General features: G+C 44.0%; 1 protein-coding gene across 1 annotated transcript; it reads right to left on the minus strand.

Moving 5' to 3' along the window:
* Positions 1-7,212: 7,212 nt before the first annotated feature.
* On the minus strand, positions 7,213-468,627 carry LOC126267456 (LIM/homeobox protein Lhx9-like). Its single transcript, XM_049972725.1, has 7 exons — positions 468,247-468,627; positions 288,196-288,635; positions 113,786-114,029; positions 113,639-113,695; positions 113,383-113,533; positions 39,499-39,713; positions 7,213-9,563 (listed from the first exon to the last, which is right to left on the minus strand). Exons 1-7 carry the CDS (start codon positions 468,289-468,291, stop codon positions 9,348-9,350), a joined length of 1,368 nt encoding a protein of 455 aa, XP_049828682.1. The 5' UTR covers positions 468,292-468,627; the 3' UTR covers positions 7,213-9,347.
* Positions 468,628-576,716: the final 108,089 nt, after the last annotated feature.

Genomic DNA, 576,716 nt, shown 5'->3' on the forward strand with positions numbered 1-576,716 from the left:
GGTGGATATACACTGTACTAGTGCCGACATTGTACATGCTCTATTGCCTGTGTCTATGTGCCTGTGATTCTGTCAGTGTGATCATGTGATGTATCTGACCCCAGGAATGTGTCAATAAAGTTTCCCCTTCCTGGGACAATGAATTCACGGTGTTCTTATTTCAATTTCCACGAGTGTATTTCTGACTATAGTTCTAGTTTTAAGTTATTGGCTTTCAGCCCATTTTAAATTAAAGTGGTCTTGCCATTAAGGCATGAGATTGTATTGTGTATTCAGCCGGTTATTAAGTTCCAAAAATTAATGCTGTGTTTTTCTTTTTTTTTAATTTTCTTGGCTCTTGTAATGTTTGGTCAAATAAATAAAGTTGTATGTTCGAGTGTAACTGACAGCCGCTTATTTCGGCCCCTTTCCACAACTCAAACTACCTGTCCCGTCCTGCGGTTTAGCACCGCGTCTCAGACTGACCGATCGCAACCATGTCACCAGAATGATAAGCCCTATTGTAATATCCTTCGTAACGAGCGTAAAAAATGTCTTTAAAAATTAAAAAAAAGAAAAAGATGGTACTTCTGTCTGCTGTGGCAAGTACAACATCAACAAAGTTTATCTCAAATATAACATAGCCTTCTCAGTTTTATCTTTATAATTGTGGCCTTCAATTCAAGTTTGACCTTCTTATGTCCCCGACTGAAAAGGTAGTAAAAACGGTGCGCAGTGCAAATTTTTGTAACTGTTTATATTGGATGATCTTGATGACATTTGACTACTTTTTTTGATCTGAACGTATTTGCACATGTACGATACTTGTCGTTCGTGCACCTTGCACACCACTTAGGTATATTCCAATTATCAAGAAGAGTCGTAAATCATTTAACGTGATTCATTTGTTCTTTGGTTACCTTACGGTGACTCGAAATAATTTGTCAAAGGATTCGATTTAAACCTAAGAAATATCGATAATCTATAGTCAAATGGCTCTGAGCACTATGGGACTTAACATCTATGGTCATCAGTCCCCTAGAGCTTAGAACTACTTAAACCTAACTAACCTAAGGACATCCAGCCATCACGAGGCAGAGAAAATCCCTGACCCCGCCGGGAATCGAACCCGGGAATCCGGGCGTGGGAAGCGAGAACGCTACCGGACGACCACGAGGTGCGGGCTATCGATAGTCATATTGTTTATCATTCTCTTTCTGATTTCCCTTTAGTTGTGACACCGACTATTCCTCGGATATATCATTTCCTTATTGCACCGTACTTCATTTCATTTATTCTAGAGTAAACTTGTTCGCAACACTACACTCGCACGTTAAGCCTCTCGTCATTTTCTTAGATTGTGTTTTCTCTACCAGTTATCCATTCTCAATGCTCCTCACCTGTCGTACAGCCTCCTCTGACGTCATCTGCCGCCAAACGTTCCAGTCTGTTCAGTGCCCGTCTCCGACGTCCTCTGCCCACCTGGCGTGGCCGGCCGCTGTGGAGGAGCGGTTCTAGACGCTTCAGTCCAGAACCGCGCTGCTGCTACTGTCACAGTTTCGAATCCTGCCTCGGGCATGGATGTGTGCGATGACCTTAGGTTAGTTAGGTTTAAGTAGTCTAGGGGACTGATGACCTCAGATGTTAAGTCCCACAATGCTTAGAGCCATTTGAACCATATGGCATGGCCTCAGGATGTTCATACGTTCGTAGGACGCTTCCGTGGCGTAATGACTATACCCAAGCCCCTTGTCACGTAATACACAATGTGTGTCCATTTCATACAACTGTGCTTTCTGTGTTTATTGTTGTTAGTACTTGTCGTTTGTTGATGGTGCCTAGTCCTATCTCAGCTTCTACATAATTTGGAGTTTTGTTATATCTACTGAGACATCAGAGGTTAATGAAGATACTGGTCTGTTTAAACCGCATTCCTGCAGAATAATGCAAGATACCACATTGTAGTTCACACCACAAACCCTTGATTAACCTTTCTGGTCCCCCTGATGTGCGACATGAAATTAAAGTTTGATCATTTAAAGCCAGTTATATAATCATCTCCAAAAAGTTTCATTAAAATTGGACTGGTGCTTCATGGTGTAAGACTTCCTGTCTCTGTCATGTGTATTTCTTTTAGACATTATCACGGAACACGTAATTAAACGTGACAGTTTTTCCCCATGTGTTGGCCATCTTCAGCATCTGGAAAGCAAAACAAAAGTCGACACCAAAATCTTCCAAAATTTTGCCAGTTACCTACAAGCGATATGCATTTTTATTTTACGCCACTTTCCGCTTTTTCTGGTGCACTAACGCAATTCTCACGTACTTAAACTTTCCCTCGTCTCTGGCGTGAAATGATACACTGATGACCGCTGCCCATCTCGAGGGCCGATGTTGCCTGCTGCCATTGCAGGCAAGTAGCCCACCAAGGAAAATATGCAGGGTATTAAAGGTGTAAGTGCAGATAATGTGATCATTGCTGTCTTAATATGTACCTACTAAAGAGTATTAGTTGTTTTTTTCCTCTGTGTCGTACATTCTTCTCGCCAACACGTCACATAATTTATTACCTGATGTTTTCTGCACATTCGCAAATGCACTATTAAGTAGACTACATCTCTCAGTACAGACTTACCGTTCTGCGTCCACGTTTCAATACCTGAGGTTCTGCATATAACTGCATGTACTAACCAACTAAAAAACATAATACAGCTAATGTCTGTAATTATTAGAGTGCAAATAAATAAATACTGATATAATGTTGTTCAGTACACTGTCCTCAATCACCAATAAAAATGTTTCCACTTGTACCCGTAACACCTTGTATAAGCAGAACAAAAATCAAATGGGGAAATGCAGTGACGTAAGCGACTCTGACAAAAGACAGGTCGTTACGGGCAGGCGACTCGGAACGAGCGTCTCACAAACGGCGAAGCTGGTCCTCTGTTTGCGTAATATGGTCGTACGCTGGTAGGAACCAACAACAACGAGTTAGGCGGCAAGGGGTTGAACGTCCATGTGGAGGTTGGAGACTTGCCCACTCTGTAGAGCACGATAGGGCTAAGTAAACATGATTGTGGGCCATCTGCATCCCTTCAATCTTGTTGGCCTCCCGACGGCGATGGCATGCTCCACCAGGTTAAGTGTCCATGTCAAAAGACCAGAATCTCGCTTCAGTTGTTCGATAAACACGAGAGTGAACTCACGTTGATGTCTTACCCACAAAAGTGGGTAAATCTGCACGGGATGGATGACATCTGAGGCGATATCGAGTGCGCTGTCAAATATCACATTAGATGAATTTAAAAAATGTTTTGAAAATGAAATAAAGGATTAGAAAAGTGTATTTGAGCAAGTGGAAAGTACTTTGAAGCAGACTGAAGCTTCTTCCATTAAATGTGAATAAGTAAGTTAAAAAGTAAGTTCGGTTTCTTTTTTGTACCCTCTCGCATATACTGGTGACTTCATTAACGCTTAAAAACTCCAAAGTGATGCAGATGAGCCAAGTAATTTGGTATGACACATGGGGCCGCAAATGTGGGGTGACACCCCAAAAGTGGATGACAAGTATTGAACATGTGATTTCACCAGGTAACGTACCTCGCCGTACATAGAGCGGGTGGGTTTGTCAATTCTACCCTCGTCGGTACGGGGCAGTGCTACACATAGGTCCACTAGGGTACTTTGTTTGCGTTGTTTCATTATTCGATGTCACAGGGCGTGCTCGCGATTGTGGTAATACGAGGATATGGTGAATCGGTTTACACTTGCGAACACAGAGTGCAGCCTAGCAGAGTGATGTGTAGCACTGCCCCCTACCAGCGAGAGCAGGATCGACTAGACTAAGCGCTGCAGGTGTGGCTAAGTACGTCAGCTGGTGACGTCACATGTTCAAAATTTGTCATCCACTCTTGGAGTATTTCCTGGCATTTGCGGCCCTATATGCCTTGGTTCAAATGGCTCTGAACACTATGGGACTTAGCATCTACGGTCATCAGTCCCCTAGAACTTAGAACTACTTAAAACTAACTAACCTAAGGACATCACACAACACCCAGTCATCGCGAGGCCCTATATGCCTTATATTAAATTATTTGTTATTTATCTCAGCGTCATCTACGTCACTTTCGGGGCTTTTAAACGTTAACAAGACTCACCCTTGGTAGTAAGCTGTCGATTATTCGTGGCCAAATTATTTGCTTCGCGGGATATCCACGACGTAGCTCTCCCGTCCTTTTTTTTTTTTTTTTTTTTTTTTTTTTTTTTTTTTTTTTTGCTAAAATTTGTGAGCGATAAGATCACGTCACAGCGCGAGTGTAGTAATCAGTCTCTATCTCAACACTGCATGCGCCTGACAGTAATTGCATAAAATCGGCATTGGTTTCCGTTAGTGCCGAACAATACCTGAAAAATGAAACCGCGTTGTGTTAACGATACAGCAGAAACTGCAAATATAACACAAAATCGAAGACAGCGCTACTGTGATACGAGATCTGGCATTGATTTGCAATGTGACTGAAACTACAAGCGTGATATTCGGAAACACAAAGACTAAATAATTCACTTCGCTAGCAATTCTGGCTCATCTCAAGATTTCTGAAAGCGGAAAGCCATGAAAATGTCTACATACGCAGAACTGTAACAAGCCGTATTGAAATGGTTTCAACAGAGACGAGCAAATAGCACACAATCATCTGGACCAACAGCCGCGAAACAGGCCCAGTTTTGCTGAAAGTTCTTGGGGGACTGAAGGAATTTTTAATGCATCTTCTGGCTTGTTAACAAGATTCAAACAGCGTCACGGTATCCGGGAGACTGCCGTCCAAGGAGGAAATGTAAGTGTGGATAATAAGGCTGTTTCTGAATTTTGTAAAAATTTTCAGGAGTTTATTGCACAACAAAGTCTAGCACTGAAGCAATTGTACAATGCGGACTAAACCGCGTTGTTTCGGAATGGTCTACCAACAAAGACAGTAGGCCTAAGAGACAGAGCGTACTGCACCTGGTTATAAATCATGCAAGGAAAGAATAACTGTGTTGTGTGGTGCTGTTGTATTAGGTAAAGCTAAATAACCGCGCTGTTTCAAAGCAAAATAAATCCACAATCTACTTGTCCACTTTGCATCGGAAAGGAGCCCAGACCGACTGCACAAACATGGTTCCGTAATTGCTTTGAACCACCTGTTCGAGAACATTTAAGGTTGAAGGGTCTACCTGCAAGCCCTGTATTCTTATTGGACAATGTACCATCGGACTCGGAAAGAAAATGTTCTGAAAGCGTATGCCGAAATGATATCTGTAAAATATTTATCCCCTAATGTGACAGCCTTATTCAGGATGGATCAGGGTGTCATCGCTGCCATGAAGAAAATTTAAAGAGGAAGTCTGCTACAGAAGCTTTCTGCTCACGGCAGTAAGTTTCAAACTTTTTGGAAACAACTGTACTAGACGTAATTTATAAAGCCTCCAAGGCGTGGCGTGAGGTAAAAAAGCAACTGCAGCCATGTCACAGAAAACATTAATCCTAAACTTGATGAAATCAGTAATTTCTGGTGATGAAGAAGACTGCTCATCAGCAGTGTTTGCTGCCGTTTTGGAAAGTACTCCAGGCTGTGACAAAGAAAATATAATTCTCAGTAGTTAGACATCGACCGCACAGAGCTAGACCATGAGATGTTGAGCGACGAGTGCTATTACTCAGCGATTGCAAGAGAAATCGGAGGAGGTGAGAGACAGTGACACAGATGACAACACAGCTCTAATTCCAGAAATCGTATTCAGTCATGTTATGCCTCAGCCCTTCAATAGACCAAAGGGTTACTGGACTACTTGGAACAGCAAGAAGACACTCCCCTTTCTGACAGGTTGGTGATGTGTAAAATTCTGAGTGCGAATATGTAAAAGACAAGCCACCCCAGTGAGACAGAAAACAATTCAAGACTATTTTGTTTCATGAAACTGGATTCTAAGTACCGTATTTTCTCACATACTATGCTGATTAAAGTAGAATTTATTGTAAATATTAATTATTCTAATTACGTCGTTGTAATTAATTTCTGTTTTCGAATAACCCGAATGCATAACTGTGTACTTTAACTGTTCACTATTCATGAATTCGATTTTCCGCCATTTTCAAAGCCCAGTTACCGCAGATATACGTACTCGTGTCACCTGATCAAATTACTGATACAGTGTTCAACCAAGCATAAACAATTCTTAGCAATGTTCATTATAATTTGTGTGACAGTTAAAAGGTTCAACATCCGTAGAGTGGAAAATTTTATTACACCCAAAATTGTATATGATGTGATGCACACCATCTATCAAGACATCTGCAGTGTTAACGAAGTGCTTCAATCTGGAACCGCGCGACCGATACGGTTGCAGGTTCGAATCCTGCCTCGGGCATGGATGTGTGGGATGTCCTTAGGTTAGCTAGGTTTAAGTAGTTCTAAATTCTAGGGGTGTGATGACCCCGGATGTTAAGTCCCATAGTGCTCAGAGCCATTTGAACCATTTTTGTTAACGAAGCCGTCTATCTGTTGAGAATGCAAGCATGACTTTTACTAAAATGCCGTACAGACTTTAAATGTCCTGAATGAAAATCATCATCAGTGAATGCACGACAACGGTTGAAGTCAACTATGCAATCCATGAGTTGTTGTTTTCTTAATTGTTCTTTTTTACGTATTTCAATGTGATGATCTCCAGCCAATCTTAAAAGCTGTAAGGAAGCTGTCTTTGTATATCTGATTGGTGTTTTTTGTATTGTTTTGTTATTTGTTGATTTTCAACCACAAAGAGAAATAAATTACACAGCTATGCCACAAAACTCAAACAGTATTCATCTGCGTAATACTTCTCGCCGCATTTAACGACGTTCTCCAGCGTCTTTGTCCATGCTGTCTATAAAGTGATGGAGAGTTACATTGATGATATAGTTCACGTCGAGTCTGCGACATTTTTTCAGATGCCTGTGAAGTCTGCCAACGCTTGAAGAGTGTGGAAGTGTGTATTGTGAGTGATGTACTTGACATCATGAACTCATCTAGCAAAATTGCCTATGAATTGTACAACTATTTCCAATCATTCCAGTAATGTCATAATTTATTATAAATTTAACATAATGTTATAAGTTTTAATGTGTTTTACAAGGACGTTTTTCAGTGCATTTTATGTGGACTGAGAAGTGATAGTTATCTCTGTCATCTTGTTAATGTATCTTGTTAATGTAGGCATTTCACAGAAAAATAACTCTGACATAAATTTTGTATGAAACTTTAACAATAGAACTTTATTGCTTCGCTAAGAAAGATTAGCCACCTCCATTCGAATATCATGATATATTCATTTAACAGTAATTAATAAACTAGATGTGATAAATACTTACGATTATGATCATAGTGGGATGTAGCCTTTTTGCAAGAGAAGAATGTTCGTAGTGTCGAAAATTATCCACAGCGTTAAGAGGGAAAGGTGATAGGAAATTTCTTGCATAAACCATGTTTCAAAATTTACATTATAATTATTTCCTTTGACAAATTATTTAACAAAAAGATATGAAAAATCCCAAGTGAATAGGCCCTAAATAATAGTAACTGCAATAGTATGCACATATAAAATCAGTGTTAGGTTTGTGAGGTAGACCTATTCCAACTGGCGCCGGTTCTATCATTTTCATATCACTCAAGGAATCTATGATACATGAAGACACGTTCTTCTTCCGAATTTACATGGAGTAATGTCATTAAATTAAATAGACACTTATAAAAATCCGTAAGTTGTTTTTTTTCCGATATTTACACATGAATGCACGGCGTTCACAATTTCACCAAGTGTCCATAAATTCGTTGCCTTTTTTCTCGAACATCTGTAATCCAATGGGTCTTCTTTGTTCACTGTTGCACATAAAGAATTTTCGTCGGGAGTATCGTGGAAAGAAAACTACACACACTCATTAATGTATCACAATAGACTGAATGTCATAGTAATCCCAAACGAATTGTTTTATGACTTAATCGAAAACATCACAACAAAGTATGAATTACTCTTTGCGTCAACATGTAATTTCTCTTGTGACTTTTCGTATTTACACGTTCTAAATTGCATTCTTATTTTGGGTAATTTAATGAAGGTGCACTATCGGATACATCTTAGATATCCAGATGTCATCTTCAGTAAATTAACACAAATTTTACAGTAGATTGACATCAATGAAATTTCGTAACTATTCCTTGCACAATATTCTCTCGTTCAGGATTACTATGAAACCAATTTCTCAGTTGATAACAATTAATAAATAAGGTGGACGCACACGTGTGCTACACAATATTATTACGGAAGCCTGTTCGTTCGTGTGACATCAATATTTCGTAGTAAAATGTCTCCACCATCTTTCTTCTTCGTATTAAAGCTTAATGCCTCGGCGCCTGGACTGTCAGTGGGTACTTTACGATCACAGTTGTTCGTCGCACAGTCTTGGATTCTCCAGTCCGATCATCAAAACGAAGGCTTACAGCTGGCCTTCAAACCAGAAAAGAGCTGGAATGCTAATGTTGTTAATACGTGTTAAGACTAACTATAGTCTTCTCCCTTCTTCACAGCGTCTGAAAGATTCTGCAGATATTCCGCACAACCGGATTACACGGTTGGGTTTCCGGAACGAAGTATTTCTTGTCAGCGATATTTTGTTCCGCTGGGTGAAATGGTGTGGCCATCGATACTGATACTCTCAATGCTTGCTTCATGTAGTATTTGCGCCTCAAGCCGCAATTTCATCCCCCGGCTGTTGAGGTCGAACATCACTCAACTGTCTGGTATTGCAGTACTTCCTGGTACTGCAATGTAAGAATCACGAACAGCAAAGTTTCCGTTGCTGAGTCAGTGCGGGATGTGTTGAAGATGATCTGGCCTAGAGGCGGATCATGAGGTGATGAATCTGGATTTTATTAATACGTACGTTAAATCTCTTTACGCCATCAGTACCAGTCTCTTCATGTAGATACGATGAGCTCCACTGGTTAGCTGCAGGTCTCTCGAAGAACTTGGCCCAATTTTTCTTTGGCGGACGACCGGACACTGTTGCGATTGTCGACAGAATGTGCATCTTGTTTCTTGTAGTTCGTTCGAGAGCTGTCGACTGTCGGTTACAAGTAGATTAAGACTGATGGACTGCGTAGTTTCACCACCGCATTCTCTGTGTCGGAGCCGAAGACAGATGCTCCTGTCGGTGACGTGACGTGACGTCACTGCGCGGAGTGCTGCCGCGTGTCGCCGGGCGACGCTCGGTCAGTCTTGAAACACGTCCGGTGCGGTCCGGGCTTAGCGCCGGGGCCTGGAGGCGCGGTCGGTGTGTGCCGGGCGGCCTAGGAGCATTCGAGCGGCGACGGGCTGGTGCCCAGCATGAACGGCGGGCTGATGGGTCCCTGGCGGTGGTAATCGGCCGCCGCGGCCGCAGCCGCCGCCGCCTGGTAGGCGTCCAGGCCAGAGTCGCCGCCCCCGCACTTGTCACCACCGCCGCCCTTGCCTTCCTGCTTCAGCACCATGCGACGCCACTTGGCTCTCGCGTTCTGGAACCACACCTGCAACAAGTCATCAACCGTGAATCACTCATGTATCAGGTCCAGTTGCTGCTGCTGCTGCTGCTGCTGCTGCTGCTGCTGATGATGATGATGATGGTGGTGGTGGTGGTGGTGGTGGTGGTGGTGGTGGTGGTGAGTGGGGGCAGGAAGGTTACGTTCTGTGACCAACACACACACACACACACGACAGAGCGTACGTGCCGAAATATGTGATACATGTCTATGACAACGAACAACACTGATCTGCACTGGAAATACATTGAAGAGCCAAACAAACTGGTACACCTGTCTAATATGCAGAAGTTCCGAAACACGACGTGGCACGGATCGACTAATGTAAGAACCTTCAACATCGCAGCGCGTCAGCAATCGTTGATTAATATATTAAAAAAACTAGAAACCCGCCTCGATTGCGAAAAAGCACCTAGTGTTAACCTAGGTTTCGGCGTAGATAACTACACCTTCTTCAGAACAATAAAACCCACAAGTGCCTAAGAAGACATTTGTTTATAAATGTATAGCTACGGTGTTCTTTTAATCATTGGCAAAGGTCTTCTTAGGCACTTGTGGGTTTTATTGTTCTGAAGAAGGTGTAGTTATCTACTCCGAAACCTAGGTTAACACAAGGTGCTGTTTCGCAATCGAGGCGGGTTTCTAGTTTGTTAATCGACTAATGTCGCAAGTAGTACTGGAAGGAATTTACACCAGGAATTCTGCAGGGTTGTCCGTAAGAGTAGAGCGATGGAGATCTCTTCCGAACAGCACGTTGCAAGCCATCTCAGATATGCTCCATAATAAAATTACCAAATAAGCACGAACCAGTCCCCAAATCTCTTTTTATTTATTGACTTTTGCAAATCAATTTCAACTGATTAACGGTAATCATCGGAGCTTTCAACGAGTATGTCTTAAGCACAGGGCAGACCTAAAGTGATCACTTTATGTTTGACCTGTGCTTAAAAAGTGAATAAATAAAACAAGATTTTGGGACTGGTTGCTGCTTATTTCGAAATTTTATGGTTTACGATCGCTGTACAACTTTGGAACCACATGGAGCCCACCATTCATATGCTCAATAACAATCATAACTGGGCAGTTCGGTGGACAGCGGAAGTGTTGAAACTCAGAAGAGTTTACCTGGAGCCACTATGTTATTCTGGACGTGTGGGGTGTCGCCTTGTCCTGCTGGTATGGCCGAAGTCCGTCGGAATACATAATGGACATGAATGGATGCAGGTAATCAGACAGGATGCTTACGTAAGGATCACCTGTCAGAATCGTATCTAGACGTATCAGGGGTCCCAAAGCGCTTCAAGTGCACACGTCCGACACAGAGCCGCCACCAGCTTGAACACTCCCCTGTCATCATCCTGGGTCAACGCATTCATGAGCTTGTGTCCATACTCGTACACTCCCATCCGCTAGACACAATCTGATACGAAACTCGTCCGACCAGTCAGAATGTTCTCACTCATCAACAGTCCACAGCCGACAGTTGTGACCGAGCGGTTCTAGGCGCTTCAGTCTGGAACCGAGCGACCGCTACGGTCACAGGTTCGAATCCTGTCTCGGGAATGGTTGTGTGTGATGTCCTTAGGTTAGTTAGGTTTAAGTAGTTCTAAGTTCTAGGGGACTGATGACCTCAGATGTTAAGTCCCTTAGTGCTCAGAGCCATTGGAACCATTTTGAACTAAAAGGGGTCTGCTGATATCGGTTACAGAATAGAAGGACCGATAACTTCAGCAGTTCGGACCCATAAGACATTACTACTACTGAACACAAGAAACAAATCTACAGCTGTAAATTCAACTTCATACTTATTCATTATAGCTGCGAATAATTTACGTTGGAACGATGACATAGATAATTTTGTAGGGAAAGCAAACCAAAAACTACGATTTATTGACAGAAAGAAGATGCAATGGGTATACCAAAGACACTACTTATACTACGCTTGTCCGTCCTCTTCTGGAGTTCTGCTGTGCGGTGTGGGATCCACATCAAGTGTAACTGACGGAGCACGTCCTAAAAGTTCAGCGGAGGGCAGCTCATTTTGTATTATTGCGAAATAGGGGAAGAGAGGTGTCCCCGGTATGATACGCGAGTTGGGGTTGGCGATTTTCGCTGTGGGACGAAATTTTAATCACGATCTTTGCCGTTAGAGTATGAAAATATTTTGTTGGCGCCCACCTACAAAGGAAGGAATGATCATCATGATAAAAGAAGAGAAATCAGAGTGCCCATAAAAAGATTTAAGTGTTTGTTTCTCTCATACGCTCCTCGAGAGTGGAGCGGTAGAGAAACAGCTTGAAGATGGTTTGACGAACCCTCTGCCAGAGTGAATTGCTGAACTCACTTAACTGTGAATTGTTGAATGATCATGCAGATGTTTATGTAGATGTTCGAAATGACTCAGCTTTCCCAACTTCTTCTTCTTCTTCTTCTTTATCGTCGCCTTGTCCCACGTCACGTAGGGTCGGCGTTGCTCTTCTGGATCCTTCTACTCCATAGTAATCTATCCATTGCCTCTTCCTTCTTCCATCCTTTCTCCCTTAGGTCCCCGGATATCTTATCCTTCCATCTCATCTTCGGTCTTCCTCTCCTTCTCTCTCCTTCAATCTTTATATCTTCAACTCTGTTTCCGATAAACTCTTCCCCTTTTCTCTAAGTGCCCGTACCACCTTAGTCTGCTCTCTTGTAACTTTTTCCCCATGCGTCCCATTTTCACAGCTCCTCTAACAAATTCATTTCTAATCCTGTCCTTCCTTGTTACCCCACACATCCACCTCAGCATCCTGATTTCCACCACTTCCATCTTCCTTTCCTGGGCTACTGTGATTGGCCATGTCTCTGCCCCGTATATCGTAGAAGGCCTTACCACCGACTTGTACACTTTCCCTTTCAACCCAATGTTCACCTTCTTGTCACACAACTCTCATTTTCCTCCAGTTGTTCCAACCGCAATTTATTCGGTGTTGTATCTCGCTTTCCAGTCCTTCGTCCCTCTGTTTTTACCACCCTAGGTATTTAAATTTGCAGACCGATTTCAGTTCACCATACTGGATCTTGCAAGACCTCATCTTCACATCCTTCAGTGCTAAATATTCTGACTCAGCTCACCCAACAGACGCACTCTTTTGTTACTGTTTCTCCACTGAGAATATTGAGTCGTGGCGGCTCACATAGATAGTGCCACTCTGGTGGTTTATCTTTCCTGCCACGGTCAGGGCGGTAAGCAGCGCCCTCTGGAGCCCATGCGTGGAGTCCTGGGGGGAGGGGGAGGGGGGGGGGGGTGCTCCGGAACGTGGTGGAAGACGGTTGTCGGGTTGACGCAACGAATGTGGGGCCGGACCTATCGCACGGAGATATACAAGTTGGCTCTGAACGGAAGGCGCCGTAGCAAGCAGCGGGAAGCGGGCGTCCTGTAATTTGTGTGAAGGAGTCACGATTTTTGCACTGGATGTCCCGGTGGTTCCCGAGAGTTGCGGTGACTGCTTTCGGAGAAGAGAATTGGTAAGAGCTTGTACGCTCTCTCCGTACGATGTTGCTGCCTGCCATTATAAACGGGTGAAAATCAGGCGCTTGTATTGACTATACAGGAACTGATGTAAAATTACATTTGTGATTGAGTCTCACTTGTACTGTGACAATTTAGAGGCGAAAACTATGGTGGTTTCATTCGGTCTGGTTCTTTGCTGTGCAACTAAGGGAGTCAGTTATTTGGGGTAACTGAGGGAGCATTATTATGTTGGTCTAAGTGATACGTTCTCCACGTTTTGTCTATGGCTTTGCGAATCGAAATCGTGGGGGAGTACACGTGTGAGTAATTTGCTATTGTATTGATGATTATGTTGTAAAGACTGTTCTCTGGTGTGTTAAATCACGCGCTGATTTGTAGCCAATCTAAGCAGAAGTTACCATTGCTACTTGCTTATGTGCTACTGGCCTTATGATTGGTGTTGTCTGTCTTTTGACTGTGGGTGTGCTTAAGTTCAAAAAATAATAATTACGGGTTCTATTCATAAGGGGTGTCTAGTAAGGAAATTGCTTAAGCTTTTATCATATGCTGGTCTGTTTGCCTATCACATTGGCTTTCTGTGCAGTAACTGAAGGAATGTGTATGGTGTATGTGTATTGTAGGCTGACTAGTATTTGAACTGATGTTGAGCTTAGGGCGAGATCAGCATCCCGCGAACACGCACGCCGCGCGTCGTTAAATGTTCCACTATTGGGAAGCCAGCTCTGTGTTCTTGGATTGTGTAGGGATACGTGATGAGTGCATCGCTATAGTTTTTCGCGTGCTAAATTGCGGGGTGTCGGTGACGTCCTCGGGCTAGACTTGTGATGTACGTTACGTCGAAAGGGAATTAAACGTATCAAACTTAAGAGAGCTTTTAGTTTGTCGATTGCGGCAATAACTTCCTGTGTGGGGAGATCCTCTGAGGGACTTGTATTGAACTGTTGCAGTGCAGTGCATCTGAAACGTGCTGCTTAAAACTTGGGACTGCAGCTCTCTGATGTTATATATTACTGTTTAATCTTAAATGTGTTGGATGAAATATAGTTGTTGAGGATTATGTAATTTTGATCGCTGGTTCCTTAAAGGAAGTATTTCGTTTTAAAATATGTGTTCGGTCAGAGCCTATTTAAATATGATTTTAACTTATCATTCAAATTTTCTAGTCTTGCTTTCTTAAAAGGCTTTCAGTTAAATGATTGCTATTTGCCTGTTTAAATGTTTGTAAATTTTTGAGTGACTTAAAGGAAAAGAACATTATTTTGTAATTTGTACTGACTGTTCCTTTTGGGTAATACCTGACTTATGTGTTCAATAAATGTGTCTAATCAATGGTGATGCACTATTCTATTGCTAGCCTACCCCTTCCACTTGCAATGGTACTTGAATTACGTAACCATTACGGTAGAACACCTGAGCCTCTCGATACCAGTAATATTCTACTGTGTTTCTGCAAAGCAGTTAACATATTTCTGAGACAACATTGATATGTTTATATTGCAATGTTATTATTCTTGTGTGTATTCTTTCTTTTGTCACTATGATCTTTGACGTACTTGTAACTGTGATTTTTGAGCACCCCCCATGAACCATGGACCTTGCTGTTGGTGGGGAGGCTTGCGTGCCTCAGCGATACAGATGGCCGTACCGTAGGTGCAACCACAACGGAGGGGTATCTGTTGAGAGGCCAGACAAACGTGTGGTTCCTGAAGAGGGGCAGCAGCCTTTTCAGTAGTTGCAGGGGCAACAGTCTGGATGATTGACTGATCTGGCCTTGCAACATTAACCAAAACGGCCTTGCTGTGCTGGTACTGCGAACGGCTGAAAGCAAGGGGAAACTACAGCCGTAATTTTTCCCGAGGACATGCAGCTTTACTGTATGATTAAATGATGATGGCATCCTCTTGGGTAAAATATTCCGGAGGTAAAATAGTCCCCCATTCGGATCTCCGGGCGGGGACTACTCAGGAGGATGTCGTTATCAGGAGAAAGAAAACTGGCGTTCTACGGATCGGAGCGTGGAATGTCAGATCCCTTAATCGGGCAGGTAGGTTAGAAAATTTAAAAAGGGAAATGGATAGGTTAAAGTTAGATATAGTGGGAATTAGTGAAGTTCGGTGGCAGGAGGAACAAGACTTCTGGTCAGGTGACTACAGGGTTATAAACACAAAATCAAATAGGGGTAATGCAGGAGTAGGTTTAATTATGAATAGGAAAATAGGAATGCGGGTAAGCTACTACAAACAGCAAAGTGAACGCATTATTGTGGCCAAGATAGATACGAAGCCCACACCTACTACAGTAGTACAAGTTTATATGCCAACTAGCTCTGCAGATGATGAAGAAATTGAAGAAATGTATGATGAAATAAAAGAAATTATTCAGATAGTGAAGGGAGACGAAAATTTAATAGTAATGGGTGACTGGAATTCGAGTGTAGGAAAAGGGAGAGAAGGAAACATAGTAGGTGAATATGGATTGGGGCTAAGAAATGAAAGAGGAAGCCGCCTAGTAGAATTTTGCACAGAGCACAACTTAATCATAGCTAACACTTGGTTTAAGAATCATGAAAGAAGGTTGTATACGTGGAAGAACCCTGGAGATACTAAAAGGTATCAGATAGATTATATAATGGTAAGACAGAGATTTAGGAACCAGGTTTTAAGTTGTAAGACATTTCCAGGGGCAGATGTGGACTCTGACCACAATCTATTGGTTATGACCTGTAGATTAAAACTGAAGAAACTGCAAAAATGTGAGAAATTAAAGAGATGGGACCTGGATAAACTGAAAGAACCAGAGGTTGTACAGAGTTTCAGAGAGAGCATTAGGGAACAATTGACAGGAATAGGGGAAAGAAATACAGTAGAAGAAGAATGGGTAGCTCTGAGGGATGTAGTAGTGAAGGCAGCAGAGGATAAAGTAGGTACAAAGACGAGGGCTGCTAGAAATCCTTGGGTAACAGAAGAAATATTGAATTTAATTGATGAAAGGAGAAAATATAAAAATGCAGTAAATGAAGCAGGCAAAAAGGAATACAAACGTCTCAAAAATGAGATCGACAGGAAGTGCAAAATGGCTAAACAGGGATGGCTAGAGGACAAATGTAAGGATGTAGAAGCTTATCTCACTAGGGGTAAGATAGATACTGCCTACAGGAAAATTAAAGAGACCTTTGGAGAGAAGAGAACCACGTGTATGAATATCAAGAGCTCAGATGGCAGCCCAGTTCTAAGCAAAGAAGGGAAGGCAGAAAGGTGGAAGGAGTATATAGAAGGTTTATACAAGGGCGATGTACTTGAGGACAATATTATGGAAATAGAAGAGGATGTAGATGAAGACGAAATGGGAGATACAATATTGCGTGAAGAGTTTGACAGAGCACTGAAAGACCTGAGTCGAAACAAGGCCCCCGGAGTAGACAACATCCCATTAGAACTACTGACGGCCTTGGGAGAGCCAGTCATGACAAAACTCTACCAGCTGGTGAGCAAGATGTATGAGACAGGCGAAATACCCTCAGACTTCAAGAAGAATATAATAATTCCAATCCCAAAGAAAGCAGGTGCTGACAGATGTGAAAATTACCGAACTATCAGTTTAATAAGCCACGGCTGCAAAATACTAACGCGAATTCTTTACAGACGAATGGAAAAACTGGTAGATGCAGACCTCGGGGAGGATCAGTTTGGATTCCGTCGAAATGTTGGAACACGTGAGGCAATACTGACCTTACGACTTATCTTAGAAGAAAGATTAAGAAAAGGCAAACCTACGTTTCTAGCATTTGTAGACTTAGAGAAAGCTTTTGACAATGTTGACTGGAATACTCTCTCTCAAATTCTAAAGGTGGCAGGGGTAAAATACAGGGAGCGAAAGGCTATTTATAATTTGTACAGAAACCAGATGGCAGTTATAAGAGTCGAGGGGCATGAAAGGGAAGCAGTGGTTGGGAAAGGAGTGAGACAGGGTTGTAGCCTCTCCCCAATGTTATTCAATCTGTATATTGAGCAAGCAGTAAAGGAAACAAAAGAAAAATTTGGAGTAGGTATTAAAATTCATGGAGACGAAGTAAAAACTTTGAGGTTCGCCGATGACATTGTAATTCTGTCAGAGACGGCAAAGGACTTGGAAGAGCAGTTGAACGGAATGGACAGTGTCTTGAAAGGAGGATATAAGATGAACATTAACAAAAGCAAAACGAGGATAATGGAATGTAGTCAAATTAAATCGGGTGATGCTGAGGGAATTAGATTAGGAAATGAGACACTTAAAGTAGTAAAGGAGTTTTGCTATTTAGGAAGTAAAATAACTGATGATGGTCGAAGTAGGGAGGATATAAAATGTAGACTGGCAATGGCAAGGAAAGCGTTTCTGAAGAAGAGAAATTTGTTAACATCAAATATAGATTTAAGTGTCAGGAAGTCATTTCTGAAAATATTTGTTTGGAGTGTAGCCATGTATGGAAGTGAAACCTGGACGATAACTAGTTTGGACAAGAAGAGAATAGAAGCTTTCGAAATGTGGTGCTACAGAAGAATACTGAAGATAAGGTGGATAGATCACGTAACTAATGAGGAGGTATTGAATAGGATTGGGGAGAAGAGAAGTTTGTGGCACAACTTGACTAGAAGAAGGGATCGGTTGGTAGGACATGTTTTGAGGCATCAAGGGATCACAAATTTAGCATTGGAGGGCAGCGTGGAGGGTAAAAATCGTAGAGGGAGACCGAGAGATCAGTACACTAAGCAGATTCAGAAGGATGTAGGTTGCAGTAGGTACTGGGAGATGAAGCAGCTTGCACAGGATAGAGTAGCATGGAGAGCTGCATCAAACCAGTCTCAGGACTGAAGACAACAACAACAACAAGCGATTGTTAGTTGTTGAGTTGTTAGAGTCGGACCTTGAGAAAGTTAAGTGTTGGACGTGTCATGTTGGAAAGACGCATAACGTAGTCCGCTTATAAAATGTGACCTTTAACAGTGACCGTGAGAGAGATGTTTTCAAGTATGTTTTGTGTTTACGTGATATTGCAATAAAGGCAATTAAAAGGAAGTGTAACTCAATTTCGAAGTGCTGATTATTATTTTACATCGACATTGTCCAGCGCATCTACAAAACTTTTGAATATAGCAGAATAAAACCTAGGCCTCTTTGCATTCGAGCTTGGAATCATAACCACCTAGATTTTCAACGATTGAGCCATGATTTCACGACGAGACCAGCGTGGGAAACACAAAAAGATGAGTGCCTAGTTTTTGATTATTACATGAAGTGACTTTATTAACTGTGCTCTAATGACACCTGCCACGTAATATGACTGTTGTTGCCCGAGAATTTAGCAGCGTGAGCAACACCACAATCATTAAATTTTGACCTTTGTTGTGGTAGGGTTGTTAGACACTCCGCAGCCTATTGAGCTGCTTTGTGTCGAAACTGTGTTCAGAATACCCCTCTGACCTCTGACACCTCAAATATGCTCCGCCTCCCTCTATAATGGGAGGTCTGCCTCTCGTGTTCATTACACAGAGATGTCCGGTCACTCTCGATCAGATAGTGTACGTCTCGTGTCACTGTTTCTAGCTGCTGGCGAACCACGCTGGAAAATGCGTCCACGTTCAGATCGCGTCCGAGAACGGCTCTTCTCGTATTCTTACGGTTTCTGAGCGTTTCCAAGCAGGCTGCCACTGGTGTGGAGCAGGTGGCGTGTCCATCTGCGGACAGCGCCGTATTTCTGTGGACAAGGTAGTTTGCGCCCTGCGGCAGCGGCGCGCTCCGGCCGGAAGTGCGGCGTGCCTGCGCTGCAATTAGCGGAAATAGACGCCCGTGGCGGCGGCGGCGGCAGCAGCGCCCATCCGTCACCGGCCGACTCGTTTGTCCGCGCCGCCGCCGACGCGGGCGTCGTGCCAGCCCGAGCGCAGGCACGCGCAGGCGACAACAGCCGCCGGCCGCCAGACGGGAATTACACGCGTTCGACAAAATAGTGTAAACACCCGCCCGATGCCGAGTGAGGCCACCTTCGGCATCCACAACAGCCTCAACATTCCGAGGGATCGGCGCATACGAGATGTCCCCGAGGCCTGTAGCCTGAAGGGACAAAATTACAGGGACGGCAGAAGGTCCTAAAGTAAGCTCGCCGGCCAAAAAACTAGTCAGTCTAGTGTGGACGATTCGTTGCGCCTTATGACGTAGCGATCCAGTCACGTGCTGAATCGCGCGCACATTGCCTCTAAGTGCAGCGTAAGACGGCAGCGATCAGTGACACATTGACATTTCAAGCGGCCATTGTACGTAAACGTGGGTCAGTGTAAGGACGTGACAGAGTGGCAAAAAGGGGCAATCGTATGAATTTACTGGATTTCTTGGGGTTTCACGGCGGGTTGCTTAAGGTATCTAAGGTACAAATGGTTCAAATGGCTCTGAGAACTATGGGACTTAACATCTTAGGTCATCAGTCCCCTAGACTTAGAACTAATTAAACCTAACTAACCTAAGGACATCACACACATCTATGCCCGAGGCAGGATTCGAACCTGCGACCGTAGCTATAGCACGGTTCAGCACTGAAGCGCCTAGAACCGCTCGGCCACACCGGCCGGCCGTATCTAAGGCTGTGGTATAACACACATGACCACAAAACGCGGCGTCAGAATTGTGATCAGGGAAAGCTGCTGACTGAGACAAACCTGGGAAGCTTTTGAATCAAAACCGCTTCCCAGGCCGACAGGAAGGGCTCTAGGCAGTGAATGAAGACCCATCTCAACCGGTCGGCGAGAGATCAATCGAAGGAAACTGCACGCAGCGAATGCGTCTGGATTCCGTCGCCCTCCAAGAGGCCATTGCTCATACGGGCACATACGGACGACAACAGCGAAGTTCAGTCGGCTGGCTTTCTCAGTACTCCCCCCCCTCGACTGGCCTGCAAAATCACCTGACTTGAACCCCGTAGGAAATATGTTGCAACAGCTGGTGAAACGTCGACATCAGCATCCCCGCGATCAGATCCTAAGCGGGTGGTTTAACCTGGATGCGACGTACCTGCAGAACCTTGAGAATTAACTTCATAACCGAACCCAGGCGGTCATCGAGTCCAGGGGCCGAACTACACGGTATTTATGACGCTTGTAATCATTTCTAGGGGTGACTAATCCTTTATGCGGTTAGCTTATTTTGAGATGTGTGGAACCAGTGGTCATATATGTATATGTCAGGTGGTACGAGCTTTTGAACGAGCAGTTCGTGTCAGCTACAAATATATTTTGAAAATTCGGCTTTGAACAAAACACAATTTCTTGCCTTCCTTTCTCCACTCATGCATCTCTCTGTGATATAGCACTCTCATTTTACTTTACAGCACATGGTGTAGTAAAATAAGGGGTAGAACATCGGTGATGCAGATGTGGTGAAGTGAAAAATAGTCACATACTCAGAGAACGTAGGCAAGCAGATGCAGGGATCAGGCTTCGACAATCGGTGCAAGGTGGTACCAGAGATGGTTTGCCACTGCCTTCCTCTGACCTATTGTGAATTGCCTATCTGTGTCGTGTGGATGACTGCGATGAGTAATTACACACTGTACCGCTGGGTTTTTGTAGTTAGGGGGGACGGGGGCAACCCAGGGAGAGTGCGTAATCTGATCCCGGGACATAGCCTACCCGTCTGGAACGTCACCAAGTTGGTCGTCGACCTTAACAACTCCATCCAACAGACAGATGCCCTCACTTCGTAAGACACCATGGAGAGGTATGGAATTTAATACAGGACACTGGTGCAACGACTGGCGAGTAGGACCTTTACGCCGCCACTTTTCCTCCCATTGTCGGTCAAATACTGAGAGCGAAAAATTTTTCACCTCCAAGATTCGAACCAGCGCACTCCCGATTCGAGCGCCACAGCACAAGCGTGAGTTAGCGAGCTCGGCTTTTTAAGTGGATAATATATCTGTTGAAGAGAGAAAATCAAGAAACTGTTTTACTCAACAGTAAATACTCAAGGGATATCTACTGATGAAAAAGGATGCACATGGTGGGCTAACATAAAGAAAATCCATGTCGAGTAGGGTGCGTGTGAAGATTCTAATCGCTTGTGACTCATGTACAGATTTACAAGAAACTGCGTCGGTAAAGTAACTGAGAACTGGCCAAGTTTTTCGACACAACAGAATTGGAATATGCGCTGTACGACCGAACAAGAGAAGAAGCATCAATTAGCACCCGTCAGATTGCCGGTGAAGGGCACACTTAGAAAGCTGCATGCAATATGGAGGGTACTGATGGAGCGTTAGTTATAAACCTACCAGAAACAACGTCTCCATGTACTGAGGTCAAATAATTTTCGAACCCAATGTTGAATTCCATAAATAGTTTATCCAGTGCAGCACTGCAGTCCATAAAATCCTAAAGCTTGTATTGTTCATAGAACTTCATAGCAATCGCCGTAAATGTTTAGGGACTCCATAAATCTGGATGGGTAGACGGATATCTGAACCACACTCCTATGAAAATAGAGTTGGGTGTGTTAAAATCCACATGTCCGAAAGAACAGACACCATATCCATATAAGTGTATAGTTCTGGCAATACCGGCCATGATCTTCTTCTTCTCCTGCGGGACTTGGGAAGGATGTATTCCACGAGTAATCAGTATGTAGGGGTCGGACACTACGAATGTAGTGTGTGGGCATACAAGGTGAGAATATGGGTCTCGCGGGAGGCGTGCGCGAGATTGTCCCTGCAGTCGCGCTGTCCTCTGTGCCCTCGGTGGCTCAGATGGATAGGGCGGCTGCGGTGTAAGCAGTAGATCCCAGGTTCGCGTCCAGGTCGGGCCACACATTTTCACCTGTCCACTTTTATATATATCAACATCCGTCAGCAGCTGGAGGTATTAATATGATTCTAATTTCAATCTAGGCGGCTGCAGGTCATCAATGGTGTCTGTTCTTTCGAACATGTCCGACAGAACAGACACCATACCCATTTAAGTATATAAGCGGATGCTGTTTTTTCCGCTTTGGTGTATGCAGCATGAATCTTCGATACGGTGCTCTTGGAAGACTAGACACTACAATTACCTCGTTCACGGAAGCATCCACCCTACGAATACTAACAATCTGCCCACATTCGAATTCACTTACCCGCGACATAATGCACTTACACAGAGCCCTGTTGTGACCACAACTGGCAGTCGCAAGGTACTGAGAGTACTGGACAAGTGTCGTTCGAGGTCTAACACAACAACAGAGCCGGCCGGGGTGGCCGAGCGGTTCTAGGCGCTACAGTCTGGAACCGCTCGACTGCTACGGGTTCAGTTGCTTCGGAGAGGAGACCAGACAGCGAGGTCATCGGTCTCATCGGATGAGGGAAGGACATGGAAGGAAGTGGGCCGTGCCCTTTCAAAGGAACCATCCCGGCATTTGCCTGGAGCGATTTAGTGAAGTCACGGAAAACCTAAATCAGGATGGCCGGACGCGGGATAGAACCGTCGTCCTCCAGAATGCGAGTCCAGTGTGCTAGCCATTGCGCCACCTCGCTGGGTCGACCGCTGCGGTCGCAGGTTCGAATCCTACCTCGGACATGGATGTGTGTGATATCCTTAGGTTAGTTAGGTTTAAGTAGTTCTAAGGGACTGATCACCTCAGCTGTTAAGTCCCATAGTGCTCAGAGCCATTTGGACCATTTTTTGAACAACAACAGAACTTGCAGGCTTGCATAGCATCCGCGTCGATGTGAAGCACGCATTTATCGTGGTACTGCCATCTTTTTGTCCAAGCGACGGCGTCCCCCTACGGGTAGTGAAACAGAACTCTGTGCCACGTCTTTTCAGACGTATTAGCAGTGAAGTTTCGGAACAGCGGCCACAGAAAACTACGACATACGGGGGGAAAACGTATGATAAACTGCTGTTTAGCCTTCACCGATTACTTGCTGTCTCGGGATATTTCACTGCGGCAGCTCCCGAACGTCGCGCGCTGTTATTTACCGGCGACGGCGCCGTTTCTCTCCGTCTCCTTGCCTCTTTTTCCTCCCTCCCTTCCTTCTCCCCAGCAGCTCGGCGCCCTCTGCGGGTCGGAACCAGCCGAGGAGCGGAAAGAAGAAGGAGCCAGGGCGCGCCTCAAAGGCGGGTGAAATATGCGCGCCGGCGGCTGTTTTTGTGCGCGCGCCGCCTGCGGCGTGTTACTGATTATCCGCAGGCCGCGCGCGCGAGCGTGTGAGTGCGGGTGTGAGTGAGTGTGTGTGACACACGCCACGGCGAGATCAGACGGCGGGCGCGAGGCGCGGGCCGCCGCCCGTATAAACGGCGCTCCGCCCCATTGCGCCGCGGCGCTGCCCGCCTGCGGGCGTCGCGCCAGACGCCGACGCCGACGCCGACGCCGACGTCGCAGGAGCTGCGGCCGAGGGCCCAATTACGCGACGCCCACGCGCCGACGCCTGACGCCGACCGGCTGCGGCTGCAGCGCCGAAGCGTGCTCTGCCGGCAAACTTGCCGTGCCTGTTTGGGGCTGCTGGCAGACTGTTTGGGTACAGCCCGACTCGCCGCAGAGCGGGTGCCGTGTTTCCTTGAACCGTGTCAGACGTTCTGGTAGACTCAAAGAAACAGAGAAACTTCCGACGTTTTCGACTAATATAAACTACTGGCCATTAAAATTGCTACACCACGAAGATGACGTGCTACAGACGCGAAAATTAAGCGACAGGAAGAAGATGCTGTGATATGCACGTGATTAGCATTTCCACAAGATTGGCGCCGCTGGCTACACCTACGATGTGCTGAGATGAGGAAACTTTCCAACTGATTTCTCATACACAAACAGCAGTTGACGGGCGATGCCTGGTGAAACATTGTTGTGATGCCTCGTGTATGGAGGAGAAATGCTTACCATCACGTTCCCGAATTTGATAAAGGTCGAATTGTAGCCTATTGAGGTTTATCATATCGCGACATTGCTGCTCGCGTTGGTCGAGATCCAATGACTGTTGGCACAATATGGAATCGGCGAATTTATGAAGATAATAAGGAACGCCGTTCTGGATCCCAACGGCCTCGTATCACTAGACAGGCATCTTATCCGCATGGCTGTAACGGATCAAGCAGCCACGTCTCGATCCCAGAGCCAACAGTTGGGGACGTTTGCAAGTCAACAAGCAACTGCAAGAACAGTTCGACAACGTTTGCAGCAGCATGGACTATCAGCTCGGAGACCATTGCTGCGGTTACCCTTGACGCTGTATCACAGACAGGAGCGCTTGTGATGGTGTACTCAACGACGAACTTTAGAGCACGAATGGCAAAACCTCATTTTTTTTCGGATGAATCCAGATTCTGTTTACAGCAACATGATGGTCGCATCCGTGTTTGGCGACATAGCGGTGAACGCACATTGGAATCGTGAATTTGTCATCGCCATACTGGCGTATCACCAGGCATGATGGTATGGGGTGTCATTGGTTACACGTCTCGGTCACCTCTTGTTCGCATTGACGGCACTTTGAACAGTGGACGTTACATTTCAGATGTGTTACGACCCGTGGCTCTGCCCTTCATTCGATCCCTGCGAAACCCTACATTTCAGCAGGATAATGCACGACCGCATGTTGCAGTTCCTGTACGGGTCTTTCTGGATACAGAAAATGTTCGACTGTTGCCGTGGCCAGCACATTCCTCAGATCTCTCACCAATGGTGGCCGAGCAACTGGCTCGTCATAAAACGCCAGTCACTACTCTTGATGAACTGTGGTGTCGTGTTGAAGCTGCATGGGCACCTGTACCTGTGCACGCCATCCAAGCTCTGTTTAACTCAATGGCCAGGCGTATCAAGGCCGTTATTACGGCCAGAGGTGGTTGTTCTGGCTACTGATTTCTCAGGATCTCTACACCCAAACTGCGTGAAAATGTAATTAAATGTCAGTTCTAGTATAATGTATTTGTCCAATGAATACCCGTTTATCATCTGTATTTCTTCTTGGTGTATCAATTTTAATGGACAGTAGCGTACCTTTGGATCACCTACCACGAAAGACAGACCTATCTATCTGTCACGCTAGTTAGACACTGCCGGAAACATCTTCCGCGAACATATAGCGTAGTAGCATAGCTTCCAGAGCGTCATCTTTGTCTAGCATTTAATAAGGAATACTCGTAGCCAGAAGGTTCACTTTGGCGCAAACGTGTGATGCAAGCAGGTAACCAAGCCACGGTTACGCGCTCCTATTTTGTACAGCCAACTCAGTTTGAAAGAGGTCAAATTGTCGCCATCCGAGAGCCGTGTTGAGATGCGTCAGCAATATCAGTGATCACATGAACATTGTCACAGCCGCAGACGATGTTGTGGACATCCAAACAGCACAGCCCATGCAGCACTTGTCAACACGAACTGTTCCAAACCAGTCATTAGCAATGGGACTACTGGCACGCACACGTCTACCCCATCTCCCACCCACGCCACTCCATCGACGTGCACGACCCGACTGTTGCCGTCAGAGGATCGCTTGGAATGGCTCGCCAGGTCTTCAGTGACGAAAGCAGGTTCCACCTGCAAGTGACGCTCGTTTGCTCGTACGACCTAGACCTGGTGAGCGTTACCCCATAGCGTGCATTCGTCCAAGACACTTTGTACTAAATTTTCGCACCCCAGCCCATTAGCCTTGCGGTGCGGATAGTTACACCTATTCCTCACCTTTGGTCTTTCGGGAGGAGACGCAAACCACCACTCGGAACATACAGAATGTTGTTAGATCCGTTCTTTTGACGTCCTTGCGACAGGAGGATGATGCCTTGTTCCAACAAGATAATACTCGCCCACACACTGTCCATGGGACCAAACGGGACTCTACAACACGTGTAGCAATTTCCCTAGCCATCACAATCTCCGGAGTTGTCTCCAATCGATAAGATGAAACGAAATGTCACTCGTACGACTCGTGGGCCATCAACTGCGTGGACAGATCGAGTAGATGTGGAATAACGTATCCCAGGCCAGTTTTCGCCATCTGTACGAACGACTGGATGCCAGAGTCTGAACCTGCACTGCCGCTCTTGGAGGCTACACCAAGTACCAGTATGGGTGTTTCAGGATGGGTCGATACCTGATATATCGGAACTTCTTGTGCTGTTGATCTGTAAATGTAATCATTTCATGTACTCCATATGCACTGTTGCAACAATAAATCTTGATTGAATTGGAAACCTCTAAAAAGGTATACTACATTTTTCTCCGGCGGTGTATGACACTGGCGAAACAACATTAGAATTCCAGAAAAATGTGATCATTCCTACTCCAAAGAAGGCATTTGAAGGCAGATGTGAGTGTTACCGAACCATAAGGCTTCAGAAACAGACTTTCGTTTAACAATAATCTATTTATAATACGACAAATCATTGAAAAACGTAGGAAATTTGACTTAGAATCGCATTTAGTCTTTTTCTATTGATTAGAAGAAAGCCTTGATATGGTAAAAGGAACCATTTTGTGAAAAATACTGGCAATGAAAAGGTTTTCCTGTATACCTTTTTAATACGAAAGTCTTAATGTACATACTAAAATAATTGTAAGTTCAGATACGAAAAAGTCGGATCTACTTTTAAGAAACCAAGGTGTTCGACAACCATATAGTTCGTCACCCACTTTATTTAATGTAGTATACTGACGTCCTGGTTATGAACTCGAAAGATGAAATATAGAAATTAAAATAGGATCTAGCGTAACATTAAATACTCTCTGACATGCAGATGACCAGAGCTTATACAAAACGCAATGCACTACAGCTTAACTACATCTGCAAATAAGACGAAGATAATAACTTTCAAAGGCAAGAAATCAGCCAGATCTAAAATAATGATAACAAAAAAATTTTAGAACAAGTATCCTACTTCAGCCATGTAGGACGTGAAATTAGTTTTAAGTATGACAAAGACACTGCGAATAAGATTACTAAATATCAAGGTACATGCGAAACAACTGAAAGAACTTTAAGAAGAAATACAAAAAAGGCAACATTAATGAACTTTTATCAAGTTATGGCTGTACCTACTCCCGCATATGTACCCAAATCATGGACGCCAACAAAATAGGAAAAATCATGTGTACTGGCAGCAGAGGCGAAGTTGATGAGGTATGCAAGCGGCTGTGATAAAATGGATGGAGTAAGGAATGAAACCGTGAGATCAGATTTAGAAATCTTTTCAGTTAATGACAAGAGAGCATAGAAGAGAATGAAATGGAAGGATTGTGTTGGTAGAGGATAGACTGCAACAAAGGTAATGAATTATCGGCCAACTGGAAAGAGAGAACTAAGTAGACCTCGTAAGAGATGGCTGGATGATACCGACCGAAACCGGTGACAATACCTAGTCCATGGAAGGAGATGATGACGATCAGTTTAATCTTTTGATTAACAGTCTTCTTTTTCAGTGAAAACCACTAACGCACCGCTTTTTTTTAAATAAAGGTTGTAGTCAGAAGAAACAATATTATATTTCCCGACTTTCTGTTTTCAAATGTTGGGATGGATGGCACATACACAATAACCCATTGTTACGTCTGAGGATTTCGGAAGATTACTGCTGAAAACTTGCAAGACTTACAGCAAACATACACCCATCAGTGGGCAGAGTACCTAACCAAGTTCTCAGCTCACACTAGGGTGTGCAGTAAGGGCACCTTTTGTGACACTACAAACGTTAATACATGTCTGAAAGGACACCACCCAGATTCCGCAGATGTTGTACATTATATATAAACTAAAGATGGAGAGGGCAACAAAGGAAAGGAAATGGAGGAGATCTGTTGTCATCCGGGCCGGGACATTACGCGGAATCAGCGGCGGCGAGTGAAAATTACTTGACCGCGATTCGAACCCGGGATCTCCTGCTTACTAGCCACGTGCGTTAACCACTGCGTCATCCGGGACACAGTGTTATCGCAACTGCATGGGCTATCACGACTCGTCTCACGGTCGATCCATATTCCCATCGATCGCCACCTACCTGCAGCCCCTGTCCATTTCCTCCATGTTCGCTCTCTCAGATTCCCACAGAAGGTCGGACGTATTTGTGTATTCGCAATAAAGAAAGTGGATACATTGCCCAGCTAGGCCAATCAAATAATATGAATGCATATTGTCTGTCCTTTGCGACCGCCTTTGCGACCGCCTGAGGGAATCTCAGAGAGCGAACATGGAGGAAATGGAGAGGGGCTGTAGGTAGGTGCCGATCGATGGGATTGTGGGTCGGACATGTGCGGTAGGACTTGTGGATCTGACATGTCAAACATGGATATAGCGTATCAGTTCTTCATTATCAGATGACATCTGAATGTAAACTGACTCACTGTACATACCGAAGTATTAGGTGAGAAAGACGGGAAGATGGCAGAACTATACAGGATTAATGAAAATATTTTTATGTTCTGAAATACAGCAGTACTGCTACAATATACTGATTGTATTGTATGTACTTTATTGTATATTAACCGAGAACCCAGAAACGACGCAGTGGTCCACAACCCCACGACGACTACCGCCGTCCACTTCACCACTCTGCCGCCACGCACCGAACCCAGGGTTATTGTGCGGTTAGGCCCCCGGTGGACCTCCTAGGGAACGTCTCACACCAGACGAGCGTAACCCCTATGTTTGCTTGGTAGGGTAATGGTGGTGTATGCGTACGTGGAGAGCTTGTTTGCGCAGCAATCGCCGACATAGTGTATCTGAGGCGGAATAGGGGGAACCAGCCCGCATTCGCCGAGGCAGGTAGAAAACCGCCTAAAAGCCATCCACAGACTGGCCGGTTCACCGGACCTCGACCCAAGTCCGCCGGGCGGATTCGTGCCGGGGACCAGGCACTCCTTCCCACTCCGGAAAGCCCTGCGTTAGACCGCTCGGCTAACGGGGCGGGAAATATACTGATACAACGTAGTTTCAAATGACAGATAAAATTGTTTTGTGTCTATTACATCATCCAGCTTATTATCCAAAAATTGTGGATCCGAGTATCAGATTCTGAGTCCATTACAAAAATGTTCGCAACATCTCACAAAGCATTTACGATTTTGCTTCCATACAAACATGACTAACACCTCTACCCTGTTCCCACATTGTCTTGTTGATTTCATTCAGCAACAGCTTAAGACTGTTAGCTACACGTTTCTCAAACCACTGCTGACGCCGTAGAGAAGGACAGCGGAAATAAACGAAAGAAAAAGAAGTACATCTACATCCATACTCCGCAAGCCACCTGAAGGTGTGCGGCGGAGGGTACTTTGAGTACCTCTTTTGGTTCTCCCTTCTATTCCAGTCTCGTATTGTTCGTGGAAAGAAGGATTGTCGGTATGCCTCTGTGTGGGCTCTAATCTCTCTGATTTTATCCTGATGGTCTCTTCGCGAGATATACGTAGGAAGAGCAATATACTGCTTGGCTCTTCGGTGACGGTATGTTCTCGAAACTTCAACAAAAGGCCGTACCGAGCTACTGGGCGCCTCTCCTGCAGAGTCTTCCACTTTCGCGATTACTAAATGATCCCGTAACGAATCGCGCTGCTCTCCGTCGGATCTTCTCTATCTCTTCTATCTGTTTGGTACGGATCCCACAACGGTGAGCAGTATTCAAGCAGAGGGCAAACAAGTGTACTGTAACCTACTTCCTTTGTTTTCGGATTGCATTTCCTTAGGATTCTTCCCACGAATCTCTGTCTGGCATCTGCATTTTCGACGATTATTTTTATATGGTCATTCCATTTTAAATCATTCCTAATGGCTACTCCCAGATAATTTATGGAATTAACTGCTTCCAGTTGCTGACCTGCTACATTGTAGCTAAATGATAAGGGATGTTTCTTTCTATATATTCACAGCACATTACACTGGTCTACATTGAGATTCAATTGACATTCCCTGCATCATGCGTCAATTCGTTGCAGATCCTCCTGCATTTCAGTACAATTTTCCATTGCTACAACCTCTCGATACACCACAGCATCATCTACAAAAAGCCTCAGTGAACTCCCGATGTCATCCACCAGGTCATTTATATATATTGTGAATAGCACCGGTACTACGACACTCCCCTGCGGCACACCTGAAATCACTCTTACAAGTATCGGTCCCAAAAAGCTGATCCTTGTTTCGCTTCAGGGAAGGGTCCTCTGGCCACTTTCGTACAGTATCTACCCTCTTCTCACACTGTTCCACATTACTGCAGGACGAAGTACGCTCGCTTCTCCACTCCTGCCAGTAACACGGCGGCGGAAGCTTTTCAAGGCACCATCACGCCGGGCCAAATGTACAGTGAAGAGAAACTTTATACGAAGAGGTCTCGTCCCCGGTCGGCCCAAACGACAGCTGTTATTTGTATACGTGTGCATTAGCAACCTCTAGCGGCTGAGGTCCTCTCCACACTCGTTTTTCTGTCAAAAAAAAAAAAAGAGCGAGGAAAACATTCGTACAAGAGGCAGGAAGAAATAAAAATGAAGGAGCGAAGCGGCGAGCGGCGGCGTATTATTTGTGGGGGCCGGAGCACTTAGCACAGTTTTACGGCGCCACTTGCCGGCCCGGCTCCTTATCATTAAGGAAGGCCGTGCCGTCCGGCGCCCCTCCGCCTTCACTTATCGGGCGCATGCCCACCCAACCGCGAGACTTTAATGGCGACATTATCCCTCGCGACGGCGGACCGGCCGGTGACGAAACCCCGCTCGCCCGGGGGCGGCGCGAGCTTTATACCCCCTTTTACTGTCGGCGCTTTCTCCAGAAATCAAACGAGTTGAAATGAAAAGAAAGGGGAGCAGGCCGCGAACGAGGCGAGCCCCAGCGCTTTGTCCGAACCGTGCCTCGTTTCGCCGACTGAGACACTTTTTTTATTCCTCTCTTCGTCTCTTTTGCAGTTACGTATACCGCATCGGTTACTACAAACAAACGATTCGCGCTACCATCATAGCCTCGACGTATGTCGGCAGCGTGTTGTCCGTAAGGTGAGTCCTTCGTCACCGGGCGATATGCAGACGGCCAGCCGCGTACGCTATTCTTGTCTCTGCCATCGCGGCAACGATTTACGCACTGACGAAATTGAATAAAATCGCTCCACATTCTCAAACGCCATGTTCCCAACCTTCAACGTTGCTTTCAGATAAGGTACCAGAGCAGCGGTTAAATGAAAGCCAAAGTCATTACATCGATTCTACGGCACAAAGTTCGTCGCAAAGACGATAGGATTCCAGATTTAACACTTCCATCTTCAGGTAAAAGGCTCTGCGCGCTTATTTTCATAAACCTACCCCACACTTACAATGGAGCACTTAATGGAGGACAAACCTACATTTACATCTACATGGATGCTCTGCAAATCACACTTAACTGCTGGTACAGGGTTCATCGAACGACCTCCACAGTATTCTCTACTATTCCAATCCTGTACAGCGCGAGGAAAAAACGAACACTTACATCTTTCCGTGCCAGCTCTGAATGAACTTACTTAATGATAATGATAGTTTCTGCCTATGAAAGCCGTCAACAAACTGAGGAGAAAATTGGTGACTGAATTTTCGTGAGAAGATTCCGCCGCAACGGGAAACGCCATTCTTTTAATGATGTTCACACCAAATCCTGTAATATATCAGTGACACTCTCTCACCTATTTGTCTATAATACAAAACGTGCAGCTCCACTTTGAACTTTCTCGATGAACCCCGTTAATGTTAGACCGAGCGAGGAGGGCAGTGGTTGGCACACTGAACTCGCATTCGGGACGACGACGCTTCAATCTCGCCTCAGGCGTTCCTGATTTAGGTTTTCCGTGATTTCCCTAAATCGCTCCATGTTCCTTTGAAAGGGCACGTCCGACTTCCTTCCCCGTCCTGCCCTAAGCCGATGAGACCAATGACCTCGCTCTTTGGTCTCTTCCCCCAAAACAATCCAATCCAACCTAGGGGACTGATCACCTCAGATGTTAAGTCCCATAGTGCTCAGAGGCATTTGAGCCTGTTAATGTTATACGGTAAGGATCCCAAATCGCACGGCAGTACTCCAAAACAGGACGGACAAGCGTATTGTAGGCAGTCTCTTTAGTAGAAAAATGGCTCTGAGCACTATGAGACTTAACGAGGTCATCAGTCCCCTACAACTTAGAACTACTTAAACCTAACTAACCTAAGGACATCACACACATCTATGCCCGAGGCAGAATTCGAACCTGCGACCGTAGTGGTCGCACGGTTCCAGACTGAAGCGCCTAGAACCGCTCGACCACAGCGGCCGGCTCTAGTGATTCCTGAGTGACACTTATTTGCAGACAGAGCACTTACCACTAGATGTCTGCGACGTGCCAGCTTAAACAGAGGCAACTGCGTCTACCCACAAGTACTTGTTAATGTCTCTGCGAGGTCATTTAGGAATGTGTACGTACTGCAGGTAATGAGTCACTGTAAACATTACGTCAGCAAACAACCGACACTAACAATCATAGACATTGTGTATGCCTCAGTATAGAAGTCATGAATGCTAAACCCAACAGGAACAACGCTGTACCTATATTCGTTCAATACTTATCCGACATGAATTACTTATAGACTACTTATTTTTTTCGTTCATCTGCTGTTACTTCTATGTAAACACGCACCAAATGGAAGAGTTCCAAGATAAAATTATTGTCTTCGATGACTAATATTCTTATGTCACTCACCACACTAAGTATTTTTGAATGTGCAGCATCTGCATGATCATGGAAAATGAAACACGAGAGACGTGGCGAATTCAAAGAACGCAGAATTACGCTTATCTAGGTCACTAGAAAATTTTCGGCAAATTCAGGTGCAAGAGCGAGAAAATTAAGAGCAAAAATATTTCATGCCTAGAAGAAGCTAATTATGATAGGCATCGCTAAAAAAAAAGATAGGAAGATTACGGTATGACATCCAGTAGATGATGTCATTACAGACGGAGTGCTAGGCTCCGAAGAATAGGGAAGTAAATCAGCCATATTCTGTGTCAAAAGAACTATCCCGGCATTTCCCTGAAGCAATGTAATAGGAGACCTACTTCTGAAGGAACGAATGCTAGTCCCGTGAACTCCAATAGTCGTCTTTAGGCAAGTATTCAAGCACGCACGTGCACCGTTAAATCACTCCCATTGTGTCGGCCCGTCCGGGAAGCAGATACGCCAGGTCCTGGGGGAGGGGAAGTCAAGGGTCACGGAGGGCGAGAGGGGATACGCAGCGTCCTTTAGTCGCAATTTCTTGTGTGCTACACATTTAACACAGTGAACACAGTGTTCCTAGTTCGTTAATCGTTATCTGTTACATGACAGTTGTTAAACCGGACTGCCTATTTTTTCACTGCCCGCGCTATTTTCGGCGCGTCATAAGATTCGGCTTTCTCGTTAGGACCGGCAGGCCTTTCTTTCATCGTGTGGCGCCGCTACTGTACGGCGTGTTTTTGGCGCAGCGCGGCGCTTCTTTCGTAGACAGCTCTGCTACGCGGGCGGGCCATTCGGATCCTAACAAAGTAGCAGCTTTTTCGGAGACATTTTTCGGAAGGCTGATAACGGTTGTTTATGGTCCCAGCTGGCGATACAAAGACGCCTGTTATGCATAAGGCTTCTTGGCGGCAGAAACTGAAACACACCACCTCGAAAAGAGGAAACGAAACGGAAAACACACCAGTAAGGATTACGAGCTTCTTGTGTTATTCTAGAGGTATTCGACTGCTGCAGTCGCGCCATTTCTGACACTCGTGTGTCCAGACAACATTCATGACGACACACTCAAATCTCTGTGAGATTACGCAGTGCGAAAGATGTCGAGTAAAACAAGGTGTTCGTGGAAAAGTCTACCTGGTACGAGGGTCACTCTGAAAGAAATGCACACTGTTTTTGTAAAAATACAGTTTTCATTCTGCATGTGTGAAAGTTTTACAGTGTGTAAAGACATCCTTCCCGCTTGGTTTCAAACTTAGTTCAACCTGTTCCCGTGAGTGGCGCCGTAACAGCATGTCTTCAAAATGGCTGCTACACTTGACGTTCGTCAGAGGCAACGTGCTGTCATAGAATTCCTGTGCTGTAAAAAAGAAACAGTGGGAAACATCCACAAGCGGTTGAAAAAGGTGTATGGAGATGCTGCTGTCGATCGCAGTACAGTTAGTGCGTGGGCAAGCAGGTTACGTGATGAAAGCGGGCACGGCAGTATGGAGGGTTGTCCTCGCAGCGGCAGGCCTCGTACTGCACACACCCCAGACAATGTGCAGGGTGTTAACGAATTGGTGACTGCTGACAGACGCATCACAGTGAACGAATTGTCACGCTACGTTCGGCTAGGGGAAGGAAGTGTTTGCAGAATACTGAAAGTGTTGGCGTTAAAAAAAGGTTTGTGCCGGGTGGGTTCCCAGGACGTTGACAGTGGCTCACAAAGAAACAAGAAAAACGGTATGCAGTGACCTTTTGGAACCGTATGAGAATGGTGGAGATGAATTTCTTGGAAGAATTGTGACAGGTGATGAAACATGGCTCCATCATTTTTCACCAGAGACGAAGAGGCCATCAATGGGGTGGCATCATGCAAATTGACCCAAAGAAAAAAAAATTCAAAACCACACCATCTGCTGGAAAAGCTATGGCTACGGTGTTTTTCGATTCCGAAGGACTCTTGCTTGTGGACATCAAGACAAGTGGAATTACCATAAATTCGGATACGTATGTGACGACAACTGAAGAAACTTCAAGCTCGACTGAGTCGTATTCGACCACATCTGCAAAAGCAGGATGTTTTGCTGTAGTACGACAATGCGCGGCCACATGTCAGTCAAAAAACCATGTAAGCGATCACAAAACTCGGATGGGCAACACTGAAACACCCTCCTTACAGTCCTGACCTGGCTCCATGTGACTATCATCTCTTTGAGAAACTGAAAGACTCTCTTCGTGGAACAAGGTTTGAAGATGAGGACTCCCCTGTGCACGCTGCCAAACACTGGCTCCAACAGGTTGGTCCAGAATTTTACCCAGCGGGTATACAGGCGCTGGTTCCAAGATGGCGTAAGGCAGTTGAGAGGGATGGAAATTATGTGGAGAAATGATTGTTCCTAAAGGATGTATCTGCACACTGTAAAACTTTCAAACATGTAAAATCAAAGATGGATTTTAAAAAAATAGTGTGCATTTCTTTTGGCGTGACCCTCGTAATAAACAACCTAAAGAGTCCAAACTATTTTTGACAATTTCTTTTTGCACGTGCTAAGTTTGTCAACAGCGCCAATGAGTGCTCGTGGTTATTTAAAACCTATCGACTAAGCAAGATGTTAACTTGTGCAGGTTAATAGCACACATGTTAAAATAATTACTAACATAATGAGGCAGCAACTGATTCACTTTTTAGTTGCAAAATATTTTCTAAACAGATATCCATCATGCTGCATCCTATTTCAAATTCTCTTGAGCTTAGTTTTTTGCTACTTTTACTTTCAGCTGTGGCACGTAGAGCAGTTCTACTAAAATTTCTCGGCAGTAAAAAAAATTAGATGGGTAACACGAAAACAACGTAAGTTCCAACGAACATTCGCAATACAGAGCCAGGTTATGCTTTTGTTGGGAGTTACTTTAGTTGCTGGAAATTTGTCCCTTTATTAAGTGTATTTGTGTTATTTCGTTTAATGTCGACAGTAGAAAATTAAAATTCCAAGTCTGTGCTGAAAAGTAGTTTCAGGGAAGGTGAAAGTATCATACATGCAAGTGCTACGGCAGATAATATTAGAAGGGAAAGTGATGGGAACTCAGATCTTTACATGGCACATGTGGATTAAAAGAGAGATCTTGTAAGCACCATGAAGAGCATTTAAAATGTTTAATAATCAAACCGGTCTTCGGATGTATAATCCACAGTCACTGGCTGACATCATTTTATATATGTCTATATAAATGACATATGCGGTTCAACTCGATATTCCCTCATAGTACACAATTTGTTATTGCTGTCAAATCTTCAACGGCGACGTTTCTTGGTCACAATGTACACAGCTGAAAACACTGAATTGAGCAAAATCTTTATGACTGAAATGAGGTCTGGAAATAGACGAGTAATTTACTGTACCTACAGGAACTCTAAGACGGGGAAAAAATGACAGAGACGAGTCCGTGGCGGAAGCAAACTGATTGGTGGAAGTAAAAGAGCAGATGTTTAGACTCACTAATGTTATTCCTTTTTGTATCAAAGTAAAACAAAATATACGCTTATGGTTTGGTTTAATTAAAGAGGAAGAAACTAAGAGGACCAGAAAGGAGACCAACAAACGGAACGAAATGGTGACGCTATGGTCAAAGTAGCAAAAACAAACCCTATTAGCTAGAGTTGAAGGTTACGCAAGTTGTGTGAAACGTGGAACACGTACGCCGCAAACTGGGACACGCAAGAATGCGGAGTTTTGCTTCGAAAGAAAGTTGCTTGTACAAAACTCAGTGAAGAATTTTTGAAGCAATACGTGCAGAACTCAGCTCGTGCAGAAAGCGATTGGAGAACTGAAAAAGTAGATCAATTGGAATTGTGACGTTACAAGAAGGCGTAAAAATTGTTTTCGACATAAAGTGCAGATTTAGAAGATGTCCGGCAAAACAGGTGATAAAATTACGACCGCAGGAAGAAGGGACGGGTGTACCTTTACGTTCTCTAGCAGCAAGAAATAAAATTAGATTGGAAGCATACAATTTATACCGGAACCAGGGTGTTTCCATTCCTTGCTCACTGTGGTCCTGACTATGCGAAATGCGGATATCGAGCGCATGTGAGTTTTCAAGTGGTCACTGTGTCGCTGAAGTCTAGTCGACGTATTAAGAATGTTGAGAAACAGAGTTACTTGGATACAGCCTATTACTGGACACAAAATGTGAAATTAATGTAAACGAAAGATAAGCAGGGGAAAAGTGATGACAGGAAGAACAGCAACCAATAACTCAGAGGAAAATACGATAACAAGTAGTCGTTTAACAAGTAGTTTTACAGTTGAACCACAATCACTGCATTATATGTTTCATCTAAATTTTCATTATTTACATGGAGAATATTCTAGACCGACACTAACAAGAACGACAACAGTATTGTAGCCATACTGGCGAGTGCCAAGTAACTGGAACTGTTATTGTTGATTTGTTTGTTGTCAGGCCTCGTGTCCATAGTCATAGTAATACACCTAATATAATATAGATTTTATACTGTCTTTTGTGACCATACCAGAAGTTTCATATAGGCCGTACGTGTTTCGCTTCATTTCAAAACATCTTCAGTAGTCTAATATTTTGTGTCCATTCGTAACGTTCTCTTACAAGGAGGTTATCGAATTTTAGTACCCTGCCCTTCACTGGCAATGAATCAATTAACTGAAAATGTACTAAAAGCGAACACCTATGTGTAGAAGAATATTAGGAATGATGTATCAAACAAAAAATCTAACCACTGAAGGTGATATATAGCTGAAAGTACTTGTACTTCATATCTAACTCGTCTGAATTATTGAATGTAAACCATGCGCATTCCGTTATCTATATGAACTGAAAGGAATAGTAAATGAAGCTGTATTTAAATCGAACAAGGTTACTGCAAAGGGTAACTACTAGATGCATGGCAACAGCTCTTAGCTTTCTCGTTAATCCCTGTGTGTGTGTGTGTGTGTGTGTGTGTGTGTGTGTCCTCCTCCAGTGAATAATTATGAGCGTTGTTATGGTCGATGCAATCTCCATGGTACTGTATCCTGTGCAAGCCTCTTCATCTCCAAATAACTACCGCAACCTACATCCTACTGGATCTATTAAATGCATCCATGTCTTGCTCTCCCTCTACGATTTTACCCCCCACCCCCTCCCAATACCAAATATGTGATCCCCTGATGTCTCAGAATGCGCCCTATTGATTGATATCTTCTTCTAGTCAGGTTGTGCAACAAATTTCTTTTATCATCAGTTATATTCAGCATCTTCTTATTCGTTACGTGATCTATCCATCTAATCTTCATGTGCAAACTGTTTATCGTCCACGTTTCACTTCCATACATGTTTACACTTCAGACAACTACCTTCAGAAAAGACTTCCTAACACTTACATCTATATTCGATGTTTCTCTACATCAGGTTACCTTCCATTCAGAAAGCTGTTGTACTCAGCGACTGTTATATTGACTTGTAAATTATAGACTGCAGCGATCAGTTGTCCTTTTTAAATTTTATTGTGCAGATCTATATTTCGACTAGAAGCTAACCATTCTCAATGCACTATTATTTTCTCTAGCCGAAATCTAGATCTGCACAATAAAATTTAAAAAGGACGACGGATAGCTGCAATCTATAATTTACAAATTTCTCTTCTACAGAAACGCTTTCCATGCCGTTGTCAGTCTACTTTGTGCGCAGCTCGTGGTCGTGCGGCAGCGTTCTCGCTTCCCGCGCCCGGGTTCGATTCCCGGCGGGGTCAGGGATTTTCTCTGCCTCGTGATGACTGGGTGTTGTGTGATGTCCTTAGGTTAGTTAGGTTTAAGTAGTTCTAAGTTCTAGGGGACTGATGACCATATATGTTATGTCCCATAGTGCTCAGAGCCATCTTTTTGATCTACTTTATGTATCTCCCCAAATAGTAAAACTCATCTACTACTTTAAGTGTCTCATTTCCTAATCTACTTCGCCCAGCATCACCTGATTTAATTCGACAACACTCCTTTACCCTTGTTTTTCTTTTGTCGATGTTCATTTTATATCCTCTTTTCAACACACGGTCTATTCCGTTTAACTGACCTTCCAACTCCTTTGCTGTCTCTTACAGAATTACAATGTCATCGGCAAACCTGAAAGTTTTTATTTCTCCTCCCTGAACTTTAATTCCTACTCTAAATATTTCTTTGGCTTTCTGTATAGCTAGCTCAATGTACAGATTAGATAACGTCGGGGATAGGCCACAACCCTGTTCCACTGTCAATCATTGCTTCGCTTTCCATGCCCCTCGACTATGATAGTCTTCAATTAAATTTGCGTCTGGTTATAGGTCTAGTTTGGGTTGAACTCTCCAAGCGGTAGAGTAGAATGGCAAATGCTGTAAATCTGTTGGATGTAGTGTGTACGGTGGGAAGAGGATGAAGTAGCCGAAAAAAAGAAATCGTCGTGTTTTAGCAGACCCAGGGCCGGCCGCGGTGGTCTCGCGGTTCTAGGCGCGCAGTCTGGAACCGTGAGACTGCTACGGTCGCAGGTTCGAATCCTGCCTCGGGCATGGATGTGTGTGATGTCCTTAGGCTAGTTAGGTTTAAGTAGTTCTAAGTTCTAGGGGACTGATGACCACAGCAGTTGAGTCCCATAGTGCTCAGAGCCATTTGAACCATTTTAGCAGACGATGTGACTTTTGTATGAAACGTTTAGCCCGCGCACGTGGTCATTCGCAAGGCGAGTGTCAGGAGCGCAGTCATAGTCAGCTCACCTGCAGAACCCTCTTGGGCAGCCCCGTCTTCTGCGACAGCTGCTTCAGGTCCTTGGCGTCGGGATTGTGGTTGATGGCGAAGTAGGACTTCATGGTCCGCAGCTGGTGGTGCTTGAAGGAGGTCCTCATGCGCTTGGTGCGCTGCTGCCCGTTCACCACGCCAGGCGTCCCGGGCCCGCGGCCGAACGGCGTGTCCAGATAGTCCGCATTCAGGTCTGCAACCACGGGAACACAGTAAGGTCAGGGCGCGAATACCGTGCGCCACGTTTTTGACGTAAGTGTAGTTCGTGGAAATACATTAAGGCAAGCTACACTACTGGCCGTTCAAATTACTACACCAAGAAGAAATGCATATGATACACGGGTATTCCTTGGGCAAGTATATTATACTATAAATGACATGTGATTACATTTTCACGCAATTTGGGTGCATAGATCCTGAGAAATCAGTACTCAGAACAACGACCTCTGGCCGTAATAACGGCCTTGATACGCCTGGGCATTGAGTCAAACAGAGCTCGGATGCCGTGTACAGGTACAGCTGTCCATGCAGCTTCAACACGATACTACAATTCATCGAGAGTAGTGAGTGGCGTATTGTGACGAGCCAGTTGCTCGGCCACCATTGACTACTTTTTCAGTTGGTGAGAGGTCTCGAGATTGTGCTGCCCAGCGCAGCAGTCGAACATTTTCTGTATCCAGAAATTCCCGTACAGGACCTGCAACATGCGGTCGTGCATTATCCTGCTGAAATGTAGGGTTTCGCATGGATCGAATGAAGGGTAGAGCTACGGGTTGTAACAAATCTGAAATGTAGCGTCCACTGTTCAAAGTGCCGTCAGTGTGAACAAGGGGTGACCGAGACGTGTAACCTGCACCCCATACTATCAAGCCGGGTGATACGCCAGTATGGCGATGACGAATACACGCTTCCAATGTGCGTTCACCGCGATGTCGCCAAACACGGATGCGACCATCATGATGCTGTAAACAAGACCTAGATGCATCCGAAAAAAATGACGTTTTGCCCTTCGTTCACCCAGGTTCGTCGTCGAGCATACCATCGCAGGCGCTCCTGTCTGTGATGCAGTGTCAAGGGTAACCGCAGCCACGGTCTCCTAGCTGATAGTCCATGCTGCTGCAAACGTCGTCGAACTGTTCGTTCAGACGGTTGTTGTCTTGCAAACGTCCCCATCTGTTGACTCAGGGATCGAGACGTGGATGCACGACCGTTACAGCCATGCGGATAAGATGCCTGTCATCTCGACTGCTAGTGATAGAGGCCGTTGGAATCCAGCACGGCGTTCCGTATTACCCTCCTGAACCCAATGATTCTATATTCTGCTAACAGTCATTGGATCTCGACCAAAGCGAGCAGCAATGTCGCGATACGATAAACCGCAATCGCGATAGGCTACAATTCGACCTTTATCAAAGTCGGTAACGTGATGGTACGCATTTTTTCCTCCTTACACGAAGCATCACAAGAACATTTCACCAGACAACATCGGCCAAATGCTGTTCGTGTATGAGAAATCTGTTGGAAACTTTCCTCATGCCATCACGTTGTAGGTGTCGCCACCGGCGCCAACCTTGTGAGAATGCTCTGAAAAGCTCATCATTTGCATATCACAGCATCTTCTACCTGTCGCTTAAATTTCGCGTCTGTAGCTCGTCATCTTCGTGGTGTAGCAATTTTAATGGCCAGTAGTGTGCATTTAACGAACACTAAGAGATGCTGGTGAAGTAAACCCCTCTTCATTACTAGTTTCGATCAACAAAGCATCATCAAGTAGCACTTATCTACATCAGCTTGTATGGTAGCCATCTTTCAACAGCTCAAAATAAATATATAAAATAAAAGGTCATAGTGCGCCATTAAATATACCATCAATAGTAAAATGCAGTTATAGAATTCAACAGTGGAAAATCTAGGACGGAATAATGCCAATATTATGAAAAAGACAGACTGCTATTCATCATATAGTGGGGACGTTGAGTCGCAGAGATGCAGAACAGAAAGACTACTAAACATGTAAATTTTCTGTCAGAAGGCTTTCTTCCGAAATAAACAATATGCACACATACATTCACATAAACGCAGCTCACATATAGTCTTTTTGTTATGCCTGTCCGTGACTCAACATCTCCTTTTCATAATAGTGTCGCTAATAATATTAACCACTTTAAGAACATTTTATTCATGTTCCTTTATCTGTGGGGAGTCCTTTCTTCTTCAAACGACTCTCTTCAAGTATATGATGGGCCAAACTGAAACTGGCCCAGAAAATCTTTCATGCATTTTAAAATAGGCAACCCAGCTTACAGCATCCGCCTCGGGAGAATATACTGTTAATTGGTTTGCCTATCTAAAGGTGCTTTCCGGGCCAGTTTAGTTTCGCTGATTCTGTATACGCTACATGACAACACGTACACCAAATATAGACAAAACGAACATTGCTTATTTTTGTTGTAAATGTATTTCTGTTCACCTGGTTTCACAAGAAGCAATTAGAGCCCTGTAACTGTATTTCATACAGCAAAAGTATAATAATTTTAAATAAATCTTAACCTAAGCAGTAATACGGTTCTCATTAGAAGAAGTACTGTTTTGATACTGTCCTCGTAAATATTCCTGTCCACTTGACTTGAGAATTCTCGCCAACAGTACGAGAAAAATAAATCACCCATGGTATTCTGCCCTCAGGAACATCCGTTTGTACTGTCGCAATAGTGCTACTGTTGTGAATGGCTCTTTATATGGGTGCTAATCACTCATCCAGTGCATCCATGGACCTACATAATGTAGCTGCTGTTTTAGGATTTTCTGAATATTTTTCCCTGATTCCATGGCTCTTACATTTGTAATTTCAGGTAAGCACTGTAACAGTTAATAGCATCTTTAGGCATAGACAAACAATCGAGCCAGCTACATCAAGGGTGAAATTACCAGTACTATCCCATCAAACTGTAATGCAACAAATCGATTAGCAATACTTTAGTTCCTGAGCAGAGGATTTCTTAATCAATGTAATAGCCTGTCTCTATATTTCCTTTACTTTTAGTTGAATCCTCTTAAAATTTCCTGTTTAAAAATTTACAACCGGATTTGCGGAGTCCTTAGAGTGAAGTATTTCAACCCAGTGCAAGCCAGTGGGTCGTATGAAAGCGATAATGCCTTCCTGACATACTGCTGATTCTCTTCAGCCTATGAGCTCTGTGTCCTGGTCATGAACAAACTGTCATGGGTTCACACTGTAACTGCAATCTAGACAACGAACACGAGGCGTTACGGTGAAGGTACAGGTGCACCTGGCTACTGGATTTCACGCTGATACTCAAATACGTGAGCCTAAATGCCTGCTACTAAAGACATGTCTGTTGCGTAACAGTAAAAATAGGAGAAACATCGCTAAAGGATTTCAAATTTGAGGATAAAATAGAATTAAATGAAAGAATGATCTGACATAATAACATCTAAAAATATGGTGTCTGCATGTATACGGGAACACATTTTAAGTTGCAGAGTTACGAGTATCTTTCCGTAAGCATACTACGATGTTTCCTTGAAGAAAGTAAGGAATGGTTTATGCTCCTCTTCCTCTCAAACCTGAACAAGCGTTTCATTTTCAGAGGCCTCACAACAGACGAGATATAGAAGCAGGGAGCAGCTCCCACAGACTTTTTAGTTCGGAAATTCGGTAGATATATCTTCCATTCCTTATTAAAAAACTCACATGTCTTCATAAGTACCTAAAATTGAATTATTTTTCGATTTTTTACTTGATGTTTAATGTTATTTAGCACACGGAGAACATTTTTGACAAGTTAAAACTGTCTGCGGAATCGGGCACGAGGACTTACACTTGTGTTACTTAGGAGGTGCTCCTGTAAAGCCACAGCTTATTACTGATTCTTTACGGGCAAGATCCCGGGTTCAAATTGCATTTCGTAGTACAGTTTTTATCTGGTCACAAAGGATGGAACAACATCTGACTCATTTCTAGCCTTGATGGTTTGGTGGATACGTTCTACGCCTTTACTGGTCCCGTGGGAGTTTTATTCATGCAGCATAGTGGATGAGACTCTACTTAAATCAGGAGGTATCGAGAAGAGAGAGCGTTACGCAGGAATTTCAGTTTTGGTGCATTGAGGATGCTCAGGTGGTAAGTCACTCAAGAAACGGGTGGGTATTAAGAACGGCTCACAGTTCTACTGGCCACAAACCGTCAGAAGCATTATGGAAACGCATCTTTCAGAAAATTAAGTAAACTAAATCACAGGAAACCAAAATACGTGTGACCAGCTTTCTACAAGACACTGACCTGAAAACTAGCCGATACATCGTCCTGTGCTCAAGGAGTTATTGAACGGCAGAGTTGAAGGTGCCTATGATCTGCGCGCCGCTTCCCCAAGCACTAATGTATGCTTTCAGAACAAGCCCACTATAATTTTTTAACAGCTCTAGAATTACTCTTGGGAGACTGAATGGACTCCTTTCCACTCCTCCAATCAAAGAAAAATTGGTTAGTGGTATTAGGAACACAATACCAGTATCCATGGTATTGTCAGATATGCTGACCTCCCAGTCACGTAGGTGACTTTCACGGCGGCAAATACCAGATGAAGAAAATTAGCAAGGGTGGGAATAGACCCAGACCGTCACCCTCACTGGCTTCCTTCTACCAAAGTGACCTGCGATGGACGAAGGCAGCGGACATAGCTCAGGTCTGGCGCACGGGGTGGCTCGACATCAGCGAACACTTGGCTTATTAGTGAAGGTTTAGGTCCGGACTGCAGATGTATTTCATTACAGAGGTTTCACGACACATTTATTTCGCATACGAAACTTAGAAATGCTCTCAGTTAGCTACTGAAATGTGAGGAGGAAGAGGAGTTATTTAGATCCCTCGGAGCGCCACTGTAAGTTGTGGAGCAGACGTTGAGCAACAAGAGTTGTGACTACACGCCTATTAAATTAAGTTGAGCGTTGTTCAGCTACCGGGCGCCTTGGGCAACTCCGAAGCGCCGGGCCCACGGGAACCAGCGGAGTCCTTTGATCCGTGATGTGTGTGAAACAAGTGTCGCAGCTGTATCCGCACGGGAGCCGTTTCCATCACAGCTGACTTGTTTTCGGGGCGCGCCCTCGCGACAGTGCGAATGAAGACGGAGCGTGCGCCGGTCTGGAAATGTGCCATCAAATCGATGTTTACTCACTCCTCTCTCTCCGCGGCTTCACGATTTAACAGCTCTCTCCGGCAGAGCTGCGTCAAAGCATCGCGCCACTGCTCCTGTGGGACTGCCCGTAGGAATACCGAGGTCGCAACTTTTGAGGTGACCACATTTTCACCATGATTCGGAGTGTGAATACATATTACACTTTGTAACATCACGCCATGTTTATCTGTCTGTATGTTATTCATTAATGAATAAGAGCAGGCCGCGGTGGTCTCGCGGTTCTAGGCGCGCAGTCCGGAACCGTGCGACTGCTACGGTCGCAGATTCGAATCCTGCTTCGGGCACGGATGTGTGTGATGTTCTTAGGTTAGTTAGGTTTAAGTAGTTCTAAGTTCTAGGGGAATAATGACCACAGCAGTTGAGTCCCATAGTGCTCAGAGCCATTTGAACCATTTTTGAATGAAGAAGACTCATTCACGAGGAAGATATGTGTATATAATTTATTAACGTTACACCGGATAAGTTGCCAAGCCACAGATACATACTGCTACCCGTGCGAAGCCGTGGGAGGTCCCTAGTTTACCATAATTTCCACACCTTCAGTTTTGACTTACAATTTATTTTAAAATGGTTAAGATGACGAAAAGACTGCTGTTGTTAACAACAGTAAAATAACTACAAAAATTATGAGCTTATTTACTAATGTTGACACCTCCCTGTGTTTTCAGTGCTCCGGTCACTTATAAGTCAGAACTATAGTTGTGGCAATTATAACAAACAGTGAAGTGCATGGCGAAAATGTTTCCATTTAATAGAAATAAACGAGAAAGTGAACCGACAACAAATAGAATGACATCCGATCGGAATGGTCGCTACGATACATTATCAACATCCTTTCGCCTAATGATGGGTAAAATCGTGATATATCGCTCTAACACTTCAAATGAGTACTGATCAGCGGAAAAAAAATTTCCGTACAGGGTCGTTCCGTGATCAATCAGACATGATTGAGGAAGGGAAAAACTATCAATTTAAGGTAAGGCTTGGGAAAAACCAAGCCGGAAGTTACAAACAAAATTATTCTGATCCCTCTGACAGTGGCACATATCTGCAGGTACCGTTCTTCGTAACATTGTAGGGTAGGATAGTATCAGAGGTGATTTAATATGCACCAAAACAAGGAAAAAATCTCTAATATACAAGGGCTTGATATGAGCACTTGTCCATGTTCGATACTGTGAAAAACGTCACTGCATGCTCTTTGCTTTCTGTAAGGAAAACATGTCTACTAAACATGAGCTCTAAAACGCATACTTTAAAAGCTATAAGCACTCGTTCATTCCCATTGTTGCAACAATGTCGAGTACATAGAACAACTGAAAGGAGATGTGTTGAGTAGAAAACATGTGTACGTGCACACAGCCCTAAGGGCGTGTGCTTTAGAGCCGATGCTCACTAGACGAATACAAGCATCCAATGTGCGTTCACCGTGGTGTCGCCAAACACGGATGCGACCATCATGATGCTGTAAACAGAACCTGGATTCATCCGAAAAAATGACGTTCTGCCATTCGTGCACCCAGGTTTGTCGTCGAGTACACCATCGCAGGCGCGCTTGTCTGTAATGCAGCAAGGGTAACCGCAGCCACGGTCTCCTAGCTGTTAGTCCATGCTGCTGCAAACGTCGTCGAACTGTTCGTGCAGATGGTTGTTGTCTTGCAAACGTCCCCATCTGTTGACTCTGGGATCGAGACATGGCTGCACGGTCCGTTACAGCCATGCGGATAAGATGCCTGTCATCTCGACTGCTAGTGATAGAGGCCGTTGGAATCCAGCACGGCGTTCCGTATTACCCTCCTGAACCCAATGATTCTATATTCTGCTAACAGTCATTGGATCTCGACCAAAGCGAGCAGCAATGTCGCGATACGATAAACCGCAATCGCGATAGGCTACAATTCGACCTTTATCAAAGTCGGTAACGTGATGGTACGCATTTTTTCCTCCTTACACGAAGCATCACAAGAACATTTCACCAGACAACATCGGCCAAATGCTGTTCGTGTATGAGAAATCTGTTGGAAACTTTCCTCATGCCATCACGTTGTACGTGTCGCCACCGGCGCCAACCTTGTGAGAATGCTCTGAAAAGCTCATCATTTGCATATCACAGCATCTTCTACCTGTCGCTTAAATTTCGCGTCTGTAGCTCGTCATCTTCGTGGTGTAGCAGTTTTAATGGCCAGTAGCGTAGTATCGACAGAAAATATTTCCTTAAAAGTATCTGTGGCTGGACGCATTCTTCGCCAACGACCCTGTAAATTAATTGATTTGGCCGAGAGAATAAACAAAGCCGGAAATATGACGAGAATTTAGTGAAACCCTCCTTTCTAACAAAGGCACGAGCAGTGCTGGCCTGGCGATGTGAAGTCCCAGCTGCCAATTTCATGCCGCTCTGCAGGAAACGGCTATCGGCGATGGCTATGGGAGCGGCGGGTCAGGTCTCGCGCCGGCTTCTGGAGGCGGCGACGTCGCCCGGCGGGACACACGTCGGCCCGCACCGCGCCGCAGGGATTACCGGGCGCGCTGTCAGCGGCAGGGCAGCGGCTGGGGGCGGGGGTGGGGGCGGGGGCGGGGGCCGGCGACGCGGCGCCGGATACCGGCTAATTGGGCGCCGCGGCGGCCGGCGGATCAGCGCGACGCAAGCCGCTTTGCCAGCGCCGCGCGCTGATTGGTTCCGCTGTCAGGCGGATTAGGCGGGCGTCGCCAGGGGCGGCGCCGGCTGCAGGCTGCAGGCGCGCCGCCGGAACCTCCACTCTCTTCCGCCCCCTGACCTGCCGACAGGCTGCACCGTGCAGAGCAGCTTCCGCGCCCTTATGGGCCGCCAATGCGAACAAAGTTCGTGACGACACCCCAAAAAATCTCTAATCTTTCGCAGAAAAGACATTCTGCCTAAGTGGACCGCAGTGGCCAGTTTCTAAACAGAATTCTGTTATTGTATTTTCGATTTAGTGTCTCGCAAATGGATTCATTAATAGTGCCGACTTCTTAACAAGTCAACTGTGTACTTTCGGGCGTTTATGCGCAATATTTAAACGGTCAACCTAGACCACTTCTTCACGGGCTGCGACTTAAGCCTCCCTTTGTGCCCGCAGCCTGGGCTTCTAACAATCTGTGAGCTTTTTTTTTTGTGGTTTCAGGGCGCACAACTGCAGTGGTCATTAGCGCCCAGACTAAGTTATGAATGCACTGCGAGGTACAAGCTTGAAACAGCAGCTAAAAAGAACTACACTATAAAAGGCACACTAACAAGCTAGGGTTTAAAAAAGCAGCATAATCAAATGTCCTTAGACAGGTTTGCCAAGTGGATAAAACGAAGAACGCTAGCAGCTGCTCCTCGGTCATCCGATAAAATGTCATCCAGAGTACTTGGCAGGCCAAGATCAAGTGTATTAAAATTCGGACAGGACGGTAAAATGTGGCGTACCGTCAGCAATTGCCCACATGGGCAGAACGGCGCCGGCGCAGCCGTCAGCAGATGGCGGTGGCTGAACCGGCAATGTCCAATCCGTAACCGCGCCAAAACGACCTCCTCCCGCCGAGAAGGGCGTGAGCAGGTCGTCCAAGTCGTGGGAAGAGGTTTCAAAGCCCGAAGTTTGTTTTCAGTAACTGTAGACCAATCGGCATGTCACGGCGATAAAATGCGTTGACAAATGACCCTGCTAAAATCAGATGAAGGTACACAACAAGAAGCTGTCCGAGGCTGGAGGACCGCAGCCTTGGCCGCGGCATCTGCAGCTTCGTTCCCAGGGATACCGACATGGCCAGGAACCCACATAAAGGTAACCGGAGAACCGTCGTCCGCCAGCTGCTGAAGAGAGCGTTGGATCCGGTGCACGAATGGGTGGACCGGATACGGATCACGGAGGCTCTGGATGGCGCTCAGGGAGTCAGAGCAGATGACATAAGCAGAATGTCGGCGGCGGCGGATGTAAAGAACAGCCTGATAGAGGGCAAATAGCTGTGAAGACCGAACAATGGCCATGGAGCCGGTATTTGAAACTGTGTGCCCCAACAATAAAAGAACACCCGACACCTTCATTGGTCTTAGATCCATCTGTATAAATGAAGATCGTATTAATGAACTTCGAACGAAGTTCGACAAACCACGAGCGGTATACCGAAGCTGGGGTAACCTCCTTTGGGAGCGAGCTGAGGTCAAGGTGAACGCGAACCTTGACCTCTTACCCCTGTTCAGGGCTGAGTTTCACTCCCGATGCTCATTACGCCCTTTGACGCTCTCGTTTTCCAAAGACTAGGACTAATTGATGTGACTTTTCAGGCTTTCCCGACTGATCTGTTGTCAACACGCTTCTCGAGTTTTCTGTCGGATCGTTCTGTGTAAATACAGTACCACCCTATTTCATCGATGTAACCGCTCCATCTTCAGGTGGTGGTGGTGGGTGCGCCTTGCAGCGGTGACAGCAGCAGCTGCAGCTACCACCAGCTGAAGATATCGAGCAGTTGCATCGACGAAATATTGTGAGATTTACACAATAAGATCGCCGGCCGATGTGGCCGAGTGGTTCTAGGAGCTTCAGTCTGGAACCGCGCGACTGCTACGGTCGCAGGCTCGAATCCTGTCTTGGGCGTGGATGTGTGTGATGTCCTTAGGTTAGTTAGGTTTAAGTAGTTCTAAGTTCTAGGTGACTGATGACCTCAGATGCTATGTCCCATAGTGCCCAGAGCCATCTGAACCGTTTGAACGATCCGGCGAAAAACCCGAGAAGTGTATTTGCTAGGACTACCTCGTAGTGTTAAAAGACGATCCAAATCTCCGCAAGCCAGTTGTGTACGGCATTCCGTACGGTAGTGGTATGTCTTACGTGGGGCGGATGTACAGGACAGACAAGAAGAGGCAAGGAATATCAGCGTCTCACCCGACTAAACCAGCCAAGGAAATCAGCTGTCTCCGAGCCCTGTCTCAAATACACTATCAGTCCAAAATGTCCGAGGCTGATGTTATTCTCGGCTTGTACCCAACGCCAGCACAGCAACCACGGTGGCAGCTTGAACTAACAAGTGTAAGCAGTATATCTGCATTCCACAAGTCACATGTGCGCAGGCGGTGTTACGTGGCGGACGTGCGACTACAGTATCTCAACGTTATGCTGTCACAAACCGCAGTATACCGACATCTCTAAACCAAGAGTTCAAGACATTCTCGACACCCAATACCTACCATCGGATCGCCACATTTTGTACCGTGATTCATCACTCCACACAACGTTTTTCCGCTGTTCAAACGTCCAATGTTTACACTCCTTGCGCCAATCTAGACGTCGTTTGGCATTTACCGGCGTGATGTGTGCAGCCCCTCGACCATGCAGGAATTCCTGTGTGATGGTCTTGATAGACGTCTGCCTATTACACATCACGACCGTCTTCAACTGTCGGCGGTCTCTGTCAGTCAGCAAACTAGGTCGACCTGTACGCTTTTGTGCTTTACGTGTCCCTTTACGTTTCCACTTCACTATCATATCGGGAACAGTGGACCTAGGGATGTTCAGCAGTGTGGAAATCTCGCGTACAGACGTATGACACAAGTGAAGCCCAATTACCTGACTACGTTCGAAGTCCATCAGTTCCGCGGAGCGCCCCATTCTACTCTCTCACGATGCCTAATGAATGCTGAGGTCGCTGATATGGAGTACCTGGCAGTAGGTGGTAGCACAACCCACCTAATATGAAAGACGTATGTTTTTGGGGGTGTCCGGATACTTTTGGTCATATAAGTGTGGCTTTTCAGCGTTAACATTTGAGATGAAGAACGAACACTTAAAACCATTCTTTAGCAGTTTTGTACGTGGCATCAGTGTAATAATATGATGAGTAACAAAGTGTTATATGCGTAATATTTGACAGTAGATATACGAGCTATATATACCTGTTGGTAGATTCTGTCAAAATGAATGTGCGGTATGCATTGCATTCTATCCTTTATTTTAATAAGCTTTCATTACCATCTTGTGAACCTACATAGTTAATTCAACACTGAAGACTGGAATGGACTCTTGATACAGTTCACTGCGGCTGGGTGTTACTATGAGGCCAAGCCTAATAGAGGGATTTCTCGATCGTACAGCTGCTGAAGCTTCCTTCCTACTCAGTCTGTGTGTGTGTGTGTGTGTGTGTGTGTGTGTGTGTGATGGTGCGGGGGAAGTTAGGGGCGTTCAACGACGAGGTTATCAGCGAAATTAGTAGAAACGAAATGCTTAAAACGGGGAAAATGAGAGAAAACGAGAGAAAAAAGTAATCTCAGATAAAATCGCTCTCACTTTCCCCAAATCTCACCCACGATCAGCCGCACAATCACACTAACTCACATCATGAAAGACACGGCGCTGGGTCGCTGCGTCTTTATGTTGATGACAGTCCCTTAGTATGTTATTGCTGTTGTCGCTTTAGTGATCGGCCTGGTTGCGAACATTCATTATAGTTTTCTTTTCTTTTTTTATTAAGGCTGTGTTCGATTTTATGTTACTGATTGAGGAGAGTTGACAGAAAGCAGAACAATCGCCTCCCGAACGCTTTCCACGCCGATGTCATCTGTCCCACTTTCACTGATAATGCCTCATTGTTTCGGATGACGAGACACGTGTCATCTGCCTCTACAGTTACGCCGTAAAATATTTTTACCATAGTAGTGGCTGACGTTTCATCGAGCGTGCAGATGCAATTGTAGTCCATGGACCTGCACGACATTATGTATTCTTTTATATCGAGTTATGTTCCATTTTTTTACACATTTTCACAAGAAAAAAAGACTCCGCATGCATCGCCAAGTGGTGCCGAGTTAACAGTCCTACAGAAAAAAAACTCTATACTTTTGCACTCATTAGAAAAAAAACTAGCAATACACATATTAGTAAATCTGTGAAAATAAACATGCCTTACTATAGTCTGGGAATACGGTACATCGGTATGGTACCTACGCTAGCAGACAGGTGAAATACATGTGTAAGATATTGCTTTGACTGTTCCGTTGTCACGTACTTGGTCACAACACTAAGTAACACTATGTAACATTCAACGGGTAAACTTCAGGATCTTCAAGAAACATTTCATTTCCACGACATTAGTTTATCTGGGTGATAGCTTATATAACATTGACACGCAGTTACATCCCTAAGACCACAGACATTCGACGATATTTCATAGCCTGAGCTTTTCGAGTTACTAAGGCACAGGACGCAGTATTCACATACCTGTATGATCAGCTGGGTAGAATCTTGTTATTGTGTTTGGACTCGGCCGTGTTTGTACCATAATACAAATATTCTCATCACGATATCTTATTTCAGTTTTTTCATTATATCTCTGTGAGCTCACCAATACCACAGAAACAGAAATTTGGTGATTCTTACACGTCGATAGCAATCGAATCGCCAAAGAACGGGATCTAAATCGATTTCAAAAATGCCCGTGGAAAGCCGTCTATAACTTCAATACTTATCTCTACATTATACAACAACACAAAGTTGTAGTGTTAAGTCTTCGTGAATTAAGTAGCACGTTTCTAGGACCACAAGTAGAAAACACTGATTAACAGCTGATTAACCTTTTAATACAAGAGTACACGAAACTCAGAACAGAAATGTTGCTGATCAGATTCCTCCCTCTCCAGAGCGATGTAATTTCATAGATTATTCAGAAAGTGTTGGCTACAGCTACATTGTTTCTTTAATGCAACTGGGAACTTTTACAAGAATTTAGAAAGCGTAGATGATGAGTTGTCTGGAAGACGGACGTCTAGCGTGAAGAACACATCACAGAGCAGATCTCACGTGCACGTCCGACCGAACCCGTCCGTTGCACTGCGCCTAAAGCGGTCGGTCGTAAGGAACGGAGTATCTTCCGCCTCCTTTCACTTGTGTTCTCATCTTTCAAATAGTTGATACGTGAATATGGAACATTAATGTATAAGCCATTCAAGCTGCTGGTCGGATAAGTCGCCAATTTTGCATAAATTGTCGTTGATAGCACATCATGATTGCGTACGTCATAATAAATTTCCAGAGATAACACCAACGATATTCGAATAAGTGATAGTTTTGCACGTGTATTAAAACAGGGACAAACAGGCGTGATGGCACACTCAGAGGCAAGATACTGGCGTTACAGTCTTTGCTGTGTTTAACGTCCCATCGATGGCGTCATTGGAGACGAAGCACGGGTGTCAGATTGGTAGAGGATGGCCAAGGAAAGCGTTCTTGTAGTTTTCAAAGGAACATAACTGAATTGGGCGTGAACGATGTAGAGACGCTTCATAAAACCTATATGTGGATGGACGGAGGGGGTTTGAAACGTAGTCCTCCCCCCCCCCCCCCCCCCCCCGAGTTAGAGTCCGCTGCCTTACCACGCCGCCAGCTTGCTCAGTAAGTTCTTGAACAAGCTGCCTTACTCTGATTCCATTACTGGCTAATTCAGCGTTTTGTGTGGAAACATACAGTGTAACATGTAACAGAAACCAAAGCGAACTTTTATTCACATACCCAAAACGCAGAATCACACGCAAAAGTCGGCTGGAGTGGCCGGGCGGTTCTAGGCGCTACAGTCTGGAACCGTGGGACCGCTACGGTCGCAAGTTCGAATCCTGCTTCGGGCACGGATGTGTGTGACGTCCTTAGTTTGGTTAGGTTTAAGTTGTTCTAAGTTCTACGGGACTGATGACCCAGCAGTTAAGTCCAATAGTGTTCAGAGCCACAGTAGAGATCGCAAGCAAACTTAATTTTTTATTCGCATTATGAGTTCCCGGGAGTCACAGAACCGCTACGTTGTAATTTCCGTTGTTCCATCTGTCCACCGACCTCACACAGAATACTTCTTATCCTATCAGGTTCTTGACGTCGGATATCACCGAAAATCCATATATAATGCAAAGCCAAGGAAACAGTTGCCATTGAAATGTTGAAGATTAAGTTTTATTCGAAGCATGGTATTTTCCAGATTGCCAAGCGAAAGTTGCCACTTTAATGTTTACATTCTTAGAATTGGAGATTGAGCTACGCCCTATAAATACATAAACATTTCTTGGGGATTGAGTACACCATCCCATAATAGTGCGCATCTGAAATCGACATTCGCTAAAGGACCACGAAGGGTAAATCCGATATGTTGCAATTCATACGGACACATACCGATAGCTTTCCGCCCACTATTAGCGAACAGTACTAGGAAGGTAGGAGAAGCATCGTCCTCCACTTGCGGAATCTTAGTGCACATTAAGGTACGGAATCCTCACTCCATTCTAAAATATCGGAAAAATATTTTATATGTGTAAAAATTCGGTTATTACTTTATTTCCTTTCGAGCAGAAGGACGTTGTTTGGAATTTAACGTCTATTTAAGACAAAACTCGATCGAAGAAAATGACGAAGAAGTGTCTTGTCTGTTTTTAACATTCTGTACTGTCGAAGCATTTGAGATGTGGTGCTATAGACGAATGTTGAATATTAGGTGGACTGATAAGGTAAGGAATGACGATGTTCTACGCAGAATCGGAGAGGAAAGGAATATGTGGAAAACACTGATAAGGAGAAGGGACAGGATGATAGGACATCTGCTAAGACATGAGGGAATGACTTCCATGCTACTAGAGGGAGCTGTAGAGGGCAAAAACTGTAGAGGAAGACAGAGATTGGAAAACGTCAAGCAAATAATTGAGGACGTAGGTTGCAGGTGCTACTCTGAGATGAAGAGGTTAGCACAGGAAAGGAATTCGTGGCGTGCCGCATCAAACCAGCCAGTAGACTGATGACAAAAAAAAACTGTCGAACACTTTAAATGACAGCGCAAATTCACGGAAAAGAAACGAAATCAGGATGACGAGATTCGGACTTGAAGTTACCTCCAGTGGTATGTGAGTCCACTGCTTAGCCACTGTACCAGGGTGCGCAGTGCAAGGTGCTGCCAGTGTAGTCCCTGGGGTCAGAAGGTCGAAACGTTTAGCTGAAATAAGCTTTCCTATTGAAACTTTACTGCCAGCAGTCGCTGTTTATTTATTTCTATAACGCGTTGCGGAGGTTTAAACCCCCCACCCACCTGGAGGATTTATGATGTGTTATTATGGCATGTATGGGTTGTATTACAACGTCGGGGTAACGCGTACCTGTCAGCTATCTTGGTATGGTGTGGTACGAGTTGCCTTCCCCTGAGATGACGAATGGCTAATTCAGCGAATTGTATGGAAACGTAAACTAAACGTAAATTGTAACGTGCAACAATAACCGAGTTGAACTTTTACGCACATATCCAAAACACAATATCACATGTAAAACTTAGCTGAGTGCAATAAAAACCACAGCAGAGAACGCAAACAAAAATGTTTTCGTTTGGTCATACGGCTTTCCGGAATCACAGAACGACGAATCTGTAAATTCAGTTGCTCCCATTGCTTCCCGACATAGAGATGAAATTTGTCATTCTACGAGTCTCCTGACACCAGCTATAAGGAAGAATTCTTGTATAACGCAATGCCGAAAACAGTCGCCACTGAATTGATGATTTTAGCTTTAGTCTAAACATCGTTTTTCCCCTTGCTGCCAAGTGAAGGTTGCCAATTTAATGTTAACGTACTTCGACGTGGAGATGGAGTTATGTAATGTTAATACTGATATGTCTCGTGGTTTGAGTATCCCATCGCAAAGTAGTGACCACCTGAAATCGATGTTTGTGAGTGGAACAAGAACAGTGGGGATCATAATTGGTACCGGATGTGTCATTTGTCACTTGCAGAATATAAGTGTCGATATAGATATAGATACATTTCTCCCTTTTAAAATATCGGTGAAATATTTCATTTGTGTGAGTAAAACGTCGATGTAGATGAATCTTCCCATTCTAAAACATCGGTGAAATATTTTATTTGTGAGAAAATTCGATTATTACTTCCTGCCCTTTCACCGTCTTATGGTTCGAATGGAAGGAGGCTGTCTGGGATTTAACGTCGCATATATTGCAGACAGAAAACCATTTCGGTTGAAGGAAAATGACAGTAAGTGCCCTGGCCTTTTTTAAGAATCCATCCTGTCATAGACTTTATCTGATAACGTGAAACCATGGAAAAGAAAGTTAAACTGCACGACGAGAGCGAGATTTCAATGTACCTCAGGTAGAAAGTGAGTGCAGAGCCTTAGCCACTGTACCACATTGCTCAGTATTCAGTGAAAGTTACTGTCGTCATCATTGTCTCTGGGTTCATGTAAGTGAGGCTCTCCATTCGAATGAAACATCAAGTTTACTGTTACAAGCCACTATTTATTTATTTCCTGAACGCGTTTCGGACGTTTGAAACTACATCATGAGGTGGATTTATCTAGATTAATATGGCATGGATGTATGTATTGTGCTACGTCTTCGGGGTAACCTGTGGCACAGTCTACTAGAGAGAAAAAATAGAACACTGTTATTTCTCGCTAGACAGTGTCACAGGTTACCACAAAGTCGTAAAACAGCATGAACGTACCATATTAATCCATCTAAACCCACCTGATGATTGAGAATTAAACATCCGAAACGGGTTCAGGAAGCAAATAAATAGTGGCTGGTAACAAAAGACTTACTGATTTGTTCCATATCGATAACAATCTCAGAAAAAGCGTAAACCAAAAGTTTTCACGTTAAACGCTTTCCTAGCATTTGCTTCGACAGTATGGCACAAAACGGAATAGTCAGCTCGAAGAGAGCAGAAAAATGAAAGTCGAATGGTTCTATTGGCTCTGAGCATTATGGGACTTAACATCTGAGGTCATCAGTCCCCTAGAACTTAGAACTACTTAAACCGAACTAATCTAAGGACATCACACACATCCATGCCCGAAGCAGGCTTCGAACGTGCGACTGTAGCGGTCGCGCGCTTCCAGACTGAAGTGCCTAGAATCGCTCGGCCACTGCGGCCGGCTAACGAAAGTCAAAATCTCTGCATAGTCTGGAATGGTATCAGGGTTTCTACTGTAGAGGCAAGCTGTCCTCGATTAGTGTTTTCAACGACAGGTGCTTACGATGCCTTCGCGTTATAAACCACATGGAAAGCTCTGCCGACCCCAAAAGGGTCAGCGCACCTTCTACCGCCTGCCTAAAGGCCGTACGACTATCATTACGGTCCAGCGCAGCACCCACGTCGAGAGATGCGGGAAGAGCAGGAAGGCTCGACCGCACACGCTGCCGGCGAGTGATGGGTTCTATGACCAAGTGCTGCAGTGGAATCTGACCGAGAGGCCGATATAAATAAACAGGGTCGGGCCCCGGGTTATCGGGGCGACGGCCAGCGCCTTGCACCGCGGCGGCGTTGGGCTAGCAGTTCCTGCCCGGAGATGCCAGCGGCGCGCTGAATCCGCCGCATCCCGAGTCTGGCGATGCCCATCCGTCCCACTCCGGACACGCTCAGAACTGTTCACCCGTCCATTCCTGGGATCCGGGTGAAAAGCTCTCACGTTTCCAGCAGAGCGGCAGTGATGAGGCGCCTCGAAGTATTGCCAAGAGTCACAGCCATCATCTTCTCGTGAGGAAAGTATGATGAACAACACACTTGTTGGAACGTCGAGGTGTCTCAGCACTACCACCCAAGTACATACCGTATTCTGTAATGGTCACGACAGTATCTACATCTCCACAGATACTCCGCGAGTCACCGTACGGTGAGTGGCAGAGGGTGCCGTGTACCATTCCTTTCCTGTTCCACTAGCAAATAGAATGAGGGAAAAACGACTATCTATATGCCTCCATATGAGCCCTAATTGCTCGTATCTTGTCTCAGTGGTCCCTACACGCAATATATGTTGGCGGCAGTAGAATCCTTCAATAGTCAGTTCCAAATGCCGGTTCTCTAATTTTTTTCAATACTGTTTCCCGAAATAAACGTCGCCTTCCCCCAGGGATTCGAATTTGAGTTCCCGTAGCATCTCCGTAACACTTACGAGCTGTTCGAACTACCAGTAACAAACGTGAGAGCCCGCCTCTGAACTGCTTCAATGTCTTCCTTTAACTCTACTTTGAGCTGATCCCAAACACTGGAGCAGTACTGAAGAATCGGCCGCACTATTGTTCTATAGAAGGTCTACTTTACAGATGAACTACATTTCCTAAAATTCTCCCAATAAACCGAAGTCGACCATTCACCTTCCTTACCACAAACCCGCAGTGAACCTGAAATGCCATTCTAGAAACTTCGCGGGGCAGTCCTCCTTCAGTCACTGTGCCGAACTGTGAGCGTATTGTGTCTGTGACCGACAATGCATGCCTTAATGCAGACATGAAATTAAGGGCGAAGGAGAAAAGCACTGCTGCCATGAAATCTAAATTGAACATAACGTGCCGAGAAAATCATTGATCCTAAAACCGTCCGATTAATGTGACAAGCCCGCATCGATTTTCTCAATGAAACATTGCATTATGGCTCAATAATCTAATCCATAGCTGTCATGAAACTTCCGATGATTATGGGTTGACCTCAGAGTTGCCTCCAGTCTTTCTGATAGCAGTGATACGATGCTGATATTCTCCAAGAAGCTCTACCTCCTTATTAGTGGCATATCTGCCACGAAGGCGTACGTGGCTTGTGAGCAGCCAGTGTATGCCTTACTGTCAAGCGTTGCAGCTGCAATCGTCACCTTAAAACTTGGCAACAGCTAAATTATCGCCTCCGTGTAACGTAACGAACACATCTTCCACGTCTGATTATGGTTTCCATAATCGCTAACTGTCTTATTTTACCTCACGACTCGGTAGTTTTACTATATTAAAAATAGGTCTCTCATTATCAATAGGTCGTCTTCAACCTTTCGTCACGTTGAAGCTCTGGCGGTGTGAAAACTTTGTTATTTATTCAAGTGTAGCAAAGAACAACACTGCAGTGGAGCGTATCACATTCTCTCTACTGCATATTAAAGTGTTCACTCATTTCATTGTGAGGTTAATTTTCAGATCTCTGAGGGTTTTGCAGGACTTAAGGAAGTCTTACAAATAGGGAAGGTTTAGTACGAAGAAAGCTGCTTTTGTGCGTGGTATCCTTGTCAGAAGGAATTCGAAAAAAATTCTGTGTATAAATCCACATTATCAGAATCACTGCAAAGCGTGTGGCAGTGGGTAATTTTTACTGTACCATTCCTTCTGTCTGTGCATGTTCCACTTGCGAACACAACGGAGCAGCGTGTGAGCTCTTACCTTCCTAATTTTATCTGCTCTGTACGGGGTCGATTAGTATAGAGGTTGAAAAACATTCGTTGTTTCTGTCCTGAAAGCTGGTTCTTGGCGTTTTCTAAGCAAATTCTGGTGAGATGTGGGTTTCCTATCGAAGTGCATGAAGTGAGCATCAGCGCCGAAAACCGCTGCACGTTTCTCTTACGTTATAGTAAAATAAACAATTGCTATTTCTACACGGCATTTCATCTACTTCTTTGTTATAATGCTTCGAATAGTCATCAGACTTCTGACTGCTTTAGGGCGGCCCGCCACGAATTTCTCTCCTGTGCCAACCTCTTCATCTCAGAGTATTACCTGCATTCTACGTCCTCAATTATTTGCTGGATGTATTCCAATCACTGTCTTCCTCTACTGTTTTTCCCCTCTACAGCTGCCTATATTACCACGGAAGTTGTTCCCTGATCTCTTAACAGATGTCCTGTCATCCTTTCCCTTCTCCTTGTCAGTGTTTTCGACAGATTCCTCTCCGATTCTGCTCAGAACCTTGGACTGCTATCGTGATATTTGAGAAAGGGCGTTCTTTTTTATGGGCTCTGACGTCCCTTCACCACTGCATTATGTATACCCAGGAGCAAAATGGACACCTGCTATCAATCTCATGAGGTAAATACTGAAGTATGTGACGCGAAATTATAACTGACATGTGTAGGTATGCTCTTGTAAGACAGTAATAATATAACAGGTGCAGTCATTTGCATTCCAGCTAGCCGGCCGGGGTAGCAGAGCGGTTCTAGGCGCTACAGTCTGGAACCGTGCGACAGCTACGATCGCAGGTTCGAATCCTGCCTCGGGCATGGATGTGTGTGATGTCCTTAGGTTAGTTAGGTTTTAGTAGTTCTAAGTTCTAGGGGACTGATGACATCAGATGTTAAGTCCCATAGTGCCCAGAGCCATTTTTTGCATTCCAGCTGCCGTTGTTATAACAATAAGAACTCAAATAAGACGAAAATTATCCGAAGAAAGGTACTGTACAATCCTTTTTTCTGAATACCTAGACGTATGTCGACCATGTCAGTTGGTAGAGCACTTGCCCGCGAAAGGCAAAGGTCCCCAGTTCGAGTCTCGGTCCGGCACACAGTTTTAATCTGCCACGAAGTTTCATGTCTCAAGTTACTAACTGTATTGAAAATTTTTGAAACTGTAGAAGAGATAATTTGAAGTATTAAGAGAATGAAAATCAGACCTATCTTATCTGACGCCTGGAGTACGGTTTTCGTGGAATTTGTAAACTTCGAAAAAAGGTTGGCGTTGCGGGGAGTAAATAGTGGATTACGGATACGTCAGGTTCTGCTGATATTGAAGTGAAGAGAGACTTTGGCGCGCAGCGTCACTGCCTGCTACTGGCACAGAAGCGATTAAGTCGGACGTATCGAGCAGACTGGCAACACAACGAAATTACCCGGCACACGCTTTAGCCTGAATCGGTCCTCAAATCCGCAACACACAACACAAACACACGCTCGAGGCACAGGAGCGGCGAAATCCCCGGTGGCAACAAACTCTATTCACTCGATCGCAATTTGTTCGGAGCTTACGGCCGACCGGCAAACCGTCCGCGCCAGACCGACGGCAGACCAGATCGGATTTCGGGAATTAATCACAGATTACAGGGACGGGCGGCCTGGCAGATCGCTCCACTCCCGTGTGTATGAAAACAGGCGCGCGGGCCACGGTGTTGCAGCGGGACAGGTTGGCGGCATTGTGCCACGCTGCGGCGGTGCGCAGCCCAAAGTCGGGGGGGGGGGGGGGGCGTCCACTGTACATATTTGCACGTTTTTGCTGCCGTCCGCTTTGTTACGCCAGCGCACTACCCGTGTGGCTGGCGGAGGGGTTGTGACACACGGGGTGGGTTGGGGGCGGCGGGGGCGCTCGGGAAAGCGCAATTGTATTCATCGGCAGTCGGCTTAGCAGCTCTAATTGATGGGGCAGCCGTCAAGAGGCCGCTAATCCAGGGCGCAGGGCGGCGCGGCCGAGCCGACACACCGCACAAAGCGACGCCGGCGGGCGCGCGTGCGTGAGCGCTGTTCGCTTGTTTGCGTACACGTCACGGGCCCGTGATTCGGTCAGCGAAACCGGAGCTCCCGACAGCCCATCAGCTGTACTAGTGGGGCACCGGCACCACACCACCGTTGTCATGAAACTGGAGGACGTCCACACGAGCAGTCTGTCAACAGTACTAAACATGGGACAAGAGGTTGGTTGACATACCCCGCTAAGGAAATGCTATTCCCCCCCTCCTTAAATCAACCACTCACAAAGGAACCGCTTCAAAACATCACAGCACTGAAACTTCCTGGTAGATTAAAACTGTGTGCCGGACCGAGACTCGAACTCGGGACCTTTGCCTTTCGCGGGCAAGTGCTCTACTATCTGAGCTACCGAAGCACGACTCACGCCCCGTCCTCACAGCTTTACTTCCGCCCGTATGTCTCCTACCTTCCAAACTTCACAGAAGCTTTCCTGCGAATCTTGCAGAACTAGCACTCCCGGAAGAAAGGATACTGGCGGAAGTAAAGCTGTGAGGACGAGGCGTGAGTGGTGCCTGAGTAGCTCAGATGTTACCCGCAAAAGGCAAAGGTCCCAAGTTCGAGTCTCGGTCCGGCACACAGTTTTAACCTGCCAGGAAGTTTCATATCAGCGCACACTCCACTGCAGAGTGAAAATCTCATTCTGGAAACATCCCCCAGGCTGCGGCTAAGCGATGTCTCCCCATATCCTTTCTTCCGGGAGTGCTAGTTCTGTAAGGTTCGCAGGAGAGCTTCTGTGAAGTTAGGAAGGTAGGAGACAAGATACTGGCGGACGTAAAGCTGTGAGGACGGGGCATGAGTCGTGATTGAGTAGCTCAGATGGTAGAGCACTTGCCCGCGAAAGGCAAATGTCCCAAGTTCGAGTCTCGGTCCGGCACACAGTTTTAATCTGCCAGGAAGTTTACTATAAGCGCACACTGTGCTGCAGAGTGAAAATCTCATTCTGCATCAAAGTACTGTTTCTTATACCGAAGATTCGAAACTCACTTAATGCGACAGATCCTAACAATTTCATTACCCCGCACCGTTTTCCGAATCAGTACTTCTACGACGGTGTGCCACAAAGTAGGGCAGGTGACGGTAAAGCCTCGCCTCAAGTAAGAACTCGCACCGAGTTTTTCAGCTGACTGCCATCGATTCAGCAGTTGACCTGTCAGTAGGTCTATTTTATCGCACCTCATTGTTCCATGAAAGTTCGTCTCGGCAGGTCGCTCCAGATATAAAATGAGGTTAACTCTGCTTTTTGCTACTCACTTTCTCAAAAATGGTTCAAATGGCTCTGAACGCTATAGGACTTAACATCTGAGTTCATCAGTCCCCTAGAACTTAGAACTACTTAAACCTAACTAACCTAAGGACAGCACATACTGTCATGCCCAAGGCAAGATTCGAACCTACGACCGTAGCAGCAGCGCGGTTCCGGACTGAAGCGCTTAGAACCGCTCGGTCACAGCGGCCGGCCATCTATATTCTGAACATGTGCTTTCGTGGCACTTGGGAGACCATACTTTCAGTCTTTTAGTCCAAATTCTGTGTTTGTCTGTCTCCGCATGTGCCTCTGTTGCCCGATCCACCACTACTACTGTCGTCTGCCTCGCTAGTATTTTCTGAAGAACCATTTGTAGCTTCAGTTCATTGCCGCCTCTACTCCCGCCGAAGCAAGTACTCTTTATTCAGCGCTGTAGATTCCGTCTGCACATTCCTTGAGTTGGGTACACAAAGTCTGATTTCTAATCGTGCTACTTCGTTGTGTGGGCTCGCTAGTCGCCTTTTCTCCGGCCAACACCCAGTACACCGTATGTATGCTGCCCCCCTCCCCCCTCTCCCCCCCCCCCCCACTCTCCACAGGTACCATCAGCCCCTCGACCAAGATTTATTTGCAGCAAGCAAATGAGTGGGGTATATCCCCAGGTTAAAGTAGTAGGACATCAAAACCTTTCCATTGCTAGTTGTGCTGTTCGGCGCTTTCACTCATTGACTTTGCAGTTGTGAGGTTTGACCCTGTCTCGCAGGTCAAAGCGACGCTGGCGATCCTTAGAGTAATTGATAGTGTAGTAAAGAAGACAACTAATCCAGCTCCACCAATAAACATTTCCAGTTAAATCCCTGGACAAGGTCGCGAGTGTGACGCAACGCAGTCGCCGAGGCGCGGACGAAAGGAACGTTTCAACACTTTCTTGAAATAGCAAAATAGTTTTGAAACTTACTATGCGAAAGAGACATAAATGACCGCTTTCACTGATAGAATAATTAACAAACGCTATTGCGACGGCTCTCGGCCCCAAGGCGGTGGAAATTTCTCCAGCGTGGGAGGAAGCGCGGAGCGGCACGTAGCAGGCAATACGCAAACGGCCTGGGCCAATTCTCTAGCCTCTCGGGCCTGGTCCGTGGAACGGTGGCAAGTAATACCAGTGGTCTGCATCCGACAGTCCGAGACGATGAGGGAAACAAAGGAAAATGTTGGGCGGTGCACAATCAGTAAAACTACAGTGAGCTGGCGAGCGCCGTGCGGCCGCCGAAAGAAAGACCGATGAACGGCCAGTTGTCACAGCCGACTGCCACCGACGGTGACAGCGGCCGAGGTCAGAAAAAGCGGCGTCCGGTACCCGCGGCAGTTCGGCAGAGTCCCAAAAGGCGCCAGCAGTTCGAGAAGAGCCTCGTGTAGATTCTAACGCGCGAGAACATAATTTCACAGCGACTGCTCCAAAAATTAACGTCTGATTAAGTGTAAAACTGTGTCGATGATGAGGTAATGCAGATGGCAATGACGGCGGTAATTTTAACACTATTTTTGTTGCAAATGGGTCAGAGTCGAAGTATATTTTATGACAATAATCTGCTGCAGTGGCTGTCGCAACAGTATTTTGTCCTTTTCTATAGCGCACATTCACAACTGTACAGCATAACCTGTCAGACGCAAAACTCTGTATTATTGTAGGACAAAAGTAAATTTTAAGTGTACGCCAAAGGTATCCGTTTAACGCATCGGATCGCAGTTCCTTTTACATCTGCCTCAGCATTTCTACATCTGTCTTTGTCCTCCACTAGCCACCTCACGGTTTATGGCGGTTGGACTTGGAGTACCTTCCCCCTTCTCACGTTCCAGGCGTGAATGATCCGCTGGAAGAACGACTGGTAACCCCGTCTAGGAGTCTGAATCCCTCGTTACTTTCATGGCTATATCGCAAGATACACGTAAAACGAAGCATTACATTGGTGGACGCTTCCAGAAACGTGCACGCTCGGAACTTTCACAGTAAAGCACACAGTGTTGCAGAATGCCTTATTGCATTGTCTACCACCGAAGTTGGCTCAGCATCTCCTTAAGGCTTCCGAGCCTAGTAAATAAACCTGGAAGGAAAAGAGTTGTTCTCATTTGTATCTTCTCTGTTTCCTCTACCAATAGTATCTGGTATGAATCCCAGGCTGACGAGCAATATTCAAGTTTACAGATCTCATGTCATAAATTGTCCGCCCCAATAGCTGAGTAGTCAGCGTGACGGATTGCCGTCCTAGGGGCCCCGGGTTCGATTCCCGGCTGGATCGGGGATTTCCCCCGCTCAGGGACTGGTGGGTGTGTTGTCTTCATCATCATTTCATCTTCATACGGCGCGCAGGTCGCCCAATGTGGCTTCGAATGTAATAAGACCTGCACCAAGGCGGCCGGACCTGCTCCGTAAGGGGCCTCCCAGCCAATGACGTCAAACGCTCATTTCCATTTCCATCTCATCAATTGACAATATTCAGTTACTGGGCGAACGAGGATATTGTTTAAGCTACCTCATTTGCAAGACTACATTTCCTCGGGATTCTTCCAGTAAATCGGAGTTTGGCATCTGCCCTACCTGCGTTTAATTTTATATGACATTTCTACTTTGTCGCTCCATAGATACACTCCAGGTACTTTATCGATGTAAGTCCTTCCAGTGATAGTTCTGTGATCGCATAACCATACAGTAAAGAGATTTTCTGGCTGTTTATCCGGAATACAATAAATTCACTCATGGTGAGGATCAGCTGCAACTCCCGCACCAAGCGTCTGTCTTGCTGCTCTCCTTGCACTTCCTTAAAATTGTCTAGTATTCCGACTTCTCTGCGTACAACGGCGTTACCCGCGAAAAGCCTCATGGAAATTCCGACGCCATCCACTATATATATATATATATAAAATATTATGTGCGATTAGACCCTATTGGATCACGCAAAGCTTCTTTATTCTTTTTTTCCTTTTTTCCACGCTGCTCTCATTTCTCATGCATGGGCTCTCTTCCTTTCCTGTCCATTTTGTTCCTGCTTCCTTCGGAGCTTCGTTCTCTGAATTAACCTCCCATCTGTCAACTTTCTGCTTAAATACCTTTCTCTCTCTCCAAAATACCTGAATAATTTATCTGAGCTTTTTGTAGGTCCTTTTTGACCTCTTGTATCCAGGGTATAGTTTTAAGTCCTTCTATGTATTTAAGGATTTTGTGCGTAGGTCTTGTTTTTGGAAACCTACTGGATATATAAAAAATGTATATATTCTCGAAACTAACGGTCCAATAACATTCCCTTGCCTTGGGGTACCAACGGAACTTCTTCTGCGCTGCAGAAACGGGCAGTAGTGAAAGACAAAATAAATGAATATTCTAATTCAACCAATGGCAAGTAACTAGAGGTGGCGCGAGAGGAATAAGATGATGGTTCTTTCTCCGAACTGCTATCAGATTCTAATTTACCTCTTGTTACAACGGAGTTGTTGTTCTAGAATAGTAACCGCAACAGTTTTGGTGTGGGAGAAACATTTTGGTCGAAATCAGTTTGAGGCTAAGTTTCAGAAACTTTTGTTTCAGTATGAATACAAAGAAGAGATAGACAGAGGAAAGCTGGCCGCTGTGATCGAGCGGTTCTAGGTGCTTCAGTCCGAAACCACGCTGCTGCTACGGTCGCAGGTTCGAATCCTGCCTCAGGCATGGATGTGTGTGATGTCCTTAGGTTGGTTAGGTTTAAGTAGTTCTAAGTCTAGGGGACTGATGACCTCTTCAGAAGTTGTCCCATAGTGCTTAGAGCCATTTGAACCATTTGAAGAGACAGAGTAGCGTATTGAAATATGAGGAAACTGACACTGATTAGAACAAAAAATATGTTCCATTAACGTTAATCTCCGATATAAAGAGTGTTTTTAGGTGTTTTAAAACGGTAAATCCCTGTAAATGCATTTGAAATTCTCTTGTTTTCTTATTTCGGATTCCCATCAGGTTCAGCAATACTTTCCAGTCTTAACTTAGAAGCTGTTACAGATAACGGGTACTGTCGGTACACCTACCAAGTAGATAAAAGGATAGAAATTCTTCCAGTCCACATGTGGCATACAGCAAACCAGTGCTTAACAGTATTGGTTAAAAACAGTCTTGGTTGCTACCAAAACTGTTTTTAACCAATACAGAAAACGGATGTTATAAAGAAACCACTGTATAGAGTAATTTTTTTCTACCAGTAGTCAGACATCTTAAAACTGACTGTTGTAAACCATGTGCTTAAACTTGACATGGGCACGATAAGTTATGCATAAGTTTAAATGCTGCTAACAGTATAACGAATTTGAAAATCGGTAAGTTCTCTTAACATATACCCGTCAAATGATTTTTCCGGTTTTCATCTTCTAACAGATTGAGCGGCTCTGGATTAGTGTAAGCTACACAGTTTCCTTCGTACATCACCTCGTTAAGCACAAGCGCTTGTTGTAAAGTAATGCCATCTACATTTTTATGTTATAACCATTAAAACCTTTTAATAAGACAAGCGCTACTAACATTCCACACCGTTATCCTTTATGTTTACACATTTTCAGCCCTCTGCCACTAGATGGCTCCGAATTGTAGCGTGTGACATGACGGCGCGTAACGTAAGTACGTCGGTGCGTGAGAAATAGGCTGCTGTAATCGAGTTTCGAATTCTCAGAGTTGGTCCACACGCGGAGCACGCTCCCCTTCATTATGACAACGCCGGGGCGCACACGAGCGCGGTGTCATCTGCCTTGGGTTGGCTGTCATCGATCATCCTCTTTGAAGTCCCGGCTATGCCCAATCCTATTTTCATCTGTTTCCAAAACTTAAAGAACGGCTTCGACGGTGATGGAGCGTTGTAAGCGGAGGAGAGTTTGTAGCACCATCAACAAAGCTATTCTACAGTGACGCTATCAACAAAAAGGTCTCTCGTTGGGGGAGGAATGTGTTCGTCGCCAGAGCAGAATTTTAATTAAGTTTGTTTCCTTTAAAAGCTTTTAAGAATGTTCACCTAAAAGATTCTGAAGCATTATCTTTCAGCTCGCCGTCGTACGAACACTGTGCCTTGAAGTTTAGCTGTCATAGCAGATGAATCTGCTATAAAAGGGGGTTGTTGTGCCTTAAATGTACTATATGTTGATGAAGGAGAAAATAAAACCCGATACCGACGCATATCCTGGTCCTCTCGAATAACCCCAAGACGGCCAGCGGGTTTAATTTCCGGATGGATCACAAATAGTGTCTTATGCACTCACTCACCAGGCAAGCGTTTGCAAGAGTTCTGCACTTATGAGGTATATGAATAGTATCTCAATAATGTATCCCATATTTCTTGTGTATTATTTCTCAGCACATTCTTCCCAACCCACGGCGCACGTCAAGTTCGAACTAGGATACGGTGGTTTTCTCGTGTCATGACAACAAACTGTTTTAGTCCGTTACCTTGTTTTCTGCTGAAGAGAGTATATTTCAGCTAGTTTCGAATACGACGCTTTTTCCTCCGAATAGCAGCAAATGCGAGATCCACGACGCAGTCATTCGTCCGAAAAAAGAAAGCGAAAGCGTTTCAAAGAGCAGGCTAGTTTCTGTATTTCGAAACTCAGTTCGCAGATAGAGAAATTCGTACTTTATAGGCGAAACTTGGAAGCCGTCGTCATGAAAGTTGCGAAACACAGTCACTGAAATTAATGATTTATCACTCTCCTGTCAGATCCGTAATGTTTGCAAACTATTGACAAGAACTGAAATTATTTTTTCGTACAGATGAGAGCAAACAAACATTTTCAAACCTGAAAAACTGGGCATGAGTGCGTGAGAAGATAAAATGCAGTTATTATATGGCTAGCAAATTACTTGAAACCGGTTTAAGATGATGTGCTCTTCTTTTTGAGCCATATGATTGACACGGACTATGGTTCAGTTGACAGTCAGCTAATCTACCTTGTAAAGAGCTAGTAATGCCAACAGGCCACTGTATGTTTTCGTTATTATTCCAGCTAAATATTCTGAGTTTACATTATCAGTTACTGACCTTGTGTAACTATAAATAGTTTCTTTATGACTGTCTTAGCTCTGCGACGGCTATACATAAGGTAAGAAATTTAATCTAGCTGGTTCATTTGAGAGAGATTCTAGATAGTTTTGTATCGTCTAATATTTCCTTTTATCGCATAGAAATGCACATAAAAATAAGAAAAGATATTTTACATGTGGATTTTGATATAAGGGAGAACTAATACCCCATAATTGAGAATCGTATCTGAAAAAAGGCAATGTAGAAAGTAATGTAGCTATCCCGTGCCACATTTTGACACTTCTCAGCTTCGTCCATACAACTCAAAATTGTAAACATATAAAAAATAATTTCTTAGGCCTTCGTTATGAGACATTCATTTGTTCAAAGTACTTTTAGTAAAGCTACTTCCTTGTTTTCACTAAACGTCAGATTTTCTCGGTCGCCTCATACCACTCAATACTGTTTAGTTGTTATAAAATAAACGATGAACGGATGAACGTCGGTTCGGTTTCGTCAATAAAGCCAAGAAATAAGCCTTCGATTACGCTCATATAACCATTTCTAGAGTGGTGTACAAGTAAAACGGCAGGTGGGTAATGCACTTCAGGTGGAAATGAATAATACCACTAGTGTTGTCTGCCTATGTGTCTCGCCACACACTCCTGCCATGGCTTACTCCGGTAACCGGTAATGCTGAGTGTCATATTAGCCCCACAATTTCTGCTTCCGACTCTCCTAATAGAAATTCTATGCTACGAAATATGTAGCCGCCCCTTTCTAAAGCTACACTTGATCTGTTTGCTTCATGCTACTCACAACGAACACTACAATTGCTAAATACCTTATGTCTAAGCTAACGTGAAAATCTGTGCTATATGTTATACGCACACCCGAAGCGCACGATACAGACGGACGTGCCTGAGTGATGCCATTGCAAGGTGTCCCTCTCCTTAGTACGTCGCATAGCCCGCAACCTACCTTCTTAGGTGCATCTCAGTATAGTGCTATGTCCACAAACATCTGTGTCAAGGCTAACTAACACTTCGTATTTCCGCTTCTTTGTCTCTCACCAGAGGGCAAATGTGAAATATCATGAATATTCTGAATCAGACCGTGGCAAGGCTCCAGAACACACACTGTGCAAGGCAAGAGTGACTGATTCACGGGATGCTGTTTGTAAATAGCAATTAAAAGCGAGTGCAGCGATCATGGGTTGGTGGCATAACGCTGTTAACACAACCACGAAAACGCATCGGTGACACCTTGTCGCTGGCTGTTTTAGTGTTTCGTCCTGATTGGCCACAGAGGGCCACATATAAACCCAATCGCCCAGAACTCATTCTGTCTGCTGGATAAACTCATATCTCAGGACGACTTCAGATGCGAATGCAGTTCTACACTGAAGCGCAAAGAAACTGGTATAGGCATGCCTATTGAAATACAGAGATATGTAAACAGGCAGAATACGGGTCTGACGTCGGCACGCCTGTGTAAGACGGCAAGTGTCTGGCGCAGTTGTTAGATTACTGAAGCTACAATGACAGGTTCTCTAGATGTGAGTGAGTCTGAATGCTGTGTTACAGTCGGCGCCAAAGCGATGGCACACAGCATCTCCGAGGTACAAATCAAGTGGTGATTTTCCCGTACTAGCATTTCACGAGTGTACAGTAAATATCAGTAATCTGGTAGAACATCAAATCTCCGACATGGCTGCCACCGGACAAAGATCCTGCAAGAACGATTCCAACGACGACTGAAGAGAATCGTTCAACGTGATAGATTTGCTACCCTTCCGCAGATTGCTACAGATTTCAATGCTGGGCCGTCAACAAGCGTTAGGGTGCGAACCAGTCAACGAAACATCATCGATATGGGCTTTAGGAGCGTGCACCCCCCGATGACCGCACAACTCAATGCTTTACGCCTCGTCTGAGCCCTTCAACACCGAAATTGCACTATTGATGATTGGAAACATGTTGCCTGGTCGGACGAGTCTCGTTTCACATTGCATTGAGCCGATGGACGTGTACGGGTATGGAGACAACGTCATGAATTCATGGACTCTGCATGTCAGCGGGGGACTGTTCAAGCTGGTGGAGGCTCTGGAATGTCGTGGGGCGTGTGAGTTGGAGTGATCCGGGACCGCTGATACGTCTAGATACGACTCTGACAGGTGACACATACGTAAGTATTTCGTATGATCACCTGCATCCATTCATGTTCATTGTGCATTCTGACGGACTTGGGCAATTCCAGCAGGACGATGCGACTCCCCACACTTCCAGAATTCCTACAGAGTAGCTCACTTCCGCAGGCCAAAAAACTCTCAAGACATGAACGTTATTGAGCATATCTTGCATGCCTAGCAACGTGCTGCTCAGAAGAGATCTCCACTCTCTCGAACTATTACGGATTTGTGGAGAGTCTAGCAGGATTCATGGCGTCAGTTCCCTCCATCACTGCTTCAGACATTAGACTGGCCTATGCCACGTCGTGTTGCGGCACTTCTGCGTGCTCGCAGGGGTCCTACATGGTATTGGGCAGGTGTACCAGTTTCTACGGCTCTTCAGTGAAGAGGTGTTATGACCACAATGGCCAGAATCCGTCTTGCGTCGCATCCGTCTCAATCGACGGTGGACACGGGCTCGACAGCGGATCGGCGGACGCGTCCAGAGGTGGGAGAGCGCTCGGCTATGCCGCCTACGCCGTTGACGGGGGAGGCTGCCCGCCACAGATAGCATCTGCGGCCGCGAGTGAGAACGCCACCCGTGGATATCGGGAGGGTCAAGAGCGGGGCCCGGCCCCTGGTAATATACCTTTATAAAGCTCCATTCCGGGACAGGCAGTATAACGTTTATTGCGCGGGCAGTAAACTCGGGATAGCATCGGGTCGGCCGCGGAGCAAAGTGGACGCGAGGCCGTACAGCCGGCGCCCGACCATCCCCCGCACCCATACCCGATTTTTTTTTACGACCAAACGTCCGAGCACTCTCGTTCCTTCCTCGCGTCCTCCTTTCTCTCATTGTCTTTTAGTTTCTCCCGTTTCTACAGACTGCGGTATTCGTCGGTGTAAAAGCCCTTGTAAAGATAAGAGGAGTTCTCGACGTACCGACACCTCTAGTACAACCTTGCCTTCGAGTAGCGACGAGATAAGAGATGTTTGTCCAGACGCATTTGTTACCTAATAATTAAACCAGAAGCACTGGCAGCAAGAACACTTCGTTCCTGTGTATCTCTAAGACCAGGATGTGGCAAGTTGGAAGTGTACAAAATCCTAGAAATTCCAATGCTTTTAGGAAAATGTTCCTGACGGTACCAGGCTGTTATCACTCAACATATAAAGCATACGTTACCTCTCGTGTGAAAGCAAAGACTGACACGTCAGTTTCGCGTATCAATTTTGTGAGCGAATAATAACATAAATAAAAAAAAGGCAGTACGTAATCAGTCATTAAAGTTCCTTTCTTATGGAGCGTTTTGGAGGATTCATTGCATCGTCTTGTGGTAGTTCCAACCTTTAGTTCAGGTGTTTTACTCCTGAGAAACGAACAACTTCGAAAAATCTATAACTCTTTAAGTTTATCACATTCTACATATGTTGCCATCGTCCGTTTTCCAGGAACAGTGCACCTGAACTAAACACCGTAACTGTCACATGGTTACAAAGCTTACGAAATGAGCTGCACACAACAAATTAAAAATTAATGACAGGTACGTTGTTTTTTTATTTGTAGTTTAAGCAGACAGTCACAAACAGTTTGCGGAAGTAGCGTATGTGCAAATAATAACAATTTCTTCCTCAACTTTTAGAAAAACGTACACTGCACTCCCTTTGTCTATGGTTAGCACTTTGTACGACTTAATTAAATACTCGAGCACAATGTCCTGTCATACCTTCACATCCTTCGAAAGAAAAGAGAGACTCATGTCGCCGAACAATCTCTTCTGCTACAGCTGTAGAACACCGCCTGCTCTCTCAATCCTCCGGCAAATTCAGGAAACAGCAGTAATATATCACTACTACCCTACACTTCGATAAATTATATGAGTTATATCCACCTACATTAAAGCTCAAATTATTAAACTTTGTGAATCAGAATGTCTTAACATATCCATACAGGATCGCTAAGAGCAAAGGGAACGGTCTGTGACGCATTCGCCACGCGATTGTAATGACTTTGGTCCACTATGTTCTTTCCTCAGGACTTTGATCTTGTGGAGGATACTTCAGACTGTAAAACGTTTATTTGTGAGTTTCTATTGTTATCTATGAACGAAGTGTGAAATGAAGGGGTAGGGTGAAACGAGGGAAAATTATGTGCATCCTGAGGTTTTAGCGGTACAATAATTGGTCTATAAAATTGCGTGTGTGCAGAAGCATAAATTTCGTTTCTTCTTCTAATATTTCGGCTGTTTATCATTCAGCCATCTTTCGATTCACTCTGAAGATGGCTGAACGATATACAGCCGAAATATTAGAAGAAGAAGAAGAAGAAGAAGTGGATTTCTTGCGGCTGCATACCAAAAATTTAATGGAGAGAGAAAATGAGTTCGAAGTTCAAACTCTCTGAAAATAGTATTGTACCTCATGCCTTCACCCCAAATGGCACTGTGCTTTACCATATAAAGGAAGCGAAGAAGTTCACATGCCTTCCTCATCAATTTCGTTAGAGATGAATAACATATGGGAAATATATTGCAACAAATAAGCCCTCAGTCACAAATATTAAGTCAAAATTGACCTGCTTTCGACGCTACTATGAGCGTCGTCTTCAGAATTAGACTAACTGTACTAAAACATTAGGTATATAGTACATTAATAAAATTAAAGTTTCTACTGACTCGAAAAGATGCATTACTTACAAGTCACATATTGAAAAAGATCTAAACCGGAAAGGCGACGTCATCACTTGTGAGATGGCGAGCCGCTAAGGGCTATTCGTACTGTGGACAAGGGTTGCAGATTTTTAGAAAGTCCCAATAAATGAGATGCCTGGAAACGTACACAGAGCAACTTGCAAGGGAGTATGCGACCAAGCGGAACGTTGCTGTTTCGTCACCAATTCAACAAAGATGCAGTAAAAGGCAACCATTTGGTAAACGATTCATTGCACTTTATTGCGTAAAATGTTTTATTACGAGTTTTCTGTTCACCAGATTTCCTACTGTCTGCACAGTAGTGATCTTTTGCACCCAATACGTCATGTTCTCTCTGCTGCCAGTCTTTCCTTCGTTATCCATCATCTTATGAAGGAATTACGAGAACTCTGTATCGAGTCTTGACAGAAGTTGACTGTCTGTAAACTTGGGCAATGAGATAGTGATTTTAATGAAACATTACATTGAGACTTTATGGACTATACCTGAAGATACCTATGAACGTCTACACTGGCTTATGGTGAGACTTAATTCTGTATTACAGTGTCGGCGGAGTTATTGTTAAATTGGAAGGTTACCTGCCCTTTTTTTCTCAATTAAAATTTTGTAGCGTGGTTGGTATTGGCACTTATGGTGAGGTAATACTGAGAGCCTACATTCTGTGACGCGCTCAGTCCTATTATTCCTACTAGCTATAACGAAATTTTTATGTACGCCAACCATTACCTGCACAATCGGTCGAGGATTACCCCATGCTCCGCTTTATATCGATCACTCTGAGGATAGTTCATTTAACTTAAAGGATACACGCTTATCCTTTATAATTGGACGGTATGACACGCCGGCAATGGTAACTTGTTATGAATAAGTTACACATGTATCACAATGATTGTTGCAATACATTTTAGAAGATCTTTAATTTTATTGGGCCTACCCTTTTTCATTCGGAGTAGATGACTGGATTATAGGCAATACACAAGGCATACACATGTCGCACTATGCCTACGCTCTGTCGCCGTTCAGGGTCATAACCAATAAAAGAGGACCGCTAATGACGCCAAGACACGTCAGCGAAAATCATGTCTCTAGTATTCGTTGTTACCCAACATGTGATCTAACACCCCTAGACATTTGATACAAAGACTTTCGTAAAAACCCATGTATCACATATATCATCTGCAGGTTGGGGAGGTGAGAGGATGTTAAGTTGGATTACCTACCTCAAGGTGCCTGAAATATTTTCTACCCCAGTTTTATTTTGCCCACCCTACATTATCACCATTATCCATCACGAGACTGAATACTTCCTGTTGGAATTGCGCCCACGTGTCACACTAAGAAAACAGGTAACTCAGACAGAGACAAATCATCACAACGGCTCCAGTATGAAGCACATAGAAATAGGCAAGCAGAGAAGCAGCTGAGAGAGTTGAAAATAAGTATTTTTCCATGTCCAGATGGAGACTACGGTACTGTCCCCTTATTTAGCATGCATTAATAACGAATCTCTCGCCCAGCGAAAAGACCTAAGCGATTAAAAAAAGCGCATGTGACTCCTTTATACAAAAAAGCTGAAAGAATGGACCTCGAAAAATACCGACTTATATCCTTAGCATCGGTATGCTGTAAAATCCTCGAACGTATATACATAAGTTTGAATACAATAAATTTCGGTGAGACAGAAAAGCTTCACAAATCATCATGGTTTTATAAGACATCGCTCGTGTGAAACCGACCTTACCGTTTTCTCGCACGACATCCATCAGTCCTTGATGAAAGGCAACAAGCGAATTCCATACTTCTAGATTTCAGAAAAGCATTTGACACGGAGTCCCATTACATACTCTTAACGAAGGTCCGAGCATATGGAATGTGTCACAAGATGTACGATTGCTTCCAGGATTTCCTAAGCAACAGAACAGAGTGTGTTGTCCCCGACAGCGGATGTTCATCCGAAAGAAGTTCATCGTGACAGTCCCTCAGGGAAGTGTCACAGGACCGCTCTTGCCCTGCTGCTATAAAGGACTTAAGAAAAAGGCAAAATGGAGACGTGGTTGGCCAGAGTCGCAAGCAGAGTCACTGTGGGGAGGGAGGGGCAAGAAGAGCCTCGTGGCTCGTGGGAATGCCCCCGGCCTCCCTGCAAGAAGGGCCCCGAGCGAGCTTTTTCCAGTCGCCGTGTTCCGCAGCTGGAGCTGTAGACGACCCTGGTGGCAGCTTTCAGCCGCACCGACTACCCTACTTGCTTGTCACCCTCACAATTCGGGTGGAAACGCCCGCTCCCGTTGTCCTGACATCTGGTATCAGTGTCAATTACACCACTCATTCTTCCCCGCGAAAGTGAAGGGTGGGAGCCGATGCTTATTTATTGCCACTATTTGGCAACGATAAATCCTCTGTCAAGTGTCAACATTATCTATGAAATAATTTTGTTTAACGGATTTTTAAAGTAGTCGTGTTGTGTGTGCTTCTTTCAAATTGATAAATGGAAATACTGAACAATCAAAACGTTATTGTTTTGGACTGTTTATCATCAACAGACATTCATCTAACTTTACTGAGAGTTTCTAAGGTCAGATCACCTCAGTGTGACTGACTAAGAAATGAGCGGTTGAAATGAAAAGTTGTTGCACATCTCTTAACGATTATGCTCGGGAAGGTACCTAAAAACGTCAACAGTAAATAGAAATAATCTAGAAACATGTCAGTGTGTTATTAGGCTATTTATGGTTAAAGGAATACGAAACAGCTGAGTCTGTAATCGCGTTAGAATAGGAAGGTACATTATAAATAATAATTAACTTCGAGAGTGTCTGCAAGATGGGTATCGTGCTTGGTGAATGAGGAACTAAACGCGTATGTGAAAACAAATTTCTGAGCAATAAGTGCCTAGCTCGTAAGGAATGAAATTGATTTTTTCTATTAGTTTGCTACTGTTCATAATACGTGGTTCATACACTTCTCTCGGAAACGAAAGAGCAACGGATGATTTGAATGGAGCCTAGAATCGGATGACCGAGCACAAAAACGCAAGATATATGTAGAAGGAAGGTTATGGCTATTGTTTTTTGGAATGTAAAAGACGTTCTTTTAGTTCGTGAGCTACAAAAAGATAACAAAAAACAGCTAATGAACACTAGTCTAGTGTTCTGGACCAAAGTGATGTAAAAATAATCTAGAAGAAGCTTAGATTAAAAAAAAAAAAGGAAAATAAAATCTTTCATCGCGATAATAGTAATGCTACTGGAGGTGCTATGGGAGCGGAATTTTAGGTAGAATTTGTTGAAGCACACGGCCTGTTCAAAAGCTTTGGAACCCTTTGTCCTTGTTCTCATAGTGTGGTTCGAAGGAGACAAAAGTGCGTGAGTAGTGAAATTTCCGGAATTACATTACATCATGGTGCCTGTTCACTAGTAACATGTTGAACGGATTTCATTTGCCGATAACGGCATTATGACGCATGTTAATTGCAATTTTTTCCCTACAAACTTAGTCTTTCATATCAAAGCCGTGTAACGTCCTCCTTGCCATCGCAAGACTACCTCGCCAAAGTGATGCCACCTCAGAGGCCCAGTGGAAGCCTGAGGAACCACTTTGGTGCTTCCTAGTCACAATAAGCGTGTTTCATACCAGTACTTCCAACTGTATCAGCCACACAGTTTCAGTGTACTGAATATAAAGAGCTTTTGGAAGTATTGGTATCAAACGTCTAGATTTTAAAAAACGAAAAGAAAATCTTTCATCACGATAATAGTAATGCTACTGGAGGTGTTATGGCAGCGGAATTTTAGGCAGAAATTGTTAAAGCGCACGGCCTGTTCAAAAGCTTTGGAACCCTTCGTCTTGTTCTCATACTGTGGCATGCCTTGTGTTTTGCCTATAATCGAGTCATCTCCTCCGAATGAAAAAGGGTAGGCCCAATAAAATTAAAGATCTTGTAAAATACCTTTCTCAACTTAGACACACACATTCTTTGCCTTTACTTGTTGAAAATCACTCTCAGTTTACTGGGGCAGGTAGTGTGCATCACACCTGGTTACTAGGTCCTGATAGTTTGATCTCGTGATGGATAACGGTAATAATGTCGGGTGGGCAAAATAAAACTGGGGCACCTTGAGGTAGGTAATCCAACTTAACATCATCTCCCCTCCCCCGTTGCCTCAGGCCTACCTAATACTAAACCATGCCCAGCATCGGCGAGAAGCGTCAGGGAGTATTTTGTCTCTAAAAAAATGTGTTCCCCATGACATTATCTATCAACCCGCCAGGTTAGCCGAGAGCGCTAATGCGCTGCTTCCTGGACTCGGGTAGGCGCGCCGGCCCCGGTTCGAATCCGCCCGGCGGATTACCGACCTCGGTCGGTGTGCCGGCCAGCCTGGATGTGGTTTTTAGGCGGTTTTCCACATCCAGCTAGGTGAATACCGAGCTGGTCCCCATGTTACACGACTCGCAGACATCAGGGGTACACTCATTCCGCCCCGGGGGGTTCGGGGTGGCTGCAGGAAGGGCATCAGGCCACCACTTTCCACTAACCTTGCCAAATCGGTTCCTAACAATGCCGACCCTGCGTCGGAGCGGGACATGGTACCAGTGAAAGAAAGAAAGATGACATTCTCTATCATCCCCAGACGTTTGATACCAATGCTTCCAAAAGCCCCTTATATTCAGTACACTGAAACTGTGTGGCTGGTACAGTTGGAAGTACTGGTATGAAACACGCTTGTTCTGACCAGGAAGCGCCGAAGTGGTTCCTCAGGCTTCCAGCGGGCCTCTGAGGCGGCAGAGGCTCTCTGGAAATCGGGGTCCAGGCGGATTCCTTTCCGCAGAGGCGACAGTGCAGAACTGAAAGCTGCAGCCGCGGCGCGCGTGTGGGCGGCGGGCCCGGCAGGAGCCACGGAGCGCGTCGCCCACCGCCCCCTGCTGGCTGTCAGCGGCCGCTGCCGCTGCCGGCCGGAGAAAACCTCGGCAAAACCGCGACGCTCCGGCGGTGCCCGAGCACCGTGCGCCGCGGCCACACCGCCCGCTCTCTCGGGAGCGTCCCGCACGCACGTTAAGACGCATGCACACATGCACTCCACACACGTACACACACAAAACATACACTGGAGCTCCAAAGAAACTGGTACTGGCATGCGTATTCAAATACAGAGGTATGTCAACAGGCAGAATACGACGCTGCGGTCGGCAACGCCTATATAAGACAGCAACTGTCTGGCGCAGTTCGGCTACAGTGGCAGGTTATCATCATAGTGTAATAGTCGGCGCACGAGAGACGGGACACAAATATGGCTCAAATCGCTCTGAGCACTATGGGACTTAACATCTGAGGTCATCAGTCCCCTGGAACAGGGGTCTCCAAACTTTTTAGTCCGTGGGCCGCATTGACTCCTCCACAAACACATAAGGGCCAAGATCTACCTAGTGGGATTAAAGCACCCTAGCACTCCATGATCACCGTAATGCAAGGCTAAAGGAAAGATAAAATCGCAAAAATCTAAGGTTGTGGGAATACCTAGCACTGAAAGGAACTACGATTTTTATTTAATTACATAATTTTGATTGCTGGACGTACCTGACCGAAATTCTGGCGTATTTTATTCTGGAGAATTTCACCGACAAAAAAGTATGTCACTGCATGTTCTTCACGAAAGCGTCTTGCAAAGTTAACGAAATCTCAAAATCATTATTAGCAACACTATTACTTCAAGACGTAACAGAGGTAGTGTAGTCAACGCATTGTTATTTCAAGCGGCGCAACAATAAGTTTAGTTATGTAGTCTTGTAGCGAGTAGCAGAGCCAATGTCGCGGTGTATTGGTCGCGATAGGTCTCGAAACTCAATTGTTGCCAGTATAGGTACCACCTCAAATATTTGGCGGGCCGGATACCGGGGATGTGGTTCCTCAGACTTCTAACGGGCCTCTGAGGCGGCAAAGGCTCCTTGGAAATCGGGGTCCAGGCTGATTCCTTTCCGGCAAGCTAACGCGGGCCGGTTTCGGCCCGCGGGCCGTAGTTTGGAGACCCCTGCCCTAGAACTTAGAACTACTTAAACCCAACTAACCTAAGGACATCACACACGTCCATGCCCCAGGCAGGATTTGAACCCGCGACCGTATCGGTGGCGCGGTTCCAGACTAAAGCGCCTAGAACCACTCGGCCTCACCGAGATGGGACAGAGCACCTCCGAGGTAGCGATGAAGTGGAGGTTTTCCCGTAGGTCCATTTTACGAGTGTACCGCGATTATCAGGAACAAACATCAAATCTCCGACATCGCTGCGGCCGGAAAAAGATCCTGCAAGAACGAGAGCAACGACCAATAAAGAGAATCGTGATAGCTAAAGAGAATCGTGACAGAAGTGCCACCCTTCCGCAGACTGCTGCAGATTTCAGTGCTGGGCCATCAATGTCAGTGGGCGAACCATTCATCGAAACGTCATCGATATGCGCTTTCGGAGCCGAATGGCCATTTGTGTATCCTTGATGACTGCACGTCACAAAGCCTCACCTCGACCCGTCAACACCGACATTGGACTGTTGATGACTGGAAACACGTTGCCCGGTCGGACAAGTGTCATTTCAAATTGTATCGAGGGGTTGGACGTGTTCGGGTATGGAGACAACCTCATGAATCCATGGACTGCTCAGGCTGGTGGAGGCTCTGTATTGGTGTGGGGCGCGTGCTCGTGAAGTGATATGGGACCCCTGATAATGTCTAGATATGACTCTGACAGGTGACACGTACGTAACCATCCTTTCTGATCACTTGTATCCGTTCATGTCCATTGTGCATTCTGATAGACTCCGGCAATTACAGCAGTATAATACGACACCCCACACGTCAAGAATTGCTAGAGAGTGGCTCCAGGAACACTTCTCAATTTTCCCGCTGGCCACCAAACTCCCCAGAAATGAACATTATTGAGCATATCTGTCATGCCTTGCAACGCGCTGTTCAGAAGAGATCTCCACCCATCGTAGTCTTACGGATTTATGGACAGCCCTGCAGTATTCATGGCGTCAATTCCCTCCAGAACTACTTCAGACGTTAGTCGAGTCCATGCCACGTAGTGTTGCCGCACTTCTGCACGTTCTCGGGGCCCCTACACAAAATTAAGCAGGTGTAAAAGTTTCTTTAACTTTTCTGTGTAACAAACTGTTCAAATGTGTGCAAGTTCCTGATGAACCAAACTGCTGAGGTCATCGGTCCCTAGAAATTACTTAAACTTATGCTAAGAACAACGCACACAGCCTTGGCCAAGGGAGGACTCGACCCTCCGGCGGGATCAGTGCAAGAGAATAAATTGAAGAAAATGTGAAACACTTTATCAGATTCAGTCTGGCAATAATCAGTTTCTCTTCATAAACCTTGAAGTGTTTTTTCACAATCAATTTTTTCCTTTATTCTTTTTCTCCTTCCTTAGCCTATCATCTGAGCTGTAACACTTATTTTTGACTGCTCATCTCACAAACAGACACTCTGTTCTAGCACAGCCGAAGTGCACGCAGATCGACAGTACAGACTGTCAAAGATAAGCGTTCCGGGTTAATGCCACCAGAACTGCCAATGCAGTTCGTCGCCCCGGGGGCAACAGATGACGCCAAATTTTTTAATCTTATTTTTCCAAGGCCTCCAGCGGGCCAGCAATGTGGCCAAAAGATGACGCCAAGGTCTCGACGGTCGACAACGCCGAGTGAGTCTCCACAACACGCCGCCTATCTCACAATGACCCGACGCTGCTGGTATTCAACCGACTGCCCGATAATCACCTCGCTGCGCGCCACACACTGCGCCGAAGGACACGCATTTCTTAAAGATATACTGTAATGCGTCCATCGTATCCTGACACGAGCTATCTTACGTAAGAAGGATTTCACATTGTCTCAAACTAAATAGATGGCTTTGCCCACATAATTTAGGTTTTTGTTACAGGAACTGTTGGTAATTACGATATTGGGGCTTAAAAGATCCCACAGTTTTGAGTTTTACGCAAAAGATTTAGATACTACGCACAGATTCCTCGACTTGCGCCATAGGGTGGTGGGGTTTCGGGTTCCGCTGGATATGTCAGGAGTCCACTACACGCAGCAAGCGGCTACACGGGTAGCAGGGGTTGTGCGGCGTGGACTGGGCGGTTTTTTTAGGTTAGATGGCATCGGGCAAGTACAGAAAGGGCAACAGCCTCAAAGAGTGCGGGGCAAAGTCAGGACATGCGGGGACCAAGCAGCAATCGGTATTGTAAACTGTCGAAGCTGCATTGGTAAAGTACCGGAACTTCAAGGGTTGATAGAAAGCACCGAAGCTGAAATCGTTACAGGTACAGAAAGCTGGCTGAAGCCAGAGATAAATTCAGCCGAAATTTTTACAAAGGCACAGACGGTGTTTAGAAAGGATAGATTGCACGCAACCGGTAGTGGTGTGTTTGTCGCTGTTAGTAGTAGTTTATCCTGTAGTGAAGTTGAAGTGGATAGTTCCTGTGAAATATTATGGGTGGAGGTTACACTCAACCTTTTACCAACCTCCGACTCAGCAGCATTAGTGGCAGAACTGAGAGAAAATTTGGAATACATTGCACATAAATTTTCTCAGCATATTATAGTCTTAGGTGGAGATTTCAATTTACCAGATATAGACTGGGACACTCAGATGTTTAGGACAGGTGGTAGGGACAGGGCATCCAGTGGCATTATACTGAGTGCACTAACCGAAAATTACCTCGAGCAATTAAAAAGAGAACCGACTCGTGGAGATAACATCTTGGACCTACTGATAACAAACAGACCCAAACTTTTCGACTCTGTAGGTGCAGAACAGGGAATCAGTGACCATAAGGCCGTTGCAGCATCCCCGAATATGGAAGTTAATAGGAATATAAAAAAAAGGGAGGAAGGTTTATCTGTTTAGCAAGAGTAATAGAAGGCATATTTCAGACTACCTAACAGATCAAAACGTAAATTTCTTTTCCGACACTGACAATGTTCAGTGTTTATGGAAAAAGTTTAAGGCAATTGTAAAATGGGTTTTAGACAGGCACGTGCCGAGTAAAACTGTGAGGGACGGGAAAAACCCACCGTGGTTCAACAGCAAAGTTAGGAAACTACTGCGAAAGCAAAGAGAGCTTCACTCCGAGCTTAAACGCAGCGAAAACCTATCAGACAAACAGAACCTAAACGATGTCAAAGCTAGCGTAAGGTGGGCTATGCGTGAAGCGTTCAGTGAATCCGAAAGTAAAATTCTATGTACCGATTTGACAGAAAATCCTAGGATGTTCTGGTCTTACGTTAAATCAGTAAGTGGCTCGAAACAGCATATCCAAACACTCCGGGATGATGATGACATTGAAACAGAGGATGACACGCGTAGAGCTGAAATACTAAACACCTTTTTCCAAAGCTATTTGACAGAGGAAGACCGCACTGCAGTTCCTTCTCTAAATCCTCGCACGAACGAAAAAATGGCTGACATCGAAATAAGTGTCCAAGGAATAGAAAAGCAACTGGAATCACTAAACACAAGAAAGTCCACTGGACCTAACGGGATACCAATTCGTTTCTACACAGAGTACGCGAAAGAACTTGCCCCCCTTCTAACAGCCGTGTACCGCAAGTCTCTAGAGGAACGGAAGGTGCCAAATGATTGGAAAAGAGCACAGGTAGTCCCAGAAGAAGGGTCGTGAGCAGATACGCAATACTATAGACCTATATCTCTGACGTCGATCTGTTGTAGAATTTTAGAACATGTTTTTTGCTCGAGTATCATGTCGTTTTTGGAAACCCAGAATCTACTCTGTAGGAATCAACATGGATTCCGGAAACAGCGATCGTGTGAGACCAAACTCGCTTTATTTGTTCATGAGATCCAGAAAATATTAGATACTGGCTCCCAGGTAGATGCTATTTTCCTTGACTTCCGGAAGGCGTCCGATACAGTTCCGCACTATCGCCTGATAAACAAAGTAAGAGGCTACGGAATATCAGACCAGCTGTGTGGCTGGATTGAAGAGTTTTTAGCAAACAGAACACAGCATGTTGTTATCAATGGAGAGACGTCTACAGACGTTAAGGTAACCTCTGGCGTGCCACAGGGGAGTGTTATGGGACCATTGCTTTTGACAATATATATAAATGACCTAGTAGATAGTGTCGGAAGTTCCATGCGGCTTTTCGCGGATGATGCTGTAGTATACAGAGAAGTTGCAGCATTAGAAAATTGTAGCGAAATGCAGGAAGATCTGCAGCGGATAGGCACTTGGTGCAGGGAGTGGCAACTGACCCTCAACATAGACAAATGTAATGTATTGCGAATACACAGAAAGAAGGATCCTTTATTGTATGATTATATGATAGCGGAACAAACACTGGTAGCAGTTACATCCGTAAAATATCTGGGAGTGTGCGTGCGGAACGATTTGAAGTGGAATGATCATATAAAATTAATTGTTGGTAAGGCGGGTACCAGGTTGAGATTCATTGGGAGAGTCCTTAGAAAATGTCCATCAACAAAGGAGGTGGCTTACAAAACACTCGTTCGACCTAAGCTTGAGTATTGATCATCAGTGTGGGATCCGTACCAGATCGGGTTGACGGTGGAGGTAGAGAAGATCCAAAGAAGAGCGGCGCGTTTCGTCACAGGGTTATTTGGTAACCATGACAGCGTTACGGAGATGTTTAGCAAACTCAAGTGGCAGACTCTGCAAGAGAGGCGCTCTGCATCGCGGTGTAGCTTGCTCGCCAGGTTTCGAGAGGGTGCGTTTCTGGATGAGGTATCGAATATATTGCTTCCCCCTACTTATACCTCCAGAGGAGATCACGAATGTAAAATTAGAGAGATTGGAGCGCGCACGGAGGATTTCAGACAGTCGTTCTTCCCGCGAACCATACGCGACTGGAACAGAAAAGGGAGGTAATGACAGTGGCACGTAAAGTGCCCTCCGCCACACACCGTTGGGCGGCTTGCGGACCGTTCTTGGTTCTTCCCTGTTCTCTATGTTACCTAAGTATGACTTCAGCATGGAACAAACACACACACACACACACACACACACACACACACACACACCTCCACTTGTTCGAAGAATACCGCAGTAGTTTATATACCTCGCGAAATACCCATGAGTCTAACATTAGAGAAACCTGAGATGGTACAGAAATGCTTACCTACAGTTGTTTCTTTCTCATATTAACAAATGCAACAGGGAAAGGAGACGTACTAAAGTGGAATGGAGGATACAGACGCAGATGCAGAAGTAGACAGCGATAAATGATGGCATTTACTAATTTCGGTGCTGACTTCTAGACAAAAACGACTATAACATTTTCTTCTACAAAGAAGCTTACAGGTTGATTCAATATTTAACAACTGGATGTATATATATTTTTATACACGTACATCTCCTCTTAAACCACTTTACCAACTTCAATCGAACTTCTTATCTCTTACTGTCTGAAACCATACAATGAGAGCAACTGTGGCGTCATGTATGATACTTTAACGTATGACTTCCTTACTATTATCTCTATTCGCATCACTTTTCTCATTTAGTCTCCATATATGCCACTGAATATACCTAGAAAAAAAATATAACATTGCACGATATATAGATTAGGAAATACAGCGTCAGATACTGAGATGCATAAAAAACTGCAGTATCGTGTACGATGTTTTAATTCATTACTTGTTTACTACTAATTCTATTCACAACACATTTCACAAACGGTATCCACATACACCGCTGGACGCATCTGCAAAATTATGTCACTGTGCAGCATATAGTTCAGGAGATACATCAAGTAGCGTGAAACAAACTGCACGGCAAAATTCGCTAGAGACACAGGTTAGCTCTATGTACATACATGTGTGAAATATATTTGACATGTGTGTATGTGGGCAAAGCAATGGATAAAAAGCTTATTCTACACCCCTAGAGGCGTTTAACCACAACTGGTACACATACTCGAATAAGTTACAATCTAGTAACAAAATATTGTGGCAGTAAGAACCACCAGCCTCCTATAGGGGGAGTGTGAGAATGTGGAGAGAGAAAGGAAGAAGAGAAGATGGACAGACAGGAAGGGGGTAGGAGGAGATGAGCGCAGACATGGGCGATGAGAAGTGGGCAGAGAGAGTGGAGATGAGGAGATGGACAAAGAACAGAGGAGGAGATCACACAGACAAATGAGAAGATGGACAGAGAGATGAGGGATGAGGAGATTGACAATGAGAGGGGAGGGGGAGATGAATAGACAGAGGGGAAGGAGGAAATGGACAGAGAAAGGAAAGCGGAGGAGATGAACAGGGCGAGAGGGAGGAGGAGATTAGAGTGGAGAAGGAGATGGGAGAGAAGAAGATGGACAAAAAGAGTTGGGTGAGGAGATAGAGGAGGGAAGAGGAGGAGATGAACAGATGGACATAGGAGTGAGGAGCAGATTGAATGGGGAGGGGGGGAGGAGGAGGGAGAACAACATTGACAGAGACAGGGACAGGAGAAGATGGAGAGTGGGGCTGGAGGGTCTCTACATACAGAGAGGGTGGAAGAGATGGGCAGAGTGGGCGTGAAGGAGGAGACGGACTAATTAAAGATCAGCATAAATACGTAAGCGGGCACCATCGGGTACTTCGCTAATGCTACACTAAAGCGCGCAGTGTGTGTTGGAGCAAACAGAGCGTAAGCGGCCGTGGACAGTGTGAGGCGCCGCTAAACCACCATTTGCCTGCCGGCGTCGCGTCTGACACGGCAGGCGGAAGCAGTGTTTTAGCGTCCTGCGTCACAGTGGCCTCGTGATGCTGCACGTTTCACACAAAGGCGCGCAGCGGGGGGCATTATGCCGTAACAAAGACGGGGTCTCACTGCGCGGCGACACACACGCGCTGGTTTTGTTACAATGCCGGAAAACGGGCGGACATTTGAAAATCACTGCGCGCTTCTTCTTGTCGCAGATTCCCTCCTGCTCTCGTGCCCCGGTCTACGGGCTCTTCTTTACACTGGTACCGCCCGCCCACGAACATGACTCGAGACGGCTTGAGTGTACTTTTGAGTCCTTTTTAACAATAACAGCGATAGTTGCTCAGCTGCTTTATGAGCAACGTATCTAACGGATTTTCTGCGGTCGGTTCCGATAACGAATAACATTTTACTCCAAGTACACATTTTGAGTATATTTGTCTAATTCCATATGCCTGGTTAGTTTTTTTTTTTTTTTATTTCTCATCTAATCGGGTTACACTATACGACCAAAAATATACGGACACCTATTACTGTACATTAGCAATGGTTTGTCCTCTCTTCGCCCCAACTCGGCTGCGGGCATTTTAAGTAAGCCATCTGAATGTTTACGGAGGAACGATAGCCCAGTCTTCCCCAACAACCGAAACCAGAGAATGTAGTACTGTTGGATGCCGGGACTGGAACAAAGGCTGCGCCCTGACTCATCCCTAAGCTGCACGACGCGTTCAGGTCGCAACTCTGGGCAGGCCAGTACATTTCAGGAATGTTATTGTCTAGACATTACCTAACACACACTGCTTTATGAAAGGGTGCATTATCATGCTGATACAATCGCCGAATACGAACTGTTCCTCTACTGTACACAGTACACAATGCTGCACGATGGGTTCATATCCTTCCGCGCTAACCGCTTCAATAAGGGGACCTCACCCTAACATCAACTCCTCCGTACTACACCGTTGGCACTACGCATGACAGCAGGTAACGTTCTCCAGATGCTGTCCAAACCGAAAGCCGTGTGTAGGACTTCCACTGGGTATAACGTCCGCCCCCGGGTGGTCAGCGAGACAGACTGTCAATCCTAAGGACCCAGGTTCGATTCAAGGCTGGGTCAGAGATTTTCTCCGATCAGGGAGTGGGTGTTGTGTTGTCCTAATCATCATCATTTCATCCCCATCGAAGCGCAAGTCGCCGAAGTGGCGTCGACTCGAAAGACCTGTACCCGGCGAACGGTCTACCCGACGGAAGGCTCTAGCCACACGACATTTACTGGGTATAACTCAAGCGTAGCTCAGCACTGCTAGCAGAAATATATGGCTTGTAAGGAACCACTCGACAACTGTACGCCATTCCTTGTAACTCGCTAACCCCAGTCACTGTGCTACCTGGACTGCTGGCAACACACTGGAAGTTCTTCCGCCAGTGTGGTGCCTTCATTGTGATTTTTGCAAAAGGACACCTGCTGACAGCAATCCACGTCGCTTTGATTTGATTGCAGATCGCAGATGATTTTTTAGGAGGTCTGTGTAAGATGCAGTGTTGACAGTGGTCCGTCTAGGCATGTAATGCTCCAAACTGACGCCTTTTTCGTCCCAAAAGAGAGTCAGCATAACCTTCCTTGCTGATGGTTCTGTTCGAAACTTCTTTGGTTTTGGAGATGAGGAATGGCGCCATTCCTTGTTCGCTCTCTTCGTTTCCGGTTGGCGGAAGTGAACCCAGGTTTTGTCGCCAGTAACGATTCTTGCAAGGAAGCCATCACCTTCTCGTTCAAAGCGCGGAAGAAGTTCTTCACAAGCATAAACATGTCGTTCTCTCATTTCAGGAGTCAGCTGCCGTGGCACCCATCTTGCAGACGCTTTGTGAAACTGGAGCACATCATGCACAATGTGGTGTGCTGACCCATGACTAAGCTGTAAACATGCTGCAATGTCATTCAGTGTCACTCGGCGGTTTTCCTTCACTATGGCTTCAACTGCTGCAATGTTCTGTGGAGTCACAACTCGTTGTGCCTGACCTGGACGAGGAGCATCCTCCACTGAAGTCACACCATTTGAGAACTTCCTACTGCATTCGTAGACTTGCTGCTGTGACAAACATGCATCACCGTAGTGAACCTTCATTCGTCAATAGGTTTCACACCTTCACTACGCAAAAACCGAATAACAGAAAGCTGTTCTTCCCTGGTGCAAGTCGCAAATGGGGCGGCCATCTTTACACTGATACTGCATCGGTATGTGTGCATCTGCACTATGCTGCCACGTACAGGCCATTCTGCACGCTGTTTGTAGCACGCTTACCAACTAACAGGATAACGGCGCGAAATTTCGATTTGTTGTTACAAATTTAAGGTTTTCATTTGACTCACCGTCGTAATCACTTCCAGTGTCACCTGACCAGCTTGTGAGGGTTGACAAGTCCCATGTACTTCGCGCTCAGCCGCTATCCCCTACTTATTGCTGTCACCCCTACTCGCTCCACTACAATAAATTGAGCAGCTACACGTTTCTTATCATTACACCAGGCAACCAGATTATTTAAGGCAATTTTTTTTAGCGCTATTGAGTATCACATATAATCCCGAAATTTTTTCCGCCAGCTACTGGCAAACGATGACCCACCAGGCTGTAGTGTGTGATACCTGGGATCTTAACCTTCACCACCGGACAGATAGTTTCAAAAAGTAGATCGCACCGCTAGGGACCTCTCCTGCTGAGTCATATCCCCTCTAGTCACTCAGAGAGGACGTCTTCTTGTACGGCACAGCATCATCAGTAAACAGCCGCAGACAGCTGTTCACCCCTTCTGGGTACTGCACTGTTCTTGAAACTTCCTGGGAGATTAAAACTGTGTGCCGGACCGAGACTCGAACTCGGGACCTTTGCCTTTCGCGGGCAAGTGCTTTACCAACTGAGTTACCCAAACACGACTCACGTCCCGTCCTCTGCAAGGTTCGCAGAAGAGCTTCTGTAAAGTTTGGAAGGTAGGAGACGAGATATTGGCAGAAGTAAAGCTGTGAGGACGGGGCGTGTGTCGTGCTTGGATAGCTCAGTTGGTAGAGCACTTGCCCTCGAAAGGCAAAGGTTCCGAATTCGAGTCTCGGTCCGGCACACAGTTCTTTGTGTGCTGTGTACATAGTTCCGCGTAGTCAGGGCGTACACAACTTTCCCGCTAAGCACAACAGCGCAGGCGCAGCGCTTGTCCGTCTCCGCTCTACGAAATTGCGCTGTCTTAGAGACGGACCAAATTCTGCTTCCGCCGATCCGCGTATTAATATGTAACGCAGCCAATGAGATTGCTGCCAACGTAGAACCTTCTCTTCTCGCGGATTACACTCGCGCAGTGATACCTGAACGCTCGAGGTATTATAACGAGTGTACAAACCTCCGATCAGTCAGTCTGCATCAGCCTGCATTTGCCTGTACCAGTCTAAAGTCAAGTTTCAGTCTGCGCCTAATAAGATTATCATATTCCTGTACATAGGCACGAAGAGAAATGAATAGACACTTTGTCAAGTAGCAGAGATACGTGAGAGAATAAGATTAACGTACCAAGACCAAAGGATCTTCAGATTGTCAATTGCGAACAGCATCCACAATCAAGTTACGTAATGTCTATGTTTTTTTAATTATTTTAATAAATGTGTGTGAAAATTAATCAAGTTCTGTTTAAAGTTTGTCACTGTCAATCTGATTGATACTCTAAGCGTGCCAGTGGCATTTCTATCGTCCGACCTAACGGCAGAAGATGAACACGCCACAATAAGACCACGAGACAAATGTCTGACACACGCCTATTTCATTAGAGCGACAAGTCAAATAATCTGATGGCGTCTGTACTGAAGGTCTTACAGTTCGCACACCACAGTGTGATACCTGGGATCTTAACCTTCATCACCGGACAGACAGTTTCAAAAAGTCGATCGTACCGCTAGGGACCTCTCCTGCTAAGTCATCTTATCCCCCTCTGGTCACTCAGCGACCATGTCTTCCCGTACACCACAGCATCATCAGCAAACAGCCGCTGACGGCTGCTCGCCCCTTCTGGGTATTTCACTGTTCCTGTCGGGCAGTGTGGCTGTGGCAAAGGCGGGAGCCCTGAGTCCTCAGGGCAGACGGGGTTCCTGGCCAAGGCACGGCGGGGAGCCGGCGAGATAGCGCGCTCCGTGAAGCATTGGCTGCGATAGTGGCGGCACCCGGCAGCGAGCGGCGAGGACGAGGCCGCCAGCCAGCCAGCCAGCGAGCAGCAGGGCAGCACCCCGCGGCTGGCCGCTATCTTATCCAGGGCTATTCCTTACGCCGCCTGCGCCCTATCTCGACAACGGCGATAATATTTTGACTGAGGGGGGCGCCTTTGTTTTTTCGCCTCGCGCACTGGCCGCTTTTGTGCCCAACCTTCTCCACTCTGATAAATTTGTAAGCGCCTTATCTGCCAGTAAATAATGTTGATTTGTATCACGATACAGCTACTGAAACCCTATATCACGGAGCGTTTTTTGTTACACCCGTATGTCCGAGTGTTAAGAAAGAACACAAGCCCAGCACAAGGTGACTGCTGCATTAGCTCCTGTCTCGCTTCCCGCCTCATGCATTCTGTTCATCCGGTGTGCTTTACACTGCATAACAGGGCTTACACAAGACGGAGCAGGCCTTTTGATGTAATAATTTCTCGAGATTATTATCTTCTGTATGTTCTTTCTGTGTCTTTGCGTGTCGACTGCGGCTGAGACAACTAGGTTCCCCACAGGATGACTGGGCAAAAGAGGTAAGTACACAAATAGCTAAGTAACAGTTTCATTACACTGCACTCCACAACGCTGCTGCAATCCCAAAAGTATATTGCTGACATACACAGTTCACCTTCAGTATTTGTTTACTAACAGCCGCTCATACAATTTGCAGATGACATGATGTTCGTGAATAAAAACGGTGACATAAGCACGGAGTAAATATGTTGCAGACAGCAAAAATAATGCTCAAAAGCATTATGTAACTTGCAATAAATAAGGTAGTATAAAAAAGTATATTTCAAAAAACGATCAGTAAAAATGTAATAATGTGCCACTCTGTTTGTGTAACCATGCTATTCTCTGCATGTTCTAGATTAAAAAAGCCCACTGATGATGGTGATATTTGTCGCCGAAACTAGTTTGGGAAAATAAAGAAATTAAACATATAACAAGGTGTTTTGCATCAAGGCGGACTCAACTTCTGATATTGTTGTTTTTCTATGCAAACACGGACCAAATGGAAGAGTTCCAAGATAAAATTATTGTGGTCATATATGTTAATAGAATTTACAACGGGACAAGACCAACAAGCGTGTCCAAACCGAATGGCTGATCAACTGCGCGAGAGCCCCGTCATAGTGAAACCACGTAGGCATACAAAATGTGTGAGGCACATCTTACAGGAAGTATGGAAAGTCGTGGCCACAGAACGCTTTGTAGAATTCCCCGCTCAGTCTCTACAAACATACAACTACCACAATTGTATTTCTCATATCAAACAACGTACTTGACGAAACTCAACAGCTGATGCTGTACAGTTAACACAATCCCAATATTTCACACAATAAAACCACTGTACCAACGTATCCCGACGGTCCCATTCCAGTTTTTACAGACATACAACTACCGCGACTGCATTTCTCATATCAAACTACGTACCGGACGACAATGAATAGCTGTCAGATCACCGATGTTCAGCGCTATCTGACTTGGCTAGCACCAGGATGGGTGACGGTTCGGGTCTGCAGAACGCTGTCGGCACGTGGGGTGCACTCAGCCCTTGTAAGCTACTTGACTGAGAAGTAGTGGCTCCAGTCACGACAACGGCCGGGAAGAAGTTTGCTGACCACATGCCCCTCCACATCCGCATCTAGTGACGCGTATCTCTGAGGATGACACGGTGGTCGGTCGGTACCGCTGGGTATTCCGAGTGAAGCAAAGCAAGAGCTGTATCGTGTGTGAGATACTGAAGTGACGAGTGCGCCGGAACTTACCCCAGTTTACTGCTAGTAGTGTCACGACACCTTAACGCGTCTGCGCGTAGAGCACAAGTATTGCATCACAATTAAGTATAATATTAAAAGTCAAAATTTACGTTTAAGACTTTGTTATCATATATTTTATTGTAATAACGTTTCAAATATCAAGTCTTTATGTATCTACACTTGATTGTTTGGTGTTTTTTTTCCAACTTCCACTGACATAGAAGCCATAAAGACATCATGGTCGCTAATACCTTCTTTTAGATAAACTTCCTCAAAAAGATCAGGTCTGTTTGTCGCCAAGGTATCTAGTAAGTTCCCAAAATGATTCAAATGGCTCTAAGCACTATGGAACTTAACATCTAAGGTCATCAGTCCCCTAGACTTAAAACTACTGAAACCTAACTAACCTAAGGACATATCACACACATCCATGCCCGAGGCAGGATTGGAACCTGCAACCGTAGCAGCAACGCGGTTCCGGACTGAAGCGCCTAGAAGTGCTCGGCCACTGCGGCCGGCAATATGTTCCCATCTCGAGTTGGTTTTCTAACCAATTGCTCAAGGTTGTTTGTTGAGAGCGTTCCTAGAATAACTTCACACGAGGCTTTGTTTCTGCCCCCTGTGATCAACGTGTAATTTCCCCAGTCAGTGGATGCCAGATTAAAGTGTCCACCTATAACTAATGGTCAAATTGGATATTTATTTCCTATGTACTCAAGACTTTCCCTGAAACGTTCTGCGACGTTTGCTCCGCATGTTGGTAGTCTATAAAAAAATCCTAATACCTTGGTCAATCCTTGTCTCATTGACAGCTTTATCCAGACTATTTCACAGTTCGACACAGCATCGATCTCAAAGGAGTTTAAACAGCTTGACAGGTCTCTGTTGAATTCCTTTCATGTTAATTTCTTAAAACTGTTGTCATTTACGGCATACATTCCACTTCTAAATTTACTGTGGTGTTTCTGACAATCTGGGAGGAGACTGAGCAGTGGAACGTGTTACTTTTACACAAAAACAAGAACGATCTGTCGCACTACTACACTTTACAACACAGTTTATATGTAATTCATGTCACACAGTCTCATGCTGAACCTACATCCTCTTTCTTTTATATACTGTATATGATAAGATACTGTCATCCCCCTTCACTTCTGTGTGAAAGGATGAATGAGCAAATGTATTTCTAGTTGCATGCTTGATGGTAGCAGACAAGCCTGTCTGCTATAGAACAGTAGGACCAACGTCGGAACAGGTAGCTACGCTTTCTAAAAGCAAAGAGGTTTCTATTCTTGCTATGGTCCTGTCCGCCCCATGTCATGTTGGTATAGGAAGCTGCCTCTCTGATCACTTCCGTTTGTATCTGTGAGGCACCCTCGGTAGTGGACCACACCAGTCTGTCCCGGTGAGCGTCTGAAGTGGTAAGATCTCCGACTAAGCGTGTCTCTGCTAAGTCCGTAGGACAATGGATTTCTTAAGTTCAGCCCAACTGAAAATTTAATCACCTTTATTTCAAGTTTAGATCTAAAATTCCTTATGTTATCTTAAATTGCAACGCAGCGTAATTCGAGTGTGAAGTTCAGAATATCTTCCAGTAGTAGCTTTGTCACTACTTTGTGAGTGAAGTGGAACCACGTGTTGAGGTAACTCTAAGATCACCAATCTTAAATCCGAATGTGCGTGAGATTATAACGTCTCGTCTTGACAATATAGCAACTTTTCTTTATGTTCAACCCACATGGGGTGTACTTTGTGAGACCAGTACCACGTGCTTATACATTTGTTTGACCCACCAGGTTAATAGTAAGACGATAGTAACCAGTTCGAGGTTTTTCTTTTGTAAATTGCTTTTCGATGTAATTTATTTTAATTATCAAAATTATTGTGGAGTTACACTCTTTGTGTAAACCAAGTTGACCACGTGAAGCATGTGGTGTAATCATCAAAGTAGCCCTCAGCTATTCTTTCCGGGAAGATTTCACAGAGAGTTAGTATGAATTTAGTATACCAGTGTGTGGTAATTACATGATGGACAGGATTGCGCTACGAACGTAATTTCTTTGGGTGAAAATTGAATCGGTTGGTTGTGGTTAATTTCCTCTTGCATGTGTTTCAACGTTCTTCGTGTGTTTTTTATGAATGCAGTGTTGTATGCAGTCTCCCAATCTTGGCTCCATATTTGATGTGTTCCGTAAGATTACAAACTCACATTTTCACAATCCGAACTAAGGCACCAGTTTAGTTATGAATCAAGTTTGATATGCTGAAATTTTAACAGATCAATGATCAATGTTAAAATAAATGTCCAAATACAAACTGATTTATTTCTTTTCATTTAAATCACCGGTTGTCGTAAGATGACTATTAAAAGATTATAATTAATGTTAGTCTGGTTGGGAATTTGGTAAGCTAGACTGGATACCTGGTGAAACAGTTGCTCAGTAATGCAAAGTTAACTTCCCCAGATAGCTCACAGCTTTTAACGCGCTTTTATTGTCTTGAATATCAGCACCGCTTTAAGAACAACTTAATGCATCAAAATTACAAGCTTTTCACTGCAATGAACACACCACCTCCCATAGCATCAGTCCTATCCTTCCTAAACATTGTCCAATCCGAGTTCCAAATTTCACTACTTTTTATGTCTGGTTTCAACCAGCTTTCGGTACCTAATACACTATTAACAGTGCTACTGTTTATTTCGGAGATTAAATCGGGGATCTTGCTGCAGGCTACCAGTGTGATGAATTCCGTGCCTGAGGATGATCGCTTAAGATCGAAACTGAGAGCTGAAAGAAAGTGATTCGTGTTTGCTGCAGACGGTGTTGTTGACAATACTTTGCTGAAGTCTCTCGGTGTCTATGCGCAGTAACGAGGACGTGCAGAATCAACACCGACTCAAAGGAATGCCTCGGCGCTTGTTCGTGACGTCACGTAAGCTAGGCACGGCGAACGCCAGGCCTGTTGCAGGCAGACACAGGAAAACGTGAAACTATTGGCGTTAGTTTACCAACACACATTCTTCTGAGACATTTCTGCAATCACTTAATTGTGCAGTTCATTACACTTCTTAACAAATAGTGAACTCCTGAACTTAAATTTCCACCTGTTTTAAGGATTGGCATACAAAAACAACTTCATGGTCCTGCAGCAACAGAACTCGTGCTTCTTTACCTTATTTGTAAATCTGAGGAAGTTACGTTTATACTGGGTTGCTTTTACAAGGAACTGTGAACATATTGGTGCTCTTCTTTAGGTATCTTGGTTGACTATGGGGTGAGGAGCACCGAATGTTAATGAAATATCTTGCGATTGTACACGTTGGGGGAGGGGATGGGGAATAGAAGAAGAGGCAAAAGAGAGATACTTGTTTTATCAAATAATTTTTTTTTACCTTTTCTAATGTGCATGTTTAAAAAAGTTTAAGCTCAGCAGTATTTTCGATGTATGAAGCTATTTTGTTTCCTGTTTGGATTGCCTTTCGTTGAAAACGATTGTAGTCTAATGACTGGCAGCAGTTGGACATTTACACATGTAAATTAGTTCACATTTCCAGTGACGATGTCAAACGAAAATAAATAAATAAAAGAAATGAGTTCATTGTAAGGGGGTTTCGATAACAAAATGCATCATGTAAATATAGTTACTTGAATGTAAAATTTCCAAAGCTTGCAATGGGGCAAAGCATCTTCTCATATTGATCTACGTTTGGTTCCAATGGCTCTGAGCACTATGGGACTTAACTACAGTGGTCATCAGTCCCCTAGAACTTAGAACTACATAAACCTAACTAACACATCCATACCCGAGGCAGGATTCGAACCTGCGACCGTAGCGGTCGCGCGGCTCCAGACTGTAGCGCCTAGAACCGCTCGGCCACTCCGGCCGGCGATATACGTTTGTTTCGACAGGATTCAGTAATACAGAACAATGATCTACATTTGTAGCTTTACGATATTAAGAAAATCTTTCATCCAAATAAAACTGCAGAATCCAAAACAATACCAAACATTGTGTCCAAAAATAAGAGATTTATAGTGATAAGCACGCCTAGGCGTTTCTGCCTGCAACAGACCTGGCGTTCGCCGTGCCTAGCTGACGTGACGTCACCAACAAGCGCCGAGGTCTTCCTTTGAGTCGGTGTTGGCAGAACACGGCTGCGGGACTGTGGTGGGCAAGTCGCGCGTGTGCTGGCCGCTTTTTCCCGCCACGCAACGCCACCTCAGGGCAGACACGTCCGACGCTGCGGTGGCGGCGCCCGCCCCACGTGTTGACAAAACACGCCACCCTGATTGCCCCGCCAGCGCCACACGCACCGCATCTGCGGCCGCATCGCGGTTTCCGTCTTTCCTTTTTTCTTTCCTCCCCGCCCGCCGAAAGTAGTTTACCGGGATGATAGTCTCAATCACCGGCATGTTTTGCTGCAGCTGGAAGGATCTGTTTCCACCGCAGTGCTTGCGGAGAGCCCAATTGAAGATGTCAAAACGGATGTAAGACAAAAAGAAACCGGCGAGTCGAGGCAAAAGAGTACTAAACAAACACACGCTGCGATTGGACGACGCCCTGCACTTCACGTTAAGCTGTATCGCGGAGTTAGCATACTCTCTTTATCATCCGGAGAACATAAGTTTCTTTGCATCAGAGAACAAGAGAACATGGTCGTAAATTCTGACGAGCTCAGGTTTGGCGCGATTAAACTGCACCACATTGTACTTTGCAATCAAAAACGAGTAGTAAGAATTATCACAAAGACCAGTTTCTTTCGTCATTCACTCCAGCCAACTTCATTCTCAGTCTCATTAAATGATATACTGGGTGTTCCAGAAGTGGTGGTCAATATTCAGAGATATGACAGGAGTCATCATTCGAAACAAAAAGGTCAATCAAACAAGGGCTCTAAAATTCATACCTTAAGATCTATGAACAATTCTTGATCTTCGGTGCTGTGAAACAAATCATTTCTACTGCAGTCTCTTTGCTTTCCATATCTACATCTACACCATACTCCGCAAGCCACCTACTGGTGTGTGGCAGAGGGTACTTTCGGTACCACTATCTAATCTATCCAACCTTGTTACACTTACGAATAGTGCGTGGGAAGAATGATTGTCGGTAAGCCTCCGTATTGGCTGTAATTTCTCGAATTTTCTCCTCATGTTCAATATGCGAGACGTATGTGGGAGGAAATAATACCATATCCAACTCCTCCTAAGAAGTGCTGTTCCGAAATTTCAATAGTAAATCTCTCCGTGATGCACACTGACTCTCTTGTAACGTGTGTCAGCGGAGTTTGTTTAGCATCTCCGTAACGCTCTCTCGCCAGCTAAGCGATCTTCGTTCGATCTTCTCTATCTCCTCTATCAGTACTACCTGATAGGGATTACAGATAAATGAACGATACTTACAATAATTTGGGAAAATTTCCAGTAAACATGTGCTCTAAAATGCATACCTTCAGAGCAATGAGCACTTGTTCATCTTCGCTACTTTGAAAAACATTTCTTCTAATGAATAAGTGCTCATAACTTTTAAGGTATGCATTTTCGACCCCATGTTTGCTGGACTTTTTTTCTTGTTTTGTTCCATACCAACACTTCCCAAAATATGAAAAAAATGGCTCTGAGCACTATGGGACTTAACATCTATGGTCATCAGTCCCCTAGAACTTAGAACTACTTAAACCTAACTAACCTAAGGACAGCACAACAAAATATGAATATCGAAGACCTTGCAGCAGAATAGATTTATTTCACAGTATCGAAAATGAAGAATTGCTCATAGCTCATAAGATAAGCCTTTTAGATCCCATGTTAAACTGACTTTTTTGTTTTGAATTATCATTTCTGTCATATCCATGGATATTGATCATCACTTCTGAAACACCGCGTATAGGAAAAACTACCACGACACGTTTCATAGACCATTTCTACTTTACAGGTAGCTGTAATCAGACACTTAATGAAATACTGATCAAGTTTTTCATTAATAATTTCCAGTATTTCAGGCTCAACTTAAGGAGTAAAGTTATTCTTAATACATCTTACTAGGCACGAAACGTCCCTTAATGAAGAAAGATGGAAAAAACATTTAATGTAGCGTATTGTGTGGTAGTTATTACACAGTTAAGTCGAAATCTACGTCTACTTACTCAGTGAAATAGATGGGGCTTGAAATGGCTTTAAGCTAATATTTTAACCTTTAAAGTCATTTCTGTAAGTGGCTGCTACTATCTGTTTCAGAATATCGATAATGGACAAGCTTAATTTATTTCTGCCTTCTACGACGGGAGTAAAACCGACTATTGTTGCTGCTTTTCGGTTTTTATTGGGCGATGCTATCGATATATACTCATGGAGCGTGTATGTATGTCCTGCCCAAAATGGAGCAAGTGACATTCAGTAGGCACATCACACCATTCAACCCTTCTGGATCACCGGCAGCTGTGGCCGAGCGGTTCTAGGCGCTTCAGTCTAGAATCGCTCGATCTCTACGGTGGCAGGTTCGAATCGTGCCTCGGGCATGGATGTGTGTGATGTCCTTAGGTTAGTTAGGTTTAAGTAGTTCTAAATTCTAGGGGACTGATGACCTCAGATGTTAAGCCCAATAGTGCTGAGAACCATTTGAACCTTCTCGATTAGAATCATCGCGGGGGGAGCGAACGAGAACCGCCTCGGACTACGAGTAACGGTACAAAAAATTTTCTGCGTACAACGGTACACAGACGTTGAGCAAGGTTCCATGAAAAAATCTTGATGGCGACTGCATTTCCGCAGAAAAATGAAAGGATTTCAGCAAAAAGATATTTTCTTGAAAATGAAATACCTGCACATTTACCGAGTGCGTCACCACATCGCCCTTGACATCTATTATCATTCTTTCATTGCCGATCTTAACTAATGCAGTCTAGTTATGCTGCTGTTTCCGCGATAATTGATGTGCTGACTTAATGAGAATTTTCACTCTACAGCAGAGAAAAGAATCTCCGACGAGTCGAAGTGTAGCAAGGACAGCGAGATAATGTCTGCAGTACCTGGCACTGGGACATTAATGCTTCTGATCGTTTCCTGAGGAGTACTTCCCGCTCTAGACTCATTTTATCTGTTGTGGAGGCTCAGTCGGTTTACCAGTTTTGCTGTTATTTCACTGCGTCCGGATGCAGCAAGGACAATACTGAGACAGCGTGAAATTTATAGGAGACAGATTAGGATGCAGTACGCGGGCGACCTTCCTCAAAGGGCATTCGCTTCTTTTATTTGGCAAACTTATGCAGTGCAACACTACGGTTGGGATTCTCTAACCACTCTCCCTTAATTGCAATTCTATGTCTCCACTGTGTACAATTTCATCCCGAGATCCGTCGTATGCACCACAACAGTACACCTGCACTACTGGCCATTAAAATTGCTACACCAAGAAGATGACGTGCTACAGACACGAAATTTAACAGACAGGAAGAGGATACTGTGATATGCAAATGATTAGCTTTTCAGAGCATTCAGACAAGATTGGCGCCGGTGGCGACACCTGCAACGTGCTGACACGAGGAAAGTTTCCAACCGATTTCTCATACAAAAACAGCAGCTGACCGGCGTTGCCTAGTGAAACGTTGTTGTGATGCCTCGTATAAGGAGGAGGAATGCGTACCATCACTTTTCCGACTTTGATAAAGGTCGGATTGTAGCCTATCGTGATTGCGGTTTATCATATCGCTACATTGCTGATTGTTGCGTTGGTCGAGATCCAATGACTGTTAGCAGAATATGGAATCGGTGGGTTCAGGAGGGTAATACGGAACGCCGTGCTAGATCCCAGCGGCCTCTTATCACTAGCAGTCGAGAGGACAGGCATCTTATCCACATGGCTATAAAGGATCGTGTAGCCACGTCTCGATCCCTGAGTCAACAGATGGGGACGTTTGCAAGACAACTACCATCTGCACGAACAGATAGACAACGTATACAGCAGCATGGACTATCAGCTCGGAGACCATGTCTGCGGTTACCCTTGCCGCTGCATCACAGACAGGAGCGCCTGCGATGGTGTACACAACGACGGATCTGGTTGCACGAAGAGCAAAACGTCATTTTTTCGGACGAATCCAGGTTGTGTTTACAGTATCATGATGGTCGCATCCCTGTTTGGCGACATCATCGCGGTGAACGCACATTGGAAGCGTGTATTAGTCATCGCCATACTGGCGTATCACCCGGCGTGATGGTATGGGGTGACATTGGTTACAAGCCTCGGTCACCTCTTGTTCGCACTGACAGCACTTTGAACAGTGGACGCTACATTCCAGATGTGTTACGACCTGTGGCTCTACCCATCATTCGATCCTTGCGAAACCCTACATTTCAGCAGGATAATGCACAACCGCATGTTGAAGGTCCTGTACGGGAATTTCTTAATACAGAAAATGTTCCACTGCTGCCCCGGCCAGCACATTCTCCAGATCTTTCACCAACAGAAAAGTCTGGTCAATGGTGGCCCAGCAACCGGCTCGTCACAATACGCCAGTCACTACTCTTGAACTGTGGTATCGTGTTCACGCTGCACGGGCAGTTATACCTGTACACGCCATCCAAGCTCTGTTTGACTGAATGCCCAGACGTATCAAGGCCGTTATTACGGCCAGAGATGGTTCTAGGTACTGATTTCTCAGGATCTATACACCCAAATTGCCTGAAAATGTAATCACATGTCAGCTCTAGCATAATATATTTGTCCAATGAATACCCGTTTATCATCTGCATTTCTTCTTGATGTAGCAATGTTAATGGCCAGTAATGTATGATTCACCGCAGCAAAAGCTACGTTCTGCGTGTGAGTTGCAGAAGGAATTCAGTCAACTCAGTCAAAGTCATTGAAGAACACTTCTAGCTAACCACGAGTCTCTACTAACAGCTTCCATCAACGACAGAAACTGCAACAAACCACGAAGGCCAAGGCTGCCGATTGACTGCGAAGTTTATTACGGCCTACACCTAAACAGTACTCCATGGACTCCGCGCTTGGAAACGAGTTCAAAACTGCGATCGAGCCTAGATCTAGAGCGTTTCGCAACTCTCAGCGGAGCGCTGCGTTGGCCCAGAAGTTTTATCTGTGAGAAGCCGCGACCTTGCGCGTGACCACTCACCATAAATGGCACTCACAAATCAGAAAACGTCAAGTTGCACATCCCTCGTTCTTCCTATAGATTATCTCCCGAGACGCTTTGAGATTTGAATGCTCCTGCCCCAGAGTCAAAGAGGACACACAAAATACCTCACACCTATGTATTTGTCAGAAAGAGGAACAACTACATTTTACACTTTTACCAGGCACAACTGTCAATGAGACTTGTAGAGAAGGTAAGAAAGGCAAACCTATGTTTACAGCATATGTAGACTTAGAGAAGGTTTTGACAGTGTTGAGTGGAGTGCTCTCTTTTCAAATTCTGAAGGTAGCATGGGTAAAATACAGGAAGCCAAAGACTAAATAACTTGTACAGAAATCAGACGGCAGTTATATGAGGTCAGGCGGATGAAAAGGAAGTAATGATTGAGAAGGGAGCGAAACAGGGCTGTAGCATATCCCCAATGTCATTTAATGTGTACACTGAACAAGCAGTAAAAGGAAACCAAAGAAAAATTTGGAGTAGGAATTAAAGTTCAAGGAGAAGAAATAAAAACTTTCAGGGACAGCAAAGGGCTTGGAAGAGCAAATAAACGGAATGGACAGCATCTTGAATGGAGGACGTAAGATGAACATCAATGAAAGCAACGAAAGGATAATGGAATGTAGTCGAATTAAATAAGGTGATGCTGAGGGAATTAATTTAGGAAACGAGGTACCTGGATTAGTGGGTAGGTTTTGCTATTTGGGCAGCAAAATAACCAATAATGGTAGAAGCAGAAAGAATATAAAATGTATACTTGTAGTGGAATAAAAGTGTTGCTGCATAAGAGAAATTTATTAACATCGAATGTAGATTTAGGTGTTAGTAAATCTTTCCTGAAGGTTTTTGTCCAGAGTGTAGCCACACATGTAAGTGAAATATGGACGATAAACAGTTCAGGGAAGAAGAGAACAGAGCTTTCTGAAACTTGGTGCTGCACAACAGATGAGGAGGTACTGAATGAAATCCGGGCGACAAGAAATCTGTGGCACAACTTGACTAGAAGAATGGATCGTTTAGTGGGCCACATGGAGGCGAAGAGATGAATACAGTCAGCAGATTCAGAAGGATGTAGGTTGCTATTCGAAGATGAAGAGGGTTATACAGGATAGAGTAGCATGGAGGACTGAATCAGACCAACAGTCAATCTTCCCGGTCAAGATAACCAAACAAAAAGCCTGCTATAATCACATTATGAATGGTTATTGGGAAATATGTCAAACGGACAAGAGCTTCGGGAGTGTGCTTGATTGATAATGTAAGCCGTATTAAGGATACCCCATTTCAGCTGTAACAATTCCTGATATCCTGGAGGTGAGTGGGTATTTGGACTAAATTAGCTGTACGTTTCAGCTGACCTGCTTGTAGAGCGTAAGTCGCAGTGCGGTAGCTTGCATGTCAGAGAGGTGGGACGGACCAGGATTGAATCCATGGGGGTCGAGGTTGGGGGAGGGGGGGGGTGAGATTAATGATGGCAGGACTGTCTACTGGTCAACCAGAGTGTGGCTTTTTGGCGGTTTCTCAAGGTCGTTTGGACAAGTACTAGGATGCTGCTCAACTTTCTCAGAGAATACAACACGTAAACTCACACACGAAAATTTTACACCATTCACAGAGAGAGGGCACACAGGCCTCCCTCCCCTTGGTTACATCAACGTCTGTGGCTTCAGGAACGGTATTCGGCCACAAAATTAAATTTTCCAAATCTTGGTAAAGAGGACGCGTGGTGGTGGTGGTTAGTGTTTAACGTCCCGTCGACAACGAGGTCATTAGAGACGGAGCGCAAGCTCGGGTTAGGGAAGGATTGGGAAGGAAATCGGCCGTGCCCTTTCAAAGGAACCATCCCGGCATTTGCCTGAAACGATTTAGGGAAATCACGGAAAACCTAAATCAGGATGGCCGGAGACGGGATTGAACCGTCGTCCTCCCGAATGCGAGTCTAGTGTAAGAGAACGCGTACTAGACGGCATAAACGCTAAGGAAAAGAACGAAGATAATTTTGCTACAGATTTCAGAGTGGCCATTGCGATGTGCAATCCTTTCTGTAATATAAGCGCCAGAAATCGCAGCATCTTTGAACTCGTATTGCAACGGGCGGTTCCCTGTTACTGTACCTCCTCGAGATGTCTTTGACGTATAGAAATCACTGAAGTCAAACTGTTACGAAAGGACCAACGAGGAACAATACGTATTTTGAAGAAATCCATTGTCAGAAAATGGGGACCTAACACTACTGTTCTCAGAACGATTGATATGTCACTGTAGTTTTTCATGCCTTCCCAGACTGGACTCGATCTGTCCACACGTGAAAAGTGAATGTCATCCTGCATGGACTATTTCAAGTTACGGATGCTGCAGCTGGCCGAGACAAGAAGACTGGTGCCTTTCAATATGCCACGAAGGTCGGTACTTGGCTGCGGTCTAAACAGTAATCCGGTTTCGAAAATTTTACGCGAGAAGGAAGCTGATAACTCCATCGGTATGAATGCGTAGTAGCCACTCCCTCCAACTCACTTGGCGCAGGTTTCAAGGACTATCGTTTCTGAGACTGTGAAAGGAATCAAAGACACGTCAATCACTTTCTGTTTTGCTGCAGTTTCTCCGAAGCTCAGCGCAACAGCTTACTGCAAAAACTGAGCGATGGGGGCTCGGTCTGCTGGCCTGCCTACCTCTGGAACCGGTGTCGATGGTCAACACCTGGGTTGTGAGCGGCACGTGACGGAAGGAGGGCTGGAGCAGCAGAGCCTCGCGATGGGGTCTGGTTGGGCCGAGTTGGGTTTGACAACGCATGCACCCAGCCAGATCACCGAGCCACTTGTCGAATGTTGGGGTAGCCGCTAAGGAAGGCGACGAAGGTCGTGCTCTGGATCTCTGGTGATGGGGACCTCCTTCTGTTATTTGAAAAGGAGTGAAAAGGATATTTGATGGTGGGGAGGGTGCACCGTAACATACTGCCTATTGGCATTGTAGCCCAGTGGTTTTATTGTTTAAATTAAAATCGGGGCAATATTATTGTGCCTTTTTCAGTGAGTAATATGTATTTGTTTGTTCTGCAGTGTGCCTTGGCTTGAGAATGGCCAGTGGTTGTTAGTTCGTCTTCTTTGAAGCCACGTGACTCTGTTAATTGGTGAACAGCTTGTATGCACCCGCTTGCAATGTTATAAACTGAAGTGGAAACACCGGTAGTGGCACTGTACCCGGTGGCAATGTCATCCTACTGTATCAGGTACTGGGTATGAATTTGAAATTTAATTGTGATTTTATTATTATTATCGTTAATTCCCCATTGAGGAGAGCGTTAAAACACAATCATTAATCACAATGACAATATGGTACATAAATTGGTACATTTCAAATTCATGGCACTTTTTTTTGTCTCTTTCTTTTCTCTTCCCAAAAACCTCTCATAAATTCACTGTGCTTCTTCTTCCTCTCTTCTGTCCACTTCCTTCCTGCTTTCTCCTCTTTTGCTGGTTCATCGAATTTCTGTTTGTTGATTTTTTCTCTGTGTTTTCCTCTGTTTGATATTTCTTCTGTAGAGATGTTAAGATTTTTAAGGTCTTCCATGGTTTCCTTTACCCAGTTAGTTTTCACCTTATTCGTCACCACTATGTTAAAAATCTTCTTGGTCAGCCTATTTTCATTCATCCTATGAATGTGCCCATAGAATTTTGCCCTTCTTTTTCTGATATTGTCTGTAATTGTCTCTGCCTGTTTGTACAATTCCTTTGTTGGTCTCTTTATCCAGATCCCCTGTCTCTGAACTGGCCCATAGATCTTTCTCAGAATTTTCCTCTCTTGCTTTTCCATTTCCTTGATTTTAGTTCTTCCTCTGATTACTGTTGTTTCTGAGGCATACAAGGCCTCAGGTAAGACTACTGTTTTGTAATGTCTTAATTTGGCATTGATGGAAATATTTCTTTTATTGTAATGGTTCCATGTAAGTCTGAATGCTTTTTGTAGTTTTGTAGCCCTTTCTTCATTGGCTGTTGAATTCAGTCCTGTTTTCTGTATAATCTCTCCCAGGTATTTGAAACTTTCTACTTGTGTTATTTTTCCGTACTTTGTTATCAATGGGCTTCTGTCTGCAGATTTTGTGTCCACGTACTGTGTTTTTTCATATGATATTTGTAGTCTTGTTCTGGCTGCGATTTCATGCAATATCTCTAGGGCTTCTCTGGCTTCTTTTATGTCATTTGTAATGATGGCTATATCGTCGGCAAAGGCCAGACATTTTATGTTGACGGTTCTATTTTTCTCTCTCCCCATTTTTACCCCATTGACTCCTTTGTCCCACGTCCTGATTATTTTCTCTAAAACAGCGTTAAATAAAATGGGTGACAGGCCATCTCCCTGTCTCACTCCTGTCTTGATTTCGAAAGATTCTGAGATCTCGGCCATGAACTTCACTTTTGACTTTGTATTTGTTAATGTTTCCTGAATTAGTTTTCTGGTCTTATTGCCTACCTTCATTTCTTCTAGTGTATTAAAAAGTGTTTCTCTGTCTATGGATTGTGATTTAGTATAGTGTATTTTTTTCTAACCTACAACTGCTGTGTTTGAGGTTGTATTTTGTCAGTTACATATACTCGCTTGTCAGCTTACCTAGACAGAGGCGTTTGTATTTATTGTGTACGACAAAATCCATTCAGTTATATCGGTCAATCTTAGCAAGTTTCCCCTGATCTGATCGAAACCCTTGTGAAGGTGTATGGCTTTAACTATTTGTTTCGAGTTGTACTTAAATTGCTGAAGTAAGGCCCACCATTTCTGAGTGTATATTCTGTTATTGTTTGAGGATGCTGCCTCGCATGTGATTTATGTTCACAGCTGATTGAAAAACAAGCGAGTCTACTTTGGTGTTTGCAACAACCTTGACTTCTGGGCCGTTACCTTGGCGACATCCTGCCGAACGCCCCGAGGGGTAAGTTATTGCGGCGGGAGCGCTTTGCCGCGTCGTCTGTCATTCCTAGAAAAAGTTGAGTAGTTGTCTTATTTCTTGGAGCTATACTTGAGTTGCGCGATTGCCACCAGGGTTGTAGGCTGTAGAGTTTAGCGGGATTAACTCATGAACTTTTGTAAATTACTGAACGATTCAAACTTCATTCTTACTATCCATAAACTCAGAGGCTTTGTGTTTATTGGATACTGTTTCCTTCCGCTTATATTGTTAAATTTCAGTGGTTTCTCACTTTATGTCACCATAATTCTGATGGTTTTCATGTTGCTATTAATCTGGAATATAGTTGATGAGTATGTTTTTCTTAAATAACCAAACGACGAACTATCTGGATGGGTCTCCCACGTGTTGATGTTTGATCCTTTTCTATCCTGAACCTGTTACCTGGGTTTCAAAAACGCTGTGAAACTGACGATGATCCTTCCAATAAATGCTCCTGATTCGTTAAGGGGTGACAGTCACCTTGAAGACAACAGCACAGCTATTTATTGCTTTACAATATGTGGAAATTAAAACGACCTATGATCGCAAATTTTTGCTATCACTGACTATTTTCACGTGCGCATATTGCTCCTGAGTTATGTAAGGACCGACTACGGTGGCGCAGTGGTTAGCACACTGGACTCGCATTCAGGAGGACGATGATTCAGGACCACGTCCAGCCAACCTCATTCAGGTTTTCCGTGATTTTCCTAAATCGCTTCAGGCAAATGCCGGGATGGGTCCTTTGAAAGGGCACGGTCGATTTCCATCCTTCCCTAATCCTAGCTTGCGCTCCGTCTCTAATGACCTCGTTGTCGACGGGACGTTCAACACAAATCTCGTCCATTTACACTCCTGGAAACGGAAAAAACAACACATTGACACCGGTGTGTCAGACCCACCATACTTGCTCCGGACACTGCGAGACGGCTGTACAAGCAATGATCACACGCACGGCACAGCGGACACACCAGGAACCGCGGTGTTGGCCGTCGAATGGCGCTAGCTGCGCAGCATTTGTGCACCGCCGCCGTCAGTGTCAGCCAGTTTGCCGTGGCATACGGAGCTCCATCGCAGTCTTTAACACTGGTAGCATGCCGCGACAGCGTGGACGTGAACCGTATGTGCAGTTGACGGACTTTGAGCGAGGGCGTATAGTGGGCATGCGGGAGGCCGGGTGGACGTACCGCCGAATTGCTCAACACGTGGGGCGTGAGGTCTCAACAGTACATCGATGTTGTCGCCAGTGGTCGGCGGAAGGTGCACGTGCCCGTCGACCTGGGACCGGACCGCAGCGACGCACGGATGCACGCCAAGACCATAGGATCCTACGCAGTGCCGTAGGGGACCTTCACCGCCACTTCCCAGCAAATTAGGGACACTGTTGCTCCTGGGGTATCGGCGAGGACCATTCGCAACCGTCTCCATGAAGCTGGGCTACGGTCCCGCACACCGTTAGGCCGTCTTCCGCTCACGCCCCAACATCGTGCAGCCCGCCTCTAGTGGTGTCGCGACAGGCGTGAATGGAGGGACGAATGGAGACGTGTCGTCTTCAGCGATGAGAGTCGCTTCTGCCTTGGTGCCAATGATGGTCGTATGCGTGTTTGGCGCCGTGCAGGTGAGCGCCACAATCAGGACTGCATCACCTCTGGTGATCGTCGAGGGGACACTGAATAGTGCACGGTACATCCAAACCGTCATCGAACCCATCGTTCTACCATTCCTAGACCGGCAAGGGAATTTGCTGTTCCAACAGGACAATGCACGTCCGCATGTATCCCGTGCCACCCAACGTGCTCTAGAAGGTGTAAGTCAACTATCCTGGCCAGCAAGATTTCCGGATCTGTCCCCCATTGAGCATGTTTGGGACTGGATGAAGCGTCGTCTCACGCGGTCTGCACGTCCAGCACGAACGCTGGTCCAACTGAGTTTCCCCTTCCTGGGACAATGAATTCACGGTGTTCTTATTTCAATTTCCAGGAGTGTATGTCAAGAGGATCCTCAAACATACAAAGCTCCTAATGTTGTAACGTGTGTGTATGGAATTTGGTATTATACCTGTTGTTGCATAATCACTCTAATCTCCAGTTGTATTTCCTAACCCATCCCGAGGTCTCTCTTTTACATTTGTTTTATTTGTGTTCATCAATAGTCGCAGTGCCATTCCTACAGACGAAATTTTCATATATTTTAGTTGATATGTAAGGGTTTCTTAGCTATAACTATTGAACCTGTGTGCAAATATTCAAATAACATTAATGCATTGTTCAAAGCATAATTATTATGATTTATCTGTATATATAATTTTATATTTGTACCAAGCTGTTGGCAGTACAGTTCAATAAACCAAAGCAAAAATTTTATAAAATGGCTTTATGAAGGCTGCATCCATGAATATACTGTAGAGAGTAGCTAGTTTCTCTCTTCCATGTATCCGACTATCAGGAATGGATGACACTGGAGACTTGAAATACAGCTTCCACGAAAACGACGTCACAACATGCTGAGAGCAACTTTCCAGTAAAATTAACATCGAGAACAAGCTTCTTGAACAGCCTGGATAAAGACCTTTGTGAATGGTACCCACTATAAGAAGTTGAGCCAAGAGATACCCAGTTGGAGTGTGGTGAAACTTTCAGGACTCTCAACAGACTACGAACAGGTGCTGCAGCAGTAAAGAGAAACTCATAAAAACGGTGATTGTGACGAAGTACAGGACATTATGCAGACATCACGTTGTCCTGCCGGTCGTTAAAAGTGCAGCCCCGAAGAACTAAGGCTGGGAAAGAACGCAGCTGCTGACATCGCCCAATGTCGGACCAAAATTTTTTGAAAATGACGTGGTCTTGAGGGTGACCGGAAAGACATGCGGGCACGAAAACGTAAAGAAAAGAAAAGAAGGTAAGTGTTACGAGGGTTGAATTAAAAGTTTTGCCTACACATTTGTTAACTGGGGTTCGATGGGAATATTTTAATAAATCAAACTCATAAATAATCCTAAGAATATGATCTTTAATTACCAATATTCACTTTTGCACATAATCACCAGCCACTTGGCCGGCAAGAGTGGCCGTGCGGTTCTAGGCGCTACAGTCTGGAACTGCGCGACCGCTAAGGTCGCAAGTTCAAATCCTGCCTCGGGCATGGATGTGTGTGATGTCCTTAGGTTAGTTAAGTTTAAGTAGTTCTAAGTTCTAGGCAACTGATGACCTCAGATGTCAAGTCCCATAGCGCTCAGAGCAATTTGAACCAACCAGCCACTTGGATACATTTCTGCCGCCACGGAATAAGTCGACACTCTGTTTCCTCAACCACAGTCTCACAGTTCTCTCAACGCTTTGTCAGAAGCATAATCATGTCCATGCAGATCGCCTTTCATTGTCGGGAACAGATGGAAGTCAGGCAGTGCTAAATCTGGACTGTATGGAGGACGCTGTACGGTGGTGAGATTCAATATCTGAAATTATGCTGTGGTGACCGATAGCCAAGCAAAGCAATAATGTGACCCACATGTCCTTGTGAAGTGCCGATTGCGCTTGCAGCTTCTCTCTGAGTGATACGACGATATTCCAGGATCAATCTGTCAACATTTTACTCTGTGGTTGCTGTCATAGGACGTCCAACTCCTTGTTTAACACGCAGGTCATATGTTCCTACCTCAGCGTCTTTAAACTTACTCGCCCAATAACGCACAGTACTCACATCAACACAATCACCATAAACTGCTTTCATTCTCTGATGAATCTCCTTTGGGGTGACATCTGCTGTCAAGAATTCAATGACTGCACGTTCCTTAAGTCGCATTGACCGACCGTCTGCGCAGGGTTCCATACTTTACACTGCAACAACACAACCGTTCAATACTAAGGCGTCTCGCCTGCTGGAGCTGTACAGAAGAGGCTACGGAACAAGCCAGTACCTGCCGCAAACCTATGCTGCCAACTATTGAAGAGTTATAAAGGTGGAGGCATTACATTTCAGTCAACCCTCGTACACTGAAGAGACAAAGAACCTTGTATACCTGCCTAATATTGTGTAGGGACACGCGAGCACGCAGAAGGGTTGCAACACGACGTGGCGTGGACTCGACTAATGTCTGAAGTAATGCTGGGGGGAAAGCATGAATAGTTCACGGCTGTTCATAAATCCGTAAGAGTACGATGGGGTGGGGATCTCTTCTGAACAGCGCTTTGCAATACATCCCAGGTATTGCTGAATAATTTTCACATCTGGAGAGTTTGATGGCCAGCTGAAGTGCTTAAACACAGAAGAGTGTTCCTAGAGCCACTCTGTACCAATTCTGGATGTGTGGGGTGTCGCATTGTCCTGTGGGAATTGCACACGTCCGTCGGAATGCACAATGGACATAAATGGATGCAGGTGATCAGACGTACGGGTTACCTATCAGAGTAGTATCTGGACGCATCAAGGTTCCCATATCACTCCAACTGCACATGCCGCACACCATTACAGAGCCTCCACCAGTCTGAACAGTCCGCTGCTGACATGCAGAGTCCATGAATTCATGGGGTTGTCTCCATTCCCGTACACGTCCATTCGCTCAGTACAATTTGAAACGAGACTCATCCGACCAGCCATCAACAGTCCAAAGATGGATCGATGGACGTAGGCGAGGCATAAAGCTTTGTGTCGTGCAGTCATCAAGAGTACAGGAGTGGGCCTTCGGCTCCAAAAGCTCATTTCGATGATGTTTCGTTGAATGCTTCACACGCTCACACTTGTTGATGGCCCAGCTTTGAAATCTGCAGTAATATGCGAAAGGGTGGCACTTCTGTCACTTTGAACGATTCTCTTGAGTCGTCGTTGGTCCCGTTCTTACAGGATCATTTTCCGGCTGCATCGATGTCGGAGATTTGGCGTCTTACCCGGATTCCTAATATTAATGGTACACTCGTGAAATGGTCATAATGGAAAATCCCCAGTTCATCGGTACCTCGGAGATGCTGTGTCCCGTCGCTCATGTGCCGACTATAGAACACGTTCAGACTAGCTTAAATCCTGATATCCTGCCACTGTAGCAGCGGCTCTGAGCACTATGGGACTTAACTTCGGAGGTCATCAGTCCCCTAGAACCTACAACTACTTAAACCTAACTAACCTAAAGACATCACACACATCCATGCCCGAGGCAGGATTCGAACCTGCGACCGTACCAGACCGTAGCGCCTAGAACCACTCGGCCACACCGGCCGGCTACAGCAACAGTAACCGATCTAACACCTGCGCCAGACATTTGTCTTATTTAGGCGTTGCCGACCGCAGGGCAGTATTCTGTCTGTTTCCATACCTGAATTCGCTTGTCTATACGAGTTTCTCTGGCGCTTCTATGTAGTTACGTTAAATGTCGTCCACCCCTGAATGGAGTGCGCGGCCGGCACAGTCTCCGTGGCGGTATGAAGGCTCAAGCGCCACTCCAGGCTGTGGGTCGCCGCAGAGCAGCGCCCACGCCACGCGTTCCGTGCCAGCGGCTTCCTTCCTTTCCGGCCTGCCGAGCACGGCGGGACTTCTTGCCGACCGCTGGACAAACACTGCGGACGGAGGGCGCCTGCCGTGTTTTTCTGCCGCCACCACACGCGTCACGCTGGGCGCGTGTGCGGCCGACAGCGGCCACCCCCCGCTCGCTTTTTCGGGCCGCGTCACCCTCGGGCGCGCACAACGCGGGCAGCCCTCACCGCTGCCGCTGTCTCCACTTCCGGTAAGAAGCCCGCGCAAGAACTCTGCCGGCCGAGAAGTGACGGTATGACGAGGCATGTCGTGTGAAACTGACGTCTCTCACCAGGGTGCACCTTTCGAGCCTAATATGTGAAACGTTCCCTCTCCCCGAGCCTCGGAGTCTCCGTGGCATCGCGACCGCGGTATGAACCCTCAGCCGACCGAGGTGGCCGAGCGGTTCTAGGCGCTACAGTCTGGAACCGCGGGACCGCTACGGTCGCAGGTTCGAATCCTGCCTCGGGCATGGATGTGTGTATAGGGAGGTGCACACAGTATCATTGTTGTGTACAGAAGTTCTTAGTCTATGTTAGGGTGACTACTACCTTTTATTGCATGGCTGAGTACTTGTATCTTAATCAAAATGGCTCTGAGCACTATGGTACTTAACATCTATGGTCATCAGTCCCCTAGAACTTAGAACTACTTAAACCTAACTAAGATAAAGAGATCACACAACACCCAGTGATCACGAGGCAGAGAAAATCCCTGACCCCGCCGGGAATCGAACCCGGGAACCCGGGCGCGGGAAGCGAGAACTCTACCGCACGACCACGAGCTGCGGACTGTATTTTCATCATTCCAGACAGTTGCGCAGTAGTACTCAGTGAACCACCTGGTAATGTCACTGAGCCCTTTTTTCCAGATGACATACAAAACTTAAGTAAAGCACATTTGCCTGCATATTTTGGCGCTTTCCTACTAATGTTAGTGTCATTACTGTAATGGTTTCCTTTGCAATGAGTGACTCCGCAGGCCACCACCAGCAATGGAGAGTAAAGCACTGAGAATGCCAGCCGCTCGGGCTGTTATCAAACAAGCGTCCGCATGAGAACCCGTGGCAGAAGCCAACAGGCAATTTGTCAAAGCCTTAACAATTAAAGCTTTATGATTAGCTATGTATGGAGTGTAGACGTGTATGGAAGTGAAACATGAACAATAAATAGTTTGGACAAGAACAGAATTGAAGCTTTCTAAATGTGGTGCTACAGAAGAATGCTGAAGATTAGATCGGTAGATCACATAGCTAATGAGGAGGTTGTTGTTGTTGTTGTGGTCTTCAGTCCTGACTGGTTTGATGCAGCTCTCCATGCTACTCTATCCTGTGCAAGCTTCTTCATCTCCCAGTACTTACTGCAACCTACATCCTTTTGAATCTGCTTAGTGTATTTATCTCTTGGTCTCCCTCTACGATTTTTACACTCCACACTACCCTCCAATGCTAAATTGGTGATCCCTTGATGTCTCAGAACATGTCTTACCAAGCAGTCCCTTCTTCTTGTCAAGTTGTGCCACAAACTTCTCCGCATTGAACAGAATTGGGGAGAAGAGGAGTTTGTGGCACATCTTGACAAGAAGAAGGGACTGGTTGGTACGACATGAACTGAGGCATCAACAGATCACAAATTTTTGGTAGCGTGGAGGGTAAAAATCGTAGAGGGAGACCAAGAGATGAATACACTAAGCAGATTCAGAAGGATGTAGGTTGCAGTGGGTAATGGGAGATGAAGAAGCTTGCACAGGATAGAGTAACATGGAGAGCTGCATCAAACCAGTCTCAGGACTGAGGACCACAACAACAACAACGTCGTAGGTTTACGGGCCTCGTGTTAACTGGCTCTAGGGTTCAGTGCAGGACTACACGTGTCGAGTGAGCGTTCACAAAGTGTTGCAGCAGCAGCAATGGCAGCACGTAACGGGTAGCGGGTAGCGGGTACTCACCGAGACTGGCGGTCATGTGCTCGAGCTCTTTGGTCTTGCGCTTCCGCGGCCGGCCCTTCTGGCGCGCCGTCGTCGCGCCGCCGCCCCCGCCGCCGTTGAAGAAGCCGAGCTTGCTGGGGTCGTGGACGGGGGGCGGCGCCGCCGCGGGCGGCGTCGGGACGGACAGGGGCGGCGGCCCGGCCAGGCCGTGCGGGTGGTGCGCGTGCGGGTGGGGGTGGGGGTGGACGTGTGTGTGCGTGTGGGGGTGAGCGTGGCCGTGGTGGTGGGGGTGGGGGTGGGGGTGCGGCAGGAACTCGGGCGACGGGAAGGGCGGCTGCTGCGTCGGCGGCGGGGGCGGGGGCGGCGGTGGCGGCGGCGGCGGAGGGGCCGCGCAGGCGGGCGGCGCGAAGTGCGGGGGCGGCGCCGGCAGCGGGCCGGGGGCGGGCGCGGCCGCGGGCGCGGGCGGCGCCTCGCAGCGCAGCTCGTAGTGCAGCCGGCAGAAGACGGCCGCGTCGCGCATCCCGTAGTGGTCGCCCTTGGTGAGCAGCGCGTCGCACGCGGCGCATTTGAAGCAGTGCACGTGGAAGACGAGGTCGCGGGCGCGCAGCACCAGCTCCGTGGGCAGGATGGCAGCGCGGCAGCGGGCGCACCGCCGCACGCCGAACAGCCTGCCGGCAGAGAAGGCGCGTAAGCTAGGCAGCTGCGACGGCGAGACGGTCGCACATTTCAAATCAGTGTCACAAACAAATCGGAAAGAAAGCAGGGAACGTACACAAGGCACTAGCGTGACCGAAACATGTTGCCAATGAACCCACAACACTGTGCAGTGGTGCACTGTTTGTATACATTGTAGGGACTGTACAATAACAAATGTTCAAGTGTGAGTAGGAGTCGGGCTCCGAGGGTTACGTATGAACTTTATTATGTATATAGGGTGTTCGGAAGTTCCCTTAACTCTTTCCACCCTGGCCTGCACAATCGTGCGGATTCAGTTTCAGATCTGCTGTGGCTCAACATCACTTCCCTGTAACTCTGGAATGCAACGATTCTGTGAGTCCACAGCTTCTGTTCTGCAGTTGTTTTGTTGACTATTGTAGCTACCAGAACACAGTATATCAATTCAAACTTAACGAAAAAACAAAGCCTGGCGTCACCGAGATAAACAAAATGTATTTTTCTGTATTTAGTTAGTTTTATAAATTACTGCAGGATTTCAGATTGATACGTTTCATTTAACTTATGTAAGTTGTTCGAGCACAGGCATGGAGTGCCTTTTGGATATTATAAATGTTTGTATCTTGAGTAACATGCCAACGACTTCTTGAACAGACTGTCGCACTGAGAATTTTTTCAGTATTTTTACCTAATTCCAGATGTCATACGGTGTAGAAGTTGATACCCAACCGATAAACTTTTAAGAAATTTTCTCTCGGGGTGGAAAGGGGCCGACTTGAAGCAGGAGAGGCACCACACGACATTTTAATTTCCACTGTCTATAATTTTACATGTAAATCCATAAAACTTTGTCAGCATGACCAGGAAGGATTCACACTCGTAGCAGCGGAAGTTCAAAAAGTAACAAAATAAATTTGTTAAGATATGAAATTTCATCATTTTTTCACTTACTATTGGCTGCATTTGTTGTTACAGGTACACTTTCCTTCATAAGTAAGAGAGACTGTTAGATGAATTTTTCACAGCATACAAACCATACTTACAGCTGTCTGAAACTCTAGAGTCTGTTTAATTTATGAAAAAATGAATGACCTGTTACGTTTTAAACTTTATGTTTAAAGAAAAACAAATTTTGTTGTTAATTATCTCAATTTTTAGCAAAATTTGTAACAGATTTGGAAAATTCTAGAGTTTCATACACCTGTAAGTATGGTTTGTATGCTGTGCAAAATTCATCAAAGAATCTGTCTTACTTGTGAAGAACAACAATTCCAACCAACAGTAAGTGAAAAAAAAGATGAAATTTCGTGTCTACAAAAATTATTTTGTTATGTTTCTGCACTTCCACTGCTATGAATCCTGAATCCTTCCTGATCATGCTGACGAATTTTTATGAATTTATTTGTAAAAGTATAAACAGTAGAAAATAAAATGTTCTGTGACCGCTCTCCTACTCCAAGTCGGCCCGTTTGACGTCCTACCCCCCTTAACAGACTTCTAGGACTTGTAGAGATGAGTCAATATGTAATATTTTGAATAGGGACCCATGTCTGGAAACGCGCCGTAGAAAAGGAAATTGTACGACGGTTCAAATTCAGATGTTTAGCTCATCCACTTGTGCTGAAGGAAACAGAAAAGTCTCAACAGTTGCTTGTCCTGGTTTGCAGTAGGATAGACAGGAGGACGTGCCACTGAATGTCCGTCAGGAAATAAAGTTTCAGCGTGATGATGTACCACCTGATCTCTCACGTGCGGTTCGAAGACATCTCAACACACTATATGGTGAAAGATGGTCACGCACAAGTGGTGCAGCCGCGTGGCCGCCGCAATCGCCGGATTTACGTCCTACATCTACATTTATACTCCGCAAGGCACCAAACGGTGTCTGCGGGGCACTTTACGTGCCACTGTCATTACCTTTCCTGCTAAAGTCGCTTATGGTTCGCGGGAACAACGACTGCCGGAAAGCCTCCGTGCGCGCTCGAATCTCTCTAATTTTACATTCGTGATCTCCTCGGGAGGTATAAGTAGGGCGAAGCAATCTATTCGATTCCTCATCCAGAAACGCACCCTCTCGAAACCTGGACAGCAAGTTAAACTGCGATGTAGAGCGCAGTCGCCCGGAGTGGCCGATCGGTTCTAGGCGCCACAATCTGGAACCGCGAGACCGCTACGGTCGCAGGTTCGAATCCTGCCTCTGGCATGGATGTGTGTGATGTCCTTAGGTTAGGTTAGGTTTAAGTAGTTCTAAGTTCTAGGGGACTGATGACCTCAGAAGCTAAGTCCCATAGTGCTCAGAGCCATTGGAACTATTTGATGCAGAGCGCCTCTCTTGCAGAGTCTGCCACTTGAGTTTGCTAAACGTCTCCGTAACGCTACCACGCTTACCAAATGACCCTGTGACGAAACGCGCTTCTTTGGATCTTCTCTATCTCCTCTGTCAACCCAACCTGGTACGGATCCCACACTGATGAGCAACACTCAACTATAGGTCGAAAGAGTGTTTTGTAAGCCACCTCCTTTGTTGATGGACTACATTTTCTAAGTACTCTCCCAATTAATCTCAGTCTGGCACCCGTCTTACCAACAATTAATTTTATATGATCACTCCACTTCAAATCGTTCCGCACATATATTCCTAGATATTTTACAGATGTAGTTGCTAAAAATGTTCAAATGTGTGTGAGATCTTATGTGATTTAACTACTAAGGTTATCAGTCTCTAAGCTTACACACTACTTAACCTAAATTATCCTAAGGACAAAGACACACACTCATGTCCGACGGAGGACTCGAAACTCCGCCGGGACCAGCCGAAGAGTCCATGACTGCAGCGCCTTAGACCGCAGTAACTGCTACCAGTGTTTGTTCAGCTATCATATAATCATACTATAAAGGATCCTTCTTTCTATGTATTCGCTATACATTACATTCTGTGGACTACTACTTGTTGAAAATTGTTCAAATGGCTCTGAGCGCTATGGTACTCAACATCTGAGGTCATCAGTCCCCTAGAACTTAGAACTAGTTTAACCTAAGGACATCACACACGTCCATGCCCGAGGCAGCATTCGAACCTCCGACCGTAGCGGTCGCGCGGTTGCAGACTGAAGCGCCTAGAACCGTTCGGCCACACCGGCCGGCTCTTTTTCTTCGTTGCAGACATTTTTATTAAGCTTCGAAACTGCTGCAAAAGTGATGTGGTCTAATTTCCAATCACCATCGTTACCTTTTTTTTTATGAAGTATTGTATCCCTTCATTAGGAAATATTACGTTCGCACGTCAGTCGTAAACGCGCTGTCAACAGCTGGTTACACGGCAAAGAGAAAGCATGAAAGAGCCGCTCCGACGCGAAGTGGCTCGGCGGCGGGCTGTCAGATTAGAATGAGAAGTGAAAAGGGAGGCGGGGGAAACGGCCGGCCGCCGCAGCCAGCCTGTGTTTCGTCAGGCGGGTAGCAGGTAGCCGGCACCCTGCAGAGCGGCCGCCGGCCAGCAGGTAGGTTGCGATCGCAGCACGCCGCCACCACAGCCACCGCCGCGATTTAGAGCAGCTGTCTGCCGACTCGGGACTGCATTTGCATACGTCCGTCCTATCGGCCGCCATCTGCCTCGTAAACCTGCGGCTGCTGCCCACTGGCCGATCTGGAAGCCAGGACCCCCGCGTACCGCAGTTTCCGCACACCTGTCACCTCGCTGTCGGACACTGCTCACTTTCGGTCTGCTCAAAGTCCGATTTAAAGTAGTCGGAATCTGACAGGCAGCGCGCCGGCCTGCTGCCGCCAGGAATACACCAATGGGAGCTGTCACTCCTGCTGCGCAAAAAGAGCACTATTCTGTTCTCTAACCGTGAAGATAGACTCATATTAAAACATCCTTCCTTTACCACACGTATGTTTTTGTTGTTGTCTTCAGTCCTGAGACTGGTTTGATGCAGCTCTCCATGCTACTCTATCCTGTGCAAGCTTCTTCATCTCCCAGTACTTACTGCAACCTACATCCTTCTGAATCTGCTTAGTGTACTCCTCTCTTGGTCTCCCTCTACGATTTTTACCCTCCACGCTGCCCTCCAATGCTAAATCAATGCTAAATTTGTGATCCCTTGATGCCTCAGAACAGGTCCTACCAACCGGTCCCATCTTCTTGTCAAGTTGTACCACAAACTCCTCTTCTCCCCAATCCTATTCAATACATCCTCATTAGTTATGTGATCTACCCATCTAATCTTCAGCATTCTTCTGTAGCACCACATTTCGAAAGCTTTTATTCTGTTCTTGTCCAAACTATTTATCCTCCATGTTTCACTTCCATACATGGTTACACTCCATACAAATACTTTCAGAGACGACTTCCTGACACTTAAATCTACTGTAAGTGTCTCATTTACTAATCTAATTCCCTCAGCATCACCCGACTTAATTCGACTACATTCCATTACCCTCGTTTTGCTTTTGTTGATGTTCATCTAATGTCCTCCTTTCAAGACACTATCCATTCCGTTCAACTGCTCTTCCAAGTCCTTTGCTGTCTCTGACAGAATTACAATGTCATCGGCCAACCCCAACGTTTTTATTTCTTCCCCATTGACTAATACCTACTCCGAATTTTTCTTTTGTTTCCTTCACTGCTTGCTCAATATACAGATTGAATAACATCTGGGAGAGGCTACAACCCTGTCTCACTCCCTTCACAACCACTGCTTCCCTTACCACACGTATACAATAGGCAAATCCTTTATTTCCATTTTACTGTGCTTTATTGCATCATAGACTACTCACACTAGAATCCAAGTTGTATCTTAACGTTCCGAAGTACAGCGGGCAATTTAGAATTGTAAGTATGCTGTTTAGGTTTTTATATTGGTAACCCCACGTAGCGCTCTGTATGAAAATCACTGACTGTGCTGTGTGCATTCTGTGGCTGGTTTGCATTGTTGGAATATTCTAGTGTTGAGCAGTTGGATGTGAACAGCGCGTAGCGCTGCGCAGTTGGAGGTGAACCGCCAGCAGTGGTGGATGTGGGGAGAGAGATGGCGGGGTTTTGAGAGCGGATGATCTGGACGTTGTGTCGAACAGAGAGAGTAAATTTGTAAGACTGGATGTCATGAACTGATATATATATATATATATATATATATATATATATATATATATATATATATATATATTACAAAAAGGTAGAGCCAAACTTTCAGGAAACATTCCTCACACACAAAGAAAGGAAATATGTTATGTGGGCATGTGTCCGGAAACGCAACGCTTCTTTCCATGTCAGAGCTCATTTTATTACTTCTCTTCAAATCACATTAATCATGGAATGCAAACACACAGCAACAGAATGTACCAGCGTGACTTCAAACACTTTGTTACAGGAAACGTTCAAAATGTCCTCCGTTAGTGAGGATACAAGCATCCACCCTCCGTCGCATGGAATATCTGATGCACTGATGCAGCCCTGGAGAATAGCGTATTGTATGACAGCCGTCCACAATACGAACACGAAGAGTCTCTACATTTGGTACCGGGGTTGCCTAGACAAGAGCTTTTAAATGCCCCCATAAATGAAAGTCAATAGGGTTGTCAGGAGAGCGTGGAGACCAAGGAATTGGTCCGCCTCTACCAATCCATCGGTCATCAAATTTGTTGCTGAAAAGCGTACGAACACTTCGTCTGAAATGTGCAGGAGCTCCATCGTGCATGAACCACATGTTGTGTCGTACTTGTAAAGGCACATGCTCTAGCAGCACAGGTAGAGTATACCGTATGAAATCATGATAACGTGCTCCATTGAGCGTAGGTGGAAGAACATGGGGCCCAATCAAGACATCACCAACAATGCCTGCCCAAACGTTCACAGAAATCTGGGCTTTTTAGCGATGTAACTTTACGATGTATCATAATTTCATTCTGATAAAGACACCCTTAGTAGGTGTCGAAACCTAGATCAGTGCACCTACGACTTAAGTGCGACCATTGGCTGTGTAATCTTATGTTGGAACTCACAGAGTACTAATCTCAGGCTGTAGGTACAACGTAATGTAAAATAAGGAAGCTCATTTTTTCTACGATCCATACATTATTGAATACAATGTCAACAATAGATCTTTTGTTTGTATTCATACAAGAGCATGTCCACGCTATTTGCAGCAAAGATAAAGATGCGGAACTGGGAGAAATTCTTAGAGACGACCCTGCTACATAGGATCGGTTTCCACGTAGAAACTCAGGCTTCCGCCGATGAAACTACATGGGACGTACAGATACGTAAAGAATCTCTTCGTATTCCACACTGCGTTCGTCAGAAGTTGAAGAGTGATGTGTCTGCTTGCAAACGCATAACATTCTGTGAACTTCGCACCAGCTTGTAAAAGTAAAGGGTGAATAACCGAAGCTCTACTTGGCGACAGAGGGAGGAACATTGGAGTTTATCGTGCTATCGTCGGCAGCCTTATGCTTAACGGAGCACAAACTCCGATACGATGAGGATGGTGGAGGAATTCCGTCGCTACCTTTCCAAAGATAGGCTTAAGGCTCGAAAGAGCGGATAAACTTGTATTGCATGGTCCGATGGAAGTTTGAAGCTCGATACCTACGAATGTGAGCCCATGGCGTTACCAGAGTGCAGTCAGACTCGGTTCCGTGAATACCAGCAGACTTAGAAGGCTCTTGCAGCGTGTGTGTGTGTGTGTGTGTGTGTGTGTGTGTGTGTGTGTGTGTGTTACTGGTGGTTTCTTACGCTTGCTTCCTCCCAGAAGCGTGGCGCGACAACCGACAGAAAGCGTCAACAGGCAAAGGACGACAAATCACTGATAACTAATGAAGCTGTTAGCCACGAGTGAATAAACAAGCTCCGGAATGACGGCTGGTTGATGCGGCACTCTTTTCTGGAAAGAGGGTCCGTTATCAACGTCACCACGGGGATAATGAATCACGCTAACCAGTGATAAATTCTTAATTTTTTTTCTGCAGCCATCTTGACCTCAGGCGCGGGGCGCAATGTTTCCGGCCCCCTAAGAAGGGGCTAGAAGGTGAGTTCTGCGTCTTTTTCCTGTGTTGTTGCTATCTGAACGCACAAATGTAGGAGTGCGGCGCTTCGCTTTCAAACGTACCGTCGTTGCCATTTTCGAACTGAGAAACCTAGTTACAGTTCATTAACAAGAGCATCCAAACTCTGCGTTTGTACAATATGAAGCTTTCCTTGTCTCCGTACGATATACTTCGTGTAAACTGCATTTACTGAAATAAATGTAATTTACCCACATTATATAATTACGACCCTCTACGAAACCTTTTGGCTGCGTTCACGTTACGTGCCACAACGGCTCTGTACTGTATTTCCAACGAAAGAAACAATTTAAAGTATTTCGTTGGGGCCGTTAAGTGTTCCCAGTGTTATGTCGGGTGAACCCTGAGCTCTGTTCCCGACAAATGCCAATTTGAGAATCAAACATCCTTAATTCGACTCAGTTTTACGTTTGTGCGTTTGTGAAGAGGTAAAGAGCGTTAAGAACCTAGGTCGCATAAATTGAATGATTTAGAGGTCCCCATGTGATTTATTGCCGAGTTCAGGAGGAGAATTTCTTTTACCAGTGTCTCCGCTAAGTAGTACTATATAGTACGACGGTACAGAAACTGCCAACAGTAGTTTCCACCTTACGATACATATCTTCACATCCTTGGGCTGCAGTCACTTATAATCATGCTAACTGACGGCTCTAACACGCGTATAAAATGCATTTCGTGAGGGTGAAATTTTAGCAATTCTACTATTGTTTTCTTATTGACAATCTCTCAAAACTATTCGCATTCGTTTTAGACTAATAAAACGTCAATATAATGAGTTAAATTAAGATAATAACGTGTACGCACAGAACAGAAAAGATAATTTCTGTTCTTTTTTCCTTAATTGTAGGTCATATCTGGTAGCATGCTCCCACGTGCTTCGACCAGCATCCTGTCGACGTTAAAGAACTTCGCAAGGAATCAGGAAACGGAAATTGAGGAAGAGATTCGACATTCCGCTAAGGTATTAAAAAATGTGGAGGCTGAAGTGCTCTTTGTGCACCAAAACCGTAAGAACTCTTTGGAAGCAGAGTTTACGGAGAAAATAAAATGCCTGAGGTAGTTCTGCTTCACGGAAAAGGAGGAAAGCTTGAAAGTTAAACAGGGTGGAGGGGAACTTGCAGCGATAGCTTCCTCAAGTAAAATGCGCGAGAGAGAACATCTGGTAAAAACAGACATTTTTTTCTACCTCGTTACTTCTGCGTCGCTTAGAAGACGGCATTTTCCGTGAAATATTTTCTTTTTTTAATTTTTTTCCACAAGCAATTTCATACTTCGATTAAACTTGGTAATCAGCCTGAATAAAGCGAAAAACAACGCAATGTCTGGTGGCATAGTTTCCCAGTTACGTAGCTCTGTGCGTATCATAGAGTCCAGGCTACTGCTGGCTGAATTGATCGTAAGCTCTTTAAGCAGGAGTGATTTTAACAAACAAATACTCGACAGTGAAAGCAACCGTTTAACCAGGAGTGAGCCAGAAGAAGTATCATAAATATTTAAGGGTTGGTCGTAAGCTAACATGGAAGAATTCACTGACTGATATGAAGAGCTGTGGTATTGTTCTGATGCCACTGATCTCGCAGGAGATGGAAAAATGATGATTTATGTTGAGAAATCTTCTTTGATTCCATACCTAAGAATAAATACAGAAATAGAACACCACGAACTATCGTTCTCCTTCTTCTTCTCCTTCTTTCGTTCGGGCGAGTTGTGGACCACGTTATTTCGACCGTGTCTTTCTTTTACCTTTAATACACATCCACAACACACTCATTCATTTTCTGTGGGCCTGCTTTCTTTCTGTCTTGTCAGTTTTCTACTTTGCCTTTTCTCTGAAATGCTAGTTAATTCCAAGTCCCTTCTCGAATAGGTCATGGTGTTGGATGACTTCATTCGTGTTCCCTACTACTTGGAGGCTCCGCTCAACCTCTGTGAAACAGGTGCTATTGATATTTTTGTGTAGATAATAGGTAAGAATAAACTTGCTCACTACATTCTGGCTCATTCGCATTGTGTGTCCATAGAAGTTAATCCTATTAGCTTGGCGTCGACCACCTTTTCCACATGCCAGTACAATTCGCCGTTGTGCCGTCTTATAAACTCAGTTTTCTCTTTTACTGGGACTAAGATCTTCCTTAAAGTATTTCTTTCCTTGGCTTCTAACTTCTCGTTCTGACCTTTCCTATTCAACGTGAGGCATTGTGCAGCACTCACTACATCAGGCTGACTACCTCATCATGTGGTCTGTACAAGCACCTCTACTTTTGTCAGTGCTGTCCGTCGGTAGCTTGCGAAGCTTCATAGAAGTTCTGCTGCGTACCTTGCAGGACTAGCGCATCTGGAAGAAAGGATATTGCTGAGAAATGGTTCAGTCACAACTTAGGAATGATGGAGGAGAGAAGCTCTCTTGGAAATATAGCTGCTGGGATGTCTAGATAACGCGGCGATTCTCCTCGAAATGGCGTACAAAATTATCAGAAATACTAACGACAACGTAACTAAATATCTCTACGAATCTTTACACGTGTAATTTGACCCATCACTGCCTCCACCCATCACTGTACCAGAATACGTTGTCATCTACTATGAAGCACTGAACCAACAGGGAGAGCGAATGCCAAGTAGCTCCACATCATTAATATAAATCATTACTCCCCTCCCCCCTACCCCAGCGACCAAGTTTCCGCAGATCAATTGGACAATGTATGTAGCAATGTTTTCCATCGAATGAAACCTTCGTACAGGCGATGTGGTATGAAGCCGTCACCAAAGCGTGAGAAGTTGAAACTGCCCGACCTTGCGCAGATGTGACTCTCAACCACTGGCATATTCCATATCCCATTGAACATCGTTTCTTGTGTCACAAGCAAAACGTAATTTGAAATTACGTGAAAGGAACTGGCCCTTATCGCCAGGACGCCACCCCAACACTATCACAACGCCACACTTGTTACAACCGCACTGTAGATTCTTCCCACCCGCAAGACATTACAGCTACGTTTGGCAGGCTGGTCACTTAGCGTACTACGCCCAAGAGACTGCACATTCCCTTCCTGAAGACTGCAGCGCCCACCTTGAAAATCAACTTTCTCTAATGAAGCGGTTACAGGCTATTGCTTGAAATAAGTTACGAAATAAATGCGTGAACGTACTTTACCTGTATAGTTTCTTGTATAGTTCAACTACATTTGAACCGAAACAGGATCGTTATACGTTTTCCTCTTGTTTATGGACAGATATAGCCTGAAGATGTAGCTGTACCGCCATCGTTTTAGTTGGACCTCAGACAAATGTTTATCACACCGCTGAAGCGGTATTTTTCATCATGACACAAATCTACAGCTGCGGACGTTCACAATACAAAATTTTCTGACTGCGAAGGAGACACAAACCTACCGACCGATCTCCATTTCTCCAACTGAATAGTAAAACGAGTGCTACGCATATTCGAAAATTCAACTTATCAGAGCGTTACTTTGTATCACTTTAACTCAAGATTTCTTTAGTTCGAACATCATCAAAACACCGTCGACGGTGGTGGACAGAACTCCTTGCAGATGACGCAGCTACTTTTGAACACCTTATTTGAATTGACGATCAGAAGTCTAGAATAGCAGAAAAAGCCGACGTCAATGAAAGTGATTTTGGAAAAAAAATAAAAAAGATAAGTCAGTCCATAAGAGCATTGTCCGTGAGATTTAAGGATCCGCGTTCGAGCACCGATCTGCCACACAGTTTTAATCAGCACATAAGTTGCAAAACACAGGACCATCCACTGCAAAGGGAGAGATACATCCTGGAAACTGCGCAACAGTGTCTCAGTTGACAAACTGCCTGTTGGCTTCTCTCTGGTGTACTTCAGCCGACGTTGATTTGGTGATTTTTCTCACGTTACGCACAGCACGAATGGCTGGCACTGTCAACGCTTCACCCTCCATTACTGGTGGTGGATTGGAGCCGAACTGGCGGCCGCAGACTTTATATACATGGCCAAGGACCAAGGACTTTTCCGCGTACATTTCCGGTGCGGTTCTCTTCTTGCCACTGCAACGGTCGTTCGCTACAGCATGGAGGGCCAGGATCCATTTACCTTGAGGCTTTCTTCCTTCTTATTGAAGTTATTCTAGTGTTTGTGTATTTCTATAGCTTCGCTGAACAAGCGGATTTGGTAGTTCTTCTCTACGGCAAGAACTTCCGCGTCAGAAAATTTTACTTTGTTGTCGGTCTCACACAGCATGTGCTCTGCCACGGCCGATTTTTCCACCTGCCCCAACCTGCAGTGGCGTTTATGTTAAGCGATCCTCGTGTTCATTGATCGTCCAGTCATTCAAACACAAACCGACAAAGAAGATCAACGTGTGTCTCAGATTGGCAAAGGAGAAAAGGGACGCAATAGCGTAGCATGCACATGCGGAAACGTTTATGATGGAATGACTTAACGATCAATGAAGACCAGGATAAAAGAACATACGCGACATTGGAGGTTGCGGCAAGTGAAGACGTCGGCCGTGGCAGAGAAAGCGCTATGTGAGACCGACCACATAGCAGAATTTGGAGACACGAATGTTCTGGCTGTAGAGAAGAGCTATCACAGCCGCTTGTTCGGAGAATGGTGGTGGTGGTGGTGGTTAGTGTTTAACGTCCCGTCGACAACGAGGTCATTAGAGACGGAGCGCAAGCTCGGGTTAGGGAAGGGTATCGGCCGTGCCCTTTCAAAGGAACCATCCTGGCATTTGCCTGAAACGATTTAGGGAAATCACGGGAAACCTAAATCAGGATGGCTGGAGACGGGATTGAACCGTCATCCTCCCGAGTGCGAGTCCAGTGTGCTAACCACTGCGCCACCTAGCTCGGTTTGTTCGGAGAAGCCTCGAGGTGAACGGATATTGACTTCCTGTGCTGCATCCAACGACCGACGCAGGTAGCAAGAGGAAAACTGCACCGGAGATGACCGCTGAGAAGCTCTCGGACAGTGGCGCGCTAGGTACATCTACATCTACGTGATTACTCTGCTATTCACAATAAAGTGCCTGGCAGAGGGCTCAATGAAGCACCTTCATGCTGTCTCTCTGCCGTTCCACTTTCTAACGGCACGAGGGAAAAACGAGCACTTAAATTTTTATGTGCGAGCCCTGATTTCTCTTATTTTATCGTAATGATCATTTCTCCCTATGTAGGTGGGAGCCAACAGAATGTTTTCACAATGGGAAAAATGGCGACTGAAGTTTCATGAGAACATCCCGTCGCAACGAAAATCGCCTTTGTTTTAATGATTGCCACTCCAATTCACGTATCATGTCTGTGACACTATCTCCCCTATTTCCCGATAATACAAAACGAGCTGCCCTTCTTTGTACTTGTTCGATGTCATCCGTCAGTCCCACCTGATGCGGATCCCACATCGCACAGCAATACTCCAGCATATGGCGTAGTGTAAGCAGTCTCTTTGATAGACCTGTTGCTCCTTCTAAGTGTTCTGCCAATGAATCGGTCTTTGGATTGTTCAACCCACAATATTATCTATCAGATCGTTCCAATTTAGGTTATTTGTAATTGTAATTCCTAAGTATTTAGTTGAATTTACAGTCCTCAGATTTGTGTGACTTACCGCATAATCAAAATTTAGCCGATTTCTTTTAGTACTCATGTGAATAACTTCACAGTTTTCTTTATTCAGCCGCGCGGGATTTGCCGAGCGGTCTCAGGCGCTGCAGTCATGGACTGTGCGGCTGGTCACGGCGGAGGTTCGAATCCCCCCTCGGGCATGGGTGTGTGTGTTTGTTCTTACTGTGTAAGCTTAGGGACTGATGACCTTAACAGTTAAGTCCCATAAGACGACACACACATTTGAACTTTTTTTTCTTTATTCAGGGTCAATTGCCACTTTTCGCACCATATAGGTATCTTATCCAAATCATTTTCCAAGTCCTTTTTAATCATATACAGGGTGTTACAAAAAGCTACGGCTAAGCTTACAGGAAGCATTCCTCACACACAAAGAAAGAAAATATGTTATGTGGACATGTGTCCATAAAGGCTTACTTTCCATGTAAGAGCTCATTTTATTACTTCTCTTCAAATCACATTAATCATGGAATTGAAACACACAGCAACAGAACGTACCAGCGTGACTTCAAACACTTTGTTACAGGAAATGTTCAAAATGTCCTCCGTTAGCGAGGATACATGAATCCACCCTCCGTCGCATGGAATATCTGATGCGCTGATGCAGCCCTGGAGAATGGCGTATTGTATGACAGCCGTCCACAATACGAGCACGAAGAGTCTCTACATTTGGTACCGGGGTTGCGTAGACAAGAGCTTTCAAATGCCCCCATAAATGAAAGTCAAGAGGGTTGAGGTCAGGAGAGCGTGGATACCAAGGAATTGGTCCGCCTCTACCAATCCATCGGTCACCAAATCTGTTGTTGAGAAGCGTACGAACACTTCGACTGAAATGTGCAGGAGCTCCATAGTGCATGAACCACATGTTGTGTCGTACTTGTAAAGGCACATGTTCTAGCAGCACAGGTAGAGTATCCCGTATGAAACCATGATAACGTGCTCCATTGAGCGTTGGTGGAAGAACATGGGGCCCAATCAAGACATCACCAACAATGCCTGCCCAAATATTCACAGAAAATCTGTGTCGATGACGTGATTGCACAATTGCGGATTCTAGACAACCCACACATGTTGATTGTGAATCGAGGAAGTACAGTAGATACTGTAAAACTAAAATGAGCTCTAACATGTAAATTAAGCGTTTCCGGACACATGTCCACATAACATCTTTTCTTTATTTGTGTGTGAGGAATGTTTCCTGAAAGTTTGGCCGTACATTTTTGTAACACGCTGTATAGTATGCGGCTGCGAGGTCGGTTTCAGTTCACCACCAGTAATGGAGGGTGAAGCTTCGACAATACCAGCCACTCGTGCTGGCGAGGCGCGAGAAAAATCATCAGACGAACATCGGCCGAAAAACACGAGGCAGAAGCCAACAGACAGTTTGTCAACAAGTGGCTACGAAAGCCATAACAATTTTGCAGTGTCTGAGTTATCGACATTTCTTTCGTTGTTTTTCCGTGATTTACGGAAACAGTGAGACTTTTGTGAGTAAAAAGCACATTTTATTACATTTTTCTCACTTCTGACAAGTTGTAAACATACTCTTTTGGCTTCCTGTATTTCCTGGCTGTGTTCTAGAGAAGGGTGTGGCACTGTGGATAATTTACGGTCACTGTGTCTTCCTGCCGTAAAGCACGTCGGGGAACTGGCCTCGGGGAAGCGCGTCAGTTGACAGTAAAAAGTAACGTTACATACGGCGACAGCCGAGTGGTCGGCGACAGTGGCGAGTTACGTCTGACGCACGCCGTCTGCTTATGACGAGTGACAGCCGCGACAATTAATTTAGTCAACAACGCGGAAAATACCGTCCCCGGGGCCAGAGCCGGGCCCGGCCGCGGGCACTTGTTGAAGTCTGAATTAGGCGAGAATCCCGGCGCCGTAAAGCCGCGCAGTTGATGGGCCTTCAGGGGCCGCGCACGCGCAGATAGCCATCAGCGCCGCCCGTAATGGCCGCTCTAAATTACGCCGCGCCAGTCGTCGTCAACGCGGATCAAATTACTCGCGCGGTGGCGGCAGCAGGGGGGGGGGGGGGGGGGGGGAGCAACCACCGCAAAAACACCACCGCCGGAAAATTAAATCGCAATTGTCTCTGTACGCGAGAGCAATTAGACGAGTACTTTACTTCCCTTTTTTTGCGTCTAACGAACGCGGGAGCAGGTTGTTCTTATCCCGTTGGGTAAGCTCGTCAGAAGTCGTGGGTCGCGACGTCACAGCGACGCCGGACGATAGCGTCTGGTGAGTGCTACTGCCGGAGGCGGAGTAAAGGAACAAAGATCGTCCACACGTGCATTTTATCTGCACAAGGGACCGCGCAGCTGGAGATGCAGATAAGTCGCCGCGTAAGGACTGCGAAACTACTACATTACAACTGAGTGAAGAGGGAACATGCAGTTGCGGCGCTGAACAAAATGACTTTACTGTACTGTGCAACGACGCAAAGAGGTTAAATGAGATTGAACTTTGTCTCTCCTGCAGATTATAGAATTAAAATACCGATTTGTGATTAGGCTTTTCTTTTTCTTTTTTTTCAATTTCTAGGTTCTCTCGGCTGTGGCTACACAGGGTGGTCCATTGATTGTGACCGGGCCAAATATCTCACGAAATAAGCATCAAACGAAACAACTACACTCGTCTAGCTTGAAGGGGGAAACCAGATGGCACTATGGTTGGCCCGCTACATGGCGCTACCATAGGTCAAACGGATACAAAATGGTTCAAATGGCTCTGAGCACTATGGGACTCAACTGCTGAGATCATAAGTCCCCTAGAACTTAAAACTACGTAAACCTAACTAACCTAAGGACATCACACACATCCATGCCCGACGCAGGATTCGAACCTGAGACCGAGGCGGTGGCGCGGTTCCAGACTGTAGCGCCTAGAACCGATCGGCCACTACGGTCCGCAAACGGATATCAACTGCGATTTAAAAAAAAAAAAAAATAGGAACCCGATTTTTTATTACATATTCGTGCAGTACGTAAAGAAATATGAATGTTTTAGTTGGACCACTTTTCTCGCTTTGTGACAGATGGCGCTGTAATAGTCACAAACGTATAAGTAGGTGGTATCACATAACATTCCGCCAGTGCGGACGGTATTTACTTCGTAATACGTTACCCGTGTTAAAATGGACCGTTTACCAATTGCGGAAAAGGTCGATATCGTGTTGATGTATGGCTATTGTGATCAAAATTCCCGACGGGCGTATGCTATGTATGCTGCTCGCTATCCTGGACGACATCATCCAAGTGTCCGGACCGTTCGCCGGATAGTTACGTTATTTAAGGAAACAGGAAGTCTCGACGCCCAAGCAGGTGTCTTAGCTGCTGTCGCGGCCAATCCGCACATCAGTAGCAGACATATTGTGCGATAATCGGGAATCTCAAAAACGTCAACGTTGAGAATGCTACATGAACATCGATTGCACTCGTACCATATTTCTATGCACCAGGAACTGCATGGCGACGACTTCGAACGTCGTGTACAGTTCTGCCACTGGGCACAAGAGAAATTACGGGACGATGACAGATTTTTTGCACGCGTTCTATTTAGCGACGAAGCGTCATTTACCAACAGCTGTAACATAAACCGGCAAAATATGCATTATTGGGGAACGGAAAATCCACGATGACTGCGACAAGTGGAACACCAGCTACCCTGGCGGGTTAATGTATGGTGCGGCATTATGGGAGGAAGGATAATTGGCTCCCACTTTATCGATGGCAATCGAAATGGTGCAATGTATGCTGATTTTCTACGTAATGTTCTACCGATGTTACTACAAGATGTTTCACTGCGTGACAGAATGGCGATGCACTTCCTACATAATGGATGTCCGGCACATAGCTCGCGTGCGGTTGAAGCGGTACTGAATAGCATATTTCATGACAGTGGATTGGTCGTCGAAACACCATACCATGGCCGCACGTTCACCGGATCTGACGCCCCCGTATTTCTTCGTGTGGGGAAAATTGAAGGATGTTTGTTATCGTGATCCACCGACAACGCCTGACAACATGCGTCGGCGCATTGTCAATGCAGGTCCGAACATTACGGAAGGCGAACTAATCGCTGTTGAAAGGAATGTCATTACATGTATTGCCAAATGCACTGAGGTTGACGGACATCATTTTGAGCATTTATTGTATTAATGTGGTATTTATAGGTAATCACGCTGTAACAGCATGCGTTTTCAGAAATGATAAGTTCACAAAGGTGCATGTATCACATTGGAACAACCGAAATAAAATGTTCAAACGTGTCTACGTTCTGTATTTTAATTTAAAAAACCTACCCGTTACCAACTGTTCGTCTAAAATTGTGAACCATATGTTTGCGACTATTACAGCGCCATCTATCACAAAGCGAAAAAAGTGGTCCAACTAAAACATTCATATTTCTTTACGCACTACACGAATATGTAATAAAAATGGGGGTTCCTATTTTTAAAATAAAGGCAGTTTATATCCGTTTGACCTATGGCAGTGCCATCTAGCGGGCCAGCCATAGCGCCATCTGGTTTCGCCCTTCAAGCCAGACGAGTTGTGTTTTTGTAGTTGTTTCGTTTGACGTTTATTTCGTGAGATTCTTGGCCCGGTCACGATCAATGGACCACCCTGTACAATCCATGTACCTTAGATACTGAAAAGTGCTAATTTTTTTCATATTTTCTTTCAATTCCAGAGGAGACGAAACAGAGTTTCAATACGAAACTCCGACGTTTGACTGTACTGTGCAGGCGAACGAACAGGTAAACTGAGCAGTGCGACGACATAATTAGTAGGTTTTGGATCCGTGTGGAGTCACTTGGTGCGGTGCCAGTGCGACCTCAAGTCCAGGGTTTTAACCGTCTGCCACCCTTGTTCTGGAGCGGCTCAGAGTGATTTTAGATTTGGTACGGAACACGAGAGATACCACTCCTGCTTCCGTTTCTAATGCAGTCTTTTCTGCCGTTTTATCTCAGCGCCACGACCACGTAACTGTTTTTACGGATGGGTCTAAGCACGGTGACTCCGTTGGTTGCTCTGTCGTCTTCCCGGATCGTGTCCTCAAGGTCAGACTGCCTCCCGAATTTACCATCTTTGACGCAGAATTATATGCAATCTTGTGGGCACTGGAGCAGATGAGACAGTGTCCCAGTGTTACATTTCTCGTCTGTTCAGGTTCTTTGAGCGCCCTTTACTCTCTCCAGCGTTTGTACCCAGCTGATGAAGTAACCCAGACTATCCAAGACGTGCCTGCTCCAACTACAGCGACTGGGGAAGGAGGTGTCTTTCTGCTGGGTACCAGGGCACGCGGGAATTCTGGGGAATGAAAGGGCTGATCGAGCAGCCAAGGGGGCGTGTCGTGACCGCCTGGTCTTTCAGTGTGCTATCCCACTGCATGCCCTCACCTCGCTGTTGCGGTATTAAGTACTGTGTCGCTGAACGCGACGAGTGCATCGAGAATATTTAATACCACATGTCTTCACAGACGACTGGATGTTTTGGATGTAATTTGAGCATTTCTTTTTCAAAATTGTAGTTAATGTCCTGGCTGTAGTAGAAAGTGTTCTCACGAATTGTAAATATTACCGATTCGTAAACACAGAAACATCACCATCATTTTATGAAGAATCTGACACTCCAGAATTATGTGAACTGAAATCGTCTTATTAGCGCTGTTGAACAACGGACTACCGTATATCGTCCAACTAGAAAGCTAAACTCACCATAGTAGGTTTCAGTCAGCAGAAAAAGTTATGGTGGTGTGAATGCTGGTAGCTACCTCCAACATTTGTTGCCCAGTCTACAAGCAGAAGTACATTGTCCTGACAACGATTAGACTTTCTCCGATAAAATTGCGCGCGGTGATCTGCAATGTATCGCGCCGATGACCTTACAAGGCGGCCGGCGCTCCACTTTCCCTGAGTTACGGGTCACGATGTCCGTTATAACATCTACCGGCGATGTAAAAGACGGTGTCAGCCGCTCTCGCATTTCAGAAACACGCGTACAGCGCCGTGAAAGGCCGCAAGCGGGAGGGAGAGGGAAATGTAAAGCAAAATAAAACGTATTAACGTCAGAGGAGAGAGAAAATAAGGCCGGATAATGGTTTTACGGCGGCAGTAACTTATCGGGCGGGCTGACAGCAGATGGCCCGGTCGGCTGCGGCGCCGGCAGTAGGGCGAGATAACATCGGCACACACGCGGCGGCGCGGCCTCGTACTTCACAGGCGCGCGACCGCCGCCGTGCCATGTCGGTCACGTGCTCACACGAGCCCGCCGCACACACACCACATACGCGTCAATAAACCCTCAGGTGAGAGCGACTCAGGTGTCACCCAGCCCCAATGAACTGGTCGCCAGGCAGCTCGAAACGAGACAGGTACCGCAGTCTTTCCGGCAGCAGAAAGAAAGCTCACCGCCGACTCGGTTTGCAGGTCAGAGGCTACGAATATGGTCGGAAACATGCACTTCACGTTATTACCACGTCTTTTTACACTGAAGCGCCATGCTTATTCGAATACAGACAAATCTAAACAGGCAGAATACGGCACTGCCACGTACCCGTACATAAGACAACAAGTTTCTGGCGCAGTTTCCGCATACTCTACACCTCCTGCCGCCTTGATCCCCCTCATCCCCTGGTTGCTGCTCTCCTCTCCAACCCCCGCCCTCTGCCGCGCCGCCACTGTTGTGTCCCACCCCTAACTTCCATCTCTACACCCTTCATCTCCTTTTCCAAGGTGGCTTCCGTCAACTACCCCTCCCAGATGATGCCCTCCCTCCCTCCATTTATCGTCCTATCAACTCTGATCCTCACATCCCTCTCTGTTCCTCTGTCCTTTTCCTGGGCTCCCCCCCCCCCCTTCCATCCTATTTTTTCCCCTTGCTACCCTCTCTCTCTGCCTCCCTTCTCTCCCCCGAGTCCTTTTGCATTTCCCTCCTCTTCCTTTTCCCATTCCCTCTCGCGTCTGCCCCCCCCCCCCCATGAGTCCTCACCCTTCGTCGGTTTCCCACCCTTTTTTCGTTTTTCCTCTCTTCTTCCCCCTTTTTTCTCCTAATCTGTCCAGCCCCCCCTCCCCCATCTGCCCTTGGCTGTGGTGTGTTATCTTCGTGCTGACTTTTTAGTGCAGTGTTTCCAGTGATCGTTAAGTGTTACGCGTCTTTTCCGAAGTGTGGCGCACGGACATCATACTGTCGCCGGGTGTGATTTTTATAACTCTTGAGAACAGAAACCAAACTTTCGCCGTGTTTTTTAATTGTCTGTCTACTATTTTACCTGTCTCCTTCCTGTTTCCTTTATCAGCATCGCCCACCCTTTGTTTTATGTTTTAATTTTCCACAATTTTCCGCCGTTTTATCGCCTGCTTTTATTCTTTCTTACCTTCTTATGTTTTAAAAATTCTGTAGGCTGAAGAGCAGCGTACTAGGCCGCTGAGAGCCCGTCCCCTTGGGGGAGGGGGGGATTCGAAATTCAGTAATGGAAAAAAATGGCGCAGTTGTTAGATCGGTTACTGCTGCTAAAATGGCAGGTTATCAAGATTTAAGTGCGTTTGAACATGGCGTTATAGTCGGCGCACGAGCGATGGGCCCAATCTCCGAGGTAGCGATGAAGTGAGGATTTTCTCGTACAACCATTTCCCGAGTGCACCTTGAATATCAGGAATCTCGTAGAACATCAAATCTCCGACACCGCTACGGTCGGAAAAAGATCCTTCAAGAACGGGTCCAACAACGGCTGAAGAGAATCGTTTAACGTGACAGAAGTGCCACCCTTTCGCAAATTGCTGCAGATTTCAAGGCTGGACCATCAACAAGTGTGGGCGTGTGAACCATTCAACGAAACATCATCGATATGGGCTTTCGGAGCCGAAAGCCCACACGTGTACCCTTGATGACTGCACAACACAAAGCTTTACGCCCCGCATGGGCCCTTCAACATCAACATTGCACTGTTGACAACTGGAAACATGTTGCCTGGTCGGACGAGTATCGAGCGGATGGAAGTGTACGGGTATGGAGACAACCTCATGAATCAACAGACCCTGCATGTCACCAGGGGACTGTTCAAGCTGATGGAGGCTCTGTAACCGAGGGGCGTGTTCAGCTGGAGTGATATGGGATCCCTGATCCGTCCAGATACGACTCTGTCAGATAACACGTACGTAAGCATCCTGTCTGATCACATGCATCCATTCGTGTCCACTGTGGATTCCGACTGACTTGGGCAATTCCAGCAGGGCAATGCCACACCTTAAATGGCCAGAATTGCTACACAGTGGCTCCAGGAACACTCTTCTGACTTTAAATACTTCCACTGGCCACCAGACTCCCCAAACATGAACATTATTGAGCATATCTGGGATGCCTTGCAACGTGCCATTCAGAAAAGATGTCTCCCCTCTCGTACTCTTACGCATTTATGGCCAGCCCTGCAGGATTCATGGTGTCAGTTACCTCCGTTACTACTTCAAACATTAGTCGAGTCCATGCCACGTCGTGTTGCGGCACTTCTGCGTGCTCGCGGGTGTCGTACACGATAGTAGGCAGGTGTACCAGTTTCTTTGGCTTTTCAGTATATATTTTATTGTAAATGAAGATTTTACAATAATTACATTAAACCATTTCATACTTTCTTGTTATTATCGTGTAAGTCCCAGGCAACTTTGGCATGTGATGGCAAGTGATATTAAGAGCATTGAAGAGACCGCAACAAAACTGTCAGAGAACAGTGCTCTAGGCTGGCGTCCACAGGTATGTACGGTCCCACTGAGGTAGTACTCTCTGTCCTTCCATCGACGTTCAACTGCTCTATCCAGCCAGTAAAAGGAGCAAGTACAGTTCAATGCCGACTACAAACTACGGTGCAGCTTGTCATTTTCCACATTAACAAAAACGTTGTGTCCTAGGACTGACAAACGGTTGAACGCTGGATTGCTGGATTTGAATTGGGACCCACTGAATAACGAGCCACATGACTATCCGGCACACTCTCAATCATTTCAAAAATAACTCAAAAATACACTGCTCTGAACACAAACCATTTTATTCACATTTTCTAGCCTCAGACCACACGGGACATGAAGGGTTATTTGTGAAAACCTCTGGGGTTTCAGAAGACAGCTGTGCGAAAACTACAAAACGTACAGAAAATAGGCACATTTCAGTGTATATCGCGACTCTCCGAATTTTTAACTGGAGGTGCTAAGTATCGGCTTTGTTCGTGGCGCGCGAGACGTCTACACGTCGGCGTGCAATGGTTTTAAATCGTTAACCAGGGGAAAGCGCGACAGTAGCCACACTTCCCTTGGTTGCCTACCTGCAGGCGGGAAAAAATTCAATGCGGAACTTAGGACCACGTGATTTACTACTTGTTTTGACACGCCGACTCGCTAGTGCAATTACATCAGAAATTTTTTCCTGTAGCGTAACACTTTACGATGACTACAGATGTTACGACGGTCGCAGAAACCAAAACCAGTCATTTTGTAATTGGCCTGAAAACGGGATGGTCAAGAACTATTATACCCCAAACGCCACTGATGTACCTGTAACTATGTTTCCCCTAAAAAATTACTTGTATTTCGCATACTTTCCATCTAAGGCTCTGACCCTTATACATGTCTGTCCTCAGCGTCGGGTGTGAGTCATGTTTCTGTGTGCTTCTGTATTACTGTAATGGATGCTTGTGTAGAGTAATTTTGTATTTGTGATTTGGAAGATTATAGAGGAGAAGACAGACTGCGAAAGCTGATGCCGTTTCACAGTGAACTTTTAGCAAACACCACCAAGAAGAGTGGCAAGCTTATTGCCTAGCAACCGATGCTGCAAGGACTGTTACTGAATAACGGACGTGGGTGTACGCGGAGGCGACTCAGCTTAATCAACCTGTCGTCAAACGCGATTCGTTGTCTTACTTTTATTAGAATACTCTCGTATACGATGATTGCTGATTCAGTTAAGGTAACATTGAGACGTAAGTCAAGCAGCGAAACATGTAATACAGCCGCTTAATGATTAAACTTTTCAGTGAAAAACAATAATTATCAGAACTGGCAAGTTACATTAACACTATCACTGTCGCAAAATAAGGTATCCAAAATGAATACTCTAGTAAATACTTCTGTCTAAAGTAACATAATTGTAATAAAGAATATTACACGAACAGCAGCAAATCCTCAAATGAACCTAAGGAGAAAGAAGGCAACCTACGATTGTTGCTATTACGCTGCTGCATTAAAGAGTCACACCTTGTCACACCAATCATAATAATTTTCCCCAACCCTAATTACAATTCGGATGAATTTAGAAAATGATGCAATTAAAAGGCAATCGTCCTCGATATCCAGAAAGTGGAACAGAAACGAAAATTATAGCTACATTTTGAAGATTTATGTCATTGTGTTCTTGGCGAGAAATAAAATATACCAAACTTATGTGTCCAACGAAGTTTACAGTCCAACTTATTTTGTTCAAAAGATCGACTTAAGTTCGGAGTGAAACACTCGAAGCAAACTGCGCTGCTACCAAAGTTCATAAACCTTACAATCTATAGTCGGACAGAAAGTTAAACTGATATTTCTACTGTGAAATATGAGTTGAAAAAATGATATCACTGGTTGAACGAGACAGCCGTTACATGTTGCGACTATAAAGTTGTCCGATGTAATGGCCAGCGCCAACTGAATTCGTACTCCGGTGGAAAACGGAGACGCGTTGACTGTCTGCCAAATGTGTCCGCTATTTTCTGTGTTGAAGTATATACAACAGCAGAAGAAAAATAAAATAGAATGAAAGGGAGGGCGAGGGAGAGTGAGCGGAGGGAGACATAGAAGGGGGGAGGGAGAGAGGGAAAGCGGGGGGGGGGGGGGGGGGGGAGGAGAAAACGACTGGTGCTGTTGAAAAGTGTAGCAGCTAGGAAGACCAATATGCGCCGTCAAACATCATGCTTGGTTCACGCTATAGAATGGTGTTGGGAATTTATGGATGCGCCGCTATAATTTCACCTCGCCGTTCTCACATATTTGTTGTTCGGTGCCCCTCGTGGCCCGTCCGCTATGTTTTTATTTTTCGTCGCTGAGGCCGGTCGCTAACTGAATGACTGGCGGGACGGTCTGCCTTCCAAGGGGCAGCAGGCACTATGCCTTCCACACAGCCAGCCCAAAGAGCTAAGTGGGGACCGCGGTTATCACTGAAACAACCGGTTTTCGGTTACAATAGTTTTTTCAGCGCTAGTTTAACCGGACCATTAAAACCGCCCAAAACAAACGGTTCCTAAAATAACTCATTTTCGGTTCTTTATTCCTAATCTTTCCGGTATTAAACGTAGAAATCGAACAAAGATTGGAACATTTTGACTCCATCAGTTTTAAGATACACAGATGCAAAATATTAAAATAAACAGGCACATAAAAGGAAACTTAGTCCGTCCATTGTCCGCTGCTTTTCTCGGAAATTGGTAAGTGGTAGGCTATTACAAAAAAATCACCAGTATTCTCCTATTGATTCTACTCTCTTGAAACTCTATTCAAAATTCATGTTGTAATCGAGGACCATGCCATTATTTGGACGTTACAAATAGTCAGTCTTAAAGAGTGAAAACTGAGTATGAAGAACTCAATATTTCGTATAAATTTATCCGTTTTCAATTGCTACAAGCAGTTAAAGATACATTACAGAAACACAGGCAGCAGAACAGCTGCTTTCTCTTTTTATTGTAAACTTTGAATCAAATGTTAAGTTTTAAGTTTTCTCGTAATATTATGAACAAGTTAGCTTTGGCTCCTCCCATTTGTAATCTTTTAAAGCAAGTGGAGCATTGTAATTCATTGATAAATCTTCCAGACTACAGAAGGTGCCATTCTGTACTAAAACTGATGTCCGACGATGACAGTGAGAAACTACAATATGGATCAGATGGAGCAAGTCTTACACACTGCATCTACACATGTACCGTCTAATGTGACACACCACATGGTAACAGGTGCATTAATGTCCCAGAAATGCTGTACCAATTCTTATGTCATGTGTTTCTTGCTCGTTTCTGTCGGCATTGTTATTGAAATAGCACTGATCGCCTTTTCTATGATTATGAAATAATTGAAACAACGCAAATTTTAAGAATATAAATTACTCGTTCCTTAAAAAATGTTTATTTAAAAGCGAAAAATTTCAGCACTGATGCTGCGGCTAATTGATAATTCGGTTTTCTTTCCCAGTTATCACCAAAAAATAGAAATTCCTGTTACATCCGAGCGCAAACCAATACCGAAAAATACCGGTTATTTAGAACGAAAATATCGGTACCGTTTTTAACCGATCGATTTTTCTTATCCCTAGGGCTAAGTCCGACTGTTGCATTGTTAATTCAGTGAAGGCGAGGATAGCAGGGCAAGTGGTTGTAGGGGAACAAACCGCCACGTCGAATTATTCCTCCAAACTGTTCGAAATGACCGACTCACGTCTGTGTTCTGCAGCACTATGAAGTGTACAATATAAAGAAGGCAACGTATTGCCCATGAATAGGCTGAAATACATGTAATGTCAACACTACCAAATAGACACTGTAAACAATCACATGCATTAAGAATGTGTAAGGATGCAAACGGAACGATTTAAAATAGAATGACTGTATAATAGAATCATAAGAATGACAGACATTAAACTGCAACTGATTACGAAACGTCCTCAGAAAGTATTTCATACAAATACAGTGCCAGTCAGATGTTATAAGACACCCGTTAAGCATCACAGTATGGATTACTGAAAACATTGGGAGAGCATCCGTTCTTAAAAGGTTCAACCAAAATGTTGCTGCAAACCTTAGTTTCCATCGCAGTTGTCACGATCGTATGAAGTGAACTATCTCGCTTTTAGACAGAGAGATTCTGACATTATACAATTTAAAATCATCAGCGATTCGTAGAGCCCTAGAGAAATTATTGCCTAATTTCACATGGCACAATAAAACTGCGCCATTGTCATAGCCCCACGTTAGCTTCGTTCTGTTAACAGTGTTGATTTTCTTCCATTTCGTAAAATTATTTGCTCTCTGTCAAATGGTCGTTATACTCGAAGACACTCTAACTCATATTCTGTTAACTCAAGTTCTGTGCAAACATTATCCTGGTATAAAAATGACTGAGTATCTTAATTTTTAATAATTATCTTTCTCTTGCATCACTGTAGGGCTTGAGAGAACACTTAGGTCGCACGGAAGTCAAGACCGCTCGGCAGGAAATGAAGTACGAAAAATTAGATGTTAGTGGCCCTCCGAGATCTAGGTCAGCAGATACGGTCGGCAGGAAACAATCAATTCAGCGATAAGGCTTCTACTACATTGTTAGAGTGACGTCGTAGAATTCTTTCGTTCACTATCGATATATTCTGCATTGCTCCCCATTCATGCTACTAATAAGCTCCTAATCTGTTAGCACTGGTTAACGTTACCTGGACGATGTTGAAACTTAGCTCACGACAGAGAACCGTGTCGCGCAATCTGTCATTTTTAAGTTTTTGCCATCATTTCTAGTAACATGAAGCCGTGAGTACAATTAGTTTTATTGGATATAGTGAGTGTTCAACTCACGTATGAGATTTTGTGTTACATTGCGAGAGCGGTGCAGAACTGATCGGAAGTATGTCAGATAAGTGTGATGCTTCAGAGAAAGCAAATTATCGTATGTTACCCGAAATTAATACTTACAAGAAATGGTTACAAATTCACGATTTAATTGCTAAAACACACTAGCCGGCCGCGGTTGTCACGCGGTTCTAGGCGCGCAGTCCGGAACCGTGCGACTGCTACGGTCGCAGGTTCGAATCCTGCCTCGGGCATGGATGTGTGTGATGTCCTTATTTTCCCTCTGGTTTGTGTTCATCTTATAATCTCCTTTCCCAGACACTATCCATTCAGTTTAACCGAGCTGCCAAGTCCTTTGCCGTCTCAGAGGCACTTCCAATGCTACAGCTGGGGTATTAACGTTCGATATCACACTTGTTAAGGGTTGCAGATATCGACCGCGGTCCGTAAAAGATATCGCTGAACCAGCGAGTCGCGACTAGCGCCGTTTCGCGGCTTGTGACAAGTATCTAGCGAGCTCTCGTCCACCTTTGCTCGGAACGTCAACTAGGAATGTAGTATGTTGTTGTTGTTGTTGTTGTTATCTGCAGTCCTGAGACTGATTTGATGCAGCTCTTCATGCTACTCTATCCTGTGCAAGCTTCATCATCTCCCAGTACCTACTGCAACCTACATCCTTCTGAATCTGCTTAGTGTATTCATCTCTTGGTCTCCCTCTACGATTTTTACCCTCCACGCTGCCCTCCAATACTAAATTGGTGATCCCTTGATGCCTCAGAACATGTCCTACCAACCGATCCCTACTTCTAGTCAAGTTGTGCCACAAACTTATCTTCTACCCAATCCTATTCAGCACCTCCTCATTAGTTATGTGATCTACCCATCTAATCTTCAGCATTCTTCTGTAGCACCACATTTCGAAAGCTTCTATTCTCTTCTTGTCCAAACTATTTATCGTCCACATTTCACTTGCATACATGGCTACACTCCATAAAAATACTTTCAGAAACTACTTCCTGACACTTAAATCTATACTCAATGTTAACAAATTTCTCTTCTTCAGAAACGCTTTCCTTGCCATTGCCAGTCTGCACTTTATAGCCTCTCTACTTCGATCATCATCAGTTATTTTGCTCCCCAAATAGCAAAACTCCTTTACTGCTTTAAGTGTCTCATTTCCTAATGTAATTCCTTCAGCATCACCCGACTTAATTCGACTGAATGTAGCGTAGCCTTCAGCTAATAGGAAGCAACCTCTAACAAGGAGCTTAGTAAAGTATGGCATAAGAGATACCTCTCTAGATATCAATTTGTATTTATATGTATGCAGCATATGAAGCCTGTAACGCAAGTTAAATACAATATATATTTTTTTTAGAAACGACTACTAATTATTTCAGTAGTTGCGGATACCGGCCGTGCAGCCAGCTCCTGCCTGAGGCAGGATTCGAACCTGCGACTGCAGCGGTTCCAGACTGTACCGCCTAGAACCACTTGGCCACTCCGGCCGGCTGTCTATGTATTGTTCTTAAGTTGTAAACAGCTGGCGAGTGTGTTTACGTTTTTCCCATTTTTGCTGCAGATGTGATGATGTTCATTAAAGACCGAAACCGATAATCTGCTAACAAAAAGTTTGTGGCCATAGACGCAAATTAAAGGAAACGTATTAGTACTATGTTGCATCGCAGGAAGGAAGGAAAGTTGTAATTTAATGTCCTGCAGGTGACAAAAAAGATGGCCGGTTGGAGCTTCTCCCAAATGCGAGTCTAACGTTACCTCATATGAAGTCACATGTAGCAAGCTTGTAGGAAAGTACTCTTTGCTGTATTGGCTCTCGATAGAGAAGAATTTGACTGCCCACTGCGTGCAGACAAAGCACCATTCCGTCTGTTGTGGACTGTCGGTGACTGTCAGTCCTCGAACATATTTTCGCGGTTTCGTGCCGCTCTCTAACGCCTTACAAAGTTGGGAACCGACCTGCACGACTGGAAACAGAACGGCCGGAAAGCGCGCAACGCTGGAATGGAGTAGAGTGACTGGAGAAGGCGCATGGGGCGTTATCTCGTGCATCTGCCGCGGGCTGCGGCTCCCAGACCGTGTCTCCGTCAGCGCTGGCATGGGACCGCTCGCTCCCCTTGCGACCTCTCCAGGGCCGAACCCACGAGCGTAGTCGCGGTCCCTGTGTTCGACGGCCCTCACCAGCACGTCAGACATACAGAGGTAGTAGTGTCGAAAACGTCGAACGGAGCGGAGCACGTGCCACTGCAGGTCTCTTCTCTGCTGGAACGACACTGAGATGTCAAGTAGGAGAGGAACACACTCAAAGTCCTGTGTCACCGTACATTCCCGCACTTCTCAAAACTACAACAATGCGTGACTCAGCAGCTGGTTAGGTTCTCTCTCATATATTAGTAGATGAGTGTCACTGAGTTAAAGGAGATTATTATTGCCCCTTCACAGAGAGTGTCATTGCGAACCACTCACCCGAACATTTTCGTTTTAGGATTCCGCCGCGCGGGATTAGCCGAGCGGTCTATGGCGCTGCAGTCATGGATTGTGTGTGTGTTTGTCCTTAGGATAATTTAGGTTAAGTAGTGTGCAAGCTTAGGGACTGATGACCTTAGCAGTTAAGTCCCATAAGATTACACACACATTTGAACATTTTTTTTTCGGATTCCTATCTCTCAGTATCAAACCGGTTAAATAAAGAGAAAACAATTTCATGTGAAGGTGAAAGTAGGTGTGGACACCCTGCCACCCAGAATGTTGAATATACACACAGCGTATACCGTTCGTAAATGCGTCATAGTGAGCTGCTTGTGAATCCTGCGTAAGACATGATCAATCGAGGAATGCTGAACGAGCGCAGTAACTCACTTGAATGACTCCATTGTACACTTTTCTCTAATGCTACGGTGTGTGGCGGAAACCAGTATAAGGAAAAAGAGATGGGAGAGTGTTCAAATGTGTGTGAAATCTTACGGTTCATCAGTCCCTCAGCTTACACACTACTTAACCTAAATTGTCCTAAGGACACACACACACACACACACACACACACACACACACACACACACACACACACACACACACACACACACACACACACACACGCTTTCCCGAGAGAGGACTTGAACCTCCACCGGGACCAGATGGGAGAAGAAGGAAAGAATTGGAAAAGATTGGGGGGAGGGTGGTTAAGCGCAAATCTCCGTCTACACACTTCTATTTACATTTTCCATCATTTTCCTAAATTACACAAACAAAATTTTGAATATACTCTCTGAAAAGGGTCAACGACCTAAACCCTGCCTCATCCTTGTACAACTGACCTGGTTCCCGTCACTAATAACAACGACGTTGACGTGATGTTAAAACCTAAAATTCTCTAATTCGTTCTGACTCTTCTCTGTACAAAAGCGTTAGTTGCAAACAATTAGTTGAGAGAATTCTTTGCACTTGCAAGTTAATGAAGAGAGTTATATCACTATATACAAGAAATCTGTGACCTTCTGGCCATGAATGGAAGACACGCTGGTCTTACACGTCAACATAATTTTTATTCATCATCTCATCTCACCATTACGCATTTCGGCACAACCCCATCATCAGCTCTGTCAAAATCGTATACAGTACCCTATCGCATAATACAACATTCCAGAAGATCATCAGTGCAAAAACTAATGGACACTGATGGTCTTTTGGAATGTAGTGGGGGGCGAAAGGGTTCTATATATCGTTTTGACAGATCTGACGATGAGGTTGTACCGAAAAGCGTAATAATGAGATGATAAACAAAAACAATGCGACAGCAGCCACAGTGGGAAAAAGCACATGTAACATGAACGCCAGAGATGTGGAACAGAGCACTCTTTTCAGAGTAATCTAAATTGCATCTGCATGGGTCTGATGGTAAAGCGTTCGTGCATCCCAGAGTAGGTGAAGAATTTTTGCCTTCGTTTATAAGACATGTAGTCAAACATTCAGCAGAACAGAAGGTCAGGGGATAAATTTCTACCCACGGAATAGACGTCTGGACTTTCATAAATAGTCACTGTAAATGTATACATCAGCAATCTTGAAAGGAAGCTTATGACCACATTAAGAAATGTTTCCAGTTGCATTTACCACGTTGATTTTGCTCCTTGCCAGAAAGCACTGAAGGTAAGTCCTGTGATTAACGTTTGAATCAGGCGTTAGGCAGGTGATGTTTCAACTTAATAGTTACGCGTTTTTACATTTCTGTTAAAACCTTTACGCTGGCTTGGTGGCCGAGCGGTTCTAGGCGCTACAGTCTGGAACCACGCGACCGCTACGGTCGCAGGTTCGAATCCTGCCTCGGGCATGGATATGTGTGATGTCCTTAGGTTCGTTAGGTTTAAGTAGTTCTAAGTTCTAGGGGACTGATGACCTCAGAAGTTAAGTCCCATAGTGCTCAGAGCCATTTGAACCTTTGCTAAGACAAAATGGAGTTCAAATGCTAGAATGGCCTGGAAATAGCCCCAATCTGAATCGTATTGAGAACTGTTGGAAGGTTACAGGAAATGGTGTTACGAAAAAGAAGCCACGGAATAAACGTGAACTGTTGGAGACACTTGTGCGTGTGTGGTTTCATGAACTGATTGAGAAGTACATTAATGCGTTAATTGTCTCAATGCCCACAGGATGCAAAGCGGTCATTAAGACACTTGGAGGACCGATTGACCGATTGAATGGCAACAGTGGGTACAGATGAGGTAACTGTTTGTGTACAAACACTAAAAATTATCATTGTTAAGCCGTAAAATTAAAATTCAGTGTTTCTTACAGTTATAGTTCAAAAGAAAATACAGACCACACGATACATACAATTCCTCCCATTCCTTAAAAAAGTGTTACAATTTAAATAACAACTCATTAGCCAGCTGGAGTGGCCGACCGGTTCTAGGCCCTTCAGTCTGGAACCGCGCGACCGCTCCGGCCTGAGGTTCAAATCCTGTCTCGGGCATGGATGTATGTGATGTTCTTAGGTTAGTTAGGTTTAAGTAGTTCTAAGTTCTGGGAGGACTGATGACCTTAGAGCCATTTTTGAACAACTCATTTTATAGAAACAAATCAAGAGAATAAAAGCGAAATGATACAAATTATTGTGCATTATATTTTGTTCCTACAGAAAGAGAGGGAAATCAAACCAATTTACCTTAAATATTCCACGATTATAACGTAAGTATTGAGTTATAGAAGGTGATGCAATAAATAACTTAACCACTGTACCATTATAGCTAATAACAGAGACACTGCTAGAAGATCACAGGATCCATGCATCTATTTCCTCGCAGCTGTCGAAACCGGAAGCCACGTTCACGGTGAGACCGGTTACAGCGGCTAGAGTTTCACCGTTTGCAGGGAAGCCCTCCACAGCAACTGATACAACAGTACGTCGAAACCATTAACTACCGCTATTATGCCATCTCTTTGTGTGTTTCCAGACCACAAGCGAGTGCTCCCAATTTTTTTGCGGTTTCACTGCCGGGGCAAACCCCTTCACCTCCCACCTCCGGGCACCACTTCGGTAGCAAGTGCTCCTCGACGGACGCTAAATGAACCGAACTCGATACACTTCTGTATCGGATCTTCCCTCGCGCCGAGCGGGTCGTGGAAGAAACGAGGGGGCGTGTCGCCGGGGAAAGGAGCGAGAATACGCCGAGTAGGCGAAGTGATGTAAAAACGGCGGGCCGGCGCGACTGGTTGGCAAGGGCGTGTTTTTGTTGGCGGCGCGGCGGCAGCGGCGCTGCAGACAGGAAAAGCTGCCCCCGGGGCGAGGAAACAGAGGCTCGCGGCGGCCGGGGGCGGTCTGCCCCCTGCGGGCAGGGGTGGCCTCTCAAAGCTGGCAGGGGGAGGGAGGGGGAGGGGGTGCGGCCGGACGGCGCTCCCCCGCGGCGCTTTTGTAGCTGCCGAATTGTTGCCACAAAGCGCATACCTCTCTTTGCATTTTAACGTACATTTTTATTGAGGTCTGCTACACAGAGGCGAGGACGCACTCGGCACACGTGTGTTCTGTAGCTGAAGCGATCCGGCCTCGCGCGAAGCTGCGGCGCGCACCGTGCAGCCGGAGAATAGGTGGAGAAATCTGTATGGGAGAGCGCAGCGACCGCGCGAGGGAATTCATACGTTTCCAATTCCTGCAACAGTTTCCACTGTTAGCTTTTTTCAAGGTTCTCCTCTATAGTATTTACTTGTGTCCTGTGAATATCACTGTACGATGACTAGGGAATGGAGATTTTTACTGTACCGGTACCGTACAGTACAGTACAGCTTACTTGTGTTCCACTCACGGACGGCGGTTTATTTATCGCCATAAATTTTATGGTTCTTTACCTTCTAACAACCCTACCACAACAAAGGTCAAAAATTAATTATGATTGTAGTGTTGCTCACGCTACTAAATATTGCATTTTCGGGCAACAATAAAGTTATATTATGTGGCGTGTATCATTAGAGCACAGTCAATAAAGTCATTTCTTGAAATAATGGATAAACTAGGCTCTCATCTTTTCGTGTTTCCCACCGTGGTCTCGTTGTAAACTCATGGCTCAATCGTCGAAAATCTAGGTAGTGATGATGCAAAGAGGCCTAGGTGCTATTCTGCGATATTCAAAAGTTTTATAGATGTGTTTCATAAACCATTCTTGAAGATTAAACTTTTGCAAGTTAGGACAATGGTGATGTAAAAAAAAAAAATAATCAGCACTCCGAATTTAAGTTACACTTCTTTTATTACTTTTGTTGCAACATCACTTCAGAATATAAAACATACTTGAAAAAACCCTCCTCGCTATTAAAGTTCACATTTCAAAAACTGACTACAATTTGCGTCTTTTCAACATGACGACCAAGACTTCACTCTCTACTAACCGCTTACGCGCCCAAAATTCAGAGTTACAAGTACGTCAAAGATCATAATGACAAAAGAAAGAATACACATATGAATAATATCATTGCAATATAAACATATCGATGTATCATTGTACCTCTACATTAATGAAATCAAATTTGAATGTTTTCACAGAAATATGTCAATTATTTTACAGAAAAACAGTAGAATATTGCTGGTATCGAGAGGTTGAGGTGAGGTGCCGTGATGGTTACGTAATTCAAGTACCATTACAACCTATATTAAAGAGCAGGACACCTATCGTGTCGCAAGGTACATACTGATTCGTGGTTCATTTTACAATTATGTTTCCTTTACGGTTTTTTATGAGAATTCTCAAACTTCTACTAAAGGACAAGTAAGGGAAGTACTAGGGTAACACTGGGGTAATGACCGAATCATGAGGGGTTGCCGAAACAAAAGCAGAATCTTCTAACTGCGAATATTAGCTGTAAGATTTGTCACTTAAGTAGATACGTACAGTGCAAGCCGCTTTCGTCAATCCACTAAGAGGTCATTTCACGATCACTGACTGCGAATTGGAGGTAGCCTTGGATGAACGAACCATAGCAGTTGCCTTTGTAAGTGTCCACCAGACTAAATGGTTCAAATGGCTCTGAGCACTATGGGACTTTACATTTGAGATCATCAGTCCCTTAGACTTGGAACTACTTAAAAGTAACTAACCTACGGACATCATACACATCTATGCCCGAGGCAGGATTCGAACCTGCGACCGTAGCAGGCGCACGGATCCTGACTGAAGAGCCTAGAACTGCTCGGCCACATCGGTCGGCCCCACCAGACTAATTTAACTTTGTGCACTAAGGAGGACTTGCAAAGCTTGCCATAGCATATTCCCTGGGCTATGGTTATTGGTTTCCATCTTACATCTGTCTACCTTTTACCTACGTCTCTGTGTCACTTAACACTGTGACGAGTACTTGAACCTAAAGGTACCGTTATAGCAGTAGAAACTAGCACTTCCGTGGCTCGTCGTCAGCAGTACCATACGTCACTGCGCCGTTCCAAAGTTATAGGCTGGGATGGCCATTTGCTCTAGTAAGCCTCATTTTTGATTTAATAAAGCTGTTCCTGTGCTCTTCTGCGTATTCATTGCTAACACGGGAAGAAGCAATACAAAGCAGACCAATAAGCCTAAACAAAGTCTCATTTTCACTTTCATCACCTTATCCACCCACTTTACCGGCCGCGCGGGATTAGCCGAGCGGTCTAGGGCGCTGCAGCCATGGACTGTGCGGCTGGTCCCGGCGGGGTTCGAGTCCTCCCTTGGGCATGGGTGTGTGTGTTTATCCTTAGGATAATTTAGGTTAAGTAGCGTGAAAGCTTAGGGACTGATGACCTTAGCAGTTGTCCCCCATAAGATTTCACACACACACACACACACACACACACACACACACACTTTACCCAGACATCCAAGTCTTTCTGTACGTCTCCAACCACAGAGATCTAAAAATCTCGGCTCCGTCACCGTTCCTCTCATGTTCCTGGTGTAGCATGAAACGGATGACCAAAAATCTCGCGTCAATTCTGATCAGAGTGTGAGCTTATAAAGTTAAGTATATCGCGGCCCACGTCGGGTTACGAGAATGGTGGTTCATTTCAAGAATAAAGAAGTCAGGAAAGGAAGAAGTTGTAGTTTCCAGTATTCGCAGAGCGGCTTTGCAGAAACTTCTTGCCCTGTGTTCCAGTGGACTACACTACTTTGTCCAATGTCGAATTTATATAAGGTTATTTCCTAAATATCTGAGGGACAAACTTATTTTCTGAAGAAAGAGGCAAAGGACCCTCTGCACAAAGTAAAAATATGAACTTGAGAATGGTAGAACTTGAGAGTGTTGGAGAATGCGCCAACAGCCAGAGTAGTTCGACTCTGCTCCCTTAGATTCGTCTGTTTGTGTGCATCTCGGACAAAGTAAAGGCGAATGCTGTTGAGTTTGTCCGTGTACACAGAGCTCAGACCGGTATAACGAACAGCCATTCTGTCCACAACAGCGAATCACTGTGACACGCCATTGTTAGGCAAATGACCTCCACAACTTCAAACCGGCAGTACCAGCATGCGGTCGCACATGCAAAGATGCGGGTTCCGCGGCTTCTATTCAAAGGCTTTAGAATATTCCAGTGTAATAATGTGTCATTCTATGTACGCTACACGGAGAACAAGAAAAAAAGAAACACACGTTCCACATGCGGGCAGACAAGGAGATGTTCATTCACCCCCACTTGTGCCAACTATAGATGCGACGAGGAATTATATATTTCCTTCCTTTCATGTTTGAGTTCCGGTTACATGAGATTGAGTTAGGTCCGTTTTGCAGTAATAGATACATCTTTTAGCGGTGCGTCAACAGCATAATAGGTTTCTCATTTCTGAAAGTGACACAGACGATCTGGTGTTGAACTGTTTCCTGCTCAGAAACAAAATGTTGTCCATCACCGACACAGCATGATAAAACTGTGCGACAGCTTCATCGTTTCTGAGAGAAAACATGTCGTCCACCTTTTGGATACAATGCTTCGGTAAGGCTTCACATATGAAGACTTTACTCTACCAACTACCTTTCTTAAGAGGCAGCCAAATAAAAACAAAACCGATGGAAAAAGTAAGAAACTGCTTATTATTACAAAAGTAATTCCACTGTGGGACAAGACGATCTATGCCTTAATGGAGCCGACCCCTGTGGCCAAGCGGTTCTAGGCGCTTCAGTCCGGAACCACGCGGCTGCTACGGTTGCAGGTTGGAATCCTGTCTCGGGCATGGAGATGTGTGTGATGTCCTTAGGTTAGTTAGGTTTAAGTAGTTCTAAGTTCTAGGGGACTGATGACCCATAGCGCTTAGAGCCATTTGCACCATCTGAACCTCACTGGAAAATTGTTTACAGTTACCTGCGGACCCATGATTGTGCCCATGCGTGGACCTCTTCATCCAAAACAGATCGACGGCCACGAACCTTCAGGGCTCCAAAAATATGGAAATCGCACGAGGAGAGATCAGAACTGTACGGAGGACATGTAAAGGCTTTCCACTGAAACATCTGTACCGTTTTCTAAACGATCTTGGCAATACGCAGGAGGGCATCCCTAGGGATTTGAATCTGATGGCGCGCTTCAATTGTGGTGCCGTGTTCCAGACAGTCAATGAGTGGCATGCATTTGGAGTCAATGAAAATGGTCATCATGGCTTTCCCGGAGATGGTGTGCACACCTCTGATTTTTTTAGGGGAGGGGGGGGGGTAGGGGGAGAGAGGGTGACCTGTTCATAAAGATGGCACCATGCTTCATCTCGAGCGACAATGTGGCACAAGAAACGATATTCTTCATTGTGATACTGTGTCAGGTGTGTGTTCAACTTCTGATCCTCCGTCAGGCTGTGGGGAACCCACGGTGCTCAGATTTATTTTCCGGAACTTCGCATGCTCTGTCAAGATGGCGTGAGCGGTACAATGACTGACGACTGCTCCTTACACATCGACGTATAAAACATTACGAATGCTCCTCTGACAGGCTTTTTCGGACTCGGTGCAGAAAATTGCTGCTGGTAAACAGTCATCTAAGTTCCAACGTCTCTCTGTTTCTCCTATTATGTCTGGTGACGACACCCGTCAACGGGTGGTTATTAATCTTACGACTCAGGAATTTGATGATGCTACATTATCTGTTTTGAAAAAAGGGTTAAATTTCGCACCTACTCCCAAGAGGACTCCTATTACGGATTTTATTTGTGCTGTAGAACAAGCTGTGGCCCGCCTTCCTGAGGACAGGGCAGAAGAGATCAGGCAGGAGGTTGCCTATAAACTTCGTCGAACTCCACCTCCAAGGAATAATATTCCATCTTGTGAAAGGGCTGCTATTCGGTCTCTGAGAGAAAATCGGGATCTAATCATTCTTCCGGCTGATAAAGGCAATGCCACGGTTATTCTCGCACGTGAGGATTATGTTGCCAAAATGGATCTTTTGCTACAGGAATCGGCCTATCGGAAAATCAAAAATGATCCCACGGATTGTATAAAACGAAAGACTCTCTCACTTTTAAAGAAGAGCTCTTTACCTAGTGATGTCATCAAGAAACTTCATCCTGGTGCGGCGGTTCCTCCGAGATTGTATGGTTTACCCAAAATACATAAGAGTGGTATTCCTCTGCGTCCCATTGTCAGCAACTTGGGCGCCCCTACCTACAATTTGGCCAAATATTTAGCTTCGGTCCTAAGGCCATATGTGGGAAAATGTGAACATCACATATCTAATTCGTCTGACTTCATTCGACGATTAAAATCATTATACTCTGGTCCTTCTGACTTGCTTGTCAGCTTTGATGTTATTTCTCTTTTTACTCGGGTTCCTCTTGAAGAGTCCCTGTCACTAATCAGTGAGAAATTAGATGAAGAAACCACCAAGTTATGTCGTCATGTGTTGACTTCGACGTATTTCCTTTTTAATGATGTATATTTTGAGCAAACTGACGGAGTGGCTATGGGGAGTCACCTCTCCCCCATAGTCGCTAACCTTTTTATGGAAGACTTTGAGGACATGGCACTCAAAACTTCGTTTCTTAAACCTAAGTGTTTTTTCAGATATGTTGATGACATTTTTATGGTTTGGCCGCATGGAATTGATGCCTTGAATCGTTTTTTGGATCACTTTAATTGTCTACATCCGAGCATTCAGTTTACCATGGAAATTGAAAGTGATGGCAAACTTCCATTTCTTGATGTTTTGGTTGAAAGAAAGGACGATGGGACTTTCGGACACAGTGTGTATCGGAAGCCTACTCATACTGACCGTTATCTTCATGCGACCAGCTGTCATCCACCACACCAACGTAGTGGAGTTTTGCGGACTTTGGTAAAAAGAGCTTATGCCATTTCTGACGAGGAACATTTGAAAGAAGAACTTGACCATTTGAAAACTGTTTTCAAACAGAATGGATATACGGAACAACAAATATGCCGTGCTCTTCAGTTTGGTCCGTCACGCGAGCCTATAGAGGATACTTTTGTAGCTGTTGCTTATTTACCCTTTGCGGGAAGTATATCATCTAAAATTTCAAGAATTCTAAGGAGATATGATATTAAAAGTGTTTTTACGCCGGTGGCCAAGACTAGAGCCCTTCTCGGCTCAGTTAAGGACAATTTGGGTTTGAGGAAACCCGGTGTATATGAAATCCCGTGTCACTGTGGAAAGAAGTACATTGGTCAGACTATTCGAACGATTAAGGACCGGTGTGTGGAACATCATCGGCACACTCGGTTGCTCCAGCCCGAGAAATCTGCAGTGGCGGAACATTGCCTTAACGAGGGACACAGAATGATGTACGACAGGACACAATTGATCTCTCCTGCTTCTCGCTATTGGGAATGTATTCTTAAAGAATCTATTGAAATCAGATTAGCAAGCAATATTATTAACAGGGATAGAGGTTTTCCTCTAAGCAAAATATGGAATCCGATGTTGTCGGACATTAAACAAAAACGTTCTTCTTTTCGATCTTTGGATCCTTCCTGATGCGATTTATCGTTTCCGCCGTCTTTCTCCACCGGCGCGCTGCGTGTCTTCTTACCGCCAGGAGGCGCTATCTTCTCGCGCAGGCGCGGTGAACGGTTTGTGGTGTATAAAGGTTTCCGTCGTTGTGGCTGGAACTCAGTTCCGGCGAGGCAGTGCACCAGCATTAACTCACCTGAGGATGGCGGCCAGCTGGTCCGCCGAAATATTGTGTCTGGAGGACGAAATGATCCGGCTGCAAACCCGTGAAGAATATCAGGCAAACTTGTAGGTGGGGCAACAACAGCTATGAGTATTCACCTTGGGTATTAATAGCCGCCTCAGCTGTATTTGGTCCTCTATCACCATTACTGGCACAGTAATAAAAGGACCTAATACAGCTGAAGCGGTTATTAATACCCAAGATGCAGAATTAGAACTTAGAACAATAGCATTTCGTCTACTCGCTGGTTCTACGATCATTCTTCGCACGATTATGGGAGTAGGTTTCACCACTGGCCAGACTCACAGCTCAACACAATTTTTATAGATTACGAGCATTTGCTGCGTACGCCCACCCCTGAGACTAATTACAATCCAGGTTTGTCAGATATGATTAATATGCGGCCGTTTTCAAGACCAGGATATCAACGGATTATGTTATTACCTTTGACAGCCTACTGCATCATGTTCCTGATTTTCTGGCATGAAAAAAATTATTGAAAACACTGTAGAAGTGGTCAACAGTACTAGTGGTGTATTTGCAACGTTCGTGGTGCCATTTGAGCAACCGTAGGTCTTAGGATGGCGCAGTGAATATCTGCCATAGCACAATCACTGTCAGTCAGGGTACACCCCACGGTTTATGGGCTGAGCAACAGTATTCTGGCGATACCGAAGGTGTTATGTAACCGACGGCATGACCGACATGGCCGGGGAACATTTTTGCATTATACTTCTGTCTAGTCACAGACTTCTCGCAAAATATGAGCACAGTTCCTACTTGTCTGCTGGAATGACTGATTTACTACTGTGGCGGTGGTAAGTGTGTTATAAACAACTGTGCCTTCGAAACAGTACCCCGTTTCAGTATCAAATCGCTCTGAGCACCATTGGACTTAACATCTGTAGTCATTAGTCCCCTAAAACTTAGAACTACTTAAACCTAAGAACATCACACACACCCATGCCCGAGGCAGGATTCGAACCTGCGACCGTAGCAGTCGCGAGGTTCCAGACTGAAGTGTTTCAGTATCGTTACAGACAGCAAGCAAATGAAATGCTAGTTAATAGTTTAACGTCACGTCTATGTTGAAGGCTTCAGAAACCGTAAACTTAAATTTGGCAGGCAATACGACGACGTGGGCTATGAATTTTGCAAGAAACCATTTCAGTATTTATTTCAAGCGGTTCACAGAAACTACAGAAAATCTAAACGTAGTTGGCATGACTGGTATTTAAACCACACTGTTATTGAACATCAGTATCGTAACTACTGCGTCACCTCCTCTGTGAAAGAGAAGGGAGGGTAGAATTTGACGTCTTGTGGCAACACGGTGCACCAAATCAGATCACGCAGTGCTGAGATGGAAGCGGCAGGATCTGTTGAAAGAAGTATTTCGGTTGGCATTCGCCTCGGTACGTGTAAGGTAAGACTGACACCAGTCCAGATCCAAATACAGCTTTAAACACAATTAAATTTAAATGGACGGTGATTTAAACTCTACACCTCCAGAATACGAACTTATGTCACGTGTTACATATTTCAGTGCGTCAACTGCTGTGTCATTAGAGATGGCATGCTGCGAAAGTTTTACAGACAACAAAAAATTAATCACGAGATCTGATTTGATTTATTGCGCATTTCGAGACGTGTTGTCTTACATTTTATAACAGGTCATTAATTTCACAGCTTCTCACGTAGTTTAAAAACATATTCCATATTACAAACAGCAATTATTGTTTTCAGCAGTCACAATGCAAGTAATAATAAATTAAAAATACATTAGGAATTGAAAGAAAAAACACAAAAAATATATTAAAAATTTAAGAGGATATAATGATAGATGATAGGAAAGACTTGGACAGTAAGAGAGAGAGAGAGAGAGAGAGAGAGAGAGAGAGAGAAATGTTACTCTATCTGAGCCAGCCTGGTCTGAAACCCTCGGAATTATTTCGAGCCTTGCAGTCCCGTTTCGCACGAGAACAAAGTCTACGAAACTGCTGCTGTTGGTTAAGGGTTTCAAAAGACTAAACGTCTACCGTTTAGTGTTTCACTTACAACTCCCTCCCTCCTCCCCCCCCCCCCCCCCCCCCCCCCCCACCGCGCTTTCTCCACCAGGAACTCAATTGTCTACGTCTAGTATTGCCCCATGTGAATGTGTGAGACCGTTTTCTAAATGTTTACGTTGCGTGTATCTGATGCTGGCCGTGGGTACCAGCCCGTTATTCCCTTAGTGTAATATGGTGACAGCGCTTAAAAACCACATCCAGCTGGTCGGCTCACCAGGAGCGAATTGGATCCGGGCCAGGCTCGTACTCCACGTCCCAGAATTGCCGCGTTTATGCGCACGGCCACCCGGGCGGGTTATAAAATGCTCTTATAGCCATTATATAAGAGTTATTTAAAGTAATAATTGGGACGCAAAATTAGGATGGATGCTACTTAATCCGATTCGTTGCATGACCAGTCACAATATCAAATCACACTGTCGCAAAAAGGGAGAGCGGAGAGCGAAACGACACAGTAGCGCGAAAGCCAGTTTTAGTGGTGAATGCAAAACGATTACTAAGGATGCAATTGGGAAGATGGCACCATAGAAAAATAAACCAAAGACGAAAACAAACTGCAAGAGGTGTACCAGGAGATTAAGAAAGATACTGTCCCGTTTATGACTGGATTATTCAGCAGTGACCCCCTGTGGCTTGACTTACTGCTCGAAAGACCTCAGCACTAGGAAAACACACACACACACACACACACACACACACACAGAGTAAGGCGATGTTGTGGCATCCGTGTCAGTCTCCACGACTCCCCCAGCGCGGGCCGCAATTTTACGTCGAGGAACAAAAAGAAAAAGATAAAAATTGTCCGGCCGGCACTTGTCATATCTGGACATCAGGTAAATTGTGTCGCGAGCAGTTATCGTATGACAGCTGAAACAAGAGCCCGGCGAGCGGTCGGAGATGCTTGTCTGCCCGCAGGCGCGGAGTGGCGACCGTGCCAGGATAGCGGGCGAGCGCCCGGCGCATCGCAGAACCGCTGCGGCCGTGCATATTCATACCCGTCGGCAGGATTTGTGAGAGGCGCGCGGCGCTGTATCGCGTTACCTGGCTCGAGACCCACCCGTGCCCGCCCTAGCTGCGCCAGCGCCACCTACGTGCGGGCACGCTGCGCCGCGATGAGAGACGGCCTGCGGGCTCCGCGGGGAGTCCCCGTGGCCCGCGGCAGCTCCCACACAGATAAGCCGGCGGGCTGGGCAGTCCGTGGCACTGCGATAAGGGTGATCCGGCCGCGAGCACGCAAAGCTCGGAGCTGGTGTTCCGTCACAGGGCACGCAGCGTTCCACCGTCGGGCCGCGATTCGAGCCGTCACCCCACCCAGCAGATCGTCAATGAACGGAGAAGCAACAATGAAACAGCGCCGTCTACATTTGTGTGGTGGGTAATCAAGATTACTTCGCAAACTCAAGATGTGTTCATGAAACATGATGACAGTTTACACAGCTACCCTATATGTTCAACTGTCAATGTGATACAACTGTCCCGACGACGAATAAATGGAGAAGATCTCACAAGGAATCTTTGACACGTCCCCTTAGAAAAATTAGTGAATTACTGTGCTGGTAAACCTCTTACGTTATTTGATTTTCAAACAGGTGAGCAAAACTGAACATACTCAGACATTTCTCTCTTTACTTATTCTGATCATCACTTCAGATGGTTCAAATGGCTCCGAGCACTATGGGACTTAGCACCGGAGATCATCAGTCCCCTAGAACTTAGAACTACTTAAACCTAACTAACCTAAGGACATCACACACATCCATGCCCGAGGCAGGATTCGAACCTGCGACCGTAGCGATCGCGCGGTTCCAGACTGAAGCGCCTAGAACCGCTCGGCCACTACGGCCGGCTGATCATCACTAAACTGACACATATTTTTAGCGCAACGCAATCGGACTTTTAATAACCCCTACAAAAGAATGGCCCTGACTAACAATAACCTATGCCTTTCATGAATCACTAACCTCACAAAAATCTTCATTACTCGAACTAGTGCAATACAGCGAGTGCGAATACTGCCAGCTAAATAAAAGATTCTAACTACTGAAGGCACTAACTACTGATAGGCATAGTTAGCAAATGAAAGATTCTGATATAGAGAACAAACAATGTATTTGTCTTAAAAATGGTTCAAATGGCTCTCAGCACCATGGGACTCAACTTCTGAGATCATTAGTTCCCTAGAACTACTTGAACCTAACTAACCTAAGGACATCACTCACATCCATGCCCGAGGCAGGATTCGAACCTGCGACCGTATCGGCCGCGCGGTTCCAGACTGAAGCGCCTAGAACCGCTCGGCCACACCGGCCGGCCTTATCTGAGCTACCGCGGACGCATAATGGCTGTACTAACGATACCTCCCCGTTATAAACGATATTCTGTCTTCTATTTGCTGGGACATTTGCAGGTCCACACGACATTCGTTCCTATATTCCGTAGGGTACTTTGCTTGATATTCATTTCTGATTATACTTAGATCAAGGAACGATTGACTAGATCGCAACGATCAGCTTACCGTGATACGAAAAAAAAATCTGAGATTTCACTCTGTAATTTTGACTTCGCCTTGCTAGAATTTGTAATGTCTTCATATCAGTGAGACGTCTGTGTGTGTGTGTGTGTGTGTGTGTGTGTGTGTGTGTGTGTGTGTGTGTGTGTGTGTGTTTTAGAGTAAAGGGGAAGGGGTGATTTAAGTTAATTATTTGAACACCTAGTACACTACATGAGCTAATTACTGACGCCATTACTGGCTTATGTATCGCGACAGTGAGCGTCATGCTTAGGCGCTGTAGAAAAACAACACTGAATTTTATGGGCAGTAAACATGCAGATTGAGATGCCTAGTTACGTCTACGGTGCAACTGCTAACACGTCATTGCTTTATTACCGCCTACTAAGCTTATCGACTACACACGACACGTCCGATAGCCTCATGACGTCACAGATACAAACTTATTGTCGCAAGGATATGGACACGGGCTGTTACTAGTATTGCGACTTTGCGACTGATACTATAACACGTATGTTATGACATTCATGATACTGAAGTCCCATACTCCTTGACAGAGCGTAGTGGAACGATGCGGGAGACCCTCACCGCCGTACTAGGCAAAGTCCTGGTGGAGGTGGTTTGCCATTGCTTTCCTCTGACCCTAATGAGGATGAATGATGATGATGAGGACGACACTACAACATCCAATCATCACGAGGCAAGTGAAAAGCCCTGACCCCGCCGGACGCGAACCCGGGACCCCGTGCTCGGGAAGCGAGAACGTTACCGCGAGACGAAGAGTGGTTATTCTGCCATATTTCGGTGTATGGTTACCACTGAATGCAAGGGCTACTTTTTTTCTTTTTTTCTATTTTCATTTCCTCAAAATCTCACTCGGATGATCACACGAAATTGGAAAGTAAACAGATATGTGGCTTAAGATGAAACAGTCACATTATTAAGTACTTTACGACGAACTGTGTTCTCTAAGCTGCAACTCCAACTGAAGAGTACGTTCTAGAAAAGCTACCTGCGTATCGAAGTGTTAATGTCTTTGGCCTTTGGAATTAACCCCGTGGACAGTTTTTAATGGTCACTTCTTTGTGATTTTCAGTCAGTCATGAGGTTGGAGGCTGGGAATGCTTGCACGGCACAGCACCAGTAGTAAGTGCCCACTGCAGTGGACTGTGCCCATTTGTAGCCTCAGACAGCCGGCCGAGATAGCCGAGCGGTTCTAGGCTCTACAGTCGCAGGTTCGAATCCTGCCTCGGGCATCGATGTGTGTGATGTCCTTAGGTTAGTTAGGTTTAAGTAGTTCTAAGTTCTAGGGGACTGATGACCTTAGCAGTTAAGTTCCATAGTGCTCAGAGCCATTTGAACCATGTGTTTGTAGCCTCAGGTCCGACTGGAAACGACAAAGAAGTGACTATTAACAGCTGTTCACTGTAGTGGACGGTATGCACCACAGGAGTCATCTAAGGAGTATACTGTCATGTCATAACTCCGGTAAGTGTGTACATTACACACTGAACGATATTAGCCTTTGCTGCAAATGCATTCCTCATGCTAAATTCCGACCGCAGGGAGGATTCCTACTATCCTTATTTATACTCCGCAAACCACTTTACCGAGTATACCGCTAGGTACTTGTGGTACCATTATCAATTCTACCTTTAGGCCTATCTGTTCCGTTTATGAACGATGCCTGGAGATGAACGATTGGCGGCAAGCCTTCGTGTGAGCTCAAATTCCTCTTATTTTCCCGTTGTGATCATTTCGCGAGATGTTTGCGTGAAGTAGTGTTACCTAGCTCAGCGCCTCTTGGAACGCAAGTTCGTGCAATTTTAGCAGTAAAAGCCGTGACGCGTAATGCCTCCGTAGTAGTCTCTGCCACTGGACGCTTAATGAACATTTCTGCAACGCTCTCGTGCCTACTAAATGAAACCATGACTACATTAGCCTCTCTTCTTTACATTTTCTCTATTAAGATTAGCGTCTTCAGGTCGTCTTCTACTATATGAGCTATCAAGATACTTCTCACAGTGCTTCAACACACAACCAAACATATAATGTGTGTACTAATCGCTTTTGTCTTGAACTATAATTTGAAGCGTTTATGAATAGCTGCCTATTAGGAGAAACAGAGCTGCCAAGTCAGTATTCTGAATAAATGTACTTTGGGTATCAGTAAGTGACAACGCAATAGGAGGATGAAGGGTCAATTAAGAATGAATGCAGCTGTGGTGAGAATGACGGTATTGAACCTTCAGAATCACGCAGGTTGTTGTTTCATCAATCAGGCTAACGAAATCTCACTTCGTTTACAGGAATTTTAACTCCAAGGAATCCAAATATATCTTACCGGCTGATAGCCATAGCTGTGCTCTCATACCAGTAGTTTTACTATGATGAATGATGAAGAGTGAGCTAACAGTTTCTAAATATCTGGGTAGTCTGGGTATGTAGCCCTATGTGTGTATGTCTAAATGTATAACTGCCTGTTTATACGTGCACACTGATTGTGTTTCTATTATTCTGCCATATGCTGAATGTTCCTAAAATGAGTAATCGATGATTAACATAATCAGCTAGTAGGTCATAATCAAATGCAGCCTCACTAAAAGCCTCCAGTGTTCTACGTGTAAAGACACACGTCCCTTTGCTGTACTGAGTCTGTAAGCGGCTCAGAAGGTGGAAGAGACGCGTGACTTCAGAGTTTAAAACTGCGACGGGCTTGTGACTACTCTGCTGTATGTCCACCTCTTACGGCCGCATAACGTTCTGCATCTAAGTCTGGATATCATATTGCTCCAAGATCGGTTGGGTTCGAGCAGCTTTTGCAGCTCGAGCTGTCTTACAACTATGTGCTAAATCAGACATGTTCGCGAGGCATACAATAAAATAAGTAACATTAATAATATGTTTCTTACGTCTTCCCAGACACAGTAGTCTTAAATATAGCTCAACGGCGAATTTTATTATTATATCTCCACAATATTTCACCGAAAAAGTGTCTAGCATCTCAAGGCGGTTTAGTGCAGCAATTCTTTGTAAAATTTCGGAAACCGTACGTACGAGTAAACATTGGATTCACAATGTCACTGAATACTGTAATCGATAAACAGCAATGTATACCATATTTAAAAGTATCGACAATGCTTATTACATTCTTACTTTCTAAGGTAGCCTACGTTCTTCGTCAGTGTTCAAGCTACCACCTTAACTTTCATAAACATCAATTCAGCGGTTTGGTCGCGTAAATGTAACGGATTTGCTTTCCCATTTACAATATTAGTATGAAAATACGCATTAGTCAAGAATATTTGTACAATTTTCCTTCTCCATGTCACAAATTATTCAAAATTCTAGAGCATATAACTGGTAGTAAAGACAAGCGAAATTAAAGCGTCGTCTTTCGTAATGCCGCTAACAGAGTTCATTATTTCATGCATATACAAAATTTATGATAATCAAGTGTCCAATGTGTTGATCTTTACTCAATTTTTTGTTATTCGCTTTTGTTCTTTATTTTCGTCAGTTGTCGGTGTATCTGTTTAAGAAGAGATGAAAACGACGATTTGCAATTCATTTAAAAAGAATAGAGAGTTTTAATATTGACTTTGATTTACTTCGTCGAGAAAATAAATTACTTCTTGGAAGCAAAGCTAGCTGCATAGTTTCTGCAATTCTGACATACTCGTAAATATCTCATTGCCTTTCAGCAAAAACCTTTTTCTAAAAAAAACTTAATAAAAAAAGGTTACATTAAGCGAACTGCGTTCTTGACTCTTGAAGCTATTTACGATTGTTCTTTCACCTACGAAGTCGAAAGACAGGTGCACTTAACTTTACAACGAGTGCTTCATTTCAGTCCAGGAACCGTATCTGTAGCGAAGCCGTGTTTCTTCAGGACGGAATCGCGGGTACTTCGCTCTGTGCACAAAGTGTGTTTAACGACTCAAGAACAGCCCTGGCCCACAGCACACGAAATGCGTTCCGCAATTAGCGGGTATTTAAATCAGAGTCTGCAGATTTACTGCTTCGCAACCGGTTCTTAAAGTCAGCCCTACTTCTTTGTATCACTTATTCGCTTTATCAGATCTAAAATCCAGTAAACAGCTATAAAATGTCTGACTTTAAAGATTTCTCACCAGCAAGAAATCATTAGGGAGACGTGAAATTTCTACAGCACAGGGCTGATACGAGGCGCTTGCATGAATCATAGAGGTTTCACAACAAATGACACACATATTACAATTAAGCATAAAAAGGCGGTACAATTAAGCAGAAAAAGGCAGTTCCGATCTTCGTGGCATAGAATAAAAGGTATGAGGTAGGTAGATTTCACGTTCCACCTAAGAGAACTATTGCTTTCGGAAAGTGACAAGTCATCGGAGCTGTTGGCTACTGATATTGAGATCCTTAGTTTCCCGCCGGCCGAGGTGGCCGTGCGGTTCTAGGCACTACAATCTGGAACCGCGCGACCGCTACGTCGCAGGTTCGAATCCTGCCTCGGGCATGGATGTGTGTGATGTCCATAGGTTAGTTAGGTTTACGTAGTTCTAAGTGACTGATGACCTCAGAAGTTAAGTCCCATAGTGCTCAGAGCCTTTGTTTCCTAGTAATTTATGATTTTTCCGTCGTAGGAAGTTCTGGCAATGTTTTGCTGACAGAGAAGCTACGATATTAACCATGCAACCTGCTGAAGTCACAGCAACTCGAAGGGCTTCCAATTGGCTTTGAGTTATACCACCTTCCTTTTCTTTTTTTTTTCTTTTCTTTTTTTCGCTGTCATCATTGGCACGTAGTGTGAGATAGATCTTAAAATTACTTGAACTTTCATAATAATGTATAACACTTTTTGAAGTCCCCTCGTAGTTTGGAGAGAAAGATTAGTCATTTCAAACCACGTGCCATGGGAGTTGTATATTTTAGATGAAGAAAGTAAAACTGTCATGAAACTGGAGATTGGCTTGAACACCACAGTGTCTTTTTGGGCATGATCCTGTATGAGGTGGTTTCACGTTCCATTTCTTCGACCTTTGGACGAACTTACCCAGCCATTCATAGAGGTACCTGCAGTCCGAAACACAGTGCATTTTTCAAACCAATAATTCTTGCCAGATATGAAAAAATCCTAGGTGAGAGTAAAAAATCCTAGTGCTGACCAGAGAACGAATTCGAGACGTTTGGATTCCGATTGTGACAGTTTAGCACTGAGCTACCGAGCCACACACACACACACACACACACACACACACACACACACACACACACACTGCATACATCCTCATAAAATTACTGCAAGTAAGCGTACTTAGTTCCACAAGTCTTCTCGAGATAGATGTCTGAGAGTACGAACAAGTGGCAGCAGCTGAGACGTACTGACATTTTGTCTGCGCTCCAATAGTCGAACGGTCAGTGTGCCTTGACAGCAGCGCAGAGGACCCGGATTCTATCCCCGACATCACAAAAAAAAAAAAATTCTCTGGAGGGAAATTTGGAACTAAAGGCAGCTGAAGAGCTACCTTGAAGACAAAGTAGTAGCTATGGTCACGCAAAGTCCCAGTCCTTCCGTAAACAAGTGATTAAGTAGCAACTGTTTTTCCAATATATTTACTTCCTTACGAATCTTATCGTAACAAGCACTAAGGACGGCAAAAACATTGCTTTTATAAATGTAAAGCTATGAATAATTTCACATCCCGCATCTCATGGTCGTGCGGTAGCGTTCTCGCTTCCCACGCCCGGGTTCCCGGGTTCGATTCCCGGCGGGGTCAGGGATTTTCTCTGCCTCGTGATGACTGGGTGTTGTGTGATGTCCTTAGGTTAGTTAGGTTTAAGTAGTTCTAAGTTCTAGGGGACTGATGACCATAGATGTTAGGTCCCATAGTGCTCAGAGCCATTTGAACCATTTTTTGAACCAATAATTTCACAATTTTAAACATGGCCTCAACTGATGGTAGGGCTCGAGTGTGACACAGAGCCCACGAAGCTACGGACCCAAGTTGTCAACATGCAGTCATCGGCAAATATGAACAACATTCAAACATCTACCTCGGCCATATCATTCTGGCAGGTTGAAGTTGCCAAAAAATGTGTTTAATGCCAATAAAATTATTTTTTTACGATGTTAATTGGTTTAAGAAAGACTGTAATTTTGCTTATCGCCAAGAAAATCAGTAGTGTGTTTTTTACTCTTTATTGTTTTATGTGATATGCGTAAACGTGCTCCGGAAAGGTGCCTAAATGCCCCACACCCCGGCCACGTTGAGCCTACACAAAATTATTTTGCACTCCACACTGAGTTGACAAAAGCCAGGGCATTGCGATGAAGGTTTCCGAAGCCATTAAGGCGCAACGGGAACAGACTTGGAAAGCGAAATGGTAGTTGGAGCTATACGCATGGGACATCCCAGTTCGTAAATCGTAGGTAATTCGATATTCAGAGATTTATAGTGTCAAGAGTGTGCTGAGAATACCAAATTTCAGGCATTACTTCTCACCTTAGACAACGCAGCGGACAACAGCCTTCACTTAACGACCTAGAACAGCGGCCTTTGGGTAAGAGTTGTCATTGCTAACAATGCGTCAAATATCCGCCGAAATCAATCTGGGATGTACGACTAACGCACCCGTTAGGTCAGTGCGACGAAATTCGGCGTTAATGCGCTATGACAGCAAACGCCCAACGCTAGCGCCCTTACTAACAGCATGACGTTGCCTGCAGCGCCTCTCCTGGGTAGGTGACCGTATCAGTTCGACCCTACCGGCAAACAGTGGCCTGGTCTCTCGATATCACCTGATAGTAGCGCTCGAGTGTAGCACAGAGCGCACTAAGCTGCGGACCCAAGTTGTCAACAAGGCATGATGTAAGCTACTGATGTCTCCATAATGGTGAAGGCTGTGTTTATATGGAATGGAGTGGGTTCTCTTGTCCAACTGAACTGATCACTGACTGGAAACGGCTATGTTCAACTACCTGGAGACCATTTGCAGCCATTCTTGTTCCCAAACAACGATGGAACTTTTATGGATGACAATGAACCATGTCACATCTGTTCGCGACAGGTCTGAAGAACATTCTGCATAATTCGAGCGAATCAAATGGTTCAAATGGCTCTGAGCACTATGGGACTTAAATTCTGTGGTCATCAGTCGTCTAGAACTTAGAACTACTTAAACCTAACTAACCTAGGGACATCACACACATCCATTCCCGAGGCAGGATTCTAACCTGCGACCGTAGCGGTCACGCGGTTCCAGACTGAAGCGCCTAGAACCGCACGGCCACACCGGCCGGCCGAGCGAATCAGTTGGCCGTCCAGATGGCCCCACGTGAATCCTACCGAACGTGTATGAGACATAATCAAGAGGTCGGCTCGTGCACAAAATCCTGCACCTGCAAATCCTGCACTTGTGGACGGGTCAATATTTCTGCAGGGGATTTGCAACGACTTGTTGAGTCCATGCCGAGTTACTGCACTCCACCGGGCAAAAGAACGTCCAAAACGATATTAGGTGTCCCATGACTTTGGTCACCTCACTGTAAAAGTTACTTTTGAGTGACAAGCATATATACCAAATTATGCTTTCATAACAATGTTATTAGACCAAACCTTAAAAACGATAAATATAACCAAGCAGTTTAAATAATTACGAAAATAAATCCACGTAATATGCTCCGGTCTCCCTTACTTGCCTCTAGGGGATGGGGGCGGGGATAGGGGTTTTGAGAGAAGCGAAGGCGTACTCAGAAGCCGAGACAGTCAAATAATATTGTCGCAGAAGAAGCTGAGTAGCACAGTCACCGTGGTGAAGTGGTTATAATACTACACTGTTGCATGGAGGGTCGTGAGTTCAAAACTCACCTAAGCGTAAAATTTCAATTTCTGTATTCGGAACGAGTACATTCTAGAAGAATCTACAAATCTGAAGAATCATTGCACTGGAATGTTCTGTAACTGTATGTATACTGTATGTGTTCTGGCCGGAAGCAGTTCGCTCCGCGCTCTTGGAAGTGCAAGTGCTGAATGAACCTTCGGTAAGTAAAGTTAGTGTTCGTCATTCTTCCACGTAACAATGTCAGTCGAAGAGGATCCCTTCATCAAATTGGACGGATTGTCCCTCTCGTCATTTCTTTCGTATTAATGACAGTTCTCGACTACCGTGAAAGATCATCGACCGTAATGGCTCTGTAAAAAAAGATCCAAATTACAAAGAACGCCTCCACTTGCAATTACCTTATACTCCAAGAAGTCAAGGCAGCTTTATGCGAAAGCGCTACACGCTTTTTTCCAGGACGCAAGGACTGCCTCGCTCCGCACTATGATGAATGCTTACACTCCACTAAACGCGGCCGTAAATGTTTTAACGCACCACTGAGCAGGTGAAATTCCAGAGTTCAGGTTTAAGATTTAGAGCACTTCCGCTGCGTCCGCCCTGTTGCTTTTTTCCCGTTTTCCCCCCGTCTCGCTACTCATCTTCTATTACTTCCCTTCCTCTCTTTCTCTCTCCCCATTTTCTTCCGCTCTGCCCCAAACGCCTGCTCGCCTCCGGAGGTGGGCGCCCAGCCAATACGTCCCACTGACAGTCTAAATGGCTGCGCGCGACGGCAGCTGGGCCGTGTGTGCTACAAAACGCGCGACGTCGCAAGCTTGTGTTTCCCGTCATTTCTGCCCGCTCCGCATATGTTACGCCCTAGGAATCAGGCACTGCAGCGTGACAGACGGTAGGCTCCTGCTGCCACCGCAATAACTGTGTACATTAATCTGGAGGCCCGTTTAGGTGTTGTCGATTTGTTACACGTTACAGAGACCGATGTCGCCGGAGTAGCTTAAAGGCTTACTACATTTCATGTAAATGAAGAAGTTTTTGACGCGTATTTCGTCATGTAGGCACTACTCGACTCACATGTGAGAGAAATCTGAAACAAATCGAACTACTGTGCTGCCGCTCCAGGAGCTGTTTTCCAACAGGATAACGCTCGCCCACATACTGCTGTTGTAACTCAACATGCTCCAACGTCTAAAGCAGCAGATATTTTCTACAACGTTTCAGAAGACTTTATACAACAATTGGTTCAATTGGCTCTGAGCACTATGGGACCTAGAATCTGAGGTCACCAGTCGCCTAGAACTTAGAACGACTTAAACCTAACTAACCTAAGGACATCACACACATCCATGCCCGATGAAGGATTCGAACCTCCGACCGTAGCGGTCGCGCGGTTCCAGACTGAAGCGCCTAGAACCGCTCGGCCACACGGCCGGTCTTTATACAACAACGGAAGAAAATCGCTGTAGCAAAAAATAATGGAGAGTAATGAAATTTGGGGAATGCATCTGTCTAGGTAACATATTTAAGTGATTAATTTCGCAAAGTCACAGGACAATGTAAGCGCGAGATAACCCATTGCAAATGTGAAATTCTGGTTCATTAATAACCGGTGTAACCGTCCGAAACATGAATACAAGCATGCAAACGTGCATGCATTACATTGTACAGGTGCTTGATGTCAGTTTGTGAGATGCAGATCCATGCCTGATGCACTTCGTCGGTCAATATAGGGACGTTAATGCTGTTTCTGCACAATGCCACAAATTTCTCTTCTCTCCAATTATATTCAATACCTCCTCATTAGTGATGTGAAAACACCCATCTAGTCTTCAGTATTCTTCTGTAGCACCACATTTCGAAAGCTTCTATTCTCTTCTTGTCTAAACTATTTATCGCCAACGTTTCACTTCCATACATGGCTCCACTCCATACAAATACTTTCAGAAACGACTTCCTGACTCAAATCTAAACTCGATGTTAACAAATTTCTCTTCTTCAGAAACGCTTTCCTTGCCATTGCCAGTCTACGTTTTATATCCTCTCTACTTCGACCATCATCAGTTATTTTGCTCCCCAAATAGCAAAACTCCTTTACTACTTTAAGTGTCTCATTTCCTAATCTAATTCCTGCAGCATCACCCGATTTAATTCGACTACATTCTATTATCCTCGTTTTGCTTTTGTTGATGTTCATCTTATGTCCTCCTTTCAGGACACTGTCCATTCCGTTCAACTGCTCTTCCAGGTCCTTTGCTGTCTCTGACAGAATTACAGTGTCATCGGCGAACCTCAAAGTTTTTATTTCTTCTCCATGGATTTTAATACCTACTCCGTATTTTTCTTTTGTTTCCTTTACTGCTTGCTCAATATACAGATTGAATAACATCGGGGATAGCCTACAACCCTGTCTCACTCGCTTCCCAACCACTGCTTCCTTTTCATGCCCCTCGATTCTTACAACTGCCACGTGGTTTCAGTACTCGGTTATTAGAAAAAAAAAAAAAAAAAAAAAAAAAAAAAAAAAAAAAAAAAAAAAAGCATCTGTTAGAACAGAGACCAAACAAATACCGAAAAATAATACCGGTTACTCGAAAATAAAATACTGTTATTGGTTTTAACGGGTCGGTTTTTCCCTTCCGTACTACCGCTAAGGATGAAGAAGTCTAGAGAGCACACAGTTATACATCGTTGCTCGTGATGCTGTGGTGTACGGAAAGGTGTCGTCGTTGAGTGACTGTAGGAGGATACAAGATTACTTCGACAGGATTTGTGATTGGTGTAAAGAATGGCAGCTAACTCTAAATAAATAAATGTAAATTAATGCAGATGAATAGGAAAAAGAATCCTGTAATGTCTGAATACTCCATTAGTAGTGTAGCACTTGACACAGACACGTCGATTAAATATTTGGGAGTAACATTGCAGAGCGATATGAAGTGGGACAAGCATGTAATGGCAGTTGTGCGGAAGGCGGATGGTCGTCTTCGGTTCATTGGTAGAATTTTGGGAAGATGTGGTTCATCTGTAAGGGAGACCGCTTATAGAACGCTGGTGCGACCTATTCTTGAGTACTGCTCGAGCGTTTGGGATCCGGATCAGGTCGGATTGAGGGAGGACATAGAAGCAATTCAGAGGCGGGCTGCTAGATTTGTTACTGGTAGGTTTGATCATCACGCCAGTGTTACGGAAATGCTTCAGGAACTCGGGTGGGAGTCTCTGGAGGAAAGGAGGCGTTCTTTTCGTGAATCGCTACTGAGAAAACTTAGAAAACCAGCACTTGAGGCTGACTGCAGTACAATTTCACTGCCGCCAACTTACATTTCGCGGAAAGACCACAAAGATAAGAGAGATTAGGGCTCGTACAGAGACATATAGGCAGTCATTTTTCTCTCGTTCTGTTTGGGAGTGGAACAGGGAGGGAAGATGCTAGTTGTGGTACGAGGTACCACGAACCGTATGATGGATTGCGGAGTATGTATGTAGATGTAGATGACAGTCACTCGTACTAAGGCGGATGCTTTCTGGCATATTTCCTTGGAAGTTATAGGAACAACTTCAGGTCGCCTGCTGATGACGGGCGGCCACAGGCGACCGCCAGTGGGTGCAGGAGGGGGCAGAAGACCAAAACCGGCCCGGGCTGTCGGCGGCTGTGACAAGTATAGGAGGAAAGCAGGCGTCGGGCGGCAGGTGGGGCCGCATCTGCCGAGACACGTGCGCTTCCGCAGGTGGCCGGCGGCTTAGCGCTGCTGACACCGCAAAGCACTCTCCAACCAGACCGGCAGCCGGAGCTCGACTGCAATGGGCTGCTGCCTTTGTGCGCACAGAGCTGCTGCCCACTATTAACGACGCTCTTTAAGTCCGGGCCTGTATTACAATACACGACGGGAAACGCCGTCTCACCAGCTCTCCTTCGTAGCACTGCATTAATGCTCATAATAGAAATAAGCGACAACGTCTATATTTATTAACCCAGTAAAGCTTCTCATCACAATCAAAATAAGAGCTCTGATGGAGGATTCGAGTGTAGCGCAAACTCGACCAAGCTATGGACCCACGTCGTCGACAAGGCACTGTGCAAGCTGGTGGTGGCTCTATTATGACTTGGGCTGTGTTTACACGGAATTATCTGGATCCTCTGTACCAAATGAACCCATCATTGACTGGAAATGGCAAAATTCGGCTGCCTGGAAAACATTTGCAGCCAAACGACGATGAAATTTTCATGGATAACAAAGGGCCATGTCGCCAGGCCACAGTTGCTTCTGACTAGTTTAAAGGACATTCTGACAATTCTACGGAATGATTTGGTTAACCAGATCGCCCAACATTAACCCGATCAAACATTTATGGGACATAATGGACAGGTCAGTTCGTGCATAAAATCCTGTACCAGGAATACATTCGCAATTATGCACGGCTATAGAAGCAGCGTTGGTCAGCGTTTCTACAAGGCACTTCCACCGATTTATTGAGTCCATGCCGAGTTGCTGCCGGGCAAAAGGAGGTCCGACGCGATATTATGTGGTATCCCATAACCTTCGTCTCCTTACCGTAAGGCAGCCATAGTTGAGTACAATAGCCGCAAAAATAAACCGGAAAAACAATATCTGACATTAGCCTTCACCCTCAACTTACATAGATCGGTGGGAGCCTGGTTCAGGCCGATCACATAATATTGCTTGATAGAGTTGCTCTCCTTCGTAGCACTGCATTAATGCTCATAACAGAAATACGCGACAACGTCTATATTTGTTAACCCAGTAAAGCTTCTCATCAGCTAAACTCAATCAAAAATTCGTTCAAATGGCTCTGAGCACCATGGGACTTAACATCTGAGGTCATCAGTCCCCTAGACTTAGAACTACTTAAGTCTACCTAACCTAAGCACAACACACACATCCATGCCCGAGGCAGGATTCCAACCTGTGACCGTAGCAGCCGCGTGGTTACGGACTGAAGCGCCTAGAGCCGCTCCGCCACAACGACCGGCTAAACAGAATGGTCAATCCCTTTTTTGCAGCATTCTGATATACTCTACACTTCTTTTCTAACCTTCAGTGATTTCATTTCTGATCTCTAAACTACGTTTTATCACTTTCATTCCGCGCCAATCCTCCCAGCCGTACCTACACCAGTCCACAACATTGCCAGTTAGGATGAACATCATTCTGAAGAATACTGACCTTCGCAAGGAAATATATCATTAAGAATGGTTACCAGTTAATAAACTACTTAAGATTTCAAGAAATGCAACATTAGTGTCTCTTGATCTACAGTGTAGTTTTGGGGGAGGGGATCAGACATTGAGTCATCGGTGTATTCGGATGAGGGAAGGAAGTCGGCCGTGCCCTTTGAAAGGAACCATCCCGGCATTTGCCTGCAGCGATTTAGGGAAATCACGGAATACCTAAATCAGAATGGCCAGATGTGGGACTGAACCGTCGTCCTCCCGAATGCAATCGAGTCCAGTGTGCTAACCACTGCGCCATCTCGCTCGGTTTTTGATGTACAAAGCTTGTTCTGTAGCATTCTTGTGAAAGACCGCCTAAATACTGTGTCACGATCATTGTATTTACACAACATTAATGCAGAAGAACAACCGAGCAAAATTAGTTCAGTGGGATGTTGTTTAAATCCAAATATTTCTGCTTTCAAGCGAGCCATTATAAGGAAGCAGATGGTATGGCACTGAACTCACCATTATCCCCATTGCTAGTGGGCACCTACTTTTTTAAAGAGTGAATCATTGGCAAAACATGTTGCGTACATATGTTGATGACATTCTCTGTATGAGGAAAGTTTCCACTAGACAACTCCGTAAGTTCGTGGATAACGAATCAGTGGCATAATATAGACAGCAAACAGCAACCATAAATTTAAAATTTAGTGAAGAGGGTTCTTTACCCACACATTCATCCACATCCTACAAACATGCGGCATTCCACACTAGTCCACCATCTACTTTCTATCCCCATTTCTGTCCAAAAGGCAAGGGACTCAATACAGCAAAAAATAGCCACAAACAATGAATCTGATTCTGCCATCATTGACAAAATTCTCAAAAGAAAAAGAAAAAATTGGAAGAACTTAGCCAGATCCCTCCTGTACTCAGTGAACAACTTACATAGATAGAAAAGGAAATCGTGCTGTTTAATTTTTGTAGGCAAAACTTCAAATGGACAAACTCGGTTCAATTATTGTTCACCTTTTTTAGACTATATCCCAACCCTTAAATAGGTGGAGAACCTTTGTGCTTTCATCCACATAATAAAATTCCATTCCTGTGTATAGCTCTACTCCAGTGTGTGCTTTGTCATAGTTATTGTAAATGCTGCATATGTAATTTGTCAAAATTGTGAACAGAGATAACTATTACAGTGTAAGTCCAGAATCGATAGATGAAGTTGACATGCTTATCTTTGCCTGTTTCTCATCATTGGTGTCAGTTATATACTATAGAATGTGGTTATAACTCGAAGTCTAGCTCGTACAGTAATAATAAAGTTTGCGTAACAAGGCTAAAATAAGTGTTTCGTTTTCTTAATATAAGTCACTGTATGTCTTTATTGGAGCTATTTTCTTCTTTTTTTCTCTCGTTAAGGCCCATTAGAGGACAGGTTAAGTAACTATAAGCCATTTCTGGAAGCTTATGACGAGCCCAAAAGCGTTGCATTCTTTCTCTGACCACTTGCCCTCTCTTCTATACAGCCGTCGTTCTGCCTTTGCTCAACGTGGAAACCCTTAAAGTTGTTGATCAGTCCTTTGCACTTCTATCGAGAGATGTCTTCCTGATTCACTTCAATGTTCGTGAGGTCCTTCCTTACTTCCTTGAACCATTTACCACAAACTTTAGGTGCGTTGCCCAATACCTTAAAAAACTGCATCGTTAATCGGGTTGCACCCACTGTGAACGGATGTACATACAACTTCAGTCGTAGAGGCGCAGCGAATGATACAACTTATTCAGTGATATAGACAATGTTCTTGCAAGGAGTATCTGCTAGTAGCGACATTATTTCTTGTTTAGCAAGAGTAAGATAATTAGGACGTAAACTAAATGTTAATTTTAAAAGCTCTTTGTTTCCTGCATATCTTTCCGATAAAAACATTCTACGTGTCTAGAAGATTCAATTAACATACTGCTTCCTCCTACATATCTCGCTGAAAGACCGTAAAGGTAAAGAAGCAAAGGTTCGAGATTAATCGGTGGCTTATCAACGGTCGTTCATTCATCGCAGCCATTCATACGTGATTGAGACGGAAAAGGGATGAAGTAGCAATGGTACGTGAAGTAGCCTCCACCACACACTTTAAGACGGCTTGAGGAATGTAGACATGGATACAGGTAGAAAAATCTTCGGTACTGCCAGAAATCGAAGTACACAGCTCGATATTAACACTGCCACACCAGGAAGGAAGCAAATAACGAACTTTTACTTGAAGATCGAGTATACTACAGAAACATGACTGGATGTATATGATTTAGGGGTATACAAGGGCTGAATTTAGTACATGCAGCTGGCAGCAACAATTGCTCAAACCCGACTTGGATGACAGATAACGGAACGTCACTCCAAGCTGCTACAGTTCTGTCTTACTTCATCATTTATACACTCCTGGAAATGGAAAAAAGAACACATTGACACCGGTGTGTCAGACCCACCATACTTGCTCCGGACACTGCGAGACGGCTGTACAAGCAATGATCACACGCACGGCACAGCGGACACACCAGGAACCGCGGTGTTGGCCGTCGAATGGGGCTAACTGCGCAGCATTTGTGCACCGCCGCCGTCAGTGTCAGCCAGTTTGCCGTGGCATACGGAGCTCCATCGCAGTCTTTAACACTGGTAGCATGCCGCGACAGCGTGGACGTGAACCGAATGTGCAGTTGACGGACTTTGAGCGAGGGCGTATAGTGGGCATGCGGGAGGCCGGGTGGACGTACCGCCGAATTGCTCAACACGTGGGGCGTGAGGTCTGCACAGTACATCGATGTTGTCGCCAGTGGTCGGCGGAAGGTGCACGTGCCCGTCGACCTGGGACCGGACCGCAGCGACGCACGGATGCACGCCAAGACCGTAGGATCCTACGCAGTGCCGTAGGGGACCGCACCCCCACTTCCCAGCAAATTAGGGACACTGTTGCTCCTGGGGTATCGGCGAGGACCATTCGCAACCGTCTCCATGAAGCTGGGCTACGGTCCCGCAGGCCGTCTTCCGCTCACGCCCCAACATCGTGCAGCCCGCCTCCAGTGGCGTCGCGACAGGCGTGAATGGAGGGACGAATGGAGACGTGTCGTCTTCAGCGATGAGAGTCGCTTCTGCCTTGGTGCCAATGATGGTCGTATGCGTGTTTGGCGCCGTGCAGGTGAGCGCCACAATCAGGACTGCATACGACCGAGGCACACAGGGCCAACACCCGGCATCATGGTGTGGGGGGCGATCTCCTACACTAGCCGTACACCTCTGGTGATCGTCGAGGGGACACTGAATAGTGCACGGTACATCCAAACCGTCATCGAACCCATCGTTCTACCATTCCTAGACCGGCAAGGGTACTTGCTGTTCCAACAGGACAATGCACGTCCGCATGTATCCCGTGGCACCCAACGTGCTCTAGAAGGTGTAAGTCAACTACCCTGGCCAGCAAGATCTCCGTATCTGTCCCCCATTGAGCATGTTTGGGACTGGATGAAGCGTCGTGTCACGCGGTCTGCACGTCCAGCACGAACGCTGGTCCAACTGAGGCGCCAGGTGGAAATGGCATGGCAAGCCGTTCCACAGGACTACATCCAGCATCTCTACGATCGTCTCCATGGGAGAATAGCAGCCTGCATTGCTGCGAAAGGTGGATATACACTGTACTAGTGCCGACATTGTGCATGCTCTGTTGCCTGTGTCTATGTGCCTGTGGTTCTGTCAGTGTGATCATGTGATGTATCTGACCCCAGGAATGTGTCAATAAAGTTTCCCCTTCCTGGGACAATGAATTCACGGTGTTCTTATTTCAATTTCCAGGAGTGTAGTAGCTAATTAGTGGTGGCGTAGCGGGTTAAATTTTCTGATATGAGTTCGTTATCAAGACTTTATGTGCTAAGCCCCCTCCACAACATTTAGAAGCGTGTAATAAGAATTTTGAATCAGCCTGTATAAAACAAGATTCCGTGGCGGTGTTAGAAACTTTCAGGAATGATCGAGATCCGTAAATGTTATCAGTTGAGGTAGGGGGCCAATTCGAAAATTTTGAGCGAAAATCGTCTACGGCAGTGGATCTCTTACAGTGCAAGATTTCTTCCTTTCCGTATTATGACAGGTGTTAGTAGGGACCAAAACCAGAAAGCGATGTCCAGTAAACATGGACTCCAAAGTGCATATCCTAAAAGCTACGAGCGCTTGTTCATCTTTGCGACTGTGAAACACATGCCTTTTACCGAAGAAGTCCTCAAAGCACTTAAGATATGCATTATAGAGCTTATGTTTAATAGATAATTGTTTCTTGCTTTGGTCCATACAGTCTCTTCCCAATAAATGGATAACAAAGAGCTTGCAGTAGATGGGATTCAACGTCAGAACCATCAGAACGAATTTCACTTATAAGGTCGTTTCCGGACCAGGGTCACTTACCTCTTACTCTTCGCATCATCCCTCAAAAGTTTGTAACATCATCACGGAATCATCTAGTAGGCACTCTTAATTGCCGGCCGCTGTGGCTGAGCGGTTCTAGGCGCTTCAGTCTGGAACCGCGTGACTGCTACGGTCGCAGGTTCGAATCCTGCCTCGGGCATGGATGTGTGTGATATCCTTAGGTTAGTTAGGTTTATGTAGTTCTAATTTCTAGGGGACTGATGACCTCAGATATTGAATCCCATAGTGCTCAGAGCCATTTGAACCATTTTTTTAGCAACTTAATCGACAAACTATGTTGGGAAAGGGATCTTTGAAATTAATTTACAATATTTGTACCCAGGAAGGGACGGAAGGGGACGGGGGTAGGGGGGAGGAGGAGCACGCCCCGACTCGTACCAGTTCACGCCATTAACCGACCGCGCAGCCCGCCGGAGTGGCGGAGCGGTTCTAGGCGCTACAGTCTGGAACCGCGCGACCACTACTGTCGAAGGTTGGAATCCTGCATCGGGCAAGGATGTGTGTGATGTCCTTAGGTTAGTTAGGTTTAAGTAGTTCTAAGTTCTGGGGGACTGATAACCTCAGATGATAAGTCACATAGTGCTCAGAGCCATTTTTTGAACCGACCTCGCAAAGTGACAAATTTGCATGCCTTTTCAGCAGGCACCAAAGGCTCACCGCGGTGCTTGGGAGACGGGACATCGCCATACCATCTGTGTTCATGGATCCAGTAGCGATGGGTAAGAGTAAGATCCTGTACATCGTAGTGGTATCGATATCTGTACCCTTACAGGACACCAGTTTCTCCTTCTTGCACACAGCATAAGACCATCTTCTTACAAACACCCAACATTCAAGTGCGATATCTGAATCAGTAACTAGATGCAAATCTCTCCTTACATATAGACAGTAGGAGGCGTTACTTTCAAGTACAAATGATTCATGGTTCATAAAGCACATTTCGTGCGGATTTGACGTTTCTTGCAATTTTAATGACGAACGCTGCAGTTCGCCGTGGGTTCTAGTAACACTTATTCTTTGTGCGCCTGTAGGGTCGTAAGATGGACCAGACCTGCAGCATCCGAACACGGAAGGCAGCGAGCGAGCGACCGTGCCGGGCGGAGCTGGTGGCCGTTGCGTGCGCACAGTAGGTGAGGGAGGGGGAGGGGGAGGGGGAGGGGGAGGGGAATGGCTGCGCCAGTTCCGGTGAGCGGCCGACGCGCCCCCTGTTGCGCGCGGCCGCCGCGATAAATAGCGCAAAGTCGCGGCGCAGCGATTATTATTAAATTAGATGTCCGCCGCGGCGGGGAAACACCTTGTAGTTATTAGGCGGCTCCGCAGGCGGCCGGCCTGGGCCGGCACCTGTCCTTGCGTGTCTCTACGGCGGCGCCGCGACTGCCGACTTTGTCGATCGCCAGCGCCCTATATCACTTTCACCCGGCCAGCAGCGCCGCTCAACACTACACAAGTTGGTGGTGAATTTTCCGGAATGTCTGTGTAGTATCACGTATCGATACAACCACCTCCTCCCCCCCCCCCCCCTCAAGGCGTCATAGCAATGGAGTTTCCGTGTGAGACGCAGTCATCTGTCGTGTGGAATCCGGCGAAACCAATGGAGCGCGCCCGCTGAGCCACACTTCCGTTGGCTCCGTACCACGAGCACCAACTGCCGTGTCAGTAACGGACGGCTGGCGGCAGCCTCTAAGCACACTCGAGCTTGGAGCGTCATGCTTGTTGCTAGCTGGACACCATTTCTTACTGCATCATTTTTAATGAGTCTATCTACATTTGGAGAAATACAAGTTAGATAAACAATCTGTTTTCTGTGTTACATGTTCAGAAATAATTTCTGTACCTGTCCAGCTTTCCTATAAGACAGCCCCATCATTCTGTAATCCACCTCCCTATCGTTGCGTACGAGATCGTACACGTTGGTATGTTCAGGATCCGTCGAACTTCCATCACGTTATGTCCAGACCTTTAACCAGAGTCGGCGAGACTCAGCGGAACCAGCAATACCTCTGACATCGTCCAAGGCAGCTCTCGGTGGAACGTCAGGAACAAAAATGTTTCATGGACCGTGACCCCAAAATACAGAAAACTCACCATCTACTGAGTCAACCAGTTGTGTAAGGCTTCACTGTGTAACCTGCACACATTTCCGACCTGCGATCTGTTTCATGAGACCATGGTGACATTTGGAGGTAGTTTGTGGGGAACTGGCATTGGAGTGCTGCAGTGATAGAAAGTGTGGATGCAGATTCCTGGTCCTGATTCAGACAAGCAAACCCTGATCTGATTGTCTCACAGTCCCATGCTACAATACACCCACATGCGCTGCTGGTTACCGGGATTAGAGAGTCCAGGAGCTGAAACGGAGTGCTGCATGTAGAAACATCGATGTACTTAGAATGAGATTTTCACTCTGCAGCGGAGTGTGCGCTAACATGAAAAATCCTGCCAGATTGAAACTGTGTGCCTGTACGAGACTCGAACTCGGGATCTTTGCCTTTCGCAGGCAAGGGCCCAACCAACTGAGCTACCCAAGCACGAATCACGATCCGTCCTCACAGCTTCAATTCTGGCAGTACCTCCTCGTCTGCTACCTTTCAAACGTCACAGAAGCACTTCTGCGAACCTTGAAGAACTAGCACTCATGAAGAAAGGATATTGCGGAGACATGGCTTAGTCTCAGCCCGGCGGATGTTTCCAGAATGAGATTTTCACTCTGCAGCGGAGAGTGCGCTGATATGAAACATCCTGGTAGAGCAATTGCCCGCGAAAGGCAAAGGTCTCGAGTTCGAGTCTCGGTTTGGCACACAGTTTTAACCTGTCATATCAGCGCACACTCCGCTGCAGAGCGGAAATCACATTCTGAAAACATCCCACGGGCTGTGGCTTAATAGTTTCATCTATTGCTTAGCCAGTATTCATTTTATGTACTTGATCATAGGTTTGTTCCTTGTTGAGCTTGTTACTTGTGCAAATTCCCTCACAATGACCAATCCGCTATAAAAATATCTGAATTATCAGTCGTTCTACCGTGCCTATATAAGAAATGGGGTTAAGTGTTAGTTTGTGTATGTATGTTTATTATAGGACGTATAAATACATCTAAAATCTCCCTCTCGACTTTTCCAGTGGCTAAAATATCAAAGGAGTCGAAAAATTTTGAGACGAACTGCTTCAGTACAATTTAATTTTATCCGTATTTTGCAGCTTCAAACGTGACTGCATTGAATGCAATGGAACTATGAATTAAGAAACGCCTTCAGTCACAACTTTTCGTGTTTTATTAAGTACACGATGCATTTCGGACCGCGTGAGCCCGTCATCAGGTGTAATTTTTCTTAATTCAAGCGTAAAACAAATTACACCTCACGATGGACCCACAGGGTCCGAAATGTATCGTGTACCTAATAAAACACGAAAAGTAACGACTGAAAGCGTTTTTTAATTGATACTTCCAGAGCTTCAGTACGGTTCTCGACTTGGAAGAAAAGCAATTGCACAAAACTGGTTCAAAAATGGTTCAAATGGCTCTGAGCACTATGCGACTTAACTTCTGAGGTCATCAGTCGCCTAGAATTTAGAACTAACTAAACCTAACTAACCTAAGGACATCACACGCATCCATGTCCGAGGCAGGATTCAAACCTGCGACCGCACTGGTCGCTCGGTTCCAGACTGTAGCGAACTAAACTGGTTTCATGTTTATAACTACTTTCATTAAAGTACATTTACAGTACACAACTGAGTGCCGGCTGATTCATAATTGTTTCTGCCTCAGTTACGACCCATATTTTTCTTCTTTTGGGGTCATTAGGAAATCTAAACATGCAAAAATCATTTCTGTAGCAGTTAGTGCAGTTCACCCATATTTACGACGAATTCTTCAATAGATTTGACTGGACTCGCATCGTGACTCGTATAGAAACAAGTATGTATATGCTGTACTTAAGAGGACAACATTGCGGACAGTTCAGCTCAAGTTACAGAAGTCTTAGCCGTGGCGCGTACGTCACAGCAGGTCACACTGCATATCTTAGGAGTGCCAGCAGCCGTCTCTGTCGTGGAGGGAGTAGCGATTTCAGACGAATTTAGCAATTCTCGACTGCGTGGGTAGATCCTTGGATGCTCTCAATAGCACGCGACAAACTTAGTAACTTTATTGGCACATTTTCAATTGAATATCGATTTCCCGTGGGCCCTGCGCTCAGCCGAGCGTTCACGAAGTGTGGCGGAGAAGCCGCCTAGTGTGACGTCACAAGTTCGTTGCAGCATTCGTATATCTGTTTGGCCCCGAGCTCAGTGTGGAACCTGCGTCACTATCGGATACAATAACTTCGATCTGGCCATCCTGATTTAGGTTTCTTTGTGACTTCCCTGTATTCCTTAGGAAGACTGACTGGATAGTTCCACCGAAAGGGCACGGCCGCTTTCTTTCCGCAATCCGAATGCGCCGCCTTTCTTTGATGGTCCTATTGTCGGCGCCCCTCCCCCCCTTTCCCCTGCAACTACATGGATCCCGACTCCCATGGCGCAGATCCGCCAATTATCTCGGCGTAACCTTGGACCCGATACTGACGTGGAAACCCCATATAAACGAGATCCACAGGAAGGTTTGCCCCAGAATATCCATCCTATACCCAATCCTCAACACAACCAGCTCCCTTCGCTGTTCTGTAGGACTACCGTCTACCAGGCCCTCATACGGCCAGTAATGGAGTATGCGTGCCCTCTCAGGGTACCCTCCGCCACACACCGTCAGGTGGCTTGCGGAGTATGGATGTAGATGTAGATGTAGATGTCTGGGGATACGCGGCAAAGCAGCACCTGGACAAACTCCAGAGGCTGAAGGACAGCGCCCTCAGGAGGGCATTGCACCTACCCATGGGATTCCCCACGGACAATCTGCACGCCGTTGCTGAAATCCGACTCCTCAAAGAAAGATTCCAGGATCTGGCAAGGGGTTTCTATGAGAGCTCTTCCAGATCTGAAAATAACCTTATCCAATCCCTAGGTCGGTATGGCATGTCCCGCGACAAGCACAAACGCCCCACGACGATCTTAGACGACTGAGTCGAAGAGAAAATCCCAAAAAACCCAAATCCTAACCCCAATCCTTAAAACACCAAACATCTCGGCAACCTCGGGCAAGTACTAGACACCACCAGAACACCAACACAACACAGACAAAACAGTCAAAGACAAACACACACTCAAAACGCACACAGTGGAGTAAACACCGACAGGCTACACACTCCTCACAACACTTCCCCAGGGGGGGGGGGGGGGGGGGACGCTAAAAGGTGAGAGAGATTGTCGACGGGACCGGTCGATGTCGTCAGCGCGGCTCGGCGTAGAGCTGCGGGAAGCCTACTCTTCACTTCCACCTGCGGTCGCCGGTACAGGCGGGTGACGGCAACACCGACTCAAAGGAAGGCCTCGGCGCTTGTTGGTGACGTCACTTCAGCTAGGCACGGCGAAACCAAGTCTGTTGCAGGCAGAAACGCCTGGGCGTGCTTAACACTATAAATCTCTTATTTATGGACAAACTGTTTGGTATTATTTTGGATTCTGCATTTTTATTTAGATGAAAGTTTTGTTACTACCGTAAAGCTACATATGAAGATCATAGTTCTGTATTACTGAATCCTGTCGAAACAAACGTAGATCAATATGAGAATACGCTTTGCCCCATTGCAAGCTTCGGAAATTTCACATTCAAGAAACCATGTTTAATTGATCCATTTTGTTATCGAAACTTACCCCAACCCCCTTACAATGAACTTGTTTCTTTTAATTATTTATTTATTTTCGTTTGACATCGTCACTGGAAATGTAAACTAATTTACATGTGTAAATGTCCAACTGTCATTAGATTACAGCCCTTTTCGACGAAAGGAATTTTAAACAGGAGACAAAATAGCTTCATACGTCGAAAATACTGCTGAGCTTAAGCTTTTTTAAACATCCACAGTAGGAAAAAAAAAATATTCCCCGCTTGCAACTGAAAGGAGAAACTTTGTAAGATAAACAAATTTTATTTGATAATACAAGTATCTCTCTTTTGCCTCTTCTTCTGTCCCACACCCCCTCGCCCAACGTCTTCTTCTCTCCCCCACCCCCTCACCCAAAGTGAACAACCGCAAAATATTTCATTAACATTCAGTGCTCCTCACCCCCTAGACAACCAAGATACCTAAAGAAGAGCACCAATATGTTCGCAGTCTCGTGTAAAAGCTACCCAGTACAAACGTAACTTCCTCAGATTTACAAATAAGGTAAAGAAGCACGAACTCTGTTGCTGCTGGACCGTGAAGTTGTTTTTGTACGTCAATCCTTATAATAGGTGGAAATTTAAGTTCAGGAGGACACTATTTGTTGAGAAATGTAATGAACTGCACAATTAAGTGATTGCATAAACGTCTCAGAAGAATGTCTGTTGGTCAACTACCGCCAATAGCTTCACATATTCCTGTATCAGAGAGGGAGACACCACCATTACGAGTACGCCTGCAACAGAGCTGGCGTCCGCCGTGCCTAGCTGACGTGACGTCACGAACAAGCGCGGAGGCCTTCCTGTGAGTCGGTGTTGGTGGCGGGCGCCCAGCGCAGCGCAGCTAGCGTGCGCTGGCGTGCCGGAAGCGGAGAGCGGCGGGCCGTCGTGGCGCGGGCCACATTCCGCGCATGGGCGGCCGCGCACAGAGGCCGTGTTGCTGCAGCCCGGCCGGCGCTGCTGCCCGCGAGACACGTTTACGGCGCCGCCGGCCACCGGCCGTGTCCGCCGACAAGCCACGTGCGCCGCCCGCACGCTCTGCCCTCGACCGCGCAGCCCCGGCCGCACCTTCGCAGTCACCGGCGTTTTCATACGTTGTCTGCTCAAATGTGTCCGGACATTAATACGGGGTGTGTCCACCTTCCGCCTTTGTGACGAAAACAACTCTGCTGGGAGCACGTTTAACGAGGTCTGCGGAGGATTAGCGGTCCATTCTCCTCAAGAGCAGAAACCAGAGGCAGTAGTGGTGCAGGACGTTCCATTCGCAAGGAGACCACACTCCAACCACGAAAACCATTCCCAAACCATAACACTATGCCCCGCTATACGCCGCGACCCAATGGACTGACTTGGAGGACCTCACATGCGCCGACGCTCAAGACGGACAAGCCATCTTGTGTCTCAGTGCGCGACCGACCAACCGATCGATCCAATCGCCAACGACCACTCGCTGAGTTCTCTTACTGGCGGAGTGGAGAGACTCTCATTTTGCCGGCTTTAAAGGTTGAACCGAACGACAGACATACTAGCACTCCGAACGACAGACTGACACTAACTACCTAACAAATGCGGACGCGAGACAGACTAGCAAGCTGCCGAGTTTTTTCTTCCTTAATTGAATTTCGATTCCCCGCGAAAGGGGGCGGGCTGGCAGCAGCTTAGCACGCTGCTCTACAGCCTACACACTTTTTAAAAACGTAAGAAGAAAAGAAACAATAAAAGCAGGCGATAAAACGGTGACTTAAATTGTAAAACGGAGGAAAATTGTGGAAAGTTAAAACATAAAGCAAAGGGGTTGGCAGTTTCCTTTATTACATACCTGTTACCTCCATAGTAGCCGCTTGCCTTACTGAATAAGGTCGTTTACATTTCCATATCTAACCTATAAAAAGACATATGCCCGCCCAAGGTAGCTGAGTTGTCAGCGCCACGGAATATCATATCACGTTTCACGACTGGGTCGGATATTTTCTCCGCTCAGGGACTGGGTGTTGTGCCGCCCTTATCATCATCATTTCATCCCCATAGACACGCAAGTCGCCGAAGTGGCGTCAACTCGAAAGACTTCCACCAGGCGAACTGTCTACCCTACGGGAGGCCCTAGCCACACGGCATTTCCATTTATCAGACAAATCCAGAAGGCGCACGAATTGAACACCACGAAAATTAGAGTCGTACTAAGGACAAATTTTTATGCGGAAGATGCACTGGGGTTGACGACGTTACGAGGTATTTGGGAATGCAGATGGACCATGACTCACAGCGAGTGCTTGCGATGGATGAGGAATGAGGTCTCTCATGCTGCAGGTAGGTAGACAGTGACTTAATGAACAGCTAGCTTCCAGGAATACCAAGCGCAGATTTTTGTATTGACGCACATTTGTTATATCACTGCGGTTAGCTAATGCTGCAACTTGAACAGGCACACACTCGCGACAGGGATATTAGGGCCATAGACAGACGTTTCCGACATAAATTTATTAGGAACATTTCGCTCTTTCTCTCGGCTTATTAACTCCAGTAATGGATTGAAAAACTTGTGATCTTTACATTGGGGGGAAATCAGTCGCGGGAAAGAGAAAGAAAGAAAAGTAGTACACCTGGAAAGACGACGTCGATTTTAATTCGATGCCGCCTGGGGGATAGTAGATGTACTGATAACAGTTTCAACATCGAGCGCCAAGTAGAAGTGTAGTGGCGTATCTACTGCAGCGCCGTCTGTGTCTACCCTTTAATACGGAATGGTCACAGGCAAGAGGAACAGTGTGGTGCAGATGTGTGACACAAGAAAACAACCATGCCACGGAGACTCACTCGCCCCTCCTACAGCCAAATTAGTGAGTTTTTTTGGGGTCAAATTGTGGCCATCCGAATAGCGGGATGGTCCTTTTGGAGAACTGCCACCCAAGTTGGATGCGCTGCGTCAGTTGTGCAACGATGCAGTTAGCAGTGACCACTTGAACATTCTCACGCGCGTAGACGAGGTTCTGCATATCCACGTAGGACAGACACCGGCCAGGATCGTCGTATTGTAAGGGCAGCAGTGACAGATCGTACAGCTACCGCAGTACACATAATGCGGGCTTGCTGCCCTTCTCTGGTTTTTCATGGATTATGGTGACCTGTTAGGACCCTGGAAGCACGTCTCTAAATTTTTTAGACTTTTATCGGCAGGCCTACTTAATAAAGGTTCAAAACGCTAGACAGTTCTAAGCTTCCAACAAATCTGCGACTCCATTTCGGCTTTCCCACAACAAAGTTGAAAGAAAAACTTCACACTGCTGCGTAATATTACTCCAAAATATATCAACAATGCGACAAATTCGAGATGTCTGAGCTGTTTCACTTCATTACGGAATTATTTGCAACAAAGATGGGTGAAAGATAAGGGGGGGGGGGGAGGGAGTAGGAATTGTGGAAGCAGACGAAGAGACGAATAATGTAATTAAGTTCAAATGGAGGTAGATGTGCAGTAGCCAATTGTAGGCGAGGAGGCTTGTCCAAGTTAAGAGTACCGAGGACAACTGCGTCACACTGTTCTTCGGACTCAAGGACCACGACACGTATATCAACATTGGGTAACAAAGATACCACACGGGAATCGGTTTTTTGTAGATTTTGATGTTTACAGTACGTAGAGGTCAGAACTTAAATTCCAATCAGCCAAAGCAGTTACATGCAACTTTAAAAATTTTCTAGGAAACAGACATTGAAGTTTTGCGAGCGGCGTCCTGGGTGGGTGGCCCTGGTTCTGTTCTCAGATACAGTAATTTTTAAACGTAGGTCCACGTTCCATAAGCATCCCTGGTAATTAAGAATTTATATTTACAGCGAAAACAGTTTTTTGTGCAATGTGTCCTCTACATACATATAATAAAATAAAACTGTAACCGGCCGATGTATGTACACTGGACTGGACATATAGATAGCACCACATCTCTGTATACAAACGTACTCTATAGGTTCACTACTTTCAACTAATGAAGCGAAAGCAGACTTACCAAAGAGCAGTTCTATAAACTTCGATACGTCCTTTTAGATGTCTGAAAAATGCTCTTCCTTACAACAACTCACGCTTAAACTGTTAGAAAAAATACCGAATCAATGGGTATTGAACTCGGGACCGTTAATTTGACAATGCGACACTCTGCCAACTCACCTACCAGAGACCTCCATGCTGGAGGTTGCGAGATACCCTTCACCTATACTCCGTATTTCTGGCGTTACTTTTAATTTACGCATGTTGTATTGCGCGACACTACGCAGCACTTACTAAATCGGTATTTTCGTTCATATTCTATCGATAAACAACGTCAGATACCTATCTGACTGTCTGACATCTGGAGATTTGGTTGTGAGCTCTCTGCTCTGAGTGCCGTAGCCAATACGAGCATTACGCGGAATCGTAGCGAGCTGCTTACATTTTTGTTACATTTGTTGCGAGCTGTCATCGCTGATGTTGCTAGTGACATTGCTGCTCATTGCGTCGGTCGAGATCCAGTGACTGTTAGTAGAATATGGAATCGTTGGGTTCAGGAGGGTAATACGGAACGCCGTGCTGGATCCCAACGGTCTCGTATCACCAGCAGTCGAGGTGACAGGCATCTTATCCTCATGGCTGTAACGGATTCTGCAGCCACGTCTCGGGCACTGAGGCAACAGATGGGGACGTTTGCAAGACAACAACCATCTGCACGAACAGTTCGACGACGTTTGCAGCAGCCTGGACTATCAGCTCGGAGACCATGGCTGCAGTTACCCTCGACGCTGCATCACATACAGGAGCGCCTGCAATGGTGTACTCAATGACGAACCTGGATGCAGGAATGGCAAAACGTCATTTTTTCGGATGAATCTAGGTTCTGTTTACAGCATCATGATGGTCACCTCCGTGTTTGGCGACAATGCGGTGAACGCACATTGGAAGCGTGTATTCTTCATCGCCATACTGGCGTATCACCCGGCGTGATGGTACGGGGTGTCATTGGTTACACGTCTCGGTCACCTCTTGTTCGCATTGACGGCACTTTGAACAGTGGACGTTACATTTCAGATATGTTACGACCCGTGGCTCTACCCTTCATTCGATCCCTGCGGAACCCTACATTTCAGCAGGATTATGCACGACCGCATGTTGCAGGTCCTGTACGGGCCTTTCTGGATACAGAAAATGTTCGTCTGCTACCCTGGCCAGCACATTCTCCGGATCTCTCACCAATTGAAAACGTCTGGTCAACGGTGGCCAAGCAACTGGCTCGTCACAATACGACAGCCAGTACTCTTGATGAACTGTGGTATCGTGTTGAAGCTGCATGGGCAGCTGTACCTGAACACGCCATCCAAGCTCTGTTTGACTCAATGCCCAGGCCTACGAAGGCCATTATTACGGCCAGAGGTGGTTGTTCTGGGTACTGATTTTTCAGGATCAATGCACCCAAATTGCGTGAAAATGTAATCACATGTGAGTTCTAGTATAATATATTTGTCAAATGAATACCAGTTTATCATCTGCATTTATTCTTGGCGTAGCAGTTTTAATGGCCAGTAGTGTAGCTTCAGAATAGGAATAGCGTAGCGACAGAGACACGCTCGCACTGAGCGCGCGTATCGCTGACCATTGTGGCTGGGCAAGGGCTGCGGGTAGAGTTGCTCGCCGGACGCGGAAGTCCGCAACAGCTGCCGGACGAAGTGTGGAAGGCGGCCGTTCGCGGGCGCTCATCTCCGCGGAGATGTCCCTGAGCTCGTAAATCACGGCGCCCCGTAATGCGGAAGGCGCCGGTGCGGTGCGGTGGCGTGCGGCGCTGTGCAGCGGCGCGTAGGCGGTGGCGGGGGCGGCGCTCGGCCGCAGATGTCGGCCAGGTGCGGCCGTGACGCGGCGGCCACAGCAGGCAGCCTGCTGCAGCCTCTGTCCGGCCTCATCAAACAGCGCTTAGCCGCCGCGGTCGCCGCCTCTGCCCTAACGCTCTCCCACGCTCTCAATCCGACACACCGCTGGCCGCCTAAACACGGCGACTCGCAGTGAAGGCGCAGAAATGGCGTTCTACATGCGATGACCATTTAATGGCGCACAGAACAGTGCAGCGCTACCTTCCTACATTTTGAACTAACTCATTTGCTACGAGGCATATTCGGGAAGTAAGGCCCGATTAGGTGCGAGACGGAAACTACTGTGAAAATCCGATGGAACTTCGCAGTGGGGCAGAGTCTTTAGTGTGCCTATCGATCGCTTCACGTCTCTCTTTTCAGTTCAGAGCGCAAATTGATCACGTATAAATGCCACCCTCTATGTCTATTTAATCGACTCTTCGTCAGGCAAGCACCCCAGTACCTTGCTTCAGAGATTAAACACCTTTCATGCCATCATAATCGAAACACGAGGCCACTCTTATTTAGTATCCTAACTGTGCCCACTCACAAAACAAAAATATTTGCAAACTCCTTCTCAGTTGCCGCTGTCCGCCTCTGGAGCAAACTGCCCCTTACCTTGCGCAAAATTCGATCCCCTGCTGCTTTTAAGAAGAAGTTGAAGCATTTCCTACTGCCATCCTCATAACGTTTCCCACAAAATTAATGTACAAGGCCAATCCTCTCCTCTGTCAAATAGCAAAGCTAGTGTCTCCTATCTTGCTCCCTTCTCTTCTTCCTCTTCATCTATTTCTAGTAGATACGCAATCTTCTTTTCCTTTATATTTCCTTAAGTATATTTCATCATGTGTCTATTCTTCTCCTCCCTTCAACCTCAGTCTCCTCCATACTCCCTGCTGCTAGCACTCCTATCTAAAATCTGTCTCTTTCATAACGTCTAATTATAACAGTACTTATCATCTACGAATATAAACTCTATATGTATGTATATTTCCTAGTGTACCTTTGTAATTGTTTATTTCACTTTTTATGCTAGATATAATTTAAAATGCCTACTAAAACATATGAAAGAAAACAAGTAGAGTGCCTGGTTAGACGTAAAATAGGGCCTGATGCCCCTAATATTGCCAGGTTAAATAAATCAATAAATAAAACAACACAATCTACCACGAAGTATGTGGACCTGATGAGAGATTTCTACTGAAGAAGAAGAAGATGATGATGATAATGTTTGGTTTTGGGGCGCTCAACTGCGCGGTCATCAGCTGATGATTTTACTGACGTTTCGCCAGCACGAGTGGCTGGCATTGTCAAAGCTTCATTCTCCATTGCAGGTGGTGAACTGGAGCTCCAGTACCTCGTTTGCTAACACTCTGAATACTTTCATATGGGAAGTGTGATCGCCTCATGATGTACCATTTCCTTTCGCTTCGGCTACTGATGCAAGTGTCATCTTGAAGAAGGCCGCACGTAATTACGGTCGAAGTGTTGGAACATCATACACGGTGAAGTCCGACAGCTAACAAAGAACCTACCACCTTATTAAAAGCAACCACAGCTCGCACGCTATTAGTGCTTAGGCATACTTTTAACTTCATTAAAACATGCCGAGGAATGCCATCGGTAATGTGACCCCTCCGAGGGCCATCACGGCAGCAAATAAAAAATGGCTCTAAGCGCCTTGGGACTTAACATCTGAGGTCATCAGTCCCCTTGACTTAGAACTACTTAAACCTAACCAACCTAAGGACATCACACGGACCCATGCCCGAGGCAGGATTCGAACCTGCGACCGTAGCAGCATCGCGGTTCCGCACTGAAGCGCCTAGAACCGGTCGGTCACAAAGGGGTCGGGGTTGTTTTGGTTAAGGAGACCAGACAGGGAGGTCATCGGTCTCATCGGCTTAGGTAAGGACGGGAAAGGAAGTCGGCTGTGCCCTTTGAAAGGAACCATCCCGGCATTTGCCTGGAGCGATTTAGGGAAATCACGGAAAACCTAAATCAGGATAGCCGGACGCAGGATTGAACCGTCGTCCTCCGGAATGCGAGTCCAGTGTCTAATCGGTCACAAGAGCTGGCGGCAGCAGATAAGAGAATAAATTATACGGCTGAAAATAACAGTTCTGTAATAATTCTTTTGACGGAAACGGAGGGCTTAAAAATTCCCGCGTGCATACAAGCATCGCATCGCTCCAGAATATGGACGCCATAACGTTAGTTCTTTTATGTATCGAAGCATTGTGCATTCACGGGCGCTGCGGGCAAACACTCGACCTCATTCCGTGCAAACAATCAAGGATCCGGCTGACGCGAGACGCCGCCATACTGTCCCGAAAGACAATGGTGCGGATTCCACGGTGCAAGCGGCGCGATTCTTCCAGCCGGCGGGCCCATTTCGCATCCTGAAGGGCGCAGCGAAAGAACAAGGAAGCAGAGCGCTACGCCTGCGGCATTCACTGCGCACTACAAAAGGCCCGTGGCCGCCGGCTGGTCGGTCTCGCCTGTCTTCAGAGCGGGACCGCAGCGCAGCGCCGGGCGTCAGCTGATGGCGGCGGAGAAGGAGGCGGCGACCGCCCCGGGCCTTCTGGACAGCCAGCCGCGCTCGTTTGTCCGTGTTTACCAGACCGGACAGGTGCTGTACCGCCGCTCCGTCTAATGCGCCTCGTCGCCACTGACAAATTGAGGGGGATGACGGCGGCGAGATGCTGTTTGGTTTTTGTCGTCGCGATTCCGCTGCGGAACCAACCTATTCCGCTACAGTCTTTTCTTATACAAACAGAATAAGATGACAAGCGTGTGGTGCCCATCTGCTTCGTTCACGAACAGCTGTTGAAAGTCTGCAAGTCCGGGATCTGCGCAAAGTCACTGAGGTGAGGGAGCTTCTCGGTGTTACACCTTTCACGCTGCGGAAGTACTTCAGACAGATGCATCCGCAAGCACGGATAGAGAGTAACAGCAAAAGCGGCTATGCTGCGAACAGCGATGTTATGACTCCACTGTGTGTGAGGTTATAGAGCAGAGGAAAGAAAATAACCTGACTATAGCAGATAAGTGACCACCAATCACCTCTTGACACTTCTGGGCCCCGGTCAGCAAGTTGCTGAAGGCGAATCGAAACTAGACTACCGGAATTGCTGCAATCTCATCCGAAATGTTCTGCAACAGTTCTTGAAGACCAGGACGTTTGTTGCGAAACACTTTAGACTTGAAGGCTCCCCACACAAAGTAATCGTACACTGACAGATCAGGTGACCTCAGGGGCCAGACTGCGTGAAGACTGTGTAAAGGTGCTCCGAAGTTCGGCTGGTTGTATAATCAGCTGCTCCAATCTGTTGGAAGTAACTGTAGGTCTTTCCCTCCTCCGTTAAAGATGCCACAAATATGGCAGTGTAATGCACCGAAATCAGCATCTGATGAAACAAGGTGGGACCAATAATGCGGTGTGCAGACACTGCACACCAAACACCAAGTTTCTGATCATGCAATAATGTTTCGTGAAAGTTACGCGGATTCTCCGCTGCCTAGAACCTGTGCTTAATCACTCAGGTGAACCCAGGCTTCCAGCCTTAGTGGCCGAGCGGTTCTAGGCGCTACAGTCTGGAACCGCGCGACCGCTACTGTCGCAGGTTCGAATCCTGCTTCCGGCATGGGTGTGTGTGATGTCCTTAGGTTAGTTAGGTTTAGGTAAAGTTCTGGGGCACTGATGACCTCAGCAGTTAAGTCCCATAGTGCTCAGAGCCATTTGAACCCAGGCTTCATCAGACATAAAGAACAGATCCATGTCCAAGCTATTCACTGGCATCCCAATGAACAGTTACTCACAAAACAGGAGGTGCTGTGGAGAATCTGCTGGTTTTAATCCATGACCAACATACACTAGGCAGGGAGGGATGTACAGGCCCTGGTGGACTATTCGTGTGCATGATCGACTTGGTATGCATGTGTCTTCCGATCGCGTGACCGCTACTGTCGCAGGTCCGAATCCTGCTTCCGGCATGGGTGTGTGTGATGTCCTTAGGTTAGTTAGGTTTAGGTAAAGTTATGGGGCACTGATGACCTCAGCAGTTAAGTCCCATAGTGTTCAGAGCCATTTGAACCCAGGCTTCATCAGACATAAAGAACAGATCCATGTCCAAGCTATTCACTGGCATCCCAATGAACAGTTACTCACAAAACAGGAGGTGCTGTGGAGAATCTGCTGGTTTTAATCCATGACCAACATACACTAGGCAGGGAGGGATGTACAGGCCCTGGTGGACTATTCGTGTGCATGATCGACTTGGTATGCATGTCTCTTCCGATCGCGTGACCGCTACTGTCGCAGGTCCGAATCCTGCTTCCGGCATGGGTGTGTGTGATGTCCTTAGGTTAGTTAGGTTTAGGTAAAGTTATGGGGCACTGATGACCTCAGCAGTTAAGTCCCATAGTGTTCAGAGCCATTTGAACCCAGGCTTCATCAGACATAAAGAACAGATCCAAGTCCAAGCTATTCACTGGCATCCCAATGAACAGTTACTCACAAAACAGGAGGTGCTGTGGAGAATCTGCTGGTTTTAATCCATGACCAACATACACTAGGCAGGGAGGGATGTACAGGCCCTGGTGGACTATTCGTGTGCATGATCGACTTGGTATGCATGTCTCTTCCGATCGCGTGACCGCTACTGTCGCAGGTCCGAATCCTGCTTCCGGCATGGGTGTGTGTGATGTCCTTAGGTTAGTTAGGTTTAGGTAAAGTTCTGGGGCACTGATGACCTCAGCAGTTAAGTCCCATAGTGTTCAGAGCCATTTGAACCCAGGCTTCATCAGACAAAGAACAGATCCATGTCCAAGCTATTCACTGGCATCCCAATGAACAGTTACTCACAAAACAGGAGGTGCTGTGGAGCATCTGCTGGTTTTAATCCATGACCAACAGACACTAGGTAGGGAGCGATGTACAGGCCCTGGGGGACTATTCGTGTGCATGATCGACTTGGTATGCATGTCTCTTCCGATCGCGTGACCGCTACTGTCGCAGGTCCGAATCCTGCTTCCGGCATGGGTGTGTGTGATGTCCTTAGGTTAGTTAGGTTTAGGTAAAGTTATGGGGCACTGATGACCTCAGCAGTTAAGTCCCATAGTGTTCAGAGCCATTTGAACCCAGGCTTCATCAGACATAAAGAACAGATCCAAGTCCAAGCTATTCACTGGCATCCCAATGAACAGTTACTCACAAAACAGGAGGTGCTGTGGAGAATCTGCTGGTTTTAATCCATGACCAACATACACTAGGCAGGGAGGGATGTACAGGCCCTGGTGGACTATTCGTGTGCATGATCGACTTGGTATGCATGTCTCTTCCGATCGCGTGACCGCTACTGTCGCAGGTCCGAATCCTGCTTCCGGCATGGGTGTGTGTGATGTCCTTAGGTTAGTTAGGTTTAGGTAAAGTTCTGGGGCACTGATGACCTCAGCAGTTAAGTCCCATAGTGTTCAGAGCCATTTGAACCCAGGCTTCATCAGACAAAGAACAGATCCATGTCCAAGCTATTCACTGGCATCCCAATGAACAGTTACTCACAAAACAGGAGGTGCTGTGGAGCATCTGCTGGTTTTAATCCATGACCAACAGACACTAGGTAGGGAGCGATGTACAGGCCCTGGTGGACTATTCGTGTGCATGATCGACTTGGTATGCATGTCTCTTCCGATCGCGTGACCGCTACTGTCGCAGGTCCGAATCCTGCTTCCGGCATGGGTGTGTGTGATGTCCTTAGGTTAGTTAGGTTTAGGTAAAGTTCTTGGGCACTGATGACCTCAGCAGTTAAGTCCCATAGTGCTCAGAGCCATTTGAACCCAGGCTTCATCAGACATAAAGAACAGATCCATGTCCAAGCTATTCACTGGCATCCCAATGAACAGTTACTCACAAAACTGGAGGTGCTGAGGAGCATCTGCTGGTTTTAATCCACGACCAACAGACACTAGGTAGGGAGGGATGTACAGGCCCTGGTGGACTATTCGTGTGCATGATCGACTTGGTATGCATGTCTCTTCCGATCGCGCGACCGCTACTGTCGCAGGTCCGAATCCTGCTACCGGCATGGGTGTGTGTGATTTCCTTAGGTTAGTTAGGTTTAGGTAAAGTTCTGGGGCACTGATGACCTCGGCAGTTAAGTCCCATAGTGCTCAGAGCCATTTGAACCCAGGCTTCATCAGACATAAAGAACAGATCCATGTCCAAGCTATTCACTGGCATCCCAATGAACAGTTACTCACAAAACTGGAGGTGCTGAGGAGCATCTGCTGGTTTTAATCCATGACCAGCAGACACTCGGTAGGGAGCGATGTACAGGCCCTGGGGGACTATTCGTGTGCATGATCGACTTGGTATGTATGTCTCTTCCGATAGGCGTCGGCTTGATTTGGTAGAATTTTCTGGTGAACTGCAGCCACATTTTCCGGTGTGCAGGCAAGTTTCGAAATCTTGTTCAAAATAGAGCCTCTCTGCCGCAATTTTCGAGCTATGCGTTGCACGCCACTCTTTGCCGGCAATTTGACACCATTAATCTTCTCAGCAAACAACTTACCACGCCGCTTCAACGACTTTAGTGTGACGTAACTTTCCACAACGAACGCCCGCTGCTTCACTGTGAATACAGTCATCCTTTTTGCACTGCTCCACTCACACTGACACCCTGCACTACGCTCTAAACCGGTGTGGATAACGTGGCGGGCGCGTCAGTGTGTGGTTATACGCATATATCCACGTCCTATCATATCCACTCGTCTGGGCCGCTTTTATTTGCCACCAGGGAACCCAAGGTCCAATTACAAAACTTGTTAATAACATACAGAGAAAAATTCTCCGATAAACTAAATGTTACTAATGCATACATGTATGACTTTAAAGTAAAACAGGAAAAATCTTTCTTTTGTAAACCACATGCTATGCAAATTAGCCTTCAAGCTGCAGTACTGGAGGAAATACAAAAGATGGAGAGTAATGATATAACTGAACGTAGCTTAAGCGTCTGAAATAATCCTTTGTTAGTGGTGGGGGAACCTGCAGAAGGTGCTTGTTTAGTTGTAGATGCGGAAACTTTCAGTAAACTTATTGAGATTGATCGAGACAGGCCCTTTAATGTAAGGCAGCTACTACCAAAATTTTAAGAAGCGCATTTCTTTAATTCAGTGGACTTAGCAGACGAATACTTCAAGCATCATTACATGAAGAGCCTAGGTCCTAGTCAGCCGGGGTGGTCGAGCGGTTCTAGGCGCTACAGTCTGGAACCCCGTTACCACGACGGTCGCAGGTTCGAATCCTGCCTCGGGCATGGATGTGTGTGATGTCTTTAGGTTAGTTAGGTTTAAGTAGTTCTCAGTTCTAGGGGACTTATGACCTCTAGTGCTCAGAGCCATTTTTGAACCTACGTCCTAACATTGTGGGAAGTATGTTCCGATGCCCGTACAGCACAACCAAGCGGGCTATACCGTAAGAGAAGCTATGGCTAGGAAGCACCCCTACGCGAAAAGAATGAAATAGTATAAACGAAATATAAAATCGTGACTGCACATCTCACAGCGTTACGTTTTACTTCCGTTGTAACAGGTGCACATCTCACCACATCTAAATTCGCCGGTTTAAGCTAGGGTGCTGACGCTCGACTGTGAAATAGCTGTAGGAAACATAAGATATATTCATCACCATAATTTAATGAGATCTGTCTGTCAGATGAGGACGCTGAAACAGACAACACTCTCGGAGCTTCTACAATGCTGTAGACTACATCAGGACCGCGTTTTGCTTCCCCTACCCCTCCACTCGCGCTTCAATGCTGAACTCGAATCATTTCAGCTGCATCGCAGCATACAGCTCTCCACTGCATAAGGTCACACATCAGGCATCTACATGATACAGACGCATTCTTCAAGACAGTTCACAGGAAGGCAAAGAGAAATCGCTTTGACTGTGACTTTATCTATACCGGCCGTGAACGATACCTCAATCCTCAAGGCCGAGTGACAACTATCGGACACCTTGATTGGGTGTGACCTTTTCCTTCTCTCCCACGTTCAACCACGAAGTGAGCTGGCTCAATTGGAATACACTGAACTCGCATTTAGCAGGTCGGCGTTTCGAATCCGCATCCATATACACAGACTAAATTTTTCCATAATTTCTCCAAATCAGCTAAGGTAAATCCAAGGATGGTGTAATTAAAGAGAACACGCCCATTGTCGTTCGCCGTTCTTTCCCGGTTCGACCGTATGTTTTCTCTCTAATGAACTCGTAGTGCAACGCATGTTAGACCATAGCAGTCCTCTTTATAATGTTGGCGACTGAGAGACTTCCGCTTAGTCGTGTGCTTCCTTTGGATCATAGGTGTGCATAATATGAGCAGGGGAATACTTTCTCCGCGACGGGCGGAAGTATGAGGGGTTTCTCTGGAAGGGTCTGCGGACGCCACCTTCCTTTCGGAAGTAAGTGCGCTTATCGTGATCGGCGGCCCCGCTTTGCACCGATGCGCCAGTTTTGATAGCGCCGGCGCGCGCAAAGAAGGATCGGGCAGTGGCCCAGTAAATAACGGGGAAAAACTGGTGGACCCTGACAGCGACATGCGCCTCGGCGCTTGTGACGTTACGTGCCGAGCGTCGGAAGTCTGTTTCTCTGCCGTTAAGGACAAGGAAAGGCCGCAGCGGCATCGGGAAGCGAGCGGCGTGCGAGCCAGCCACATCGCGCGCATAGTGAGCCCTCATCAACGACACTGCATCAGGGACATTCACTAAGCTATGCAGCAATTTTTTCTGAAGCCAGTTCCGGTGGAATAAATGCGGAGTTTGTTGTGGTGCACTGGAATATTCCCGCCTCAGCCCCTATATAGCCTCCGTATGGCTTCTGTAAGAGGGGGGTATTTCAAGCAAACAGCTGTCAACAAGTTTCTTTTGGTGGAAAACCAGACAACGCAGATATTCATAGGCGTTTGCAAAATGTCTACGGAGACCTGACAGTGAGGAAAAGCACGGTGAGTCGTTGGGCGAGGCCTCTGTCATCGTGAAGGGGTCGTGCAAACATGTCCGATCTACCACGTGTCGACCGGCCGCACACACCTGTGATTTCTGCAGTGTTGGGACGGGCGGAAATTCTCACTCGGGATGATCTACGGATCAGAGACAAACACCTGCACAGCTGGACGTCCCTGTTGGTATCGCTGACACTCTCATCTAGCAGTTGGGATACTCAAACCTGTATGCCCGCTGGGTTCGTCGCCGCCCAGTAGAAGACCATGAAGAGCAACGAAGGAACTGTTTGCGCGTTAGGAGGCTCATAGTGACAACTTTTGTCGAATATCGTCACAAGCGATGAAACACTGGAACCGGAAAAAACGGTAATCCATGTAGTTTCGACACGCCACCTGTCCTCAGAAGAAAAAGTTCAAAGCCGCACCTTCAGCCGGTAAAGTAATGCTGACGTTGTTCCTTGAAGCGATTATTTTGCTCGATGTCCTCCCTTAAAACGATCAACTCTCAAGTGTACTGTGATGTGAAGAACCGACTTCAGCATGTTTGTGGCCACAAAAATGTAAATGAACTTTTTCGCCTCCATATCGTAAGGCCTCGCACCGGAAACTCACAAAACTCATTGGACTGTTCCACCTTATCAACCCTACAGCTACCAACTCTCACTTGCCGACTTTCATGTGTTTAAAAAATAAGGCATTTCAGTCTTTGATCACTATTTTTTTATTTCAATTGCCGGTTTCAGGCTAGCTGCCCATATTCAGAACATATATTGCAGTTACGGAGTAACTTGTCAGTACAGAACTATCGATTCACTGTCATACCGGGTTGGTAGCCATTTTCACTCTCGGATACACGCCACACAAGCATCTGGGAAACGTTCTCGCATTTGAACATGAGACTTGCTCTTCATGCAAGCACATGGGGTACAGAAGGAGGGCATCTAGTCATAGTCACTGCCAAAACCCGTATAAATTGAAAATTTGTGGTAAGATCTAATGAGACCAAACTGCTGAGGTCATCGGTCCCTAAGCTTACACACTACTTAATCTAACTTAAACTAACTTACGCTAAGGACGGCACACACACACACCCACGCCCGAGGGAGGACTCGAACCTCCGACGGGGAAAGCCGCGCGGACCGTGACAAGACACCTTAGACCAGGCGGCTACCCCGCGCAAAAAAAGTATAAAAAAACGATGCCGACCCTTTAGACTCTCTGCAGTCGTACATGGGAATATCTGGAAGAAAAGACCGCTCTTTCGCCCTTATTGTTTAATGCCTTAGCGGTGAATCTGCTGCCTTGTAGATGTCAGCGCAGCACACAGAGGCGGGGAGAAAAAAGAAAAACAAAAATAAAAAAATAAAATAAAACAAAGATATCGCAGAGGAAGATGTCGCCCCTGAAGGAGCCATGACCTGTGGATCATTAGTACATGAAGTGAAGCTGTTAAAGCGCACGGACGTGGGCTTAACAGAATGGCTACGCCGTGCCATTAACTTCGTATGCTTATTGTTGAACTCCGTTTTTAAACGAAAAGTTAGAAAATGTGGGATTGTTTGACAATAACATCGAAAAAACGAGGCTAGGGAAAAATGTCTGCAGTTTTCCTTTCCTTTGGCATAGCTCGTTCACCACGGAACCAAACGCGGAGAAGCTGCGCTAAATGGCTCACGAAGGCCTCCACTAAGGAAGTAAACACGAAAGCAACCCCGCGTAGCACAGGTGGAGCAACGTCGTCACGTCTGCGTCATCAAACCCGCTCCTGAAAAAACCGACCGCGACGGATCGCACAATTGCCTGCATCCCGCTGCCATTGTTCAGTCACGCACCCGGCTGTCCATACAGAGGCGAATGCGGCGCCTTTGATGGTTCGGCGGAGGCCGGAGATGGGTTTTGCAGCCGCTGCGTGCCGCTCTGCACACCGTTAGCGGCTTTTTGCCCTTTATATTTGCTTTGCTGCTACGATATCATCGCAGAAATAAATATTTTAAGCATCTTTGCTGACTGAAAAGTATGAAACATCCAGCCGCCGAGACAGAAGATCTCGAGGAACGAGTAGTAGGTTACTACTTGTTCATCGCAGTAGCAGCTTTCAGTAACATTACGTGGTCATAAACCTACAACCATTTTCTTTGAACGTTGGCATTTCTATGTCAGTGTAGATCAAATATAAATTTCACTATTTTTATACTGCTCCTTCTGTGATACTTGATACCTCAATGGCTAGTTGTTAACTAGCTTACTAATAATTATGTCCTGTGACTAGGGCCTCCCGTCAGGTAGACCGTTCGCCGGGTGCAAGTCTTTCGATTTGACGCCACTTCGTTGCCTTCGCGTCGATAGGGATGAAATGATGATGATTAGGACAACACAACACCTTGTCCCTGAGCGGAGAAAATCTTCGACCCAGCCAGGAATCGAACCCGGGCCCTTAGGATTGACAGTCCGTCGCGCTGACCACTTTTTTCTATTCGTTTCTTTGTTGATCGTTGCGTTTGGTCGTTGCGGACGTCACATGACATCCGCTTAAGTTCGTTGATGATTCTTTCACTCAGTTTTTCTATTACAGAGACGAACCAGCTCTCTGACCAAACACTTACTGATAATCTGTCAGACTGCTTCTACACTCCTGGAAATTGAAATAAGAACACCGTGAATTCATTGTCCCAGGAAGGGGAAACTTTATTGACACATTCCTGGGGTCAGATACATCACATGATCACACTGACAGAACCACAGGCACATAGACACAGGCAACAGAGCATGCACAATGTCGGCACTAGTACAGTGTATATCCACCTTTCGCAGCAATGCAGGCTGCTATTCTCCCATGGAGACAATCGTAGAGATGCTGGATGTAGTCCTGTGGAACGGCTTGCCATGCCATTTCCACCTGGCGCCTCAGTTGGACCACCGTTCGTGTTGGACGTGAAGACCGCGTGAGACGACGCTTCATCCAGTCCCAAACATGCTCAATGGGGGACAGATCCGGATATCTTGCTGGCCAGGGTAGTTGACTTACACCTTCTAGAGCACGTTGGGTGGCACGGGATACATGCGGACGTGCATTGTCCTGTTGGAACAGCAAGTTCCCTTGCCGGTCTACGAATGGTAGAACGATGGGTTCGATGTCGGTTTGGATGTACCGTGCACTATTCAGTGTCCCCTCGACGATCACCAGAGATGTACGGCCAGTGTAGGAGATCGCTCCCCACACCATGATGCCGGGTGTTGGCCCTGTGTTCCTCGGTCGTATGCAGTCCTGATTGTGGCGCTCACCTGCACGGCGCCAAACACGCATACGACCATCATTGGCACCAAGGCAGAAGCGACTCTCATCGCTGAAGACGACACGTCTCCATTCGTCCCTCCATTCACGCCTGTCGCGACACCACTGGAGGCGGGCTGCACGATGTTGGGGCGTGAGCGGAAGACGGCCTAACGGTGTGCGGGACCGTGGCCCAGCTTCATGGAGACGGTTGCGAATGGTCCTCGCCAATACCCCAGGAGCAACAGTGTCCCTAATTTTCTGGGAAGTGGCGGTGCGGTCCCCTACGGCACTGCGTAGGATCCTATGGTCTTGGCGTGCATCCATGCGTCGCTGCGGTCCGGTCCCAGGTCGACGGGCACGTGCACCTTCCGCCGACCACTGGCGACAACATCGATTTACTGTGGAGACCTCACGCCCCACGTGTTGAGCAATTCGGCGGTACGTCCACCCGGCCTCCCGCATGCCCACTATACGCCCTCGCTCAAAGTCCGTTAACTGCACATATGGTTCACGTCCACGCTGTCGCGGCATGCTACCAGTGTTAAAGACTGCGATGGAGCTCCGTATGCCACGGCACACTGGCTGACACTGACGGCGGCGGTGCACAAATGCTGCGCAGCTAGCGCCATTCGACGGCCAACACCGCGGTTCCTGGTGTGTCCGCTGTGCCGAGCGTGTGATCATTGCTTGTACAGCCCTCTCGCAGTGTGCGGTGCAAGTATGGTGGGTCTGACACACCGGTGTCAATGTGTTCTTTTTTCCATTTCCAGGAGTGTATATTATCATTTACTGCCTTATGAAAATCCTGATTTAAATTTTCGAGCAAGAGGCTACAACTGCGAATCACGTCCTAACTGCTAAGGTTTCGTTGCAGACCTATTACGTGAAAGTGAGGCTGTTCTAACGACATGGAGCACAACCACCGTACGCATACTATGAGGAATGTTGTGAATTCAGACTAACTTCGCTACGTCGCAACAGAGACTGCAGTGTGACTGTTACAACACTGTGCATCAACAAGAGCGGCATCAAAGAACACTCCGTGCATATGTTAACCACAGAGAGTAAAATTCGTTACTTTCCTGAGTGCCTAAGCAATATATTTACAATACGAATAAATCATTATGCAAGCTATGAAATACATCTTACTAAATACTTTGCTTGGGCATGTAATAGAATGCCGGGTATGTTTAAGGCAAAGTATGAATGAAAGACAATTTAAATATTTCGACAGTTACAGGGTCCTCAGAGTTCACTGAAATAACTGAGTCCACGTCAGGTTGAGTTCGTTGTGTAACAGTGACACTTACTCTAAAATGAAGGTTGCATATGATGGGCGTGAAAATGTTATTGTTTGATGGCTGATGATGGTGCAAATGCAATAAAATAAAAACTTTATAGAGAGTTACAGGTAATGAGGAGTAATTGTCCAAGAAACACTTGTTCACTAACACACGATAGCTATAAGGAAATAATAAGGACATGAATACGGCTCAAGACGTGGAAAAGAAGCAATCTCGTCATTATTGCTTAATGAAAAAGTACAGTGTGATAAACGTCCAGCGAACAAATAAATTGACAAAACCGCTGAATCAAATATGTGATGCAATCAAATTTTAAGCGCTGAACGAAATATGAGGTTCAATAAAAATTTTACATACCGGATGGCGAATTGTTTAACACACTTTACGAGATCAATTTTTCTATCGGCCATGGGGGGGGGGGGGGGGGGGGGGAGCGCGACAAAATATCACAAAGGAGTTTCTCTACTAGGTTTGCTAATTAAAACTTTATTTGAATATTAATACTTACTAAAATAACTAATGCAACACATCTGCTTCAGGATCAACCAATTTTCAGACCCACACTATTGTGATAATTTTTATATTTTAATTTCATTTCCGTGAAATACATAAATCTTTAGTTTGAAACTGTTATTTCATTATAATATTATGATTTGGCTGTGTCCAAAATGGCTCTGAGCACTATGGGACTTAAAAATTTTTTAGGAAAAAATGGTAAATTAATATTAACCTGAACAGCTTCCCAAAAAGGTCTAGCATTCTACACTGAGAATAAAAGTAACTGGTACACCTACTTAACATCGAAGTGCAGCAACATGACGCGGCATGTACACGACTAATGTCTGAAGCAGTGCTGGAGGGAACTGACACCATGAATCCTGCAGGGCTGTCCACAAATCCCCAAGAGTACGAGAGGGTGGAGATCTCTTCTGAACACCACGTTGCATGGCGTCTCAGATATGCTCAATGATGTTAACGTCTGGGGAGGCTGGTGGCCGGCTGAAGTGTTTAAACTCGGAAGAGTGTTCATGGAGCCACTCTGTAGCAATTCTGGGCATGTGAGATATCGCATTGTCCTGCTGGAATTGCCCCGTTGGAATGCACAATGAACATGAATGAATGAATGAATGGATGCAAGTGATCGGTCAGGACGCTTACGTACGTGTCACCTGTCAGAGTCGTATCTAGACGTATCAGGGGTCCCATATCACTCCAACTGCACACGCCGCACGCCATTACAGAGACTCCACCAGCTTAAACAGACCCCTGCTGACATACAGGATCTTTGGATTCATGAGGTTGTCTCCATATCCGCACAGGTCCATCCGCTTGGTACAATTTGAAACGGGACGCGTCCGACCACGCAACATGTTTCGAGTCATCAATAGTCCAATGTCGGTATTGACGGGCCGGGCCCAGGCGAGGCGTAACGTTTTGTGTTGTGCAGTCATCAAGGGTACATGAGTGGGCCTTCGGTTCCGAAAACCCATATCGGTGATGATTTGCACGCTGACACCGATGGCTCAGCACTGAAATCTGCAGCTATTTGCGGAAGGGTTGAAATTCTGTCACGCTGAACGATTCTCTTGAGGTCGTCGTTGGTCTTGTTCTTGCAGGATCTTTTTTACGGCCGCAGCGTTGTAGGGGATTTGATACTCACGGTACACTCTGGAAATGGTCGTACGGGAGAATCCCCGCTTCATCGCTACTTCGGAGATGCCGTTGTCCCATAGTTCGTGCGCCGACTGTAACACCACGTGCAAACTCGGTTAGATCTTGAAACTTCCTGGCAGTTTAAAACTGTGTGCCAGACCGAGACTCAAACCCGGGACCTTTGTCTTTCGCTGGCAAGCGCTCTACCAACTGAGCTCTCCAAGCACTGATGTGTGACCCTAGACTCCAGCTGCAAAACCATAGTCGAGGATTAGTTGTCAGATGCTGCTTGCATAGTACCTGAACTTCGAACTGGTGATGGTATAAAAAAATCAGCGGGTCAAGGACCAAACAGTGAGGATACAAAAAGATTACATTTTTATAATATTTTATGAACTGGTACGCCGGTACTACTGTACTCAAAATTAATGTCCTGCTCATCAATATAAATAACTTTTGGGAGGTGATAGTAACAAATATGTTGCATAAAATAAAATTTGGTCTTTCATTAGCTTCCATCAGCTCTATGACTCATAGGATTGTCTACGAAAACAATCTTAACCCAAATAAATCGCGCATTAAGGGATTAAATATGAAGAAATACAAGCATAAAAAGGAACTATATGCCTTGTTATTGTTTAAAAAAGCTAATGAAACTTTGAAATGTAAGATGGGGTAATGTTTAGGCTCCTTAGTGTAGTTACTTAAAATAGCTAACTACCATATAGTTCGGTTCAGACTGTTTGTATTTACTGTCTTTCGAAATATATACATATCCTGTATATTACTTACCAGTCGTACTTTTTGTGATTGAGTGAACTGCGAAAGCCAACACGCACAGTGCACACGTCTAAAAGCGACTTGTCTCCTTCATCCCGTTTTTCACTACAAACGTAACCACCACTCATGGATTGTGCCTTACGTTAGTTCGGGCTGGCTGAGAGCTGCCTACAAGCTAGTACAAGGAGCGGTCCATGATGGTGTGACATGTGCCCAGCATGTCGCCAATCCCTCCAGCCGTTATTGCCAGTGGATGAATATTGCTGGTGCCGCTGATTCTTCACTCAAGCAACTTCTCAGTTGGCTTGTTGAGGGTGAGTGGACCCCGTACCAGACCACCCAACCATACAAAATCTAAGGTGGTATCAGCTACCGGAAATCGAAGTTAGGTCCGTCAGTACCGAAGGCCGCGAAGCTAACCATTCAGCTATGGAGGCGATTCTCACTACATACGACAGCATGAAACGAACAAGTAGGCAGGTGTGTTGGGTGGTACTACCCTGGAATATAAGTACTAACGGTTGCATCAAGAGAGGTCGATGCCAGTCAGTACTTGAGAGAGGGGTAGAAGTTTAGACACTGTTAACAAAACAGTGGCGTTGCAGTAAAAATACTACAATTTAATTCATACAGTCTTGTGTTTTCCAAATGTACAGTTGCAGCATGTACTGAGATTAGCTGTAGCTCATCGGCTGAACGACTTTCTATCGTTCTATATTCTGTCTTGGTTACTGCCTTTGACATGTTCAGAGACCTAATTTGGAACTTTCATGTTCTCGTCCATTTTGTTATCGAATATGCTTTACATTTCGAATTGTCTGGACATTTGATATGCCATGTAAGATTTACACAGTACAGGTTATGACATCTGTCAAAGTAGAGATATTCCGCCAAAATCGGGACGTCTGGTAACGCTAGACAGGATTGAAAACCCCATCCGGCTAACCAGATTCATGTTTCAAGCAGTTTCTAAGATACTCTTCAGAGTGAATGCCTAGATACTCGTAGTTGCTTCAATAAGGCTGATTTTCTTATGCATTCTTTTCGATCTTGGCTAGTGTTCACATGTAACTTCCCCAGATCATTTGTTTTACACACACACACACATGTACACATTACATATATGAAGAAGAGTGTATATCCAGAATCTCCTCAAAAATCTGTGAACCAATTTCAGCCACATTTGGTTCAGAAACAGCACGCATCACGAGCATCAGTGCTGTAACATTTGTAATCTCCTAGCTCAAACAGGAGCAGAGATACGGTCAAATATGTGTAGTTTCCAGCCCCTGGTATATAGGCTTCCCTGCAAAACAGGTGTGTTGTGTGAGAATGGTATGAACGTATCAAATCAACCTGCTTTGCAGGGCAGCCTAAATGCAAGGGGCAAAAAGCTGTTTTCCAAGTCCTGACGTACAGGCAGCCCTTCATGACAGGTATGTCATGTTGGAGTTAAATTGGCACACTTTATCAACCTGTTTTACAGGGCGGCCTGCATGTGGATGATGAATAAATGATTCTCAAGACACTGATGTGTAGCCTGCTCTTTGTGATGGGTGTGTAGTGGGAGTAGTATTGGCTTGCTTTGTCAACTGCACTGCAAGGGCTCTACATGCTGATGAGTATGGGGTCAGGTTGAAATGTATACAGGACAGGATGGGCAGAGGAGGAGGAGGAGGAGGAGGAGGAGGAGGAGGAGGAGGAGAGGGAGAGAGTGGGGGGATGAGAGAGGGGTATATGAGTCACATGGAAGGTGTAGAGGGATAGTCAACATGTAGAAAAGGAGGCGAAAAGAGATATGAGGAAGGGGGGAGAATGGGACGGGGAGGAAGATTTGGTCAGAGAGAGGGGATGGAGGAAAAAGACAAACAGAGGGGGAGGAAGATATGCAGAGACGGAATGAGTGGGGAGGAGAGGACAGGGACACAGATGTGGGGAGTAGGAGGTGTGTTCAGTAAATATGCCGAATGCATACGCGCGCGAAGCCGTGCGGTAAAAGGCTAGTTAAGGTATAAATCCTTCTTTCTATGTAACAGTTTCTGCGGCAATGTATTACGTGTTCCTTTTAACGTCTTTCTGCTCGAATGTTAAGACTCTGGCACACAATATTGCCGAGTAACAGCACAACCTATCCCTCCCTCACTATCACTGCGTGTTTTACGACGAACTGAAGGGACAGCCTTCCAATGCGGACACGGTTCACGACTGCGGTGCGTATTCGACGGGAAAAATTTTAGGTGCAGTAAACACTTATCTTTGCTACAAAAACACTGGCGAGCGGACATTCTGTCCAACAGATCTCAGTAACGGCTCGAAACAAGGCGCGCGAGGAAGACATTAAGACGCTGAAATAGCTATATATAACGCGCGGATTAACGGCCCGCGTTATCTGGAGATTAAAATAACCAGTAATTAAAAGTCGATTTATACGCGGGGAGGCGAGTACAATGTAACATCAAGACGCTGTAACTGTAAATCTGAGCGGACATTTACGCGTGGCTCTTCGGGCGAGATAAGAGCGCTAACGCTCGCAGTTCGCCGTCAGCACGGTAGGGCAGCCACTGCTAAAGTGGCTCGCAGAAGTTACTGGCCGCAGCCGCGCAGATGTATTTCTTTTTCTTTCTCGGCGTTCATTCACTCCGCTGTTCCTTCCGTTCGCTAGCTCGCACAGCTGGGAGATCATTCAGATTTCCCTCGCACTCGGTAAGGTCCGACTTTATTTTCCGTCTCAGCTGGTGAAAACCGCGATGTCAATTTGAGACCATTATAAGAGGAATCGCCACGAACGAGGAGATGATAGTTCGTGGAATTCAATTCCTATCAACTGCACTCTCCAACGCTGTTCAGGATTACATTTCTTACGTCCCAATACTGTGCCCTCTGAGGGTGTCTCACCCTGAGGAAGAGCTGTATGCCGTTGCGTGTTTGGCATGTTTCACACTACATTAGGAGCCGGGTTAATCTAGTGGATGAAGAAAAATCATGATTCAACGTCCCGTCGGCTGCATGATCACTAGAGATGGAACTCAACATCGGAATGTGGCAGCTTAGGGAAGCAAATTGTCCGTCATACTATCAAAGAAGCTGTTCTGGAGAAACCAAGGAAAACCTAAACATGCCGGTCAATGAGGAGGTAACGGGATCGAATCCCAGTACCCATCTCTGAGCCGAGCGGGATAGCCGGTGGTCTTAGGCGCCTAGCCACGGTTCGCACAGCTCCCCCCTCGTCGGAGGTTCGAGTCCTCCCTTGGGCATTGATGTGTGTGTTGTCCTTAGTGTTAGTTTAAGTTAGGTTAAGTAGTGTGTAAGCCTAGGGCCCCTTGATGGTTCAAATGGCTCTGAGCACTATGGGACTTAACATCTGAGGTCATCAGTCCCCTAATTAAAGCTAATTAACCTAAGGACAACACACACATCCATGCGCGAGGCAGGATTGGAACCTGCGACCGTAGCAGCAGCTCGGTTCCGGACTTAAGCGCCTAGAACCGCACCGTCACAGCGGCCGGCCGTAGTGGCGGTGGCTTCGTTTTGTCGTACAACTACCTCTTTGTGTTCGATTTTTTTCCGTCCGTGTATTACAAAGGAAATATTTGTCTTGGAGAGTTTATCCAGACTGAAGCGCCTATAACCGCTCGGCCACAGAGATCGGCTGGGACCGATGACCTCAGCAGTTTGGTCCCGTAGTACTTACTACAAATTTCCAATTTTTCCCATATCTAATGAGTGGTTCTGAATAGACAAGACGGGTTGCTGATGCTACTACTTAGATCTGAAGATGATTATGAGTGATCCAAACAAGTAATGTAAATAAACGCGTGACTGAGGCCGAGAAATAAGTGAGAATTACCTTAAATATCAATTCAGTTACTGACTCTAATGAGGCGAGTAGGCTGGCTACAGTGCAAATACAAAATTCTTCTTGCCTTAAGTACCCAAACAACTTTCAAAGATGTTTCTCCATCTTCAATTCGTCCTTTATTCTCTGTCAAGCAGTTTACAATGAAGTTTTGCATCAGAATAAATGGCAGTTTTTGAGATTAGGGTATTTATATGAATAAATGTATTAACAGAAAAATATTAAAGAGTAGATTTATACATTATTATTACATATTGATAGTCATGTAGCTGTCTGATATTTGCAGTACAACTGTTGTTTTGCTCCTGTTTATCGTTTGCAAGTAATCAGGGTTTTTTCAATTTTACTTCACACAATTTTGCAAAATGTTGGTCCTAAAATGAAATTATCACCTTTTGTTTTACTCTAATGTGAGATTACTGCATAGCACTACTGTCAATATATTACGTTCTGCTGTCAAACAAGAGTACATATTTCGTTCTGCTTTCAAGAAAGATTCGCTGTAATACGAGTATAATTACAGTAGTACTGTAACATAACATTAGCTTTTGAGAAAAAGAAAATAAAAAAAAATGATTTCATTTTAGGCCACTGCTGTCCAGGATGTATCCAGACAAGTCTGGTCACCGGTGGTCTGGAATCTCATTCGCCCGAGCAGAGCCATCTCCAGTAATTAGTCCCGTTCCGAACTGTACTGCGACGACCAGCGAAGATGTGTCTGGAGGCGCCCCGGACAGTAGTGAGGTACCAGGCACGTGGGCCGACAACAAGGTGCCATTTCAGTTCATAGCAGGGGCCATTTGGTTGTCAATCCGCGGCACTCTCACCGCACAGCTGTGGTTGCCCGTATTCTTCGCCCCGTTTTGTTGCCCTTTATGGCAAACAATCCTGGGCTTACATTTGAGCAAGATAATGGCCGACCGCACACGGCCAGATTTTCTACTGCGTGTCTTCGGGATTTACAAATTCTGCCTTGGCAAGGGAAAGTCGCCGGATCTCTCCCTTATTGAGAATGTTCGCAGCATTGTGGGCAGGGACCTTCAACCAGCTCGTGACTATCTAACGCGCCATTTGGACATAATTTGGCACTATATGCCTCAGGAGGACATCCAAATCAATGAATGCCAAGCCGAATAACAGCTTGCGTAAGGACCAGAGGTGAACCAACGCGTTAGTGACTACTCAATTTATGAATCTCTTTCTCTTGAATAAATTATCTAATTTTTTTCTGAAACTGTAGTAATTTGTTCGTCTGCACATGTACGTGACATCCACCGATTCTCGTGCGAGAAATTGCTCCGTGGTGCGTCCCTTTTTTATGTTGGCTGCAGGACGGCCAATCTAGAATCGTACTGGGCTATCCTAACTCTTACCCGTCTGCCCAAGTGATTGGTGATTTAAATCCTCCAACCACTCGCAACACTGAATCATTTCCCTTATTAATCTTTGCAGGTCCATTCTGAATAACTGAAATTGAAATTGTATAGATTGGAAAAAGTCTGAACAGTTTCCTAATATTTAAATATTAACCAAATCGAACAGAATTAACTGCTATTTGTTGACGATCCGCGGACAAAGCAGTGTACCCGCATAGCTTTCCAACGCTCCCTATCCATACGGCATGACCACTAGTTACTTGTGAAGTGGGTAAACTTTCCTTCCTGCCGACTCGCACAGTTACAACAGCTATAGCAGTTACATACGATAAGTCATGGCCCACAACTTACTTGGTCACAATGGTCTCAGACGCTGTTGACATGACACTGAGCATTTGTCTGCGTGTGTTTCGCTGATGCTGCACTCTGCACCCTTTGACTTTCCGGCGGATCTGAAAAATGTTGTATGAGCTCCACACGGTACGGAGAGATAACACCTTTGCGTCTAGGGGATGTCAAATTGATTCCATATCTTTAGATTTCCAGAAGGCTTTCGACACCGTTCCTCACAAGCAATTCTAACCTAACTGGGTGCCTACGGAGTATCGCCTCAGTTGTACGACTGGATTCGTGATTTCCTGTCATAAAGGTCACAGTTCGTAGTAATAAACAGAAAGTAATCGGTAAAACAGAAGTAATATCCGGCGTTCCTGATCTACATTAACGACATAGGAGACAATCTGAGTAGCCGTCTTAGATTGTTTACAGATGATGCTGCCATTTACCATCTTGTAAAGTCATCAGATGATCAAAAGACTTGCAAAATCATGTAGATAAGATATCTGTATGGTGCGAAAAGTGGCAACTGATCCTGAATAAGGAAAAGTGTGAAGTTATTCACATGAGTACTAAAAGAAATCAACTAAACTACGATTACGCAATAACTTACAAAAATCTGAAGGCTGTAAATTCAACTAAATACTTAGGGGTTTCTATTATAAATAACCTAAATTGGAACGATCGCATAGATAATGTTGTGGGTAGAGCAAACCGAAGACTGTGATTCATTGGCAGAACACTTAGAAGGTGCAACAGGTCTACTAAAGAGACTGCTTACACCACGCTTGTCCGTCCTATTCTGGAGTATTGCTGTGCGGTGTGAGATCCGCATCAGGTGGGACTGACGGAGTACATCGAGAAAGTACAAACAAGGGCAGCTCGTTTGGTATTATCGCGAAATAGGGGAGATAGTGCCACAGACATGATACGTGAATTGGAGTCGCAATCATTAAAACAAAGGCATTTATCGTTGCGACAGGATCTTCTCATGAAATTTAAATCATCAGTTTTCTTCTCCGATTGCGAAAACATTCTGTTGGCACCCTACACAGGGAGAAATGATCATCACGATAAAATAAGAGAAATCAGCGCTCGCACAGAGAAATTTAAGTGCTCGTTTTTCCCGTGTGCCGTTCGAGAGTGGAACGGTAGAGAAACAGCCTGAAGGTGGTTCATTGAACCCTCTAGCAGGCACTTTATTGTGAATAGCAGAGTAATGAAGTAGATGTAGATATCTTGATCTTCTGATGACTTTACTAGTCGATAAACGACAGCGTCGTCTACAGACAACCCTTGGCGCTGCATCACAGACAGGAGCGCCTGCGATGGTGTACTCAACGACGAACCTGGGTGCATGAATGGCAAAAAAGTCATTTTTTCGGATGAATCCAGGTTCTGTTTACAGCATCACGATGGTCGCATCCGTGCTTGGCGACATAGCGGTGAACGCACATTGGAAGCGTGTATTCGTCGTCGCCATACTGGCGTATCACCCGGCATGATGGTATAGGGTGCGATTGGTTGCACGTCTCGGTCACCTCTTGTTCGCATTGATGTGTTACGATCCGTGGCTCTACCCTTCATTCGATCCCTGCGAAAGCCTACATTTCAGCAGGATAATGCAGGACTGCATGTTGCAGGTCCTGTAGGGCATTTCTGGATACAGAAAATGTTCGACTGCTGCCCTGGCCAGCACATTCTCCAGATGTCTCATCAATTGAAAACGTCTGGTCAATTGTGGCCGAGCAACTGGCCCGCCTCAATACGCCAGTCACTACTCTTGATGGACTGTGGTATCGTGTTGAAGCTGCATTGGCAGCTGTACATGTACACGCCATCCAAGCTCTGTTTGACTCAATGCCCAGGCGTATCAAGGCCGTTATTACGGCCAGAGGTGGTTGTTCTGGGTACTGATTGATCAGGATCTATGCACCCAAATTGCGTGAGTATGCCATCACATGTCAGTTCTAGTATAGTATATTTGTCCAATGAATACCCGTTTATCATCTGCATTTCTTCTTGGTGTAGCAATTTTAATGGCCAGTAGCGTACCATACGATTTTTAGCTTTTAAACGGCGTTGTGACTCTGCTGGTGGCCATGAAGATTCCACAGAACATTTTGTGTGTTTACCTTCACTAAGAGCGTGCTCATCGCTTGGGGATTGAGATAGTTTCGACCGTGAGATTATTTTGATAGCGTCAATATCAAGCAGCAGGCCCACGGAAGAAAAGCTCTTTCGGAGGAAACGACATTTTAGTTTTTGAATTGTTTGCGGCCCTTCAGCCGGGTGGTGTCGTCCAAACACTGCAGCATTTACACATTATCACGCAACTGAATACTCGATAAAAACCGAAAAACGTCGTGAAAACCTAAAATCACACGACATTTATCTCGCCTGGGATGCGAATAACGCAAGGTAGTGTCCGGAAGATCCTGCGACACGCGGTTACGGCTGGCTGCAGGGTAGTCCCCTGGAGGAGCAGGAGTGACGTAGTGTAATGTCCGCCGGTGGCTGCGACTCGGCCCGCAGGCATGCCACCCGTCACAGCGGACGCGTCGTAAGCAAGTTGAGGAACGCACCGGGGACGCCGGTGGAGACGCGGGGTGCCATCTGCCACCGGCCACCCAGGGGGAGGGAGGGGGCGTTGTTAAGACGGTAGGCGCACAGCACGCGGGCTGCCGTGGGCACCCACCACAGCACGAGGCGCTTTGGCAAAGGACGAGGTTACTACAAACTACGCAACAGATTTCACAGATACGCTGCTGATATGGTTCAAATGGCTCTGAGCACTATGGGACCCAACCCCCGAGGTTATCAGTCCCCTAGAACCTAGAACTACCCAAACCCAACCAACCCAAGGACACTACACACAGCCATGCCCGAGGCAGGACTCGAACCCGCAACCGCAGCGCCCAGAACCACTCGGCCACTCCGGCCGGCGTGAAAAGTATGTTCAGATTTTTAAATGCGCATTCGAATGAGGAAAAGGATAAAACGATGTTCCATATCAAACCGTTAATCCTGTTTTATGCTGAAAGGAAAACAGGGAAAAAACCGATTTCTCCCAAAAAAAACAAAACATACAGAATAGCGACTTTCAATGCACAGTACGTACCTACAACAATAAATTTTAGATGAAAATCGAATTACTGTATGGTACTATAACGAAATTTAATGACGCCGAAAGCAGTCCTTTTCGTGTGCATCACTTAGCATGCTGTTGTTGGAACACGAATAAATGCATCTGTACCCTAAGTTACATGTAAACTTTTTCACTGTACATGCACTGTACAGGGGAGGGCAAAAAGGCTTTCTATAAAAAGAAGCAGGAGCCAACATCCTAAGCTACTGCGGCGGCAGAACGAGAAATATGATGTCAGAAGGCGGGGGTGGGGGTGGGGGGGGAGGGAGTGGTGAGAGGGAGGGGGGGGGGGGGGCGAGGAAGAGGCGAGAAGTAGAGACCTAGCGGCAAACATCACCCATCGCAGTGTAAGTGTGACGATGATGTTGCTTATGATGTCTGGTTCGTGGGGCGCTCAACTGCGCAGTCATCAGCGCCCGTTGAACGCCAATCTTTACACAGTCCAATCTATCCACTTTCACGAATTAAGGTGAAATGATGAGGACAACACAAGCACTCTGTCCGCGGGCAGAGCAAATCCCCACCCCACCAGGAATCGAACCCGGGCCGCCATGTTCCAGAGGCAGTGTGATAAGTGCAGCAATGTTAAGAGGTAGCTGAGACCGTAGCACCAGTGCCAGCCATCAGAACTGCAAGCTGCAGCGATTTCCGGCGCACGTGTAGCGTAATCTTGAAACGGGAAAAAAGATTTACGAAAAGGAATACTTTAACACAATTGTGTATGGGTGCAATTCATGGGCAATTCGGAATACAGAAAAAAAACTATTAGAAGCCTTTGCAGTGTGAAGTTACACGACACTGCTAGAAAGCAGAGGGACCGGTCGAATACGGAATGTAGATATTCTGCAACGAGTCAGCGAGAAAAAGTGTCTAAGAGAAACACAACGTATCGGAGATACCACGAGTTCTTGACAACTGTAGCGGCAGGATAGTAGAAAACAGCTATCTCAGGGGCTATATGTGGGTATGTACTGGAGAATGTCATTATGTGGAGTGCAGCGGTTGAACTGAAAACAAGACGATACCAACATTGGTGTAAGATCGCACCAAACTAACCCTGGTCTTGATGGGCGAGACAGCAAATGCACACTTAGTCATTAAAATTAAATGGCATTACTCTGTTACACCATTATCTTCATCGTCTTTATGTTCTAAACATCTGTTGATGTGGGGTATGCACACTCGCATATCTGCAGCTAACGGCCTTCCTCTTTCATACATGTCATCCGTCAATTCATGGTCCTTTGAAAAATTCTTTCCGTGCAGACGCCCCCTAAATAAGTGAACACGTAACCATAAAAAAAGGTAACGTTGTCATCAACTGGGAGGTTGGTGTAATCACCACTAGTCCTTCACTAAACGTGGTCCTACTGGAGACTGCATGACACTGCCTTTCTGCGATTTTAAATAATGACCCAGCCAGTTACAGGGGCGCCTGGAGCTTGACTGCAACTCCGAGCCATAGCGGAACTTGGCATTCTTCACATTAACTAACTCTGCCAGAAATGGAAGGAGTGGTAAGTCACAGATAAAAATACGAGGGCTGGCCGGGGATCCAGCACGAGATCTCTGAATCCGTTGTCTGATTATTTACCACTGAGCACGGAGCCACAAGAAAACATGTGAAAATCGAGTCAGACGGTCGTTGCGATCTATAAACTAGGGATCTGTACGACGGTGCAGGCGTGGGACGGAACGGCAAAGGCGCTCACACCGCCTTACCACTTTCTCGCGGGAGCAGCTCCGGTCGACGCAACGCGATGCTCAGCTGGAAAAGCAGCCGATAACATCGCCACGGCGCTCCCTGACTTCACGTCAGCAGCTTCCGCTCGCAGCATGCTGTCGCACTCGTCAAGATAGACGTTCCTCATTCTATTCGTTCATGGGTTCCACTGCGCAGCGGATGGCGGCGTCCAGCTGCTCAATTCCTGTTCAAAGAGACTTCTCTGCCAGGCTGTTGTTGAGTGCCACGAAGACTTCTTAAATAACAGAACCCAGTATGTTGTCCTCGACAGCGAGTGTTCAACACACACAAGGGTACCGTCAGGAGTGCCAAGGGAAGTGTGATAGGAACGCCGCTGCTCTCTATATGCACTACTGGCCATTAAAATTGCTACACCACTAAGATGACGTGTTACAGGCGCGAAATTTAACCGACAGGAAGAAGATGCTGTGATATGCAAATGAATAGCTTTTCAGAGCATTCACACAAGGTTGGCGCCGGTGGCGACACCTACAACGTGCTGACATGAGGAAAGTTTCCAACCGATTTCTCATACACAAACAGCAGTTAACCGACGTTGCCTGGTGAAACGTTGTGATGCCTCGTGTAAGGAAAGAGAAATGCGTACCATCACGTTTCCGACTTTGATAAATGTCGGATTGTAGCCTATCGCGATTGCAGTTTATCGTATCGCGACATTGCTGCTCGCTTTGGTCGAGATCCAGTGACTGATAGCAGAATATGAAATCGGTGGGTTTGGGAAGGTAATACGGAACGCCTTGTTGGATCCCAACGGCCTCGTATCATTAGCAGTCGAGATGACAGGCATCTTATCCGAATGGCTGTAGCGGATCGTGCAGCCACGTCTCGATCCCTGAGTCAACAAATAGGGACGTTTGCAAGACAAGCATCTGCACGAACACTTCGACGACGTTTGAAGCAGCTGGGAGACCACGGCTGCGGTTACTCTTGACGCTGCATCACAGACAGGAGCGCCTGCGATGGTGTACTCAACGGCGAACCTGGGCGCACGAATGGCAAAACGTCATTTTTTTCGGATGAATCCAAGTTCTGTTTACAGTATCATGATGGTCGCATCCGTGTTTGGCGACATCGCGGTGAACGCACATTGGAAGCGTGTATTCTTCATCGCCATACTGGCGTATCACCTGGCGTGATGGTACGGGGTGTCATTGGTTACACGTCTCGGTCACCTCTTGTTCGCATTGACGGCACTGTGAACAGTGGACTTTACATTTCAGATATGTTACGACCCGTGGCTCTACCCTTCATTCGATCCCTGCGGAACGCTACATTTCAGCAGGATTATGCACGACCGCATGTTGCAGGTCCTGTGCGGGTCTTTCTGGATACAGAAAATGTTCGACTGCTGCCGTGGCCAGCACATTCTCCAAATTTCTCTCCAATTGAAAACGTCTGGTCAATGGCGGTCGAGCAACTGGCTCGTCACAACACGCCAGCCACTACTCTTGATGAACTGTGGTGTGCTCTTGAAGCTGCATGGGCAGCTGTACTTGTACATGGCATCCAAGCTCTGTTTGACTCAATGCCCAGGCGTATCAAGGCCGTTATTACGGCCATAGGTGATTGTTCTGGGTACTGATTTCTCAGGATCGATACACTCAAATTGCGTGAAAATGTAATCACTTGTCAGTTCTAGTATAATATATTTGTCCAATGAATACTTGTTTATCATCTGCATTTCTTCTTGGTGTAGCAATTTTAATGGCCAGTAGTGTACATACTCAGGCAACCTCGGATACTCGGCTAGTAATTAATAAAATACCTAACGAGCCCCACAAAGAAATATATCGCACACCATGGACCATACACAAAACCAATGAGCAACCATTGACGTAAATGCGAATGCTGTCATTTCATTTCATCCGTTCCTCATCACTTCGAGACTATAGAATTACATTTACGCCAAACTTCCCCTTGTACTTGCACTGTGATTATTCAATCGACGCTCAATCTGTCTGATGAGTGTATAAGTTTCATTTAAGTTTTCGCCGGCCGGTGTGGCCGTGCGGTTCTAGCGCTTCAGTCTGGAACCGCGTGACCGCTCCGGTCGCAGGTTCGAATCCTGCCTCGGGCATGGATGTGTGTGATGTCCTTAGGTTAGTTAGGTTTAAGTAGTTCTAAGTTGTAGGCGACTGATGACCTCAGAAGTTAAGTCGCATAGTGCTCAGAGCAATTTAAGTTTTCCTTGGTTTTCCTGAACTGCTGCAAGCGAGACACGCGGTGCTGCCGCCTAAAAACATAAACACTGTAAGAAGTCTGTCTGCAATTAGAGAACGATTAAAATCTTTGACGAGGTACTAAATCAGGAAGAAAAGAAAAAGAATCTCCATTAAGTTACGAGACTGCAATCGTCTTAAGTTACCAAACAACTCAATGTTATTCGTGGAGTAATATGAGCGACCCGGTATAGCAGCGAAACTCTTACTCAGCAGTTAGAACACTAACTTTCTATCCATTATGTAAAGCGTGATTTTTACGAATACCTACACGGAGAATCCTTTTGACATTTCATAGCCTGCATGTATTAAATAACAGTAATGAGACCGTCGAACTTGACGTCCTAATCTGATAAATGAATCACCATCAACAGCATCACTCGTGAATCTGAATCGGAACGCCATCACACTCGAGACTTCCACCAAGTTAAACTGTGGCAGCAAGAGTACTGACAAACCGTTACTTTCGTTTTAACGTATCTTTCAGATAAATGACATTTCAGTTCAGAAAAAGTCCCACAAACAATGGTGCCTTAGCATAGGTAAAACTAGAACTATTGTCTTCAGCGGCCACCAAGAAAAAGACACGGGAAAAAATTAGCTTCCGTAAATAAGAAAATGTTTCTACGTATACTATACGGTGACCGGAGAGCTGGGTAGCGAAGCGAGAGCAACGGAATGCCGACAGGAAGCGGCGCAGTTGGTGCTCCCCAACGCGTGGAGGCAGGCACTTCATTCCCTGTCTACCCCTTAACTCTGGCCGATCTCGCACTATTCTTTACAGCCAGCGCATTAAATCGCTTAATTGTTCGTTACTAAAGTGCTGGTGTAGACCAAAGACATAGTTCAGGTGCAGGGCGTTTCATTGTAACGTAGCTTAAAACTAGCCCGTTCAAATATGAAATCTCCGTCAAATGAGAAAAAGAAATTTCAGTGCACTAAGTGGCAGCTTCTCTGATACGAGAAACAACACTGACAGCACCAAAACTTGGTTTACTGTTTCAAACGACAGGAAGTCAAAAATTACTGCGAAAAGGAATATTTATTCTAAAGGCAGAAAACTGAAACATGTATTGTTTTTCTACATAACCTCCGTGCACTTCAACGCACATTGTCCAACGTTTCACAAGTTTGCAGATTTCGTAGGAAAAAGAATGTTTTGGTTGCAACTTTGCACCGCATCAATGGCGTTTGCATCGGTTGCAAATCTTCCTTACCTGAACGCTTCCTTCAACGGTCCAAACGTATAGAAACCGCTTGGAGCCTGGCCTGGACTGTACACCCCTATGGCTGGTGCTGCAGCAATTCGAATGCCAACTCCTTTACTGTTCCGACAGTCAGTTTGGCAGGATGTGGCCGAGTCTTGCTGCAAGATGACACTATTTTGTAGTTTTCCGTGACTTTTGGCTCTGCAGGTTTCAATTTAGTTCTCAACACGTCACAATAATTCACAGAGCTGTTCTATTTCGTCTGTTGGGGTGAAATGAACGGCTACCACACCTTCCATGTACCAGAATAGTGTTAGCACTCTCTTACCAGCTGATGGCTGATGTTTAAATTTCTTAACTTCTGGTAGCGATGGGTGTTTGCAAACCATGCTCACAGCCTTACCTCCCTGTTCGTGATGATGCATCCACGTTTCATTTACAGTAACGATTTGCTGTAAAAATCCATTTCCCTCGCGATTATAGCAGTCCAAATGTTTACGAGAGATGTCCATTCTTTGCGTCTTACGCTGCACTGAAAATTCTTTCTGAACCCACCTTGCACACACTTCCCGAAAATTTTGGCTGTCGTTTAAGATGGAATACGCTGAACCGTGACTGGTATCTAAAGTACTGGCGATTTCGTCCATTATTATTCGTCTGTTTCCCATCACCATACCTTCAACAACTTCCAAATTGTCCTCATTTGATGACGTCGATGGCCTGCCCGATCGTTACTCGACACATGGAGAAGTTTTTCCCTGTTTGAAGCGCTCTATCCATTCGAAGATCTTGCTTCGCGATCAAAAGCTGTCACCGTATTGCTCTTGCATCCAACGAATAATTTCCACAGGTTTAACACCTTCCGCAAACAAAAAGCGAATCACTGCCCTCACTTCCTCCTTGGTGCAGATCGGCAATGGAGCTGACATATTTCACGGTCTGCTACAATACAACGGCTAACGCGGGAATAAGAGTAACACGTGGGCCGAGCGGTTCTAGACGCTTCTGTCCGGAACCGCGCTGCTGCTACGGTCGCAGGTTCGAATCATTCCTCGGGCATGGGTGTGTGTGATGTCTTTCGGTTAGTTAGGTTTCAGTAGTTCTAAGTCCTGGGGGGCTGGGAACCTCAGATTTTAAGTCTCAAAGTGCTCAGAGCCATTTGAACCATCACTGTTTGTGAATCAATTGTGAGTGATGTAACTTCAATTGCCAGATGTTTTTGAAAAGCCAAACCTGACTTGCAGTATAATTTTGCTAAAACTCTCAGTGTTAGTAATTCACTATAATCACTACCCTTTCTACGTCTTATATTTTTCTAAGAAGTTGCGATTTTCTTAAATGTTTTCATTTATCGGCCAAAAGAATTTCATGTGTATTTCAAGTATTTTGGATAGCATTGCACACCGGCTGAGCCTGTAGCTAACATTCATATTTTGTTTTATGACATACCAAAATATATCGCGTCACTCCATTGCTGCTTTAGAGGTAATACGTACAATTTAATTTACTTCTTACGTGCACAGGGACCGAAGTTATAAGTTTTAAAGAGGCCATAGGATTCAGCGCCTAAGGTGCTGAATGTATTTTGCAGTGACTGTACTTCTTTAATGCTATTGGGAGTTGCATTGCCCAATCGATTCGTATAAAGTTTTGCTATCAATAACACAGAGTAAGCACACCACTTGCAATTACAACACGCTGCACGATAATTCGAGTTCAGTACTCATTCCACAGACCAGGCATTCATTCAACGTAATTATAAACTTCTATTACTTTTTAAAAGAACGTTACAAGTTATTTGGCTACTTTCGAAAGAAAACAATTTCTTTGCAAACAAGTTAATGTAGGAAGATTTGACTTTATTTTTCCGTCGACGGCGAGACCATTACATTCGTAACACACGCTCCACTGGGGGAAAAAATCGGCCACACCTTTTCATCCCACCATTTGACCAAAGTGATTAACCAATCCTAAATCTGGACTACCGAATGGTAATTTGTGCCGCTGCCCTTGCGTCACATCGCTAGACGTTAGTACAGGTTTTTGAACAGTTGCGATTTTGTGTAGAGCTCCAAATACGATTTTGTGTAGTTCTTTTGATACATTTGTGTTGTAATGGAACTGTGTCTGGTTTTCCTGTACAAATTCCCTAATCTTTCCGTTTCGGTACATATTCCACAACGTATACTTTGCATTTTTAAAGATTCGCTTCTGAAAAATGTTGCTGTTTACTCTGAGCATTTACCATCTGTTGTGGTGCGGTGCGCTGGTCTCTTTTGCCTGCGTTATTGTTGGCTGTACAAAAAATATGCGGTTCGTTTTTCATTTATTTGTTTGTTCGTGTGTGTGTGTGTGTGTGTGTGTGTGTGTGTGTGTGTGTGTGTGTGGTTGGGGGGTTTGATGGAGGTACCGAGGGGAGAAGAGGAGGAAATCACTAATATTGTTTTTGTGGTAATCTGTGTTCTAATTTTATGTAAGAATGATGGTAATGGTGCCGAGACTGAATGAGTTATAGCTTAGTTTGGCTTTGTTCTACATCCTGGTTCGGTATTACTTCCACGGCTTGTTTACAGTAAAATACTAGATACTGTAGTAGAAACAGAAAGCTTGTTCGGAATAGGGCTGAAGGGCGTTTAATACTATTCTCGCGCCCTGATCGCAGCAGCTTGTATGCAAATCAGTTCGCGCCGGACGTAACAAGTAATCCTGAGGTAATAACGAGTATGAAAATTGATACAGAGATCAGTGAATACAGGATTGCCCTAGCGAGGCCGAATTTATTAACTCCCAAATACTCCAAAAATAAACGAACAATATATCTAAACAAAAAAGCAAATGAAAATTGGCTTGACGCCTTCCTGAGAGACACTCTCCACTTCTGCTAAATTAGCAATGCAAGTGCAGACCACATATAGCTTGACATCAAAGAAATAATATCGACAGCAATTGAGCGATTTATAACAAATGAATTAACAAACGATGGAGCTGATCCCCCTTAGTACACAAAAGTGGTCAGAACAGTGTTGCAGAAAACGAGAAAAGGATGTCAAATTTAAACGAACGCAAAATCTCCAAGATTGGCGAACTTTTGCAGAAACCTGAAATTTAGGACGGACTTCAATGCGAGATGCTAATAATGGTCTCCACGACGAAACTTCGTCTCGAGACCTGACAGAAAATACAGAGAGATTCTGGTCGTATGTGAAGTATGCTGGCGGCAAGACAGAGTCAATGCCTTCTCTCCGCGATAGCGACAGAAATATTGTCGACAACAGTGCTGCCAAGGCAGAGTTACTAAACACAGCCTTGCGAAATTCCTTCACAGAAGGAGACGAAGTAAATATTCCAGAATACGAATCAAGAACAGCTGCCAACATGAATGACTTTAAAGTAGATATCCTTGGAGTTGTGAAGTAACTTAAATCACTTAATAAAAGCTAATCTTACGGTCCAGACTGTATACCAATTAGATTTCTTTCAGAGTATGCCGATGCAATATCTCCATACTTAACAACCACACATACAACCGCACGCTCGACGAAAGATCCGTACCCAAATACTTGAAAGTTGCACAGCTCACACCAATATTCAGCAAAGGTAGTAGGAGTAATCCACTAAATTACATGCCTATATCGTTAACGTCGATATGGAGTAGGGTTTTAGAACATGCATTTGTTCGAAATTATGAATTACCTCGAAGAGAACGATCTATTGACACACAGTCAACAAGGACTTAGAAAACATCGTTCTCATTTAACACAACTAGTTCTTTACTCACATAAAGTGTTGAGTGCTATTGACAAGGGCTTTCAAATTGATTCAGTATTTCTAGATTTGCATAACGCTTTTGACAGTGTACCACACAAGCAGTTTGTAGTCACATTGCGTGCTTACGAAATATCGTCTCAGTTATGTGACTAAATTCGTGACTTCCTGTCGGATAGGTCACAGTTCGTAGTAACTGACGCAAAGTCATCGCCTAAAGCAAGTGATTTCTGGTGTTTCCCAAGGTAGTTTTATAGGCCCTCTGTTGTTCCTTACCTTTATAAACGATTTATGAGACAATAATGGCAGTCGTGTGAGTTGTTTGCAGATGATCCGTCGTTTATCGGCTAGTAAAGGCTTCAGAAGATCAAAAGAAATTGCAAAACGATTTAGGAAAGATATCTGTATGTTGGTGGGGAAATTGGTAATTGACCCGAAGTAAAGTGTGAGGTGATACACCTGAATGCTAAATGAAATCCGTTAAACTTTGGTCATGCGATAAAGAAGTCAGATCTAAGGCTGTAAATTAATTTAAATAGCTACTAATTATAATTATGAACAACTTAAATTGTAAAGTACACGTAGATAATGTTATTGGGAAGGTGAACCAAGGACTGCGTTATCGACGGGACACTTGGAAAATGTAACAGATCTACTAAAGGGACTACCCATACTACAATTGTCCGTCCCCTTTTAGAGTATTGCTGCGCGGTGTGGGATCCTTACCAGATAGCATTAACGGAGTACATCCAGAAAGTTCAAAGAAGAGCAGCGCGTTTTGCACTATCTCGAAATAGGGGAAAGAGTGTCACTGAAATGATACAGGATTTGGGGTGGACATTGTTAACACAAAGGCGTTTTTCGTTGAGGCGGAATCTTATCACGACATTTCGATCACAAACTTTCTCCACCGAAAGCGGAAAGATTTTGTTGACGCCGACTTACATAGAGAGTAACGATCATCATAATAAAATAGGGAAATCAGGGTTCACACCAAAAGATGTGGGTGTACGTTTTTTTCAGCGCGATGTTCAAGATCGGAATAACCGAGAATGATTGCGAAGATGGTTCGATGAACCCTCTGCCAGGGTGTGATTTGCACCATGTAGATGTATTACCAGTCAGTGTGACCAAAATTGTGTGCATATCTTCTGAGCTGGCATCCAATATTCTCTGTGATATGATAAGAATTGTAAGCACGAGGCACTGAAAGGAACACTGTCCTAGTATGCGAATATTCAGCTCCATGTTCAGTATGGCTCTGTTTGAGAGGAGTAAGTACTCAGGACGCAGCATACGGCATCATCTAAATGTAAGCTACAAACGCGCACGTGTGATGTTGTCCACAGAAAAACGAATGTAAGTACATAATACCAGTAAATTTTACCTCCGTTTATCACGACATATTGCAGTTACTTTAATAGGGTAAACATTATACGAAAGGGCGAATCTTACGTCATTTATGGTTTGAAGGGTGTCGTAATACTGTGAATTCTCGGAAAAGTGGAGCCTAGATTGGTCTAATTAATAAAATAACAGTCATTATTTACAGCCTGAAATTGCTTTTAATAATCTCCAAGTGGTGTGGGGGGGGGGGGGGAAATTTAGAAGTACGCACTTGCGTAGACGCTCCGCAGCACATGACGAAGGCTAATTACACATTTCGTTCTGCTATGCACGGCGCACGGGAAACCGTAGCAGCAGCGTGAGATACTCCGCGTGTCACGACAGCCTCGTCACGAGCGTCTGCTCTACGTCTTGTTTATACTCCGGAGCAAACACGGGCGCAACGCCGTTGCGCTAATGCTTCAGAGTAGAATAATCTATGGCGCCTGCACGCACAAGTGAAGAGCAGAATTTTTGACGCCAACTTAAAACGCCTCCAAATTCACATATTATATGGCCTAGGGTTTGCCACTAAGCGTCCTGTATATTTTCAGTGTCATTAGACCACTAGCACAGGTACGGTGGATTTTGTTCACAAGTCCCATAAACATCCTAATAATTTGCTTTATGTTGAAAGAAGGTATTTCATTTTACATTTTGTTAACTATGTTACTTATAATCCGTCTGGATTGCAAAATATTTATTCAAATGACAGGTTTCGGCTCCTCTAGAACCATCTTCAGATTTGCAAATTTCGGTTACAGGAGTAACCCGTCCATACTCAGCAACCTTCACATGCGAATGTGACGCAACGTGTGAAGGTTGATGAGTATGAACGGGTTATTCCTGTAACCGAAATTTGCAAATCTGAAGATGGTTCTAGAGGAACCGAAACCTATCAATTGAATAAACATTTTGCAATCGAAACGGGTAATAAGTAACATTACTTAAAAAAGTGATTGCGGTATCACTGCCGATATTATGTCTGTTTTTGCAAAATTTGATAATTCACTGCAACCACGCCTGGTGGACGGCTTTCTGCTTTGAGTTTCATGTGATATGATTATTGGTTCACAAGATATTGTTGACCTATCTGCAAGCGCTCATCCGCATCCAGTTTATTTATTCTGTATTTTGCAGCGTTGTGGAGAATAAGGACGGGCAACCAGCTTTGATAATGTTATCATTTTCAGCTAAAAGAAGTGTTTCAATGGAACGGTTTCTGCCGAAGTTTACATTAGTGTTGTCAGCGGCAAATGCCGAAACTTTGTTTAAAGACAATATATTCCGTTACAATTTCTCTACTAATGACTACATTCTGCAAATTCCAGTAGACGGTTTATAACTCCAGTATCATAATCAAAGAACTGTAAGCAAATTGGACACATTTTCCTATGTTTTAATTACTCGCATCTGTCGCTATAGAAACGAAGAGATTTTTTTCTTGGATGATCTTAAAATATTTTAACAGATTCTTCGGCCAATACTTCGCATACAATAGCTTCCGCTTTTGTTATTCCGCAGGTAAGGCTTCGATCGAATTTCGAATCACTGCGGATATATGATAATATTCCTATGAAAAATCCATACTATCGTAACTAAAATGCTTTACCGTGTGATAAACAGATGCGAGTTCTGCAGGAGTAAATTTGTCCGTCCCCTAGGCCGATGTTCAGGCTTCGAGGACTATTTGAATATGGTATTTGATGCGCTATTGGTAACAACAGTCATGCGAGATTTAGTAAACGGCTGTTTTTAACATCAGCACGAACTCCATGGGAACACGAATAATTTATATTGCACAGTACGCCTTGTACAAGTTTTCTTTTACTTGTCTTGACCAGGAATAACTGTTTTCCCAGTTAGGATTATAATTACTACACCTTTTGACTGAAGGTATTCCACAACTTATCTGTGTAACTGTCACTTAAATCACTCATTCGTCTGTAGAATTATAAATAATTCACAAGCGTAAAACGTTCATCACCCAGCAGTTCTCGCAAAACAATGAACGACATTTTAAAGTAGAATGACAATCAAAAATGGAAGTAAAAAATCCTCCCGGTATTGTTAACACACACTGGCAAAGCTTTTAAACGAGTTAGCAAACGAACGAAAATGTTAAACAGAGAATTATTGGCAGAAAGTAAGATGCATAATAAACAAATAAAAAAATGTAAACCAGAGGAAAACAAGAGACGCGCGGCCCCACGTAGAAGGGCGAATATCGACCTCGCCCTGAACAATCATAGACTAATAATCGAGCTAGTCGTATCTTCATGCGGTGTGTGCGTAGAAAATACGTACTTGTCAACGGTATCACGAAAGATTTCGCAATCGGGCAAGACTGAAATACGGAACAGAGCCTGTCCCTGCGAGGCATTTAAAATTATTGCGGGCATGTGGAACGTTCCGGGAATTGTGGGACATCTGGCAACACTAGCTGTATCTCAAAACGGCGGACTTCACGTAACTTGACCTTTACAAACGCAGAGGTGCTAAGAATTTCCTTGAAAAACTTAAGCTGTAGCTTTTGTTACGTAAGTTAAAAAGTAAGTGCGATGCATAACAAGTGGGCAACATTATTTGCTTAAAATGTGATGTGTAGTTTTTGCTCTTAACTTGATTGATGTATGCCAAATTTTCACAAATAGTGCACACACTGCTACAAACAACTATGAGATCTCAACGACAAAGCTCGGCATTTACATTGTGAAAACACGGAAGAAAAAATGCAGACCATTGTTTCAAATAAGATCGTTTTCAAGAAAAGACCGTAGATGCAGTTTTTAAGATTCCACATATAGATGAATGCCAATCCCTTAAATCTATAACGCGATAGGGGCTTCTTGGGTTTTCGTGATTTTTCCATATCGACTGCAGATTTTTCTTTGTGGCTTATGAAGTGGTCTATTTACACTGCTAAATAACGACAGTGGTAAGGGATTATTTGCATCGTAGTAACATTTCACTAAATAACCCCCCTCCTCCAACAAAAAAAGAACAAAGAGAAACAGACTAGAAAACGATACGTACAAGTGTCTTAAAAACATTAGAAATTTCATTGCTCGACTTCCAAGTACTATGCTGTACAGCTTGACACAACAGCTAAAAATGAATTGAGTGCGAGTCAACATTGTTGAAATACGTTACAGTGAAGAGTATTTTACGATAAATATTAAAATGCGACATACGTACGAAAATTTTACATTACTGATGCCATGAATGATGGCAACAGGCGACAGATCATGCGAAATCATGACAGTTACAAAATGATAATTACACATTTTGCATTCTAGTATATACAAAATTTTATACCTCGATGTTAAAATTCAGGTCGTTTCGAAGACGTTATTATCGACTGTCGTAATCGACACTCCGTTGTTTCTCAATCTCGAAACCGGTTTGTACCGTTGGACGGTATGTCTTTGCCACTAGAGCTATTTTATACTAAGCAATGGTGAATACTACGTGTGACATTTAAGTTTGTTTGGAAAGGTTTTACGATGAATGACTGTGCGTATATGAGTAACTTTCGTTCATATGGAACCGCTTTAGTTACTCCTTTAGCGTAAACAACAGAAGCACATAAATTTCATCAGCAAAGCGCGTGTTTCAAGAGAAAAGTAAGCCTCGAAAATTCGGACCGTATGCTTAATTTGTCAGTGTGTTCTGTAGATATTATCACTAAGAAGAACCTATCATGCGGAATTAATCAAGGTAACATCAATAGAAAAAAGCAGTTCCTCAGAAATTAATAAAGCTGTCTTTGTTAATCATTAACTACAGATAATCTGGTATACTCTGAGCTTACAGTGGCGATAAAACAACACAATAAAATTATCAGAAATACGCTATTAAAACTGCTGTCGATTTTCAGTTAATACTAAGAGGATGTTTTTCTATTACATTTTCTTTCTTATAATCATGTGCATGAAATATTAATGAGAAACAGCATAGAGAATGTGAAAGACGCTATTTCTATATTATTTGAGTGCAGAATAGTAATATTACGGCATGCTGTAGACAACTCAAAAATGCTGTGGGCCATTGTTTTACTTTAAACGGGAAGTAGAAAGAGGAAATTGAAAAGAAAATTTTTTAATATCTATGGTGAGAAAACTACTGTCTGCGACTCGATCGAAATACAATTACATCGGAGATGATAATTTCAGTTGCTGCGATTACTTTGAATCCACAGCCGCTTCATCTTAAGATCAGAGTAAAAATGATTCAGATAAATCTATCTAATCCTCTATATAATTCGTGGCAACCTATTTGGCTATGGTCAGGTAATCTAAATTATACGTAGTAAATAACATTACAGACTATTTACAAAACAATGTTGGATATTAAAAAGCATACACATTTCCTTTTCTTTCACGTTAAATTTTAAAATAAAATCTTTTGTCCGTCTTCCTCGGAAACTGCCTTTGTCAGTAATTTTGTAGAACCAGTACATATCTTTTGCAGAGCCGAAGCATCGGGGGCTTCTTGGCAGAGTAGTGAATCAAGTCCTCGAATTCAATGACACTAAGATGTGGAGAGGACCGTACTTTTCGCAGAGCGGACTGTATTTGATCCCCGCGGACTACATCACTTGTAGCAAGGAAATGTCACATGGCTTTATTTTGAAACAATAATGATTCATACTTCACAGCAATATTTACGGGATATCTGTTTGTCACTAATTTTGTTTATACTTTTCTGCTTGAAAAACAGTGCTCGCTATTCAGCGGTGATATTTTCTATAGTAATGAGGTCACTATTTTGGAACAGATTGAATCACTGTGTTGAAAGAATGTAGATCTGAATCGACGGAAACGTATTTAGAGGGCACACTGAGCATTTTTTGCTGAAGATTTTTATAGAATTGATAAAGTCGTTCTCAGATGTTAAGAGTGTCTTCTCTCCACGCATAGTAGCACCTTGTTTCCTCTATGTATCTAATTTTTAAATGAACACACCTCCAATTGACTGTATTGCTGTTTAATTAATTACGACCCCGGTTTCGGCCATTTATGTCATTTTCAAGTGATTGAGTTTTTGTCATTAACATACATTGCAGGTCATGAAGTTCACAATTGCACATAAAATTGGGAAAAATTGTCGCTGCTCCTGAAATGCCAGATGTAAAGCCATTATCTCGTAAAATGATCAGTAAAAAATAATGGGAACACGTCATTACTGATCTTTTTTACAAGTTGATGATGTTACGTCTGGCGTTTCGTGCAGATTGAAAATGTTTCCTAATTTTATGGCCAATTTTGAACTTGACGCTCTGCAATAAATGTTAATGATATAATGGGTTGTAACTAAATAAACCGCAATAACGTCAAGTGGTGGTGTGTTCATTTAAAATTTATTATGTGACTGTGGGCCAGCAACATCATAATCTGCCTAAGTATACTGACGTTTCCAGTGAAATAAAATTCTTCTTTCGTGGCAACTCCTCATGGTTTACAAGCCTTCATCAAAGTCGAAGGAAGAGGGATGAGAATTAGCATTATTGCTTTTGTATTTAGATATTCATGATTTCTGAAATCACTCCCGGTAGATGAGGTACCTCTGTTTCTTCAACAAGGCAACTACCCCTAGCTTGCCGTATCTTTCTCCATGTGAACTAAGGTTCCATTTATGGCCTCCTTGTTAACAAAGGATTAGAATCTAACGATCTTGCTTTTCTTCTTCGAGTAGGACTGCTGTCTATAATGCTTATCGTTACATGGTAATGATTATTTTGAATTTGTTTGTTGATACAAATTTTTTAATATTTCTCTCAGTGGTGCCATTACTGAAAATTTCATGTCAAGTTTTTGAAGAAAACGTATTTAGAATTTTTAAGTCTGAAAGTGTACCTCAAAGTTGGTTTACAAGTGGCAACATGGGACAGACACAAAAAACTCTGAATATAAATGCACCAAATCTTATACTGCAGGCCACTGTAGAAAAAAAATACATAATGTAGACTTATGAAACCATGAATTTAATCATAGAGACTACTCCTATACAAAAGGAAATATCACAATTTATTTCGTTGATTAAAATGACATTATTAACTCATGTATCACAAGCATGCAATGGCAGTTGGAAGCCCGTTTCCCAGCGACATCACATGACCTCCATAGCGACGTCACAAAGAACATACCTAATTGCCCACATACACATTGTTGTCGCGTATTCTGAATAGTAATGCGTCTTTTGTAGGCAGTCAGTCAATAAGGAAACAATGTGCTCGTTGAGCCTAAAACAAATTTTCATATTTGCGGTGGAATTATTTCGAAATTACTGAAGGTAAAAAGCAAGACAGAGAGCCTGAGACTTGAAATATAAGGGACGTCTCTTCAGATGCCGCGACGCGGGTAAGATCTAGCGGACAAGACAGGTCCCGCAAGTACGAGCTTTTGTCTAGACTTAAGTGAATGAAAAATAGGCAGAATTATGAAATTTCCTATTTCATCGTCGGATGACAGCTGAACTCTATTAACGCTCTATCCATTCGTCTGTCTATACAGCAAAAGGCGACGTTCCCCGACACATAAGCCAGTTGCAGCACGCAATTAACGTTATTTGCTGCCCACCGCAACATGTGCAGTGCGTAAACTGCGCAGTAATTGCAAGGCGTAATCAGGCAATGTGTTTGCCGACGCGTCGTTAAGCGCATCAGCACGTGCTTTACGCCGAGACTCTGCCAGCGCTTAATGAGACAAATTATTTTTTAATTGTCGTACATAGCGCGCTTGTTGTACACACCGGACTGACAGTTTAGAGTGTGCCCCTCCGCCAGGGCCAGTTTTTGGAATGAATGTGTTCGCATTTACATTTTGTGGCCGTAAAGATAACACTACGTGTTCTGAGTAACAGGCGGAAACGTAATTGTTTGTGTGGTTGTGAACAGGTCTTAGATGTGTTTTACGGGCAGCAGAGGCAATATTTTCGTACCGCAGCGCGCTGGGAGGAATTTTTCTGAAAACTCTTTCGTGGAAGCGAAAAAAATATTATCAAATCTCTAATCCAGTGGGGAGCGCGTACGAGGTTATGGTAATCAGTGAATACATTTCAATTTCAGATCCATTCACGTGTAGCTTTAAGAACTGTTCAGTGATTACTTTTAATGAATGTTTACAGGGAGAGTCTACAGAAAGAAAACTTTTACTGACAGGTCAGTAACTTAAATATATTGATTTACTGACCAGAGTTCGAAGTCGACAGCGTCCAGAATAATACCATGATTGGTAAAACCTGAATCAAATTTTATTTCTCGTTTAAGAGGATATTCTGCACCACATTTGCTCATGTCCTATGATTAATATCATTTGCACAAAAAGATAAGAGTTGGTTAGCAAAAAGTTACGGATGGAGAGCAGTCTTACATGGACATTATGAAGGCATGAAAAACATTTAGTGTATGATTTCAAGATGCATGCAGATCTGGAAGAAAATCAAAGGGGGTGATCTGGAAGTAAGGATGAGTAGCTTTTAAAAATTTCAGGGAAGGCAGTGACGAAGGACAATAAAAAAATGATGGGCGAGGTATTCGGTAAGAGTAACCTGTATAGTGAACGATAGTTTAGACAGCAATGTCAAAAATAGAGAATATATGAACTAATAGCTTATTGCCAAACTAAAAGGACTACGGAGAAGAGGATACAATGGAGAAAGCTAAGTTGGCCGGCCGGAGTAGCCGAGCGGTTCTAGGCGCTACGGTCGCAGGTTCGAATCTTGCCTTGGGCATGGATGTGTGTGTTGTCCTTAGGTTAGTTAGGTTTAAGTAGTTGTAAGTTCTAGGGGACTGATGACCTCAGAAGTTAAGTCCCATAGTGCTCAGAGCCAAAGCTAAGTTGTCAGTGGTAGACATTCTCCTAGGACAGTAGTAATGGTTATGATGGTGTTTTTTACTCGTAAGGTCATTATGGTTAGGGAGCTCTAAAAAAGCCAGTTTCCTACTATAATAAAATTAATAATTGCTAACTTTAAAGGAAACGAGTAGCTAACAAAGATGCTTTCATTATTCAGATGTCGGGTGATCAAATTGAGAAACGAAGGGTGAAAATCAATAATTCGATACGTGCTGCCAGTAGTGTAGTTTTACAGAAACACACCGAAAAATTAAAGCAACTGGGACCTGTTTAAACAATGATAGATGCTTTCTAATAATTTTGTATCATTCCGTATATTTAGAACTCAAAACCTTAACAAAAGTTGTGGATGAGCATATATGTTGTTATGTAAACACTGCTGTACAGTGATTTCCTATGCAAACTGATTGGCTCGCTTTCGGCTTACATATTTTGTGTGATTTAAGAGGGACAAAGGCACTTAATGATATGCTGCCTATTGCCAAGATACAAATATCAATCCCAAAAATAAACAGCATTAAGAATCAACATCCAACAATGGGGCTACGGTATTTAATGCGTGAAGATGCTGTTCATACAGTGGTCCCACTTCTGCCGACTGAGGACTGTGGGCCGAAGGCACCGGACACTGTTTTTCTCACTAATATGACAGCATAACATTATAAAAGGTTAATGTTCAGAAAAACGCGTTCCTGAAATTCTGATGGCATTCATCGATAACGTTATAAATATGAATTGTAAGTAGTCGCGCGGACGGCCAGATCGTTGCAGCATAGACACTCGATGTTTCGACAGCAAATAAGTGTTATCGTCAGCGCCGCCTCTGTCTGCCGTCGAACTACTGTGCATGCGTGCTATCAGGTTCCGGCAGTTCATACAGTTCCGGAAAAACTGAAGAAGTACATTCACTGAGAGTAGGGGTGAAGTGGGCACACAAAAGAAATTTCATACTGAAGCTCACTATTAATAAAACAGCAGATTACTTATTTTGGTCGTTCATTAGAGACGACACAGTTGTTCGGGGGTTTATTGGCAATAACAGCACGTAGAATTGCTAACAGAAAGAATTAAACTGGAGTTTGCAGTTGGAAGACTCTTACATTGACACTTAAGGCGTAGCGCCTTCGCATCGCTCCTGTCACTTGATAGGACGATATCGTTATAGGCGTGAGTCATCGACAGATGTCAGCAGCTGACATGGACCTGAGTTACAGAGCTGCACGTAGTTGTACTAGTAGGCGGCAGAGGTCAGCAGTTGACGGACAGTGCTAGCAGTCGCAGTCAAAACATTGTTGTAAAGTTATGTTTGGTTAGTATTTAATATATTTGCTTGATTATAATTGTTTTATATGTGTAGTGATTAGCAGTGTGAGTGTTGTATGACTGAAGAAGAACAGAAGTAAATGAAAATTGTTCTGTTTATTCACGAAGTACCAGTTAAACTATACAGGGAATTTGCTATAATTAAATGTGCAGTCAGTTTATGGTACTAATACATTGTGAGTAGAACCCAAATTAATCGGTAATTTCAGAAGGAGTAATTTTATATTTGATACTATTCTAAATTTATGTATTTAGCAATTGTCATAGAAAGAAATGTTTTACTATGATTGGTCATGGAAGTAAAGCGCGGATTAGTGCGGGATAATACTGCAACCTGATTTGCTGTTTGTGATATCAGCCAAACAGAAAAATGCAGACTCGCGCCAATCTATGCTGGGAACAAAGCCTTTGGTGTGATCTAGGTCGGTCAGGGCTGAAGATTCGCACTAGTAACATCTCATTGAAAGCAGCTCCGACGAAAGTACTGTATAAAATAGCGGAAGAACGCTAATTACGAGTTCGCGAAGTAGTGCAAAGCGTATTTAAGTGAACGGTATAGTGAAAGTTGTGTGGAATTTCGGACGGAATATCAAAATTATTGCTTTGGACTGTTAGTTAAAACAGCGTGGCATGTTATAGAATCTAAGACTGGAACAGGTATTACGTGTAGAGCAGAGTGCACAACATTTGAGCGAGCATTTTCATAACCAAACGATCCGGTGAACTCTATTAAAATCGGTAACGGGTGTAAATACCATAAACTGGCTACGTGTACGATTGTGGTTTGCGTGTGAACTTTACGTTGTGTTGCCACTTAGTACGGACTTGGCAGTACTAACTGTGTGATCTTTATCGTAAAAATACACCTGAAAATTTACATTGCCAAGTTAAAACTTTTGTTTCAGTAGCTAGCCACATCCCGTTTACCGGACAATCCTATGTATGTTGCGACCTGCAATAGACAGTAGTGGTCTAGTATTTTCTACTATAGCTTTTAGCTAGACAAATAAACATTGATGGACACTGGCCGAGTGGTAAAAAAGTAACGTGCCGCGCAGCAAGACTCTTTAGAGTGTTCTGGGCACCTCATTACCTCGAGGATTAAGGAACAAATTATATGTATTTAATGATCATGTGTGAGTATATATTGCAATTTTTATCAGAGATTCTAGCTTTCATTACAGTTTCCCTTGTAATCATTCGAATTTGAAGGTTTTCCCGTGCAACTTTTTCAATATTAACAAGATTACTAAAGTTCCATTGTTTGTATTCATGTGTCTCGTCCTGCCGAAGTTGGGTGCATCGGGACTACAACACATGGTTCTGTCAATTTTGTGCTGGCACAGTCACAACAGCACGTCTCAGTTCTATTTTGAGCTATAAAATTACTCCGTCTCCTTTTGTTCGAATTCCTTTATCTTTCGCATCATGCTCTACTGGTCTATCCATCACGCACAATGCATCAATTTAAACGGGAAGGTCGCGCGGGATTAGCCGAGCGGTCTAGGCGCTGCAGTCATGGACTGTGCAGCTGGTCCCGGTGGAGGTTCGAGTCGTCCCTCGGGCATGGGTGTGAGTTTGTCATTAGGATAATTTAGATTAAGTAGTGTGTAAGCTTAGGGACTGATGACCTAAGCAGTTAAGTCCCATAAGATTTCACACACATTTCAACATTTTTTTTAAATGGTCGGTACGTGTCTCCATGTGCTGGGCAGAGATTTTTCGCAGTCACAGGACTCTGCTGGTCCTAATCTACAGACGGCCCACAATGCTTCCTCCGCGATGAGACTATGTACGTGATACAGCAGATTACGTGAGACGATATGTCACACTAGATACGATACCCTGCCAAGGCCTCATAGATGAAAAGTTACCATCAGGCAGCCTCTGGATACTGGTTTGGTAAATAAAGTAGGTGACACATGTCCTCGTTCGTGATACTTGCAATCTCTGAGGTATAGTAAACAGTTTCTGTATGACAGTTATTTAAAAAGGTCTTTATTTAAGAGAACTATAACAATTTACTTTGTGTTCTTCCCCTGTCGTTAAACAAAATATCTCTCGCAAAACATCAATGGTAATACACATGCTGAACTTTTTCAGAATTCGCTCATTTCATCCATATGTGGGGGGCTATAAACATGACAACAATAGTACAAAACTGAATTTTCGTAATGAAATAACTGCTCGTGCGATTGTAATGGCAGGAACAACTCCCTGAGGGGTCTTTTATTACTATAGCGGCTACTTCATTCAAAGTAATATGGTAGCCGTTGTTTCCCGGTTTTCATATATTAAAAATATTTTTTTAGCATAGAAAGGGTTTATAAGAAACAAGAGGTCATACTAAAGGCTGCGGCAGCAAGCTCGTTCAAATAATGTGAGCGTAAATTTTCTTCGGGCGTATGTTCGAATCATGCAACAAAGGATATAATCGCCCTGCAACCGGTACTGCGCCCTAGTTGTTCCGCAGGGAAGAGACAGGAGCGCGCAGTTTTTTCTGACATTCAAAGGATGACAACACGAGACACATACGGCGAGAGGAATGTACGGACGAGGAAAAAATTTACAGCTCCGTGTACACCGTCGTGCGCCAGACTTCACCGCATACACCAGCAACGCAAAGGAAGCAGCCTATTTTGCTGTTTTTTTTCCTAAAAAAAAGGCTGTCTCGTCCTCAGTTACCGTTTCGTGTGTGTTTGTATTTTGTGTAGAAGTGACCGAGCGAAAACGGCAGACGGCCATGGTAGGAAGGAACCACCCCTTGCTGCCATTTTCGTGTGTAAAATTGTCGGCTGTGGACATACGCAAGAGCGACAGGGGGCCGACCGGCCGCGAAGCGTGTTCAGGCAGCAAACATCTGACAGGCGCGGCAAATCGTAGAATAGAGGGCGCTGTCGGCTTGCTTCATCCATTCCTCTCCCGCCGGGACGTATATATGTGCAGATCGCGTGCGTGTGCGTAATGTGCGGACGGCTTTTTCTTTCACGTAAATGACAGAGTATGTTCGGTTTCGTATCGAGTACGCCTATTTCTTCCACGCCGATAGCCGGTTTGCCATTCGTGAGCGCGATTAGGAACACATCGGCAAGCTTCAGAAGGCATTTTGAAAGCTGCGGCGTACAATTTATCACGAGACTTCTTCCCTATAAGGCTGGGAATCGCATTTCCTTGGCTCTCTCTCATTAACCATTCGAAAATATGGCTACTCGTTTAACTGACTTGGGCTCGCCTTGACGTTGTACAGAAATGAAATACGCCAATGTACAGAATGTATCGTGTTACGTGATAGCCTATATATTTAATAAATTATTCCAACTATAAATTATTGTCTTTGGACAAATGGTATTTCTTCTTTATTTACTGAAGCGACTATGATTTCCTTCGTAATACAGCAATGTTCTCTTCTCAGACATTCATTAAGTCGTAAAAATATTCCCACACGTACGGACCACGCCAGTCTTAACATTGGAAATTTTCTCACAAAACAGGTGGGAAACGTGTTGGACGTACAGCGTAAGTCTGTCACCACCACAACGCAACTACATTTTCATTTTCTTGAATACTTTGCCTAAGGGGGGGGGGGGGGGGGGGGCTTTGATTACAACTTGCCGGATGATTTCAGCCAAACACTCAACACGTTGGAAAAAATATCAGTCAATACTGTGTGTTTTTCGTCACTGCACTCCTTGCGAACAATCGAATGCCTTTAGAAAAGAAGATCGTTCCGTCAAGAATAAGAAAATGACAGTATTAACTATGGAGCACAGTATTTGTGACATTCCGCACGATGATCAGTTGTTGAACGTACTATGAAAACTTACGTCGTTCATCTTACTTCTGTGGTAAAAATGGCGATTTATATAGACAACATTGACTCGCCGATGTAAGTTTATGTTCCCTTGGGAATAAATTTCACACGATTAAGGAGAATTGATAAACCTTCCTCAGGAACAATTTCTGACACCTACAGTCTTTGAGTAAGGTAACACTTAACACTTACTCAGCATGCAACGGGAAACTAGGCACATAAAAATAAAGAGTTCACTATTTCCTCTGCGGTGAGACCATTTTATGAAGACATAACCCCCATTGGAAAAATCGTAGGAAGGATGCCCTCGCCTCGAAGACTACATCAACCCATTAACTTACTAGCTACTGATTTTTGCAAACGATAAAAAATGATTCCAGAAAGAGATTTTCACTCTGCAGCGGAGTGTGCGCTGATATGAAACTTCCTGGCAGATTAAAACTGGAAGGTAGGAGAGGAGATACTAGCAGAAGTAAAGCTGCTAGGACCGGGCGTGAGTCGTGCTTCGGGAGCTCAGATGGTAGAGCACTTGCCCGCGAAAGGCAAAGGTCCCGAGTTCGAGTCTCGGTCGGGCACACGGTTTTAATCTGCCAGGAAGTTTGATAAGAAATGAGTTATGTAATAGTGGTGGTGGTTAGTGTTTAACGTCCCGTCGACAACGAGGTCATTAGAGACGGAGCTCAAGCTCAGGTTAAGGAAGGATTGGGAAGGAAATCGGCCGTGCCCTTTCAAAGGAACCATCCCGGCATTTGCCTGAAACGATTTAGGGAAATCACGGAAAACCTAAATCAGGATGGCTGGAGACGGGATTGAACCGTCGTCCTCCCGAATGCGAGTCCAGTGTGCTAACCACTGCGCCATCTCGCTCGGTAGTTATGTAATACTCCTGCTATTTGACGCACTGGTAAGGACAAGAATGTGGTGACTAGAAATTTCCGCCCTACCTAGATGGTAGGTTAGGTGTTACTCTGGCTACCTTTTTATCAAATTTGTCCCGTAAAATGTACATGAAACCATGCTTCGATATTTGGGGTGGCCATGAAGTGCCACATTACCTTCTTCTTTATCTTCATCGTTCTTCGAGTTTTGTAAAACATGCAGCGTCTCTCGCATCCAAGTTTCCATCTTCTCCTATCCTGCCAGCTGGATAGTTGGATTCTTGCATAGCTTTGTCCTGCATCGTACACTTCGCTCCATCGTTCCAATATAGGAAGAGTTTTCCTCTTTTCCTGTGTCGTGGAAGCCTCCAGTGGCATATTTTTAAGGGCCATCTCTCCTCTGGCACCCTTCTGAGATGTCCATAGCATGTTAGGCATTTGTTTTCAACTATGTCTACAATATCCTTTGTAACTCCCATCTGTTCTCGTAGCAGTTCATTTCTTATTTAGTCTCTTCTAGTTACTTTACGACTTAGTCTCCTAAAATCCAGTTTCATTGCTTTTCTCACTGACCCTGGAGCTTAGCACCATACAGAGTAATGATCTCTACCATAGTTTTGCGTATCCTCCTTTTCAAATTTTTTGACGTGTTTTATTGCAAATAATGTATTGCAGCTGCTTAATTGTCACCTTTGTATGATATGATTGTCCCTAAATATTTATGACCCACTACACCTTACTATAGTCCCATCATACTCAACAGGGTCCCTTCCTATACCTCCGACGGCAAAGTATACTGTCTTTGTGAAGTTAATATCACAGCCCACTGCTCATATTCTCCTTTAAGCTCTCTTAACATATAATATACATCCTCCTACACCGCAGAAAAAAAGGCTGTCGGTGAAATTGAGGAAAAACATGTTGTCTTCATCTATTTTAATTCCCATGTTTTAGCATTTCCTTTTCCAGTACTTCGTTCAAAAATATTTTAAACAGGGTACGCGGTAGGAAGCATCGTTGTCTCACTCCTTTGGTAACCGTAAGCTTCTGTGACAATTGTCCGAAAATTTAACACAAAAATTATTATCTGAACACGGCTTTTTAACGATTTGTACGTAAAATTTACGGAGTTCTGGTTGTTCATCGCTTCCCACATCCTGGAAAGTAGTTTTTACACGTTATTTGCCATTCTTTTGTATGTCACCTGTCTACTTTCCCAACCACACTGTAATAAGGAACAAAAAAACGCATCATGAAGCGATTACCCGTATGGGACGTAAATCGGAAGGTGTGATGTACATGTACAGACGAACAGATGATTACAATTTCAGAACAACTTGTTGATTTATTCGCGAGAAAGAGCTTAAAAAATGAAGAAATCAGTACCACACTGATCCACATGTAACCCTTATGCATGCAATTTCTCGGCTTGACATGAGTTGAAAAAGTTGTTGAATGACGTGAGGGATATCGTGCCGAATTCTGTCCAACTGGCTCGTTAGATCGTCAAAATCCCGAGCTGATTGGAGGCTCCTGCCGATAAGGCTACCAACGCTTCCCTTAGGAAGGGATCCGGCAACTTTGGTGTCCAACGTAGGCCTTGGCAAGCACGAAGGCAAGCAGTAAAAACACTCGCAGTTAATGATAACATTGGATTCCTCGGTGAGACCTCCAGCGGACCTAGCGCAAGTATCCGACGGCGCGCTGAGAGCTGCGAGGCACAGACAGCTCGGGCTTCACACGGAGCCACGGAGCAGCGTTTCTCCGGCGCGCTGAGAAGCCCTCGCCTGCCGGGGTCACACACTCACGGTCCACATATCACTACCATCTGTGCCACATTCCCCGCACCGCTGTGTCGCGTCTCCCAGGTGGGCCAGCTTTCCTAACACCAGCCACAGTACGGTTTGCTGGTCCGCGCCTCTCACTGACAACGTACATGCGAGCAACACACACTGTCTCTCGGCTGACAGACAAGAGTTTCACCAACATTCTGCTGGCTCCGTGTGAAGTGAATAACAACATCGAAACTAGTGAGACGTTCGACGCTGCACCACTCCATCGATTGTTAACGAAGTGTGTGGCGGGGGCCGATATGGGAAAAAAAAAATACCTTGGGCCTCCCCAACCAGTGTAGCACAAGAACTCCACCAACCCTACTCGCGGCTTTCATCGATGCGATGATGGCTGCAATCGACTCGAGGTCTCTGGTCCTTAAGGTCACTTGAGCTGTCAGGTTGTGTAACCATGTGTTGTTGTTGAAACTTCCTGGCACATTGAAACTGTGTGCCGGACCGAGACTCGAACTCGGGACCTTTGCCTTTCGCGGGCAAGTGCTCTACCAACTGAGCTACCCAAGCACGACTCACGCCCCGTCCTCACAGCTTTACTTCTGCCAGTACCTCGTCTCCTACCTTCCAAACTTTACAGAAACTCTCCTGCGACCTTTGGAAGGTAGGAGACGAGTTACTGGCAGAAGTAAAGCTTTGAGGACGGGGCGTGAGTCGTGCTTGGGTAGCTCAGCTGGTAGAGCACTTACCCGCGAAAGCAAAGGCCCCGAGTTCGAGTGTCGGTACGGCACACAATTTTAATCTGCCAGGAAGTTTCATATCAGCGCACACTCCGCTGCTGACTGAAAATCTCATTATGTGTTGTTGTTGTCTTTAGTCCAGAGACTGGTTGGACGCATCTCTCCATTCTACTCTATCCTGTCCAAGCTTCTTCATCTTCCAGTACCTACTGTAGCCTACATTCTTATGAATCTGTTTAATGTGTTCATCTCTTGGCCTCCCTCTGCGATTTTTAACCTCCACGCTTCCCTCCAATACTAAATCGGTGATTTGTTGATGCCTCAGAACGTACCCTACCAACCCATCCCATGTTTAGTCAAGTTGTGCCACAAATTCCTCTTCACCCCACTTCTATTCAGTACTTCCTCATTAATGAAGCATTCTTCTGTAGCGCCACATTTCGAAATCTTCTATTGTATTCTTGTCTAAACCATTTATCTTCCATATTTGACTTCCATACATGGCAACACGCAATACAAGTACTTTCAGAAAGGACTTGGTGACACTTAAATCTACACTCGATGTTAGCTAATTTCTCTTCTCCAGAAACGCTGTTCTTGCCATAGGTAGTCAACATTTTATATCGTCCCTACTTCGACCATCATCAGTTATTTTGCTCCCCAAATAACAAAACTCATCTACTACATTAACTGTCTCATTTCCTAATCTAACTCCCTCAGCATCACCTGATTTAATTCGACTACATTCCATTATCCTGTTTTACTCTTGTTGATGTTCATGTGTAACCATGTAAATACCAATAAATCCATCATCTCTTTACAGTTTCGTATTTCTGGTGTAAACAACTTTTAGAAGTCGTTCATGTCTGGCGTTGCACTTATTTTTACACTGTTCGCATCCTTAATTTCATTGACATTCACAAAAATTAAGAGCATTGTAGATTACGTGATCTACCACAACATCAACTCTTAAGTTACGTGCGGCGTCCACTCAAAATGTATTCATTACTGTGGACATCGTGTCCTTCAATCTATCTGCGACCATGATCGGCTCAAATAATATTTATATTTACGCTTGTCTTAGCCACCAAAAACGTTCCGCTTTCACTCCCTACTCGTTTCACTATACAAAATCTTTAGATCTTGATTAGATACGCAGTACCTAGTCAACAATTAACATCGGTGGCCAAACACTGACTAATTACTATGAACCCACCGAGAGCTGAAAATGATATATAGCGAAACGCGCCAAGGGGTAAAAATAAATCAATTTTGGGGACTAAGACAAGAGTAAATTACTTGAGAAAAATTTGTTCGACGATTTCCGTCTCCCCACCAGTTTAAAGGATGTTACATCATTTAATGACATATAAAATTGTACTTAATAATAGAATCAAGCTCTCTGAAGGCTAACTCTATTTTTATTTATATTAATTTTAACTCAGAAGAGTTTTCTGCTGAATGTTAAATTTGTTTGAATGTATATTAATGTTGCAGCAAATATACTTCTGTCCACTATGATATCCTAAAACCTATCTGCCATTCTGGCAAAAAAGCCACTGAGAATTTTCGTGCTGAGCCCCGTAGTATTTCCGAAGTAAGGAATACTTAATATTCTGATATATATTATAGTAATATTAATTCATCTTATTCGTTTAGATTACAGTAGTATATATAAATCATCATCCTTGCCCTTCGGTGACAGAAATGCTAGGGGAAATTAAACGCAAATCAATGGAAGAAAGATTAAGTTGGTCTCCGAAACCCTTGTGAAACATTTAGAGCGTGCATTCGAAGAGGGCTATGAAACTATTATGCTGCCACCGTCGCATACCTCACGTATGGTTCGTGAGAAAAATATAAGAGAATTAGGATGCGTAGAGAAGAATATAGACAGTCACTTTAATTGGCTTAATATTCAAATGAAATAGGAAGAAAATGATATGTTGGTGCGATTTACCCTCCGCCATATCCTACAGCGGCTTAGTCGTGTCAGCTATTAATATTTATTGCTGTTTGGTATTACGATCACTGATTACAGTATCCTCCGATTCTAGTCTCTTTCAGTGCCTTGAATTGAGTTTACATCTGCTTGCAGTAATGTAATTACTTATCACGATACTCGATGGTTAGTGAACTATAAATTGAAGATGCAGCATGTTACCATACGAGCAAATTGTGTAAGTAACACAAGGGTGAATGTGAGAATAAATTATTGACTAACGTGGCAACACATGAGCCGCTGATAAGAGCTTCTGTAGTTAAATGATTTGCTCAATTATGCAATGGTCGTTCCATTCCACCTACGACAATAAAAACAGATATTAACGTTAACGATGCACAAAGCACCATATTGACTAAGAAACGGGCACGTTTCGTGACGCGCGTTTGAAACCATTAGCTGGTGGTAAGTTCCTATGGGACCAAACTGTTGAGGTCATTGGGCCCTAGGCTTACACACTACTTAATCTAATTTAAATCAACTTACGCTAAGGACAACAAACGGACCCAATGCCCGTGGGAGGACTCGAACCTCCGACGGCGGCAAGATGCGCTAGACCGCGAGACGACAACCACTAGCAGTTCAGTTTACAGGAAATACCCAAGAAGAAATGTGAGAAAGAAAAATGTTACTTAATATAATATGAAATCGTTGGAGCTTTTCGTCGATTTCAGTCGAAGTAAATATTGGCCCTACGTTGAAGCCTTGCCCTCCTGCACAAACCTCGTTCGTGTAACAAAATAATGTTATTATTGTCTTGTTTGTATCGTAGGATTTGCGGCCTCTCTTTTTTTCTGCTTAAAGTAGTTGGTAAAATATTTAAGCTACGTCTGGAGCTAATTTGAAGGTTAGTTATCGATTCGTCTGAGTCAGAAAAAACACTAACCTTAATTTTTAACTGGTTTACGTTGTTTCCTTTACTTTATATTTAAGTCCACGGAATTTACACAGGTTTGATTCCACCTTCAATCTCCATACTTGGCTAATCTTCTCTCCTATATCGTGAACGATAACACGCCTTTGGTTTCATGGGTTTATAAGTTCTGAGTCTGGTAACGTTCCAAACGTAGTATTTTGTCGTAAGAGAATTACCTTATGAATCTTATGTACGCCCGCATTTCTCCAGCGAGTTCTACTGCTGGAAAATGACCTTTGGAGTGGAAGTCACGTGGGTTACAAATTAAAAATGCTTTATTTTAATCCGCTATTAAAAACGGTTCCAGAGTTTTAGCGGCGCTTCGGAGAAGGTATTTTCATCCCGCAGCGGGTAAAGCGAGGCACAACCTCGGTGCTACACATATTCGAAAATGATAGCTGCTCCATCCGGTGTTACGGCTGAAAACACGCGGCCACGCCGCTACCGTACGCGGGCAGCGCTTAATCCCCGTGGCGGCCGGCCGCTGCGCCAGGCCGTATCGCGCCGTTGACATTTGCGTCCAAATGGCCTCCGCCGCGCCGTCTATCTGAATTTGATTGCGCAAAGTGGAATACGATTGCGGCCTTCCCGGCGCAGACGCGGCCGCCGTACATCTCCATTTGATGAGCGCGCCGCTGCGAAACTTACTTCCCAAAGTGGCCGGGCGGACAAACGGTTTGCCGGAGGAAGCAGAGCGGGTTCCCAGCGACCGCAAAGTGCTGCCAGCTCCCGCGAACAAACTGCCGCCTAAAGTCGCCTCACGCAGATGCAATAAAGCTATTTACCAGACCGGCTGCGGCTCGAAGCAGCCATCAGCAAGCCCTACTGTCCCCGTCTGCAACTTTCTGCAGCGGAGCTTCGAGGACGCTCAGTAAACGTTACTGGAGTCATGCCGCTGCACGAATGTAACCGACGGTAAATTACAGGATAAGCGGAGATCTACGAGCCATGCGTCATGCAAACAGTTGACAGGACAGAAAGCATGACTCGTTACATCTTACCAGCTTTTGTTGGCGTACTACTGTACACATATCTGCGCAGCCAGTTCAGTGAAGTTTCTCGCGCTGTTCTTGCGTTTTCTCTGTTCGACAAAATGACCTGGCGAATACGATCATCGCCATTCAGAAAAGATCGAAGAAGGGTCATCTAGTATGCTTATCCTAGTTACGCAACTTGCCCTACAGGTAGATGGGCGAGTATATGAAATGAAATGGTCGTGTGGCACTAATGGCCGCCACGTCCGGGGTAGTTCGGCTGTCGAATTGCAAGTCTTGTTTCAGGTGACGCCACATTGGGCGATTTAGGTTCAAAAATGGTTCAAATGGCTCTAAGCACTATGGGACTTAACATCTGAGGTCATCAGTCCCCTGGACTTAGAACTACTTAAACCTAACCAACCTAAGGACATCACACACATCGATACCCGAGGCAGGATTCGAACCTGCGACAGTAGCAGCAGCGCGGTTCCGGCCTGAAGCGCCTAGAACCGCCCAGCCACAACGGCTGGCTGCGATTTAGGTGTCGGTGTTGATGAGATGCCGGCCGAGACTCGAACTCGGGACCTTTGCCTTTCGCGGTCAGGCACACAGTTTTAATCTGCCAGGAAGTTTCATATCAGCGCACACTCCGCTGCAGAGTGAAAATCTCATTCTGGAAACATCCCCCAGGCTGTGGGCTAAGCAATGTCTCCGCAATATCCTTTCTTTCAGGAGTGATAGTTCTGCAAGGTTCGCAGGAGAGCTTCTGTAAAGTTTGGAAGGTAGGAGACGAGATACTGGCAGAAGTAAAGCTGTGGGTACCGGGCGTAAAGCTGTGAGTACCGGGCGTGAGTCGTGCTTTGGTAGCTCAGATGGTAGAGCACTTGCCCGCGAAAGGCAAAGGTTCCGAGTTCGAGTCTCGGTTGGGAACACAGTTTTAATCTGCCAGGAAGTTTCATATCAGCGCACACTCCGCTGCAGAGTGAAAATCTCATTCGGGGTATTTGTGTATCCTCTCGTTGCGTGTCGCACAGCATCAATCATCCGCGCGGTGTTCGGTCTCCCAGACTGAACTAACGTGAATCACTAAAAATTAGTTACCATAAAAGAGCGCGATCAAGTGCCAGTGTCTTGTAGCAAGCGTGAGAACATGCGATCGGTCATCGCGTTTCCGAATCATCAACAATCAGCCGCGCCGCGACGGTTACGCGCAAGCTCGTACAAGTGAGAACTGAGAACTGAAAAATTAACTCTATGAACAGTGTTATATCATTACTAATGTCAAGGAGGACTGGTACCAAATATTTGTGTATGCGTAAAAACTTTCGTTCGATCATTCGGCTTCGGCATCATTAACAATCACCCTCGTCGCTTCGGTTACGCGTACGCTCGTCCAATTGATATGGTGGTTAGATAATCATTAAGAATGTTAATTGGGAAAGCAGTTATGACTTAGAATATAGATGTTCATACCACAAGTAGGACAGTGTTGTGCTTAACGTTGAGTGGCTCCCCTAAACCCGCTAGATACGTGAATTCAGGGAAGCCAGCAGCAGTGTGGAGCAGAACGGTAGGACCGCCGCGGAATTATCAGGTACGTGGTGTGGACAGGGCGCGGTCAAGAAACGAGAAGCAGCAAGCACTCATACCAATTAAAGGACCCCCACCATTTGTACCCCCGCTAGTGTTATAAGTGGATAGCACATTGGACTCCCATTCGGGAAGGCGACGGTTCCCGTCCGGCCATCCAGATTTAGGTTTCCTGTGATTTCCCTAAATCGCTTAAGGCAAATGTCGGGAGGATTCCTCCGAAAGGGCACGGCTACTTTCCTTCTCCATCACGCCCTAATCCGCTTGTGCTCCGTCCTCAAATGACCTCGTTGTCGACGGGATGCTAAATTCTGATCTCCTCCTCCTCCTCTTTCCATTCACTCGAGGTACTTGCCGTTGCCAACAGTAACGCCCACTATATTCTTCGCTCCGAAATTTGCGTTCACTCCTCATCGCGTGCGTCTCGGGTTTGTTTTTGCGGCGGTGTTTAACGTTAAGGGGGTAGGACGTCAAACTGGCCGACTTGGAGCAGGAGAGGCACCACAGGACGTTTTATTTTCTACTGTCTATACTTTTACGAATAAATTCACAAAACTTTGTCAGCATGACCAGGAAGGATTCAGGTCTCACACTCATAGCAGTGGAAGTGCAAAAATGTAACAATATATTTTTTTTTTTTTAGATATGAAATTTCATCATTCTTTTACTTACTGCAGGCTGCATTTGTTGCTATGGGTACATTTTTCTTCAGAAGTAAGAGAGATTCTTTGATGAATTTTGCACAGCATACAAACCATATTTACAGGTGTATGAAACTCTAGAATTTTCCAAATCTGTTAAAAACTGTGGTAAAAATTGAGATAATTAGCTAGAAAATTTGATTTTTTTCTAAACAGGAAGTTTAAAACGTAACAGCTCATTCATTTTTTCATAAATTAAATAGAATCTAGAGTTTCAGACACCTGTAAGTATGGTTTGTATGCTGTGCAAAATTCATCGAACAGTCTCTCTTACTTATGAAGAAAAGTGTACCTATAGCAACAAATGCAGCCAACAGTAAGTGAAAAAATGATGAAATTTCAAATGTAAAAAAAATTATTTTGTTACGTTTTTGAACTTCCGCTGCTACGAGTTTGAGTCCTGAATCCTTCCTGGTCATGCTGACAAAGTTTTATGAATTTACTTGAAAAGTATAGACAGTGGAAATTAAAATGTCCTGTGGTGCCTCTCCTGCTCCAAGTCGGCCCGTTTGACGTCCTACCCCACTTAAGAGAGATATAAGCAGTTAAGACGAGTTCACTGATGAAGAGTTGACAGATAAATACTTGGTGTGTAGGTTCAATGAATGCAATGGAATATAGTCTATTCAGAGCTGTTCCGCAGCGGCGGGAATCACGTCACAATTTTGATTCTGTGCATATTCACATCTGCTATGCTGCACGTTCTTTGGTGGTTGCGTATCACACGCTATTTAACTGTTACTATTTGGACAGAAACATAAGGTAACATGGGTAACAAAATCGCATAAATCATATATTTGTTTTAGCTCTGTAACGTGACGTCACCAGAGACCCAAGTCCCTGATAGGAGGATAAAAAGTATCCCACTTGAAATATCTATCCCTTATCCAAAAAAAAAAAAAAAAAAATGGCTCTGAGCACTATGGGCACATCTGAGGTCATCAGTCGCCTAGAACTTAGAACTACTTAAACCTAACTAACCTAAGCACATCACACACATCCATGCCCGAGGCAGGATTCGAACCTACGACCGCAGCAGTCACGCAGTTCCGGACTAAGGCGCCTAGAACCGCACGGCCACCGCGGCCGGCTATCCGTTATCAACATTAGAAACTGTGTCGGTGGAGTTCGGGTTCACCTTAAACAAAATACATGAAACTTAGACATGAATAACTTGTATGACCTCAGGGATACGACACGAACGTATATTGATTGTGTGGGGGAGATAGGGAGGGGGGGGGGGGGGGTGGGCAGGACTGAAGCAACGTCGCGCACGCGACGCCGTACCAAGCCCCGAGACACACACGCGGCAGCGGCGGCGGCGATTGTCTTCCAGGAAGGCTTGCATTTGCGTGGCGCGCTCAATTACACACCTTGCTGCTGGCCGCGAGGCAACAGCGGCGCCGCTGGAAAAACGAAGGAAAGCTGAGGGAGGGGGCGGACGGCCTCAGTTCCCACGCGACCCCGCTACCTGCTACCTGTGTCCTACCGACGACCGCTCCGTTCCCCGAAACTCCAGTGGCGGCGCCACCGACGCACAGTGGTTCTGAACGGCCTAAAAGCTGGCCAGAAGTCGAAAAGTGAGTATAATAATTCCAAAATTTCCAGTTGTAGGTTTTTGGGGTCGCTGATTACGAATTTGATATCAAAATTATGCAATCAAAATGGCAGACATTTTGGAAAACTTATCACTTCATCGATCCGAAAATTTGCACCATTGGGTTTTCATAGTCGTTGATTATGAATTTGATATTAGAATCATGACATTCGAAATTCCAAAATGAAAAACAACTGCCGGCTGGAGTGGCCGTGCGGTTCTAGGCGCTACAGTCTGGAGCCGAGCGACCGCTCCGGTCGCACGTTCAAATCCTGCCTCGGGCATGGATGTGTGTGATGTCCTTTCGTTAGGTAGGTTTAATTAATTCTAAGTTCTAGGCGACTGATGACCTCAGAAGTTAAGTCGCGTAGTGCTCAGAGCCATTTGAAAAACAGTTTTGTAGAATATTCTGATTTCTATTTTATTTTACGTACATAATTTCATACGATACAATGGATTAATTAAAAATCATAATCTGGGTCAGATGGATCCGTCATATATGTTTCGATTTCTGCTGACGGTAAGCTACTATTTGTAACATACTATTCTGGTGTTTCCAGTAGAAGTTCTAGTACATCAGAAGGTAATGGCACACTATTTTTAATTTTTGAAAATACGGTATCAGTGGGTCCGACAAATGTCTTCTCTCTCGTACATTTTCCAGAAAAAATTTCGCGGTACCGACGAATGTCCATGTTTCTCGCTTCTTGAACGTCCTCGAAAAGTTTTCAGATTGCAAAGCACTCATTTCAATTATTGCGAAGCCATGAATTAAAACGGTGTGTACCAATCTTGGCATCGGGTACCAGGAATATAGCTCAACATGTCGTTTCGCGACGTCTAAGCAATAAACCCTGAACTTTTCGATATGTACAGCGAAACCGCTCGACAGTGTCTGCAAAATTCGAATCCTGCCTCGGGCATGGATGTGTGTGGTGTCCTTATGTTTGTGTAATTATAAGTTCTAGGGGACTGATGACCTCCGACGTTAACACATCCAGCAGATAATTGAGGAAGTAGGACGCAAGTGCTACTCTGAGATGAAGAGGTTAGCACAGAAGAGGAACTCGTGGCTGGCCGCATCAAACCAGTCAGAAGCCTGATGACCATGGCCTGCAGGAGACTTCCAACGACTTGTTGAGTCGATTACACGTCGAGTTGCTGCACTACAACAGGCGAAATGAAGTCCGGTACGATATTAGGAGCTATCCCATGACTTTTGTCAGTGTATAGCTCGAGGTAGGGTAACTCACGTCAGGCAACTTGTGCAGACTATATTTATCCAGTTATTTGGATTATGACTAACAACAAACTTCATACATGATTTGAAACCTTTATGAAACTTTTTCGCGCTTACACCCTCCTGTTGTATCACCTCCTCAAAGTAATCACGAGACTTAGTTCTATGTGACTTCTTCTCCAGGATAAAAATCAAGTTGAAGAGGCAAATAATTGATACAGTGAACGAGATTTAAACAGAATCGCACAACTTACTAAAGCGAACTCGAAGAATGCATTCCAAAAGTGGCAGAAACGTTCGAATAGCTGATCTGCTCACGACGGTGATGGCACAGAATAACATCTTGGCAGCACGTAATAATTTTAATTAATATTTTCCGGGAACATTTTTTATCACGTCTTATTATCCGAATCATTTTTAAGTCCAGGAAAATGTGGCTACCTGTGTCAATAAACTGCAGGGCTCGCTTCGAATCGGTCTCCCGCCTTTCCCGGGGAGTGAACTCCGGTGACTCCTCATCGTTTTTCCTTCATTTGCTCACACGCAGCTGAAACGTGACACGACATTACTTTTCTTTCTAATCCCGCCTTTCGTGTTCTACGTGCGTGGTCACTCAGCTGTGACCTCAACAAACAATGCTCCGGCGTTCACCCAACCTCGTAATATTTCGGCCAATTACGTGGGGGCAGCCCGCGCGTTTTCAATAGAAGCGTCACCTGAGCGGTCGCTGTCACGGAAGCTCAGGGAGCCGTCACGCAAACTTCCGTAAGGCGTGCCAGCTGCCGCCGGTAAGGGGCGAGTCGCGGCCTGGCGCGTTTTTGTCGCCGGGGTTGGCGTGCCGTCTGCCACCGGGGCCTAACCTGCCGACAGCGTTCGGCGCGCCATTAACCCACGCCACGAGTGAGACCTCAAGCCGACACCGCGTTGCCGGGTGCGTGATCTCGCGGCGGCAGCGGCTTCACACGGGCTCTGGCGTCATTACGTAGTTGACAATTCTCATAGGGTACGCTATCTGCTTTTTTGGGACGCGCAGGGACCGCAGGTGCATAATTTGCGGTTTCGGGAACCGAAAGAATCTACTAATGCGGTGTTGGTCGCTAGCTAGTTCGGTTGGCGTGGTAGAACACACACGAACAGCACTGTGGTGGTCGTCGACGGCAAAAATTAGCTAGAGGTATCTGCATAAGAACACAGAAACAACATGTCCCACCTAAAACAATCACCGTCCTTTCCCGTCTGTAGTACGAGCACCAACACCAATGTATCCATTTCGAAATGGTTCCAGAGCTGCCACACAATAAATACGCAACGTTTATCAGCAAAATTTGACTTCCCTCTAGAACTACACATAATATATCCCATTCCTCATGACCTCTAATTTAGCTGATGAATAAGCTTTATTTTAGATTATGATAAAATATTAAAAATGTAAATGACGAATGGCATTGTTGTCTGGGAAATTCCACAAAGGTTCAATAGTCTACCCTCTGTATGTACGACCCCAGGTATTTAAATCTGCAGACCGATTTCAGCTCATCATCCTGGATCTTGCAAGACTTCATCTGCACATCCTTCAGTGCTAAATATTAGGACAAAGTCAGAATATTTAGCACTGAAGGATGTACAGATGAGATCTTGCAAGATCCAGGACGATGAGCTGAAATCGGTCTGCAGATTTAAATACCTGCAGTCGTAGATACAGAGGGGCGGAGGACTGGAAAGCGAGATACAACAACGAATAAATTGCGGTTGGAACAACTGGAGGAAAATGAGTGGAGTGTTGTGTGACAAGAAGGTGAGCATTGGGTTGAAAGGGAAAGTGATTAAGTTGTTGGTAAGGCCTGCTATGATATATGGGGCAGAGATATGGCCAATCACAGTAGCCCAGGAAAGGAAGATGGAAGTGGCGGAAATGAGGATGCTGATGTGGATGTGTGGGGTAACAATGAAGGACAGGATTAGAAATGAATTTGTTGGAGGAGCTGTGAAAGTGGGACCCGTGGGGAAAAAGATTCAAGAGAGCAGACTAAGGTGGTGCGGACACTTAGAGAAAAGGGGGAGAGTATATCGGAAACAGAGTTGAAGATATAAAGATTGAAGGAGCAAGAAGGAGAGGAAGACCGAAGATGAGATGGAAGGATAAGATATCCGGGGACCTAAGGGAGAAGGGATGGAAGAAGGAAGAGGCAATGGATAGAGCACTATGGAGAAGGATCCAGAAGAGCAACGCCGACCCTAAGTGACGTGAGACAAGGCGACGATAAAGAAGAAGAAGAAGAAGAAGAAGAAGAAGAAGAAGAAGAAGATGATGATGATGATGAAGAAGAAGTCTACACGAGAAATAGTTTCTAAATTTGATCCAGTGTGAACGTATTTTTGCAACTTTGACAGCTAAGGGTAGCTGACTGATGAATCTCAAGGGAGAGGATGCAACCATCTGTTGATGCGTGCCGGCCGCGGTGGTCATGCAGTTCTAGGCGCTGCAGTGCGGAACCGCGGGGCTGCTATGGTCGCAGATTCGAATCCTGCCTCGGGCTCATAACCCTACCTTCCTCCTTCACATAAAGCAAAGTTAATTTCTGAACGCCTCAAAATGTGACCTGTTACCCTACCTCTTATTTCAATCAAATGGTGCCATAAATTTCTTTTCTCTCCCATTCGATTCAGTACCTTTCCGTTAGTTATCTGATCTACCCACCTGCTCTCCGTACTCTTCTCTTAACTCCGCGCGTTTCAAAAGTAAGTGCTTTCTTCTTGTCTGGACTTCTTATCGTCCAAGGATAGCTTCCACAGAAGACTTTCCTACAGTTCAGAAAATACTTCTTACCAGTAAAATTTGTGAACGATGTTAACAGGTTTCTCTTCTTCAAAAAATGATGTTAACAGGTTTTTCTTTAAAAAAAAAAAAAATGCTGTTCTTGATACTGCAGTCTGCATTGAACATCCTCGTCAGTGATCTCACTTATTTGCCTAGCCAAATTGCACATCTCACATACTACTTTTAGTGTTTCATGTCGTAATTCAGTAATTTCAGCATCATCCGATCCAATTCGACTACCATTGTACTAATTTCATTGTTGCCTAATTTGTTTTCGAAACCTAACAATTCCTTTCAACTGATCTTCCAAATCTTTTGCCGTCTAAGACAAAATTATAATTTCATCTGCAAACCTCAAACCTTTTATTTCTTCCTCTTAATTTCAACTCCTTTTTTTAAATGTATCCTCGGTTTCCTCTACGCAGAGACTGAATAACATGGGTGAGAGGATACAACACCATTTCACTCACTTCTCAATACGACATAAACAGATGCCTGTCGAGACTTGTTTGTTAAAGAAACTGAAAGGTTCCTCAAACACGCAAAAAACACGAAAAACTACATTTACCTCATAAGAGTACACAGTCGCCTTAAACAGTCGTATTATGAAGATAAATCATCACGATCTTCGATGACATTAATTAACGAAGTTAAGATCCTTTTCAGTATTACTTTCTCACTCCATCTTCAATGTTACCAGCTACAAAAGTTATTAACAGCGAAAATTTAATCATTTGTATGTGTTTCAAGCGCGTGAAGGCATCTGTTATCCACACTTTGCATATCTCCTGTACTGATTCTGTATTCTAAGTTTTGGGCAAGTGTCGTTGACAAAGTCTTGTACTATAATAAAGTTCATTGGTCTTTTATAGCCTCTTTGTAGGTCTCTGCTGTTGCGTAGTATAAAAGAGACATGTCGCTCCAATTCATGCAGGGCCACTCAGTTTCCTGACGCTCCTAAAACCAATCGCCTACAGTCAACATAGCAGGAACAAGCGCGTAATCAATGCTGATGTGCAGCTGCGCGTGGTAGCCGCCAGCTGTGGAGACGGCGGACATCAGCCACACTGGGAGAGATGCTGGCGCACTGTGCCATTACAGTAAGTAGCGAGCAGCCGAGGCTGTCATTTGGCACGCTTCGCGGAAGGGCCTGTTAACCCAACCGTCGTGGTCACGTAGACGTGAGCTAAAAGCCAGAGTAGAAATAACTACACTGACGGAAGTGCTCGATGGCGACAATCTCGCATATCGCTTCAGAGAGTCAATACAGACAGTCTAGTATGGTTTCCCGGTTAACTGCTATTTACCGATAATACCACAGTAACCCCTCTACGTACGACAAAATTATGATCGGTACTTCTGTAATTAATGGCATATGGGATCCGTCAGAATATCTAGACGGCTGGTTGCAAAGCTCATGCGGCATATAAAATCTTAAGGCTGTGTTGTTATCGGGACCGGATACTTGGTCGTCAGTTTATCGACCTAAACTATTCGTGGGCGTTAACGAAAGCTGTTTGTTTTTGTATTCCTTGTCTGGAACCAGCGAACGCCTTGTTATCTCCTACATCAATCGATGAGTTGAGCAAACACTACTTTGGGGATCATTTATAACAGCAGGGCCATTTAAGTTGGGAGACAAACAATAAAAATGGATGAGACGTAATTCTGCTGAGCTCCTGAAGTTAATCTAGAAATGGCGAAACGTTGGTATCATAGGATAGGAAGTGACTGTGCTTGGACCATACTTGGGCGCTCAACAACGCAGTTTTTGGTACCTGGAAGACATGTACAGTGGCATAAAACCAGTTAGTTAAATGTTTCATAGACCATTTGAACGAGTCTTCTATCGAAATGATGTGGAACGAGTCAGTTGTGCAGGAGAAACGATTTTAAATTAGGTTTAAAACTTTCTTCGCTGCCTGTCAGATAATTTATGTTATTAGGCAAATGATCAAAAATTTTTATTGCTGCAAACTGAACTTCTCTCTCTGTGCCACTGACGGCTTGAACAATGGGTAATAAAGGTAATTTTCCCTCTAGTGTTGTAGGTATGTGCATCACTGTTCTCAAATTGTGATAAATTGTTTATGACGAATTTCACTAGCGAAAATGTGTATGTGACGGCACTTTTAAAATGGCTAGCTCTGAAGAGGTATCTACATGACGCCCGTGGGTGAACATCACATGCTATTCTTCCTGGTCGCTTTCTTTCTAGTGATGAGTTACCCCAGAATAGTATTCCGTACGACATTATTTAGTGGAAATATGCAAAATTTGCTTCTAAGATTACAAATTATACGAAGAGCGAAAGTAGATGAATATTATTGTCTGAGAAGCTCAACAATATGCTTCAATCATTTCAAGTTTCCATCAATATGTACACCCAAAAATTATGAGCATTCCACCCACTTATTGACTACAGCTCATATGCTGCATCAGTTGCTGGTATTACTCTATTTGTTGTAAGAAACTGAATGTAGTGTGATTTTTCAAAATTAAAGGAGAGTCCATTTATCGAAAACCACGCAATAATTTCTTTCTTTGAATAGCCATCTTCCGCTTAAGCTGTTAATAACGGTTATTATTGGTTGCTCCAGATTAATCTTACTGCAATTTCATTAAAGAGAGCTTTGCACCAGATGCGTTTCGCTTTTATTTATAAAGCTTCTTCTGTGGTTATTCTGTAAATTGGATACATATACTTGTACATTTTTGGTTGTTTTTGAGTAATTTGTATGCCAACGTTATACATAAAATTCTGTTTTTAATCTAAAACAACCAAAAGTTTACAAGCATATGTATCCAATTTGCAGAATAACCACAGGGAATGCTTTGTAAATAAAGGCGAAACGCGTCTGCCCTAAAATTCTCTTTAATTAAATTACTGCAGCTTAAAACCGGAAAACCAATAACTGACGCTAAATTATTCTTTGGAAAATATTATTTTCTACCTCTTCTACTGCTTTCTCTCCAACGGGACGAATTACAACAATAATATTGCCTGCAAAAGTGACAGTTTTGCTTGTTGAATATTAACTGGAGGGGCGTTCACATATTTAAGGAATAGGAGTGACCCCAGAATTGAACCTTGTGATACTCCATTATTTTATCACATTCACTAAAATTTTTCACCTTTCCGTCGCTTACTGAATTATTCAACACACCCTTTTGCAAGTATGGTCCAAACTAGCTTTGTGTAAAGCCATCATTTCCATAAAACTTAAGTTTTTCTGAGAGTGTATCGTGATCTAGACTAGCGAAGCCCTTGGATAGGACACAAGAAATGCTATCTGGGCATATATTATTATTATTTAAGGCTTTTACTATTTGATGAGTGAATGTATAAATACCATTCTCAGTCGAGCAAGCTTCCTGGAATCCAAACTATGATGTGCTAAGTAAATTGTTTTCACTTAAACTACCTTTGAATACATTACTTTTTCGGAGCAAAAATCGATTACGTAGAGTTCATTAAAAAGGAGAAAAAAATAATCAAAACATGTCACTCCTACTAATATTAGCAACAGGCTCCTGCTGCCGTGCGAGCAGACCTGAAGTTCGTTTCAGGGCACTCGCAAACCAGACTGATGGTCAGAATCTGTAGGTTAACTTCTTTTACTTCTTATCTTGGTTTTATTCATATGGCAGCTCATTTTTTACCGTCAAAGTTGATTATTAGTTTTTCTGATAGTTTTGTTAATCCTTAGTATAGTAAGATCTACCATGGAAGTCATTCCCCGACGTCTTAACAAATGCACTATCATCCTGTCCCTTCTCCTTGCCAGTGTTTTCCATATACTGCTTTCATCGCCGATTATACGCAGACCCTTCTCAATCGTAACCTTATCAATCCACCTAATTTTCAACACTCGTCTATAGCACCACATCTCAAATGCTGTGTCTCTCTTCTGCTCCGGTTTTCAGACAGTTCATATTTCGGTATCATACGATGCTGTGCTGTGCTCCAAACGTACTTTCTCAGAAATTTCTTTCTCAAATAAAAAATGTTTGATACTAGTAGACCCCTCTTTGCCAGGAATGTCCTATTTGCCAGTCCGAGTTTGCTTTTGATGTCCTCTTTGCTCCGTGCGTTATTTTTCCGAGTATGTAGTAGATTCCTTAACTTCATTTACTTCGTGACCATCAGTCATGATGTTAAGTTTCTCGCTGTTCTCATCTCAGCTACTTCACGTTACTTTCGTCTTTCTTCGATTTACTCTCAATTCATATTCTGTACTCATCAGACTGTCCATTCCATTCAGCAGATCATGTAATTCTTCTTTATACGCGGACAATATTATGGAAATGGAAGAGGATGTAGATGAAGATGAAATGGGAGATACGATACTGCGCGAAGAGGTTGACAGAGCACGGAAAGACCTGAGTCGCAACAAGGCCCCGGGAGTAGACAACATTTCATTAGAACTACTGACGGCCTTGGGAGAGCCAGTCCTGACAAAACTACTATCTGGTGAGCAAGATGTATGAGAAAGGCGAAACACCCTCACACTTCAAGAAGAATATAATAATTCCAATCCCAATTAAAGCAGGTGTTGACAGATGTGAAAATTACCGAACAATCAGTTTAATAAGTCACGGGTGCAAAATACTAACGCGAATTCTTTACAGACGAATGGAAAAACTGATAGAAGCCGACCTCGGGGAAAATCAGTTTGGATTTCGTAGAAATATTGGAACACGTGAGCCAATATTGACCCTACGACTAATCTTAAAAGCTAGATTAAGGAAGGGCAAACCTACGTTTCTAGCATTTGTAGACTTAGAGAAAGCTCTTGACAATGTTGATTGGAATACTCTCTTTCAAATTCTGAAGGTAGCAGGGGTAAAATACAGGGAGCGAAAGGCTATTTACAATTTGTACAGAAACCAGATGGCAGTTATAAGAGTCGACGGACATGAAAGGGAAGTAGTGGTTGGGAAAGGAGTGAGACAGGGTTGTAGTCTCTCCCCGATGTTATTCAATCTGTATACTGAGCAAGCAGAGAATGAAACAAAAGAAAAATTCTGAGTAGGTATTAAAATCCACGGAGAAGAAATAAAAACTTTGAGGTTCGCCGATGACATTGTAATTCTGTCAGAGACAGCAAAGGACTTGGAAGAGCAGTTGAATGGAATGAGCAGTGCCATGAAAGGAGGCTATAAGATGAACATCAACGAAAGCAAAACGAGGCTAATGGAATGTAGTCGAATTAAGTCGGGTGATGCTGAGGGAATTAGATTGAGTAGTAAAGGAGTTTTGCTATTTGGAGAGCGAAATAACAGATGATGGTCGAAGTAGAGAGGATACAAAATGTAGACTGGCAATGGCAAGGAAAGCGTTTCTGAAGAAGAGAAATTTGTTGACATCGAGTATAGATTTAAGTGTCAGGAAGTCGTTTCTGAAAGTATTTGTATGAAGTGAATTGAAACCCGGACGATAACTAGTTTGGACAAGAAGAGGGTAGAAGTTTTCGAAATGTGGTGCTATAGAAGAATGCTGAAGATTAGATGGGTAGATCACATGACTAATGAGGAGGTACTGAATAGGATTGGGGCGAAGAGAAGTTTGTGGCACAACTTGACTAGAAGAAGGGATCGGTCGGTAGGACATGTTCTGAGGCATCAAGGTATCACCAATTTAGTATCGGAGGGCAGTGTAGAGGATAAAAATCGTAAAGGGAGACCAAGAGATGAATACACTAAACAGATTCAGAAGGATGTAGGTTGCGGTAGGTACTGGGAGATGAAGAAGCTTGCAAAGGAGAGTAGCATGGAGAGCTGCATCAAACCAGTCTCAGGACTGAAGACCACAACAACAACACCTGTTTTATTTTGTGTTGTTACTTCGCTTCACATACTGCTGTGTCACACCTCTAAAAGGACAAGTGTATTCGAATTCGCGGTGGATACGCTGAACAGTCCGTTGTGGGTCTGAAGCCACGCGTTCCGTGCCGATGTTCTGATGATAGTTACACGAGTACCTCTTGTAATTACAATCTCGCGCTCTAATTACACACAACCGGACACGTACACCGGGAGTTGCGTGTGCTCCGAGTCCGTCGCAGTAACGTAATCCCCTCCCCCCCCCCCCCCCCCCGCCGCCCCCTCCCTCTGAACCTCCTCCCGCACGCTCCACTACCAACCTTTCACAATAAATAATCGACTGATTTATTCATCCTGTACGCACAGAATACTGTCAACAGATGTGTGTATCGGCATGTGCGAATGTGTTCACACACGTATGCCGAGCGCAAACGGCCTGAGACGTGTGTTCGCAGTAGCCGCTGAGGAGCACACCTTGGAAGCTGCTCGCGTTCGGAAGCTGAATAACCGGTCTGGGGACTCGAACCCACGCCTACTACCGCGTCCAAGAGAAAAAGAACAGGAGACGAAAGCCGTACAGGATTGGACAGCTGTCGCGCCGGGCTCGGCAGGGCGACACGGTGTAACAGACGACGACCGGGCCACCGGCGGACGCCCTGCCAAACCCCCGCGGCGGCTGGGCGCTCGGCTAGTTCATCACGCGCCGTGGCTCAGCTGAAATACGACGGAAGGCCGAGCAACGGTTATGGCATCGACCGGCAAATTCACCTCTCGCACGCGATCCTCTACAATTTTTTCCTGTATTCTTCATTTCAAGGTCAACTTACTCCCTACAAGTGAAATTCAGTAAAACTTTACGCGATCACGCGCGGTCAATAAACAGTCCGTCGCTCTTAACTTTTTCCCCTTATTCATTTATCCCAACAGTTACCTTTTCTAGACATTTATGTTTATGACCACAGCGCACGGTTCGGTCATAAGTCTACAGACTGGTTGAAGGCCTCTGCGCGGAGACTTAAATGGCGCTGCAAGAATATTGAAAGCACGTGAAAGCGCACGTACATAAAACTGCTTCGTTTTTAGGTTTTTTGGCTCCTGTAAAGCAATTTTTCTCATTTTCTTTCCTCTTTTGCACGTTCACTACGCTGTTTCCAAAGAAACCAGTTTCCATGGTGGTCCCAAGCAGACGCTGCAGCAGACTTTTATATAAATATACTGGCCAAAGCATGCTAGTAATAACTTCTTCTTAACACGACGTTACCCTTTTTATCTTTTGTTTTATGGTATGGTAATCAAGAAAAATTCTCGTTTAGTGTTTCATCTATTCAAATCAGCTTCAGGTTTTATGAAAGCGGCGGTCGGTGTAGCCGAGCGGCTCTAGGCGCTTCAGTCCGGAATCGCGCTGCTCCTACGGTCGCAGGTTCGAATCCTGCCTCGGGCATGGATGTATGTGATGTCCTTCGGTTAGCTAGGTATAAGTAGTTCTAAGTCTAGGGGACTGATGACCTCAGATGTTAAGTCCCATAGTGCTTAGAGCCATTTGAACCATTTTTTATGACAGAAACAGAAAAAGAGAAATCTCAATCTTAATTTAGACAAATAAGAACATTTGTATTTTAGGAAGATGAATATTTTCAGCGCTATTCATAAAGAAGAGAAATTCATCGTATAGTTTTTCGTAAGACTGTGTTAAAATATTGTATGAAATACCGTTTCTTAGGCTAGTTCTTGGATTACATTTGTCCTTTTTCATGTTTCATCTAATAACAGGAGGAATTCTGGCAGTTTTCCACCTCATATAATGCAGTTAAAAGCAGGTATTAATTCCTAAGGGGATATATATAAAGAGAAGCCCGAAATGTGAAATTAAAGACTGCTAATGATATTCCGACTGAATATGAAAAAATGGTTGATACTTCTGTAGATGTTCCAACTACTAGTAATCACGGGTTTATGTCGAAAAAGGAAAGTTAAAAAATTAAAGTGAGAAATGGTCAAAATAAAAAAGTAAGTGTGGATTATGAAAGTAGGTCTAAGTATTGTATCACGCTCAGATACTCATATTATGAAACACGGAAGTGTTAGTCTAAATCAGGCTTCTAATTTTAAAAGTTTTCCGTGGACACCCGCCTTCCCCCTCCCTCCTCTGCCTCCCCCCCCCCCCCCTACCTCCATATTTGCCATGTGGTTTCGAAAGCCTCTTCTCAAGGTTCGTATCTATGTTGGTAAACCATTATCTTTTTTGTGTCATTCATCTTCTCGGATGGAACGCTACAGACAGTCATCAGTATTTTATTAGTGTACCGTACCTGGTGAATGCACTCAGCTACTTCATCGGTGATATTGCATTCACACGATCGACTTAGAAACTATACAATTTAATCTTCACTCGTCTTTGTGGTAGTTCACTTCAGTCGGAACAACGAAGTAAATAAAACTGTTCAAAACACAATGACATCAAAAATCGGTAGTTCTGCTACAAGCGTACGATACAAGAGTGTGTGCACCCATTATGAAGGACGATCACAGTTTCATGCCTGTCCAACGAAAACTTTAGTCGGGACAGATATAAAATTTCGGTTACTGGCGTAATTTATGCTTACAATAGTACTTTTTGATGCTGTAACCTTTTGGATCACTTACTTCACGTCCATAGTCAGTTGGGTTTGTCTGGCAAAAGTATGTCTAAAGATTAAACTGTGTAATTTCGAAGTCGACCATTTGATTCGATTACCATTAATGAAACGGATTATCCATTAATAGTATATTAACCACTTCTATACGTTCAGCGATTTGGCGGAGAAGAAGCACCCTGTATACATTCACAAGAATTTGTAATGGACGCTCATAAAAAAAGGTCGGCAAGAGAACTGGCCGAAATTCTATCACAATTAGAGAGATTTTGTTTCAACTTTCTGCGGAAAACAAGGTGTTCAACAACAGCAGGAACAAAAGCCGTAGAGGTTGCAATGTAAAGCGGGGGATAGCACTGACATTGCATTAACAAGGGTAGCGACGCTTTTCTTCTAACAGAAAACACAGCTGAGAACGTTTTCGTGTGTGAAGAAAGCGGTAAATGGTGAGCAAGTAGCGCCCGCTGAGGCCGTCCTGATGAAGTTATTAGGCGCCTGGGGCAGAGCCGGGCGCTATTGTTCGGCTGGCCACAATGCCTCGATGCGCGGATAAAGCAGGACGCGAGGAGCTCAGTTCTGAGACTGTCCATCCGCCAGCGCTCTGCGAATGCCGTGGCGCCTGCCGAACGACGGGTCGCCCACCGGAATCCTACCGGCGCTATTCCGAAGCTCGCCAAGCAAAAATATCTCACTCGATTCGAACTTTATACACCTAATAATACGACCGTTTTCACATTACGTAATTTACGCGTTCCATCCATCTCACGGAGATGTGGAAAGAAGTCAAAAATCTACGTTTTATTTATTTCAGGTACGATACAGTGGAACAGGTAATCTATTTCGCGTAGAAGCGGAGTTCAAACCTCTCCTCAGCGCCGAGATGGTTCGTTAGTCAAGATTCGTGTTTAACAAGTTGATGATCGCGTGCTGATCTCGCTAGGTAACACTCGTACTTGTTCCTGTTGAAGGTGCTCAGATATGTTTTTTCGCCGTAATTTTGCTAACGAGGAGAACACCGCAAGTGCCATAACTCGACTTCCACAAACTTTGCTCAGTGGAAGAGGAGTCAAAATACGCGAACACGGGTCTCGGCTTATCCGTAGATACTTGTCCGTTTCTGAGAAAAGGACGGTCAAAGTTTTCGAAGTACTCTGTGCACCTTTTAGTGCACGGTAAGTTCGACGGAAGGGGTGGCACAGTGGCCAGCTTTGCGGCTTCGCAGTTCAGCAGCACATGTTCGAAACCCGAATATTGTTTTTATTTTTGTTTTTCATTTATCCACCAACGTCCGTAAAATATTACTACACGAATATTTTCCACTGTACGTCGAACTAACGTTGTCCTTATTTTTCTGATAAGTGTCTGTCTGTTGAGTGAATTGAAAAATAAATAAATAAAAGAATAAGAACTGTTTTCGGTAAAATTACTGTAGTGTGTCTTGATTCACAATCAAGTGTAAACACCGGTTTTCGGAAACATGATCCGCTATGCGTGGTTTGCCGCGAAATGGTTATCAACGTATGGAATTTGCAGCAATGTGAACGACATGTATTTCCAGCGATTCATATGAAGAAATTACGCTGCGGTAAACCTGCTTTCGCGCAATGCTCATAGTGTTTGTAATTTGTATGTTCCGAACGTTCCTACGACCGCTGTCATCCAAGGGAAAATGCACCACATTTTCGAGAATAATAAATATAAGAATGAAATCTAAGAATTAATATAAGAATATATATAGGAACGAAATTTAAGAGTACCACAATTTAAAAACAGAAAATAGCATACACCCGTATTTTATATAATACATGTATGAAACTTATTGTAAAACGCAACTGAAATTTTTTACTTTATGTAACGCCCTTGTATTCCCTCATTTGATATAAAACATTTCTGTAAAAACTTTCCACGAACATGGGTAAATAAAATAAAATTAAAAACTGCGCCTCGCACACGGGGCACAAAAGTGTGAAACAGCGTCGCCAGCCACTACGCCATCGATTTGGCTGAATTACTCGTGTGCGAAAAGCCGTGAAATTACGGCGTAAGATCTGGCCGTCATTTTCTCTTGAACAATCTAATATCTACGGATAAGCCGAGATATATGTTCAATTATTTTGACGCCTCTTCCATTGAAAGAAATTACAGGGAAATAGGGTGACGGCAGTTGTTGTGTACCCGTAACAGCTGAAATTGTTTCTGATAGGGGCAGCTTAACTGCGAGATCAGATACGTGGAAACTCTTTTGCGACAGATTGGCAATAGTGAAGGAGATACTGAGTAAGCCATCTCTATAAACGAAAACACGGAGATAATCATCAAAAGATACATACAGACTTTTCTTTCTCCGGGGCTATAAGAAATAAAATAGGCAGCATCCTGGGTAGACACGGAATTCAACTATCCAAGAAAGATGAAAAGAGAGCCTTGGTCTCCTTTTCTTTTGAATGCGGCAGCAGTTACTTTGGTCAGTCAATACGAACGATATCACAACCCTGGAAAGAGTACCAAGGTCATAAATGTCACTATTTTCTTAAATCTGCTGTTTCCGAACATTATCTCATGAACAACCAAACGATTATGTTTGACGAAACGGAAATCATATCCAGTGCATCTACCTGCCGAATTGTGTCCTCAAAGAAGCCGTTGAGATCAAAAGATACAAAACCAACTTTCACCGGGACAGCTGCTATATCTTTAGTGATAGATGAAAACGCGCGCTTGATGCTGAAAGGCTACAGAGAAATCAGCTGAGTAGTTCACCATCAGTTACATCAGCATCGCCGCCAACGTGTCTATCACACTCATCGATATATTATCCGCTGATGCTGAATAAGTGTTTAAGGAGACCTAACAGCGAAGGTCATCACTTCGTCAGTCTCCTATTCACCCCCACCCCCTTCCCTCACCTCCAAAGGATAATAGAATCGCTATACCCAATCTGTCTGCGAATAGAGTAAATTTTGTATGCAAGTGTGAGAAAGTGTTGTTCTAAATTGTTGCGTAGCGTGAATCTGAGGTGGAACATAGGAACGAGCCCAGCATTCACCTAGTGGCAAGTGGGAAAATGCCTAAAAATACATACAGGCTGGCCGGAACACTGACCCCTGTTGTCGCGTTAAAACGAGCGGCTACCTGAGCGAATGACACTCTGTAGTAACATGAGGATGATCCCTGATATCGTGACAGCTTCATAACATAATTCAGCCAACTGAATAACAACATGGCCTACCGATGGAGACAAAAGAGGTCATCGAAAGCTTGAGATTACATATGATTACATATGACACAGACGCAGCAAGAAATCCAAGAAGCATTTATCCAAGTCCTGGTTCTGTTTACCCAGTCTCTGGAATCGCTCATAGCTTTCTAAAATTTGTGGCTGTCCATAGTGAATAATGTAAGATGAACAAAGATGTCCATATAGTTGTAATTATAGCAGATACCACATACATTCATTTGAAAAATGAAAGGAGATGGCAATAAAGAATGCTGAAGAGATCACTTGCAGAAATCTAGTTTTCTCTACTGTTACGTAATTTTCGTTGGTCCAAGACGATACCAACCTGGACTACCAGAAGCGATGGTGAAAGTGAAAAAGAACAGTTGTCTCCGGTATGTTTAGCCATCGAGAGAGCATGGCAGAAACATTCAATAATCTCTACAGCTAGACTCTCCAGAAATCTACGTGCGTCACGTGAATTGATTTTTGAAGAGCTTAGAAAATTAAATGGACGAGAGCTTGTACGGTTGTATATTGATAATCACTCTTCGCACGCATTCGTAAATCGATTTGGAGGGGATAAAATGATAATATAGACGGCAAGACCGGTATGTGCGTGTTTTCCCTTGCCTGCCACACAGGATAACGAAACAGGAACAAAAGTTGCAGAATAGTCCGTCCCTAAATTTCCAAAGTTGCCATTCTTCTGCCAGGCAGATGAAACGAATTCCGTAGAGGTTCTGTTATTTCTAATTTGCGAAGAACACAGACTGACGTTTTTCCATTGAAGAAGTCTCACTTTGGTCATAATGTAGTGTAATCATTATCCTCACGGTAACTTTATCTTAATACCACAGAGACATAACAAGCATCCTAGAATGATGAGGGATTCATCGCACTGTGTAACGAAGTGGCTTAATAGCTAGCTGTGTGGCGATAGAGCTGAAACTCGGTTCGTAAAGTCCTAAAGTAACTGCGTGTCTGCCCGTGCCAACACTCCACGGTCTAAAAGAAATAAAATTATCACATAATATTAACTGGATACTCGAACCATCGAAACATGACTGTATACTCTCATTGCGATCATAAAACATATCAGAATGTTCTGATGTAATTTGAAAGTTATTTTCTATATACTACTACAACTGGTAGTGCTGTCACGCCAAGAAATACTAGAGTAGCAACAACATGTTTTAGAATATTTCTCGTACTAATTTTTACGTAAGTAGATGTACCATTCGTGACGGTAATTATTCGATCTGTCCAGTAACATACGTGCAAAAATATAAGTGTTAGCGGTTGCATTAAAATATCTGATTTGTGCTTTTCCGATTGCCGCTTCGAACTACAGCAGAAAATTGCAGTATATGGTTTCTCAGCAATGTAAATCACATTTGTATCTAGGAGTAAACATTTAAGCGAGCTAAGTAACAGTCAAAACCTTAAAATTCAGCGACTTGAAAGAAAAATGTTATTCGAAAAGTGACAGTTTATGAATTATTATTGCAGATACGTTCCGAAAAAGATAATGTTACTTTTTCTAATATTTCAGTAATATATCAAGACTTGATTTAACATGTCACTGAAAGAGATGAGTGTGATGTCTTTATGTTCATGTTGTAAAACATGTGTTTACATTTCTTCATGTGTGAAATGTCGTCTCGTAGGGCACTGTAGGGAAAGATATGTTTCTTGTGAACATAGTCCGCAGAACAGCCAAGGGTGTCTGCTTCAATCAAATGTCACGATATGTTCCTATCTCACGCACATCACAGCTAACTACTAGACCATGTTTGTTTATAGAGCAAAAAAAGTTTCTCAAATCAAAAGCAGCAGTTATCGATTTTCTTTATCACGTAAGGCAAACATAAATTCTAGCAGAATCAAGAGTCATATAAGTAACAACACAATCAAGAGTCTTATAAGTAACAAAAATCGTTACAGTGATAGAAATGTCGGGTATCTAACTCGAGATTGTCAGGCGCCCATTCGGCAGAGCGGTCCTAAGTTATTCTAGTGCAATATTCGTTTTATCGGTACGCACAGGGTGTTTGTTTATAATTAACTCTTTATAATATTTATTACATTAAACTTACAGCTATAAATGATGTGTCAAATGAAAGAGCAACTCAGGCAGTTGTGTTTGGCACCAGTGCGCACGCTCAGCGCGCAATGTTTCCGCCGCAATCCGCTAGATTGGTTGAACTTCACTGTACCCAAGCGCTGGATAGGCCGCAAGGGGCCGAATGACAGGGCTTGCTTTGCATCGCCTCCACGTTCGCCCGACCTAACGCTATGCGACTTTTTTTTCCTTTGGGGCTTCATCAAGGATCGTGTGTACGTGCCTCCGCTACCAGCAGACCTCCCTGAATTAAGAAACCGAATTGAAGCAGCTGTTGCTACAATCACTGAAGATACACGTATCAGCGTTTGGGAAGAACTCAGCTATAGACTTGATGTCTGCTGTGTAACAAATAGAGTTCACATTGAACATTTATAAGGTTCTTGGTAAAACTGTTCGAGTTGCTCTTTCATTTGACATCTCATTTGTAAACTGTAAGTTTAATACCATAAATATTACGAAACGTTAAAACCCCGATATTCATTTATAAACACCTTGCATTAACGGCGACAGTAAGACACGAGAAACAATCAATAGTCCAACAGCAACTGAGAATCGCTCCATTACGAGTATGACGGTAGCACAGAAGTCACTGCTGGAGTATTCATTATCCTACGCGTTTTTCTAGTGCATTTGATACATACCTATAACAGGAACATCGTGCTAGACTAATATGGGACCGCTTTATCGGATGAGCACGTAAACGTCGTGATGAGCGCTCTTTGTTTAAGCAGATTACGAGTATACACTGCAACAACAAAATTGCACATATCTGCCGAAGCACCAGAGAAAATGTGACGATGACTCTTAGGAGAAACACCCTGTATTAACTACAAAATTTGTGCGGTGCTTACTGCAATTTTTTGGATTTGTTAACTTAGCGGAGTGGTGCTGACATACAAATTACTACTTTTTCTCTTCTCAACAATAAGCGCAATCAAGGTCTAAGTTACGTCCTCCGTCCTGCGGCTACTGGACACTTTCGGTAGTGAGTCAGCTAACGCTAACTGTTTAGTAAACTGTTCTCTGTGGTGCATGGTATTCAGTTTGTGCTATGTCCTTCTGACTGGACTGTTTTCAGAAACATTCTCACTAATGGTGTAACAGGTGTCATCTTTGCATGAAGGCTTCAGAATTTGTGGCCGTAGTGGTTGGATCCTCGTTGTGCATTTTGAACGTGACTGGAGAACATTCGAGAACACGATTGCCGTTGAGCAGGGTCTGGTCCCGTGCGCCTCGCAGATGGCAGTCTTTCTTTACCAGGAGGCGGGTACGCGGCTGTCATCTCGCGAGCAGGTGCTTCGCAATGGACGAGGGCACTTGCAGTGCAGCACACCCACCGACCACCTGCCGCGCTGGATGCTCGCACCGTCAACGGGTAGACGCATCACTGAAATTCTTTGTTACCGCTCAGGAGCCGTTTCCACTGAAACGAGGCGCGGAATAAGATTCAACGAGTCTTGACACCACGATTTCATGAAGTAAATATGACATTTTGCTAAGGGTGGAGAAAAAGAACGTGATGATACTGTCACAGTGAGATATGATACGGTGAATCGAGCAATATTATCCAGACAGAACGTTGTCCCACAAGAGAAACAGAGAAAACGCCGAAGCAAAGCTAAGAGGTCGCGCAATAACGTAGTACAGAACCAATAACATAGTACAGAACATTAGGGTGTTCTTCCTTAGGACTTGTCTGCTCAACTGCCGAATACAATGCTGCGCAGAGCTTAATAGCTCACATGTCATAAAAATCAATGTTCAGTTAAATACAGCAACGAGGCCTATAACAGGACGCATCGAGTGAACTTCTTCTCACTGGTAACCAACTCCAAGCCTCATTGCCTCAGCAAAACGACATTCTGAAGGTATTTGAATAACTATTAAAATTTCCCCAGTTTCCAGTTCACTCTGAAGCCCCTGCCCTTAGAATGAGCCGACCAAAAAATCCGGACAGTACGTTGTGTTCGACGACGAGTGTTCATCAGAACAAGGGTATTGTAAGGAGTGTCCCAAAGAAGTGTGATAGGACCGCTCGTCTTCTCTCTATATACGTATAAATGGTCTGAGGCTCGGAGTGAGCACAATTCTGCAGCTGTTTGCTGATGACGCTGTCTGCAGCTGTTTGCTGATGACGCTGTGGTGTACGGGAAGCTATCGTCGTCGTGTGACCGTAGGAGGATACAGAAATACGTACACTGGCGGCGTGCTCTAAACGTACAAAACGCGTAAGTTAATGAAAATGTGTTGGAAGGAAAAACCTGTAGTGCTGCTGGACACAGTCACATCGAGTAAATATTCAGGCGATTGCAGAGCGATAGCGGAGAGCCCCAGGGCTAACGGAGTCCTTAGGGCCATACGAAAGGTCCAGAAGAATCTGCAGCCTTGGTGTACACCACGGAGGTGTACGTGAATGGACCTCGAGGAGAGGTGGTAAGGGGAAGGACCCTAGTTCAGATTGAAGGCTCGAACCGCAATTGTAAGCTCTAACGGGCCGCCAATACGAGAGATGAACTGCCGTGGTTAGGACAAGGAGGCAGTAGCTCGGATGCGCAGGAGAACTACGAACGTGTGCAATGCAAGTGGCGAACAGTTGTGCATGGCTAACCTTCAATGGACGGACTGCGGCCTCTACCAGGACACAGGTCACCGGACTCGTTGTAAATGCTGCCATCGCAGGCGAACGCCACAGTGGTGCACTGCATAGAGTAAACGCAACGCTGAGGGCGCCGCCGAACCGTAAACCAGACTCCCATAGTCAAGGCGGGATTGAACAAGGGCTCTACAGAGCTGCAGCGGCATAGAGCGATCTGCACCCCAGTTGGTGTTGCTCAGGCAGCGAAGGGCATTGAGGTGCTGCCAGCACTTTCGCTTAAGCTGACGAAAGTGAGGTAGCCAAGTCAATCGGGTGTCGAAAATCAGGGCTAAGAATCGATATGTCTCCACAACAGTGAGTGGATCGTCATTATGGTAAAGTTCTGGTTCTGGTTGAACGGTGCGAGGTCGATATAAATGCATGACACACAACTTCGCTGCTGAAAACTGGAAGCCACGGGCTAGAGCCCATGACTGCGCCTTGTGAATGGCTCCCTGCAGTGCCGCTCAGCAACACCAGTACTGGAGGAGCAGTACGAAATGCAGAAGTCATCCGCATACAGAGAAAGTGAAAGCGACGGCCCTACAGCTGCTTCTAGACAGTTAATAGCCACTAAAAATAGAGACACTCAATACGGAGCCATTCTCCTGAATATGGGGGGGATTGTGGGAAGCACAGACTTGGACATGGAAAGTACGGAGCAAGATTTGGATACAAATCGGGAGTGGGCCCTGGAAACCCCTCTCATATAATGCGGCAAGGATATGATGTCGCCAGGTCGTATCGGATGCTTTACGTAAATCTGGAAAAGGCTGTTTGGATGGCAGACTCCAGGGACACACTATTATCAGTGGTAGAGCGACCCTGGCGGAAGCCGCTCTGACAGGGAGCCAGAAGGCCACGTGACTCCAGGACCCGACCCAACCCAACCGCCGACACACCACACGTCCCAGCAGCTTGCAAAGAAAGTTGGTGAGGCTCATGGGTAGGTTGCTGTCCACAGCAAGTAGGTTTTGACTGGGTTTGAGCACCGCAATGATTATGCTCTTCCGCCATTGCGATGGAGAGACGCCATCGCACCAGATCCGGTTGAATATGACGCGCTTGTAGCCAGACGAGAGGTGTTTAATCATCTGAGTGTGGATCCGATTCGGCCGAGGAGCTGTGTTGGGGCAATGTGCAAGGGCGCTGAGGAGCTCCCACTCTGTAAATGGGGCGGTATAGCCTTCACTGTGGCGTGTAATGAAGGAGAGGACTTTCCGTCCGCCGTTTTTGGGTGCAAAACGCTTGGGGGTAGTTCTCCGACGCAAAGGCTCGAGCATAGTGCTCAGTGTGATTTTTTGTCCGTAACTAACTGTATATACAGTCATTCAAGTAGACATAGTTTTGCTTCCGTATACAAAGAAGGGCAGCAGGTGTGGTGATAACTTATTTGTCACGAATAAAAATTGAACTAGCACCCATTTGAAGATGGGGACAAACTATCCCGTTACAGCCTGCTTTCAAAGTTTCGAGGAGCTCCTTTGAGTGAGCAGTCCGCTAACATTAACCCCCGAGTATCGCGCTAGAACGGCAAGAAACCCTAGCTGTAGTCTTAATAAACATGAATTAAACTACACAGCCACTGAAAAAGAACTATTGGCAGTAGTGTGGAGGTCAGAAATACATGTATATACAGATCGTCAAGCTCTATCCTTTTTAATGAGTAGTCGATTGTTACGAAGTAGATTAATGCGATTGATATTATTCCTACAGAAACGTGACATTAGGATACGGTATGTAAAAGGCACAGAGACTATTGAACCTGACGATTTGTCTTGGTTACCTGTAGGTAGGCATGGACGAATTAAAACGTACGGAAGGACCCGGCGCAATTTTTGCATTAAATTTCATGACAGTAGAATATCTGCACTCCAGGCTACGAGAGATGGCCCAAAGAATAACCGAAAACATCCATCATTATCCCTACTTTACAGAAATATTTGCTGTGTGTAATAGGAAGTCATTACCTCCTTATCAGGCAGGGAGAAGAAGGTTATAGGGAATAATTTGTTTTGGAGATATAGTATAACATCATCGCAACCTTGGTGCTTACGCAGCCCGGAGTTAATGGAGGACGAGATTGTGTGGTATGGACACTTGGTATAAAGAAATAATGAATAAATGAATAAATTCTATTATTTTAAGAAGCTAGGACATAAAGTAGCATCTTTAATTAGGACTTGTGAAATCTGTTATAAGGTGAAAGAGAGTAACACTCATGTTAAATACATAATGTATCCACTCATTCCTAAGGCGTTACACGATCTAACAGCTGCAGATTTCTTTGGACCAATTCCGAAAGGAGAGGGAGGATTGTTGTACATTTTTGTCCTCATAGAGTGTTGGTCAAAATATGTTAAGTTGTATCCTATTAAGAAAGCAAATACACCAACCGTGATCCACTGTCTGCAACACCTTCTCGAGGTAGGCAGACCAAAATGATTTCTCACAGACAATGGGCCACAGTTTGTGAGTAACAAATTTAAAGGAATTTATAGCATGGGAAGATATTTTTCAAGTATTAATATCCAATTATAATCCATCTTTGAATCCATGTTAACGAGTAATGAAGGTCTAACAACCCTACCACAACAAAGGTCAAAATTTTAATAACGATTGTGGTGTTGCTCACGCTGCTAAATACTGCATTTTCGGGCAACAACAGTCATATTATGTGGCAGGTGTCATTAGAGCACAGTTCGTAGTCATTTCACGTAATAATGAAAAAACTGGGCACTCATCTTTTTGTGTTTCCCAGGCTGGTCTCGTCGTAAAATCCTGGCTCAGTCGTTGACAATCTAAGTGGTTATGATTCCAAGCTCGGATGCAAAGAGGCCTAGGTTTTATTCTGCTATATTCAAAAGTTTTGTAGATGCGCTTCACAAACCATTTTTGAAAACAATGGTGATATAAAAAATATAATCAGCACTCCGAATTTAAGTTACACTTCTTTTTAATTGCAATATCACGTGACACACAAACATCACTTCACAATACAAAACATACTTGAAAACGTCTTCCTCACATTTTATAAGCCAACTACAAAATGCATCTTTCCAACATGACGTCCAAGACTTGACTTTTTCAAGGTCTGACTCTCTAGCAACTTAACAACTAACTAACTATCGCTTACGCGCCCAAAAATCAGAGTTACAAGTACTTCAAAGATCATAATGACAAAAGAAAGAATACACATAAGAATAATATCATTGCAATATAAACATATCGATGTATCACAAATGAAATCTGAATTTTGTCTCAGAAATATGTTAAGTAGTTAACAGAAATACAGTAGAATATTACTGGTATCGAGAGGTTCAGGTGAGGTGCCGTAATGGTTGCGTAATTCAAGTACCATTGCAAAGGGGATTGGAAAATTGTGCCGCAATGAGAAGTACCCTCTGCCATACACTTCACGGATCATTTGCGGAGTATAGCTCTAGATGAAGATGTAGGAACATAGCCAGGTCCATTTGCCTTTCCTCTACCGAGTGGCTCCTGCGCAGACCTTCTAAAATGCGACGCATCGAAAGCAAAAAACATAGGAAAGGATGCACAGATAAACAGCAGACAGGCGTGGGCGGCGCTGCAGCTCTGAGGCGGCTGCAGGCTCGCGTCTCGGTGTTCGCGGCTTCGGTGCCCGACTGCGACGCAAAAAACGCTCGCAGACGGCGTGGGACGGAGGATTCGCATCTCGTACGGGCCGCCGCTGCGCGCGCGCATTAAGGGCGCTAATCACGTGTATCTGGTATGTAAATGGACGGCGGGCTCGTGTAATTGGGACTGCCCCTCTCTCTGATTAATGCGGCGACCGAGCAAGACGTATTGGGCGGGCGGCCCGCCTCGTGGGAGGTACGGTGGCGGCGCGACGCGACCCGGCGGTGCTGTACTGCGGAGGGCCTGCGAGTCTGCTCCAGGGGGCGCCACCGTATTAATCATGCGCCTCCAGATGCCGCGGTCCGCAACGGGGCGCAGCCGCTCACTTCCCAGTTAGAGGGAGGCCTTCGAACCTAGGTTCACACAGCGTTGCATCCATCACCGGTACAACATTTCGGTTCTGCTTCTGGTACAGTGGAAGCCCTCTAATCCGTCACCTTCGGGACCAGGACCATGGTCGGAACGAGAAAAAGGTCGGATTATCCGAAAATCTAATATTTATTGCATAAAAAATATAAAAAGAGATTTAGTACAAAAATTTAAACTATTTAAGAACTACAAGATGTCTACAGTAGATGCTTTTTACACAGTGTTAAACAGTATATTAACTAAAAAAACTTCTACACACACTGTAATATGTATTTGTTTTAAAAGCAAAAACGACAAACAAATTACAGTACTGTACTGTACATAATAACGTATAAACGATATGTACTGTAAACTAAAAAATGTTTATAGCACTGTATATAAAAAAGAATTTTTTTACAAAGAAATAAACTACTGTATGTATAAACTAAGAAATGATTATACTGTATGCATTGTTTTTACAGTGAAAACGAAAATTACTTGGAAAAAAAGTCAGGGATACATTTCTGACGAGTTTTCCAAGGATCAATCCAGCCTTCACTGGCAGCAAATTTACTCTCGGCTTCCAGTTTTTTGTGCAAAACTATCGCTTTTTCCTTGAGAACTGGCCCGGATATTGGAGTTCCTTTCCTTCTCTCTTGACAAAACCACATCCACAATGCGTCATCAAGCAGTTCAAGTTTAGGCTTTTTTAATGTTTTGCGGTTCTTCAGAGTGTTTTTACCATCAATCGTAACTGTATAGGAGTCAATGTCTTTCCGATTCTTCCTCCAATTCTTAATTGTCGTAACGCCTACATTCACTTTCTTTGCAATTTTTTGGAGCGAATCTCCTCCATCCAGTCTTTGTAGCACAGCACTTTCGTTGAATCCAGACATGTTGAAAAACAGACAACTGTACTCGCAGTGAATCTACAGTAAGTACGGTAGAGAACACGGAACAAAGCAAACAACGAAGTTTCTTAATCCCAACAAAGGATAAAACTGCACATTAACGTACAGCATAACAATATTCACAGCGATAGATACCGCAACAATGGCCCGACAGGCTTCTAGTCAGTTACAAGTCGGCACAGGCTCGCGAGCTTCAGCATGGTCGGACTAACCGGAGTGTCGGACCATCCAAGGTCCGATTAGAGGGGTTCTACTGTATTAGTATTACAAAACACGACGTTAGCGTATGTGAGCCATGAGATCTATCCTTACCAATACATTTTTCATCGCAGCTTTCGAAATGTGGTGCTACAGGAGAATGCTGAAGATTAAATGGGTAGTTCGCATTGCTGATGAGGAAGTATTGAATAGGATTGGGGAGAAGAGAAGTTTGTGGCACAACTTGACCAGGAGAAGGGATCGGTTGGTAGAACATGTTCTGAGGCATCAAGGGATCACCAATTTAGTATTCCAGGGCAGCGTGGAGGGTAAAAATCGTAGAGGGAGACCAAGAGATGAATACACTAAGCTGATTCAGAAGGATGTAGGTTGCAGTAGGTACTGGGAGATGAAGAGGGCTTGCACAGGATAGATTAGCATGGAGAGCTGCATCAAACCAGTCTCAGGACTGAAGACCACAACAACAACAACGTGAAGACACGTCACTGCCGGGAGAAAATGCAACACCTTCATGGGCAAGGTCATCTTATTGATAAGTGAGTTTGAAACGTCCCCTTAGAAATTTATGAGTTACTGTCCGTGACATTGCGATAAGGGTGATCCGACCGCAAGCACGCAAAGCTCGGAGCTGGTGTTCCGTCACAGGGCACGCAGCATTCCACTGCCGGGCCGTGATTCGCTCCGTCACCCAACCCAGCCGATCGTCAATGAACGGAGCAGCAAAAATCAAACAGCGGCGTCTACATTTGTGTTCATGAAACACGGTGACACTGTACACGCTACCCTATATATTCAACTGTCAGTGTGATACAACTGTCCCAACGACGAATAAATGGAGAAGATCTCACAAGGAATCTCTTTGAGTTGACACGTCCCTTTAGAAATATTGGTGAATTACTGTGCTGATAAACCTCTTACATTATTTGATTTTCAAACAGCTGAGCAGGACTGAACGTACTCAGACATTTCTCTCTTCACTTATTCTGATCAGCACTAAACTGACACCCAATATTTTTAGCACAACGTAATCTGACTTTCAAAAATCCCTACAAAAGAATGGCCCTGACTAACAATAACCTATACCTTTCGTGAATGACTTACCTCACAAAAATCTTCGTTGCTCGAACTACTGCAATACAGCGAGCGCCACTACTGTCAGCTAAATAAAGGATTCCAACTACTGAAGGCACTAACTACTGATAGTCATAGTTACCGAATGAAAGATTTTGATAGAGAACAATCAATGTATTTACGTTAATAGTATATATCAGTTCATGATATCCAGATCATCCGCTCTCAAAACTCCGCCATCTCTCTCCCCACATCCACCACCGCTGGCGGCTCACCTCCAACTGCGCAAATTCAGGCCAAGTGAAACAGAAACTTCACAGTAAAGTGTGCCCAAACAGTCGCATCAATAGGCAATGTACCGACCTATGGCGACAACGTAGCCGTGTTTTCTCGCAAGCGAACGATCATAAAGCTGCCGAATGGCATCCTGTGATAGATCGTCCCAATCACCTTCTTTTTGGCCAGTTCGGCTAAGGTTTTTGCAGGCTCTGGGGAACGAGTACGGCTATACATGTCCAACTGGAGAGAGATCTGGCATGTTGCAGGTCAGATCAGTTGTTGTACATCACGGAAAGGAAGTTGCGTAGCAGCAGTTAGCGCGCGTGCTTGTGCTGCCGAAAAAGCACGTCGCCTTCGTGCACGGGGATAAAGTTATGTCTGTTCGGATGTGTCTGGAAGAACAAACAACAGTTCATATAACTAATTACCCTAGCTGGGCAACGAATCCACCTTTTTCTGTGCGGATACGCAAATACGTCCCACCTGCTGTGGGAATCTCAGTACCGATCTTGGAGGATATGAACAGGGACTGCAGATAGTTGGCGCTCGTTGGGAATGCGGATAGGCCGTGAAGCGTGTCGAGATAATCCGCGCAGTTGCCACAATGCTGTGTCCCGCCGGCCGCTGTGGCCGAGCGGTTCTAGGCGTTTCAGTCTTTGCAGGTGTTGCTTTTTTTCGGCAGCGTACTTATATACCAAGTGGAAAATAATAGCACTAGGTAAAAAATTTCTCCCCGAGGCCCACGGTTTGGAAATTTGGCAGTGCATGATGAGACACTGGCAGGTTTTACTAGTTACATACCGGTAAGATGATATCAGACGCGTCATTATCATCTAAGACAGATAGGTCGTGCACGGCCTTACCTTGGCCTCCAACACCATCTGACCTCAATCCTCTGGACTTTTCTGTCTCGCGTTATCTCGAAAGTGAAGCGCACAGCAGTCCTGCTGATGCTGTCCAAGAACTAGGGCAGCGAACTTTAAATCGGTGAAATCAGAGCCCAGCTAGATTCAGACTTACTCGAAAAGCGTTTGTACAAACTAGGACAACATTTCGTATTTATTTCGTAAGTACTTTGCCAACGATACGTCTGCGGGAGGACCAGTGTTGACTGGAACGTTTTTGCATCTCTTGTTGTATGCTTTCACCAGTGTGAGCTTTCACTGTCAACACTCTTTAGAGCACTGCCTCACAGAAAAGACGCAGCTGCATGTCATTGTAGCTTCGAATACGTACCATCGACAGTGACGAGACAAGCAATTCTCTGTGGCACGCGTAACGGCCACCACACTGTGTTAGTGTTGTTCCTGTTCAGTGTTGTTACCAGACCTGGTAGCGTACATATGGTAGCGCCATATGTTGAATGATAACTCAAGTACCGCGTACTCATGTGAGACAGCGTTATCAGCACCCGACATTTTTTGAAAGGGCCGCCATTGTGGGTCCCCATGTGGCCGGCTGACCGAGTCGTGCAATATCCACATTTATGGGCATACAGGTGTGACAGCAGCCCAGTTTGGAACTGCATAGGAACGTGAGAGCAGTGAGTGTTCATCGGAGGTGATAGAATCATCTGGAGTGCCCCAGGGGAAGGGTGGTAGGTCCGCTGTTGTTTTCTGTCTACATAAATGATCTTTTGCATAGGATGGATAGGAATGTGCGGCTGTTTGCTGATAATGCTGTGGTGTACCGGAAGGTGTCAACGTTGAGTGACTGCAGGAGGATGCAAGATGACCTGGACAGAATTTGTGATTGGTGTAAATAATGGCAGGAACTCTATATATAGATAAATGTAGATTAATGTAGATGAGTAGGAAAAAGAATCCCGTAATGTTTGAATACTCAATTCGCCTCCCATTTAGCTTTATCCCTAAGTACTTATTCGTGGTCAAGATGTTAATCTCCTATCTTGTTATCGGATTCTTTCTGTTTGGTATATGTATTATCTTGCATTTATACATATTTAAAGAGAGCTCACATTCATTACACCAACTTACGCATGCAAGAGATGGTAACGAAGATATAATATTGATCCTCCCGGTGCCATACTTCGTACTTTCCAATTACAGTACTGATAATTATTTTGTTAGAGATGCTACAACGGATACACTACTTTTAAATGCATAACAAAATAGTTGTTCTGGATTAAAGTACTGTGCGGAAAAATCTGTAATAATACGGTATAGCCACATGTTTAAGAGAGCTGTCTGAATCGGCAAACCAAAATATGGTAGATAGCCGTTCAATTTATTTACATCACTGAGGTGCATTCCGGAACAAATATGAACTGTCTGTTAAAGTACTACAGTAAGGATATAAGAAACGAAGCCAAATTTTCACAGTAAAATTTTTTCCAATACGCTTTAACCATGTGAATACCCTTTCTTACAGTCTCTGAAGTGTGAAGAGCTATGGATTTCTGTTTGTCATTCAGACATTAATTCAGTTTTTCTCCACGTCCTTAACTGAGTTGGTTGAATGTCACGCCACATAAAGTGATAATCTTAACTCACTTCACAGTCCTACGCATCAAGTGTTATTCAGCCGAGTACTTGACTGTTCTACCGCTTGAGACGCAAATGATCCATTGTAGTTGTTGTGGTGTTCAATGTCTTAATTGCTCATTATGAAAAACTATACTTATAAACATTTTTCAATTGTAAGAAAAAAGCGAACACCTTAGAATTATTTTCTTAAGTTGTATAACATGGAAATTAAAATTTGGGTGTGAGAACACTGCATAATATTGATGTGGACAGCAAAAAAACTAAGAAAATCGGAAGTGTGTATTAGATAAAGCGTTTGCAGTCACAGCTGAGGAGGAAGACGAAAAGACAATACCAAAAGGAGCAATGAGAGGACATGGCGCGAATACGTTCCACGCTCACTAGTTTCCTTCTATTATTGTGTTAGCCACTTCTCAGAAATACGGATGGATCTACTGTAGTCTCACTCCTTTGTCCTCCGATGTGCGCTTATTCTTTTGGCTGTTTTGGTGTTTATGGTGTTACTCTTCTTCCTTGGACATCGTCGTCTTTTCATGATCACTTTTTTGTTTCGTACAATATTCCATTGAGATGGAAGAAAATATTTTATTGTAAATAAATTCTGTTAGTACATTCTTGGCAGTTTATTTACGCAAGTAGTGCACTATACTCTATTTGATTATTATATGATACACAAAGATTCGACGGGTTACCAACGGACGTGAACCTTCATTGTATTTTTAAAATCGTATGTTGAAGAGGGAGAAATAAAGTGAATGTGAGCACTGAGTCGAAGAAATCTCGACGGAATGCACGATGTCCAAGTCACGCACGCACGCACACACACACACACACACACACACACACACACACACACACACAGAGAGAGAGAGAGAGAGAGAGAGAGAGAGAGAGAGAGAGAGAGAGAAGGGCCGTACTCCAACAAGTCACGCTACACGCAGACTACCGCCCAGAACGGTGCCATTACGGCACTGTCAACTAACAGCCCGTAACTGAACGCAATGTGAATGCACCACTTTTCGCCAGCGACTTGAAATTTAAGACACGGTGAGCAAAGGCACTGCCCACTCACTAGAGAGGAGAGGCATGACAGCCATCTTTGATGTCAGAAGATGAATAAGACGCTATTACAAACTTTATCTATCGGGAAGAGCATCGCCATACCGACAAGTGGAAATAAACGGCGTTCGGACGGATCTCCGAAGTAGAAAGGCGAGCCAGGATGACAAGTGAATTGCAACGTAAATAACCTGTTCATTGGAAGGCCACCACACGGGAAGGTAACTGCTTAAAGGCGTGTGCACACACACATACACACACACACACACACACACACACACAGGCGCGTGCAAGCAACTTCGTGCAGAAAAAGAGAAAGCCTGTAAAATAAATAGACCCAGAGAAAAAATAAGCAGCCTATCGCAGAGGAGGGACCGAGTTCGCCCCACAAAGAAAAAGTTGCCTTCAAAGACGAGCTGAGTTAAAGAAAAATAGAAACAGAAACAAAATAGCAGGGCATGGAAGAAAAATAAATGCCGGTCTTGGGGCGTTCAAAGAAAAGTGCGCGCGGCGGCCTCACACGCCCAAAATCCCCCCCCCCCCATCCCCCCCCCCCACACACACACACCTTTTACGTCTTTCACAAGACAAAAGACCGGACGCGCAAAGAGGAAGAGCGTGCGAGCAAGTTTATGGAGAGAGAGAGAGAGAGAGAGAGATGGGAGAGGGAGAGGGAGGGACGGAGGGAGGGAGGGAGAGAGAGAGAGAGAGAGAGAGAGAGAGAGAGAGAGATAGCATAAAGCTCTGCTGCGTGACGTTGCCGTGGAGGCCCGAATTTGAGACCCGCCGGGCGGCAAAACTAACTCGCATTCGGCTCGCCGCTCCGCCTTTGGCGGCTGTGTAGGCAACGTGCATGCCCCGTGTTTCGACTGTTCCGGTCGGCTGCCGTCGTTTATGGAGGCCCGGGCCTCGTTCAGCCACCACTGCGGTAACCGGGCCTCCGCCGCGTGCTCAGGTCGGGACAGGCGTGTCTTGAGGTCAGCCGAGCTCCGAGCAGCTGTCACGTGCCCGGTTCACGTGGATTTTCTGCTTAGCGTCTAGTCAGTGCGGCGTGCCCAGCAGAGGTAGCTTAACCCTTTAGTGACCAGTGGTAGCTATAGGTCCCACTTACTTGATTTCGCTGTAAGTTCAGTGGTAATGCATGTTCCCACTTCTAACTTGTGCTACCATCTGTGTTAGAGTCTGCTAACTATGTGTAGATTGTCAATGGTTAGGCGAAAGCTGTTGTTTTTCCACGTCGTGAGTCAAACAATGCAAAAGCGCAGTTCCCGCGTGAAAACGAGCCACTGTTTCGACCGCTACAGCGTTTTTTGAACAGTGTGCTTTCCTTTTGCGTATAGAGTGACTTGTGTTGTATTTATCTATTTTTTTATTTATGAGGGAGATAGTATTCGTGTATATTTGCTGGATTTGACTGAAAATTACAAAAATATTACAAGGTAAGTTTGTGGAAGCACAAGTGACGTATTCTGCCGATTGGCTGTGGCAGAGTATAATAAAATAATGGGAGGAGTGGATAGTTTTGATCAGCTGTGCGAACGGTATGCTGTAGGCCGTCGTTCATGGAAGTGGTGGAACAAACTGTTTTTCTTTCTTGTGGATTTGGCAGTTGTCAATTCCTACGTAATGTGGAACCTACAGAAGACAGAAGCAGACCAGCTTATCTCTGACTTCTCAAGTCGTAAGAGAAGAGGAAGGCCTGTTCATTTTCAAACACCAAAAAGAGGTGTGTCTGGAGTATCAGATGAAGTTTGTCTGGAGAAAATTGGAACTCATTTCCCTACAAAAGGCACAATAGACAGAAAATGCCGCGCCGATGTAGCACCAAGAACAAAGATAAGAGAACAAAAATAATGTGTAGCAACTGTCGTGTGCTTTTGTGTTTAGCACCATGCTTCTCTAAGTTCCATACATCACCTTAGTGAACTCAAAGGACAGTATGAACTAATACCAATATAAATGTAATGTTTAACATGTTTTTGTGCTAAAAATAAAGAAATACTTTTTTAAAAAAATTAGCAAATGAAGTTACTCCAGAGTTTGGTGGGAATAATAGTTCCCACAATTTTTTTTTATACTCGTAGGCTAAACTCTCACTTTCAAGATTTAAACTATGATTTTATGAACGGTTTCTTAGCCCAATAAAGTGTTCATTAAAGGTCTACAACTTCCAGAAATAATTGTCACTAAAGGGTTAAGAAACTAAACAGAATGCAGTGTTCAGAACCGTATGCTACTCTTAATTTACCCACGACATCGGTGGTTGGTTCCCTGGCCGTCGGCCACATAGCGTATGTTGCGCTGCATCAGTGAAGCTAGACCTGTCTTACGCATATAAATGTGGAAACAGGAACTACGAGTTAAGAATAAAACGCAGCTGCAGTCAAAAATGGTTCAAATGGCTCTGAGCACTATGGGACTCAACTGCTATGGTCATCAGTCCTCTAGAACTTAGAACTACTTAAACCTAACTAACCTAAGGACATCACACACATCCATGCCCGAGGCAGGATTCGAACCTGCGACCGTAGCAGTCTCACGGTTCCAGACAGCGCGCCTAGAACCGCGAGATCACCGCGGCCGGCTCAGTTGCAGTCGAGAAAAACTTTGTATTGGTGAATATATAAATGTACTATGACAAAGCATTCTGTCTGAAACTCGTCTAGCGTAAATAAAGCCTTATGAATCGTAAGTGGTTGCTGTATTTCAAGTAACATAGCTCACTATCGATATTCCTAGGAAAGTCCATGGTTATCGCTACACTCTATTCTGATGGCAAGGACGTTCATTCCGTTTATTATGCGGTGCAAATGCACACCGAATTGTTTTGGTTTTTCATCACTAAACAACATAGTAAATTTTGTGTCCGTATACAGTAGACCTTAAAGGGACATACACAACGTAAGTTTCACTGTGGACTTTATCAGTGTGACACCATGTCTGTGCGATTAACTTTACAATTATTCCGGATAACAGAACAAATTAGACAGGTCGTCCGCCGTCTGGAAAAGACACTCGCTTTTTGCGACGAAAACTGTGCAGTTCTCTACGATAACCGCACAGTTTGCACAGACTTGTCGTTACCAGTCATTTGAACTTCCGCCTGTTGGCATCAACGTGACCTCCCTCTAAAAAAAAAAAAAAAAAAAAAAAAAAAAAAAAGAGAGAGAGAGAGAGAGAGAGAGAGAGAGAGAGAGAGAGAGAGAGAGAGAGATGGTGTTTTACTTTCTATTGAAGGCTGCTGGAATCTTCTGAAACTTTCGGGTATAACTTCTGCTACTCATACTGCGTGAAAAGTAGGAAAAGCACCCATGTGCGAAGTTTTGATACAAGAAACTGATATTCCTGAAGCCTGACTTGACTGATGGTAGTGAAATGAAGGAAACAAACGATCTACGAATCGCTCTTCGAAAAGAATTATGAAGACGCAACGTAGCTGCAACCACGCAAGGAACTTAAGCTCTTTTTCTATCACCAGTCGGCTCTTTATCCCGAGGAACATTGGCAGAATGACAGAATTGAGGGAAAAATGACTGTAGCTTGTGAGATTTCAGTTCTGGCAACTACAGATTTTGACTTGCACGGATAACAGGGCAGCCGGACTTCAGACTGTAGGCTCCTTAACGCGACGCTGTTAATTCGGAGAAAGCAACAAGCAAGCATCATCCCCATTTTTTCTCTAATCGTTTCAGTTTAGCAAGAAGTTAAATCGTCCCATCTATAGATATAGTATGAATATGGGAAATGCAAAAACGGAAGACGGGTTTTTAAAATGCGGGTTTTTACTAATTTCTTCTACAAATTTAGTTAAGTATATAGACCTATGGGACCGCAGTTTGCTCTAAGCACTACGGGTCTTAATATCTGAGGTTATCAGTCCCATAGATTTAGAACTACTTACACCTAACTAACCTAAGGGCATCACACACATCCATGCCCGATGAAGGATTCGAACCTGCGACCGTAGCAGTCGCGCGATTCCAGACTGAAGCGCCTAGGACCGCTCGGCCACAACGGCCGGCCGGCTTCCAGGACTTTCAGCCACTCTCAGAGTAAAATTAACAACAGATATGTCAAATCTACTTGATTACTTGCATTTACACCTGTGAGGAGTAAACTAAAAGTCAAGGAAATCACAAATCTCTAAATGATGAGTAATAAATCAAGTGAGATAACGAAGTGTTACATAGTTCTCTGTCCCTAAAATGTAAGGAGCAAATTCAGATCAAAATGTGAAATAAAGCCCTTTCCTTTAGTTTATATGTGAACTTAAAATAATGTTTAGTCATATCTGAACATTCAACAGTGCGGCATACTTAATTTTCCGCAAACCGTAAATTAAAAACTAATGATTGGCCGTCATCAATATACATTTTCGTGTCTGCCAGTACGACATACTGTAGTACTGTACAACTGCATAATAAAGGATTTTCGCAATCTGCTAGAAAAAAAAAATAATCGTGTTGAGGAAGAGGTATCAAAGTCATAGAAAATATTTGTCTGTAATCGTACAATGCAACCCTGAAATCCAGTTTAAAGTAATCGTAGAGAATATCATGATTAACCGGCTACGCTGTTCAACAGAGTATGAGTGATACCCGCTGGTAGTAAATGCCGTGTATCGAGGGCGTCCCGTCGGGTAGACCGTTCGCCTGGAATTTCGATTTGACGCCACTTCGGCGACTTGCTCGTCGATGGGGATGAAATGAGGATGATTAGAACAACACAACACCCAGTCCCTGATCGGAAAAAATCTCCGACCCAGCCGGGAATTGAACCCGAGCCCTTTGGATTGACAGTCTGTCGCGCTGACCACTCAGCTACCGGAGGCGGACGCCCGCTGCTAGTAGAATACCCTGGAAAAATGACGTCAGTCAATCACAACCTTGTGGTCCATTACTACATCAGCAAATGATTCATACAGGTCCTGATGATAAGAGGTACTGATTTAGACAGCAGTCGTTTCAAGATTTATATTTTCTTGTACTTTTGTCACCGAATTTTAGTGGAAAACAATATTATGTAAATCATAGAAATTTTGCTGAAATTATACTTTTCTATTGTTTTTGATAAAAACATGACGTTAGGCATGGAACTGTAGAGCAGGCGGTACGGTGAAAAAGATCACGAAATTTGTTTAGGGGAGAAAAGCTTGTTAAGAATCTCCGTAAATGAAAAATAACATGTAACTCCGTACCCCCGATATCTAATCACATCAAACTTCTTACAATACATTTCAGCTATCATCTTAAAGTCGACTCCATTAATGACCCTTTTGGGAATAGTATTTGATTCATGCGCCACTTCCAAAAACCAATCCGAGGAAAGACAATGAACGAGAAAGACTTTAAAACGAACAAACCTGCTGTTTGACGACCGCGAGTGATTCAAGAGGATTCTCAAATTACGGAACAGGAAGAGAAATATGACTCTTACGAATCTCGTTACTGCTGGTGCAGCGAGCGCTTTTATGTATTCTGCCCGTTTACTCTCAAACGTGTAATACTTACAGAAATCAGGTATTCTCGGATACGGTTACCATAATAAACAGCGGCAGGCATGTTTACTTTAATAGCGACCTAATAATCACAATTTATTTTACATTGTAGATTAATCAATTTAATTTTGAAATTCCCATCAGATGCGGCAGGCCGCAGCCGCCGCGCCGTAGCGCACTTCGTGCGTAACGCGGGGCATTTCCCGATCGCCTCCGAATCGATAGGAGGAACTGGTTCTTCCCTATCCCATTAACGAGCACTCTGAATTCAGATTAATCTAACAGCTACTCGACCGGCGTATTAACATACGATTATTATAATTGTGATTATTACTGACGCGGCGATTATGGTAATTTTGACAGACGACGTGGCATGAGGAGGAAGTCATCCCGTCCGTGTTCTCTGTGACGTAACGGGAATCTCTGGCTTCGCGACCTTGAAGAGGCCGACCCGCCTTCCCAAGAAGCGGGCCGCTACTTGATTTCCGCTGGGAAGTGATTACACGTAGAGGCCTTCAGTTGTTCCCGAAGCTAGGTCGCTGTATTTTTAATTTCTTCTGGTTACGTCGTGTCCTCCTTCCTAGTGGACATAAATGATGACGTTCCTGGTCCTGTCTCAGTAAAACTAAGTCGGTATAACATTCCGGAAACAATTACGCAGAGAAAGTGGGTGTGTTTTGCAATACCTTTCAGCTAAAAATTCTGTATCGTGGTACAATTTGTGTCTTTTATTTTAGGATGCATATTAGTGCATATACGTCTGTAGCATTTCTTTCGTACACAGTTCGGAAAGTTTAAGTTCACGCTCTATGAAACGCCCTGTACTTCAGACACAACACTCGCATTTGGGAGAACGGAGCATCAGATCCCCAAACAGACGTCCAAGTTTAGGTTTCGCGTTGCTTGACAAACGGTAAATTCCGGCATGATTTCCTTTCAAATTCTAGTTGTGTTCTGCCCTCAAAGGGGCGTTAAATCCCAATTTCCCTTCGTTCTTCCATGAGAAGAATATCTGTTGATTAAGGTCTAGAAGGCTTCGAATAATCACACACACACACACACACACACACATCTGTAAAAGAAGTAACTCGGCGGATAGATAGTAGACAGGATCTGACATCTGAGACTACTGTCGGAGGCTTTAGTGACCTCAGGTAGCGTCGTTACCCATCACAAACCGAATGGTCATAAGTTCACGTTCCGCTTCTGAAGCGAGTAAGTTGTACAATGAAGATACAGCTGTGTGTGTGTGTGTGTGTGTGTGTGTGTGTGTGTGTGTGTGTGTGTGTGTGTGTGTGTGCGCGCGTGTGCGCGTGTGTGCGTGTGTGTGTGCGCGCGCGCAAAACTACATAAATGAATGTAGTATTAGCGTGTAAAGCACATCTGTGGTTAGCAACACTTTCACGCCCTTTAGTTAAAAAGGTTTCAAATTGCTCTGAGCACTATGGGTCTTAACGGCTGAGGTCATCAGTCCCCTGGAACTACTTAAACCTAACTAACTTAAAGACATCACACACATCCATGCCCGAGACAGGATTCGAACCTGCGACCCTAGCAGTCACGCGGTCCCCGGCTGAAGCGTCTGGAACCGCTCGGCAACAACGACAGGCACCCTTTAGTTCACTGTGGACTGAACTTCAGAAATGGTTTGTGCCATTGGCAAGCCCTCGTATGTGCAAGCGGGTCCTAGCAAATACCAGGAAAAGCAAAAAAAAACGTCCACTATTTACGTAAGTCAAGAGTAAAAGCACCTTCCCTTCCAGTGGAACACAGCAGCACCGGCTGAAAATGTTCGGACATAAGTTGCTCTCCGACTTCCTGACTGTGTCAGACGTGTCGTCGATAACACAAAAGACAAAGTACCAAATCTGATTTTATACAGATACCGACAAGAATCGATAGCGGTCACGAACCACGAAAAAGAGAATTTCAGCTTTACATGAGCAGACGTGCCTATGAGCATTTTAATCAACATATTGAAAAGTAGCATACGATTGCAAGGACGGGATGAAGAGCTGTGGTTGTCGGTCGTCGGCTTGATGGAAAATTCAAAGACACTCATCATCATGCACACTTTGTGAAGGAAGATTCTTCCACTATCGCCTTTCCTATCTTCTGTTTTCGTTCTTCCTAAAAATATAGTGATGGTTTATAATTCTATTTTCCAATATTTTGTCAAAATGTCTCTGATCACTATGGGACTTAACCTCTGAGGTCATCAGTCCCCTAGAACTTAGAACTACTTAAAGCTAACTAACCTAAGGACATCACACACATCCATACCCGAGGCAGGATTCGAACCTGCGACCGTAGCAGCAGCAGCGCTGTTCCGGACTGAAGCGCCTAGAACCGCTCTGCCACAACGGCCGGCTGATATTGTGTTCATTTCAAAAAAGTTTATTATCTTTTGTCTATTCATCTTAAACGAAAGAATGTTGATTACTTTAGAAAAAGTTTTCCGAATTTATAATATGTCTTTAAGTTACGATATGTCATAACCTCTTCTCTGTCTTCATAAATTCCTGTCTTCCATTCCTAAATCGCTAATTTTAAGATTTTCGTTTCTTAATTTCTTTTAAGTTTATAAGTATGTAAAGCTGCAATATTATTAATCCTTACTAAAAGTAAGATATAATAAATAAGTATCACATTCTGTACGTGTACAACTTCGTATTGTGAAAGTGCGAAACTTCTTAGTAACAAGGTGGCAAGTCCTTTGTGAATAGCAGCAACCAAATAAATAAATAAATAGATAAATAAATAATTGTACAACGCCTTCCATCTGTATTGGGGATGGTGATCGAGGAGCGAGCGTTTATACCGAAGGCATGTAATACGCTGAACTTCTGACAAGAAAAGTCTGGTATGAACTGCACCAGTGTTGTCACCACTTTTTACCAAACACAAGAATGAAACATTTCCTCGGATTTGGTTTTGCCTTGAGGAGAGTCAATTCTCTGACTTGCAGGTGTATGTCTCAACTTTTCCTCTGCGCATCTCACGTCGATATAGTTTCTCTCTTGCGCAGTGAAGCTGCAAATGTGAAACATTTGGACACTAAGATGCGGCAGCTGAATGACCCTTGGCAGTGTGCGCTTCCACGAATTCCGTCACGGCGGCACGGGACAGTCATGTTAACGGCCGCGGCGGAATCCCCTCGCGAGCGACCTGCAAGCGTGCAGGTGATAAAGGAGCGCTGCTCCGTAATAACCGTAACTCGCGACCGCAGCCACAGTGAAAGAGAGAGAGAGAGAGAGAGAGAGAGAGAGAGAGAGAGCGGCGCCTCGAGACAATGCCGATCAGAGGGCGCTGGCGGACCGGCCCGTGCTGTGCTGCGCTAGCCGAGCCGCTTCTTGCGGCGTCCGCCGCAGCCACAGCGGCCGTCGATCCGGCTCGGTAATAACAAGGCGGGCGTTTGTCGGCTCGGCGCATTATGGAAAAACAAACACGATGGCGATAGCATCGCGCGGACAATGGGCCCCCCGGGGGCCGCCACGCGGGCTGCAGAAGGATCGGCATAGCGGGCGGCGTGGGAGGGGGGTGATGGACATAGCGACGGCGCGCGCGCCCTCCCCACACACGGCGCCGTTTCCCTCCATTTAACACGCTATCTCCGCGGACGGACGAGGAAGAGCGAGTGCGGCGCGCGCATGCGAGATCTCCGTCCGGCGGGCCGGTGCCTGGAAACGGGCCTGGCGCGTCCGCGATCCTGCTCCCCTGATACCGCTTCATCGCGATTGCTAAAAATGTACTGCGCGCCCGCGGACGGCCCCGCGCGGCCAATCTATCTCTCTGTTTGTTGTTACAGCCTCGGGCTGTCTGCCCCGTGCCGTGTCGGGTCTCGTCCGTCATTAAATTCGGCGACTGTCGGCTGATACCTATCGTGCATAAGGTTCCACTCCATTTCCAGTTAAAACACTTAATCTGCTACTTACCTCTCAATCCAATATAAAGTTAATCCGTCCCTCGAAATAATGGAACGCTATAGTGAACGCTCCTGACTAAGCAAAATCATTTAATATTTTTATTCAGTCATGATTGTTAGTCAATACGAAAATGTTCACGACACTAGCTTCAGCGAGCGTTTGTCATCAACAAATGCGATATGAATATCCACGGAAACATTCGCTCAAAACTAAAAAAAACCTTTTTTAAACTACCACGCTGGTGGCCGATCGGTTGTAGGCGCGCTTCATTCCGGAACCGCGCGACTGCTACGGTCGCAGGTTCGAATCCTGCCTCGGGAATGGATCTGTGTGACGTCCTTAGGTTAGTTAGGTTTAAGTAGTTGTAAGTTCTAGGGGACTGATGACCTCAGATGTTAAGTCCCATAGTGCTCAGAGCCATTTGAACCACTTTGAACCAAATCGATATTTTTCGATGACAATGACTTCCTGCAAACAGTGGTGTCAAGTTTTTTGTAAGAATTAGTGACACAGACAAAGTGGCCCCCAGGATAGCCGAGAGCGCTAACATACTGCTTCCTGGACTCGGGTATGTTCCCTAAAACTAACATTGCCAAATCCGTTGTAACCACACCGACACTGCGATCACAGCGGGACTATGGCGTGAGCGAAAGAAAGAAGTGACACAGACAAAATAATAAAAATAAATGAAAATAGTTTTTTTTGTAGGCAAATTGGAACTCGTGATATGCGGACAACACTATACCACCAAAATCAGTTTGTCTGCTACTGATATGAGGATCAGCCGAGACAGCTGCTAAAACACCTTCTTGGGCATCATCATTCGTTGCAGGTCGTGGTTGACGTTTCACATGTAGCTGATCACTTCGTGTTCCCTTAAATAACGTAACTATTCGGTGAACGGTCCGGGCACTTGGATGATGTCGTCCAGGATACCGAGCAGCGTACATAGCACACCCCTGTTGGGCATTTTGATCTCAATACCCATACATCAACAAGATATTTACCTTTTCCGCAATTGGTAAACGGTCCATTTTAATACGGCTAATGTATCACGAAGCAAATACCGTCCGCACTGACGGAATATTACGTGATACCACATACTTACACGTTTGAGTCTATTACAGCGCCATCTATCACAAAGCGAAAAAAGTGGCCCAACTAAAACATTCATATTTCTTTACGTACTACGCGAATATGTAATAAAAAAATGGGAGTTCTTATTTTTTAAAAAAACGCAGTTAATATCCGTTTGACCTATGGCAGCGCCATCTAGCGGGCCAACTATAGCGCCATCTGGTTTCCCCCTTCAAGCTAGAGGCCTTTCGCTCTTTGTAGTTTTTTCGTTTGATGCTTATTTCGTGATATATTTGGCCTGGTCACTATCAATGGACCAGCCTGTACATTCGTGACTTCAGCATTTAAGAACACGGAGGCGACGCTAGCGTAAATGAAGTTCTTAATCTCGCTATCAAGCGAAAGGAAATTTTTTTTCTGCGGAAACTTTTAAATTTAAATTGTAACGATCCAATTTCTGAAGACGTAGATGCATTCATAATGGAATTAGTGACGAATTACTGATCGAACCATCTGTTATTAGTTTCGTATCATTGTCGATACTTTTGTAATCGGGCAGGTAGTAAGTACCGGGTGATCAAAATGTCAGTATAAATTTGAGAACTGAATAAATCACGCAATAATGTAGATAGAAAGGTACAAATTGACACACATTCTTGGAATGGCATGGGGTTTTATTTGAACCACCTCATGTTGCTACACGCGTGAAAGATTTCCTGAGCGCGTCGTTTGGTGGTGATTGTGTGCTCAGCCGCCACTTTCATCACGCTTGGTCTCCCAGGTCCCCAGACCCCAGCCCGTGCGATTATTTGCTTTGGGTTACCTGAAGTTGCAAGTGTATCGTGATCGACCGACATCTCTAGGGGTGCTGCAAAAAAAAACATCCGACGCCAATGCCTCACCATAACTCCGGACATGCTTCACAGTGCTTCACAGTGCTTCACATTATTCCTCGACTGCAGCTATTGTTGAGGAATGATGGTGTACATATTGAGCATTTCCTGTAAAGAACATCATCATTGTTTTGTCGTAATTTCTTATGCTAATTATTGCTATTCTGATTTGTTCTAACAGAACCCCATGTCATGCCAAGCATGTAAGTCAATCTGTATCTCTCTATCTACATTATTCCGTGATTTACTCAGCTTTCAAATTTATACTGAATTCTTGATCACCCGGTAGATCATACAACACTGGCGGTAACCTGTTCTAGAGCATCCCAGACGATGTGAGAAACGGGAATGGCGACCCCCTCTTCCCTCGACGGCGCCGCTTGTAAGTACCTGTGGTAGTCCTTCTTGCAGTAGATGGAGCCGTCCTTGGCGAAGCAGGTGCCCTCACCGTCGAGCGGCCTGCGGCAGGCGTAGCATATGAGGCAGTTGGCGTGCCACCGCCGGTCTACGGCCAGCAGGTAGTAGCGGTCGCAGATGCGCCTGCCGCAGCCGGCGCACACCACCGCGTCCGCCTGCGACGTCGCCGGCGGCGGCTGCGGCGCCTGCGCCGGCGGCTGCGGGGGCGGCGTCGACGACGCGTCATCCAGGCCGCGCCGGCCGGCGCTCAGCTGCGACGCCGCCGACGACGAGGAGGGCGTGCTGCAGCCGCTGCTGCTCGCCTCGGCGTCGCCCATCGAGGACGAGTCGCACGAGGTGAGGGGCAGGTTGGGCGACAGATCGCGCGACGGGTCGTACGCTGCGCCGGCCGCCTGCTGCTGGTGCTGCTGCTGCTGCAACACGCCAAGCGCGGAGCGCCACGTCACACCTCTGCCTCGTTACGACGGCGGTACTCGTTGAAGTCTTCAATGTGCAAGGTTACTAGCAAATTGAGCCGTGCGTGGCTCACGTTCCCGCCATTATGTATTTTACACCCTGTTTTCAACGTACTTGCGCCGGCCGGAGTGGTCGTGCGGTTCTAGGCGCTACAGTCTGGAACAGAGCGATCGCTATGGTCGCAGGTTCGAATCCTGCCTCGGGCATGGATGTGTGTGATGTCCTTAGGTTAGTTAGGTTTAATTACACTCCTGGAAATGGAAAAAAGAACACATTGACACCGGTGTGTCAGACCCACCATACTTGCTCCGGACACTGCGAGAGGGCTGTACAAGCAATGATCACACACACGGCACAGCGGACACACCAGGAACCGCGGTGTTGGCCGTAGAATGGCGCTAGCTGCGCAGCATTTGTGCACCGCCGCCGTCAGTGTCAGCCAGTTTGCCGTGGCATACGGAGCTCCGTCGCAGTCTTTAACACTGGTAGCATGCCGCGACAGTGTGGACGTGAACCGTATGTGCAGTTGACGGACTTTGAGCGAGGGCGTATAGTGGGCATGCGGGAGGCAGGGTGAACGTACCGCCGAATTGCTCAACACATGGGGCGTGAGGTCTCCACAGTACATCGATGTTGTCGCCAGTGGTCGGCGGAAGGTGCACGTGCCCATCGCCCTGGGACCAGACCGCAGCGACGCACGGATGCACGCCAAGACCGTAGGATCCTACGCAGTGCCGTAGGAGACCGCACCGCCACTTCCCAGCAAATTAGGGACACTGTTGCTCCTGGGGTATCGGCGAGGACCATTCGCAACCGTCTCCATGAAGCTGGGCTACGGTCCCGCACACCGTTAGGCCGTCTTCCGCTCACGCCCCAACATCGTGCAGCCCGCCTCCAGTGGTGTCGCGACAGGCGTGAATGGAGGGACGAATGGAGACGTGTCGTCTTCAGCGATGAGAGTCGCTTCTGCCTTGGTGCCAATGATGGTCGTATGCGTGTTTGGCGCCGTGCAGGTGAGCGCCACAATCAGGACTGCATACGACCGAGGCACACAGGGCCAACACCCGGCATCATGGTGTGGGGAGCGATCTCCTGCAATGGCCGTACACCTCTGGAGATCGTCGAGGGGACACTGAATAGTGCACGGTACATCCAAACCGTCATCGAACCCATCGTTCTACCATTCCTAGACCGGCAAGGGAACTTGCTGTTCCAACAGGACAATGCACGTCCGCATGTATCCCGTGCCACCCAACGTGCTCTAGAAGGTGTAAGTCAACTACCCTGGCCAGCAAGATCTCCGGATCTGTCCCCCATTGAGCATGTTTGGGACTGGAGGAAGCGTCGTCTCACGCGGTCTGCACGTCCAGCACGAACGCTGGTCCAACTGAGGCGCCAGCTGGAAATGGCATGGCAAGCCGTTCCACAGGACTACATCCAGAATCTCTACGATCTTCTCCATGGGAGAATAGCAGCCTGCATTGCTGCGAAAGGTGGATATACACTGTACTAGTGCCGACATTGTGCATGCTCTGTTGCCTGTGTCTATGTGCCTGTGGTTCTGTCAGTGTGATCATGTGATGTATCTGACCCCAGGAATGTGTCAATAAAGTTTCCCCTTCCTGGGACAATGAATTCACGGTGTTCTTATTTCAATTTCCAGGAGTGTAGTTCTAACTTCTAGGTGACTGATGACCTCAGAAGTTAAGTCGCATACAGCTCAGAGCTATTTGAACCATATTTGTAATACGGTACTAGTGCAGCTGGGTTGGAGCAGTGAGGTTTGCGTCGACATGGCTCGCCCGAGCATTGCCGCCACGCATCGCTTGAGCCGGGCCACGGTCTTGGTGCATCGTCGGTCAGTCGTCCTAGCTCCCTGATCTATCACGAGCCGGCTGTGTCTGTCTCCATCGACTCCCGATTTGCCTTCGTGCGTGCTTAGTTACTGTTGGGTATCGTTCAGGTCTTCGTGCAAGGTTGTCAGGTTGTGTGTGTGTAGTTGCTGTTGTTTCCACTGACGACTATTTTAGATGATGTCGGCATTCTACGGGCAGTCGGTCGGTTGCTGCGGACCAGGAAAGTTATCTCCACGCGGTGCAGTCGGCTGGGTCCGCTGGCGGTACCAGCGCAGTGTCGGAGCGTGTGGGGAGCTGTCCGATCTTCGTGGTTCACCGACCCAGGACGCCAAAGTTGGGGTAGTTGTTACAACTACCCAAGCCACGTCCATTCATGTTGTGTGGTTCGTTTCGGTGGTACGCTGTTGGGGACGTTTTCCTCTGAGCAACACCGCGTGTTCCTATTGCTGAAATTTAGCCGCCATGCGGTGCAATTAACTATATTTGCTGACTACAATTCAAGTACACCAGCGGAATTTTCTGCCTAGTCGCCGTTAGTGTTTGGGGTACCCGCCCTGGCCACCGACGTAAATTCAGGCAGTGTTCCTTTGGTTCAAGTTAACTATATTACCGTATTTCATATTCAAGTGTACCAGCGGAATTTTCTGCCTTGTGGCCGTTAGTGGTCCGGTTACCTGCCCTGAGCACTAACGTAATTTAAAGCAGAGTCCTTTCCTCACTTGTTGTTGCTGTCCAACATGGCATGTAGTTTGAACAGCTAATACATATGTCATTGTGGATAATCACGTTCGTAACCTTTTGTGTTTGAGTTCTCATGTACCGATTGGTGGCAAGCAAGTCGTTTTGTCGGTCGGTCCGTGACTGTCCCCTGGTTTGGTTCCGACGGATCAAGTGTAGTTGGGCTCACCACTTGTCTCATCGAAGTGAACAAGGGCAGAGCGAGGTGTTTAATTGTCTGTTTATAATATATCACAGCCAATGATTTCAAAAAACTCTGTTAAAAATTCTTTAAAAACATACACACTGCGATCTTCTGCCTTTGAAAGGTTATGGCAACTTACTTTAAAACCTTGAACATTTTATTGTGGGCCGTCAGCCGTTTGTGTTGCATCTTGTTTCTGTTTGTCTGTTCACCCTTGCCTTGAGGCTCTCAGCCTGTATATATATATATATATATATATATATATATATATATATATATATATATATATATATATATATATGTTAATTATTTTATTTGCAATTGTAACTGCATGTTTTTACCACTTGAGATTTATCTTGTTACTTTAAGATTTATTGTTTGGAGATGTTACTAATTACAATAAATTACAATTTTGAGTGAACGTGACCGGCACCGCATTTGGCCCTTTCCACAATCCTAATCACCTGTTCAGCCCAGCGGGTTTAGCGGGCGGTTCACAGATTACGAGCTTTTTTTTCCCTTACTTCTACCTTGAAGTAAGAATAGAAACCCAGAAAAAAATAGGGTCGCGAATACTCACCGCTGAGAAACGCTGCTGCACGCAGTTACAAACGGGAGTAGAGCTTCACGCACGAGTCAGTACTTCGATGGCATGAACGCTTCTGCACAAGGGTGACCATTGACAAAAAGAAAAAAAAAAGGTAAGTGTAGAAAAAGCTGTTACTTCAGATATGTTGAGACTCATCTCTCCTTTTGTTCCTTGTCCACATTAATCTTGATCGCTTTCCTCAGGGTTCATGCTCTCTAAAGGAAAGGCGAACAGGTGATCGACCGCCCCCGTTTATCTTAATACTCCTCTCCACTCTGGCACAATAACAGAGCATCACAGAGGATCAAAAATACTACGCTCTTTGAAACAGACTAAGAAATTCGTATTTCATGGCAGACTTGTCATATCAGCCGAAATGGATCTAATTTCACGTATATGTGGTATCAAAACTAGAGACTCCAGATGAGATGTATTTCAAACTGATAGAGACGGGAGGAATTATGACAATTGTTAGACGTCCCTCTTGGATTATGGAAAGATAGAGAAAATGGAAACGTACTTTCGAGAGAATCATTCTGGGATTTGCGTTAATCCTTTCAGGAAATTACTGGAAACGTAATACTGAATGCCTAGATAGGAAATGAATTTCTATTCATCCGAATACGATTGCACATTAGCGATATACAAGGATGTTCTGATATACTCTCACCAATCGTTAGCTGTTATGGTGAAAATTTAACCATGAGTATTAGGAGAAAGAGCAATTGTCCTTGTCTGTTTTGGACACCTGTGCTTGGTTTCATAGGAACTAATGGAGACATTCAACGTTACTTCATTTTAACTTATCTTGTGCACGATAGAAACAAGTAATATTTTGTTTATTACTTAACTTCCTAAACCTAAATGTAATCACAAGGACGGAAAGCGTGTAGAAGTTTTTTAAGACCATAGAGTAAAAGTTTTATGAAATTATTGAGTGGATCGCAAGGAAAGCCATAGCTCATAATTTCTTGGATTGTCAGGCTGCTTTAAATATGAAGGGAGATAACATCCATATAATTTTTATTCTTTTAATACAGGGAAGTAGTCAAAAGTAAAAACAAAGTTACAATATCATAGTTTTAAACATTCGATTTCATTGTCATATAATGAAACGCAGGTGATTTTCCAAATGCTTGATAGACTCACGTAAGTTCATGTTCGTCACAAGATGGCAAGCGTTGAAATGTGTTAGTATAGAAAATCACGTAAGTTCATGTTCGTCACAAGATGGCAAGCGTTGAAATGTGTTAGTATAGAAAATCATTAACCGTATTACGCCTCAGTGAATCCTAGAAAACGTAAGGTTATCGCTCTACCGTGAAACTGCTTCGAAATACGAGTACATGCTCCATTTGTTGGATCAAACACTCGGCTCTGTTTCCATGAATTATGAGCTGTTTTCCAGCTCGAATGGAAGTAGCACACTATTTCATTCTCTGGATGTTAAATTTTTGTTTGTTTTTCCTTCGTCTCATTAACTCCAGCTACATTTTCGCCACAAGCAACGCCTGCGATGTTCTCCACTGGCATGGCGGGGACCGGTATGCCGAATACAGGCTCGCTTGCAGCCGTACAGGAGCAGCTCGTGTTCACGTTGCTCCACGTTTTCCTGCCATGTCTTTCCTGTGCCCTTCAGGCGGATTACACCACACTCACTGCCCTCTCACGTCAGCGTTTGCTTCTGTAAATCTCTCTCTGCAAATTCACTGGGATTTTCCACGAGGCTTAAAAAATGCACTTAATTAATATAAGGTGCTGTCCAGAGTTCCGTGTACGTACAGTATGTGTAAGTATATATCTGAAATTGAGATCCAAATAACTAACGATTAAGGATAGAGAGATTCTGGGTCACCCACAGTCCAGTTTCTATTTATGACTTGGACACAGCATTGGAAAATTTCGTAATCGAATAAAATCAATTTCATTTAATCATACATTACTTTCTATAACACTATACTGAATTACGTATTTTTGTACTGTGCCTTATAGAAGGATTTATAACAAAGATGAAGAGAACAACAGGATGTCAAGAGGTTACAGGTTCCGAGTGGTTGCCTTGTCGACACAGAGGTCATTAACGTTACAACGGTTTTGTTTCTGAGGGATGTTTGTCCAAAGACAATGCCGGAATTTAGAGTTAAATGAATAATGAAAATGTAATTGTGTGGAGCTGAATAGAAAAGCGGAAAAAGTGTGGAGCTTCACAATAATTTTCTTTCCTATTTAAGACGGATGACTTGTCCAAATATCTGGGATTCATCCAACAGTTATCTGTATGTTTAGACTGATACTATTTAAGAAGCGTAGTAGCTAGCGACCTTATAAGAGTCTGCAGGTATTTGCGATGTTTGAAAGTAATAACAAGCCACCGAGCGAGAGGTCGTTCGGAAATGCAGAAGGGAACGTAAATTCCACCATAGAAGTGCATTTTTTAAGGAAAGATGTTTAATTGCTTCATCTTCATCATTCTTGCCTTGTACCGTTACCACACGGGGTCGGCACTGATATATATAGGATGAAGCAATGTTAGTGTGACAGTGATGCGCTCCCTAACGTGACCACTCCCCTCCCCCCTCCCGCTGGCCATAGTATTTCAGACCGATCTCGTGTACCCCACCTGTCCGAGTATGGAGCAAATCTCATCTTCAAGCGTGTTAAATAATTTTCAAAATGTCTGCCTATCGTATAACGGAGGCAGGACGTGGGCAACTGGTCAGTGTTTACCTAGCTGGCTGTTGGAAACTACCTAAACACCACAAACCAGATCCAAGATGAGCGGCAAGTAGTCCTTTGTCGTTGATTTGCCGAACGGATTCGATCCGGTGTCGGCGTAACTCCTCGAATCCCTTTAACGGCGCGTTAACGCAGTCTGGGCGGGTGCCTAACTACTCTCTCTCGTGAAACCCTGCATTACATCAAAATCTATTCACAACAATATATTGAAGGTGCGGCCTGCACCACTACTTCTGAAAATAAGTACACCTAGATTAAATTCTCCACAAACTGCCATATGGCCTGCACCATTACTTCTGGAAATAAGTACACCTAGATTAGGTTCTCCACAAACTGCCACATACTATTATTGTGTTCTTATAAGAAACGAATGGGGACGAGGGATGGGGGAAGGTCGGAACCTGGCAAGCAATGTACGTTTTATTAACTTTTTGGCATCGCCGAGGGCATGCTGTAAAGTAATGTCTCCGAAGTTTTTATGTCAAAATTCTTAAAGCTTTCTAAATTAAACGGACGTTATTAAAAGTTTACGTCTTTATTGTTCATGTCTACCTATTTGCAGCCCTCTGCCACTAGAGCGCTTAGAATTGTAGTGTGTAGGAAGGCGGTGTGTAACGGAACTGCCGGCCGCGGTGGTCTCGCGGTTCTAGGCGCGCAGTCCGGAACCGTGCGACTGCTACGGTCGCAGGTTCGAATCCTGCCTCGGGCATGGATGTGTGTGATGTCCTTAGGTTAGTTAGGTTGAAGTAGTTCTAAGTTCTAGGGGACTAATGACCACAGCAGTTGTGTCTCATAGTGCTCAGAGCCCCCTTTTGTAACGGAACTATGTGCGTGCATGAGAACCGGCGTGCTGTAATCGAGTTTCGAATTCGAAAGTTTGTCCACACATGGAGCAACCTCTCGTTCAGAATGACAACATCAGACTACACACAAGCGCTGGGACATTCTCAGCAGCTCGATGCCTTGGGTTCACTGTCATCCATCATCCTCCATGCAGTCCCGACATGGCCCCATCCGATTTTCATCTGCTTCCAGAACTTAAAGATCACATTCGAGGAGTTGACTTTGATAGTTATGAAGCGGTGCAACCAGGGTCGAGGTTGTGGCCCCCTCAATGAAGTCAGATATTCTACAATGAAGGCATCGTCTCTCGGTGGGACGAAGGTGTTCGTCGCCTTGGAGAATATGTTGAGAGATAAATAGACTCACTTAAAGAATAAAAGTGTAGAAAGTATTTTTTTTATTTAGAAACCTTTAAGAATTTTCGTATTAAAAACTCTGAGACATTAATTCTCAGCACGCACTCCTACGTCCAGAACCTCGAAATGCAGAATAATAGGTAATAAAATGTAACTGAATTATTCGATAATGTTCTGTCGCATTTTCATAACACGCGGAAGTTGCTAAGAATGGTTCAAATGGCTCTGAGCACTATGGGACTTAACAGCTGAAGTCACCAGTCCCCTAGACTTATTTAACTAAACTAAGGCCAGCACACACATCCATGCCCCAGGCAGGATTCGAACCTGCGAGCTTAGCAGCAGCGCGCTTCCGGACTGAAGCGTCTAGAACCGCTCGCCCATAACGAACTTGCCAAGAACATCAAGATGAAATCACAAAAAAGATTAGAAAATTAGCACGGCCTAACGTTTACATTGCACAGCCTCACTTTTAGTGTAATCTGTTCTAACGCAGTGTGTAACAACGCCCGACAACTATATGGTGCCGGCAGGACTATTCAACTGTGCCCCAATATCACGATTTTTCTGCGATTTGCTTTAAATAGTTTCAGTCAAATATCAAAACGAGTCCTTCTAGAAATACGCTGCCACGTTCCTGCTCCATTTCTGTCAAATCCGAGGTAATGCTGTTTCACGAACGACATCATCGCCGACGGGACGGTATACTCTACTACCCATCCAGATTCAAGCCAGGCAGCCTGATAACTGAGGACGCGCGATGGTGCCGCTCGTGTGGACAGCCGAGGACAAATTGCACGACCCAACTGCCACCTGTTGCTGGGAGGCGTTCAGCCAGTGATTGATGGAAGCCGTTTGCACGCACGCCCCGTGTGGCTTCACCCCAGTGGCAATCACCGTACAAGTCAATTACTTGGCGTTCGGTTTCCTTAAGTACCGTACCGGTGTCGATAAACCTGTATGCGGCACAGGTCGTAATGCGAAAGGACGGCAAACGACCACATCGCGATTTGACACCTGATCGACGACGGGGTCGCTTTTGACAGAGGTTCATTTCCCAATGCGGTCATCCTCATTCAGGCTTCTTTATATTGACTGAGAGGAATGTCGAGATAGTTATTTTGACAAAAAAAAAAAAATGGTTCAAATGGCTCTGAGCACTAAGGGACTTAACTTCTGAGGTCATCATTCCCCTAGAACTTAGAACTACTTAAACCTAACTAACCTAAGGACGTCACACTCATCCATGCCCGAGGCAGGATTCGAACCGGCGGCTGTAGCAGCAGCGCGGTTCCGGACTGAAGCGCCTAGAACCGTGAAACCACCGCGGCCGGCAGACAAGAGAATGGCCAATTTACTTCTCATCCTTATATAACATGAGTTTGAGCTCCATCTGTGCAAAATGAAGAACGATCTGCAGAGAATCGACGGTAGGTCAAGAACTAGCGCTTGCCCGTGAACGTAAGTACGTATAACCTATTGCGCGTAAATAGGCGAAGTCAGCCATTACTGCCCCCTCAAGCTATTGGCGAAAAAGGTACCGGCAACGAACGCAAAATACCTAGGAGTAACCATCTGGAGTGAGATAACTGTAATGACTATATAAAAGAAAATTTATAAAGACAAATATCCAGGCTGGAATTCCTAAGAAGCTGCGGAAGTAGTGCTTACAAAACAGTTTTTCGACCGATTATCAAGTACTGTTCATTAGTATCGGACACGTACCAATTAAGAGTAACAGATGAGACTGAGAAGATTCAGCATTGCAGAGAACATTGCAGAACGGCAGACTCCAGTCGCAGACGCTACAGGAAAGGCTCTGGAGAAGGTTACTAGGTTACTCTTAGAATTCCGAGAAAATACGTTTGAATAAGAATTGTGCAACATATTAACTTCCTGCTACACACGTCTCCCGAAATGACCACGACGAGAGAAAATCAGAGAAATTAGAGCTCAAGGGAAGTTTATGTATAGTCTTTTTTCCCACGATTAGAGAATGAAACAAAGAAGGGGGAAAATATTAGGGGCACCGAAGGTACCCCCGTCCACCAGAAGGTGGACGAGGGTTTAACGAGGTATCTTTCTCGTTAAACCCTTATTACTCTTCCTTTAGAAAAGGTACTCAGGTCATGATGGTGGGGAACGTAAGTGGCCGTGATCTTTCGAAAGCAACCGATCTGGTATTTTTCTGAATTGATTTAGGGGAAACCACTACACCCTACATCTAGATGGTCGCATGGCTGTCAGAACCCTGTTTATCACACATGTTCGACCAGTGCACTGACGATTGAGACATCTTGCCCGGTAGAGAAATTCGGACCTCGTAAAATGATGTAAAGGGAGTCATTCAAGGAGTTAATGAAAGGACTTCTCATGATATCTCTGGTGTGTCTAAGATTCTGACTGGTAGTACACTGTACGATGTTATCTCTTCTAATTTACTCCGAAACTGGCTGAAATTACGAAACGTCAAACCAAAGTGTCGACAGTTATTACAAGTGGTATTACTCAGTTACATACAGTGACAAAGACCACGTAGAGTAGTGACTGGGACGTTTGTTGATCGTATAAGAATAAGACGCGGTCTGCAACCCAGAAGAGTTTTATGGAAACTGACACGGGCTGCGAAAGCTTACGAACGGACACAGTATACGACTGCCCACAATCAACGTCCACAAACTGAGTGAATATTCAACATGTTGCATGAAAAGTAACATCCAATTCTTTGTAGATATTGTTCCACAATTAGACACAGCAAAGTCAAATTCCATCTTTCGAATAGCAATGGCGATAACACCAACCACCGACTAAAAGCCTGAAGAATACTATGAGTGTTCTCTAAGAGCAATTTACTTCATTTGTGACAGAGTTAGACCCTGAAAAACACGGGGGAATAATTAGTAATCTTTAGATTTGATGCTTTTCTATGTGGATATCAAGGAAAAATTTTTCTTCCCGGTAGCTTTATCCGGATCACACACATTTTCATAAGAGCAACTAATTGGGCAACAGTATCAAATAAGATGAAACAGTATAACTTTTCCATTCATTTGTCGCTCCTCTGCTGGGCAGCTAATAAACTGAAAAGTTAACTACGGGTTTCACAAAATTTATGTTCATGTATGTTTTCAGTAGGGAATATAGGTGAATACTCACCACACAGCCACAGTACACTTTCAATATACAATGAGAGTTCTCAATACTGAGACCGATGTATTGTGCCATCAGAGGAATTCTGTCCACTTTTGGGAGGCTTCCCCACCTCCACATCTCGCCCAAATGATACCCTCTTCATCACAAATAATTTCCTATAAAAACGGCAATTTACTATGTCTAATTTTGCTTGTTTTGTAAATAACCCAAATTCCAGTGTTCCTTACAGGTGCTGTTTGCAGGTTTCTGATAAATTTTCTTCGTAAATATTAACTGGAACGGTGGATTAAGATTTAATACGATTGTAAAGCTTGAATCGGAGATAAACACTTCTCTAAGCAACCGCCGTTTGGTTTTACAGTTGTTTCTGTGGCTCCTGTAGTGACTTTCAGTTTTTGAGTATTTCGTGTAAGAGAGAAACGACAGCTTAGTATGCAAAGTAAACGGTTTCTTGGTCATTCCTATTCACACTGCACATATCGATTTAACACTCTGCACACACAAACAAAAAAAATGGCTCTGAGCACTATGGGACTTAACTTCTGAGGTAATCAGTTCCCTAGAACGTAGAACTACTTAAACCTAAGTAACCTAAGGACATCACACACATCCATGCCGAGGTAGGATTCGAACCTGCGGCCGTAGCGGTCGCGCGGTTCCAGACTGTAGCGCCTAGAACCGCTCGGCCACGCCTGCTGGCGCACACACAAACAAATACACTTTCACATACACTAGGCTTTCATGCTTTTCGACTCAGTCGTCAGGAGTAAATAAGAAAATAGCTCACATCCCCCGATTTTGACCTGTTTTTGGGAGGTCGCCTTTCAAATATTCGCGGTTGGGACTCCGTCTGCCCCTGTAGTAGTTCGCCTAGTATTCGACTGAGAAGTCTGGTTCTGCCATGGCCGCTGTACGTACAGAATATACAGTACCTGGGTAATGGCTGAGTTAAGTGATTCTCATGTCACAGAAACACAAGGCGACTATCACCTTCAATGGAATCAACGTTGGAAAAGCATTTCTGGTTTCAAACCAATCTTCGCATTGCTAACTAATCTTCTGTACTTCATAGTCTTTCTTCCTATATGGGGGACCCTGTTGGCAGACGTCGTAATGTGTTCGTCAGTCAGTCTTTTGAACGGTGCCGCAGAACGTCAAAAGTTCACCGTGTCACGGTTTGTGGCCAGGGATCCCCAGCGCCCGCTTCACATCGTCACGGTGTTTCCGCTTGACGAGAGGCTTATGCACTCCCGTGTCCGCAGTGATTTTCGTTGCAGTTGCGCGCCCCTTGGGGGAGACCGCGCTCCCCTGCGTGTTTTGGACTACATTATATACGTTCTGACAAATGATCACCCGCGGCCACACGGGTCAGTGGGCACAGTAGGTTGGTGCTAGTGGGGGGGGGGGGGGGGTTCCCGTTGTGTGCTGTGTGCGGCGGCCCGGCCCGGGCGCGCCAGGTACGTGGCGCAGGGCAGAGGGTGCTCACGACGACGAAACCGGCATTCACGAGCCGTCACCGCACTTCATCAGTCACAACACGATTACCGCTGCGGCGATGCACGACGCCCTCTGTCGCACGCCGCCGTTCTTTTCCCCTAAGCCTGACATTTCACTTATGCGTTGAACTTCACAACTCACCAGCGACAGCTGGACTGAAAGTTATTTTTTTTTCCAGCGTTTACAAGAGGCCTAGGTAACAGTGCAGGTCCTGGCGGTAAAAAGCTGTAGTTTTCAGCCGCAAAATGCACAATCTTTTTTGCATTATTCCATTTCAGGCACTTTGACCAGTGTTTTTCCAGTAAATAAATAAATCACAACCCTCCAGAGCGATTTTCTAGGGTCCAAATTTTGTTAGTTACAATTTCCGTAACCCATCTGAACAGCTTTTTCATCGAAATGACGTGGAACGAGTGACTTTATGGGTATGTTTATATGATTAGTATCAACATTAACGAACATATGATACTTCAGTCATATTCATGCAGCTACACTTAAAACTTTTTCTTGTTTTTCTTATTTTTTATAGCCTACTAGTTTTTAAATAAAAATTCGTCTGTAGAATAGGAATTGTCTGACGAAATAGTCTTAGGTTAGATTTAAATCTCACTTTGCTACCCGTCAAACACTGTGTTACTGGGCAGCAGATCAAAAACATTTGTTGATACATGTTGAACTCACAATTAATAAAACGTTCCGGTCTACTATGCCGCGGTCAAACGGATTTCACTTTCAAACATTCTGAACGCCTTTCTGAGCGACTGACAGTTTCCGTGGGTAAAAAGAAATTCTTTTACTCTAGTGTTGTAGTTATAGATATCACCATTCTTCTCAAATTGTGATTGGTTGGTCACAACAGATTTCATTAGCGAATACCTATACTGTGAAAGCACAGTTAAAATGCCTGCTTGAAGACATACCTGCTAGGTGGCTGCAGGAGAACACCATATAACTTGCCGTTAGTTTTATGCAAGCAGTATTTTCTTTCTAAGTTATGGGTTACCCGAGAAAATTATTCCGTAAGACGTTATTGACCGGAAATATTCAAAATAAATTACAAGACTGTTTCAAGACTAGCAACTATACAAAGAGCAAATCACATAATTTGTCGAAACTTGACATGGTGAAACCGTGACTGTATACAAACACAAGTTTATTTTTAAAAAAACACAGTGATCATTTTAATAATGCTATTTCTTAAGAACAATTAGAGCCGTTATCATTATCGAAACGACAGGTACAAACAGACGACTGGTCACGTTTAAAGTTACACATAGTTTATGTCCTGTACATGTGGTGGTGGCTGATTTTTCACTGTGGCGGAAGTTTTTTGGACTGTTACCACAACCTTTTCACTTGACATGTTCTAGCCCTCTATTTGTTACTAGTAGGTGAAAGCAAGAGGCTGCCAACTCTGGTCAATATCGTAGATGCACCCACAGTTCGTACACTAAATCCTCAGGTTTTCCCGTTTCCAGGGCACATTTTGATATTCTGATGAATGAAGATTAATGTTTGTTGTTAAAGAATCAAGGTCTCTTTTCGCGTATTTATTGATATATTTTATGTAAGAGATCTGCATAACATCCGCCGTTTATTTCTTGATACTTTACAGCGTATCAAAACAGACGAATCGAACTTTCAGCCAACAAATTACAGTGCCTAATCTTTCCGATAGTTGAGGTCGAGTTTGCCTTCCTTATTTCATGGAGTGCGGCTCCTGCCCACCCATTTGATCGCTGCGACGTGATGAACGCTTGTATCCTCCTCACAGTAGCAAACTGGCTGTGAATGGTGGTTGACGTCCAACATAGGCGGTGGTCAAGCTACTGTGAGTGGAGCTTACGGACTATCGGTGCAGATTTGCAACAGGATTCGCGACAGGACTAAACTGATAGATGTAAAAAGCTCCAGTGTATCTCAAGGGAATGTTATAGGATCATTACCGTTTAAAAAATACAGAGTGATTTGAAATTCCTATTACAAACGCCTAGCGGTCGTGGTGTTGATAAGGAACGCATGAACGGAAATGTACCGTTTGGATACAGAATAAATTTGAAGATCGGTTCGCTATCAGATCTCCCATTTCAACGTACACACACAAGATAAGAGAACACTGTCATCTGTCCATTTTCTAATTATGACATCACGTGACAACTTCGTCCGAAAACCACTGCTGAGAGAAACTGTTATGTTCGGAACTAGACAGGTTCGCTGTGGCCCATCACAGCCGCGCTGCAGTCCGGTAGAAGAGAACCCGAGGAGGGATACTGGAAACATTGCCATGCCATGTACTCCTACAGCACACTGATCAGAGTCCAGTATCTCCGGGGTGTGCACATCGTGAATCGGGAGATTCTGAAGAGATCCGATCCACAAACTGATTTTACGTCCAAACGGTACACTTTCGGATATGAGCTTCTGATAAAAACCTCATCTTCTAAGTACCCTCTACAACTTCTATAAGCCACAGGAAAAATGGCTTACAAAACGATTCGCCGGTTCTGGAGGACTGTTCAGAACAGATAGGAAAGATTTTAGAAGAGTTGCACTTTTCGTTTCGTGGTTATTGGTAGGTTGCTTGATTTGGGAGAGGGACCAAACAGCGAGGTTCAAAAATGGCTCTGAGAACTATGGGACTTATAATCTGAGGTCATCAGTCACCTAGAACTTAGAACTACTTAAACATAACAAAGCTAAGGACATCACACACATGCATGCCCGAGGCAGGATTCGAATCTGCGACCCTAGCAGTCGCACGGTTTCCGCACTGAAGCACCTAGAACCAAAAGCGAGGTCATCGGTCCCATCGGATTAGGGAAGGAAGTCGGCCGTGCCCTTTCAAGAAAACCAACGCGGCATTTGCCTAAAACGATTTTGAAAGATCGCGGAAAACCTATATCAGGATGACGGGGCGCGTGTTTGAACCGTCGTCCTCCCGAATGCGAGTCCAGTGTGCTAACCGTTGCACCACCTCTCTCGATCGGGATTAATTGTCGGTGCGAGAGCGTTATGGGGAGCTATGCAAAGGGCATTGGTAGTCGCTGTTAAGAGAGCATGAGGGACACCAGTAGTGCTGAAACTCCAAGAGTCGGGTAACATACTACTTCCTCCCATATATGTCAAGTGAAATGACAAGGACCAGAAAATCAAAGAAATTACAGTTCATATTAAAGTTTGGGTGGGGGAGGGGGGGTTTTGATTTGAGGGGAAAAGACCAAACAGCGAGGTCATCGGTCTCATCGGATTAGGGAAGGATGGGGAAGGAAGTCGGTCGTACCCTGTCAACGGAACCATCCCGGCATTTGCCTGAAGCGCTTTAGGGAAATAATGGAAAACCTAAATGAAGATGGTCGGACGTGGGATTGAACCAGAGTCCTCCTGAATGACTCCAGTGTGCTGACACCTGCGCCACCTCGCTAGGTTCATATGAAAGTTTATAGGCAGCCTGGTTCTTCCAACGCACCATTCGCGAATGGACCAGAGAAGGGGCACAAATGGCTCTGAGCACTATGGCACTTGACATGTAAGATCATCAGTCCCCTAGAACTTAGAAAAAAAATGGTTCAAATGGCTCTGAGCGCTGTGGGACTTAACATCTGTGGTCATCTGTCCCCTAGAACTTAGAACTACTTAAACCTAACTAACCTAAGGACATCACACACATTCATGCCCGAGGCAGGATTCGAACCTGCGTCCGCAGCAGTCGCGTGGTTCTGGACTGAAGCGGCCAGAACCGCTCGGCCACATCGGCCGGCTCCAAACAGAGTGAGCCTGGGGCTAGAAAATGATGATGATGATGATGATGATGATGTTGATGATGATGATGATGACGACGACGATGGTGGTGCGGCCGGCCCAGAGAAGGGGGAAAACAGTGCTTGTGCAAGAGATATCTTTTGGCACACACCATACGGTGATTTGTGTAGTATGGATATAGATGCAGGTGCGTGATGAAGGACAAGAGGGACAGAATGGGCAGATGTTGTACGCGCGAGTACGCCGTGCCAGCCTCACCGCGAGTACCGCCGGCGAGTGGTTTGTTGAGAGGTAACAAGAGGTTTCCGCCAGATACACACTGGGACAGCATTCGCAAACAGCCGCAAACCCGGCGATCGCCTTTCACGCCGGAACAGAACCCTGCGTGTGCGCCGGAGCGGAGAGCTATCGCCCACACGCACCAAGTCGAGCACAGAGCAGCGAGGCTCGGCCGCGTTTCGCATTTCGCGTATCGCTTCAGAAACGCAGGCAGGCCGGCCGGCCGGGCCACGGCTTCCGCCCGCCGCGTCCCGCCGAGTCAATGACGGTGTTTGGAGGCTCAAGTGGCGCGAGCTGAATGAGCCGGCTGGCGGCTGGCCCATTGTGGCGGCTGAATGCACGGCGCCCCGCGGCCGCTGATACCCCCGCAAGTTATTCTATAAACGCGCCGCGCACCGCCTCAAAGCCCGCATTGTGGACACTGTCGTCGGAGACCCGCCCGCGGACGACTCACTCACTCCCCACCCCGCAGCGCCGCGCCCGCGCTGGGAACCGGCGCAAACACGCCGCCTCCGTATTATAATCCGCGGGGAGCACATGTCGAACGTGGGAAAAGCCTCGCACTTGACGCGTAGGGCTCTCCGCATTGACGCGACATCAATATCGCACCCCTGATACGCTGCGCAGGAACAGTGAACATAAAAGTCAAATTGTGATTACTCCTAAGCGTCGTGTAAGTCACGAATCCACTTAACGCAGGGTGCCGATTTTGTTCCGACGGTAGATATCCCCGAGATTCCAAATTAACACGCACCAACTTTTTTGTATGTGAGAGCGAGTTTTAATTTAGTAATTTTCACGGCAACAAATGATTTCTGAGTTGCAATATCACTTATTCTTAACGGAGAGAAATTTTCTTCAGTGAAAGTAACTTCTAGCGTGCGCCATAGGAGCGATATAGAACTATTACTTATCGTTATAGGCACAATGTATTCATAAATCGTGCGCAAACTAACGGATATGATGAAACTTCCTGGCAGATTAAAACTGTGTGCCGGACCGAGACTCGAATTCAAGACCTTCGCCTTTCGCGGGCAAGTGCTCTACCAACTGAGCTACCCGAGCACGACTCACGCCCCGTCCTCACAGCTTTACTTCTGCCAGTATCTCGTCTCCTACCTTCCAAACTGTACATAAGTTCTCCTGCGAACCTTGCAGAAGAAGGAAACATCCCCCAGGCTGTAGCTAAGCCATGTCTCCGCAGAAGTGCTTGTTCTGCAAGGTTCGCAGGAGAGCTTATGTAAAGTGTGGAAGGTAGGAGACGAGATACTGGCAGAAGTAAAGCTGTGAGGACGGGGCGTGAGTCGTGCTCGGGTATCTCAGTTAGTAGAGCACTTGTCCGCGAAAGGCAAAGGTCCCGAGTTCGAGTCTCGGTCCGGCACACAGTTTTAATCTGCCAGGAAGTTTCATATCAGCGCACACTCCGCTGCAGAGGGAAAATCTCATTCTGGTAACGTATATGATACCGGACACAATAACACAGCCGGCCGGTGTCGGTGAGCGGTTCTAGTCGCATCAGCCTGGAACTGCGCGACCGCTACGGTCGCAGGTTCGAATCCTGCCTCGCGCGTGGATGTGTGTGATGTCCTTGGGTTACTTAGGTTTAAGTAGGTCTAAGATCTAGGGGGCTCATGACCTCAGATGTTAAGTCCCGTACTGCTCAGATCCATTTGAACAACAACACACTCCGTTAAACAACCAGGTGTCGGATATTGACGAAAAAATAGCTCGTTCTATCCTTGGTTAAGGCTGTTATTGGTGGGGTAAGGAGTTCAATATGCAGCCACCAAAATTTCCTTTATATACCCAATGACATATGTCTGTCAGGTAGCGAAGCAAGTTTTAATTTTAATTTGCAATCATTTATCCCAGACAACACCTTCAATTTCACTGACGAATTTTTTCTTAAAAACTGGCAGCCCGTAAAAATTTCATACATGTCCTGTGAACTGACTCGTTCCACATCATTTCGATAAAAAAATGATGTACGGGAGATGTAACTAAGTACGGGGTATCAGGCAGGTCGCTGGGTATGACTGAGAATAATACAACGTCAAATGTACATCACCTTATTAAGGACTTCTTGCATACTTAAGGCAAGCAACCGTTCATATTTGGCTGAAAACACAATTTTGGAAACTTCTTGGTCGCAAATTAATTTAATCAGCATTGCGCATTTTGATACATCATCATCAGAGCACAGAATAAAATAGAAAGCAAAGCTCCCGAAAATAAGCACATATATCGTTGAAAATACGGCTCTCACACGTAAGGAGTCGAATGCTATGATAATGCATCCAAACGTACAATGGTAAATAAATTTGAGACTAAGGCATTTACAAAATTGTAAACTGTGCCAAATGTTACATGTGTTTAAGCCCTTGGTGCACGATTCCACAATAAATGTTCTAAATGATTATCATTAAGTTCAGTGCAGAGCCGACATAAACATAGCAGGGCGTTACAGAGAAAATTTGTGACCTGTGCTGTATGTGTGTGGCAACAAGTGTAGCAATATACTTCGCGTTTCATGTAGCACCAGAGAAAGAAGTCTAACGCCATGAGTTGTGGCGATCTTTCAGGTTAAATATACAAGTATTCCACGTAAGATCCATCGATTGGTGAAAGGACAGATTAATGATGGTACAAGTGCCGGTTCTTCTCCGCACCGTAAACAAATTGCACGTCTCGCAATTCTTTTCGCACGTAGCAGATCAATCGACAAACAGCCACTGCAATGATACATGCTGTAGCGCCTAGAACCGCTCGGCCACCACTCACAGTCGAAGCAGAAAAATTATTGGAATTTTTATTACTGTTGTGGCATATGTGTTGTTATCTTTGTAATTTTTATCGTCATCGTTGTGGCATTGGAATGACAATTTCACATTAAGAATGGCTGGCACCTGCCCTCTCACAACACGTATTGTAAACGATGAGCTTCACAATACTACCTGAACAGTTCGATCTTTCAAAATTTCTAGAAAACGATCTTGTCAAAAGTGTCTTAACAACCGAACGCTACATGCATATTAGGTTGGTGAGTTGACTTGAAGGGAAGGGACCAAACAGCCAGAGCATCGGTCCCGTAGGATTAGGCAAGGATGGGGAAGGAAGTCGGCCGTGCCCTTTGAACGGGACCATCCCGGCATTTGTCTGAAGCAGTTTAGGGAAATCACGGAAGACCTAAATCGGGGTGGCCAGTGTGCTGACCGCTGCGCCACTTCGCTCGGTCATGCATATTTAAGAATGTCGTTAGCTCAGTAGAGAAACTGCCTTTCGACAAATACGATTGTGTGACGTGTATTGAAGCTATAAATTATTTCTTTTCATTAGTACAGAGTCGACTTCTGAATTCGATTTTATTATTGTGTCGTAATACTGAGATAATCTAAGATGCCAGTAACGTTTAAACGACGCTTTCATTGACAGTTGCGTAACAACTTAATTCTACTCTTAATTTTTGCCATAGAGAGATTTTTTAAAAAGAAACCGTATCTGAGCTACATGTTGAATTTTAATTTTTGTTGCACCGAAAGGAAGATGAATAGTATCAACTGCACAGGAAAGCTCCTATAAATTAACTGGCAACTGACAACCACTATAACAAGTACATTTTATGTTTGGGTTTAGGGTTCACTTTCGCAACTACCTGCCTCTTACCGTAGTTCCCTAAAGAGAAACAGAGTGGTATCACTCAGTATGAAGGTAGAGTGTGCAATCTTGGTCATGGATTGAATATGAATCGTTTCTAGGAAATACTTTTAGGTGAAAGCATACGAGCCGAGCGGGATTAGCCGATTGGTCTGAGGCGCTGCAGTCATGGACTGTGCGGCTGGTCCCGGAGTGTGTAAGATTAGGGACTGATGACCTTAGCAGTTAAGTCCCATAGGATTTCACACACATTTGAACATTTTTGAAAGCATACGACGCTGTTGATACTGGCTCGATGGCCGCCACAGTGCTTTTCGAGAGAAGAAGGCTAAGAGCCTGGACCCGTAACCACTCTATCCCAGATTTTATCAACAACAGAAACAGTGTATCATACGCACCATGCACTCGTGGCAGCCAGTGACACAGAAGAGATTCGTTCATCATATAGTACTCAAATTACGCCACAGTGCGCGAAGGGGGAGACATTCCAGTTTGGCGGGTGAACGATACCCCAGCCAGCAACACCACACAACTCTTATTTCCGAAAGTCACAGTTCCTACACCAGCGCAACATTCTATTCTGTAGCCCATGGAATTCATGGAAACCTAAGACAGTGGTTACCTCCACTATTTATTCATGTAGGTTTTTCAGCCAAGAAAAGACAGATTTCTATTTATAAGACAACGAACAGTAAATGATGGTGTAGTTGATAATACCTCACCTCAACTACAAATCGATCACTTTTTTGATCATTTGTCTCAATTCATTATGGAAAACAGCTGAAATACATACATTTTAATTTGGTTATTTGGTAGCAGCTTTGTCAGTAAAGCACTTCGATTGCTAATGACATAAAAGTTTTTATCGGAAACAGAATTACACGCGGTATCTCTTTGCTAAGCCTATGAAAGCTACACAGCGCGGAAAAAAATCGCCGTATATACCTATACAACCAGCCGTTTAGGCGAACAAACAGAAACATCAGCCCCTTTTACACCACCACACAGCAAACAAAATCGGGCTATTAACAGTGGCGATAATTAGGTGCAGACTAATTCTGTTTGGCGAACGCGGGTGGGAGCTTTATCAAAAAGAGTCGAGAGGGGGGTGGGGTGGGGGAAGAGGAGGCGCCAATCAGTACTGTAAACAACAGTGGACCGTCCGGCTGTTTATCTGATGCCTCGCTTATGTGGCGGGCACGCATTCTGCGCTCTGTGTGCGCGTGCATAAGCGTTATGCCTACGATCTTCCACAAATACTCGAGCAGCGCCGGCAGTTTTTGTACATAACCCCCTTATTTATTACCGAATCGTGAGCGCTCTTAAGAAATAAATCTCGCCGGCGATATGTACAATTTATTTATGAACACCGTCCGGACGAGGTGTCGGGGTCTTCGTTTTTCGCCCGCCGTTCTCCCCTCCCGAGACAATTTCTTTCCATTACGTAATCGTTCCCGGTCTGAGATTCGGCCGGCGAGCACAGGGGGCTATCTCCCGCGCCGGCCGGGCCGCAGCGCGGATAGGGAAATCGTTTACGAAATTGTTAGCGTCCGTCCGGAGAGGCAACGGGCGGAGCGGCTAAAGAGGGCATCGCCAGCCCACAAGAATTCCCGGCCGGCATTGCACAATCGTAATATTCGATCGCGGCGCGGCGCGCCGTTCCGTTGCGCCAACGGCCGCACTCCTCGCGTCTCGGACCGGGCGCTGGCAGCTGGCGGGGCGCGGGTGGTCCCGGGGCCTTGCTTGCGAGGTACGGCTGTCCCCCTCCGCCGTGAGTTGCCCCCCGTGCATAGTTACAGCCAAAAGTTACGCGTTACATTATAACTGTGCTGTTTTCAAGTTGCAGTGACATACTCGTGGTGTCATGTGAAAGCCGACGATTAAAAGAAAATTAATCATGGAGATTATGTATGCAAGTGAAAAGGAGACTACAATAACATGAAAAGAATTTTTAATAACAATATTACAATCAACAATATTACAACAACAATATTACAATCAACAATATTGCAGTCAACAAAAGCAAAACGAGGACAATGGAATATAGTTGAATTAAATCAGGTGACGCTGAAGGAATTAGATTAGGAAATGAGACACTTAATGTAGTGAATGAGCTGCTATTTAGGGAGAGCAAAATAATTCATGATGGTCGAAGTAGAGAGGATATAAAATGTGGACTGGCTATGGCAAGTGATGAGTACATAGTTCCGCGTAGTGCGTACACAACTTTCCCACTAGTGCGCCCCCCCCCCCCCCCCCCCCTAAGCACAACAGCGCAAGGCACAGCGCTCGTCCGTCTCAGCACTACGAGATGGCGCTGCCATAGAGACGGACCAAATTCTGCTTCCGCCGATCCGCGTATTAATATGTAACGCAGCCAATGAGATTGCTGCTAACGTAGAACCTTTTCTCCTCGCGGATCACACTCGCGCAGTGATACATGAACGCGCGAGGTATTATAACGAGTGTACAGACCTCCGATTAGTCAGACTGCATTTGTCTGTACCAGTCTGCATTTGTCTGCACCAGTCTATAATAAAGTTTCAGCCTGCGCCTAATAAGATTACCATATTCCTGTACATAGCCATGAAGATAAATGTATAGACACTTTTGTCAAGTATCACAGATATATGTGAGAATAAGATTAACGTACCAATACCAAAGGAACTTCAGATTGTCAACTGTAAACAGCATCCAGAACCAAATTAAGTAATTTTTGTGTTTGTTATTATTTTAATAAATGTCTGTGAAAATCAAGTTGGTCACTGTCAATGTGCTACTCTAAGCGTGCAAGTGGCATCTCTATCGTCTGACCTAACGGCAGAAGATAAACACTCCACGATAAGACCACGAGACATACTGCTGACACTCGCCTAATTCCTTACAGCGACAGGTCAAATAATCTGATGGTGTGTGTACTGAAGGTCTCACAGTACGCACACCACAGCAGGGGAAGCGTTCCTGGAGAAGAGAAATATGTTAACATTGAGTACAGGTTTAAGCGTCAGGAAGTCTTTTCTGAAAGTATTTGTATGGAGTGTAACCACGTATGGAAATAAAACATGTAAAATAAACAGTTTAGACAAGAATAGAATATAAGGTTTCGAAGTGTGGTGCCGCAGAACAATGCAGAGGATTAGATTGATAGATCAGGGACTAATGAGGTAGTACCGAATAGGACTGGTGTAAGCGAAATTTGTGGCACAACTTGACTAGAAGAAGGGATCGGTTGGTAGGACACGTTCTGAGACATCAAGATATCACCAATTCGGTACTGGAGCAATGCGTAGGGGATAAAAGTCGTAGAGGGACACAAAGAAATGAATACACTAAGCAGATTCAAAAGAAGGTAGGTTGCAGTAGTTATTCGGAGATAAAGAGGCTTGCACAAGATGGAGAGCTGCATCAAACCAGTCTCTGGGCTGAAGACAACAACAACAACATTACAATCACAGTTCATGTGGGACAATACAACGATACATTATTGCTATTTATATTAATACATGGATCCCAGCGCGTAGGAAGTAGGACTGTCGACATTTTTAAAAATATCAGCGTTCTGCTATATCGGTAGCTAAGTAAATGTCCCTGTCGGCTCTTGATATATCGAAAAATGTATCGATATAACGGTACACACAATACCGACCTACCTACCTATACAACTGTCGACTGCACATGGTAAGTATACTTCCGGTTTTAGAGCCGTATATTAAAGTATTTATTTATTATTAGATATGCTGTAAATCAATAAGCTATTAGTCTGCCTATCCCCTTAGACCAAAAATTGAAAGGAAAAAGACGCACGCTCATCTTGATAAGCACTTGGCTAACAATGGTAATTGCATACGGGGCACAACAAAAGGTGTTCCATGGGTCCATAGTCCTGTTTCGTCACATATCGAATTTGTCCGGAACACTTTTCTTTTTTTTTTTTTTTTTTTTTTCATTTCTGCGAACGCCAGCGACCTAGCAGTTGTAGGGTCAAAACTGCGTCGTGAAGCTAAACGTTGAAGTTTCTGTTGGTAGCTCCGAGCGCTGATTACGTGAGCATTTCCCCTCTCACGTCTCCGCCCTAAGCAACGACCAATATTGTCATTTAGATTTTTGTTCATGATTTTCGACAACTGTTTTCGAAAAATGTCGATGTGAAGAAATGGCACACTATGCGCGTTAAACATAGTTTTTTAACGCAGCTTGTGGGCTGTTTCTTCACATCAAAAATCTTGTTATTCAATTCACACCGCCACTCCATCAGTGCCATCGGTGTTGTTCTTTTGTGTCGCGTATACTTGCTTCACACAGCCAAAGAGTAAGATTGGACGTGATGAAAGCTCAGAAAGCAGTAAGAATCCTTCACACATTGAAAGTATAATCATGTCCTATTACAATTTCAAAAGAACAACTTCAAATATTTTCCGAAAATTGTGAAAAAATATGAAATAAAATAAAAACACCGGCGCTAGATATAGATCTATCGATTTTTAAGTGGGTAGGTATCGTCCTTAAAAATCGATAAATTTAGGAAAATATATCGATATATCAATGTCTTATCAACAGCCTTGATAGGAAAGCTTCAGTGTAGAAACTTATGGGTTGCTGACGGAATCAGTTTTCGACAATGTCCTGTACTTCCTTGCAACAAGTGAACCTCTGACCGTTCGGAGATCGTTCTAAGGGGCCGAGGATGTGCGAATCATGGGGGACATACCGGAAATGTGAGGGGTATGTTCCAGGACCTCTCATCGAAATTTCTGAAGGAGTTCGAGGGTCTTCTTGCACATTCATCCTGCTTCATAATGCTGAGACCACCGAACTGCTCTCCGTACACCTCTTTGCTGTTGCCATAAATCTGTGAAGCATCCTTCCTTTCTGCGCAAAGAAATTGGGTAACTGCTCTTCGTGCTGACAAGGAGAAAACCATCACGCAAAGAACGGCGGAAACAGCCCTCCAGAAATAAGGAAATTGGGAGGTCATTGACACCGCTAGTGTAAGTGGAAATACTGCACCCCCCCCCTCTCTCTCTCTCTCTCTCTCTCTCTCTCTCTCTCTCTCTCACACACACACACACACACACACACACACATCATCATCATCATCATCTCTAGGTAAAACCATTCACCTACAGAGATTCCATATACCTACGGTGCTGCGAAGGTCTTTTCAATTGGGCGTACCTTATACGATACGAACAATGGAAATGTCAGACGTCCCAAGTGCTATTTTTTTCAAACAACCTGTTTTGATGCTATTGTCATCTTGGTACTGTTTTACATGTCCCTTGACTTGTTTCAGTGCATAATCTTGGAAAAAAAATTTCAGACAACCGTCACTAAATGTCGCATGGTCATTGTATCAAGCAGTACTTTCTCTGGAGCTCCAAGCATGCGTCCGGGTCTACTCCATTTAGTTAATGCCCAACCTGAGATGGTTTCAAGATATAAGACACAAATCTTGGTACGTGGTCACAGCTTTTTGAGCTGTGACGAAAATTTTGCAATTATAGAGAAACGAAGAAAGGTAAGGAAGGCCTTTGTTTCGAAAGGTTTACACAAGATTGTTGACTCAACAACAGCTACGAACCCAATCCAATGTAATTCCAATGAACACAACTGACTTGCTTCCAGAATAAATGTTCTCTCTTCAGGCTGTGGCTAAGCCATGACTCCGCAGTATAGCTTCTGCCAAGAGTGCTAGTAGCCCAGTGTGCGCAACAGGAATTCCGAGAACCTTGGAATGTGTGACATGCATTGGCAGAAGGAGAGCTTGACTGAGTATCCTAGAGGGCCCTCATGTAGCTCTGTGTCAGCTTTCGGTACTTGTATAAGTAACCTCAGTAACAGCAAACGAAACACGAATAACTCAGAAGTAAAGTAACTGCTGGTACGATGGCTGTGGGATGTGCATGTAATTAGGTGCAATGTCACGATGGAGCACGTGTCACCAGCTTTAGCCCTTGCAGATCTCAACAAAGCAACTACCGTCTACTGCGTAGACACATCGATGCCAATATTCTGGCACTTCGCCTGAAGTGGGAAGTTCAAAAAAATGTGTGTGAAATCTTATGGGACTTCAACTGCTAAGGTCATCAGTCCCTAAGCTTTCACACTACTTAACCTGAATTATCCTAAGGACAAACACACACACACATGCCCGAGGGAGGACTCGAACCTCCGCCGGGACGAGCCGCACTGTCCATGACTGTAGCGCCTCGGACCGCTTGGCTAATCCCGCGTGGCGAAGTGGAAGTAATAATGACCTAGAACAAATGTTGTTATTACTAGATGACAAACTCAGAATTGCCCTCGTATTTATTTTGCTAATTTCCTATATTAGGAACGAAAACCAAAAATGAACTGTTCGTAGTGAAGCATCGAAAAACTTTCCAACGTATTCCTGAAAAAACCTTTGAAATTATGAGTCGTAAAAACAAATACGCATAGCGCACAAATGTATAGGCACAGTATGCAGATTAAGAAACATGACCCCGAACGCAGCTGCTTCGCTTGTCTTAAACGCCACTTTGTAAATGTCTTTTAAGGCAACGCCTCTTCATAGCTTTACAGACGGCTATTGTTTTCGCCTACAACCGTTTGCGCTTCGCGGTTGAAAGGTGTCAAAAGCGGTGCCAGGTGTCAGATTTCCTTAATGTTACTGGACTGTACGAATGTCTTACTAGTAAAGAATTAAATATTTTAAAACTTCGTGCATGATGCGGCAATTTTTCACACATCGCACAATTTATGACGTCAATACCTCAAACCATGTCTCATAGAATGATGTATTTGCGTAGGCGCATTCTGCAGCGTATGTGGATACTGTCAGCTAAATATGTTGCGGAGCTTCAACTTTTAACTAGAAAGTACAGGATGTATGAAAAAGAATCATCCGATTAAAAAAAAACACTACTTTTTTTAAATAGTTATGTGCGTGAACATACTGTTTTTTTTTTCAGTTTCACGGGAAAATGTGGATGGTCCATTTTCTTTGCCGAGAGCACTGTTACAGAAAGCACATATCTCGTTACGCTTTAGAATTTTGTTTCCCCACAGTTGCCGGTTGATTCAAACGACTTCATTTACCAACAGGATGGGGCATCGCCACGCTGGGTCTGGAAGTGCGGAAACTTTTAAATGAAAGGACTACTGAACGATGGATCGGTCACACTGGACCACATGATTCAGCCTTACATTACTGGCCTCCAAGGCCAGCGGATTTGACTATATGTGATTACTTCTTGTGGAGTTTGTAGAAGACTCTGTTTATGTGCCTCCGTTACCAACAATCAATGAACTGAGACATCGTAACAGCAGCTGTGGAAGCTGTAACTCAAGACACGCTCGCTGCAGTGTGGAACAAATTGAATTGACATATGCCGTGCATCTCAAGGGGAGCATATTTAACACCCATTAAAAAGTATTAAAAAAACCTTTTTGAGCCTCCCGTTGACCAAAAAGCAAAATTCATTGTATATGTTTATCAGTTTCAGAAATATAGACGTGCCAAATCGGATGATTCTTTTTGATACACACTGTATTATTGCGGAAATCTGCTTTCAGGAAGATCTATGATTATCGTTATTTCAGTTGCCACGATGCGCAGAGAGGAGAATTCGGAGCCGTCTCTCAGAAACGGGGAGGTGGCGGCTCGTTACGAGCGCCAAGGTCCTGCGAGCCTCAGGAGCGTGTGTGGTCCGTGTCGGCTTCCGGGCTCCCTGACGAACAGCTGACAGACAGCCGCGAGCATTAACCGCCAGGAATGTCGACGCGCCCCCGTTCCGTAGGCCTCGCCGTTTTAATTAGACACGTTGCCAACCTAAGTACAAGTTCTCCGTAGAACGTACGAAAAAAAGAGTCAAATGAGGACAGGAACGGGCCGGTTTATTTTTGTTCTTCTGACCGCCCCGAGCATGCTTGAATGTAAAAAAACTGGAGCAGCGAGTTTTCATTAAAGGGACGAGCCCGCATTCTGAATGGGACGAAACTGTGCTTGGAGTACGCGTGATGCCACCGTTAGACCTGTCAGACCAGCAGAAACAACCGCCTGCGCCGCGGTCTGTGACGCTGTCATCGCCGTCACAAACGAAACTACGCGATGAAGCGCCGCGTAGTGAGATACCCACAGCACGCGAGGCTGCGAGGGTGTAGCAGCAACTTGGGCGACGTTAATTTCGCTGCTGACATTCTTGCTAACAGCGAAGGCAGAGAGACTGAAGTCCTGTCGGCGACGGAATCATTATAGACGACACGCTAAATTGCTTTGAAAACGAATGAGGTAAACAATTGGTCGAGGTAATTTCGAACCAAGAAGGCTACGTCGAGAACGGGGTCATTAGAATCGGATTTCGGAAAATTACAATCTGGCATTTGACTCAGAAAATATTGGGGATACAAACCCTGTTCTTCCTTAATATGAGGACGGGGCAAACCAGAAGCACTCCTCGGAAAACGTCAGTTTAGTACAGTTAGATAGTCACATAACATTGTTACGGGGAGCAGAAATAAAGTTTTATCACCTCGAGGAATAGTGCTGCGTAATTAAACTTTGGAACCTTAGTTAGGTTCACATGAAAAGTCATGGCATATACTGAGATCCCCACGCCGTTACAGGAGCCCACTTATTAAGTCGAGATAATCGGCACCAGTTTCGGCTCTCCTAGCGCTTAGTAAGGTATTGTGGCGCAGGGATCTCGATGTCTGTCGTGACTGCTCACGTGTACCTCTGACAGCTCACGTGTCCCTGTTAACTAACACAACATTATATACGCAACTTTATTTTTGCAGGGTGACACTTCAAAACTTTACGTCTATCTCTCGTCAACATAAGGGAATTATGCGACGTCATGCATCAGCAATTTTAACCGTCTTGGTTTGACAGTTTGAGAAGATATTTGCTTCTTTCTGTGAGAAGGGTGTGAAAGGAAGGGGAAACGCATATTTTTCTGGCCTACTATTTTTGCAAAGTGTCGGCTTCAAGCGAAACATTATAGAGGAATAGACCGTCGATTACTGCACAGTTCAGTTCACCATTCACTATGCTCTGAAAAGTTATAGTACAAAGGTTTTGTAAATTAAAAACTTGATCAGCCAGCACCTGTTTTACTTAATGACCAGTACACCTAAAGTAATCTCGAAAGTGGTCAAATACACAGCGCTTATGACGAATACTCATGTTTCATTAGCTACACATCTCAGTCCCTCTAGACGCAAAACATCTTCTCTGTTCGTTATCCGCAGAATGAGCACATTAAATATAAACCAAACTACTGTTAAACTTTATTATATGTGACACAATCAGCGCCTCCTTCAAGGTGACAAGAAAAGTTCTATGTCTACCAATAAGCTGGAATTGAACGTGTGAAGTCTTTACATGTAATTTTGACAGTTCCTTTATCTTAAGCCTTACCCTGTAAGAACTGCAAACGTAGAAACAAAATTGAACAATAAAGTTTTTTTAACGACGATAGAAGAGTAACACTGAGCACTAGGGGGCAAGACTTCTAGGCGTTAAAAGACGAAGATCTTATTGAAATAAACATGGATAAAGAAATGAGAAATGGTGCTTTAAAACGTAGTATTCTGAGAGTTGTGTGGTATTGTCTGCGGATCGACAGGAAATCCAAATCACCATTATATGCTGATGAGTTGAATCTAGCTTCGCCTATAAATAATCGAGAAGCGAACATCTGCGTCAGTCAAGAGCACCCACCTTGACAGAAAAATTTCACGTTCGTTGTGTATTAGTGCATGCTCCTACGATAGTGGTATGTGATTTTATCTGTTGAGATATATTACAGACAGAAAATCCTTTCAGTAACTCCATGATTTCTGCTTCGGCTGGAATGATGTCAACACTCAAGAGCAATGACACCCAAGTGCTGCGCTTTTGAATGACATTTAGAGAATTGGGGCCAATAGTCAAGCCGCGACGCAAATGCTGGATAGTGTTGTCCTTTCCAAGCCATTTAAAATGGTATTATGGTGAAGGGGATTCTGCAACAGTCAAGCCGATCGCGATGGAGCAGTAGTACAAGGTCGGCACGGCAATTACAGATCGTGATGAAAGCACCGTCTGTCGATCACGCAGACGGCTGCGGTCGAATTCCTCCTGCAGGGATCCATATTTCCCAGCTGGCCAACAAGTCTTGGCGTTATCCTTTAGCGAGGCGCGGATATGCAACAAGACCCCATCCACTGTGCGTCCACGTTTATGTGACAGAGGTAGGCTTACAATTCAATTGAGTAACTGCATATTCTCGCTTTTACAGTCTACGGTGCCCGTTGTGAGACGATGTCATACAAATGGTTCAACCGTTTTTCGAGATCCACGGACGCAATGATATTACAAATACGTAAAATCATTTAGTTTCAGCACTTCAAGGCGTGTGTTGACGATGGTTTTGTCTGCTCTTGCTGTATATCATGAGTAAATAAATCATGATCGGAGTCTGAAGACAGTGAGAATAGCTCAGTGTCGACAGCAACGATGATATCTAATGAAGAGCTTGAAGTAGAACAGTCCCTTCGGCAAATCTAAAAAAGATCTGCTGCGTTGATTTAAAGATAATCTAATTCTCGGACAGACTGAAGTATAGCTCACTTTCATTCCAGAGTGACATTTCGTACGTCGGAATGAGATATAAACTACAGAACAAATACATACCAGTGTTAAACCTCACTCAAATGGCCAACTGAATCATCCGTCAACGATAACTGCCTCAACTGTCAAGACGAAATAAGGAGATACTACGATCATGGTGCAGGCACTGACTTAGTGTAATATGAGGGTGACAGAGATTAGAAAGTCAGGTAATTTAATCAACAGGAGGCTCTGATTTTGAGAAAAGCGAGACCCGGAGTTTGCTTTGATTTGATCTCGTCGGTCCTATACAGAGGACGCTGAGACATAACTGCAATGAAACTTCATACCCGGAAGTGAAAAACAATCATAGTTATTGTGCAACTTGTCCAGTTTGTACAGAAAAAAAAACAATTCTACAACAGTGGGCGCTGTTTCGTGAACAAGGAAAGAAAGATGAAGATAAGAAAGCTTGGTCGGACACCTGAAGGCGAGCACCAAGATCACACCTGACGCGCCTGAAGACTACAGATATGGAGACTGTCGGCATTTAGTGAAAAATTACGAACATTATTTTGGGTATAACATCGTAGATCTGGAGATGAAAATTTACTTTGCGAAATACTCAACATCACGTCACTGCTACGTCACCTAATGGATTACGATTTCTTGAATGATTTCATAGTGCCTGCAGATCTTAATTTCTAGTTTGTTTTCGCATTTTTGTACAATTTCAGCCTCAGACTATTTTCAAGCATCCTGTGAAAAGTTTTTATAAAACGAAACAAGATCTTCACATCATTTCTAGTTAAAAACAATGAGGAAATAGAACGTCATTTCTGGTAGACGGAATAACGTATTAGATACATTAGTTAGCTGTCGGCAAACAAAATAAATAAATAAAAATTAAAAAAATTCAGTGGCAGATGTTGGCGATTCAGCGGAAGGTGTTGTTACAAAGAACGTATTCCAATGATATACTGCAAAGTTGCTAAGATGCTAGACAAATGCCTCACAGATATTTCAAACCCATCTCATAGTGCGCCTACTTTAATGACCTTGTAAGTAGAGCGGTGTACGATCTACTGGTGACAATAAAACGATAAAACGTATGGTAGTATTTTACGTCCATGTATTAAAACAACAACATATTAAGGCAACTTCATAACCTTATGTAGAGCGTCTGTCTTGCGTAATTATGATTAACGGTGCTGCAAAATTTGGTCGTATAACGTATACAGTTATGGAAAGGTTTCTTATTTCGAAATATTTTCAGACTTATCTCTAAGGTGGTTGTAAATTTCCATTTCTTCCATTAATATGGCTTTGTCTATTTCCCATAGAACCTACATCGAGTCAGTGCTGTGTGTTTTGACACATTCAGTTGTGCTGCAAATCTTGTCCTGAGGTTGTTATTCACTTTGCGACAAGTTATTCCGCTCTTTTAGAATTTTGCTGCCGGGTCAACCATATGGTGGTGGGTTTGTAGCCCTGTCCCTCTCGGTAGTTACGGGGTGAGCGCGGCGGCTTGCCAGCAGAAGTGGCCGAGGTTCGATTCCCGGCAGAGTCGCAGATTTTCTCCGGTGGGGGATTTGGCGTTGTGTTGTCCCTACGTTCGTATCGCCGTAACTGACAATACATTCGAATCCAATACACTGCCGAATAGTCTGGTTACTGAGATGGCTGAATTGGGGCATACCGAGAGCCAGTAAATTTAAATTAAAAAAAAACTACCCAATTTCTTTCTGTCTCATGTATCAGGTTATGTATTCCTGCATCCTTCAGATTTTCTGTTATTGTGCCGATCAATTTTATTACTTCGAGTTTAGCTTTACTACGACATTAGTCGACTTCCTACAGCATAAATAGTTAATATGATAGGCTCTATTCTTTTAACAGCGAACAGAAATTTTATCTCGTGTGCTCTTATTTTTGAATAAATGTGGGTCTTTTATATAATAATTTTTAACAGGGTACTTAAAAATGGTCTTAGTCCGAAACTGTAAAGTGCTACAAAAATAAACAAAAAAGTAACTTCCCATCTGTATAGAATTATTCAAAACATTCTTAGCGGCTGTGTGCCGAGGGTCAAAGAAAATCGTGGATTCTGACTTACGCGTAGGAAGGAACTTTTCGTACTATCCTATTGGCGCTGCTTGCCTTTCATAATGTCACAAGGCATTGTTATTCTTCCACCGCCTTTTTTGTGGATAGTAATGAATCTTGAGTGGTCGGAAACAGAAGCTGATTTATGGATGTTGTAGGAATATTCAGTAAGCGCATGTTGTGGTTAGATGTAAATGAGCTGCATGGGACCCTACTTAATGTCCAGAGAGAGAGATGTTAGGCAGCAGACCGTCGAAACAGAAAAATAATATAGCAGGAGGCACACAAAGCAAGTACCTGCCTCGGCGCTGGCCATGTAATGACGTGGCGAGGGGTAGGTGTGACAATGGCTTGTGTTTACGCTGGCCGGCCGCCAATGGACGCAGGCGAGCACTCGACGCCGCGCGGCTAGAGCAGGCCCTCAGGAGCTCTCGACAAAGGGCGCTCCAGGTAGCGCCTCCAGGATTAGGAGCTCCGCGGACACTTCCACCCGGCGGGTTTCCCCAGGGACGGGCGCCTCCTGTCCTGTTGATGTCCACAGTTCAGGGAATTTCGTGTGTAACAAATACCACGAGCGATTTCCCCACTCTGGTCTTCCCGCAGCTCCTTGCGATGCGACCGCCGGTCCAACACTGGAGACAGTCTAAACGACCACACTCGCATGCGACTGGAAGCGCGAAAATATAAAACGCTGTTCCTTAAATTTCTTTGTGATTCCTAGCGAAGCAAGGAATGGCTTCTTTGTCATTCTCTTCCAGTCGTCGTAGGAGTCAGATTATGGTGTCGTGAGTGTACATCTGCCTCGACGAACGGCATGGTCTATGCTTTTCTGCGACTATACTCGCGCAGTATGCCGGCGCAACATTAACACTCGAAGCAGGCAGCTGCGGCTGTTGTGTAAGAGCACAAGAGCATGTGAACACCCTAACGTTTTACACCTTCCGGATTTACTGGTTATTTTTCTTTGATGTGGTTAGCCGCGCCGGATTAGTCGAGCGATCTAAAGCCGTCGGCACACGGACCGTGCATCCGAACGTTGAGCGTGCCGTGTTTCTGACGTCATAACGTGGAATAGCACGTTCGGGAGTCTTTCCGAACGTGCAGAGCAATATCTGGCATGAAACTTCCTGGCAGATTAAAACTGTGTGCCCGACCGAGACTCGAACTCGGGACCTTTCCCTTTCGCGGCAAGTGCTCTACCATCTGAGCTACCCAAGCACGACTCGCGCCCCGTCCTCACAGCTTTACTTCTGCCAGTACCTGAAAGAAAGGATTGCTAGTTCTGCAAGGTTCGCAGGAGAGCTTCTGTAAAGTTTGGAAGGTAGGAGACGAGATACTCGCAGAAGTAAAGCTGTGAGGACCGGGCATGAGTCGTGCTTCGGTAGCTCAGATGGCAGAGCACTTGCCCGCGAAAGGCAAAGGTCCCGAGTTCGAGTCTCAGTCGGGCACACAGTTTTAATCTGCCAGGAAGTTTCATATCAGCACACACTCCGCTGCAGAGTGAAAATCTCATTCTGGAATATCTGGCATGTCAGATATTCTGAGCGTGCGTCTGACCGTTGACCAATGAGATGGCACAATGCCACCTACGTCACACGCACGCCGTCTCCCTTCAGTACAGAGTTGTGAGGCGCCATATTCGCATTCATTTCAAGCCAATATGTATGTTTGCCGTTTCTGAACAGCAACAAATTGAGAATCACTGGAAAACCCGTTGTTAGTTGTGTGATTCGTTCCAATGAAATAATGAGAAACATCATATTCGTGCCAAAAGAATTATTGTAACTTGCGTATTATCAGAGTAGGCTATTTGAAGGCAGCAACACACTGAACATCCAACCAAAACGCTTTGTTCTTGGTAAAATTTGTCATAATTAAATTTCAATTAGTAACATAATTATCTACGATTAACGTTTTTAGCAAGGCAAGTATAATTTGTCTCTTGTTGGTTAAGCGTAAAGAACAGCGTCACTGCCCGATAATGAGTCTTTGGACGGGCGGTGGTTCGCGTCTTGACAATCCCCTATTTTTTCCCCTAAAATTCGCGTTTTTATTAGGTTCTGATACTTTATTATTAATATATATAACAAGTTTACCTTTTTTGAGGGGTCTTGGTTCGATTGGCTTAATTTACAGGACAGCTTGCGCTACTTGTATAAAGATATTTTGCTCCTTTTTCTTTTACGCTTCGTAATTCAGATGTTGCAAAGATTCTGCTACTGGGTAAGAACAGCGATCAAGTAAGACTGACCTTGGGGTTTTACTAAAATGTGGGAATGATGAAATAATGTATATCTTATGCGCAGAAGTATTCCAAATTTGTACCGCACTGTTTGTAATGAAACTTTTATAGGCCTGTGTTCTTATTAATTGGACATGGTACTTTCCTTTTCGTGAAATGTGCGTTTTAATAGAGCTGACGTGGGGATTTTACGCGCGCCCGTTGAGTAAACATCCCTCAACTGTCGCTTGAATGCGTTACGATCGCGTATACCCTTTTGAGGCCCACGTACCGTATACACAATTCGCTATACACAAGTCGCATCGTTCCTGAGCGTTCAGCAGCATGTTGAACTTGGCACGCTTATCGTTAACGTTCGACAGTACGGTCCGTGTGCCGATGGCTTAAGGCGCTCCAGTCATGGACTGTGCGGCTGGTCCCGGCGGACGTTCGAGTTCTCCCTCGGGCATGGGTGTGTGTGGTTGTCCTTATGATAATTTAGGTTAAGTAGTGTGTAAGCGTAGGGACTGATGAGCTTAGCAGTTAAGCCCCATAAGATTTCACACAGATTTGAACATTTTGTTTTTTGATGTGGTTAAACGTAACGTAGATGCGGTAATTTGGAATAAGCGCCACAAGACCTACCTCGCTGGGATAGATTTCTTCTCTAAGACTCGTTGAAACCTGGCATCAGGGTCGCAAGCACATCTTTACTTGTGCACGCTTTAAGGAGCTTCTGCGCATGCTCAACTGGCGTGACGTAATCGCCTTACCAGTCAAATGCATATGGATTTGATAAACAATGTGCACTATTCACGGTGTGCACTGTTAGCCCTTACCACTCAACTACAAGTTTACATCAATGCCACCAGGTGACAGCACGCTGCAGCAGACTTTTATCCACGTTCATTTTGCCTAAATCCCGGTAGGTGGTAGCGTACTCCACAGATATGCCAATTCAATCACTATGTACTAAAATTAGTTCGGTCACCAGTATATGTCATAGTTACACTGATACAAAAACCTATTTTGTGGGATTATGACTGAGATATAGTACATTAATTTTTGGATTTTGTCATACAGTAATCCATTTGAGGCGCTGAGAACGATAAAGCCCATCACCGTCGATTGTGAGACTGACATCGATCTTATGGTGAGTCAGGTTTAGCTGTACTGAAGGCCCACTTTGTACCTCATCTGAACATTCACGAAAAGCTGTCTCAGTGGTTTCTCTGATATTCACTTTAATATGGGGGAGTCGAGGGCGGTGTGCTTTGGCCCTTATGACTCTCAGTACCTCATTTGCATTCTAGTCACGTGGCCTTGTTGGCAGATAGTACTACTTGAAATTAATAATTTCCGCGAACGGCTGTTTGTGGTTGGAGTTGGTTGTTTACTGTGTAGGAATCGGCTTTCCTGTGCAGCGCCAACGTGAACTCTGTTTTATATGTGTTAAGCTCTAACAGAAGAGAGAACTACCACGAAATGTTAGCCGCAAAGTAAATAGGGCCTCCCAGACCAGAATCGTTGTCTGATAAAGTGACGAAATCAATTAAGCGAAACATAAAAAAACTGTGTGGGTGCAACGTAAGAATGCCAGATTTTCAGCCCGAAGGTTAATTCGTTAACTAATACACGAATTTGGAATCTTGTACATTTGTCCAAAAAAATTAAAAGCACGAAACTTCCGGCTTACGCAAAAAATGCAAACCGGGAGTAGCGACAGCGTAAAAATTATTTCGTTCTTGCCATAAACTGTACTTAATCTCGTACAAAAAAAAGAAAAAATCCACAAAAACAATTCTTCCTTTCTTCAGACAAATTATGCATATTATTATTAATATTATTATTATTGACAGCTGCTGGAGTATATATATGTTGATAAGCAAAGCAGTTATACAGCAGATGCTGTTAATTTTCCACTCTGATATTCATCTGAAATTCAAAATTTTGTGAACTCCCAGAACCTACACCTACGAGCCGCCACTGGAAGCAGGGTACCTGGTGTAGGATTACTGAGATTCCTGGGAGGAACAAATGTCAAAATTTGTGATCACTCAGAACCTACACCTACCAGTCGCCACTGGAAGTAGGACACCTGGTGTAGGCTTATTGAGATCCCTGGGAGAACAAAACTATTCCACCTGTCAAGCAAGATACTGATATCGTCAATAGTAGTTCATGTGTCAGAATGGTAAGCATTATTTACATTCTACATCTTTATTCTTTATCCAGAATGAGATTTTCACTCTGCAGCGGAGTGTGCGCTGATATGAAACCCTGGCAGATTAAAACCGTGTGCCCGACCGAGATTCGAACTCGGGACCTTTGCCCAGGCTGCGGCTAAGCCATGTCTCCGCAATATCCATTCTTTCAGGAGTGCTAGTTCTGCAAGATTCGCAGAAGAGCTTCTGTAAAGTTTGGAAGGTAGGAGACGAGATACTGGCAGAAGTAAAGCTGTGAGTACCGGGCGTGAGTCGTGCTTCGGTAGCTCAGATGGTAGAGCACTTGCCCGCGAAAGGCAAAGGTCCCGAGTTCGAGTCTCGGTCGGGCACACGGCTTTAATCTGCCAGGAAGTTTATTCTTTATGTCTACATACTCATTTCTCACATTTCTCAATGTGGTTACCCTGCGATATTTATCCCAATGAGTGACGAGTTTGTTGATACCTTCACTGCTGAATGTTTGCAGTTGTTGTCGGCACCACAAAATCATCTCTGTTGGCACCGCTTCATCTCTATCGAAGTGAGGTCCTCGAAGATGTTTTTTAAGTTTTGGAAACCGGTGATAAACGGATGGGGTCAGGTCAGGACTGTGTGGAGGGTGATCTACGACAGTGGACCCAAGGCATAGTTGTAGCAGTCGCACCGCTCGTGTATGGTCTGGCATTGTTGTGCTGAAGGAGCTGGTACTCCATGTGTGGACGGAATCTTCGAATTCGAAAGTCGACTACAGCACGAGTTTCTCATGCACTAGCAAGATTACGTTACACACCGTCGTGTTACACATTACAATTCGGGGCCCTGTAGTGGCAGAGGGCTACAAACATGTAGATATGAAGAATATAGATGCAGAATGTTAATAACTTTTGTTGTACTTAAAAAGCTGTAAGATATATCACATAAGAAATTGGAGGCATTCTTCAGCACGCCCTCGTATTTCTGCCTTGCGTAAGGAATCAAGGAATCAAATCAGTAAATAAAAGCAAGTCTTCTGGTCCTGACTGTATTCCAATTAGGTTCCTTTCGGAGTATGCTGATGCATTAGCTCCATACTTAATCATATACAACCGCTCGCTCGAAGAAAGATCCGTACCCAAAGACTGGAAAGCTGTACAGGTCACACCAATATTCAAGAAAGGTAGTAGGAGTAATCCACTAAATTACAGGCCCATATCGTTAACGTCGATATGCAGCAGGATTTTAGAACATGTATTGTGTTCGAACATTATGAATTACCTCGAAAAAAACGGTCTAGGTGCTTCAGTCTGGAACCGCGTGACTGCTACGGTAGCAGGTTCGAATCTTGTCTCGGGCATGGATGTGTGTGTTGTCATTAGGTTAGTTAGGTTTAAGTAGTTCTAAGTTCTAGGGGACTGATGACCTCAGATGTTAAGTCCCATAGTGCTGTGAGCCATTTGAACCAACTGAAACGGTCTATTGACACACAGTCAACATGGATTTAGAAAACATCGTTTCTGTGAAACACAACTAGCTCTTTATTCACATGAAGTGCTGAGTGTTATTAACAAAGGATTTCAGATGGATTCCGTATTCCTGGATTTCCGGAAGGCTTTTGACACTGTACCTCACAAGCGGCTCGTAGTAAAATTACGTGCTTATGGAATATCCTCTCACTTGTGTGACAGGATTTGCGATTTCCTGTCAGAGAGGTCACAGTTCGTTGTAATTAAAGGAAAGTCATCGAATAAAACAGAAGTGATTTTAGGCGTTCCCCAAGGTAGTGTTATAGGCCCTTTGCTGTTCCTTATCTATGTAAACGATTTAGGAGACTATCTGAGCAGGCGTCTTAGCTTGTTTGCAGATGACGCTGACGTTTATCGACTAATAAAGTCATCAGAAGATCAAAACAAACTGCAAAACGATTTAGAAAAAATATCTGAATTTTGCGAAAAGTGGCAGTTGACCCTAAATAACGAAAAGTGTGGGGTCATCCACATGAGTACTAAAAGGAACTCGTTAAACTTCGGTTACACGATAAATCAGTCTAATCTAAAAGCCGTAAATTCAGCTAAATACCCAGGTAATACAATTACGGACAACTTCAATTGGAAAGAACACATAGAAAATGTTGTGGGGAAAGCTAACGAAAGGCTGCGTTTTGTTGGCAGGACACTTAGAAAATGTAGCAGACCTACTAAGGAGACTGCCTACACTACGCTTCTCCGTCGTCTTTTAGAATACTGCTGTGCGATGTGGGATCCTTACCAGGTAGGACTGACGGAGTACATCGGAGAAGTTCAAAGAAAGGCAGCACGTTTTGTACTATCGCGAAATATGGGAGAGAGTGTCACAGGTATGATACAGGATTTGGACTGGAAATCATTAGCAAAAAGGCGGTTTTTGTTGTGACGTAATCTTCTCACGAAATTCCAATAACCACCTTTCTCCTCCGAATGCGAAAATATTTTGTTGACACCGACCTACAGAGGGCGGAACGATCACTACGATAAAATAAGGGAAATCAGAGCTCGTACGGAAAGATATAGGCGTTCATTCTTTCCGCGCGCTATACGAGATTGGAGTAATAGAGAATTGTGAAGGTGGTTCGATGAACCCTCTACCAGGCACTTAAATGTGATTTGCAAAGTATCCATGTAGACGTAGATGAATCAAGATATGATGACGTGACGGTTTCACAGTAGAAATAATGGGTCGTCGATCTAAAAATTTACGACAGTGCTTTACAAATACTTCCAAAATGTTAGTGTCTGCCATTTGCTTAAGGAATATTCCTCGTCATGACTGATGGTATTTGAACTAATTAATGCATGTTAACAGTAATGATAATGGATAGGACGAGGAGCAGGAGGAAGATGAAGGAAATTCTAAAATTAGGAAAAAACATGAAGAAGAGGACCAGCAGACATTCTGGGTGTTCTTCTTTGTGGTTGTCCTGCCGGTAACGGACAGAACGACATCGGATGGCGGACGACGTCTCCTGCATTGGCATTCATTCGAATGCAGATGCAGCAGCTCCCGGAATCTGTTCTGTTAGTTCAGCGACTTTGGTATGTCTGTTGAGACCACGAAGGACAGACCAGGTACCGAGTCTGAATATTCAAGGCCTCGTTACCGCCGCCGACTTCCATGGAAAACTCGACGTGCCAGCAGCTGCGTGCATAGCGAGCGACGACGTTCGCAGGGTAGGAGGAATTTGTGGGGCGTCCTGTACTGGCGGCACACAGCACAACCGACAGGGTGGCACACAAGTCACGCAGTAAAATGCAGAAGGCAATCTGCGAAGTCGAATGAGAAGACAAACTGCTTCAGGAAGGAAAACAAGTGTTCCTGTGTCACTCCGGTTGCATTAATATCGTAAAATATGCTTGATTGGCGACTCCATAGAGTGCTGTGTGCAGAACGACCATATACGTAAAATTAGAAGGTTAGCGTTGGCCGTAATAATGATGGTTTATTGACAGCAAAATGGGTTTTCAATCACTTAGTGATCATCTTCAGTGCTGTGGTGTACAAATTATTACCTTTAGTTGCTGATAACAATTTGACACCAGTGCCTATGAGTTTATTTTGTACACCACAGCACTGAAAATGATCAATATGTGATTGAAAATCGATTTTGCTGTCAATAAACCATCAATATTACGGCCAACGCTGACCTTCCTTCTAATAAAGTAAAATATGCTCTTAGCTGCTGCTTATAGTCCCATGGTAATTTTCATAGCCGTCGTTGTTAACGTTTGTGAGAAACGCATCAGATGAATTCGGTATGGCTGACGACATATGGAAGTCTGGGTCTAGCCGTGAGTCGTGCACGGATAGCCAAATGGTGCCGGCACGATAGCTCAGCGTGTTCTGTCAGAGCTGGTTGGCCTCTGTAATAAAAAATTGAGGGGAAGGATCACAAAAAAAACGAAATTTAACGGATGCCGTGTGACGTACGACCGCTCGCGAGAAGCAGGAAATCCGGGTTCATGTACCGGTCCGACACAAAGTTTCATTGTCGTCATTCCATTCTACAGCTGAAGGAACTCACTTTTTCGTGTGTGTAATTCTCATTATGTTCAATAAAGAACTGTTGAATTTAAAAAATGCGGTGTATTACTTTAGAGCGAATTACAAGCGTATGTTCAGCGTGGTATTAAAAGAAACTAAACTTTGAAATGATAAACTTCTCGCGATCAGCACCATTAATGTTAGACGTAAACATTTATTTTAGATGAACGAGAAGCGTAAAGATAAATATTGTTTAACATCAATCACTGAAATTCCCCGATGTGTTTTGCATGCCAGACTCTGAGCACTGTGTGGCGCTCAAGTCGTTGACTTGCATGGTTCTTACCTCCCAACATCCACCGGCGAAAAGTCTGTTTCCTATATTATTCTGAATTGGTTCCATGGACAAGTTTCATTATCGCTCCGTAAGGCCAAGCGATTTTCAAACTATGCAGTGACAGTAAAACATTATTTTCGAACAAAAGTGGACATGTCTGGCTCTTGCACCAATGCCTTCAATAATCAGAAGGAAAGAGGCAAAGGCAATCATTCGAAACCTACTGAAGCTCGAGCCAAGTCACACAACTGAACTGAAGTTAGAAGTGAGGTGTACGTGAGCGACGTAGTAATAATATATGAAAATACAGAGTGATCCGTTTGAGATATCAGAAAAGTATAACGTTACATTTGTGGTTTCCGGGATGATTCTGCAAGAGCATGTCGGAACTGGGAATATTCCATCCCATCCACTGCCTCCCCCCCCCTTGTAAATATTCCCACTTGAGAACCCATTTTTCACGCTCCAGTCTCGCTGGAATAAAATGCAAAGAATCGTGTACTGCAATTGCTTGGTAAGAACTGGGGAAAGGAAAGAGAGTGATTTATGCTTGACAGAACTATCCCAATTAACCTGGGTGCGTAATACGTAGGCGCGGGTAACGAGCTATATTTACTTGCCTAGTTCACTTGTTTTCTTGTTCCTCGAGTGTAAATGTGTTTTTGGAAAACGTTGCCAATCCAACGAATGAATCGTGTGGATCAGGATGGTAGACCGCGTATGAGGACTAAGTACACAAGCTATTTTGTACCATCTCAGTATTTGTCTCGTTAGCATTTTATCAGCTGTATTATAGCGCGCCCAGCTCAACCCAGAATAACTCGGACTATTATGAGCGTCGAAATTCCTTTCGCAAGTTAACCATTGTAAATATTTTGCAGTAATCCAAATTGTTAGTATTTACGATGGTCCTCTGGAAGTGTCCATAACGTAACAGAAGTTACTGATTTTAGCAGCATTAGTATTGACAGTAAGGTATGCAAACTGTTCGCTGTTGCATTAGAAGCGAATTGACAAGGGCAACAAGTCGTAATGATTTGTTAACAACGTACGAGATTCTCATTAGCAGGTGCTCTCAATGTATATTTGACCAACAGTGTCTCTATTAGCGTCCATCTGAATGATGTCACCGTTGTTTATGAATGCACGTACCGTTTTTCAGTGTTAGGTGTGCCGGCCCCGGTGACTGAGCGGTTCTAGGCGCTTCAGTCCAGAACCGCGCGACTGCTACGATCGCAGGTTCGCATCCTGCCTCGGGCATGGATGTGTGCGATGTCCTTAGGTTAGTTGGGTTTAAGTAGTTCTAAGTTTTAGGGGACTGATGACCTCAGATGTTAATTCCCATAGTGCTCAGAGCCATTTGAACCATTTGAATGTCTGCCTCCATACATGATTCGTTGTTGATAATTTTTTTGGCCTTGCCGCACAGCTTCTACACAGCAAGCATTAATATGTTCCATACAGCTGAGTTATTTATTGCGGTATAAAGGCGTCATATTAGATGCAACGTATCAACTCTCTGTGAAGACAAACTAAACAAGACTCGTTTTCTCATTCCTGCTGTCATGACCAGTGCGTAGTGTGTATGATATATCTTGCGACGACTTAATGACCGAGATTAGGGTTTAGGATGAGAATCATGGATTCATCCTCCCGCGGCTGGATTGTTATTACGTTGCAGAGAATGACAACCTTCACGTGAAGTAGCTGACCTTCCACAGTTCATCAGATCTAATATTCTGTATGTAGACACTTCTCGTTTTCGATTTGGTGCATACATTAAATGTCTTTGCCAGTTTCTATTTTATCCACACTGTATCTCACAATTTCTCATCTCTTTTTTTCTTTCTAGTGATCAGATTTGTTCAGATATCAGGAATCGTTATAGAAGTATTGAATTTGTCATAACATGAGATATAAAATCAGAGCAGAGCAATTTTTGCACACGAAGTCTAAGTAGAAGACACAAACCTTTGCCTTTCTACCAGGTTGACAATGTTACCACAGACATAGTGTCTCATTTTCACATTTACTAACAAGGTGAACGCGTCTAATAATAATCGATGTCGTCCAAATTTATGGACTGTGTAGGGCCCGGCCATAAATGAAAGTGGTGAAACTGAGAGCTCCAGATGACCTGGCGTTTAGGAGAAAATAGGAGTTTCGGCGCTTGTCAGCGGAGGCATGAACCATTTACATTAGCCGGCTTTGCTCGCAGCAATTGGCACAGTGGAAAGATTACAGAACGGTAATCCGAGGGTCCTAAGATCGATTCCCTATGCGTAGACTATTTTTCCCAACTTTTACATTACTTACTCTACAAATTAAATGAAGGAATGCGCGATATATTGTATTTCTTAACATATTCGTAAAAAGTATGAAAAGAAAAGGCAAAGGAAAATTTTGAATAGCAAATAAATTTCCAGTAATTGATTGTAAGGCGTACACGAGAAGACCGTAATCAAATGACATCCTTTTATTATTCTGCAGTAGATAAATTACACGTCCTGAGGCTATACTCTTCGTAAAGCAAGGGAAGCAGTAATATTCTCGGCATTTCGTACACAACATAAGTACAGCATTGTTACAATTGTATTGTTGTTTTAAAATTTCTAGAGAAAAAAAAACTGGGTTTACATCCATCAAAGGTTCTCTCTCATCGCACTGTTTGCAGCAAACCAGCGGTTGCTCGGGCAAAATGAAACTAACGGTATCTTGTACGTTTTAAATAAATCCCTTATTGGAAAGTTATTTGCAGAGTCCTCGTGGACGCTGTAAGTACAGTCCTTTCTCGGAAATTTATTTGCTCTTTCAAATTTTCCTTTGCCTTTCCTTTTCATGCTTTATATGAAAATATTAATAAATAAAATATGTTGAGCATTTCGGTTTATTTGCTGTGTAAGTAAGTAAAAATTGAAAAAAGTTTCCAAATAAAGATTCTATCCCATGAGTCTCGGATTACCGTTCTGTAACCTTTCCATTCCGCCAACTGCTGCCTGGAAACTACGCTGACGTAAGTAGCTCATACGTCGTCCGTCCCACGCCAAAGCTGCTATTTGCTTCTAAACGCTTGACCATCAGGAGATACCACTTCTCTCACTTTCATCTGTGGCCAAACCCAACACACGCCTTAAATTTGGACAAAACTAGTGATGACAACCAGGCACGGTCCCGTTGTAAGTCTAAAGACACCGTCCTCCATAAAATCTTTCGAAGAACTAAGTATTTTTGTAACTTTCAAAGCAGTAGTTTAATTTTTATGAAAACAGTGTCTGAGCGCATTGTTTCCTTGAAATGAGAGGAAGGGAAGACTAGGTTTTAACGTCCCGTTGACAACTATGTCGTCAGAGACTGAGGGCAAGCTCTGAATACTTCATGACTGAGGAAGGAAAACGGCACTGACCTCTCGAAGGAAACATCCCGGCATTTGTCTGGAGCGGGGTGTCCGCACGCAGATTTGTGTCGTTCTCCCGAATGCGAGTAACTGTACTATTCAGTGGGCACCACGTTTGGTCCCTTGAGAAGTATTCGACAACAATTTTCTGCAGGTATGCCAATTACTTGTGCGCCAATAAATATGTTAAAAAGAAGACTAAATTATCCTAAAGAGGTTGTTGATTATGCTTAAGTGCAGCATCGCTGATCACATTAAGCGTAGCAGTAGGTCTCTTTTGGTGTCACAAGAAAATATTTACTTAGGCCGTGATCCTCTTACAGTCACTAAGCTGTTATTGAAGACACCACAACACAGAGTTCTGTACACGACGATATTCAGTAATTTTTTATTACTATGTTCATTTAACATGATAATACACAGACCAAGTGTACAGCATCAGTGCCTTCTTACCACTCACAGGAACTGATAATATTGCGCTGTGGAATCTCGATACCAGGAGGAGGAAAACCTAACAACAACGTCAGGAAAAGCACTAGTCTGTTGACCAGAGTTACCTCATCATTTACTGTGTGTTCAGTTATGTTCTTGTAATGACTCAAGTTGACTGTAGCAATAATCTTCTGCTGGTGCTGTGGAAAAATTTGAAAGACGCGTCTTCTTCTACTTATTTCCGTCTTTACAGCACGAAACGCCTTGTATTTATGAGGTAGATTAACAACGGTGGTCGAGGTGCGTTAATCGTGTCGATGTCTCTACAACGCTGTTGCAAAGCGTGTCTAGCACTAATTTAGATCTCCGCTGAACTTCATTAATTCGATTCTAGTTTTGCGCCACACCACTCGGTCCATTTTCTGAAGTCGAAATTGTTCTGCAGTCAGAGAAATTTATTTAATCAGTTGTTACATAATTTCATGTCGTATAGCTGTAATATAATCCTAGTAGTAGTTTTAACGACAGGGAAGGTGGAATCGATTTGCATTTAACGGAGAGACTCAACATCCTCAAGTTAAGAAACTTATAGTTTAGACGAGAAGAGCATAAAAGCTTTTGAAATGTTCTACTACAGAAGAATGCTGATGATTAGATGGGCAGATCACGTGACTAACAGACTTGGGGAGAAAAGAAATTTGTGGTACAGCCTGACCAAAAGAAGCGACCGGTTGGTAAAACACATTGTGAGACATCAAGGGATCAGAATCAGAGAGATGTAGGTTGCAGTAGTTACTCGCAGATGAAGAGGCTTGCTCAGGATAGAGTAGTGTGGAGAGCTGCATCAAACCAGTCTCAGGACTGAAGACCACAACAACAGTAGTATTGACGATTTGATTTACCTGATAATAAATACGCAAACAGTCGTTCTTTTTTAGTTTTTTGATACGACGAGAAAATGTGTACGAAGTGTAGCTAGATCCAGTGCTGATTTAAACCACAGTCGCAGTCCGTCATTCACAACAGATACACTGAAATCATAGTGTTGAGTAAATTGAGCTGTTGTCTGCTTTGAATACAGTACGAGACTGAAGTAAGTGATCGATCCTCCGTTCGACTAGGTCGCGCCTCGTACAGCCCGGGCGCGGCTTCTCGCCGCACAGCGCGATCTGCTGTGAGACGAGCTGGGGCAGGCAGCAGGCGGAGGAAGGGCGCCCTGAATACCTGTCAAAGTCGGAGGCTGGCCGCTCCGAGCCCCTTTGAGGAGGATCCGCTTTTTGACAGGGTCACAACGGCGCGGCAGTGGTCCGGCCGGTCGTTCCATCGGTCGACTTGTTGCGAGTGATCGATCCCGGCGCCCGCCGCCCGCCCTCTCCATCAACGTCGACGGCCGCAGCTGCCGCAACACCTGCAGCTGCAGCGCGGCGTGCTCCTAGGAGCTCCGCTGTCGCTTTCCCCTTCTACAGCCCGCCTCTCACCGCGCAACAGCCGTTTCGCACAGCCCAAGCGACCACTACGTAGAATACCTGTTCTGTAAGATGAGGCCGCGTCATCGTGGCGTATATTATTTACGCCTCTTTTTTACCCGAGCGTGCTTCGCAAAAGCGATAAGCGTCTCAACTCGGTGGTAACGTATTCACCTGCTTTAGACTCCCTGTGGTGAAGTAGTCTCTAGTTGTGGCAGAACCATATTCCGACTCCAGTTTTTCCTCGTTCGCTCAGCTGGAGGAATATTGTGATGACTGAATAAAAGAAAGCGTTTCCGTCTAGCTCCTCGCGACAAAACTGGAAACACCGCACTATTAGCCCACAAATGTAGTAAAAACGTTTGCTAGCCTGATACTACAGCTGTCTGTAATAATTTTTGACAGCATGCAGATCTACTTTTGAACCATTAAGTAAAGCCCTTACAAACATTTAAGTTTCTACTTAAAATTTATCTTCGCAAATGCTTCGAATTTCAAAACATAAAAAATACACGTTGTACTTTCAATTTCCATAATTCCAATCAGTGATTACGGAAAAACTGTTGTCCGACTGCCGATTATGGTCCTTCTTAATTACTATCTTCAGATCTGATTAAAACAGAAAAAGCCTTACATTGTCCTAACACGACTAAGCCAAAACGTCGTATTAAGCTAATATAAGACTCCTATTTTAATCAGCTTTGAAGGTGATCATTATGGAACGAAGTCGATAATCCGACGACAATTTCTTTGTGACTACTTGCTTTAACTAAAGAATTTCTGTACTTCCTGGATCACTGTGTTTGTTCATGACTATGTCACAATTTTTTTTTTAATACTTAAATCATCCTCTTCCTTTAATTATATTTCTATCGTAGACGCTTTTGTTCCAGAGTAAGTAATTTCAAGACCTAGTCAGAGGGTATTGTAGGTGGCTTCCATTGAGATGAAAACAAGTTTCTACAGCCGACAGTACGACAAAAAAATCATAACCTCATTAAACATTTTCATTTGCACAGACCGCCAGCAAAAAAAGAGATCCTAGTACCGACATAAAACTTATCCTTAATCTTCAAATGGGAAAGAAATCAAGCAAACATCAACCTGTAAGCAAATAATAAATTTCTGAACCATGGGAATACTTCTCTGCTCATTGCAACTTGCTTTAAGCAGTGAAAAGTGAACATATGATAAAAATATACGAAGAGCACCTTTTAACAAGAAGTTCTATAAATTTACCAGTGAACATGCTTAAGATTTGAAGGTTTCTTCTGAACAGTACATATAAATTAGGAAAACAGTTCTATAGGACTGCGACGTTATGTTCTCCCGGATGTGAAGTTTTGAACGCTGTCCAACGGTTCCGTTGTATACTGGCCGTTATAACACAGTAACATAGCGAAAGATCTTTGCCTAAACATTTAGACCAGTTCCAGGCAAAAAAAAGACTCTTTGCCTGGACATGCATTAAAATGACACTGGCTTGTCACCGCTAATGATTTTTCCTGTTAGAAGAACTAGAAATGTGTCCAGACTCGCGAGAATAGCTGAGCAGCTAAATGGAGGGCCAGAGATACTACCTGTTTAAAAAGCCTTCATTTATAGCTTCGAAACAAGCGTGAGAGTTACATGTCCGTCAAGTATTGCCTTCTAATGACGCCAGAAGAATATGATGAAGCAGTGGTCGATTAGCTGCCTCATAGGTTGTAATTATATCGATAGCATGATGAAGTTTCTTTTTCAGTTCATGCTCTACCTTATGAAACAGTAGTTGGCCTTTGAAGATTAATTAATAAGTATAATGACTTAACGGAGACAAACTGTCTCCGGAAAATGTCTTATGAACTTGTGCATGGAACTGACGCTACTGTCACTATGCACGTTAACCTCATGGTTGCTCCATTGGTCTCTCAAGTGCACAGCCATATTTTCTTTGCTTGCAGTCTCATTGCCTTGCCATCTATATTCTACACAGCGATGAGCTTTTCGAGCACCACCCATAGGCCCATTGTCAACACCGAATTGGCTGGTGACCCCATTCGTTCCGCCACGTTTCCGTTGCAACAACGTAAGAAAGAGCAAATCCAACTCGTCTTACGGCTACCTCAAGGCTGTAAGCTGCACGTCTGTCTGACTTAAATGCCGCTGAGGTACTGGTCACTCAGTTGTCAGCCTGCCATGGCGTAACCTCCACGGTCGCGTGCAACACGACTTCCTACAATTGAAACAAATGTTCTAAGGTAAAGTTCACCCATCGCCGATCGTATTATACACGTCGCGACTTCCAAGCATGCTAGGAAAATAAATATCTAATTATAAAGGAAAAAGGGGCTGTGCATAATTAGAAAGCGCTACCTAGTATCCTGTTCAATTTGTGTATCCATTCAGAGATGCCTAACTGGAAAGGGTTTTCGTCTATTCGTCCCCCCTTCCCCCGCCCCTCACACCCCCACAAGAGCCCCTTTGCACATGGCATGTGAGATCTATATTTCAAGTGTAGGGGGGCCGTAATGGGTATTTATATACCGCGGTGTCATTTTTAAAAGTAATTGTAGTGTATATATTGCGGTGTCATGTTTATCATTTTATCATGATGAGAAAGGGAACCCCGAGATTAACGTCCATATTGAACGCACAGAACGCCATCATCATTGTCTTCCAAATACTTGACACGTCCACTGGAAGACTCCTAAGAAACGTAATTTATGCGCAAAAGAGATGTCTTATGAAACTAGCATTCGCCCGAGTCTTAATACGGCTTTGTGCTTTCTTACTGTGTATGATTAACAGAGGAAATGGAATCATTTCAACACTGATCTGTTTAGTAAACTCCAGGCCACCACGGAGATGTTCGTCCAGTTATACACTGAAGCGCCAAAGAAACTGGTATACACATGCGTATTCAAATACAGAGATATGTAAATATGGCGCTGCGATCAGAAACGCCTATATAAGGCAACAAGTGTCAGGCTGATCATTTGATCTGTTACTGCTGCTACAATGGAAGGGTATCAAGACTTAAGGGAGTCTGAACGTGGTGTTATAGTCGGCGCACAAACGATGGGACCCAGCATCTCCGAGGTAACGAGAAAGTGGAGATTTTCCCATTCGACCATTCCACGAGTGTAACGTGAATATCAGCAATCCAGTAAAGCATCAAATCTCCGATAACGCTGAGGTCGGGAAAAAATCCTGCAAGAACGGGACAAACGACGACTGAAGACAATCGTTCCACGTGACAGAAGTGCAACCCTTCCGCAAATTGCTGCATACTTCAATCCTGGGCCATCAACAAATGTCAGCGTGCCAACCATTCAGCGAAATACCATCGAGAAGGGTTTTCGGAGCCGAAGGTCCACTCGAGTACCATTGATGACTGGACGACACAAAGCTTTACACCTCGCCCGGGGCCCGTCAACGCCGACATTGGACTGTTGATGACTGGAGACATGTTGCCTGGTCGGACGATGTTTAGATACGACTTTGGCAGGTGACACATGCGTAAGCACCCTGTGTGATCAGCTGCAGCCATTCATGTCCGTTATGCATTCCGACGGAGCTGGGTAATTCCAGCAGGACAATGCGACACCTCACACGTCCAGAATTGGTACAGAGTGGCTCCAGGAACACTCTCCTGGCCACCAAACTCCCCAGACATGAACATTATTGATCATATCTGGGATGCCTTGCAACGTGTTGTTCCACCAGTTCTTACTCTTATAGATTTAAGGTCAACCCTGCAGTAGCATTTAAGGTGTCAGATCCTCCAGCACTAGTTTAGACATTAGTCGAGTCGATGCCACGTCATGTTGCGGCATTTCTCCGTGCCCGCGGGGTCCCTACACGATATTAGGCAGGTGTACCAGTTTCTTTGGCTCTTCAGTAGTATAGTGTAAAGGACCATAAAACTATTTGCCACTGCAATGCCCCTAAAACTGGTGAACTCCAGTTGTGAATCGTCGAAGAATGGTTAAAGATCCCTCAATACGCTTTTCTCACCGCGTAACGTACTCCACCATATAGAATAACGTGGCTGAATGTCGGCTGTTACTTTCGACTGTAATCATCGATCGTCCAGTACTCGGTGCTTCCATCTGTAGTTGCAGTTTTGGGACGTCCTTCGTTCATGTCGATAACTTTCGATGTTGGAATGAGCCTCTCATTAGACAAAGATTTTCTGTTAGTCACATTATGAAAATTTGCTCAAATGAATATCGACTTTTAAGAGGAGGCTTACCAAAGCTATTCAGCATGTCAAGCTATCGCTTCACTTGTCGCGCAGCACGTGCTAAAAACAAATTGTTGTTTTGGTCTTCAGTCCTGAGACTGGTTTGATGCAGCTCTCCATGCTACTCTATCCTGTGCAAGCTTCTTCATCTCCCAGTACCTACTGCAGCCTACATCCTTCTGAATCTGCTTAGTGTATTCATCTCTTGGTCCCTTCTACGATTTTTACCCTCCACGCTGCCCTCCAATACTAAATTGGTGATCCCTTGATGCCTCAGAACATATCCTACCAACCGATCCCTTCTTCTAGTCAAGTTGTGGCACAAACTTCTCTTCCCTCCAATTCTATTTAATACTTCCTCATTAGTTATGTGATCACCCCATCTAATCTTCAGCTTTCTTCTGTAGCACCACATTTCGAAAGCTTCTATTGTCTTCTTGTCTAAACTTTTTATCGTCCATGTTTCCCTTCCATACATGGCTACACTCCATACAAATACTTTCAGAAGCGACTTCCTGACACATCAATACTCGATGTTTACAAATTTCTCTTCTTCAGAAACGCTTTCCTTGCCACTGCCAGTCTACATTTGATATCCTCTCTACTTCGACCATCATCAGTTATTTTGCTCCCCAAATAGCAAAACTCCTTTACTACTTTAAGTGTCTCATTTCCTAATCTAAATCCCTCAGCAACACCCGATTTAATTTGACTACATTCCATTATCCTCGTTTTGCTTTTGTTGATGTTCATCTTATACCCTCCTTTCAAGACACTGTGCATTCCGTTCACTGCTCTTCCAAGTCCTTTGCTGTCTCTGACAGAATTACAATGTCATCGGCGAATCTTAAAGTTTTTATTTCTTCTCCGTGGATTTTAATACCTACTCCGAATTTTTCTTTTGTTTTCTTTACAGCTTGCTCAATATACAGATTGAATTGCATCGGGGAGAGGCTGCAGCCCTGTGTCACTCCCTTCATCTGTGAGGAACAATATTTTCATTTTGCTCTCGTAGTTTGGTGCGACGCAGGGAAGGAAGGAACCGCTGGAAAAGGCTCGCTCCAGAACTGAACGTGGCCGATCGGAGCGGCGCTGCGAGCGGTGCGCGGGTGTAGCGACCTGGTGAGCAAAGGCCGGCCTGCCCGAGTCTCGGCCAGTGCGAGCTCAAGGCCGCCCAACCGCCAGGGGACCCGCAGCGCAGACGGGGTCATCCATCACGACGCCTCTGACATTTTCAGATTCGATTTTCTCCGTATCACCGGAGACAACAACTTAACGCTGAGAAAGTGAAACAAAGCGTAATTCCGAGCCGATAAGCGCGCATCCCCCGGCACGGCCGGCGCTCCGCTTAGTCGCTGTTTAGCCGCGTCTCTTCTTTTGTAGTTGTACGCAGCAATCTCTTGTCGCCGTATCTGTCATCGGAGACACTCGACAGGATGCATTAGCGATGGACTTATCCGAATACCCCTAAACGTGTACGAGAGCTAAATTGTACTCTTAAGTTAGTAACGTAATCCACTCACGCTCGTCGAGGGTAATTATTCCGCTACTTGTTAAATATGTGAGACGTCTAGCTAGACTGCACGCCTCTGGTTGCATGTACGAAGAGCTCCTGAAGACGTTAGACAAATGAGGAGGAGAATATTTATGGCTTATAAACTAATGATCAATTGAACTACCAAGTTATTAAATGAAACAGCTAGTTTACCGTCACTGTTTTATTTATTTCCACGACGCGTTTCGACGGTTTAAACCTCCATCATCGGGTGGATTTACATTTAGTTAGTATTACATATTTGCGTGTGTGTTGTGTTACGATTTTTGGAGGGACTTGTGGCACTGCCTTGTGGAGAAACAAGGCACAATTTCAAGATATGGTTTAGGATTACTTTTGACAAAAAATTAAACTGATCTCTAATGGTAAACATTAAATAAGTAAACTAGAGTACGTCCAGTGGTCACAGGTTCCTTTTGCTGTCGTAACACATCACATGTATACTGCCACATTAGCACATGGCAGTATATATGTGATGTGTTACTAATTCTCCAGCTTTTCCACCAAGCTTCCGCTAAATTTTCCCTTATAATTCTTTCACGTGTCACTGGCCTCTAAATGAAATCGCGTAAGTGAAGACATTTCGACCAAGCATACGACCTCAATTAGCGGGTAATCTATTCGCTGGAGAGTCCGCAAGATATCGGAGTCCGCTCAGATAGTGAAGTACTGAGAATCTGCAGTGACTCACACGATTCGTTCTAAGAATTACTCTCGAATCGTATGACTCATAAGCGATTCAAGTTCCTTTTTAGATCTTCTGTAATTATTGTTAGTCCAACTGTTGAAGGCAAACAGGATATTACGGTCGTCTTGAAGACTGTTTATCTACTTAGACTAAAAACGTGGTTTGCCATCCTCGGGTTTACCTTTTCTGTGTGTTCTCTTGACATATATTAACTTAGAATATTTCACGAAATGTATTCGCAGTTGCGAATATGGATTGACGACAGTGATAATTTGTGCCGGACTTCCCGCTTACCGCGAGCGGTCCCCTTACAATTAGGCTATTCGACCACGACACACGGCCGGACTCGAAACTTTCACATGTCCTCAACTATGTGTCTACAACCTACACTCGTACATCCATTATGTATACTCTGGTACAGGGAAGCCATTTTAATTGAAAGTCGCTTGACCGCTGTCGGCGGATAAATACTATATTGCAGTCTCTGTGTTGTTCAGAAGAGCACTGAAGTATTACTTCGGACATGCATGCATGCATGCATGCATGTGTGTTGTCTTAGTATGCAGTGTTCCTTCAGCCATGCATGCATGTCCAGCCATGTATGCATGTCCGAAGGCACATTGCATAGTACTTACGAACAGCACAGGCACAATATAGTACCAGAGACCAGATTTTGGCACTGGGATGTTTACTTTCACAAAAAAAAAGGAGAAGCTAGCGAGCAGAACACACGGGAATCAGATTTCTGGGATTCTTTTTTCTCGTACGGGAAGTTCAGAACTCCATCACTCCTTTCTATGCAGTACTTAAAATTTTCGACCGTCAACGTCACTTTTTTCCATCAGCAGTCTGGCTCTGTTGTAGAACGCTTGCCTGACATGTGGACGGCTGGGTTCGACTCCTAATTGTGGTTAATTTCTAAATAAATGTGTATGTTACACGAGCATTTATTTTGACATTAAAATACATACAGTTTGAAAAAAAATTATTTTTATATTTAAAAGATCTTTAGTAACAATCTTCCATAAAATATGGGTAATTAAGAATTTATCCTTGGAAACTGGATTTTTGTGGGTGTTATGTAATAATAATTACGAAGATTCGCAGTTTTCATAAAAATTAAAATTAGACATGTGTTAATGAGCATATGTTTGATGAACTATAAACGTAGACGATGTAGGTGTTCGAGCAGAATGGAACAAAACGATAAAAATAGCTACCGATACGAAACTAGAACCAGCAGTTATCAGTCTCGAGGGCTACAGCACTTTTCTCCATCTTTACATATTGTAAGCGTCACGTAAATGTGCTTGTGTTTAAAAATTTGTATTGGTCAGCATGCGAACCCAGGCCGCCTACAAGGCAGGTACGTGCTCTACACAGAGCCATACTGCCTGCAAAAATCCGGCCTTACCTTAGGATATTAAAGCTCTCGGAGAACGAGAATACCTAGTTGCATCGAAACGCTTTCGGTATTTGAGTTCTAAACTTCACGTACCATAAACACAAAAAAAAAATTACAAAAATCCAATTGCCGTTCGGCCTCCTTGTAAGCACAGGAGTAACAAAATAATAAATTACGAGCAGGAGACCACGCGATGAGAAACAGGAAGAAAATTTGAATAATGAACATGAAACATAAACAAAAAGCTGTGTATATCATGGAACACCGATTGTGAAATTTGCCGATATATGCGTGATGTACGGATCACTATGGTATCCATATTATATAGAAACGTAATTTTGCGTTTTGAGTCAGCGGTGAGTACTTATTAGTGCTGTAAGCATAGCCTTCATAACATTTTATCGCTTTCATACACTGATCAGAATTGGTGACAATAGTATTTCATTCGGTAAAACTATGACTTGCCTGCAAGTGTTTAGTAGAGAAGTAGTTATGAGAATGGTCCTGCTGTGAGCTAGCACGTAGGTTTAGGAAGGGAGGAATTTTGGTGAAGGAGGTGAATTTTGCGAGACAAACGAGTGTTTGTAAATATTTATCTAATGACCTTCGTTGGACGAAAGAGGTCATTGAGCCCCCCACAACCCGAAGTCATCATCGTTAACAGCATCAACGAAAGAGGCGGAAAGTAGGTAAATAAATACCTTAGCCTGGGCTAGCATACCTACTCTCCATTTCTGTTATGTTAATACTCCGAATCTGTAAACTTGCTTCGTAATAACATTACATGATTAAATTTTTGGCTATTATGAAGCATCATTTTACTAGCAAAATTCTACAATCAGCACAGGTCACACTAAACATCGACGCTCAGACAGAGAGAATAAAATAGTTAGGGATCTCATCTGCGTTACATAAGGTGACCATTACCTTAAAATTTGATTTGTAATTCACACAGTGATTTACCCTCAACACCTTTACACATAGTTTAGAAACTAAGCTGCTTATTTTACCAACAGCTATGTGCCACAAATTTGCCGGCGAAATTGAAAATCAGTATTTGAAATAGGGAACTCTTGAAAGACGAAACGCTGGTCTACAGACGGTGGTGTTAAAATCATTTTGCCGATATAAAGTATTGAGGCTTTTCTAATGCCGGAGAGCCGAGAAATATGAGACGAAAAGGTAGCGTAGGGAGGAATAAGAGAAATAAGAAAAGCGATTAATACATAAGAAAACTGTAAAATACTGCGCGGCTAATGTATTGTAAATGGAAATGAGCGTACGGCATTGTAGGCCGGGAGTACCCCATTCTGGGAAGTTCGGCCGCCGAGGGCAAGTACTTATTGCATTCGACGCCACATTGGGCGACTTGCTTTTCGGAGATGGGGATGTAATGATGATGAAGACAACACAACACGCAGTCCCTGAGCGGAGAAAATCTCCTGTCCCAGCCGGAAACCGAACCCGGGCCCCTTGGCGTGGTATTCCGTCGCGATGAACACTCAGCTCCTGTGGGCGGACAATTTATTGTGATTTTATGTTTATGGAGACTAGAAAAATATGCAGGGCATCCCATGAGAAAAGGCTGATATTCAGGGATATGACAGGAACGATCTTTCGAAGCAAAAATGTCTATTCAACATATGCTCTAAAGTCTATACCTTAAGGGCTACGAGAACTCGTTCATCTTTGCTATCTGAAATACACTTCTGGAAATTGAAATAAGAACACCGTGAATTCATTGTCCCAGGAAGGGGAAACTTTATTGACACATTCCTGGGGTCAGATACATCACATGATCACACTGACAGAACCACAGGCACATAGACACAGGCAACAGAGCATGCACAATGTCGGCACTAGTACAGTGTATATCCACCTTTCGCAGCAATGCAGGCTGCTATTCTCCCATGGAGACGATCGTAGAGATGCTGGATGTAGTCCTGTGGAACGGCTTGCCATGCCATTTCCACCTGGCGCCTCAGTTGGACCAGCGTTCGTGCTGGACGTGCAGACCGCGTGAGACGACGCTTCATCCAGTCCCAAACATGCTCAATGAGGGACAGATCCGGAGATCTTGCTGGCCAGGGTAGTTGACTTACACTTTCTAGAGCACATTGGGTGGTACGGGATACACGCGGACGTGCATTGTCCTGTTGGAACAGCAAGTTCCCTTGCCGGTCTAGGAATGGTAGAACGATGGGTTCGATGACGGTTTGGATGTACCGTGCACTATTCAGTGTCCCCTCGACGATCACCAGAGGTGTACGGCCAGTGTAGGAGATCGCTTCCCACACCATGATGCCGGGTGTTGGCCTGTGTGCCTCGGTCGTATGCAGTCCTGATTGTGGCGCTCACCTGCACGGCGCCAAACACGCATACGACCATCATTGGCACCAAGGCAGAAGCGACTCTCATCGCTGAAGACGACACGTCTCCATTCGTCCCTCCATTCACGCCTGTCGCGACACCACTGGAGGCGGGCTGCACGATGTTGGGGCGTGAGCGGAAGACGGCCTAACGGTGTGCGGGACCGTAGCCCAGCTTCATGGAGACGGTTGCGAATGGTCCTCGCCGATACCCCAGGAGCAACAGTGTCCCTAATTTGCTGGGGAAGTGGCGGTGCGGTCCCCTACGGCACTGCGTAGGATTCTACGGTCTTGGCGTGCATCCGTGCGTCGCTGCGGTCCGGCCCCAGGTCGACGGGCACGTGCACCTTCCGCCGACCACTGGCGACAACATCGATGTACTGTGGAGACCTCACGCCCCACGTGTTGAATAATTCGGCGGTACGTCCAGCCGGCCTCCCGCATGCCCACTATACGCCCTCGCTCAAAGTCCGTCAACTGCACATACGGTTCACGTCCACGCTGTCGCGGCATGCTACCAGTGGATGGAGCTCCGTATGCCACTGCAAACTGGCTGACACTGACGGCGGCGGTGCACAAATGCTGCGCAGCTAGCGCCATTCGACGGCCAACACCGCGGTTCCTGGTGTGTCCGCTGTGCCGTGCGTGTGATCATTGTTTGTACAGCCCTCTCGCAGTGTCCGGAGCAAGTATGGTGGGTCTGACACACCGGTGTCAATGTGTTCTTTTTTCCATTTCCAGGAGTGTACATCTCTTTATGTAACAAATGCTCACAGCTCTTAAAGTGTGCATTTTAGAGCCCGTATTTATTAGACTTTCCTGCTTCGAATAATCGTTCCTGTAATATCTCTGAATATTGACCATTTCTTCTGAGACGCTCTGTACGCGATGTTGCTCTGATTCGTGAACTTTTATGCTGGTGAGTCAGCTATATGCGCCCTTCAGCCGAGATAATGTCTACTGGGGATACCCGTGCCTGGCCCGCTCCGGCTCTTCGGGTGCCCAGGCCCGCCTCTCGATGAGCAAAACAGGCTGCTGCTATGCTCGGGTGACATCGGTTTTCGCTTTTCGTCCGAGAGGCACCCGGGCGAGAAGAATGCATGCCCTGGCGGGTGACTGTGTATTAAGACTTAGCTCAACCGAGCGTCGCAGCCACGTCTTATTTGGGCTTTTTTCGTCCATTGTTACTGGCTGTGACAACAGCATTCACAAAACATAGATTGAGGCAAAGTACACTCGCGCTAGCGTCCACAATTGACCAGAGCCTCGGGGCTATAAACATTCGTTCGCTAAATTCGTTGATCCTGTTCTGTACATTTCAAAATACATTCATTTAAGAATGAAACCATAATACAATGTCGCTGAATGATTAGATGAACGATTAAGAACCTACATTTTATTTATTTATTTCTTGAACAGGATTCAGTCATGTAGAAAGTTTTGAAGAACAATATTTTGGTGACTGGCTTAAATTTTAACCACTGCGACTATATTTTCGGTTCAAAAATGGTTCAAATGACTCTGAGCACTGTGGGACTTAACTGCTGTGGTCATCAGTCCCCTAGAACTTAGAACTACTTAAACCTAACTAACCTAAGGACATCACACACATCCATGCCCGAGGCAGGATTCGAACCTGCGACCGTAGCGGTCACACGGCTCCAGATTGTAGCGCCTAGAACCGCATGGCCACTCCGGCCGGCTACATTTTCGGTGTTGTGGTCATTTGCAATTGTAAGACTTCGTACATGCACACCTGTCAAAAGAAAAATCTTCTTGGCTACACAGACATTTCATGCCGTAGTACACACAATACGAGCAGTGGAATCCCAACATTTCCGTACTATCTGTGAGTACGCAGGACTGCTGGATAACTACTGGGCAGGGATACTTTATAAATTGAGGGGAAAAAAGAAAATATCGCGATATTCTCGTTTATGGCGGAAGATCTAACAGGCCTTTGACATCTAAGTCACCGCTGTCTAGAAATGATTCCAGTAATGTGGAGTGGAGCGGTCGTAACATACCTGAAATCATCAACTATCAAGGAAAGCAGTAGAGCGATTGATGTTCGAAAAGATTTTGGGTTGACGAATCAAAATGAAGGGTCAAGTAATATATTTTTATAGCTAAGGTTTGTCCAACTGTACAAAATACGAGTCTATTTCACTTTTAATGCCTTCAAATGACGCGATTCTTTGTAGAAAAAAAGAAGAATCCCTAACACCCAAATCCCCAGCGGTTCAAATGAACGCACTTCAAATTGGTCTTTTTTAGCGCTGGAAGAAGGCCATAGAACGGGATGGAGATTAGGTGGAAAAATAGGATGCGTAGGTAAAACACGAATGCTGAAGATTAGATGGGTAGATCACATAACTAATGAGGAGGTATTGAATAGAATTGGAGAGAAGAGGAGTTTGTGGCACAACTTGACTAGAAGAAGGGACCGGTTGGTAGGACATGTTCTGAGGCATCAAAAGATCACAAATTTAGCATTGGAGGGCAGCGTGTAGGGTAAAAATCGTAGGGAGAGACCAAGAGATGAATAAACTAAGGAGATTCAGAAGGATGTATGTTGCTGTAGGTACTGGGAGATGAAGCAGCTTGCACAGGATAGAGTAGCATGGAGAGCTGCATCAAACCAGTCTTAGGACTGAAAACAACAACAAGAACAACAACAGGTAAAATACCATTCTTTCATGTGTGTAATTCTCATTATGTTCAATACAGAATCGTTGGAAAAAAAGGAAATACGGTGCATTACTTTCTGGGCAACCCCCGTATGTTGGCAGTTGGGCGATAAAAATTGTGTTGAAAATTGGTGCGCCTATACTGTAAGGTTGAGAAACGATGCTATCTATGCAAACTCGAAGTCTAACAATGTCGCTTTTGAGTGTAGGCATGCGAATGACATCTATCGTGTGTGTGTATGGGGGCGGGGGGTTCATTCTCTGCTCGAAGGAGTGGAGCGTGTTGTCCAGTTCATGGGATGCAGCTCTTCTCGGCCAATATCGCAGGCTTCAAGTCTGGGCAGAGCGGGTCACAGCTGGGATTTTTGTAGATCACGACTTGTAGTTACGGCGACTAACGAGGAAACCTCACAAAAACAATGATCGGAGCTGTGTCATGAGAACTGTTGTTGTTGTGGTCTTCAGTCCTGAGACTGGTTTGATGCAGCTCTCCACGCTACTCTATCCTGTGCAAGCTTCTCCGTCTCCCAGTAGCTACTGCAACCTACATCCTTCTAAATCTGCTTAGTGTATTCATCTCTTGGTCTCCCTCAACGATCTTTACCCTCCAAGCTGCCCGCCAATGCTAAATTTGTGATCCCCTGATGTCACAGAACATGATAACTACACAAATCTATTTCTGGATTGGTTTTATCCACAGTCACACATAAAAATCAAAATTTCATGTGCACGAGAGCGTGCTTATTTTGAGTGACTGACGGGTGGTTTTGGCGCTGTCTAAGTACGAGTGTAGTGAAGCTGTGACTGGAAAGAATATGGGACGGAGTGGTGGCGGGCGAGGCTGGTGAATCAGCAACTCCGGGCTGGCGTTGAATCGGCTGGCGCCACGGCCGAACAATGTCGCGGGGAAACAGGTAGCTTAATCGATGCCCCTCCGGCACTCGGGCCTCCTCTCGCTGCCGAGTGTGAGAAACCTCACAGGGAGCGTGACGTGGGATTTCTGCTTTTTCTTTTTGCCTCTCTTCCGAGGGATCCGTCCTGGTCACTCAAGAGCTGTGCATCGTGCCTCCGAGACAATGCTGTATTTTTTCCCTTCTTCATCGCTTTGTGTGTCCTCAAGTAGAGATCTCTTCACAACCGGTCAGCAATGTGTGCTTTACTTCCTTTCTGACAACCGTCCTATAGTGTCAGTTGCACAGGTAAAATGTCTCAAGAAATTTGTCACACTTCGTGTAAAGAACAGTTTTGATATGTCAATTCGATAAAAAAAAAGAGTGACTTCTCAGACACTAAATTTCATAACAACTAGAAGATCGGACTGGGACTGTCTCCAGGAACACGTTTACAAAAGAAGCAATTTCGAACTTCCATGACAAGTTAATATTCCGTTTCGATGAGCACTTGAATCTGTATCTAACCACAATGCAGTGCTAAACGTCTGGTTCGACAGTCCGAAAATTTTGTTCGTCTTTTTCACCACGACTTCGGTTAGTAAATGCAGAGCGTCACAAGGAAACTCATCAGGCGCCAGAGGCTGATGGTAGAAGAGAGGAGTAACGCATCACAGAGATGGCGCACGTTCTAAGAAGAGTCAGACTACATATCAGGTCCTCCCAGTTACATCTCGCGAAATAATCGTGATGAGAAAATCGTAAAAGTTCGAGCCGATACGGAGGCTCGATGAGATGAAGACGTCGGCACAGGAGTTCGACTTTTCACTAGTTTGTACACCCAATCATTTGGTGCAACCCACGGCGTTGAGTGACTCAGTGACTCCTGTTCAGGTGTTACATCAACTGCTAGTATGACACCATTTGTTGTACAGAACTGGATATTGCGTGTTTTATAAAATCTAGGGAGAGTTCATTTTCAGAGAACCGCTTAAGAATTCTTTGAATCACTGTCATCTCATGAGTAAGCTACATGTCTAGTACCTTGCCACTGACAGAAATATTACACCGAGGAGGGGACTTAACAGCACCGTCAGCTGCCTCTCGTGTATGTTAACACGAAAAGCACGGGGGCTGGTGCGAAATACAGGGAACTAAACGTTAGAAAACTTCACGACGCAAGGTGGCAGAAAATAAGAGAGCAGTAGAAAAATAATTTATGTTACTTCAGCATTTATCAATGGATGAAATAGAAATACTTCCATGGTTTATTGCCGAAAATAATATCGATAGGAAATGTCTGAGAAAGAAAACAAATTTGGAAAAAATTCTGGTATTCGTACAATTTTCCACTACGTTGATAACATCATCTTAGTCATCATTATCATCCATTTGCTTTCCACTGCTGGGTAAAGGCTTCTTATCCCTTGAAATCCAACACAGAATTTCTTCTATTATCCGTTCATCTAAGCGCATCCCTCCCCCCCCCCCCCCCCTCCATCCCAGACTTTTCTTTACAATTCTGCGTATGTCTCTACCTGTCCGGCCTAACACTCGAATTGAACACAAGAACCGTTGTGCAAAGGGAGATTTGCGCATCAGTCACTATACCCGTCTGGACAGAAAATGTTTGATTGTATTTTCTTAATTTGACACTTTCGCAAGGGACCTCGAATACTAATCTTGCGCCGGCCGCGGTGGTCTCGCGGTTCTAGGCGCGCAGTCCGGAACCGTGCGACTGCTACGGTCACAGGTTCGAATCCTGCCTCGGGCATGAATGTGTGTGATGTCCTTAGGTTAGTTAGGTTTAAGTAGTTCTAAGTTCTAGGGGACTGATGACCACAGCAGATGAGTCCCATAGTGCTCAGAGCCATTTGAACCATTTTTGAACGAATCTTGCAGCGGTAGTTTTCCAGAGGGACGGTGCACGAGTGCTGCTCCTGCAATGCGTGCAACTTCGTAGCTGCCATTGTGTGCTTTCTTCAGTTTATCGATAACTATGAAGACAGGACAAGAAAGGATCTCAGCATTGTGCTACCACTCAGTGTTCGAATTCTGACCTATCTGTACTCGAATACAATGCCTTGTATGTTGCTGCTCTGTCGTTACTACTTTAGTCTGTCAATAAGGAGCAGAAAAGAAACACGTGCGAAAAAGAATTGCTCTAGTGGTGTATAAATTGTGATGTAGCTCTTTGTATGCTCGCACGTTTCAAAACATGCCACAATTGGGCAAATTATGTGTAACAGCGGCATGTATAAAAACATGGTCAGGTAAAAATGTTTCTAAATCTGCGAATTGTACTACCTCTTAACAATCTTTTACGAATAGTTAAAGCACATTCCATCGTTTCGAATGATATCACAGCAATTTATTGCATATATACTTACAGTGCCATGGTCGTCTGAATATGTGCATTAAAGCAGCCGTCTAGTTGCGCCAACCTCGTTGAATGAGGCCGGTCTGAAAAGTGCTAAAAGTCGTGTCACTAGGCGACACATTTTGTATCGCCAGCGTTCATGTAACCTTTGATTCTGAGCCGGGTGACGTCCTCTGAGGCGAAGACAACGAAGACAGCAGGAGGCCGAAGAGTCTCGGATTGCTGTCCGAACGCTAAGGAACTCACCTCTACAAGTAACTATCGCGTGGCAACACCAACTGCGCAGTTGTACTGTAAGGAAAGAGCGGCGGCATAATGTGGTGTCCCTGGCAACCCACCGTATTAGTTGCGACGGTTCCTACAACAGGACATTTATCATCTGTTGTCCTAGAACTCGAGTGAAGGCTGTGTGCTACGGATGTACTAGACCGAGCCGTATAAAAGAAATCTGGGGCATTTGTTCGATAGTAAATAAATTATCGGGAGGTGTCATGTATGAAGAAAGAATGCAGTTCACTCAGCTTACTAAATGAATGTGATGAGCGAAAGTATCCTCTTTTGTATTGTATTTCAGTGATGTAAAACCACCACGTGTAACTGGTAAGTCTGTAAGCTGCGGACGAGCTTATACTACCAAGGAATGAAGGAAGCTACCAATTGTATTAATGAAAACGGTCGAGCCAGGCTGTTTAAATTATGTATGAATATTTTCCTGTGGCGCGAAACTGTCAGCGGTTTTTAGAATTTGTAATGTTAAGGTAATAAATGTTAACAAGTCATTCTGCGCATTAATCATTTAATTTATCGCTCCTTTTACCTACCCGCTGAACAAAGTACTGCCTAATTTAACATTCACTCATTTCCTTTGTGGGGATTTAGCAAGCTTACTTCAGGAGTTTTTTCAGGAGACAGAGCAGTTGGTTGGCACAATGGGACTTAACGCTACAGAAGTAACAGTAACCCGCTTTCACCGATTCGGGCGATAAGTGAAGCCACCCTCTTAACGAGCTGGCTGTTGAGCCCGTTGGGGAGGGATTAACGGAATGCTGCGTCGGCTGGCTACCTGGTGTGGAGCAACAAATGGCACAAGGCGACAGCAGGCCGTTCACGTTGAACAAAGCCGTTCAACATCCACTTCACAGAATGTGTGGCCCAACCTCAGTTTTGATATTTTCTGTGACACCACCGTAGCGTTTCCAGAAGCGATCAACTCTCCAAGGAAAACGCTTGTAGACGGAAAGCAGTTTCGTTTATCTAAATACGTCCCCGCACTTTAATCTGTGACTGTCTTGGATGAGAAATAAACCAGGCGTTTCGTGGAAAAACAAATATTCGTGTGCCAGTTATACTGGAGTCAGACGACGTGGTTTGGGAGGATTGGAAAGAAATATCAAGGAAGATGTAATTAGCTTTCGAGACACCTTGGGGCATTACTGTCGTTGGTAAATCGCAAACAACATTCCTGTGTGCAAAGTGTTCCCATTGGCTAACGGTATGAGTTACAATTCAATGTGATTCCATGAGAGCGCAGTCCTGAGTAGCGGAATTGCCTCAAGGTGCCTTGTCAGATAGTTACCATTAATCAGAGACGGACTGTTCGCCTTGTTCAATCTCTCCTAAAAGCTTAATGAAATGAATCTGATGCCTCCTATATAAGATCAGCCTGAGTGAGCAGTGAGGTGTAGGGAATAAATCTTACGGCTTTATTAGCTGGAAGCTCTCGAGCCATCAAAGTAGAGATTTCTTGTTGTTGTCGTCACACATAGATATCTAACCTTCATGCCTATTTTACTGTAAATGACAGCGTGTTAAGAGTACTGTAGCGTTTGTGATGCTGACGATACGACATCAGTCACAGAGTCTCCTCGTTGAGTTTGGTAAGAGATTTCCATTATTGTTTTCTCGGATGTTGACGTCATTAAATACTAGAATGTACAGACTGTGACATGGGGCATCACAGAGTTTTATCACACAAAAAAGACTGTATTTGAGCCCATGACCCATTTCGGACTGTCATTACATCTGAAGGGCAATCGAGTAAATCAGTTCAGCATTTTCTATAGGCTATCCACTGTTAAAGGAATTAGCTCATTGTACTGCGTAAAGTAATGAAGTAATTCACAAAACTGGGTTTCCTGTCGTCTTCAGGCCTGCAGGAAATTTTGGATATATGCTTAACGAAGAAAATTTAAGAAATGGAGAAAGGAAGTACAATGTTCAGTATACCTAGACAACATAGGGAGGCGGAGAACTAGCTTGGTTTCCGAGAATGGGAAAACATAATTCCTGGGATTTTTAAAGGACACGTCCCGGGGTTTGTCTGGCCTAATTATGGCATCTCACGGAAAACATCTATCAGCACGTACAGAACGTAGATAGATCCGCTGTCACCCCGAATACCCGTTCATCGTCCTAAACTCCCAACACATTGTTCGGTTTTACTATTAGGAACAGCATCGAAATTCATTTACTACCCTTGGACGAGCTAGGTGAATCTAAATCGCCAATGATTCGCGCAGCAAACAAGTCAGGGGGCGAAGTAACTGCTGTTGCCCTATTGTGCACCGTTAACAAACAGTCCTGATACTAGGAAAACGACAAGCTTTACAATAAATAGCGTCGACGTAATTATCACAGTACGAAGTGTCGCGATACCCTATCTCTGTCAGAATGCGGAACAGCCAGAACCTTATAAATTTTCCAGAACGCATCTTTCACTGTGCAGTGGAAGTCGCGCTGTTTTTGCAAGTGTACACGGGACATCTTCGAGGAAAGCCAATCCAGCAAAAACACGTAGGACAGCACATACGAAATTAGAACACTGGTAGGAACATACTGGCGGAAGTAAAGCGTGAAAGCGGGTCGTGATTTCGTGCCTCGATAACTCAGTCAATAAGGGTGGTTTCGTGCCTTGATAACTCAGTCAATAAGGGCCTTGTACTCCAAAGACAAGGTTCCGGGTTCGAGTCCCATTTAATCTGTTAGGAAGCTTCATATAAATTTTGACACTGGCTTTTCGCTTCAAAGAACGTAGCCGTAATTTTCCACATATCTTCAGCTCATCAGATACTGTGAAAATCAACGTTTACGTGAGTAGCTTTGGAATCCTGTTAGTGACTACTCTGAGTATTAGCCGAAACACTACATTTTATTTTACGTTGCAACCCTCTTGAAATATATTATTTTTACTCCAGCAAAGTCTGTAGTGACGCTGTTTCCCTGGCGTGTTTATTTATATGTTCAAATGGATCTGAGCACTATGGGACTTAACATCTGAGGTCATCAGTCCCCTAGACTTAGAACTACTTAAACCTAACTAGCCTAAGGACATCACACACATCCATGCCCGAGGCAGGATTCGAACCTGCGACCGTAGTAGCAGCAGCGCGGTTTTGGACTGAAGCGCAGAGAACCGCTCAGCCACAGCGGGCGGCCGGCACAGTCAAGTAGTCAAGTACCATTACGGAGCCTCCATCAGCTTGCACAGCGCCTTGTTGACATCTTGTGTCCACTGCTCCACGGGGCCTGCGCCACACTCGAACCGTGCCATCAGCTCATACCAACCGAAACCCGGACTTGTCTGAGCAGTCCACAGTTTTCCAGTCGCCTGGGGTCCAACCGATTTGGTCAGGGCCCAGGAGAGGTTCTGTAGGCGATGTGGTGCTGTTGGTAAAGGCACACCCTTTAACAGCAGATTTCGACGCGCTGTCCTAACGGACACGTTCGTCGTACGCCCCCACTGGTTTCTGCGGTTTTGGTATCGATAGCTATGATGCCACAACATAGGTGCGCTCTGATATGTTGGCACTACGACAGACACCGACGACAGCGCCCTCAAGCAGGCGCGGTAGAGCTCTACGAGCGTCTATCCAGATTCTGCCCATTTCATCAAGAGCAGAGGGCCTGGAAACATCGCCTCAGCCTCAGCTTGCTATTGAGACTATGTACTACTTACGACGGGAATACAGTTTTGCACCTATGGGCTCTTCAGTTGTAAAGTTACGTACGTCATTGACCAATAATTAAATGTACTTTAGCGTAAAAAGCTGTACCGAGAATCTTACCTCGCCTGCTCCTGCTCACTTCCTACATTCGGCCTACCCATTCCGTTTACAGGAGCACACACACGCGCCGCCTTCCAGGCGGGACACAAAAACGGTTATTTCACATACTTTGCTTGTCTGTTAACACTGACCAAGCTACGCAAACGCCGCTGCTCTCTGTCGGTAAGTGAAACCCATCGGCCATTGCGTTGTCCGTGGTGAGAAGTCATCCCTGAAATTTGGTATTTTCGGCATACTCTTCACATTGTGTCTCGAGATACTGAATTCCCTAATGACCTCTGAAATGGAATGTCCCATGCGCCTAGCTCCATCTAGAAATCCGTGTTCGACGTCTGTTAATTGCCTTCTTACGGTTATAATCACATGAGAAACCTTTTAATCATCTGAGTAAAAATGACAGCTCCTCCAACACAGTGGCATTTTATATCTTGAGAACGCGATATTAGTGCCTTCTGCGTGCCTATGTGAATATCGCTGCCCCACTTGCTCTTCGTTCTGCGCCCTGGTAGCCCCCGTGTGTCCAGACCCGCGTGAAGTTCGTCGACCTTGTCACGGGGTGCCCGCTATGTGGGTCGCCGCGAGACGGACAGGCGGCTATTACGGCCGGTCGACTTTATGCGGCTGTCCGCCCATTGAGTACGCTGTCCGCGCCGGGCCGGTATCTTGAATGAAGCGGAGCACTCTGGGGAGGTGTCTCCCGGCCGCCGCTAATGCGCAGCCCCCCCCCCCCTCCCCCCTCCCCCTCCCACCCACCACCCACGCCGGCCATGTGGCGGCGCAGGCGCGTCTCGCGGGCGGCCACTCTCGGCCCGTATCGCCTAATTTGTGGCGCAGCGCCCCGGAGCGCCGTAACGCCGTCGGCGGCTGGGATGGACTGCCCGCGCCCCTATCGGCCGGTCACCGCTCCAGCTAATGTCGGCGCTGGCGTAATTGTCCGTGATAAACGGAAGAGCTCCCAGATGTCAACAAATGCCAGAACTTTTCGCAAAGAGGGAGCCTTTCTGTCGCGAGAAAGTGCTAGCCTTTCCCCCGTGTTATTCAATCTGAACATTGAACAACATGTGAAGGAAACTACTTAACTATAAGGAAAGGCAATTCAAGAAGAAATAAAACGTTAAAGGTCTGACGATATTGTGATTCTGTCAGCTATTCTTTAACCCTGCTCCTTACCTTTATAAAATTATATGTTTCACCGGATTTCTTCTTATTCTTCTTCTTCTTGCGTTACGGCCTCTGTAGGACCACGGGTGCCCCTTCGTGGACTGCATTTTTCTCTTCTTCTCCTCTCCCGCTCTTCTTCCGAGATCTTCAGTTTCCGTTTCTCCTGGCGGCTCCACTGGTGACATTCTAATCTTTTCCTGTACTCTTCTCTGTCATTGATCTCCGGCATTTTTGTCGGTGTATATTTGTTCCTCCAATTTTCCTTTCCTTAGACCTTGATCCCCAATTCCAACCAGTCCTTCCAAAGTTCAACAATCCACTTGGTTCCTGTCTTTCCCACTGTCCCTCCTGTTGTTTCCCACACTCTCTTCGTCATTCTGTCCATACTCATCCTAACTACGTCCCCAGCAAACATTCCCCTTTTGAGTCTGATTTCCCCGGATATTGTTCTCATGTTCCGGTACAATTCTTCCCTAGGTCTTCGCATCCACCTCTTTTGGGACCTAGTATTTTTCTCAGTATTTTTCTTTCTCTAGTTGTTCTGCCCCATTACTTCCTAGTGTCATCGTTCTCAGCTGCATATAATACTCCATTCCTCACTGTTGCCTTGTAGTGGCTTATCTTTGCCTCTGTGGATATATTCTTTTTATTGTATATCTAGCTCATCAGGCAGAAGGCTGGCCTCATCTTCTTTATCCTCTCTGTTATTCCCTCCTTGCTCCTGTTCCTTGCTGTTATAAATTCTCCCAGGTATTTAAATTTGTCCACCATTTGCACAGTGCCTTCCAGTGTTTCCCAGTTTGCAGTGGTGTTTAATGTCTTTGTCTTGTAGTGGCTTTGTATTTAAGGCCACAATTCTGAAACTATTTAAAGTTACAATAACGATAAATTTATGATCTATTTGCTCATCTACGGTTATATTTGGGCAGCATACGTTCCAAATTTTTTTTTTCGAAAAAGTAGTACTGAAACCTAAAAATCGCTAGCGGAAGAATAAAACAGCGAATCTTTGTTTACAAAACAACGTCATATAATAACAGTAGTACAACAGAAAAAAGAAAAAATGAAACTAAAAATCGAAAATATTATATTAGCCCAAAAAATGAGAAATTACTTTAATTGCTGATGACATATTGGAGGGCAAAAATTGCAGCTGTGCTGCAAATATCAAATGTGTGAACAATAATGTGTAATAATAAGGTATATATTTATTCTTCGTGTTAATATTTCTTTCAGCACTTAATGTAAATATCGTTATCTCAGAAACTGATAAATACCTTCATGCATAATTTTTTTGTATACTGTTCAACAGATAGTAAACAAAACGCACTCGTGGCGGAGAAACTTCTCCGAAACATGTACGGGTAGTAAAACAGGAACAGCTCGCTTGCTCAAGGCAGAATCACATTTCCTTACCACAGGGTTATATATGGTTCAAATGGCTCTGAGCACTATGGGACTTAAGTTTTGTGATCTGAGACAATAACAGGTAACTGTCGATCGGATGTATACTAAGGTGCATATGAGAATGTGGCGTGAGGTCTCGAAATCGATCATGCAACAAAACTTGTAACGAAACGAGTACAGACGGAGGGTATTTTTGTTATTGTTATGGGTCTGAATACTTTCGAAACTATGTAAGCCTGCCGCCTGGTGTGGTCGAGCGGTTCTAGGCGCTTCAGTCTGGAATTTCGCGACCCCTACGGCCGCAGGTTCGAATCCTGCCTCCGGCATGGATGTGTGTGATGTCCTTAGGTTAGTTAGGTTTAAGTAGTTCTAAGTTCTAGGGGACTGATGACCTCAGCAGTTAAGTCCCATAGTGCTCAGAGCCATTTGAACCATTTTCTTTCTTTCAAGTCTCACTTTGTTCGTAATTGTTCATTGCATTTGTTCAGAGCGGACATCCCATGACAGCCGCTCAAGTTCATATTTGATGCGTTCACTCAGTTTTTTTCCCTCTTTTTTGTTTATTTTTTATTACAGAGGGTAGCTAAACCTCTGACCGAAAACGCTGAGCTACCATGCCGCCATCTTTATCACTACCCCCTTTATCTTTCCAGCTGCTCTCTATTGCATTTCTTACTCTTCGACCGTTCACTGTTTCTATTTTGTCTTTCTTTTTCACAGTTCGGAACACCTTTCTGCTGTTTTTATGCTTGATGTGTGTTCAGTTTTTGACGGGCCGTCCGGTAGGCCCTCTTACCACTAAATCTGAGAGGGGTGCGACGGGGAGTTTCCCTTGCAAGTGGAGTGTACTCGCGGCGTCAGTTTGCGCCAATTATTGGCCGCTGGCCGGCTGGCGCAACAAGTTAAAGGGGCGGGCGAGCAGAGGCGCGCACGGCCACCTGTTGCCGCGCTGCGCGGCCGTGTTCGACAAGACACCGTGATAGCGCGCACGCTCGCGCCCCAGCACGCACTGCCGCGCCGGTGCTTTGTTTGGAATGCCCTTAGCTCGACTGCGGGCAGTGTTAGCACGTCGACTGCACACGCCCCAGAGCTCATGTATGTGGGGATCAGTAACGACGTAACACAAGCTCGGATTGGACGAGGTTCGGACGAATATCGCCTTTAGTCTTATTTAAGGAACCACCCCAGCATTCTCAAAAGTGCATCTGGTTGGCGAAATTCGAAACTGAAGTCACCTACACCGTAACGTCCAAAAACTTAAATTATCTGTCCCATGGAGTGCAAACAGTTTGGCAACAGTATAAGGCACAATGCAAGGAAGAAACAAACAAAACTTTCTCAGAGGCACGGACAAAGATGGATGGCTCAGGTGGCCCTGAAGACTATGGGACTTAACTTAGCATTGCTTTCGACTAAAAAAAAAAAAAAAAAAAATGCGGCGCATTACTTTCTGGGCAACCCTTGTCGATGGATGCAATGTACATTACATTATAGTTGCAAGTCCCCTAGAACTTAGAGCTACATAAACCAGACTATCCAAAAGACATCACACACATCCATGCCCGAGGCAGGATTCGAACCTGCGACCGTAGCGGACGCGCGGCTCCAGACTGAAGCGCCTAGAACCGCTCGGTCACCCCGGCCGGCGTTCAACGAAGGGAGTCACATAACGTGTGGCAGACACAGAGATATCGTCCAGCCAGACCACACCCAAGTAAGCATACGGCTCCTATCACTTAAATAACAAATCTGCGTCTTCAAGCCTCCGAGAGCTGTTACACACACATAAAAAAAACTTTTGCATCGCCTTTGTTCCGAGTGTTCCGGAACCTGTATAAAAAATTGGAAAAGAGATCAACATAAACATCATTTCCGCCCTTTTTATTCCTCATGAAAACCACACATTGCATGTTGTACGACCGCACAGCGAGACCTTCAGAGGTGGTGGTCCAGATAGCTGTACACACCGGTACCTCTAATACCCAGTAGCACGTCCTCTAGCAATGATGCATGCCTGTACTCGTCGTGGCATACTATCCACAAGTTCATCAAGGCACTGTTGGCCCAGATTGTCCCACACCTCAACGGCGATTCGGTGTAGATCCCTCAGAGTGGTTGCTGGGTCACGTCGTCCATAAACAGCCCTTTCCAATCTGTCCCAGTCATGTTCGATAGGGTTCATGTCTGGAGAACATTCCGGCCACTCTACTCGAGCGATGTCGTTATCCTGAAGGAAGTCATTCACAAGATGTGCACAGTGGGGACGCGAATTGTCGTCCATGAAGACGAACGCCTCGCCAATGAGCTGTCGATATGGTTGCATTACCGGTCGGAGGAGGGCATTCACATATCGTACAGGCGTTACGGCGCATTCCTAGACCACCAGCGGCGTGTGTCAGCCCCACATGAATGCAACCCCCAAAACAGCAGGGAACCTCCACCTTGCTGCACTCGTTGGACACTGTGTCTAAGGTGTTCAGCCTGACCGGGTTGCCTCCAAACACGTCTCCGACGACTGTCTCGGTTGAAGGCATATGCGACACTCGTCGGCGAAGAGAACGTTATGCCAATCCTGAGCGGTCCACTCGTCATGTTTTTGGGCCCATCTGAATCCGCGCTGCATGGTGTCGAGGTTGCAAAGATGGACATCGGGCAGCCTATTGCGCACAGTTTGAGTTGTAACATGACGTCCTGTGGCTGCACGAAAAGCATTATTGGCGTTGCTGTCAGGGTTCCTCCGAGTCAATATCCGCAGGTAGCGGACATCCACTGCAGTAGTAGCCCTTGGGAGACCTGAACAAGTCATATCATCGACAGTTCCTGTCTCTCTGTATCTCCTACATGTCCAAACAACATAGCTGTGGTTCACTCCGAGACGCCTGGAGGCTTCCCTTGCTGAGAACCCTTCCTGACACAAAGTAACAATGTGGACGCGATCTAACAGCGGTACTGACCTTCTAGGCATGGTTGAACTACAGACAACACGAGCCGTGTACCTCCTTCCTGGTGGAATGACTGGAACTGATCGGCTGTCGGACCCCTTCCGTCTAATAGACTGCTCATGCTTGGTCGTTACATCTTTGGGCAGATTTAGTGACATATCTGAACAGTCAAAGTGACTGTATCTGTGATACAATATCCACAGTCAACGTCTATCTTCAGGAGTTCTGGGAACTAGGGTGATGCAAAACATTTTTTGATGTGTGTATATTACGTATCTACATTTTAGTATTTATAGATTAACAACAATATTTCTTTACAAAACTGGCGTAACATTTAATACAGTATGATGACAACTGAAAATGCTTTATAGATAAATGCGAAACGCTTTTGGCGCAAAAGCTATTATATGTTATTAAGCTTAAGACGGAAAGCCCAACAATAATTGAATTGTATCAGCTTTAATGGAAGGTGACCATGCCAACAAACAAATTTGTAGTTTAAGAAAAGTGTCACATATTCCTACAGAAGATCGTATTGGTCAAAACTAGGAGAAGTTATATGTCCGGGAACCAATGCCTGTTAGATGCAGGTCGTTTTACTTGTGACAAGTAATGTATTCGGTTGTGTAGACTGGATTCACAAAAGCGAACACAGTAAGATACGTCTACACGCACGTGTGGTCAGATGCAAATCCTTCATCATTAACGGAGGTGAGGCCTTTGGATTGCTGCAGTGTCAGTGTACAGACAGGCCCATAGGACCGTACACTTAACAGGTTTACAAGTGGTGCGTGTCACTGATATATAACCGATGAATTACCAGCGCTGTTCGAGAACGTTGCCCTTGCCGAAAGAAAACTGCGGTTGCACGCGACGGGGCCGCCCCCATTTTTTACGGATCGACTGCCAGTACCTCACCGCGCAGTTTCATAGTCGATTTTGTCCGGTACCGTGCCCTTTCCGTACGCTGGTGATCCGACTACGGTCACATGTAACCTATCGACAATCTGCAGACATTACAAGAGCCTGTGACTACGGCGGCGTGTGACGCATGTAGAATGTAGTCAAGTGCATTGAAAGATGTGTGATTCATTGCGAAGAATGGTTGAAGGATGTATTTGGATGCATGGTAACCACATGAGGTGCTGAAAATAGTGACGAGACAGATAGGCAAGGGAGAACAGGTTGGCCCAAGTTTTAAACCTATCACTATAAAAAGTTTTCTTCTCGTTTTGACCAATACTATCTATTGTAGGAATATGTGACACGTTTTTTAAGCACCTGATATATGTGTATACTGATGGTTGAGGATGAACACTCTACAAAACAAGCACAAAATTTGCCCTACTACGCACATGGAATGAAAATTTGACGCAACTGTTCTACGAACTTGCAATCAGACAACCCCTCTCCGTGTTCGGAATTCCCCATTTACAGTTGATGACTTGGGTGATAAATACTCCAACGTGGCTGAAAACCAGAGGTATATTAACAAATTTTCAGCCAAAAACACACTACACAATCCTTGTATATTTGTAACTAAGCTTAAGTAGGAGTGTTGCCCAGAAAGTAATACACTTTTTTCTTCAACAATTCTTTATTGAACATAATGAGAAATATAAACTCGAAAGAGTGGTGTTTTATCTACAAACCATATTTTTCCCTGTGATCTCCATCCCGTTCTATGGCCTTCCTCCAGCGCAAAACAAGTACCAATCCTTGTCCTGTTGGCGGAGCCAGTGCTTCACTGGGTGAATCACCTCCTCGTCGTCCTCAAAATGTCTTCCACGAATGGCGTCTCTCGTCGTCAATGACATCAGCAGCTCGCTGCAACATGTTGGCTGTGACGGCCGTGGATGGTCTCTCCGACCGCTGCAAATCGTGGGGCTCCGCCGAACCGCCTTCTAATGGCTTCACCCTCCGTGCCCAGCAACTGTACTGTTGTCGACAGCGGATGCTCCACAGACTTCACACAAGCATTTGTGAATGTTCCCCACAGTTTCTTTCTCTGCAGTGAGAAATTCTACGACGGCACTTCGCTTGTAACGCATATCACCTACAAACACCACTCTGAAACCGTCCTGCAGCTACGCTATCTGTCGAAGTGACGTAAAGTTGGCGCGCTCACTCAGGAGATAATACACACGTAACGTTTCGCATTCGTAGCATTATTGTTTTCGGCTAAAAAAAAAAAAAAAAATGCGGCGCATTACTTTCTGGGCAACCCTTGCCGATGGATGCAATGTACATTACATTGCAAGGTGTGGCTTTTTGATATATCTGCCTAACTAATGGTTGGTGGCGTTGACGAATGCACCGCCGGAATGAAACTGACCAAAGTCGCAAGTCTGCAAAACGCAATAAGACAAAAGGCAGCCCCCCCCCCCCCCCCCGTCCTTTTCTTCTTTAGATGCGATCTGCATCACGCTCCATCCTGAGAATGGTTCATTAAGTTAGCGGTCTATCAGCAGCTTTCGCGAATTCTTCACCCTCCCTCCCCCCCCCCCCCCCCTCTGTCCCTCACCTCCAATCTTCTCGCCTTTATTTCAGATCTAGTTCCAGGGTCAGCACCGGCCTAGAAATGGAAACGGCGACTGCAGGAAGCGGTTAAAGAAAAAGGAAGAAAGCCGGCCTTATCTGGAGGAGGGTTGTCCGGCGGGGCGGCGTGAGTTAAAGAACGGACAGATACAAACAGCCGTCTCACTCTGTCTGCAACGCGCTGCTCGGAATGGTTTTCCGAATGAAAAGATAGTATCTGCCCACTTGGCCTCAGTAAGTGTATTGCGCGGCCTGCCACAGGATTGCTTCAAGCATCGACGAAAAAAAAAAGGAAGAGGAGGGAGATAGAGACACAGAGAGAGAACGCAGAGCGCGGTACGAGTAAATTATAACTCATCGTTACGGCTCTATCCAACGCGATAACGAATTATTTTTGGGCCAACAACAATGAGTAAATCCATAAATAGATTTGGCGTGCCCGCGCTAAACCTCCTGAAACAAAACGACGCAATTTACGCTCGGAGCATATGCAGCGACGCTGAGATTTATTGTTTCAGTTTGCTGATAGCGTACGTAGAACGGCTGCTCGATAAGGGGCGCAATACGGTCACGAATTTCCAATAAAAAAGCGTTTGTAGGTCATCAACCGGCGGTAAATATGCAGCACACGTCCAATGGCCAATTATTATGGTGAAGATGCAGAGACGAGCGCCGACGCCGAGTGTGAAGTGAGGCAGAAAAAGGTACTGGCGCCGACTGTGAGAGAGAGATAATTGGCCACAGAGGCCGACTCGGCGCCTATCAGCAGGGCATAGCAGAGCACGGCGCCTCTTGGAACGTTGCCCGGTGGCCCGTCCCATAAATGAAGCAATCATATTTGTAAATGATTTCCCTCGACAAATTGCTTGTTACTGTCCGCTGATTCCATTAGCGGGGGATGTGTGTAGTCGCAGGCCGCCGCCTTTTCATTCTTCCTTGACGCAAATGTGTTCGTGATCTCACTGCGTGGCTTCGTAATGCTGCTATTACGTTATTTGAGAAAATAAAATAATCGCTGTGAAGTACATGTTGTCTCTGTTGCTAACTTAACATTGTATCATAGGAGAGGATGAGATCGAGACTGGTATTATTGCTGGGAGATGGTGCTCGCTGGCTCTGTGGGTGGTTTGGAGAGAGGTGAAGCCAGTCTGTAATGAGAGAGAACCTGCCGTTGCGAAACCAGAGCCCACTGTTGTTACTAAGAAGAACCTACCGCCATTCCCTGCAAGTGTATGTACCGTCTGCGTTACTAACTACAATAACTTTATTCACCCTTTAATCATCATCAACAAAACGTTTCATTAATGTAAATAGGAACCTTCATTTAAGCTTATGCAGTCTGTATTTAATTTATTCACTACTCTATGAAACCTGTCCTCATGTATGCCTATAGTTGTTCGTGTAATACATAGAATGTCCTCTATATAATTATATTATTACCTCTTACAATGTAGCACTGAAGGTAGCAGCTGCAACAATACAGTTAACAGCAAATATATCGATATAAATAACAGTTAATCAGAAACAAACTATAAACAAAAAGTACAGAAATTAAACTGATAAACTGCTTTTAAAATTTCGCTTGGGGGTATCTCGCCATGTCTCCGAGGTTTACGTCCACCCGTATACGAAAATCTACAGCTACAGAAGGCAACATGTAGTTCTTCTGGGAAAACTGTCAATTTTATACCATTATATTATTTTACAGAAACATGCTATCTGTATTACTCTAGTTGGCATATCCTCTACGATTAGTACGTGATGCAGCAAGTCTCAAGTCAGAACAACTCCGTACGAATTGTATTTATAATCCTACTCGTATATCACTTATCAGCATCACATTTAATTATATTTTACAAGTAACCCATCCCTTATTCTGCGATCCTGCAGAAGCACTGCCTTTTACCATTACTTTCTTCAACGAGGCATTGGACGGACAACAGCTGAATAAATAGGAAATGTGAATGCTCAGTTGTAACTTGACGTTGTCACACTGTGGCTGTGTAAAAATTCTTAATAATAAAGTAAAAGCAAAACATCTGTTTACATAATATTTTATAATGAACTGCTTTATTTTTTATACTGGTCATAATTAACGTTCATTTACTGTAAACTGCGTATAGTGAAATATTTTGCCTTACGAACCTTCTGTTGTAACGATTTTGTACATACCGTAATTCTTCCAACAGCTGCGTGATTTGAGACCATTTCGTTTTCGTAAATCGCCATGTTTGTACATATACTTCCGCGTGGTCGAAATATTTGTCGATAACTTCAAAGCGTAGGAACGTTCACTCTTGCATATTATTCGGCAATATACGAACTGCTTCAAAAGGAGTCAACAGTTCGCTAATATGGTACACCTTCGATGTTGCGAAGATAAAACAATACCAGCTCTCATCCAACGCACCGAGCGTGGTGGCGCAGTAGTTAGCACACTGGACTCGCATTCGGGTGGATGACAGTTCGAACCCGCGGCCGGCCATCCTGATTTAGGTTTTCCGTGATTTCCCTAAATCGTTTTAGGGAAATACCGCGATTGTTCCTTTGAAAGGGGACGGCCTTTCCTAATTCTATGGGACCAATGACCTCTCTGTCTGGTCCTCCCCCCATCACCACAGATCAACCAACCAATAATCCAAGAAACCAGCCGACATCACATGTACAACACAGGCGATATGCAATTTTAAACGTGAATGGCCACCTGAACTGGTAACGGCGCTATTTGTTTTTAATAAGTAGCATTGCTGACTGCGGCTGGTTGCTGTTTTGACTTTACTGTAAGAATTAATCTTTAAACAATATGTAATCCAAGAATCTTCTTTGTAAGCCATTGTAAGTGTGTAGCGGATTGTGGACGAATCTGGTGTGATATTAGTGAATGGGTAAAATACATAAACAAAATATCTAGAAATAATTCTTTATTTATACGCGGTGAAGAAGAATTCGCACACTCGGACTTCGCAGCACGATTCCTCACATACTAGCAACAGAAAAGGTCTCTCACAAAATTTCGTTCTGAGCGTGTTTTCGGCCGTTAATGGACTGACAGTCTGCCAACACTGTAATCACAAGTACGGTAACTACCTCTGTTAGCAAAAGGCAGTAGTTTTGTGCACATGGAGCAGTGAATAGCGTTACGGATTAGCGTACAGGAGGTCGTAAATTCGATTCTGGGTGGCGGCATATTTGTTTTTATTTGATAAACGTACTCTGCGTGGTATCTGGCATGTTAATCGTCTCACAGCGATTACAGTCTGTCTGCACTTACGTACTAGGAACACAGAAATGGAAGTTCAATCATTTTCATCGGTCAGCTTTTAAAGCAATGAAATGATACACGATTTGGGCTGGAAATCATTACAAGACAGGCATTTTTCGCTGCGACGGAATCTTTTCACGCAATTCCAGTCACCAACTTTCTCCTCGGAGGGAGGAACGATCACCACGATAAAATAAGGTAAATCAGAGCTCGCACGGAAAGATATAGGTGTTAATTCTTTCTGCGAGCTATACGAGATTGGAATAATAGAGAACTGTGAAGGTGTTTCGATGAACCCTCTGCCAGGCACTTAAATGTGATTTGCAGGGTATCCATGTAGACGTAGATATAGATGTAGAAATAGATCATCAAATACGGAAACTGTGTAAATACGTGTAGCTTGAAAAACGGTGTATATTACAGTAGCATATGGCAGAACGAAACTAGTAAATAAAAACAAATACTTCTCGACCCGAAGTCGAACCCTAGACTTCCTACATCCTAATCCAAAACAATATTCACTGCACCAACTGCACAGAATCATCGTTATATGCTGATAAGGGTGGTTACCGTACATGTGAGTATAGTGTTGCCAGCCGGCCGGAGTGGACGAGCGGTTCTAGGCGCTTCAGTCTGGAACCGCGCGACCGCTACGGTCGCAGGTTCGAATCCTGCCTCCGCCATGGATGTGTGTGATGTCTTTAGGTTAGTTAGGTTTAAGTAGTGCTGAGTTCTAGGGCTCTGATGACGTCAGATGTTAAGTCCCATAGTGCTCAGAGTCATTTGAACATTGTTGCCAGATTGCCAATCTTCAACTGCCAGAAATAAGCGCAGGACGAAATTTTGTGAGAGGCATTTTGGTATTGCTACGGTGTGAGGAATCGCTCTGGGAGCCCGAGTGTGCGAAATTTTCTTCACCTGTATACATTTTTAGAATGTACGAGTACATTTGGATTGCGTTGTTTGGGGGAGGAGACCAGACAGCGAGGTCATCGGTCTCATCGGATTAGGGAAGGACGGGGAAGGAAGTCGGTCGTGCCCTTTCAAAGGAACCATCCCGGCATTTGCCTGGAACGATTTAAGGAAATCACGGAAAACCTAAATCATGATGGCCGGACGCAGGATTGAACCGTCGTCCTCCCGAATGCGCGTTCAGTGTGTTAGCCACTGCGCCACCTCGCTCGGTGTAAGAGTACACAATTGTGTCCTTATGTATTTACTTCTAGATTAAACACTCTGCAGCTCCTGTCTGAAAACGAAACGAGCAGCACAGAATGCTTTTTTTATGTCACGGTGAGGTTTGAAGCGTCCTGAGGCGGCTGGGAGTGTAGCACGTGACTTCGGGAGCCTGCCAGGAGCGGCCCGCGCGTCGCAGATGCGTGGTTTTTAACAGACGCAGAACAGGCGCAACGCGAGACGGGCGCGCGCGGGCAGCCGCCTATCCGGCGGGAATCGCGACGTTGAACAAGTGTTCTCAGAGTTGTATTCAAATGAGTGCCTCCCGATGCCGGCGAAAGATGCAGTCCCGAGCTCTCTCTGCCTCGCAGAGCGGGGAAGCTGCTCCAGGGAGAAAGAAAAGAAAAACAGAACGCTGAGGGTTTATTCTCCGTCCGATTTTCCTGCGCACCAGTTTCGCCGACGGCGGATGTTTTCAGCAGTGGAGAGACGCACGGACATGATGGCACAGCGCTTCCGCGTTAATACATCCTGCACAGGTGAACAATCAATAAGAGCAGGAATCAGTATTTGGATTGTTGCAATTACTCAGTACGTAATAGTGCAGAACATACGGGGTGACAATTGTTGAACTCTATGACATAAAATCGTCATAACGTCTGAACGGACGCTCACACTGCACAGTAGGCGGCAGGGCATAATGGGAAATTAGTAAGGGCATGCGCCTTGTTGTCGGCCATTTGCACGTGAAATGTCACGGTACAACGTCCATGAGCATAATAGCGCTTCTGAAGTATACTATGTGAGTAATAACGGTCCCACTGCAGCTCAAAAGGAGATTGCGACCGAGTTCAAGGTGAAGATAGTCAAAGTGTGCTACATAGATCGCCCAAGAAGGGTGAAAACGCCTGGAAACATCGAGTAGACACGCGCGGAGGTCATCGACAGCATCGATTTTCCGACACTTCAGCGGGTCATGCAGAATTTCGCTGTTCGTTTGCGTCAAATCATCGCAAATGAGGCAGGGATATCAAACATGTCATCCTAAATCCGAATATTTCTATTGACGTTTAAATGTTGAACAAAGTGTAAGACCTGAAGCATTTATATCAAGAAGATACTTCAAAAATATGAGCCGTAATTATGAGACTACTTCCTCGTTCGTTATTCCCCAATAACAAATTTAGTCCATTAAACTGCTAAATACTTTTTCATGTACGATCCTACAACTCAGTTACTTAAGTTTCCCATTTACGTCAGTCCACTGAAGAAGGTGAATAATATCTGTCTGAATAGTAACAAACCTGAGATATTGTAACATTAGCCAAGCGCACAAGGACTCTGGTGATGGCGGAAAGTTCGTGTGTGACCCTGCATGGTGCAGGGAATGGCAATTGAATCTCAATGTAGACAAGTGTAATGTGCTGCGAATACATAGAAAGATAGGTCCCTTATCATTTAGCTACAAAATAGCAGGTCACCAACTGAAAGCAGTTAATTCCATAAATTATCTGGGAGTACGCATTAGGAATGATTTAAAATGGAATGATCATATACAGTTGATCGCCGGTAAAGCAGATGCCAGACTGAGATTCATTGGAAGAATCCTAAGGAAATGCAATCCGAAAACAAAGGAAATAGGTTACAGTTCGCTTGTTCGCCCAGTGCTTGAATACTGCTCAGCAGTGTGGGATCCGTACCAGATAGGGTTGATAGAAGAGATAGAGAAGATCCAACGGAGAGCAGCGCGCTTCGTTACAGGATCATTTAGTAATCGCGAAAGCGTTACGGAGATGATAGATAAACTCCAGCGGAAGACTCTGCAGGAGACACGCTCAGTAGCTCGGTATGGGCTTTTGTTGAAGTTTCGAGAACATACCTTCACCGAAGAGTCAAGCAGTAAATATCTCCCTCCTACGTATATCTCGCGAAGAGGCCATGAGGATAAAATCAGAGAGATTAGAGCCCCCACAGAAGCATATCGACAATCCTTCTTTCCACGAACAATACGAGACTGGAATAGAAGGCAGAACCGATAGAGGTACTAAGGGTACCCTCCGCCACGCACCGTCAGGTGGCTTGCGGAGTATGGATGTAGATGAAGCAGCCGCACATTGCTATCCACCCTATCCAGAAGATCATTTATGTAGACAGAAAACAACAGCGGACCTACCACACTTCCCTGGGGCACTCCAGATTATACCCCCACTTCCGATGAACACTCACCATCGAGGACAACGTACTGGGTTTAATTACTTACGAGGTGTTCGAGCCACTCACATACTTGGGAACCAATCCCTTATGTTCGTACCTTAGTTAGGAGTCTGCAGTGGAGCACCGAATCCTGCCTCGGGCATGGATGTGTGTGATGTCCTTAGGTTGATTAGGTTTAAGTAGTTCTAAGTCTAGGGGACTGATGACCTAAGATGTTAAGTCCCATAGTGCTCAGAGCCATTTGAACGGTTTGGTATTTTCGAAGACGTCAAAGACGTGCAGTGAATGTTTACAGTGCATTGAGATGCAGAGAGAGATGGAGAGGAGAACAGGAGCATGGAGCGGGAGTGGCGAGTCCGCCAGCAAGCTGAGGCGTGGAGAGGTCGAACCCCGGCCCGCGGCGTGCGGCTGCGACTCTGGCCGCGGTCCTCTGCGTGCCAGCGCGGGACAATGGGCGCCGCGCAAGTTAATTTGTACGACGCATTTATCTGGCCGGCCTAATCGCGGCTGCTGCCCGATGCGGACCGCATCCATTACGCGCGCCGGCAATGTGTTTCGACGAGCGGTCGTCTTTTTCGGAAGCGTCGCGCGGTGGCTGTGGCCGCTGCCTGGCCCGGCCGGCCGGCCGCTAGCGTCTTTTGTGGCGCGGGTCAAGTTGGCAGGCGGTCCGCAGCGTTGCCAGCCGTGGCGATCTGACCGCCGGACACACACACATACACACACACACACACACACACACACACACACACACATCGATGGGCAAACAAAGCTACGCCAACTCGCGGGTGACACAAATGTACTGTCCTAAAGACACACGGACTCCGCCCACTGCTGCAGCTTGCCGACCGAAAGTGACATTTCAAGGACGTCTTTAGGGACGCACCAAGGTCTCTGGCCGGGTGCTCTCCGAGGACTAAACATCTTCGACTTTCCGTGTGGCACTGAAGATTCTATAAACAAGTCTCCCCTTGACGCCATCAGCTTTGGTGAGGTACAAAAAGTTTATCCTGATATCCTTACAAAGACTACCACGTAATTTCTTTAACTATTCGCTAATATTGAGAAAATGGTTCAAATGGCTCTGAGCGCTATGGGACTTAAACATCTGAGGTCATCAGACCCCTGCAACGTAGAACTACTTAAACCTAACTAACCTAAGGACAGCACACACATCCATGCCCAAGGCAGGATTCGAACCTGCGACCGTAACAGCAGAGCGGTTCCGGACTGAAGCGCCTACAACCGCTCGATCACAGCTGCCGGCAATATTTAGAAAAATGACGATGTGTTAGATGACGATCAAGTGGTTTTAGGAAACATAAAGGCACCAGAGAAGCAATTCTGACGTAACCGTTGATAATGGAAGTAAGACTGATGGTGGTGGTTAGTGTTTAACGTCCCGTCGACAATGAGGTCATTAGAGACAGAAGCAAGACTGAACAAAAATCAAGACGCGTCCATACGATTTATAAACTTGCAAAATGCGGTTGACAATCTTAAATGGTGCAAGATGTTCGAAATTCTGAAAAAATGAGGATAAGCTGTACGGAGAGACGGGTCATATACAACTTGTACCCCTGCCGCTGTTGCCCAGTGGTTCTAGGCGCTTCAGTCCGGAACCGCGCTGCTGCTACAGTCGCAGGTTCGAATCTTGCCTCGGGCATGGATGTATGTGATGTCCTTAGGTTAGTTAGGTTTAAGTAGTTCTACGTCTAGGGCCTGATGACCTCAGATGTTAAGTCCCATAGTGCTTAGAGCCATCTTGAACAATTTGTACAAGACCCCAAGAGGGAATGGTTCTAATGGCTCTGAGCACTATGGGACTTAACAAATGTTCAAATGTGTGTGATATCCTATAGGACTCAACTGCTAAGGTCATCAGTCTCTAAGATTACACAATACTTAACCTAAATTATCCTAAGGACAAACACACACACCCATGCCCGAGGGAGGTCTCGAACCTCCGCCGGGACCAGCCGATGGGACTAACATCGGAAGTCATCAGCCCCCTAGAGCTTAGAACTACTTAAACCTAACTAACATAAGGACATCACACACATCCATGCCCGATGCAGGAATCGAACCTGCGACTGTAGCGGTCTCGCGGTTCCAGACTGAAGCGCCGAGAATCGCTCGTCCACAGCGGCCGGCTCCCAAGAGGGAATAACAAGAGCGGAAGCCTAAGAACGCAGCAGTCGGTTAAAAAGGAGTGTGAGACAAGGATGTAATCCTCTGCCCCTACTGTTCAAGCTGTACATCGAAGTAGTAGTGATGGAAATAAAATAAAGTTTCAGGAGTGAAATAAAAATTCAAGGTAAAAGTATACCAATGATACGATTCCCTGATGACATTCCTATCCTGAGTGCAAGTGAAAAAGAATCACATTATCTGCTGAATGGAATGAACCATCTAATGAGTGCAGAATATGGGTTGAAAGTAAATCGAAGAAAGACGAAAGTAATGAAAAGTAGCAGAAATGAGAACAGAGAGAAACTTAAACATCAGCATTGATGATCACGAAATAGATGAAGTTATGGGATTCTGCTACCTAGGCACTAAAATATCCTATGACGGACGGACCAAGGAGGACATCAAAAGCAGACTAGCACTGACAAAAAGGGCATTCCTGGCGAAGAGATGTCTATTACCCTCAAACACAGGCCTTGATCTGCGCAAGAAATTTTTGAGAATGCAAGTTTGGAGCACAGAATTGTATGGCAGTGAAACATAGACGACTGTGGGAAAACCGGAAGAGATAAGAATCGAAGCATTTGAGATGTGCAGCTGACGAATATTACGTGGATTGATAAAAGGAATGAAGAGGTTCGGCGCAGAATCGGTAACGAAAGGAATACGTGGAAAACACTGATAAGGAGGAAGTACAAGATGATAGGACATCTGTTGAGACATCGGGGAATGACTTCCATAGAGTTAGAGGGAGCTGTGAGGACGTAGGTTGCAAATGCAACTCTGAGATAAAGGGGCTAGGACTGAAGAGGAATTTGTAGCTTGTATTTAATGTATTTTATTAGCTTGTATTTAATACATTTTATCAGTAATAGATATAGTTGAACTCTGTGACTGCTCCTTTATAGGTTGTAGAATAATAACCTCTACCCATCACAATAGAAGGAGATTTTTTCCTGTTTTTCTGTTGATTGGTGGCGGCTATTGTTTTACACTCCACAGTTTGTATTTATTTTATGAGAACGTAATATTACAGGTTCCCACATCTGTGCCGTTGGACCCAGTTGTGACCTCTTACCGATGTTCATACAACACACTACGTGAGCGGCTTCAGAATAGAAAATAATTGTAAGTTGGAGTTTCGTTTGGATACTGCGTTAAAGTGTAATTCCCATACAAGTGACATGACACGCCAGTTACGAAGTCGGGAAAGTGCAGGCGTGTTTCCATATTTTACAGATTAGTATTTAGAGAAGCACCGATATTTTACGGCAACCTTTTTATTCATGGGTCTACAGGGGGTTAAATATTTCTTCCTTACTTCCTTCACAACCGACCACTCCTTCACGCTTAAATTACGTCAAGTCTTTCCATTTGTGCACGTGGTTTGGCTGTAAAATAAGAAACTGTCCCCGACTCACATCGACCATCATGTGACCACTGTAGGGATTGGTTTATACAAATTTAGACAAACAACAATAATGTCTGCATGTCTGTCGCAAAGCAGCTGGTGTCAGTTTACTGAAATTACGGAGGAACCTGTGACGTGAGCAGTGTGGCCCTGAGCTGTAGGGACAAGCTGTAGGGACAGCCGCGTTATCAGGACTAGGCCGTCACCTGCGCACCTGCCACTTGCTCTTTAGCTCCCTACTGAATATTGATGAGAAGTTAAGTTTCGTAAGGACGAACTGTTCCTGACACGCATTACTACTTCAGTTTTGATAAGTGGCCCAGTGTAGTTACAAAAATGAACTTATATGATGTCCGAACCTCGAATGGAGCTTCCACATTGTAAATTTTTGGGATACTTTAAAATTAAAATTACGTCAGTGGCGAACGGGTGTCGGTTGGTACAGAACCTAAGCTATCTTCCAGTTCAAATCAAATTCAGTGGAACTTTCCACCATAATGCAGCCCATTTACTAGAAAAGTATGAAACAATATTAATCATGTAACACATTACTTCTGCTATGAAACACTAAGATCTTGGAAAATATTTAAGAATATAATTACAGACTAGGTAGAGGTAAATTTAACCTTGTCCTCAATCCGAAGGATATTTTGAACGCAGTGGTGCTGTACTATATATGCTCGTTTACCTGCCTCCAACCTTTAAACTGATTTATCCTGCCAGTTTTACTGAAGCCACGTTGTACCTTTATGCATTCACATATTACAAATTGTATCAAGTTCACGTCCGCAACTAATTCTAAGAATGACTGAAGATGGAGCTCCAGGCTTTCGGGACAAGCTAGTGGGACAGGCTATATGAAATCTGTCTCATTATTTTCAATAAGAACCCTGTGGCCGATTTGAAACGCCTCACGTGATGTAGTAAATAACTGAATCAGCGTCAGTAGAAACTCGTCATGTGACGAAAAGACGTGACGCAAGGGGGAGGTCTACAATTCCCATCCATACATGTTTTCTGTAGTTTCCCACGGTCGCTTGAGGTGAATACGTTTGCAAGGATCTGCCGATTGCCTTCTCCAGTCTTGTCGAATCTGGCCTTGTGTAGAGAGGATTTTACACCCTAATATATATTCCTTCTTTCCTTTCCATACAGTGTACAGTCTGTGTCGTGTGCATGAAATCTCGCATTTATACTCAAACCTGATGCGAGAAATAGACTGAAAATATTTTATCAAAAATCAGCCTCTTATGAATTGTTCTATTAGAAAGTGTAATATTCACACAGCAAATACCTAGGAAGTTAACATACTTTCTGGCTACTTTTCATACATGTCAAGAAGCCCGAAGTACGCCGCCGTTTGTCAACCACCGCAGAGGCTCCCTCATTCTAATTTAACAACCGTTACAAAAGACAACAGGTTGGAGTGAATAACGGAAAATTTCATCAAATGGTTCAAATGGCTCTAAGCAGTATGGGACTTAACATCTGAGGTCATCAATCCCCTAGAACTTAGAACTACTTAAACCCAACTAACCTAAGGACATCACACACATTCATGCCCCAGGCAGGATTCGAACCAGCGAGCGCAGCAGCTGCACGGTTCCGGACTGAAGCGGCTAGAACTGCTCGACCACCGCGGCCAACCTATAAGAAGAGTGTCTGGCACAGTTGCTACGTCGGTTACTGCTGCTACAATGGCAGGTTATCAAGATTAAGTGAGTTAGGACGTTGTTTTATAGTTGGCGTCCGAGATAGCGATGGAGATTTCCGCGTACGGCCATTTTACCAGTGTACCGTGAATATCAAGAATCCGGTAAAACATCAAATCTCCGGCATCTCTGAGGCCGGAAACGATCCTGCAAGAACGGAACCAACGACAGTTGAAGACAATCGTTCAATGAGACAGAAGTGCAACCCCTCTGCAGATTTCGATGCTGGGCCATCCACAAGTGTCAGTGTGCCAACCATTCAAGGAAATACCGTCGATAAGACTGCCATGCAGTACCCTTGATGACTGCATGGCACAAAGCTTTACGCCTCGCCTTGGCCCGTCAACACCGACATTGGACTGTTGATGATTGGAAATAGGTCGCCTGGTCGGACGAGTCTCGTTTCAAATTGTATCGAGCGGATGTTTCAGATTGTATCGAGCGGATGGACGTTTACGGGTGTGGAGACCACCTCATGAATCCATGAGCTGTGCATGTCGGTAGGGGACTGTTCAAGTTGGTGGAACCTCTAATTGTGTGGAGTGTGAGTAGTTGGAGAGATATGGGACCACTGATACTTCTAGATACGACTCTGACAGGTGGCACGCACTTAAGCATCCTGTCTGATCGCCTGCATCCCGTCATGTCCATTATCCCGTCATGTCCATTGTGCATTCCGACAGACGTGGACAATTCCAGCAGGACAATGCGACACCCCGCACGTCAATAATTGCTACAGAGTGGCTCCAAGGACACACTTCCGCTGGCTACCACACTCTCCAGACATGAACATTATTGAGCATATCTGGGACACATTGCAACGTGCTGTTCAGAAGATATCTCCACACCCTCGTACTCCTACGGATTTATATACAGCCTTACAGGATTCATGGTGTCAATTCCCTACAGCACTACTTCGGACATTACTCGAGTCCACGCCACGTCGTGTTGTGGCTCTTCTACCTGCTCGCGGGGGCCCTACACGATATTAGGAAGGCGTGTGTTTGTGTGTGTGTGTGTGTGTGTGTGTGTGTGTGTGTGTGTAATCTTATGGGACGTAACTGCTAAGGTCATCAGTCCCTAGCGGGGGCCCTACACGATATTAGGGTGTGTGTGTGTGTGTGTGTGTGTGTGTGTGTGTGTGTGTGTGTGTGTGTGTGTGTAATCTTATGGGACGTAACTGCTAAGGTCATCAGTCCCTAAGCTAACACACTACTTAACCTAAATTATCCTAAGGACAAACACACACACCCATGCCCGAGGGAGGACTCGAACCTCCGTCGGGACCAGTCGCACAGTCCATAACTGCAGCGCCTCAGACCGCTCGGCTAATGCCGCGCGTCTAGGAAGGTGTACCAGTTGCTTTGGTTCTTGAGTGTAAGTACCATGTGATAATGAATCGCTAGACGATTCGAAATCGGAAATGGAAAATAAAAAACCAAGAAGAAAACAGAAGGTGACTGGTTCCAGTAATTTATTGAATCCTTTATTCATGAAGTCGCAGTGTTCCACATCCAAAATGGATAAGAGTTTTAACAAAAAAAAGTTTGAGACTGAGCAACGCTTGGCCACAAAAACGGTGACACAGCCACTGCAGCAGGATGAAGTAGTTTTGAGAAGAACAAGAACAGTGATTCTTGAAATGTGGTGATGATGGTAAGATTTGTGGGGTGCTCAACTGCGCGGTATCAGCGCCTGTACAAATTTTGAACCTTTTCTCAGTCCAATGTCGCCTCGTTCATGAAAGATGATGAAGTGATGAGGACAACACAAACACCCAGTCCCCGGACGGAGAAAATCCGCTATGCGGCCGGGAATCGAACATGGGACTCCCTGATCCCAGAAGCAGCAACGCTAGCCACTAGACCACGAGCTGAGGACATTCTGAAAGAGCTCAGTAAAACAATGACTTGGACTGTCGCGATATAAAGACAATCACATACCTCGGGCTTTTACAAAGAATTCCCTGTGAATTTCACTGTCAACCCGACGAACTAAACGGTACCCATTTTTAGGTTGTGGTCTGAATCCGACTCCTCTCGAAGAGCAGTAATTTATCTGGGCGAGGGGCACACAGATTGGTGAAGGTATGAGGAAACGCGACGATGGCGTCCTTTACATTCGACGGAAGACCTCTGGACCCAGATACCAGTTCCAGGACAGGCTGGACCGCCTCGTGACAGCCGGCGCCGCAGAGCGACAGGTCCGGCGCGGAAGCCCGTTATCTGGCACTCGAAGCTGAGGAAGCGGACGCGGACGATAGCGCCGGCCCACGTGTGGCGCGGCCGTCGCCGCGCTGCGCCGCGTCTCCCCGCGCCGGTTACTCGATCCTGGCACGTCAGCTGGCTCTTCATATCTACATCTACATCTGCACTGGTGCTCCGAAAAGTGCCTGGCAGAGGCTCCATCGAACCACCTTCATAATAATTCCCTAATATTCCAATCTCGAACAGCGCGCGGGGATTGGTTGTTTGGGGGAAGTGACCAAACAGCGAGGTCATCGGTCTCATAGGAATAGGGAAGGATGGGGAAGGAAGTCGGCCGTGCCCTTTCACAGGAACCATCCCGGTATTTGCCTGGAGCCATTTAGGGAAATCACGGAAAACCTATATCAGGATAGCCGGACGCGGGATTGAACAGTCGTCCTTCCGCGGGGTGATTGATTTGATTTTAACAGGAGAGCTAAAACAGCTTAGGTCTAACCCGCCACTGCCCGCACCGAAACTAGGTTTATTTTGCGGTATCGCTCCCTGTATATCTAGTAAAGCCAACCAGTGCCCTTAAATAGTGCAAGGAGACCCAAGATAACAACTACGAAGTAACAACACCTATGACCTACTAAGAAGAGACCTTTCAGAGACTGAACACGCTAGCCAACGAGGTATCACAAAAGGTACTAACAACTTTCCTGAGAGACCTTCGTGACTAGTTAGTAATCACCGATCGCGTCCAGCACACCAGTCCCGTACCGCCTGTTCGTGGATAGGTCGACTTTACAGTTGGAATCCGCCACGTGCAGGACTGGGGTCATCTACTTCACGAACTTGACAAACGCACCGACTATGACCTAGAATAGGTAGTAGATTTTAGTTAAATAGAATAGGATAGTAGATTAGGAACCTGCAGCGATAATTAACTCCTTGCCTGCCCTGTGCCAGGGGCATGCTCATAGGGATTAGTTCTATGAGCCAGGCACCCAAATAGGTTTACATTATTAACACTGGCACACATGTAACGCTGCGGGCAGTTAACACTAATCACTCGTAGTTACTAGAAATTATGCTAACACTAGAAGCAGTCTGCCCATTAAAGAAAAAAAATGTTGTACTGTCTGTAGTAAATACGTAGTAGAAGCTATTATAATAACATTAAGAAAATTAAGACCCACTAATCGTTAAGGTGGTGCGTTACTTTGTATAATTATTATTATGGAAACAAAGAAATTCTTTTTCAAGGAAAAAGAAGAGTCCCTCTACCAATTTCTTCAGGTCTAGTTGTCCGGAAGATTCTGTATCTTTTACTCTCCAATGCCGCGCATTCAAAGATTAGGTGTGATGCAGTTTCTTCACCCCCATCACAGATCCTACATTTAGGGTTCTCTTCCATTATACCCACTGTGTGTAAGTGTTTTTTGAAGTTCCCATGGCCGGTCATCAGTCCAGCCACGAGTTTTATCTCTTTTCTGTTCAATCCCACGATTGCAGAGCTTCTTTTAAAACGTGGCTTGGACATCATTACCTTTGCATGTTTTTGTTTATGGACCTTGGTCCAATATTCTACGTGCTTTTCCCTAAGCCAGTTCCGTAGTTCTAATTTGATCATAGCCTTGGTGATGGTCAAGACAGGTTCCGGTCCAATAAATGGAGTTGTTGCCCCCATACTAGCCAATCTATCGGCTTCTTCATTGACACGGATCCCTGAATGGCCAGAGACCCACACTACGTACACCCTATAGCTTCCCCCTAGCTCCACCAGAGCCCTGTTGCAATCTGCAACAATCTTAGATCTTGTTGCAGGAGCTGCCAATGATTTCAGGGCTGCTTGGCTGTCTGAATGGATGTAGATGCTACGGTCATTGTAGCACCTACTCATATTCAATATTCGCGCGCCGGCAAGGCGAAAACTTATACATCTTTTCGTGCGAGCTCTGATTTCCCTTATTTTATTATCATGATCCTTTCTCACTCCGTAGATTGGCGTCAAGAAAATACACTCCTGGAAATTGAAATAAGAACACCGTGAATTCATTGTCCCAGGAAGGGGAAACTTTATTGACACATTCCTGGGGTCAGATACATCACATGATCACACTGACAGAACCACAGGCACATAGACACAGGCAACAGAGCATGCACAATGTCGGCACTAGTACAGTGTATCTCCACCTTTCGCAGCAATGCAGGCTGCTATTCTCCCATTGATACGATCGTAGAGATGCTGAATGTCGTCCTGTGGAACGGCTTGCCATGCCATTTCCACCTGGCGCCTCAGTTGGACCAGCGTTCGTGCTGCACGTGCAGACCGCGTGAGACGACGCTTCATCCAGTCCCAAACATGCTCAATGGGGGACAGATCCGGAGATCTTGCTGGCCAGGGTAGTTGACTTACACCTTCTAGAGCACGTTGGGTGGCACGGGATACATGCGGACGTGCATTGTCCTGTTGGAACAGCAAGTTCCCTTGCCGCTCTAGGAATGGTAGAACGATGGGTTCGATGACGGTTTGGATGTACCGTGCACTATTCAGTGTCCCCTCGACGATCACCAGAGGTGTACGGTCAGTGTAGGAGATCGCTCCCCACACCATGATGCCGGGTGTTGGCCCTGTGTGCCTCGGTCGTATGCAGTTCCGATTGTGGCGCTCACCTGCACGGCGCCAAACACGCATACGACCATGATTGGCACCAAGGCAGAAGCGACTCTCGTCGCTGAAGACGACACGTCTCCATTCGTCCCTCCATTCACGCCTGTCGCGACACCATTGGAGGCGGGCTGCACGATATTGGGGCGTGAGCGGAAGACGGCCTAACGGTGTGCGGGACCGTAGCCCAGCTTCATGGAGACGGTTGCGAATGGTCCTCGCCGATACCCCAGGAGCAACAGTGTCCCTAATTTGCTGGGAAGTGGCGGTGCGGTCCCCTACGGCACTGCGTAGGATTCTACGGTCTTGGCGTGCATCCGTGCGTCTCTGCGGTCCGGTCCCAGGTCGACGGGCACGTGCACCTTCCGCCGACCACTGGCGACAACATCGATGTACTGTGGAGACCTCACGCCCCACGTGTTGAGCAATTCGGCGGTACGTCCACCCGGCCTCCCGCATGCCCACTATACGCCCTCGCTCAAAGTCCGTCAACTGCACATACGGTTCACGTCCACGCTGTCGCGGCATGGTAGAAGTGTTAAAGACTGCTACGGAGCTCCGTATGCCACGGCAAACTGGCTGACACTGACGGCGGCGGTGCACAAATGCTGCGCAGCTAGCGCCATTCGACGGCCAACACCGCGGTTCCTGGTGTGTCCGCTGTGCCGTGCGCGTGATCATTGCTTGTACAGCCCTCTCGCAGTGATCGGAGCAAGTATGGTGGGTCTGACACACCGGTGTCAATGTGTTCTTTTTTCCATTTCCAGGAGTGTATTTTCGAATTCGGAGGAGTAAGTTGGTGATTGAAATTCCGTGAGCAGACTCCGTCGCAACGAGAAACGCCTTTGGTTTGATGGATGGCCATCCCAAATCATGTCCGTGACACGCTCTCCCATACTTCGCGATAATACAGAACGTGCTGCTCTTCTTTGAACTTTCTCGATGTACTCCTTTACTCCTATCTGATAAGGACGCCAGACCGTGCAGCAGTACTCCAAAGAGGGCTGACAAGCGTAGTGTAGGCAGTCTCTTTAGTAGGTGTGTTACATTTTCTAAATGTTCTGCCAATAAAATTCAGTCTGCGGTTTGCCTTCCCCACAACATTTTCTGCCGGATGGCCGAGCGGTTCTAGGCGCTACAATCTGGAACCGCGCGACCGCTACGGTCGCAGGTTGGAATCCTGTCTCGGGCATGGGTGTGTGTGATGTCCCTAGGTTGGTTAGGTTTAAGTATTTCTAAGTTCTAGGGGACTGATCACCTCAGATGTTAAGTCCCATAGTGCCCAGAGCCATTTGAACAACATTTTCTATGCGTTCTTCACAGTTGGCCATAATCGAAATTCCTAAGTTATTAGTTGAATTTACGGTCTTTAAATTTGACTGATTTATCATGCAACCGAAGTTTAACAGATTCCTTTTAGCACTCGTGTGTATGTTTTGATCTTCTGATGACTTTACTAGACGATAAACGACAGCGTCATCTACAAACAACTTAAGACGGCTGCTCAGATTGTTTCCTAAATCGTTTATGTACGTAGGAACAGCAGAGGCCCTCTAACACTACCTTGGGGAACGCCAGAAATCACTTCCGTTTTATTCGATAACTTTCCGTCAGTTACTGCGAACTGTGACCTCTGTGAGACTAAATCACGAATCGAATTACATAACTGAAAAGATATTCCGTAAGTACGCAATTTGACCACAACCTGCTCGTGTGGTACTTGTGGCAAAAGCCTTATGGGATTAATTTGAAACCTCTACTCAATAGCATTCAACACTTCATGTGAATAAAGAGCTGAATGCGGCGTTTTATAATTCATACCTCGAGTGTATTGGCTACAGTCACGTTTGAAGCTGCAAAATATGGATAAAATTAATGAACTAGTTGTGTTTCACTAGAACGATGTTTTCTAAATCCGTGTTGACTCGTGTCAATAGACCACTCTCTTGTGTTCGAACATAATACATGTTCCAAAATCCTACTGCATATCGGCTTTAACGATGTGGCCCTGTTATTTAGCGGATTACACCTACTGCCTCTCTTGAATGTTGGTGTGACGTGTGCAGCTTTCCAGTCATTGGGTACGGAACTTTCGTCGAGCGAACGGTTGTATACGATAGTTAAGTGTGGAGCCATTGCATCAGCATACACTGAAGGGAACGTAATTGGTATACAGTCTGGACCGGAACACTTGCGCCACTCGTGCATCTTGTTCGATTTGGTATGTGGTACCTCTCAGTCTTGAGCACTTCAGTAGAGAATAAACTGGGCGAACTTGTCAATTGTTTGGTTTGCTGACAAGACCTCAGGTCCCCGACAAAAAGAAATAAGTGCTCATTCAGTTCCTTTCACCCCTGACGCATTACAACCATCGATCAAGATCGTCATCAGGTAAGATGAATGACATTATCTTACTTGCAACATGGCTGAAAGATCAGCAAGAACTACTGAACACTGTTGCTGGAAGTGGGCAATGCCAATGTGTTACTTTTAACGGCCAAGAAGACAAAATGGATGGTTGTCAGCAGAAACCGAGATGAAATTCAGGGCGTTCTTGCGCTCGGTAGTGATAGGATCGAAATAGTTTCATCATAAAAGTTTTAGGCAGTCAAATAAATGAAATGTCGGACTTCCCTTAAAAAATTCATCACAGTATTGGTGAGACCAGAAGACCTTTCCAGAAAGTATACAAAGTTCTGACTAGCTGCGACATTATGTATTATACGTCCTACTCCACTGCTTCGATGCTACGTGTTCAGTATCCTACCCTACGGAACTGACTCATGGGCACTTACCGCAGTATTAGATAAGAAATTAGAGGTATCTGAAATGTGGGCGTAGCGAAGGATGTTAAGAATACCGTAGACAGATGCGGTCACAAATATAGCAGTGTTGCGGTATAGGAAAAAAGATTTTGAAATTCTCAGTACCATCAAGAAAAGAAATCCCTAGTATCTTGGGCATATAGTACGCATAAATAAATGCCGCCTGTTGCAATTAATATTTCAAAAAACGTTTGATGGCTGACGTGATCAAAGACGTAAAAAATTAAGGCTGAATAACGTTGGTTTGGATTGAGGACTGTACCACTGTCAGTGACGCCAGACACTGATCGCCAGTGTTCTTTTACGAAAAGGTACTTGAAGAATTATTATTATTATTGTTATTATTTGTAATAGTAGTAGGCCAGGTGTAATGCGAGGGAAGGAGTATATTTGAGAGAGGGGACAGGGGCTTTTTTGACTCTTCAGACGGGAAGAGAGACTTTCTCTCTCTCTCTCTCTCTCTCTCTCTCTCTCTCTCTCTCTCTCTCTCTCTCTCTCTCTCTCTCTCACACACACACACACACACACACACACACACACACACACACACACACACACACAAACACACACATGTGTAATTATTAGACGTAAACTGAAGAAGTAAAAGTGCTTAATTTTCATTTAAATAATCAGAAAAAATTCCACAATCATTCTGCTGAGCAAACTTGTAATTTTATACGACTTCAAATAGATATCGCTGCTCCTCTGAGAAAAATCCAGGAGCCTTTAGGAATGTAATCTCAAACAGATAACCTTCCGGGTCACGCATATATCGTAACTTGACTTCTCCGCCCTTACAGTGCTATGAGCTGCAGAGACGGTTCGCTTGGTCGATGCCTACGGCTCAGAAAGACATATCTTAAGGATAAAGCGGTTTCCTCCCTTTAAGCATTACATTACTCAATAGCTTTGTAGATTATTTTCACCCACAAAAGTAGAAGAACAGAATGAGTCTAGTGATAGCGTCGTACCTGTTTCTCAAAACAATTACCTACCGCTTAAATTACAGTTGGAACACGCGTAGAGCTGTCTTTGTTATTCCCATTAGGCACGTTTTCCTCGTTTTTTTAAGGTTACAGATAATACACGTGTCGTACAATTGTCCTCGCTACGCTAGTTCCTTACCTACAAAAAACGAAACGAGTCTTTTTCAGTCACAGTACTCGGCAGAAAAACGCTTTTTGAAAAAGCAGAAATGTTCTGAAAATGGGCAGACGAACCACGAACCAACTGTATTACTAATTACCATATAAGTCGAATATAAACTATGGGAACGATATGGATGACAAGAGCTGTCTTTGGCGCAAGTTGTTTCTTTCAACGGTAGACAACTTGTAGATTAATAAGCTTCATGCAATGATACTTTGACTAATAAGATGTTAAAGCAGTTACGATAAGAAATTACCATAATGGGATTCTAGTAAACTGATATGCAATGAGAGGCAGATTCAAAAATTCTGCTATATTCAATTTGACTGATTTCTGGAAACGGGAGGCCTTCTTTTTATTGGCTTTTGGGATATGACCATACAGCCATCTCAGTAGTGAAATGTCAGTTACGAAGATACGAACGTAATGACGACACACACCCAGTTCCCCGAACGGAGAAAATTCCCGATTCAGTCTGGAATCGACCCCGGTACCTTCGGTTAGCAATCCGCCGCGCTGACCACACAGATATCGAGGCAGACGAACAGCGCGAAGTTCTTACAAAAAGGAAATGAGAGCATCTTAAAGGAAAGTCATGGAAGTGTAATTATGGAGCGAATGGAGCGGGGATGAACCGGCAGACTGTGAAATGCTATAGCAAAAATTAAAGTTGAAGAGAACTGCATAAGATTAAATAAATATGTTAATGTACTGCCACGTTCAGTGAGTGACCAAAAAAAATGACAGTTCAGGGTCAAATCTATAAAAGAAAAAAATGAAGTAAGTCACCCTTCAAAGAATGTAAGCTAGACAGCTGATGAATTCAGACAAGCACCATAATTCAAAAAAGGAGAAAATTGAGGAATCTAGTTGTGCCTTCAACAGACAGATTCAAAATGTAGAAAACTGTGATCAACGCTTAACACAGATGGAAATCGGGAATACCACAATGCCTAGCTGTACCTGATCCCATTGACGTTAATTCCAAGTCATATCTGGGGGGGGGGGGGGCGCTAAGTGGTTACATAGGAAAGAAAAACAGTTAATGAGGAGTTTGAAGCACGGCGATACTTTGACATTTTTTCGTATATACTAGGACCGACAAGAAGTGTCACTATCAACGTTAGAAAATACCATGACTGGAATCCTGGAAGTTTATATCTGCATCTCCCTAGCACAATCCCTCATATGGTCTGATTTCACTGAGCTAAACAGAACAAAAAGTTTGCAGCTAGTCTCGGGTCTCACAACTGCTTGAGCAGAATAAGAATCTGTGTGGGATCACGACGAAATCAAAACGCAAACAGCCGATACTTCGTGAAATGAGTTAAACCATAGCCATTTTGGGTGGCCTCACAATTTCGTATCACAATTACTCGTAGCACCAGGTGTGCACTTGACAACAAATAGAAGTGGAAGCTTCATGGATGAGCTCATCTCATTACTCACCTGATCCGAATCTCTATTTGTGATCTGTATAAATAAAGACAGAGGCGGAGTGTATGTACACCACATACAGGGCACAACAATAATCTTTAATACAGGTATTGGTTAAGACAGAAATTCCCCTAGCGACATCTTGTGTTGAACCCGAAAAAGTTGAGTTGTATTAAATGCGAATATGTTAGGATACTGTGTCAATAACCTACTGATATTTTGTACGATAGATATGTATCTTTTTATATTTACTTTATAACTCGTTTTCTAGTAGTGTCATGCCTGAATCATTTGTCGTGTAACTACGCTGAGAGTAGAAATTAGTGTAGAGTAATGACATTTCGGGAATACATTTGTCTAGGTAACAGTGATAACAGGTACAGCGATTAACAGTGCAAGATCGCAGGTTAATGTAAGCGCGATATAAGCCGTTGCAAATGTGAAAATTCGGTACATTAATAAAAGGTGTAACCGCCAGAATGCAAGCTTGCAAACGTGCAAGCATTCTGTTATACAGGAGCTAGATGTCAGTTTGTCGTGTGGAATTCCACGCCTGCTGCACTTGGTCGAGCCGGCCGCGGTGGCCGAGCGGTTCTAAGCGCTTCAGTTTGGAACCGCGCTGCTGCTACTTCAGTGTGGAACCGCGCTGCTGCTACGGTCGCAGGTTCGAATTCTGCCTGGATTGTGTGATGTCCTTAGGTTAGTTAGGTTTAAGTAGTTCTAAATCTAGGGGACTGATAACCTCAGATGTTAAGTCCCATAGTGCTTAGAGCCATTTGAACCATTTTTGCAACCGAAAATGGTTCAAAATGGCTCTGAGCACTATGGGACGTAACAGCTATGGTCATCAGTCCCCTAGACCTGAGAACTACTTAAATCTAACTAACCTAAGGACAGCACACAACACCTGGTCATCACGTTTTGCAACCGATAAAACATGACATTCAACTCTTACACTATGCAGAAGCGTACCGAGTACAATTCCTAGACCACTACGAGAGATGTCGCTGCGGACGCTGCATTTAAAAGTACGGCGTACACTTTCTTGTGGAACTGACTGTACTACGAACAGATTCTCTTCTTCACAGCCATATTGCTGTTAAATAACTGAGACCTTAAATTCAGCTAATGTATTAGTCCCTAGTCTGACGGACAGCACACAGCACCTTCCATGAATTTTCGATAGAGAATATGTGGTGTAATATAGGATTTCAGGTTGTGAGCAGTGTCGAATTACAGAATGAGATTTTCACTCTGCAGCGGAGTGTGCGCTGATATGAAACTTCCTGGCATATTAAAACTGTGTGCCGGACCGAGACTCGAACTCGGGACCTTTGCCTTTCGCGGGCAAGTGCACTACCAACTGAGCTACCCAAGAACGACTCACGCCCCGTCTTCACAGCTTTACTTCTGGTAGAGCACTTGTCCGCGAAACGCAAAGGTCCCGAGTTCGAGTCTCGGTCCGGCACACAATTTTAATCTGCCGGGAAGTTTCAGTGTCGAATTATGTTGCAGTAGCCGAGACGGCAAACTGCGGCCAGTTCATTAACTGGGTAGAGGGAAGTCAACCGCGACGCTGATCGGACTGTCTGTCACCAGAGCACGGGCCCGGCAGGAGCAGCCTCGAGCAGGCAGCGAAAGCCGCAGGCGGCGCTGCTCCACTTGTTTCGCCCAGCACTGGTCGCGGCGCGCCAGTGGAGTGGCCTCAACGCTCCTTAAAAGCGCGGCGCGCCTCCCTTCTTCCTGCCTTGGCAAGGCCGCGACGACAGCCGCAAGCTCCTCCGTCGTTACGTCGGCTCGCCGAATCTTATCTGCCTGCTTCCGCCGTGCTCTTCCGCCAGAAGGCGCGCAACAGGTTTGCCGCTTAATTTGCGATGTTATCAGAAACCGTTGGGAAGTACCCTGTTGGTTCAGTCAGAACTGCGTGTAGCGAAAGCCCTTGTGCTTCGTGACCTCGCACAGAAGCCGCCCGTCGGCAGAAGAATAACTACAGCTACACTCCTGGAAATGGAAAAAAGAACACATTGACACCGGTGTGTCAGACCCACCATACTTGCTCCGGACACTGCGAGAGGGCTGTACAAGCAATGATTACACGCACGGCACAGCGGACACACCAGGAACCGCGGTATTGGCCGTCGAATGGCGCTAGCTGCGCAGCATTTGTGCACCGCCGCCGTCAGTGTCAGCCAGTTTGCCGTGGCATACGGAGCTCCATCGCAGTCTTTAACACTGGTAGCATGCCGCGACAGCGTGGACGTGAACCGTATGTGCAGTTGACGGACTTTGAGCGAGGGCGTATAGTGGGCGTGCGGGAGGCCGGGTGGACGTACCGCCGAATTGCTCAACACGTGGGGCGTGAGGTCTCCACAGTACATCGATGTTGTCGCCAGTGGTCGGCGGAAGGTGCACGTGCCCGTCGACCTGGGACCGGACCACAGCGACGCACGGATGCACGCCAAGACCCTAGGATCCTACGCAGTGCCGTAGGGGACCGCACCGCCACTTCCCAGCAAATTAGGGACACTGTTGCTCCTGGGGTATCGGCGAGGACCATTCGCAACCGTCTCCATGAAGCTGGGCTACGGTCCCGCACACCGTTAGGCCGTCTTCCGCTCACGCCCCAACATCGTGCAGCCCGCCTCCAGTAGTGTCACGACAGGCGTGAATGGAGGGACGAATGGAGACGTGTTGTCTTCAGCGATGAGAGTCGCTTCTGCCTTGGTGCCAATGATGGTCGTATGCGTGTTTGGCGCCGTGCAGGTGAGCGCCACAATCAGGACTGCATACGACCGAGGTACAAAGGGCCAACACCCGGCATCATGGTGTGGGGAGCGATCTCCTACACTGGCCGTACACCTCTGGTGATCGTCGAGGGGACACTGAATAGTGCACGGTACATCCAAACCGTCATCGAACCCATCGTTCCACCATTCCTAGACCGGCAAGGGAACTTGCTGTTCCAACAGGACAATGCACGTCCGCATGTATCCCGTGCCACCCAACGTGCTCTAGAAGGTGTAAGTCAACTACCCTGGCCAGCAAGATCTCCGGATCTGTCCCCCATTGAGCATGTTTGGGACTGGATGAAGCGTCGTCTCACGCGGTCTGCACGTCCAGCACGAACGCTGGTCCAACTGAGGCGCCAGGTGGAAATGGCATGGCAAGCCGTTCCACAGGACTACATCCAGCATCTCTACGATCGTCTCCATGGGAGAACAGCAGCCTGCATTGCTGCGAAAGGTAGATATACACTGTACTAGTGCCGACATTGTGCATGCTCTGTTGCCTGTGTCTATGTGCCTGTGGTTCTGTCAGTGTGATCATGTGATGTATCTGACCCCAGGAATGTGTCAATAAAGTTTCCCCTTCCTGGGACAATGAATTCACGGTGTTCTTACTTCAATTTCCAGGAGTGTATATTAAATTATCTTATTAAACTTATCATTACTTTGGTCTTTCCAAAGTACAAAGTACATATCTGCCTCCTCCGTAACTAGGTAAGGAGCTAACTAACGTAGATTGACTACTGCACAGAGGAACTAGATTGTATCCCTGACAAAAGCCTTATATTGGCTGAAAAACTAGAATGGTGTCCACACACTTTCGTCAGGGGAAATGAAGAACTAATTCGAAGATAAGTTGGCCTACCAGTGCCGCCTCCGAAAACTGATCTCACCAGAAGGAAGGGGGGCGTTTTCTAACCATATACCGTTTGAGTAGTGCTGTCCGCCTCTGACTCGATTCACAGCAACGTGAAAAGGACGCCACTATCTTCATGTAATGAGGCAAGTCTCTGAAAGACTCTACGGAACAATTCGCCTATATCGTCTAAACTATGGATGTCCAAACTTTTTAGTCCGCGGGCCACACTGACTCTTCCATGAAGTCATAAGGACCAAGATCTAGCCGGCCGCGGTGGTCTAGCGGTTCAGGTGCTCAGTCCGGAACCGCGCGACTGCTACGGTCGCAGGTTCGAATCCTGCATCGGGCATGGATGTGTGTGATGTCCTTAGGTTAGTTAGGTTTAAGTAGTTCTAAGTTCTAGGGGACTGATGACCACAGATGTTAAGTCCCATAGTGCTCAGAGCCATTTGAACCATTTTTGAACCAAGATCTACCTAGTGGGATTAAAGCACGCTAGCACTCCACGATCACCGTAATGTAAGGCTAAAAGAAAGATGAAATCGAAAAATCTAAGGTTATGGGAAAACTGAAACTAACTACGATTTTTATTTAATTACATAATTTTGATCGGTGGACGTACCTGACCGAAATTCTGGCGTATTTTATTCTGGCGAATTTCACCGACAAAAAAGTATGTCACTGCATATTCTTCAAGAAAGCGTCCTGCAAAGTCAACGAAATCTCAAAATCATTGTTAGCAACACTATTACTTCAAGACGTAACAGAGGTAGAGTATGTCAAAGCATTGTTATTTCAAGCTGCGCAACAATAACTTAGTCTTGTAGCGAGTAGCAGAGCCAATGTCGCGGTGAATTGGTCGCGATAGCCCTCGAAACTCAGTTGTTGGCAGTATAGGTACTACCCCAAATATTTGGCGGGCCCGATACCGGGGTGGCCGGCTAGCCAACGCGGGCCGGTTTCGGCCCGCGGGTCATAGTTTGGAAACCCCTGGTCTAAACCCTCCAAGTTTCACACTTCCATGTGGCAGTGGGTGGCGTGCATATGTGCACTGATTAGCCAAACAAACTGCTTTAGGCTGCATATTCAAATATGGAGATACGTGAAATAGCAGAATACGGCCCTGCTATCGGCATCGACTACGTAAGACAACAAGGGTCTGGCGCATTTGTTAGATGGTCACTGCTGCTACAATGGCAGGTTATCAAGATTTAAGGGAGTTTGAACGTGGTGTTATAGTCGGCGACGACCGATGGGACACACCATCTCCGAGGTAGCGATGAAGTGGGGTTTTCCCGTACGACCATTTCACGAGTGTGCCTTGAATAATAGGAATCCGCTAAAATATCAACTCTCCGACGTCGATGCAGCAGGAAAAATATCCTGCAAGAACGGAAGCAAAGACAACTGAGCAGAACCGTTTAACGTGACAAACTGCTTCAGATTTCAATGCTGGGCAATCAACAAGTGTCAGCGTGCCAACCATTCAACAGAGCATCATTAAAAATGGTTCAAATGGCTCTGAGCACTATGCGACTTAACTTCTGAGATCATCAGTCGCCTAGAACTTAGAACTAATTAAACCTAACTAACCTAAGGACATCACACACATCCATACCCGAGGCAGGATTCGAACCTGCGACCGTAGCGGTCGCTCGGCTCCAGACTGTAGCGCCTAGAACCGCACGGCCACTCCGGCCAGCAGAACATCATCGATATCAGATTTCGGAGCCGAAGGCCACTCGTATACCCTTGATGACTGCACGACACAAAGCTGTACCCCTCGCCTGTAGCCCCTCAGCGCCGACATTGGACTGCTGATGAGTGGAAATGTGTGACCTGGTCGGCCGAGTCGCGTGTCAAATTACATCGAGCGGATGGACGTGTATGGGTATGAAGATAACCTCATAAATCAATGAACCGTACATGTCGGCAGGGGACTGTTCAAGTTGGTGCAGGTTCTGTAATTGTGTGCGGCGTGAGTAGTTGGAGTGACATGGGACCCCTGATGTCTAGATACGACTCTGACACGTGACACGCACAAGCATTCTGACTGTCCATAGTGGATTCTGACAGGCTTGGGCAATTCCAGCAGGACAATGCGACACTTCAAACGTCCAGAATTACAACAGGGTGGCTCCAGCAAAACTCTTCTGAGTTTAAACACTTCCCCGGATGCCGGCAGGTGTGACCGAGCGGTTCTAGGCTCTTCAGTCTGGAAGCGCGCCACTGCTACGGTCGCAGGTTCGAATCCTGCCTCGGGCATGGATGTGTGGATGTCCCTAGGTTAGTTAGGTTTAAGTAGTTCTAAGTTCTAGGGGACTGATGACCCATAGTGCTCAGAGCCATTTGAACCATTTTTGAACTTCCGCGGGCCATCAAACTCCCCAGACATGAACATTACTGAGGAAATCTTGTAAGTCATTTTCAGCCAGGTGTCGGGATACTTTTGATCACATAGCGTATACGACTATTAAGTGATTCCAAACCACTGTGTTCATCGAATTCGTTTTCTGGCTTTTCTGTTCTCTGACGTACTAACACTTAACTTAAAGGGTGCTCTGTCACTGTTTCCTCGACGACCTGTTACACAGAAATCTAAAGAAATATGTCTCTCTGTCCCATTTTAGCGCCGGTCAGTGCTGTCATTCACATTTAGGATGACCGAAAGTTGTAAAAGCATGTTTTCTGCCTTTAGCGCTTTACTTGCTAGATACTTTATCATCTTACTGTGTAACACGTACAGCTGTCATCCGGTGTGTGTGAGCACCCAATATGCTAATTCAGTCTTTTGTGAAACATTCGCAATTCTTACCGCTGCGCTTGCATTTCTTGCCCATGTCCTGCTGTTTGCGCCTTTACGAAACTACTTCACTGTACTTACTAGTAAATTAGAACCGAAGGGGGTGATACGCTATTTTCGAGCTCATCATTAGCATACAGGGAGCTGTTGATCGCTTAACCGTGCGCAGGACAAGAGGTTTCGTTCCGTGTGCAAGGTAGAACATAACATTTAGGAGCAGAGCGACAATTACAGTTTTTCTTGCTCTTCAGTGTCCTACGATACGCTTGTTTTTAGCACACATGTAACTTGGTAGTTACACGTTCTTAACGACTGAATACGCAGCAATTAGTCTTTCGTTTTCCAGCTATCTGCGCTTTCATAGAAACATCCCGACTGAGCTAACTCAACCACGCCGGGTCCTTCGTAGCCCTCAACATCTGACAAAGCACAATCTTTGTGTTTAGAATGCCTTACTATTTCGCGTTCATTGTTTATCTAATTAACAGTTCGAACGCGATGTAGATGTTTCCTACCAGCTGTTCGTCTAATTCTTCTTCTTCGTAGGCTTTTGCCCCAGGTAGGTTATTTCTGTGTCGGTAACTGATACTACCCAACACTTGGTAACACAGCAAATAGGTCTGTTGTATTTCACTAAAGGAACTACAAAATCTTTTGCAATTTAATTAAAATTTTGTCTACTGCAGGTGTCATTGCGAATTGCATGTAATCCCACAAAACAATCACGGACATCCAGAAAATTTTCAGTCCAGAAACTTTATAGTTGAGATGTCAGTTCATGTGTGACAATAGTGATGTCGCTGACAATATTTATTTCATCCCACTACGATTAGCGCAGCAGTTTCTGTTCGTTGAACCATCAATGCTAAGAACGAAGGGCCATGCTTTGCGACTGGTTTTTGCCTAGAACGCATGACTGACATTTGTGGGCGTGGATTCTAGTGTAATGTGAGGTAAGCGCCTTATCTAACAGACCGAAACAAAGGGAGCATTATCAAGTGAGGATACTTTTTCCCTATTGCGTATTCGCTGAATTCTATCACATTCTGTAACTTTTTTTAGTCTTCCGATAGTTCAGTAATAATCTTAGATAATAATATACTTGTTGCACTTTGTGGTAATGTTCTGGGAGGCGCAGAAGTAAGAAATTTGTTAAGCAATCGACACTTAGACAAACGGGCTGTCTTACTTTACACAGAACGCGTAAGGACAACTGATTACGTTAACTGGCGCAACCTGCTTTACAATGACGTCATTGACCTTACCCGTGCAGCACTGTCTAACGTAGAACTAAGGTAATCTAAATATTCTAAGTACTTCGCACTAGCCGGATTTGTTTACTGCGGTGCTACACAGGGGGGCTCGCAGAACTAAAATACTTCAGCGATGTGGGCATGTGCTTAGTGATCACTGGATTTTGCTCTAACGAACTTTATTAAATTGTAAACATCGTATAGTGGTCGGGAGGTGGTGGTGGCAGTCGGGAGGTGAGGTACAGTGAAGGTAGTACCATTAGCGGATGGGAATGATCAGATTTCAAATGCGCTGCATCCTTCTTCTTTCCGAGAGAGTAGGTAACGTTCAGCATTTTTTTTTTCTAACTCTGTTGCGCAGCTGCGCCCTGGAGCACCACAGTGGGGCATGCCGGTGGTGAATGTATTCATCTCCGAGGCTCGCTGTTACACTGTTCTTAAGGAGGGTAGGACGTCAAACTGGCCGACTTGGAGCAGGAGAGGCACCACACGACATTTTAATTTCCACTGTCTATACTTTTACAAATAAATTCATAGAATTTTGTCAGCGTGACCAGGAAGGGTTCAGGATTCACGCTCATAGCAGTGGAAGTTCAAAAATATAACAATATATTTTTTTACATGTGTAATGTCATCATTTTTTCACTTACTATTGGCTGTATTCGTTGCTATATGTACACTTTTCTCCTTAAGTAAAGAAGATTCTTCGATGAATTTTGCACAGCATACAAACTATACTTACAGGTATATGAAACTCTAGGATTTTCCAAATCTATTAAAAACTGTGCTAAAAATTGAGTTAATTAACCAAACTATTTCAGTTTTTTCTAAACATGAAGTTTAAAATGTAACAACTCATTCGTTTTTTCATTAATTAAATAAATTATAGAGTTTCATACATCTGTAAGTATGGTTTGTATGCTGCGCAAAATTCATCGAAGAATCTCTCTTACTTGTGAAGAAAAGTGTACCTATAGCAACAAATGCAGCCTATAGTAAGTGAAAAAACGATGAAATTCAACACGTAAAAAAAATTATTTTGTTATACTTTTGAACTTACATTGCTGTCAGTTTGAATGCTGAATCCTACCTGGTCGTGTTGACAAAGTTTTATGAATTTATTTGTAAAAATATAGACAGTTGAAATTGAAATGTCGTGTGGTTCCTCTCGTGCTCCAGGTCGGCCCATTTGAGTCCTACCCCCCTTAAGAGGGAGTGCGAAGGTGTCTGACGACGTGGAAAACCCTACGCATACAACCGATGCACCGATATTCACCGTGCAATAACATCCTGTCAGCATATTCGGGCAATCGTGTCGTTCGCCACGGTCACACAAAAAATTAAAGGTGCGTACAGCTTGAATTCTGTACCGTAGAGTCGAATTACTACCGTACAGTAGTATTGCATAAACGAAGACCACAAACACAAGTATAAAGCCCTGTGAGCAGATCACAAATCCAACTGAATGGTATACAAACAGACCTGTAGTGGGCTTGGGACATCAGGTGATGGGTGAATGACGTGCGAAATACCCTAGTGAGTGACACCTAAAACGAGCGATGTATGAACGTGTATTGCGGCATTCTGTGTGTAGCGGGAAAACGCCGTGTTTCCGAACATGAGGTCCTAAAGTCCCAGAAATCAGTAAACGGAATTCAGTTACACACTGTACGTTACTGACAGTAAACCACCGCTGAATCACACACATATTTTTCACTTCCCAGTAGAGAGCTACAAAATGCCGCCACTTCCTTCGTAATTCCCAAATTCCACATTTGCTCTCCGGTACAGGAGACATGAGATACATGACTGAAGCTTCGGGCTGGACAACGTGGCACGTAAAGATTACTTGCATGTTACTGTGTTGCTTATGAAATACAGACTTGGCTATGGAACATGGAGACCAGGCTTGAGTCACGGTCTGGCATGTGGTCTCTGTTCGCCAGGAACACTCGTCAATGCTCATACTGCTCTGCAAAGTTATATTCGGATCGATGTAACTGTACGCAGGTGTATTTCTCATGTCTTGTTTTGTTTGTGGAAACTTTAACGCCAGTTAGTGCAATGTGCAGATCGCACGGTGTTCCCTGTATAGCGAATTTCGTTCCCGGCCCGTGCCGTGTGTGTGCCCGGCTTCTATGAATAGCCCCATGAGCGGCGCTGGAAGCTATCTTCTGCCAGCGGACCCGTGGCGCCCTTTCTGTAAAAATGCGCCTCCGGGGGTTCGGCCTATACGCAGACTCACACGGCTGCTGCTATCCACCAGACTAATGGGCGTGTTCGAGAACAGAAAAAAGGCCGTTTTATGCGAATTTCTCTCCTGATTTAACTAAACACTGTATCGATACCTAAGTTATGATCTCGAGTCTCATACAGCATGTACTGCCGGACAAAAAAGAAAAACACACAGAAGACATGGGTGAATGTGGGTGCAAGTTCGTACACGTATGTACCATCGGCGGGTATGTAAATGATTAGAGTTGCATTTCTCTGTCAGGTAGAACTGCGCCAGTGTTGTGTTACCAGGACTGGTAGTATGCATAGGTGGCGTGGACACCATCAGCTGTTGTCGACCACTGTGAAGGTTATGGAGAAGCCACGCAATCGTGAGAGACAGCGTTATCAGCATCCTCTCCCAGGAACAATTCCCAAATCAGCAGTTAATTCGAACTCCCGAATCATGTTCTTCAGCACTGATGCAGAAAAAGGACCTCTCCACGTATCTTTAATGCGTCGATACTCGTGAGCAGCAGCACTACTGTTGTTGTTTCGAAAAAACAGCGTTACGACTAAAGCCCTGGTCACCTTGTCGATTGCCTGCAACTATAATGCACATCGATGATTGTGTTCCAATCTCCTGGAGGTATGAATTAAAAAACGCCTTCAGTCACAACATTTCGTGTTTTATTCAGTACACGATGCATTTCGGACCCTGTGGGTCCATCATCAGGTCAATTCGTCTCTTGAATGAGATGAAATGCATATTCCTGCCACGAAAATGTTTGAAGTTAGGTTACAAATTTCGTAAGTCAAACGTGGAAAGTATGTGCGAAACCTTTTCGTGACAGGAATTAACTTGTTGATGGACCCACGGGGGTCCTAAATGCATCGTGTACTGAATAAAACAAGAAAAGTTGTGACTGAAGGCGTTTTTTAATTCAAACCTCCAGGCACGTTAGAAGCTGCGAATATGGATAAAATTAAATTGTGTTTTAATCGTACGTCGCCGTACCGGTACCAGCGCCTAACGGTAACTCATAACACTTAACACTGGTAACAAAGCAAAACTTTGTAGCGAAAAGTCTGAGCATCATTAGTATAAAGTTAGAAATCCGTACGGTAAATAGTTTTCTGTCCACATTGGCTCAAGTGTTGTTGTTGTTGTTGTTGTTGTTGTTGTTATGGTGGTGGTGGTGGTGGTGGTGGTCTTCAGTCAAGAGACTGGTTTGATGCAGCCCTCCACGCTATTTTATCCTGTGCAAGCCTCTTCATCTCCGAGTAACTACTGCAACCTACATCCTTCTGAATGTGCTTAATGTGTTCATCTCTTGGTCTGCCTCTACGATTTTTACCATCCACGCTTCCCTCCAGTACAAAATTGGTGATGCCTTGATGCCTCACAACGTGTCCTACGAACCGATCCCTTCTTCTAGTCGAGTTGTGCCACAAATTCCTCTTCTCTCCAATTCTATTCAGTATCTCCTCATTAGTTACGTGATCTACCCATCTCACCTTCAGCTTTCTTCTATAGTACCACATTCCGAAAGCTTCTATTCACTTCTTGTCTACGCTGTTTATCGTCCACGTATCACTTCCATACATGGCTACATTCAATAAAAATACTTTCAGAAAGGACTTCTTGAAACTTAAATCTATATTCGATGTTAACAAATTCCTCTTCCTCAGATAAGGCTTTCCTTGCCATAGTGGGTCTAAATTTTACATCCTCTCTACTTCGACCGTCATCAGTTATTTTGCTTCTCAAATAGCAAGACTCATTTACTATTTTAAGTGTGTCATTTCCTACTCTAATTCCCTCAGCATCAAATGATTTGATTCGGCTACATTTCATTATCCTCGTTTTGCTTGTATTGATGTTCATCTTATATCCTCCTTTCAACACACTGTCCATTCCGTTCAGCTGCTCTTCCAGGTCCTTTGCTGTCTCTGACAGAATTACAATGCCGTCGGCAAACCTGAAAAGTTTTTATTTCTTCTCCATGGTTTTCAATTCCTTCTCCAAACTTCTCTTTTCTTTTACTGCTCGCTCAATACACATATTTAATAACATCGGGGGTAGGCTACAACCCTGTCTCATTCCCTTCGCAACCACTGCTTCCCTTTCGTGCCCCTCGACTCGTATAACTGCAATCTGGTTTCTGTACTAGTTGTAAATAGTCTTTCAAAAATGGTTCAAATGGCTGTGAGCACTATGGGACTTAACATATGAGGTCATCAGTCCCCTAGACTTACAACTACGTAAACCTAACTAACCTAAGCACATCACACACATCCATGCCCGAGGCCGGATTCGAACCTGCGACCGTAGCTGTCACGCGGTGCCAGACTGTAGCGCCTAGAACCGCTCGGCCACACCGACCGGCTAAATAGTCCTTCGCTCTCTGTATTTTACACCTGCCACCTTCACAAGTGGCGAAAGCTATCGAGCCTGTGTTGCCATGGTAATCGTACGCGATTGGACTCCATAGGGCATCGTTAAAGTTCAGAGCAAAGAAGACTGCAATGGAGTAACAACAAACTCGGAGGAACACCTTACATGTTAAGCTTACCAGAGACATATCACCAAGTTGGGTGACCACTTTACACACGGGGTGAAAATGCTGTAATGCTAATTACCACTGTGCAGGTGGAATGAAGGCGCCACGCTAGGGAGCCGTGGAGACGCAGCCGGCCGCGGCGGGGAGGGCACTTATAGAGTTGCTACTCGGGCCGTGCGCAGCGAGCGACCGCTGCGAGGCTAACAAACGGCGCGGATGGTATCAGGCGCATTCCTCGGGGAAGCGTACAAGTTTTAGGTAGCACACTAGCGTCAGGCGCGCCGCGCTGCCGCATACATCCGCGGGCGACGTGCCCCGTCTGCCGAGACAGATGACCGCCGCGGCGCACCGCCTCGCCTCGCCTTACGCGCGCATAACTCTGTGCGCCGAACTCCCCTCCACCCCGTGCTGTGGCACCGCGCGCCCACAGATCTGTGTTATTGCCGCAATAATAATTCTCTGACGGTTCCCTCCTCCATCCCCTCCCTAACGAGCCAGCACAGTAGTTTCCAGGACGGAGCGTCCGGTTTCACACGCATACGGTCGGGGACTGACTACCGTCGTTGCTGCAGCAGCAGCGTCGTGGGTCGCCCTTAATGCAGTCTCTCCTTCGGGAGAAGTTCGAGGCTTGAAGGCATCCGGCGTACCTTATGACGGCCATTACTATTCGAGATACTGTGCGCATACTGGAAAGCAGTTTCCATCGTCGAACCCACACCCCAACAGCAGGTGGCCTGTCAGCCGCCCGTTAGCTACGTGGCGCTCGCGCAGTAAACTGTGTCCCGCACACAGTATGGTCGACCGATTTCATGTTATCCAAAATGCTATACTATTTGTCTAACAGCTCTCAAATTGTGTCGTAATTTATCTAAAATTGGGCCAAAGAGCTTGACCAGTCCGGACCACATCATGTGGTCACACGACTTACAAAGAAATTTTGACCGCTGCACAAAAAGGAGAGGGTTGTGTCACTAATGTCGGGGACAAACATTGTTACAGACTTTCACTTCGTGATAAGCAGGCAGATTATTTCGCCAGTCTGAACTTACTTGGTTTGCTCTGGAGACTAAACGACCTCACGCCTCTTCCGAAAGCACTCGACCTATATGGCTCTGAGCACTATGCGACTTAACTTCTAAGGTAATCAGTCTCCTAGAACTTAGAACTACTTAAACCTAACCAACCTAAGGACATCACACACATCCATGCCCGAGGCAGGATTCGAACCTGCGACAGTAGCGGTCGCTCGGTTCCAGACTGTAGCGCCTAGAACCGCACGGCCACTCCGATCGGCAAATTCGTCATTATTTGTTTAAGTAGCGAATGACAATGTAGACTGAAGTCCAAGTAACATACGCGATCCTTGTTAAAAAAAAAGAACTAAAACATTAAATCAAATGTTACGACCCAAATAACAGTTGTGATACAGGTGCGCATTCTGCACGCCCATTTAGTAATTTATCCTTGAATAACACCTACAACAAATAGGTCTATTCAATAATAAATTCATTTCTGATACCATTTGTTACGTTAAAAGATTATTGGCATTAATTTGACGACTGGTATAAATCCATAGAGATTAGTTCGCAAATCGGCCCATGGAATGGCGTAGTAAACAGACTGAACCTTCGGTTCTCGGCTAAATATCGCCTGCAAATATTGAACACTACAGAGGCGTATGGGAAGCGCGGGTGTATGGTTAAGAGTCTTGCAGGCGACGACTAGGTTATTACAGACAGAGCACTAATTCGGTTTGCGGGTAGAAAGCGAAGGAAATCAGCTGTTCCCTTTTCAGAATTTGCCTTAGAAGATTTAGAGAAATAACGGGATACCCAAGTCCAAGTGGTCGGAATGGGAATTTCAACTGCTCTCCTTCAGAAGGCGTGTTCCCTGCCTTTACCACTATCCCACCTTGCTCGGTGTGGGTAAGGGTGTCACTGTATAAAGCAATCGATCTATCCATTTATCTTGAATGACACAGTGAACAATATGTGTCAGACGTACTGCCTAGCTCGTTTAGTATATCATTAGATACACATTCATTCATACAGAACGCTTTATTTCGCACAGGAGGACTGGATTTTGTATGATATCGAACAGATTTCCAGAAAGTCACGAGGGTAGTCAAATGTGACAGTTCCGTAACAGGAACATTATCCCATCTGATTTCCTCTCCTAGTTTTTCTCAAAATAAAGGCGTACCACCGGATCGCCGCCAAGCAATGGTACTCACGATTTATGAAATTTTCTTTTCAAGAATCGTCAGTAATGAATAACCATGAGTTCAGAATCTTGTACTTTAATAAAATAGCAAATCGAGACACAGTGTATAAATGATCCTGGAGCGATTTAAGGTGGAAACCACGCACCACCAACCGTGGAAAATTTAAGTGCCAGATTCAAATTTGTCAAAAGAATCGTATACAAGTTTATTTCTCTCAACGAAGAAGGCTATATACAACCCCTAGATGAGATGTCGATTGTTATTCGTCAGCCCAGCGACCTCTGCTGTTTTAGATTAACTGAAGAAAAAGATAAGATTAAAACCACTAGCTGCACTTCTCGCCCCAGGCTTGTCGTCAGCATGAGAACATCAAAGAAATTCTTAAGTGACTTCTATGGGACACGGCAGAAGAACCAGCGGATCAATATTAACCAAAAAACATATTACTTTTCTCAAAACACATCTGTTTTCATGATCGCGAGAGTAAAACAACAGAAGTCAGGGTTTGTACACAGAGGAGTACTAAATAAAAAAGTTACTTCAAAATAGGGCCTTTACTCGTGAAACAGATCTTTGAACTAAATAAATGTTACTTTACAAGTGGGACTATGTACTACACCACTCCTAGTCACCTTGGCAAATATTGCCGGAAACTGAATAGGTGGAAAATTATTCTGATACGAGGTTTCTTCAATATTTAATGCCCCACATTTAAAAAAAACCATTAATATAGGTAGACAAACGTCCTTGTTGGTGCTTCACATTTGATGTTAGTTCTCTACGCCGGTGAAGTTTCGAACCGTTCTGGCAGATGACTCAGCCATAGTACATCTTCAGAATGGCGTCTACACTCGACTCACGTTACAAGCAGCGTGCTTGAATTCTTGTGTGGAGAAAAAGAAACCGTGGTGAACATCCACAAACGTTTGTGTGCAGTGTATAGCGGTGCTACAGTTGATAGTACAGATGGGCGATGGGTAAAGAAAGCTACAGCCCCAGGAAATGCACAGAGTCCATGATTATCCAAGCTGCTCGGGACGTCCTGTCACAGCCACCACTCCAGACATTCTGAATCGTGCGGATTCCATTATTCGTGCCGACTGGCGCATCACAGCTCGCCAATTATCTCTACCGTTGCCGGTCAACAGCAGAATTGCGTCTGCAATGATGGACACTCTCGGATATTCAAAGAGGTGCTCACGATGGGTTCCACGAACGCTCACAGAGGACGACTAGATTCAAAGAAAGGCCATATATGAACTGCTGGAGAACGACGGAGAGGCCTTCACGGATCGTTACGCGGGACGAAGGCTGGGTGCACTGCTTTGCGCCGAAAACAAAAAAAGGCAGTCTATGGAGTGGCGTCATCGTCATTCACCACAAAATAAGAAATTCAAGACAACCCCCTCAGCCGGAAAAATCATGGTGACAGGCGTCTGCGATTGTAATGGCGTCATTCTAGTGGATATGATGCTAAGAAGGTCAACCATCAATTCAGAGGCATATGTGAAGTCTCTGAATAAACTCGGAACCGTTTACGACGGGTTCGATCAGATTAGAATCTTGCAGAAATCTTGCTCCAATACGACAATGTACTCCGACACACACAAGTCTGAGTACCCGGAACACATTGCCAAATTGGGATGGACATCATTGCCTCATCCACCCCAAAGTCCACACCTGGCACCCTCGGATTACCATCTCTTTGGACCGCTTGAAGATTCTCTTCTGGGAACACACTTTGAAGATGCCGAGTGTGTCAGTCACGCAGTGAAAACATGGCTATGCCTACAGGACAAGGGCTTTTACCAGCAGGGAATACATCCTCTTCCACAACGTTGGCGTACGGCCACGGAACGTGATGGAGACTATGTAGAAAAATAGGACATGGACAAGACATGTTGTTTTATACTGTCACCAAATTCCGACTCCTAACAATAAATATGTTCTGAGAAAAAATGTGGGACATTACTCATTGAACGACCCTCGTTTAATATTTACCTCCGGCCGAGTGGCCGAGCGGTTCTAGGCGCTACAATCTGAAACCGAGGCGCTACAATCTGAAACAGAGCCACCGCTACGGTCGCAGGTTCGAATCCTGCCTCGGGCATGGATGTGTGTGATGTCCTTAGGTTGGTTAGGTTTAAGTAGTTCTAACTTCTAGGGAACTGATGACCTTAGTGTGTTCAGAGTCAGTTGAACCATTTAATATTTACCCTCCAACACAAGCCGTATGGTGGCTTGCAAAGTACGAATATGGAAGTTAACACAGCGAGAATGGATGTTAACCTCGATTTACTAGAGACGAACATGTATTAGCTTATTTGGACAAGGGTTGCTACTTGTAAAGCGCACGTTTAAACAGTTTTGGCATATGTCATTATTTAGGTTTACAGGCCGGTATAACAGAGCCCATCGACTGGGTTCTGATCTTCCGCAGCAATAACAGTCGAGGCCTGGAAACCTACTGACACAGGGAAGTCAAAAACATTCCTTCGCCACTCAAAACAACGGAAGCGCCGTTGTTTCCTGCTGGTCCTATCAATTTAGTCTCGGCGCAGTCGGGAGTGGAAAAAGCGCGCGGCCCAGCATCCCAGCTGCGGCAGATCACCTTCCCGGTCAGCGGCATAGCTCGCATTTCTCTGAAGTTGGCATTTCTAATTGGCCGCGGCGGCAAAAACAATGTGCCGGAAATGCCGGTTGCTACAGGATAAAGAGCTTGCTCAAAATATTTGTCAGCTTCTTTGATCTCGCTGGCGATATAAATAATCGCGCCCGCACCCCAGACTGCCGCGGGGTGGGTCGGTCCCACGGCGTGCGGTGGCCCTCGGCAGCGGCTCCCTGCAAGAGGAGCCGCCGGCGCTAACCATCCAGACCGCCCTCTGCGCTGCCGGCTCTGCTGACTGGTTAACGTTCCTGCGTCGTAAGAAAGTCTGTCTGATCGTTCAGTAAGAACCGACAGGAGTCTTTGCAGTATGCTCATAGTACAGCGTTCTTTCGCAGACCTAATATTCAACATGGATTTCGTAGAGAAGTTTTGAAAGAGTTTTGCCAGTTTTCAGGTACGTGCATCAGTTACTAAATGGATCCACAAAACTTTTCGTTGCCACCAGAACATCGCTGTCGCAAGATTTGCCGAGATGTAAGAGGGTCACTCCAAAAGAAATGCACACTATTTTTGTAAAAATACAGTTTTCATTCAGCATGTATGAAAGTTTTACAGTTTGTAGATATATCCTTCCCGCTTGTTTTCAAACTTAGTTCAACCTGTTACCGTGAGTGGCGCCGTCACAGCATGTCTTCAAGATGGCTGCTACACTTGACGTTCGTCAGAAGCAACGTGCTGTCATAGAATTCCTGTGCTGTGAAAACGAGACAGTGAGAAACATCCACAACAGGTTGAAAAAGGTGTATGGAGATGCTGCTGTCGATTGCAGTACAGTTAGTTGGTGAGCAAGCAGGTTACGTGATGAAAGCGGGCACGGCAATATTGAGGATTGTTCTCGAAGCGGCAGGCCTCGTACTGCACACATTCCAGAGAATGTGCAGAGAGTTAACGAACTGGCGACTGCTCACAGACGCATCACAGTGAAGGAATTGTCACGCTATATTGGGATAGGGGAAGGAAGTCTTTGCAGAATACTGAAAGTGTTGGCGTTAAAAAAGGCTTGTGGCAGGTGGGTTCCCAGGATGTTGACAGTGGCTCATAAACAAACAAGAAAAACGGTATGCAGTGAACTTTTGGAACAATACGAGAATGGTGGAGATGAATATCTTGGAAGAATTGTGTCAGGTAATGAAACATGGCTCCATCATTTTTCACCAGAGACGAAGAGGCAATCAATGGAGTGGCATCATGCAAAATCACCCAAGAGAAAAATATACAAACTCACAACTTCTGCTAGAAAAGTTATGGCTACAGTGTTTTGCGATTCCGAATGACTCTTGCTTGTGGACATCATGCCAAGTGGAGCCACCATAAATTCTGATGCATATGTGACGACACTGAAGAAACTTCAAGCTCGACTGAGTTCGTGTTCGACCACATCGGCAAAAGCAAGATGCTTTGCTGTTGCACGACAATGCATCGCCACATGCCAGTCAAAAAACCATGCAAGCGCTCACAAAACTCGGATGCACAACACTGAAACACCCGCCTCACAGACCTGACCTGGCTCCATGTGAATATCATCTCTTTGGGACACTGAAAGACTCTCTTCGTGCAACAGGGTTTGAACATGACGACTCCCTTGTGCGCTCTGCCAAACATTGGCTCCAACAGGTTGGTCCAGAATTTTACCGTGCCGGTATACAGGCGCTGGTTCCAAGATGGCGTACGGCAGTTGAGAGGAATGGAATTATGTATGGAAACGAAAATATTGTTCCTAAAGGATGTACAGGGTGTTTCAAAAATGACCGGCATATTTGAAACGGCAATAAAAACTAAACGAGCAGCGATAGAAATACACCGTTTGTTGCAATATGCCTGGGACAACAGTACATTTTCAGGCGGACAAACTTTCAAAATTACAGTAGTTACAATTTTCAACAACAGATGGCGCTGCAAGTGATGTGAAAGATACAGAAGACAACGCAGTCTGTGGGTGCGCCATTCTGTACGTCGTCTTTCTGCTGTAAGCGTGTGCTGTTCACAATGTGCAAGTGTACTGTGGACAACATGGTTTATTCCTTAGAACAGAGGATTTTTCTGGTGTTGGAATTCCACCGCCTAGAACACAGTGTTGTTGCAACACGACGAAGTTTTCAACGGAGGTTTAATGTAACCGAAGGACCGAAAAGCGATACAATAAAGGATCTGTTTGAAAAATTTCAACGGACTGGGAACGTGATAGATGAATGTGCGGAAAGGTAGGGCGTCCGCCTACGGCAACCACAGAGGGCAACGCGCAGCTAGTACAGCAGGTGAGCCAACAGCGGCACCCGGGTTTCCGTTCGCCGTGTTGCAGCTGCGGTCCAAATAACGCCAACATCCACGTATCGTCTCATGCGCCAGAGTTTACACCTCTCTCCATACAAAATTCAAACGCGGCAACCTCTCAGCCCCGCTAACTGCACGAGAGACATTCGCTAACGATATAGTGCACAGGATTGATGACGGCGATATGCATGTGGGCAGCATTTGGTTGACTGACGAAGCTTATTTTTACCTGGACGGCTTCGTCAATAAACAGAACTGGCGCATATGGGGAACCGAAAAGCCCTATGTTGCAGTCCCATCGTCCCTGCATCCTCAAAAAGTACTGGTCTGGGCCGCCATTTCTTCCAAAGGAATCATTGGCCCATTTTTCAGATCCGAAACGATTACTGCATCACGCTATCTGGACATTCTTCGTGAATTTGTGGCGGTACAAACTGCCTTAGACGACACTGCGGACACCTCGTGGTTTATGCAAGATGGTGCCCGGCCACATCGCACGGCCGACGTCTTTAATTTCCTGAATGAATATTTCGATGATCGTGTGGTTGCTTTGGGCTATCCGAAACATACAGGAGGCGGCGTGGATTGGCCTCCCTATTCGCCAGACATGAACCCCTGTGACTTCCTTCTGTGGGGACACTTGAAAGACCAGGTGTACCGCCAGAATCCAGAAACAATTGAACAGCTGAAGCAGTACATCTCATCTGCATGTGAAGCCATTCCGCCAGACACGTTATCAAAGGTTTCGGGTAATTTCATTCAGAGACTACGCCAATTATTGCTACGCATGGTGGACATGTGGAAAATATCGTACTATAGAGGTTCCCAGACCGCAGCGCCATCTGTTGTTGACAGTTGTAACTACTGTAATTTCGAAAGTTTGTCTGCCTGAAAATGTACTGTTGTCCCAAACATATTGCAACAAACGATGTATTTCTATCGCTGCTCGTTTAATTTGTATTGCTGTTTCAAATATACCGCTCATTTTTGAAACACCCTGTATCTACACACTGTAAAACTTTAAAACATGTAGAATAAAAGATGGATTTAAAAAACAAAAAAACAGGGTGCATTTCTTTTGGAGTGACCCTCGTATTCAATTTGAAGCGCCATATTTTTCGATGCGTGAGAAGGATAGCACCTGTGAAGGAATTGATTGTGCTCAGCACACAGATGCAACGTCGACAAGAAAAACACTCCATAATGTTGCCAGTAACATGGGACTACGATGGTCACTGAGACTTTGAGGTAAGACAGTGCAACCTTCCGGAAAAAAATAGAAGACCCAAATTAAAAAGAAATCTAATTCGAAGTTTGTAAAGCTTTATGTTTCAAGAACACAATTATAAAGGGCGTCTCCAAAGCAGACTGCTTACGGAACACTCGTGCATTATTTCTGAAACGTGTGGAACCCATCCCAAACAGGACTAAAAGGAGATGCTAAACTAAATTTAGACCTGACTTATCCATTTCAGTCGGCCGTTGTGGCCGAGCGGTTCTAGGCGCTTCAGTCCGGAACCGCGCTGCTGCTACGGTCGCAGGTTTGAATCCTGCCTCGGGCATGGATGTGTGTGATGTCCTTAGGTGAGTTAGGTTTAAGTAATTCTAAGTCTAGGGGACTGACGACCTCGGATGTTAAGTCCCACAGTGCTCAGAGTCATTTGAACCATTTTCTGCATTTCAAGGTGGACTCTGTGCCCTGGTGCAATGTAGTGGCGTTTTTCACGTTAAAATATCGTTTTCGAAGGTGTAGAAAGAAATAAATCAAGAAAAAGAATACCCCGTTTTTTTTTGTTTTTTGTTTTTAAATGCCGTCAGTCTTCTGACTGGTTTGATTCGGCCCGCCACGAATTTCTGTCCTGTCCTGTGTCAGTAGCAGTTGCAACCTAAGTACTCAATTATTTGCAGGACGTATTCCAACCTCTGTCTTCCTCTGCAGTTTTTGCACTCTACAGCTCCCTCTAGTATCATGGAAGTCATTCCTTGATGTCTTAACAGATGTCCGATCATCCTTTCGCTTCTCCTTGTCAGTGTTTTTCACATATTCATTTCCTCTCCGATTCTGAGCAAATTTCCACATTCCTTACGTTATCAGTTTTCCTCACTGCCAACATTCGTCTGTAACACTACATCTCAAGTGCTTCGATTCTCTTCTGTTCCGGTTTTCCCACAATCCTTGATAGACCACAAATGTCCTATATCAGTTTTTTTGTCTCGCCTTCCGCTACATCACTGTGGTACGTTGTAAACTGTTATGTTTACACCCTGTTTACTGTAAACCTCGTTCAATATCCGGAAAAGAGCAAAGAATGAATTACCTCGAAGAAAACGGTCTGTTGACGCACAGTCAACATGGATTTAGAAAACATCGTTCTTGTGAAACACAACTAACTCTTTATTCGCATCAAGTGTTGATTGCTGTTGACAAGGGATTCAGACCGATTCCGTATTTCTGGATTTCCGGAAGGCTTTTGACACTTTACCTCACAAGCGGCTTGTAGTGAAATTGCGTGACTATGGAATATTGTCTCAGTTATGTGACTGGATTTGTGATTTCCTGTCAGAGAGATCATAGTTCTTAGTAACTGACGGAAAGCCATCGAGTAAAACAGAAGTGACTTCTGGCGTTCCCCGAGGTAGTTTATAGGCCCTTTGCTGCTCCTTTTCTACATAAACGAATTGATAGACAATCTAAGCAGCCGTCTTAAGTTGTTTGCAGTTGACGCTGTCGTTTATCGACTAATAAAGTCATCAGAACATCAAAACAAATTGCAAAACGATTTAGAAAAATATCTGAATGGTGCGAAAATTGGCAGTTGACCCTAAATAACGAAAAGTATGAGGTTATCCACATGAGAGCTGAAAGGAATTCGTTAAACTTCGGTTACATGATATATCAGTCAAATAACAAGGCCGTAAATTCAACTAAATACCTAGGAATTACAATTACGAACAGCTAAAATTGGAAGGAACACAGAGAAAATGTGGGGAAGGCTAACCAAAGACTACGTTTTGTTGGCAGTATACTTAGAAAATGTAACAGATCTACTAAGGCGACACTCTACACTACGCTTGTCCCTCCTCTTTCAGAATACTGCTGCACTGTGTGGGATCCTTAGCAGATAGAACTGACGGAGTACATCACAAAGGTTCAAAGGAGGACAGCACGTTTTGTATTATCGCGAAATATGGGAGAGTGTGTCACTGAAACGATGCAGGATTTGGGTTGGACATCATTAGAAGAAAGGCGTTTTTCGTTGCGACGGAGCCTTCTCACGAAATTCCAATCACTGGCTTTCTCCTCCGAATGCGAAATTATTTTGTTGACACCGACGTACATAGGGGGAAACGATCACCACGATAAAATAAGGGGAATCAGAACTCGTACGGAAAGATATAGGTGTTCGTTCTTTCCGTTCGCAATACGAGACTGGAATAGAGAATTGTGAAGGTGGTTCGATGAACCTTTTGCAAGGCACTGAAATGTGATTTGCCATGTAGATGTAGATAATTTTCATAACGGTTTACATAAATATATAAGTAATTTGTTGGGTAGCTGATAGCGGATGCCGTTTTTATCAAGAAACTATACTAGAATAAATTAATAAATTAGTAATTGTTGGAAATAGGGCATATTGCCTGAGAAGAAAATTAATGGTAAGTACCGAGCGAGGTTCTGTAGTTTTCGTCAGTTATATTCTGTGATAGTCACTTAAAAAAGCACAAAAGCCAATTCTAGCTTCCATCATTATCCATTCCGTCCTTGTGCTGTTCTTAATTCGACTCGATGTGGGATCTACCTTATTGTCTTTCACGGTCTCAAAGTATTCTAGAAAAATTCTAGCTACATTCCCAGTATTTTCTGCCACAGACTCGACTATACAGGAGAATAACAGAATCTGTACTAAAGTGCAGTCACCGGTAGACAACACTCCCACAGTGGTAACTACGTAAAAAGGAAATAAACGAAGTCCATACTTCAAAACTACAAGAACCTTTCTACGAGGATCACTAGCCGTAGCTGTAGGCAGCTATACCATACAAATAGGTAGGAGCATGAATGACTGTGGATATGAAGAGGTAAGATAACTAGACTCAGTTCTAGGTAAAGCAAATGGCGCACTTCTATTCATGTAAAGGACGTCGAGGAAGATGAGTATCTCTAAGAAAGAGGTCAGTTACTGTTGAAATGACAACTGCTGTCAGACATATAAGAGATATAATGTAAGGGCAGGAAATGTAAATTACTGCAAGGAACACACCGCAGTATCTTGCAAAACGCTACGAGGAATGCTGAGAAAACTGTTTCTAGGGCGCTGCATACTACTACTTAGCGCACAATAAACCATTCCTGTGGTATGGAGAAGGCACACCACTAATTATACTCGTGTAAGCAAGTAATACTTGTAAGCAGTAATTATTCCGACGGTCATCCTCGTGTGGAACGTCTTAATACAGAGAACTGAAAAACGTAGGTTCTGGTAAAAAAACTGTTGTGACTTGCAGAGCATGCATACGAGACGAACAGACAATGCGCAGTCAAACCTCGGACACATGTTTCTTAGTACTGTTCCAATATCTGTAAGATAATTACAATTTCCATTACTTGTATGTACGTTTGCTTTGGCTGTGTGATAATGTAGACTAACGTGCTTGAAACTGAGAACTTGTTTCCCTTTAACACGCTGGAAAAGCAGATACAGATAATAAATTTGTGCAGCTTGTCTTAAATTATCCACTTGTTACTTTGATGCAGAAGATTACTCCAATAAGACAAGCAAAGTCATATGATTTAAGATCTAAATTTTTGTCTGCTAAACGTCTGAAACTAGTAACTTCGATCATAGCTGCCCCAAATAAATTTAGTGAAAAATGGCAGCGCATAAAGACATCAGGATGTCTTCTCGAGCCTTATTTTCAGCAAATAGCCGTCTGTTTTGGACAAGGCTGCCTCTTCTGTAGTCTAGAGCACTATTTAGGAATGTGCTGAAAGTCCTTCACCGTAACTTGCCTCCAAACAAGGACTATTGAGACGCCATTCCTGCCAACTCTTATCACGTGACATCATCCGCAAATCTTCCACCTTAAGTGCAGTCCAGTTGAAATTAGCATCCCTTTCATTTTTTTATGTAATGGACTGAAGAAGAGAACCTTGAGATATACGGCAGTGTCGACAGGTTATGAATTTTCCTTATCTCTTTCCCTCCCAATTACCTGGAGGTCCACTGGAGCCGAATCCACAATCTAATGGCTCCGCATATCGGGGACTTTGAGGACCTCAGATGATACATCGCGGAGTTTAGTTAAAACGACACGCCGTGGAGTAAGATATCCGGCCCCCGCCTTCCGTCCCAAAAACAAAGAGCTCTGGTGGCCCGTGGAAGTGTTGAAGGAGTCTATTTCTCACCACTACCAAACGTCTTTATCTCGGGGTACGATCACAGCGCGCCCCTGACCGTGGCGAGGAGAAGGGGGGAGAGGGAATACGGAGACGCCTGGTGGACAGGGGAGCACAAAAAAAAGAACGAAAGAGAGAAAGAAAAGCGGACGAAAAACGAGAGAGGAAATGCGCCGGTGAACGATACATCTCGAACAGGCTGACAAGCGCGGACGGCCGCGGCGGCATCCAGCGGAAGGTACATGGGACGGCTGTCGCACAAGTTCGGTCGCCCGTGATTTACTACTGCACGATCGACAAGAGGGAACAGCCAGCCGACCGTTACCCAAATACCAGGCCAAAATATCACAAAAGAAGTTAAACCAAACTTCTGCCGCACAGCAGCAGAAGCAGCAACAGCAGAGAAACTTGCAGTGAAACGCAAATAATTACACAATAGTTTCTTCACGTGCGGAGTGGCTCAATGAAGCCCAAAAAGGTATGTATGTTTTGGCTGGTATAACGAATATATATTTTTTAAAAATATTAACTGAATTTTCCCTGACACAAAGCTTTTAGAAAGGAAAGTATTACTTTTTTGGTTTGGCACAAAAAGTTGCATTTAACAAAAAATAAAATCGTTTAACAATATATTAACAATGTTACCTGGCGTGGTCTTTGGTACAAAGACTGGTTTGATGCTGTTCTGCATGCTACTCTATCCTCTGCAAGTCTCGTCAGATATCCAGTGCACCCAGCACCCATTTGAACCTGTTTATTGTATTCACCTCTTGGCCTCCCTTTAAATTTTTACCCCTACATTTCCTTCCAACACTAAACTGATGACCCCTTGATCAATAAAGTTGAAATTACTAGTGTGGTCTAGGACTTGCATAAGTGAAACTTAATGTATCAGGGGTGGTGGGGTGTGGGGGGAATGGAAACAGAAACAAAGGCCGTGGATACAGGTGTACCTATGGATTTTCATGAATTTTTTTCGCATATAATTTTTTCTCAGGTTCATGGCGACAAGATCATAGGGACGATACGCTTAGAAATGCATTCTGTCTTTGTAGAACGGCAACTTATACAGGGTGTTTTGGATGAGATATAACGTACAAAGTAATACGGAAAAAGAATATTCATTTAGAGAGGTAAAAGCTACTCTCCCGGAGGAGTGCTTTTCTTTTTCTTTCCTTTTTTAATAAAAAAAAGGAAAAACTGCAAAAGTTCAGCGTTTCAGAGATGGATGCAACAAGCTCTACGTAGACTTATTGCTATCACGGAGCGACAAGCTTCTCCGATGGACTGTTGGCTCCATTTTCGGTTTAGATACTAAAATGTATCCTTACACTTCCCTACACAAGGCGGATTGGAATGTACACACAAACAAGTTCCGGTCCACCACGGATAATAACGTGGAATACATATGGCATAGCGTCCAGTGAGTGCACTGAGATGTTGCTGATGCTTGGCGAACGTCGACAAATGCCAACGAAGCCGTCACGGTTTGCATCCTGAGGTATATTTTCGTCGAAGAAATCCGTCAGCCGCTACGCCCTTACAAGATTAAAAATGGCTTCGACAAACAAGTTTCGAGACGACACCAAGACTAGCAAAAAATGGGGGTAGGGAAGTGTTGAAGCTGCAATATACCACGATCCGTATGCGCACTTACGAGAAATTTATGCAGTCCGTTGATACCAGCCTAACATCTGTACGGCGAATAGTACAGTGGCGCAGGTTTCACAAGTAACACTTGCCATCGATGCAGCTGGCTTAAATATATCAGCTACATGATGCAAAAAAGTAATCTTCTATTTAAAAAATTACTACTTGTTGCTGCAGCACTCTGGAAAAGAACTGAATAAGGTATGTCCTTAGCTCCGCAAAAGGAGTAGATATTCCTTTCACTTATTACTTTGTAAGTTACAGAGCAAAACATCTTATCTGGAACACGCCGTGTGTTAATGTTACACACCTCCTAGCCGAGGTCGCTAACGCAGGCCATGTGCGTTTGGCGTTCGACTTGTGGGAGAAATCCTGATAGTAGCAAAAATTTTCGCCATCGGCAAGGGGAGGAGACGTGGTGGAGTAAAATCCCTCATCACCGGACTTTGCACGAATGTTGTGGATTAAACTCCAAATCGCTGCGCAGTGTAATACTTGGCGGGCTCCTTTATGCTATTAAAGTAGGTTATGTGCTAGCATCACGTTTCACGCTATTCTTCAGTTAACACACAGTGTTTACTTTCGACAACACTAAGCGCACATTTACTGACGCAAAAGTCACACGCCGCGAGGGAAGAGGACGTCGTGCACGGTGGTTAAAACACTTTCCGATTATGTTTATGAAACGAGAATGCGCACAAAATAATTTAGCACATACCTGCGCAGATGGTGCCTTAGGTGAAGGGGAAGCACATACGCATATCACAAAAAACTTGCAAGCTGCACCATCTAGCGAGTCTTCAAGCGATGGTATTAACATATTAACGACCAATAATTCTACATGAAGACGTTAAGAGTGAATACACTGCCAGAAGGAAATGTCAAGAAAAAAAGGGTTAAAATGAGGCACAGCGAACGACGTTTCCTGATAACGTCTTTGGTAATCACTTCCAAAAATTAAATTTTCTTCCTTTTCCTCCGCTTCTTTCCGAAATAGTGAGTCCTTGGTTCAAATGGCTCTGAGCACTATGGGACTTAAATTCTGAGGTCACCAGTCCCCTAGAACGTAGAACTACTTAAACCTAACTAACATAAGGACATCACACAAATCCATGCCCGAGGCAGGATTTGAAACTGCGACCGTAGCAGCAGCGCGGCTCCGGACTGAAGAGCCTAGAACCGCTAGGCCACAGCTTTATTTGTTCATGAGACCCAGGCTCCCAGGTAGACGCCACTTTCCTTGACTTCCGGGAGGCGTTAGATACAGTTCCGCAATGTCGCCTGATAAACAAAGTAAGGGCCTACGGAATATCAGGCTAGCTGTGTGGCTGGATTGAAGAGCTTTTAGCAAACAGAACACAGCATGTTATTATCAATGGAGAGACGTCTACGGACGTTAAAGTAACCTTTGGCGTGCCACAGGGGAGTGTTATGGGACCACTGCTTTTCACAATATATACAAATGATCTAGTAGATAGTGTCGGAAGTGCCATGCGGCTTTTCGCGGATGGTGCTGTAGTCTACAGAGAACTTGCAGCATTAGAAAATTGCAGCGAAATGCAGGAAGATCTGCAGCGGATAGGCACGTGGTGCAAAGAGTGGCAACTGACCCTTAACATAGACAAATGTAATGTATTGCGAATACACAGAAAGAAGGATTCTTTATTGTATGATTATATGATAGCTGAACAAACACTGGTAGCAGTTACTTCTGTAAAATATTTGGGAGTATGCGGAACGATTTGAAGAGGACTGATCATATAAAGTTAATTGTTGGTAAGGCGGGTGCCAGATTGAGATTCATTGGCAGAGTCCGTAGAAAATGTAGCCCATCAACAATGGAGGTGGCTTACAAAACACTCGTTCGACCCATACTTGAATATTGCTCATCGATGTGGGATCCGTACCAGGTCGGTTTGACAGAGGAGATAGAAAAGGTCGAAAGAAGAGCGGCGCGTTTCGTGACAGGGTTATTTGGTAAGTGTGATAGCGTTACGGAGATGATTAGCAAACTCAAGTGGCACACTGTGCAAGAGAGGCGCTCTGCATTGCGGTGCAGCTTGCTGCCCAGGTTTCGAGAGGGTGCGTTTCTGGATGAGGTATCGAACATATTGCTTCCCCCTACTTATACTTCCCGAGGAGATCAGGAATGTAAAAGTAGAGATATTCGAGCGCGCGCGGAGGCTTTCCGGCAGTCGTTCTTCCCGGGAACCATACGCGACTGGAACAGGAAACGGAGGCAATGACAGTGGCACGTAAAGTGCCCTCCGCCACACGCCGTTGGGTGGCTTGCGGAATGTAGATGTAGATAACAGGAGAGACGGAAGTCGGGAGTTTCCCCGACCACGGCCTGGTGATGGCTACCTCGCAGCCGCGTCCAGACGCCGACCAGCCGTAGCGTGGGAGTCAACCACACAGGCGGCGGCGGCGTGTCCGATCCATCACGGCGGCTTCTGCGCCGTCGCGTCGCTCCACGAGGCAGCGCGCTGCACCCGTCCGGCTTCCCCCAGCACCGCCGGCAAAGGCGCCTCTGTCGCACGGCCCCTTTCCGGAGGCTCGGGTTCGATTCCGTGTTAAGACGAACCACAGATTATCTTATCAAAGTATGCGCGGACACCTCCCGGTGGACATTTGACAGTCCGCCATCCACCTTTATGGCGGCTTGATCGGTACTAGAGGCACTTTCAGTGATGTGTCTGAATTTCTGTGGGCGAATGGCAGTTCAAGTTCCTTCCATTTTGGGTTGTTTGGAGGAAGAGACCAAACATCGAGGTCATCGGTCTCATCGGATTAGGGAATGACGGGGAAGGAAGTCGGCCGTGCCCTTTCAGGGGAACCATCCCGGCATTTGCCTGGAGCGATTTAGGGAAATCACGGAAAACCTAAATCAGGATGGCCGGACGTTGGATTGAACCGTCGTCCTCGCGAATGCGAGTCCAGTGTGCTAACCATTGCGCCACCTCGCTCGGTATGTTCCTTCGAGGGCCAAAACCAGAGGAGTTGTGATACTGGGCGCTGGTGTCTGGGGAGAAGCCGACGCAGTAACTCATCCCAAAGGTATTCCATCGGTTTCAGGTCGGGACTCTGGGCAGGGCAGTCTATTTCAGGAATGTTATTTTTCACAGACAGAGTGCATTCTCATAGTGATACATCGTCTCTGTACGCAATACCCGACGCTCTAAAACGTGTTAAACTCTTTCTCATTTAGCGTCTTCTTAAACGCAATTAGGGGGAGCACACCACAACCACAGACGAGATCGGCTACCGTAGCACCGTCTCCTCCTCACTCGCTATTGGCGCTACGCATGACGGTGGGTAACGCCCTCTAGGCACTCGCCAAAACAAAACCCTTCCATCAGTTTGCAACAGGGTCTGGCGTGATTCTCCACTCTAAATGCCTCTCTCTGATGTCATACGATACTTTTAGAACTTCCTTCGCGCGTATAAGCACTGTTTCTCATTATATCATGTTATCGTTCCATTGTGACGATTTGTTTCTTGCACAGGAATTATTGTGTCAATTGAAACTTCCTGGCAGATTAAAACTGTGTGCCGGGCCGAGACTCGAACTCGGGATCTCTGCCTTCGCGGGCAAGTGCTCTACCAATTGCACGTATGCACTGCATCTCGTTGTTTGTCATCCACTGTACCTGTCAGCTCTTCGATACTAATCAGTTGCCGTCCGAAGTGGCCGTGCGTTTCTAGGCGCTACAGTCTGGAACAGCGTGACCGCTACGGTGCAGGTTCTAATCCTCTACGGTGCAGGTTCTAATCTTGCCTCGGGCATGGATGTGTGTGATGTCCTTAGCTTACTTAGGTTTAAGTAGTTCTAAGTTCTAGGGGACTGATGACCACAGCAGGTAAGTCCCATAGTGGTCAGAGCCATTTGAACCATTTTGAACTAATCAGTTGCGTTTCATAATATCGGACATAACAGTGGTGTCCTGCAAGTTCGAACAGATGATCGTTTCTCTTTGTGACTGTGTACTGAAACTAGGGCAAACCGAAAAGTTAGCGTATCTTACCTCCCTCAAAATCAAGAAATTTTGTCGTTTATAACGTCAAAAAATTACAACGGTTTTGAAATCATGAGGTTCGCTAGATAAATTAATCAGCACAGTAGAGTCACTATTGTAATAGTGTAACTGAAGGTTTATTAATTGCATCTCTCATGCTTGATTTGTGGTTATACTTTGGTTCTTCAAGCCAAAAAATTTCAAATTAACGTTAAAAAGCAGTTATGTCACTTCAAGGGATAAAAAGAAATTATGGTTGCTAACTACGAAGAGTGCCTGTGCAACGGTATTTTAAATTGGCTTGAAGCCCCTGACGCAGAATAACCGAATACTGTAGCGGTGACTTTTACTGATAGGAAATGGGTTCTTAGAAAAGTGCTAGATGCGCAGACCCCACCGTCAAACGTTTTGAAATTAGTGAAAGTTCGACACAAATAATTAAACTTAATAGGACATATCTTTTTTGACCTTTTTAGTTCTGCAGTTTTCTACAAGAAAGCTATATTTCTTATGTGCTCTTCGTATTTGAGATTTAGAAACAGACTCTAACACCGCATAAAATAGACTTATAACTTCCGGCTAACACCGCATAAAATAGATTTATAACTTCCCGCACACAAAGGTATTCCTAAAAAAGAGGTAACGATAAAAAAAAGGCAAGGTTGTTAACAGCGCAACATTATTCTTGGTAAGTCACATAAGGGATAACAAATGTCAATAGAAATCGCTAATTCAAACGTGCCGTTGCGATCGTAAGCGATCTTTGCGATAATGACGTAGACGCAATTGGTAGCGCATTGATTAATTTACGACCATTAAAGTATTCTTAATGTCTGCAATGAGGAGGAGAGGAAATCGTAAACATTAATGTCGTACATGACAGATATCAAAGACAGTGTTGATTACGGACTTTACGGATAAGTTGTGAAGCTATAGCTCAGAGGCTAATTATGTTTGTCACACCTCGTCAGTGATTGCGAGCTTCTTCAGCACGTACGACATAAACAGGCAGCGCCGTTAGAAATTAATGGGTGAGTAATTACAGCAAACAATTCCAAGAAGACATAGTGTAGGATAGTGATGGAGTTACCCATCGTATAGAGTCGTTATTGCTTTAGCTCAGCAGACTAAAAAAATAATGTCTTCGAGATACTTTATTTATTAGTCTCATTATGAACGTCATCGCTAATGTAGTACATTTGACAAAATGAAATTAAAAAAATGTGCTTATTTAATTTTTTTAAAGATATTTCATCAATAGCTTCATAAATCATAATTTGGATAAGTGATGAAGCCTTCTCTGACTGTAGGGAGTAATCCTTTGGGAAAATATCACAAGGGAAACTGCGATATTGATGTCGAAAACATGCTAGAGCTATAATTCAGTAGTTAAGGTGGAAAGAATAGACAGAAAAAGGAACTGGATAGTGGAAGTAAGAAAAGCAGTTCCTTGTGAGTTTGCACAATTTCGACGAGCTTAATAGCAAAATAAAAAGGGTGATTAAAGTTCGTAAGCATCGAAGTTCTCTAAAAGAAGTGGCACTGCAGCGGAGATTGCGCAAGGAACGGGAAGTGAAGCATTCGACACCAAATCAAGGAACAAAACCGTTATTCCTCTGAATTGCTTCAAGGAAATCGATGAAATGAAATGTCGTGTGACGAGGGCCTCCCGTCGGGTAGACCGTTCGCCTGGTGCAAGTCTTTCGATCTGACGCCACTTCGGCGACTTTTTGCACGTCGATGGGGATGAAATGATGATTAGGACAACACAACACCCAGTCCCTGAGCGGAGAAAATCTCCGACCCAGCCGGGAATCGAACTCGGGCCCTTCGGATTGACAATCTGTCGCGCTGACCACTCAGCTACCGGGGGCGGACAAGGAAATCGATGAATATATACCCACTGAATTAAATTCGCACACGAGAAATGGAGTGAACGAGAATGAAATCCAACATAAGCTATGATACGAAATATCACTGAAATGTACTCCGAAATGCTGAGCTATAATTGTTTCTCGACAAAGCCCGCCCTCCCCGATGCTACTAATTTGATGTCTTTATATTTAATTCGTTTCGAGTAAGTCCCTACGTCACAATATTCCAGAATCGCCATTCTGTCAACCGTCTTCAGTTGAAAGTTTGTGTAAATACAGGGTAATCAACGAAGAGACGGCAGTCAGGCTACTCGCCTATGAAGAATTAATACGTTAGTACACTAGTGCTGTACTTACGTTGCGTCATCCTCGTTGGTGTACTATGTAAGCACAGACCTTCACATGGAAATGGCTCACTGAATGACTGCTTCGCATTTTATTTGTTTTAGCGTAGTCTTGAGGTGAGGAAGAATATTACCGAATAAAACATATAGGATGCAATTTATAAGAGACGTATTACTTTTCATATCTTCGACACATAAGGGTATCGGGACTGGTTTACGTCCCCGTGGTTGCTTGCTTTGTACGAGGGAAGTCCTAAAACTGAGGTCTCCTATTTATTTCTACAATTTTTTACATCAGTTTACTACTTGAACATTTAGCTATTTTTCGACAAAATCGCCATTTCTGTCAAAGCATATTTTTAGACGCTGTGGCAGTTTTTGTGTGCCCATGTCATACCAGCTCGCCGCCATGCTGTTCAGAAAGTTATGAACCTCTTCTTTCACCTCGTCTTTGGAGCTGGATCGCTTTCCGGCCAAATGTTCTTTTAACCTAGCGAACAGGTGATAGTCACTGGGCGCCAAGTCAGGACTATAGGGTGGATGGGTGATTATGTTCCACTGAAACTGTTGCACGAGAGCAAAGGTTTTGCCTAGCGATGTGTGGGCGAGCGTTGTCATGGAGAATGTGTACGGCCTTGCTCAACATTCTTCTTCTCCGGTTCTGAATTGCCCGTTCGAGCTTTTTCAGACTCTCACAGTACCTGTCAGCGTTAATTGTAGTCCCAGCGATTCAGCTCCGACGACGAGGTGAAAGAAGAGGTTCATAACTTTCTGAACATCATGGCGGCGAGCTGGTATGACATGGGCATACAAAAACTGCCACAGCGCCAACAAAAATGCATCGACAGAAATGGCGATTATGTCGAAAAATAGCTAAATGTTCAAGGTGAAAACTGATGTAAACCATTGTAGAAATAAACAGGTCTATGTAGCTATAAAAAATAGGAGACCTTCCTTTTGGGATTACCCTCGTATATTTTTTCTTATTTTACTCCAGGACAGAAAATTATTTGGAGCAGTTAATGTAGGTGGAACACCCTACATAGTCTTTGCACTTTCGCTGCACTGGCTCATTTGCCTTAACAAGAGTGGTTACATCTGTTGGCCGAAAACGAGCAACAAGCGTTTCTGTACAAGAGAGGGGCAGGTCTGATGGAACTGTTGCTGAAGATTGTCCAATACGATTCTCCTTGTGTATCTCCCTTCCCATTTTAGGACTCTCCGATCCTCTCACTTCTTTTCTTTTACGCCTCCTGTTTCCATTCTTCTACTTTTCATTTGCCCTTCCATGTTTCTTCCGCCCATTAGAAATCCACGGAAATGACTGTCATTCCATGGTTACTCTAATGATTCGGATTTACTAGAAAATACAAGAAAACAAGTGGACAGTGGAACAGACTATACTGAGACGACAAGTCATGGGATACCTCGTAATATCGTGTCGGGCCTCCTTTTGCCGTGCATAGTGGAGCAAATCGACGTGGCATGGACTCAGGAATTCGTTGGATGTCCCCCGCAGAAATACTGAGCCATGCTGTCTCTATACCCGTCCACAGCTGCGAAAGTGTTGCCGGTGCAAGATTTTGTGTATGAACTGAGCTCTCGATTATGTCCCATAAATGATCTATGGGATTCAAGTCCGGCGATCTGGGTGGCCGAATCATTCGCTCTAAAAGTTCAAGCCAAACGCGAACAGTTGTGGTCTGGTAATAGGGTGCATTGTCATCCATGAGCACGCGGTCTGAGGCGCCTAGCCACAGTTTGCGCGGCTTCCGCCGTCGGAGGTTCGAGTCCTCCCTCGTGAATGCGTGTGTGTGTATTGTCCTTACCGCTTAAGTTAGATTAAGTAGTATGTAAGCCTAGGGACCTACGACCTCAGCAGTTTGGTCTCATAGGAACTTACCACAAATCTCCAAAGTTTCCATCCACGAAAATTCCCTCGTTGTTTGGCACCATGAAGTCCATACATGGCTGCAGACGGTCTCGAAGTAGCCGAACATAACCATTTCCAGTCAATGATACGTTCAACTAAATCAGAGCACCCAGTCCATTCCATGCAAGCACAGCCCACACCACTATGAAGCCACCACCCACTTGCACAGTGCCTTGTTGACAGGGTCCTTGGTTTCGTGGAGGTCTGCGCGAAACTCGAACCCTGCCATCAGCGCTTGCCAGCAGCAATCGGGACGGCATCTAGCCGGGCCACGGTTTTCCAGTCGCCTATTCTCTAGCCGATATTGTCACGAGCCTGGAGAGGCGCTGCAGGCGATGTCGTGCTGTTAGCAAAGGCATTCGCATTGGTCGTCTGCTGCCATAGCCCATTGACGCCACATTTCGCCGCACTGTCCTAACGAATACGTTCGTCGTACGTCCCACATTGATTTCTGCGATTATTTCATGCAGTGTTGTTTGTCTGTTACCACTCGCAACTCTAAACAAACGCCGCAGCTCTCGGTCGTTAAGTGAAGACTGTTGGCCTCTGCGTTCTACGTTAGGAGAGGTGACACCTGAAATTTGGTATCCTCAGAACACTGTTGACACTATTTATCTCGGAATATTGAATGCCCTAACGATTTCCGAAATGAATGTCCAATGCTTCTAGCTCCAACTACCAGTCCGCGTTCAGACGCTGTCGTGCGGCCATAATCTCGTCGGACACCTTTCCACATGAATCATCCGAGTCCAAAAGACAGCTCGGCCAATGCACTGACCTTTTATACCTTGTGTACGCTGCACAACACCGTCTGTATTATGTGCATATCGCTATCACATGACCTTTGTCACCTCAGTGTAGAATAGCTAGACGTAACTACGAGTCTAATGGAAATTAAAAGGGATTGAGCAGGACGTATATCCAGGTTAACGGAGGGTAACTGCAGGAATGAAATTGTCTGATGGGTTCCGATAGGTGTTCAGAGACAGACACGACAACCTAATGGAAAAATGAATGATGGCAGTAGAAAAATGTTTAGTAGCAGCGTGGATGCTTGCAGCTGAAGGCTGTAGTGGATAGAAAACTCTAGAGCAGGCTGTTATTCAGTAGTGGCTGTCAAATTGCTGCAGCTGCTGACGGTGGTCTAATGCACACTCAGTTCAGGTTCGGCAGCTGCGGATCGTATACGGAAGAGATCCGGCGTATTGCTGTGCGGCCAGGAAGCTGCGGTGGCTGTCCTCTGAGGAAGCTGGCTATCACACGGCCGGAACACATCGCCCAGCCGCGAGATAATGCTCCCGAGCGGTAAATGCGCGCGTCCGTCCATTTGCGGCGCGCGACAAACCGCATCGCAAAACACCGCTGCAGCCGTCCACCGACGTGCGAGTTAATTATCGTCCGCGAAACTCCGTATGCGGTGGCTGCACACCGACTGTCCAGCAGCACGTGTCTGTTTACGATCACGTTCCCACTGACCTTTCCTGTTTCTCCTTCTCTGCTGCCACATACTGAGAAATAGTGTTTAATCTCGGCGTCATGAATGAAGGAAAGATATGTAAGCAGATTACAGGCATGTGAATTGAAATTCCTCAAAAGTAGAACAGGAGTAAGAACGAGAGATAGGATGAAGAATGAACGGATAATGAAAGTATTGGAAGAGGAACATCAAGGCTAAGATGGCATGAGCGGTTACAGAAAATGGGAAACAAGAGAATTACCAGAAGACGCATGAAATGGATATGCGAAGGAAACAACCAGAAGGAAAACCAAGGGATGGATGTCTGAAAAGTGTGAAGGAGTGTGGTGAAAAAAGTGGCGATGACTGGAGCAGAGTAAACGCAGAACGATGTTGGGAAAACAGGACTCGATGGTGAGGTTTATGTTGCAAACACAGTGAGCCTGGGGCTGGAAACTGTTATAGAAGAAGAAGAAGAAGATGATGATGATGATCATGATGATGATGACGATGACGACGAGGATGAATCTCAGGGTCAAGATGAATATCAACGTAAGTAAAAACAAGGTAATGGAATGTTGGTACATCAAACTGGGTGATGCTGAAAGTATCAGATAAGGAAATTGAACAGTATAAATAGTAGATGAGGTTTGCTGTTTAGGGAGCAAAGTAACTCACCAAAGCCGAAGTATAAATGAAAAAATAGTGCAGACTGGCAATAGTAAGCAAAGCGTTCCACAAAAAAGAAAGTTGTTAACATCGAATATAAATTTAAAAGTTAAGAAGTTTTTCCTTAAACTACTTTTGTGCCGTGTTGTCTTGCACCAAAGTGAAACGTAGGCGATTAACAGTTCAGATCAAAAGTGAATAAAACTTTTTGAAATGTTGTGCTACAGAAGAATGTTGAAAGTGAAATGGGTAGATCGCATTACTAATGTGGAGATAATTACCGAATTGGGGAGGAAAGAAACTTATTGCAGACTGAAAGAAGGAGTTGGTTGATAGAAAAACCACCAAGGCATCAAAGAGTGCTGAGAAATATAAGGCTTATAGAAGAGGAGCAAAGACTGGTTACAGCAAGCAGGTTCAAATGAGTGGGGGTTTCAAGAGTTTTGCAGACGTGAAGAAGCTGGCAGAGAATAGATTAGCGTGGAGGGCGACATAAAATCAGTCTTCGGACTGAAAACGATTACGACGCCTACTACTCCTGCTAGTATTAGTGCTACTTTTTGATATTTAAGTCGGGTATGGGTACTGTACCGCAGAACATAATCCCATACTTCACTGACTGTGCAGCGCGCATGCCCTTATCACTGTCTTGCTATTAACGGTGCTCGTTTAATATTTTCGCCTCCCGTCCCTTGCAAGCGTTGGAACTGCAGCACCGTTTTCCGACAGATGCAGATTTTAAATCGCTGTTTACCTAATATTGTTTCCATTCTGTTTCTGTGTCACTTGGGAGGAATGGAATGAAGGTTCCTAATCTTTATGCGGGCTGAGTTGGTACGCTCCATCTTTAATATGTGGATGGAGCATTTAATTCCAAACTTATTTTAAAATGTAATATCGCCTCTAGTATATAGCTGCACATTACTAGTGTTTTTTGCGTTACATTGTCATCTGGGAGTTCGTTTTTGTCCTATTTTACTTTATTTTTAAAAAGATTAAAGACAGATTTCACAGTCTTCGTCTCAAATATCCAATAAGGGAAACAGTAAAATTGGGAAGACGTACAGAGTAGAAATCACATAATTCGCAAATCTTTACATTCTAACTTTTAGGTTCAAGCAATGCTGCAGTGACAAGAATAGCATTTGGCGACAGTGATCAGAGTGGAAAACCATGAATATCTAAATCTTTTCACGTACGGACGTGAAATAGTATTAGCGGAGCAAGAGATAGGCGTTATTCTGTTTAACAGCATATTACCGAAAAGTACGTATAAAGTGCTAGAAATTATTTGTAGGTTTTGATTAAGATTAAAGACAACGAAGATAGTAAAGATGACGACATCGCGATTTTTCCATTACTCGAACACGCCAATGAACCCGCCCACTTTCTGTCCTTCCTTGAAAAAGAAATAACTCATAGCGATTTATGCACTGTTATTATGGACAGGTTTCCTATACTGAAAAAATGGCTCTGAGCACTATGGGACTTAACTTCTGTCATCAGTCCCCTAGAACTTAGAACTACTTAAACCTAACTAACCTAAGGACATGACACACATCCATGCCCGAGGCAGGATTCGAATCTGCGACCGTAGCGATCGCGCGCGGCTCCAGACTGTAGCGCCTAGAACCGCTGGGCCACCCCGGCCGGCTTTTCGTATACTGAGAAAGGACGACAGGGCACTATTTTAAAGTCGCTATCACTCCTGCAGAGATTGCCTAGTGTTGTCTAAGATATTTGTTTCGCGATAGAGTTGACCCATTGTGATGAATTTATTTCTATTTTTCCTAAAAACTTCAAAAACATGGCAATATGCCTCACTCAAAACGGCGAAAACCAGCCTCTCCACCTAATCTAATGATTTCCCTGCTGCCCAACAAAACTTGAAAATAACTCTCAAATATAGTTTTTACACACTCTCGCAAAGTCTTTCCGTCACGCATTCTAGACCACCGCCATGTTCCGAAGAAACGTAATGAAACTGACAGGGATAGTTGCACACTAATCATGTTTGTCTCAATATACACTCTGTCCCTGAAACAGTTCTGTTGTAACCTAATTTACTTGCTCTCCCTTGTGGAGTATTTCGCTGTTGAGAATCTGCCACTGTGTCAAGTGACATATTACGCTGGCAGAGAAAAGTTTATCTAAATTGATACTGCGCGCGACAGTATGTCATTCCTCCTTGAAACAAGGTGAAGATGCAAAAGAAGTCTGCCTCTCAAAATCTTAACGCTGGAACAGGATATATAAATAATGAATGATAATTAATTGAAACCCTCAGCTGCCGACAGGTGTTGTTGATATACCTCGATGGGGACATCTGAAAATATGTGTCCCGACCGGGACTGGAACCCGGGATCTCCTGCTTACAGGGCAGACGCTCTATCCATCTAAGCAGGAGATCCCGGGTTCGAGTCCCGGTCGGGGCACACATATTCAGCTGTCCACATCGAGGTGTATCAACAACACTTATCGACAGCTGAGGTTTTCAATTAATCATCATTTATTCTAGAGAAGCTGCACATCATTTATTCTAGAGAAGCTGCACGATCGTCAATGGTATCTGTTCTTTCGAGAACAGTTACTATCTTCATATATATAAGAATAATGTTACAATGAGCTCAGTAAATTCAAATGAATCCTTTAGCAACTACTGAACATATGTTGTGGTATTTCTCGAACGAAAGAATCCTTAGTAGAAATGAACAGTTACTGATAAGGAAATGGAATTTCTTGGATAGCTACTCCCGTCTTCCAATTTATTTAATTTTTTACCTGTGATGTTAGAACTCGTACAACTTTCTCGGCCATAATGGCATACTTATGTGCGTTGCAGAGTCCTGCTGACGATTCGTGACATGTAAATACAAGTTGGGCCCGCGCGTATCTACACCATTAATCTTTTAGGCAATGTAGAACAGTTGGCAGTTGACTGACAGGCTGTCACTCAGCCCTAATGATCATCGACGTCTACTATCAGCTGCAGAGACGATCGGCAGTGCGCGGTGTGCGACAGGGCGGACTCTTATTGACCTACAACTGCCCAGCCAGCTCTTGCAGCTTCTGCATATGGCGTCTGCTGCGCTACAGGTCGCTCCAACTCTGAACAAGTACTCTGCTATTTCACCGTACCATGGCGCATCTTTTACTCCGGATATTTTTTAAAAAAAATGCAGCACCATACATTAGATAACCACGCCGCCTTAGAACATTCATATTTCTCGTCCGTGTTTCATCTCTAAATATTCCCAGAAATATATCTTTAACATGTTGTAACTAGGTTGCTGACATCTTATACAAGTTTTCTGTTACGGCAGATGCTTAAATCTAAGCGTTTCATTACTGTCACTGGTTGAATACTTCTTGCATATCAAATTTTGTTTTGTAACATTGCCTTAGTAGAAGAATTTGACTAAGGTTCCGGCAATTGCAGATTTTTACAAACCTTAGGCCACGTTTCTTGCAAAGGACATACACAAAGTTTTTCTCTTGCGCCAAGGCAAATACCTCAGCCAGTGATTGGTTAATGTAAATAACGCTATGCTGAACCGTGGTTAGGTTTCCGCGTTAATCTATAGGTACCACTGCCAATGACTGAGTCAGTCCGATCTAATGTAGGAGGAAAACAATGAGGTACCGTATCCACCAGAACAACGCATAACTGAGCATTGCGGAGTTCAAACCAGCTTTCGTATGAGTATGAAAATTAGAAACTTGCATTCAGCTGAGTGTTTCCTATAGACCTTGTTTCTGACCTGTACTTTGTATTTCCTCTTCGTTTCATCGCATGACACAATTTGTTACAGACTTCATAAATTGGTTGGAGTCTTCAAGAAGGCGCAGAGTTTCAGTTTATTATTTGTTTATTTATAAAAAAGCAAGACGACGCTGGTGATCAGAGGAGACAAAGAAGGCAAGGGACAAATTATCATTAAAGGACAGGATACTCAAATTGTGGGCAACTTAAAATATTTAGGAAGCGGCCGGGAACCTCAAGAAAAACACACGGTTCCTAATTCTTACTGTGTTAAAATTTTAACTTAAGATTATACCTCTTCATGAATGGATTGTGGTAGCATTTTAAGTTTTGAATTTAGGTCAATAATTACGTCCAAAATTGAAAATCAATTTTTCTTCCCCTGAAAGCCATTAATAAGCAACCGGCAGATGAAATCCGGGTTCTAGGATAGTGGCTTACTAATATAAATGGATGTATGGATGGAAGGGTTGGATGAATGGATGAATGTGTGAATGACTGAGTGAATTAGTCAATACTGTCAGCAATAGATCCCATGAAGGAGTATACGAGGAGGGTTGGCAGAGGTAGAATTTTGAGTCCCCTACAACGGCCTTCACGAAGTTCGCTGACTGATATGGAGCTGACCAAAAACCAGGCCATCCATTAAGTCTATTAACATTTCCAAAAATGATAAGTTGGAAACTATCAGAGATAGAGAATTGTGGTTTGTTGTTAGAAGATCTCAAAGTAGTTTTTTTTTCTTTTGTGCTTTGCTGCAGATTTGACTCGAAGTGCATGAAAATAGTGGCAGGCGATGTGAAGGCAATGTGCGTCGGTGGTATGCAGAATTCAAATTGTGACAAAAATTCTGCCGAATAATCAACTCCGTTATGGGAGGGCAAGAACGGCAAAAACGAGCATAACGAAGTCGTTCAGAAACGTCAAAAAGACCGTCATTGTCGAAGACCTTCCTCGAGCTCTCCTGACGTCACGGCATTATGCTTCTTGTGTGGGATTACATTAATGATCACGTGTACACAATATCAGTCAATGACAATGCTACGCTTCGTGCTCGAAGCAACGAAGCAATCAGTGCATAGGCGGAACCCTAATATCCCTTTGCTGATCTACGACCAACGGATGGGGCATATATTAAAATTCTGGCATAACTGTGAAAACTGATGAATGTTTTACAACAAACCACGATGCTTTGTATATAATAATCACGATTTATAATTTTTTGAAATTATAATACGTATATTACAGGACGATCAATATAGATGTATCATACAGAACGTCTATATCAAATGCTCAAAATAGTTGCTCTGTTCAGTAACGCATGCACAAACTCGTTTTACCGTGTTCATATAGGGTGACAATTATTGAAGTATATGAAAAATACGTAAATTAGCTACAAACTACTGCGTGCACACACTTTATTCAGCGTGTAAATGTCATCACTCATGTTCGGGTTTAGGTTTGACGTGCTCGATATGCCTGCCATCATTGGCGATGATGTGTAGACCAATAGCGAAATTCTGCATGACCCGTTGAAGTGTCGGGATATCGATGCTGTCGATGATCTCCTTAATGACTGTGTTTTGAGCTCAGCAGCGGTTTTGGAGTTATTGCTGTACACCTTGCCTTTAATATAGCCCCAAAAAGATCCGGAGAATATGACGGCCAATGGAATCCCCAGAGGGCTCCCGCAGGACATCAAACGCTCTCATGCTTCGATGGGGTCGAGCGCCATCCTGCATGAACCACATCTTGTCGAAATGAGGGTCACTTTGGATAATAGGGATGAAATCATCTTCCAAAACCTTCACGCACCGTTCGGTAACTTTTGCAGAGTACGTTTACACTGACGGTATCTCTGCTATTATGTCAATTTTTGGTCCGAACCGAGATGCCTGTTTTTATAGACCCTTGTTGTAAATCAACCGACAGAAAAAATTCTATAGTCATGAAATCGCGAGAACGTGGGAGCCATAACCCTTTAACGAAGATTCGATCACAAAAAAGCTCGCTTAAGAAATGATTGTCAGATGTGTGACAAATAGCATTCTCCTCAGCCAACAATAACTTTCATCTGTCTCAATAAGTGAAATAAACTGTGTAATGATGTCTTGGTACAGAACACTTCTCACTGTAGTCTTGAAGAAAATAGACACACCATACTCCAATTTTCTAACAGTGAGAAGTGTTTGCAGAGAAGATATATGTATTTTAGGTTCCCAAAGTCTTGTATTTTGATTATTCAGGTATGCACTAAGGTGAAACCACGCCCAACTGCGCGATTCCTTGGACGACAACAAAAGATCTAAACCACGTTCAGTATTCTAGAAGCTTTTCTTTAACCGAGGCCTTAAATTCCTGCGCTCTACGAACATAGTGTGCACGAAATTTTAACTTCTGCATCTCTTTCAGAGCACTACCATACGAATGTGAGATCGGTGAATTAGTCTGCTTGAAGGTGGTCGCAGAATCATATTCATCATATCAGCCCGTTTCGCATTTGTAAAAATGGCCGCTCTTCCATTTCTCTTCCTGTCTGCCACTAACCCGCATTCACGGGAACGCGGGATTAATGCCGATAAAATTAGCTGATGGGCACTGTCGCAGCTGGATATTTGCTGCGAGCTGCGTGAACACGTGCATACGAATGACTGTCAAAATGATGTTCACCAGTGAAAACTCGTTGCTCTTAAGAAAACTACGTGTTTACCGAGCAACGACTTGCGCAGTATTACAGATATCTTGTGACCTGCCCCGTTTCAGTGCCATCTTCGTTTGTTGTCGGTAACACCTTTCTTGCCATCTGACCGACCTATTTGCAGATACATTTACTAGGTGATTATAGTTAAACTTTCGCCCCATGGAAAGCGAGTGATCGCAGGACAAGGAAACTCGGTGGAAACATTTGTAAGGGCACGCGGAATACAAATGGCGAATAAACTATTGAAAGAAACAGATTTTAATTTCCACATGAGACGCTAACATCTGTTAATTGCGTACCATCTTTACGTTCCAGGTTACAAATGTTGTTCATATTGGCTCTACATAAAAGCAACCCGTCTATATGTTCGCGAAAATGAAGAAGATCCAAACTATACATTCCTACTATGTCCTCGAAACACGTATCACATTAACTTACGTACAAGTAATCTTCGGGCTCTCGGTCATCAAACAGCTTCCAAACTTCGATAGCATCTAGCGATATAGCAACGTATAAAACACTGTAGATTTCATCAACAGTGCCAGCATACGAATATAGGTCCCTGTGCTGCTAATCTAAAGCTATTGGTAACTAGAATGCCAGGGAAGACAAAAGCACAATTAAATGACTATATTCGCATGTACTAATCAGCAAGATACGGAACGCTCAGCCTACAATGTGTCTCATTATGTACCTCATATATGTATGTGCCTGAATACTGGTGTATCCACACATAGTGGCTGTAATATCTAAATTTGGTTGTCTTTTCTGTTTGAATGGTGCTGATAGATTCTCTACCCGCAGCCTTTGAAATAATTTTTAAAGGGCATATAAAAGAAGATGTTATTGCTAATTTAGATACATAGTCATTAATATGGACTGAATGGGAATATCTCAAAGTGTAAGAATGTCAGTTATCATTCCTCATCGTCTTAGCAGTAGAATTTCATAGCACACTACCTCTGTGTATTCTGTGTTACATTTGTGCCTTGTTTACTAGTTTCATTATATTGTGAACGTAAAATTTGTTTTATGTCGGAATGTGTCATTTGTCAAGCGTCTGTGACTTGGTACCACGGTACGACTTCAGCTAATGCACATTCTGAGTTGTTACAACAAACTGTGGTGTAGCATTTCCAGTGTTGTGATGGCTGTATGGGCAAGGTCCAAAACCAATAAATTAAAAAAAAAAAAGGTAGAAAGAAACATTGCATCCACAACAGCCTGGAACCAGCCATGGCAACAGCAACTTCTTCAACAATTTGTGGGGCAGCTGGCCGTCGGCCTCTCCTAGGAGCAGATCTCACATCGCCAGTTAATTGGAACTTCCGAATCACGTTGCACACCGGAGCGCAAACAGGAACTACAGCTACTCTTTGAAATTCAAACTTGTAAGAGGGTTCTTCGAACAACCTTGCGATTATTTCTCTACCTTTCCACACTCTAATAGCGCCTGGGAAAAATGAAAACTTAGATCTTTCAGTACGAGCTCTGATTTCTCTTATTTTATTAGAATGATCATTTCTCTCTATGTAGGTCGACGACAGTCAAATATTTTCGAGTTCAGAGGACAGGGAGATTACAATTTCTTCTCGTCGCTACGAAAAATGTGTGTTACCAAAATTTAACGAATTTCCTTTTGTACTCATGAGGATGACCTCACAACTTTTTTTTATTCAGAGACAATTTAGAGTTTTCGAACGACACCGTTATTGTGTCTAAGTGAGTTTCCAACTGGTTTTCATTTTCTGACGACTTTATTAGACGGTAAATGACAGCATCAGCTGAAAACAATCTCGATTGATCTGTGTTCAGTTTTTCAAGGCCTATCCACTGTGCCAACTTATAACTAAATCTGAGAGGGGTGCGATGGGGAGGTTCCCTTGTAAGCACGACTCACGCCCCGTCCTCACAGCTTCACTTCCGCCAGTACCTCGTCTCCTGCCTTCCAAAAACTGTTTGGCCTATCAGTGTAGTTCTCCGTCTTAACTGACTGAAGCGGCAAAAGTTTAATCATAACCACCATGTATTTTAATATGCGCGACCTCTGAATTGCATTGTATACGGGACGCTTGAGACTTAACACTGGACAGCATTGACCGTTCAGAGCACTTAATCCGTTTTCCGCATTCGTCGCCGTCTTTCGCGGAAGCTGCAGGCCTCGTTACTCGGCCGGGCCCGTCCTTTTAAAACCCCCTCCACTCCACTGCCCTGCCCGTGGTAGCCTTTGAGAATCCGCTCGCGGGAGTCCGGACGGCCGCGGCGACACACGCGCGAACGCGTTTTCGATTGGTCGGGCCCCCTCGTGGAAAGGGGGAACCGAATTCCGGCCGACGACGGAGACGGGGGAATGTCGCAGCGCATCCAATCGCAATCGCAGCATGCGAGAGAAGGTGGAGAGTGGAAAATCGAACAGTGGGGGCACAAAAAAAGGCTGGAGGAGGGGGAAGAAGAAAGAGGAAACGCCACTTTGAATACAATAGCGCCGGAGCCGGGAGGATCCAGTACTTTAAAACCGCCGGTGCAGATGGGGAACCGGGCGCCGGCTGGTGCTGCGGTTGCGCCCCTCCACGGCTCGACCCGCCTGCTCCAGATAACGTATTGCCTGGTGGCCGGGACGGGCCGAAGAAATGTGGCCGCGCGTTCCGGCGGACCTCGCTCCTCTTCCTACTCCTTCTTTCTTTTCTTCTGTTTTGTTTCGAGAGAAAGGAGCGAGAGAGAGATATAGGCTGCGTAAGGGAGAGGGGCGGGGGCGATAGAGAAAACTAGACACACACAAAAGTGGAGTAAAAAAAAGAGGTGAGTGGGAGAGGAAAAAAGAAGAGATCTATTTCAGCACTATCGATCAGAATACCGACTGTTTTTATTTGGCTTTGTAAAAGCGGCCAGCTGCCAGGCATTCTGGCTGGGAGCGGAGTCTCCCGGCGGATGCGATGCGCATGCGTCTGCCGCTGTCGCTCCTAAACGGGCGCGCGAGTCGCCCGCAGGTCGGCGCCGTCCGCTGCCAATTTTCTGCGCGATTTGCGACGCCGGCGCCATTAGTATTCGCGTCGCGGTAGTCCGCCAGCGTCTAGCTGTGCGCGGCCCGTTTTCTAGGCGGCGTCTGGTCTAGAAATGTCAGCCCCGCCGGACGGATATCTTCGGACGGCATACAAACCAGGTGCGCGCGCGCGCGCGCTGCGCCCGTTCGTCCGAGCTGCGTTCGTTACCTCCGCATCTGTGGAATTGGAGCGCAGGCTCGTAAATTATGCCGGGCTTGTCGTGACGCGGGGAACACGGGGCTGACAGGCGGGTGGACGCGACGGTCCCACGATCGGCTCTTACCGACTCCCGGGCCCCATTATGCGCCGTCTCGCTCGCTCTTACGAAAGCGTCGCCGCTTCGTAGGAACGCGGGACGTTGCGAAACAGTCGGCAATTACGGCAAAATCCTGCAATTATTGGCACCGAGTTTCTTACCATTGGTTTGGTTCGATACCTAAGTGTCTGAATAGTAAACTGAATCTCCGTACACCCCTTTTCTGACACATGTAGGGCGACAGCTGTTACTGTATCTTTATGTAGCTGCATTTGTTGTTGTTGTGGTTTGATGCAGCTCTCCATGCTACTCTATCCTGTGCAAGCTTCTTCATCTCCCAGTATTACTGGAGCCTACATCCTTCTGAATCTGCTTAGTGTATTCATCTCTTGGTCTCCCTCCACGCTGCCCTCCAATACTAAATTGGTGAACCCTTGATGCCTCTACACATGTCCTACCAACCGATCCCTTCTTCTAGTCAAGTTGTGCCACAAACTCCTCTTCTCCCCAATTCTATTCAATACCTCCTCATTAGTTATGTGATCTACCCATCTGATCTTCAGCATTCTTCTGTATCACCACGTTTCGAAAGCTTCTATTCTCTTCTTGTCCAAACTATTTATCGTCCACCTTTTACTTCCATACATAGCTACACTCCATACAAATACTTTCAGAAATGACTTCCTGACACTTAAATCTATACTCGATGTTAACAAATTTCTCTACTTCAGATACGCTTTCCTTGCCATTGCCAGTCTACATTACTTCCACCATCATCAGTTATTTTGCTCCCCAAATACCAGAACTCCTCTACTACTTTAAATGTCTCATTTCCTAATCTAACTCCCTCAGTATCGCTCGACTTAATTCGACTACATTCCATTATCCTCGTTTACCTTTTCTTGATGTTCATCTTATATCTTCCTTTCAAGACACTTTCCATTCCGTTCAACTGCTCTTCCAAGTCCCCTGCTGTCCCTGATAGAATTACGTCATCGGCGAACCTCGAAGTTTTTATTTCTTCTCCATGGATTTTAATACCTACTCCGATTTTTTTCTTTTGATTACTTCACTGCTTGCTCAATATACAGATTGCATAACATCGGGGAGAGACTACAACCCTGTCTCACTCCCTTCCCAACAACTGCATTTGTAAGTCTTAATTTGTTAGCAGTCGGTTTTGGTGTTCCATTACTCCATTCCAGGCCTTGTACCCTGGCAGGTGCTCATATGAATACCAGGTAATCTCCATTCCAGGCCTTGTACCCTGGCAGGTGCTCATATGAATACCAGGTAATCTCCACTACGTCATTCTATCATAAACAGATGTATGTTGGCTATTCTGACCCGTCTCTCTTGATTACATCGTGTACTGCATCAACACTTCAGATGCGTAAGCACGAAAGAAGGTTCAGCACAGTGAACACGGATCATCTTATATGATACAATGACATAATGGAGATTACCTGGTATCAATATGACCACCTGCGATCGTAGAAGGGCCTGAAATGTTGTAGTGTAACATCAGAATAGATTCCAAACAAAACAAGGCCTATAAATGCAGCTGTATGTGTTTCACTACTACCAAAGATACAGTAAACATCGCGTCCTGCATTCCTCTTCCAGTTCATCTTCTGGACATCTTAATGGGATTTTCTCCTGTGAAAATACTTTCGTGTACGTACTTGGTGTCGCACGACGGTCTACGTTCCAGTTTAAAATATTTGTTGCCTGCGTAAATCAGGGAGAGAACAATTTCGCATATTGGTACACGACAAGACTGTATAACTCCTAGACCATTTCGGCAAACAAAACAATGCCGTACTCGAAGCCAACCTTTAGTTAGACGGGGTGGCCGCGCTGTTTGAGGCGTCATGTCACAGATTGCGCGGCCCCTCCCGCCGGAGGTTGAGTCCTCCCTCTGGCAAGTTCTTTAAGTAGTGTGTAAGTCTAGGGACCGATGACCTAACCAGTTTGGTCCCTTAGGAATTGACACACATTTGAACATTTTTCATAGTTAGACGTCTGCTTTCACAGCCTATTGCTACTGCTTCGTAAGAAATTAACGGTATCTTAAAATTTCTTTCGAAGATTATTTCAAATTTACCTGCCTTACGTGCATATAAAGTGCAGTGGCTTTCTGATTTATTTACTTTGTTGAACAACCGTTGCTTGCATGTGAACTGAGCGTCTGCCGGTTTAGATGTCCTTTCCTCAAAGTATCGAGTTCGCAGCGTTGTACAACGTGTCATGTTTTGGTCCAAGTGCTTAACGATTCACTTATATTAGTCTTGTGTTGGTTTGTACTCCACCTCCGGTATGTTTGTTTGGTGACGCATTTTGGGTATAACCGTTAGGGTCCTTATGGACTGAATTAATGTTATTGATAAAACACCCTGTCAACTAATGTCAAGTTTCATTCACTCCAGACGAAGAGGTCTATCGACAACATTGTTATCAAACATGATTTATCAAACATTTGAAAGAGACCTAATTACACTCTTTGTTCGGATGCGACTCTCGGGAGTAGGTATTGACCATTTGTTATATAATTACGGGTGACTTATCTAGAAATATATGCAACTCGCAGTCCACCTAGCCCAGTATAAATATTTGACTCACTTCTGAGTTTTTAATAGTAATGTTGTTCTCTTTTCTACAGCAAATACATAAATTGTGGTTGGAGAATACTGATAACAGTATAGAATACTTACGCAATGCTGCTATTCTGGATTTACTTTTTCTTCCTAGTTAACTTATCTAGGTCATATATTTATCAGCTTCTACATACATCTCAGTCACTTTCTGTTCAGTATGTTGAAACTTTTTTTCACTGGATATCTATAAGGCAAGTAATAAAAAGTTGCATCAAGTTGTACATTGTGAATTAGTACGTTATCTGTTAGTATTTTCGGCACTTTTTTTTTTGGACTGAATTAAGGGCTTAACCTACTCACGTCATGGCTACATTTACACATGTTAAACACAAAATATCTTGGTAATCTGACAGCTCCTCAGTCACTTTATTATCTTCTATGATGTTAGGCTGGGATACCAGTCTTCATGTAGATATCATTTACAGTCCAGAGTTACCTTCTGTTCCTGTTTTCTGACGTCTAGGGGCTACAGTCGAATATTTTCTTTTGCTTTACTTGTATACGCGTAAAACCTGTAATGATGATGTTAGTGACCCTTTTAGAGCAGTTTTTCCGCCCTCTCTAAGAGAACTATTGCCAAATAAATGAAGTATAACTTGAGATCATTCCTGTACATGATTAACGTACTAGATTGCCAAATGTAATAAGTCACGTGGGCACGAGCCCACCTCTCTCCTGGCATAGATCCTGGTGTTATGTAGTGTGACTATAGAATTTGCGGCAGATCTAAATTGTAACGATTTTTAAAATTTTTCCCATTCCGCCAAAATAAAACCATGTGTTAGAGGAAACTGAACACATGAGAGAACCGACACTGGTACAAATAAATTATCAGCTTAACAAGGGGGCAAATTATCGACAGATTCGCTTACAAAGAACGTAATAGGGTCTCTCTAAAATGTTTGGTGAAACATTTGTGGTGACATCGATGTGGATAGATCTCTTTACCTAGAGTGAATCAACCTTGACACGAGTTTATAGATTCTATTTCTGTGATAGCATTAATTTAGTTCTAAGACCAGTTCTAAAACCAGTACAAGAATATATAAGTTTATCATTAACGATGCGGACTAAAATGTATGTGATACAGCGCCACAAACTCAGCGCTTTTGAGGTAAGGAAACCTAAAGTGGCAAACATTTAGCTCACACGTAAACCAAGGTAGCTCTAAAATAAATAAATTAAAGAAAAATACCGCGTTGTGTACACTAAGAGACGATTTGTTAAAACGTGTCGAGGTGGTGGTACAGAGCTACTTGCTGGTCCCTTAGAAGGTGCCAACCACGGTTCTACCAAAGGCGTTCTAACTGCGAGCTTCTTATGCAGTACTCCAGATCATCATCTCCACATGTGACGTGCCACTGTCTGACTTACCATCTCTCCATGGCTGGAGCGGTCTCATCACTTGCAAGTTCCCAAGTAATGCGATAAATTGCTTTGAGTACGTTTTTCTGTACGTGTCTTGTTTTATCAAGTGGCTGATGGTTGTTTTGCACGCGAAACTTAATCCAACATCCTTGTTGATTCTTCCATCTGGTCTGTCATCCTTCAGAGCATTTCATTTGAACTTCCTATCTCAACGAATGAAGAGACTCCTTTATTACATGTCTAGAGCAATATTTTCCAAGCTGAGGGGTAAAATCAAATTTTCTGTGGGGTAACAGTAAACGATTCCATTGTGTTACGGCCACGAAACTAAATTATTTTCAAAAGATCATTACTATTATCAAAGTTTTGTAAGACTCTGATATTGGTTATATAAATTATCAGTAATTACTTTTTCTCAATTGGTACCATTAATGCGGCGGAGGTTACAGATTCCTCACATAGTCCACCCACTACAAACATGTGTGGTACTTCATTCCATACATCGCTGATGAAAAAGTGAGACCTATACGTAACAAACGCTAAATGTCTTCTCCGCGTTCTAGATAATACCTTCAGTAGTCCAGAAACTGCTTCATTACTCGCTTCGAAATAGATAAATGAATTAATTGACAGCAGGACAGAGCAGTAGCGACAGAAGGGCTAGTACAGTGCTGTACACAGTTTTATTGTTAGGGTGGCGAGACAAAACGCATCAACAGCCTGAAGTCGTCAAATTTCACCCAGTTCAGAAGTAAGGAGTAAAGCAATTAAATTATTTACGAAAAATAAGTATAGCGCACACATCTGAACTTGTCTGATTTTAAATTGGGTTGCAGTGTGCATGTCAAGCTAGTGCCGCAATGGAGAGGTGTCATGCGGGGGAACAGAACAATGTTTTCTAACAAGTGTCTATCCTCACTGTGGATAATTAGCCTTCTTTTCTGAGGAATAGTGTGGGTAGCACTTGCAATGCACTGCGAATTCCTTCGTCATTCATTCTAAAACACACAAACACACATACATAAACTAAATATCATGCATCTTTCATCATTTTAAAAATAAAAGTGTTCCTAGAAAAGTCTTTCACTCTACAGTTTAGTTGCGTGCTGAAGTTGGTGATATGTGGAGGAGGTGGCGGGGCAACACATGGCAGGGAGAGAGGGGTGGGGGAGCAGTAGCTAATGTCTGATTCCACTACTAAAAGCATGGAACGACTGTTTTCGAGTGTCTCAACAGTCGAATGAACATCTGAAGATGATGAATGGTTGCCTCGTAATAAATTTCATCTGTTTCAAATATTTTCTGTAGTAGTAGCCATAAGTGTACTGTTTTGTTTCCCTTTCTTACGCAAATGCTATATCAAAAACGACAGTCAAAGCATTGTTTTAATAACATACGACAAACAGTGTTAGCTCTGATGAAACATCCTGGCTGTAGTGTTTTTCCACGGCGTCGAATGTGTTAAGCAACGCCTATGAGTTTCTTCATAAGTTTCCACCTTTCGTTCTTGCATCAGGCAATTAGGAAATGCATTAACTATCCATCAGCAACCGTACGCGAAGCACGGTAATAGTGGCGAAAGTAGCACACTGTGGTACCGACTATCGGATAACGAAAGTTCGTTCGTAAACGACACATTCGCACATTTGAAATGTGAAACACATGAAAAAGCGATAGAGAAATTGTTGTCATTTTCTGCTGCGATATTTATTTGATAGAAAGTAACATGAAAATTCATGATAAATGTCACGGATTATGCGCCTAGGTATAGTGATTTTTCCCTTTCTGTGGGTTGGAAGTTGCTGTGGTCGTCAGTTGAAACGCACTGCCCCTGCATCTGACCTTTTTTCTTTTTTTTCAAATTTCGCTGTTTTGCGAGGAATACTGCTGTTGGAATTTGTTGATCAAACACAGAACGGAGTTTATTTCATTAGTTTGAACGCAGAGGATGAAATTTATCAGCACATCAATATAAAATACCCAGATAGTCACAGGTAAATTACTTCTGAAATTAACTGCGCGCTATAGTATGACGTACTTTCGACTTCATTTCTGACATAGTTTTACGTTCATGGGAACAGTATTTATCCTTGATGGCATGTTAGGCCTATATGTAATTTCCCTTTTTGTATCGAAGCACTATTATATCAAAGCGATCACATGTGGAGTCCTGTACACTGTATATATCATTTCCCCGCGGAAATCGTTCGACGCATTTAATTACAGTTGCGGTAACTGAAAAATTCTGAGATGTTTAAGTCAAAATAAAGATTGAACTAACACCCTCTGCGTAATTTGACCATGTAGAGATCAGTGGACAGAAATAGAAAGCCTTTCGCTTAGTTATTATTTTGCAGCAAATGATAGATGTGCCGGGAAAGCATTACCAAAATGCAACATGAATCGATTTTAATAGTAATTCCATTACTTTCTGTTCTTAGGATTTTGCCAAAAGCACCTCCTTCCAACTGACTTCGAGCTTACAGCAGCATCTTCAGTGAAAGAAAACAGTATTTCTGAAAGGCAAGATGAACCTATAGTCGAGAAGGCTTTGATCGCTGTTGAGATGAATTTCCTCTAAACTTTTCATAACAAATAATTATTTGTTGGGATGCTCTTACACTTTACCCATTTTAATGCAACACACAGACTGGGTATTTGTTTCGCCGACTCGTTTTTCCAAGAATACCCACTACTGTTTTAATGAACCACCAGACACGGCTAAATTTAAAATACCATTTGAGTAAAATGATGCCGCAGAAAAATATGGCACTTGAGTTAGATTATTGGCTACAGGTACTAACAACACAAAAACAAAGTTTTGTTGACACCAACGCCATCTGTAAGCCAGGATAAGAACTTTCTCCTCGCTCTCCAAATTCCGATATCAGAAGCATGTGCCCATGTGCAGAGTAGTGTTTTTGTAACACTAGATCCTAAGCTAGTATAAATAGGACGTTTTGTTAAAAGTCTGCGCTCCGTGACGGAGACTGAATGAAATGTCAACACTGTAATCTGCTCGGTAAACTTCCAACTGCCGCCTACAATTACCCAGCAGCCGCTTTCGTGGGCGATGCGTAACGCCCATTCCCCAGCACCGCAGATTCTGTTATTCTGGAAGAAAGCTCGCCGATTTCAAAGCTCGATACCAGTTCCCCGTTAAAAGGGAAATATGGGAAACAGTAATTTCAATTGAAATGGCGCTCTGGAACTAGCGGCTATAAATGAATATCCATTTATGGAGTGCTAATTGCCAACAAATTGCCAGTCGCGAACGAAATGGAGCGTAATCGAGTGGCAACACGAGCGCCGCGGCGGCAGAAAATTACTGCTCCGTTTCTTGGAGCTAATCGTTTCTTAACGAGCTCCGACTGAGAGAGTTATTGGTTTATACGTAATGAAAACAAATCCGATAACTTATCTGCAGCCTTCAGTTGTTTAGACTTAAACCCGCTCGGCGTTGAATGACTCTGCTGAATCTAGATCCGTGAATTAGAGTACTCTACCAAACGATTGTTCACTGCGGCGGAAATTGTCATTTCCTGTTCAGCCAGATCAGAGCAAGACTAGTCCACAGATCGGGAAACAGAGAGCGCAGAAGCATATAAAGTAAATATGAAGCAGCGAGTTTGCAACCGTTGTTTGCTGTTCAAATAAATTGTTCAAAGTTTCTTACTATATTACTCATAGTTCATTCAGTGAAGCAGCAGTTTACTTGCACAATCATCGTGCAGCTGTAAATTGGGTTTTGAGGAGTATACAGCCTCATTTACTGACATCAATTCCAGAAGCAGTTAATATCTTTGATACAATGTTTTATAGTTAAATTCATAACACTTCATTACAACATGCTACTTTAATGACGTGTTAACAAATGTCTGTGTATTTCATTGTCTTACGAGAACAGTGTTCAGTTTTTATCCAAGTATAGAGAGATAATACTAACACCGCAAAATACTCATGCATTTTTATTACTCCTGCATTTTTATTGATTGCGGCAGATTACTGAAACAGTTAAACTTGCTCTGAAACAAATACATTTTCTAGGAAGAGAAGTATATTTCCCTTGAATACTCAGCAAGTGAATTTTTTTCCACTGTAGTAGTCACTGAAGAAAACCGCTGTTTTAAGAACTATCAACGAATCAAAACGATTCTAAAGCAGCACAGAAAATTTATTGATCTGTTTCTGTAAATGAACATTTGTGTTGTATCTTTTAGGCGACCATATAGTTGTACAAATGTAACAGATTCACTACAGGGCGATTCTTTTATGCACTGTTTGTTGCCACTCATGATTACAACGTGCACTAAGCACACAGTTAGAAAACGTAAAGCATTCACGATTTTCAGAGAATAACTAAAAGAAAAAATGAGGACATGAAAAAACAAACTTAATCCTTCAGTCTGAAACCTGGACAATATCATGACAACAAATAAATCGATTAATTGCAAAAAATACGGACGGAGAAGAAAAATTTCATAGAAATTAGTGGAAGTACTTTTTGAGTTCTATAACGAACTCTTAACTTTTATAGAACAAACTGGTGGAGTAACATTGTGGGAGTATTTTATGAATACAATAGAATTAAAAATAGATAAATACAGAACAGTGAAAACTATTTTATGAAATGAGAACTATCAGATTGAAACCACAGACCTTTCGCGCACCTTCAGATCATGCAATAAATGAATGAAGAATCTAAGAAGTATTGAAGAATTTTTCATTGCGTTTAGTGATAGAAGTAAAATATTCGTCCGAAATACGGAGATTAAACATTCTGCTTGGTAAGTCATGTGGCCAGGGCAGTGAATAAGAAACAAAGAAGTTTTTTCCAAGTTTCGTTAGGTATGAACAGCGTAATTATTATTATAACAATGCTAAAAGGAATATTAGTGAGTGACGTCCCGCCGACGACTGTGTCATTAGAGATGAAGAATACGTGCGGATTGTTGTAGAGCGAGAAAGAAATCGGCTGTGAGTTTCCAGAGGAACCATTTGCCATGAACGATTTATAGAGGAAAACCTAAATATGGATGGCCGGACAGGCATTTGAACCGAGCCATTCCCACTGGAAATCCATCGTTTTAGCACTGCGCCACCTCTCTTAGCAAACAGTACAATGCGGTGTTGCAGGTGTCAGTAGCTAACTTATTGCGTGAAAATACTACAGGGACGCATTCAGTTACCGCCGTGGATCGTCCGATAACGGATGCGATCTATTTCTTTGCCCAAGTATCACTGAATTTCAACTGTTATTAGTGTATTGCCAAAGAAACTTGCAGTAATTCATAGTCTATGGAGTAGATATTTTGCGCTAAGAGGTATTTTTTTAATCTCACCTTTTTGGAACTGGAAAAAAAGTTGCAGCTGTCATTGACGGAGCTTTCGGTTACTTGCATTAACCGATAGAATGCAAATTTATGTTGAATTTCCTGAGCTAGTTTCACTGTGTTACATTTTACGGAACTGAAGGTTAACGCAGAGCATCATAAACATAGTTATACGTGTTTTTGAAAGATAGATACAAGCTCCTCTGAGGTCATTGGCCGGAAAGGAATTAAATAACAGAGGTACGAATTTAATGATAAGGAACTAGTAATAATGGCAAACAGAAAAAGCGTAAGTAAGTATTAACTCCTGACTACAAAGAATTTCGGTGAATATTAAAAGGTGGCAATGGTAAAGGCAGTAGTTTTAAAATCAATATTTCACAAGATGAAAGTGAGATATGTAAACAACTCCGAACCTGGATGTCCAAATAATTTTTGGCAGTCTCTCAGCAGAATTTATTCAATTTACGACAGAAATTCGGCTACTTCATCTTCCTCTTGGTTTCGCGAAGTAAAATTCGTTCCAAGAACTCATGAACTAAAAACAGAAATAATTTTGGTGAAAAATAGGATTCGATTAAGCCAACATACCTTGTGCTTAAAAAAAACAGTTGTGCTCATGAAATTCTTAGCAACTAATGGCCAGAACTATGCCTTTCAAGCTTTAATTCTTGCGAGCGTTTTATAAGACTGATGAAAAGTAATTGTCATTCGAAAAATGCTATCTTAGATATTACCAACCTTACAGATTTTCGTGTGTGTGTGTGTGTGTGTGTGTGTGTGTGTGTGTGTGTGTCTCTATGACCCCCTTTCTGGATCGCCATTTATAGTAACCACATTTAAATCACAGTGAATAAATTGCCCCATGTTGTTAAAATGGCAGCTGGCATTTCATGTGAACGTGTAGTTAGAGGATTTGGCTGTGGTACGAAATGCAATCGCTGTAAGAGATTCTGAAACGTAAAAACCACTCGTGTCAGGCAGTGCTGGGTATGTCTGCCTATTTTAGTTTTACTTGCTTTTATGACACTTCCTCAACTCAAAGCCCACATGTATTACCAACAAAAGTAATTCCAAAGTGTAATATTGATGGGAAGCACAAAATATCAATGACAATATTTATGTGAAAAGATAATTGCTCACTGCCGAAATATAACACGCCCAAGAAATGTTGTATCTTAACGCGTTTGTGTGAAAGGCACTTTTAACTAATTCACAAATTAGTTGCTAAATCGTCACCCATTTTCTCTACGTGCACCAAGCTGAGTACTGGTGTGTTTGAAATCTTATGGGACTTAACTGCTAAGGTCATCAGTCCCTAAACTTACACACCACTTACCCTAAATTATCCTAAGGACAAACACGCACACCCATGCCCGAGGGAGGACTCGAACCTCCGCCGGGACCAGCCCCACAGTCCATGACTGTAGACCGCTCGGCTAATCCCGCGCGGCTGAGTACTGGTGCTGAAGGATTCTGCTCAGACCTTATCTGCGGTCTTGTGCTGCATCTTGGCAACATGAGGTTCAGTGCTCTGCTGATGATGATACTGACTTATTCACAGCACCCTTAAAATAAAAAAAACCTATTTTTTGTTAGTATTTAGATCGATTTTAGTCCTTGTTTGTGCCTCTTTATTTTGTGTTTATCTTTTCTTCTCGGCAGAGCCACAATCGCCCCAGCACCTCTCCAATACAAACCTATGTTTTGCTAGATGCCTCAGCACACGCCCAATAACCCATCACAACGTTTGCTAAATGTCTTCCGATACACATTTGAAATCCACCTCGCTTCCATCATCTCCCCTTTTTGATCTGTCGAAATTCCACTTCCCTCCCGTTGTAAACCGTGAGTAGCATCGGCCCTGGTTGCAAGTCAATATTGATATAATCTGTCTTGAGGAAAACTTGTTAGCCCTGCGGCAGTCAGTTTTTAATAATTGTGTTTTTTGACCGTCCTATATAACCTCACATCTTAGTTTCACTAGTCGCTACTCATCCTCCTGCCTCGATTTCGCTTACGGTTATTTATCCTTAATGGAAATTCTATATTAAATCGTGTATCAATTTGATTCAATGCTTCTTCTTAGGCTTTCTCGCTACAAGTCGGATTGGCACGGTAACTGAAATTTTTACCATTCATTACGTTTCTCACAGGCACATCCAATTTAATCAATCCTTTTTCAACTGTCATATGTTATTGCTCTCCCTAATTTTAACATGATATTGTTTCTTGGTTTGCCACTTTTAAAGCAGTAGTCAGAAAGAAAGCTTTACAAAATGACTTCGAACACTCATACGTTAATGAACTACGTTACTATACACTGTCGTTGGCGCTGGCGATCATGTTCCAGTCAGAGAGATGTATTATAAAATGCTACATTTTTTTACAAGTATAACTCCAAATTGAGGATTTATTTCATTTAAACTATGTGATCCCACGCGGTGTTCTTCGATCGGCGAGAAAAGCATCACTAACGCCATTGTCTATCAGACTGCAATTGTAACTGCGAAGTTCACTGTGTTCAGTAAACAGACGCCATTGCAGTGGCCACGTTTACACGACAGAAAGTGGAGCTGTAGATATCTTTGGAAGGCAGGGTAATGACTGAAGTAATGTACATACACTGTTGAGACTATTTGACCTGCGAACAGTAACGGCACTAGCGCAGGACAGAAACAGTAACTTCATACATTCCCAGATTAACGTACACAAATAAAATCAACTGAAATGAAAATACTTATGACGATTAAATCCATGAAAATACGGTGGCATGTAATTATATCAGCGTGAAGCGTTAGGGTATGCTGGACCTGAAATATAATCTTGAATTATCACAACACATACACACACGTACAACGTTATGTCACTGCTCTGGAAACCGCCTTCGTGCTTTGTTCAAACAAAATTACTGTAAATTAAAGTGAAATTTGTAATAATAATTTCTCAAAATACTAATCGATTCAATCCGCGATCTTTCGGAACGGGCACCTACGACAAAATGAATCGAAACGGAAACATAATACACTTTACTAGTAGACCTTTAACCGGATTGTGGAGTCATATGCGGCCAGAAAGGAGTCACCGGCTGAATAGGAAATTTTACGAAAATCTAATTACTGGACCGATTTGTGTGGTAGATTTAGTATGTCAGCCTGTTCTTCATCTTGCCCACTTTAAACTCTGCTGAATGCTCGGAGTAAGGTGTTAATTAAAGATTTTTCCTTGGAATGTTTATTTGCGCATTACGTAGCTTAGCAAACTAATCGTCAGATGGAAGTATTTACGGCGGAGTAAATAACTTGCAGATTGTTAGACAATTGTAATTTGTACTAGACGAAAGGGCGCGCGGATGAATAGCGTCTGGGAAACACGTGCTTTTGTAATTCGCCCAGGCGGAGTGTGTGTTTAGCGGCGGGAGCACCCCTGTGACGTGATTTACTTTGCAGGGAGACAAGAGACATTCCAGTGCATGGACAAATGAAAAATATGAAACAGTAAGCACATTCGAAAATACTTGGTAGACATGTTGCGCACCTCTGCGGAGAAGGAATTCTGGGGAACAACGCCAGGCGCCAAGCTCCTCCCCCACTTCGAAAATAATCTCTGTCCACACACGGACGCAATCAGTTCAGCACAACCCTAGCATTAAGGTCAATCTTCAATGGATGTCAGAGAACGGAACATCGCAACATTCCAAAATACATTTCAAATGGCGATTCACACAGACCGTCCACGGAACGGGATGTCAACATCAAGGATTCTCAGGAACGAAGTTTTGACGTTGACTTTAGGGAAGGAGGAGGAGAGGCTATTTGCTCCGTCTGCTAACATCGGAAGCTACCCTGTTCTCGTACCAAACTCTCATGATACAGTGCTGAATTATGTGCTGAAGCGTCTTCTTAGTTTTTATTTTATTCTTTTCTCTCTTTTCGTGACGCTTTGCAAAGATTCTGTGAGATATATCTTTCCAAAGAGTCCAAATATTTGAAAGTGAAAAATTATTTTGGTTTCACAATTAACTGAATGAAGAAATAGCCTGCCCTGTGCATAAGTCGTAGCATAAATTGAGGAAACGATTTCCATGTGAAATCAGTTTTAACTTTGAAAACGTCTGCTTTACAGAAGAAGAAAAATACCGTTGTTTTGACGTACGCGCTATCCAGAAAGAAAACAGAATAGATAAAGTAAAAATGCTCTGTATATGACATGCTGAACTCTGTTTATATGTTTCTGCGTACCGTATTGGCCTAAATATAAAAAGCACATTTTGGCAAAATTCGGCTGCGAAGGGTTAGGATGTATCGTATCACCGTGACGTTACAAATGCCGATTTTTTTCGGGCTACTGAAACTTCAACTGTAGTGCACGATCTGGTTTCAATAAGGAGCAAAATTATCGCCAGTGTTTGCACATTAATCACTGCATATGAGACAACGTTTTCAGTGCGTAATGCGTGATAAATGTTTCTTCACTGTGTTTCTCTTCCCCCCTCCCGTCCCCCACAAAATTATACTCGAGTTCGATGTGTATTCGGGCACATAGGGCGCCCACTTTCCCCAACATATAAGTGTCTGCGTTTTTAAGTGTTTGGACGACGTTTTGCCTATTCCTTCATGTCTCAACTGTTGGCGAAAAATTTACTTTGTCGAGAACAACATACCAGATTTTTGCATTGATCACTTCTAGCTCCTTAACACTGATAGTGCAGGGAAATTCAAAATGAACATAATGGTTAAAAACAACTGTAACGTTTTAACACATAGCTACATCTATATGAATTACAGAAATACTACGCCGTGCTGGAAAACGGCGAAGAAACCAACATTTGCTGCAGCAACCTTACACATAAGTCGGTTAATCTGCACAACATTCGAATGTGGGGTACAAACAAATCCTTCGTGTGTAATTCAAGAACAGCGCGACTCCGTCCCCTACAGTAAATGTGTTCTGAGCGACGTCAGAATATGAATTGTACTATCGACTTTTTCTTTTTTTTTTTTTTCATCAAGCCTTGTGTTTCAACGAACATTCATCTGGACGTGTTGAGTAGCGTCTGATACCAAAGCTTGACACGATTCCACGAATTTATCTTTCACCAGGATGGAGCACCACCCGATTTTTAAATTAACATCTTCTGATCCGTTGGGTCTTTCATGACGGACATAGTCTTAGTCGCCTGAATCTCTGGACCTAACTCCAATGAACTTCTTTTTATGGAGCTATGTGAAACACCACGTGCATGTGCCGTCTTTGCCGAAAGCAATTCCCGGACTCAAAATGCTCTCGCGTCGGTGATTTCACATTTGCTTCAGAATGTATGGCATCACATGGATTATCGCTTAGACATTGTTCGTGCGACTAAGCGGACACATATTTGACGTCTATTAAACATGTAAAAGAATAGTTTTGAACTATCCATTCACTCTCTGTAATTCTCATCGAAATAGCGTTAAGCATTGCATGGATGTTAATATTCGTAGATAATGAAACACAAGTAAACGAAGAATGGCTGCAGATAACAGTACATTTGCTAAGCCAAATATTTACACAATGAAATATCAAAATTTCATTACATAAGACGGAACTTATGGCCTTTGAAAGTAAGTGCCCAATACGCTTGAAAATAGTAATTAACAACAGCGTAATTGAACAGCTGTCACATTTTAAATATTAGGCTTGCGACAGGGGTGAATGATAATGCCACTGATACGGATGAAAAGCTGCACCAATTTCAAGCAATACGTGGAACAATAAGCAGAATACTTGACTACAAAACTCGAAAATATACAAAAAATAGATTTAATAAAAAAGCCTTCGGCGATACCATTACTGCTGTATGGAAGCAAGAGTTGGATAAATAAACAAAATATGACAGCAAAATGCAAGCAGCAGAGACGAGATTCTTGAGGCGTGAAGAGATTTATTGAAGAGATTTATTTCTTTAATAAATACAACGAGCCACTTTTTATGTATTTTTAATTATTACAATATGCGTTTCAGGCTTTTGCCCATCTTCAAGTGGCGTATTACAGAAAGGAGCCTACAACATTTCAAATGCAGTCGATACACCAATGAAGATTTAAATATGTATATTATGCCAAGTGAAACGCGTAATCGGACAAATAAAAATATACAACAAAGTGACTAATTTCTGTATTTTTCTAAAGGTATTATAATACGCAGTCACATATGTCACAACTAGTAAAACAGGTAAATTAATGGCAAGATTTAATACAAAATTAAGATACTGGATGTGAACTGATGTATATAATAATCATTAGAAAATAAGTGGTAAAACTGAGATGTGGCAACGACGTGTGAATGAACTGAAAGATCGACGAAGGAAAAAACGGGCATGGACTTTGTGAAGATGGAACAGGCATACCTAATTCTGTATACAACGCAACGACGGGTGGTGTGGCTTAACCTCACTCCTATCTTTCGGTGCGCTGGAGTACCGTCGTTGTTGTGCGACTGCATTCGAAATTCTTTACCTGGAAGGTCACAGTTCGTTGGAATTGATGGAAAGTGATCCAATGGTGTTCCCCAAGGAAGTGTTACAGAGCCTCTGCTGTTCTTAATCCAGTATATAAACGATTTTGAAGACAATGTGAGCAGCTCTCTTAGACTGTTTGCAGATAATGCTGTCGTTTACTGTCTAGTAGTCATCAGAAGGTAAAAACCAATTGTAAAACGGTTTAGAGAAGATATTACTAAGGTGTGAAAGTGGTTGACCCTAAATAATGACAAGTATGAGGTCATCCACAAGAGTTACTAAAAGGAATCCACCAAATTTCGATTACGTGACAAATCATATAAATGCAAAAATTTGTTAATTCAAGTAAATAGTTAGTGATTACAACTAGGACAACTTAAACTGGAACCATCACATAGATAACATTGTGGGGAAAGCGAACCGAAGACAGCGACTGACAGGCAGAACACGTAGAAAATGTTATAGATCTATTAAACAGAGTCCTTACACTTCGCTTTTCCATCTTCTTCTGGATCATACCTGTGCGGTGTGGGATCCACATCAGATAAGATTGACGGTGGACATAGAGAAAGGTCAAAGAAGGGGAGCTTGTTTTGAATTACCGCCAAACACGGGAGAGAGCGTACCGGGTATAAAAGGCGTCTTGGGGTGGCAATCGTTGTTGCGAGATCTTTTCACGAAATTTCGATCGCCAACGTTCTACTCTGAGTGCAAAAAGTATTTTGTGGGCTTGCACTTACATGACCATAGTAATAACATAAGAAAAATTAGAACCTGCACAACGGAAAGACTTGGTTGTTCACTTTCCCAACATGCTATTCGAGGGTGGAACGGTAGAGAAATACCAAAAGCTGCTTTTCAGATGGGCCCACAGCATGTACTACGTCAGTGGGTGACATATTAAATATTTACCTAATTTCTGATGCACAATGATTTTATTAACTCGTTATTTACATAAACGATGAGCCTCGTTACAGCAGTTCGCCATTTCCAAGTTATCCTGCAATATACAATGCTCAGTTTTGTACGTGTAAAATTATAAAATTTGTTAGATGATTAATATGTCTTATTCTTTCTGTACGTTTTACCATTTTAATTTTAGGTTCAGTTATTGGAAGATATCCCCGTAGTTGTTCTTCGTAGAGAAATAGTCCGAAAGAGGTTCGACGAACCCCCTGCCACGCACTAAAGTGTGAATTGCAGGGTGATCATGTAGACCTACACGTAGACGGTGTTGTTGTTGCGCGTAGTGTGTACACTTCTCCATTTGATGTCGAGCGTGTAAATGTTCCGTATAGCGTCAACACCTTTGCATTTGACTGTGAAATTGTGTTAAAAGTTCAGTCTATAGCAGTGGCCGTCAAACGTTTTTGCTCAAGAGCCAGTACTGACAATGTGCGGCGGCAGCTCCGGCCGAATATGTACAGATTTTATTATTAATTGTTTACCTACATAAATTGTTTTTTAAGTCACCAACACGCTAGCTATAGTAAGGGTGAGTGCGGTAAGTTGGCCCCCGGACCCCATGTAAGACGTCAGCATTATCCGAAGTACTTCGTGTCGACTGTTCTGTTTCAAATTGCCGCGATCCTCAGAATCCGCATAGCTGAAACACTGTGATTGTCTGACTAAGGGTTGTTGTGCTGTCTGTGCGAACGCATGATTAACTGGTTAATAACGGTAACTGTACTTACATTTAAATGCACTGCGCAGTATGAGACAAGATCACAAATGTTTACTAAATGTTTTGAATGTCATTCTTCTACTCATTGCATTGCATTGCAATAGCCTTAATTTAATTTCATATTCCTTCTTACAAACATGCACTGCGACTGAAGAGTTCCATCTCTCTAATCCTTATTCATGAATCCATGTTACTTCCCTCCGAAATTTATATCATAGCAACTGATCAGCACAATTCGTACACCTCCATGAGTTGTCACTACTGGAATAGAAACAAGAAAATATTCCCCCCTCTTACAACCTCTAACAACGCAGTGGCCAAGATACTTACCCCTTTGTCCCGGAGGTAAGCGGACAATCTTTGTTAGTTCGCAGCCAAATTCACACATAACAAACCATTTAAGCTAACAGACCACGTAGAAGTAACGCATGATTTATTTTTTACACATCACTGCCGAACACTGGCAGAATACGAGAAAATGTGGCTCTTGGTTGGTTTAATAGATTCTGTTGTTGGCCGCCCTGTTATCAACGCAGGAGATCACAGTTCCAGCACTGAAATGTATTTCTCGGATTCGGATATGGAAGAAGTTCATAGATTACCAGAAAGCTGACTGTAACTAATATTTTCAGTTGTTTCAACGTTTAACCGTATGAAATCCGTACAAGACACTTTTCCGTCGCACATCGCTCACGAGAAAAATTACTCTTGTTTTTAATTACGATGCTATGTTAGCTAAGAAGAGCATGTTATGGTTTCTGTCTGACCCCGTAAGAAGCGTACTGCCGGAGTTTTTCCGTATATTATTTTATTTTGTTTGAAAGTTCATTGACATTCGAAAATATACTGCTTCTCTGCTCGTCTCTCTTTAAGCCGTAACTGCAACTGCTCACTTGATTGCAAGTTAGTTGGATTATCTGGCTGGCCAGTGTCGGTAATGCTGTTGCCCTGTATTATCGGAGAGTCGATGTGTGCCTAACGCGCGTGTCTGTAATCGAGACAGCTAGGCTCCCGCTTCACGTGAAACGAAATCCAATGAGATTCCGGCAAACGGAGAAGAATACATAAGGTAATGTTTATATCAGGTTTATTCGTATAGTTCTAGTCGGCTGTTACACAGCGTGGAGAATCCGTTCAGAGACAAACACGGCTCCATTTGACGGGGACGTTGTGTTAGCGTGGGTTTGTAGTGCGAACACGGCCCCATTTGACGGGGACGTTGCGTTTGGAATGAACGCGGCCCTATTTGACGGGGACGTTGTGTTGACGTTGCGCGTGGAGTGTCGACATGGCTCCATTTGACGGTGGCGTTCTGCCGAGGTTCGGCGCGCGCTCAGCCCGCCGCCGCCCGTGTCGCCGGCCGGGTAGGCGGCGCCGGCGGCCCGCAGGCGCGGTCGCCATGCTGCCGGGAGGCGGCGCCACGGTCCCCGCCCGCCACGCGCCGCGCGCATTCGCCGACGCCGCCGCCGGCCGGCGGGCGACACGCGCGCGCACCGCACCGCGACGGCAAATCGCTGCGTGACGGCCGCTCTCAGGTCGATCGGAACGCTGGATACAGTCGACTCCTGGCCAATTCGAACCACAGTTAATCGAACTACAGTGGAGACTCGATTATCCGAGCCTCGATTATACGGTTTGGGAATTATCCGGATCGTCAATCGCGAGCAGATCTATTTGTAGTCTGGTAAACAAAGAGAAGTCCTACTTTAACTGAATAATGCGCCACCCGACACTTCAGCTGCACAGTCAGAAAATGGAATGTTAACAATAACTTTTTGCCACCTAAACTGGCACCTTTGCTGCAAACTATGGACCAAAATGTAAATGAAACATAGAACCGTCTCACTAAAAAACGACTTTCATGAAGATTCTTACCTGTTGATGAAGATAACGTAGGAGTCGTATCGTCATTCTTCAAGCAAACAAAGGAGTGTTGTTTCATGGTTCTAGAGCTATGAAATTTGATTGAAAGGAAGACTCTGAACGCAGCTTAGGGCAGAATATTAAAATGGCAGCTCCAAAATTCAATAACCGATCCGGATGCTTTTTCTTTGGAGATATAAATGAGCCAATGACAAAAGCAAATATGCCAGGAATGTAATTCCGATAGTATGAAAGGGTGGCTCGGTTGTGACAGTAATGATAAAGGTTTCCCAGATCGTGTCGGATGAAGAAATGTTTGAGAACATATTGCAGGTAAACGAATAGCAGGAAATGCAAGGAGATAAAGCAGAAGAAAACGTAGATGCAGGACCATCTGTGTGGAAGCATATGAAATCATGGAAACGGCTTTCAAATAGCTCGAGAAACAAGCAGGGTGTGATACAGTGAATTTACTACATTAAAACGGATTCGTGATGTAGCAGTAATGTCGAGAAAATATTGCTTGGGCCAAATGACAGTTACATGTTCTTTAAACAAAATTAAACTATAATGACTGTCCTATGCGACTTCTCTTGAGTATTTCCTGATAGAGGATAGAGGTATTTCAGTAATTTTAAGTAAATATATACGTACGAACGAAAATTCCCGTAATCTCCTAACAAACTTTCATTTTTTGCTGATTTTCTTAAGTTCAACTTGTTTCTATTATTCTGAATAAACATCTGGAAAGTAACCATGTGCAGGCGACGTACATTATCTTTCTGGAGTCAACGATACAAAAATCTCTTTTCTTCGTATTTCAGTTATCCGTATTTGCAATTATCCGAATCCAGTCCACTAGTTGTGGAAGTCCTTTTAAAATGAAATTTCGATACAGCACGGAAGAAGTATTGCTTCGGCACACTCGGAAAATCGAAGCGACTGTCATGACAAACCGCTGCACAAGCACAACCTAAATGAGCAGCTATCTAACACAGGGGGATCCGAATTGATTCGGTAATTGTTCAGATAGTTGTTCCACCATTCAACTCTCCACGACGCTCATCCCTTTTCTCAACTGAGCCTAATTTACTACAGTACGTAAAACAGTTGCAAAAATGACTTCGAAGGAGAAAAGTATTTGTTTGCACTCAAGGTTTTTAAGTTTTAATTTAATTAACACTGTACAGAGATAGATGTTCTACCAGTAACGTTTACAAATAAACAAAAACATAAAAATACCGATAAGTGTGAGCAGAACTCATGCACCGAGGACTCGTTGAAATCTTATTATATGTATAGATAGGTAGTCTGATATAATGACAAATTAACAATTTATGTATTTTTTTTCCTCTGACGGTACTGTGGAGTCTTGCTCCCTGACAAATTTCATGATTCTGAATCGACCCTGTTGGTTTAGTTGAGCTGTCTTTGCAAGTGTGAAAATATGTGACATTGATAACAATGTGATCGTACAAAGTTTCCTTCTCTGCCGATTGTTGTAGGAACCCTAAAGACTAGTATTTAAGTTCGCGGAAAAAAGTAGAAGCTGTGAAAACTTTCGAGAGTCTGACATGACACTGTCGAGAAAACGGAAGCAGAAATGTAAGGTTAGAGGAAATGTATCAAACGGAAAGGAGAAGTGCACTCGGTGTGATAACTTACCGTGACATTAAAAATGCTTATTGGAACTCGCTTCAGTAGTCAATGCAGAGGATAAAACATAACTGTCAGAGGATATAAGCACTAAGAGGTCTAAGTCATTCGCTGTTAACTCGGTCACTGAAAGATTCACGCGAAACGTCTCTTACTAACTTTAAAAAGACATGAATTCAGACATGTCGTAACGTTAAGAAGGTTTGTGAAGAAAATAACCGGTGATTACATACTTTCTTCAGCATCAAGATTCATTCTAATAAACTTTTATATCCCTCTCATCTGAACGGGTAACATAAGTAAATAATAATTAAGTACATAAAAAATTAAACTTTATTTTAACTTCAGTTCTAACATCTACATTTTACTGTCTTCTGTATAGGAATACGAATGTTATTCAAGCTACGGTGCACACTGCGTTCTAATCACATACTCTGAGAATCGTGATTTCTGACAACAGGCCCTGCAAGTTTTAGACGCGTCATTTTACTATTGAAATATCTAGTCATAGCTGTCATAGATCCTGAGATCGGTCTGAATACCACAGTGCATTTTTAGGTGTAGCCTTGTTGCAGGTCGCATGTCGTTGCCGTCCTTCGACATTTGAACTGACTTAGGCTGCCAGTTACAGGGAAATTCGAACCAGATTGTAATTCGACGTTCTTCTCATCAATCACCATTGTGAACATCTAAATTTACACGCCACCGTACAGTGATTGTAATGGGAGCATCATATCAATACTATTAGTTTTCGTCCGTGCCCCAGTGCCGTAGTAAACAACGGAAAAATGCTTATTTCTGAACTTCTCACACATTTCCAGTGATCGGTACGCGATTTAAACGGTGGTAGCGCAATCGTCTTTGAATTTATCCAAGATCGTTCCACGAGAAGTACGTCGTCTGTCTTCCAATGATTGTGATTCGAGTTCCCCGAGAAATTTTGTTGCACACTTATATTTTGCCTACTTCGGCACTGCTCAGTTTTGGCTGTGTACCTGTTTTCAAGTGTGTTGTTCAACCCGCCAAGAACCCTCGTTCCCATGTTGTTTATTCTTAAGTTCGGCCACGCAGCTGCATTCTAACAGTGTACAGTCAGGCTAAGCTCTAAGTGTAACCGACATACGGCTATTTGACGGATTGTACCACACACGACAGTGCAGTCGAAAGCGCACAGTAGTAAAAAAGGCATAATGAAGTGGCGTTCTAATCCACGTTATGACAGTCAATGCAGCAATTTTTCGGCAGTGGGCCCTGTTGTAATAAAAAAATTAAAAATATTATAAATCGAAGATGTTGTTGTCTATGATGATGATCGTAGATTTCTTTCGGCGGATGACATCCTGATCTCTAGCGCCCCCTACTAGTTTCTAATGGCACGAGTGTGGGTAAAGTTGAACTATGAACTTAACAACATGAATTAATAAATACGTATCAGCCGTCTAGAAACCAAAATTGCGTGCCCACACACGCACACGCAACAACTGAAAGCCATAAAAGAGTGTAGACGAACATTGTAAGTGGCGAATTACTGGGCTAAAAGGAGGCGGTCATTCTGAAGAACACTAATCCTCATATCTAGAGTCCAGACGGCATACAAAATTTTAAAAGTTTTACTCCCACGTGTCTCGTTGTCAGCTAACATAAAAATCGGTAGCCCACGCAAATTTTCGGCCGTGATGACGTAGCAGAATGCGTGTGCTGCTGACACTACAAAGGTGTGAATCATTCCGCCAAAGGTAAAAGTACTGTATACGGAGGATATCAACAAATATGAAGTCCAGAAGGTGAGCTGACCCGCGTTCGAAACACGGACCCGTAAAATACAGATGTCTACTGTTGTGGCCCCTAGCAAAGATGCCACAAAGCCATAATATCAGTAGCACAGGTGTTAGTGTGTTGGAACAACTGATAAACGTCATATCTGAACTTCCCCTTGTCCTTCCTTGCCGACGTTGAATCCTGGAACTGTAGTGTAAACAGACGATAACTCGGCAGAAAAATCAAACAGCCGTGTTGCATTCTCATTGAATATTTGAGGTCAGTATATCGAGACGATTTGATATTTGTGTCAGCATGAACCCTACATTTTATCTTCCGAAAAGTTCTGATTGATTACCATTCCCCAAGCCTGATAAATAAAGGAAAAAAATAAGTACGGATATCTAGCCGCATACTGCGACTCTAATGAGTTCCTGACTGACAGAACGATATGAATTATCTTGTGTGGTCAGTACTACATAGTCACACAATTAATTTCGTGGAGTCCTGAAGAAGTGTGATAGAGCGATTAAATGTTTCGTTAATGCAGTTAGTTGCTATCTCAGAATATTCGCACTTGAATCTGCTACTTATGAGAATGTTATATCCAATGATAAACTTCAGCAATAACAAGCCAAATTCGGGCAAAATAGTAATCTACTGAAAATGTTATTCACATTGGTTCTTAAATTGCAGAAGGCGATTAATGAGCAGAAACTGAATGTCGTAGACATACCTGACAGTGTCAAACAGAGAACAATGAACTCATACTATCACATGGTCTGTCTTGTAGTTTAACTTATTATAGGATTCCACCCTTTGATAGGTACAAAGAAATTATCGTTTGGCTACGTACTCTGTCCAACGCCACTCTCTATACACAGAAGGGAAAAGAGTGAGGGAAAATTTATTAGAAAGTTAATTTATTATTACTGACGCACCGTGATATGTATAAATCATTCTTCACCCACATGTAATATCATAATTAACGCACTTTCGACTATGGATTACAGATTACAGTAGCGTACATCCTGAACACAGTGTAGAAAATGGCTTGTAGAAGAAGTCATTGCTTTAGAAATAACAATGTTGACAAGGTTTTATACATTATGGAATAAGAACAAGCGACATATTACGAACCCAGCTAGGTGACTTACTGAAGAACAGCAAGAGACATGAGAAAATTAACGATTTCTACGATTCGTACATTTCGAATTTGACAAAAACTGACTCGATGCTACACTCGTGACGAAATCCGGTTAGTTTCTGGTTACATTTGTAATTTATATGATATTGCATTTAGAGAGTTCTCGTCTTGAAAATTACAAAAAGAGATTTCAAATACTGTGTAGGATCTCTTGGGATATTTTTATTTGCGTGAAGGGTACAAATTATTTTGCACACTAAGGATATCTTACACCTCTTTCACTTCGATCGTTTTCTTCGAATTATTTTATGGAGCGACATTTGTTAGCCATAATCGTAAAGTACTCCACGGTACTTACTACACGGCAGTTTCTCGATTGACATAAATGGTTGTCATCGCTACCTGAAACCTTGATACATAATTTAGTACGTCATGAGTATGTCAGTAAGAGCACAAAAAAACTTTGCTTAAAGAAGATCTGCCTGACACTTTTAAATTCTTTATTTTTCTCCTGCAGAATACTGGATGAGAGACATCCAAAGAATGCTTAACTCATAAACCTTCTTTGCATCTCTTTTTTAAGTGGGGAATGAGCACTCCCAATCAATCTAGTGTTTGCAAACAATTCGAATTTTCACATAAAGTAAACAGCGATGGTCATTCCGAGTTCTACATGCCACAATAAGTAATACAGTATCCAATGAATGTACTCACAAAAATTCGGTCTGAAATACGTCTAAACCGATGCAGCAAAATTTGCAGTTCCATTTGAAAAAATACAAAATGTATGCCGAAAAGAAATATTTCAGGTTTGGCGAAACGAAAAGGCTTCCACCGCTTCTTTAGTGTAACTGCAATGGAAAGTATATAACAGCACACCATTCACAGTGATATGCAGAACTTACGTCCTTGCCGCTCTTAGAAAAATAAATCATATTTACTAGGTATGGGTTTTAAAGGCTACTAACACCTTCAAGTTGTAACGTCTTTTCGAATTTCGTCAACATTACTGGCTACAGAAATGCATATTTTATTTCGCGTAGCAAGAAAAGTCTTATTTTGATGTATCTGAGGAAGCACTATCTTCAAACGATGCGACTGATCTCTTTTTATTTGAGAATATTGGCAGCAAAATATTGAAATTCGTCGAGAGAAGGCGTACTAAATTTCTGGATGACACACACACACACACACACACACACATAGACAGACAGACAGACACGTCATTACTGGGAAATCGCTGATTGAGATCCGTAGACATTATCCAGACAGCATAAAAATTTGCTAGCGCTTTCGTTTGGCAGTGTACAATATCTTTTTTTTGTGGAAGTTATTACACATTCATTTGACTTGACTTCGGAATGAAAACTGACATTTACGTTAATTTCCGTTCAGGTGGAAAAAATGTAGTCATACTTTGGCGACGAGCATCCACAGATTTATCCGCCAGTAATATGCAGAAAAATGCCGGAGACGTGGAGCATACACTGTTTATTTTTCTTTTTTAAAAAAATATTGCATAGTAGTCATCTTTGGTCAAAACAAGAATTTACTTTTGTGGTTTCAATGTTACTGCTCTGATTGGGTTTGAAAACATTACGTGTTAAGAGTTCGCAGAGTGAAAAGATATGATATTCAGTATGTAACTAGTGGTTCAGTGAAACAACCAAAATTCCCATCAACATAGTCCGCCCTGGATTTGGGCTCAGTTGCAACCGAATACGTGCCCAATGAACTACGGCCCAATGAACTCTCGGCGTCTAGCAAGGGAGAAGTTTGTGTATTTAGAGAACAATCTTGGCTCTGAGCGCTATGGGACTTAACATCTATAGGCATCAGTCCCCTAGAACTACTTAAACCTAACCAACCGAAGGACATCACACAACACCCAGTCATCACGAGGCAGAGAAAATCCCTGACCCCGCCGGGAATCGAACCCGGGGAGAACAATCTTAAATCGATTTTTACTTTGCATTTACAGTTAAAAGCGTTCAGCGTCATTGAGTATTGTGTCACTTGTCTGCGAATTCGGTCGATATCTGCAACAAAAACCTGAAAATATTGACGGCATTCTTGGAAACAATTACAACTATATGGTTGGAAAGTGCCTATATTCCACTGCAAAACAAATGCAGCAGTTACGTGTAGCATCAAAGACTCAAAAGTGGATGTAACGTACGTCGCAACAGCGCTTCACAAAGGATTAACAATTTCTGAGAAGCCGCGAAGCTGGAATTAGCTGCTCGTCGCAGCAGTGGCTCCGTTTGCGGCGGACGTGCGCTATTCTGAGGCCGCCACAGCGCCCTCCGGAGAACAGGCAATTTTTCGAGTCGCGTCGATGTACGGCGGCGTGGTTAGGGTAATCCGTGGTCCCTGTAGCGCCGGACCCCGCACAGCTCAACACAGAGCGGAGGCGCAGTTCAAACAGAGGCGTCGCTCGCCACCCGGTCTGGCCGGCCAAACGCCGCAGATTCCGCTTTAATTTTAAACGCGTGGTAAATTTAATCCGCGGGACGGTGTCTAGAAGTGCTTTTGGGTTGTGAGGGCATCCCCAGCGACGGCAGAGCCGCTGACACGAAGCGCGCCGCTCTTTGCGTCAAAAGCTGCTTTGTGCGCGGAGAGTGGCTTCCACTGTTTTCGGAGGCAGTATTATTTCTATCACTATTCCGTCCCCGTCCGGTGACAGTGGCTCGTTAAAAAGTCTGCTACTCCGCGGCTTTTTTCGCCTCGTCCGCTGCTTTTTTTTTTTTTTTTTTTAAAAAGCGAGTATTTCATACATTTAAAAATACACGACGAGGAGATGAAATGAATACAAAATGTGAAACACTGTTCATGTTGAAGCGTATTTCCTATGGTACGAATACGGCAAGAAAATTCTTTGTAGACTGTTAGGTAATAGAGTGACAAATAAATAAGAAACTAACAATCTGCACTAATAACTACATTCGGTGAGATAAGATGGAAACGCAGCCTGGTGGAATGTCACACGTGGCATATATTTTTCACGTTTTCAGAAAGTCATTTCGGAAGAACGAATGCTTCGTCACAAAATCAATCGAGCTAGCAGGCCGAATCCAGGAGCGCATTTGTCAACAGGAATGACTAATTCGATAGCTCTATGCACTTATTCAGTCTCATGCACTTACACACATTATTGCAAAATTCGTCAGTGATGTAAGTGGGAGCTGGTTAGTATCACTACTTTACATGTTTTAATAACAGGTGTCTTTTATATAACATATCGGATAATTTAGTTTCAAGAATTTACTAGCGAAAGTACGGGCTGAATTTTGGTACTTTTCGTGTGATTTCAGGCCCTCAGAAACAATGAGGCTTTGGAAAGTGACTGAATTGTGGTAATGTTATTAATTGTTTCAAGTGTTGCACACAATACAAGGCGGGATATTTTCTTTTCATTGCTCCTACGCAAATCACACTCTGAATAGATCTAAGTATCGAACATTTAACTTACAGCAAGGATACCGCAATTAGTTTATTAAAAGTGCACTAGGTGGCAGTGGTCGAACAGAGAGACGTTAACGTTAGTTACTTTTCTATACCTGAACTGTACATTATGTACGTATAACTGTAGCACAAATAAGTAAAAAAGCAAGTGAACGCCATAGATCCAGTTTCGACGCGAAAAGTCGATCTTCCTTGTAATCTTGCGGTTGTAATTTTACGCTCTTTCTCTTCCGGTTTACACTCCTATGTAGCATGTTATCAGTAGGGTGTGACTGGGGACATTGAAATCACGATGAAATATCACTATTGCTGATAGTAATTACAGTTGCATTTCCACGTTTGTTACAATTTAGCTCCAATTATGCAAATAAAATACTGCATATTACCATGTCAAATATCTATTACTTTCATTAACCAGGCCATTACTTACATTAACCAGGCCTGAGTTAAAACTGTTATTTCGTGAAGATAGCAACAGATGTTAGAAGAATAAATGATCTGAGAATAAAGTATACAGAAATTAGAAGTGATTCTCTTTTTTAAAAGCGCCTGTAAAGTGGAAAGACCAACAACATAGCTTGGCAATAATAGTAAAAATACAGTTCACCTCGTGACTATCAGACTGCTCACAAATAATATGTATAATAATTGTAACCCAGCTAGAATTATTTTAAAAATGATGGGACATAACAAAACACTGGCATTTCATCACTATCCAGTTGCTGTTGTATCTCTTACAGATACGTTCATAGGTGCAAATAGTTTAAGGAAATGCGAAACAGGACAATGTCGTAATGACAACCTGACTGCATGTTGTCACCTCGTAGTACGTTTCCAGATATGTAAATAAACTAAAAAAATACGAGTTGAAAATTAGCGCCGCTGGACGCTTCAGTTTTCCAGGAACGGCGTAGAGGTGCATCCCGGAAAGAATAATACGAGTCCCGTAATCTGTTGAAGGCTACAAAGAAACGCCTCTAAAATGAAAAGTTGACTTGAGGCAACCGCCCCGCTAGACAATTTAGCGAGGACTTAATGGTGACATACGTTTGCTAAATTGCGTGACGCGCGATAGAAGGACTTATCAGCGGACGGGCGGAGGGAGGTCCGCAGCGGCTTCGGGAGAGACGGTCGTGGTGAGGTAACTGCCTCGCAGCCGCGGTAATTCCAGGTAATTCGGCGGTAATAACGGGCTGCGCCAGGTATTTCCTTCCCGCTCACGAATGCCGGAGATGTATCAATACTTGTGCAGCGGCTGCCCGCACTTATGCATATCCCTGCTGTCCATTCGTAACAACAACGGTCCGAGTAGGTGGAAACAGTTACTGCTTTCGAGCCGGGCAGCACGCCCTAATGTTTTTCGTGAGAGCTGAATTTCAAATAGCTTTGTACTTTCCGAGTAACTCCCGCCGAGCTACTTATTACGGCAGCGGAATGCTGGATTTCATTTATTATTTCGGACTAGCGCCACGGTTCCACGGGTACAGGTCGCGGGTTCAAACGCTGCCTCTGGTGAGCGTCTAGGTTTCAAAGTGGCATAACTTGATGCTCATATTGACAAGTGAAAATGACAAAGAATTAGCCATTATCACAACTACTGGCACTAATGTAGTGATATGCGGTAGACTCTGCCAACAGGGACTTGGTAAAGTGATGGAAAGCTTACAGACCACAACAACGAAGCAAGACAAGCTATCTTACACGTCTATAAACAGCAAATATTATGAAGTATTTGAGCATAAAGATTTACCGAAATAAACGTACCGCTCTGAATGTTTCCCGTTCAGGTTGTGTAAACGGGTCTATAAGATTCGAGTCTTTGACTTTTGCGAAACGGAGTAAAATAATAAATCTGGTATACAAGAATTGATGTGGTTAACGGATGACCTCCTTTATCCCAAACGACGTAATTCCCCAATGATGTGTATTATAAACGAAAATAATCCACACATCAGCTACCTATGCCATTGTCAACTAGGTTCCCCTCGCTGTTAATACAGTTGCGAAACTAGTGAACCGATTCAAATGTTCCCAGCCGGCGCATATACAATGAAAGACCACACTCCTTATTGTTTGTGAGAAAGTACGGAACCTCTGAATGATTGCTTTTACAACAGCCCCAGTAGGGGCAAGAATTAGAGCGCATACCTGTTTTAGATGACAGTAATTGCAAAAGTTTTTAGTGTTCGAGTAGAAAGGAGGACCAGTAAGATAACTATACTTATAATTGAAACACAGATGCTTCGTAATATTAGCAATTATATTGAAGTGTAAACTTTTGTGGCTGTGAACTAGCCTCACTCGTGGATTTCTTGAAATTGAAGCATAAAAAATACCAAATATAGATAAGAATGAAAAAAATAATTGTGCACTTTACCCGTGCAAAATAAAATTTTGGCTGGCCGCGGTGGTCTGGCGGTTCTAGCCGCGCAGTCCGGAACCGCACGACTGCTACGGTCGCAGGTTCGAAGCCTGCCTCGGGCATGGATGTGTGTGATGTCTTTAGGTTAGTTAGGTTTAAGTAGTTCTAAGTTCTAGGGGACTGATGACCACAGTAGTTAAGTCGCATAGTGCTCAGAGCCATTTGAATCATTTGAATAACATTTTGTCAATTACATTATTTAAGCAGTTTTCAGCAAGTTTTTGTCTGTATGTGAATAACTGTCTTATATGCTCGCCTGAAGAAATTTATTTACATACAGGCTAAAAAGTGGTTGGATAGAAAGAGAGAGAACCTGTGTAGAATTTTTGTCCCCGATTATATCTTTGCAGCAACAGGTTACGAATCATTAATATTTTTTTCAACGTAACGTACGCATAATATTGTTTTCTGCGGGACACTCAAATCCGTATAATGAACTAAATGTCAGCCTCCATTTTTATCCTTAAAGGGCAGTGACGAAGGCATGTGTGGTATGAAGGGAGAGAAACTACCTAAATGATACTGTCTGGAATGGTAACGCTATTACAAAACAGGATTTTTGGAAGGCTCTCCAAAGAATTGTAATACTGTACGGAGAGATGAAATGGCGATGAAGCGACAATGGGTGTTATGTGGGGGAAAGAAAATGTAAACATGTGGTCCCATCGAATGGTCGGTTCCCTAAACGGCAGCAGCTGTTTTGGTATGGCGGGCGTTTTGCTTTTGCAGCAACGGTGTGGCAGTGATGTGGCGTGACACACTCAAGTACAGGGGGGAGCAAGGGGCGACTTCGCGATTGCTGCCCGATAAGTCACGTCCCATTGCGTTATCTGTGACTTCACGTAGAATCTACAGATGATCATCTGCACGACATCCGTTTCCTCCGACGTCGTTTCCTCCTCTTCCCTTTTACTCCTTCTTCGCGCTCCGCGCCCGGACGTTCCACAAAGAGAGCGGTATTGGGGTGTAGTGGACGGACACTTTTTGAAAGAGTCCGTTCCCGTGGCCCGGGCGGCGCATTTCCTGGTTGATAAGCGCCTACTGTGGCACGCAAACCCTGCTGGCAAACCCACAGCCGGCGACGGACGAGTACACGCAACAGCGCCAAATGGTACCCGGGCAGCAGCTTCCGGTGTGGACATTCAGTGCCCGGTCACGCCATGCGACGAAGGTAGTCTGCCAGTATTACTCGAGAGGACAGAGGTTCACATCCGGATGTAATGTATCTTTGGATTCCCTAAATCTATACTGGCATATACTGCAATGGTTCCTTGACCATTGCACCTACCGATTCCTTCTTATATCTTCGTTCATTCGTGGTCGACAGCCCATGAGTATTAATCTTAGCGTCGGGGGTACTTCAAACTCCAACGACACTGTTACTTCCTTCTTCAAGCTTGATGTGGTAACATCTGACAGATTCGTAATACACTGGACACAGTAATTAAAAGTAATGAACCAGGTGTTCGTTTAGTAGAACGGTCGTACTGGAGACTGCACGCCTTTGGGTGCCCCTGAAATGTGTATCTACGTCTCTGTATTACGCAAACCACCTTACGGCGTATGGCGGAGGTTACTTTTGATATACCATTTTCCACATTTTCTATTTCATTCGCTAATGATGCATGGACAGAATGCCTGTCGACGAATCTCCGTAATAACTGTAACTTCAGCGATTTTCTCATTGTGATCATTTTATGAGATACATACCTGAGCGCAGGTAGTACGTTTGCCCGACTCTTCCCTGGACGCACGCTTCCAGCATTTCAACTGCAAATCTCTAGGAGCTACAACGCCTCTCTCGTGGCTTCTGCCAATGGCGTTCATTCGGCATCTCCGTAAAGGCTACTCTTTGTTAGATCTTCTCTATCTCTTCCACTAATCCAATTTGGTGAAGATCTCAGACTGATGAGCAGGAAGGATCGCTCTCACAAGTGTATTCTAAGCATATGAATGAAACCGTGAACTGTCACTACAGGGGAAGCTACAATCCAATGTCACAGCGAATCCTCCTTGTAATGCAATATTTTCGAAATACTTAAAACCCTGTCACGGAAAAAAAAAAACGCTGTAGCAACCTAGGATCGAACACCGAGCCGCTGAACTTGTATAAAGAAAAAATCCCATTGACGGGCCTGGGATCGAATGCTAACTGCTAGGTTCGCAACGGGTTTTCCCACGAAGTAACCAAACCACAGAAAATGAGCTCTATCCACATACCTCGCATGCCCGTTTGTAAGGCAAAGTTATCGGTGAATAGAATATTTTTTATCATCAACAACTGGCCGAACCGGCCTTTGCACTCTATATTTTACAGCAGTCGCAAATCTCGCGTTTGTTTCGCGTACAAAAGTGCACCAAATGAAGTCAATATCAGGAAGTCCCTCGCAGCTCCATATCTCGAAGTTTCACAGACGCCATCAGCGCGTTATTTTATCAGCAAATGAACCCGTCACCAGCTTCATAGCATTCTCAATGGATAGCACACGACACGACACAAATATGCGAAGCACTGGTATGTATACATATTTACACAAACTACTAGCTCTCAAGTTTGTTCAACAAAGGACGGTATTGGCGTTCCTTCGAGCCGTAATAAATAAACGTTTATAGTGATCTGAAAGTTCAGAATATATGTATTAAATAATAATTCCTGTGAGTAGCGATAGAAAAAACATACTTCCAAATTATTTCCCACTTACAAAAATTAACTCTAACAATCACACCTTCCTATCTGTTTAAAGCATTTCCAGTTCTCTATCAAACCAAATTATTTTTAAAAGACTTATAGCAATCTGACTATTGTAATTTGCACTCATGTAAATTCGTAGGGTATTCTGCAATTCACAATAAGCTACCGTAAGTCATTTTTATCTGATGTGTTTGCCACGTACACAGTCTTTATCCGTCAGACGTTAAAAGAACACTTTGTCGCTATGAAGGAAACACGGGATCTAGTACGACCGGAGAAGACAATCGCGAAGCAGAGTACACAAAGTATTGAATTTATAAGTTACAGCAAAACCGGAAATAAATCTCAAGCAAACATTCATTTAAACGTAGCACTCCTTCAGAAACAGTTCATTCGTCCTGAGAAATAAAAACTAAAATTATTTATTTAATTTGTTATTCATTCCCAGTTCTTTACTAGATCTTAAGTAGTTTCTCTTAGCTGATACTAAAGAATATTGCCGTCATTTCTGTTTTGTACCGAAAGCTACGGACAGCGCTCTAGTTGCAGATTATGCAGCAGTGTCGGATGTAAGCGAGGGCGTTTTTGTTTGATAGTACGAAAATATTATCAGCAAGGACGAACACAGTACTGTAGAGATGCTTATATAAACCTACCAAGGCTTGACTCTCGTCTGACTCTAGAATAACTACACTGCAAACGGCTTGCCTTGTCACTTGTACAACCAATAATATACAAAGAAGAAAATTTGTGTCACACTCGGTAATTAATTCAAGTAAACCAGCACACAATCTACTTGAAGATACGTAGAGTTCCAAGTACTGCAAGAAATAATAATAATAAAAAAAACAAGTTAGAACTTAGTACTGTTTGAAAAATTACGGACTAACACAACGGTAGCGGTGTTGGATTTAAAACACAGGTAATGTTATGAAGGGTCTGTTTAACTGATTCCCCTTATTTGTATATACAACAGAGCTTCAAGTTGCTTTTTAAAAAGTTCTATATCTTTCTAAACTAATTACGGATTGCAATACTTTTTGAAACGCGTATCTAATTGGTTGATATTTCTGAATCAAAAATATGAATCTAGTACCTCAAATTTTCTTTGGTGTTAGTCGCTATGGAAACAAATATTTCCCCCGTAATAGCCGGATGGTAAAATAATGACATAGTTCCTAAATCTTCTCTGTTTTTACACACAAATTGCATCTTGATTGGACATCGATTTTTATTACCTTTTTTTTACGCGGCCCAGACAAGGTTATTCACCATAAAGAATCCGCATTGTGTAATTACCGCTGCTTGCGGTATGTGCTGGTTTCTTGTTGGCTACTTAGCTATTGACGGAGAGAAGGCGGCCAATATAATTGTTAATAGACTCTCACAAATTGGCTACACAATAAGACATTGTTCAACCATGTCAAACGTCACACATCTCCTGCACACGCAATCACGTTATCGCCACGGGCGCCGGAACATGTATAATTATTATGCGACGGCCACCACGTTATCTACCAGCGCTGAAGTAAATATTCTGATATCTGGGGATGTCAAGGTAAACTGGTAACCGAAAATGAAATTTCAGTGTATTCATTATCAGGATAAATTGTTAACGACGTTTTTATTCATTGTGGATGTACTATACGATACTAGAAGCACACAACGCAAGTCTAGATTACACTCTGGTTGGCTAATGTGATTTTTTGTTGTTGTTGTTGTAATAGTAGGGTCAGTAGTTCTCATTTCAGATTACCTTAGCGTTATTAATGATATTCTCACTTAACCTCTTGAATTCCTGAAACGATTATCATATGCAGTTCACACGTAGCTTTAATCGGCTATTACTACTTCGTACAGGTTTGTTTCGCGAAACATCTCATTTGCTTAGCCAAAGGCCACCACATCAGCAGTTATTCGTTTTTGTGTAACTGATGACGTAAAATAACTACAAACAGCATTCAGCTTGAGAGATGCGAAAGCCACTTCAAAGTCGATTTAGCGACTCATGTGGTGATCAGTCGGAAACGCACTCTATGTACCTACTACCTAGACGTATCAGGGCAATGTAAATAGGACACACATCTCATGACGGAAATTCGAGTCTCCGTACATACGTGTACCGAACATTAACACCTGCAAAATATGTATAGCTTGCCACACAGCCAGGCAAACAACGCCGTGACATAAATAGAAATCGATGACCTCGTACTCGCATGTTCCTAATTTTGACGAGAAAATTCTGCAGTTACTATGCTCGAGGAAAAATCACGCGTAACAATCACGTGGAGAGTGCGCAGGTAGCAAACGGAAATCGTGGCACTGTTGTCAGTTGGTCATTCATCAAGAGTGTACCTAGTTTGACTAAAATTTGGTATCTAACAAGTCTTCATAATTACTTTGCAAAAACAAAAGAAGCCGAAGAACAACTATCAACAATCAGTGCCATTGGGCGGAGAACATCTACGTAGTGCGAAGAGAAGAATTAGCACGTATGAATTGCAGTGTGATATAACGCACTCAAGTGAATAGTATACTTCTTGACGAAATGACGCTGGCAGCATAAAAGAGCTTTTCAAATAAATCTCGCACTCAACGTGGTGATATCTGAGGTATGCTACGAACACTCCTTACTGAAATTAAGGCAAAATTATTACAACCCACGTAGCGCATAGCGCTGTTTTCTACAACTACTACGATAAAAAGTTATCGCAAACCCCGTAACTGGTATATTTTCCTTTCGATACCGTTACGCTGTAAAAAAAGAAAGCAGAATTGTGGCAAGGCCACACTTATTATAAAAACTGTTTCTTGCAAAACAGATGGTGTGACAGATGTAAATAAATAATTTTTGTATATGTTTATTCATTTATCGTCACAGAGGACGAAACACGAATATGATTTGTGCATTTTGTGAATAAACTTCCCACAAAGACACACACAAACAAAACAGTGACAAAGTCGGACGAAATTCCATCTCATGAACTACGGACTGTTGTGTTAAAGTTACGTAACCTCCAGCAGTTATTCGGCCATCGGATGCTACTATACAGTGTGAGTAACATAAGGAGGCGGGGTCACATCGCCGTACGCAGAAGAAACTGATCCGAAGCAGCCGTTGACGTTACGGGAAACGTTTGGATTTCCTCCTCTTTTATCGATTTCTTTCGCCTACGATTGTTTATTTCGGAGATGTGAGAGTTTCAGTACGGAAATGTTTCGGCAGTTGAACCGCAGAGCTAATTATCTCGCTACGGACAGGGGCAGCAGGTCCTGCGTCACCAACACAGTCGGCACAGAGCACCACGATCGACGACACACCAACAATCGGCGCAGCGACGAGACGCAGCCTCCTTACCCAGTGCATGCCGAGCTGGTCCGGCGCGTCCTCGAAGACTCCCATGTGTGGTGCGCGTGCGTGCCCTCGTTGCAGCGCAGTCTGTGGCACGCACCGCAGCAGTCCGCCGCACGCACTCGCGGCCACCCTAACGCACCCGGGGAGGACGACGCACAACACTCGCGCTGCGGCCACGACACGTCTCCCTGCTACAGCACTGCAGGTGTAGGCGCGCGCATGTCAACTGTGCGCAAACAACTGAGCCGCCGGGCCGCGCCACAGCTGAGCGGCCGACGCGCGCGCCCCTCGCGGCCGCTGCCCGCAGCAGCGCGCCGGCAGCCAGCGCGCCCAACCGGCGGCGCACGGCGGACGGACTCTCCTCCTCGCTGCTCGCCGCCTGTTGACGCTCGGCCGCCTCCCGCTGCAGCCTCGTCGCCCGCTAGTCGCTTTCCAACTCTGCGCCACACCACACACCTACCTCAGTTGGTTCCTACATCTGTTTTCAGACGTGCCAAAACTAAACGTGGGCAGTGCGTCAGTCACTCCTCCACATTTCTGGCTGGAATTCGCTATTCCATATTTATAGCCTGTAAATCGCTTCAAAGTACGTTCCTACGTAAAGTTTTTGTTGTGCAGTTTATTAAAATTTCTTTCCGCTCCACTCACGGATAGAGAGTGGTAGATTTATCTATGTAAATAAAAATTAAATTCTGTTCTTTGGTAAGCACATCAACTGAGAAAGGCTCGATCGATTTGGCTACATTTTTAAAGTGTTCGTACTAGTTCGAATAAAATTATATAGAAAGAAAAATTGGAAGGGTTTCCTGATAAGACTGGTAAATTCGGGAAAAACCGAAATTGCTATTTTGTGTGGAGTTTTTGTATTAACTCAAGAGCATAACTCATGATCCGGACGATGGGTTTTGTTCCTTATGGTACTAGAAAAGTTTTGAGAGAAAAAGATTTTGTACAGTTACAAAGAAAAACTGCAGAAATCATAATTCTTGCATGCACTCCCGATCGCAACTGACACTAGGAACGACCTGTTTGGTTACTGCTTTACTTATTTTGTTCGTTATGCTCCTGGGATTAAAATAACTCAGTTGAATGTTTTCAATTGGAAAAACATTTCTGGAAGATCTGGAGAAAACTCGGGAAAAACGCATAACAGTCTGCATTAAAATAAAATTACATTTGTTTTTAGTTTTGCGTTGTTTCGCGATCTGTTCAAGAAATTTAATTATTTTATTTCTATTCCAATTCTAATGTGCACACAGTTCCACAAGAAAGTGTGCGGCGCTATTGTATAAAACAAAAGACACTATTATGAATGTATTTTTACATGAAAATACATGTTATTACCAACTGCACAATTGCCTAATAGTTAATTCAATCCCCGCCATTATAGATTGTAGCGTGGCACCTTTTTTGCATGCTTTTGACGAGATTTTCATCACATTCTCTCGGTAACGATCTCCATAGCGTCCTGATTTAATATGACAGCTGCTGCAAAGTATATATTGGCTTCCCTTTAAGCTTCATCTTAGTATACGACCAAATATTTTCGATCGGATTTGCATCGGGAGACATTGCAGGCCGATCACTCGTGGACACCCCATTGTCCTGTTTTCCACGCCGTACGGAGACGGCAGGTATTTTTCGAGTCATTATCCTCTTGAAACACCCAGTTTGCCTCCTTCGTTTCTTAACGAACCTGAGAAGGCATTTTTGATAAATATTGCACATTTTATCAGCGTTTGAATTGGCTGTAAATAAGTGTAAGTAGCCAACCTGTAATCGACAAATAAGACATTCAACTCTCACACTGTTTATCTATACACTGTGCAAAAGCGCAGTCATTAAAGATTCAAGATCACTAGCAGAGATGTCACTGCGTACTTTGCATTTAACATTGTCATACACTTACTTGTGGAAATGACTGTATCTCGCTACTACGTGGGCAGATATCGTCTGATTATCAAATTATGCATCAAGCCAATCGGTCATATAGTGACGAAAAATTTATTCATTTGCATATTTTTATTTGGAATATGATTCTGCTGTGAGTTCGTCGCAGTTGTTTCATGACACAAATTTAGTTTCATCACTTTATCTCAAACAAATTTACATATTTACCTCCGAAATACTGCGAATTTTAAATCGACAAGTGTTATTCATTATCAACGAAGTGGAACAATTGCCCATTTCAGTTGAGTTTAGACAATTTAATCGCACTGTAGTGCCGCCAATAAGACGGCGCAATTTAGGTCGTAGAACACGCGGCGCTAGGAACCACACGAATTTTCGATATGATCGAACTGTAGAGCAACGCGAAGAGGAAATGAAATTGAATGGAATCGATTATCGCAAATACGCTGAGCACGTATACAAGAAGAAAATGCAAGCGAAGATGCAGGGAATGAGGCGTCATCGTTCAACAGAAACCAGTGCACCACGATGATGTTCAATAATCGTGCAAAAAGCCAAAAAAAGCGTTGCATCGAGTACTAATCGAGATCCATTCTGTTACAACGTGACTATTGGTTAGGGTGCAGTCCAATCCGTTGCTATTGGATCGATTTGCTCAGAGGAGGTTGAGAGCTAGAAAAGGACATGAATTTAGAGGTGGAAAGAGGAGAAAGGATTAGGGGGGGGGGGGGAGGTGGTAAGAAACAGAGATAGGGGGAAGGGCAGATGGACAGAGGGAAGTCGGTGGACAGGGAGAAGGGTAGGAGAGATGGACAGTGGGGGAAGCAAGAGACGAAAAAACAGAAGTACAGAATAAATACGTACTCTGGCAACGCCGGTTGTTTAGCTAGTGTTTATATACAGACGATAACTATATGCAGCGAATGCACCACAGTGGCGTAGGTGAAATCGAGACACGCTTTTACTACTGGCCTACAAAAGCAAAAGAATTTTCAATGAGTTACGCAAAAACTAATTACTTTCTTAATTCCAGCACTTTCTTAATTCCAGCACAGTTGTCTTGTGGTAAGAAGGTTATAGAAACAAAACGATTTAATTGTCATTTTTACGCTTTTAAAATTCATAAAATTGAAAGGTAAAATGTCCACAAACGCCAGTATTACAATTATTTCTAAATGCACGACTACGCAGGTGGCGTAAGAAGGCGATATGTTATTCCAAAATTCCGAGTTTAGCGGATGCGCTTCATATTGGGTGGGTGTTGTAGGCCATTTTTTTGTTTTTTTCCTGGCTTGGTGGAACACAAGTGTCATATAAACTTCCACTACACAACTGTGGTAAATTCTAAGCAGCTATCGTTTACACCCTTTGTAGCGTCGCAGACCGGCCAAAACTATGCCAAGCCTAAGCTACATATTCTGAGATAAGGAACCAGTGTTAGGAAACGAGCAACTGGTACGACGAAATACTGGAAGAGCAATACACGCGTTGCACATGTTCCCCCAACTCAGTGACATGGCGCAGCGGTTAGCACACAGGACTCGCATTTAGGACGAAGGTTCCAGTCCACGTCCGGTCAGCCTGATGTAGATTTTTCGTGCTTTTCCTGAATCACTCCAGGCAATTAGCGGGATGGTTCCTTTGAAACAGGCCGAGCGATTTCCTTCCTCTTCTTTAAAACAATGTAAGCTTGTACTCCGTCTCTAGCGACCACGTTGTTAAAGCGAAGTTAAACTCCAGTCTTCATCCCGACCATTCCGGTGGCGCAGCAGTGAAAATAAATACATATTCGTCTGTGAGGCGTGCTGGGTGAAAGAAGTCGGTGCATGAAACCACAGGTGATGAAGAGGAGCGATTTGTAGCTGTCTCTCTCACTGTGCAGTAGAAATAGGTCTTCTCAGGGAATGTAACAATTTTTTTTTATTTGCCTTTGACACGTGTCAGTTGATACTGGTAATCGTCGCTTTAAAGAATTCTGTTATACTAAGCCGATAATTTTTACGTTAGATTCGTCTACGTGCAAAAGAATAACACCAGTCGTCGGCGATAGGCAAAAAATGATAATAATATTAACAACTCTTGTGGCAAGGGTTGCAGTTTGTGTGTACAATGAATAAAATTTTTGTTACGCTGTTGGTGTTATAAAATGCAGGTCTGTAGGTGCGAAACTGGAAGTTTTTGCAAGGTTGTGCGAAATATTGCCCATATACGGAATTTTGCACCACGTTTTGTAACTACTGAGTGACTGGTGTTGGCCAGCCTGCAGAAGTGGTGTAATTTATGCATTTTCCTTTTTCATAGTATATTATCAATCAGGGCAGAGCTATAGCCATCGCTGGAAGCGACGTGTTTGACTATGCTCAGCACTGTTTGAATGATACCAACAGCATATCAAAATTCAATAGTAAAGAGAAATTGCAACCTTGGCATAGAGCGGTGTGCATGAAATTACTTGCAAGCAGTGTAAAAAAAAGTACATATTGATCAGTCAGGTAGAGCTGTGGCTACTAGGCTACACATACATGAGAGAAGCCGGAGTTTAAGGAAGAAAAGTTCTACCTTTGCTGATCACCTGTTAGCTGAAAATCATTCATATGATGTAGCCTGTGGAAATATTACATTCTGTCGATAAAGGAGAAAGATGACTCGATAAGCGATCAAAGATTTGAGTTACAGCATTATTCACTGCCTTCCGAACTAAGATCAGCTGTGATATAGAGACGGTCGTTTTCTCGCCTAGCACTGTAAATATGGCTCTCATTATTCCTCAAAAACTGTAGTGCATTATTCACAACAAATTTAAAGACTCTCTCAACATGCTCAGGGCATTGTTAAATCTGCTTATTACATCTATCCACTGATATTATGATATCATGGGTGACGAACGCATGCCTCGTTCTTTTAATATCGAAATTACAGAATCAGACAAATCAATTTTTATACTAGAATATTACACAACCGGTTCTGTTTCAAAATTATAAAGTCATGAATAACTGTGCCTTTTATTGCACCACCCAAGGAGAAAGGATATTTAGCTCTGTTTTTTGAGTTTTTGAGACCCTTCCTAAAGCTAAAGAATGGGTGTTACTGTTACAAAATAAGTAATATTTCCATTCATGATTTCGGACTATTAAGGAAAGCTAACTTTCAACGGAAGTTTTACTTTGTTACAGAGATAATGTTTCCAAAAAAGGATTTTGAGTTCTGTAAAAACTTTATACATCGTCTGTAGAAGTGTATTATTTTCCCAGTCTTTCAGTGACAAAATTCCGCCTATTATATGCATAATTTCTTTTTCATGTTGTAAGGTGCTTGTATAACTTCAGTTTTGTGCATGCCGAAACACTTCAGTCTGTTAACAGAGTGAAAATAGGCAGGAGACACAAAGTCGAACGCAGCTTTTCAATATCTATGTGTGAGACAAGTATTCAGTCAGACACAGCGACACCAAATTTTCAAGTGTGTTTTATAACAATATGTTTACTTTTGTGGATTAACTTGCAGCTATAATCGGCGGTGGAAATACAACAAGAATTTCGCACAAATTCTGTTTCAAAAAATCTCTTTTCATCAAATTTCTCTGATTGCCTTGTCTCGATTGTTCGCTCGATGGAAATTTTGTTGGATAGTGTTTGATGCACGTAACAAATCAAAAGCACAAGATTAGCTACAATTCTTTATGAAAATTTCCACAATGCGTACCTTACTAAATTTTTTTTATTCCTTTGAGCAGTACATGAGCTTTTTAATTCGTGTCCCTGTTCAGAGGCGCTAATTATAACAATATGTTTACTTTTGCGCATTAACATACAGCTATAATCGGGGGTGGAAATATATTTGCAGAGAAAAGCACATAATGATATATATTGTATTTTAGCCCAATAGACATAAATAGTTATTGCAGTGGTTTAGAATACCTTTACTGGTCAGGAATTTTACGCCGACTGTGTGCGGCTGTTTCTTGTTGAATCGTCTGATCAGTCGGAAGTTGCTTTCCAGAGGATGGTAAATGACTATTGAAAATATAATTGTTTTTGGATAGCTCGACATGAATTTCCTAAGGGGCCGAAGTTTATCATGCATCTATCAGTAGAATAAGGTGAGCAGAAAATATTTCACCGTATGCTCCTTCCGTCCGATTTCGACGAAACAATTTGTGACTGTGAACCACTAACCTTTCCAGAAACATAAAAGAAAATTAAATACGTATGGTCATGAAGTAGTGAGACATAGGTTCTTTACTAAATAATTAGTCCATACACAAGTTCCATTAGTTAACGAACTTACATCGTTCTACATTTCCAGATACACGTCGCACAATATAGCTTCTCACATAAATCTACTGCTATGCAGTATGGCACTTCCACATTACTCTAAAATAATAGTTTTTAAACAATAATAATACGGTGGCAAGACATGTGCGTCCGACACAAATTACAAGAGACAGAAGAATGAGTAACTCTTCACCGAGAATATCTCGTACATCAAAAGAATGTGTAAAAAAATGTTCTTCATTTGTCTGCCTTTCGCGCAGCGGCTTTCAAAGTCAATAGCTCACAGCATATCTGACGGCGCTTCCACAATAAACACGTCACGTCACAGGACGTTCGTTTTTTTTTTTTTTTTTTTTTTTCTCGCAACGTTATTTTCTCACTATAGGTGTTGCCGAGCTAGTGCTCGGTTAGTGAATGATTTAAAATGGCAGGGCAATCACATAATGTTACATTGCCTTCCTTGTGAATCTTGGAAATCAAGGAGATCCACATGTCGCCGTTAACGTTATGCGATTGAGTACTTTGCGATTTTACATGGATTAAACATAGTATTTCTGTCATTTGAATATTATGATTACACAAATATGCTGATCTCTCATTTTGATACAAAAGACAATTCTTAAGGAAAAGATACACAGAAAAAGCTTAAAAACGAAGACAGTAAATCTGCAAAGTTTACAATGGAGATTATACATTATGCTCATTATATTCTATTTTACAGAGTTCATAAGGACCAGCCTTGCGGCCTCAGGTTGTTGTCCAGAGCTCATAGGATCTTTGCTCCTGAAAGAAAACACATAAACATTCATCCATTTATTCACATATAATTCACGCACATGGAATTTCTTACAGGTGTCCATCTTCCATTGCTTACTTGTTGTCATGATTTTTAACGCTTTCGTTATGTGTGTATTTGACAGGTAAGTTAAAACTGATTCTTCTGCAGATGAAGCTTATCCCCTTGCGAAGATGGATTGCTATTTTGCGTTCTCCGAGAAGAAAATTTTTCATCATCTCTGGTGGGGAGCCTTGCTCGCACGTTGGGTACACACGTTACATGTAACAAAAAATATAGATACCTATTAGTCTAAGCTTAAATCTAATTTTAGGACTTTGGATTCATAAGAATCTAACTTTGTCACTATTCGCATGAGGTTTGGCTGTTCGCATTTCTTTCACGGGATTACATTTTTTTATATTGTGAACCCCAATAAGAGTCTTTTACTTTGGGAGCGGCTTTCAAAGAAAGTCCGTTTCGTTGAACCAGCACGTGCTGGTACATCACTTTAAATGTAACGCGTTTGTTGCGTCGATGGGCGTTGGCACAGGCTGATTGTTAGAGCTGAATCGCAACTCCAGGTGCCCACTAGCCGCTACACGCTGTTTCAGCCTTCCCGCGCACTGTTGAGTCAACACGTTGCGTCGATGGTGTTGTGATATTTTGTGGTTTGCTGAGCTGGTGCGGAGGGACGGCGATTAACAGGGGCACAGATTCAATTGAAACCATCCCTGCCTCCTCATTTTCCTGCCGATTTTGAAGATTTTAAAGTAGGCTAGCGCTCTCACTTTGCAAAGCAGCTAACACACTTGGCTTTCGATGCACTGCACTTAATCACATCACCGCCTTCGGTTACACAACCGGAGCAACACTGCCCGTCGGCATATCTGCACTTTTAACATTATTTTCATCGTGAATGAAATTATCACTCATTTATAACAACGACGTATTGCTTCATTTCTGTGGCAGACTTCCACAGCATTTTAAGCCTTCACTTAATACAGTACTATGTAAACAAAAATATTTTTACAGTTTACAATCAAATAGTTTGTCTCACTTTGAAGCTTACTAATTGAGAGCTTCGATTATCATGTCCATTTCAATTTCTGTTGTTTTGTTGGTAACCACCTTAACATTTCGCTTTACATTATTCATCATCTTTCTCTAAGACTAATTACGCTTTCGATTCACAGTTACAATTAATTAGTTTCTCCGATTTGTTAGCAATTATTTTATTAGTTTGAATCGTTATTTCTATTCATTAGATTCATTTCTCACTGACATTTCCACAAAAATTTCCTTTTTACTAGATGCAAGGATCCATCAGTCACACTTGATCGCCGTCTCACATGAGAACAAAACACCATTCAAGAAAATATTAAAATTCTTATCGCAATCGCAGTTCGCGTCTCGGATTGACTTTAAAAAGTAAAGACATTTCAAAACTAGCTTTTCCCGGTTTCGTACACGCGTTTCCTTTTGAATTTCGTTTGCCGAACCAACCTTCCACGTCAACCGCATTTCTCAATCTGTGACGTCAAGTCTACCGGAAGGGTTTAGGAGTGTTAGGATATTTACACAAATTCAGAAGAGAGACATAGATATAATAGTGCATAGAAGAAGAAATGTAGCAAACAATTCTTTGTTCCTTATGACTTGAGAAGTTAATCTTGCTTTCCGTCGTACGTCTGCGTACACGCTGTAATTAAGAACTACCTGCTTTCTTTTACTGGCGGTTTCATTGTCATCTTATTCTCGCTTTGACACCTGCTTGCATTGCGTTGCATTGACCTCTATACATGACCTTAAGTCAACGTTGCTTTCTCCTTGTCACCTACACTCTTATGCTTGGTATTTTATTTCACTTATGGCGTTAAATGTGTCTGACCTGCTTATTGCATTTACAATTAATGCTGCTCTGTTTACCTAGCTGAAGGATAGCACTTTCGTTGTCATGTTGGTACTTAGAAGTAACTCATATGTTTCGTAAGCATTACGGTATTTGAATGCAGAGATGAACTTGTTCCAGATTTCTATGTACATTAGAACTTAATCTAGACAGCGCTGACTTAGAAATTAGTTACTTATTTTCCTTTTTAGTGGCATCATGAACCATTAATTGTCAAGCGACCCTTGTGCTTGACGAAAATAAATTTCCTTTTTCGATCTCTGCTCCTTGGGCTTAAAAAAATTCATACATACAACGTTTTATTTTCATTTCTTTACCGTTTCATATGGCAGAAGCCGGCTTGTTAGGCACATCCTTCACTTTGTATTTCATTTTTCTCTTATAAATATTATATGCACGAAACTAAATCTTAAAACTAGAGTTCTCTGAGTCGATCACTTTCTTTGTTAAAAAAGAATATTTCATCAGCTTGTCTGTACATAAATTATGGGTCAAGATAACGGATTTTAAAGTCTTTGCTGTATAGCAAGACAGGCTCACTGTCGTTTAGTTTATCCTAAGCATTTTTTTTAACGAAGTCATATCAGTTTGCACTTACTTACTAACGGCTAACCGTCTCTTGCCATTATCAAGCTTCCTCTTGACTGATTTTGTAGCATGATACTTTTTAAGATCAGAGTGATGGTATAATCCTTTTATTTTTCCATTTGCGGGATCAGAAATCAGATAACAACCTGTGTGCGGTATACGAAGTATCTCGTAAGGTCTCTCAAAAATACTTTGCCATTTTCGATTTTTGCGTGGGAGCAACGATGGTTTAAGGTGCGTTTTTAGCAAGACCTTTTCGCCTACTTTATAGGTTAACACCTTATTAATATATTTGTCATACGCCTTCTTGCGTAAATTGGCTTGGGTGGTCAATGTTGTTAGAGCTTGTCTTATTCCGGCGTCTAAACTAGCGCTTGTGTTGTTACACTTAGGAATTGAATTGACCCATTCCTTTTTCTCTTGGTCAGAAGACATCAACTCATCAGTAGATAGGTGCGGTAGATTATTCACAATTTCCTCAAGAGGTGACACAAAATCAACCCAGCGAGTCTGCTGATTCGCTACGTATGTACGAATGAAACGATTAAACTCCTTGAAGACTCTTTCAGTCGGGTTCGACTGGGCCTAAATTTTGATATAAGGATTTGTCTAATTTGATGACGATCAAGGAAAAGTCTCCATCTTTTGTAAACAAAGTTTGACCCATTGCCTGAGAGAATTGATTCAGCTCTTCCGAATCTAGGAAAGTAGTCACGTTCTAAACGATTGATGATTGGTTGAGTGTTTGCAGATCTCATAGTATACAATCTCAAATGTTTGGTAAATAGATCGATGACAGCTACAAGGTACCTTAGTCTTCTACGACCTCGTTGGAGTGGTCCTGCCAAATCTGTGCCTAGGATTTGTGTAGGTTTCTCTGCGATAACAGGATTCAAAGGCAGTATATTCGAAAGATTAAAAGGCTTTGCCTTTTGACAAATGACAGTGTTTCAAGAACTTGTGAAATCTGCTATGAAGGATAGGGATGTGTGTACCAGAGAAAGTATTCTACGTATTTCTGCGGAATGCATATTAGCCAATTTTCTGATGACAATGATGTTCGGTGGAAAAGAACTTGATTATGCGATTTGTAATATTTGCACATGCGATGGGTAGGATTAGTTTTGAGGATCTGTTTCACACCTCTCCATCTTGGATACGTTTCCTGCAATTGGACAGTCTGGTTACAAAGATCAAGAAAATATTTGCGATGTGCTGGATTCTTCATCAAAAGAACTCTGTAATTTAACATTTTTTCCAAAAGTTCAGTACTGTCAGAAGAGCCTTCAGGCATGCGAGATAGAGCATCTGTAATAATATTATCATTGCCTTTTATATAGATTATTTCGTAATTATATTCCTGCATGTAAAGACACCACCTCGTTAAGGGAGGATGTACGAGTTTACACGTCAGAAGAAAACTAAGAGCCTGTTGATCAGAATAAACTTTGATTTTCTTGCGATTGATGTAGTAGTTGAATCTCTTGAAAGCCCAAACTACTGCAAGAGCATCCAATTCAGTAATAGAGTAGGATCGTTCAGTTTCCGTGCGAACCCTACTAGCAAAATTAATTACTCTGCTTTCTTGTTTTCCATTGGCTTCATGGATAAGGAAGAGACATGAGCCTAATCCCTGAAAACTTGCGTTACATGACACACAACATTCCTTTTCCATATGTGGATGATGAAGAATGTTGCTATTTAACAAAGCTTCTTTGATATCGAGGAATGCCTTTTGACAGTCGTCAGTCAAATTCCACTGAGTATTTTTCTTTAAGAATTTCAATAAATGAGCGTTGTTCAGCGCCTGCTTTGGTAAGAATGTTCTGAAGAACAAAATGAGTCCGAGATAACCTTTAAGTTGTCGTTTTGAAGATGGGATAGGAAAATTTTTAATTGCGCTTAGCTTAGCCGGATCAGGGCGGATTCCGTCAGATGAAATGACGTGTTTTAAGAATCTGATTTCGGCTCGGCCAAAGTGTGACTTTTGCAAGTTGGCAGTGACTCCATATTCTAGGAATCGCTGAAACATGTTCTGTATTAGTTCAATGTGACGTTTCCAGTGTTTAGTAGCAATTAAAAGATCATCAACGTTGAGAGTGACTTCATCAAGAAGATCTGATGATCTAGGGCAGAGATGAATACTCCAGAACGAACATTCAATCCAAAAGGCATGACCCGAACATGATAATATCTGCGGACGAAGATAAATGCAGTATACTTACGTGACCTAGGATTTAGTCTCACTTCCCAATATGGCATCTTCAAATCAATGCTACTCAAATATTTAATTCCATAAAATCTCTGCAGGTGTCCTTCAATCGCTTCAGGCCTCGATCGTACTGGTACAACAATTTTATTTATGTTTCGCGCGTCAAGTACGAGTCATACTGTGTTATCCTGTTTCAAAATCGTCAACAAGGGGCTACTAGTATGGCGAATTAGAATACTCTATGACTTCCCAGCTCAGCATCTTCTTAATTTCATTGCGAACTGCTTCCCTTCTTGCATACTGTATGGGGTATGTCGTCCGACAGAAAGTTTGGTGCGGCACGACTTCCATTGTTGTTGTTGTTGTGGTCTTCAGTCCTGAGACTGGTTGGATGCAGCTCTCCATGCTCCTCTATCCTGTGCAAGCTTCTTCATCTCCCAGTACCTACTGCAACCTACATCCTTCTGAATCTGCTTGGTGTATTCATCTCTTGGTCTCCTTCTACGACTTTTACCCTCCACGCTGCCCTCCAGTGCTAAATTGGTGATCCCTTGATGCCTCAGAACATGTCCTACCAACCGATCCCTTCTTCTGGTCAAGTTTAGTATATTCATATCCTTTATAATACCAGGTCTTTTGGAAAATACGTCGATATATTGTGAGAAGAAATTAACAAATTCCTGTCGCTGAGGTTCGGGTAAGTGTGCTGATTCTGAGGTCTTATTGGTTATTTCCTGCGGAGAGGGTAAGCCACTGTCTGTTACGGCATCATTAAATGTATCACACTTACCATGGAACAAATTTAAATGATTACGACAAGGAGGTCTTCTGCCAATCCTTTGTAATCTAATGCTATTACAAGGGCCAAAGGTTTTTATTCTTTCTTTCACTAACTCCAGTGCTACGTCTGTCTGCTGTACTAACAGTGTGCAAAGGCCAGTATAAATGTCTATTTGGGCTCTATATCATCTCAGAAAATCGATCCCCAATAGACATGACACTGCTAAATTCTTGACAACGAGGAAAATAGATGGGTATTGATTGAATCTCCAGTGGGACCCAAGCTTGTATATTGACCTTTTGTGTCTGGGAGCCGATGGCTGTTATTGAACATCCTTGGACGGGTAATGTTAGAATTTTAATTTATGTACTAATTTGCTTATAGAAACATAAGGACATAGCATTAATATTTGCACCTGTATCTAAGATTGCAGTCGTCAAAATTCTTGCTATGTAGTAAGATTTGTGATAGCTTGCACTTGGTCATGGATCGGTTCGCCACCGTCAGTTGTCTCCTCTCATCTCAATTCCGTCATTGTATATCAGTACAAGTACGTCATTGTTAGTCTCTTTGTCAAAGTGGTCGCCCCCATTCTGTCTCACAACATCCCTTAGGGAGCTTTCAGATGCTGAAATTAGGTTTCCTGTTAGCCTGATTTTGATTGGCCTTCATCATTACGAAGTTCGACAAATCTGACATTATGAGAACACTGAGGAACAAAATTACTATTATGTACAAACCTCATGTCAAAGTGTTGCTATCTTACGCGTTCGCGAAAAATACAGGGATACTGTACTGCCTTCGCGGGGTCTGATGATTTTTATTACTATTAAGATTTCCGGAATTGTTACGGTGAAATCCACCTTCACACTCTGGCTTGCCGTTAAACTGTGTGTTTCTATACACTCCCTGCGCTTGATTTTTACTAGGCGCAAAGTTGTGTTGGTATGAGTGGACGTTATGAGCTGTTTGTTGCTGCCTGTAATCTGAATGTTGGCCGTGCTAGTACAGTGCATTCCATTGCGATCCGCTCTGCTGTTGCCAACCCTTTCGACTGAAACCATTTCCAAATTCTTCCTTGTACGGTCGATTGCCGTACTGGTTACCAATCGTATTATACACAGGACTGAATCAATCGGTTGTGTTGATTACGTATGTTCCTTTTGTACGGATACCTATTGCCTTTATTTCCGTTTTGCCAGTCGTTACTATTTTTGTAACCGTTTCCTGGCTTTTCATAGCCGTTACTCTCGCAGTGTTGTGGCCAAGAATTGTGTAGAGTGTTCCGCGGTTTGTTAGCTCTCATGTTTTCGTAGGTCACGTCTAGGGAATCTAATATCGACAGAAATGTATCTGGATCACAATCTGGTATGGCTATCAGCTTTTTCATGAATTGATATGGGTAATTTAGACTTGAGGATCATAATTACATCTTTACTACTAATAGGGTTATCTCAATGCCGGATTTTGCCAAGATATTTTTCGAAGTACTTTCTCAGGCTACTATTCCTGGGGTCAAATTGTTCCGCGTTATAAACATCTTTGCGAAGGCGTTTCTGAACACCTTCACTCCAAAATTTTCTGAGGGAACAGTGCTCAAACTCCTCATATGTTCGACACTTATCAACCATTTCGGTTCCCCGTATTGTCGATTCGCCGCCTACATATCCGATAACTAATTGGATACGCTGTCTATCGGTCCACGAATTTGGAAAAATGCCATAGAATCCACGAATAAAAACAACTGGCTGTATATTTCGTTTTTCGGGGTTAAAGGTTTGAAAAACACGATGTTTTATCATGCTTTCTACCTTCATCATTTGTACTACTGAGTCAGATTCTTGGTTTCGGTGACTTACTGAAATATGTGGTGGTGAAGTGTGTTCATTAGATACAACAGTTATTCGCAATTGCCGAAATAATTCATCTTCTTCCTCTGAGGCTGAATAGGTAGGATAATTCGGCCTCTGTATTCGGGAACTAGTACTCACTTGTGCCTTCAAGTTATTCAGTTTTTTCGTTACCTCTTGTTTCCAGTTTGGTATTTATTGCTGAAGAGTACGCCTAATGCTTCGAGTTCAGACATTGCATTATCTCCGGAGCTTCCAGGAGCTGCCAAGATACTAAGAGTGGTTCCTTTCACAGTCTCTGCTAGGTCTTTGTTAATTTTATTTTCAACAGATTTGTCCTTCCTAGCAATCCAGTTCTCATCCTTTCCTCTAAATTCTCTCTCATGACTATCTAGCTTCTTTTTCACTTTTGTTTCAGTTTCCAGAGTCAGATTTGACATTCCCTCGGGTAGTTTCTCTACCTGCGTAGTTGCTCTGTCTAAACTATGATTAACCATGGTTACAGAGGGGTCAAGGTACTTGGTTATGTCTCAGATGTCAGCTGTCTCCCTTTGCATCGTAGCTAAAGAGTCATTCAGTTCGGAAATTATTCCACTTCGCGTTTGAGAAACTGTTTTCATTTGTTCGCTTACTGTGGAAAGTTTATCTTCAAGAGAGCCCAACATTTGTCTACTTTTCTCCATCAAATCTTCTTTCATTTGACGATTTTCGTCTTTCAAATTCTTTCGAATGGAATTCACCATTTGGTGATTTTCTTCTTTCAAATCATTTTTAATGGAATTCAACTTTTTGGCGATTTTCCTCTTTCATTTGGCGATTTTCGTCCTGCATCATTTGGCTTATTTGACACAGTAGATAATTGAATACATCGTCTGCCACTACCCCTGAATTACTTTCACCTGTCTCCGTTGTAAACAGTATATGGCTACGAGTACAAGTGGCAGAAACTGTGCCGACATTGTCTAGTTCATTAACATTATGGTGTGAGGCACCAAAATCCATAATATTTCCTACTTCACTCTCTACAGTTATTCGACTGGTGTCTCAGCCCTACTAATTATCCTTCGGGACCGTAAGCGACGCGACACTTCACTCGTTTCATTCTGTTCATTTGAATCTGGAGATGACATTTTATCGTCTGGCATAGCTCACTTATTTACAAACAGTAAGTCAATGAAGTTCGTTCGAGCTACTGTCGTCAGCTGTAGCGAGTCGGTTGTCACTGCTACGTCACAAGATCGGAATGTCGGGAGTTGCACGTCGCGAGAACAAGTGACTATTATGGACCGTAAAGATAGTATGGCTGCACACGGATGAAAGTAAATGAAAACTACGTAATACTGGTCAGCTCCGTGAACAGGTAGTGGATATTTAAAAACAATTGATATACAACACACAACAACGGAAAGTAACCAGTCGTTAAAGAAAAGCCCAGTCTACTAAATGCAAACTACTGGATCTGAAGAAAATTTTCTACTGCAACTACAAAAGATCGCCACAAATTGATTAATGACGGCTGAAACTAAGTAAGCTTGACTACGGCTGACAAATTTTAACTTACGTTGCTGATGGATGCATTCGGCGATGCAACAAGATTTTCGCACAAATTCTGTTCCAAAAAATCTCTTTTCCGCAAATTTCTCTGATTGCCTTATCTCGTTTGTTCGCTGGATGGAAATTTTGTTGGACGGTGTTTGATGCATGTAACAAATCAAAAGCGCAAGATTAGCTACAATTCTTTATGAAAATTTCAACAATGCGTATCTTACTAAAATTTTTTTTAGTCGTTTGAACAGTACACGAGTTTTTTAATTCGTGTCACTGTTCAGAGGCGCCAATTATAACAACATGTTTGCAGAGAAAAGCACATAATGATATATATTGTATTTTAGGTCAATAGACATAACTAGTTATTGTTCTGGTTTTGAATACCTTTACTGGTCAGATATTTAACGCCGACTGTGTGCGGCTGTCTCCTGTAGAATCGTCTGATCAGTCAAAAGTTGCTTTGCAGAGGAGGGTAAATGACTACTGAAAATATAATTGTTTTTGGATAGCTCAACATGAATTTCCTAAGGGACCGAAGTTTATCATGCATTTACCAACAGAATAGGGTGCGGAGAAAATATTTCGCCGTATGCAACTTCCGTCCGATTTCGATGAAACAGTTTGTGGCTTCGAACCATTAACCTTAACAGAAACACAAAAGAAAATTAAATACGCATGGTCATGAAGTAGTGAGACGTAGGTTCTATACTAAATAATCAGTTCATACGCAAGTTCCACTGAACTTTGAATTTATGGCAATCAATAGATAACGAACTTCATCCTTCGACATTTCCAGATACACGTCGCTCAATATAGCTTCTCACATAAGTCTACTGCTTCGCAGTATGGCACTTTCACATTACACTAAAATAATATTTTTTAAACAATAATAGTACTGTGGCAAGACATGAGTGTCTGACACAAATTACAAGAGACAGAAGAATGAGTAACTCTTCATGGAGAATATATCGTACATCAAAAGAATGTGTCAAAAAATGTTCTTCTTTTGTTCGCCTTCCGCGCAGCGGCTTTTAAAGTCAATAGCTCACAGTATCTCTGACGGAGCTTCCACAATAAACACGTCACGTCACAGGACGTTAGTTTTTTTAAATTCTCGCAACGGTATTTGCTAACTATAGCTGTTGCCGAGCGACTGCTCGGTTAGTGAGTGATTTAAAATGTTAGAGCAATCGCTTAATATTACAGTTTCTATCGGTTACTTTGAAGTTCGAGTTTCCCTTCGTTCCAAAATTCACTCTCTCTATTAAACTCGGAAATTTGCAGCGGGATTATGTCATTTGCTTCACGACGACAGTAATGCTGTTTCATTAAAAATTACAAAGTTAATAAACAGAGACTTTAAAGAATATGATAAATCCTTAGGACAAGACTATTTTACCATACTCTATTTCTGGTTCGTTTTCTTTTATTACGGTGACAAAAAGCCAGATTTCAAAAAAAAATATCTATAATCTTTTGATTTAGAATATGCTTAAGAGATCGGATCTTTTTCAATTGTACACTTTTTGACGCCGTAACTCTTCATATCACAATTAAGGAGTCATCTGAATGATTTTTGAGAAGTGACTGACTGTATATTTGATGATGCAGTGTTAAGCACCTATACAATATTCCACAAGCATGTATATTTATAATTCCTACGACCAGCATCAAGTGAGGTGGTAATGATATTTCACAGAGCTTCTACTGAGGAGTACAGTGTTTCAAATCCTCGTTTCATCATCTAAATTCAGATTTTCCAACTGTTCCTCAATCGCGTAAGGCGAACGACGGATGCTTCCTAAACAGGGTTCCGGATGTTTCCACATCCATTACTGCCCAATTCGTCTTTAATGACCGAGATGTCGACCGGACGCTGAACTCTAACCTTTCTTTTCTCTTTATAACGTTGTGGAACTCGTTGCAGAGACTGAATAGGTACCGTTTTGAATAACATCCTGTCGCTAGTGTAGTACCTGTTGTCTTGCTCCGAACTAGTGCAATGTTTAAGCCTTTTGGCTCCGATTCGGGGATATCAGGGGTTCAGATCTGTCACGCTATGCAGACTTACGTTTTTTGTGATTTCTTTAAATTGCATAAGCCGTATACCGAAGAGGTTCATTTTCAATGAAGCAACCTATGTTGCTGTTCCGGCACGGTCCAATTCAGATATGTAAATCGTCTCAAGAGTCCACTACGTAGACGGACAGTGAAACCTTAATCTCAGCACAAACTTTAAATACTCTTCACCTAGTCGGTTACTGCACAGGTGCTACGGGAAAAACTCCTGTGAGTAGAATTTCCATTTGCTGGGCTTTGTTTATCATCCCACAGTTTCGGAAATGCCAAGTAATGGAAGTGAATTTTTTTCACAAAACGCGTTTTCGGTGCTATTATGTTATCGGTAGGCTGCTACCTGTCCCTATACTTGTTACAAGTGCCAAATCATTGAGAAAATGTTTCAAACAACTCTAGATGGCGCAGAGACTTATTACCAAGCGGTGTAGTAAGCAGAGTGCTTATAAATGTTCGTTCGTGACAGTAAAACATCTTTGTGATGGAAGGAGCTACTCTGGGTTTCGTGACAGATTTTGCAGCTACAGAGAAAAGAAGAAAGATAATGATGACCTTTGTTTCTAAGATTTACGCAAAATTGCCGTTTCATGTAATCTCGATACATACACCTAGATTCCTTGATTTTAAAGATCCTGCTGAAACATTGTTGTAAATGCAAGCGTGTACATCTCTAAATGTAATCTGATGAAACGTTCTAATATTCGTCCAACTCAAACATCTGTTAAAAATCCCTACTCTGGAACAGAAGAATAGAAAAATGTCACACCCATAGACCAAGGGTGATGTATGTTGTGGGGTACTTCATATGGAAGATCAACCATGTTTATCACTTGCAAAACAGGAAGAGTTGTGCGATGTTGCTATTACTTCGTCACCAGCACAGTGATTTTTACAGTAAACTTCGCAGCATCTGATCCCAAGAATAGAGTTGTGTAATAAACGTAAGTAAAGGCAGAGAGTGTTTTTTCGTGAATTTGATGTTTTTATTCCCTTATAAAAATTTTAAAAGTTATGAAAAAATATTTTTATTGACTACACTTCCGCTAGTTATGCATTAATACTGTATTCCGGAACTTTTGCCATCACAAATAAAGCGTAGCGCCTCAGTATTAATGTCACTTGAAAACAAAACATTCTGATTGGTACTTAGAACCTGCAAGTGCCCCACACGGCACCTAGAACATCTACATCTACATTTATACTCCGCAAGCCACCCAACGGTGTGTGGCGGAGGGCACTTTACGTGCCACTGTCATTACCTCCCTTTTCTGTTCCAGTCGCGTATGGTTCGCAGGAAGAACGACTGTCTGAAAGTCTCCGTGCGCGCTCGAATCTCTCTAATTTTACATTCGTGATCTCCTCGGGAGGTATAAGTAGGGGGAAGCAATATATTCGATACCTCATCCAGAAACGCACCCTCTCGAAACCTGGCGAGCAAGCTACACCGCGATGCAGAGCGCCTCTCTTGCAGAGTCTGCCACTTGAGTTTGCTAAACATCTCCGTAACGCTATCACGGTTACCAAATAACCCTGTGGCGAAACGCGCCGCTCTTCTTTGGGATCTTCTCTATCTCCTCCGTCAACCCGATCTGGTACGGATCCAACACTGATGAGCAATATTCAAGTATAGGTCAAACGAGTGTTTTGTAAGCCACCTCCTTTGTTGGTGGACTACATTGTCTAAGGACTCTCCCAATGAATCTCAACCTGGTACCCGCCTTACCAACAATTAATTTTATATGATCATTCCACTTCAAATCGTTCCTCACGCATACTCCCAGATATTTTACAGAAGTAACTGCTACCAGTGTTTGTTCCGCTATCATATTCTCATACAATAAAGGATCCTTCTTTCTATGTATTCGCAGTACATTACATTTGTCTATGTTAAGGGTCAGTTGCCACTCCCTACACCAAGTGCCTATCCGCTGCAGATCTTCCTGCATTTCGCTACAATTTTCTAATGCTGCAACTTCTCTGTATACTACAGCATCATCCGCGAAAAGCCGCATGGAACTTCCGACACTATCTACTAGGTCATTTACATATATTGTGAAAAGCAATGGTCCCATAATACTGCCCTGTGGCACGCCAGAGGTTACTTTAACGTCCGTAGACGTCTCTCCATGGATAACAACATGCTGTGTTCTGTTTGCTAAAAACTCTTCAATCCAGCCACACAGCTGGTCTGATATTCCGTAGGCCCTTACTTTGTTTATCAGGCGACATTGCGGAACTGTATCGAACGCCTTCCGGAAGTCAAGGAAAATAGCATCTACCTGGGAGCCTGTATCTAATATTTTCTGGGTCACATGAACAAATAAAGCGAGTTGGGTCTCACACGATCGCTGTTTCCGGAATCCATGTTGATTCCTACAGAGTAGATTCTGGGTTTCCAAAAACGACATAATACTCGAGCAAAAAACATGTTCTAAAATTCTACAACAGATCGACGTCAGAGATATAAGTCTATAGTTTTGCGCATTTGCTCGACGACCCTTCTTGAAGACTGGGACTACCTGTGCTCTTTTCCAATCATTTGGAACCTTCCGTTCCTCTAGAGACTTGCGGTACACGGCTGTTAGAAGGGGGGAAGTTCTTTCGCGTACTCTGTGTAGAATGGAATTGGTATTCCGTCAGGTCCAGTAGACTTTCCTCTGTTGAGTGATTCCAGTTGCATTTCTATTCCTTGGACACTTATTTCGATGTCAGCCATTTTTTCGCTTGTGCGAGGATTTAGAGAAGGAACTGCAGTGCGGTGTTCCTCTGTGAAACAGCTTTGGAAAAAGATGTTTAGTATTTCAGCTTTAAGTGTATCATCCTCTGTTTCAATGCCATCATCATCCCGGAGTGTTTGGATATGCTGTTTCGAGCCACTTACTGATTTAACGAAGACCAGAACTTCCTAGGATTTTCTGTCAAGTCGGTACATAGAATTTTACTTTTCACGCATAGCCTCCTGACGCTAACTTTGACATCTTTTAGGTTCTGTTTGTCTGATAGGTTTTGGCTGCGTTTAAACTTGGAGTGAAGCTCTCTTTGTTTTCAAAGTAGTGTCCTAACTTTGTTGTTGAACCACGGTGGGTTTTTCCCGTCCCTCACAGTTTTACTCGGCACGTATCTGTCTAAAACGCATTTTACAATTGCCTTAAACTTTTTCCATATACGCTCAACATTGTCAGTGTCGGAACAGAAATTTTCGTTTTGATCTGTTAGGTAGTCTGAAATATGCCTTCTATTACTCTTGCTAAACAGATAAACCTTCCTCCCTTTTTTATATTCCTATTAACTTCCATATTCAGGGATGCTGCAACGGCCTTATGATCACTGATTCCCTGTTCTGCACTTACAGAGTCGAAAAGTTCGGGTCTGTTTGTTATCAGTAGGTCCAAGATGTTATCTCCACAAGTCGGTTGTCTGTTTAATTGCTCAAGGTAATTTTCGGATAGTACACTCAGTATAATGTCACTCGATGCTCTGTCCCTACCACCTGTCCTAAACATCTGAGTGTCCCAATCTATATCTGATAAATTGAAATCTCCACCTAAGACTATAATACGCTGAGAAAATTTATATGCAATGTATTCCAAATTTTCTTTCAGTTGAAAACTTCCTGGCAAATTAAAACTGTGTGCCCGACCGAGACTCGAACTCGGGAACTTTGCCTTTCGCGGGCAAGTGCTCTACAAATTGAGCTACCGAAGCACAACTGACGCCCGGTACTCACAGCTTTACCTCTGCCAGTACCTCGTCTCCTACCTTCCAAACTTTACAGAAGCTCTCCTGCGAACCTCCCAGAACTAGCACCCCTGCAAGAAAGGATATTGCGGAGACATGGCTTAGCCACAGCCTGGGGGATGTTTCCAGAATGAGATTTTCACTCTGCAGCGGAGTGTGCGCTGATATGAAACTTCTCTCAGTTGTTCTGCCACTAATGCTGCTGAGTCGGGAGGTCGGTAAAAGGAGCCAATTATTTACCTAAATCGGTTGTTGAGTGTAACCTCCACCCATAATATTTCACATGAACTATCCACTTCTACTTTACTACAGGATAAACTACTAGTAACAACGACAAACACGCCACCACCGTTTGCATGCAATCTATCCTTTCTAAACACCGTCTGTGCCTTTGTAAAAATTTCGGCAGAATTTATCTCTGGCTTCAGCCAGCTTTCTGTACCTATAACGATTTCAGCTTCGGTGCTTTCTATCAGCGCTTAAAGTTCGGGTACTTTACCAATGCAGCTTCGACAGTTTACAATTACAATACCGATTGCTGCTTGGTCCCCGCATGTCCTGACTTTGTCCCGCACCCGTTGAGGTTGTTGCCCTTTCTGTACTTGCCCGAGGCCATCTAACCTAAAAAACCGCCCAATCCACGCCACACAACCCCTGCTACCCGTGTAGCCGCTTGCTGCGTGTAGAACGTTCTTATAAAGATATTTATTTTCTGATTTGTTTAATTATTTCTTGCAGTGATTGGACTGGTACCTGAATATCTTCAAAACTTTTTAGATACGTGTAACATATGTACAAAGACAGATTCATTCTTTTTATATTCTCCTAACAAATGTGAGGTTTAACACTTAAGATACATTTCCATTCTTCTCTTGTTAGGAGCATTTGTTGGCCTAAAACAAAGGATTCTGCACCGCAAGCAAGCAGCGGGATGTGTAGTTCTCCGTTTTGAATGGTTCATGTTTTGCTAAACATATTAGAAAACGATAAAGGTTACAGGTAGTAAAAATCCAAGAAAGCATTGTAACGGCATGGTAGTTTCCGTGGGGGCAATTGCAGTTGATTTTGGTGGAAAAGAGAAAAATAATCACGGCTTTCTGTGTAAACAGTAAGGTCTACAGTAAGGAGTTTTGAAATACCATAAAAAGAATTTCTAACTGAAATCCTTGTTTACAGCTTTGTATCACAGCGTTACCTTACTGGTATGATGGGTGTTAATGTAGTTGAGCGACAAAGCGACTAGCCGTATAAGTTAGAAAATTTAGGAAATTTGTGGAAAGGTCCCATGGGACCAAACTGCTGAGGTCATCGGTCCGTAGGCTTACACACTACAACTTAATCCAACTTAAACTAACTTACGGTAAGGACAAGACACACACTCATGCCCGAGGGAGGACTCGAACCTCCGACGGGGGGAGCCACGCGAACCGTGACAGAACGCCCCAGACCGCGCGGCTACCCCGCGCGTCTATAACGTAGACCTTAATCTGTTACAAACATACGACTTTCATATGGTAGGACTATTCTTATTTCATTTGTCTCCTGTACTCACTCTTTTCTTCAAAGGTCTGTTATTGTGCCGCACGGTAGAGCGCAGTCGAGTTCCTGGAACAGTCATATGATTCAAATGGCCCTAAGCCCTATGGAACTTAACGTCTGAGGTCCTCAGTCCTCTGGACTTAGAACTACTTAAACCTAACTAATCTAAGGACATCACACACATCCATGCCAGAGGCTGGTTTTGAACCTGCGACAGTAGCAGCAGCGCGGTTCCAGACTGAAGTGCCTAGAACCGCTCGGCCACAGACCCCGGCAACAGTCATTGGATTCTTTTCGCATTGTAATGAACATTCTGAATATTCCACACTGACTAATGTATGGTGGCGGCTTAGACGAGTCCTGGCAGCATGTGAAGGACATAAAATGGTTCTGATGGAAGAACAAGATGTATATTCACATTAGCAAAAATATGAGGATAAAATAAACTTGATAGTGAATCAGTGAATTTCTTCAGATGTCTCGACAGTATACACAAATAAAAATGTTAAACATACAAATTAGCACAATTGTAAATAGATATAAGGAAATTATGATCCATTTTGTTAAGATAAATATCTTCTGTACGGAAGTATACCATACTCTGTGGAAGACTCGTAGCATTATCTCCGTTGACTATATCTAAAACATTTTTGTAACTGTTTGTTTATGTAAGTTTATTATTTTTATGTATTCTGTGCACAGAAAATTGTGTGTATTGTTTAACTTGTGTGACACTCTGCACAAATCGACCACAAGAAAATTATAAATAGATGTTCTTCAAAGTTTTCGGCACCATCTGTACACACGTATAAAGTTCGACAATCAGATAAAAATTGCGCGTTTTTTGTATTGAAGTAAATGCAATGGAATAATGCGAAACCACAAACATTAAAAACATTACGAAAAAATGGCATAGTACACAGAGAAAAACGCACCTAAGATGGGTGTCATTTCCAGAAACTTGTCGTGTAAAATATAAATAAAAGAAAAGCATGAATGGCAACAGTAAAGTGATTTTTAAACAAACCCTTTCGTTTTCAAAGTCGCAGGCTTTCAAAAAACCATTTCTAATTCATAGAATCAGAATATTAATGATCATTACCGAATTTTTAATTACTTACGGTTTCTGAAATTCACGATACGTTGGTGTGGACAGGACTAACAATGTTTGTACCAGGAAGAATATTTGGGTCTCATATTTATCTGAGCCTTTGATGTCAGAAGTATTCAGTAACAAAGAAGCGGATATTCTTCGTGTAAGACTTTATTCCTGTAGAATACGTTCACACGTGGAAAACTGTGGACCATCACAAATATCACAATGCAGAACGCTCGCTCTTTTGCGGCCGTTCCTAGATATAATCAATGCGTTGTCAGCTACCATATGGATTTCTCGTATGGAATTTACGCATACATTACAATACCCTTTGATGTTGCCACATAGACAGTAGTTGCAATTTGCCAATATAATTAAGTATGCTTAGTGCTGCAATAAGGATACAAACAGCTGTTCCATTTCGAAATTATGTTTGATATGAGCTATGAGTAGCATTTGTTACTTTGAGCATGTGTCACTGCCGCACTATCTGAATGAGAGAATATGTCTGTTGGAAGGCATATAACGTGAGATGCGGCAAAATTGGATCTTTCAACGATTCATTTTTTTCACGTTCTGCGACTATTCCGTCTGAAAGAAAATTATAGTTTTACACCATGCAAGTATGAGTATCCAAATATTAAATCATAGTCTCTTGAAGCAATTCTTAGTCGTCCACACAAATTATGACGTAGACTTTGGCCGAATATAGCTAAAATCTCTACTAAGATAACTCTGGACAATTACTATCTTCCAAGGATATTGCAATAATAACTTGGTTTGTTTGAATGAACGCAGAAAGTAACTTTTACTGCGGTGTCTTTGATGATTTCTAAGTAGAAATCGATCAGCTAAATGATGGTGCTTCCTGTGCAGCCACACTTTTCGATTTGACGCAAGAAATAAAAATCGCTTTCAGTATTTTCGAAAAAAATAATGAAAATTGTTGTATTTATACGACGCCTTTTACAAACAATACTGACATGTTGCCAGAAGATTTTCAGATACAGTCCACTGAGTCGCAGTCTCACATACAGCCAAAAACCTATTTGGTCGTATCTCATTATTGGAGTTACATACCTGCCGAGGGACAAATGTCTCTTGTTGCAGAGTCATGCGTTATAAATGTCATCTTTGTCTGGAATCACATACATTTGTAAACAATTATTTTCAAGAGTAAAGCATACAAAGAGTAAAAACAGAACTAGAATCTCAAGCAAACCTAGAGAACGCCCAGAGATTTGCAACAATTTCTATCGAAGCTAATAGTGATACATTAGTTTCCGAAATTCAAAGTGAAATATGATTTGTAGTTATTTGTGTATAAAATGTCAAATTAATTCCATTTTGCTTTTAGAACAAAGAATCATAAGTTATGTTTGTCTACTTGTGTTCCATTACTGGTTCGGTATACCCCACCTCTGAGGTACAGTGAAACGTATAGACACTTTAGTTAATAACATAAGTGTAGCCTGTCGGTGCTTTTGGTGGGGGAAGTGGCCTTTCCCGGAAGAACCTGTGCACTACGGGCGCACCCTAAATCAGCTGCCCGTTTCCTGTCTAGCCGTGTAGCACAGCGTGTGGTGGTTGACGTTGATTCTGTTCATGTGATTTTAGTTACCAGCGTCAGTCACTTTAGTTCGTATATTTGGTGATACGCTTACTTACTCAGAAGAAATCACAAGAAAATGTGCAAAAAACAAAGAAGAGGTGTTTTCCAAGTCAAGACCTACCGTTTTTAAAAGAAAAATCAATTAAAAAACTACCAATAAAACCCAACTATATTTCATCATGAAACTTTAATTAAGATAAAAAGAAGAGGTGTTTTCAAAGTCAAGACCTTTCGTCTTTGATGTAATTACGTCTTGCGTTTAGGAATCTACACTGAAAGAACTGTGGACGTAATTTCTAAGCTATAAAAATGATTTGTTTTGTACCACTAAGAATTTAGTTGTACATAATATAATAAATATAAGAACTGATTTACAGATAGGTTCGTAGTTTTCATTTCACTGTGCGCTAGTCTTCCCTAGATAGTCTCACTTCAGCACGGACCATCCACTAATTCAAGTACGCGGCGATCCACTGATTACTCTCCGTGTTTTGCTTCAGTACCTTCATCGACAGGAACCTATTTGTGTCCGAAAGTACAGATTACAGCACGTAATATCGTGCATGTACCACACCTAACAAAATGGTCTATGAATATAGTGGTGACGTCCATTGGTATGTCAAGTTATTCTTACGTGTTACTATTTGGAGGATCAGTAAAATGTGGAACTTACACATTAAAAAAAAAAAAAAAAAAGACGTCCTTCCCTCGAGATATTACTCAGACGGATACAGCCTGGATTGAAATTTAGCCTGACCCAAAAAATATACCTTCTTTTAAAGGAAACTCAATTTAAGAACCAATAAAACCCAACTATATTTCATTATGAAAATTTAATTAAGGTACAAAACGGTACATAGTTAGTCTTACACGAATTAAAAAGAGTCATTGAAGGCAACTGTTTACTGTCACAATAATTTATTTTATTAATATTGTGTTTTAGCCTTTCTGGTAATATAACAAACACAGTTATATAACATTTACACTTACATAAAACAAATTTAACCTTATATACAATGATAATGACCCTAAAGTACAATTTAGTTTCAATGCAGAAATTTATAGATCTTCTCTAATTTTTTCCCTGGGTTCTTTTCCCTCCTAAATTATTTCTTAGCTTTGACTAAACAAGCCTGTAGGTGGTGAACATTCTCTCAATAGATACAGCGCTGGCAGGGTAAGAAAAGGGGATCTAATAAAGTATTTGTAAGAATGGGTTAGTGTTTTGAATAAAATAATCATCGGAACTTAAACTGAACTACTTAATCATAATAGTCAATACCACAAAAAAATCTAAAACCCCAATTAAATCTAGTATTACGCACTTTTTTAATTTTTGTTCATACCGGGTTTTTCTCAACCCTGGTTACAGTCAACACCACACATGATTAAACCTACTTGCGTCTGTCATAAAAATGAAAATTTATAATTTTTATGCACCTTATGTCGTTCCTTGGTCACGAAATGGGATGTTAATATCTTCTTAGAGCGTACAGTCCGTCCCTGCACCTAACAGAAAGGCTAAATATTTGCTAGCGTGGCGCGCCTTTCATTTTTGAAGCATCTTGAGTGACTTTTGATTCATATTTTATTTCATACTATAGTTATATATTGAATACGTGATGAAATAATTACGAATTTACTTGTATATTATAGTATTTAGCTATTTTTAAGTTAGAAACAGGTTCTTGATATTGAAATTACTCTAGATTCTTAGCAGTTTTCCATTTCACTTGTGATTTTATACGATTCTTTTCAAAAATGTGCTGCAGTGCAATAAGAAGAGACCTCCAAGAAAGACGCGTCCTTATTCTTTTGTTTGTCATGTCTCTAGGTATGAAATAGAAACGATCGTATGGTATCTCTGTTGTAAATGACAAACTATTATCTTCTGTAAAAGCGATGTAAAAAAAATTGTTATGCATTCCTTTCTGATTTTTCTTCTTAGTTATTGTCAGATGTTATTATGGTTTGACGCAGCTCTCCACACTAGTTTATGCAGCGTAAATCGCTTCACTTTTTTCATTAATTACCGCACCCTACATCCAACTCAGCCTGATTGCCCTATTCAAACATTGATCTCCATGTACAACAATTTTAACCACAACCCCCTCCACCCCCCCCCCCCCCTCCCGTCCTTCAGCACTACCCATCATTACCAAAATAGCTAACGCCTCAAAATGTGTCAAGTTAATCCGTCACTCCTAGCCAACCTGTCACACAAGCTGCTATTCTCGCTTATTCGATTGTGAACCTTTTCATTAGTTACGCGAATTACTCGTCTATTCCTCAGTATTCTCTTGTAAGGCCACATTACAAAAGCTTCCACTCTCTTCCTGTCTGTAGACTTTATTGTTCACGTTCCCTTCCATGTAAGTCTATTTCAGATAAATGCTTCCAGAAAAGACTTCTTAAATCTAAAATTTATAGCAGATGGTAATACATTTCTCTTTTTAGTGAAAGTTCTTGTCGGCTATTGCGTCTGCAGTTTGACGTCCTCTTCACTTCGGGCATCGTCAGCTGTCGACTGCTACTCTTGCGTCGTGTCTCATTTCCTAATCAGTTTCCTTCTCTATTATCTGATTTATCATGACTCCTCTTTTCAAGATACCGTGCAATCAGATGAAGGGCTCTTTTAAGTCGTCTGCCTTCTCTGACAGAATTACAATGTCGTCAGCAAACCTCAAAAGCTTTTATTTATTCTTCCCGAACTTTATTTCTTTTTTAAATTTTTTTTCTTTTTTCCCCTCTTTACTTCTTGCTCAATGTACATATCCAATAACATGGGAGATAAGCAACGACTCTGTATCACTCTCTTCTCAATTACTGCCCCCCCTTTCACGTCCTTCGACTCTTACAATAACTGAGTCTGAAGTCTGACATCTGGATAGCGTCTGGGTCCTTGAATTTTATCCTTGTTAACTTCAGAACTCCAGAAAGTGTATGACGGCCAACGTTTTAAGAAACTTGTAAAGAGGTCTGCTGTGCCTTGCTGGTGTTAAAAGATCCGAATTCGCATAGCTGTGGCTAATAAGTGTTTAGTAATCTTTGCAAGTGAAAAGTTTATTGTAAAAGAGGCGCATTTCTGGTCTCAAGCTGAATATGCACAACCAGAACTTTCTTCAGTTAATCTCATACTGTGAAAGAAAGCCAGTACCAATGTTAACGTATTTTACTAAACTTATAGTTGATGGAATAATACATGCATGTAATATTAGTGTTACAAATTTTCACGCAGGTTTGCTTGCAAAATCTGCTATAGAATCGAGGAAATGTGTCCACAATAAAGCAGGATTGGTTCTGTCTGAATTTCTTCTTTTATTCTACCGCAAAATCTATAAAGCCATCCACTTTTCCACATATGAAAATATGAGACTAGCGCAGCAACTAAAAAATGCAAAATACAGTAGTCGTTGCGTCTACATAGGAGGCTGTGCTTACTAGTACTGATGAACGATCGATAATTCTCTCTCTCTGTCTCTTTTTCTTTTTTTTAAAATTTTTTACAATGATAAAATTTGACGAATAGGGTGGACTTTTACTGACAGCTAAACGAAGCGACATATGACTGAATGTATTTTCGAAAAAATAACTTCTTAAAATGTGTTTCTTAATTACTATTCAAAATGCCGAGAATAATGAATTATAGATCTCTTTTATATATAAATTTATCCGGCAACCGTACGATTTCAGTGGAATACAGTTCCCTTATTTCCGTCAGGAACTGTTTACTACAAGCATGGAAAACTGAATAATAAGTGGAAGAGCAATTTCTCTCTAATTTCGTATTTTATACGCGGCTAGGAGATGGTGAATGGAAATTGCATTTTAGTTTAAAAAAGGGGTGCTGAGAGCTTTAACATTTCATCGATGCGACACTAATAAGTGTCGGTGCACTTATTCATTTGAACAGGAATGTGGAAGCATGTCGGCCGTGGTATTGTTTAAGGAATTTGTCGATCATTCGCCGTAAGTAATTTACGGAATACACGGATACCTGAACGTAAGTACGGTGCCACATCACTGGGTGTTTTGTTGTCAATTGTCGTATCGATATGCTTTTCGAATTTTCTAAATGTAATTTGTGGGGCACATTAAACACATAATTATCTTCCAATAATGGTTGTAGTGTAAGTGCATCCGTCCGAAGAGAGAGATTACTTAAGGTGAAACTAGTGCGCCCTTTTCCTAATATCTTGCAAGGCTCTATTGAAAATAAGCGCACTTAATTTGTGCAATTTGGTGTCCGATACGTCGCTATTGCGGTAACAATCTCCATTTACTGCAGTAGCGCAACTCTCGACATTAGTAAGCCTACGAGGTATGGCCGTGGCTTGTGCTCGGATAGCTCAATCGGCACTGTAGTTGCGCTCGGAAGGCAACTGTCCCAAGTTAGAGTCTCGGTCCAGCACACAATTTTAATCTCTCCGATGTTGAGTTTAATTTAATTCTGGGAATTTCGTGACCATTACAGGCCTTTACTAACGAGGCTCCACTATGTCACACTAAAATGAAAAGCAGTCTGTTGCATACAGTTTTCATAGGCTGGTACATGCGCTTCAGTAATTTGAGTAATGTGTCACTTTGATCTACGAAATAGTTTAGGTTATACGGTTTTCGAAAGTGGCTGAGTAATGCTTGTTTCGTTCAGAAGGATTAATTGGACGCGTATTAAAATTATTTGTTTTGCCTGAATGATTATCAGCGGAAATTCATAGAAAACTGGTGAAAGTTTATAAGGGAATGTATGCCATTTTGAACACTTAATATATGGACGGCTGAATTCAAACGTGGTCGTTACGCTCTTGCTCATGGTGCAAACGAAGGACATTCCAAAACTGCTTTAATGTATGAGAACCTTGAAACATCGAGACATTGCGGAGTGCTTTATTAGGCTGTCAGAGATAGAGGGTATATGACGTAGGTGACGTCATAATTTTATTATAATTAAGGAAACACACCATTTTCCTTGAAGAACTCAGTGTAAAAGTTATTATATTTTCAATTGTTGCACAATGCTCGCTTCCATAATTACATGGCCTGCGATGGAGCCTTGTGAGGAAAGTACCCTCGGTTCGAAAATCAAAAAATGAATGAAAATTATATTAAAAAACAGGTATATGCCTGTACTAACGACCATCAAGGCGATTTATTTGTAAGAATCTACGTTTGGTTACAATCAACCTTTGAATGTTAACTATTCTAAGGACTGCATAGGCAGAAGTAGCTGAAGAAAAATATGCTGTCTAAGAAACAGCTGTGACCACCACCACACACAACTGATTGTTTGGCAAAAAGCTAACCATTTGCTCAAAACAGTATAAGCTAACATATGCTGTTCCTACACAGTCACATTTCCCAAGATAAAAGTTACTCTGTTTTACGTTAAGGATAGTATTTATACAAACAACATGGACCATTTTGTTTACATTCAGACTGCTGACGTACTGAGGTCGTTGATCTAACGTCATCATCATTCTTATCAGTGACGTCATCTCTGTTATGTCACCAGCAGGTAGACTGTGAGACAATTGAGTACAGAGTACCCCTCCCCATATGACATCATGTGCTGTCGGCAGATTTTTGACGAAGGCCAATTGCCCTATGTATAAATTGGCAAGAAACTCAAATTTTGGTGGGAATTTGAAAATTTCGGAGAAATTAAAAAATAGCCCCGTTATGCTATTGGATTTACCACCCCCCACCCCCTTCCTGTGATGTCACTGTGGAAGGAGGGCAGCTGTCCTCAGTATAAATTGACGGGAAATTTAAAAACAAAGGATGCATTGTAGTACTGTATTCAAGAAGGCTGACTAGGGATACTGGAACAGCCCATATTGTTGTCATATTTCCCACTGATACAAAGGATGTTTACTTCCTCTATAGGTGTAAGCCAGAGACTCTGGAACAAAGGATAAGGTTACCCTCTCCTGCTGTACAGGTTCTAGGACAAAAGGAGTTCATTTCCCTGCAAGTACAAACCTGTTTGTTAGACAAAGGGTACCCTTCTGCGGGTCTGCTTAACGTGTTTTTCCGCAAGCTGTTATTCACCCATAGATGTATGGTTATTTTTATAACAGTCAGGTCAATTATACAATTTCTGCTTACTGCTTTTTCTAACTCCAATTCCTCTAAGTTGTATCTATCTGCTTGTACTACGTTTATATTTTTAACGTCACAATGGGAGGTTCAAAACTGGTTCACATGGCTCTGAGCACTATAGGACTTCACATCTGAGTTCATCAGTCCCCTAGAGCTTAGAACTACTTGAACCTAAGTAACCTAAGTACATCACACACATCCATGCCCATGGCAGGATTCGAATCTGCGACTGTAGCAGTCGTGCGGTTACAGACTGAAGTGCCTAGAACTGCTTGGACGCCGCTTCCGGCGCAGTGGGAGGGTGAGAGCCTTCCACCTCATTCACCAGTGCCACCCCGCACCACTCCACACCATTTGGAGAGTTGAGGAGAAGGGTGGTATCACAGGCACTGTGAGACAGCACCACCCACTGCCACCTCAGTGACCTGGGTCAGACAGTAGCTACTCCAGCAGCCACTTTCTTAGGGGCTGAGCTAGCAGTATTTATGTTTAGGTGTTTATATTTCAACATACTTTTAATGACGTGTAAATGCATCCCTGCTTACAGAAAGGATGTGTGCAATGCATGTGTGTCTGTATACTATAAAAAATTTTAACATTTGATGCAGTTGTCTGTGTCAGCCTACAGTAAAAAAAGTGTAAGGCCATTCATTTTTATAGAAAAAGATGTGTGCAATGCGGCTGGGACTGCATATTGTAAACAATTTTATACATACGGCACTTGTACATGACAGGATTGAGTGAAACAAAACAAATGACTGGATTTTAACAAACTAGATTTATTTGTCCATTAAAATAGATAGATAATATTTTTTCAAGCAAAACATGTTCCCTCAGATGCTGCACTAGGTGAGATCCACATGGAGAGCTTTCGTTTGTGTAATACAATTGCTTATGAAACTTATCATATTGGTGAAATGGCGCGTAAAGACTTTGGTAGGTCATATTATGTTTCTGATATGGTCTTGATTCAACATAGAAAAAAACAATATGCCTCACTTGCTGGAGTTTTACATAGTTTAGTTGTTTTCAACACAGAAAAAACAAGTTTGAAAAACTGTATGTATACAATATTTACAAAAGTCTCATAATATTTTACAGAAATATGTATACAAAATAAATCTTACAGCCTATATCTTCCTCTACAGTTGACGCACTATTCAACAGCTTGGGATACTCATAGCACAGTTTACAAACAGTTTCTGCACTTACACGTTTCTTCATACAATTGCTTGGAATTGTCATAACACATCTGAAAGACTTATGCAGTTAAACTACACTTGACATCAAATATGTATTTACAGTTGTCCTGTGACACATAACACTAAGTCTGATCTCTTTCGATAAGGCCATAAGCAGTAGAACTTAACCTATTGTACAGGTAATATATTGTGTGCAACAAATAGACTAACATACACATAAAGTGTGAAAAAACCCTCACTCAGTCTTTCACAGACACACACACACACACACACACACACACACACACACAAACACACACACACACACACATCAGACCAACTGAATACACTTGAGTACGGTGGAGTTACATGAAAATGATTTGCTTATCATCATCCTATAACAGGCCGATTCTCAGTTATAGTACAGTGTGCTTCTCTTGTGTTCATGACTGAATATTGAATTGCTGCCTCATGTGCAGAGAGGGAGATGAAGTGTTGCCAATACCACCATGCAGGCACTTAAAGTAGTTTTAAACTGTGAGAGCCACTGTTGCCACATCTCAGCTGCGAGTTCTGTTGCGTCCTGCCTACTCTTCGAATATGGGGTGCATAGGAAACCAGGTTTCTCCTGTCGCTGGAGAAGAACTCGATCAAATCGTGTTAATGACTTTTAATTACAGAAAAATAAATACAATACTTAACTTTGAGAATTTATAATAGTGTGTCGCGAATAATGTGCGACAGACAAATAAGAAGTTTTTTTCAGTATACACAACCCCCAATACAAATGAGACAATACAGTTCGTAAGTCGCTGCTGTAGAGCTCGTAGAACGGCTAGTCTTCAACTGGGGTGCGTCCAGGCGGCGCGGCGCTATCCTCTGCGTGTAGAGGCCGCTGCTGTCTCGGTGTCGTCTTAGAGAGGGTCGGTCAGCGTACTGTTGGCTGACGTCTTCTTCACAGCCCTCTCTGCCCTACCGTTCCTCACCGTCATGCCGGCGCTTGACTATTACACCGGAACAAATTCACTCTTGCACTTACTGGTGATATACACAGAGATCTGGGTAAAGTTCTCTGAAGAGTTGTATATGGTCCAGTAAATGGTGTTCTTTACAGATCTGCCTTCCAGATGATATATCTAAAAACAGGATGTTATTAATATCCAAAGTAAAGCCTCATACGGCTTTCTGTTATCACTTCTGGCTTTTGAAGAAAATTATTAGAGAAACGCAATCGTCCAGAATAGTACCACCTGCATATTACGGGTTGTTATAAGTACGATGGTATTAAATTCTCCATAAGCACTCAGAACAAACCAGTGCTGGATAAAAAGCATGCCCCACCTTCTCTCCTCCGAAGAGTTAAACCACAATGCTAAACGGCTTCCTTGTCCAAGGTGACTGACCTTGTTTGTAAGTGAGCAATTAACACAGCGTGTGGTGGACTGGCCTGCCAAGAACCCATTACATGTTGTAATGCCTGCTGAGAGGACAAACCCTTAGAATTTTCTTTGCTAGGAGAAAATACCCTTTGCGTATGGACTGACTTTGAATTTCTTCTCTCTTCTGTGGCGGAATGTGAGGGCGATCCTAGTGTCTCACGTACCATTCTCACAGAGTGCAACATACCTTTTGCAGGTCAATATCATGTGGTACGTGCATATGATCAAAGTCAATCATTTTGTCTCGTAAATTGGGATAATTCTGTGGATTGACTTCTCTCTAATCTTGAAAACCTTGTGAGGGAAGCTGTTGTACTCATGACCATATCGTTCCAGTAAGTGAAATGCAGGAGGATATACTACTGTACAAAAATGCAGGTGGTTGTTATATTTGTGAGCAGCCATTAGATAAAGGAGTGGAAACACCAAGGAGGGATCATTGCAATCTAATCAGCAAATTCTGCATGCAACTTCAATTACCAGCTTCCTACACACATACCCATTTTCATCCACAGTTAAGGTGGGTATGATTTCCACTTCTTAGTCAATCCCTTGGCTGATTATGGAATGAGCAGAGGTCAGGTTAGTATCCTACCTGACACCACTGAGAGGTACATTTCGTTTTCAAAGAGAATCACCAATAAAATTACACTGAGGTTCATCGACTCACTGAGATTCTTGCAGTAATCTCTACAGAAACTCCCTGAAACGATGCTTCATGAGGCCACGTATTCCACTCAAGCTGCATTTCCCAATGATACTACGTGTCAGTTCGTAACTAAATAGGATTTGTTGGAGAAACTCAACGAAACTTCACTCACAAACATAACCGCTTTCTCCAACAAATTTTGCAGGACTGCCATATCGAATGCGCAGTATGGGCTTGTGGTGAGTATGCGGTAGGAGTGCGATATCCCTCATTTAAATGAATGTGTAAAAGTCTGTATGGACACAAATACATGCAGACATTCTAGAACTATTCCAGGGTGTACGCCTGCGCACTTACAGACTGGATCCTGCCTACTACTACACCATGCCAGTGCTTTCAGTGGTGCTACGTTAAAGAACATACGTGTCTACACTCAACTCTTGACTAATCTTAACGTGTTCTTGTTTGTTGAACGAGGAATTCGCAGTGGGCTTTCCCAATGCGTCCATTTGCCTACCAAGACATACAACACATAATTGCATGAACATTTTAGTACATCTGGTGAAATTATATCATGTACTTAAATGCAAGCAACTTATACAGGCATTCCGTGCAACAACAACTACCTGTTGAAGGGTTTCGGTACTTGCCTGAAAAGGAGAGCACCAGACTGGGTAACAAAACTCAACAATCTGCCAGCAGATTCTGAAAGGGATACGTTGGAGAGGTAGATTTAACGTACGCTATTAGCCTGCATGAAGAGCACAGTGATGTGCCGCTACGTACAGCCTACCGTGTTCCAGAAACTGTTTACCACCGCAAGCTAATGTCAGTGCTGGAGAAAAAAGCGAGGTATTACATTATCATAATCTCCAGGAACGTCTCAAGTTGGAATTGAAAATAGATACAGTCATTCACACTATTTCCTTCAAACAGTGGCCCTGGTTGAAGGAATAAATTTAATTAAATATCAAGATGAGGGCTCTTGTGGTCTGTACATTTGAGAAATACTTCTAAAGACTTATGAATAATGTAATTTTTGGCAAAACTGTGCTATATTTCAGATAACATCACAGAGCTCACTTAGTTATTCACTGGAAGAAGCGTTATTACATAGCAGATTATGTCGTCAGGAAAATTTTAAACAGGCCACAATCTTCAACAAAGATTTCATTGCTCTGAAGGTGGCTAATGTTTTGGTAGAGTTAACAAAATCCCGTTTTTTGTGGGTAAATGTATATCAGACATTGAATCCTGTTTATGCACATATGTGGGTATATGTATATTAGACCCAAGTAAACCCCACATGTACCAGTTCCATTATGGTTCTAGGCGCGTAGTCCGGAACCTTGAGACTGCTACAGTCGCAGGTTCGAATCCTGCCTCGGGCATGGATGTGTGTGATGTCCTTAGGTTAGTTAGGTTTAAGTAGTTCTAAGTTCTAGGGGACTGATGACCACAGCAGTTGAGTCCCGTAGTGCTCAGAGCCATTTGAACCATTTTTTGAACCAGTTCCATTATGAGATTGCAAACACTTTTTCTGCAGATCTAAACTTACTCTAAACAGATACTGACAGCTTCACCTATCAGGTGAAGGATTCTGATCCTTATGAAGTAGTAAGTGACAGCTCAACGCATTGACATGGCTGTATATGAAACTGTTAACCCTTATGGCATGAAGCCAGCTAACAATAAAGTTATCCATCCTATGACAGACGAGCGAAACGCGTCGCTGGCTGTGGAGTTTGTAGGTCTCTGTTCGAAAATGTATGCGTACCGAACACACAAAAAAATGATTCAAATGGCTCTCAGCACTATGGGACTTAACTTCTGAGGTCATCAGTCTCCTAGAATTACTTAAACCTAACTAACCTAAGGACATCACACACATCCATGCCCGAGGCAGGATTCGAACCTGCAACCGTAGCGATCGCGCGGTTCCAAACTGTAGCGCCCTAGAACCGCTCGGCCACCCGGCCGCCCCAATCGGATACAGGTGCCACAACCGTCTATAAGAATCAGAAAATTCACACACATGCACATGCACTCACAAACAGTCACACACAAACACACATACATGTACACTCAAGTGAAAGATGTACTGATGTAAAAGCTCTGGGTCGGAGATTTTCTCCGTCCAGGGACTGGGTGTCGTGTTGTCCTATCATCCTTATCTCACCCCATCGACACGTAAGTCGCCGAGGTGGCGTCAGCTCAGAAGACTTGCACCAGGCGGCCGGCCTGGCCCTAGGCACACGACATTTCATTTATCATTATAATTATCAGGCTCTGGCGCTGGTGCGTCCAGCAGCTGAATTATTGGGGTAATGTTTATCTGCCATATTTCATTTCCTGGTGATGCTTAAAATGGCATGGTAGCCGAGATATTAAGCAATTCTCTGATAGCTAGAATGATATTGGCTAAGAAAATGGGTGAAAAAATGCAGATACACATGTGTAGAGAGAGATGCACAATTATCATGATCCTGGGATGGTACAGTCAGATCAGGTTCCTGTAATAGTTACATCTACAGCGGTTGCCATAATATATTATCATTCATCAGCCCTAAAACAACAATGTAACCGGAAACACAGACAAAAACACACACACATATAGCAAATTAATGGTATTAACATTCAAAATTCTTGTCATCTACAACACTGCAATAAAGCAGCAAATGTCTCATCACTGAAGAGGTTCAATGACGCTGTCCTCATTAAAAACCCTCTCAAAACGAGCACACTTGTTGCTGCTACCACTGTTATTACCTGACCACTTCAACATGATGTTGGGTGCTGGTCACAAATATAGCATGTCAGCGCTCGACAAAGACTGAGTGCTGAGATGTCTTAAATAGGAGAGGCTGGTGGAGCGGTGGTGGAGGTAGAGTCCAGCCAGTACTGTTCCAGCTATCTGCCACCAGCATACACATGTCACGGTGGCAACAATTGTCCTTATTCACTTTCATTTTAAGGTGATGCAGTTGAGCACATGTATATCTCTGTAGGTCTTTGAAAAGCAGTTCTTGTAGATACCATTTGTACATAAAGATGTCTAACTGCTTTTCACATAAACAATTGAATCTGTATGTGAAATGATTTGGGTGAAGGTCACGGTAAAAGCAGGCTCAGACATGGTAATTGGATGTCTCTATAGGCCCCCGGGCTCAGCAGCTATTGTGGCTCAGCACCTGAAGAATAATTTGGAAAATATTTCGAGTAGATTTCCCCACCATGTTATAGTTCTGGGTGGAGATTTTAATTTGCCGGGTATAGACTGGGAGACTCAAACGTTCATAACGGGTGGCAGGGACAAAGAATCCAGTGAAATATTTTTAAGTGCTTTATCTGAAAACTACCTTGAGCAGTTAAACAGAAAACCGACTCGTGGCGATAACATATTAGACCTTCTGGTGACAAACAGACCCGAACTATTTGAATCAGTTAATGCAGAACAGGGAATCAGCGATCATAAAGCGGTTACTGCATCGATGATTTCAGCCGTAAATAGAAATATTAAAAAAGATAGGAAGATTTTTCTGTTTAGCAAAAGTGACAAAAAGCAGATTACAGAGTACCTGACGGCTCAACACAAAAGTTTTGTCTCAAGTACAGATAGTGTTGAGGATCAGTGGACAAAGTTCAAAACCATGGTACAATATTCGTTAGATGAGTATGTGCCAAGCAATATCGTAAGAGATGGGAAAGAGCCACCGTGGTAGAACAACCGAGTTAGAAAACTGCTGCGGAAGCAAAGGGAACTTCACAGCAAACATAAACATAGCCAAAGCCTTGCAGACAAACAAAAATTACGAGAAGCGAAATGCAGTGTGAGGAGGGCTATACGAGAGGCTTTCAATGAATTCGAAAGTAAAGTTCTATGTACTGACTTGGCAGAAAATCCTAAGAAATTTTGGTCCTATGTCAAAGCGGTAGGTGGATCAAAACAAAATGTCCAGACACTCTGTGACCAAAAAGGTACTGAAACAGAGGATGACAGACTAAAGGCCGAAATACTAAATGTCTTCTTCCAAAGCTGTTTCACAGAGGAAGACTGCACTGTGCTTCCTTCTCTAGATTGTCGCACAGTTGACAAAATGGTAGATATCGAAGTAGACGACAGAGGGATAGAGAAACAATTAAAATCGCTCAAAAGAGGAAAGGCCGCTGGTCATGATGGGATACCAGTTCGATTTTACACAGAGTACGCGAAGGAACTTGCCCCCCTTCTTGCAGCGGTGTTCCGTAGGTCTCTAGAAGAGCGAAGCGTTCCAAAGGATTGGAAAAGGGCACAGGTCATCCCCGTTTTCAAGAAGGGACGTCGAACAGATGTGCAGAACTATAGACCTATATCTCTAACGTCGATCAGTTGTAGAATTTTGGAACACGTATTACGTTCGAGTATAATGTCTTTTCTGGAGACTAGAAATCTACTCTGTAGGAATCAGCATGGGTTTCGAAAAAGACGGTCGTGTGAAACCCAGCTCGCGCTATTCGTCCACGAGACTCAGAGGGCCTTAGACACGGGTTCACAGGTAGATGCCGTGTTTCTTGACTTCCGCAAGGCGTTTGACACAGTTCCCCACAGTCGTTTAATGAACAAAGTAAGAGCATACGGCCTATCAGATCAATTGTGTGATTGGATTGAGGAGTTCCTAGATAACAGAACGCAGCATGTCATTCTCAATGGAGAGAAGTCTTCCGAAGTAAGAGTGATTTCAGGTGTGCCGCAGGGGAGTGTCATAGGACCGTTGCTATTCACAATATACATAAATGACCTGGTGGATGACATCGGAAGTTCACTAAGGCTTTTTGCAGATGATGCTGTGGTGTATCGAGAGGTTGCAACAATGGAAAATTGTACTGAAATGCAGGAGGATCTGCAGCGAATTGACGCATGGTGCACGGAATGGCAATTGAATCTCAATGTAGAGAAGTGTAATGTGATGCGAATACATAGAAAGATAGGTCCCTTATCATTTAGCTACAAAATAGCAGGTCAGCAACTGGAAGCAGTTAATTCCATAAATTATCTGGGAGTACGCATTAGGAGTGATTTAAAATGGAATGATCATATAAAGTTGATCGTCGGTAAAGCAGATGCCAGACTGAGATTCATTGGAAGAATCCTAAGGAAATGCAATCCGACAACAAAGGAAGTAGGTTACAGTACGCTTGTTCGCCCAATGCTTGAATACTGCTCAGCAGTGTGGGATCCGCACCAGGTAGGGTTGATAGAAGAGATAGAGAAGATCCAACGGAGAGCAGCGCGCTTCGTTACAGGATCATTTAGTAATTGCGAAAGCGTTACGGAGATGATAGACAAACTCCAGTGGAAGACTCTGCAGGAGAGACGCTCAGTAGCTCGGTACGGGCTTTTGTTAAAGTATCGAGAACATACCTTCACCGAAGAGTCAAGCAGTATATTGCTCCCTCCTACGTATATCTCGCGAAGAGACCATGAGGATAAAATCAGAGAGATTAGAGCCCACACAGAAGCATACCGACAATCCTTCTTTCCACGTACAATACGAGACTGGAATAGAAGGGAGAACTGATAGAGGTACTCAGGGTACCCTCCGCCACACACCGTCAGGTGGCTTGCGGAGTATGGATGTAGATGTAGATAGAAATCTCTAAGTAATGTCACTAGATCTCAAAAATCGTTCTGTCTTCTCCCAGTCGATATCATGATAATTTCGACTCAGCCTTGTCACACTTTTATGTCTTTAGAGGTAATTGATGGCTCTGAAAGGTTTCCTCGCAGCTAAGTTGTTGCAAATGTTGTGCTAACTTCTCCCTCCTTCGTGATGGTGAAAAGAGTGATGCCTTTAAATACAAAAGTACATTAGGAAAGCCTTCCACATCGATTACGATATTAGCAGTTTGAATTGCCATCGTGAAATGGTTTAATTGTTGCGTTACACCTATTATTTACACAATTTCAATAAATGGGTTGTAGTTGATGAATGAATGCTTCTGTTTTACGGATGTTTTTAGAGGCTTCAAATTCATTACAAGAATTTAATTCTGTTTGGGACAATCTATAACGACATTTGCGGCCAGTTCTGTAAATCACCTTGAAATGAGGCATCCTTCATTTTCTTCACTCTGTAGTATGCAGTGCTAAACCTGGCGTACATAACAAAATCAGACTGTATACATTGTTAGGCCAGTCTTGCAGTAAGTTGTCATATGAATCGAGTTTGGCATTTACGCATACTTAGGCGCTCGTCAAAATCACTCGATTCACATTTGAGGTTCGCTTTCCTCTCTGTTATAAGTAGAAGGATCTTAAGTCGAGTTGATAACAATCCGTGATTGTTTAGATGAGCTTGGAAGTAGATGTTCAACCAGCTCCCAAATCTGAAATTTAAAAGCAGCTTAATCCCAGATCTAAGTACTTTTGAAAGTTTCAGACGGTCTTCATTGGTTACTAATGGACTTTCGAAATTAATTTTGTGGGCACAATCTTATTCTCATCTCCACTGGCACATCAGATATCTGAGTTATCATATGTTCCATTTCTCAGTAATATGAGTTACTGTTTTACTTTAACTAGAATCCTACTTAAATCCTGAAAATATTCCAAAAGCGTTTTGAGAGATATGCATCCACTAAATCGCTTGTACTCATTTACTGATGCTGACTTATGAGGTGTCACTTTGTATTTTCTAAACCATCGAAGTCTGATTTTAATGCTAATTTGTGTGATTTTATAGTTGACTGGTACCTACATTCCTACTGTTGTCAGACTCAGCACTTTTCAGCTTGTATCTTAGTTCCTGGAAAAGGAAGGTGAATGCATTATATGTAAGATGGGATGCTACCATGGGATTCCTAGCCTTTCTCAGGAATTTATCTTCCAAGTATAGCAGACTCCTGTTTGGAATGGACAAAACATCCTAGTGTTGGATCACATTGCAGATCTCACCGTTTTTCTTGAACATGGTTGAAGCAGAAGTTTTATGTGAAGTATTCTTGATGAATGAGTCGTTCAACGTACTCGACTGGAGCTGTTGTATAGGGTGATGACATTGTTCTTCGATGGCTTGAAGTCCAGCGATGTGGTGTTTCGGCAGAGATGCCGCAGATCACCACCTGTCCTACTTTAAAGAGCAGACGAGCCTCCGAACCCCAAGTTCTGTGAGTATTCGTGGACGTCTAACAATTTTGCTCCTAGTGGTACTTCCACTGTCCTACCCATTTCCGTACTTGTTCACGACAGTAGCAAGTAAACATTCGACGACCTTCGCCGTCTGCGGGATACTCGTTCACAGGATCTACGCAATAATAATCTGCACTTCGTAAAGTCACTTATCTCAATGGATTTCCCTATTAGCACCCTATATATTCGCTAGGACGATCTCCCGTCCGTGTCTGCTCCGTGTAAGTACTTTTTTACTGCGTCATATGCCCTCAATTATTGTGCCAGACTGGGACGTGACCCTGGACTGAACACATCACGTGAGTGGGTCACGTTAATAGTTGTTAGTTACGTGTTCCATTGATCAATCTTACGGTAGCCTTTATGATGTGGAAAGTGTCAGGTGCATAAGAAATGCACACATGAATTTTTTTAAAGCTTAAAATTTTTATTACCTACCTCATTCTATTGAAAGGGACAGAATGCATATATTATATCTATAGATTTATTTATTCCAGTTCAAGAATCATCTCTGGTATAGAAGGAGTTGTCAAGGCGATATGAGTTCAATTTATTTTTAAAACTGTTACTGCTGTCTGTCAGGGTTTATTTTATCTGGTAATATATCGAAAAGTTTTACAGCAGCATATTTTACCGATTTCTGTGCCAATGACAGGTTAAGTACAGGATAGTGTAAGTCTTTTTTTCTTCTGGTATTATGATCATGAATGTAACTGTTGTTCATGTTGTTGAGAACAAATTTAATTACTGAGTAAATGTACTGGGAGGTTGTTGTAAGAATTCCTAACCTTTTAAAGGCATGCCTACAAAATGTGCTATTATGAGCCCCACATATTATTCTAACCACTTTCTTTTGACTTGCCTTGCTCATACTATGGCATCAAGCAGTCATGCCTGCAAGATGTGTGGTCTGCCATGCGAGTGCACTCATTCTTATTTATCGAGTAACATGAACTCTACTACTCACAATTAAGTTACAAGTTTTCTCCTGTTTGAATATTACGCAATGGAAACGGAAACGCACATATTACTATTAGTAGTTTATACAGCTCTGACTGTTCACTACGCACTGGCAATACCACATTATCTTTCCTATTTAAAGGCTTTGATCAACACGTGGCCATCGCACTGACTATGAATGGCGCACACATTATAAATTCTGGGTATCATGACAACATACTATTCAAAGGAAAAGGCCACCAATCTTTTTCTTTTCACTATCTTATTTATTCCGATAAATTCTATAACCTAAACACACAAATTCTAAAACCTACAAGAATAACATATGAGAAATTCCGCCCAGTGGGCATGGCTTTACATTGGTGATTCTCTATCTTATGGTCTCGTAATTATTTAACGCTACAGTGCACTTTCTGGATAGGATGGTGGATCTTTTGCTTTATCTCACACTTCGACTCTCACACCCATCAACACGAAAATTTCCTCCAGACAGAGTGGTACAAAAAGGACATGCGTAACCCACTGCCACTGAAACTATCTTGTTACTCTCCCCTGCCAACAACACATACTTAAATTTCATGAAATATATCACACTGGCAACATACAATACAAAGAATAGTCACAACGTTATAATCACATCACTTTCAGCTTTCCCACTTCAATTAGTATTTATCACAGTTTCACACGACACTGCCCCACTTTGTAACTTTTCTTTCCTACTATGAACTCTGGAGGATATATGCACGTCTTTCTGTGCAATGCAAGCCAAGTTGCGTTGCTGGAAAGACGGCTGACCCACCTTGCTCCTCTCTCAGAGTATTATAGTTTAAATCAAGCGTCACACGGAAACATAACACGCAAAGTAATATTAAGAACATATTCATCACATACACGAGTCCTCAACTGATACCATGGACGAGTACTTCTCTTTATCCTTTGTCTCATACACAGATTGAGACTTACACACTACTCACCACGTGGAGGTACTCGTCTCTAATTTCAAGTCCTGCACACGCCATTTCTTAAATATTTCCAACTTATAGTACACATGCTAGTAATTCAGCTTAACTTAAGCACTCGGAAGTATTTCAACTTATTGCTACATGTGGTTTCATTGTGACCGTTGGTCACTTCCGAAGATTACTACGATCCACTTAATATTACGTGCCTGACATTTAATTCTCCCCACAGAAGTTCCTGATATAGAGAAAGTATTATGCCAAACTACTCTTAAGTATTTCACATGCATACCATGTCTACACTCTTTTGTCTTTACGGAGCACACCTAAGACAGGTCTTACCAACACTACATCCAGAGGCAGAGTGCTGAAAAGATGGCCGTTCTTCAGGTCATCTCGCACCTCCGTCGAGGTGGGGGAAGACCATTCTACCTATTGGTCAGCCACATTTCAGGTGCTCAAAGTTCAGGTAAATTTAATCTCTTTGGTTCCACCAAAGGTGACCAAAGGACCGTCTCAAAGATGATCATATATTGCACATTCACTATCTGTGGTTAGCAGACGACCATACATTCATTCATTTCACAGATCTCACCAAATTGGATGTAGGGATTTATTTTGTGGGGGTGCACATGTGATCAATTAAATAAATAAATTGTCATTCTTTCCTACACTGGTATCCGGCTTCGGTGTATTAAGTGAAATTGAGTTATTATTACAAAAAATATGTTGTTCTGACAAGAACAACGAAGAATGTTGTACCTATTGTCGATGTTGGGCACTACTGTACCCTTTGATGACTAGTGAATACTTTTTGCCTAAGTGTTGAATTGCGTCAAAATGTTTTTCCGTATGACATCAAAGAGTGCAAGTATGCAAAGTATGTTAGCTTGCTAAATTATATATCCTCAAATTTAGAAATTATTCTGATTGCAAATGTTGCTGAATATAATGGTTTTAGGAGATCCAAAATATGAATTTCCGCAATAAGATTCTCATCTAAATGTACACCCAACAACTTAGTATGCTCTACTCTGGCTACTGACTTCTGTTGATGTGCTATATTTATTGAAGGAACTGTACTCCTGGCAGTAGAAAATGGGATGTACTGTATTTTTCAGACTCCAAAGAAAGCACTTTAGCAGAAAACCAATCTGTTGTGGTTGGCAGGAGTGCCAAAACTGTGCTACTAAAAGAAGCCGAAATGCTCGCGCTTCAGCTCACGCAGGTTGGCGTGAGGTCTGGAACATGGCAAGGGAATTAGAATTGAGAAATACGGACGTAGCTGGTGGAATACTTAACTTTAATCCATTAAAGACGAACGTCGCTCTCGACAGTACATGATTCACAGTATCAATAGTAACAGATAATGGCGCCTTGCTAGGTCGTAGCAAATAACGTAGCTGAAAGCTATGCTAACTATCGTCTCGGCAAATGAGAGCTTATTTTGTCAGTGAACCATCGCTAGCAAAGTCGGCTGTACAACTAGGGCGAGTGCTAGGAAGTCTCTCTAGACCAGCCGTGTGGCGGCGCTCGGTCTGCAATCACCGATAGTGGCGACACGCAGGTCCGACGTATACTACCGGACCGCGGCCGATTTAAAGGCTACCACCTAGCAAGTGTGGTGTCTGGCGGTGACACCACATTCCTCCCCCGCAAATCGGCGTACGGTTGTGGCGTAAGATTTCCGTCCGCCGTGGGGAGGACCGCATGTTGACGTATGCGACGAGGTGGGGAGCCTAACAATAGGCGAGGCTTTGCCACCCGCACCCTGCCATTCTGACCGCGGGGAGCTAGGAAACGCCTGAAAACCTGCTCCAGGGTGCACGCCAACATGAGGTGTATGCGCCCGTAGAGAGACAGGAAGGGCCCAAGGGTCGACCTCCATCGGGCCGGGGCACCCGACGGGCGAAGACGACATACGGTCCGGAGCAGGCAAGAGTTCCATGTCGGAGGACAACTGGTCACGGGAAGCGATCGGCGGCGCGTGACCCAAGGAGGCGCCCGGCGGTTGCAGCGACGCGTCCACTGCGGGCGGCGCCGGCGGGAGACCAGGCGGCGGCGGCAGTGGCGGCGGCAGCGGCGGTGGCGGCGCGTCGCCATGGGGCAAAATGGAAGGCAGCGTCGGTAACACCTGGGTCTGAGGCGAGCCAGTTGATGGGTCCCCAGGGCGCTGACCGGACGGCACCGTCGCTGAAAGCAGACGGCGAGCGGCAGATCCCGTGCGACGACAGAGGCGCAGTTGATTGAGATGCCGACGCACCTCACCAGAGGCCCCCAAAACCAGATACATAGCGCTGCCGAGGCAGCGAAGAATGCGCCATTCAAGCCAACGCCGTGAACCTCGATAGTGTCGATAGTAGACAACGTCGCCTGGAGCAAAAGCAGGTGTTGCCGCTGCACAGGAACCTGATGCGGAGGATGTAGCAAAGACATCAAGGTTCGAAGATGACGACCGTGGAGCAACTCAGCCGGTGAGCGACCATCTCGGGGCTGAGAGCGATAAGGGGACAAAAGGAGCAATAACGCGTCCTCCCGAAATTGCGACGCTTTCAACTTCAACATCTGTGACTTGAAAGTCCTGACCAATCGTTCAGCGGCACCGTTTGACTGTGGCAAAAAGGCGCGGACGTCAGATGTTGAATACCATTGGCCTTTCAGAATGACTGAAATTCTGCGGACATGAGTTGTGGGCCATTGTCGGAAACAATAGTCTGTGGAAGACCTTCAGTGCAAAAGATAGTGGATAACGCTTGGATGGTGGCAGATGACGTCGTGGAAGACATCCGGACAACAAAAGGAAAATTACTGAATGAACCTAACACAGGGATATCGTGACCTGAAAAACTAGTTAATTTAACATTTGTTTAACATTTGCGGCACGCAACGGAGGTGTTCCCAGCAGTTTGTAAGTGTCTTGATTGATCAGTGAAACTGCAGCTCCGGTATCGAGCTGGAATGGTATCACTTTGCCGTTAATGTCCAAGTCCACAAAAAGTTTACTGTCCTGCTGACGACAAGAGCGACTGCCTGGTGCAACGTGAACTGACACTGGTACATCATCACTTGCGACTTGACGAGAGTTCCGCCGATGTCGACGCACACTATTTTTGGGACGAACACAGTCACTGTTAGAGAGAGTGGCACTGGGCAGAGTGGAATGAACTACATGAATTTCCATGGGCGAAGTTTCACGAGCCTGAGTATCCTTGGTTCGATTCCGATTCCGGCGCGAAGCAAAGGGCCTGGAACGGTTTTGAGTTTCCGATCTGAGCTTTTTCTGGCAAACGCTCTGAACATGTCCTTTTTTATTACAATAGAAGCAAATAGCTTGGCGTGACGGGGAATTCTCACGCGAATGTTTAGTAGCACACCTCGGGCATGATTTGATCACTGCATTTGGTTGCTGGCGCGGCACACGTGGCTGAGAGCCTGGCGGCAGCGGCGCGGCCGGGCACTTAGGCTGTTTACTGCTCCGTGCAGCTCGCCCGGCGGGCCGGTTAACCTGACACACTGCTGGCGAAGTTTCAAATGATTCCTGAGCAAAGTTAAGTGTGTCCTGCCGATCCAATATGTCCATCACTTGTTGAAGGGAGGGATTTACTAGTTTCAAAATCTGTTCCCTTATACGAACATCAAAAACGTTCTGTGCAATTACATCACGTACCATAGTGTCTGAATAAGGGAGTCCACATTGACACTCAAAAGCACAATCCCTAGTAAGGCCTTGCAAGGTTGCAACCCACTCCCGATTAGTCTGACCTGCCGTACGTTTTGTACGAAAGAAGGTATACCGTTTGGCAACTACATTGACTGATTCATTGAAATATGCATCTAATGCAGACAAAATTTCTTCGTAGGACACAGTTGCTACGTCGTGGCGGGGAAATAATTTAACTATCACACGGTACATGGTCACGCCGACCGACGATAACAAAAAAGGCTGCCGCTCGTTACCTTGAATTCTGTAGGCGGCGAGATGGAATCCAAATTGGCGTGACCACTCCGTCCAACTTTCCAGTGCAGCATCAAAAGATCGAAAAGTGGGTGCAACAGCGTGTTGTGGCTGCGTTAGCGGTGAAGCGGCTGCTGCCGCATCGTTTTGCATCGCACGTTGACCCTGGACGAGCTGTCCAAGGGCATCCAGTAAGGCCTGCGTCTGCTGACTCTGTAAGCGATAAAATTCGGACAGTATATCTGGAGATTGTGGCGAAGCCATTACACAAGTAGATGAGGGCAATTTAGAAAAGAACACTTTTACTCTCGTCGCCAATGTTGTGGTTGGCAGGAGAGCCAACACCGTGCTACTAAAGGAGGCCGAAATGCACGCGCTTCAGCTCACTCAGGCTGGCGTGAGGTCTGGAACATGGCAAGGGAATTAGAATTGAGAAAAACGGACGTAGCTGGTGGAATGCTTAACTTTAATCCAGTAATGACGAACGTCGCTCTTGACAGTACATGATTCACGGTATCAATAGTAACAGATAATTGCGCCTTGCTAGGTCGTAGCAAATAACGTAGCTGAAGGCTATGCTAACTATCGTCTCGGCAAATGAAAGCGTATTTTGTCAGTGAACCATCGCTAGCAAAGTCGGCTGTACAACTGGGACGAGTGCTAGGAAGTCTCTAGACCTGCCGTGTGGCGGCGCTCGGTTTGCAATCACTGATAGTGGCGACACACGTGTCCGACGTATACTGCCGGAACGCGGCCGATTTAAAGGCTACCACCTAGCAAGTGTGGTGTCTGGCGGTGACACTACACAATTAATAACTTTTTTAAAGACTCCTATCATCAGCAAACAGTGTCAGATTAGATTCTTGTTTCAGACAAGAAGGAAGGTCATTCACATATATCAAGAACAGAACGGGCCCCATGATTGAACCCTGTGGAACACCCGGTGTAATTTCACCCGAGTTAGAAGAAGTGAGAAACTCCCTTAAACCACTTAATCCATATAAAGAAATTTTTTTCTTCCTGTTCTGTAGGTATGACCTAAACCACTCATATGCTGCTCTATTTATACCATAGAACCTATAACATAATGTCACAGTTCACACAATCAAACACTTTGGGTAAGTCACAGAAAATTCCTATTGGTGTCATTTTACTATTTAAAGACTTTTATGTGGGCAGTGAAATTATACATTGCTGTCTCAGGGGAGGAGCGTTTTTGAAATCAAAACTGTGACTTGCTAAGTATCCAACTATTGGTGAGGTGGCTAACCACTCTTGAGTACATTACTTTGTTGACAATGCTGTGAGCCAGGATACTGGCCAGTAATTATTGACAACAGTGGTGTACCCTTTTTGTTAGAGAGGCTTGACAATAGCATATTTTAACCTGTCTGGGAAAATATTTTAACCTGTCTGGGAAAATCCCTTGAGTTAGTGATGCATTACAGATGTGAGTCAAAACATCTGCTGTAACTGCTCCACATTGTTTTAAGATCTTGTTAGAGATTTCATGTACTCCAACAGAACATTTATTTTTCAAAAAGTAAATGTTTCCCGTATTTCACAAGAGGTTGTTAGTTGAAAATTAATCTGAGTAGGATTTCTCAAAACTGACTCTTCCACGTATAGCTTGACTTTTTCTTTTGAATTATTCTCTCCAATTTTTTCACCTACAATATAAGAAATGATTGTTAAATACATTAGCTACTTGTGTACTGTTGGTAAAAATGGTTTCATTCTCTTTAATGATAATACTATCCACCCCTGTGCTTACTTTACCTGTCTCTCTTCTAACAACATTCCAATATATATATATATATATATATATATATATATATATATATATATATATATTTTATGACAACTTTTCTCAGTATGTTACAATAATTTTTATTGTGAAAAATTACTTCTGAGTCTTTACTAATTCTTACTGCCTCATGCAGTTTTCTTTTCCTTTCTGAAGACACTGTAATACGTGTAGTGATCGAAGGTTTTTTGAAAACAATTTGGTGTTACATTTAGTAATTTTTTGGGGGATAAAAGTATCCAATCAAGGGTATAAATTTATCAAGAAATATTTCACATTTATCACTGGTATTTGGCTCATTATATACCTCTCCCCTATTAACATTTCTTAAACTTTATCTGGAGTGCTCGATAGATACCGGTTTGACCAGCCTTACACTTTTACTTAATGGTTTCTGAACTGTACACCCTGCTAAGTTTTGTAAGTTAATCAGTTGTGCATCATGGTCTGATAATCCATTTAGCACAGGGAAAGCACGGCTATCGGAGTACGCCCCCATGACCGACCCAAACTTTCGTATGTCAGCGTGTGTCCACATCATGCACTCACACAACTGCTAAGATATTCGCACAGGAAGAGACCTGTTTAATAATATCATGGCCTGTCTCTTCATGTAATAACATTTTACAGTGTCTGTGTTTCACGGAGCGCTACACTTCCACGTCTGTAGGAATAGACACTGCTATGAGCTACCGCTATATGCTATAGAAAGAAATGTATTTGCAGTTGCGTTTATGAACAGATTTCAGCTGCTCATTTCATTAGTGACACACGGAACTTTCTGCCAGACTGGCACTCGAACCCGGATTCCATGCAGTAGTCGAGTCATCACTGCAGATGAATTCTAATCCTATTCATAATTACAAATGCATTTGCTCTTTGTCTGTAGGTTCAATAAAAAAGATGCCGCCAGTTGGCCTTCTGTTTCTTCATCATCCCTGTCACCATCATATCGATCTTCTTCTTCTGCTTTCATAAATACAATGTTTTTAATTTCTTTTCTTTTAATTTTTTCTTTCGAAATAGTTGTACCAATCTCTGACAAGAAGGAGTGATTGGGAGTTGAAGCGCGTACTTCTTGAACCATATCTTTCTCTCCTTTGCAAAAACCTAATGAGCCTGGATTATTGCCTGAAATGGAGAATAATGCCTCATTAATATGTGTGTTAAGTAGTGGTAAGATACTACATAAACATCTTTTTTTTACGTTTCTACTCACTGAGTCTGATGAGAAATTCAAGTGCTCACATCTTCTTCCACCCTGACACAATTTGGTAAGATTTTTTACATCCTACATTACGCAGTGCTGACTTAGGATCTGAACTTGAGAAATATATCTCATTAGTAACTCTTGTAAGTAATGCTTGGAGTAAACATAAATACTACTATTTTACAGTTTTGCTCAGAGTCTGTTGAGATGTTGAATCTTTAAACACACTGTAGGTTCAGGTGTTTTAATGTGGCGTTCCAATTTTCATCTTAAGCTGAATCTCATTTTTTTCTCTCTCCTTAATCTAATTCGCATTGTGCTAAGAGGTATCTGACAATTTTCAGAGGTCTTTGTTATCGATAAACCTTGAGAGATAGCTTGTTTTACCAATTTAAAACCTTCTGCAGTCTATCTTGTACCCAACTTTAACATAAAAACACATAATGTTAGTTTAAAGGAGGCTCGTCACATGGATTTTTCAACACGTACGTCGTAGAAAGTAGGGCTTACCTTCTGTTTCAATTCATTTGCGTTCTTTAATCAGATGTGTAGTTTGCTAAAACGTATTTTAAAATTTTCGTTGCCCTTTCTAATCGATAAACCTTCAAAAGGTGCATGTTTACCTTATTTCAGATCGTCTGTGGTCCATTTTGAACTCATCTGAAACAGAAAAATTGATTCCTTTGGTCAACAGTGGGTATTGGACAATAATGATCAGTGATAAATGATGGTCAGTGATCAGTGATAGTCCATAATCAATTATGGTCTGTGGTCAGTTATAGTCAAAGATAAGTGATGGCCGGTGATCAATGATTGCCAGATACCAATGATGGTCAATGTTCAGTGATGGCTAGTGATCAATGACAGCCAGTGATCAACGATGGTCAGTGATCAAAGATGGTCAGTGATCAGAGATAGTAATCAGATGGTCAGTGACCAGTGAGAGTCAGTATCAGTGAGGGTCAGTGACCAGTGATGGTTAGTGACCAATGACATCGATAAACATTCAGTAACGAGCAAGGTGGCGCAGTGGTTAGCACACTGGACTCGCATTCGGGAGGACAACGGTTCAAAGCCGTGTTCGGCCATCCTGATTTAGATTTTCCGTGATTACTCAAAATCGATTCAGGCAAACGCCCGGATGATTCCTTTGAAAGGACACTGCCGATTTCCTTCCCCATCCTTCCCTGATCCGATAGGATCGATGACCTCGCTGCCGGTCGGGGTGGCCGAGCGGTTCTAGGCTCTACAGTCTGGAACCGGGCGACCACTATGGTCGCATGTTCGAATCGTGCATCGGACATGGATGTGTGTGATGTCCTTAGGTTAGTTAGGTTTAAGTAGTTCTACGTTCTAGGGGACTCAGATGTTAAGTCCCACAGTGCTCAGAGCCATTTGAACCATTTTGTGATGACTTCGCTGTTTGCTCTCCTTCCCCAAATCAGCCAACCAAGCAACAATGGAAGCTGACCCACCACTCTATAGCCACGCTCTGCGCTTGCCGAAGAGGCTGTCAGTACGGGCATGCCGGAAAGGCAGCGATACTACAGTATCCTTAAGGACGTCCCTGCCAAAAGGCGAAGGACGTGCATTCTCTGGTGTTTTCCCAGATGCAATTCTGTTTCTCTTGGTTTGTTTTGTCATTACAAATAATATGTTTCTTAATGTGATATGTAAGGTGCTTTCCAATGGGTCACTCCCAAATTAGTCTAGTGCGGTATGTGTTAGAACGATCTGTGTTATCTTTGAAAGCAAAACACGAAGATTATCGAGTATTCTGAGAGCGGACGAGCAGCACTAAACTTGTAGCATTTCGAGTGTCGGCCACTGCAACTGTGCCTGCGCCAACTGCCCCCAGGCAGTAACGCCAGTGGCTCGCAGCTCAAGTGCTGATTATGTTTCATGGTTTGCTGTCAATGTCAGTAAGTATCGCCCAACCGAACATACACAGTAAGTGGTGTAGATGATGGAGGATTGGTATCAGGGGATCACGTGACTCTTGACCTTGATGTAAGTCAAGGCAGTGAGGGGATGGCAGTGAGGGGATTGTCCGAAATGTGCACAGCAAGCAGGCAGACGTGGAGACATGACAGAGTGGCAGTAAGCAGCTATTGTCTTTCTAAGTGTCAATGATTTTGCCGTGAGTAAAGCTCTCTGATATTTTTGGTGTACCCAGTGCGGAAGTGCGGAATGGTGTCCCACTCGAAGAGCGAGTTAAACAGACAACTGAATCAGGAAACATTTTAGACTGAAAGTCACAATTATGACTATAACGAAAATGAAATCGGAATTGTCAGAACATGATGCTATACGTATCAATTGTAGATGGACCAAACTATGCCTTACAATTATTTGTATTCCTTGAGACAAGACGAAAGATAATGCAAGGCAGTCGGATGACGTTAGAAATCATTTAGGAGCAACATGTGTTCGTATAGCAGTGTAGGTATATAGGAGGTTGTTATTCAGCAGCGAATTAAATGTGACTAGCTGTAAATACGGTCTCTGGATAACTATGATATAGATTTTTGCAAGACAGACGTCGCATATGTTGAATGCTCAGTCAAAAGGAAATTCAAAATCAAACCTTACAGAATATTAGTAAATACTGGTATTTTAAAAAAGAATATAGCTACAGCTGTGTCTGGACCACATGAGGTACTATCTACAACTTGGAGAAGACATTTTCTCCAGGTGTTTATCATTTGTATATGTCTCATAAAAACCTCTTCAAATGTGTGTGAAATCTTATGGGACTTAACTGCTAAGGTCATCAGTCCCTAAGCTTACACACTACTAAACCTAAAATTATCCTAAGGACAAACACACACACCCATGCCCGAGGGAGGACTCGAACCTCCGCCAGGACCAGCCGCACAGTCCAGGACTGCAGCGCCTTAGACCGCTCGGCATTGCTATCATGAGTGGTGTATGTTTGTAGTGGATGGACTATGTGAGGAACCTGTCACCTCCACCGCATTAATCCTACTAAGTGAGAAAATTAATTATTTATAACTTACATAATCAATATTAGATTCTTACAAAATTGTGACAACAGTAACGATCTTTCGAAAATAATTTAGTTTCGTGACTGAAACAGAATACAGTCGTTTATTTTTTACCCTGAGAAAATTTCATTTTACCCCTCAGAGGTAATTACCCACATGTCGAGAAAAACTATCTTAGAATGTCAATTAAGACTTTTTCACTAGATGTCATTTTATTAACAAACAAAAAAGCTAACAAACACTGTCCGAACAGACCTTCAAGACCCAATGGTACCGACCGGCTGCCGTGTGAGCCTTAGCCCTGAGGCGTCCCGGTTGCAGATACAGAAGGGCATGCGGGGGTTGTCATTTTTCGTGACCCTGCCGCTACTTCTTGTTGGCCTCGTTTTATCAACAAGTCATCCAGCATTATTTGTAGTTCATTGGTACTGTAGTAAAAGGATAGGCCTACTACGTTTCTTCAGTCTACCAGGATGACTCATTCTGCAAATCTCATTTAGATTAGATTAGATTAGTTTTTCGTTCCATAGATCCGTGCTGAGGAAATCCTCGCGGATGTGGAACATGTCAATATATATATATATATATATATATATATATATATATATATATATATATATATATATATATATATAAAATTTTTGTGTGCTGTAAAATTATTTAAGAGTAGTGGACCCCTTTTTGAACTAAAGTAAGTGCTTTTAAGTCCTTGTGCACACCATTCTTGTTCCTGGTATCGTATGTTTGAACTGAGCTGTTTGTTGGAAAAAGAGATATATTATTTAGGACAAATTTCATTAAGGAGTAAATATACTGAGAGGCAGTAGTTAGTATATCCGGTTCTTTCAAGAGGTTTCAACAGGACGTCCGTGAATTTACTCCACAAATAATACGTATTACACGCTTTTGGACTCTGGAAACTTCTGTTTGACTTGAAGAGTTACCCCAAAATATTATACCATATGACATTATGGAATGAAAGTAGCCAAAGTGTGTAAGATTTATCATTTTTATGTCCGCTATGTCTGCTAACACTCGAATTGCAAATACAGATTTGTTAAGGCGTTTCTACAGTTCTGTGGTGCGCTCCTCCCAACTGAATTTATTATCAAGTTGTAATCCCAGGAATTTAAGACTGTCAACCTCTTCTATCTGCTGTTCTTCATACTTTATGCATATGCTGGGTGGAAACTTGTTACAGGTTCTGAATTGCATGTAGTGAGTCTTTTCGAAATTTAATGTCAGTGAGTTGGCTTTAAACCATTTATTAATATCCATGAAAATATCATTAGCAGATCTTTCTAGAACTACAGTCGACATACTATCTATTTCAATATTTGTGTCATCTGCAAACAAGCCGAACTCTGCTTCTAGCAGTGTAGCTGATGAGAGATCATTAATGTACACAAGAAAAAGCAATGGCCCTAAGATGGATCCTTGTGGGACACCACATGTAATTTCTTCCCATTCTGATGACGACTGATGACTTAATTCACTAGTCCCTTGCACTGACACCCTCTGTTTCCTGTTAGCGAGGATGACTCGAACCATTTTGCAGCACTGCCCGTGACACCATAGAATTCTAATTTATTTAAAAGGATGTTGTGGTTCACACAGTCGAATGCCTTTGACAAATCACAGAAAATACCTGCTGCTTGTAACTTACCAGAATGAGATTTTCACTCTGCAGCGGAGTGTGCGCTGATATGACACTTCCTGGCAGATTAAAACTGTGTGCCCGACCGAGACTCGAACTCGGGACCTTTGCCTTTCGCGGGCAAGTGCTCTACCATCTGAGCTACCGAAGCACGACTCACGACCGGTACTCACAGCTTTACTTCTGCCAGTATCCGTCTCCTACCTTCCAAACTTTACAGAAGCTCTCCTGCGAACCTTGCAGAACTAGCACTCCTGAAAGAAAGGATATTGCGGAGACATGGCTTAGCCACAGCCTGGGGGATGTTTCCAGAATGAGATTTTCACTCTGCAGCGGAGTGTGCGCTGATATGAAATCTGCCAGGAAGTTTCACATCAGCGCACACTCCGCTGCAGAGTGAAAATCTCATTCTGGAAACATTCCCCAGGCTGTGGCTAAGCTAAGCCATATCTCCGCAATATCCTTTCTTTCAGGAGTGCTAGTTCTGCAAGGTTCGCAGGAGAGCTTCTGTAAAGTTTGGAAGGTAGGAGACGGATACTGGCAGAAGTAAAGGTGTGAGTACCGGTCGTGAGTAGTGCTTCGGTAGCTCAGATGGTAGAGCACTTGCCCGCGAAACTGCTTGTAACTTGTTATTTAATGAATTAAGTACATTTTCACTGCATGTGTAAATATCGTTCTCGATATCAGAACCCTTCAGAAATTCAGACTGTGTTCTTCATAACATGTTATTTGTGGTCAGATGGTTGAGAAGCTGCCTGTACATTACTTTTTCTAAAATTTTTGAGAATGCTGGGAAAAGTGAAATCGGTCTGTAGTTTGATGGTATCTCTTTATCCACATTCTTGAATAGAGGCTTAACATCTGCATATTTTAGCCAATTAGGAAATGTCCCAGTTACATTTGACTGGTTACACAAGTAACTTAGAATTGTACTAAACTCACAAGAACATGCCTTAATTAACTTTGTTGATAGCATGTCGTGTAGCATTCTGTGCAGTTACCTGTTGTCGTCCAGCACTAGCAGTCACCAGATGACTCCTCTATGCGGTCACGCTGTTACAAGGAATTCATAAGGGGTGCTGTAGTGAACGGGTAGAGAGGCGCGGCGCCTACACCGGCCTGGTGCTGAGGTGGAGGCGGCCGCGAGAGAAGCAGCCGTGACACGGTTCCTCGTGTGCTGGGGGGACCTTGGTGCGAGCCCGCGTAGCTGCTGGCCGCGGCCGCTGCAGCCGGAGCGAGACGGGGAAAGCCGGCGAGCTTTCCTGCCGCTGCCGCTGCATTATTCATCAGGCGAGGAGGCGAACCGGGGTGGCCTAATGTGCGCGCCCTTTCTCTGCGCTCTCAGTGCGCGCACATCGCCCCAAAGTGTTCATTGCAGTTAAAAGCTGTTTAAACGCGGTTGAGATCGGTACTGCATCGGACTGTGAAACAGTCTGGATAAAGCTGTCAATCGGACAAGGAGTGACCATTGCATTAGGATGTTTTTATAGACCACCAGCATCCGTAACGTCGCAGAACGCTTCAGGGAAAGCCTTAGGTACATAGAAAGTAATACAAATTATACATTATACATCCCAGCAGGAGATGTGAAAGTCAAGGACAGTCGGCTAGATGAGGTCAGTGAATATGTCTACCTCGGCCAGATTATAAACATGAAGGGAGGCACAAGGCCAGAAAACTATCGACGCATCAAGCTTGGCTGGCAAGCATTTGGGAAGAATTCAAAAGTATTCAGATCAAAAATGCCAGTAAATCTGAAGAAAGCAGTATTTGATCATTGCATTCTTCCTGGGATGACGTATGACTGCGAGACATGGACACTGAACTCATTTACAAAAGGGAAACTTGGGACAGCACAGAGAGCTATGGAGAGATCAATGCTGGGCTTAACAAGAAAGGATAGGAAAAGGGCAGATGACATCCGGTCTGTGACGAATGTTAATGACATCTTAGTAGGTTCCTTGAAATGTCAGTGGGTTGGCCACGTCGCAAGAAGAAAAGACAACAGATGGACGAAGCTAGTACTGGAGTGGAGTCCGAGAGAGCACCGGGGGCCTAGAGGAAGACCACCAGACAGATGGGACAAAGACATCAAGAAGATCGCTGGTAACACCTGGCAGAGAACATCCCAAGACCGTCCCACTTGAAAAAGACTGCTAAAAGCCTACCTGAATCCACGACTCTAAGATGCCACATCATTTAATGACTGAATTGGCTGATGATGATGTTGATTACATTAGCTATAGCTTGATACTTTAATCTGTCTTCCACTGAGTGTGAAAATTACACGTTTATCACAGGGGGCAGGAGCAAAGACTCGTGTGAAGTTATCCTAGGAGCGCTCTCAACATACAACCTTGAGCAATTGGTTAGAAACGCCGGCCGGGTGGCCGAGCTGTTCTAGGCAGGCGCTTCAGTCTGTGTGATGTCCTTAGGTTGGTTAGGTTTAAGTAGTTCTAAGTTCTAGGGGACTGATGACCTCAACTGTTAGGTCCCATAGTCCTCAGAGCCATTTGAACCACTTTGGTTAGAAATACAACTCGAGATGGGAACATATTAGATATCTTGGCGACAAACAGACCATCTTTTCTTTAGGAAGTGAATCTAGAAGAAGGTATTAGTGACCACAATGTCTTTGTGGCTTCTATGTCAGGGGAAGTTTCAAAAAAACCAAAGAAAGAGCGTAGAGTTTTCTTGTTTTGGAAAGCAAATAAAGGTGTCATTAATGAATATCTTCATAGTCAGCTCCAGGCATCCATCGCGGGACACAAAGATATTCACCACCTTTATCCACCACGTGCTAGAAAAATACGTGCCTATCAAAAATATAGGGGAGGAAAGGATCCACCTCGGTTCAACAAACATATTAGGAAATCGATGAGAAAGCAGAGAATTTTGCACAGTCGTTTTAAACTTAGTCACTGCCCCGCTGACAAACAGAAATTATGCGAAATGAAAGCAGCTGTCAAAAGGTTAATGAGAGATTTTTTTAACAAACTTGAAAGCAATATTTTTTTCTGCAGATTCTAAAAATAATTCCAAAAAATTTTTGTCGTACGTAAAATCTATGAACACTAAAAATAATTATGTACCTTCTCTTGCTGACAGTACGCGTAATGTAACAGATGATAAACATAAGGCCGAAATTGTAAACCTAGATTTTAAAAACTCGTTTACGGTAGAAGACTGAAGCACCATTCCCCCTTTCAACTAGCGAACAAACGCAAAGATGGCTGACATAGTGTTTAGTCTATCTGGGATTGTAAAACAGTTAAGATCCTTAGACGCCAGGAAGGCATCTGGCCCAGACGGTATCTCCGTAGATTTTATGTTGACTACGTTACAAATATAGCACCAGTCTTATCCATCATCTGTCAGAGATCACTGGAACCGCAGAAAGTTCCACGGGACTGGAATAAGGCCCAGGTCATAGACATCTATAAAAGGGTAGAAAATGGGATGCACGTAATTACCGGCCAATTCCACTGACGACGATTTGTCGTAGAATCATGGAACATATTTTGTGTTCAGACATAATGACCTCTCTAGACTCCGAGAAGCTTATCTGCACGGTTTTAGGAAACAGCGGTCATGCATAATATACAACAGGCTCTAGATACCGGCTTGCAGGTTGATGCCATATTCCTCGACTTTGGAAAGGCGTTCGACTCAGTTCCGCACTGTCGCTTGCTCCAAAAAGTGCGCGCTTACGGTCTGTCTGATGACAAATGCGGTTGGATAGAAAGTTTTCTAACAGACACAGAGCAGTATGTCGTCCTAAAAGGGGTAAAAGTGTAACATCGGGTGTGCCCCAGGGTAGCATAATAGGTCAATTGCTTTTTACGATTTACATAAACGATCTAGTTGCTGGAATTGACAGAAGTGTAGTGTACAGAAAAGTAGTATAACACGAAAGTTGTGAACAAATCAAAGAGGATTTGCAGAATATAAACGCGTGGTGTAATGACTGGCAGTTATATCTTAATAATAGTAAGTATAACCTACTCCGTATAACAAAGCGAATATCCCCATTATTTTACGAGTACAAAATAAATGCCCAGTCTTTTATAGTGCTAACATCCGTCAGGTATCTGGGTGTGACTATTCGAAATGATCCCAAATGGAACGATCAGATTACACAAGTAACGGGTAAGGCGAACTCTAGATTGTGGTTTATTGATAGAATCCTGAAGCGATGCAGTAACTCAACAAAGAAAATTGCTTACAATACGATAGTTCGTCCAGTCTTAGAGTATTGTTCGTCTGTATGGGACCCTTACCACTTGGATCTGATTCAGGAGGTTGAGAAGGTCCAATGAAGAGTGGCTAGATTCGTGACTGGTACATTAAGCCATCGCGAGAGCGTTACAAATCCCATAGAAAGTTGGAAGTGGTACACACGACGCGCTAAACGGAAGGAGCTGCTTACTAAATTCCAAAATCCGATCTTCATCGAGGATGTAGAGCATATATTACTACCACCAACTTTCAAATCGAGCAATATTCACCATTCAAAGATAAGGGAAGTTAGAGCTGGTACTGAGACGTTCAGACAGTCGTTTTTCCCTCGCGCGATCTGCCAGTGGAACAGAGGGGGAGGGGGGGGGGAATATGAATTTGGCGCGAATTGTACCCTTGTGCCCTCCGCCTGGTGGCTAGCGGAGTATATACACTCCTGGAAATTGAAATAAGAACACCGTGAATTCATTGTCCCAGGAAGGGGAAACTTTATTGACACATTCCTGAGGTCAGATACATCACATGACCACACTGACAGAACCACAGGCACATAGACACAGGCAACAGAGCATGTACAATGTCGGCACTAGTACAGTGTATATCCACCTTTCGCAGCAATGCAGGCTGCTATTCTCCCATGGAGACGATCGTAGAGATGCTGGATGTAGTCCTGTGGAACGGCTTGCCATGCCATTTCCACCTGGCGCCTCAGTTCGACCAGCGTTCGTGCTGGACGTGCAGACCGCGTGAGACGACGCTTCATCCAGTCCCAAACATGCTCAATGGGGAACAGATCCGGAGATCTTGCTGGCCAGGGTAGTTGACTTACACCTTCTGGAGCACGTTGGGTGGCACGGGATACATGCGGACGTGCATTGTCCTGTTGGAACAGCAAGTTCCCTTGCCGGTCTAGGAATGGTAGAACGATGGGTTCGATGACGGTTTGGATGTACCGTGCACTATTCAGTGTCCCCTCGACGATCACCAGAGGTGTACGGCCAGTGTAGGAGATCGCTCCCCACACCATGATGCCGGGTGTTGGCCCTGTGTGCCTCGGTCGTATGCAGTCCTGATTGTGGCGCTCACATGCACGGCGCCAGACACGCATACGTCCATCATTGGCACCAAGGCAGAAGCGACTCTCATCGCTGAAGACGACACGTCTCCATTCGTCCCTCCATTCACGCCTGTCGCGACACCACTGGAGGCGGGCTGCACGATGTTGGGGCGTGAGCGGAATACGGCCTAACGGTGTGCGGGGCCGTAGCCCAGCTTCATGGAGACGGTTGCGAATGGTCTTCGCCGATACCCCAGGAGCAACAGTGTCCCTAATTTGCTGGGAAATGGCGGTGCGGTCCCCTACGGCACTGCGTAGGATCCTACGGTCTTGGCGTGCATCCGTGCGTCGCTGCGGTCCGGTCCCAGGTCGACGGGCACGTGCACCTTCCGCCGACCACTGGCGACAACATCGATGTACTGTGGAGACCTCACGCCCCACGTGTTGAGCAATTCGGCGGTACGCCCACCCGGCCTCCCGCATGCCCACTATACGCCCTCGCTCAAAGTCCGTCAACTGCACATACGGTTCACGTCCACGCTGTCGCGGCATGCTACCAGTGTTAAAGACTGCGATGGAGCTCCGTATGCCACGGCAAACTGGCTGACACTGACGGCGGCGGTGCACAAATGCTGCGCAGCTAGCGCCATTCGACGGCCAACACCGCGGTTCCTGGTGTGTCCGCTGTGCCGTGCGTGTGATCATTGCTTGTACAGCCCTCTCGCAGTGTCCGGAGTAAGTATGGTGGGTCTGACACACCGGTGTCAATGTGTTCTTTTTTCCATTCCCAGGAGTGTATGTAGATGTAGATGTAGATGTAGAAAGTGCAGCCAGCGCAGAGGATAGCACCGCGTCTCAGCTGAGTCTGGTGGACAGTGCTGCCGCTCACTGGACAAACGGACAGCCAACTTGGTCCTGACGTCACGCAAGTTCAGCAGCCTTGATAACAAATGCTATCGATTTGACTTGACCAGGAAGTCAGCCACATATACTTAAGAGCCAAAGAAACTGGTACACTTGCCTAATATCGTGTAGGTCACCTGCGGGCACTGAGAAGTGCTCGACTAATGTCTGACGTAGTGCTGGAGAGAATTGACACGATGAATCCTGTAGGGCTGTCCATAAATCCGCAAGAGTACGAGGAACTGGAGATCTCTTCTGAACCGCACGTTGCAAGGCCCCCCACATATGCTCGATAATGTTCATGTCTGGCGAGTTTGGTGGTCATCGGAAGTGTTTAAACTCAGAGCTGTGTTCCTGAAGCCACTCTGCAGCAATTGTGGACGTGTGGGGTGTCGCATTGTCCTGCTGGAATTGGCAGAGTCCGTCGGAATGCTCAATGGACATGAATGGATGCAGGTGATCAGACAGGATGCTTACGTACGTGTCACCTGTCAGAGTTGTATCTAGACGCATCAGGGGTACAATATCACTCTAACTGCACGCAACCTACACCATTATAGAGCTTCCACCAGCTTAAACAGTACCCTTCTGACATTCAGGATCCATGGATTTATGAGGTTCTCTCCATACCCGTAAACGTCCATCCGCTCGATACAATTAGAAACGATACTCTTGCGACCAGGCAATATATTTCCGGTCACGAGTAGTCTAATGTAGTTGTTGACGGGCCCAGGCAAGGCGTAAAGTTTTGTGTGGTGCAGTCACGAGCAAGCCTTCGGCTCCGAAAGTCCATGTCGATGATGATTCGTTGAATGGTTCGCACCTGACACTTGTTCATGACCCAGAATTGAAATCTGCAGCAATTTGCGGGAGGGTTGCACTTCAGTCGCGTTCAGCGATTCTCTTCAGTCGTCGTTGATACTATTCTTGCAGGATTTTTTTTTTTCCAGCCGCAACGATGTCGGAGATGTGACGTTTTAACGGATTCCTGATATTCAAGGTACATTCGTGAAATGGTCTTGCGGGAAAATTCCTACTTCATTGCTACCTCGGAGGTGCTGTGTCCCATCGCTCGTGCACCGACTGCAACACTACGTTCAAACTCCTTTAAATATTGATAACCTGCTATTGTAGCAACCATCTATCAACTGCGCCAGAACTTCTTGTCTTACATAGGTGTTGCCGACCGCAGCGTAGTATTCTGCCTGTTTGCGTATCTGTGTATTTGAATATCCATGACTATACCAGTTTCCTTGGCGCTTTGGTATATAATCATAATAAACGTAAACATGGCCCGAAGTAGGGTGTAATGCGATGTTCATTTAATCGGGCGACTAGCTAATTTCGACAAAGATGTGAGTGTCATTGCCAAGCAGCTGAAAAACCGACATTGAAAAGCACAACAATGTCTGAACACACCTCACTGTAAGTTAAAATATTAATGTACAAAATTCTTACTTACAATTGCAACATCTGTATTTCATGAAGTTTTCAAATCACACTTAATCACAAGTAAAAAGTAGCCACATTCCATCATTTTACGAAAGGATCCACTCTATCGCAGATACATGTTCATCCAAAGCCTTTAAGACTCTTTGGAAGAACATGTATCTGCGACAACAAATAACCAGCTGATGTCAGTTACCATGTTGATGTATATAGAACAAAGATGTCACTGTAGTGTGGGTCCTTTCGTAAAATGACGGAATATGGCTATTTTTTGCTTGTGATTAAGATTCAAAAATGGCATGAAATACAGATGTTACAAATGCAATCAAGAAATTTGTACATCACTGTTTATCTTCATGTGACGTGTGTAAAATGTTATTTATACATGGTGATGCATGCAGACATGCATGTTGATTTTACAGGTGCTTGACAATCGTGATTAGTCGAAATTAGCTAGTCGCACGATTAAATAAACATCCCAGTCCAGCATACTACGGACCACGTTTACGTTTATTAAACAACTGGAGGCTGTGGATCCCCACAAATACACTATAAGGTACCGAATTTAGGACATAGCGAAGACTGTCCACTCTCGCTAAAACAATTCGCTCAAGCCACTACCTAGGCACCATCCCTCACGTTCTGTACATTGTTCAGGCGTCTACAAAAATATGTATCTGAATTTGAATGCAGTGTAGTTTCACGAGACAGGACCATTCTAACTGCTTGTGAATTTTCAGCAAGCTACTTACTGATCAGTTTAGTCAGCAAGAAGTTAGAATTTATACTGAAAGCGGCGCTGGTAACGATATAGTTCAAGCTAAAACGATTGCCAAACTGCTGACCTGCAAAAATGTGCAGTTGAACCACAATGCAGGGAACACTCCAGACAGTGTACTATTCTAACAGCTCATGAACGTTCAACAAGTAAAACACCCATTTCTTTAGCCTGCAGTATGGGACAATCGCTCTTCCAAACCATGGCCAGCAGTGGTACAGTTCACAGTGAAACGACATGCAGACTGTTGGCCTATTAAAAGAACATAGCCCTAATGGAGCTCAACTCTACAGAGCGCTCTACATCACTTACGAATTTTCACCAAGCCAAGTACACATTATTTAGCTTTGTGTAAGTGAGAACCGATTTTGGAAGAAAAGGCTGAGAATTGAAAGGTCCATGTTGAAACGACTCTCAAATTCCGGCCTCTTCAAAAATATGCATGGTGGTTATAATCATACTTTCGCAACTTCAGCCAATGTAGATGGAAAACTGTTTACCCTATGGGTATCTAACTTCATGTGAATGACTTTCAGACTGTGCGCTGCAGGATTTGCGTTCTTATTAATGTTAGTGTCATGAGCTGCCTTTAGCCGCCGGTACTGGAACGGAACTCGGACCTCAAGGATCAAGTACGCGCAGCGTGGAAGACACACGTTACTGTTATCTGCTTCTCCAACATCTGGTGCGTGCTCTCTGGTAGAGAGGGGTTCTGGACTCAACTGTTCCGATGCGCGATGGAACTTCACCTCAGATTGCTCGCCAAGCCACTCGATTGCTCCGTAACACATTTGGAGAAAAGAAAATCACTGACCAATCGTTCCAAACTGGATGGGCACAAGATACCAGATTTGAACCGGTGTGACTTCTGGTTATGTGGTTACCTGAAGGACAAGGTTTACCAGTGGGACACTAACTCTCGTTGGAGGCTGAAGATGAGCGTAGCCAGGCAGATAGCCAACATCCCACCTGGGATGTTTCGGTCAGCAGAAAAGCAGTCTCTAGTGCGATTCCAGATTGTCGTCGATGCTCAGTGTTGTCACATTGAGCAATATTTGTAACCCGGAACGTAAGCATGGTACACAATTAACAGTTGTTACCCTCTCATTCGAAAATTAAAATGTGCTTCTTTCTATGGTATATTCGTTATTTCTCTTCCTCATGTCCTTAAAAATGTTTTCACGAAGTTTCATTATCTTACGTTCCATCTTCTCTCGTGGGGGCCTTCTCAAGCAGCGAAAGTTTAATCACAACGACGCCGTATAATAAAACTGAAACCAAGGGGACTCTGCAGAGAGTCAACAGTTGTAATTGCTCGTGAATACTGACCAGTCTGAGCACCTTCTTCTAGCCTGCAGAATGCGAGAATAGATCTTGGAAGACAGCGCTGGTAGTGGTTCGACCCACGCGAAAATAAACCTCATACAGGAAAATATGCTCATTGATAACCCCGATGTTTACGTTTTGATTCAGAAAATAGGTCGCTTCTAGCGAATCGTCAAATTTCGTTTATCAGAAACATCCGCAACACCACACACTCCTCCCCTCTGCATCACCTTTTGTGCCAGGAACACAACGCCGGACATAATTTTGTGCTTCGTACTGTATGTATTGCTGACTCCCTGCCGGATTCCGTTCATTCATAGATGTAGGGAATAGTGCCTCTTTGCCTCGGACATGCCCTGATGTCACATATATTATTATTATTATTAATCACACAGGGATTATTCACACATCAACAATTTTTTTGCATCAGCCCTGCTTCCAGTACTCTTGAAAATAAACGTTGACTGTGGATATTGATCCCAGACAGTCCCTTTGACTGTTATGAAATGTCACTAAACCGCTCCAAAGATGTGAACAACCATGCATGAGCAGCTCCTATTAGACGAAGGGGGTCCGACAGCCGATCAGTTCCAGTCATTCCACCTGGAAGGAGGTACACAGCTCGTGTTGTCTGTAGTTCAACCATGGCTAGAACGTCAATACCGCTATTAGATCGCGTCCACATTGTTACTTTCTGCCAGGAAAGGCTCTCAACAAGGGAAGTGTACAGGCGTCTCGGAGTGAACCAAAGCGATGTTGTGGAGGAGATACAGAGAGACAGGCACTGTGGATGACATGCCTCGCGCAGGCAGCCCAACCTCTACTACTGCAGTTGTTGACTGCTACCTAAGGATTATGGCTCGGAGGAAGCCTGACAGCAACGCTACCATGTTGAACAATTCTTTTCGTGAAGCCGCAGGACGTTGTGTTACTACTCAAACTGTGTGCAATAGGCTGAATGATGTGCAAGTTCACTCCTGACGTCCATGGCGAGATCTGTCTTTGCAACCACGACACCATGCAGCGCGGTACAGATGGGCCCAACAACATGCCGAATGGACCGATCAGGTTTGGCGTTACGTTTTCCTCACCTATGAGTGTCGTGTATGCCTTCAACCAGACAATCGTGTTAGGAGGCATCCCGGTCAGGATGAACGTCTTAGACACATTGTACAGCGAGTGCAGCAAGGTGGAGGTTCCCTGCTGTTTTGGGTTGGCATTATGTGGAGCCACATACGCCGCTAGTGGTCATGGAAGGAGCCGTAACGGCTGTACGATACGTGAATAAAATAACTCGACCGATAATGCAATTGGCGAGGCATTCGTCTTCATGGTCGACAGTTGGCGTCCCGACCGTGCACATCTCGTGACTTACCTCCTTCATGATAACGACTTCGCTCGACCAGAGTGGCCAGCATGTTGTCCAGACATGAACCCTATCGAACATGAGTGGTATAGATTGATAAGGGCTGTTTATGGACGACGTGACCCAGCAACCACTCTGAGGGATCTACGCCGAATCACCTTTGAGGAATGGGAGAATCTGGACCCACAGTGCCTTGATGAACTTGTGGATAATTTGCCACGACGAATAAAGGCGTGCATCAGCGCAAGATGTGCTACTGGGTATTAGAGGTACCGGTGTGTACAGCAATCTGGATTACCACCTCTGAAGGTCTCGCCGTATGGTGGTACCACATGCAATGTGTGGTTTTCATGAGCAATAAAAAGGGCGGAAATGATGTTTGTGTTGATGCTAAACCTTTTTTATGTGCGTAGAATGTTTCAAGCAGATGTTTGTAGATGCTTTGACCATTATAATACTTATCCAGATTTACCTAGCAAGTTTTGACGGGCGAATGTCATCTTTGTTCCGGAGGATCTCATTTACATACTCTTAAAATCTATGTTAGACTTTCGTGTATTCTCTGAGACCTTTTAGTATCCTCGTGCGCATCTGTTGTTTCCTTGACTATCAACTGTCGTTCCTAGTTGATAATGCATTGCTGCACAGTGCCTGCCAACGGACAGTCCACCTGTAGCAGCAAACAAAGGGAGCCAAGTCCGGGCAGTATGATGGATGATCAAACACTTCCCATCAGACTTCCGCAGGAGCGTCTTTGTTGTAGTTGCGGTGTGAAGATGAGCCATTCTCATGAAGAAGGACAGTGCCCGATCATAATATTCCTCTTCGACTGTTCTGAATTGACCTTCATAGATGATGTTCTCGAATCGCCTGAACGAGACCATTGGTTGACACTCGCTGCCCACCCTGACCGCCTGCACCATGAAATCGGTCGTAACGCCTCAGAATGTCGAAATCACATGACAAGACACACTTCAAACCTGGCAGGAAAGTCCGTTGCAAAAAGCTCTCGTAATACTTACCGTGACTGTGGTGAAAACCAACTGTACGAAGACATGCATCAGAGGTTATCCTGTAGTGGAATTATGAATTGTTGCGCTCTGATGATGGTGAAAGTTCTTCACAGTATTGAAGGCCCAGGACACCAGAATTGTTTGAAAGCGACACTGTTCAATGACTGCTTTAACAACAGCTAAAAAACCAATTGAAATTAGATGTAGCAAAATCTAGGAGAAACATATCCCACATAACAAAAGTCAATATAAAGCGTGTTTCTGACTGAGAAACTTTGAAGAATAGTGGGTCACTTTTTATTTCGGAGCAAACACTCTCTGAAAAGTACTTCAGGTTATAAGAACAAGTAACTACAACTTCTCCAAAATTACTGTTTATTATTATTAGGTGTATTCTGACAGTACGTTACACGAATAGCTCAAACAACCTCCCCTGTGCTCAATACATGCAGCACATCATCGTATCAGTATCTGTTCAGTTGTTGAAAACAGGCCAGGATTGGATTGCAATGCCTCGGTGAATTTGTGCTATCTGCTTAGCTGTAGTGGCAGTTGGAGTAATGCAAACCATATTCTTGATGTGTTCCAAAGAAAATAATCAAGGAGCGTCAAGTCAGTTGAACACACTGGTAGTTGTAGGACCGAGTTCGTGTCACCCCAACCGCCGATGTTGCCAAATTTATTCAAGATGGCATCATGATAGGAAGTTCATGTTTTGGCGGGAAAATAGGTCGATTGGACTACCTCGACTAACATAAACAGCTCCACTCCCACCCTCTACCCTCGCCCAGAGAATGACAGGAAGTTCAAATTTTGATGGTGAAAAAAAGTCAATTGGGTTACCTCCGCTAACCTAAGAATTCTTCCTAGGAATTGCAAGGAAAGGACGCAGTCTATGCTGGACGGGATGGAAGTAAGTACACTCCTGGAAATGGAAAAAAGAACACATTGACACCGGTGTGTCAGACCCACCATACTTGCTCCGGACACTGCGAGAGGGTTGTACAAGCAATGATCACACGCACGGCACAGCGGACACACCAGGAACCGCGGTGTTGGCCGTCGAATGGCGCTAGCTGCGCAGCATTTGTGCACCGCCGCCGTCAGTGTCAGCCAGTTTGCCGTGGCATACGGAGCTCCATCACAGTCTTTAACACTGGTAGCATGCCGCGACAGCGTGGACGTGAACCGTATGTGCAGTTGACGGACTTTGAGCGAGGACGTATAGTGGGCATGCGGGAGGCCGGGTGGACGTACCGCCGAATTGCTCAACACGTGGGGCATGAGGTCTCCACAGTACATCGATATTGTCGCCAGTGGTCGGCGGAAGGTGCACGTGCCCGTCGACCTGGGACCGGACCGCAGCGACGCACGGATGCACGCCAAGACCGTAGGATCCTATGCAGTGCCGTAGGGGACCGCACCGCCACTTCCCAGCAAATTAGGGACACTGTTGCTCCTGGGGTATGGGCGAGGACCATTCGCAACCGTCTCCATGAAGCTGGGCTACGGTCCCGCACACCGTTAGGCCGTCTTCCGCTCACGCCCCAACATCTTGCAGCCCGCCTCCAGTGGTGACGCGACAGGCGTGAATGGAGGGACGAATGGAGACGTGTAGTCTTCAGCGATGAGAGTCGCTTCTGCCTTGGTGCCAATGATGGTCGTATGCGTGTCTGGCGCCGTGCAGGTGAGCGCCACAATCAGGACTGCATACGACCGAGGCACACAGGGCCAACACTCGGCATCATGGTGTGGGAAGCGATCTCCTACACTGGCCGTACACCTCTGGTGATCGTCGAGGGGACACTGAATAGTGCACGGTACATCCAAACCGTCATCGAACCCATCGTTGTACCATTCCTAGACCGGCAAGGGAACTTGCTGTTCTAACAGGACAATGCACGTCCGCATGTATCCCGTGCCACCCAACGCGCTCCAGAAGGTGTAAGTCAACTACCCTGGCCAGCAAGATCTCCGGATCTGTCCCCCATTGAGCATGTTTGGGACTGGATGAAGCGTCGTCTCACGCGGTCTGCACGTCCAGCACGAACGCTGGTCCAACTGAGGCGCCAGGTGGAAATGGCATGGCAAGCCGTTCCACAGGACTACATCCAGCATCTCTACGATCGTCTCCATGGGAGAATAGCAGCCTGCATTGCTGCGAAAGGTGAATATACACTGTACTAGTGCCGACATTGTGCATGCTCTGTTGCCTGTGTCTATGTGCCTGTGGTTCTGTCAGTGTGATCATGTGATGTATCTGACCCCAGGAATGTGTCAATAAAGTTTCCCCTTCCTGGGACAGTGAATTCACGGTGTACTTATTTCAATTTCCAGGAGTGTATTTATTTTCATTCTTTATTTAAACAATTTGAAGCAGTAGCTCCATCCAGTGTCTTCACCATCAGATCCAGAGTCCAACTGACCTAGTACACAGTACTGCCACCAGATGGCACTGTTGTCCCTTCTGTGACATAATAAAAATGGCGGTCTGGGGGGAAAGTGGTGGATAAAGGACTCAACCTGTGCTGGGCTGCTGGATAGGATGGATGTAAATCTCTTTTTCGCAGGCAGTCTTTATTAAAACAATTTGAGGCAGTTCCTCCATCCAGTGTGTCCACCATGAGGTCCAGAGTCCAACTGACCTAGTACACAGTATTGCCATCAAGTGCGCTTCCATCCCATGGCGATCTGGGGGAAAAATGACAGGAAAATGACTAAGCCTGTGCTGGGCTGCTGGAGGGAGGGATGAGTACACTTTACGTATTTTGGAACAATTTATTTTGAGACAGATTTCACATAGTTTATTTATTACACTGATACAAAACACATGCTCTGACGTGCTTGGGGTCTCAATATACAGCCTACAGACCTGCAAACTACTCGTAAATCACCGAAATAATGTAGTACACTGATGTACAACACGCAAACAACTCGTCAGTTGTCAAAATAATGCATATTCAGTGCTCTGCAAACATGCTTCCTAATTGTAAACTGTCGAAATAATGCACTGGACAGTCCACAGAACTTGCAAACAACTCGTAAATCACAGAAGTAAGGCAGTTCCTTATGTGCAGAAACGCTCACTAATTATAAATTGTCGAAATAATGCATACAATTTATTTAGGGACGGATTTGATGTAGTTTATTTATCACACTGATACAAAACATTAGAGAATGAAACCGAGCTCCAATCCAGCGATATATCGCTGCATACAGTGTCAATGTGTTAAACATTCAAATGGTATCCTGCGCCATATAAAATGGATACTTTTGCATCATTCATATAGCTATTGACTGCAGGACTCTCGTACATATACCACAAAGACAGACAGCACCGTATTTATTCCTCGCAGCACTAACTATTTTTCGCATCCAATGGTCACGAGTCATCAGACTCTGATGCGTTGCCAGAGCGCCCTCGGTGGACCCAACTGACTCTCCGAACTGTTGTACAACGCACCGATCGGTCCCCTCGGCACAAAGGTGTCACCAGTCCTCGTCCCAACTTGCTTGCCTGCTTGTTTTCCACACCAATCTCCAGACTCTGGGATACAAGAACACATGTATTTCCACGTGGTTTACGAGAATATTATACAATTTACAAAATGCTACTCAATATCAAACACTTAGGAATATCGCTTACATAGCAGTATCGCTCATTCAACATAATTCCGAAGATATAGACTGGAAATTATTTATCTAGAAACGCGAAACTTTAGCGAGGTGGAGCGTGCTGTAAACCACTGAGTAACTAGAAACTTATCCCGTCTGCAAAGACCTTTACGTGAAAACACGAAAAAATTAGAGGAAACTGATATTTCCACTTGCGAATACAATTGTCGGTGACATAACAGATTCCAAATCGTTCTTATAATTTACAAAGTCACCTAAGGTGTTTGTCATATCTAGAGAACCAGCAAACATTTCTTCCACCTGTCTTTCACCTGCTATAAGCGCACATGACTATCGATGTTCTCTCAACTAAATAAAGATGGGAAATGTGAATAAGAAGTCAATCAGACAATTTACATGGGAGGGGATAATGGTCCAGACCAAACACATGTCCATATCGAATTTTCTCAAATTTCCCCGCGATCATGGAAGAGGTCCAACACATACTAAGTATTTGTTCACTATTCTGCTGTCTAGAAAATGACATAGTTAAGCCAGGTAGATCCCTGCATCGCAACAGGCCTTTCCATTTGGACGGCGCCTGCAATTAGCTGGAAAAGTGAATCATTCCCGCCACAGGCCTTTGGTCCAGACGGAATGGCCCAAGGAATCTGGTTATCCATATATTTTATCGCTGTACTTACAATTAAATATTACGATCACGGTCTCAATTGGACGACATTCGACAATGAGTGAAGTATCGGCAATAACCCTGCTGACGGCTGTGGCTCTGGAACTGGAAATATCTGAACCATTCTTATGACTTGACATACTCTTCCCTTTGCTGCCACAGTATTCCACGTTAAATCTATACCTTCCTTACGACTGAACATAGTCGTTCCCTTTGCTCATGTCGGAACACACACATAATTTATAAGCCAGATGCTCAAGGTGATCCTATCACACATCGCTTACTACTAAGTATAATATTTGGCGCCGGCCGGAGTGGCCGAGTGGTTCTAGGCGCTACAGTCTGGAACCACGCGACCACTACGGTCGCAGGTTCGAATCCTGCCTCGGTCATGGATGTGTGTGATGTCCTTAGGTTAGTTAGATTTAAGTAGTTCTAAGTTCTAGGGGACTGATGACCTCAGAAGTTAAGTCCCATAATGCTCAGAGCCATTTGAACCATAATACTTGGCCACTAACTGATTGCCGGCAATACGGAATAATGCGAACCAAAAATCAGCGGTGGGTGGACATGCCTCACAAATTTTCTTGCTAGTGGTACCACTGTGTCTTAGAAAGAGAGACATAATTACCTTACAATCGGCCATATGTTAAAAAACACGATCGCAACGACCATATTACTATCACAAGCTGTCTTGGTTCCACAGGTAAACACAAGTATACATGTTAAAACCTATACTGGTTTTATAAATCGAGGCATTACATTACCTTCGAATGGAGTGGTTTTTCCCAACAAATACCGGGACACTGAATATAGCCAACAATGCAACCTCGTAATAAAACCACTTAATTTGGAAAGTGATTTGACTAAGTAACGTGGTATGAAACTAGTATTTTCAGCTCCCCCATGCTGCTGCTAGATATTTTTCCAATATTTGTAACGCATTCTGTCTCGATGCCATCTCAGAGGTCCTGTGATATATCTACTGGGCTACAGGCGAAGGTTGATTGAGAAGGATCACAAACAGTAGAAGGTGTGTTGATTGAGGTCGTAAGAAATGTGCAGAGGCTTTTCAGATGTCTAGTGTTACACTCACCGGGAGAAATGTCTATGATTTGGAATCATGTCTTTCCATTTAACCACATATCTGCGTTGTATCCGATGGAGAGGTCCTTTAACGATTACATCCACTAGTGAATCAAATTTTGTGGCACTCTCATATCTCGAAATGATTCACCTTTTTCGAACATGCCTGCTATAGCAAAATTTTAGATAGTCCCTATGCCTCATGCAGCTGCTGCCATTTCAGCAGCTATGCACATGTGATCGTTCCAATTTATGTAGAAACTGAGCAGAAGACTGAGAGAGATGTACCACCATTTGCAACCCGTGTAAAAGCAGAGTGACCTAAAAAAAAAAATGGTTCAAATGGCTCTAAGCACTATGGGACTGAGGCCATCAGTCCCCTAGACTTAGAACTACTTGAACCTAACTATTCTAAGAACGTTACACACATCCATGCCCGAGGCAGGATTCGAACCTGCGACCGTAGCAGAAATGTGGTTGTGGACTGAAGCGCCTAGAACCGATCGGCCACAGTAGCTGGCTAGTGACGAGTGATCTTTCCGTGGAAATGGGAAGATGTTGTCATAGCTCTGTCAACAGTGTACAATGTGTAATGTCAGCGCCAAATGATGCCTGCTTCTGCTACATGAGGTAGTTTTAAAGACAGTGTGGGAAGTGGGGCATGGACGAATATTTTGCTACTGCATTGTGGTGTGTGCCCAAAGTACATACACGTACTGCTGTCCGAAGCAAATGCGTGTTCCTGAGGGCCCATTCACGTCTACCACCCCAACATGCTATATTCGTTATTCTATACCACCCAACAGAAAAAATTGTGAACTATAAAAGATCCACTAACTTCAAGCAATAGAGAACTCAGTAAGATTTTCACCGCGTCATTCTCGTCACATATGTCGAAAACAAATACCATGTGCATGCCGGCATCAGGCACATGTGACGCTCCTATTAAATATACAGCTATTGATCCATTGCACTGACCAGTGTAAAGTTGCATCGCCTGTACTGTAGGAATAGGAACGTATCCCATAAACTATATTATAAGTCGAAGAGACGTTCCCTGTGACCCTGTGTCGTTATTAGCAACGCTGTAACACATTTTTGTACACTGCCATGCATTTTGTTTTCCGTCACGATTTCGACGTCTGTGTCAGGTTCTAAACTGACATTAACACGTTCTGATCAATTGGTTCTGAAAGAAAACTAGACGTTGCACAGGTCATATTGTTACAGATGCTACCACAACACACCACACACACTAGATGATTTTAAATAAAAGACGGTTACAACATAAGGAAACGTTGTGGAGAGTTTCCGAAGTGCTGTCTGAAGGTGACTAACAACCTCTACATTTAAACTCATCTGTCACAGTAACAGAATAGCTGATGGCTCTGCATTCCATTTCGACTGATTCCTTATATTGCAGTCATCTAGGCGATCAGTGCTAGCCATCCTCAGAAGGTGTTGCCCCTCCAACAAACCCTTTGTCCAGCTCAAACAAGTGATGTCAGTCAACCATTATATGGTTACCAACAGCAAACCAGTGCACAGATGAGATGGAGAAGACACCGTCAATATACTGTAATAATAAGCACCAAAGTTGACAGTGCAAACAATTTTAGTAATTTTACAGTAATTTCAACACCGACCAATGATGCAACAGCATGTTTCCCAGTTTCAGTTTCATAGCTAAACCACTCCTTCTCTACCTTGCCGGTATCATTGCGAATGTAGATAGATGACTGTGCAGTACATCCATTCAGTGTTAGTTCTCGAATATATATATCATAAAGGGATACTAGACAGTGCTCTCATATATCTAGCATCTCGAGCATAATGCTTCAATTATGATCTGACTCTATGTGTGTGGGAGTTATAGAGCTTTCTCACAGTCTTTCGGATAAAATTGGAGACTGAAGGACCACCTCGGACTGTCTTTGACCAACCCGACCTGCAGCACCATAACTAATTTTAGCTGCAGCCAGCCAGAAGTAGGCTGCTACATTCTGCATCTCGTGAATGAATGCAGCTTACCAAGTCCTCTCCCATCCAAGTGCACAACATTTCTCCAGATGCGCCCATGTCGAGGAGGTTAGCACTCATCGATGTATAGTAACAGATTTGAAAGTGTTGTGATTCAATAGCAAACAGTTAAAGAACAAGAAACATGTGATTTTTATGCATGATGGAGCTCCAGACAGAGTTCGAAGCATGGTTATGTCTATGCGTGCTTGGCATGCAGCGGCAGTGACCTGTGGCAGGAATGATTCACCTCTCTGGCTAACGGTAGGAGCTGTTTAAATGGAGAGGCCTGTTTGGATACAGGAATGTAGCTGACTTAACGGTGTCGTCCTCTAGACGGCTGAATAGCGAACTAATACTCAATTTGTGTTGTACATTTTTCGTGACTGTGGAGAAATTTGAGAAGATTCAATATGGACATGCGTTTGCGCAGGACCATTATTCCCTCCCAATGTAAACTGTCTGATTGACCGCTTATTCACATTTCCGATCTTTATCTATGTGAGAGAACATCACTTGTGGTGTGCACATATAGCAGGTGAAAGACAGGTGGAAGAAATGTTTGCTGGTTCTCTAGACATGACTTTGTAAATTATAGAGATGGTTTGGAATATGTTACATCACTAGCATCGTTATTTACGAGTGGAAATATCAGTTTCTCTAATTTTTTCGAGTTTTCTTGTAAAGCAGACGGAGTGTTTCTAGTTACTCAGTGGTTTACAGCACGCTCAACCTCGCTAAAGTTTCGACCTTCTAGATAAATAATTTCCAGTCTATATCTTTGGAATTATGTTGCACGAGTGATACTGCTATGCAAGTGACTTTGCTATGTGCTTGATATCGTGATGTATCACGTAAATGTTGTAATTTTCTGGCAAACCATGTGAAAAATTCATGTGTTCTTGTAATCCCAGAGTCAGGAGAATGGAGTAGAAAACAAGCAAGCAAGCAGGTTGGGACGAGGAATGGTGACCCCTTTGTGCTGAGCGGAACCAATCCAGCCTGTGTACACTAGTTTGCAGAGTGACTTTGGTCTGGCCATGCATTGAAAGCTGATGATATGTGACAATTGTCTGTGGGAAAATATCTAGTGCTGCAAAGAGTATATACATTGCTGTTTGTCTTCGCAGTAAATGTACGAGTGTGAGACGGTCGATAGGTTTATGAATGATGCAAAAGTGTCCATTTTGTGTGGCGTAGGATACGATTTGTATGTTTACCACATCTACACTGAACATGGTGATATATTGCTGGATTGGAGATCGGTTTCACGCTCTAATATTTAACCTTCTACCCTCAGTGGCGGAGCAGTGTCACTGAGTTAGAGTCTTTCGGTATTTGACGTTCTGTAGGTCACTTGGAGTGTTTCACTGTCAGTGCAATATGGCGATCTGAACAGAATAGTTTTGCCGCTGAAAGAATCGTCTGCAGAAAGAACAAGGAGGAAAGTTTCTCCGCACTGGTAGCTTCAGTAATTTGGCAGTTAAATTCAGTAAGAGTCGATCATATTGCTCCATTCACACCCAAGAAATCCTTTGTGCTGGCTTGTAAGAGCCTCTACGCAGCGGTGAGAACATTTGCGTTTTGAGATCTTCGTTGAAAGCTGGCAGGGTAACACGTGATGGACTGAATGCCACGTTAGAACCGTGAGGAAGAATGCAATTGGTATTATTCTGGGCTATTCTCGTAAACAAGTTCTATTAGGACAAGAATTTCTATGGAGACAAGCAGAGACATCACCAAAGCTCCTACAAAAACGTCCGTTAAATATTTCTGTAACACTTTACAATTTCTGAGAGGTAGACATGGCTCTTATTTACATAGCCATGTGACATCAGTATAACACTGAGAGCCTGTGATGTTGGGTCACTACGCGAATATTCTGGGGCGATGCATCAGCTACGCTGCATGGGACAGTGTGATCGCAACTACACTCCTGGAAATTGAAATAAGAACACCGTGAATTCATTGTCCCAGGAAGGGGAAACTTTATTGTCCCATTCCTGGGGTCAGATACATCACATGATCACACTGACAGAACCACAGGCACATAGACACAGGCAACAGAGGATGCACAATGTCGGCACTAGTACAGTGTATATCCACCTTTCGCAGCAATGCAGGCTGCTATTCTCCCATGGAGACGATCGTAGAGATGCTGGATATAGTCCTGTGGAACGGCTTGCCATGCCATTTCCACCTGGCGCCTCAGTTGGACCAGCGTTCGTGCTGGACGTGCAGACCGCTTGAGACGACGCTTCATCCAGTCCCAAACATGCTCAATGGGGGACATATCCGGAGATCCTGCTGGCCAGGGTAGTTGACTTACACCTTCTAGAGCACGTTGGTTGGCACGGGATACATGCGGACGTGCATTGTCCTGTTGGAACAGCAAGTTCCCTTGCCGGTCTAGGAATAGTAGAACGATGGGTTCGATGACGGTTTAGATGTACCGTGCACTATTCAGTGGCCCCTCGACGATCACCAGAGGTGTACGGCCAGTGTAGGAGATCGCTTCCCACACCATGATGCCGAGTGTTGGCCCTGTGTGCCTCGGTCGTATGCAGTCCTGATTGTGGCGCTCACCTGCACGGCGCCAGACACGCATACGACCATCATTGGCACCAAGGCAGAAGCGACTCTCATCGCTGAAGACTACACGTCTCCATTCGTCCCTCCATTCACGCCTGTCGCGTCACCACTGGAGGCGGGCTGCAAGATGTTGGGGCGTGAGCGGAAGACGGCCTAACGGTGTGCGGGACCGTAGCCCAGCTTCATGGAGACGGTTGCGAATGGTCCTCGCCCATACCCCAGGAGCAACAGTGTCCCTAATTTGCTGGGAAGTGGCGGTGCGGTCCCCTACGACACTGCGTAGGATCCTACGGTCTTGGCGTGCATCCGTGCGTCGCTGCGGTCCGGTCCCAGGTCGACGGACACGTGCACCTTCCGCCGACCACTAGCGACAACATCGATGTACTGTGGAGACCTCACGCCCCACGTGTTGAGCAATTCGGCGGTACGTCCACCCGGCCTCCCGCATGCCCACTATACGTCCTCGCTCAAAGTCCGTCAACTGCACATACGGTTCACGTCCACGCTGTTGCGGCATGCTACCAGTGTTAAAGACTGCGATGGAGCTCCGTATGCCACGGCAAACTGGCTGACACTGACGGCGGCGGTGCACAAATGCTGCGCAGCTAGCGCCATTCGACGGCCAACACCGCGGTTCCTGGTGTGTCCGCTGTGCCGTGCGTGTGATCATTGCTTGTACAGCCCTCTCGCAGTGTCCGGAGCAAGTATGGTGGGTCTGACACACCGGTGTCAATGTGTTCTTTTTTCCATTTCCTGGAGTGTAGATGCAGGTGGCATGTCCCGTTAGCATCACTAGGAACAATGCACTCTGTGCTATTCTGGGAAACATTGGAACAGATTTCTGTAGCACGACCTGTGACATCAGTATCCACAGACAGAGAGGCATTCCGCCAGCAACGGCAAACAAGCGCGGGTGGCACAGAGGTGTCTTGCATATGGGAGCAGCATGATCATGCCATCTGGTGTGCATGCATTGGAAGTGTGTAGGGGGCCAGTTTGCTGATACGTAGCAGTTGATGATAGTTCGAATGCGTTTTTTTACTTGCAATGAGTGTTTGTGCACTGCATTATTTTTGGCTGTTTAAGTGTTGTGAGTGCGTTTTCATAAGGTTACACATGCATGGAGGCTGTGTAGTGCATAATTTCAGCAATTGACGATTAGCCAGAGTGTTTGCAGAGCCTTTTACATGCATTATTTTGACAATTTACGATTCGTTATGTCTCTGCACATCAGTGTACTATATTATTTCTTTGATTTACGAGTAGTTTGCAGGTCTGTAGACTATTTATTGCGACCTCAAGCACGCCGATAACGTGTTTTGTATGAGGTTAAATAAACTACATGAAATCTGTCCCTAAATAAATTGTATGCATGATTTCGATAGTTTATAATTAGTGAGCGTTTCTGCAGATAAGGAACTGCATTATTTCGGTGATTTACGAGTAGTTTGCAGTTCTGTACGCTGTTCAATGCATTATTTCGACGGTTTACAATTAGCCAGCGTGTTTGCAGAGTATTATACATGCATTATTTTGACAATTCACGAGTTTTTTTTTGCATGTCTGTACATCAGTGTAGTGCGTTATTTCGATAATTTACTAGTAGTTTGCAGGTTTGTAGTCTATGTATTTCGACCCCTATCACCACAATGAATGTGTTATGTATCAGTGTAATAAATAAACTACGTGTAATCTGTCCCTAAATAAATTGTTCAATATACATAAAGTACACTCCTTCCCTCTCTCCATAAGCCCATTGCAACCTGTGTTATTTTCCCTCCATTTTTCCCTGAGACTGCCATGGGATGAAAGTGCACTCTGGTGTCAGTACTGTGTAGTAGGTCAGATATACTCCAGAGTTTATGGTGGACATTCTATATGTTGCCTCAAATTGTTTGAATATAGACGGTCGGCAAAATAGGCACTTATGTCCATCCTATCCAGCAGCCCAGGACAATTTGAATCCTTTTCCCACTATTTTCCCACCAGACCGCCATCTTTGATTACATCACAGAAGGGATGACAATGTCCTCTGGTGCCAGTACTGTGTGCTAGGTAAGTTGCACTCCAGACCTGATGGTGAAGACATCAGATGGAGCTACTGCCTCAAATTGTTTAAATAAAGAATGAAAATAAAGACTTATGTTCATCCTATCCAGCAATGGCTGAGTTCCTTCCCCACCAATTCCTAGGAAGAGGTGGCTGTTGGACGATTTAGTTTGGTCGACGAAGCCCAAGTGACGTATTTTCCCACCATTTTCTTAGGTTAGCGCAATTGACCTTTTTTCCCACCAAAATTAGAACTTCCCAACATTTTCTGGGGAAGGGCGGAATCGGGAAGGGGTTTGGTTAGTGGAGGTGGCCCAAGTGACCTATTTTCCCACCAAAGTTTGATCTTCCCGCCATGACATCATTGCGACTTTACCATATCTACCGCTGCCATCTTGGATCCGCCATTTTGAATAAATTTGGCGATACAAACTTTGTTCTATTACTTCTGGCCACGCAATATGTCTCCTTGTCCGAACCAATGTTCCCTCAAATTGTCAGTTAGTTGTGCTCACGCATATACAGTGAAGAATACTGGAGCTCCACTGTACTGGTACCAGACCTCTGAGCACAGCAAGCCAGAGATTGTCCATGAATTAGGGATGTCATGTCTGCAGGAACTGTTCGTGAGGTGGTAGTATTAAAGATCCTAGAAGAAAATTATCCACAATTCCTTCCCTTGTGTTAAAGGAGAACCTTTACTGGCGCAATCTAGCAGCAGGTTCTCATAGTGCCACAGGTGGCTATTCCTGCTGGTAAAAAGCCCATCATGTTTTAAGAAGGCCTCATGTCTAAACAAAACATTTGTGTCGAAGGTGACATCATTCACTCTGTGGTGTATGAACCACTGCACATAGTGCGTACAATGTAGATAATCAGTTGGTCCTAAAACCTACACTCTTTGAAGTTGGTACACATTTAGGTTGTACTGTTTCAATACTCTCCAGACGGATACATGACCTGCTTCTACAGTATAGTATGCGTGCTGATCAGTCGTTCATTGCTAAATCTACAGCTCTCTTAACCCCAAAATATGCTTTTCTTATGTCAGTCCAACCACGATCAGCATGCTGACGACACAGGTGTGAAGGCTATATCTCCTTTTTTTTTTTAATGATGTATCATAAGATGTGCCTAAGGGCTGAGGACGACCCGACGGCCAGTCGGTACCGTAGGGCCTTCGATGCCTGTTTGGATGGAGTTTCGTTCTTTTTAATCTTAAGATGTACACACATCAGTATGCTGGTGGAGTTTTCCCTGTGTCGAACAGTCTTCCCACATACAAAAGGCTCTGGGCACTATGCGACTTAACTTCTGAGGTCATCAGTCGCCTAGAACTTAGAACTAATTAAACCTAACCAACTTAAGGACATCACACACATCCATGCCCGAGGCAGGATTCGAACCTGCGACCGTAGCCGTCGCTCGGTTCCAGACTGCAACGCCTAGACCCTCACAGCCATTCCGGCCGGCGCTCCCACATACACATCACAAACTTTACGACCTGATGTTTTCTGCATGGTCTTCAGTAAAAGTACTGTGATGTGGGTGTCTTCTGTTGGGGAAGCGCTCCTTGTAGAAACGAAGAGCTGCTCCAACATCTACGACCATCCCTCTGTGATGTCTATGAGTTATGTGCATGGTTGCGATGCGCATTGCCACCTAGCGGCGTGTTGTGCAGGCTCTAGTGAGGTTGTTGTTCTGTGCAGTCGTTAAAGAAGAAAGGTGCAATTATGTACTAGAGCTATGTTCTACAATTAACATCAGTAAGAAAAACATGTACACAGTGTGTAGCTTGAATAAGTGCAGATGCCTTTACAGATGTCTGAGGACAGTGTACTGAACAGCATTACATCAATATATATGTCATTCATAGACTAATAATTATAGCTATTAGGAGTAGTATATTTCTAGGTTGGTTTGTAGTTTCAAGTACATGTGGCAAGAATATGAACTCACAAGAGAAATAGAGGACCTGGTGCTTGTAGGTGGGTGTATCACAATCAAGACGAGAGTGGTAAAAGTGAAAAACCAGTCATAGACCAGTTTTCAACATCTTTCCCATTGTGGACATCACAAAGATCGCCACCCGTTGGATTCCTGCTGACAACTATTCAGAAAGCCTGCCAAAAGGAGGCAACAATGGAAACATTGCAGCTACGTCATTGTGACTCCAAGACAAAGGAATATAGGAAATAATCGAAATGCCTGCCCTGGCCACCATCAAAAAACGCGAAGACCAACCATCATTGGGCAAGGCGGTGCTGGGTGTTTTTAGGTCTGTTGTATTGTGATGCTGATAATGCCAATAAGATAGCAACTCATCGCCGGAGCACACTACTGAAAGGTCTCCTAATCAGCTTGCGGGAGGGGGGGGGGGGGGGCGGCGGGCAGTCGAGATGAAGTGTCACTACCAAAGTCCAAAGTGGTGACTTTCCTCCTTTGCAACACCCTAGGTCATACTGAAAAAAAAAAAAGAAAAAGAAAACAGCCAGTCATGCCTCTTCTTTGGGCAGTCAAGTTTTGCCTCTCCTCTCGTATTCTCCTGACATGGCGCCCAGGTACCTCTTCCTCTTCCCTCAGATGAAGAAATCATTGAGTCAGTCCGTTTGCTTAGCTGGGTGGTGACGTACTTCACTCCCATACAAGCGGCCCTGGGTTCCATTCCCTTCCAGATTGGAGATTTGCTCCGTTCTTGGATTGGGTGTTGTGTTGTCATCATCATCATTTCACCTTCATCAGTGGCACCAAAGTCGCCCAATGTGGCGTCAACTGAATAAGACTTGCACTCGACAGCCGAACTTACCCACATGGGGCCTACCGGCCAACAATGCCGTAAGCTCATTTTATTTATCATTGTGTCAGGTATTTAAGAATTATGACGAGATGATTTCAGGGGTGGTAAGTTTTCTCAGCATACAGAATGCAGACTTCTCTAACCAAGATGTATTGCGTCAGCAACTTCGTCCCGTTAAGGCTTTTTGATCTTCCTACAACTTATTTGTGTTGTCCAGGACCGTAAAAAATTCTCCCAGTCATAGTCTGACAGCATTAACAATTTCTCTCTGATGTTCAATGGAAATTTGCCATTCAGAATTCGGCAAAAGTCTATTTGTGGTATGTTCTGATCCCAGTATTTTATATTGCTTAGGTATTTTTTAAATACCTGCAGATTGTACCTTTCCTGCTGTTATACAGTTCTATGAATGATATTCTTACTAAGCTATCTTTTGCACTCTGTGCAACAAATGTTTTGACTAAAAGCGATTACATATTCTCCATGTCTGACAAATGGAGCAGCTTCATTTAGCAATAATGTAACTTCTACTTGCATATAACGACTGCTAAATCTAATTTCATGATTCTATATCCAATTCTGCAGAAATAAACCATGGAATGATTTTATAAATTCCATGTGTGTCTTCCTGGGATAACTTATAAAACTTATGACATCATAGCATACTACTTTCTAATGCATTTCTCAATCTTAGTTGATTCAGTTCTCTTCACCAATCTCGTGTTGTTTAATCGTTGACTTGGGGAGGGGGGGAAGGTTCGAAAATAAATTTTATTTCTTTGGTTGACTTTTTCTTACATCTGGTTTGACATTTTACATATTGGACATGACTATTTTCTTGTCTAACTTTAGTTCTGTACTAACTCTCTATTGTATCGCTTGTTTTTTTTTTCCCAGAAATCTTACATATGCATTCCTCTCTGTCGCTGTATAAAGCAATGTTTTTCGAACTGACTGCTACATATTTGTAGCTTACTATTTTGATAAACTTCCTACATTTCGTAAGACAGTTATTTTAGCTTGTCTCTTTCTTCAATCAAAGCATTTTTTGTCCTAATGTTCATGCCAATTTTTGAATTTTCCCTCATTTGTACAAACTGTTCGATCTCCTTTTGTACCCACGTCTCAAATTTCGTTTGTAAAGCGGTTTCTCTAAATTTTCTAAGTGTTTCCTGAATTTTTTTTGTCGAGAGTGTTCTATCACATTAATCTGAAAGTTATGTTTTGATATAACTTGTCCTTTCGTAGTCAGTTCTTTTTGTGATATTGCCTAAGCTCTTTGTTATTCCGTAAAGTCTTTTTGTGAATCCGTCATCCTGCTGACTTCAGCTGTCAACATCACATCGTCGACTTTCCTAAGTCGAAGTACTTAATTGTTCAATCACATTACTTAATTGTTCAAATAAATTTCCGGCTTGCAGCCGATACTCATTTAATTCATCGCACGGTGTTTCGATAGGTTCTTCTGGAAAAGACTGGTACGTACCATTCGAAATACCGTGTGGTGAATTAAACGACCACCGGATGCAAGCCCGAAATTTGATTGAACATTCAATTCGCAGGGAAAATTTCAAAACTCACATTAGATTAGCTATTTATTCATGCGAATCCTTGTATTTCAGTTGTTATTTATGTCTCGCACAAATTAAATAAATTTGATTGTGCTCATAGTACATCCTATTGTCTCAATCGCACAAATTAATACTCTTACGTTAGCAATTCATTAGAGCAAAGTTGCAATTCAGTAATGTCTGCTACTGCAAATGCATTCGCCAACAACAATGTCTTTACAAGTTCAGCTGAAATTTATTGCCCAGTTATGCTTTTTCAGCAATCAGGGACTAAAAGTTTGTGCCACAATGGCTTATAAACTTCATGCTGAAATTTGCAGCAAACTGAAATGTCAGCTTGCGTATTTCTTATTCTTTTCGATCGCTTGATCTTTGTTCTTGTATTACTGTTGCTGACGTTGTTTCATGAAACAAAAAATGTTGGAGGATTAGTCTGACGTAAACTCACTATCATTCGACTCCGAATTAATTATAATGTACGTGTTATGTTGACTGACTAATCTGAAATTGCAGCGCTGAGAATATTCTTTGTAATCTCGCCAGAATTATAGACGAAACAAATCTCTCTTCTTACTCGCTTTCTCGGCTTATGAGTTGGCTGCCTCATTTTGAGAGATTTTAAGGGCGATCTATTTAATTGTTAAAAACTATTCTACAGTCTGTAAAACATAAAATATATTTTTTTCAAGGCTACTGGTTTCAACAGACTACGCTGTCGTTTTCAGGTTTGTAATACATTGCTGATACATGGGATATGTTCTACAAGTTAAGATGTAACATTTTATATGAAAGTTTTTGATTGATATTGTAGAAACCGGAAGTGGACCTGTACATTTGCTCAAACTCTTTTTGTTGTAAAATATGTTTCATAACAAAAAGATTTTAAGGTATGTAAATGTACAGGTCCACTTCCGGTTTGTAAAATACCAATCAAAAACTTTTATATCATATGTTGCATCTTAGCCTATGAAACGTATTCAATATAAATGCAATTTCTTACAGAGCTGAAGAAGACAGCACAGACTGGTGAAACTGGCTCTCTTAAACAAAAAAAAAAAAAAAAAAAAAAATGTTTAATGCTATCTTGGCTATGACTGGTGTGTAACGATTAAATTCTTGTGCAGCATATAGAACATGATGAGGCAGGGTCCGTAACTGTGGTATTGATTTTTAATAACGTGCTAGCACCAGTTGCACTTTTCCTCTTAACCTGTTTCGGCGCGCGAAGCTGTTATCAGTGGTACATGTCAGATGTTCTGAGAGAACACAGAACGATATGAAGATTGCATTTATTTTGTACTAAACCAGACACAGATGCAAGCGCGCTTCTTACGGGCTCTGAACGCTTCATTTGCTTTCGTGAAAAGTTAATTTTGACTTGGCAACAGAGATACATTTTGCTCTAGTGAGCACCTAAGCGATAGCAAAACAGTCATGAAGGAAAAAAAAAAGAACAGTGTTACGTCACAAGTACGGAACTAAACGGACTCTATTATACAGTAGTAACGCATGCACATCTCAGTACCACCCTTACACTTGGTCTGACTATTGACTGCAATATCATGTCATACATCTCCACTACATTACACACGATAGAGACATTCGAGATTAAATCCATTACATGGGCAAATCGACATATGAATGGCTTATTTCAATAGTGGTACAAGTCCATTACCACCACTTTTCTGTCTATATTGCTTCTGAAGTTAGTGATCCAAACAGACAGAAGTAAAGGTTCATGAACATATTTTGCGCCTGTCGCACAGAAGTTAATAATCCGATTTGATTTTTATTGATGCTTTTTATGTGGTTTTTGACCTCAGGACAATTAAAAGCCCAGGTGAACAATGCTTTTTATGCGGTTTTAGGCCTCAGTACAAAAACAGATTTTTCTCATTTGAAGTGATATGACCTTGCCTTGGTGGATGGGCTTACGTAACTAACAATATGACCCCTGTACACCCATGCATGCTGAGTAGTACAGATTGTTTAACGGCAAAGGTACACCTTAGGCATTGTTGTATGATTTTGTTGTTGTTTGTAGTCGACCACTATTAAATTATAATCTTTGCAGCGCCATCTATTACTACATTTTGTAACTCTTTATTTTTCTTCTACCATACGCTTTGTGCCTTCTCCGATAACATTCCGTTGCAATTTGACGCCATTCTGATCAGTAATGTTATTTCTACAGCGGTTTGAAAGTTTAACTTTAATTTTAATCACCCTGTACTGCCAGTATTATCTTCATTAATCAACAATCAGTATTATTTACTCACATTGTCACTATAGTCACTCAAATCATTTTAATTATATTTGTCGTAAAGAAGGTACTGTATGCGTGAAGCTCAGGTTCGATGTAAGAGAGGGTCTGATGTCTGTAACCTAATACGGTTAAATAAATAAATAACTCTCGTGGTCAGAGACTAAATGCCACTACTCTTTCCTCTAATGAACAAATACATCTGCAGAAATTTCTCCCATCACCATAATCGAATGCGAGAATATCCAGGTTGAGCGTATACTTAAATCCCCTGTCCCGAAATTGGGTACCAAAGCAGAAACAGTACTATACAAAATTAAGTTCCTTTAGGTTTCTTGTAAAAGTCGTTTAAAATCAGTATGTATAAGAGCAAGAGGTAATTTAAGAAATGGTTCTACGTAGACCTGTTTTACTTCACGAAATGTATCGGAGACGCAATTGTGACTGAATTCTTGGATCTGTAAGGAAGAAGAAGAGAAACTAGGGAGCTTTATGGTTTTTATTGTGCTACAAAAAAAAAGCGTTCGACAATGTAAACAAAAATAATTCGAATCATTGCAGGAGATGAAACGCTGAGACCGTCGTGCAGCAGGTACGAAAACAAGTCGTGGCGATAAAAATGGGAAGTGTACAAAGGTGGAAGAGAGCTTTCAAATTATCTACACAATTGGTTAACTTATTTGAAGGAGAGACACTGTAAGCAGTGAAACAAAATTTAACGATAGGAATAAGTTTTATTCCTCTCCAGTGCCAAGGTTTGCAGTCCACTTAATGCCACCAGTGAAAACTATGGAAGATTTAGAGCAAATCTTAAACAGTTGCTCTTCGGGAGATTACGGTTAGGCGCGCTTAGAGGAAAAGTTTAGAAAAAATGAAATAAATTAAAAGGAGAGAAAAATACAGTACGTCTGCTACTGCTTCATGGTCCAAACATAAAGTCGTGAAATCGCGCACTTACGCTAACTGGATTCTCCGAAAACGGTCTTTACAAAGTCTGTAATACATCGTAAAGACGATCTTCGGAATACGAATATTTTAATATTTTTACATTCACTCTAGTTTGACGGTAGTTGATCGTGCGATGAGCAGTGAACGGATTCCTGGTCTTATCACTTAACTTTCTAATTTTGTTGACGTTACAGGTACTTAGCGAACGTGATTTGCTCTATTTACGGATACTATTTTCCTGTCAGAATTTTAGGTATATGCAACGTAAAGGTGAATAGAGGAACTTGACTTTTTTTTTAACTAGAATGAGAACACTAGTGAAAGACGGAACGCCGTGGTCTGCAAAAAAAAAAAAAAAAAAAGAGAAAAGAAATAGGCGTCGGTGCTTTCGTTTTACGTTTCTGAATGTACTCTGAAGACGCCGATTCTGATCGCGGCAAAGATACCTTCTCTCGTAAGGTACTGTGATGTCGAGCTTAAATTTACTGCCTCCTCTTTTAATGCAGCACTATATCTTCTTCGATCAAAAATATTTCTATCTGGAAAGCGGGAAAAGCGGCATAAATAACTTGGCCAGTCTAGTACAAGGGAGCTGCGATTTATGTGTTCCTTCTCTAATGAATATATGCATTTTCCTCCTATTATTTCAGCTAGGTGCTGTCTAGGTCTTACCGTGGACAGGTGGCCGTTCTTTCGCATTATACATTTTAATGGCGTTTAATGTATATTTCAGAAGTTGCGCTTAATGGCCTCAGCAGAATATTAAATGCTACGTTACGTCCTACAGCGTCACTTAAGTTATTCTGCTTCAAAGCCCGCGTCGTCAATAAGACTGCGAATCGCCGCGGTAATTTCTTTCTATCAACCGTTACTTACAATTGACTCTGCGGCTAACAACTTCTTCATCATCGCATACTGTATTTATTTCATAGAAAACTTTGAACTTCACAAACTGGCAGAGGTCAGCTTATTAGAATACTTGCAGCACTAATTACACAGTTTAAAAGACTGCTTGTGCAATACTTATTTCATAAAGTCAGTAACAGAATGCAATTCTGTAACCCTAATCATTTGTGCATTGTCATGTGCCTAACTTACTCTACCTTGGTTAGATTCTGCGGGATTCCTTCAGCCTTTTCAAGAGCTGACAACTGCAAACTAATTATTCACAGATGTCGGACTGTCTAAAGTATTTTCTTATTTCGTACTATCTAAAAACAAAATCCAATCGGAGCGTATTATATTATTACTACTCAGTCAGATTATTACGCCAGTGTTTTTATTTTCATTTTCGAACAAAAGAATCGTTTATTGTATTTTTTTCTTCTCTGTAGTAAGATAGCTAATTTATAGAAAGCTTTATTCTAAAACATTACAGTAATCGTCTTTGTCGTAAGTTGGGGAGTTTGAATTACAGTACCAAAAGGAGATATAATTGTTGTTGCTGTTGTTGTGGTGGTCTTCACTCCAGAGACTGGACTGATGCAGCTCTCCATGCTACACTGTCCTGTGCAAGCTTCTTCATCTCCCAGTACCTACTGCAACCTATATCCTTCTGAATCTGCTTAGTGTATTCATCTCTTGGTCTGCCTCTACGATTTTTACCCTCCACGCTGCCCTCCAATACTAAACTAGTGATCCCTTGATGCCTCAGAACATGTCCTACCAACAGATCCCTTCTTCTAGTCAAGGTGTGCCATAAATTTCTCCTCTCCCTAATTCTGTTCAATAGCTCCTCATCAGTTATTTGATCTACCCATCTAATCTTCGGCATTCTTCTATAGAACCACATTTCGAAAGCTTATATTCTCTTCTTGTCCAAACTATTTATCGTCCACGTTTCACTTCCATACATGGCCCCACTCCATACAAATACTTTCAGAAACGACTTCCTGACACTTACATCTATACTCGATATTAACAAATTTCTCTTCTTCAGAAACGCTTTCCTTACCATTGCCAGTCTGTGTTTTATATCCTCTCTACTTCGACCATCATCAGTTATTTTGTTCCTCAAATAGCAAAACTCATTTACTACTTTAAGCGTCTCATTTCCTAATCCAATACCCACAGCATCATCCGATTTAATTCGACTACATTCCATTATCCTCGTTTTGCTTTTGTTGATGTATGTGCATGTTATACATTGCGGGTAGGTCACCTATTAAACTATTGTTTGCGAAATTTTCATCAACATAAATAAATATGAGTGAAATCGGCTTTATACCAAGGACTATTTACCTATACCACGGACAAGTTACCTAAGCAATCTGTCTCGTAGAAGTTACTGTAGTTACAATATTGTACTTGCGCTTTTGGTACCGATCACGATGTCTGATTTGGCGATTTCAGTATGGCGCGTTGCCCATCACGAGCGGCAGCTAGGACCTTTAGACATCGTGTCATGGAATCTAAGACGGCTTGAACATGTTCTTGAGCAACTTCGGGTGTGACCTATCCATCTCAGTGGGTGCGAGCCATTTCATTTCAATGCAGTTAATTCAGATGATACATTCCTCTGAAGTGAAATACTTCTTCCTGCTTTACATATGTTGCCGAGTGAGGGTTTCAACAGCCAGAAGAAGATTCATTTTTTTGTCCACAGAAAAAGAGGACAAAGAGTTGTTGTTGTTGTTGTTGTTGTTGTGGTCTTCAGTCCTGAGACTGGTTTGATGCAGCTCTCCATGCTACTCTATCCTGTGCAAGCTTCTTCATCTCCCAGTACCTACTGCAACCTACATCCTTCTGAATCTGCTTAGTGTACTCATCTCTCGGTCTCCCTCTACGATTTTTACCCTCCACACTGCCCTCCAATGCTAAATTTGTGATCCCTTGATGCCTCAAAACATGTCCTACCAACCGATCCCTTCTTCTAGTCAAGTTGTGCCACAAACTTCTCTTCTCCCCAATCCTATTCAATACCTCCTCATTAGTTACGTGATCTATCCATCTTATCTTCAGTATTCTTCTGTAGCACCACATTTCGAAAGCTTCTATTCTCTTCTTGTCCAAACTAGTTATCGTCCATGTTTCACTTCCATACATGGCTACACTCCAAACAAATATTTTCAGAAAAGACTTCCTGACACTTAAATCTATATTCGATGTTAACAAATTTCTCTTCTTCAGAAACGCTTTCCTTGCCATTGCCAGTCTACATTTTATATCCTCTCTACTTCGACCATCATCAGTTATTTTACTTCCTAAATAGCAAAACTCCTTTACTACTTTAAGTGTCTCATTTCCTAATCTAATTCCCTCAGCATCACCCGATTTAATTGGACTACATTCCATTATCCTCGTTTTGTTTTTGTTGAGTTCATCTTATATCCTCCTTTCAAGACACTGTCCATTCCATTCAACTGCTCTTCCAAGTCCTTTGCCGTCTCTGACAGAATTACAATGTCATCGGCGAACCTCAAAGTTTTTACTTCGTCTCCATGAATTTTAATACCTACTCCAAATTTTTCTTTTGTTTCCTTTACTGCTTGCTCAATATACAGATTGAATAACATCGGGGAGAGGCTACAACCCTGTCTCACTCCTTTCCCAACCACTGCTTCCCTTTCATGCCCCTCGACTCTTATGACTGCCATCTGGTTTCTGTACAAATTGTAAATAGCCTTTCGCTCCCTGTATTTTACCCCTGCCACCTTTAGAATTTGAAAAAGAGTATTCCAGTTAACATTGTCAAAAGCTTTCTCTAAGTCTACAAATGCTAGAAACGTAGGTTTGCCTTTTCTTAATCTTTCTTCTAAGATAAGTCGTAAGGTCAGTATTGCCTCACGTGTTCCAACATTTCGACGGAATCCAAACTGATCTTCCCCGAGGTCCGCATCTACCAGTTTTTCCATTCGTCTGTAAAGAATTCGCGTTAGTATTTTGCAGCTGTGACTTATTAAACTGATAGTTCGGTAATTTTCACATCTGTCAGCACCTGCTTTCTTTGGGATTGGAATTATTATATTCTTCTTGAAGTCTGAGGGTATTTCGCCTGTCTCATACATCTTGCTCACCAGCTGGTAGAGTTTTGTTATGACTGGCTCTCCCAAGGCCGTCAGTAGTTCTAATGGAATGTTGTCTACTCCGGGGGCCTTGTTTCGACTCAGGTCTTTCAGTGCTCTGTCAAACTCTTCACGCAGTATCGTATCACCCATTTCGTCTTCATCTACATCCTCTTCCATTTCCATAATATTGTCCTCAAGTACATCACCCTTGTATAAACCTTCTATATACTCCTTCCACCCTTCTGCCTTCCCTTCTTTGCTTAGAACTGGGTTGCCATCTGAGCTCTTGATATTCATACACGTGGTTCTCTTCTCTCCAAAGGTCTCTTTAATTTTCCTGTAGGCAGTATCTATCTTACCCCTGGTGAGATAAGCTTCTACATCCTTACATTTGTCCTCTAGCCATCCCTGTTTAGCCATTTTGCACTTCCTGTCGATCTCATTTTTGAGACGTTTGTATTCCTTTTTGCCTGCTTCATTTACTGCATTTTTATATTTTCTCCTTTCATCAATTAAATTCAATATTTCTTCTGTTACCCAAGGATTTCTAGCAGCTCTCGTCTTTTTACCTACTTTGTCCTCTGCTGCCTTCACTACTTCATCCCTCAGAGCTACCCATTCTACTGGTACTGTATTTCTTTCCCCTATTCCTGTCAATTGTTCCCTTATGCTCTCCCTGAAACTCTGTACAACCTCTGGTTCTTTCAGTTTATCCAGGTCCCATCTCCTTAATTTCCCACATTTTTGCAGTTTCTTCAGTTTTAATCTACAGGTCATAACCAATAGATTGTGGTCAGAGTCCACATCTGCCCCTGGAAATGTCTTACAACTTAAAACCTGGTTCCTAAATCTCTGTCTTACCATTATATAATCTATCTGATACCTTTTAGTATCTCCAGGGTTCTTCCACGTATACAACCTTCTTTCATGATTCTTAAACTAAGTGTTACCTATGACTAAGTTGTGCTCTGTACAAAATTCTACTGGGCGGCTTCCTCTTTCATTTCTTAGCCCCAATCCATATTCACCTACTATGTTTCCTTCTCTCCCTTTTCCTACACTCGAATTCCAGTCACCCATTACTATTAAATTTTCGTCTCCCTTCACTATCTGAATAACTTCTTTTATTTCATCGTACATTTCTTCAATTTCTTCGTCACCTGCAGAGCTAGTTGGCATATAAACTTGTACTACTGTAGTAGGTGTGGGCTTCGTATCTATCTTGGCCACAATAATGCGTTCACTATGCTGTTTGTAGTAGCTTACCCGCATTCCTATTTTCCTATTCATTATTAAACCTACTCCTGCATTACCACTATTTGATTTTGTGTTTACAACCCTGTAATCACCTGACCAGAAGTCTTGTTCCTCCTGCCACCGAACTTCACTAATTCCCACTATATCTAACTTTAACCTATCCATTTCCCTTTTTAAATTTTCTAACCTATCTGACCGATTAAGGGATCTGACATTCCACGCTCCGATCCGTAGAACGCCAGTTTTCTTTCTCCTGATAACGACATCCTCCTGAGTAGTCCCCGCCCGGAGATCCGAATGGGGGACTATTTTACCTCCGGAATATTTTACCCAAGAGGATGCCATCATCATTTAATCATACAGTAAAGCTGCATGTCCTCGGGAAAAATTACGGCTGTAGTTTCCCATTGCTTTCAGCCGTTCGCAGTACCAGCACAGCAACGCCGTTTTGGTTAATGTTGCAAGGCCAGATCAGTCAATCATCCAGACTGTTGCCCCTGCAACTACTGAAAAGGCTGCTGCCCCTCTTCAGGAACCACACGTTTGTCTGGCCTCTCAACAGATACCCCTCCGTTGTGGTTGCACCTACGGTACGGCCATCTGTATCGCTGAGGCACGCAAGCCTCCCCACCAACGGCAAGGTCCATGGTTCATGGGGGGAGTATCAGTGCTGAATTACTGGATCAATTTCATCATAACCAAAATATTTGGTTCCTACTCCTGATCTGGCGCAAAATGAATTGTCCTTACAAATTCACTATTTCATAAGGTCTCCACATATTTCATCAGCACTCGTGAACCCACTTTCCTGTATGAATGCTCTTTCGCAGACATCTGCCTACAAACATATGTCTTTCAATCGCATTATTTACTATTCATTTATTTATGTAACGTATGGCTATATCACAGAAAATAATACACTCCTGGAAATTGAAATAAGAACACCGTGAATTCATTGTCCCAGGAAGGGGAAACTTTATTGACACATTCCTGGGGTCAGATACATCACATGATCACACTGATGGAACCACAGGCACATAGACACAGCCAACAGAGCATGCACAATGTCGGCACTAGTACAGTGTATATCCACCTTTCGCAGCAATGCAGGCTGCTATTCTCCCATGGAGACGATCGTAGAGATGCTGGATGTAGTCCTGTGGAACGGCTTGCCATGCCATTTCCACCTGGCGCCTCAGTTGGACCAGCGTTCGTGCTGGACGTGCAGACCGCGCGAGACGACGCTTCATCCAGTCCCAAACATGCTCAATGGGGATCCGGAGATCTTGCTGGCCAGGGTAGTTGACTTACACCTTCTGGAGCACGTTGGGTGGCACGGGATACATGCGGACGTGCATTGTCCTGTTAGAACAGCAAGTTCCCTTGCCGGTCTAGGAATGGTAGAACGATGGGTTCGATGACGGTAGGGATGTACCGTGCACTATTCAGTGTCCCCTCGACGATCACCAGAGGTGTACGGCCAGTGTAGGAGATCGCTCCCCACACCATGATGCCGGGTGTTGGCCCTGTGTGCCTCGGTCGTATGCAGTCCTGATTGTGGCGCTCACCTGCACGGCGCCAAACACGCATACGACCATCATTGGCACCAAGGCAGAAGCGACTCTCATCGCTGAAGACTACACGTCTCCATTCGTCCCTCCATTCACGCCTGTCGCGACACCACTGGAGGCGGGCTGCACGATGTTGGGGCGTGAGCGGAAGACGGCCTAACGGTGTGCGGGACCGTAGCCCAGCTTCATGGAGACGGTTGCGAATGGTCCTCGCCGATACCCCAGGAGCAACAGTGTCCCTAATTTGCTGGGAAGTGGCGGTGCGGTCCCCTACGGCACTGCGTAGGATCCTACGGTCTTGGCGTGCATCCGTGCGTCGCTGCGGTCCGGTCCCAGGTCGACGGGCACGTGCACCTTCCGCCGACCACTGGCGACAACATCGATGTACTGTGGAGACCTCACGCCCCACGTGTTGAGCAATTCGGCGGTACGTCCACCCGGCCTCCCGCATGCCCACTATACGCCCTCGCTCAAAGTCCGTCAACTGCACATACTGTTCACGTCCACGCTGTCGCGGCATGCTACCAGTGTTAAAGACTGCGATGGAGCTCCGTATGCCACGGCAAACTGGCTGACACTGACGGGGGCGGTGCACAAATGCTGCGCAGCTAGCGCCATTCGACGCCAACACCGCGGTTCCTGGTGTGTCCGCTGTGCCGTGCGTGTGATCATTGCTTGTACAGCCCTCTCGCAGTGTCCGGAGCAAGTATGGTGGGTCTGACACACCGGTGTCAATGTGTTCTTTTTTCCATTTCCAGGAGTGTAGTATAATTATCTCAAAATGTAAATAAACTAATATCCAGGCTACGAATATAGTCCATCGATCCCTCCGTCACCTCCAGGAACTCCATTGGATCTCCATGGAAAGCTTTCAGAGGACATTCTTGAATGATTTGGGGAAGAATCTGCTTTTGAGCGTCGCAGTCACAACTTTTTTTCCACTTGAGCAAGTACTCAGCACATCTTCCAGTTTTGGTTCTTGTTCGGTTAAGGATCGACCAGATCGTGCGTCGCAGTTCAGAGCCAGACGGTTTAGTCGATATGCTTGGCAGCTAAAGTTGGTCTGTAATGTGTGTCTCCAGCAGTGATCAATATTAAAGCCATTTCCAACTAACATACTTGCAGTTTCCAAGGGTACGTGACGAGAACGAAGTCCACCTCTGCTGATGCTTGGAATGTCTGCGTCAACAGGAGGGTCAGGATGTTTCTGCATTATTGTACTCCCATATAGTGCATTTTGCCGCTGTAGAGATGGAGGTGGTATGTAGCTTTTGAAATTATCTATGTGGTAACGTAAGTTAGGATCCCAGTTATCACACATTGCAGCCATTCATTCTGGTGGGTTCTCATTTGTGAGTAACTGACGAATTTTTTTTTTTAAATTGTGTTGGTCCTTAATAGTGTTAAAAAAGCGCGTTCTATAGTTAGACTGTAGTGTAATAGATACGATAACAGCTTCACATGCAGGATGGATTGTGGGTTTGAACATCGTCAGGTGCAACAATTTATTTTTTATTTTTTAAATCTTCATCGAAATTATTTCGATAGGTTTAAATTTAATTTTTTTATTTCTATTCCTTTATCACATCGTTCTAATCACCGTATGAACTGTTTCATTTATTTCATTTTTTTCTTTACATCATTCTTTTTCCAATAGGAATTTTTGTGAATATGAATTTAATTATATTTATCCATTATAATATCCAGTTACCTGAAAATTTAGAGCTGTAAGTTAAAAAACAATAGGTGAAATAATCTATATTTGTGCAATGGTGTGAATACGTATTTTTGTTCCCAGAAGTGCAATTGTTTTGCACGGCATTCGTCATACAAACATTTAAAACATAACCTAAATACCTACTGCACTATGGACAAAATAACACAATGAAAATTTAAATGAAAGGCGGGGCTTATAAGTAAAACGAAATTCAAGCAAAATGATAAATAGATATAACGAGTAGATGTGGACGAAAAAACAAGGTGATAAAACAATAACAATTAAATTGAAATTAATACATAAAATGAATAAAAAAACGCATGAACAAAGATTTCAAGTGGAGAAAGAATGATAGCAATAAAAATTAGAGCAAATGAAGGAATTGGTACTGTGATTAAAATTATGTGACAAAGAAATGGGACTATAAAAGTACATTTAAATCAATTAATTAAATAAAAATGATGATCAAAGTCATTTCGATAAAGATTTAAAAATAAAAAAGTGACGAAATTCGCACCCACGACCTCCTGCATATGAGGCCGTTATTCTACCCATAACACAACACGACTAGACTAACGCTATTGAGGGCCACACAAAATTCAAAATTTTTTTTCGTCAGTTACTTGTAAACGAGGGACCACCAAGACGTATGGCTGCAGAGTGCGACACATGGAATCGTAACCCACATCACCTGTATAGATAGTTTCAAAAAGACTATCGCACCGCTGAGGACCTCTCCTTGTAAGAATAGTCAACCAGAATGTAGGTGTGAATCTGACGCAACCAGTTATGAGACACTTGGTATGGTTGAGATGTGTATCACCAAGTCTTGTGAGAACACTGTTCATCCAGGCTGGTGAGCAATATCAGCAAAAAGTGTAAACTAATCCCAAAGTTGAAGTATGGAGTGTTGATGCAGTTGATCCCGTGGATGATGTTATTTCGAGTTTTGGCTTTGGAATCTGTTCTTAACAGATGTTGTTTGTAACTGAACTTTTTATCAAGGGTGACATCTAGATACTTTGGATTTCTGTAATGTCTAAGTAATCAATCTTTTAGATGGACCGTGAGCTCTTGGTTGGCGTCTTGTTGTTTGGGTGAAACGTTGAGCCTTCTGTCTTAGTGGCACTTGCCTGCAAACTCCATTTACGGAAATATTCACTAATAGTTGAGAGGTCAGTGGTCAATACGGACTCGGTTACTTCAAGATCTCTAAGCCTCGTTGTGAGCGCCCAGCCATCAGCACACTCATACTTTTTTGATTCGGTTCCAGGCAAATATGATATGTGCAAAGTGAACATTAGAAGCTCCAAGACGGATCCTTGTGGTAGCCCATTGTTTAGGTTTATCTGTGAAGTCATCTTGTTATCCGTTAGTACTTGGAAATATCGGTCGCTGAGCATATCACTGATGAGACTGTCAGTTTTTAGGCTTGCTATGATTCGTAGGGGTTGCAATATAACACCTTGCCGCCAGACAGTATCATATGCAGCTGTCAAATCAGCGAATGCGACTGATGATTTCTCTCGATTCTGGAAGGCAGCTTCTATGAAGGTTGTTAGTGACGGAACTTCATCTGCGCAGCTCCGGTTAAGTACGATTCTTGCCACTTCAACGATTATATTTTCGAAGATCTTTTGACGTATTCTGTTGTACGCATTCCTTCCAAGAGTTTATAGCATACAAAATAAAGCTAGGGTTCTATAACTTTCAGTCTTCTCGTTTGGTTTACCTGAATTTAGTATGGCAATGACTTTTACTCGTTTCATTCCCTGTTTGTAGAATGTTTGTGAATAACTCAGCCAACCACTTTTCCACAAACTTACCACCGTGAAAGAGGACTTCAGTGTGAATGCTATTCAAGCCTGGGGTTTTCCATGGTTTCATTTCTTTTACAGCAGTCGTGACTCGTTCTATGCTGAATGGCAGAAAGTATTTAGTTTCAGTATTGCAAACTATATTGATTACCTGTAATTTCTTCTTAGCCACCATGGTATGTGCTCGGACGTGAGAAGTTCTGTAAGTGGACACGATTTTGTCTGCAACTTGGTTGGCGGTAGCAGCATCATATGTGCGATCTCTTGGGATGCTACCACCTACCTCTTTGACCGGATACCAAGTTTCCTGCCTTATGTACAGAAGACTGGGGACTCAACGGCCTTGCTGTGTGGTGTTACTCAAAACCCATCTGCTATTTAGTGATCATTACTCTCATAGTATTCATTGTATGGGTTTTCACACTCTTCTGTGGATCCAGGGGTATACACATTACGGAAAGCTACTGGAATATGCTTCTTTGTTTGTGGGGCGGCGGTTATAAATAATAAGAGTTACGAAATGATTCGACGCCTTTCTACGGGAGCCTGGAAACAATTTTTGTGGTCAGACAGAAAACGACGGAGAATAAACTGACCATAGTTTCCAGTCGGGACGTCCACATTCTTGTCCAGCCCAATGAAAGAAATGTTTCTGTTCTCTATTTTCTTAGCGGGATCACGTCTATGATTATAAATGAAGATTTAAAGTTCTAATTGATATAAAAATTTGCTACAGTTTTTCATGCACTAAATCAATTATGTTCATGCTGACAGTAAATCTCTCTATCATAAACAGCACAATAAGCAGTTCAGAGGCGACCTTTACGGTAAGCTCCTACCAAATTGTCTTTCGCCCTAACTACTGACAGTCAAATTAAATTAAATGCTCGTCACAAATGTGGAAATAATTGTCACCACTTGGTACGCGGATTTGTAAATGTCACGGACGGCACCGTAACAGTTACTTTAGCGAAATGTTAAGCGATCCAGTCCTCGCGAGTTCACTATGAATTATTACAGAAAATAAGGGTTTTGCAACAGCCCGTCTCTGACGTCATCCGAGGCAGCGCAGAATCCGGCGTTTAACAGACGCGTATCTTACAGTGGCTGGGTGCGAAGAAAGAAACTTTGCCCCTCTGGCTGTATTTATACAGGGTGAAAAGTATTTAAACCGACAAACTCTGGGAGATTGTAGGGGACATCAAAACAAATATTTTCCCCTAATGTCATTTTTTCCTATGGGGAGTATTTAAACCGGTAGAGGAAGATTTCTCTGGCGATAAATTAATTAAACCAACAGACACTTTTCCATTCTTTTATGACCAAGAGACAACACATTAACACTACCCAATTTCAATTACAGTAGATTTTCAAAAATGCCTCCATTGACACGTAAACAAAGGTTACACCGTCGGATCATATTCTGTCTGACACGGACAGAAACACCAGGAGTATCCTGAATTGTTCCTGCTGCTGCTACTATCCGGGCAACCAGATCCTCTTCTAATGCAACAGGAGTTGCGTAAACAAGGTTGCGCATCTCTCCCCCACACAAAAAAAAGTCCAGAGAGGACACATCTGGGGATCGAGCAGGCCACGGTACAGGACCACCTCTGCCAGTCCACGTTTCTGGGAACCGTCGGTCCAGGAATCGACGCACACGACGACTGAAACGTGCCGGTGGCTTGTCATGTTGGAACCACATGCGTCGTCTTGTAGGGAGCGGGACGTGTTCCAGCAATTCAGGCAATGCTCTGGCGAAAAAATTGTAATATTGCCTGTCAATTAATGCCCTAGGCAGCAGATACGGCCCAATTAAACAGTCCCCAACAACACCGAACCACACATGACCGAAGAACCGCATTTAATGAGCGCTAGTAGCTGTAGAACGTGGGTTATCGTCACTCCAAACATGCGAACTAAAAAATGGCTCTGAGCACTATGGGACTTAACATCTGTGGTCATCAGTCCCCTAGAACTTAGGACTACTTAAACCTAACTAACCTAAGGACATCATACACATCGATGGTCGAGGCAGGATTCGAACCTGCGACCGTAGCGGTCACGCGGTTCCAGACTGTAGCGCCTAGAACCGCACAGCCACAACGACCAGCTAAATAGTCCTTCGTTCCCTGTATTTTACACCTGCCACCGGCGAACATTCGAACTGTGCATTCCCGAACGATGCTTCAGCGGTAAACAGCACAGAGGAAGGAAATGTAGGATGCATTTCACTCTGTTCCAGGTACCACTGCGAAAACTGTGCTCTTGGTGGATAATCAACAGGTTCCATGTGTGGGCACGATGTAAGTGAAATGGACGTAACAATTGCTCTCGAAGGACTGTTCTTCCATTCGTCTGATTCGTCCCCGTGTTACGTGCAGTTGCACGAGTGCTGATTGAAGGATCCCGCTCCATATGCTGCAAGACAGCTTCCTGAAATTGAAGCGTTCTTACCGTGCAACGGCGTCCCTGTCCAGGTAATCTGCTAGATGACCCGGTCTCTCGCAGACGTTGGTACACAGCAGCAAAGGTCATATGATGCGGGATGCGGCGATTAAGATATTGTTATTGATAAACCCGCACAGCTGTGCAGCTCGTCCGTTGTGTGCTACGTGGTACGCACCAACCATATCAGTGTACTCACTCCAGGTGTGGATCGCTCCATTAGCAAACAGAGAGAATGTACTGCTACACTGGTGGACAGCAGTTGCTACAACTGAAGAGCGTAATACGGCCTCCACCGGTTTAAATAATCCTCATACGAAAAATGACATTAGGGAAAAATATTTGTTTTGATGTCTCCTACAACCTCCCAGAGTTTGTCGGTGTAAATACTTTTCACCCTGTATATGTGGCGCAGCGGACGGCCAAGGGAACACCTGTCATCCGTTTGTTCCATACGGCAGTAGTCTCTAAACGGCCGTTTCTCACACACACAATATTTAACGACAAAGTTATGAATTAATTTAGAATCTTCTTAATTTTTACATGCATGTAGGTAAGTTGGTTGAAGATACAGAAAACGTTTCAGCTTGCTTGCTTAAAAATTTTGCCTTCTTAAATTTTTAGAGTGGAACTGACAGTAGATCGTTACCTCTAATCTATAACTTAAAGAAACCTTGTATTGGTTGTTATTACCAGTACGGTCCTGAAATTTGTCATCGCTCCATTATAAGTTTATTATGTGCTGTAACCAAAATTAACTGGCATTAAAATTACAAATACTTAATCTACTACAAATGGGGACGTTGTTACAAATTTAGTTTTATTAAATTACACGAAAATTTTTTACATTTCTAAGTCTGTTATTTAGCGCCTTCAATTTTTCTTAAAAACGTAGATTCTGACCTTAATGTTTATTTTATCTTGTTGAGGCTTGCACCAATGAATTTTGACACACATTAGCAGATTATGACCAGTTTCTGGCTTTCTAGCTTTATTATTTAGAGTCACTTATTTTTTCTTTAAACGGTATATTTTTGAAAGCTGCTGCTGTTTTCACTCTAAGACCTGTCATTTAAAACATTATTACATTGAAGTATATGTTCACAAAGTTTGATAAAACAATTTTAACTTGTAATTTAATTCTTAATTATGGTGCAATACTTGTGCGCTAGGCGCAAACGGTTTATGGTGACGTGCCGCTACTAGCAGTGAACTGGGGTAAACACTCGCTCGCCTCTAAGTGTCTCACAGACGATACAGCCCTTGTTTCGCTACATGCTGTGCGGCCAGACAGTTCTCGATATCTCCTATAAATATTATTTACTGCTGACCTTACGTATTTTACTCAGTTTCATGTCGCTCTTCGTATTCGCGTCTAAATATTTGAAAATTGTGACAGGCTCTAGAAGTTTTCCAGTGATGCCATACCTATTAGACTTTTCTTTCTATCGTGGACATTAAGTCGTACTTATTCAAGTTTAAAGAGAGGTGCCATTCTCTACATTAAGAGAGAATGCTGCATAAGTTGCTGTGGGTTTCTTTCCGATTGTCCATCGATGATACGCAGTGTGACTCAGTGATCCACCACCTAGTACGAGTGTGATTGTAAGGCTGTTCTCGAATTGCATTTTGAAAGATAACTGGTTTTTGCTACCGCCTGTGAAAAGCAATTCATAAACAGGCGAAATACAATACTAGAAGAACTTATTTTACTCGATTCATACACACATATTGTACACGTTTCTGCCCATGGAGACAGTTAATTTTATGACCATTATAAAGGAATTAGGCCATGGAATAAGTCTTGGAGGCACATGAGTGAACAGTCTCATGAGGCGACCTACGAAATGTAGCTGATGAAATCGGAAAAGTGGTAAGACACTGGACTCTCTTTCGAGAGGACGACGGGCCATTTCAGTGTCCAGTTTTCAAGAGTTAGGTTTTTCTGAAATCGCGAAAGGGGAATTTCAGGATGGTTCACTCGCAAAAGTCACAGCCGATTTCTTTCTTCAACTTTCCCCATTTCAGAGTCGTACGGGACGTTAAAGGTTAATCTTCCAACCCTGCTGTTAAAGCGGACGCGGAAAAACGTCAAAAGAAGAGGAAGCAGAAAGAAAAATATAAAACAAAATGTACTTAATGTTACTCGAAGTTGCCCGAGTTCATTTGAGATGGAGAATGGTATTGCTCTGAGCACTATGGGACTTAACATCTGTGGTCATCACTACCCTAGAGCTTAGAACTACTCAAACCTAACTAACCTAAGGATATCACACACATCCATGCCCGAGGCAGGATTCGAGCCTGCAACCGTAGCAGTCGCGCGGTTCCGGACTGAGCGCCTAGAACCACGAGACCACCGCGGCCGGCCAGGAGAATGGTATCACTGAAGGAAAATCCCGTTACCTCCAACTGAACTGAATTATGGGAACAATGAAAAACACAAATTAGGCGAGTGAGGGAAGAATTTGAATTCTACTGCTTCCAAATATGATAATTCGTTAGCCACTTGGCCATATCACTCGACTATTTTTCTGGTTGTGCCTCCTACTTCATATATAAGTTGCTGTAGAAGCTGTGTGTGAGACAGTTGCTGCTCTTGATCGTAGCTGTTGAAGCACTGCGTTTTTAATAAGAATTAATTATTTGAAAAAATGAATGTTAGAATTGTAACAGTTCTGTCACTAAATGTAACTGGGTTTTCTCTTTTGATGCAAGTCATTTGTCAGGATGAGCATTCTAAAGCATTATGTCAGGGTGAAAATACTAAATTAATCAATTTTTCTCTCTTAATAACATGTGGGCAGGGTGGGTTCTTCCTTGGCTTGGGTATGAGGTAGAATGAAATTGCATTTTTACATAAGATAACTTTTATTGCAAGTTTCGTACAACTGTTCCCTTACTCAATATTCTGGCTCGGAGAACGGCAGCTGTGACGTTTGCGAAGCCTGCTCCTGCGGCAGCGGCGGCGTCTGCTAACGCGTGGCTGTGGGTGTCTCGTGTCGCCGCCTCGCCCAGCTGACTGGAGACAAGCAGCGCGAGGTGGTCCGTTTAATTATTGCGAGCGAAGTCGTGAATCGGATGGTGATACCTTGGATGTGGCGTCCCAGTGTTTCTCTTCTCAAGCGGCCGCGTGTGTTGTGCGTCGGCCAGAGGAGCGGCGCGGCGCGGCGGAGGAAGGCCAGTGTCCCGGACTCGAACAACGGACTCCCGCTTGCCAGTCTTCGGCTGTCAGGTCTTCATCCCAGCTCACAGGTGACTGCCGTCTCCTACCCGTCCTCACGAGTCACCCGGGTACGTAGAAATCATTCAAATACCTTTTAACTTCTGTCTTCTGGCGCCGAGGCTGCCGTACGGTGGCGCGTTGTGTGGAAGACTGTACACGATGCCATGCTTGATTCCGACGTTGTTTCCCAATGGTACGTAGTCGTTAATGGGAAGCTGGTGACGCAAGAACGTCTCTACAATATCCACATGGCAGAATCTCCTAATTGTGTGGGTTGTAACACTGTAGATTCTGACGAGCACCGCCTCAGCTGCGGAGAGGCGAAACCGGTTTGGCACCTAGTGCGGCAGATGCTGGCTTATGTCTTGCGAGTTAGGCCGGAGCATATATCTGCACGCACGTTATTGTTTCCGGATGAGACATTTTACCCCAAGACTCGAACCAACTCCGTCACCTGGATACGTGGACATGCGGTCCATTACCTCTGTCGTGACGGACACAAGAATTTCCTTGACTTCTGGCTCTATTTGCAAGAAAGACATCATGCTATTTCAGGGCATACCAGATATCGACAATGCTTCGCAAACTACCTATGGAGCGCCTTTCACAGCCCCCCGTGCAGCTGGAATGTTCCAGCCAGTGGCAGATGAGGTCAGAACAAACTGCAAACGAGCATATATTGAACAATCTTTATCAGAGGGCGCAGTCAATGGGAAGCCTAACTACGACGTGGTAGTTTTCTTTTTCATGTTATTTACGTTTAATATCTTCGATGGTGTCTTCATTCTGTTTTAGTTTTCCAGGCTTGATTAACTATGACTGTTAAAAAAAAAAAGGCTGCTGCTTGCTATTCCATTACAGCGGCAGACTTGGTGCGTCTGTGCATGATGTAGTCTCTTCTTGCATGACGGTCTTCAGCACCGAAACTGACTGAAAGCTACTGCTACTCTTCTCTTCTTCCTTCGTCTGTCGGGCCCACTGCGTCTCGCGTATTTATTCACTTCAGTTTACTGGAGGTGAACGACTTCACGGTCATTGCCTCTTCTGTCACGTTGAAAAGCTTCTGGAAGAATCTTCCTAACGTTGGTCATTGGTTCGTGGAATGTAGGCGAGGGCCTTTGATCACATGTGACGACTGAGGAACACGTGAGCCGGTCATTGCCTCTTTTGTCACGTTGAAAAGCTTCTCGAAGAATATTCTTAACGTCGGTCATAGACTTTTGGAATGTAGGCGAGGGTCTTTGCTCACATGTGACAACTGAGAAACAAGTGAGCCGGTCGGGCGATGCCCTGACAGCTGAATCGACAGCGTCCGCTTATGTGGGGAGGGCGATGGCTTCTGAACTTTCTGACTTCACGGCCATTGTCTCTTCTGCTCTCCCCGCTGTTTGCCAGTATGTAACTCTTTAAACTAAGCCGAATTTTTCATTTATTTTCTAATTTCTACTTCACTTTGATTTCACTAATTTATTTGCTTAAGTACCACTCAACATTCCTCCACTCTTCGGAGAAATTCGCCCTGTAATTTACCACTCACCATTCCTCCACTCTTCACACGGCAAAACCACTAACACAAGCAATGAAAACTCTCGACTTAGACGATTACGCATGGTTCACATTAAGTATGCTGAAAAATACTTTATCTCTTTACTAAAGCACTGTACGCTCATGAATCACATAGTTCACACATAAATCGTTGTAATAAGTGTAACAAATATTGATGACAATGAATAAACAAGAATAGATTTTTCACTTAGAAAATTACATAGCAACACCTGTTTAATGTAGCCTATACTAATGCAAGAATATCTATTGTACAGTATTGTTTATTTTAACGTGAGCATGTTTAATAAAGATTGAAGTACAATAAACAAAATTAATACACTAATGCTCAAAAGTAACCACTGAAGTACACCAGTTAAGAGTGTGGTATCCAGTTAACAGAGATTTGATGAAGTGGTATATTATTATTTGGCTTATTTTTTCGTCTTAAATAAAACAGAACTGTACAAAGCAGAAACACCAACACAAAGGTTCCAGATATACCCGTTCCTAGCATGATAATTTTAGTTTTGTGTTCACTTTTTAATTTTAAGACATGTTGCATCATTACATTGACATCAATTTTGCCTTGCTGAGAGTTTATGAACATATCTAATGACTTCAGAAGGGAACTGTCAAGGGAGTAATTGAGGTAGGATAGGTTTTATGTAGGAAATGCTTCCATGGCGTTTTCTGAAAAAAAAGCAAACAACATGGTTATGGGCCTACCAACCTAGTAAAAACAAAAACAAAGAAAAGAAGGAATACATTGTTAACTACAAGATCAACATGTTTCTACGTTCACTTTTTTTCTTAAAAATAAACCATTCTCATTTATTAATTATTTACGTTTGTGTACTATCCACAGTCTACTAAGATTCAACTAGGACATTCGCACCCTTGGTCGAAGATTGTATGGTGCCATGTCTGTATGTTGTGCTGGCGTGACCACTCTTTTTCCTTTTCGCGAACTTCCTCCACCCTTCGTAAAAGCAGACACTATTGTTGAAGGAATTACATCTGGAGCGCCCTTAAAAGGTTTTAAACGACTCGCATGGGCAACAGTAGTTCGGGTGGGCAGTTTCAGTTTAACGCTGACTGGTGACCTGATCTCAATAATCTGATGAGGACCTCTGTAGCTTGTTACAAATTTCTTCGTTTTTCCTTTCGCAATGTATGGGGTTGACAGCATCACCCACTGACCGATTTTGTAATTTGGATATTTAGCTTGGGTATTACCTAATCTTTCCTGTCGTTCCAAAGCTTTTGTATTAGATTTTTGGATCTTTTTCCATACATCCTTCATCATTCGACTGAAATCTTTTACCGTTTCTCCGACTTTTCCGTTTTTCTGTCTGATTACACCAAAAGGGGACGGCATTTTTCTCCCATTGACCACTTAATAAGGTAACATGCCAGTTGCTTCATGCGTTTTGGCGTTGTATACCGACACGATTATTGATAAATATGTAACCCAATTAGAATGTTGTTCGTTAATATAATAACTAAGCGTCTTGCCAATTGTCCGATGAACTCTTTCTGTGCGTCTGTTGCACTGAGGGTGTAACGGAGTTGTGAGTAATTTACGTATTTTTAGTAAGTGGCATAGTTGTTTCATTAATTCAGACATAAAATTAGATCCCTGATCTGTGATAATAGCTTCAGGTACGCCAAATTTAAGTATCCAGTTGTTAACTAGAGCTTGGACAACCGTATTTGATTGCTGATCTGGGAGACTTACCATAGCTAGCTAGCGTGAAAAGTGATCTATTATCGTAAGAACATACTTATTACCAGCAGGTGTTTTATGAAATGGCCCGTAGAGATCCAGTCCACAGATTTGAAATGTACATGAAGCCTCGGGGAGCCTCTGTAAGGGTATTTTTAAACGAGAAAGTTCAGCTCATTGTCGCGCACGCAATGCAATTGCGAACATCCGGCTTTCTGGTTTGCCACCAAAATCGCTCTGCTACGCGTCTTTCGGTTGTCCGCTGTCCAACGTGTCCTGCAAGTATATGATCGTGGGCCTCTGCAATTATTTCTTGTCTAAGTTGTTGGGGAACAACAATTCGCGGTCCAAGTTTTGTTTTACGGCATAACACACTATCTTCAAAGCAAAATTGTTTTTGAGTTGCATATTTTTTGCATTCTGTATCATCTTGTGCCTTTCTCCAGTCCTCAGTATCTCGGCCTGTTACTTCCAAAACAGCTATTTTCCGACTTAGACAATCTGCATTCGTGTGTTTTTTGCCTGGTTTATGGATAACTTCGAAATCCATTTCGGAAAGACATAGGGCCAAACGGGTGAGACGACTAGATGGATCCTTTAATCCAAGCAACCATTTTAAAGCTGCGTGGCCTGTAATAACCTTGAACTTCCTACCATACAAGTAGCATTTAAAGTATGAGAATCCAACGTATCGTCCATAATGGAGAAGGAATGGACAAAGTTTGAGAAAAATGTGAGCTATAGCCTTCATAACAGGAACTGTCCTGGCAGTCTCCTCAAATGAAAAAAATCAGTTTGTTTGGAAGACGATTTCTTATTCGAATCTGTATGAAATGAGGTACCGTTATTGAAAAATTCCGTTTTATATTGGACTCGAGGAACTGGAGTTGCAAAATGAAATGAACGCCTAATAACAAAAATCTCTTTAATAGAGTCTTTTGAGACGCAGCTGCATGAATGGCTTTTACCTTTTCTGTTTCCGTCGTGCATTTATCTGGAAACTGCCCAACCCATCAGTGCGTCTCCTTAGTATATCAATGAAAGTAACATAATACTTTTTTTACTCAAAACGACAGATGGGGATTAATAAAGATTGCTTCCTGTATCAAGGTACGTAATCAAACAAAGTTTAATACGTGTTCGTCAATTGCACCTTGGTTCGGAGCCGGCATTAAAGTATAGGTACCTTTATAGCTGATTGGGTAGTCAGTTTCAAAGTCTCAGAAAGACAAGAGCACAGCACTTCTAATAGCACCATGCGCAGTAAAACATTCTGGTCTCCCAAACCATGAGCTTTACCTTATCATATAACACAGCACAAAGAACCAATGTGACAAAGACGTGTAAACACGACATTCAAGGTCGACTGCTGTTCTCAAATATCGTGAAG

This window comes from Schistocerca gregaria, chromosome 4, assembly GCF_023897955.1.
Source record: "Schistocerca gregaria isolate iqSchGreg1 chromosome 4, iqSchGreg1.2, whole genome shotgun sequence".
Taxonomy (NCBI): domain Eukaryota; kingdom Metazoa; phylum Arthropoda; class Insecta; order Orthoptera; family Acrididae; genus Schistocerca; species Schistocerca gregaria.

What these genes read in the sequence shown, in the direction of transcription:
- LOC126267456 (XM_049972725.1), bottom strand. Translation starts at nt 468,291, where the DNA reads ATGGGAGTCTTCGAGGACGCGCCGGACCAGCTCGGCATGCACTGG. An exon ending in CCGCCCCCGGCCCGCTGCCG is followed by an intron (nt 113,696 to 113,785) that starts GCGCCGCCCCCG and finishes CCGACGCAGCAG; the next exon opens with CCGCCCTTCCCGTCGCCCGA. An exon ending in TGCCCAAGAGGGTTCTGCAG is followed by an intron (nt 9,564 to 39,498) that starts GTGAGCTGACTA and finishes GACTTGTTGCAG; the next exon opens with GTGTGGTTCCAGAACGCGAG.